This window comes from Podarcis liolepis, assembly GCF_965112155.1.
Source record: "Podarcis liolepis genome assembly, chromosome: 15".
NCBI classification, from domain to species: domain Eukaryota; kingdom Metazoa; phylum Chordata; class Lepidosauria; order Squamata; family Lacertidae; genus Podarcis; species Podarcis liolepis.
In genome coordinates, this window is record NC_139566.1 from 22,647,808 (window position 1) to 23,219,487 (window position 571,680).

Here is a 571,680-nt window from a genome sequence, read left to right on the forward strand (position 1 = left end):
AGCTACAATTCCCCCAAGGCCCCAAGAAACTACAGTTCCCAAGATTCTTTGGGGGAAGTCATGGGCTTTAAAATTTACAGTTCATATGCAGCCTGGAACTCCTATCCTCACCTGGCATCCTGGACATAGCTGTCAACTTTTCCCTTTTTTAAGGGAAATTCCCTTATTCCGAATAGGATTCCTCGCAAGAAAAGGGAAAAGTTGACAGCTATGATCCTGGACCTTGGGGAACATAATTCCTTCCACAGCATTTAGTATGTGCCTGGCACTCCCTTTTCAAGCCAAACAACATTTCCCTGCAAATCTTTTGATTTCCTACTAAGGAAATGAGTTCTCCACTTCTCTAAAATCAGCTGTTTTAAAATTCTGGCCACATCAGTGCACAAATAACAGGAAGCAGGGGCTATTCTTCCCTCACCCACTGCCCAGCTAGGAAATTCAGCCCATGAGGATCCCCTGTCCCCACATCCATCCCAAGTGGCCACGTCCACCACTGAAGAGGTACCTCACAATCTGGACTCCCCAGGAAACAATGAGCTTCTCTCTCCCGTTCCAGAGGAGTTTCTCTCTCGCAGAAAGTTCCTGCCACCCTCAGCTGTGCGAGCAAAGTTTATTTGGAGGAGGGAACCTGGAAAAGTGCCAAGGGGCAGTGATCAAGGAACCTTAGCAACCGGCTCTCGTCAGTCCTGAGTTGCAAAGCTGCAGAGTTGCTCCTCAGAAGGCTGGGAATGATGACTGTTAGGATAGAGAGGGTGGGGGGAGAGCTTTATTGACACCCCCAGCTTTCGTCAAAAGAGGGCAACATTGAACATCACCATCTCTTGCTTGGCCTTCAAGAATTTGCACTGCTCATTTCATTTATCACACTTGCCACTGTGAGTCTTGATCCCAGCCCCTTTGGAAAGCACTTTGAGCCTTGGAATCTGAGCAGATCTGGGGCTAGTGAGAGCCTTTTTAATATTTAACATACACACACACCTACAATGCCACAGTCCATCCACAGAAACTGCAAGTCATCCATTTGAAGTCACAGGAATCATTAATAAGAATATTTTCTGGGGTGGGTGAGTGCTGTTTAGTTAATAAGAACATGCAGTGATACAAATATGATACATCAGTGATATAGTGATATAACCCACTGTGGTCTAAACCACTGAGCCTCTCGGACATGCCAATCGGAAGGTCAGCAGTTTGAATCCCCACGATGGGGTGAGCTCCTGTTGCTCTGTCCCAGCTCCTGCCAACCTAGCAGTTCAAAAGCATGCCAGTGCAACTAGATAAAAAGGTACCGCTGCGGCAGGAAAGTAAATGGCGTCTGTGTGCTCTGGCTTCTGCCATGACGTTCTGTTGCACCAGAAGCAGTTTAGTCAGATGGGCAGGGTAGAAATAAATTAATTAATTATTTATTTATTTATTTATTTATTTATTTATTTAGTCCTGTTGGCCACATGATCCAGAAAGCTGTCTGTGGACAAACACTGGCTCCCTCAGCCTGAAGCGAGATGAGCACCGCAACCCCATAGTTGCCTTTGATTGGACTTAACCGTCCAGGGGTCCGTTACCTTTTACCTTTACCTGCTGTGATACAAGTGTTAGTTGCACCCTGCTTGGACTACTGTGATGTGCTCTGGGTGAGGCTACTTTTGAAAAATGGGACTTCAAAGTGCCGTGTGGTGCTTGCAGATGCTTTAAAATGCTCAAGGTGCTTTTGGAGGCTTTGAAGTTCCTGAGGTTTCAGTTTTATTGCCCATCAGTTGATAGAGCCAGCTCCTGCCAGTGCAAAGCCAGGAGTGCACTTTAAGGCTCCTGGCTCTCTCCTTGCCCCACACCTGACATCACCTATGACAAGCAGGTGGGCATGATCTGGGCCAGAGGATCTCCATCCCTGCTCTGAACAAATGCATCCATCTAGCAAATGTGCATGAAGAGAAGAAAGTGGGCTATCAGCCCAGCCTGAGACATTTGGCAAGGGACACACACACACACACACACACGGGTCAGCCAAGTGGCAGGCTGTTGTGTAATGTCACGTTCCGCTCTGATTGCCCATGTGATGCACTCTCTTAGGCAATCCATCCAAAAGCAATTATGCGGCTTTTGGACTTGTCCGTGTTGCCGTCTCATTAAGCCTTTTCAAAGGGAAAGAACCGGGAGAAATCTTTCCCGGAATCACAGGCACAGGACTCAATCATTTGCATTCTGTTTCCGGACTTAGTACAGTAGCAATATTGATTATGCGTCTCTCTCTCTCTCTCTCTCTCTCTCTCTCTCTCTCTCTCTCTCTCGCTCTCTCGCTCTCTCGCTCTCTCTCTCGCTGCTTGTCTCCCGGGTCTTAGATGAGGCAGCTATGGAGTGGAGGGAAGCAAGCTCAAAGAGATCAGCTAAGTCATGAAAAGGGGCTCGGAAAAGGGGAGCCCAAATGATCGGGGGTGCAAAGACCGTCCACATGAGGAAAGGTAGCAGCATTTGGGACTTTCTACCTAACTTTTAGAAGACATCTGAAGGCTTTTAGGGAAGCTTTTAATGTTTAATAGGTTATTGTATTTTAGTGCTCTGTTGGAAGCTGCCCAGAGTGGCTGGGGAAACCCAGCCAGATGGGTGGGGTATAAATTATTATTATTATTATTATTATTATTATTATTATTATTATTATTATTATTTAGGGAAATGGCAGGGGAGAGGTGGCATGATGTTGTTGTTGTTTAGTCGTTTAGTCGTGTCCGACTCTTCATGACCCCCTGGACCAGAGCACGCCAGGAACTCGTGTCTTCCACTGCCTCCTGCAGTTTGGTCAAACTCATGCTGGTAGCTTTGAGAACACTGTCCAACCATCTCGTCCTCTGTCGTCCCCTTCTCCTTGTGCCCTCCATCTTTCCCAACATCAGGGTCTTTTCCAGGGAGTCTTCTCTTCTCATGAGGTGGCCAAAGTATTGGAGCCTCAGCTTCAGGATCTGTCCTTCCAGTGAGCACTCAGGACTGATTTCCTTCAGAATGGAGAGGTTTGATCTTCTTGCAGTCCGTGGGACTCTCAAGAGTCTCCTCCAGCACCATAATTCAAAAGCATTAATTCTTTGGCGATCAGCCTTCTTTATGGTCCAGCTCTCACTTCCATGCATCACTACTGGGAAAACCATAGCTTTAACTATACGGACCTTTGTTGGCAAGGTGATGTCTCTGCTTTTTAAGATGCTGTCTAGGTCTGTCATTGCTTTTCTCCCAAGAAGCAGGTGTCTTTTAATTTTGTAGCTGCTGTCACCATCTGCAGTGATCATGTGGCACGATAGTAGTGCTTAAAATGAGGCATGGTGCAGAGAAATTGGATAGAGGAAGGTTGTTATCCCACAGCACTAGAACTTGTGGGTGTCCAACAAAGTTGAATGTTGGAAGAATCAGGACAGATAAAAGACAGGCCTCCGGCACATAGTTAGACTATGGAACACTTTCCCACAGGAGGCAGGAATGGCCACTAATGTGAGTGGCTTTAAAAGAGGATTGGACAAATTCATGGAGGAGGGGGCTATTGAGGGCTACAAGCTACGATGGCTGTGCTCTGCCTCCACGGTCAGAGGCAGCAATGCTTCTGAATAACAGACGCTGGAAACCTCAAGAGGAGGGGAGAGGCCTCTTGGGCTCTGGCACTGCTCCGGCAAGTTTCCCCCAGGCATTTGGTTGGCCACTGTGAGAACAGGATGCTGGACTAGATGGGCCACTGGCCTGATCCAGCAGGGTCTTATTATGTTCAAAAGAGGACCCAAAGGGCCAACAAGCCCTAGCCTTCCAACGACAAAAGGGGACAACACAAAGGATGCTCATAATTACTTTTGGCCGCTTTTTGGCCATTGCAGGGAACTCTCTTGCATTCTGAGGACAATGTGGAGGGAATGACCCTGCTTCTAAGGGCAATGAAGTCTTTGCTCCAGTGTTGCCAAGTGGAAGAAAGGGTGCCCATTGGCATCAGCGGTCCATTCTCTTTCTTGCGCCAGGCCCTGTTGGGACTCCTCCCACCGTGTGGCATCATGTGCCCCAGGTGCGTGATGCCACACTCACACTCCAGGCCCCCTCAGTGTTGGGCAGAACCCGGTGCTCCTGCTGGTGCTGGAGGTGTGGCCTCAGGAGAATCCTGAGAGCCACATTTCACTCTTGGGTCTGAGGTTCCCCACCGCTGACATGGGGGAGGGGACCCCCAATGTCAAGTATAAAATTTTGATGCACTCATAGTCCTGGGCCTCACTGCTGGATGAAGAACTCAAACTCAGATCTCTGTTTCTACCAGATTCTTTAATGCATAGATCTGAGCAACACAAGGTGAATTGCAGCAGTAGCTGAGATGTTGATTCAACATGCTACACACACAAACCTCTTCTTTTTGAAGAGAGGGGCAGGCACAACCTTCCGTGCTGCGAATGGCAGGCGTTTCTGCTCTGGGCAGGAAAATGTGCACTTCTCTGGGAGTGAGCTAGGCCTGTGAGGTTTGTGGGACTGGCCTCAGGGTGGTCAGCAGTGGCCCTTTAGGAGGAACCTGTCTAGAAGTGTCCACCATCCCACCATCACAGGGGCAGGAGACCTCTCTGAACCTTCCCCAGGTTCCAGCCTGTGACTCTCCCAACCGCTGGCTACCTCTTCCAACTCTGACATTTCCTGAGGCCTCAATTCCACCCCCTCATCTTGCAGGGACCCTCTTGCAAGGTGTCTAATGCCAGCTTCCTGATCTCTTCCTCCTCCTCCCCCACACACACCTCAGAATCTGCCCACCCCCTCCATGACATCTCCACAGAACTCGTAATACGCATTATCCTGAAATGCTCAATTGTGTCCAGTGTTTGTGGGGGCAGGAAACCTTCATTGTATCAGTGCTCTTTGTTCCCTGGAAGCTGCTGTCGGTACAGAATGCTGCAGTGTGATTGCTGATGAGAGACCCTCTCAGAGTAGAACATTTGTGCTCAGAGGTTACCAATTTGCTCCCTGGCCAAGTTCAAGGTGTTACCTTCTGCATGCATAATGCCCTAGGTTTAATCCCCAGCGACATCTCCCAGTAGGGTTCAGTAGGGTTGGGAATGTTCCCTGTCTGAATCCACGGAAAGCAGCTGCCAATCAGAATAATAATAATAATAATAATAATAATAATAATAATAATAATAATAATAGAAGAAGAAGAGTTTGGATTTGATATCCCGCTTTATCACTACCCGAAGGCTAACATTCTCCTTTCCCTTCCTCCTCCACAACAAACACTCTGTGAGGTGAATGGGGCTGAGAGACTTCAAAGTGTGACTAGCTCAAGGTCACCCAGCAGCTGCATGTGGAGGAGCAGAGACGCAAACCCGGTTCACCAGATTACGATTCTACCGCTCTTAACCACTACACCACACTGTAATTTATTACTTATACCCCACCCATCTGGCCAGACCTTCCCAGCCACTCTGGGCAGCTTCCAACAGGATATTAAAAACACAATAAAACATCAAACATTAAAAAGTTCCCTAAACAGGGATGCCTGCAGATGTCATCTCAAAGTCTTATAGATGTTTATTTTATTGACATTTGATGGGACGGTGTTCCACAAGGAGGGCGCCACTACTGGGAAGGCCCTCTGCCTGGTTCGCTGTAACCTCACTTCTCGCAGTTAGGGAACCACCAGAAGGCCCTCAGAGCTGGACCTCAGTGTCTGAGTTAGATGATTGGGGTGGAGACAATACTGAGCAAAATGGACCAATGGTCTGATTCAGTATAGGACAGCTTCCAATATTCCTATGAAAACTGGCTTAGAGGGGTCAAGGGGCTCCCTGGCTCCCTGTGTGTGCCTGGCTCTGTTGTCTTGGTATCAGTGGATGTCACAATCCCTGGAGTTTGACCTTTCACCTCCAGCCAACCAGAAGTCAGGGGATTCTGGAATCTCCTTTGCAGTAACAGACACCTGAATCCCAGAGACACTGGGAGTCTCTAGGGGCTCCTGCCTTATTCTCCTAGATGCACTAAGAACAACCTGTGGGTGATCGTACAGTCCGTTTAGACCTCCAAGGGGACACTGCCCCGTCTCAGGTAATTCAAGTTTACAACCTTTGCTGATCAACCTAAAGAAAGCCTCCTGGACTTTAGAAATGAATGTCCTAAATTTGGGACAACCACCACCACCGAACACCACAAGCACCCCCCAAGTTTACAGCCTTGCCAACACCCAGCAGCTGGCTGTTCCATGATTCCACCAGGGCTGTGCATAGACGTGATTCCACTGGATTATGGAAACCCTATGAAAATCCAGTGTTTTCTGAGAATCTGTGCTTTTCGTTTTAGTTTTAAGGTTCCAGATCTCAAGGAGATGCACAATCATAGACTTGCAGAATTGGAAGGAGAGACCACAAGGGTCATCTAGTCCAACAACCCACAATGCAGGAATATTTTGCTCAACGTGGGACTCGAACCCACAACACTGAGAGCTCTTTGACAGTGGGGCGGGCAACCTCAGAAGGTGGTGGAACCTCTTTCACTGGAAGCTTTTAAGCAGATGTTGTATGGCCATCTCTCGGGGATTCTTTTGCCGTGATTGGGGGTTCGACTAGATGCCTCTGGAGTCCCTTCCAACTCTACAGTTATTTGATCCGATGTCTGACTAATTAAGCTGAACTAGAGAAGTTGTTCCGTGGCCATAGAACAAATGGGTGGGCCTTCCTTCCCTCATCTCCAGCACCTAGTTGCTTGGTGGAAGTGTGAGAGAGTGGAATTGGAAGCAGGCTGGAAGCTGGAGACTAAGACCTGCTTGCTCTGTGCTGGATCCAAACTTGTAATGAACATAGACACAAGATCTGTTGGGGTATTAATGTTGTGAGCCACCTGCCCCACCCCACCCCCCACAACATCTTATGCTCAGGTTGTATATAAGTGAAATTAGAACCATATTTCCTAAAGATACCTCGGTCTCTGCTGACCTTCATTCTAAGCAAACGTAACTCTGAGCATGAGCTGGAATCTCTCACTGCTTGGAGATCTCACTGCTTGGAGATATCTCATAACAGCCAAGTGTTGTTTCATAGGGGAAGCACCAAAACCAAGGAAAACAGGTGACCCAGCCAGTCAGTGGATGGAGCATGAACAGAAGAAGAGGCTTTTGGGGAGAGGGGGTCTTGCTATACCCTGTGAACGAAGAGACCATTCTCCCTGGGGACTGGAACAGAAACCACACTTGGTTTATGGATGGGGATGGGGAGTCACAGAGAAAAGGCTGCAGCTCAGTGGGGAAGCATCTTCATTACATGCAGGGGGGTCCCAGGTTCAATCCTCAGCATCTTCTGTCTAAAACCGTGGGGAGCTCCTGCTGGTCAGAGTAGACAATACTGAACTAGGTGGATCAGTGGCTTGGCTCCGTATAAGGCAGCTTCCAAAGGAAGGGCCATAGTTTAGTGGTGGAGCAACTGCTTTGCATGTAGAAGCTCCCATCCCCAGCATCTCCAGGTAGAACTGAGACTCCCTGCCTGAAGCCTCTGCCAGTCAGTGTAGACAGCAGTGAGCCGGATGGACCAACTCAGGAAAAGCCATCTGCCTGTGTTTCTGTGTTCGTGAATTCTCTCTCTTGCTCCCTTTCATAGTTCACTCTCCCTGCAGAAGCTGCAGCCCTTCATTCTGCTGATCCTACAAAATGCCCCTTCTTAGGAGACTGGAACGTCCCCCTCCCCTGAATCCTGGGAATTGTAGTTGACCCCCTTATAGAGCTACCATCGCCAGCAGCCTTTACAAACTACAGTGGTACCTCGGGTTACAGACGCTTCAGGTTACAGACTCTGCTAACCCAGAAATAGTACCTCGGATTAAAAACTTTGCTTCAGGATGAGAACAGAAATCGTGCTCCAGCGGCACGGCAGCAGCAGGAGGCCCCATTAGCTAAAGAGTGGTGCTTCAGGTTAAGAACAGTTTCAGGTTAAGAACGGACCTCCGGAATGAATTAAGTACTTAACCCAAGGTACCACTGTACAGTGCCCAGGATTCTTTGGGTGTGAGGGAATTTGCTTTCAACGCCTGGTGTGTACACAGCTATCTGCTGGGGTCAATGTGTTTCCCTGCCCCTCACTCCTAACGCTGCCTCATCGTCATTCCAGACCCAGCTCGCCAACCTGGTTTGAGCCGCTTCTGGACCGTTTGAGTGAAGGGGCCCTTTGTCTGAAGCAGCCACCCCAGACTGTCCCCCCAGCCCCTCCTTCCTCCACCAGCTAGCCTTGTCTGTCTCTCATTTGCTCCTCTTCTTTTGGTATTGGAGTGACTGAAATAGGCTTTCCCCCTTTTGCAATGAATCACACACACCCTTCCCTGTTTCCCCTCTGGCTGACATCCTTTTAAGCATTGATTCTGCTCCTTTCCCTTAGGTCGGATCTCTGGTTGGAGGACAGGAAGGGAGATGACCTCAGAGGCGAGGGCAGTGGTTATGGGGAGTGCACCACGCCTCCCATAAGTGGCCAGCACCAAGCCAAGACCACCGGCTTATAAAGTGGGGCCAAGAGAAACCAACATTCCCCCAATGAGACCAGAGTCGTGAAGATAAGCACAGCACCCAGGCAGCCCACCCCCAGGAGAAGGAGGAGAGCCCCCCTCTGAGTCCACCAGCGGCTTCCTCCAAAACACCATCGCAAGCATCCGGCTCTGCCGTCCGACCACTTTGCAAGCCAAGCTCCAAAGCCTCTTCTAAGACCCTCGACAAGTAAGTGCGTCTCATCGTCTGGCTGGAGGTCTGCTAGACAATGTGCATCATGATGTAATGCGCACCTTTTGCCGTCAGATAAGCAAGGTATAGGCCGCTTGCACTGCAAATTTGGATCCTTGGGAGACTTGGATAATTGAGGTTTAGGTAAAGAAGGAAAATTCGCTTGCAGGGAGAGTCTGTTTGTTTATATACTGCCCTATACTCGGAGATCTTAGCAGTGCTGTAGATGGGAAAGTTAAAGCACTGTCTTGGGTTGATTTGGAGCACAATGGGGCGCTAGGGAAAGATGGTTATCTATTGGAGAGTCAGTGTGGCATAGTGGTTCAAGTGTCTGACTAGGATCTTGGAGACCAGGGTTCAAATCCCGACTTGGCCATGAAGCTCACTGGGTGATCTGGGGCCAGCCAAATCTACCTCACAGGGTTGCTGTGGGGAAGGGATGAGGAAAGGGAGCACCATGTACACTGCATCCCTTGAGCTCCTTGGAGAATAAATGCAATAAATTTAAAAAGGTTCCATATAGGGATGGGGGGAGGGACACAAATTCAATTCAGTTTGCATCCAAAGCAGTGGCGTAGCGTGGGTTGTCAGCACCCGGGGCAAGGCAAGTAATTTGCGCCCCCTAACCCGTGGATTTGCGCCCCCTAACCCGTGGATTTGCGCCCCCTAACCCATGTATTTGCGCCCCCTAACCCTAACCCCCAGGTGTTGTGCCCGGTGCGGTCGGCCCCCCCTGCACCCCCCACGCTACGCCACTGATCCAAAGGCAAACGTATCTAATTCATTCTTTTTGAAACAATATGCCAGCTGAAATGCAGCCGTCCATGGAAATTCATCACTTCTCTGAATATTGTGATGCGTCTCCAAATGCACATGCTAAAGTGTGCCTATTATTAATGCACGTATTAGAGGAACAATATACAAAATGCATTAGATTAGGGGAGATTTCTCTGCTGAAAAAGATATATGCACATGAAGTAAAATGGTATACAAATATTTAGATGAGGAGAAAATTAGCACTAAAATGCTGATGAATTTAAAAAGGACTTTTTTAAAAAAATGCAAAGTGTGGAGAGCTGAACTTATTACTGGAAAAATGAGAAACCGGGAGGAACAGATTTGCCCGTCCCTAGTTCCAAGTTCAGTCTCTTATCATCTCTGGTTAAAAGGTTCAAGTGATGGGAAAGACAATCTGATGCTGCCAGTCAGAGTGGACAATACTGGGTCAAGAGGAGCAAATCCTCTGACCTGATATAAGGCAACACCCTCTGCCCAGGGCTGTCTTCTCAAGCCTAGAATAACTTCCCAGGATTTCAATCAGACGTGTTTCTCAGCCTGGCTATGTAAGTCCGTTTCTGAACTACAGAAGGCAGCTGGGAACTCCCAACGATGACTTCAAGCTATGAGAACGGAAGTACCCCTGGGCCATGTGCTGAAGTTGCCTTGAATTCTTCTCCATCATGGTCAGGATCCTGTGGCCAAATTGCAACCCGGAAAACCGACTCGCACGGAGCACCCGGAGAGCTCCATGTGTCTGTAGCCTTTTAAACGTGAAAGACAAACAAAATCCACTGTCTGGCAGGGAAGGAAGAAAGGGGCTGATCACAGCTCCCCGCTCTCCCCAAGCCTGAACAGCTGTGAAGGGTAGAATGTCAGCTTTCTTTAAAGAGCTATGCATGTGTGCAAACCCAGCTGTTAAGATAGGAAACTTCAGGCACATCACCCATTAATATAGTATATGGGTAGGAGGTGATATGGGGAGCAGTAGAGAGCCTTCCCCTTACACCCTGAAGTTTCCCCACCACAACCACCCAAAATGAGCTAGGTAAGGACCCCAGACGGAGAGATGGGCACTGCCAAGGTGAAAGTGAGCAGAACGGGTAGGGAGAAGGGTGCGAAAAAGCAATTCATAGCAGCAGGCTGAGAGTTCAGCTGTCTATCTGCAGGATTGTACACACTTTCTTTAAATTAAAACACCCTATCAAAATTTCGGATGAATTCTGAGACGTATCTAAATTATGCAAATTGATGATATGCACAATGTCCCTTTTGTCATAATCTTCCTCATTCCTGCCCTTAAAAAAAAGATTTTATTAAAGATTTTTCATAAGACGATAAAATAAAGGGGCAGGATTACTGTACTCAGATGTTCAAACATATGTTTTTAGCCACAAGGCCCAAGAACCTGCTTGTTTTCTTTTTTAAAATAATAATAATGAAACTTCAGTTTCTAAATTCGCAGCTTACTTACTTATCAAACCTTTATTAGGCATTGTGCAAATAAAACCATAAAAGAGGAAATAACATATAAAAGCTTTGAAATATATATAAAAGGCAGCAGTTGGCTACATACATATATATATATATATACATATAAAATCAGTGGTTTTCGTTGTTAACCTGCTCCTTGGAGGACTGCTACCAAAAACTCGGCTACCCCCGCCGTTACCCTTTGGTCGACGTCGGATAGGCAGAATCCCACACATTCACCTTGCTGGGGTTCCAGACCACCCAAAAGAGGGGACAGCACGCGTTGACGTGGGATACTGTACAATGGGCAATGGAAGAGAATATGCTCTACAGTGTCCGGGACATTCATAGAACATCTGCAGAATCTCTTGTTTCTAGGAATGTTTTGATATCTTCCCCTGACAAATGCTGAGGGAAAAACATTCAAACGGGCCAGCATAAAAGCCCTACGTTGGGCTGGGATTATTAATTTAGTGACGTAATTGGCTCTGCTATCTAAGATATTTAAATCATAGAATATGGGGGAGCAAATTTTGTTTACAGCTGCCATAATATTTTGTCTCTCGACATCCTTTAGTCTAGTTTGGATATTATGGAAAATGTATTGCTCATTAGAATTGTACAGGGGCTCCAGCTCGATGCCTAAAGATTCAATCTTTTTTTCGAGGTACTGATACCATCTTGATTTATAGGAGTCTTTGAGCAAATCAGCGAGCAGACTTGATGGAGGGCAGCGAAAATGGCAGCGTAACCAGTACTTTATTGAGGTGGACCATGCCCAATATTCCATTGTGTGTATGCCTATTTCTGCACACATTGTTTCATATTTAATCACAGCTGGGAGTCCAAGAATACGTCTCAGAAAGCTGGAGTGAATCTTTTTTAAATCACTGTTATATGCTTGGACCCATAGCGGGATTCCATAGAATATCTGGGATTGCACTTTTGTTTGAAATATCTGATTGGCCGCAGGAATAAATTGATTACCTTTCTGATAATAAAAACGGGCAACTGCTGATGAGGTACACTTTGCCTGTTTTATGGCATTTGTGCGATGATTTGCCCACCCTAAATTGCTCTGGAATAAGATTCCCAGATACCTATAGATTTTCACTTGTTGGATTTCTTGCCCTCTTATTTTCCATTTCTCTAATTTCCAACCATTCGAGAAGACCAAAATTTTTGTCTTCTCATAATTTATAGAGAGTTTGTTACATTCGCAGTAAAGGATCAGAGAAGATATAAGACGTTTCAGACCCAAGCTCGTTAATGATAGTAGGACAGCATCGTCTGCGTATAATAAGAGAGGAACTGGTTTCTGATTAAGTTTAGGGGCATGTGATTCTATTTTTTGGAGGTGATCTGGCAAGTCTGATAAAAATAAATTAAATAGAAAGGGAGCGAGAATACACCCTTGTTTTACCCCTTTCGAGTTTGGGATGTCTGATGAAAGGTGACCTTTGGTGTTAAGTTTGACTTGACAGGTATTGGAAGAGTATAGATTTTGTATTAGAATCAATAAGCGCTGATCAATTTTTAATTCTGCGAGTTTCCTCCACAGCTTTGGGCGGTCAATTGAGTCGAATGCACCACGAAAGTCTACAAAAGCAGCATATATCTTAGATTGCCTTTGGGATCTATATTTCTTAACCAAATGCATAAGTATAAGGCAGTGGTCTAATGTAGAGCAACCTTTGGAGAAACCTATTTGTTCTTTCCCTGGTAAATTTAGATTTTTCATCCAGGTAAGAAGTTTAGATAAAAGGTGCTTAGCGTAGATTTTCCCTATCACTGATAATAGGCTTATCGGTCTGTAATTCCTTGGTTCTTTTGGGTCGCCATTTTTAAAGATTGGGATAATTATTGATCTTAACCATATCTCAGGTATGATCCCATATTTATCTATGAGAGTAAACAATTGAGCTAAGGGTTCTGCCCACCAATCTATATAGGTCTTGAATAATTCTATTGGTAGACCGTCTGGCCCAGGCGATTTCCCCGATTTGAAATTTTTAACTATCTCTCTAATTTCCTCTTCTTCTACCCTTGGCCACTCCTGGAGTTTATTGATTTTATTTTTAGTGGTCTCATTTCCTTTGAGTTCACTGTGTAGATTGTTAAATACAGATGTGAAGTATTGGGACCATTTGGATTCTGCAATTGGTGGTAGAGTTAGTTGGTTTTCGGCTTTCAATTCGCAGCACTAAGAGCCAATCACAAGGAGGGACAAGGAGTTGAGCAGTGAAGCTTCATTGCAGTCACAGGACAGCTTACACCATGGGTTGGCAAACTAAGGCCTGCGGGCTGGATCAGGCCCAATTGCCTTCTGGATCTGGCCCACGGAGGGTCCAGGAATCGCTGCGTGGATCGACAGCACGTGTGTGTTCTTTCCCTCTCCCTCACACGGCGGCGCCAGCAGTGCCTCCTCCTCCCTCCCTCCTCCTGGCTTCTCATCGCCCTGCCTAGAGGAGGAAGGGGGCTGGGCTTTGTTGGTGCCAGCAGCAGCAGCAGCGCTCGAGCAGCCACCATTTCAAGCAGCCCCTTCGCGTGCCGCTTATCGTCCCCCCGCCGCTGCCAGCCCCTGCTGCTTGCAAGACACAGGTAAACAGCCACCAGGGCTCGTGGTGCTCTTGTATCATTTTTCCCCACTCCAAAATATAGTCCAGCCCCCCACAAAGTTTGAGGGATAGTGGACCGGCCCCCTGCTGAAAAGGTTTGCTGACCCCTGGAGTCTTACCCCATCAGCAAGCTTGACTTGCCTGCACTTTTGGGGGGAAATTCTAGCATGAGGACTAGAAACTTGATTGATTTAAATAGAATGAGACTTGAGATTCTAAGATCACAGCACTCACAACCTTGGCCATTTGTGACTGTATCAATGGACTACATAGCCATGAAGAAAGTGTCAAAATGAAGTCTGGAGGAAGTAAAACAGTATTTTTCCCCCTTATTCTTCCACTGTGCTTATTCTGTACCTAATCCCCATTCTACCCTCAGCTTTCCACAATGGCCTCCTCCAAGCCCTTCCACGTGGTCACTCCGCTGCGGGTCAGCCCCCACCTCTCCAAATTGGCTGGTACCAAGGTCTACCTGAAGCTCGAAAACTCCCAACCCACTGGCTCCTTTATGATACGAGGCATAGGGAACTACTGCAAAGCGGTAAGGAAAGGAGAAGGCTATATGGGGAAGGCTCGTGGCTCAGTGGCAGAGCAGCTGCCTTGAGTGCAGAAGGTCCCAGGTTCAATCCCCAGCCTGTCCAGGTGGGGCTGGTGGCGACTCTTGCCTAAAACCCTAGGGAGCTGCTGCCAGTCAGTGCAGAGAAAACACTGTAGACAGTGTAGACAACAAGCCACTTGTCTGGCTTACTAGATGGTCCATTCCCATGGAAGATGAAAAAGAATGGCAAAAGTTATCACTGATTTTCTCTATTGCCCCAGGATTGGCTGTAGCTCAGGTTAAGGCAGCTTTCTGTGTTCCTATGAGGGGAACCTTCTGGTGATTTTGCACATAACAGATATTGTTTAATCAGCTTAGGGAACTCACTGCCACAAGCTTGACGCCTCCTCCTCAGTCTGGCTGTTGCCATCTTTTTTTAAAAAATTTTTTATTTCTAATTTTTCATTTAGAGCAAATAAACATTTCGGCAATAATTTAACATTTCAAACCCCAACTTCCCTCCCCCTCTTCCTGCGGTTCCATAAATTTATTTTCATCTTTACCTGCACATCCCGATTATCTTAAGTTATTCTTTTCTTCATCTATTTTCATATATGCTTTAGAAACTGCAAGGGGTTTTTTACAGTAATCCTTTTAATGTCTTAATTTGTTTGTAAAAAATTTGATAAACCATTTCTATTCCTTAATAAAAAGTTTGTTGTCTTGATTTCTTATTCTTCCTGTAAGTTTTGCCATTTCTGCATAGTCCATTAATTTCTGTAGCCATTCTTCTCTCGCCGGGACTTCTTTCCATTTTGGGGCAAATATCGTTCTTGCAGCTGTTGTTGCATACATAAATAAATTTCTATATTATTTAGGTAACTCTGATCCCATAATCCCTAAAAGGAAAGATTCTGGGTTGTTGTTTTTTACAAATGTTACCTTAAACATCTTTTTCATTTCATTATATATCATTTCCCGGCAAGATTTAACCTTATTGCATGACCACCACATAAGGGAAAAGGTACCTTCTTTCTCCTTACATTTCCAACACTTATTCGATTTATACATTTTTGCCAATCTGCTAGGTGTTAAGTACCATCTGTATAACATTTTCATATAATTTTCTCTTAAAGCATAACATGCAGTAAATTTTATATCTGTAAATTTTATATCTATATTCCACAATCGTTCCCATGCCTCCATTTCTATGACCAGTATCTATTGCCCAACATATCATTGAAGATTTCACTTGTTCATCTTTTCTCTCCCATTCCAATAACATCTTATGCATTTGAGGCATCACTTTTACATTACAATCTCTCTCTCTAATTGAGATACTTGTCCCCCAAATGCCCATTTCATATTTTTTTTAATACTTCATTCCAATGATGATATTGTATCCATGTTGTTACCATTCCTGATAAATCTTTACTTTCTTTTAATTTGAATTCTCCACCTTCCTCTCTTAACAAATTTCTATAAATTACCCAATTTTCCACCATCTCCTCCTTCTTCACTGCTAGGGTTCCAGTGGCGAAAGCCAAAGTGGTGTTTTTGGCTCAAATACATTTTTATATTTGTCCCATACTCTACACAAAATTTTCCTAATTATATGGTTTGTAAATCCTTTATATACTTTCACCTTTTCATACCACAAATACGTGTGCCAGCCAAAATATATTACCATGACCTTCCAAGTTTATAGTATGTGGATTCTTCAGTGACAACCATTCCTTCAATCAGCACAGACAGGAAGCTTCATAATATGATCTCATACCTGGCAGGGAAAAACCTCTCTTTCACATCTATCAATATTTTATATTTTATTCTTGGTTTTTTCCCCTGGCAAGATATATTTAGAAATATATTTTTGCCATTTATTGAAACAACCTGTCTTGCTGGTCACCAGTATTTATTGAAACAAAAAAACCATCCTTGGTAATACATTCATTTTTATGGTTGACACTGCCCAACAATGAAAGTTTTGTTCTACCTGATATTTGAAAATTTCTTTTCATATCCTCCCAGGTGTTTTAAAATAATTATCTTTGTACAAATTTATATTTTTTGCTGTTAACCATACAACTAGATATCTAACTCCCCTCCCCCCAAATCCTTTGGCCAGATATATCGTGTAATGTGTTCTTCCTCTCATTATTCATATTTTTACCAGGAGCTCAATTTTATCTTTGTTAATTTTAAGACCTGCTACTTCTCTATATTTTTTAATCTCTTCTAGTGCTTTTGGAATTGTCTCTATTGGTTCTCCTACAGATATCACTGCATCCTCTGCAAATGTTTTTAATTTATATTGTCTTTGTCCCACCCTTATTCCTTTAATTTCTTGGTTACCTCTTATTCTTGGCACCAAAACTTCTAAAAATAATATAAACAATAAAGGTGGCAGTGGGCAGCCTTGTTTAGTTTCTTTGTTTATTTTGCAGTTCTCCATTAACACATTTACTATCAATTTTGCTGACTGCTCTATATATATTGCCTTAACTCCTTTTATAAAAATGTCTCCATAGCTAATATATTCCAACATAAAGTCCCAGGAGACATTATCAAATGCTTTCTCTGCATCTAAAAACATTAAGGCGGCTTGCTTTTCATTTCATTTCTAAAAATTCAAAGCATCAATTATATTCAGGCAGCTGCCATCTTTGTTTGGGGGAAAGGCTCCTTCTGGGAAGAATCAAATTGGGCACTAAACATGCATGATTCACCCTCCGTCAACTGCCTGACTTAAATGGGGGCTTTAAAAGCTGAGATCTTCATGAAGAACTAACAGAGTTATAGCATGCTTGGGGGGAATCTTAGGGACCTAGTCAGTGCTGGAAGCAGGATATTGGACTAGATGGGCCTTTGCTCTGATCTAGCAGAGTTCTTTGGGCATTCTGCAAACGTTCATTATGAGGTCAGGAGGGCAGAATCTGGTCCAGACCTGCCTGGAAAGAACCGTGGGTGCGTGGGGTTGTTTTTGCTGTGGGGTTAAGATGGCTTCTGTTCACACATTCCTCTTCTTTTGCTTTCACAGATGGCCGAAAAAGGCAGCAAGGAGTTTGTCTCTGCCTCAGGTAATGTAGTTTTCTGTAGACAATGTCAGGGTTCTGCAAGCTAGCTCCAAGTTGGAGAATGGCTAGATGAGACGAGGAATGGAGGAGACCTGCAATTGAGTTTGCGTATAAAGGGGAATCTCCAAAATTCACTTTCACTTTCCAAAATAATACGAGAACAAAACCAGAGCCGCCCTCTGGAACTTGCACTTTTCTGAATTTTGCTACGCAGTTCTTAAGGAATGGGCATAAAAATGCATGTCTGTGTGTGAGAGAGTGAAAATAACATAGGCAAAAATGCATTAGGCAAAAGTGCTTTGCAAAAAAAATAATATGAAGCCACAATGGCTGTACTCTAGCTCCACAGTTAGAGGCAGTAATGTGCCTGAATTCCAGTTACTGGAAACCTCAGGTGGGAAGAGGGCTCAATTGCCTGTGCCCTGCTTGTGGGTTTCCCTTTGAGGCATCTGATTGGCCACTGTGAGAACAGGATGCTGGACTGGAAGGGCTACTAGCCTGATTCAGCAGGCTCGTCTTATGTGTACATTAGGGGGGGAAATCACACTAAAAGGCTGGTGAATTTTTGCAAGGATTTCAAAAAATGTTTCCACAAGCCAACATGGAAATGCAAAGAACTGAACCCAAGTTTGGAAAAATGAGAGAAACCGAAAGGGACCAATTCGCCCAACCCTACTGTGCCTATACAGATGCCAACAACAGCCTTGGGGACCAAACTACTGGCAGTCTAAATGCAAAAGTGGTGCAGGGAATTATTGGGTTGTTCTTATTTTTATTATGTATTTTGTGTTTTTAGATTATGATTTTATATTGTGAACTGCCCTGAGACCTGTGGGTATAGGGCAGTATAAAAATTTAATTATTAACAACAACAACAGTATGGTGGCTTAGAGGCTGAGCTGCAAATCAGAAAGTCCCCAGTTCGGATTTCACCTCTCCCACAAACTAGATGACCTTAGGCAGGACACCCTAGATTATATCCAGAAGTAGTCATACTCCATGGGACGTGGGTGGCGCTGTGGGTTAAACCACTGAGCCTAGGACTGGCTGATCAGAAGGTCGGCGGTTCGAATCCCCGCAACGGGGTGAGCTCCTGTTGCTCAGTCCCTGCTCCTGCCAACCTAGCAGTTCGAAAGCACGTCAAAGTGCAAGTAGATAAATAGGTACCGCTCCGGCGGGAAGATAAACGGTGTTTCCGTGCGCTGCTCTGGTTCACCAGAAGCAGCTTAGTCATGCTGGCCACATGACCCGGAAGCTGTACGCCGGCTCCCTCGGCCAATAAAGTGAGATGAGCGCCGCAACCCCAGAGACAGTCACGACTGGACCTAATGGTCAGGGGTCCCTTTACCTTTAGTTATACTCCAAGGAAACCCATTGAACTTAATGGACATGACCGACTTCATATTATTGTAAATGCAGTTGCTCTGGGTCTCTTTATATTTCTGTGTTTTTTGCTCAAACACACATAAGGTGTTGTACGCCTTGGGTGGCTGAGGAATGGGGACAACCCTCATGAGGTCTAGCATCATGTGGTGTCAAATGGGCTTTCTTCCAGCTGGGAATGCTGGCCTCGCAACTGCCTACTGCGCCAAACTGTTGGAGATCCCAGCTACCATCTACGTGCCCCAATCCACGCCAGCTTTCACTGTGGAGCGCATGAAAGAAGAGGGAGCCACGGTGTGCTTTGGGCAGGTAGGTCTGGGAGGTTATCACAGCAGAAAAAATGTTGGAAGCCTTAAGAAAACCCAACACCAAATCTTTCTTAGAATCCTAGTCCAATAACATGACTTCCTTTCCTCTAGACGCTGGACGAATGCAAGAACAAAGCCCAGGAGATGGTAAAGAGAAACTCTGATTGGACCTTTGTGCCTCCCTTCGGTGACCCTCTCATCAGGTATGTGATGTATGAGTGAGTGAGAGCTAGTGGACATCTGTTTTGGAAGATTCGGGATGGATGAAAAAAAAGACTTGTTCACACTGTGCTTAAATTATGGAACACCCTCCCTCAGGAAGCAGCAATGGCTGCCAGCATAGATGTCTTAAAAAGGGGATTAGACTTACATATACACTGGCACCTCAGTTTTCAAATACCTCCATAGTCGAACGTTTCAGAACTCAAAAGCTGAAAACCCAGAAGCAAATGCCTTGGTTTTCGAACACGCCTCAGAAGTCGAACAAGAAACGCGGCTTCCGTTTTGACTTTTCCGTATTGAGGCTTCTGCTTTCAGTTTTTGGTTTTTGAACGTTTCGGAACTTGAACGGACTTCCAGAATGGATTGCGTTCTAGAACCAAAGTACCACTGAACACTATATAGTTTTGTTACCTTAATTAAATTTTACTGTCATTTCGTTGTTATTGTTTTCCTCTGCTTTCTTTTGGGGTTTTTATTTTTATTTTAAAAAAGACCTTATTTTCTTCTCTTTTTCACTTGAATTCACTTCCAAACTATCAATAAAATATAAATATGAAACAGTAAAAAATAAAAAAGGGATCAGGCAAATCCACAGAGGAGGAGCCTATCAGTGGCTACTATGCACTCTTCTTCTACGGCCAGAGGCATTAATGCAGGAAACCACAGGAGGGAAGAGTTGCTGCTGAGCTCATGTCCTGTTTGTGGGTTTTTCACAGGCATCTGGTTGGCTGTTGTGAGAACAAGATGCTGGACTAAATAGGCCATTGGCTTGATCCAGCAAGCTCTTCTCATCTTATATTATTTACCCTGACCTTTGACACTTGAAATGTACCGTATTGGCCTGAATATAAGCTGCACCTTTAAAATTGGAGGGGGGGGAGAAAGGAAAAATACCTGAATATAAGCCACACCCAGTGGTGTAGCGTGGAGGGTGCAGGGGGGCGGCGGCCGCACCGGGCACAACATCTGGGGGGGGCACGCTCGCACTCTCAGCTCTCTGCCCCTACCTGGCTCACTCACTGTCTCTCACTGCAGTGCTGGCTGTGCGAATCCGATCCGAGCCGCTGGGTCGCCGCCCACTGTGGAGGGGGTGGGTGCCAGGCGTGCGGTGCGGAGAGAGAGCGAGGGACTATCTGGGGGAGGGACAGTGCAGCGGCCGCCCAGCGCAGCGCTGAACGCAGGAGAGAACCACATCAGACCAGCCCAGGCAGCAGCAAGAAGAAGCTGGCAGCGGCGGCAGGTTAGGGGTTAGGGGGCACAAATTACTTGCCTTGCCCCGGGTGCTGACAACCCACGCTACGCCGCTGGCCACACCCTTCCTCGCTGCTCCTGGCTGCATACTGGGGGGAGGGGGGGGGAGCCATGCTGCCTTGATGGCAACCTTTCCCCTTCCTTGCTCTCTCCCTTCCTGGCCTTTGGGGGAGAGGATGGGGGCTTATGCACGGGGCAGGCACTGATTTGCCGCGCTCCTGGTCCTTGTTTGCCCGTAAGGTTGCAATTATAAACCACACTTTTTGCGGTTGGAATTTGGGGGGAAAGTGAGGCTTATATTCAGGCCAATACGGTATATTTTCAGAACCCACCTTAGATTTTTGTTGTTGTAATTCAAAGATTTAAACATTGTTTTTAATGTGCTTTATATTGTTGTAACCTGCCCAGGCACCTTAGGGTGAAGGGCAGGTAATAAACTAAAATAATATTTATTTATTTTATAAGAGAGACTTTTGTAAATCTTTTGTAAATAAGAGGAATATTAAGAAGGGGAAGAGAGGAGATAAGAGCTTTTAAAAACAAGAGACAGAAATCTTCCCTTTCTGCCCTCTGCCACTTGGAATGGTGGAGAAATTCAGCTCCATTCAGCTTCGAAACAGTACCAAATTAGCAATTTTGAAGTTATACCTGAACCAAAGTGCAGCCATTTTGGCTACCTGGTGGCCATTTTTTCCCTCCCACAATGCCCCGGAATTTCAACTGGGGCCTGGGGGGAAGGGAGCAGAGATTATGGCAGGGATTTCCTGCAACAAAGGAAAAGACCAGATTTCTCCCCCTCATCAATAAAAATGATGAGAAATTTTGAGTGCGCTCTTCTCTCAGCGCCCCCACCCCCAGCTCTCTCTTTCCCACCCCTGACATTTGGTTTTGATGTTCTGGGTCCCCTCTGCTTTGCAGTGAAGGGCACAAGACCATGGTCGCAGAGATAAAGGAGCAGATGGAGTCCAAACCTGGAGTGATAGTTCTCTCTGTCGGAGGAGGCGGAATGCTCTGTGGGGTGATCCAGGGCCTCCGCGAGGCAGGCTGGGACGACGTACCCATCATCGCCATGGAGACCTGGGGAGCTCACAGCTTCCATGCTTCCTTGAAACAGGGGGAGCTGGTGACACTTCCCAAAATTACCAGGTGAGCACATGGAACTTTTGTTGGCGCTGTGGGTTAAACCACAGAGCCTAGGGCTTGCCGATCAGAAGGTCGGCGGTTCGAATTCCCGCAATGGGGTGAGCTCCCGTTGCTCGGTCCCTGCTCCTGCCAACCTAGCAGTGCAAGTAGATAAATAGGTACCACTCTGGCAGGAAGGTAAACGGCATTTCCATGCGCTGCTCTGGTTCGCCAGAAGTGGCTTAGTCATGCTGGCCACATGACCTGGAAGCAGTGGTGTAGCATGGGGGGTGCAGGGGGGGCCGGCCGCACCGGGCGCAACATCTGAGGGGGGGCGCGCTAATCTAGTGGAAGAGACTCGAGTGCTAAAATCCACGGGTTAGGGGGCGCAAATTACTTGCCTTGCCCCGGGTGCTGACAACCCACGCTACGCCACTGCCTGGAAGCTGTACACCGGCTCCCTCGGCCATTAAAGCGAGATGAGCATCACAACCCCAGAGTCGTCTGTGACTGGACCTAAAGGTCAGGGGTCCCTTTACCTTTTAGGAGGGTAAAAGACTACCCCTTACCTCAGGGCAGGAGCCACTACTGGTAGTGTGACAGCTGATGTGGGCTGGTGCCCATTGGGTCTGGTAGGGCGGAAGACAGGGAGCCCAACAGTAGGGGGCGCCATAGCCAATGACAGGCAGAGCCAACCTTCCACTAGTTTTGTCCCCATCCTCTTCCCTGTGGAGTTTTATAAGCAGCAACGCTGAGACGGAGGAGGAGGCTGATACTCCCTGGGTTGGTTAAAGCAAGCAAGCGAGGGCTGACTGAGGCCAGAGCAAATGACCAACGTAATACTGGGAGCTAGTGCAGTGGTTAGAGTGTCAGACTTGGACCTGGGGCAGCAGAGTTCAAATCCCCACTTGACCATGAAGAACACTGGGTGAGGCCAGTCACTGGCTGTTAGCCTAACATGCCTCACAGAGTTGTTTGGGGGATTCAGTGATAATAGATGATGATGATGATGATGATGATGATGGATAAATAAAAATAATATAGCCTCATTGTCATCACACATTGTTCACCTGAGCCAAATCCAACCAACAAAATCCAGCCCACTGATCTTCCTTTTCCTGTTCTGGGTCCAGCATTGCTACCACGCTTGGGGCAGCTACTGTGGCAGAGGAAGCTTTGAAGCTGGCTCAGGAACACTGCGTCATATCACAGGTCGTCACCGACCCGGAGGCAGTGGCAGGCATTCCGAGGTTTTTGGGTATGTATTCGCAGGACATTCATCCTGTATGAATGCACTAACAGTGAACTGGTTCTCCAAGTCTGGATAGTCAATGCAGTTGAGTCTGTGATCTATATGAATTGTCTGCTGAATTTGTCTGTTCTGCCTTATACAACAGTGTTTTTGATATGATGGCATTTGTTGACATGTTTGCTAAGGTTTAATGCTGCTGCAAGATTAACCTGGGTGTTGGGAGAAGCGGAATGCAAATAACTAAATTGAATCAAATCCGTATGTATTCAGCATTATCCACTCACAAGAGGGGAGGCACCAGCAGGTTTAGACGAATCTCTAGGTTCTCAGAAATACAACATTCTTTAATGTGCGGGGCAGGGGGAGATTAGGAGTAACTCAAAAAAACTGCCCACTTAGGACTGAACATGCTCAGTGGGCCTGGAATGTTGGTGGGGCACCTCACAGAACTACAATTCCCAGAATTCCCTTGGAAGAAGGGTTGTTTGTTAAACCACACTAGGAACTGGGAGGGGGAAAGTGTCTCCTAACAACCCTCAGCACCCTCAACAAACTACAGCTCCCAGGATTCAAAGAATTGTAGAGTTGGAAGGGACCACAAGGATCATCTAGTCCAACCCCAATCAATGCAGGAATCAAGCATGGGGTTCAAGCCCATGACCCTGAGATTAAGCGTCTCATACTCTATCAATGGAGCTATCCTAAGTCATGACTGTTTAAAGGGAACATAGAAATCTAAGAAGAGGCTGCTGGATCAGGCCAAAGGCCCATCTAGTCCAGCATCCTGTTCTCACAGTGGCCAACCAGATGCTCCAATGGGAAACCAGCAAGCTGATCCCAAGCCCAAGAGCAGTCTCCTCTTCTGTGGCTCCCAGCAACTGGTATTCAGAAGCATTGCTTCCTCTGACCGAGGAGGCAGAGAATAGTCATTGTGGCAAGTAGTCATTGATTTGTCCAATCCTCTTATTTGTCCAGTCCTCTTTTGAGGATCAAGTGGTATATTGCACTTCAAACATATGGTGTGAATTATTTCTACTACTGATTATTCGTGCCCTAATGGTGAGAAGGAGAAATAGCTCAGTTGCTTAGAGCATGGTGCTGATAATGCCAAGGTTGCAGGTTCGATTCCCGTAAGGGACAGCTGCATATTCTTGCATTACACGGGGTTGGACCAGAAGATCCTCAGGGTCCCTTCCAGCTCTAGGATGCTATGATTCAACATCCAGGGAACTTAAATGACCCTTTTTGCCTGCAGACGCGGAGAAGATCCTGGTAGAGCCAGCGTGCGGGGCGACCTTGGCAGTCATCTACAGCGGGCTGATCAAAACGCTGCAAAAGGAGTGCAAACTCCCCCGCAATCTGGAGTCCATGGTCATCATTGTGTGCGGTGGCAACAACATCACCCTGGAGGAACTGGATCGCCTCAAGGATGACCTGTGCATGAACCATAGAATGAAAGAATATGTGGAGTGCAAGGTTGCCCTGGCAAAATGGAACCATGCAAGCAACTCGGGGACATTCACAGCTTCGCTCCAAAAATCCTTGGGGGCATGTGGTCATTAAAACTCACGGCTGCTTCACACACCCTGCTGTCCCTGAGCTTTGTGTCACCCCCAGGTGGGAGCAGAGGAGTGGGCAGATGGGAAAACTGGGTTGCGTAGGCCCTGGTGCTTCGGGATTTGGTTGGATCGCACGCAAATATCTGAGAGTACTAGATCCCAGGGCTGGTGGGATTGCCAGGGGAAGGTGGGAGGGCTTTGGGTTTTTGTGCAGCTGCCCATTGTGGCCAATCACTGAACTTTGAGGCCGTGTATGTTTGCTTTTACACTCAAGCGGCAGATAATTTTTATGAAATAAATGTGGTAAAATAAACAAACAATCTGGAGGGGCCCAGACCCAAGGGATAGCTCAGTTGGTAGAGCATGACTCTTAACATCAGGATCCATCAGTTTGTGACCCACACTAGACAAATGATTCCTGCGTTACAGCTGGTTGGAGTTGATGATCGTCATGGTCCCTCCCAACTCTATGATTCTATGATCGATAATCTAGGTTGGCAAAAAAGCCATAGCTCAGGGGTAGAAGTATCTGCTCTGCATGCAGAAGGTCCCAAGTTTAATCCCTAGTGCCATCTCCCAGTAGGATTGGGAATGTTCCCTGCTTGAATCCCTGGAGAGCTGCTGCCAATCAGTGTAGACAATACTGAGCAAAATGGACCAATGGTCTGATTCAGTATAGGACAGCTTCCAATATTCCTATGAAAACTGGCTTAGAGGGGTCAAGGGACTCCCTAGGTTGCTTATCAGGCTCCCCTGTGTGTGCCTGGCTCTGTTGCCTTGGTATCAATGGATGTCACAATCCCTGGAGTTTGACCTTTCCCCTCCAGCCAACCAGAAGCCAGGGGATTCTGGAATCTCCTTTGCAGTAACAGACACCTGAAGCCCAGAGACACTGGGAGTCTCTAGGGGCTCCTGCCTTATTCTCCTAGGTGCACTAAGAACAGCCTCTGGGTGATTGTACTGTCGGTTCAGACCTCCAAGGGAACACTGCCCCCCTCCCAGGTAATTCAAACTTACAGCTTTTGCTAATCAACCTAAAAAAAGCCTCTTGGACTTTAGAAACAAGTTTCCTAAATTTGGGACAACCACCACCACCGAATACCACAAAGAAGTACCACCAATTCATAAGTGCCCCGAGCCTTGGAAACAGCCAGCTGACTGTTTGATGATTTCTCCAGGACTGTGCACAGATTATGGAAACTCTACTAAAATCCGGCTTTCTGAGAATCTGTGCTGTTTGTTTTAAGTTCCCAGACCTCAAGGAGGTGCAAAATATGCATATGTCTGGCCGACACCTTCTAAAATTCCAGCAGCTAGAACATCTTGGGCTTAGTGAACTGTTCTCAGTGAGCTGATTCACTGGGAAAGGGAGGAGGGATACAATACAAGGTTTTGTTTCAGATCCCACCTTGTGTTTGTATGCTGTTCCCCGTCCCCACCTCCCAGCATGGGACTTAAGAATGTAAGAAAAGTCCTGCTGGATCAGGCCTGTGGTGCATCTAGTCCAGCATCCTGTTCTCACACTAGCCAGCCAGATGTCCACAAGAAACCTATTGGCGTATGGCATGTACCAAATGTGTACAGCTCCCCAAGTGTGTAGGTTCGTGGCAGTGCAGTTTTGCGCCAGAAGATATTCATTCAGACTCCCAACTCTTCAGTCAGCTCAGTCCATTACTGACAGGTCCAAAGCATTAAGGCAGTTTCACTATATACAGGCTTCCATTAGATCCCTTGTAGGAGGTGCAGGCTTCAAATGCAAAGCAAGTATGATAGCCATGTTCAAATATATAAAAGGATGTCATATAGAGGAGGGAGAAAGGTTGTTTTCTGTGCTCCAGAGAAGCGGACACGGAGCAATGGATCCAAACTACAAGAAAGAAGATTCCACCTAAGCATTAGGAAGAACTTCCTGACAGTAAGAGCTGTTCGACAGTGGAATTTGCTGCCAAGGAGTGTGGTGGAGTCTCCTTCTTTGGAGGTCTTTAAGCAGAGGCTTGACAACCATATGTCAGGAGTGCTCTGATGGTGTTTCCTGCTTGGCAGGGGGTTGGACTCGATGGCCCTTGTGGTCTATTCCAACTCTATGATTCTATGATTCTAAGTACAACTCACAGCATACAAACAGCACAGAGTTCAGCATCAATTTGGCAGAGCTTCCTTGCAGCGAAGCAGAGGCAATGTGCAGCCCCCTCTTAATATACCCAAGAATGGCCACACCCGTGGCCAGTTGCCAGGTCACAGTGACCTATTTGGCTGGTTGCCAGGTCACAGTCACCTTCAAACACTAATCACAAGACCTGCAGGTGCAAGATAAGGGAGGCACATGCACCAGATTTTCCTTAATAGCAATTAAAGGAACCTCAACACCCCTTCTTAATTCTAAGAAAAAACATGCATAAGAGCATGTGTGAAGTGTTTATAAAGTATGCTTCACTAATCCCAACTTTTCAACTATTTGTGTCTTTCGAAGCTATTGGGTTTTGTCATTACATCAGCGATGTTCTGGCTTGACTCACAATATACCATAGCTGTCAACTGTTTCCTTTTTTTAAGGGAAATTCCCTTATTCCGAATAGGATTCCTCACAAGAAAAGGGAAAAGTTGACAGCTATGCAATATACAAGTTTTGTTAGTCCTTGTTCCACATTGTCCCAACATGTCTGTATTTGATATCCACGTGTTTTGTCCTAGACTTGAATTGTTCAGGCCCTGCCATGGAAATGCAAGCCCAATTGTCCTCCATAAACTGTCACAGGTAGCTTGGATTCTACATTCATATCATTAAGAACCTGCATGAAATAGGGACGCTCGTTGCTCAATTCAGACAGAGCAGCATATTCCACTTCGGATTTAGACACAGAAACCAACCCCCATTTCGTGGATTTCCAAACCACCAAAGACTATCCAAACTCTACTACTATTCCAGTAGTAGACCTTCTTGTCTGTACATCATTTCCAAAGTCACAGTAACACGTTAGCTCCTCTGCCCCAGAGGATGACAGTTTTAAACAGTCCTGTGTTGCTTTTAAATAGCGAAACACTCTTGTGTGGTTGGCTTTGAAACTAACCTGCTAAGAACACCCACAGCTCTGGAGCCAAGTGAGGATTCCCACTTGACCCACTGTGAACTGTACAAAAAACTGCCAATGGCAGAGTGGCATAGCTCCTGGTGTTCAAACTCCACATTACTCTCTGTTTTTTGAAAGTCTGTCACCATAGGAGTTTGAAGAGTTTGAACGCCTTTACAATTCTGCATACCAAAACATTCTAACAGTTGTGTAGTTTTCTTTTTCTGGCTTAGTAGAAAAACTCCCATCACTTACTTTCTGTACTTCAACTCCCAAGTAACTCTTTATAGTAGCTCCTAAATCTTTGAGCTGGAACTCTTGTCCCAAGTGCTAGGCAAACTCCTGAATTTGTTTGTTTGTTTGTACCAAATGAGAAAAAAACATGACTTTTATTAGAGGCTTGAAGAAATCCTATTTGAATATATTTTTAAAAAGATAATTTTGATGGGAGATATGGACAGTGTAGCTTCCCTGGAATAGGATAGAACTATAAGAAGATGTGACACAAAAGCAAGGGAAGCTACCCAAGGCTTTTTTTCTGATGACAGAAAATTTCAATTTAGTTGATATATGGAGAGAAAAACACCCACTGGATAGATAATTTACATTTTATTCATCCACAAATAATTTGGTGAGCTGAATGAACTCTGTATGGCCCTCTAGAGATTTGTACATTGAGGTGAAGAAGGTAGAAATATAAAGGAAAGAAAAAGAATTGATAAATTCTTGTAGAAAAGAGATAGTTAAACAGGATATTAAATTATTGCAAGCTCAGTTTTCAATGATAATAAATCAAGAAAAAGAGTGGAAAATTAAAGATTTAAAACATAAACAATTTGAGCAAGCTAATAAAAGCAGGGAAAGTATTAGCATGGCAAATTAAAAAAGGCAAGAGAAAGCCTGCATAAATACAATTAACATAGGAGGTAGAGTTGTGGAAAGAAATAAGAGATCAATTTGTGAGGTTTTTTAAAAAATATATATAAGCCACCTCTTTTAACCCTGCATTTAAATATGCTGCCGCAATATGCTGCAAGGGTTAAAAGCATTCTCATGCTTTTGCTCCTGGCTGTCAGAGTAAATGTCTCATCTCTCATCATAATCTGAACCCCTTCACTTCATGAATCCTTTTGCAACAAGCCTTGCTTTAAACTTTACTTCACCAGATGCTAGGGTTTTTTCTTTTATGGACCCAAAGGTACCCCGCAGATTTCTCCCCTTCAGGCAAATCAACAAGTGAGAAAAACTTGTGATCAGCTAGAGACTGCATTTCTTGTTCCACTGCAGCAAACCACAGCTCCTTCTGTTGTGGCGGCAGCTGCGGGATTTCCTCAAAAGTCTAAGGTTCATAATTCACGCTGCAAACCTTAACCTGCCCCACAGAGTATTCTTCAGAATATCTTAAGAGGCGGGATTTCCTGGGTAGCCTCTTCAGATCGTCTTAGTCAGGGGTCAGCAAACTTTTTCAGCAATGGGCCGGTCCACTGTCCCTCAGACCTTGTGGGGGGCCAGACTATATTTTGGGGAAAAAATATGAACGAATTCCTATGCCCCACAAATAACCCAGAGACGCATTTTAAATAAAAGCACATATTCTACTCGTAAAAACACCAGACAGGCCCCACAAATAACCCAGAGATGCATTTAAAATAAAAGGACACATTCTGCTCATGTAAAAACATGCAGATTCCCGGACTGTCCGTGGGCTGGATTTAGAAGGTGATTGGGCCGGATCCAGCGCCCGGGCCTTAGTTTGCCTACCCATTGTCTTAGTTATGTAACTGCCTGTCCCTCTCTTCCTCCCCTTCAGCTTTGGCAGAAAGAGTCTCCTGTTTCACAGGACTTTGCAGTTGGTTGCCGTGGTAACGGCTGGGCCTGTGGTTCTGGGACTGGCTCAATGAGAGGCAAAACTACTTCAGAATTCGCATGGATGCTGGACCAGTTATTTCGCTCTGAGAACACAGCACTGCAGCTCAGGACCACTTTTCCATTGCCAAGAGAAAACCCGGAACTTTTACAGTCCGGCTGATAACCCACAAAAATCAGTTTCACTCTTTCTCTGTGCCTTGGGGATAGCCGCCAAAAGTTCTCAAATGGGAGATGCTAGGCTTTTTACCATGGAGCAGATAGGAGTATTATTTACCACAGCCTATTTTGACTAGAGCATGCTGCCAGCATGGCCTCCCCAGCCCACCCCCTGAATTTTACAGGCAAACCAGCATCATGAAGCAACAAATCTTTCATTGTCTGCAAAGCCCTACCTTCAGTTCCTACTACTACAGTTCCCAGGAGTCTTTGGGTGTGAGGGAATTTGCTTTCAACGTCTGGTGTGAAAAGCAATCTGCCCCTCACTCCCAGGGCCTGGTTTAGGTTTGATGAGACCCGAAGCTACTGAAGGCAAAGGGGCCCTTTATATGTCCAGCTGTCCTTTGTCAACAACAAATTGTCGCTGTTTTTTGTGTTGAATGTATGCTGTATGGTAATTTATGGACCTAATAGGTATCTCAAGCCATTTGCACATGTTGCCATGCAACCAGTCCATGCGGAATGTAGGCACCCTATATATAGAAATGAGCAAACCAGTGACATTTTAGGGAGCAGGCTAGCAGGTGGGGCCCATTACTTACATCATAGGAGCCTATACAACACACAACACTGTTGCTGTATGTAGGTTTTATTTAATTTGTTTTTTATCTTATATTTTGGAAATGTACATCCAGGGTTTTTCCCTTTAATTTTTTGGGGGGCCCCAAGAGAGTGGGGCTCCAAGCTATAGCTTGTTTAGCTTATACATAAATCCGGTACGGCTCACTCCTAACGCTGCCTCATCATCATTCCAGACCCAGCCTGCCAACCTGGTTTGAGCCTGCTTTGGACCATTTGAGTGAAGGGGCCCTTTGTCTGAAGCAGCCACCCCAGACTGTCCCCCCAGCCCCTCCTCCCTCCACCAGCTAGCCTTGTCTGTCTCTCATTTGCTCCTCTTCTTTTGGTATTGGAGTGACTGAAATAGGCTTTCCCCCTTTTGCAACGAATCACACACCCCCCCCCTTCCCTGTTTTCCCTCTGGCTGACATCCTTTTAAGCATTGATTCTGCTCCTTTCCCTTAGGTCGGATCTCTGGTTGGAGGAGAGAAAGGGAGATGACCACAGAGGCGAGGGCAGTGGTTATGGGGAGTGCACCACGCCTCCCATAAGTGGCCAGCACCAAGCCAAGACCACCGGCTTATAAAGTGGGGCCAAGACAAACCAACGTTCCCCCAATGAGACCAGAGTCGTGAAGATAAGCACAGCACCCAGGCAGCCCACCCCCAGGAGAAGGAGGAGAGCCCCCCTCTGAGTCCACCAGCGGCTTCCTCCAAAACACCATCGCAAGCACCCAGCTCTGCCATCCGACCACTTTGCAAGCCAAGCTCCAAAGCCTCTTCTAAGACCCTTGACAAGTAAGTGCATCTCATCGTCTGGCTGGAGGTCTGCTAGACAATGTGCATCATGATGTAATGCGCACCTTTTGCCGTCAGATAAGCAAGGTATAGGCCGTTTACACTGCAAATTTGGATCCTTGGGAGAGTTCAATAATTGAGGTTCAGGTAAGGACAGAAAATTCGCCTGCAGGGAGAGTCTGGTTTTTAATGCAATAAAATAAAGAAACTTTATTAAAGTTAATAAAGGATTACAGTACTGTACTCACATTTTCAAACATACATTTTTAGCAATGAGGCCCGGGAACCTGCTTGTTTTCTTTCTTTCTTTCTTTCTTTCTTTCTTTCTTTCTTTCTTTCTTTTAAATGAAACTTCAGTTTCTAAATTCACATACTAGCAGCCAATTACAAAGAGGGACAAGGAATTAAGCAGTGAAGCATTATTGCAGTCGCAGGACAGCTTACTGCATCAGCAACCATGACCTCCTGCACTTTCGAGAATGTATATGTAGCATGAGGACTAGAAACCTGATTGATTCAAATAGAATGAGACTTGAGATTCTAAGATCACAGCACTCACAGCCTTGGCTGTTTGTGACCGTATCAACGGACGTTAACTACATAGCCATGAAGAGTCAAAACGAAGTTTTGAGGTAGCAAAACAGTCTTTTTTCTCTAATTCTTCCACTTATTCTGTACCTAATCCCCATTCTACCCTCAGCTTTCCACAATGGCCTCCTCCAAGCCCTTCCATGTGGTCACTCCGCTGCGGGTCAGCCCCCACCTCTCCAAATTGGCTGGTACCAAGGTCTACCTGAAGCTCGAAAATACCCAACCCACTTGCTCCTTTAAGATACGAGGCATAGGGAACTTCTGCAAAGCGGTAAGGAAAGAAGAAAGCTATATGGGGAAGGCTTGTAGCTCAGTGGCAGAGCAGCTGCCTTGAGTGCAGAAGGTCCCAGGTTCAATCCCCAGCCTGTCCAGGTGGGGCTGGCAGCGACTCCTGCCTAAAACCCTAGAGAGCTGCTGCCAGTGAGTGTAGGGAACACTGGGCCTCTTGTCGGCTTACTATAAGGTACATTCCCATATAAGACAAGAAAGAATGGTGAAGGTTGCTGCTGGTTTTCTCTACTGCCCTAGGATAGGCTGTAGCTCAGGTTAAGGCAGCTTGCGGTGTTCATATGATGGGACCTTTCTGGTGGGAAGTGATATTGCACATAATGGATATTGTTTAATCAGTTTAGGGAACGAGCTTGAAGCAAGCTGCTCCTCAGTCTGGCAGGTGCCATCTTTGTTTGGTGGAAAGGCTCCTTCTGGGAAGAATTGAATCAGGCAGTGAGCAGGCATGAAGTATTCAACAGAAGTATAGTGTCCAGATCAAGGGAAGCAATAGTACCACTCTAGTCTGTCTTGGTCAGACCACACCTGGAATACTGTGTCCAGTTCTGGGCGCCACAATTTAAGAAGGATGTTGACAAGCTGAAATGTGTGCAGAGGAGGGTGACTAGGATGATCAAAAGTCTAGGAGCCTTATGAGGAATGGTTGAAGGAGCTATGTATGTTTAGCCTAGAAAAGAGGAGATATGATAACCATCTTCAAATAACTAAAAGGGCTGTCACATGGAAGATGGAGCAAGACTGCTCTCTCCTGCTCTGGAAGGTAGGGCTCAAACCTCAACAGCTTCAAGTCACATGAAAGCAGATTCCAACCAAACATATGAAAAAAAACTTCCTTACAGTAAGAGCTGTTCTTTGGGCATTCTGCAAAGGTTTCGTTATGAGGTCAGGAGGGCAGAATCTGGTCCAGACCTGCCTGGAAAGAAACGTGGGTGCGTGGGGTTGTTCTTGCTGTGGTGTTAAGATGACTTCTGTTCACACATTCCTATTCTTCTGTTTTCACAGTGGGCCAAAAAACACTGCCAGCAGTTTGTCTGTGCCTCAGGTAATGTGGTTTTCTGTGGACACTGTCAGGGTTCCAGGGGTGGGGAGGATCCCGCTTGTGGAAGTTTCCCTTTGGGGCATCTGGTTGGCCACTGTGAGAACAGGATGCTGGGCTGGAAGGACTACTAGCCTGATTCAGCAGGCTTGTCTCATGTTCTTATCTGTACATGGGGGGGGGGATTACACTAAAATGCTGTCCAGTAGCACCTTAAAGACCAACTAAGTTAGTTCTTGGTATGAGCTTTCGTGTGCATGCACACTTCTTCAGATACACTGAAACAGAAGTTGCCAGATCCTTCTATATAGTGAGAAGGTGGGGAGGGGTATTACTCAGAAGGGTGGTGGGAATGGGAGATTGGCAGATAGCTGAGATGAGCCTATTGACGACTCTTAACGACTGTAATAGGTCTTACAGGAAAAGGCAAGGGGTGAGAAGGTGAGAAATGGCTTAGTCATGTATAATGAGATAAGGTGCTACTGGAAGGAATTTTTTTATTTTTACTATGGCAGACCAACACGGCTACCTATCTGTAACTAAAATGCTGGTGATTTTTGCTAGGATTTGGAAAAATGTTTCCACAAGCCAACATGGAAATAGAGACAGCTGAATTTAAGTTTGGAAAAATGAGAGAAACTGAAGTAGTGCAGGGAATCATTGGGTTTTTTTTTTCTTTTTTTTCTTATGTATTTTGTATTTTTAGATTGTGATTTTATATTGTGAACTGCCCTGAGACATGTGGGTATAGGGCAGTATACAAATTTAATTAATAACAAGAACAACAGTATGGTGGCTTAGAGGCTGAGCTGCAAATCAGAAAGTCCCCAGTTCAGATTTCACCTCTCCCACAAACTAGATGACTTTAGGCAGGACACCTAGATTATATCCAGAAGTCTTGTATGCCTTGGGTTGGCCTGGGAGGGAAGGCAACTGTCATAAGGTCTAGCATCATAGTGGTGTCAAATGGGCTTTCTTCCAGCGGGAAATGCCGGTCTTGCCGCTGCCTACTCTGCAAAACAGTTGGGGATCCCGGCTATCATCTTTGTGCCCCAATCAACACCAGCTATAACTATGGAGCGCATGGAAGATGAGGGAGCCACGGTATGCGTGCAACAGGTAAGTTTGGAAGGAAGATCAGCCTTAACCCTTTCCCTGGCTTATCACAGAAGAACAAAAGTTGGAAGCCTTTAAAAATCACCACCATCATCAAATAAATATTTCTTAGAATCCTAGCCTAATAACAAACTTCCTTTCCTCTAGACACTGGAGGAATGCCAAAACATAGCCAAGGAAATGGCAAAGGGATGCTCTAACTTGACCTACGTGCCTCCGTTCGATGACCCTCTCATCTGGTATGTGTTGTAATTTCTCCTTCGGTGGAGAAATTCAGTTCAGTTCGAAACAGTACCAGATTAGCCATTTTGAAGCAATACCTGAACTGAAGTGCGGCCATTTTGGCCACCTGGTGGCCATTTTATTTCCCCCCACAATGCCCCGGAATTTCAGCTGGGGCCTGGTATGCAGGAAGCAGGGAATATGTCAGGGATTTCCTGCCAAAATGGACTTCTGCAAAGGAAAAAAACCAGGCCAGATTTCTCCCCCTCCCCACAAATAAAAATGATGAGAAGTTTTGAATGCGCTCTTCTCTCAGTGCCCCCACCCCCAACTCTCTCTTCCCCACCCCTGACATTTGGTTTTGATGTTCTGGGTCCCCTCTGCTTTGCAGGGAAGGGCACAAGACCATGGTCACAGAGATGAAGGAGCAGATGGAGTCCACACCTGGAGCAATAATTCTCTCTGTTGGAGGGGGCGGCATGCTCTGTGGGGTGATCCAGGGCCTCCGCGAGGTGGGCTGGGACAACGTACCCATCATCGCCATGGAGACCCGCGGAGCCCACAGTCTGAATGCTTCCTTGGAAGAAAAGAAGCTGGTGACACTGCCCGAAATTACCAGGTGAGCTCACGGCACATTTGGTGGGGAACTAGGAGGGTAAAAGACTACCGCTTACCTCAGGGCAGAAGCCACTACTGGTAGTGTGACAGCTGATGTGAGCTGGTACCCATTGGGTCTGGTAAGGCGGAAGACAGGGAGCCCAACAGTAGGGGGCGCCAGAGCCAATGACAGGCAGAGCCAACCTTCTCCTAGTTTTGTCCCCATCCTCCTCCTTGTGGAGTGCTATAAGCAGCAACACTGAGACGAAGGAGGAGGTGGCAGATAGCCAGGCAAGTGAGGGGTGATGGAGGGCAGAAGAAACAATCAATACAATACAATACAATACAATACAATACAATACAATACAATACAATACAATACAATACAATACTGGGAGACAGTGCAGTGGTTATAGTGTCAGACAGCAGGATTCAAATCCCCACTTGATCATGAAGCTCAGTGGCTGAGACCAGTCACTGGCTGCCAGCCTAACCTACCTCACAGGGTTGTTATGGGGATTCAAGGAGGAAAGGGAAAACCACATGCACCACCTTGAGGGGAAGAATGGAGGGGTATAAATGCAACAGATAAATTAAAATGGCCTCATTGTCATTACACATTGTTCGCCTGAGCCAAATCCAACAAGCAAAATCCAGCCCACTGATCTTCCTTTTCCTGTTCTGGGTCCAGCGTTGCTACCACGCTTGGGGCAGCTACTGTGGCAGAGGAAGCTTTGAAGTTGGCGCAAGAGCACCCTGTCATATCACAGGTTGTCGACGACTCTGACGCAGTGGCAGCCATCGGGAAGTTTCTGGGTATGTATTCGCAAGACAGCTATCCTGTATTAATGCACTAATTGTGAACTCGTTCTCCATGTCTGGATAGTCAGTGCAATTATATGGTGAACTAGAGTTCCCGTCTTCTCTGACCATCGGCCATACTGGCTGGGGCTGATGGGTGCTGGAGTCAAATAAACTCTACAAGGCGCCACACTGGCTCTTGCTGCTCCAAGTGCTATTATGACTTTGTGCAGAACTGTATTGCAGGGGATTGCACGAGGTGAGCCTTTGTGTCCCTTCCAACTGTACAATACCAGTAGTCATTGATTTGTCCAATCCTCTTATTTGTTCAATCCTCTTTTGAGGATCAAGTGGTATATTGCACTTCAAATGCATGGCATGAATTACTTCTACTACTGATTACGTGGGTGGCACTGTAGTCTAAACCTAGGGCTTGCCAATCGGAAGTTGGGCGGTTTGAATCCCCGCAACGGGGTGAGTTCCCATTGCTCGGTCCCTGCTCCTGCCAACCTAGCAGTTTGAAAGCACATCAAAGTGCAAGTAGATAATTACGTACCGCTCCGGTAGGAAGGCAAACGGCGTTTCCGTGCGCTGCTCCGGTTTCGCCAAAAGTGGCTTAGTCATGCTGGCGACATGACCTGGAAAAACTGTCTGGGGACAAAATGTCTCCCTTGGCCAGTAAAGCAAGATGAGCGCCACAACCCCAGAATCGTTCACGACTGGACTTAACTGTCAGGGGTCCTTTACCTTTTCTTTCTTTTTTTCTACTGATTAAAAGGTAAAGGGACCCCTGGCGATTAGGTCCAGTCATGGCCGACTCTGGGGTTGCGGCGCTCATCTCGCTTTATTGGCCAAGGGAGCTGGCGTACAGCTTCCGGGTCATGTGGCCAGCATGACTAAGCCACTTCTGGCAAACCAGAGCAGCGCACGGAAACGTCGTTTACCTTCCCGCTGGAGTGGTACCTATTTATCTACTTGCACTTTGAGGTGCTTTTGAACTGCTAGGTTGGCAGGAGCAGGGACCGAGCAACGGGAGCCGACCCCGTCACAGGGAATCGAACTGCCGACCTTCTGATCAACAAGTCCTATTACAGATTACTCATGCCTTAATGGCAAGGAGAAACAGCACAGTTGGTTAGAGCATGGTGGTGATAACGCCAAAGTTGCAGGTTTGATCCCTGTATTGGATAGCTGCATATTCCTGCATTACAAAGGATTGGACCGTATGATCCTCAGGGTCCCTTCCAGCTCTAGGATGCTATGATTCAACATCTAGAAAACTTAAACGACCCTTTTGCCTGCAGACGAGGAGAGGATGCTGGTGGAGCCGGCGTGCGGGGCGTCCTTGGCAGCCGTCTACTGCGAGCTGACGAAAACGCTGCAAAAGGATGGTAAACTCCCCAACGAGCTGGAATCCATAGTCATCATTCTGTGCGGCGGCAACAACATCACCATGGAGGAACTGGATTGCTTGAAGGAGCAGCTGTCCTCAGATAACGGTGATCTCGTGGAGTGCGAGCTTGCCATGGCAACATGGAACAATCCATGCAACATTTTCGCGGCTTCGCTCCAAAAATCCATGGGGGCGTGTGCTCATTAAAACTCACGGCTGCTTCACCCACCCTGCTCTCCCAGAGCTCTGTGTTACCCCCCAGGTGGGAGCAGAGGAGTGGGCGGACGCGAAAACTGGGTTGCAATATACCTTGGTGCCTCGGGATTTGGTTGGATCACCAGCAGATACCCGAGAGTACTAGATCCCAGGAGGGATCGCTAGATTGCCAGGTGGTGGTTCGGGTTTCTGTGCAGCTGCCCCTCGTGGCGAGTTGCTGAACTGAACATTTTGGCTTCTACATGGGCAGTATGGGATGCCCAGGCTGTGTGTGGGCTGGCTCCTGAATAGGAAAGAATGGCATGGAATCATAGAACTGTAGAGTTGGAAGACCATGCAGGTAATCTAGTCAAACCACCTGCGATGCAGGAATCTTTTGCCCAATGTGGGGCTCCAAGCCACAACCCTGAGATTAAGAGTCTCATGATCTGTCAACTGAGCTAAGGGCATAGAGAAGAGGGCTTCCTGTGCAATGCAGTTTTGAGAAGTGTGGTCTTCCCCAGCTCGTTTGTTGCAGCATCTTTTGCTCCTGAATTCCACCACCCCGTTTAACCTTCAGCCCCGACTTCTGGCTTATTCTTGCCTCCCGGTTTGACCTTTGTCCTTGATGCTACCTCCTAGCTTCTTTCCACAATGACTTCTGGCTTCCTCCTGTCTTGCCCTCATGTACCCTTCAACCCTAACTTCTGGCTTGCCTTTCAGCTTGCTCTACAGTCTTTCTAGAAAGCCAATTCAGGTGGCTTCTAGACAGGCAACGATGTTCAGCTGTGGGGATCTTTTACATCTTTTTCTTTCTTACAGGATTTATTATTTGAACTGTTATTCTCTGGGAGTGCTGTTCTAGAACAGCTGATGTAGTTTTAACCAGTAAACCACCTTGGAGAACTTCTTATCCAGTAAGGTGGCATATAATTTTTTTAAAAAATAGTAATAACAATAAGCTTATGTGGGTGCTTTTTAAAATGGTAAACAGCTGCTTCAAAGGGGGTGATGAATTTCAGTAGAAAGGGATTAGCCCTCTTGTCCCTTACCATAGTCCTGACAAATATCACCCCACCCCCCTGACCCCCCAGCAACAGATTATCTCCATAAAGAAGGCATGTCCAAAGTCCGTTTCGGGGGCCTAATCTGGCCTACCAGTCAGTTTAATCCGGCCCCTGTGGTGGTTCATTTCCTGAGGTAAAATCCTTTAAAAAAGCTCAACAACTTCAATCCTTAGGTTAACAACTTTGGTCGGCCCTTCACTTCATCAAATCTGGCCCTCTTTGAAAAAAGTTTGGACACCAATAATCCAGAGATTGGGAGGGTGCGCATGGCTCTTGCTGGCCTGGAATTCTTCGCAGCACCACTTTAGCCTTTCCAACTTCAAAACATTCTCCTAGGAAACCAGGACTGAAGTCAGTTCCCCAGTCAGTGTCAGGCTGCCGAGGAACCAACCCCCGCGGCTGGTTGTCACGAATGGACAAGGAAAAGTTGTTACCAACTGCTTTTTATTCAATATTCACAGAGGCTTGGGAATGCAGCCTCTTGGAATAATGGTGTTGCCCTGAGTGAGTCTCCACCCCCTCCCTTTCTCCTCTTCATGTGTCATCACTATGCTTGCTGAAAAGTGCCCTCTGCTTCTGAGCCGTCTACTCTCCTACTTTTAATGTCCGCTGGGTTCAGGGAGATGTGAGGTCTGGAGTGTTTTCTAAAGACACTTAACTCCATCAGCTGTCCCCCCCCCCCCCTCTGGTGCTGCTTCTTCCTACTCTCCTATTATTTCCCAGCTTTTCCTCTCATCTGCCTCTGAGCTGTGATCTCCCTCAAACCAGTTGTGATTCTAAATCGTCCTCTTCTTCTCTGGAAGGGTCAGGCTGGGGAGGCGGTCTCCACCCTTCCTCCCTGACAGTCAGGGTTGTATTGATGGGACGATGAAACAATACTACAAGATCTCAGCTCATGGAAACAAAAAACTCTGATCCCGAGAATCTTAAAATTGCACAGCCAACTTCCTCTAGATTGGTGCACCTGTTTCTGCCAGCATAACCTGAGATGACACTGGCCTTAAGGTGTGTGAGTGATGGAAACAGGTAAAGTGTGTGCAAAAGAGGGAAGCAAGAGTGTGTGGGAGAGAGAAGTGTTGTGTGCATGTGTGTGTGATAGAGGGGATTTAACTGTTTACACCTAAGTGGTGATTTCAAATGATTCCTGCCTTGTTTCCTCTGGGAAAATATCAAAGACCTTGAAGCAGAACATGGGATGTCAAGTTAGTGTTGATATTTATTAAGACCAAAAATAAAATCAATCATAACAATAACTTTTGATCATACAAGGCAAGACCGAATTCCCTTCATATAGCTGACCAATACACTCATATACCCTGATCCACAGGGACAGAATTTATGCTACCAACAGATGGATTCATATCCTTTTTGGCTCAAGTATAAGGGAAAAAGGAGGAAAGACGTCCCTTGCAACTCCTAAGCATTGAAGGCAAATTGCTTTTTCGGGTTTTCCTTTGCGTCTTTCATGCTTGTAATTAGAATATAAAGCCCACATTGGCTCAAGCAGGGGGTGGGCAAGCTTTGTTTAAATAGACACCCCTCCCCCCCTTTCTAAACCACCAACTGGAGACTAGTGCAAAAGACAGAGACTGGGGAAAAATAAATTTGAGCCCTGGAAGTTTTTTGAGAGCATCCACACAGAACTGAGCTTACAGTCCTTCCACACAAAAACTCAACTCCTGGTTGCTCCAAGCTTTCTTCAATTGAGCAATATATTTAGGGGAGGAATGAGTTGTTTGGTTGTTGCTATGGTTAAACAACTGGAGAGGTGGAGATCCCTCAGTAGTTCCAGATCCACTTTCTTCTCCTCATCCTTGAGCTGGAACAAGTAAGCTCTACGTCAGCATTTTCTGCTCCCATGCTGCACTGTGCGCTGAAAAGCATGCCCCCCCCCCGATGCCCGTGCACAGAAAATACCAACTCTATGCTTTATACATAGGGAGGTCTCTGTACCCATAGACTGCATTCACACAACGGGGGATTCTATTTTTCTGGCATTCCCCTAAATGTTAATTACTGCATTAATGTTCAGCTTCCACGGGACCTAAAAACCACGTCCAGGGATATAGTGGAAGGCTGCATTCACATGAGTTTATACCCTAACATTCCCATAATTGATAATTTCCATGTTATATCTTGAGCTTTCACGTGGCCTAGAAGCCACGTCCTAGAATATATAGCACAAGTTTCCATGTTACTTGCTTCCAGGGGAGAAAAAAGAAACTATCTGCAGATTAACATGGAAACGAGCTCCAAACTTGTGCTATATTCCACTATAAAGGTTTTGACCTTTGAAAGCCCCATGCAGCCTAGAATCCACGTACCTAAGAGACCGCCTCTCCTGGTATGCACCGCGGAGGGCCTTAAGGTCCACAAATGACAACATTTTGGAGGTCCCAAGTCGCTTAGATTGGTCTCAACTAGGGCCAGGGCCTTTTCAGTACTGGCCCCGACTTGGTGAAACGCTCTGTCACAAGAGACTAGGGCCCTGTGAGACTGGACATCTTTCTGCAGGGCCTGCAAGACAGAGCTGTTCCGCCTGGCCTTTGGTTTGGACTCAATCTGGCCGTTATGGTCTTGATTTATTGGCTACTTTAAAACGAGGCTGTATTTTAAATTGCATTTTAACCTGTATATTAAATTGGGTTCTCCCCCCCCCCTTATTATGTTTTTACTGTGATTTTATTGGTGTTAGCCGCCCTGAGCCTGGCTTTGGCCAGGGAGGGCAGGGTATAAATAAAATGATTTATTTATTCATTCATTCTGGAAGCTCAAATAGAATGTGGAAATTAACAGCAGAACCAAAACTGCAATGTGAATGCAACCAGTTGGAAACAGACAAGAGGCAGATTATCTATCAGACTTAGGATGCCCGTTAATCGCCTACAGATATTTGGGTTGCAGGGGGACTTTGTGGCTACTCGATGACGATAGAAAAGGCACTTTGCACATGCTCGGCAGAATTTGCTTCAATTCTGCAACAAGGTTGAGGCACATGTGCCTCTCTGGAAGTCGCTGGGAGCGCCAGCCAGCATGGACAATGGGCAGGGTTGACAGGGAGCTGCAAATCAACAAGATCTTGGAGGATCCCTGCCCTGCAATGAAGTCCAAGGATTTGATAGAGGAAGCAGAGTCAACAGTAGCAAAACAAACCATTAGAAAACGCTTCCTGTCATGCCAAGGGGTTGCTTTTAAGGCAGGCAGCCAAGTACCTCGCTTTCACACATGCACCTAAACGCAGGAGAGAAATAGCAATACGACGAAGGGCAGGATCTCATCATTACAACGGCCTATGCAGCCAAGATCTACAGCAAGAAGCGAGCAGCTCTTTCCGTACAAAGGGCTGTATTCCCTCCTGGGCGATCTTCCGGGGGCCAGATGCCAGCGTTGGGCAGGGACAGAGGCAAGAGTGAGCAGGGCACAGAGTATAGATTTTGCCCCTGGACAGTGGGCTGGTTTCTACATGCACTCAGATATACCCCTCTGTATCCAGGCAAACAAAAAAGGGGTATTATCAGACACTAAGGGCACATTCTGGCCAGCCAAAAACACAAAAGGAGGGCTGGTGAGGGGTGTGTCCTGGGGACAGCTTGGGGGACATAGAGGCCCAGGGGCTACATTCAGGGCCCCCGTGGTGGCTTGAGGTTCTCCACCCTGACTTTCAACCATGTGTATGTATACACAACGATCAGAGAGAAATGGTAATATGAAAATTGGGAGAGAGATGCTTAACCCAAGAAGAGCATCCATATAAATAGGTAACGGACTATATAAATAGGAAATGGCTTAGATTTTGCCCAGGTCTTCCCAGAACGATCCTGGGAATCCGAGCCTCTTGTGCGTGTGCCAGGGATCACAGGCTTTGTACTGTACCATTGGTCCATCTAGCTCATACTGTCTATGCTGACTGGAAGCAACTATTCATGGGTTTAGATGGAGGCTTTTCCTAGTCTTGCTTGGGAGATGCCAGGAAGTGAACCTGAGGCCTTCTGCACACAAAGCACATGCTTCATCTGTGTCCCCTTCCTGTTGGTTTACATAGGAACACAGGAAATGGCATTACAGTCACACCATTGCTCCATGTAGCTCAGTATTGTCTGCACTGATTGGCAGCGGCTCCCTAGGGCTTCAGCCTCTTTTCTGCCAGCCCTACCTGGAGAGACCACTGGGGATTGAAGCTGGGTCCTTCTACATGCCAAGCATCTGCTTTACCACTAAGCTACAACACTTCCCTGCTATGTCCATCTCTGCATGGGAGATTTCGGCGTTGTCTGGGAAAGCCATGCTGGTTGGAGTGAGTTAAGTGTGCAGACCTCAGGCACCCACACCTTTGGTATACGACCCGCAAAGGGAGGAAAATCCCCAGGAGTCAGGACTGCGCATCTTCCCTCTACAAAGCTCTTTGAGCTCAAGACTCACATCTGAGCATAACAACATCAGCAGCTGCAACCAGCGAGAACAGCTCTGTAGGAGATCAAGATTCCCTCCCTATTATCTTGCCCACACACTCAAGTCCTGGGCTGCGGTGTATCTTGTGCTAAAACTACCTAAATATTCTGTAGCACGGAGAACAGAATCTTGCAACCAGCACTGGTTATGATACAAGCTGTTTCACGTTAATCCACGCGGCTGATCTTGCAATTTTGAGTAATTTTTGAAAGTTCTTATAGAAATAGCAAGGAATTATGCATGGCGTAATTAATGGAGGGGTAGGAGATGGAAGAATGCCCCCTTTTACTTTTTGAGAAATCCCCTTAACTCTTTATTTTTAGGTTGTTCTAGGGGGAAGTGCGATTTGGCTAAAACTGGGGGGGGGGGAGTACAGTTCAGCAGGTGAGGCTTGTGGATTTCACACACCATTCCCTCTTCTCCCCTCACCCCCAATAATTCACTTTACTCCCGAGCACCAGCAATCTTAATTCAGCCACCATCTGGCTTAATGAGCTGGAAGCAGACATTTGGCTGGACTCTTTCAAGGCTTATTGTTGCGTCCATAAGGACTAGAAACTTTGAAAAGCAAACAAGCAAACTAACAGAAAGTTGGGATTTGCAGGCAGCCAAATCCAGCGTTCCCCCCTCCCGGTGTCTCTGTGGAATTGAATAACCTCGATTGTATCCATTCATTATCAAGCACCTTTGCCCTTTCGGGAACAGAAAGCAACACGCTTATCCACAAAGCCCCACAGCACCAGCTGGGGTCTTGTCGAGCACGATGGGAAAAGTTTGAGACACACGCACACAGAGCCCGTGAGGCATCAGCCCCAACGGACCTGGATGGGCGAGAATTTCCAGAGGTCAGGATGGCCCATATGTATCAGATTGCGATAGGGAGAGGTGGTCCATTGGAAAGGAGGTAGGTTGTCCCAGGTTGGCCCGCTGGTGGCAATGAAACTGTAGTTCTTGGCCATCTCAAAGGAAGTGACCTGGCAAAAGGAAGAAGGTGAGGTAGAGTCACGGACGCAATGAACTGTGCTGGCGTTTCCCAAAATTGCTGCCTCCAACCACTTGAAAACCAAATATGGCAGGATGGTTCCTCAGATGAAGGAGCAGGATTCTGTCTACATTTCAATACAATCTGACGCCATCTTGATTCATGCTTTATTCTTATTGTGTACATGAGCAGACATTATTTTTTCCTTGCTGTTACATTTGCAATGGAAATATCTATCAAAGAATAGCTGTTTAAAACTGGCTCTCCTGCAATTATCTTGGGGTGCCCCCAAACCATTTGGCCCTAATTATCACACTTTAACCTCAGTTGTCTTAGTAACCAAGCTGTCAGTGAGGGCTGTTGACATTCCTTTCCCATCTGTGTCCCTGGAACATCTCAAGGAGATGCTCGGTTTTGCCCTGGTGCTAACTCGAAACATAGACATAGCAAAATATCCCGAAGGACCAGTTGTGGCAATTTCAGGGTCAGATAGGGAAGGAATGCAGCGTAGGAGTCATAAAAATGCAGGCACACAAAATCAAGCCTAATATATTCTATCTGAGGGCCCTTCTGACAGTTCCCTCATTGTGAGAAGCTAAGTTACAGGGAACCAGGCAGAGGGCCTTCTCGGAAGTGGCACCCATCCTGTGGAACGCCCTCCCATCAGATGGCAAGGAAATAAAGAACTACACAACTTTTAGAAGACATCTGAAGGCAGCCCTGTATTGGGAAGTTTTTAATGTTTGATGTTTTATTATGTTTATATATGTGTTGGAAGCCGCCCGGGGTATAAATAATTAAAATATTGTTTGTTTGTTTGTTTATCAGTCAATATCATCATCATCATCAAGGTTAAATTACCAGCTGGTACGCAGGCTGTGACCCTACCTGCCCACAGACTGTCTCGTCAGAGTGGTTATCTCCCGCTTGGACTACTGCAATGTGGTTATCTCCTGCTTGGACTACTGCAATGCACTCTATGTGGGGCTAACTTTGAAGGTGACCCAGAAACTGCAACTAATCCAGAATGCGGCAGCTAGACTGGTGACTGAGAGTGGCCAACAAGACCATATAACACCGGTCCTGAAAGACCTACATTAGCTCCCAGTACGTTTCCGAGCACATTTCTAAGTGTTGGTGCTGACCTTTAAAGCCCTGAACGGCCTCGGCCCAGTATACCTGAAGGAGTGTCTCCACCCCCATCGTTTTGCCCGGACACTGAGGTCCAGCTCCGAGGGCCTTCTGGCAGTTCCCTCACTGTGAGGTTATAGGGAACCAGGCAGAGGGCCTTCTTGGCAGTGGCGCCCGCCCTGTGGATGTCAAGGAAATAAACAACTACCTGACTTTTAGAAGACATCTGAAGGCAGCCCTGTTTAGGGAAGGTTTTTAATGTTTGATGTTTTATCGTATTTTTAATATTCTGTTGTGGGCCGCCCAGAGTGGCTGGGGAAACCCAGCCAGATGGGTGGGGTATAAATAATACAGTGGTACCTCGGGTTAAGTACTTAATTCGTTCCGGAGGTCTGTACTTAACCTGAAACTGTTCTTAACCTGAAGCACCACTTTAGCTAATGGGGCCTCCTGCTGCCGCAGCACCGCCAGAGACCGATTTCTGTTCTTATCCTGAAGCAAAGTTCTTAACCTGAAGCACTATTTCTGGGTTAGCGGAGTATGTAACCTGAAGCGTATGTAACCTGAAGCGTATGTACCCGAGATGCCACTGTACAGTTCTTTGTTATTCTTATTCTTATTAATAATATTGTTTGTCAATCCATCAATATCATCATCATCAAGGTGAAGTGTAATTAATATTGAAACATGATTAAAATCAAAAATTTCTAGGCCAACTGTGAGAAGAGGATGCTTGACTAGATGGAACTATCGGCCTGATCCAACAGGCTCTTTTGATATTATGATATTCATAACCCCATACCTTCATATCAGTGCCTCCGTGTGGCCTCTGACGCAGGGCCCCAAAGGGGTAGGTGCCATTAGCAGGGTTCAGATCTGAGCGGGCGGCAATGGCGTTTTCGCCATTCTGTGGCGGATCACAGCCTTGGCACCGGGACAGTGGGTCCTTCGGGAAGTTGTTGTACCTGCACGGAGAGCACAGGGAGGATGTGAATGGGGACAGGGCAGTCAGGGCTTCAAGCGATGGCATAGTGGGAGATGCAGAAATGCAAGGGCTCACTGTGATGGTCCTCTTAGCTACTCACCCAAAAAGTTGGCCACTATGTTGGTCCATAGACACACATAGAGCTCCAAAGGAGATGGAGCAGGGGGAATTATACCAAATTCATTAGGATCAACTATGGCCTGGATGGTTTTGGAAGACACTCAACTTGCAAAACGGTGAGTTTGGACAAAAGGTCTTCGGCCCACTGAAACACAACCTTTCGCTTTTAATTGGAAACGCAAGCCATCTTTTAAAGAAGGGTGACCATCTATATACCACTAAGCATGAAGCGGGAACCCTGTGCAAGAAAAGGAAAGAAGTACCCAGCCTCTGCTTGACTGTATTGCTCGTTCTCCTTATCATCTCCTCCAGCTGACAGAGCAAGGAGGAGTCATCAATTATCCTGGCGTTCCAGCAAAAAAAAATAACAGGACTGCTCCTGCTCTGAACATTTCCTGGAGCTGCGCTCTCCCACATTCTTGCTCTGCCACTGGATGAGCTTCTGGGTGAAACCCCTCGTCTTTGTGGGGGGAAAACACTTGTGTGGACTGGGAAGAGCAAACTAAGGAGCTGCTACAGCAGAGAGACCTGGCGTGAATCCGTATATGGACTAGTATAAAATTGGGAGAGCATTAACTTTTCGGCATCTGAGCCAAAGGAAGTAGGGGTGGGTGGACTGGTCAATTTCCATTCCTGTGTCAGTTTCACATGCACTCCATCACAGGCCCCTCCGCTCCCATTTTTCCCAATTTAAAAAGACAGAAAAATGCATGCGGAATTTGAATTTGAATATACTGTATGAACTTTGCCCCAAAGGCAAAGGGCTGTAGTTCAGTGATAGAGCACCTGCTTTGCATGCAAAAGGTCCTGAGTTCAATCCCTGGTATTGCTGGCTATATAGCTGGGAATATCCTTTGTCCAAAACCCTGGAGAGCAGACCAAAATCTAGCAGAGAATACTGAGCTAGATAGAGCAATGGTCTGACTCATACAGTGGTACCTCGGGTTAAGAACTTTGCTTCAGGATGAGAACAGAAATCGTGCTCCGGCGGCGCAGCGGCAGCAGGAGGCCCCATTAGCTAAAGTGGTGCTTCAGGTTAAGAACAGTTTCAGGTTAAGAACAGACCTCCAGAACGAATTAAGTACTTAACCCGAGGTACCACTGTATAAGGCAGTTTCCTGTGGCTCCTAAAGCATTCATTTTGAATGCATTTTAAATATACATTTCCACATGTTTTCAATGCCTTTCGCCTCTTCCAAAATATACATTTGTCTGCTTTTTCCTGATAAATGGACTTAAAAAAACAACAACCTGAAACTGCACTGCAGTCACTCGGATTGGGGCTTTTAGTGTGGCTGCCCCTGTTCTGTGGAGTAATATTCCTGTCATAATACCACCCCACAATCTGCACTTTAGGGAAATAGTTGGTTTTTTCTTCTTCTTCTTCTGACAGGCTTTCCCAGCTGGATAAATGGGCCTTTACCATGAAGGTTCAATTGTTATGGTTTTAGTCGTTTTAAATGTATTTGTTATTTTCATGTGTTTTGTTTTCAATTACTTTATATGAAAATCGTGTTGAGATGGTGGTATAGAAGGTGATTAACAAATTTAAGTGTAACAGCAACAGCAACAGCAACAATAACAACAGCAATAACAGTAGCAATGGAAATAATAATGGTATAATAATAATAATAATAATAATAATAATAATAATAATAATAATAATAGAAGGATTTGGGCAATCCAACCAATGGCTGTGATTCGATCTGCAAATAAGCCTGGGACTGACAAATTAAATGGATTCACTATTCACTTTACAGTGCAGAGTCAGCACAGATCTTCTCCATCCCAACCAGGGACAGTGTTTCACACGAGCCGGTGAACACCCAATCCAATTTCTAAGTCAACGTTTTCTCCAGTTCATGCCTTGCTCCAAAAAACGTGCTGTCCAGCTTGCAACCCAATCCCATTTCAACAGGAAGGAGACAGCAGTGTAGTATCCATTATTTGTTCATGCAACTCCCAGCCTGCAGGGGGCAGCACGGGCTGACGTCTTACCTCATGAGCTGGATCATTGAGCCTACGTCCCGGACCAGCGTCTGGTTGCGCCGGAATATCTGGGCTCGGGGGTTCTTCTCATAGGTGAACCAGTCGCCATATTTCTGAACCAGCTGAGGAATGCCGCTGGTATTGAAGATTTCTTTAAAATACCTGGGTGTGGAGAAAAAGCCATTGAGCAATGTTAGGGGGCTGGAGGGGAGCCTATTCTTTATTTGTTGCATTTACAGCCTATCTTTCATCTAAGGAGTTCAAGGTGGCACACACAGTTCTCCTCCTCCCCATTTAATCCTCACAACAACCCTGCGAGGTAGGTTAGGCTGAGAGAGGAAGCAACTGGCCCCAGGTCACTCAGTGAGCTTCACAGCCGAGTGGGGATCTGAATTCAGGTTTCTCCAACTCCTAGTTTGGCACTAAAACACATTGGCTGGTGTGGGACTAGATCACGGCTCAATCCAGAGGTTGTCGCTTAGCTCCTGAAGGAAGGTTTCTCAGCGGCAGGACAAACTGCAAGGCAAAGCTTTCAGCCAGCATATACCGTATTTTTCGCTCTATAAGACGCACCAGACCACAAGACGCACCTAGTTTTTGGAGGAGGAAAACAAGAAAAAAAATATTCTGAATCTCAGAAGCCAGAACAGCTAGAGGGATCACTGCGCAGTGAAAGCAGCAATCCCTCTTGCCGTTCTGGCTTCTATAATAGCTGCGCAGCCTGCATTCACTCCATAAGACGCACACACATTTCCCCTTACTTTTTAGGAGGGAAAAAGTGAGTCATAGAGCAAAAAACATGGTAACCCCTTGCTCGTGGGATTTGTACTGGCTGTCAATCAGATACCGGGCCAAGTTAAAGGGACTGGCACGAATGTAAAAGCCCCCATACAGTTTAGGACCAGTTTACCTGAGAAACTGCCTTATGCCTTACACACCCAGTAGATTGCTGTGGTCTGTGGGAGAGTCTCTGTTGCAATTTCGAAAGATCTCAGAAGCCCACTCTGCAGTAACTTAAAACGGCTCAGGACCGCCTCTTTCCATATGAACCTACCTGGACCCTGAGATCATCTTCTGAGGCCCTCCTTTGTGTGCCTCCTCCTCAAGAAGGGTGGCAACACGAGAAGGGGCCTTTTCTGCAGTGGCTCCCCGTCTGTGGAATGCTCTCCCCAGGGAAGTTCGCCTGGCGTCTTCATTATACATCCTTAGGCGCCTGGCAAAAACTTTCCTGTTTAGCCTCAACCATGCTAAATCTAAGATTCTGATTTTCGCCAGAAGTCGGAGATTATACGAATGGAAGCTTGGTGGAGCAAAAATAGAGCAAGTCCTAAAATTTCAATACTTAGGAGTTATTTTTCAATACAATTTGGGGTGGAAAGCACAAATTCAACACCTACTTAACAAGGCCAAAACTCTGTCATATGCGCTCCTCCGATTTTTCTTTTCGGATGGAGCTTTGCATGTTCCCTCGGCCCTAAAGGTGTTCAAGGCAAAAGTGGTTCCCGTGCTAGCTTATGCTGCCCCGCTCTGGGCCGTGATGACAGATCTTGCTCCTCTTGAGACTCTGCAAAACCAATTCCTACGTCGGCTCCTAATGCTCCCCCTGTGCGTAAGCAACGCAGCCATGCGACTAGAATTGAAGATCGCATCCTTAGAAACTTGCCTGTGGAAGCAAGTCTTCAATTATTGGTTATCATTGTGGCATAGATTACCAGACCATTATCTTGTCCAATGCTTATGGCGAGATGAATTCTCCAGCCTTTGGACTAGTAGAATTCATGCCAAACTCTTGAGCTATGGAATCTCTCCCTTAGATTCCCTAAAACTAGATCAAATCACTGCTCAAAGACTGATCCGCCAAAGACTGGATGACATCGATTTACAGCGAAATTATTCGCTGGGGGGAGGTGTTTGTTCGCCCCAGAACATTGGTATCACTTTAACTTACTGCGTTCCATCATACCTCTCCTCCCTTTCGACTGTTGCCCATAGGCTGGCCTTCACCAAAGCGAGGTTTAACGTTTTTCCCTCCAATGTCCTGAGACATAGATTCTCAAAGGGCCAAGCCTCCGCCATGTGTGTATGTGATAAGGAGACGCCGGAGTCGCTTCAGCACATTATGTTTACTTGCCCCTTGTTTAATGTGCCACGGGCAAATTTGTTGGGATCAATCATACAGAAGCTAGAGGGTACCCCACCAAAATTCCACCTTGCCCAAATCCTGCAGGATAAGGATATCCATACGACCCTGAGAGTGGCTAGGTTTCTGGTCGCTGTCCTTACCCAAAAGCGCTGCCAAGGTGCACTACAAGCTAATTAAGGCGCAGTATGTCATTCCATCTTACAGTATTTTATTGTTATAGTGATGTTTTAGCGGCTGTTTTTTCCCACGTGCACAAGCTGTTATTTATGTCTTGTATTTTATCTGTATGGGCCTATGGCCGTAATAAATATCTATTCTATTCCTGTTTAGCCAGGCCTTTGGCTGATTGACATCCAATGCCCTTTTAAAATGTGTTGTGGAAGTGGGGATTACTAGGTTGTTTTGTTTTTATTATGTATTCTGTGTTTTTTATATTGTGATTTTTGTTGTGAACCTCCCTGAGATCTACAGGTATATTTAATAAATTAACAACAACAACAACAACAACAACAACAACAACAACAACAACAATATAAATAAATAAACAAATCAGAGTAGGGCATTTAGTGTGGCTGCCCCTGCCTTGTGGAATAAGCCAGGCACCTACTATCTGCACTGTCTTGAAACAACTGAAGACGTTTTTTTCCAACAGGCTTTCTCAGCTTGCTGGATGTGTCTTTTCCATGAGTGCCTGCTTATTAGGGTTTTAGTCTTGTTTTAAAGGCATTTGTCGTTTTCGACACAGATGCCTTTTGCCTCCCAAGGGAGCAAGACAGAGATCAGAAAGTGGAAGGAGCCAGGATAGCGAGAGGCAAAGAGAAACATGGTTTTGCATGTATGTATGGTGGTTTTTTATGCACTGTAGCGTGCAGTTGTTTTTACCAATTGTAGTTTAGCAATTATTTATTGCTAAGAGTTAATTTCTGCTTAATTATGATCTGCTGATATTTTGAGAGTTAATTTTATTGTGTGCTATTATATTCTAACAGATTATTGAATATTACTTCATTTGACAGAAGTCGATCCATTTTAAAGTTATGTTTCATTACGACTTTTTGTATTGGATCGGATTATGACAGGGTGTGCATTCTTTGTTGTATATTTTGCTGCTATAAACCGTGTGGTGTGTAGCAACAGAGAAAGGCAGTATACTAATTAAAAGTGAAATGAAAATGAAATAAAATCCTTACGGCACATTGTAGCTCGCCCAGTAGCCTTCTTGGTAGAGTAGTTCAGTCTTGTCATCAAAAACCACCATCCCCCTGGAGAGACCAAAATATTCTTATTTTGAGGTCAGGGGGAAAGTCAGGCACTCAAGTCTCAGTGCTGGGAATATCCAGCAAAGCTCTCATCTCCTCCCAGGTGCCGTGGGAAGCTGCCTTATACCAAATCAAATCACTGGTCCATCCAGTTCAGTATTGCCTGCAATGACAGGCAGCTGCCCTCCAGGATTTCAGGCAGGGGGTCTCGCCTATCTGGAGACCCCCCTGGGGATTGACCTAAGGCTGTCTGAGTGCAAAGCAAGTGCTGGAACCGTTGAGCTACTGCCGAATTAAATAGTTGAATTAAATAGTAAACTGTCTAATAATAGTGAATCAAACAACTGCCCTATCTAGTTCAGTATTGTCTGCCCTGAGGGACGCGGTCTAAACCACTGAGCCTCTTGGGCCTGCCAATCAGAAGGTCAGCGGTTCGAATCCCTGCAATGGGGTGAGCTCCCGTCGCTCTGTCCCAGCTCCTGCCAACCTAGCAGTTCGAAAGCACACCAGTGCAAGTAGATAAATAGGTACTGCTCCGGCGGGAAGGTAAACAGCGTTTATGTCCGCTCTGGCTTCCATCACGGTGTTCCATTGCCCCAGAAGTGGTTTAGTCATGCTGGCCACATGACTAGGAAAGCTGTCTGTGGACAAACACTGGCTCCCTCGGCCTGAAAGTAAGATGAGCGCCTCAACTCCATAGTCGTCTTTGACTGGACTTAACCATCCAGGAGTCCTTTACCTTTACCTATTTGCCCTGACTGGCAACAGCTCTCCAGGGCTTCAGCCAGGGTTTTTCCCCCTAGCCATACCTGGAATTCAACTAGGGGGCAAAGCAGATGTTCGCCCACTGAGCTATACTAAGTCAGACCACTGATTCATCTAGTTCAGTATTGTCTATTGACAGGAAAGGTTTCAGGCAGCAGGTCTGGAGGTCCTGGGAATTGAAACCTTCTGCATTCAAAGCAGAGGCTCTGCCACTGAGCTATGGTTTTTCTCCTCCGCTTTGTGACGAAGTGTGGGCTATAAAACCAAAGCAAGACTAATAATGATAATAATAATAATAATAATAATAATAATAATAATAATAATAATATAGTTTCATGGTTCACAGCTACTTGCACTAATCCTAGTTCAGTAAGCCAGGATGCTGGGCTCAGTGTTACATGTGAATCTGGCCGCTATGAAGCAGGTAGAGATGAGGCCGAAGCTGGGCATCCCTGCTTGTCCAACAAGGTAGTTTGGAGCACTTACGGGATCTGCTCCAGCACCGTGAGGACGCCCTTCTGGAGGATGGACTTCCCTGGGACGAAAGATTTGTAATCCACGATCATCCATTGGTTATTGTACCTGTGCAAAGAAGCAGAACAGGTGAGTGCCAACATGCACAGTGCTTTTTGAATTAAGAGTGGTGTGAAAGTTGCCTAGAAAGTTGCCTGAATCAAACTGCTCCTTCTCAGCCTAATCCACACCTTCTATCTGCAAACAGGGATAACAGCACTAGTCCACCTTGCAGGATTGTTGTAAAGATTTTAAAGATGAAACACGTGTGAGCAAGATTTGTCCATCTTACTTCATTTCCCGTAGTCTAACTGGATCTCAGACAGCAACAAGCTACGCCCACCAGCTTCTTCTCTCCTTTTCTTATAATTTTTAAATTAATTTTCATTTACCATCCAATAGCCTCATTACAACAATTCCAAATTATAATACAATTACTAATACCCATCATTCAAATACCGAATTATATAATTTAGATGCCCCCCCCACACATGCTAGAATTGATGGTTTCATGTTTTTATTTATTCTGCATTCCAAAATCTTATTATTTTCAATTACATTCTGGTAAAAATAATGATCCCTTACGCAACAATTGCAATATTAATACAGTGGTACCTCTGGATGCGAACGGGATCCATTGCGCAGCCCCATTCGCATCCTGAGCAGAACGCAACCCACGTCTGTGTGTGTGTGGGTCGCGATTCACCGCTTCTCCACATGCACGTGATGTCATTTTGAGCATCTGCACATGCGCGAGCGGCGAAACCCGGAAGTAACACGTTCCATTACTTCCAGGTAGCTGCGGAGCGTAACCTGGAAACGCTCAACCTGAAGCGACTTTTACCCGAGGTATGACTGTATCTTCTATTCATGTTGACACATTAAATGATTTCTATAAATACAAGTGAGGTACTCAGACTATATCCTTGTTCTTCCTGTGTGTGGCAATTATTCTGTCTGTGGTGTTTCTTCCTGTAAATGTTATGTCTATCTTTCCCCCAATTGTTGCTGTTCTCCATCACACCTTGGGCGGAGCTGATATCCCATTGTTGTTTCAGAAATATCTCCATTGCTCCTTCCCATGCTTCGTTGTTTCGCAACTTTAACAACGCCAGCTTCTACCTGATCCCGTAAAACTGGAGACGCCATTGGGGATTGAACCCAGAACCTTCTGCATGCAGGACCTGTGCTCTACCTATGGAGCTACGGCTCCTCCACTCACGTGCCACTGTTGAACTTCTGGAAAATGGCCGCCCACTCCATCCCACTTGTTGCCAGCCGGTTGGCGACGATGTTGCGCAACCACTCTAAGACGCTCTCCTCGGGCTGGATGAACGTCCACAGGCTGCTGTTGCTGTTCCCAATGGTGGTTTCCAGAGATACCTGCAGAGGGAAAAGGCCCTGAGCAAGCCTTGCATCTGGGAACCCCAAGATGTCTGATGGGGGGTTCCCAGATGCAAAGTTCAGTGGGAGGACACCTGCTTTGCATGCAGAAGGTGCCAGGTTCAACCCTTACACCAGCCTTTCTCAGCCTCCCCAGATGTTGTTGGACTACAACTCCCATCATCCCTGACCACAGGTCCTGCGAGCTAGGAATGATGGGAGTTGTAGGCCAAGAACAACTTGGGACCCAAGGTTGAGAAAGGCTGCCCTATGGCGTCTCCAAATAAGGCCAAGATAAGACCCTGTCCGAAACCCTGGACAGCCACTGCCAGTCAACGTGTTGACAATACTGAGCCAAATGGACCGATGGGTCTGACCCCATACAATACACTTTCCTGTGTTCCTATGAGATTATCTGCAGGACCTCAGTGATTTCCAAAGCGGAGAAAAAAAGCAATTTGCTTGATGTTTTCCCAAACAGGAGAAATTTTCAAAGGCCATCAAGGCAGCCTCTGTGTCCTTCAACAGAGCCAATGATAGCTCAGTTGGTTAAAGCATGGTGCTGATAATGCCAGGGTTGCAGGTTCGATCCCTGTATGGGACAGCTGCATATTCCTGCATTGCAGGGGGTTGGACGAAATGTTCCTCAGGGTCCCTTCCAATTCTGCAATTCTATGACTGTCCCAGTAGCACCAATTTGATTCTCGACCCGGGATCTGGAAGTGGGGATTGGGTCCCTGGTTCAATCTCTAGCATTGAAGAAGAAAAAGAGGAGTTTGGATTTGATATCCCACTTTATCACTCCCCGAAGGAGTCTCAAAGCAGCTAACATTCTCCTTTTCCTTCCTCCCCCGCAACAAACACTCTGTGAGGTGAATGTGGCAGAGAGACTTCAGAGAAGTGTGACTAGCCCAAGGTCACCCAGCAGCTGCATGTGGAGGAGTGGGGAAGCGAACACAGTTCCCCAGATTACGAGTCTATCGCTCTTAACCACTACACCACACTGGCTATCTTTGGGCTGGAAAAGACTCCCTGTCTGAAATCCTGGAAAGCTGCTGCCAGTCTGTGTAGACAATACTGAGCTAGATAGACCAAAGGCCTGAATCAATAGATATTTTATATTCCTACTGAATCGTGTTTGGCCTGAGTGCAGGACCTAATAATAGTAATAACAATAATAATATTTATTTGTACCCCACCCTTCCCAGTTCAAAAACCGGGCTCAGGGCGGCTAACAACAAATTTAAAACACTTAATTGTAAAAGCAGCATAAAATACAGTATAAAAACATGAATAACAATAAAATTCAAAGTTCAGAAATCAGTTTAGGGGAAATCCATTAGATAATCACCAGGGCTAGCTGGCTGAATTAATCCTATTTGGGCCAGCGAGGAGGCCAGGGGAGAATTAGCTGTGGAGTCTCAGAGCGGGTAATCTTCATAAAAGGAGAGGGGGAGGGAAGAGAAGGGAAGGGAAATAAAAGATCAGACTGAATTCAAATTAAAGGCCAGGCAGAATAGCTCTGTCTTACAGGCCTGACAGAAGGAGGTTAAATCTTGAAGGCCCTAGTCTCATGGAACAGAGCATTCCACCAGGTCGGAGTGCTGGACCTACTATAACAACTCTTTATCTAGGACGGCAGTGGAAGAGACAGGGGCCACTCACCAAGCCGCTACTCAAGATGTAGAAGTCATCGCCAGAGAAGATGGCGCCCGGGTAGGAGGAGAAAGACTGGACGTACCCGGGGATCAAGCTGTCACCTGGGGAGCCCAATTGCAAGCAGTCGTCAGCGCTTCCATGGCAACAGACACCGCCCCCCTCCCCACTACAGTAAAGACCTTCAATTCTTATAAGAATGAAAGAAAATCATTATAAATTAGTTTGGAGATGGTATTGTAAGAATTCTAAGGTCCCAAATATAAAATAAACGTTCATAAATGTACATGGCAAACACATACATAAGTACATAAATCACGTGTCTGAAATCGTACAGGAGAGCAATCCTGAAGCCATTTTGACTTCCCCAGTGACCTCAAATATTCCCCCTGCAGTACAGGAGGCAAATGGGGAAAACCTCCCAGTTGTCTCTTTGCTCACAAATCCTGTCTTAAGGGTGTATTTGTGTATGAACAGGGTGAGCCTGTGGCCTGGATTCAGGAACTGAGTATTTACCATCACAAAAGAATGGCCAGGCTGCCCAGGTAGAGCAATCAGTGGCCATTATCAGGTATCCTGACAAACAGGATTTTTGTTGGAGACCGCCTCCTTCTGTGATGTATGTATGATGTTTTGGGGGCTGGTCTAGAGCTACAGGGTGGGCAATTTCAAGCCTATATAAGGGCTTGCACACCACTCTTTGGGGTTCCTCTCCTCCCTCCCTGCGTGGGGTGAGTGGGGGACCCTGTTGCAACAGTTTAATAAAGATCAGGCTTATTAGCTGCTTTGATTCTCAATATTCTCTGGTTGGCCTCTTGTTATTTTCTCCTACCGATAGAGAACCTACGTAAGGACTCTATACGGGCTCATGGATACCCCATAAGGGAAAAAGAACAGTTTTTTCTTATAACAGTATTTAACACCAGTCGGATTAAATCAAATAAACAAGGAATATTTGGTGTTATGTTGGAGGGGATGCCAGGAAACCGGGAATGATGTTCACATATGGTGGGGGTGTAAATATGTACAATTTTTCTGGCAAAGGGTGTTAAAGGAGATAACAGAAATCACTGGATTAAAGCTGGACCGAAAGTCCAGAGGTAGCATTATTATCAATTTACAATGGGGTGGGAGGTTTGCAGGCTATGAAGGACTTGCTTACAAATTTATTGACAGCTGCATGAATTACGATAGCTAGGAAGTGATAGGGGCAAGCAGAATATAAAATGAAAGAATGGTATAAAGAGGTGCGGAATATAGCTATTAAATGATAAATTAACATGTGCCATTAAGGTAAGACGGGGAATAGGCAGGAGAAATGATTTTGAGGAGATCTGGAGGGTGTTTGTAGAATTTGTACTGTTAAAACAGAAAAGGGTCAAACCATCACAAGACGTGTTGAAATTTTGGGAGGCTTTATAGTTACAATGGAACGGTCTCGGTGGCGGGGTGCCCATTTTTATTCTTATTTATTTATGATTATTACTTTGTCAAAATAAAGAGAGAGAAAAGACCTTTGAAAAGCCTGCAGTATCATCTCTGAACATTGGCCATGCTGACTGGGGCTGATGAGCACTGTAGTCCAACAACACCTGGAGGTCAAAGGTCCCTTGCTCCACCTCACATCCTTTTCCTGCTACTCACTGTGGGCTGAAGTCCGGAACGGCAAAGTATACTTCTTGAGGATGCGTAGCATGGACTGGTACGTATTCCAGGTGTCGTGGGAGACAAGGAGGTCCTGGTTGCCAGGCAACAGCTTGATGAATGCCGAGCAGGACCCAGAGCCAAGGACCCGGTGGCTTCCAGATTTGTTGAAGGCCGATTCCAGGTCTTCTAAATCGCCCCCCAACTGGAACAAACTAGCAGAGGCGATTCACATGACAATGATTTTAGTTGTTATTAATTTCACAAAATTTACATGCTGTTTGATTGTAAAAAAAAATTAATAACCTCAGTGTTTTACAAAAAGAATTTAAAAAATCATTTTTTTAAAGAATTCAAGATAATTAAAATCAACGACAAGCTAGAAACCAGACTAAATCACGTGTCACGTGCATAGGATGAACTAAACAGGTGCCGAAAATGAACGTGCCTGCCTTATGTCAATATGCAAGGAGTTCCAAAGTATGTTGTTGATTATATATTAGATTTCTTACCTGCCCTTTACCATAAGACCTGAGGGCAGGTTAAATCCTCTTTTAAAGCCATCTAAGTTGGTTGCCACCACTGCCTCTTCCAGTAGGGATTATTATTAAGGTGGGGCATCCCACACTCAAACCGTGTACGGTATTTTTTGCTCTATAAGACTCACCTTTTCCCTCCTAAAAAGTAAGGGGAAATGTGTGTGCGTCTTATGCAGGCTGCACAGCTATCACATAAGCCAGAACAGCAAGAGGGATTGCTGCTTTCACTGTGCAGCGATACCTCTTGCTGTTCTGGCTTCTGAGGTTCAGAATATTTTTTCTTCTTGTTTTCCTCCTCCAAAAACTAGGTGCGTCTTGTGGTCTGGTGCGTCTTATAGAGCGAAAAATACGGTATTGTAAAGCTTAGGCAGGGATCTTGGAAAGGGGAATTCGTTGCTCAACTTTGCTTGTCTCCTGGGAGCTTTACCTGACCTCCACCTCACTCTGCCTCCCAGGAGTTAAAGAAAGCTTTTGCTACACAGCTGCCCAACCCCACTCTGACCTGGCTGTTGATGCAGACTCGAGATTCCTGGAAACCTTTGCATTTGTGGGGGAAGTTGGAGGAGTTCCCCTCGGACTCTGTGGTGTCTGCAGCAAGCTTGCCTGCTTATCTTAGGAGAGATAAGCTATGAGCCCAACAGACAACCCTCAGCTCAAGAGACTGCAGCTCACAAAACTCATCTGGCTCACACCAGGGAGGCAAAACTTTTCTACCTCCACTGCCAGAGCCAGTAAATGTCCCTGAATGCTGGTTGCTGGGAACCACAAGCAAGGAGATGCTGGTGTGTTCATGTCCTGCTTTTGGGCTTTCCCATTGGGGCATCTGTAAAAAACAGGGTGCTGGAGCAGATGGTCCTTTTGGTCCTTATTCTTTTAAGATTAAGGTACAGTATTGGGAGGGGAACATCAGCGCATCAGCCAAGGCATGAAACTCCTGTGTGCTGCAGAGGATCTTGGGAAAAGGGGCTGAAGAGACCTGGATTCTGGAATAGATGGGCCTTTGTTCTCATCCAGCAGGGTACCGTATTTTTCGCTCTATAGGATGCACTTTTCCCCCTCCAAAAATTAAGGGGAAATGTGTGTGCGTCCTATGGAGCGAATGCAGGCTCCTTCACTTCAGCGATAGCAACGCAAAGCCTCCAAAGCGCAGAGGGAGCGCTCCCTCTGCACTCCAGAGGCTTCGCATTGCTTTCGCTGAAGCCTGGAGAGCGAGAGGGGCCAGTGCGCACAGACCCCTCTCGCTCTCCAGGCTTCAGGGATAGCCGCCTGAAGCCTCCGGAGCGCAGCGGGAGCTCCTGCTGCGCTCCGGAGGGTTCGGGTTCCTTTTGCTAAAGAGCAAGACTCTCCTGGCTTCAGCAGAGAGGGCAAACCCTCACCATTATCAACTCCCATCCAGAAACCTATGTCTCCACAGTGGAATGACGTGTGGATTCAGAATTGGCCTCCACAGTCACTTACCGACTCACTGTTAAAACCATGTACATGGAAGACAATCTTACTCGGCTACAATAAGTAAGAAGAGGTTAGATGGGCTACTGACCTATGTTCCTATGTCTTTTTACCTATGCTTGTATTATAATTATTAATAATTACTACAATTAATTTACCAACCCCTTTCTCAACCCATGTCTCAAGTAGATTTACATATCAGATAATTAGAAAGAAGTTAAAAACCTCAAAAGCAGCAAATACATTTAAAAACAAGACTTAAACCCTAATAACTTATGGTAAAGACCCAAACGGTTCCATTCCTTACACTCTAGCTGCTTCTTGTCAGTCCTGTGCAGAATCCGGGCACCCGTGAAATGTCCCCCCTCCTGCATTGTCTCACATGTGCAAAAGAACCACAGACTTACAGAAAGCCAAAGGGTGCAATGGAGAACTTGCCGATCGGGAAGGCCACCCGGCCGTTATAACCATCCTCAAGGCCCTTCAGCTGCAGCAGGGCGAGGCGTACCTGGGCATTTTGATGGAGAACACACAGGAATCACTCACAGAGTCAAAAGTTAAAAGCAGCCCAGAAACAATCTGAGACGTAGTTTGGTCCTCGGATTGGGGGGGGGGGGGAGCTAACAGCAATTACACTGCCATATGGAAGGCAATGAACCCGCCAGCTTGTAGACTGAATATTAATTCATTCAAGCAATTGCACAAGACCAAACAGACCAAAATTAGCAACCATTAATGTTCATGTTATAAGGTGTTATATCCCAGTGTCTTGGGACTTGAAGGAGGGACCCTGCAGCTGGATACCATGTGCTTTTTAGTGGCCAAGCGACTGGTTTTTCCAGCAGTGGAAGGACCAGATGAGTCCTCTCGTAGCTGGTAGGACCCTTTCTTCTCTTGCAGCATACAAAAAAAAGGGACTTTTGCTCAGAGGTGCAAAGAGCACAATCATTCTTTATTCTGGGGTTATTTGTGTGGTATGCATGTCATGTGAGCTCCACTAGAGCCTTCCCAAAGTCACAATTAAAATGCGCGCCTTGTACCCACCAGATGTCAGAGAGAAAAATAACTACCAAACTTTTAGAAAACATCTAAAGGCAGCCCTGTTTAGGGAAGCTTTTAATGTTTAATAGGTTATTGTATTTTAGTGTTTTGTTGGAAGCCACCCAGAGTGGCTGGGGAAACCCAGCCAGATGGGCAGGGTATAAACAAATAAATTATTATTATTATTATTATTATTATTATTATTATTATTATTAAACCTAGTTTTAGTGGGTTGGCAACCCTAATAAGCAGAAGCACTAGGGCCAACTTGCGCATTTGGCAACCTAGTAAGTTACTGTTTGTTAAGAGGCATTTGTGCTTATGATATACAGTAGTCACACACAATGCTTGTAAAAACACAGCACCACATCTCTTTCTATTATATCCTCGTAAAAGTTACGGTAAGTTGCGTTTTTAAATCCGGCTTGTTGTTTAAAAGTTCACTGCACAGTTCCACCCACAAAGTGGGCCTTGAAACCACCACTCAACCCCCTCTCCTCTTTCTGATTCGTGGTTTTCATCACACAGTGCCTGCTTCTGCAAAATGGTATCACAAACAGACACGCTTTTGCTGGCATGTTTTCGTTTCCCTTTATTGTGGTTTAACCAGGGAATGATGGGAATTGAAGCCCAGTGAGGGGAACGGGGTGTGTGTGTGTGTGTGTGTGTGTGGATCTCCTAACAACTCTCAGCACTCTATAACAAACTACAGTTCCCGGGATGCTTTGGGGGAAGCCATGCCTGTTTATAAAGTGGAATGATACCGATTTAAAGGTATGATGCGGGTGGCAGCCCAGCCTCTGAACAGAATGCCGCACCTGGTACCAGTATTCAGAATCGTCCGCTGCCTCCATCAGCTGCATCATCCAGGCGAGGTTGGCTTCGATGTATTTCTTCAGCTTCTGGCAGTAGTTGGTCTGGTACTTGAACGGCCCACAGTAGCCCACCATCGTGTTCATCCAGTGCATGTAGATGAGCTGCAAAGGCACAAACATTTAAGGCGGCTGAGCTAGATCCAGAGCAAAAGGCGGCAGTAGCTCAGCGGTAGGGCATCTGTTTTGCATGCAGAAGGTCCCCAGTTCAATCCCCAGTGGCATCTCCAGGTAGGACAGGAAATGTCTGAAACCCTGGAGAGCTGCTGCCAGTCAGTGTAGACAATACTGAACTGGACAGATGAGTGGTATGACTCAGAGTAAGGTAGCTTCCTATGTTTAATTCACCTTCATGGCCAGGATTGGGACCTATAACTTAAGTTAGGTATGTTAATTTCAATATCCTCCCAAGTAAAACCTTCTATATTCGGTGGGAGTTTAGAAGCCCTTTCTGAATCTTTCAAGTTCATTCAGAACAGGCAGGGGGTAGCTCCTTGCTGCTCCAGGTAACATGTAACAATGGCTTTTGGGTCCGGCACTCTGCCCGTGTTCAGAGACCACCGCATCTGTATTCACCCTCCATAAGTGCCATCATGGAAGGTGAATTTCTAGGTTAATGCTTGCCTCAAATGGTTTTGTCCTGAGAGAGCTGAAGTGATGGGATAAGGGTCTTCAATAAAGCTAGAAAACATGGAGGGTGGAGGCCGTACGCCAACACTTACCTGCTGAGACACAGCTGCTTCCGCCAGCCCTGCAGCGTAGGCCTGAAGGCTGTCATTATACTTCTCATTGGTGGTTAGTTCCAGGGAGGCCCATCTATAAGTGAGACAGAAAGAGAGAGAATAAAAAGTGTTGAGAAGACCAGCGAAGGAATCCATCTGTCAAGTTTCCCCTCCTTGCACTACAGCACCCTTCTGTTTGAGTCCTTAAATGAGCTCCCCTGTCACACTTCAAATCAGCTTCCAGCTTCTAGTCCAGGCTTCCTCAACTTCGGCCCTCCAGATGTTTTGAGACTACAATTCCCTGACCACTGGTCCTGCTAGCTAGGGATCATGGGAGTTGTAGGCCAAAAACATCTGGAGGGCTGAGGTTGAGGAAGCCTGTTCTAGTCTTCAGTATGAAGGCTTCCTACCAACTCCATGACCCGGGGTGGCGTCATCAGCTGTCAAGCTTGCTGAGTGTGGAAAAGTCAAATGCAAACTCAAGACCCATCACGTGAAAGAACTTCAGGCCTGGGGGAGCCAAATCCTGCCCTCCAGGAATCTTTAGAGCCAGTGTGGTGTAGTGGTTAAGAGCGGTAGTCTCGTAATCTGGGGAACCGGGTTCGCTTCCCCGCTCCTCCACATGCAGCTGCTGGGTGACCTTGGGCTGGTCACACTTCTCTGAAGTCTCTCAGCCCCACTCACCTCACAGAGTGTTTGTTGTTGGGGAGGAAGGGAAAGGAGAATGTTAGCCGCTTTGAGACTCCTTCGGGTAGTGATAAAGCGGGATATCAAATCCAAACTCCTCCTCTTCTTCTTCTTCTTCTTATTTAACTGGCCCTTGGGACTGTCCCCAGGTAGTACCCTCTTCACAAACACACCTTCTCTCCTCCCTCCTTCCCCCGGCTGCATCATCGCTCCCCAGATTTGCTTCACAACCTCCTGGAGTGTTTTGTTTTGCCCGCCTGGTATGTGTCCTTGAAATCTGATCATGCCTCTTGCTTGCCTGAATAGAGAGGGTGTGTGTGTGTGCTGTGCCTGCTTTGGCCTCCAGCACACGGGTTACAGATGCTTCAGGTTGCGTTTTTTCGGGTTATGGATGCGCCAAAACCTGGAAGTACCAGAACGGGTACTTCCGGGTTTCGGCGGCTGCGCATGCGCAGGATGCGCTTTGCGCATAAGCAATGAATCGCAACCCGCGCGTGCGCAGACGCGGCAGGTTGCGAACGTGCCTCCCGCACGGATCACGTTCGAAACCCAAGAGTCCACTGTACTGAAATTTAACCGGATGGTTTGGCACTCAATCCATCTTCCCAGGGAACTCTGGGAATTGGTAGTTCTGCGAGGGGAAGGGAGGGAGATGGGGGGGGGTGTGTGTGTGTGTCCTAACAACTCTGAGACCTTAGCAAACAACAGTTTTTAAAAATAGCCAGGGATCTGGTAGAACAGTTCCAACTACATATTAAACAGTTTGGTCTTTTTAAAGGGGAAATAGGATCAACTGAAGAAGGGTGAGATGAATTAAGAAAAAAGAAATGTGGATCTAGCTAATGGAGTCAGTTGTGTTGATAACAGGTTATTTTAAAAAATGAACACTGTAAAGGAAAAATTAGTCCATTGTTATATATTATAGGAGACTGAAGAGTATGTTGAATAGAAGATTCTTAATCCCAGTTGTAACACAACTGGCCCTGTATTGAATTGGTGTGGGTGTTTATAAGTACAGTATGTAGTGTCGAATTTGAGGTAATCAATGTGTGCCAGCATACCCAATAAGAGTTTCTCAGTAGTCCTACTGGGGTCAGCAGACCGCACTCCTCCCTGCTGCGTCGTGCTTTTGAATAAATGCTGCACATAACTTATTTAAGACTCTGGACTTCATGTTAAGTCCCTTCTGAGTCTTGTGACTGTTTACTTTGAAATGTCGCAATCCGACCCTTTCGCGTTAGTGGCGCCTTCCTGCTCCTTCTACCAAACGCGGCCCTGGATTCCTGCCCCCCGAGGGCACAGCTTTTTGCAGCGCAGTGTGGCACGCACGAACTTCAACCCCACTGCCTTCATTTTGCACCTGCTCCGGGTCTGCGCGCTTTTGCAACGCGGCCCCTTTGCGCGTTTACTCGGAAGTAACCCCCTCCAATAAAACAAAAACACCCGGTGTTCATTTGAGCTTGCACCCGGTAGAAACGTGCACGAGAATCGGACGCTTGCAACGCGCGTTTATTCAGAAGCAAACCCTACTGCCTTCCTCTGGGTTTGCACATCACAACACGCGCGCCTTGCAAGGCAGTCCTAGCAGCCTGTTTACTCGCAAGTAAGCCCACCTACGCCCAACAGGGCGTGGTCCCAACAATAAAGGAAACCCGGCTAGGACAGCAGCCTTGACCCAGGGACCGATTTGACCCGCTGCAGCGGGCGGACACCCGTCTACCTGCCTGCCCGCCTACCTACCCGGTCTCCCGGATGCCCTCGGTCAGGTTAGCCCAGGCAACGGCCGCGGGAACCCAGCCAGTCACGGTCTCCAGCTGTCCGGAGACGGGGTCCAGCACCACGGAGCAGCTGCGGGTCGGTTCCGAGCCGGCGGCGGGGAAGAAGGGAGGCGGCCGGGCGGGCTGCTGCGCGATACCGGGCAGGATCAGGGTCAGCAAGAGCGCAAGTCGCGCCATGGCCGGATCGAGGGACGTCCCCACCGGCCCAGGACGGAGGCGCGTCCAAGTCCCACGTGAACCGCTGATGCAGCCGGAGGAGGAGGAGCGCCGAGGAGAGACGGCCCCTCGCTGCGACCGGCGCGCTGTCCCCACGACGGCCCCAGGGGGGAGCCCCAGGCCCGCGATGGCGAAGGATCGGAGTGCGCGTCCCTTCGCCCGGCCGCCTGCCTGCCTCCCGTCCCAAGGTGAGTTGAGTGGAAACTTCGGCACTTGGTGAGCTTAAGGTTGTGGCCGCTGAAGCTGGGCGTCAAGCCCGCGCAGGAAGCTGCCTTCGTTCTGAGTCAGCTTGGTATTGCCCGCACGGACCGGCAGCGGTTAGTCAGGGTTCCACACCCGGGGTGTTTTCCCTAGAGCTTCCTGAAAATTGAACCCGGGGCCCTCTGCGTGCAAAGCAGGTGCTCTAACCAGGGCCGGATTTAGGTTTGATGAAGCCCTAAGCTATTGAAGGTAATGGGGAACTTTATATGTCCAGCTGTCCTTTGTCAACAACAAATTGTCGCCGTTTTTTTGTGTTGAATATATGCTCTATGGTAATTTATGGACCTAATGGGTATCTAAAGCCATTTGCACATAACAAAATATGTACATCATAGGAGCCTACACAACACAAAACACTGTTGCTGTATGTAGGTTTTATTTTATTTGTTTTTTATCTTATATTTTGGAAATGTACATCCAGTATTTTTTTACTTTAAATTTTTTGGGGGCCCCAAGGGAGTGGGACCATAAAGAAGGCTGATCACCAAAGAATTGATGCTTTTGAATTATGGTGCTAGAGGAGACTCTTGAGAGTCCCATGGACTGCAAGAAGATCAAACCTCTCCATTCTTAAGGAAATCAGCCCTGAGTGCTCACTGGAAGGACAGATCCTGAAGCTGAGGCTCCAATACTTTGGCCACCTCATGAGAAGAGAAGACTCCCTGGAAAAGACCCTGATGTTGGGAAAGATGGAGGGCACAAGGAGAAGGGGACGACAGAGGACGAGATGGTTGAATAGTGTTCTTGAAGCCACCAGCATGAGTTTGACCAAACTGTGGGAGGCAGTGGAAGACAGGAGGGCCTGGCGTGCTCTGGTCCAGGGGGTCACGAAGAGTCGGACACAACTAAATGACTGAACAACAAATAGGTATCTAAAGCCATTTGCACATAACAAAATATGTACATCATAGGAGCCTACACAACACAAAACACTGTTTCTGTATGTAGGTTTTATTTTATTTGTCTGTTATCTTATATTTTGGAAATGTACATCCAGTGTTTTTTTACTTTAAATTTTTTGTGGGGTCCAAGAGAGTGGGGCCCTAAGCTATAGCTTGTTTAGCTTATACGTAAATCCGGCACTGGCTCTAACCACTGCGCTACTGTGCTTCCCTTGTCATCATAGGACGCTTCCTTATACTGAGTCGGGCCATTGGCCCATCTAGTTCAGGGCTTCCCAAACTTGGGTTGCCAGCTAATTTTTTTTGACTACAGTTCCCATCATCCCTGAACACTGGTCCTACTAGCTAGGGATGATGGGAGTTGTAGTCCAAAATACAGCTGGCGACCCAAGTTTGGGAAACCCTGATCTAGTTCCTTATTGTCGACTCTACACTGACCGGCAGTGTCTCCAGGATTTCAGACAGGCAGAGTAGATGCTCTAACCACTGAGCTGCAGCCTTCCCCCAAATACACTGAGACTAGATGGCTTTTTGAGAACCCTTCTGTAAAGAGAGGGCTCTGAATTTAGGTGATTAAGCCCCTGCCTGGGAACAAACATTCTTGCCTTGTGCCTAACGTATTTTTTCCATCTCAGTTCATTTCTCCTGGATTATTTTGAGAGAATTCAGACTTTGGGGATTAGGACTGTCTGAGGGGGATCTACTGGACTCCCTGACCCAAGTTGGCTGATGACCATTGGAACTGATGAAGCAGAAGGGTGGGAGGTGCAGCAGTAGGGAGTGCCAGAGCCAGGGACAAGGGGAGCCAGCCTGTTTCTGACCCCTTCGTCCTCCCTGCTGAGTTCAACAAGGTCAACAAGTGAGACTTAGGACACATTCACACCATCCACTTAAGAGCTCCCTAGGAAGAGGGATTGCTTGTTGAACCACTCTGGAAATGGTAGCTCTGGGAGGGGGAAATGCGTCTTTGACAAACTACAACTCCCAGAATTCTTTGGGAGAAGCCCTAACAGCTCTGCTGTTGTTGTTTAGTCGTTTAGTCGTGTCTGACTCTTCGTGACCCCATGGACCAGAGCACGCCAGGCCCTCCTGTCTTCCTCTGCCCCCCACAGTTTGGTCAAACTCATGCTGGTAGCTTCGAGAACACTATCCAACCATCTCGTCCTCTGTCGTCCCCTTCTCCTTGTGCCCTCCATCTTTCCCAACATCAGGGTCTTTTCCAGGGAGTCTTCTCTTCTCATGAGGTGGCCAAAGTATTGGAGCCTCAGCTTCAGGATCTGTCCTTCCAGTGAGCACTCAGGGCTGATTTCCTTCAGAATGGATAGGTGTGGTTTTCTTGCAGTCCATGGGACTCTCAAGAGTCTCCTCCAGCACCATAATCCACAAAGCATCAATTCTTCGGCGATCAGCCTTCTTTCTAACTGCTCATAGTGCTTTAAATTTCTAGTGCGAAGTGGGGCTGGCAGAGGGTAAGCTGGGCTTGCTTTGAGGAGAAACCCTACCCCAGAGGCATTGTGGGAAACTTAAATGGTGTCTAAGCAGCATGGAGCAGGACAGTGATACAGTGGTACCTTGGTTCCCATACATAATCCGTTCTGGAAGTCTGTTCGACTTCAAAAACATTCGAAAACCAAGGTGCAGCTTTTGATTGGCACAGGCGCCCCAGAAAAAATAGGTGACAGCCACATCGGATGTTCGCCTTCTGAAAAATGTTCGAAAACTGGAACACTTACTTCCGGGTATTTGCCGTTCGGGAGCCGAAATGTTTGAGTACCAAGGCATTTGAGAACCAAGGTTCCACTGTAGTTCCCATTTACAAGCAAGTTTTGATTATTATTTTTATATTTATCAATCTGGAGGAAGGGAAGGAACAGCTGTCTGTGGGTACAGCCTGCTTGATTAACTTCTTTTGACTTTTTATTGTTTAACAAAGCAACTGAAATATTCCTGAATAAGAGCCTGTTGTTTTGGGAGAGTGATGCTTTTTATATAGACAGCAAATCTTTCTATGGTAATCATAGGAAAACTATATTTAAGTGTGCGTGCGTATTCCATTTGGAATTGATACGCTAGAATAAAATCTGATGTCTTCCGATATGCTAGGATATTACGGTATCCAAAGTTGCGCCAAGTTGCTCTTGCCATTGGCTCAAGGATTTTTGCTCCCACAACAGAACTTTTCCTTCTCTGTGGAACTCGCTCCCCTAGAAGACAGTGGTGGTCACCAACTTAGATGGCTTTAAGGGAGGACTGAGCAAATTCATGGCTGTCTACTAGCCATGATGGCTATGCTCTGCCTCCACAGTTGGCTTCTGAATACCAGTTGCTGGAAACTGCAGGAGGGGGAGAGTGATCTTGCACATAGATCCTGCTTGCAGGCTTCCCATTTGGGCATCCCGGTGGCCACCATGAGAACAAGATGCTGGACTAGATGAGCCAATGGCCCTGATCCAGCAGGCTCTCATGTTCTTATGTGAAGGGGGTGGTTCCGCTGCAGAAGTGTAAATCCTTGCAGTAACAAGAGAGCATAGCTGTCAACTTACAGATTTGAAAAGAAGGGACCAGCAGCCTCGAAAATAAGGGATCAGCAGCCAAAATAAGGGATTTTTTCAGGCACAGGTATGTTCAGCTGCTGAGCCCCTCCGAGCCAAAGGCAGAAAGCCCAGCCAGTAGCCAAACGAAGCCTCATCTGTAAGGGACAGCAGCGGGACATGGCGCTGGGATAAGGGACTTTCCCGCCAAATAAGGGACACTTGACAGCTATGCAGTAAAACATTACAGTATACGCAGAAAAGGAAATTTGATATAAAAGCACAATTTAAAGTCCTGAATCAGCAGTCAGTTAGTGGCCCTTATTCTGATTGCCCCTGCTATGAACCTAGCAACCTTTGCTGTTATCTGCTCATTTTGATCTGATAGAAGAAAGGACATTGTGGCAGTGGCTGAGCGCCCTGGGATGGTTAGTACAAGTGGGGTGATGATCTCATTCCTCAGGTCTTTGTAGAGAGTACAGGACAGGAGGACGTGTGCCGCTGTTTCGGTGCTACCATCTCCACAGGGGCAAAGACATTTCTCAGGCGGGATCTTTTGCAATCGACCCTCAAGTACCGCAGATGACAAAATATCCAGTCTTGCAAGTGTAAAAGCACGTCTGTATTTTGGGATAATAAGTTTGTGCAGATATAGGGCCAGAGAATCAAAATGGAGAGGTGGAAACTGAACATACCAAGGGCAGAATTGCCTTATAGTGGCCACGTTGTTCTGATGCTCGATATCTTTTGGACGTTGACCAATTAGACTGCTTGCTTTAGTGGGGCCCATAGTGAGTAGGTGTTGTGGGGATAGGCCACAAGAGTGAAGTTTTTGATAGACGGTTTTAAGCCAGGCACTTTTATGGGAGTCTTGAAGTACTAGGGATAGTAAACAGGGGGGATTTTGAGTTTAGGCGGAGCCTGAAGTTAAGAGTTCTTTGCCAAGTCCATTCTTCTACTGAAGGGAGACTTGCCTCCAGTCTCAATGATGCGTTTGGGACGCATGGCGGTACAGAAAAAATCTTTCAGTAACAAGGATTTGGATGCCGCCCAATGACTTCAGATTCCCACCCAATCTAGTTAACTATAAGAGAGAGAGAAATAGTTAGCAGTTTTGACTCCAAAGTTCATGCTTTCAGGAAAAGAGTGACTTTTGTTCAGGGGAGGACGGATTTGCCGTTGCAGAGAGAAACTCTGTGGCCCACCCACGTGGCCCCAAGCGAACAGTACAGCTTCCAAAGGAGACCTGCACTCAGAGACCCTGGTCTTGCCAAAGTACACAGGACTCTTGAGTTTTGAAGGGCCCTTGGCTATTTCAGCAAAAAAACTAAAAAGTCTGCAACTTCCCTGAGCTGTGATAGGACACGGCGATGAGAACGTGGGTGGCTGAGTTCAGTGGGTCTCATGTGATCCTGGTGGGGCAGTTTCACAAGATGCCGTGTTGATCTTTTAAGCTCTTAAGGCTGTTATGTCACCAGCCCCAGGTAACAGGGCCCCTGCTCTCCCAGGAGAATTTTTGGCCTATCAGGTGGAATGCAGCGTGGGAGAGACTGGTGGAAGGATCATACAGAGCAAGGCTTCCCCCAACGTCTGAGTTTATCCACCACTTTGATGGACTTATAAAGTTGACATTGAACACCCCCCCATCTTAATTCTTAAGAATGTGAAGTAAAATTAAGAAATAAACAACGTTTATTAATCATCAATCACCATTACTAGGAATGGTAAAACATAAAAAAGGAAAATAAACAAGTGAAAATGGTTCCAAATTATTATTTTTTGTACTATGTCTTGTAAATTATTACTATTATTATTATTAGCCCACCCTTTTCCCTGATGGGACTTAAGGCAGCTTACAGATAAAACTAAAAGCCATAATTAAAAAACATTGATAGAAATAAAACTATATACAGTGGAACCTCTGGTTGCAGACGTAATCCGTGACAGAGGAACGTCGGCAACCCGCAGCATTCGTAACCTGCAGTGCCACATCTGTGCACCCACGTGATGCGATTTGGTGCTGTGCAGGCGCAAGCGGCGAAACCCGGAAGTAACCCTTTCCGGTACTTCCGGGTTTCCCTTGGTCCACAACCTGAAAATACGTAACCCGAAGCATTTGTAACCCGAGATACCACTGCGGTACAGTGGTACCTTGGTTGTTGAACTTAATCCATTCCACGGTTCGAAAACCAAGGCACGGCTTTCGATTGGCTGCAGGAGCTTCCTGCACTCAATTGGAAGCCGCAGAAGCCATGTCGGACGTTCGGCTTCCAGAAAACATTAACAAACCAGAACACTCACTTCCGGGTTTGCGGTGTTTGGGAGCCAAAACGTCCGAGTACCAAGGCGTTTGACAACCAAGGTACAACTGTACATATATAAAATCTATTAAAATTATACCAGTAATCACAATAAAAACAGCACAGCACCAGTTCCCAAAAGTGTGTTGGAACAAATTTTCACCTGTTGGACGAAAGGCAACAAAGAGGGAGCCAGTATAACTTCCTAAGAGAGGGGAGTTCCAAAATCTGGGAGCAACCACTGAGAAGGCCTTTCTCAGTCCCTTTTCAACCCCAAGGCTTTTATTTATCCCCTGTACAGTGACTCTATGGGGGCCAATATTTACCACTTTGAGAAACTGTGATATTGAAGCCATTTCTTTTACATCCACTATTTAACAGCTCCATTCAGTATGATGGATAGCCTTTATCTTCAGGGCCAGGGAGAGACTGTGTTTTGTGGGAACAGAGGTGCTTGGGCAATATAAACCGGATTAAGCTCAAGGCCTATCTCGTCCAGCCTCCTGTTCTCACAATGGTCCACCAGATGCTCTTAAAATTGTGCAAGTTGCTTGAAATTTCTTATGTTGGCAAGGGACTAACGACTCGAAAGAACAACAAAAACAATTATTATAATTAAGATATTATAATAATTATACTAGTATTACTAAATATTATAATATTTATAATAGAAGTAATCCCGCAGAGTCAATACAGCTAGTTAAGTTTTAACCAGCCCCGTTTAACTCGGAGAAAATTACATCTTAAGAAACACGAGATAGGGGCTGCCCAAGCGCTGCAACAAGACTGCTGGGATAGTCGATAGAGCACGAGGCTCTCAAGTTCAGGGCCCTGAGTTCGAGTCTTCGAGCCCCACGTCGGCCTGGTTTGCAGCGGACAGCGCAAGGCGTCCCTCGTGGTCCGGATTTTTGGACGCAACAGAAATACGGCTGTTCGCCTTTAAGGGGGAAAGGCAAGTTGTCTCTTTAAGCCGCTGGCGAGGGAAGGAGGGCTGAGCTGGCGAGGGAGGGCGGAGTTGCGGCTTGTTTGGCCGGCTAAAGGCAGGGGATCGGCGGCGCTGCTGCTATCGGAGCGGGTGGGCTGTCTGCTTCTGCCGGTGAGTTGCAGCGGAGGCCGGTGGCTTGAAGCGCACAGGTGCGGCGGGTAAGGGCTTTTGCAAGGGAGCAGCGCCTTTGCGCACCCGGCTGCAAAGCGCGATCGCCCGGTAGCGGGGGATCTTGCTAACCGAGCCTCGCAGCTTCTGGCGTGGAGACGGAGGGCGCGATCCCGCGGGGCGCTTCCTCCCCTCCTCGCTCTTCTTTTGCGCGCTCGGGTCGGAGGCGCCCCGCGCGTCGTGCCAAGGCTGGTGAGTCTTGGTATATTTGGAAGACACCAAATTTGGGGAAGACTGAACTAGCCTATTATTAGAAGGGTTCAGGTGACCCCCCCCCCTTTGCATGTTAAAAGCGGGTGTAAATGGTGGCAGCGCAGCAACATTAAATCATTAAAAGCTAATGGACCTTGCCAAGTCCTGTGATTGTGAATTACGTAAAAGAATTATGGGGTGTGTTTAGAGATAATGCATTTCCTTTGTGTCGGGAAACCTACATTACTGCGGACTCAGGCTGCTGACCCATCAATGAATGGACGTATTTTTCCAGCCAGTGGTATGAAGGGCGGTGCAAGCTTTGCAAGCTGCATAGGATTGTTTTTCGACTTTCATGTCTCTGAGTTCTGTCTAACTTGAAGGGGGTTTGGTGGGTGTGAAGGTGCATCGTCCTTCTAGTTGTAGAGGCAATGATAGATCATTTTCATTCTTTTATTTTGCAAAATTAAAAATATATACCAATTGATTGCAATAAAGCCCTGGAGCGGTTTGCAAAAATAAAAATAAAAATATTGTTAAAAAAAGAAGAGAGAGTTTAAAACATCTTTCAAACACTCAAAAAATAATTAAAGCAACAATCAGCCAAAAACCAGATTAAAATGCATTCTACATGTTAAGTATAGGTGTGCCTGAATTAAAAAAAGTACAGTGAAGGTGCCAGCCTGGTCTTAATAGGCAGGGAGTTCCAAAGTGTGGGTGCTGCTACACTGAAAGATGAATTTCTTGTATCTCTCTTATCTTTCCTCTTACGTGGCGCTTTCTCTTCTGCCTCTAGTAATTTAGGTGCTGTAGCCCACTAGTCCTCAGCCTTTTTAGGCCCAGGACCCACCATTAACCCAAACATGCATTTTGGGGGACCCATTTCTGATTTTTGTTATTTAAATATACCTGAAGGAGTGTCTCCACCCCCATCTTTCAGCCCGGACACTGAGGTCCAGTTCTGAGGGTCTTCTGGCGGTTCCATCACTGTGAGAAGTGAGGTTACAGGGAACCAGCCTTCTCGGTAGTGGTGCCCACCCTGTGGAACGCCCTCCCATCAGATGTCAAGGAAATAAACAACTACTGTATCTGACTTTTAGAAGACATCTGAAGGCAGCCCTGTTTAGGCAAGTTTTTAATGTTTGATGTTTTATGGTGTTTTTAATAATCTGTTGGAAGCCGCCCAAAGTGGCTGGGGAGCCCAGCCAGATGGGCAGGGTATAAGTAATAAATACTACTACTACTACTAAGTAATAAATACTACTACTACTACTACTACTACTACTATTAATAATAATAATAATAGCAACTGCAGTGCTCCTGCAGAATGATGGAAGGGAGAGCTAACTCTTTCTTCCCACATCATGGTCCTGTCAGAAACTGCTCCCCCCTGATGCAGTTTGCTCTGAGTATTTGGCCCCAATGGAAGATTCCCTACCAGCACTCATTTCCTTGGGGGAGACTTTCATCAGGACTGCAGTATGGGAGGAAGTGGTTAACCCCCCCCACTTCCTGAAAGGCGTCATGTGATTCCGATTCTCTCCCCTCTCACAATCACACCTGCACTGTCAAAATCAAACTTTGCACATGTGCATTTTAACCCATTACCTACTCCAGTCCTTGTTAACTGCTGCATTGAAAACTTAACATATACGGGAACGGTGCTGGCTCAGTGGTAGAGCATCCTTGCGGGCAGAATGTGCTGGGTTCAATCTCCAGGTATGGCTAGGGAAAGACTCCTTGTCTCGAATCCTAGAGAGCCACTGCCAGTCAGTGTAGACAGTACTGAACTAGATGCACCCTGCTAAGGACGCGGGTGGCGCTGTGGTCTAAACCACTGAGCTTCTTGGGCTTGCCAATCGGAAGGTCAGTGGTTCGAATCCCTGCGATGGAGTGAGCTCCCGTTGCTCTGTCCCAGCTCCTGCCAACCTAGCAGTTTGAAAGCACACCAGTGCAAGTAGATAAATCGGTACCTTTGCAATGAGAAGGTACATGTGCTCTGGCATTCGTCACGGTTTCCCGTTGCGCCAGAAGCGGTTTAGTCATGCTGGCCACATGACCCGGAAAGCTGTCTGTGGACAAACGGCGGCTCCCTCGACCTGAAAGTGTGATGAGCGCCACAACCCCATACAGTGGTACCTCTGGATGCGAACGGGATCTGTTCCGGAGCCCTGTTTGCATCCTGAAGCAAACACAACCCACGTCTGTGTGTGCACGGGTCACGATTCGCTGTTTCCATGCATGCGCGTGATATTTTGAGCATCTGCGCATGCGCGAGCGGCAAAACCCGGAAGTAACACGCTCCGTTACTTCCGGGTCGCTGCGGAGTGTAACCTGAAAACGCTCAACCTGAAGCACATTTAACCCGAGGTATGACTGTATTCACCTTTGACTGGACATAAGTGTCCAGGGGTCCTTTACCTTTTACCTTTACCCATCCTGGATGGACTGAGGAGTCTGACTTTGTATGTAAGGCAGCTTCCAGCCATATGCGGCCCTCATATGCCTCTCTAGCAGGCCCCTGGGCATCTTTCCCCAGTCCACACACTTTACTCCTTGCTTGAACACAGGGGGAAAATCCATATGAACTAAGGCAATCCCTACAGGTGGTGATAGGGGACCAGTGGCCTTTCTGATGTGTCTCAGTTCCAGTTCCCATCAGATCCAGCCAGCATGACCAATAGTCAGGGGGCGACTGGGGCCGCAGCACAGCACCAGGTGAAGATGGATAGCTCAGTTGGTTAGTGCAGGGTGCTGGCATTGCCAAAGTTGCAGGATTGATCCCCGCAGGCTTATCCCTGCATTGCAGGGGATTGGACCAGATGATCCTTAGGGTCCCTTCCAACTCTATATATCGTATGATTCGATGAACTACCCCTGCATTATTAAAGCATTAGGAAGTTATTTTGCATTTCCTTAATTCCTCAACAGGGGGGAAAACAACCGGCATTTCTACTGAGGTTTCAGCCATCTGCACATTTTATCTAAAAATATAATTGACCGGCTGGAGAAAAAGCAGATGTGATTCATCAACTCAAGAAATTGTTATAAAACCCAAGGTGTACCGGAACACACCCCGGCTGTAAACAGAGGTCTGAGCAGAAGATGGTGCTTTAAAAATAGTGTTAGGAACAGGAGGGCTGATGCGCTGAACTCCCTCTTCTGGGGAAAGGTTTTCAGGTTTTCAAATCCCCTCCCTTATTTATCTTGGATTAGGCCAGCCTGGGTAAACAAAGTGGCTGATAACAATTCTCTCTCTCTTTTAAAAAAAGAAACCCTCCAGAATTTCCAGGATCATTTGGCTTTGTGACCTCTGTCACTCTCCTTCCACACCACCTGGTTTCATGCTAATTTGGACCTTGCTAGCTAGGTGGCGGTGAAAGGAATTCCCCGACAAAAGATGCTTTTTAGTGTCAACAGAGTTTGATTGCATCTGGGTGAAATGTTGCAGGTAAACCTGTCTCACTGCATAGCGATGAGCTGGGTGGACCAATGATCTGATTCGGGACAACACAACCTCCTGTGTTCCTTTTTAAATCAGCCCTTTTTATGAGGAAGGATGAGGACTGGAACCTTTTTTTAGGGGAAGGGATATTTTTTTCCACATTACCTGGCCCTCAGAACTGTTTGCAGGCCACGCCCCTCTCCCTCCTCAGGCCACACCCCTTTCCAACCTCACCCTCTTTGAGAAGCCAGCCTTCGCGTTGGTTTACTTCTGTTACTCCGCCCACTTTTGCCTCTGGCCCCGCCCACCGCATGCATGTGGCCCCTGGCAGGTCACCCAGAAGAGAATACGGCCCTTGGGCAGAACATTTTTTTAACCCTTCCTACTCCAGAGGGTGTCTCCTGATTCACCGGAGGAGAAGCTTTGTGCTAAAATAGCCTGTAAGCACCAGTTGGAACCATGGAATGGGATTCACAGTGATGGAACAGAAAGGGCAATTATTACTTGTAAGGATGCACCTGCACTTTGGAACGCCCTGCTGATTGACATTAGGCAGGCTTTCCTGTTTCAGCAGGGCCTATCCAGACACCTGCTTTGGTTACATCTGTAAATTTGTTTTAGATGTTTTACTGTGTCCTTTAACAGCTTTCATATGCATTTTTTATTTTTTTAAATTGCGTAGGTGTTTGCGGTCCTGGCTCCTTTTGAAATGCACATTTGCTAAAATAAATGAAATAGATGAGTTATTTATGCCCTGCTTTTCAGCAGAGGATTAGACCAGAGAGCAGCTTATAATTAAAATCCATATAAAGATATAATTAGGGGAATGGCAGTGTATGTAGTGAGTCTCTGTTGACACCCTCCAAATTCCAGCCTCTTTGCTCCAGGGGGAGAAAGGGCGCAGAAGGAAGTTGAACTGGCCAGCTGCTGACCCTCAGAAACAGCCATTCTCCAGAGTCTTCCTTCTGTAACTCCTATGATTTCTCTTTCTTCCTCTCCTTTTTCTCCCTAATTTTTAATTTGTTCATTTTTTGAAATGTTCATATGTGTTCCACCCTGGTGGTTGAGAAGGAGCTTGGATCTCTTTTTTTAACCCCCCCCCCCCGACTCACTGTGATGTAAAAAATAGGGTTTAGCTTTTCACCTTCTCTGATGAAATCGATTCTCCCCTTAGTAGTTGCGAAAACCTTTTTGGTGGTTTGATCTGCTGGTTTTAAAGCATTTTTTTGCCCTTTTGCTTCTCCCCAGGTCCCAGTTCTCTCCACAAAGGGAAACCGCTGCAAGAGAATTCTCCAGCCTGAACGGAGAGGGGGCTACTTCTCCATTTCCATCAACGGCTGCAATTTGTGAAATTTCCTGCTGGTTGGAGCAGGGGGGCTTCTCTTACTCCCCTCCCCTCTCTCCGTACCCCCGGCTCCCGGACAGGTGATGCCGTAAAGCGTGGACAAAGTGTGGACATCCTCGCTTTGTAAGGTGGCTGGCCTCTTCGGTTCTGGACGGAGAAACATTTGGCCAGCTGCCATGTGGACTTTCTGGGTCTTTGGGGTGGCCTGCATGGCAGCCGAGGGGGCCAGCGCAGTAGGATATCCCAATAGCTCAGAGGACCCCAAGATCTCATCTTCTCTTCACTTGGACACCAGTGGACAGCTCAACAGGATCCTGAGTTCAGGACGAGCTGTGGACGTGAGTAGCCGAAGGGGCAGAAAGAAGCCACCCAAATTGCTGTTTGGTTGACTATTTGCATTTATTAATTGCTTGCCCCCACAGGGAGTCTCCAAGCAAAAGGATCAGAGTTTCCTTATAAGGATGTAGATCCTTATATTACTCTACAGGTTGCTAAATTCCTAACAGCCGTCCTCTCGTACAAGAGACGGAATGGAATGTTAGCTGATTATTGATAGTTATAAGAATTTTCGATATTGACATCAGATATTGATTTTAGCGTAGTGCCTAAATTTTTAACCTTAATCTTAAATTTTTCTTTTGAATTGCCAATATTTGTCCTTTTGAGCTGTGAATTGTGTTATATTACTTGTGGCTTGTACGAGACTGCTGTTTTATTTGATTTGTTTTGTGTGTTGTGCTTTATGATGGGCGTAAAGCCGAATAAACATTTTGATTTGATTTGATTTGATCAGAGTTTCCTGGGAAGAGGCATTGATTGTTAAAGCACTCTGGGAATTGTAGTTCTGGGAGGGGGAATAGCCTCTTAACAACTCTCAGTGTGACTTTCCATAAGTCTTTGGGGAAGCCACAGCTTTAAAGCTCTGGTATTACCGTGGTTTAAAGGGAGGATGTGAATGTGACTTGGGTTTCTTCAGCAAGCCTCCCAGAATTTTGGAGATCCTAAAGAGATTGCCTTCATTGACATTGTGTTATGACTGGAACGGGGCTCGGCCCTTGCCTAGCAAGGACACCTAGCTGAGCTCAAGCCTGCTCAGCCAGTGAAAATGCTTCTGAAGGGAGCCAGGAATGCCTGTTTGTGGCAGAGCCGGTTATTTCACTCTGCAGCCGGAGGGCCTGCCCCATAGATCTCCTTCCACCCTTATCTTGCAAGCCCAGATCCGAATTAGTCCTGACTCCTGGCCTCTCTCTACTCGGAGCCAAGCTGGGGGGTAGTTCTGCATGTGTATTATAGTAGCCCTTCTCAGGGATGGTATGAGAAGGAATGCATTGAAGAGGACCCCTGTGGTCCTCTTTCATCCCAGGGCTGAACTACTGCATTGCACTTTTATGTGGGCATCCCTTGAAGACTGTTTGGAAGCTTCAGCTGGTGTAGAATGCAGCAGCCTGCCTCATAATGGGGCTGGGCAGCCAGGAACACAGCATGCCAGCGTTCTGGGGTCTGTCAGCTGCTCCTCCTGTGCTCTCCTGGGAACAATCCGAGGTGGTGGTTTAGCTCTTTGCAAAACTGCGGGACCCAAATGCTAACTTGGTTTCCTAACTGTTGGTGTTCGCTGTTAACACCTTTCCCCCTGTTCCTAGTTCCTGCTGTAGTTTCATCTGGCATTCTTTTATAGCTCTGGCATTGAGTGGAGGGTTGGGCTGGATGGCCTCTAAGATCCCAAATGATCTAAAATTATCAATTCACCTGTGAAATGTGCAAAAAGCTTGGGGAAGAGAGGTTGGCACTTCTGTCATTTTCTTCCTTGAGAGCCTCTCCCAAGCAGGGCAAAAGGATTCAGATTCAGATTCCCCTTTGTCTTAGGCCCTCCTATGGGCCTTTTTATTTTATTTGTTATTATTTTTTGACTGATTGATTAATTGATTGATATCCCCCCTTTTTCTCCAAGGAGCCCAAGATGGCGTACATAGTTCTCACCTTCCTCACTTAATCCCAACAACAACAGCCCTATGCAGTAGATTTGGCTGAGAACACAGCAGGAGCCTAGGAAGCTGCCATAAACCAGACCATTGCTCCATCTAGACCAGCTGGCAGCAGCTTCAGCCAGGGTTCTCCCCCAGCCATACCTGGAGATGAGAGATTTAAACCTGGGACTTTCTGCCTGCAAGGCAGATGCCCTAACCAAGATGAAAGCAGACTTAACTTTTATTTATCTGTACGTTTACGTTTCCCGTTTTCCTCCAGCACACTCAAGGCAGCATGCACCCATCTCTCTCCCGTGTAGTATCCTCACAGCAACCCTGCGAGGTAGGCTTGAGAGGCAGAGACGGGTCGCCGAGTTAGCTTCACTGCCAAGCGGGGATTGGAAACCTGGTCTCCCAGGTCCAAAATCTGACTCTCCAACCACCGCGCCATGTTGGCCCTCCGTAAATAAATGATTGGCAGTGACTGGACCCTCACGGTGGGATTTCTGGTCTCTTAATTTTATTTTTTATTTTTGTCCCTCCAGTGCAGAGAAGTGGGGAAGGAAAACATCTCCAGGCGCTGCTTCTTCATCCGGAACAACCCAGACTGCCAGATGGATGGCGGGTTTCTCAACTACCTCAATGGAGCTTTCTGCGTTTTCCCTGCTGCTCTTCAACCTCTTGCAGTGACCCTCTATGTAAGGACCAAAGTAGAGGAATCTGGGTGGGTGGGAAGGGATTTTAGGAGCCCCCCTTAGTATATAAAAGTATATTCAAATATATAAAAGGATGTCAACTATATAAAAGGATGTCCAAATATATAAAAGGATGTCAAATATATAAAAGGATGTCACATAGAGGAGGGAGAAAGGTTGTTTTCTGCTGCTCCAGAGAAGCGGACACGGAGCAATGGATCCAAACTACAAGAAAGAAGATTCCACCTAAACATTAGGAAGAACTTCCTGACAGTAAGAGCTGTTTGACAGTGGAATTTGCTGCCAAGGAGTGTGGTGGAGTCTCCTACTTTGGAGGTCTTTAAGCAGAGGCTTGACAACCATATGTCAGGAGTGCTCTGATGGTGTTTCCTGCTTGGCAGGGGGTTGGACTCGATGGCCCTTGTGGTCTCTTCCAACTCTATGATTCTATGATTCTTAGTTGTGTTGCTGGTTGACTGCAGAGTCTGGGAGATGTCATGAGGTCCTCCTGACTCCTCTGAATATCAGTTGCCGCAGGAGGGGAGAGTTATCTTGTGCTCAATTCAAAAGTGTTAGTGCTGACCTTTAAAGTCCTAAATGACATCGGCCCAGTATACCTGAAGGAGCGTCTCCACCCCTATAGTTCAGCGTGGACACTGAGGTTCAGAGCTGAGGGCCTTCTGGCAGTTCCCTCACTGCGAGAACTGAGGTTACAGGGAACCAGGCAGTTGGAAGGGGTCCCTTCCAACTCTACAAATCTATGATTCTATCTAATCAATAATGGGAACTGTTATTGACCAGGATTCCTATCCCCATGGAGGAGATACATAGGTGCCCCTTTGGGCTAGTAATTGATCAGTTGTATGACAATTGGACAAGCTTGCAAAGATATGTAGAATGTGTGCTTGTTTTGATCTGTTTTCAGTTTTATCATTTTATTAAAAAATGTTTTGTGTTTTTTTTGTAAACCACTTTAAGGGGTTCCCCCCAATTAAGTGGAGTGTGTGTGTGTACGAAATAATTAAGAAATTGGGGGAGCATGCTGAGCACATTGGTCTGTCATATGTGTCTGAGCACATAAGCTCTGTCATGCTTAGCAGACAGAGTTAGCCTGCCTGTTCTTGGCATCGGCATGTTCAATACCAAATGTCTGAAGAAGGATCGGAAGTTGAGTTTATTTGTGATGACCACAGCTCAGTCGTTGGAACACCTGCTTTGCATGCAGAAGGCCCCATATTTAATTCCTGGCATCTCTAGGTAGGACTGGGGGAAGAGCCACTGCTAATCAGTGCAGATAATCCTACGCTAGATGGCCTGGTGGGTCTCACTCTGTATAAAACAGCTTCCTGCACTCCCAGAAGTTGACCCAGGGTTATATTAGGTTCTGCAACAAGTTAAATTAGTATTCTGCAATTAAATATAAGATAAAGGGAACAGACTGACACCTGTTCTGAGAATTTAGGGTGCAGCTGAGTACTAAGAGCGTTTTAAGTTCAGGAGCAGATTGATTGATTTATTGAGACTTTGGAATTATCAGAACTATGTACAGTTTTTTGAAAAACATTTTGTTCAAGCCACAGAATGTTTTGGAGCCCTTCCCTTTCCCCCTGCTTTTTCATGACTGGAATTGTCTCTGGGTTTCCCGCAGGCTCTGTGGCTGGCTTATCTCTTTGTCATCCTTGGGGTCACAGCCGAGAAATTGTAAGTAACAGCAACGCCGGGTGTCTCTCGCTTCCTCTTCCGCCGCAAGTTTTTAAAAGGCGGCTTCCTAGCCTTCAAATGGGGGGAAGGGCCATAACAGGATATAAGGCTATTTGGAAATGGGATGCTGTCATTCAGAAATGGTTCTCTCTACTTCCTCTCCAGTTTGTCATTCATTCATATTTTATTATTATTAAGTGCATGCTGCTAAAAAATAGTCGCAAGACTCATCTGCATCGTGCATTTAAAAGCACTCTTCTGCCATGTTAACAAGCATGGCTCCCCCCCCCCCCAAATAATATTCCTGGGAACTGTAGTTTGCTCCTCATGTAGACTGGGCCTGACTCTTCCCCCCTGAAGAGCAACTCCCCTTGTCGCAGGAGCATGACTCAGTGGCAAAAGTCCATTCCCCTTGGCCGTCTCCAGGTTGTGTTGGGAGGGACCTCAGTCTGAAATCCTGCAGTGTGGACAATACAGAACCAATAATGGGACTCTGAAAAAAACCAGCTTCCTATATTCTTCATCAAACTTGTAACCTTTTTTTCTTTCCTTCCACCCTTAAGCTTCTGCCCCAACTTATCTGCCATCTCCACCAAGCTGAAGCTGGCACACAATGTTGCAGTATCCTTTGGTGAATTTGTTCTGGGTCCTCAGAGGCACCAGAGAAGGGTGGAAAAATGGGGAAGCTCATTGGGTCTTTTCAGTCTCCTGTTATCTAACCCAGGGGTGGTCTGTTGCTAACAGGTGGAGGAACATGGTGAATTGAACCCCCCTCCCCGGCCCGGATTGCGATGGTTTAATCCAGAGGTGGAAGAATCCTTTTTTTCACATGGGCAACTTCCCAAGGGCCACATGCCAGGGGTGGGCGTGGCCAGAGGCAAAAAGAAGGCGGAGCATCAGATGGGCCCCTTAGCCCAAGGGTGTAGCCAACATGGTGCTCTGTAGTTTTTTATTTTGCACTGCAACTCCCATCATCCCTGGTCTTTGGCCATGCTGACCCCAAGGCTAATGGAAGCTGGAGTCCCAACAGCATCCAGAGGGGACCATGCTGGCTACCCCTGCTCCCGACCTTTCTACAGTATGCCCCATACCAGCCAGGGAGATTTCTACAGCAGCACATTCCTCTCCATTCGCCAGACAGGCAGGCACCAAAGTTTCGGCCAGGCACTAAATCCTTTGGCAGGGAGGGTGGGGCACACAACAGAGCTGGTGGTGCGGTTCCTGGGAGAGTCCCAAAGGCCAGATAATGCCTGAAGGACTTCCTTTGCCCCCCTTGGCCTGAGATTTCCCACCCCAAGTTTAATCTGTTAAAAGGTGTGGTTTTTTTATCAACTGCAAAGCCCTGCGCTGGGTACTGAAGGGCATTGCAAGTGTGGCGTACTGAGTTGAGCAGAACAAAGGGCGAGAGGTGTTGGCCGCGCCGAATTTTGGCCTCGCACAAAATCTGAAAGAACAAAGCCAACGCCCTGGGATGAGGCCCATTCCCTCCACTGGGCCCGCTGTCTCCATTTCTTCCTTAGCCCTTTCCTTCATGGTGTCACCTTCCTGGCTTTTGGGAATGGCGCACCCGACGTCTTCAGCGCCGTCGTGGCTTTCTCCGACCCGCGGACAGCGGGCTTAGCTGTTGGAGCGCTGTTCGGTACGTGTAGCCAGTCATAGCATGACCAGCAGGGCCTTGTCCAACGATCATAAAGATTGCCTGGCTCTGTATGGCAGAAGGCCGTCTACCAAGTATCCTGGCCCTAAGTGGTTCAGGGCTTTCTGTGCTAACAGCAGGCCCTTGATCGTGGCTCTCTGATTGCTTGGCAGTCATGCCTTGCCAGTCTTCCAGCTATGTGGGAACTTACCCTTCCTTTCCTTTTCTCCAGGTGCCGGTATCTTTGTCACCACCGTCGTAGCCGGTGGCATAGCCCTGGTGAGGCCGTTCACTGCGGCCTCCAGGCCGTTCCTCAGGGATGCCATCTTCTACATGGTCGCTGTCTTCCTCACTTTTGTGGCCCTCTACTTTGAGGAGGTCAGCCTGGCAGAGGCCCTGAGTGAGTATATATCAAGGGCCAAGGGAAGCGAGTGCCATCCTAGCCCGGGCAAAAGGTCCCTCTAAGTCCCAGGGCGTTTGGGAACCTGTGGCTTTCTCCAGTAGTGCAGCTGATAATCGGGAAATGACCAGAGTCCTAGTCCAGCCGCACCTGGAGGGTCTCAGGATTATATATGTACATTCAGGGGTGGGGCAGCACCTACCTTGACAGCAGTACATGCAGAAAGGATCTAGGGGTCTTAATAGACCTCAAGCTTAACATGAGTCAGTAGTATGATACAACAGCAAAAAGCAGCTAAGGCAATTCTAGGTTGCATCAACAGGTTTCTAGTGTCCAAGGGAAGTAATAGTCCTACTCTAGTCTGTTTTGGTCAGACTTGACCTGGACTTCTCTGTCCAGTTCTGGGCACCCCATTTTAAAAAGGATATTGACAAGCTGGGACATGTGCAGAGGAAGGCAACCAAGATGATCAAGGGTCTGGAAACTAAGCCTTATGAGGTACAGTTGAGGGAGTTGGGTATGTTTAGCATAGAGAATAGGGGACTGAGAGGTGTTTTTTATATTGTGATTTTTTGTTGTTGTTGTGAACTGCCCTGAGATCTATGGCAGTATACAAATTGTTGTTGTTGTTAATTAATTAATTAGTTAATTATTTGAAGGCCCATCAAAAGCAAGCTGGTTTTCTGCTGCTCCAAAGGGTGGGATCCGAACCAGTGGATTCAAAGGGAGATTCTGACTAAACATTAGGAAGAAATTTTGATGCTAAGAGCTGCTCAACAGTAGAATGAACTACCCTGGAAGGTTTTGGACTCTCCTTCACTGAGGGATTTTAAACAAGTTGGATGGCCATCTGCCAGGGATTCTTTGGCAGTGGTTGCAAGAGCAATGGACAAGATGAGTGTTGGGGTCCCTTCCAACTCCACAATTCTATTATTTGGCCTTGTTCTCTCTGAGCTGTGAATTGTAGTTTATTGCACATGCTGAGAGTTATTCCCCTCTCAAAGGGTAATAAGAATATCTTGGCACCCTTAACAAACTACACCTCCCAGGATTCTTGGGGGTGGGGAGCCATGACTGTTCTAAGTAGTATCATAGGGCCTTAAATGTAGGTAGGATTAGGACCTCTACATTGAAAACATCCTTTCCCTCAAAGAATTCTGGGCACTGTAGTTTATTAAGGATTGCTGTGGATTACCCTTATTCCACCAGGTGAACTACAGTCCCCACAATTCTTTGAGAGAAAGGATGTTCTTCGGATGTGCTCTAAAAGTAACAGTGGGTACGCAGACAGGGGCCTGTGTTAAATTGTGTGGTGGTGCAGGATGAGCAGGGCAAACGGGCTGTTGTGAAGGGTTGGCTTCCCCTGCAGGTTACCTCTGTCTCTACATCTTCTACGTCCTGACGGTCGTCGTCTCTACGTGGCTCCACAAGAGGCAGCGGAGGGAGAGGCCGGGCCCTTCTAGCCCTGCAGAGCCAGGTGAGGGGTGCAAAGAGACATGTAGGGAAATCCTTCTCTTGCTTTGCATGCAGACCCTCCCAACCCTTATACAGTGGTACCTCAAATGCCTTGGTATTCAAACAACTTGGAACCCAAACACTGCAAACCCGAAGTAAGTGTTCCGGTTTGCAAACTTTTTTCGGAAGCCGAACATGCTCTGTTTTGAGTGTTACGCTTCCAGTTTGGGTGTTACGCTGAGATCTGTCTGGTTTTGCTATTTATTTTGCGTTTTTGTTTTTGCGGCTCTTTTTGTTTTGTTTTTGTGACTGTGTGGAACCCAGTTCAGCTACTGATTGATTGTGTGACTGCAGTACATTGTTTATTGCTTTCATTGTATGGCTCTATGGTCTCATTAGATAGTAAAATTCATGTTTAATTGCTCTTTTAGGGGTTGTTTTTAAAAGTCTGGAACGGATTAATCCATTTTGCATTACTTTCTATGGGAAAGAGCGCCTTGGTTTTGGAACGCTTTGGTTTCGGAACGGACTTCCGGAACGGATTAAGTTTGAGAACCAAGGGACCACGGTAACTATTCTTTCCTCTCCTCTTCTTGCTGCAGAGCTGCCAACAGACTCTGAAGATGGGGACACTTCGAGCGCCAATGGAGGCGAATACGGTGAGTCACATTTGAGCCCGTGTCTCCCAAGGGCTGAACAGATAACGCACCAACTCTTACGACAAGTGCTGCAACCCTTTGATCAGAAGATCAAAACTAAGTCAGGTTTTAAAAAATAAAATAAAATAAAATAATTTGGTTTTTCACATTAAAATTTTAAGGTCATATATCGAACATAGATCCATAAAAACAAGATTCCAAGGAATCTCCTGGACTCCCATCCTCCCCTTTGTGGGTCCTGTTATTAATCATTTCCTCCTGCATCTTTCATAATGATACAAATCTTTTACATCTCCATTGTATCTAGAATTCATCCTTAAACAAGAAGTGATATTCCAACTCTACTGACAATTTTAACTGTTTGCTAACAGGTTTCAGTTAATGCATTGGTTGGAGGATATGATCATAATTAAGGGACCTGTGTATTAAGAAAACACTAGCTTATTGCTTGAAGCTTTTTTTAAATTCTGGTGTGTTACTGTAATAGGGGATGGTGCCAAAAACGATAAAGATGAATGTCTTTTATTATTCAGGTAGGTAGCTGTGTTGGCCTGACGCAGTAGAAATATATATTTTTTAAAAAAATTGTCCAGTGACACACAAAAGCTTATACCAAGAACAAACTTAGCTGGTCTCTAAGGTGCCACTGGACAATTTTTTATATATATTTCTATTTTATGATGATGATGATGATGATGATTTTAAAAGTATGGTTTTCATTTGTGGACCATCTTTGCTCTATTTCTCAGCCTATATTAAGGTGTTTGGCAGTCCGCAAATTTTGTTTTAAATTTCATGGGTCATGAGGCAGGTGATAAAACAGCCCTCCATGCATAGAAATTATTTTTTTGCGGGGGGCAGTGTGTACTCCCCCCATTGCCCCATGATCCAGTAATCTCCCAGTGCCTGCACATTCAACATGCGTCGGAAGGAATTCTGTGCATGCATCCTGACTGGGGCTCTGCAACCATTTGCACGTAGAACAACTCCTGCTGTGTGCTGAATGTGTGTGACTGGGGGGAATGACTTTGATAGCTCTGCAACCTCCTCCACACATAAATAAAATTTCTGTGCAACCCTCCCTGCAAACATTTTCCAATCGGCTGACAGCTCTGTCAGTTTCTCCTTTCTGGGCCGGCTCTATCTATCTCACTTTACCCTCTCTCTGCGCATAGGGGAAGAATACCGACCTTTGCTGCCTTCAGAAGAGAGCACCCTCCAGATTCTGACACACTCTTTGAATCCTCTGGATTACCGAAAGTGGAGGAGGAAGCCCTGCTATTGGCGGCTGCTCAAGATCTGCAAGGTTACTCTCTTTAAATGCATTTTTATTTTCTATTTTTTTTACTTCCATCAATTTATTTATCTCAGCCAGTGACCAGCATTCAGAAACGGACTTTGCACCAACGAAAAGAGACGGTGGAAGAAGAATGGAGAAAATTTAAAAGCTATCTTAAGGACTACTATAAACTTAATGAAGGTTAAAATGTTGTGGTTTCCAGAAACAAAGGGGTACAGGGATATAAGGTTAGAATATAAAAGAGGACTAACACGATAGAGATTGGAAAGTAACAATTGGGAGTTGCTAGTTGAATTATGGACATTGGGATGCAGAGAGGGGGGGTATGGGGAAGTCTAAGAAAAGAGGTTTATGAAAATAGGTTTGAAACTATACGTGTATGTTTGTCATTTTAAGTGTTTGTTTGTCTTTCTTAAAAAATTTGTAAAACCAATAAAAATTTTATAAAAAAAAAACAAAAACAGAAACGGACTTTGCACAAACATGTACAATAATACCGAACAAAACAACTCAAATATGAGTCACCCTATTCCCCTCGGAGAGCTGCTAACAACTCTCAGGGCACCTAACAAACAACAGCTCCCAGAATCCTTTGGGGGAAGCCATGTTTAAAGTGGTATCATGGCGCTTTAAATGTTTGATGTGTGAATGTGGTGTCCACATTTAAAGCACCTCCGAAGTATGCGCTCTTTCTCTCAAAGAATTCTGGGAACTGTAGTATTACCCCTCGCAGTGTTACAATCTCCAGAAACCCTTGACAAATAGCAGCTCCCAGAATCCTTTGGAGGAAGCCATGACTGTTTAAAGTGGTATCATAGTGTGAATGTGGCCTGAGCCTCATGTCCCTCACACTGGGACATTTCTACTTCCACTATTCTCCCTTCTTCCCCCCACCCCAGTCTGTGAAGCTCTTGTCTGAGGAGAAGGTTGCTTCATGGCTGGCGGCAGTGAACAACCGCCTAAAGTCCAACTTTCACACCCATGGTCTCTGAGGTGTAAAGGGTCTGCAGACGGTATCACAACCACTTCACTTTTCTGGTGGCTTTTGCGTGTCCCTTGTGACATGCATGAAACAGCACAGAAGTTACCTCAGCATAAAATAACAGACTAGACATTGATGATGACAGTTGTGTGGGAACCTTGGCCAGAGATGGAGGAACCTGCGGCCCTTCCCTGTCTCTTGGCCGTAACTGGAATGGGCTGGTGGGAATTGTGTCCTCTACTCAGTATATTTTTGGACTCCTCAAGTCCTCCATCTTTGCCCCTAGGCCAGAAGTGGGTAGACTCCAGGCGTGACAGATTACTTGGGCCACCGTTGGGTCTATACATATGAATTTTAATTCATGTTTGTATTTACCCCCCTACCTTTATTGTGATAGACATCTGAAGGCAGCCCTTTTCAGGGAAGTTATTTTATGGTTGATGTTGTATTTTTAGTATTTTGTTGGGAGCCACCCAGAATAGCTGGGGCAACTCAGATAGGCTTCTTCTTCTTCTTCTTCTTCTTCTTCTTCTTCTTCTTATTATTATTATTATTATTATTATTTATTTATTCACTGCTTTTTTCTATAAAGAAAATGTTTAGGGATACTCTCATTTTCCTACTCATATTGAAATACTGCCCCTCAATGAGGCCAAACTTAAATTCACAAAATATTTAGGGGTATGCGTACCCCCAGAAAAAAACACTGATTATTGTTATTAAAAACATTGTTTAAAAACATTAATTTTTGCCTATTTGTATCAAGCAGGCACCTTCACTCTACTCTTTTAGGCACCTGCTAAAAAACATTTCAAGGCAAGCCTATCTAGCTATCTAGAATGCTGACATGTGGCTTAGCTTGTTATTTGCTGATTTTAATTCTTTGAATGTTTAAATTGTTGTTGTTTTACTAAATTGTTGCTTTTAAGTGTTTTTATTGTTTTAGTCATTATTTTTTAAAAACCACTTTGAGGTTTATTAATTTTTTTAACAGTCAATTTAATTAAATAATTAAATAACAAATTTGAATTTTTAAAAAGGCACCAGAAAGTCCCGGCCTTTGATATTCCCATTTATGCGGATGTGGCAATCGCCTCCACATGTTATATAGCACTTTCACCCACCCCCCGTTTTCTCTCCTCCCCAGCTGCCAGTGGAGTTTGTGCTACTGCTGACTGTGCCCATTGTGGACCCTGACAGGGAAGATCAGAACTGGAGGCGGCCCTTGAACTGCCTTCACCTCCTCACTGGGCCCCTTGTCTGCATCCTCACGCTGAAGTCGGGCACATGTAAGCACCCGTCTTTCCTCCCAAGGGCAATGTGGCCCTTTGATTCCCTTTTTGCCCTTTGTGTATTTGTAGAGAATGCTTGAACAAGGGTACAGTCTAACGTGGTGTAAGGCTGCTGCCGAAGCGTTTTGGGCCACTTAAAGTGATGTATGAATGCATGTTGTTACTCCTTCATTACTCCATTGTTCATCATTACTCCATCAGCCATGGGTAGGCAAACTAATGCCCGGGGGCTGGATCTGGCCCAATCGCCTTCTCAATCCGGCCTGCGGACGGTCCGGGAATCAGCGTGTTTTTACATGAGTAGAACGTGTCCTTTTATTTAAAATGCATCTCTGGGTTATTTGTGGGGCCTACCTGGTGTTTTTACATTTGTAGAATGTGTGCTTTTATTTAAAATGCATCACTGGGTTGTTTGTGGGGCATAGGAATTCATTCATTCCCCCCCCCAAAATATATATATATAGAGAGAGAGAGAGAGAGAGAGAGTCCGGCCCCCCACAAGGTCTGAGGGACAGTGGACCGGCCCCCTGCTGAAAAAGTTTGCTGACCCCAACACCACCCTCCCCATTTCAAATTACAGGACTGAATCAACCCCGTTGAATATAAGAAGGCTAACTTAGTGTCTCCATTCTCTTGCTCTCTTACAGATGGGTTTCACAAAATCCACGGGGTCTTCCCAGTTTGGGGCCTGGTGGTCCTCCTGGGGGCTGCCTTGGCTCTTGTCATCTTCTGCACTACGAGGAACGAAGAGCCACCCCGATATCACTGGGTGAGCACCATTCCTCAAATCTCTCTCGTGAACCTTTTCATCCTGCACCCAGAGTGGTTTAGCAATCAGTCCCTTTTCACAGGGAACTCTCAGAATTGTAGCTCTGTGAGGAGGGGATAGGGGTGGTGGTGTCTCCTAATAACTTTCAGCACCCTGAACAAACTGCAGCTCCCAGTATTGTTGGGGGGAAGAAGCCATGATTGTGTAAAGTGGCATCATAGTGCCTTATAAATGCTTGTTGCAAATGTGCCCCTTGTCATGTTCATTTCAATGGGTCTTCTCTGAGTAAATCATACCTTAATACAGTAAGCTCACAATTTATTTATATTTTATTTGTGCGCATTCAGCTTTTACACACTTGACCCAAAAAAATATTTTTTTAAGAGAAAGAGGGCTGAAAGGGGGCAGGCATCCAGGAAATAGGACTTTAGAAATCTCACCTGCCACTGAACTCCGTGTGTTTTGGGAATACAGTGGTACCTCTGGATATGAACTTAATTCATTCTGAAGGTCTGTTCTTAACCTGAGGTACCACTTTAGCTAATGGGGCCTCCTGCTGCCGCCGTGCCACCGGCGCACGATTTCTGTTCTCATCCTGAGGCAAAGTTCTTAACCCAAAGTACTACTTCCGGGTTAGCAGAGTCTGTAACCTGAAATGTTTGTAACCCTAGGTGTTTGTAACCCGAGGTACCACTGTAGTAATGATAATGATAATAAAAAAATAATTATTTATACCCCACTCATGTGGCTGGGTTTCCCTAGCCACTCTGGGTGGCTTCCAACAGTATATTAAAAACACCATAAAGCATCAAATATTAAAAAGTTCCCTAAAGAGGGTTGCCTTCGGATGTCTTCTAAAAAGTCAGATAGTTGTTTATTTCCTTGACATCTGATGGGCGGGTGTTCCACGGGGTGGGTGCCACCACCAAGAAGGCCCTCTGCCTGGTTCCCTGTAACTTGGCTTCTTGCAGTGAGGGAACCGCCAGAAGGCCCTCGGAGTGGGACCTCAGTTTCCAGGCTGAACGATGGGGGTGGAGACACTCCTTCAGGTATACTGGGCCAGTATATGCAGTTTTGGCTTCAGGCATGATCCCTGGAATGTAAACCCCACATAAATTTGTGGGCTTACTGTACCACGTATTCTGTGGGTTTACAGATAGAATAAAACAGGCGATGCAGGTTTACTGCCACATATATGGCAGCAGCCCATTTAACAGCCAGACACAACCAAGGGGTTAGATGTTTGTTGCCCCCTGACAACAAAGGAAAGGTGGCTTTGTGAAGGCCCTTGTTGACAGTTCTCTACTTCCTTGACCTCCCCCCCCACCCCAATCTTTTTCTCATGATGCCACAACAGTTATTTGCCTTCCTGGGCTTCCTGGTCAGCGCCATGTGGATCAACGCTGCTGCCACAGAGGTGGTGAACGTCTTAAGGACTTTGGGAGTGATCTTCCGACTGAGCAACACTGTCTTGGGGCTGACGCTGCTGGCCTGGGGTAACAGCATTGGAGGTGAGCACTTGGGGTCTGGTGAGGAAAGAGGCCTTGGGCATTTATGTATGTATTGCATTTATATCCTACCCTACCCCCGAGGAGGCCCACAGTCACTTACAAGCAGTGGAGGCCCCTAGAGCAGGAAAAAGGAACAATAGCCCCCTCCTGCTGCTTTTATACCCAGCAACTGGGCGTCCCTTAGACCAGTCACAAACCTACCTTGCAGGGTGGGTGTTAGGCTAAAATGGAGAGGGGGAGAAGCACATACCTCTTTACCATGGCTTTTGAAATTTTGAGATGTATATTCTTAAAAACAGCCTTGTTTTGTGATTGTCAATTGTTCTAAACTGTTTTAACCTAGTGCTTAAATTGTTTTAACCAGGCCTTGGACTGAAGAGTGGGTAATTAATAACAACAACAGCTATTTCAAAATTTAGTTCACAAAATGTATATACTGGGGTTTTTTTGCTCTGTAAGACGCACCAGACCATAAGACGCACCTAGTTTTTGGAGGAGGAAAACAAGAAGAAAATAATTCTGAATCCCAGAAGCCAGAACAGCAAGAGGGATCGCTGTGCATTGAAAGCAGCAATCCCTCTTGCTGTTCTGGCTTCTGGGATAGCTGTGCAGCCTGCATTCACTCCATAAGACGCACACACATTTCCCCTTACTTTTTAGGAGGGAAAAAGTGCATCTTATAGAGCAAAAAGAAATTACTTAATAAGAAGAAGTAATTTCTTTTTTAAAAAACAGCTTTGGGATTTGTTCGTTTGTTTTTCAATTCAAGTGGTATATACATTTTGTGAACTACATTGTGAAATAGCAGTTGTTGTTGTTGTTGTTGTTGTTGTTGTTGTTGTTGTTGTTGTTGTTATGCCTCGAGCTCCTTGGAGGAAAGGTTGGATATAAATATAAACATACCTGACAGCCTGTTTCCTCTGTGATTTTGTCTAATCCCTGCACCACCATTTCATTTAAAAAAAGAAGCCTTCTAAGTTAGTGACCCATCACCAATTCAGAATAGCTCTGCTTTGGTTATGATGGGCTGCATGACAGATCAGTCAAGCAGCTTATGCAGTCCCAGCATCCTTTTCACCCAGTTGGCCAATCGGATGCCTTTGGGAAGCCCCACAAACAGACCGCACGTATAGCACAGCTTTCTGATGGGGAAAACACCGTAGTGCAGTGGCAGGGCATCTGCTTTGCATGCAGAAGGTCCCGGGTTCAACCCCCGGCCTCTCCAGCTTAAAAGGGTTAGACAGGAAAAGGGTCTCCTCTGACCGAGGCTGCATTAGAGCTGCTGCCAGTCAGTGTAGACAATACTGGGCTCAGATGGCAAAAACTTGCCTGGTTGAAAACCGTTTCCTAAGCCTATGAGGCACTCATCCCTAGCTAGCAGGACCCGTGGTCAGGGACGATAGGAATTGTAGTCCAAAAATAGCTGAAGACCCAAGTTTGGGAACCCACCCTGACACTGTTTCCTCCCCACAAAATGAACCTGCATCAACAAATTCAATCTTTGGGAGCTAAAGTTAATATATATTGATGTGTGTTCCCCCCTTTCCCCCTTACTTGTCTTTCAGACACCTTCTCAGACCTCACGATGGCTCGGCAGGGATACCCCCGCATGGCCTTTTCTGCCTGTTTTGGTGGCATCATCTTCAGTATCCTTGTGTCATTGAAACTCTACTCAGTATTGACCCAGAGTAGATTCCAGATGTATAGTTAGCAGAGTAAAAACTTAAACACATTGCGGGATTCCCAAAAAATAGACTAGAGGCAATTAGTATTTCATCCAGCAGAGCTTTACTGAAGGCAAATGAGCATAATGGTCACAAATCCAATACATTCAGGATTGGCACTGTCCATAAGAAATCCAGTTGCAGCAGACTTAACTTAAACTTACAATAACTTATAATAAGTCTAAACCTTAACACTAAGCATACTATGTACAGAACACCACACCAGAAGGAAAGAGAGATCGAAGGAAAGAGAGATAGAGAGAGACTTTTATAGTCAGCATGACCTTGACACAGAAGAGATAGCAGAACCAGTTTAAGCCAGCTGTACTCAGCTTCTCTGAAGGAATAACCCAAACATCATGAACCTTCTGCTTGCTTTTTTCACACAGGGAAGCTTCCAGAACCCTCTTGAATTAAGTAGAATTAGGAAAGATCTCTGCATGTTTCCTCCTTTTGCCCTTGTGTACGCAAGCTGAATGCCCAAAGAGGGTTTATCCTTGGCTCTATAGGCTTCTCGCTCTTACAATTCTCACGCAAAGAGTCTTGCTGCATCGGACCCATTTAGTCAGGTGCCTTCTTGATCAGCCATATCCCTCTGGGAAGCTCATGAGCAGAACAGTGGAGGCAGTACCCCCCAGTCTCCTGTTTGTAGGAGAATAAATGTGCTCAAGAGGTATTCTGCCTCTGGATGGGGAGGTTCCATTGAAGCTGCCCTGGACAAACTGTTGCACGTAGATCCTAGGTCCGTGTGCCTTCATCAGAGAAAGTCAGTGGATTTTGCTTGCTGTGTTACAAACCAGTGCCTGGGGCTTCCAGCAGCAAGAAGCCAGCTGGCTCAATTTCACATCCACTCCTTGCGTGAATTTGCTCTCAGCCTGGGTTTGCTGGCTAGGTCCATTGCCTCTGTGGGACTGGGGAGAGAAGGGAGGACAGCCGGTCACTGATTGATTGCTTTTCCTGGCCAGATTGTCTCCTAAGAGAGCCAGTATGGTGTAGTGGTTAAGAGCGGTAGACTCGTAATCTGGTGAACCAGGTTCGCATCTCCGCTCCTCCACATGCAGCTGCTGGGTGACCTTGGGCCAGTCACACTTCTCTGAAGTCTCTCAGCCCCACTCACCTCACAGAGTGTTTGTTGTTGGGGAGGAAGGAAAAGGAGAATGTTAGCCGCTTTGAGACTCCTTCGGGTAGTGATAAAGCGGGATATCAAATCCAAACTCCACTTCTTCTTCCTGAACTTTGCCGGCAGATATGCTCGTTGGCGTTGGACTCGGCTGCCTCCTTCAGATGACGAGCAGCAAGCTAGTCGTGAGGGTACAGACGCTCTCATTGCCATTTCTCCTTCCACTCGGGGGCGGTGGGACAGACCTGCATTCCTCCAAATGCTGTCAGACTCCCAACTCCCATCAGCCCACAGCCAGCATGGTCAATGGTCATGGACGATTGATGGTTCAAAGGCAGCCCTAAGTACAGTGCATTGCAGTAGTCTTCACCAGAGCATAGACAGCTGAAGACAGGCTGGCCATGTTCATGTCCAACAGTCAGGGATGATGAGAGATGTAGCCCAACAACATCTGGAGGGTACAACTTGGGTAGCTGCTTTACCCTGAGTCGGCCCATCTATTCCAGTAATGTCTACACTGGCTGGCGGCATCTCTCCAGAAACTAGGAAGTCTTTCCCAGCTCAACCTGGAGATGCCGGGCTTTGAACCTGGGACCTTCTGCATGCAAGGCAGATGTTCTACCACTGAGCCACAGCCGTTGCCCACTTTAGCTGTCCTGTGTTAGGTCTAGTCCTGTCCTCCATGGCATCTGGTGTGCTCACTCCCCTTTTCCGGTCTCCCCTTTGCAGCTGGAATCCGAGGGCCTTCTGGTGTGGATCCTGGCCGGCGCGCTGGGCCTCAGCCTGATCTTCTCCTTCCTCTCTGTGCCCGCTCAGTGCTTCCATCTGGGGCACGGCTACGGCTGCTGCCTCATCGTCTACTACCTGGTCTTCCTGACTGTTGCGCTGCTGACGGAGTTCAGGGTGATCCGGCTTGCCTCCATCTGAAGAAGACATCTCTCATGGTGGACCTCCTTCTGACGTTATCGCGGAATGGTGATGGGGTTGCAAATGTCCCCCTCTTGCGACCGAGCTGCTCTACTTGAAGACAGTGCCTTGCAACAAGCACACCCCCCTGGCGAGTGCCCATAGGGACCTGGTTGTCAGGTTTGACTGTTACCCACTGCTCGGAGGGAAGCAAGACCACAACTCAAACCTCAGAAACTTACGCAGAGCCCCGGGCAAGCTGTTGTTAGGTTGCTGCGGTCTTGTGCCACCTGCGTTTAAAGACCTATATTATAAGTCAGGGATCATTTGGCCTTGGGGACAGGCCATCGGTTCCCCCAATCAGTATTAACTTTTCTTATAAGGAAAGGCATTATTTAGGTTTTAAACAAAAGCTTTTTTAAAAAAAAGAAAAGAACATTGTCAGGTTTTTTGGGGATGGGTTCTGCAAGGAGTGGTTTTTAGATCCCGTCTGTGTTGAAAGATGGTAAAGCATACTGCTCCCAGTATGTACTGCTTGTGGCTCTTGGTTTTCTCAAGTTTCGGTTGGAAACTGCAAATTTACAACTAAGAGGTATTGCATTAAAAAAAAGCCATGCACACAACACCCTTTTATTTCCAGTATCCAGCAGTGAGTTCCAGGGGCGGATCTACAGTCGTACCTTGGTTTTCGAACAGCTTAGTTCTTGAACATTTTGGATCTTCAACGCCGCAAACCCGGAAGTGAGTGTTCCGGTTTGCAAACTATGTTTGGAAGCCGAACATCCAGCAGGGCTTCCGCGGCTTCCAATTGGCTGCAGGAGCTTCCTGCAGCCAATCAGAAGCCACATCTTGGTTTTCGGACGTTTTGGAAGTCGAATGGAGTTCCGGAACAGATTCCGCTCAACTTCCAAGGTACAACTGTACTATGAAACTAGTGAAGCTTAAGTTCCAGGGCCCCTAATCGCAGAGGGGCCCCTGAAATGACTTTAATCCACATTGCTTAACATTTTCGGGTTTAAAGACCCAGTTTGAGTCACCCAACTCAAATGGATTAATTTTTTGTTGTATATATTTCAACAGTTCCAAAGTTTGAGAGTCGGTAGCACAGATGTTCTACAGTTGGAGTGAAAGGGTACAGCAATTTTAAGCAAAACTGAGATTTAGTAGTTAATGTATTTTTTCCCCCTTTAATGTGGTGATCTCTCATGGACCAACCCCATTGAAGAGATAACAGTGGTTACCCAGACCTCCTTGCTGGTTGCGAAGGGGTCCCCATGACTGCAGGCAGCCCAGCTGAATGTCACTGGTGGTCACTGAGTGCTGCGAGTTTTTTGGAAGTGGGATGGAAAACATGGGAATGGACTAGAGGCTGGAACAGGAGCAATCCCAGGCTGCAACGTTGTAGTGGCTTCAGCAGAAATGCTCCCATTCGCTACCCGAATTCACACACCACACATCTAAAAGCACTATGGTGGCACATTTAAGCAGTCATGGCTTCCCCAAGAATTCTGGGAGCTGTAGTTTGTTAATAGTGCTAAAAGTTCTTAGGAGAACCCCCTATTCCCCCCCCCCCCAGAGCAACAATTCTGAAAGCGGTTTAACAGTCAATTCCTCTTCCCAGGGAAACTTGGGAACTGTAGCTCTGGGAGTGGAATAAGAGCCTCCCCACAACTTTCAGTACTCTTAATACAATTCTTTGGGGGGGGGGCTCCATAACTGTTTAAAGTGGTATCGTAGTGCTTTAAGTGAATGGTGTTAATGTGGTTGTTGTCTGGCAAATGGGTTTGGTCAGTATTTCGTGCGCCCCCCCAAACCCCCCTCTTTTGCCAGATGTGGTCTAAATGCAAGGGTGCCATAGCTATTCCACTTTCCATGCTCATGAGTTTCTGGCCTCCAAACTTGTGTGTCGTTTCTGGTTTCTGCCACAACTCTCACTAGGAACGTTGGATGCCTTTTTCTGCCTTTCAGAAAACGTATTTATTCTTGGCCTCTCCCCACCACCCCTTCACTATTGTGCCAGGAAACTTCTTGGCTTTCATATCCAAGGCTGCATCTGCACAGAAGTAGACCCGTTGAAGTCATCAGACAGAACTTACTTAGCTCCATTCATTTCAATGGGGCTGCTTTCAGTAGAGCTGGTGTTGGATGCAGCTGCTTATATCTTTTGACGTGCTCAGAGACATTCCTTTAAGAATATCTGGGCGTCTGAAACACCCCAGCCTTTGATCATTTCCATTCAAAAAGCGAGGAGGAATGCTGGCTGAATCATTAAGGCTGCAGTCCTAACCTCATTTTACCTAGGAACAAGCCCCATTGAATTAAGACTTACTTCTACATAGACATGGATCGGATTGCACTATTAACTGCTTTGTTCTCTGGAGGATTTTTGGGGAGTTGGAAATGATGCCCTTTGAGAACTCAGACCATAGCCCTGGGTACAACTGCAGAAGTTGTGGCATCATGAGCATGTTTGCACAACCTGAGGCACTTGTGTGTGTTGTGGCCTGCTGTGTTATTGTCACTCCCCTCCCACACACACATTTTTGCAGCAAACCCGTTTTATTTTGTTTCATTCTGGGCCGACAAAATTGTAAGCGGAGTTTGCACAAGTGCATCTTGCTGCGTGTGATTTGCTGATTCGCTGCTAATTTCCAGTCAGTTTCATCCTGGGAGGCAGAGGCATGACAAGGCAGTTTTGTTCCTGGGATCAGCGCTTGACCAACGCGCTGCAGGATCACACAAGCTTTTCAGCTCCTGTGTTGAGCAACAGGGAGTCTGGGAGCCTTGCACAGTGGCCAGCTTGGTTAATCCACCCAGATGGTGGGTCTGGACAAAGATGTCCTAAAAAGCTTTCCCCTGTCCCACTGTTCCTCAAAAAAGGGCCCTGCCGGTTCCTCTCCGTTGGGCAATTCTGTCTGCTGGTATCCGATCTCAGAATGTTTCATTCATCAGTGTTTGGAAACCTAAAACTTTTCCCACTACCTTGTTTTAACTTGCCTCATTCAGAGTGACACAATGGGACAACCACAGAGAATGTCTCAATGGTTACAGCTAGTAGGTTCTTTGGAGGTGCGGAACTGGACATGGGCAGTGCTTTAAGTCCTGCTGTGCAACACAAGAACTCAAAGGCAAAAGGAAAACTGGATAGCAAACACCATCCAGCTAACTTAGGGTGCTTCTGAATACCAGTTGCTAGGAAACCACAGGACAGAAAGTGCTTTCATGCTCAGGTCCTGGCTGCCAGTGTCCCACTGGGACATCTGGGTAGCCCTTGATGCTATACTAGATATGCCACTGGTCTCATCCAGCAGGCTCCTCTTATGCTATTTTACTCATAAGTATGTTCCTTGGCATTCAATTAGTATTTATGGTCTGTGGTTTGGGAATACAGTCATACCTTGGTTCTTGAACTTAATCCATTCCAGAAGTCTGTTTGACTCCCGAAACTGTTCGAAAACCAAGCTGCAGCTTCCAATTGGCTGCAGGAGCTTCCGGCACTCAAGTCGAAGCCACGTCAGATGTTCAGCTTCCAAAAAACTTTCGAAAACTGGACCACTTTCTTCCAGGTTTTAGGCGTTCCAGAGCCAATTTGTTCGACAACAAAGCCATTTGAGAACTAAGGTATGACTGTATCCATTTCCAAGAGTTTCTCTGTGATGGGGATGAAGGAACCTGTGGGTCCTCCAGGTGTTTCTGGACCTCAACTCCCATCATCCCTCTCTGCTGGCTGTGCTGTGAGGGCCTGATGGGAGTTGAAGTCCCAACAGCCTCTGGAAGGCCACTGGTTTCCTCCATCCCTGCTCTAGGAAGCCATCTCACTAGTATCGCTATTAGGTTTAAATGTTACTAACTAGAAGCAATAGACTCAGGTGGTGGGGTGGGGGACGACCTCTGGTCCTCCGGCTGTCGCTGAACTACAACTCCCATCAGCCCCTAGCCCAATGACCATGCTTGCCAGGGCTGATGGGAGCTATAGTTCAGGTGTGTCTGAAGAGCTAAAGGTTTCTCACATCTACAATAGACAAACTCATATATTGGGAAGAAGCTCTTAGTGGTATCACACTCCATTTATTCCTTACATTGGTGTACCTGCAAACTACAAATTTTATCACTTGATGAAACATCAGCAATTTTAAAGATGTTTTAAAATGTATTTAGGTGTTTTTTAAAAAGGATTCTGAGAGTTAAGGGGGAGAATAGATTAAATACATAAATTTTTATTACAGTAAAATTTATCATATTTAGGAAACATCCAATAATGAACTTAGTAGGGCAAATCTTATAAAGTCTTCTTCAACATGTGCCAAATACATTTCAGAACAAAAGGTCTGCAAAGGTCTAAGATAGCATCAGGGAAACTAAATTACTTTTAGGGTCCACCTTATTTTTATGATTGCAAGTTGTTTAAATATGTTTTTAATTGTGTTTTAATATTGTAACCCTCCCAGGGACCTTAGGGTGAAGGTTGGGAAGAAAATGAATAAATAAATGTGATTTAGTTCTCTTTAAAAATGTCAGCGTGTCTTGGATAAATAATGACAAGCTGATACCAGTAGGCTTTGATTCAAATTTAACCTTCTCAAGACTTTGCAAGTTAATGCAGACATTTGGTAAGGCTGAAGTTTGCATTAGCATAATTAGGACTTATTGAAAATTGACAGTTTTTTTCAAGATTGATGTTTTCAAAGGAAGTTTTGAAGTCTTTTGTCCTCTATAAAGTTTTGTATGCAAGAGCCAAAACCAAGGTTGGGTTGGGTTTGCTTGTTTGTTTATCCTGGATTGGTAGGTGTTTTTTTGTTTGTTTTAAAAATGTTTTTAGCTATTTGTCATTTTCTTTGTTTTACATGACACCATTGATGGAAGACATTTGTGGTGGAAAGTATTTGGCATATTCAAAACGTATACCATACAGGATTTATTACTGGAGTGTTTATCTGCATGGTGACGATTTTATTGTAACAAAGACATCTGTATTTTTATAATATTTCCTCCCCCTGTGATTTTCATTGCCAATTTGTTTTATAGCAACCGTTTTGTACCTCAGTTGTTCTGTGCTCTTAAGCTCTGTGCACCTTCAAGTAGAAACATTCTCCGTTCTGAAGAGTTTTGCCAAGGAATCCTTCTGTGTCTGTGCAAACCCTATGCAGAAATTATCACATATAACCATTACCCAGAAACAAAGTCACTACAGGGTTGGCAAAGTGCTCTACGATAGGGTCCCTACTATGCCTACACTGTAGCACCATGGGAAATTAAAATGGCTGCCTACCCATCTGGTTTCTCAGGGCAGACATTACTGCCGACAGATGCTGATGGAGCCCTGATAGCTGCTCCAGGGTACCAGCTGGTGCAAATGGCAGCCTGTAGTCGAAGGACAGAAAGCTGGAAGGGTTTGCTGCTTTTATGTCAGTGTATACAAAGGCTCTTAAATCTGTCAGCTGGGAGAATCCCGAAATAATGGTAGTAGAAATCCCGAAGGAATCCCGATTGCTGCTCTCCACGCAAATTTATTGTTTTTGGTGGGAGGTTTGTATTCAATGAAGTTCCTGCTCAGAGTAGGCCCAATGAAATCAACCTAAGTTAGGTATGTTCATTAACTTCAGTGGTTCTGCTTTCTGCCACCCAATGTTTCATCCCCACTGCATTCTGCTGTATCCCAAAATGGCAAATAGAGGACACATTTCTAAGTTGGAAGCTAAGCGACAGCAAACTTCTGTTTCAGGTCACATGTCCTCACCACTAATTGTAATGGATGCTTGGGAGATCATACTTTTAAAACCTCTCTCGTCTTATGTAGCAAAGTGTAGCTTCGGACAAGTGTTGTCTCTATTTAACAAATCTACCTCAGAACGATAACACTGAAGAGAGAACTCGCCCTGAGCCATCGCTATGAATAATAATGGGTATAAGCTGTTACAGGGCTAGTTTGAGTGGCCAATTCTATTTGCTTGTTTTTAAAAACCTACTGGAGGCAACTAAGCAGATTTTGGCCAGCTCTTTTTGTTCTTTCCCTTACAACTGCGAGAAAGCTGTGCTTGAGGAATCTCCTTGGGGAGTGGGTTGCAAAAATTGCTTTGTTATATGAATTGTTGGTGCTGGGAGCCAGAGATTAGGGTTATTATACGAAGCCAAGAGTTGCTGCAATTAACTTCTGGACCATGAACCCAAATGGATATGAGTTGTGTGCATCATTAAAAGTATACACAGCCAGGTTTTTTGAAGGAAAGTAGCCAGTGGTTTCTTGAACGTTGCTTGCTATACTAAGGAATCTCCTTCGACCTTAAGACTTAACTGCATATCAGGCATTTGCATCAGGTGCCAATACATGCAGTACTCTCCATTCCTGTTAAACCCTTTTCTCTGCTCAGCACAGCATAACATCTGGTATGTTAATAAAGGCAAAACGCAATTACTTCTTCTTGTCTTCAGTGCTGTACTGGGGCTGGGGAACTTCAATGCTAGAGGCCAAATCAAACCTCTCTCCGGTCCTCAGGAGTTTGTCCAGGCCACGCACCTCACTTTTACCACAGTTCCAACGCTGAAAGAGGATTTATGTGCAAGGAGTATGCAAACCATCAATAGTGTGTTGTGCATCAGCATACAGTCCAGAATTTCTCTGATGAAAATAAGTATGTCCTATTCCATAATAGTTTTTTTATTTAAACCCTGTCCATCTGGGTTGTTCCAGACACTGGGTGGCTTCCAACATATATTAAAAACCATAAAACTATACAGGGCTGCCTTCAGATGACTTATCTCCTTGGTAGCATAACTTCGGATGACTTATCTCCTTGGTAGCATAACTCCATACCCTCCAACATTTCTCTGATAAAATAGGAACTTCATAAGGGGGAAATGGGACATTCTGGAATCGAATCAGAAACCAGGACGGCTTCTGTAAATCCGGGGCTGTCCCTGGAAAATAGGGACACTTGGAGGGTTTGCATGAGCACTGTGGAGGAAGCATTACTCTCCATAAAATGCCTAAGCTTGCTTAGTGGTGCTACTGTACAAAACAAGAATTGAACAGCCCTTGCTTTTGGCTTACAAACTAGAGGCAATGACCAAAAACCACCTCCAATTTAGGAAAAGGGGGAAGGGTGGGGGAAACAGGTTCCGTAAGGAGAGCCAGGGTGGTGTAGTGGTTAAGAGCGGTAGTCACGTAATCTGGGGAACCAGGTTCGCGTCTCCGCTCCTCCACATGCAGCTGCTGGGTGACCTTGAGCCAGTCACACTTCTCTGAAGTCTCTCAGCCCCACTCACCTCACAGAGTGTTTGTTGTGGGGAGGAAGGGAAAGGAGAATGTTAGCCGCTTTGAGACTCCTTAAAGGGAGTGAAAGGCGGGATATCAAATCCAAACTCCTCTTCTTCTAAATGTAAGCAAACATGTAAGCAGATGGAAGGTGAAGGGAGACAAAGGCTTCTTAAAACTTGGGTCTCTATTTTATTTTTTCTGTGAGTAGACGGCATGTGCACTTGTGAAAACATGAAAGCTCTACCTTCGGCTTGCACACTTCTTTGAAAAGAAGCACTCTTACCACAGGAAGTGGTCTGTGCAGTTCAGTAGCTGTTTCACCTACCCCAACGCCCTTTGCAAATAAATGCAGAAAACAAGGAAGGAAGGAACGCTTTAAAAGGTTTATTAAATGTGCCTGTAAATATCTCTATAACACTGTTTCAGACGTCATCATTACAGTTGCCATACAAACTCGCAGCGAACAAAACCTCCCATCGTGTTACGTTCCTGCAAGTGATTGTCTTTGGAGTTAAGTGTTGGAGGAAGCCAAGGAGAAAAGACAAGTTAGAAGGTAGACTCGCTGAGGTTTGTTTTTCCTTCCATCCTGCAAGAAGCAGTTTCTGGAATTATCACTAGCTTATTCTGGTGAGTTGGGGAGGGGGGCATATACAGTGCAAGTTGAGTGACAGGTCAGTTAGTTAGCAGTACAGCTCAGGAAGCATGTCTCGGTTCTGAAACCACAACAGCAATATTCTACAGAGAGCAATTGTGTTCCCTCAAAAGCCTCAGACTCCAGCTTTGTAGAGCAGCAGAAACTGTACTCAGCTATTAGGAGAAAAACACTTTTTAAGAATAGTGGCCCCAAGTGTCTATAATCAGTGGTTGCTGCTGCTGTTGGCGCAGATATATGCTGCACACAGGTTTGATCCTTAGGCTAGTTCAAGGGGTAGCCAACACGGCGCCCTCCATCTGTGGATGGGCTCCATTTCCCATCATCTCTGGCCATGCAGGGATGATGGAGCTCACCAACATCTGGAGGCCGACACACTGGCTAGCCTTGGGCTAGTTAGTGGTCTGATACACGAAGGGGCACAAAACTTCCATTTCACCATCACGAGGTCGGAATTTGCCTTCCATCAGCAAATAAGTTATATGCACCCAAAAAAAGGGTAGGGGCAGCAATCACTGCTGGTTGATGTTTTCTGCAGTGTGTGAACCCCAAACTTCCACAGAACTCTCACCCTCATCTTAGGCAGCACTTGGTACTGCTGTACATATCCGATCTCTCCTTAAGGAAGGCTGGAACTGAGTTAAACAGGCATGGCTTCCCTGAGCAGGCCACTATCTGGGGTTTTAGAATCTGCCTAGAGGCAGGTGCTGCAAGACCAATGGTTGGTTCTGCCGACAGAATCTGTCTCAAGGGAACATCTTCCCTGACCACCATAGGGAAAGCTCCTTGTCTGTCTTCGGGACAGATCAGGTGAGCTGGGATTCTGCAAACACAAGCTACGCTGTCTTACTTTTGGTAACACAGATTTGCTCAGAATAAGCCCTTATTCTTAAAAAAAAAAAAAAAACCACCTGGGAAATAGCTTGGCTTATTATGAGCCTACTAAAGTTAAAATTGGACAAATAAAAGCACCGTCACGCTTGTTTATCTTGCAGCAGGAAATTCTGTCTCTTCCCCTTTGCCTTCACTATGTGCTGCTATGGCATACCGTCAAGAGGAGAAGGAAAGCTCCATTTCCCAGTGCTGCTGGGAATATTAACAGTTCACGGGGAGAAAGACCTTTCCTCTCTGCTTATAAGCAACATAGTTTAGGTAGGTAAGTGGGAGGCATGAAATTCTTCTCCAGCTCAGAGTAACATTCTAAGCCGGAGAAGAATTTGGGAAGCCTGCAGTACCGTCATTTTTGAGGCAAGCATTACATGTTGTCAAATGTTCATATTGCAAACCAAAGGAGAACTCTGCTGCATCTCTGTTTGCCTCTAGCTTGTGTGGTGGAGGGCTGTCAGACAGAGCCAACGGCTAATAAAGAGCTGGTAATTTTTTAAAAAATAAAAAATAAATTGCAGCAAGTGATGCGGATCAACCTGGACCTGCTGTGCAGTGACTGCAGGATTACACCTTGGTCAGTTTTCCTTCTTTCAAAGTTATTGCTTTTAACACATGCCCACAGGGCTGAGCTGCTTCCACCACGACAAGCAGCCCTCTGCTAGTTGCAGTGGTAGGATTCCTTCATTCACCACTTTCCAGGTTTCAGCCAGTTTGTGTGTAGAGGACTTTTGCCCAACAGGGGACAATCCTTGTTGGAGAAGGGAAAATGCTGTAGAGCCACAGCAGCTTATTGAACCATTATGGAGATGATGAGGACAGAACTGAACCTCAAAAGGGCAGTCCTGCTGAAAACTGGCAGCCTAGTTACAGTTAGAGACAGGCAAACAGTGGCAGTAAATGGTGGTGTTTTGTTTTTTCTGCTGATCCCTGCCACCCACTTCTGGGAGGCTGGAATGCCTGGGGGAAAGCAGTCCGATTGTATAACTTCAGCTGACTATTTTATCCAGCTGTACTGGGGAAAGATAGCCACATTAACCCCTGGCTGCTTTACACTAGACAAATCCCAGAAGCATTCACTGTGGCTACCCTGTTAACCAGCCCCCATCCCTTGCATAATGCCCAGCCATCCTGCAGTACTCTGGTTATGCCTTAATGGCCCTAGTACAGGGATGAGCTTTTGCAAAAGAGGAGAGCCGAACCTCTCTTACACAAGAGCGCCAGGAGACCTTCTTCTGCCAGGCTACGCTATGCATTAATCTGAGACGTACTTTGCAAAGTAAGTAAACGGGGTGGTTAATGCATAGCAGACAAATCAGCAGCTTAGGTTAGCTGGGCTTAGATAATGGTCTGAGAGCGCTGGCGGAGGCCTGGAAACGGCGAGGGCTGATGGTGCGACTGGTCATCCTGCCAGGGAAACTGCCTTTCTTCTTTCCTGGAGTGCTCTTCGTACCACTCCTGTGGGAAGAGGCAACAATACTGGGATCATTTCATTTCCCACACCCACAGCCTGCCCTCAAATCGTGAAGTTCTGCAATGAATTGTGCACGAACCCAAAATTTTGCTTGTAATAATAATAGCATTTTGTTGTTGTTGTTACTCTTATTATTAATCACCATCATCTCAAGGCACATCACAACAGAAAACGACATTATAAAAAAACACAGAACACATGCTAAAAATAAGAACAAAAACAAACCAATAATTCCCACCCCCCTCCACAACACATTTAAAAGGTACCGTACTTTTCCATGTAGAGTGGTACCTCTGGTTGCAGACGGGATCCGTTCCGGAGCTCCAGTCGGATCCCGAGGTTTCCACAACCGGAGGGACTGCTTCTGCACATGGCGTAGTAGAGCGCTTCTGCGCATGTGGCAAAACACTTCCAGGTTTGCCACTTTCACAACCCGATGTTTACATTACCCAAGGGTAACGTAAGCTGAGGTGCTACTGTATAAGACTAGGGGGGGGGGGTTACTAAAAAATGTTAAAAAGGGGGGGGAAGCTTATACATGGGGGCAATCTCCCCCCATTTTCTTAATTCTGAGTCCCCCAAAATAGGGGGCATCTTATACACAGGGGCATCCTATACACAGAAAAATGTGGTATGTCAATCAGCCAAAGTCCTGGTTAAAGAGGAATGTCTTCTCCTGGCGCCTCAAAGTGTATAATGAAGGTGCCAGTTGAACTTCCCTAGGAAGAGTATTCCACAAATGTGGATCCACTGCATAAAAGGCCTGTTCTCATGTTACCACCTTCTGGACCTCTCATGAAGGAGGGCACACGAAGGAGGGTCTCAGAATATGACCTGAGGGTCCAGGTAGGTTCATATGGAGAGAGGCAGTCCTTGAGGTATTATGGTTCTGAGCCATCTATTGCCCATCCTTTACCTTAAGGTCCTAGGGCGCATTACACCACATAAAAAACAGCTGGCTAGACTCCAACTCCCATCAGCCCCAGTGAGCATAACCAATGGTCTGGGAAGATAGAAAGGAAGTGTAGCTCCAACAGCATCTGGCGAAGACAGAGAGTCCCCACCTCTGCTTTAGAGGCATGAGGCTAGGGAAAGTTGCCCACTCTCCTAGACAGTATTTATTTGGCAATGTGGTCTAAACCACTGAGCCTCTTGGGCTTGCCAATCAGAAGGTTGGCAGTTCAAATCCCTAGAACAGGGTGAGCTCCCGTTGCTCGGTCCCAGCTCCTACCAACCTAGCAGCTTGAAAGCACGTCAAAAAGTGCAAGTAGATAAATAGGTACCGCTCCGGTGGGAAGGTAAACGGCGTTTCCGTGCACTGCTCTGGTTTCCCCAGAAGTGGTTTAGTCATGCTGGCCACATGACCCGGAAAAACTGTCTGCGGACAAACGCCAGTTCCCTAGGCCTGTAAAGCGAGATAAGCACCGCAACCCCAGAGTTGTCTGCAACTGGACTTAACCTTTTTTACGGGGCTGGCAGCATCTCCAAGAAGATCCCTGAGTCCACCAAGCTACAGGGACGATTGCATAACCATAATTAGGATGCGAGCAGTTTCACACATCTTACCTGTATCTCTTCCTCATACATTCTCATGCTTAAATCGCTTTTGGTCCTTGATCGCCGCCCCAGGAACAGCATGGACGTTTGCTGAAGTGATGGAAGAGAAGCAGTAAGAGGAAGGAAGGAGGCAACTGCCTCTGAAGGGTGCAAGAGTTGGATCATAGCTAATACAGGTGCTGCTAGGAGCACACAGGGATCTCGCCACCAAGAGAGACCTGAGCACATCTCTAACTTTATAGGGAACTCAAGACAAATGCGCAACTGCGACCACTGCAGGCTTTCTATCAGATAAGAGGAGATAAATTCTTGAAAGCTGGGGGCATTTACGTCTTACACAATTTTATTCAGATTTGCATAAATTCATTTAATTTTAATATTAGTTAAAGCAAGAACAATCCTTTTTATTAAATGGAAACATTGCTGTGATTTGCTTAAAATTCAGCATTTAAACTTGTTCATGTTGTACCTTATTAAGATCAGAGTTAACTTCCACTGATGTTACCTTGTGCTATTTCCCTTCTGTTAAATGTTAGTTTTGGAATTTTCTCATAAATGAAACTGATGGTTGGAATCCGCAGGCCAAATGGGGACAGGTTTTGGTTTTTTCCTATGCAGCTCTGTGTGCATTTGGGGGCGGGGCATGTACACACTGTGAAGATGTGAATATTACACTCCTACCTGAGTTTATCAGGAAGCTGAAGTTATGGGAACCTGGTGCCTGTAGTGGGAATTGTAGTATATGCTTGATAGATAGCCTACATGTGAAGCGCTCAGTGTTCAAAACTGAGATATGAAAGCTAGGAGCTAAATGGCACCTGAAACCTAGGTTATGGGTGTAACAATGGAATGTCTAGGTGCGCTTTTATATAAAATATTATGTTCATTCTTCACATGGTCTAGTCCTTCCCCTGCCCACCCACCCCTCTAATATTCTCTCTAAGAGGATCTTTTTTCCAGTCTTCGGAGAGCAGCTGGAAGTGGGGAGGCAGAAAAAGGTCCTCCTTTCCTTCCACTCTGCAGTTTTAATCAGAAATCTGAGGCGCAGTACAGTAGTACCTCTGGTTACGTACTTAATTCGTTCCGGAGGTCTGTTCTTAACCTGAAACTGTTCTTAACCTGAAGCACCACTTTAGCTAATGGGGCCTCCCGTTGCCGCCGGGCCGTCGTCGTGCGATTTCTGTTCTCATCCTGAAGCAAAGTTCTTAACCCAAGGTATTATTTCTGGGTTAGCGGAGTCTGTAACCTGAAGCATAAGTAACCTGAAGCGTATGTAACCCGAGGTACCACTGTACTGTGCTCAGAGCTCAGAAACTGTTGCGCTAATGAAATTCCCTGTTGCGAAATGCACCTAGAACAATGGAGGTTTCAAATGCTGGAAGGGTAAAAAGCAGTACGTGAAATTATATTGTTAGGAGAATCTGCTTACTCCAACTGTAAAATGGTGTCGAGAACATTTGTGGAGGAAAAACTCAGCCTCGAGCTAGTTTGATAGAGGATGCATCCTGTTCTTCTGAACCAGGCATCTAGCCTGTATAATGCAGGCATGATTTTCCTCTGAGAATGGGACTTAATTTCTATGCCTGTGTAAAGCTAAGGCGACGGAGTGCCTCTCTATATAATCCTGTGTAATTTAAAGGTTTGGGGACTCCACTTTTGTGAGTCCCCAAGCTGCCACTGCTATGACTAAGGGCAAACAAAGTTGCCATAAACATCACAATGGTGTGATTATTGAAGAAATCTACTACAGTGGTACCTCAGTTTAAGTACTTAATTCATTCCGGAGGTCCATTCTTAACCTGAAACTGTTCTTAACCTGAAGCACCACTTTACCTAATGGGGCCTCCTGCTGCTGCTGCGCCGCCAGAGCATGATTTCTGTTCTCATTGTGAAGCAAAGTTCTTAAACCGAGGTACTATTTCTGGGTTAGCGGAGTCTGTAACCTGAAGCGTATGTAACCTGAAGCGTATGTAACCTGAAGTACCACTGTACAGTGGTGCCCCGCAAGACGAATGCCTCGCAAGACGGAAAACCCGCTAGACGAAAGGGTTTTCCGTTTTGGAGGTGCTTCACAAAACGAATTTCCCTATGGGCTTGCTTCGCAAGACGAAAACGTCTTGCGAGTGTTACGATTTTTTTCCGCTTTCCCTCCCCTTTTTCTAAGCCGCTAATAGCCTTTTAGCCGCTAAGCCGCTAAGCCTTTAATAGCCGCTAATCCGCTAAACCGCTAATAGCGCTAATCCGCTAATAGGGTTGCTTCGCAAGACGAAAAAACCACTAGACGAAGAGACTCATGGAACGGATTATTTTCATCTTGCGAGGCACCACTGTACATGCTTATTGTAGCATTCCAGTGTGTGCATCTCCACCCCCCCCCCACCCCCCAATAATCTGTGCTGGAAAAATATGCAACATGTGAAGTGTGGGGGAATCTGAATTGCTCTGTTACCTTCCTCTTCAAGGACCAGTGGCCACAGAGGGATACCCTCTAGCATTCTAAATCAGAAGTGATTTAAGTTTTATCATTCTGAACAAGACCAGCCAAGTGGTGGCGAGGTGAGAGGGGATACCTGGAAAGTGGTGAACAGAAGATGCTGGAATTCCAGTCCCCATTACTCACCCTGTGCCTGTCCATCTGGGAAATGACCTTGAGCAGCTGGCTGGCAGCCGAGGCAATGCAGTTCCTTCCATATAGCTCTGCGACAGCTGTCAGTTCTTCCTTGGAGACTTCTCTCTCGAAAACAATGCCCATGTCTTCTGCAGAGGAGAAAGGCAAGGACAAGGCTTGTCTGGGTAACGGAAGGGGAAAGTGGCAAGGAAAACTCAGGCAAAATCGGGCCTGCCCAAGCCTCTTTGACTTGGCCCACCAGGCCATTTTGGGCAAGCCACGCATGCCCACTGGGCCATACACATAACATCATCACACAGCGCCCAGCAGGGGGGGGGAGTTCAAGACGTGGCTGCAGAGGAAGAATGGGGGAGCTCGCTCACAATGCACCCACAATGTGATGCTTCATTGCTGAAGAATTTTGGCTTGACATTTGGGAGACCTGATGTATGATGACATCAGGCAACTGCTAGTCCTGCCTGCCTGTCCCGTGTGGTCCATAGAAGGCCGACTGCTGTTGGATCAATAATAATAATAATAAATGGCTCAAAAGTGCTTCCACACCCATTCAGTGCCACTGGTCCCAATCTTTCAGCAGGCACTGTTGCTTTTAAAGCACAGAATCTTTTGAAGGCGCTTTTAAAAAGTTGATTCCTGCTGTGACTCCTGCAATGCAGGTGGTTGGACTTGATGAACCTTGCGGTCCCCCTTACAACTCTACAAGTCTGTGATAGGCCTGTTCATTTGTTTCCACTCTCTTAGGATGAGCCAGCCCCTTTAATGATTATTCTGCATTGAATCATAGAATCATAGAATCATAGAGTTGGAAGAGACCACAAGGGCCATCGAGTCCAACCCCCTGCCAAGCAGGAAACACCATCAGAGCACTCCTGACATATGGTTGTCAAGCCTCTGCTTAAAGACCTCCAAAGAAGGAGACTCCACCACACTCCTTGGCAGCAAATTCCACTGTCGAACAGCTCTTACTGTCATTGTTTTTACAGTTTTTTATGTTTTTTGCACTCACACGTTTATTTATTTTTTGTGCACCGTTTTTATATGGTGCCTGGAAGGCGGTCTGAAAATATTATTATAAATAAGGAAGGAAACAAACAAGTTGCAAGGGTGACCCCACTGACCTCCTGAATCTTGGTTCTTCCGGCTATAGTTCATACGGAACACGAACGCCTCCAATATAAAGGCTACAATTATTGTCATCACCACCTGTGGGGGAAGGAAAAGGTCAGCAGCAATGCAAAAACAGCTCATCCAAATTATTTATTTCGTTGCTCTACTCAAGCTGACTTATGGAATAGGGTAAGGTCTCCAGCTGTTTTTGGACTACAATTCCCACTATCCCTGGCCAAAGGTCCTGCTAGTCAGGGATAATCATCATCATCATCATCATCATCATCATCATCATCATCTGGCTGGGTTTCCCCAGCCACTCTGGGTGGTTCCCAACAGAGGACTAAAAACAGAATAAAACTTCAAACATGATAAACTTCCCTTAAACAGGGCTGCCAGATGATGTCTTCTAAATAATAATAATGGGAGTTGTAGTCCAAAAACAGCTGGAGACCCAACTTTGGGAAACCCTGCTCTAGGATCAACCATAAATGATGCTACAACCCTTCATCAGATGACCATGCATCAAAAAGGAAAGTTTGACTGCTTTGCTGGCAAACTATATTTCTGGTCCTTGGGAGTGACTGTGAAGGCTACAGCACAGGGCAGGGAGCATGTGGCCCTGCTGAATTTGCTGGACTACGGCTCCCATCATCCCTGACCATTGTCTGGGGCTGATGGGAGTTGGAGTCCAACAACGCCTGGAGGCCCCACCCCTGCACCACAACATACAGACTGCAGCCACAGGACTGCTTCACAAAATAGCACAGTTGGCAACTCCGCTTACCATGGTCACAATATAGAAAATCATGAAATAGAGGCGGCTCCAGTGCGAAGTCTCCGATGTCACCCCTTCCTGAAAAGGAAAATATGGCCAGTTTTAATTTCTTAGAGCAGAAAGCATTGATCTGATGTGCAGAGAGCTTTCCTATTCTGATTGGTTCAGGAGGATTCTAGAAGGTTTATTTCTATGTGAGAGAAACAGGAAAGAGGTTTCTGATGTTTTGGTTATTCCTTCTGGGAAGCTGAGTACAGCTGGTTTAAACTGGTTCTGTTATGTTTCTGTCAAGGTCGTACTGACTATAATAGTCAGGCCAGGAGGAGCCTGGGTCTCACTCACTTAACTTTCTCTTTCTATCTCTTCTCACACTCATTTCATCCCCTCAGTGGGTGAACTGAGGGACACTAATTCAAGTTCGCCCAGTGGACTTTATGCTTGAGAGTGGCAGGTTTGAACCCAGGTCTTCCCAGCATTAGTATAGCGTTCCTACCAGAATCATATTGCACTGGCTCCCTCTACTTTTCACTTCCATGTGCCCAGTTGTTTGGCATATTCCCTGCAATGATCAATGATCTAATGGCCAGTGATAAACCAATGCGCAGTAGCGCAGACACCAAGGAATCACAAGCCACATTATTACAGAAGAAAGCTCCTGGCAGGGAGCGGCAGAGTGCTACTTACCATGATGATGTACCAGTCGTTGACAACTGTCAACTCAAACAGGGTAACTGCAAAAAGGGAAAAAAGAGGGGAAGAACAAACACTTGTATGGTCACTGTTGTGGCTCAGTTTCCCCTCAGCAGTCTTGAATTTGGGGGCTAGATGAAACCGGAACATTGGGTCACTTCCTGCGAAACCTTCTTGGGTCACACCTTCTTGGGCGAAAGTGAGCCAATCGCACATGGTGAATCTGGGCTCACTGCCCAGCTGAGAACTGAGCACTAGGTCATTATCTCTGATTGGCCATGCGTGGCTGGCTCACTATCCAATCAAGGAAAGCAACAGGGGCAGCCATCATGGAGCTGGTCCATGTTTCTGAACAACTCCCACACCAGCCTGTTTTGCAGGAATCATGTACAGCCGTACCTTGGATCTCGAATTTAATCTGTTCCGGGAGTCCACTCAACCCCCAAAACAGTTAGAAAACCTAGGCGCAGCTTCCGATTGGCTCAGAATAACTAGTCAGCAAGACTTTACTTAAATCACTAGTCAGTAAGACTTGATTTAAATCTTTTTTTTTTTTTTACAGAAAGACTAATTCTTGCTCATATAATCTTAATATTTACAACCAAATGAAGGTTTTATTTTTGGGATAATAAATTTTCAGAGTAGTTTTTACGGTTATATCAAAAATTACGGATTTGGTTCTACTATTAGAAATACATTGACAGATAATTATGAAATTATTGTGAGGTTAAATAAGTTGACTGTTTATATTTGGACAACTTTTCTGCTCTACTTTATTGGAAGGAGAAAAATAATCATTTCCTTAATAACAATTTAAACAATTTATTTAACTAAAACAATAACATTAGAGCATATGTATCCATATGCATCCATTTGTTAACTGATGTGGTTAAACAGTGTGGTTTTTTTTATAAAAAAACTGAGTTTTAGCACACATGAAAAACTTAAAACAAATCCTTATTTCCTGATGAATAGCCTTTGGACTATAATGTAACTTAAACAGAAAACTGTATTCAGAAAGATGTTTCCTCCAAAAACATTTAATTTTAAAAATCCAATTTAAATTTAAAAACCTGACTTAAATTAAAAAAAACTCTGATTTAAATTTTTAAAAATTTGTTTTTTTATTTTTTAAATCATTGATTTTTATTCACCCTGCTCACAGGCAGCAACCGTCTCTTGCAGAAGTCCCTACCCCCAGCGGCATTTCCTGGCTACATCAGCAGAGGGCGCTAGGATTTGTGCTCTTACCAAAACTGTTCAAAACATTGTCAAAGTTGTTGAGATAGTAGTAGCCTTCTTCCATCACCGTCCTGTTTCCCACGGTATGGTTGACCCAGCGATAGGAATCTGCCACCGTGCTGGCGCTGAACGGAGAAGCAGGTACAAAATGTTTTTGTGGACTATTTTTTAAAAAAGATACTATAGTCAAATGAAATCAGAGGCAGGATTTGCGATAAAAGCAGGGGAAGAAAAATGATAAAATGATTGTAACAGAGAAATCTTGTGTAGTAGATAAAAGATACAATGCAGTAGAAAGGGTCTGAGTAAAAACACTGGGGAAATGGGGGCGGGAAGTGAATTTATGAAACATTGCAACTATTTGGTATGAAGATTATTGTGAAAATGTTTGAAAATAATAATAATAATAATACAAAATGGCTCACAGTAGCTTGACAATATACCCTTTTCCATTTATTTATGGATCACTTCCCATGAAACATTTCAAAGCAATTTCACAAAACAATAAAAACTTATATTAAACAATTACCTATATAAACACAATTGAAAAAAACATTGTGGCACTTATGGGGGGTGGGACTCACATCTGATATAAATGCCCACTGGGATTTTTAAAAATCTCCATTCAGAAGGCTTGTTGAAAGAGGAAAGCCTTCTAAAGACAGAATGAGACGGTGCCAGACTGATATGCAAAGGGAGGGCGTTCCAAAGAATTAGGTGCCACCACACTAAGGGCCCTGTTTATGACATCACACAAAATGGACCTCCTGATACAGTGGTACCTGCAGGAGGCCCTCTCCAGGAGAACACAGCCATTTGTCGAGTATATAAGGGATGAGGTGGTTTTTTATTTTTTTACTAATGTAACTCCGGACAGCAGAGGGGGTGGGTAGACTGGAAAATGTTTCTGTGTCCCAGAACAGAAGCCATAAGGCGGTGATGCTGTAATCAGTCCAGTCAGATGGGTGGGGTGCAATTAATTATTATTATTATTATTATTATTATTATTATTATTATTATTATTATTGAGTTAATGCAACTCAGTGGCTTCAAGGACCTGTGGCGGTGGCTACTGGCCTTCGACACCTGAGATGTGTGTTTTCAGGGCCCATCCTATTCCTGTAATTGTAATGTAAAAGAGTTAGATTACAATCACAGGAATAGGGCGGGTCCAGGTGTCGAGGGCCAGTGTGCCTTCTGCAGTGGTTGGAAGCTGTTTAGTGAAGGTGCCAGGAGCACATCAATGGGGAGGGAGTTCTACTGCTTAGGGGCTCCCACAGAGAAGGCCCTCTCCCAGGCTGCCATCACCCCGAACTGCAGGGGCAGGTGGAACTACTAAGAGGGGCCTCCTTTACATATCTTAACACCTGATATGTTCTGCAGGGAAAGAGGCAGTATTCAGATATTTGGGGCCCAAGGTTAGGGCTTTAAACGCCAACATGAGCATCTTGAATTGGGCCCAGAAACAAATGGACAACTAATGATATTTTTATCACCCTCTTCCAAAAAGTGCTTAGGATGCTGTATAGAGTTCTTCCCATTCCACCCACCAGCCTCTGCCCTGCCCAGCCCAGCCCACTCGAATCCTCAAAACAATCCTTCAAGGTAAACAATGCAGAATTTGAACCTATCTCTCCCCGCTTCCGTTCAGACACATCTTAAAGGCTCCCGACTTTAAGGCACGGTAAATACTTTCCAGACGGAAGGAAAATGCTGGGCACTCACTTGCAGCAATTTGGGAAGAGCTTTCCTGAGAAGAACTCCATGCCAATGATGGCGAAACAGTAATAGAAGATGAGCAATGTTAAACCTAGGCTAAAGGAGAAAAAAGCCAAAGTTAAGCAAAGCTAAAATGATGGGCAGCTAGGCTTTTCTGTTAGGGAGTTTATGGTGATCTAAGGGAATCTGCTCCATTCCTATGCCTTCAGCAGAGAAGCCCAAGGACTCTAAAGCTCGACCGTGCAAGACATGGAAGGGATCCTAGGAGAAAAAGAGGGAGCCAACGAGAAAGGCTTCAGTGCCCTCTTGACCTAGAGCCACTGACCATCAGAAGGGCCTGGTGAGTTTTTGTATGTTGACATTGTTTATTGTGGTCTTTAAGAACATAGGAAGAGCCAAAGGCCTATCTAGTCCAACTTTCTGTTCTCACATGGTCAACAAGACACTCCAATCAGAAGCCTGAAAGTAAGACCCAAGTGCAACAGCAGTGTTCACACCTGATTCGAGCAACTGGTATTCAGAAGCAGAAGACAACCGTCATGGCTAGTAGCCTATGATAGCATAAAGGTAAAGGTACCCCTGCCTGTACGGGCCAGTCTTGACAGACTCTAGGGTTGTGCGCTCATCTCACTCTATAGGCCGGGAGCCAGCGCTGTCTGCAGACACTTCCGGGTCACGTGGCCAGCGTGACGAAGCTGCTCTGGTGAGCCAGAGCCGCACACGGAAACGCCGTTTACCTTCCCGCTAGTAAGCGGTCCCTATTTATCTACTTGCACCCGAGGGTGCTTTTGAACTGCTAGGTTGGCAGGCGCTGGGACCGAGCAATGGGAGCGCACCCCGCCGCGGGGATTCGAACCGCCGATAATTCGATCGGCAAGTCCTAGGCGCTGAGGCTTTTACCCACAGCGCCACACGCGTCCCTGCATAATCTTCCACAATCTTATGATAATCTTCCACAATCTTATCTGCAAAATCTGCATAATTATCTGCATAATCTTCCACAATCTTTTGATAGCATAATCTTCCACAAATCTCTTTTAAAGCTAATGTAAAGTCTGTGGCCATAACTACCTCTTGAGCACAGCCATCATGGCTAGTAGCCACCAATAGCTTTATCTTCCATGAATTTGTCCAGTCCTCTTTTAAAGCCATCCAATTTGGTGGCCATCACTTTCTGCTGCACCTTCCGCTCTCAGTTACCTGGCCATTCTGGGGAACAGCTCAAACATGGTATCCAAGACATTCCGGTAGCGTTTCTTCAGCTTAAACAGCCTGCAACAACAACAAAAAGGGAGTGGGCAGCAACATGCATGAGTTACAGAAGGATGCAATTGTTACAATATAGAATCATAGAATTGTGGAGTCAGAAGGCATCCATCTCAAGGGTCCTCTCTCCTGAAATGCAGGAATCTCAGCTAAAGCATCCCTGACAGACGGCCACCCAACCTCTGCTTAAAAACCTCCAAGGAAGGAGAATCCATAACCTCCCAAGGGAGGCAGTTCTACTGTCAAACAGCTCTTCCTGTCAGAAAGTTCTTCCTGATGTTTAGTCGGAATCCCCTTTCTTGCAACTTGAAGCCATCAATTCGAGTCCTACCCTCCAGAGCAGGAGAAATCAAGCTTGTTCCTTCTTATGGGAACAATATGACATATGACAGCCCTTGAGATATTTGAAGATGGCTATCCTATCTCCTCTCAGTCTCCTCTTTTCCAGGGTAAACATACCCAGCTCCTTCAACCGTTCCTCATAAGGCTTGGTTTCCAGAGCCCTGATCATCGTGGTTGCCCTCCTCTCCACACATCCCAGCTTGTCAACATCCTCTTTAAATTGTGGTGCCCAGAACTGGGACACAATATGATTATTAACATTCTTTATTCTATACCACTTACATGCCAAAATGGCTTATAAACCGTTTGCAAGCAACAACGGAGTCCATTAAAATGAACAATAATACAACTGCTCTCCCCCTTTCTCCTGACCCCCAGACTGGCCTCTCGGCATCCCGTCAGCCAAGGCCTTCATCAAACCTCAGTCAGGAACAAATCATTCCAGCTCTTGGGTTTGCCATTCCCTCTGTACATATTCAACCAATTACTCGCCTCAGTAACTGCAGAGGCCGCAGGACTACAATGAAGTAGAACGGCTCCATGTTTAACGCCAGTGCCAGGAGGCCCAAGAATGCAAACAAGGTGACAGAAAAATCAAAGCTGGAAAAGAGGGGGGAAAGAAGAAACATCTTCAGGGATGAACTTGTAAGCCTGTGTCCCTGGGGAGAAGAGTTGCATTCCTCTATAGCCAACGCCCCCCCCCAGGGCAACAGGGAGGTGGTGGGTGGGGCCAGCAGGAAAAATGGGTGCAGCAACTAATGTTTATGGACTCTATACCCCATTCAGGCTAGGAAGGAGTTTGCAAACATTCTAGCCTGGCAAAAGAATGTGGCCTGGGAGAGACTCTCGAGGGCCAAATAGAGAGACTCAAAGGGCCACATCCAGCCCCTCCCTCAGGCCTGAGGTTCCCTATCCCTGCTTTAGTCTCTGACGTATATAGCATAAACTATATACCCTTCGTACCTTGGATCCCAAACGCCTTGAGAGTCAAACATTTTGGCTCCTGAGCACTGCAAACTCGGAAGTGAGTGTTCCGGTTTGCAAACGTTCTTTGGAACCCGAATGTCCGACGGGGGTTCTGCAGCTTCCAATTGGCTGCAGGAGCTTCCTGCAGCCAATCAGAAGCCACGCCTCTGTTTCCAAACGTTTTGGAAGTCGAACGTATTCTGTTCAACTTCCGAGGTATGACTGCACCTAATATATAGGGCTTGACATTTGGATTCTCTATCCCCTCACATCTGCAAAAAAATTGATACTGGTACAACGGAGGGACAAAAATATAGCTCCCTTCAATCAATGGATAGAGGACACGACAGCTCTTGCAGCCCATGAACGAATCATTTTCAGATGAAAATTATGCCTGGACAAATGTAGTGATATTTGGAATGTATTTGCCGAAACAATTAGTTTATTCATCTACTTATATAATTGTTTCGTAAACTTAAAATGTAAGTTTACGAAAATGTAAACTTACGAAATGTATGTGATTTTGTTATTGCTGTTTTCCTCTGCTTTTTAAAATGTATTTTTATATATTCTCTTTTTTTCCTTTTACTATTATTATTTTAAAAAAATTACTACAATAATCTCAATAAAATATAAACTTTTTTAAAAAAAATAGTTTATGACACGGAATGATGACACACACTTACAGGTTCCAGCCAGATGACAGGTATTCAATAGGCCCCAATCCAGTGATCTTCAGCAGCACTTCGACCCCATAGACTGTGGACACAAGAGAACATAACATCACATGCAGGCTGAAGATCAGATGTGACCTTTGGCATTAAATTCGACAACAGACACCTTCATTGGCTCAGGGAAGCAGCCCATGTCTGAGGGGAAAGTGGACCAGCAGCCAACATGGGAAGAATCTGGAGCTCCTTTGATAGAGACCAAAAGCTCTTCTAGGACACGGTGAAAGCAGAGAGCTGTCATTTAACATCCTCTCCTAAAGACGGATCTAGAAGTGTTTTCTTACAACCTAGTTATCCTGCCTTCCAACCCACCTCCCCTCAGAAGAGGAGGGCATCATGAACTGGGCCTCTAACAAGGACCTTCTAACATAGTGTAATAAATAATAATAATTCTTATTTTTATTTTATTTTATTTTTATCACACCCATCTGACCGGCTTCCCCAGCCACTTTGGGCGGATCCCAGCACATACAAAAACACAAAAGCACTGTATAAGCAGGAAAAACCTTCCACTTGACCATAAGAAACTGCCTTATGCAGAGTCGGGTCCATCTAATTTGGTGCTGTCCACACTGACTGGCAGCAGCTCTCCAGAGTTTCGGGCAAAAGTCATTTCCTAGTCCTTCCTGGAGATGCTGTGCATTGAACATGGGACCTTCTGCATGCAAAGCAGGTGCTCTACCACTGAGCTGAAGCCCTTCCCCAGAGGAGCTTTGCTTGGATAGTTTCAAGAAACAAACTGCATCTGTTGACCACCGCAGATACCACCACTGAGACAACAGGCTTAAGAAGCTAGGTTGTCCCCCGAGTTGGCAAGGCTCATTTGAAAACAATTGGCAAATTGAAAACACTTGGCAAATTGGCACCAGCCATTTGGTTTTTTCGCCTACCTCGTAGCAAATCTTCCTCGGCATTGGTGGTTAGGCATTGGTAAGGGTATTGTTATGCAGATGAGAGGGGGGGAAGGAAGCGCCATCACCTTCCCCCAAATCGAAGGGTAGTCCAGTAAAGGATTCTGGGGGGGCGTTGCCCTGTCCGAAGCCTATAGAGGTGTGGGCCTAAGGCACGCCCCCGAGCGGTGACCCCAGGGGAGCTCCTAGTTGATGTACATCAGCAGGACTCCCCCTACTGGCGGTTAACCCTTGCCGGTCTTCAAGCAATCAGGCTGAAGCCAGTTAGTTGATAGGACCAATGCCTAAGCCAATACCGCTCAATTCCTGCAATCAATAAAGTTGTGGCCTTTTTCGCCCATTAACCTTAAATGCTGCGTCTTGTGTCTTTATTTTCCAATGGGGGAGGCGTGTACTCGCCACGCAACAACAAGAAACCAAGCCTTTCATATAACTGGCCCAGTATCATGTGATGCTCTGCCAATAGAGGTTCAGCAGACACCTTCCATGCAAACTTGTAAACGTCTGATGAACACTTTCTATTGCAAGCAATTAATAATATATCTTTCCATAACAGTATCCACACTTACCTTCCCTCTGTGTTTCCAGGCATGGTTCACAGTTTACATCTCTGTGTCCTAGCACCTTGTTTTTACTTCAGAGCTTTTCCCATGAAAACCTGCTCTTTAAAGCTGAATCGGAGCAAACAACTATCTGCAGAAAACCCCAATTATCATTTGTTGTGCTGCAGCTTTAAAGAGCTCGTTTTTGTGGGGAAAGCTCTGGGACAAACAGAAAGGAGCTTTAGAGTGTGGACCTTTGTGGGGCGAAAGTTAAGTGTGGATTTTAACTTTCTTATATGGCTTTTGTTCTATGGTCTTATGCACAATTGTTGTAGACCACTCTGGGGTTGTTGTTTTTAAATGAATAGTGTTATATGCATATTTTAAATAAATGAATACAAATATCCCAACAAGCACAAATGTTTGGAAGGAGTATATTCAGAGATCATAATAGGGAGCGCCAAGACTTACTTGTAAGGAAGACAATGTAACTCCAAGGGACATCTCGTGAGAAGATCCCATCTGAAAAAGCAGAGAGAGAGGGAGGGAGGGAAAACACCATATCAGATGGGGGCACTGAAACCTTGATAGGGAAGAGAGTCAGCAAACAGAAGAGAGCTGTGTTATTCCGTACCTCGCAACATAAAGGTTTCCACTAGGATCCAGAGGCCATTCACTGCCAACAGAGTATCTACAAAATGCAACAAAACCCCGTCAGCCCATCTTTCAGACACATCACAGAGCATCCAAACACATGGATTCAGCTAAATGTCACCTTTAGGTAGCTTCACACAGGAACCAAAATTTGGACTGGTTTTAAGCACTTTTAACCCAGCTTTTAAGCTTTTTAAAAGCACTTCACCCCCCCCCCCCCGGTCCCCAGAGCAGCATACGTAAGATCAGTACAGTGGTACCTTGGTTCTCAAACACCTTGGTTCCCAAATGCCGAAAACCCAGAAGTGTTCCAGTTTTCGAACATTTTTCAGAAGCCAAACGTCCAATGCGGTTGTCGGCTATTGTTTCCTGGGCGCCTGCACCAATCAGAAGTTGTGTCTTGGTTTTCAAACAGTTTGGAAATCAAACGGACTTCCGGAACAGATTAAGTTTGGTGCTTTTGTTTTTGCTATTTATTTTGCGTTTTTGTTTTTGAGGTTTTTTCAGTTAATTTGTTTTTGTGACTGTCTGGAACCCAGGTCAGCTACTGATTGATTGATTGATTGATTGATTGATTGTGTGAATGTGGAAATGGATAAAAGCCCCACATCCAAACAACGACTATCATCAGTGCAGGTAAAAAAATAATAATAATTTTAATTTTTATCATCTACAAAGCTGTCTTATTTATTTTATAGTACAGGGCATTGACTATTGCTTTCATTTCAGGGATCAATGATCTCGTTACATAGGAAAATTAATGATAAACTGCTGTTTTATGGGGTTTTAAAAGTCTAGAACGGATTAATCCATTTTGCATTACTTTCTATGGGAAAGCACGCCTTGGTTTTGGAATGCTTTGGTTTTGGAACGGACTTCTGGAACGGATTAAGTTTGAGAACCAAGGTACCACTGTATGACAAAACAAGGCAGTCCCCTTCCCTCTAAGGCTAAACAGCATGACACAAAAGGAAAGAGAGATGGGGAGGGAAGAGGTACAGCAAACACTACCCTGAAATAATTTGACAACAGGTGTTTAATAAATTTTTAAAATAAGCACAGTCAGGCACCAGTTCTTAAAAGATCTTCTACTGATCTTCTACTTGCCGAGCTGATTCTCACCAGCCCTATTGAGCTCTGGAGCAATAGTTCCCAAACTATTTTCCTCCATGGGCCACTTGAAAATTTCTGAGGGCCTTGACAGATCCCTTTGTGATTTTTATTCCTGTCATAGCAATGGTAATGCACTGTGCTAGACGCTGTACGATTTTTAATTGCATCTTATTTCTTATATATTGTATTTTATTGCATTCCCATTCCCACACCCCTTAGTGGCATCTGAAGGACACAGCTCCAAAGGCTACTGCAGGTTTAGAATATTTAATTTTCTTGGAGAACACCCTGTTTCTGGGCAGCTAATGGGGGGAAATGAAGAGAGTTTTCATCAGACTTACACATGGCATACTGGAAGGCCCGGGAATTCACAAGTATATTAATGCCTGTTGAAAGAAGGAACGTGTTAAGGGGAAAACATGTTTAGAATCTCGATTTCAAACTCTTCCTTCCCACTACGACTTTCCATACATAGGGTTTAAAAAACAAGAACCTTAGTCTGCAGCACTGCTAAATCTATTGTACCTGCAAGCGCTTCCCAAATTTGGGTCTCCAGCTGTTTTTGAACTACAATTCCCATCACCCCTGACCACTGGTCCTGCCAGCTAGGGGTGATGGGAGTTGTAGTCCAACAACAGCTGGAGAGCCAAGTTTGGGAAAGCCTGGCATAAGCCATCTCAAGATGAAGTGAACATTCAAAAAGGCTTAGAGCTTATCCTTATGACATTTTGGGGCTGCATCCAGGAACCCACTAGACAGTATAATCATACAAAGACTTGGGAGCTAGTTGCTGGGTGAGGAAAACACCTGTACTGATGGATGTGAATCCATCTTGGTCCTGAATGGGGCAACTGTGCCCCCAAAGGGCCAGGTGTGCAGCCTGGGATGCATTCTGGACTCACAGCTGTCTATGGAGGCACAGGTCAATTCTGTGTCCAGGGCAGCTGTTTACCAGCTCCATCTGGTACGCAGGCTGAGACCCTACCTGCCTGTGGACTGTCTCACCAGAGTGGTGTATGCTCTGGTTATCTCTTGCTTGGACTACTGCAATGCGCTCTATGTGGAGCTAATTTTGAAGGTGATCAGGAAACTAAAACCAATCCAGAATGCGGCAGCTAGACTGGTGACTGGGACCGGCTGCCGAGACCATATAACACCAGTCCTGTAAGACCTACACTGGCTCCCAGTACGTTTCCGAGCACAATTCCAAGTGTTGGTGCTGACCTTTAAAGCCCTAAACGGCCTCGGCCCAGTATACCTGAAGGAGCGTCCCCACTCCCACCGTTGAGCCCAGACATTGAGATCCAGAGCCTTCTGGCAGTTCCCTCACTGCAAGAAGCAGTTACAGGGAACCAGCAGAGGGCCTTCTCAGTAGTGGTGCCCGCCCTGTGGAACGCCCTCCCATCAGATGTCAAGGAAATAAACAACCCTCTGACGTTTAGAAGACATCTGAAGGCAGCCCTGTTTAGGGAAGTTTTTAATGGCTGATGTTTTAATGTATTTTTAATCTCTTGTTGGAAGCCCCCCAGAATGGCTGGGGAAACCCAGCCAGATGAGTGGGGTATAATGAATTAATTACTACTACTACTACTACTACTACTACTACTACTACTAGGAGCTTGAACCCACTCCTGCCAGTTCCTCTTCCCATATAGGATGAGAAGGCAGCTCCTTTGGAAATTTCTTTATTTATTACACTGCATTGCCTCCAAGGTGCTCAAGGCGGTGTACATAGTTCTCCCCCCTCCTCTTTTTTGTCCCCACAACAACCTTGTGAGGTAGATTAGGCTGAGAGCAAGTGGCTGGGCCAAGGTCGCCCACTTCAACATGGCTGAGTGGGGGTTTGAGGCCCAGGTCCTAGTCCAAGACTCTAACCACGCTAGGGCCTCCAGCTGCATTGGCTCTGAAACTCCAGGCCTTTACCTTTAAAAATAAGGAACGCTGTCCGTGGAAGATCATCAAACCAATGTTCCCGGTTTCTTTTAGCCTGGAAATGGAACAGCCCACAGAACAGCCTTTATTTAAGATGTCTTGGTTTCCACACTGTAGCATTACTGTCAGTAACAAGAGCTAAAACAAAACTGCACAAGTAGTTTCCGCTATCTCCACCAACATAACTCTTCTTTGAGAGTATATAAATCAATGCCCTCATCCTTCCCCTTTCCTAAGAATGGGCAAATCTGTCAATTTCTGTCTCTCTCGGTTCCTCATTTTTCAGCTCTCCTCATTTCCACATCAGTCTGCAACAGGGTTTTTTAAGTCCTCATGAAAATTCACCAGCAATTTGGTGTGAATTTCTCCTAAAATATATGTTTGCATGCGATTTTTGCCTCACGTACACGTTTTTGCAAAGCAATTCCTTTTAATACCATGCATTTTGTGTGCTATTTTCATTGCCCACCTCACCCTGGTATATGCGTTTTTGTACACATTTTACGTGGCACTGCAAAATTCAGAGAAGTGTGAATTTCAAAGGTTGCCTGTGTTTCAATTTGCGTATGGTTTCAGGATGATCAGTTACGGTAGGTTTCACCTTCAAATGAGAAGTGCATAGAATGTCTCCCCCATCCTTAGCTACCCCACATCCATAAACAAACAACAACAATACTTACCTTCCATTTTAAACCAACAACTTCATAGAAATTGTACATATCCTTTAGACTGAAAAAGAAGATTGACCTCTGTAAGAGTTGGATTTTACAATCAGGGCATCGCTCATGTGAAATCACATTGCAGTACGTTTCCGAGCACAATTCAAAGTGTTGGTGCTGACCTTTAAAGCCCTAAATGGCCTCGGCCCGGTGTACCTGAAGGAGCGTCCCCACCCCCATCATCCAGCCTGGACAAAGATCCAGCACCTACGGCCTTCTGCCGATTCCCTCACTGAGAGAGGTGAAAATACAGGAAACCAGGCAGAGGGCCTTCTCAGTAGCGGCACCCACCCTGTACAACGCCCTTCCATTTGTTGTTGTTTATCTGAAACTATGTGACTTTAAGAAGACATCTGAAGGCAGCCCCGTACAGGGAAGTTTTTAAAGTTTGCAGTTTTATTGTGTTTTTAATATTTTGTTGGAAGCTGCCCAGAGTGGCTGGGGCAACCCAGTTAGATGGGTATTGTTGTTGTTGTTGTTGTTGTTGTTGTTGTTGTTGTTGTTGTTACTATTTCTTCACTAAGTTATCCAGTCCAAAGACCTGAGAGTTCTTGGCTGAAGCTCCCCCAAGTTTTCATTAAGACTTTGCAAAAACTAGGTTCTACCCTACCTCAATGAAAGCTTCTACTGTGTAACCGCATAGGCCATCTGCATATTAATATTACTGCTCATAAACCTGAACTCGTTGCCGATTTGCCACCAGGCCAAGTAAAGCTTAGTTGAACACCATCCTTTGTTTCAGAACTAGGGGTGTTTGATGCTCTTTTAATTCTTCATGGAATCCATTTCTCTTCTCAGTTAACCCCCACCCCTTTGCCCCACCCCTACCACCCGACACAAATAGAGGGGTCTCCACCTGACTAAAGGGGTATTGCTTTGATTCAGTGCTTTGAAGGTAAGGTAACGGTCTCGAGCGCTCATCCGAGGTTTATAAAACCGCATCAGCCCATCAAACTGCTTGAAGGAGATTCCAGAAGGTCTCTAGAAGGGAGAAAAGGATTTCCCTAAGTGAGTTGCCCACAGAAACTTCTCAATCTGCCTTCCATTTACAGCCAGGGAATGAAACTGGAGGATAATATGTGCAAGGCAATATGCCCTCTGTGTTCAGAATCAGGTCGGGCGACAGGAGCGGTTGCCAGGAGCAGGTCCGCAAGGACTCGCACGTCTTCAGTGAAGTTAACTCTTTATTCAAAGAAACAAGGCAGCTCAGGGAGCTAGGCCTATTGAGCACAGCAAACCTTCCCAGTGGCTCTTGCCCCAATGAGGCAGTTGCAAGGACTGAAGGTCCCCACCTTCCCAGTGTTCCCAAAGTCTCCTCCTCCCCCAGTTCCTTCCCAAGCAATTTGAGGCTCCTTCCTCTAGCCTGTCTTTGCTCCACCCTCTTCATACCTCCTTTGGTTCTGGGAGACCAGGGAAGAGGGAAGCTGGTTGCAGCAGGAGGGGGAGACTCCCTGGCTTCTCCAGCAGCCTTCCTCATCTCTGCCTCTTGGCCTCCCTCCTCTTCTGCCTCTGATTCTGAATTGCTCTCTGCCACAGACTCTTCCTGCTCACTAAACCCTGTTGCCTCTTCGGTGTCCGACATCTCCTCCTCCTCCCTGTCTGCTCTCTCTTCTCCCTCTGACCACCATCGTTGTCCCACCACCAATCCCCTGGCTCTGAGTCTTCTTTCCCCAGCTGGTTCCTCCCATCATTCCACAGCATCCAACCAGTCAAAGACATCACAATAGAAAGGCACACACCTAAACACTCTGCTCACGGAGGACTGTGTGTACAATTGAGACCAACGATAAAAGACACTGTTTATCAAACATAAAGGGAGTTTTTGGGTTAAACATCTTATCTTCTATTTCGTTCCCAGATCTAAATACGTAGTTCCTTGTGCTACCTTACTGTAATGACCCTGTGCATATATCAATTATACTGATTTCTTGTAATTGCCTATCAGACTGATCTGTTACGCTTACTGTTTGAATGCTTATAAAAGCTAAATAAATAAGTGCTCTTTCTCTCTTTTTTAAGTATAAATGAAGTGGAACATTATCGGGCGCTCAACAGAAGTGCACATGAAGAGACCAAATCTAGCAAGAAATCCAATGGCTGTTTGTATATTTTGGCAACACAACTGATATGCCAGTTACAACAGTTTTTCTATCAACAGAACATTCACCTGCATGTTTTCTAATAAGGTTTTTTTTTTCATTTGCTGCACAATGTGACAAGCTTTTTTGTTTTTGAAGGATTTTAATGCAGATTTTTCTGCGATGGATTAAAAAACTTTTTTTAGTAATCTTGGCTGTAATGACACTTTTAAAAACTGCTCTGATTTTATCTTTTATTGACTGTTTTATTGACTATATTGCCTTGATGTCAGCCTTATCAGTCGATGAGCATCACCAGCAGGGTAAAATATACCCTTCTGTATATATTGAGATCCATGAGGACCCTGGAGCTTCAGATCACTGAAAGCACCAGATTCCTGGAACACTCAAAGCTTATAAGAGCAGTGGTACTTAGCAAAAGTGCTGACTGCCACAGACAAAGAACGGTTACCTCGTTCACATGCACACGCGTGCAAACATGCAGAGAACCACATACCTGTTTGCTGACAAGCAGTTGGTAGGCGTGTTGTATGGCTGTGCGCTTGTGAAGCAGCAGTGATCTGAACTTCTTCTTTTCAATATCATTGAAAGTATCAAACACAACGGCGAGTAGCTAAACAAAGAGGGGCAGGAGGAGAAGTCTAACTACAGTCTGCAACTGGCAGCTGTCAAGTTCTACACAGCACCAGAATGTGATGGAAGGAGCACCTTAAGAAGGAACTTTTCCCCATTATTCAGCAACAAGCCATTGATCAACAGAACAGGAAGCACTTTGAGCAGGGTGGATAAAAATCAATGATTTAAAAAAAATCAAATCAGGCAATTGGGTGGCTGACGAATGCTTGAAGGGGAACCTCCCAGAGAAGCCCCATGATGGAAAGCCACCGTTATCCCAGGAAGGAAGGAAGGAAGGAAGGAAGGAAGGAAGGAAGGAAGGAAGGAAGGAAAGCATGCTGGATTCTGAGGGCACCTGGCAAATCATAACAGTTCAGAAATAAGCAGTGTCTGATGACAGACTTTGCTGGAATATTTGCACGAAATAAAAAGTATCAAAAAATGAGGAAATGGGCCCTATCTATAAAACAAAAATCCAGGAGTAGCTATATGACAAAGAGTCTTGTGGCACCATACAAGGCCTGCAAATTCATTACAGCATAACCCCTCATGGACTAGATACTTGGAAGTGAATCTAGTTCGCAAAAGCATAGGCCAAACAAAGTGTGCTCATCTTTATGATGCTACGAAACGCCCACATTTTCACTTCTGCAGATGAACACAGCTCCCCTTTGGAAATTGCAGCTATTCCAAAGATCAAAGGCTGCCCCCGACTTTTGCAGTTAAGCACCACGAAATCACGGCAAGTCTGGAAAGAACAGTTGTTCTAAAGGAGGTGTGGTGAGCCTTTGGCCCACCAAAAGTTGCTGAACTACAACACCCATCATGCCTGACCATTAGCCATTCTTGGTGTGGGGGGAGGCACAGATGGGAATTGTAGTTCAGCAACATGTGATGGGCCAAAATGTCCCTCACCCCTGTTCTAAAGAGAGTGGGCAACTGGAAGCTCAACGGTGATGGACAAAGAAGATGGACTTACCAAATTCATAATGAAGTACAGCTCAATGGAAAGATACACAATAAAAAAGACACAAGACCAGGAGCTTCTGGCATAAGAGGGCATCATCACATCTGGGAAACTGCAACCCAAAAGAGAGATAATCTCGTTTATTCACAATAAGTCATGGGAGCTGTAGCTTGTTCCCTCGCAAAGCTACAATTCCCAGCACACTTAACAAGCAACCCCTTTAGTTTAGAGAGCAAGCAAGAAAGAGGGGACATGACAGACGTTTGTTAAGATTATATACAGCATGAAGAAAGTGGGAAGAAAAAGTTTTTCTACCTCTCTCATAATGTTAGAACTCGTGGATTCGTGGACTCAATAAAACTGAGCACTGGAAGATTCAGGTTGGATAAAAGAAAGGACTTATTTTGATGGAGCTTATTCCCAAGCATGCGTGACTTGGGAATCGTTTGCTGGGAGATTCACGGCAGTGCAAAGTTAAACTATGGAACTCACTGCCACAGGAGGTGACTGATAGTCACTGACTTGGATGGCTTTAAAGAATGTTCAGGTCCCAGGATTCTTTGGGGGGGGGTGAGCCGCAACTGTTAGTCATGTGCTTTAAATAACATGTGACTTTAAATAACATGTGACGAGCTCAAGCAACTTACTTCGCTGTAGTCAGTAGAACGAAAAGATTCACAAGGCTGTTCTCTAAGGTGCTGAAATACTGCAGAAGAAGAACATCTATGAGATGACGGAACTACCGCTGATTGTTGTCGCACAACATGTCCTGAATCATAAAACAATACATTGCTTCCAAGGGTTCCCTTAGAGGCTGTGTTTATAATAATCCCCATGGAGTTTGTTTCCAATACAAACTGCAGGGAAGTCCCCTACAAAAATGCAAGAGCAGCAGCGAGAGCTTCCTTCCCTAATTAGAAGACCCTCTGGCCGCAAAAGGGACAGCTGCTGCCACCCAGTTTCAGGCAGGATGGCAACCCTGCCCTTCCCCATCCACGGAGGCCGCAGCCAAGAGTTGCAGACAGTTGCCAATTGACGCATGCTCGTCATGCTTTGCAAATGACCCCCAAAGATCAAACCTTCAAGAGCCCATGTATTGATGCTTTACTTACAGGATCAGACTTGTTAGGAGAGAACAAATAAAAGCCTAGGGAGAAAGGGGGAGGAGAGAGAGGGGGGGGGAAGCGTCAAAATGATAAAGGCATAAATGGGACATTCAACCAGCTGGCAAGTAGAAGCAATGTTGCACCATCATTTTAACGAGTCTCATCTAGCTGGCCTGTGTTAAGTTTATTTTGACACCTTGTTAGCGGTGCCACCCACCAGGGGCGGCCCGGTTGGTTCTGGCCGACAATAGGAGAGTCCTTGCCAATCAGCACACAATCAGCACACTCTTGGCTTGTGGAATGCCCTTCTCAGGGAGGTGCCCTATCTCCTGTGGGATGTGATCCATGAGAGGCAGTCAAGTACAACATTCCTTGTAATGCTAGAGAAGACATGCGAGGGAATGTTTGGTCCAGCCAGTTGAAACTTCCTGTTCCTCCTGGCTGGAGCATCCTTCCTGTTGCATGTGATAGAAGGTGGGTGTGACCTAATTTGTCCAGGTAGCAAAAGGACGAGTCACGCAGCACATCTCTCTCTTTTTAACTTCCTTCTTCATTTGACTAGCTTCTAGCTAGGACTGCTCTGCTAGCAGAAGCACTGGGATCATTCCCCCATATGCGGTAGATCCACATGTACATATTTGTAACTAAGTCTGCCTTCAGGGATCCAACTGTGAACTGATGTGAGTAAACTTCTTTAACTGGCTTTGAATAAGATTGTCACGTCTCTATTCTTCTAAGAGGGATTCAAGGGAATTTACCAGGAACATACAATTCAATCTGAGACAGACTGAATGGTATAATAGTGAGTGGCTCACACGAGCCTGCAACCAGCTATCTGCTGTGCATATAAAAAGGGGAATGTAACCCTGCTAAGTAAAGGAACTTGCTAGCGCAGGTTAGGAAGGATATTAATAAACAATATATCCTCTCCGGCCACCCTGAACATTCCCACATCTCCATCATTACTAACCTTCAGGAGGAATTTGAAAACACATCTGTTTACCCAGACGTTTGGTGGCTTAAGAATACCGCTGCTGGCCACCACAAAATCGTTGGATGGAAGCCTGCTTTTAACAGTAATTGCTTTTAGAATGTTTTTATCTGAAACTGATTTAAGATGCTTTTAAAGGTAATGGTTTTTAGACTGTTTAACTGTTCTAGAATGTTTTTTTAAAAAACACTGTTATCTGTTTGCTGACCTGAGCTCCTTAGCTTTGGCCTCTTACACCATCTTCTGTCCCCATCCCCAAACCTGTTTTCACCTTGGCAAAGACGCTATTTGCTTGGCAGCCTATGCCTGTCTAACACAATGCTGCCATCTTTGCTGAAAGCGTCCTCGCAGACGAAACTGCTCATGAACAGATAACTCTTAAAGGTACACACCAAGGATAGCAAAGATGACCATGAAGAAAAGCAGCAGCAGGAGGATGTCAATGAATGGAGGAAGAGACTGGAAAATCTGTCGTAGGTTCCTGAAATGAAAGCTGAATCAGGAGTTGGCTCAAAGGAAAACGTTCTTCCTTAATATCCCTTCCCATGCTTGTACGACAAGGGCAGCCAGCGGGGTGCCTCCAGTTGTGGTTGGACTCTGACACTCATCAACCCAAGTTCGCACAGCAAATAGACAGGGATAGTGGGAGTTGTAGTTCAACAATGTCTGCAAGACACTTGGTTTTTCCCTTTGCGCCTCAACATAGCCCCATCTTTATTTCAGACATCGTGAAATATTGGTACATGGCGATGTTTAGCTGGTGATATATTGTGATGCTGAAAACCAGATTATGGGAAGGCCTGGAGAAAAACCAGAAAAATGGTGGGGGGAGGTTCCCCCCCATTTTCCCCCAAAGCCGTTTTTTCCCAGAAAAATTGGGGGGGGGGTAGTGTTTGGAATATTCAAACTATATCAAACTGATTCCCCCCCCCCATTTTTCTGGGGAAAAAGGCATTGTGGGGAAATGGAAAAAAAACAGGGAGAAACCTGTTTCCCCCCCAATTTTTCTGGGTTTTTCCAGGCCTTCCCACCTCTATGACCAACCATAGTCAGGAGCATAGCTGTCAACGTTTCCCATTTTTTAAGGGAAATTCCCTTATTCCGAATAGGATTCCTTGCAAGAAAAGGGAAAAGTTGACAGCTGTGGCCAGGAGTGCTACACAGAGTTCAATGGAGGCCAGCCAGCCCATTACCTTCTGACAGCTCCACAGTAACGGCAGTCGACCAGAAAGATGCATCGCAAGGCTCTCGTGATCCGGACATGGGATGTCTGACGCACCAACACCACAATTGCCTCTATAAACTGCAGCAACAGAACACAGCTCTGCAAGGAAACAAGACAAGAGATGGTGGCAATAAAATTTATTACCTGCCCTTCACAAGCAGGTCCCATGCTGGGCTATAACAAGTCAAAGTTCAGGGGGGGGGGGAGTTTAAACAAACTAGTATTGCAGGAATAGGGTGGGTTCTGAAAACACACATATAACCTAGAACATCTACAGAGTAAAAGTCTACAGCATAAAAAAAATATTACATAAAAGTTTTGAATTACAATGCATTAATGTAACTGGAGCGAAGCTTCTTAGCTGCCAGAGAAGATTTGGCTACCAGATGCATAATTTGTGGATATTTATCAGCGAAGAGGTCAACTATCACTTCCTGGCAGGATTGGTCTGAGAACCAATTAAGAATAGGAGATAAAAAAAATTCCCTGGGCACATCAACAAATAGTGTGTGATATTCTCAATCTGATTACACTGCACTACAATGCATTTCCGTTCCATAGGAGCTATTCCAAAGTTTCTCTCCTCTAAGTACACTGAAGGCATCTGTTGAAACCTACTGTATTTTTCGCTCTATAAGACGCACCTTTTCCCTCCTAAAAAGTAAGGGGAAATGTGTGTGCATCTTATGGAGCAAATGCAGGCTGTGCAGCTATCCCAGAAGCCAGAACAGCAAGAGGGATTGCTGCTTTCACTGTGCAGCGATCCCTCTTGCTGTTCTGGCTTCAGCGATAGCCACACAAAGCCTCTTCAACAACATTTGATTCAGAATATTTTTTTTCTTGTTTTCCTCCTCTAAAAACTAGGTGCGTCTTATGGTTGGGTGCGTCTTGTCGAGCGAAAAATACGGTAAGTCCAACAAAGACCCTACTCAGGCATGCCCAAACTTTTTCAAAAGAGGGCCAGATTTGATGAGGTGAACATGCCTGAGGGCCAACCAAAGTTGTTGAGCTTTTTTTTACAATTTTACCCCAAAGTTTTTTAGGACATATACTGCTGCAGGGACCAACATAACTGCGGAAAGGTCAGCGTCTCCAGGTTCGATCCCTGGCATTGTGGAGAGACTCCCTATCTGGAAACCTGGAGAGCAGCTGCCAGCCAGTGTAGACAACATTTGAGCTAGGTGGACCAATGGTCTGGCTCAGTATAAGTTCCTCTGATACAGTAATAAACAAAGCCAGAGAAAAAAGTAGCAACTATTGAAAATACTTGGCCAAAAGTAAGGTTGCAGTTGTTTGGGAGGGTTGGGTATGCACGATAACAAAGAGTCCCCAAAGATGACAGTAAAAGGCTGGACCTAAAACTGATAACTGTAATCAGAAACCACCTTTTGCTCTGCAGAGTAAGTCATCAACATCAGTAGGAACAGAAAGAGCTGCAGATGCAAACGGCTAGTTCAGATAAGCCAAGATTCAGTAGGACGGGGCATGGGACATCTTGCCAACACACACACACACCCCTCCCCAAATTGCCAAACCACATGGCTCAGAAGCAACTGACAGATTCAGGCTACAGGAACGGTATTCCTATCAAGATACAACAAGCTCCCACTAGCTGTACTTTCCAGAAACAGTTGAAGATATTTTTTGTTCCAACAGGCTTTTCAAGCTGGATAAATGGGTCTTTACCACTGTTAGGGTTTTAGTCTTGTTTTAAAGGTACCGTATTTTTTGCCCTATAGGACGCGCTTTTCCCCCTCCAAAAATGAAGGGGAAATGTGTGTGCATCCTATGGGGCGAATGCAGGCTTTCGCTGAAGCCTGGAGAGCGAGAGGGGTCGGTGCGCAGCGACCCCTCTCGCTCTCCAGGCTTCAGGAAGCTCTGCGCAACCCTCGGGAGCCCGGCGCGACTTCGCGCCGGTCTCCCGAGGGCTGCGCAGAGCTGCCTGCAGTCCCAGGCTTCGCACAGCTCTGTGCAGCCCTCGGGAGCACGGCGCGAAGTCGCACCGGTCTCCCAAGGGTTGCTCAGAGCTGCCTGCATTCCGAAGCCTGGGGCACGCTGGAGAGCGCACCCGGGCTTCGCGCAGCTCTCCGCAAGCCTGGGGAGACCGGCGCGACTTCCCGTCGGGCTCCCTAGGCTTGCGGATAGCAGGCTGTTCTCAGGGCTGGGGTCGGGGGAAGCTCAGGCTTCCCCCGCACCAGCCCCGTGCCTGGGGGGGAAATAAATTTTTTTTCTTTATTTCCCCCCCCCCAAAAAAAAAACCTAGGTGCGTCCTATGGGGCGGTGTGCCCTATGGTACAGTATTTCTTATTCTCGTGTTTATCTGAGATACAGTGGTCCCTTGGTTCTCAAACTCAATCCGTTCCGGAAGTCCGTTCCAAAACCAAAGCGTTCCAAAACCAAGGCATGCTTTCCCATAGAAAGTAATGCAAAACAGATTCATCCGTTCCAGACTTTTAAAAGCAACCCCTAAAACAGCCATTTAACATGAATTTTACTATATAATGAGACCACTGATCCATAAAATGAAAGCAATAAACAATGTACTGCAGTCACACAATCAATCAGTAGCTCAACTGGGTTCCACACAGTCACAGAAACAAAACAAAAAAGAGCCACAAAAACAGACAGACCTCAGCATAACACTCAAATCGGAAGCGTAACACTCAAAACGGAGCACGTTCAGCTTCCGAAAAGAGTTTGCAAACTGGAAGACTTGCTTCCGGATTTGCGGTGTTTGGGTTCCAAGTTGTCTGAGTACCAAGGCGTTTGAGAACCAAGGTACCACTGTACTGGTTTAGAAGGTGATACATTGCTTAAATTAAAAGAGAAGGTGGGGGAAGAGTGGGATTTGCTTTTGAGTTAAAAAATAAATAAAATGTTGCAGAGGGTTGCACTCTGGTTCCTGCAACAGTGCAGATCAGTTAGGTGAGAAGGTTACCAGCAGTCTACCTTGACCATGGTCCTTTTGTGTCGAATGTAGGTGTGCAGGCCCAGCCATCTCATCTTCATAGAGAGCTCAAACACCACGACAGTCAGGGCAAGCAGCTCCAGGGTCGCGTGGATCTGTAACCAGGCAGGCAAAGAACAACAACATCAGTTCAACAAACGGGCTTTGTTGTTTCACCACTTTAAATTTGTCAAAACCTAGTGCTCAAGTAGAAATCCACCATTCTGCGGAAATCTGTTCTTTTTCCCCACCCCCACCATCAGAGCTGGAAAACATGGATATATATTAGCAATGTGAATTATCCTTTCCATTTTTAAAAGACCAAACTATATTCAATTTTAAATGAAACCCTGTATACCTGAAGGAGCATCTCTACTCCCATCATTCAGCCCGGACACTGAGGTCCAGCTCTGAGGGCCTTCTGGAGGTTCCCTCACTGTGAGAAGTGAAGTTACAGGGAACCAGGCAGAGGGCCTTCTTGGTAGTGGCACCCACCTTGTGGAACGCCCTCCCATCAGATGTCAAGGAAACAACTACATAGCTTTCCAAAGATATCTGAAAGCAGCCTTGCACTGGGAAGCTTTTAATGTTTGATGTATTACTGTGTTTTTATATTATGCTGGGAGCCACACAGAGTGGCTGGGGCAACCCAGTCGGGTGAGTGGGGTATTGTTGTTGTTAAATGTTGTACTGCATTTAACATGCCGATTTTTTATATTCAAACAGCAGCTGTTGGCAGATGGGAGGCTGATAATAATTAGAAAGGAGTTGAGTCAGCAACAGAGGATGGGCTCCTAGGGTCCCTCTGGAAAAGGTCAAAATAAAAAAATTCCTTCCAGTAGCACCTTAAAGACCAACTAAGTTAGTTCTTGGTATGAGCTTTCGTGTGCATGCACACTTCTTCAGATACGAAGAAGTGTGCATGCACACGAAAGCTCATACCAAGAACTAACTTAGTTGGTCTTTAAGGTGCTACTGGAAGGAATTTTTTTATTTTGACTATGGCAGACCAACACGGCTACCTATCTGTATCTGGAAAAGGTGTGCAGGAAGAACACCAAAAAGGAGTTGTTCTCTATGCTCCGGAGCTAGATATTTGGGAACACTGGGAACACAAGGCCCTTTAGTTACACTGTACCCCTGTATAACACCCAAATTTTACGAATAAACCTGGTTTGAAGATACAGACAGAGCAGACTCAGCTATACAGCTGCAAATGAAAACGTTTTAAGTGTGTTGTAAAGTGCATTGCATAAATGTGACACTAGATGGCAACAGTAAGGTAAAGGTAAAGGGACCCCTGACCATTAGGTGCAGTCGTGGCCGACTCTGGGGTTGCGGTGCTCATCTCGCTTTATTGGCCGAGGGAGCCGGAGTACAGCTTCCGGGTCATGTGGCCAGCATGACTAAGCCGCATCTGGCGAACCAGAGCAGTGCACGGAAACGCCGTTTACCTTCCCGCTGGAGCGGTACCTAATGATCTACTTGCACTTTGACATGCTTTCGAACTGCTAGGTTGGCAGGAGCACGGACCAAGCAATGGGAGCTCACCCCGTCGTGGGGATTCAAACCGCCGACCTTCCGATCAGCAAGTCCTAGGCTCTGTGGTTTAACCCTCAGCGCCACCCGCGTCCCTTTTAGATGGCAATGGTGAGTTATGGCAAATTCAATATTTTTTCAAAACGTGGGGGTTTTTTAAAAGTATTTTCACAACGGTTTTTTTTATGTGTCTAGATTCCACCAGCGGCTGCATTGGCTCGTCAATTGCATTGCATAGCCAATCTTCAATTTCCTGCCTATGTCCACTAAAATCCTTCCCCTCCACCCAATTCTTAAGATACTTACATAGATGCCAAGGCGAAGCATAGGGACCGCAGGCGCCTCACAGAGAGAGAGCATCAGGAGCAGCAGTGCTGTGGTCAGTTCCATTAGGTAGAAGGGATGGTTGTGTACAAAGAGGTAGGCAGAGAGCGCTTTGGCATCCTTGGGGTGCGTGAAGAATTTGTCGTTGTTTTCTCCTTCCTGATTTAGGGTTTTAATCAACAAAATCCACACACACATAAATACGCTAGAGACAGCAAGCCCAATGTAGTAGGTAAGTCAGCGGTTCCCAAAACCTTTCTTCCACATGGACCACATGAGGGTCTTGGCAGACCACTTTGTGAGGTGAACAGAAAAAAAGCTTTTATCCTTAACTCATAATGTTAGAACTTGTAGGCAGCCCGTGAAGACGAACATTGGAAGATAAAAGAAAATACTTCCTTTATGTATAAAACACGCTCAAATGTATGCTGGAAATGTAAAGAAAAAGAAGGAACCTTTGATCATAGGTGGTGGAATTGTAAGGTGGAATTCAGTTTGTCAGCCATACACCCTCTTAATTTATACCCTCTCCTTTCTCTGCCAGGTAATGCAAAGAAAAGGGCCCACCTGGAGGTAAATTGCCGACTCCTGGTAGTTCATTTCCCAATTTTGTCCTCCGCAGCTCCGTCGAGGGTGGCAGTCCCCAGCGGCCGGGCTGGATGTGTCACTGACCAAGTCATAGTTGCCTCCATCTGGGTCAAAGGGGGGAAAGAGAAGGGAAAGGTCTCTTTATTGTCACGCTTTAAGCCTAATAAGGCTTAAACGGCCTTGGCCCAGTATACCTGAAGGAGCATCTCCACCCCCATCATTCAGCCCTGACAGTGAGGTCCAGCGCCAAGGGCCTTCTGGCGGTTCCCTCACAGCAAGAAGCGAAGTTACAGGGAACCAGGCATAGGGCCTTCTCGGTCGTGGCACCCTCCCTGTGGAATGCCCTACTGTCAGATGTCAAGGAGATAAAACAAATACAGTGGTACCTTGGGTTACATATGCTTCAGGTTACATACGCTTCAGGTTACAGACTCTGCTAACCCAGAAACAGTACCTCGGGTTAAGAACTTTGCTTCAGGATGAGAACAGAAATTGTGTTCTGGCGGCGCGGCAGCAGCAGGAGGCCCCATTAGCTAAAGTGGTGCTTCAGGTTAAGAACAGTTTCAGATTAAGAACGGACCTCTGGAACAAATTAAGTACTTAACCCAAGGTACCACTGTATTTTACTTTTAGAAGACATCTGAAGGCAGCCATGTATAGGGAAGTTTTTAATGTTTTGAGGCTTTATTGTGGTTTTATAATTTACTGGAAGCCGCCCAGAGTGGTTGGGGAAACCCAGTCAGATGGGAAGCAAGTGAGCAAGCAAACAAACAAATTATTATTATTAGGTGGAATTGCTAATCTTCCTTCATTCACTTTTTATAAAGGCATCCACCATGACACCAGCCTGTATCCTTGAACACTGACAATGCAGCTTGCTAGCCAGGGTGGAGGAAACGTGTGTGTGTGTGTATGTAAACAAGCCTAATGTACAAAGGAGAAATTTACACTCGTTCTTCTGCCCACTTTTGCCTCTGGGCCACATTCACCCCACACACAAAAAATCATTTCCCACCCCCCAGCTAAAGCCTTGCAAAGTTTGTGGAACACAGAGAGAGAAGCTGGGAGGAAACGCGGAACGATCCGCCGCACAGATGGCAACGCTGCTTTCACGCCCCTGTGACTTATCCCAAGAGGTCTATCCAAGCCAGCTGTCTCGCTTACGCCAGGCCTGTGGAATGATAGTTGAGGGATGCAAGCATCCCCATTCATCTGAGCGTTGGAAGCTGTTCTGGCAGGCCTCTAGATAGGAACAGCTTCCATATGCCGTCATAAAAAAGGAAGAGAAAAGCAAATGTTTACTAACTCACGATGTTCAGCTGGCTAACAGGCTGAACAAACCCCGGCCTTTGAGATTCAAACAAAACGTTACACGCACTGTTCCCAATTTAGGTCTCGGCGCCTAGCCACGTAGACCGTGCAATAAATTCGAATACTAAAATAAAATAAACCGTCCATATGATGGAGCACGAGATGGAGTAATCGGTGGAGGACAAAGACAAAATTATCATGTCACTGGGCACTGCTTCTTTCTCAGTCCCTGCACAGAAACCTCCAGCCTTTTCCAATTGTGTTCTGAGACTTTCAGATACCTCATCGCTCCCAGTTAAGACTACTGCATTTTATTAATAGGCAAAACAATCTTTGATCCACTTAGGTATTCCATAACACTACTTGATTGTAAAAAAAAAAGCCCCAAAGCAGTTGCCACAGAGGAGCGGGAAAGACAAAACCATGAGGAGAACCAAGCCTTGCTGAATATCTGGTATGGTTATTGTGGCACAACCCTTCTAGCAAGTGAAAATACAGTGGTACCTCGGGTTAAGTACTTAATTCGTTCCGGAGGTCCGTTCTTAACCTGAAACTGTTCTTAACCTGAAGCACCACTTTAGTTAATGGGGCCTCCTGCTGCTGCCACACCGCCGGAGCACAATTTCTGTTCTCATCCTGAAGCAAAGTTCTTAACGTGAAGCACTATTTCTGGGTTAGCAGAGTCTGTAACCTGAAGCGTATGTAACCCGAGGTACCACTGTACATGCAAACAGATGGGGAGCACTTGTAGCTCGCTGTCGGAATTTGGCGGTCAAAGTAAGCAGGAATTCTTCAAACCCATGCAGAAACGATTGCCAAAGGGAAAATATAATAGTTCCTGTATTCCAAATGTAATCGATTCTGTCCAGCATACACATTCTCTTTCTCTCTCTCCACCCTGTACTAAATAGGCCAAGATTGGGCGGGTCTGTCAAAGAGAGATCATGCAACAGGCTTGCTTGTCTCTGACACTGCAGAGTCAGGATTTCTTCTTCTGAACACACACAGAGGAAAGACAAGATGACAGAAGCAGATCGACCTGTTTGAAAGCGGTTGTTTGGCTGACAGAACCACAACACAGAGATTTATTTTGGAAAACTCCCGTGGCATCTTTCAGGATTTAAACTTTCAGGGAGGAAGACACCAAAAAGGTAGCTATAGATACAGATATTTTAAAAAGAGTTTGAATCTCTTGAGGCATTAATCCAAGACCTCCCAGTTTTTTGCTGTGTCCTAAATTCATGTGGTCTAAAACCACTGAGCTTCTTGGGCTTGCCAATCAGAAGGTCAGCGGTTCAAATCCCTGTAACGCGGTAAGCGTCCGTAGCTCAGTCCCAGCTCCTGTCAACCTAGCAGTTCGAAAGCACGCCAAAAAGTGCAAGTAGATAAATAGGTACCACTCTGGTGGGAAGGGAAATGGCGTTTCCATGTGCTGCTCTGGTTTCGGTGTTCCGTTGCACCAGAAGCGGCTTAGTCTTGCTGGCCACATGACCCGGAAAAACTGTCTGCGGACAAACGCCAGCTCCCTCGGCCTGTAAAGCGAGATGAGCGCCGCAACCCCAGAGTCGTCTGCAACTGGACTTAACTGTCAGGGGTCCTTTACCTTTACCTTTTTAATTCATGAAGACGCTGATGTTATTTATATGGAATTTCCAGCTCATTTACTCAATCAAACACCACTCTGAAGATCTATCCCAGCTACAACAGTACACTTCCAAGGCACATCTTTCTGTGGGGATGTTTGCAAATACAGTAGTACCTTGGTTCTCAAACTTAATCTGTTCTGAAAGTCCGTTCCAAAACCAAAGCATTCCAAAACCAAGGCGCGCTTTCCCATAGAAAGTAATGGAAAATGGATTAATTTGTTCCAGACAAACAACCCCTAAAACAGCAATTTAACATGAATTTTATTATCTAACGAGACCATTCATCCATAAAATGAAAGCAATAAACAATGTACTGAAGGCACACAATCAATCAATCAGTAGCTGAACTGGTTTGTCACAAAAACAAAACAAAAAAGAGCCACAAAAACAAAAAATGCAAAATAAATAGCAAAAACAGACAGACCTCAGGGTAACACTCAAAACGGAGCATGTTCGGCTTCCGAAAAAAGTTCGCAAACCGGAACACTTACTTCCAGGTTTCCAGTGTTTGGGTTCAAAGTTGTTTGAGTACCAAGGTACCATTGTACAGACAAGTTAATTCCTTTGCAAGTCTATTTTTATTTCATTTATTGTCGGCCTAGTTTAAATTCTAGTACAGCAAGCCACTTAAGACTCTACACACCCGCTTCTTTGAAAAGGTGAAAACTCCCTGGTGATTCAGCACATGTGTTGCGTTTATAGGACTATGAAGTAAGACTATAATATGCAGTACAAAGCGAGTGTGTGAAAGAAAGCCCTTCTCCACACAGGAACCCAAAATGCTTTTTCCATGCAGCCTGAGCAGGAGCAGTGAAGAACGTCATCATTAATTGTTGTAGCTTGTCTTCATTTACCCCACCTCACTGCCCTGCTCAAAGTTGTGAAGAATATCCCTACATTATGAATGGTCTGTGTCACCATTAAGAAAAAAAGAGGTTAGAATAATAGGCCAATAGATAGGTGGACAGGATGAACTGGCTTTTCTTCTTTGAGTTTCCAAAGTTCTAACCTAGCTCAAGTCTACCATCTAAACTAGCCAGATATTTAACTGCAAATCAATCACAATCAATCATTTGAAAAATAAGACTTTAGAGCTGTCTTGCCCACCCCCCCAGTGGGAACCAGACATAACCTTGGTTTCAGGAGCCATTTGGTGCCTTAGCTTATATATCTGAGTTTCTAACCCTGGTATGACTAGATAGGCTGTTGCTTTCATACAACAGACCATAATTCATATTCAGCTGTCCTTGAGAACTTTATCCAGAATACATGGAAAAGGACCCTTGCGTGCAGAGGCAGCAATGACTTGGGCGCTTTCAAAACACTATACTTCAGTGCATTCCATTGCTATAGTTGAAAAAGAAAAAGAAAAGGAATTTCCCCTTTTCCGTTTTGCACTGAGGGATGGGCGGGTAGCAATATTAATATACGCCTGCTATCGTTAAACTGCTCCGTGTTGTGGGAACAGGTGGTTGTGAGACGATAAAAGGTTTTCAAAGCACTAGGAGACATTCAAACTGCAGTTCTGAGATGACAACGTGTTTTGTTTTTTTAACTGCGTCTGGCTGCTTTTCGCTCGTCGACGCTGACTCGGAACATCTGACGCACAGAGCGGAACAACGGCTGGAAAACAAACAGAGATTAGATTTTCATGGCCTCCCAGGGAACGCATCCGTTTGGCAAGGTTTGATTGCCATGTTTCTGCTTCTTGTCAGTTTTCAGGGCATTTTGGATTTATTTATTTTTTTTAAAAAAGAGAAAAACGATGGGTTTGGCCAACATGAAAGCAAAACATGGGCCTGCCGGATTTAGTTGCCTTAGTCACTCTGACGCTCGTAAGAAACTCCTTTGCCCAAGGAGGTGCAGGCAGAAGATTTATCCTGCTGCTGGTAGCCCCCTGCCTTGAAATCTCATTTTGCCCATCCCAGTTCGATACGTAGTATTGTATAAAAACCAAACAGAAACATCTGTCCAGTGGTTAGAGCTGTGGCTGATTGCTGCTGCCTTCTCTTTTATCCTTCCACTTTCAGTGCCTGAGGGGTTCCAAGCGCAAGCTCCTTCCAAGTCGAGCTTATGAGCCAGAACACTGCGTTTCTGTGCTTTTTGAACAGGAAGGACATGAAATTAGTTTGGGAAGCCTCGGTACAGTGGTACCTCGCAAGACGAATGCCTCGCAAGACGAAAGAGTTTTCCGTTTTTTGAGTCGTTTCGCAAGACGAATTTCCCTATGGGCTTGCTTCGCAAGACGAAACGTCTTGCGAGTTCTTGCGAGTTTGTTTCCTTTTTCTTAAAGCCGCTAAGCCGTTAATAGCCGCTAAGCCGCTAATAGCCGTGCTTCGCAAGACGAAAAAACCACAAGACGAAGAGACTCGCGGAACGGATTAATTTCGTATTGCGAGGCACCACTGTACTTAGAATCCACGCCTCACTCTTTCGTGTTTGCACGAATACTTCGTGTGGTGAATACTTCTAAAAACCAGCTGATAGTCTGAACGAAAGCTAATATTAGGTGTACCCTTTGGAAGTTAGCCAGGAGGGGGATAATGCAGGCTAGTCCCTGGAATGTCGTCGTCTTCTTCTTCTTCTTCTTCTTCTTCTTCGTCTTCCTTTCCTCCTCCTCCTCTACCACCTCCTCCTCTTCTCTTGCACTCCATTCATATTGGAACAGGGCCTCCCCGGTGTTGGCTCCCCATGTGTGCAACCAGGGCCAGGTTTGATGAGGCCCTAAGCTACTGAAGATAATGGGGCCCTTTATATGTCCAGCTGTCCTTTGCCAACTGGACATATAAATTGTCGCTGATTTTTGTGTTGAATATATGCTATATGTCGAAACAAAATAAAAAAATTCCTTCCAATAGCACCTTAGAGACCAACTAAGTTTGTTATTGGTATGAGCTTTCGTGTGCATGCACACCTCTTCAGATACGTGCGCATGCACACAAAAGCTCATACCAATAACAAACTTAGTTGGTCTCTAAGGTGCTAATGGAAGGATTTTTTATTTTATTTTGTTTCGACTATGACAGACCAACACGGCTACCTACCTGTAACTAGAAATATATGCTATAAGGTAAGGTCCTCCGTGGGAAATACCAGGAGAGGCGGTCCCGTAGGAACAAGGGTCCTAGGCCGTATAGGGCTTTAAAGGTCAAAGCCAGCACCTTAAACCTGCCCCTATACTCCACCGGGAGCCAGTGCAACTGGTAAAGCACTGAGTGAATATGCTCCCATGGCAGGGACCCCATAAGGAGTCTTGCTGCAGCATTTTGCACCCGCTGGAGTTTCTGGGTCAGTCTCAAGGGCAGCCCCATGCAGAGTTACAATAATCAAGCCTAGAGGTGACCATCGTGAGGATCACAGTGGCTAGGTCAGGGCGACAGAGGTAAGGAGCCAACTGCTTAGCTTGGCGGAGATGAAAAAATGCCGCCTTTGTTACAGCTGCAACCTGCGCCTCCATAGAAAGGGGGGTGTCGAAGATTACACCCAAGTTCTTAATAGACAGCACTGGCACTAATTGCGCCCCCGCAAGAGATGAGAGTTGGGCCCCCAATCCCATATCGTCCTGACCCAGCCGAAGGACCCCTGTCTTCGAAGGATTTAACTTCAACTGGCTCCCGAGTAACCATCCAGCCACAGCTTCCAAACATCTGATCAGTGTGTCTGGGGCCGAGTCAGGATGGCCATCCATCAACAGATAGAGTTGGGTGTCATCAGCTTACTGATGGCAGCCCAACCCAAAACTCCGGACAAGCTGGGTGAGGGGGCACATAAAGATGTTGAAAAGCATCGGGGAGAGTATTGCTTATTGTTTATTTTACTTGTATTTAGTAAACAAAGCTAAAAAAGAAAAGAAAAGTACCACATGATTATTATTATTTTTAATCCTAATACATCACAAGCATTAGACCCAAAATATCTGAGAGGGGAAATTAAAGCATGCTTAATGCGGTTTACATGTTACATTATAGAGAAGCATTTACTGTAATATTTGTAAAATATTAAATGCTTCCCTCATATTGTTTAAATTAAAGGGGGACATGCAACGGAGCCAAGGTCCTTCCTGCCTCTCAAAACTACCCACCTCAAACACACACTTGCAATTGTATTCCTAGTTTCCCACATCCACAGCTTTAGAAGGGGGGGGGAGATGGTTTTTTATTTCTCTCTTCTTCCATATTCAGTCTTTTCCACATCTCACCTCATTTCCAAGATCCATTCTGTTCTTACAAAACATTGTTCCACTGGTTTCTCTTCTGCATACAATCCCTATTGAGAATGCTACTGAGAATTTATCGCTACCCTTCCTGCAATCATGTCCCTGTGTTTCTACTGATCCTGGATCCTCGGAATGTCTAGACCCCCACTGCTAATAGGCCTGATAAGCGAAGATATCTGTTGACAGCAGCATCAGCTGGTCCCTATCTTAATTGCAACCAAGTGCTCCAAGGCCCTCAGGTGCTTGCCACACACTGGATTCTGTTTACATTTTGTGTCACTCCTAGAAAAGTGGACTCCTTCATTCATCACAGTGAGCATGGTAAAAAAGATAAAGGACCCCTTAAGTCCAGTCAAAGGCGACTGGGGTTGCAGCGCTCATCTCACTTTCAGGCTGAGGGAGCCGGCGCTTGTCCACAGACAGCTTTCTGGGTCATGTGGCCAGCATGACTAAACCACTTCTGGTGCACAGAGGACCATGACAAGTGCCAGAGCACACGGAAACACTGTCTACCTGCCCGCCGCAGCGGTACCTATTTATCTACTTGCACTGACCTGCTTTCGAACTGCTATGTTGGCAGAAGCTGGGACAGAACAACGGGAGCTCACCCCGTCATGGAGATCCGAACCGCCAATCTTCTGATCGGCAAGCCCAAGAGGCTCAGTGGTTTAGACCACAGCGCCACCCACGTCCCTACAGTGATCATGGAATGAACCCTGAAGACCCAAGACCAAGGAACATTTTTACAATGACCACCTCACATCCCCAAGCAAAATTAATATTCACAAATACTTTCCTCCCTAAGTCCCAGGTACTTAGAGCAGGACACAATGTCCTGTTTTATTTTTATTACTATATTGAGGTTGAAGCAGGCATTAGCACAAGAACCCACAGGGACTGGCTCCTAAAGGAAGTGGCTCTGGCCGCTGCAGAGCGGACAGATAACTCCAGCAAGCGAGCCAAAGCTCACACTACAGTTTGCCCACATTATCCACTAATATGCATTTCAGTGTCTGGGAACATTTGAAGTTAACTTTCGATTCTAATTAACTATCTCACGCAGAATAGAAAATTCCAATTCAGTCCAGGTACCCCAGGGATTCTCACTGTAATTAATGTGACTACATCAGCAAAAAGTATTTCATTGCACTACAAGTCGAATGGCATCTTGCCCAACTGGAAGTGAAACTTTAGGTCGAAAGAGGTTCTCTGCTGAACCAAGGGTTGGGGAGGGACAAGGAAAGAGAGGATTGCACCTTTTCAGCAAGGGGGAGATCAGCCTAATCCATCTGCCAGTAACGAATCAAGCCGCAACAAGCTTATTAACCCCCCCACGCCCCTCTAGAAAGAGCACCCAGCTAAAATTGCCAGTTGCCCAGGGACTGCAGAGCAGTGTTCAAAATTCGCCATGTGCCAGGCGCATTTTGCACCTGGCTACCAGCCACTTGGGACGCGGGTGGCGCTGTGGGTTAAACCACAGAGCCTAGTGCTTGCCGATCAGAAGGTCGGTGGTTCAAATCCCTGCGACGGGGTAAGCTCCCGTTGCTCGGTGCCTGCTCTTGCCAACCTAGCAGTTTGAAAGCACGTCAAAGTGCAAGTAGATAAATAGGTACTGCTCCGGCGGGAAGGTAAATGGCATTTCCGTGCGCTGCTCTGGTTCGCCAGAAGGGCTTAGTCATGCTGGCCACATGACCCGGAAGCTGTATGTCGGCTCCCTCGGCCAATAAAGCGAGATGAGAGCCGCAACCCCAGAGTCGGTCACGACTGGACCTAATGGTCAGGGGTCCCTTTACCTTTACCGGCCACTTGTGACCAAGTGAAGATGCCTGGGCACCAAGATGGCGCCAGACATCTCCACCATCTGGAGCTGCATGCCTGAGGGTCTTTGGGTCTTGCCTGTTTTCACACACTTAGCAAAACATCCCGTAGGATTCTATTTTATCTGCACAATCAGAATGAATTTCAGGAATCCAGAAGTCGTGTTAAACAATATGGCTTGTGAGCAGTGGCGTAGCGTGGGGGGTGCAGGGGGGGCCGGCCGCACCGGGCGCAACATCTGGGGGTTACGGTTAGGGGCCACAAATCCACAGGTTAGGGGGCGCAAATCCACGGGTTAGGGGGCGCAAATTACTTGCCTTGCCCCGGGTGCTGACAACCCACGCTACGCCACCGCTTGTGAGCCATCTGGCCCCCAAATGGCAACTCAGCATTCTGTTTTGGCAGCTGTAACCCTGGTTTAAGGAGCCATTTGGCACCTAGCTTATATATATATATATATATCTGAGTTTCTAACTCTGACCCCAACCATGGAACTAAGTACGGCTGGATGGTGCAGGTATGGGATCTGTCTATGGATGTCTATATGCATTACAGTGGTACCTCGGGTTATATACGCTTCAGGTTACAGACTCCGCTAACCCAGAAATCACGCTTCAGGTTAAGAACTTTGCTTCAGGATAAGAACAGAAATTGGGCTCCGGTGGCACAGCAGCAGCAGCAGGCCCCATTAGCTAAAGTGGTGCTTCAGGTTAAGAAGAGTTTCAGGTTAAGAACGGACCTCCGGATCGAATTAAGTACTTAACCCGAGGTACCACTGTATTGCAATCTAAGAACATAGGAAGTGCCTATTGCATCAGGTCAATGGCCCATCTAGTCCAGCGTCCTGCTCTCAACAGTGGCCAAGCAGATGGTTGTGGGAAACCTGCAAGCAGAACTTGAGCACAAGAGCCAGCTGCCTGGAAGCTCATTCCATCAAAAGACAGAATAGAAAGCTTCTGAAAGGTAAATCAAGAACGAGCATGCACAAACCTATCTATTGTGCAGGCTCACGCAATGTGAAGTTAGGATTCACTTGCTATGAGTCCCTGACACGTGTACACAAAAAACAGTAAGCGTGCAGCATCTACTCTCTATGGACCTCCCATAAGGCAGCTCACCATCAGTGGCCAATCTAGGCATAGCACAGGAAGATGCAAAGCTTTGGCCCATCTAACTCAGTACAGTGGTACCTTGGTACTCAAACGCCTTGGTTCTCAAACTCCAAAACCCCCAAAGTTTTTCGGAAACCAGACATCCAATGTGGCTGTCGGCTATTATTTCCAGGGCACCTGCACCAATCAGAAGCTATGCCTTGGTTTTCAAACATTTTGGAAGTCAAATGGGCTTCTGGAACTAATTAAGTTTGGAGCTTTTGTTTTTTATATTTATTTTGCATTTTTGTTTTTGAGGCTTTTTCGATTAATTTGTTTTTGTGACTGTGTGGAACCCAGTTCAGCTACTGATTGAGTGACTGCAGAAATGGATGAAAGCCCCCCATCCAAACAATAACTATCATCAGTGCAGGTAAGAAATTATCATCATCATCATCATCATCATCTACAAAACTGTCTTATTTATTTTATAGTACAGTACATTGATTATTGCTTTCATTTTATGGATTGATGGTCTCGTTAGATAGTAAAATTCATGTTAAATGGCTGTTTTGGTGGTTGTTTTTAAAAGTCTGGAACGGATTAATTTGTTCTTCATTACTTTCTATGGGAAAGCACGCCTTGGTTTTGGAACGCTTTGGTTTTGGAACATACTTCCAGAACAGATTAAGTTTGAGAACCAAGGGACCACTGTACTATCTACACTGACTGGCTGCAGCTCTCCAAGGTTTTTGACTGGGGTCCCCTTCCCATCCCTACCCAGAGACACCAGGGATTGAAGCTGGGACCGGAATTCTGATGCAAAACAGACAGTGGAGGCTAGAAAGGTAGAAGGCCGAGACCAGCAATGAGTGAAGCCAGAGCAACTAATGGCAGGCAAACCACCCCCTTGACTGATTGTAAGAGGGCAGGAAGGTGAGGGCTGGCTGAAGGCAAACTGAGGCTGGTGGGGCTGTGTCCCATTTGCCTTAAAGGACCAGCTTCCACGGAGTAAGCAGATGTTTTACCATGGAGCTGCAGAACTTTCACCAAGCTATGGGCCTTTGGGTGTCCCCATTAAGATGTACACCATTGGGGAAAGGGCCTTTCTTGCAGCAGTGCCTTGAATTTGGAACACGCTCTGCGGAACTGTTTACCTGGCATCTAGTCTGTTACACTTGAGCCAAGGGACCAATAATTCCCCTCCCTCCCCCCAGGCTTTTAACTGGTAAGGCAACATCAATTCTGCTCATCATTAGCGTGGTTTTGCATGTTTTCATTTTTATTTGCCCTTGCTCAAATTGTTTTCGTTTCCCCCCCAATTTTTTTTATTAGTTTTCACAATATTATAAACAAACAAATAAACACACAAGACAAACAAGACAAACAAACATAAATCATAGCCTTATTGAAAATTACAGTTATTAACTTTGTTAAGTGACTTCCTCGCTTCCCTTTGGTTGAATTTCATTGCATGTCCTTTTTCAAATCCCAAATTTCCAAATCCCAATTTTTTATATAACTTAAGCATTAACATCCTTAGATCTTCACCTTATGGAATTAAACATATTAATTCATCACTTAACAAAAACAAAATCCTTAGCCCATTAGGTATCTGCAAGCTACTGAAAATTGCTCAAATTGTTTTCAGTTGCCCTTGCATCCTGAGATCTCAGCAAAATCTTGATATAAAGCTTCGTTTAAAAAGCAACAACTTGTCATACGTATCTGCCCAACCGCTAAGCTGTGTACGCACCATACTTTTAAAGTTATGTTTCGCCGTGGCCACCAAAGATTCCAGGGAACTGTAGTTTGTCAAGGGCGCTGGGAAATGTAGCTCTGAAGATGGAGAAACCACATTTCCCAGGATCCTTTGGTGGAGAAAACGGGCTTTAAAAAAGTATGGCGTGCGTACGCAACTGCCAAAGGACACCAGCCTCGTTGCAGGGATGCAACAAACAAATGAAGGGAGGGAGTTGAACTTACTTTCGCTGGGTAGCCCCTCCGGATCGGGACCGTGACTTCTGCCCTCATCCAAGGTGAGGATGAGGGGGACGTCGTCATCTTCTGGATTCACAGCCATCCCCAAGAAGACTTTTGCTTTGCTCCAGGAAATCCCTTTAAACCCCGGCTCCCGTCGCCGCTTCGTCGAAGATCAGGCGCATCTTGCAGACCTGAGACTGTCCCGGGTGCGTGGAGGAAACGGCACCCATCTCGGCGGAACCCTGGCCCGCATCATGGAGCCCCCACCAGGTACCCCGCCTGGCTTTTTGGGTGCTCTTGTTGCCAAAGGAGCGTCAACTCTCGACTTGCGCCGTCATTCACTTTCCGCGCAAAAACGCCTCCGCCGTCGCTGCTGCGTCCCAAACTCAGCTGGCGTCTGTCTCTGACCTCAGCAGCCCTTCCGACTTAGGAGGAGGATCATCCCTGGAGGGAAAGGGAGGGAGGCGGGGAGAGAGTGAGCGGAGGCCGAGCGGAGGCGAACCAAAGAGATGGTGCTCTGCTTTAGCCGGCCCGGGGCCAGCCAGCATCGCTAGGCGCCTCTCTTCGGAATAGCGCCTCGGTGGTCCATCGCTGCGCGCAAAAAAGCAGGGAGATCCGTTTCAAAACTTGGGGAAGGGAAAGAGGGGGAGGCCTCTCGCAATTGCAGCTGGACTATCTTGATCTCGGAAATGTTTCCGCCCACCCTGTTTTCAGGGCTCGATCGGTTTTGCAACGAGATCCCTTTCTCCCCCCTTAATCCAGTACAATAAAAGCGCAGGAGTCTTTTATTTAGCACGCTTCTATAAGACCCTTTACTCTTAAAACAGTAAAAGGTGGGCTGTTGTTGTTGTTGCTGGGCTGGGGTTTTTTTCGGGGGGGGGGTACTCTTCTCGCCAACATTGTTGAGTTTTGATTTTGCACGCCTTCACCCTCCCCTCCTCCCTTAACCAGATGTTAAAAGCCACTTTTGGTAGCCACTGTTCAATTTTTGATTTTGCACCCCCAGCTCTTCCTCCTCTTCCACTTCTGGGCGTCCTCTTTTATTAAAGACGGAATTGCTTCTTAAGAGGCTCTTTTTTTCCTTTACCTGCCAAACGATGCCCTCTTAATAAAGAAGAACGCCTCTAGGCATGGGCAGAGTTCCGCCCAGCCTTCGGCATTTTAACACCTGGATCGTGTCGCCACCACTTCAACTCCAACCTCTGAACCCCGTTTAGTATATAAGCCATTCTGTCCCGTCCCCCTAACTATATGATTGCCATTTATTCTTACTATCAGTTATGGAAGGTCGGAACTTTTACAGCGCATAATGCGGCTCAGCCTCCCTTGCCTGCGAGGCCGCTGAAGGGGAAGGGGCTCTCTTTACCTTCCCCCTCCCCGCTGTCCTACTTCTTGCTACCGGCGGAAGCAATTCCTAGGCCTTTTTGGAAGGCGGGAGTATTGGGACGACGACGACACGGGACACGATTGTTGTCTGAAACCGCCCCCTTCCATCGCTTGTCGCTGCCGCCCCTCACCTGGCCTCAGGGCGGCCCCTTCAAGCCTGAATACCGCTCTTTTAAAGACAGCGACACACGCACATAAAATACGCAAATAAAACAAAACACGCCATATGAAACTGCGGGGAGAGGAACACCTTCTTAATTGCCCTAATTTTTGGTTTATTTCTCGTGGTGCCTTTATGAAAGTTGAAAGCTATAAAAAAATCATCTTATAGTGTATATAAAACAGAGAGAGCAATTATAACAACAGAGGTGGGAAACAAAACTCTAAAATAGGCGCGTGGAGTGAGTACAGTTGCACATGGGTTAAAATAAGAAAAGTTCAAGTAAAGGTTAGCATTATCAATGATTTTATATTTTTTGTGTTATTTCTTTGCTGGACTATCTTCCTTGTGGTGGATCGGTGGCAAAGGATCGGGTTCAATCCCTGGCGTCTCCGGATATGGCAGGGAGCAAGAGGGATCAATGGTCTGACTTAATAATAACAATAACAAACTTAGTTGGTCTCTAAGGTGCTACTGGACAATTTCTTTATTTATTTCGACTGCGTCAGACCAACACGGCTACCTACCTGAATCTAGAATAATGATAATAATAAAAGGCAGTATCCTACGTTTCTACGTAAGTGCAGTAAGGCTAACTTTACGTGCCGGGCACTGCGATCCTATATATGACAACTTGGAAGAAGACACCATTGGTTTCACTGGCGCTTACTCCCAAGTGAGTGTTTTTAAGGATTGCAGGCTCCATCTAGAATTGCTGCCCCAATCATCATAGGGCGGGATATAAGTAGAAACCGGAAGCTGCTTATGCACTTCATGATGGTATACCTCTATATCCCTCGCCCATGCCCTCTACGTACAAGGAAAAACAACCCGTGCGCACGCACCATCCGCTTACACGCCCGCAAACTTTTTAGCTCCGCCCTACACGCGTGCGCAAAACCCAACCGAGCTCTTCTGTGATAGGCGAGAGATGGCCCTATTGAGCCACCCCTGAGTTCTTAAAGAGCTGGTATAGAGGTAAGACACAAATTTTCAAACTTCCGGTCCTCATATGTTGAACTCCACCATATGAGTGGCAAGGAGCGTCCAAAGCAAACTTTCTACTAAGCTGGGGAGCTGCTCTGCCCCCACCTGCGTAGCGTCCTTTTCCCAATCTTTGAACTGGTTGCTTCCAAAGTCTCCAAGCATACAATCAGGGAAAATTTGAGAGCCGCCTTTAGGGCACTTCCGTTCTAAAATCAAACTTCCTTCGAAGTAAAGGTGTCACCACAGAGATTGTACGGGGTAGAGCGGTACCATCCTGAGACCATAGAGAGTTTCTTCTCTCCTCCGCCCCCCTCGTAGCTCCTTTGCTATAATAAGAGAATCATAAGCCTCAAGTTTCTCCCCCCCCCCCCCCCCATGGACGCTCAAGCGTATGTGTGTCGTTCTAGAAATTTTCACCTCTATGGTTGCCCTCCCCATACGGTCAAGACTCAAGAAGGAACCTGAACCGCAAAAAGCCGCTCTATTGCGTCTATGTCCCCTTGGTAGCGAGTGGAATGTCGAAGGAGGGTTGGGGGCGGGCTTAGAATATTCTCATATAGTTTCCGCACTGCTATTGGACAGCCCTTTTATATGATGCCAACGATAGGCAAAGAAGTGTCGGAGAATGTGATTGGTGGCTTCTCCCACCACCACGCTAATTGGAGTTGCCAAGCAACAGGCAAGCTGGGCCTTGTTTGAAAAAACGAGGCGGTGGTAGCGGTGACCCATTGTGGGGGTGGGGGTGGGGTGCAAGGCTTGTTTTGGGGTGAGTTTAAGGAAAGTCTAAATTGTTTTAATAGTGGGTTATTACCATATTTTTGTACTGCATATTATATTGGTGTTATTATAGGTTATGTTTTACATTTAAATATTATCTGTGAAATCTATGGATGGGCATCTGTACAAACTTAATAAGCAACATGCATAAATTTAGGAAGCTCTCTGTATCTCTTAGCCTAACCTCCCTAGCAAGGTTGTTGCTTGGAGGAGGTTGCAACTGTGAGCCGCCTTGAGTGTGTTGACCAGAAAAAACTATATATATATATATATATATATATATATATATATATATATGATAGCTATGTGTGTGTGTATATATATATATATATATATATGTATGTATATATGTGTGTGTGTGTATATATATATGAGAGATATGCGTGTGTGTGTATGTGTATATATATATATATATGGGAAAGAAAATTAAGGTGTGGAACTGGGTAGCTGCTGTGCGCTGTGACAATATCTACAAGCTTTAATGGTTTCAAAAGAGGATTAGACAAATCTATGGAGAGAGGTCTGTTAGGGGTTATTAGCTGTGATGAAACCTCCATGTTCAAGCAGCAGTATAGCACCAGTTCGTGGGGATGGGGAGCAACAGCAAGAGAGGGCTTATCCTTTTATGCCTTGCTTGCTGGATTCCTGGATGCATCAGACTGTGTCGGGAACTGCCTGGACCCTATGGGACTTCTGAATAAATGTAATTTGTATAGGACTGGGGTTTTTGTTTGTTTTTTAACAAGGGTGGCGTGTGTGAAGAGCCACAGAAGTGTGAGGAGAAAGGAAGGCGCAAGAGATGAATAATGCAGTTACTTTGGCTTTGTTTCAGTAGTGGCTCAGTAGTGAAGTTTGGGGTGTGGCACCCCAGGAAAACAGATGCCATACCACTGAGCTGGACTAATTTTAAGTAAGAAGGCCAGCAGGTGGAGGGAGGGCTGGCTGAGGGTAAAGCCTGAGGTTTCTAGGGTGGTTCCCCATTTACCCAGTAAATGTTTTTTTACCTCTCATGGACCCTAAATCATCCCTTTACCTATTACAGCTCTTCTGCTTTCCCATTCTTCAGATTCTCTCCTCACTTACCCGCTTCTAAGTTGTCTGTTCTAGGGCGTATAAAGCACCATATTTCCTCATTATTCTGTCCTGGGTTGCGTGAGGACCACAAATGGCAAATAGTATCCTCATCTTCTTTTTTGGCGTCAAGTAGAGCTAGGCGATATATCAATATATTGTCCGAAACTGGTTTGAAGTCCGTATTGAGATACTGGTTTCATAATTTTTGACCTAGCAATATATTGTGAATCATGATGTGTGTTTGTGTGTGCTGTGCAACAGTCACGATGCTGGGGAAACCGTGAAGCCAGCCAGTGCCTCTATATAGCTCCATACATTGTGATATGCCAACATATTGCAATGTTTAGCTGGAGATATATTGCGATGTTGAAAACCAGATATCCAGCCCTAGAGTCAAGTCTCTTTTTTATATATTCTGTATTTGTGATTCTGGGACCAACATGTGTGCATGTGCGGGTTTTTAATAGTCCGTTTCCCCGCAGAAATTGAAGCATCAGATGCACTGGAGCACCTGCTTACTTGGTACTGAAGACTAAAGCTACTTGTGGATCTGAAAGCACACCCTGTGAGGATACCTGGCTGAAAACATGGCAACCCAAGTAGTCCAACTGTCCACCCAATCAGATGCCAACCTGACCAGAAAGGTGAACCTCAGAATGCCCCTGAAGATCCTAGAGCCTGGTCGGTCAAAGCTATCCACTGTTGAGACCAAGAGAATTATATCTGTGATGGACGATACCATCTTTAAGGTGGAGCTGGTCAGCGCATTCTCTTACATCATCAAGAACCTTGAGGATATGAGTGCAGTGTTGGGACCTGAACTTACAGGGGCTCTTAAGGAACACCTGCGGCTTTCAAACGTTATGGAGGCGACGCTCACCCGCCTTGAAGAGGAAGGGGTTTTGCAAAAGGGCACTGCCAGAGGGTGGCTCATTGACACTGAGGATCCAAGTGGCTACCTTGTCTTGCACATACAAGGCTTAAGGTCTTCTGTCCGAAATATTGTACGCCTGTTTTTTGCTCATCCCTTAGCTTATCAGGCAATACAAGATATTGCCAGTTTCAGGCAGCTGACTGTCTCACAGTTCATTAAAGGCCTTGTGGAGCTCAGGGGGTTCTTGCTTGAGAAGCTTCTGACTACCCCATTAGAAGAAAGAGAAAGAAATCGGTTTATACATGAAATAAGTCAGCGAGACAAGAAAAACACAGATATGATTGCAGCTTTGGAGGAGGAACTGGCAGCGGAGATCAAGAGTCGTGATGATGAGGTACAATGGGGTGGCAGCAGTGGGGCAGGCAGTTTGGGATTTGACTGGTCCAGAGCAGTCGTCCAGCCCAAAACTGTATCAAAAGAATTGCAAAATATCACACAACCAGAAAGGCTGCTGGCAGAAAAAAAAAGATGTTGTTGGATTACAACTCCCAGCTGCTCTAGCATGGCCAGTGGTGAGGGATAATGGGAATTGTAGACCAGCTACTTCTGTAGAGTACCACATTGGCTACCCACTGTTAGAACAGGAGTTATCTCCCAGCTTCAGCTTTCAGCTGTGTGTTTTGCAAGGATATAGAATTGGTAGACAGGTCCAGTATAATAAAGACTGGTGCCATTGATTGATATTGTTGATTTCTTAAAACTTATGCAGCAGCCCATCAATAATTATATAATATATCCTAATTAAAGTCAAGGAAATAAAACTTTTAAAACAGCCTGAGTGAATAAACAGGCACCAGAAAGACATAGAGAAGGCATTAAGTGAGCCTCTTTAGGGAGGTTTTCCATAGTTGGGGTGCTGATACCAAAAAGGCCCTTCACGTTACTTCCAGCAGGCTTCTGCCCTGTCTGGTCTCGTACTTCCCAGATCCTCAGCAGCATTATTTTAAATTGTTCTCTTGACTTGTGTTGTCATTTGAAATGAATTGGTGTTTGTGCCTTGGATTGAAAGTCCTGCTGACCCAGCTTGGTGCCATTCAGATCTCCAGAAAGAATGCCACAATCAAGGACCTCAAAGCCCACTTGCACAGCCTCTCCAAGGTCTCCGAAAACCAAATCCTGCGCACCCGAGCAGAAGCGGAGAAGGCGCAGAAGACAGAGCTACGCGGGTCTCAGGGCAAGTGTGCCAAGCTGCAGCAGGAGCTGAATCAGCTTAGAGCCGCACTAAATGCCCTCATTGTGGAGGACCGGGAGTCTGAACTTGCTCTCCGGAAGGTAAGCAGAGGTGATCAAAGCAATTATTCTCAGAAGAGAATAATTCACAAGGCTGCCCGTCCGAGCGTTCTTACTAGAACAACAGCCCAATGCCTTCCAGATATCTTGGACTGCAAGTCCCATGAGCCCCAGCCAATGCAGCTGGGAATCATAGTCCAAACATAGCCCAACCAGGAGACCAGGTTGGCAAAAACAACACTAGACCAGAGTTTCTCAAACCTGGGTCTCCAGCTGCTTTTGGACTACAACTCCCATCATCCCTAGCTAGCAGGACCTGTCAGGGATGATGGGAATCGCAGTCCAAAATCAGCCAGGGACCTTTCCCCAATTAACTTTTTGTACACGATAAGGATCCTGCAATCTACCAGTAGATCACAATCTACTGGTTGGGCATCCCTGATCTAGCACATGGCAGGTTGTAGCATAGATCTGGTGGACTGATTTGGCCACAGTGGCTTAGAAGTGCAAGCCTGGGATAGAGCTGGAATCAAACAGCCACCTGGGCCAATCCCCTTCCTCCATTGCAACCAATGTTATCAAACTGGTAAACTGTACATACTTCCAGGGGTGGTGGTACTCAGTATCTGAATTAAGAATACTTTCCAATTTTTAAATTGTCTCCCAGCCAAACTTAAAAGACAACAATTTCTTTATGACTGGAAAGGATTGTTGTGCATTTAAACTCTATACCTATTGAACAAGTCGATTTACTCTGAAGGTGGCTAGGCTTAACAAGTTTTTTAAAAAAGCTTTCCCTGGGGAGGCCTACATGCATTTTCAGAAAACATTGGGTTTTGTGCATCTGCATGAGCACTTCAACTGCAAAATCATTTCTGGCTCTAGAGAAGTCTTGCAGGAGTCAGTTTATGCCAGAAAAGACCCAGCCATGGCCTGCTGCTGGCTGTAGAATGGAAACCACAAGTGTACAGAAGATGGGCATCTCTGGTGCATATAAATGGGATAAACAGCACCTATCAGGTTAATAAACTCAGCTGGTTGCCATCGTTGTAGCTAAATGACTATGCAACTGGAGCCAGCCACTTACTTGACTTAGCAAAGCTACACAAACATGCTGAGTTTGACTGAGTGCGTTGTCCAAACTCAGAATCATAGCTCTCTCCTCACTAACCACAGGTTGTAACTGAGGAGGGAGCTTTAACCATGAGTTTCTACACAGACAACATGCTAAGCCAAACTTTGGTTTACTCATCGTAGTAAGCTCTGGCCCCCAAAAGGCTGGGGGTGGGAAGCCAAGTAATTGTGAGCTGAGCTCATCCCCAGGAGCCTGCAATTTCACGCAGTCTCATAGTGCCAAAGTTTGGCTCAGTGTGGTTGTGTGAACCAGCTGACTGTGTTACCAGGCCCAGAATACCTGAACACTTAAAGCTGTCCAGAGGCTGTTGGTTGCCTTCAATGGAAATGTCATCTACTAGTATAGCCAGCCGCCCCAGCTTAACCCTGAAACTTTGGAAATTATTTTCTTCTCTTATTTATTCTAGAAAAAATACAAAGTGGAGATGGAAATAGAGAACTGGGTCCAGAAGTATGATATTGAGATGCTAGAAAAGCAGGTACGGTTGTCAACCCAAGTCTAAGCCTTTTCTCTGCCAATTCTTTTTGCCCATAAGAGGTCATTTCACAAATGTTAAGCAGCAAAACCTCCCAGGGCACTGATGTAGGATAACTCTCCCACTTCCCTTATATCAGCTGGGTTCCCTTTCCTACCTCCATGATTGCAACATTACCTAGGAAAGTGAGCTGTTTCAGCCTCCTCACGAATTACTATTTGAAATTGCTCAGCCAGATGATCTGGCATTGCTGGTTTGATTAATTGGACCACAACAAAAGCATCCTTCAGTTCATGTTTTCTTTTCTTTTCAAGCTGGAATGAGAACTTGTACAGGTGTGCAAAAAAATAATAATATGGTGCCGTCCAGATGTTTTGGACTCTAGCATGGTCAAGGATGATGGAAGTAGTAGTCCACAACATCTGGAGGGCACCATGTTGCCTGTCCATGACTTAAGTAGATTTTTCATCGATGGCTAACAAGGAAACCAAATACAGGGTCCTATTGCGCTAATGTATCATTGGCAACTTGCTACCTGCTAGGGAGCATGCTCAGGCTACAAAAGGAGGTTTGCCAAGGCCCTTTCTGCTGCTCAGATTGGGTAAGAGGGGCTTTAAAAACTCTATTTGCCCTATTTGGACTTGTAAGAGAACAGGTCGATGGGCAGAACCACTGGTCCCCCTTCTCTTTCTTGGATCACAATTCAGGAATCTTGTAGCAACTTAAAGGAGAGGTCTCCAACCCTTTAAGAATATGTCAAGAGATCAGTTCTGTTAGATGTAGAGGCAGTTGCTTAAATGCCAGGCCTTTGGGGACATGAATTGAGAATCTGAGAACCTGCCATGGGCACTACATAATACTGCTTTCAAAGCACAGTGCAGATGGGGCCGTCGTCTTTAAGCACCACAAGACACTTTGCTGCAAGGGGCATCACATCCTACCGCCTCCTATAGCTCAGAATATGTCAAGAGATCAGTTCTGTTAGATGTAGAGGCAGTTGCTTAAATGCCAGGCCTTTGTCCATCCCCAGGAGGAGATCGAGGAGATTGACGTGGTCTATGTGGTAGAGAAGGAACAGCTGGCAGAGCTGAGAGAGAAGTATGCACTGCTGGATCAGGAATACAGCCAGATCAAGGAGGAGAGGAGGGTGAAGCAGGAGCAGAAGGAGAAGGCCGAGAAGGAGCTGGCCATCCTGGTCCGAGCTGCCACCCTCATCCAAGCCTTGTGGAAGGGCTACCTGGTCAGATCGCTGCTACGGTCCAAGAGGAAGAAGAAGGGCAAAGGGAGGAGAGGGAGGAAGTGAGCCTTCACCTTTTCCTGCCCTGCCCCGTCCCCAGTCACAGGCAGCCAAGTCCATTCCAGATCGTCCAGAATGGGTATTTAGCACTCCCAAGGGAGGTTTGTCGTTCCTCAATAAATGCTATCAGCCAGGTAGGCCAAGTTGTAAAAGAGCTGTTCTCTCCTTTCTCCAGGTTTGAAAGGAAACCGCAGGGGAAGCTTTGCACAGAACTTGTTCTAACTGTGCTCAAGAATTGCAGGGGCAAAACTCGTATTTCAGGGGTGGGGAACTCAAGGCCCAGGGTCTTTCTCTGGCCCAAAGAAATCTCAGAATTGTTCAGTTGGAAGGGGCCTCCAAGGATCATCTAGTCCAATCCTACAATGCAGGAATCTTCCCCAAGCCGCATTTGTTAGGGTCCCTGCTTTGCACTCCCAAGTGCTTTTGCCTGACTGTACTGTCTCCTTGAATTCTGGGATAAGCCTCCTGCTTGCATGGATGGAAAAGAGAGGGGTGTGTGTGAGAAACTAGGCCACTGTAAAAAGTAAAATTTGCATTCATCGCTCCACCCACTTTTGCTTGTGGCCCTGCCCACCCCTGGCATGTGGCCCCCCAGAAGCAAATGTGGTCCTTGGGATGAAAACAAAACTTCTCTCCTACCTCTTATTTCTTCATTCATATCCTTTTCACCTATCCAAGAAGTTCATCTTTTTGTGCCCAGAACAAGTTGGACAGAAACATGGATCTGCCTGAGACCACCCCAATAACCAACACACATGAGGCAGGGATCTGAACCAGTCTCCTTGGCCAAAATGGTGTCCTCCAGAAGTTGCTGGACTACAACTCCCATCATCCCCTCTGACCCATGGCAGGGCCTTTACAGTGACAGTTCCCCATTTGTGGAATACCCTTCTTGATGAGGTGCGTCTGTCTTCCTTATTACTGACTTTCAGGAGAAATCTAAGAGCATTCCTGTTTACCTAGGCATTTGATGGCCAAAAAACACTGTTCCTGGCAAATGTTTTGAGAGGAGGTTTTAAACAGTTATACTGCCCTGGGCTCCTTTGGGATTATTGTCATTATTACTGCAGGAATTCGACTGATATAAGAGGTCATTTACTGTTTGTGTTCATATTTTAAATTATGAATCACTTTGAAATCTATGAATGAAGGGCAGTACTGCTGTCACGACCACTCTCAGCACCAAAGAACAGGCAAAGACTGCTAAGGCTAGCGAGCCCACCGGCTAAGATTCCTAACGGAACATGGGCAAACAGCATGGCCCTTTCAGTGGTCATTTTGCATGCAGAACATGTGAGAACAGCAATCTTTTTATTTATTTATTTCCAGGGCGGCCTGGGCTTACATGAGCTTGTAGCTCTTATGACCCTGGCAGATGACGACCCGGACAAATTATTCGAACGTGGTCTAGGCAGAGACCCTGGGGAAGCCACTGAGCCTTGGTGATCCTGCTCCACACTTGTCCTTGGCTTGCTTAGGTGGGCCTGGGAACCCTCAGAAGTTTTATACAGCCGGATAACAGGTTGGGGGGGCGGCCGCCCCAGAAAGTCCTGGCTGTCTGCATCTAAGCAGTTCTCAGGATGCCCCCAAGAAGAACTTTCTCCTCCACGCCAGGTTCCAAACGCCTCTTTGCCCTGGGTGTCCAGTGTCTCCCGATGGAAGGCTCTCAGGGGCGTGTCCTTCGGGCGAGGGGAAAGGACTGGCCGGTCCCTCGCAGCAGAAGGCGGAGTCAAAAGCAAAGGGCGGAGCTTAGCCACTTCCCCCTTCACCATCCAGGGAGTCGCCTGCTCCCAGCTCCCTGGCTTTGGCCCAAACAGGGTCTCATCGCAGTAGGATGGGGTGTGACTTTTCAGCCTTCATTGAGAGATGAGGGGGGAGAGAAAGAGAGAGATGTTTACTGGAAACAGGAGCCAGGCCTAGAGAAATCATTCTAAGTACCACAAAGTTATTACCATGCATACAGTGTGGTTGAGGCAACCCAGCCAGAAGGGTGGGGTATTAATAGTAGTAGTAGTAGTAGTAGTAGTAGTAGTAGTAGTATAGTGCTCTATACCCATAAGTCTCAGGGCTGTTCACAACATAAAATCACAATATAAAATCACAAAATGCATAATAAAAATAAAATAAAAACCAAACGAAGAATAACCCAATAATCCCTCCCTCCCCAACACATTTTTAAAGAGCACTGGATGTCAATCAGCCAAAGGCCTGCTTTAAAGAGAAATGTTTTTGCCTATCACCTAAAGGTGTATAATGAAGGCGCAAGGTGAACATCCCCGGGGAGAGCATTCCACAAATGGGAAGCCACTGCAGAAAAGACCCGTTCTGGTTTTGCAACCCTCATGGAGGCGGCACACAAATAAGGGCCTCAGAAGTCAATATCGGGACAAATCTTAAGAGAAATTACTCATTTATTAAATCAGGTGGGGAACATCAGGGCATAGTCTTTTTTTCCTTTTCTTTTTTGCAGTGTTGCCTGACCTTGGGCCAGCCACAGTTTCTCAGCCTAACCCAGCATTCTTCAACCTTGGTTTTCCAGCTGTTACTGTACTAGAACTCCCATTACCCCCAATGGTCAGGGATGATGAGGAGATTGTTACTTATTTATTGCATTTTTATCCCAGGAGCTCAAGGTGGCATGAGCGGTTCTCCCCACCTGCTCCTCATTTAGTTCCCCACAACGACCCTGCCAGGTAGATTAGGCTGAGACCCTAACTGGCCCAGGACCACACCTAGCGAGCTTCTGGGCTGAGTGGGGGATTCGAACCTTGATCTCCCAGGTTCTTGTCTGACACCTCTAACTGCTACACCACTGCTGGCTCTGACATTCCATCACGGACATCTGGGGGCCCAAGGCTGAAGAAAATTGGCCTGACCCACCAATTGTTGGGGGGGTAAAATGAGGGGACGGACACAACTGTTGTGCCAAATTGAGCTCCTTGGAGGAAAGGCAGGATATAAATATAATAACCTGGCAGGGCAATCTCACTTTTGCGGACTGTCACAGCTCCTTCAAAACCTCCCCTGTTGTTGTTGTTGTTTAGTCATTTAGTCTTGTCGACACTTCGTGACCCCATGGACCAGAGCACGCCAGGCACTTCTGTCTTCCACTGCCTCCCGCAGTTTGGTCAAACTCATGCTGGTAGCTTCGAGAACACTGTCCAACCATCTCGTCCTCTGTCGTCCCCTTCTCCTTGGGCCCTCCATCTTTCCCAACATCAGGGTCTTTTCCAGGGAGTCTTCTCTTCTCATGAGGTGGCCAAAGTATTGGAGCCTCAGCTTCACAGTCTGTCCTTCTAGTGAGCACTCAGGGCTGATTTCCTTCAGAATGGAGAGGTTTGATCTTCTTGCAGTCCATGGGATTCTCAAGAGTCTCCTCCAGCACCATAATTCAAAAGGATCAATTCTTTGGCGATCAGCCTTCTTTATGGTCCAGCTCTCACTTCCATACATCACTACTGGGAAAACCATAGCTTTAACTATACAGTCTTCATTGATCACTGCCTTGCTGTGGCGAAGGGGCTTGAATAACTCAGAGAAGCTATGAACTATGTCGTGCAGGGCACCCAAGATGGACAGGTCATAGTGGAGTGTTTTGACCAAACGTGATCCACTTGGAGCAGGAACCGGCAAGCCACTCCAGTATCCCTGCCAAGAAAACTCCATGGACAAAGACAACAGGCATATAAAAACCTCGCCTACCTGTATTTATTTCCCTTTCTCGGAGTGTTGGTGAGCGGAGCAACTGTCGAGGGACTGGTGTCCACCTCCCATTGTGTCGTCTTGGGACTCCACAAAAGGGGTCTCGGAGAACTAGCTTTCTTACACACCCACGGCGGGTCAAACTCTGCTCTGGCGTTCAGTCGTTCTGCGGGGCTGCCGAAGAGCGACTCGTCCACGTAGGAGGCTTTGGCCGTGACCCTGTAGCCTCTCCTCCCACTGCGTTGGAACTGGCGGGGCTGGATCCCCAGCTCAGCGGATGCCTTCATAGATCCGGTTAAGCCACGCCGGCCGGGTCAGGCCCTGCCATCCAGGTCTGCAGGAGACTTAGAGGTTCATAAGCAAGATCTGAATGAAGCAAGACGTCACTGGTGAATGCCAAGTCAGACTGATAGGGTAGAGCAGAAGTGAGGACACATTTCGCCATCTTGGCATTTCATTTCGCTTTCAATTTGTATACTGGCTTTCTATATTACACTACACAAGCGGTTCACAAGCTGAACAAACAACAAAATCGACAGCAAAGATCTCACCTGTTATAGCAATCGGATCCAATACCAAAAAGAAAGTCACAATAACTTTAAAATAAGCTTACAGTGGTACCCCGCAAGACGAATGCCTCGCAAGACGGAAAACCCGCAAGACGAAAGGGTTTTCTGTTTTGGAGGCGCTTCGCAAGACGAATTTCCCTATGGGCTTGCTTCGCAAAACGAAAGCCCATAGGGAAATCTCCGGGGACCTGTTTTAAATTGCTGGCGGTCGGGAGCAAAGACTTTCACCCACAGCCGGCCTTCAGAAGAGGTCCTGGACCTCTTCTGAAGGCCGGCGGGGGGCAAAAGTCTTTGCTCCCCGCCCTCCTGCCTTCCCGGGACAGCGGAGACTTCTCCGCTGCCCCGGGCGATCTTAAAATGCTGGCGGGCGGGAGCGAAGCGTTCGCTGCCGACCCCCAGCATTTTAAAATCTCCCCGGGACAGCGGAGGCTTCGCTCCCGCCCGCCAGCATTTTAAAATCGCCCCGGGACAGCAGGGGCTTTTAAAATGCTGGCGGTCGGCAGCAAAGCCCTCCTGTCCCCGGAGCTTGCGGGGCGGGAGGTGGGAAGAAGGGCTTTTCTTCCCACCGCCAGCCTTCAGAACAGCCTTCTGAAGGCTGGCAGTGGGAAGAAAAGCCCTTGCCCCCCCCCCCCAGCCTTCAGAAGAGGTCGGGGGACAGACTGTCCCCGGACCTGGTCTGAAGGCGGTTTCCCTAGGAACGCATTAATTGATTTTCAATGCATTCCTATGGGAAACCATGCTTCGCAAGACGAAAAACTCGCAAGAAGAAAAAACCTGCGGAACGAATTAATTTCGTCTTGCGAGGCACCACTGTATATCAAATAAAGCAATATTCCAACAATCTGTTAGATTATATTAGTAAATGGTAAAATGAAATATCAGCGAATAGTAATTAAACAGCTTACAAGGAAGAATTACTAAACTATAATCAATAAAAATGACAGCAAGTCACAATGCATAAAGTACCACACGACGTGCAAAACCATGTAAAAGGATCCAACTGAGAAGGACACACAACTTGAGAAAAATAAATAAATACCCCTGAACTTCCAGGGGCCACATGGCAGTGGTGGGCAGGGCCAGAACCAAAAATGGGTTGGGGCAACGGATGTCAGTGTCAGTAGGCTGGCTCCCACTCACCTCTCGAACTTCCATCCAGGTAAAAAATTGGCCTGATCAGAGTTGAAGGACACAATTTTGACCAGGGCAAATGCAGGATGAGGCCTGGGGCAAGTCCTGAGGGCCAAAATAGAGAGGTCTTGTAGGATTTAGATACAAATTACACTATGCTTGCGAGCGAAAAGGCTCCTTAAAAACCTCACAAGAGGCAGAAATTCAATTTCAACCCTCTGGCTTGATGTGAAGAGTTGCTTAGAATCAGTTTTTGGCAGAGATTTCTTGTGCTTATTCTTTTGTGCCCCACCTTTCCTCCAAGGAGGTCAAGGTGGTAGAACACAGTTCTGTTCCTGCCGATTAATCCTCACAACAACCCTGTGAGGTAGGTTAGACAGAGAAGACTGTGACCCACCCAGGTTTTGCAGCTGAGCAGGGATTTGAACCCCCAGTCCTAGTCTGACACACTTTAACTACTACACTACAATGAACATAAGAAGAGCCTGCTGGATCAGGCCAATGGCCCATCTAGACCCACATCCTGTTCTCACAGTGGCCAACTAGATGCCTCTATGGGAAACCCACAAGTGGGACCTTAGCGCAAGATCAACTCATCTTTTCTGGGTTTCCCAGCAATTGGTATTTGGAAGCATTGCTAAGTAGCATTGCCGGGTTTCCATCAATATAATAATAATAATATTTTATTTATATCCTGCCCTCCCCAGCCGAAACCAGGCTCAGAGCGGCTAACAACAGTAAAATGATACAGCATTCTAAAATCAATTCAATAGCCTTCTCCTCTCTTTGAATTTGTCCAATCCTCTTTTAAAACCATCCAAGTTGGTGACCCTCACTGCCTCCTCTGGGAGGGAGTTCCATAGTTTAACTCTGCACTGCCTGGAGAGGGGTTTTCTTTCATCTGCCCTGAATCTTCCAGCAAAAGATTCCCAAGTCACTCACGCTTGGAAGTATGCCACGTCAAAATCAAGCGGGGCTTGCTTTCCGATAAGCAGACATAGGATCGAGCGGTCTAACTGCCCTCCGCTGTCTGCGTTGTTTGGATCTCGCTTCCCTGGGAGACGCAAGCATCACAGCCCGCTCTGAATGCAAAATGCAGTTGCGGAAGACGAAGCAGCAATTTGCATGGAGGAATGTACATTTCTGCAAACGGGCACGGGCCCCGCAAATCTGTCTGGTCGCCTCCCCTCCTAGACTTACGGATTTGCAGCTTTCCTCCTCGTTCTGCTTGCCGTTCCTTTCTTCTCCCCAGCACATCAAACAACCAAAGAAATGCCTGAGCAAAGAGGTCAATACGGACCTCCTTTCCGGTGCCCATTCGCAGCCAGAAACGCAAACGTAGAGCCCAACCACCGCTGGTGTGGAAATATTATTTCAAAGCACTGCAGCGAGAAACTGCCTTTGATTCCGCCCCAAAATATTGATTCATATAATCGCCTCCTATCACTAATAATATTTCCTCTCCAGTACTTACGAGTTTCACTTCGGAACCCGAAATGTAGAATGAAAACTGTGGAGACTGCGCCGCCTTGCGGGGCTGGGGAAAAAAGAGAGGACTGGGCGAAACCATTCTACGGAGGAGACAAGGACTCCCAAGAGGAGAATGAATCGATTGACTCACATAGTCTAAGTGGCTTCCGGTTGCTCAATACTCCCCCCCTCTTTTAAACAGGAAGGAAGAACGTCCCATAGAAATCCCTGGAGAAATGTAGGGCTTTAGAGTTTGATGGGCGTGTGGACAGGATTTGCCGCCGCCCCCTCCGCTTTTTTGTAGCAGTACCATCAGGAGTTCCCAATTTTTCTCCTGTCTTCTGAAACGTGGTATTTTACTTTTTACTTTTTAAGTTAAACTGCAATATGAATACATGCAGGCCAATAGCGCAGAAAGAAGCCTTATACTTGCAGTACTCACCGGGTTTGGGCTAGGAGGAAATCAATCTACAGAAATTGGCTTTGGCTGCAACGTGGGGCAGGATTATTTGAGCATCCTCAGCCTCATCTCTAAAGTGCAATGCCAACACCTTTCCAGGGCTATCGTGAGCAACCCTCCATTGATTTCTATGAGTACCACCTCTCACTTCCGCGGCGTGAAGTTTGCAGATGAGTAGCCGTCTTAACACTGCAATCCTAACCATGACTACTCAGAAGAAATCCCTAGTGAATTCAGCATGGGCTTACTCATGGGCAGCCTTGGTCTGTTCCAGAAAAGCAAGCAATAAAGTTTTGCGTATGTGGTTCATAAAGACCACAGTGGACATTTAAAGCGCATCTAACGCACATTTAAAGCGCCTGATTTCTCCTAGAGAATTATGGGAACTGTAGTCCGTTAAGGATGCTGAAATTCTAGCTCCGTGAGGTGAAAACTACAGTTCCCATGCTGGGAATCATATATGCCTTGAATGTATTTTGGAGATTGTAGATCCGTGTGCGGAAAACTACGCTTCTCTGATTTATTTTTTTTTTAAAATTATAATAAAGGAAGGCATGCACTTTAAATGTGCGCTGGATCTTCCATATACTTTCTATATATGGTGTGGATCTGCCCTGACACACGATTGTGGCGAAAGCTTTCATGGGCCAGAGCCCATTTCATCAAATGCTTGCGTTTAAAGCTAACAAATAAACGAGGCGCTCTAACTGAACCCGGAGGTTCTTCCTCAAGACAAGAGATCAGCTGATCTAAACTTTTTATCTCTAAAGAACCTGGCGTCCCAGCAGTGAGTGGCAGAGAAAAGCCAGCCACTCCTGGAGCGCTTCCTAGGGAGAAGAGGCGGGGCTTAATCGCTGTCCCGCCTCAGATCACCGGGGCCCCGCCCATTCGACGCACGTGGCTCCCTGCCTTCCTGGATCCGGAGTGACTTCTTCGGCCGGGAGGTTGTTGGCGGCGCTTCTCCCATGGCTCCTGCCCAGGCCACGGGGCGGCGGAGGAAAAGGCAGCGGCGGTGCAAGGATCGGGACTTGGACGAGCAGCAGGTCAGTGGGAGACCCCCTCCATTCGCAGGTGCCGCGGCTTAAGGCAAGGATCGGGAGCCTGGGGCCAGTATAGTAGTACCTCGGGTTAAGAACTTAATTCATTCTGGAGGTCCGTTCTTAACCTGAAACACTTCTTAACCTGAGGTACCACTTTAGCTAATGGGGCCTCCTGCTGCCGCCGGAGCACGATTTCTGTTCTCATCCTGAAGCAAAGTTCTTCACCTGAAGCACTATTTCTGGGTTAGCAGAGTCTGTAACCTGAAGCGTATGTAACCCGAGGTACCACTGTAGTAGCTTGTCGGACTAGGACCTGGTAGGCCAGGGTTCAAATCCCCACTCAGCCTAGCCTGCCTCGCAGGGTTGTGAGGATGAAATGAGGCGAGGTAGAGCCTTTCTTGGAGGAGAAGTTGGGACATAAATGGTAACAAAATGGCAAAGCAACCCTTTGCCCAAAACAAAGCAGTTCTTCAACCTAACCTACCTCACAGGGTTGTTGTGAGGATAATACAGTGGTACCTCGGGTTACAGACGCTTCAGGTTACAGATGCCACTAATCCAGAAATAGTTGTTGTTGTCGTTTAGTCGGATTGCACTTCGTGTCCGACTCTTCGTGACCCCATGGACCAGAGCATGCCAGGCACTCCTGTCTTCCACTGCCTCCCACAGTCTGGTCAAACTTATGTTAGTAGCTTTGAGAACACTGTCCAACCATCTCGTCCTCTGTCATCCCCTTCTGCCCTCCATCTTTCCCAACATCAGGGTCTTTTCCAGGGAGTCTTCTCTTCTCATGAGGTGGCCAAAGTATTAGAGCCTCAGCTTCACGATCAGTCCTTCCAGTGAGCACTCAGGGCAGATTTCCTTCAGAATGGATAGGTTTGATCTTCTTGCAGTCCATGGGACTCTCAAGAGTCTCCTCCAGCACCAGAATTCAAAAGCATTAATTCTTTGGCGATCAGCCTTCTTTATGGTCCAGCTCTCACTTCCATGCATCACTACTGGGAAAACCATAGCTTTAACTATACGGACCTTTGTCGGCAAGGTGATGTCTCTGCTTTCCAAGATGCTGTCTAGGTTTGCCAGAAATAGTACCTCGGGTTAAGAACTTTGCTTCAGGGTGATAACAGAAATCGGGTGGTGGCAGTGTGGTGGCAGTGGGAGGCTCCATTAGCTAAAGTGGTACCTCAGGTTAAGAACAGTTTCAGGTTAAGAACGGACCTCCAGAACGAATTAAGTTCTTAACCCGAGGTACCACTGTACAGGGTGGAGAAAACACTGGGTTATAGCCCACTCGGGGTTGGTTCTTCTTGTTGCTGCTCTGTATTCAAACACTCTCTTTCTTTTTTGGTGTGGTTCAAAGGACTATGAGATGCCTGTTCCAGCTTTTCCGGCAGCAGATTGCACTTCTGATGTCGAGCTAGACACCCAGGAAATGGTTCGGGCCCAGAACAAGAAAAAGAAGAAATCAGGGGGCTTTCAGTCCATGGGTGAGTGAGGGAGAGCTTTTTTAATGTTACAAAATCGGCTGTTCTTGTACCCTAGCAGGGGCCAGAACAAGGTTTGTGACGGCCCACAGCAAAGTGCCCTCCACTCTCCTAGGTGGGTTGGCCTATTTATTGATTTCATTTCTATGCCGCTTTATATTTTTAAGAAAAATCTCAAAGCGGTTTACAGCATATTAAATCAATAAAACATGAATAAAACAATCTTAAGAAAGTCAGATATAAAATATACAGTCAAAGCAACATAACGGAAAACTAAAATATTATCTTAAAGATTTCAAAATAAAACAAATGCAGTTGTGGTGATGTGGCGAGGAAGGGATTTTGCCTCAACGCTAATGTTAATTAATTTTGTTAATTATAATTATAGTGCTTTGAGGGCTGTTGAAATAGAAGGCAAATGAGGGGCAGTGCTAGTGAATAAGAGACCATTTGCTGAAATGCACCAAAATTGGGTAAGCAGTTCTTGGCACTGCTGAAAATGTTCATTTAAAAACTGAATATACACTATATCTAATCTCTGTAGCTGATTATCATCCACTCAGTGCTCACCTGATGATTGGAGCGTCCTATTCTGTGGGGTTTTGCTGATAGTGATCAAAGGCTATGCCCATACACCAGAGGCAAATGTGTACACCAATTTTTTTTGGCGTGTTGACCTCCAGTGAGCCATATTCAGAAGTATTACTTGGCAAGGCATGCTGTAGATGCAGATATGGGATTGCATTATAAGGTTTTTGTACGGGTCGTGGGCAGCAGGGTTCTGGATCAGGCCAAAGGCCCATCTGGTCCAGCGTCCTCCCTGCCCTGCGCTCCAGATTTGAAAATAATGGTGAATTTCAATTATCTGTTTTCTCCCTTAGGTCTGGGCTACCCTGTGTTCAAAGGGATCATGAAGAAAGGGTACAAAATACCAACTCCCATCCAGAGGAAGGTGAGGACCCAGGAAATGACATGCTGGATCAGAAATCAAGGGTCCATCTAAGCCGGTCTCTTCATTTTTGCTTTAGAAATACTCTGTTTGTGCATTTCAGGGGGTTGGACTAGGTGACCCTCAGGGTCCCTTCCAACGCTACAATTCTACGATTTTATGAAAGGTCCCCAAGGGTCATCTGCTTCCAACCCCCTACAATGCAGGAATGTCAGCTGAAGCATCTGTGAAAAATGGCTATCCAACCTCTGTTTAAAAATGAAGGAGAGTCCACTACTTTCCAAGGGAGGCTGTTCCTCTGTCAAAGAGCTCGTAGTGTCAGAAAGTTCTTTGTGATGTTTAGGGGCAATCCAGCCAGATGGGCGGGGTATAAATATTTGACACCTCCCTTTCCATGGAGGCGCAGATTGCAGCTATAACAAAGGCAGCATTTTTTCACCTCCGCCAAGCTAAGCAGTTGGTTCCTTACCTCTCTTGCCCTGACCTATCCACTGTGATCCACGTGACAGTCACCTCCAGACTGGATTATTGTAACTCACTCTACGTGGGGCTGCCCTTGAGACTGACCCAGAAACTCCAGCGGGTGCAGAATGCCACAGCAAGACTCCTTACGGGGTCCTCGCTGCAGGATCACATTCACCCAGTGCTATACCAGCTGCACTGGCTCCCAGTGGAGTACAGGATCAGGTTTAAGCTTTAAAGCCCTATACAGCCTAGGACCCTCGTACCTACGGGACCACCTCTCCTGGTATGTCCCACAGAGGACCTTACAGTCTTCAAACAAAAATATCCTGGAGGTCCCAGGCCACAGGGAGGTTAGGCTGGCCTCAGCCAGAGCCAGGGCTTTTTCAGCTGTGGCCCCGATCTGGTGGAACGCTCTGTCACAAGAGACTAGGGCCCTGCGGGACCTGACATCTTTCCACAGGGCCTGCAAGACAGAGCTGTTCCACCAGGCCTTTGGCCAAGGCACAGTCTGACCCCCTCTTTTGGTAATCCTCACAGAACTTTAGCCCAATGGTTGCCATTAATTTGATTTTGAATTGATTTTAGAATTCTGTGTTACTTTTATTGTTGTTAGCTGCTCTGAGCCTGGCTTTGGCTGGGGAGGATGGGATATAAATAAAATATTATTATTATTATTATTAGTCAGAATCTCCTTTCTTACAACATGAACTCATTGGTGCGAGTCCTATCCTATGGAGCAGGAGAAAAAAAAGCTTTCTCCACCTCTAAAATATTATGAAATTTTATTCAGATATCTCTCTCTCTCTCTCTCTCTCTCTCTCTCTCTCTCTCTCCTTCCTTCCCCTCACCTCACCCCAAAATCTGCAATATGGGGGAATCAAGTTGTTTTTTCATCATTAACTTCATGACGTTTTGCGTGTAAACTTGGTTGTGTGTTTCCTAGGCCCCATCCTAACTCGACGTTGTAGTTAAGGGTTCTGAGAGTTGTGAGGAGATTCCTCATCCTCTTGGAAAGCTGCAGTTCGCACAGTCCCTGACTTCAGGTTTGCTGCTGTCGTTCGATTTCCCCTGCCTCCACTCTGAATCAGCTTTGTTTTGCAGACCATCCCCGTGATCCTGGACGGCAAGGATGTGGTGGCGATGGCGAGGACGGGCAGTGGAAAGACGGCCTGTTTCCTCATCCCCATGTTTGAGAAGCTGAAGGTGCACAGTGCCAAGACTGGAGCACGGGCTCTTATCCTCTCTCCGACCAGAGAGCTTGCCTTGCAAACCCTCAAGTTCACCAAGGAGGTAAGCCAAAGATGGGTGGAGGGAAGGCTGAGTCTTTAAATCATTCTGCTAATGGAATAGTTACTTGACTCTTCTTTTTTGTGACTCCCTGCACATATTACCGTATTTTTCGCTCTATGAAACACCCGACCATAAGACGTACCTAGTTTTAGAGGAGGAGAACAAGAATAAAATATTCTCTCCCTCTCTGCGCAGCGCCTCTCCAGCAAAGTGGGAGGAGAAATGGAGCCCCTTCCATTTCTCCTCCCGCTTTGCTGAAGGGGCGCTGTGCCTCTTCAGCACTGAAGAGGCGCTGTGCAGAGAGGGAAAGCTGTGCAGCGCCTCTCCAGCAAAGCAAAGTCAGAACAGCAAGAGGGATCGCTGCGCAGCGAAAGCAGCGATCCCTCTTGCTGTTCTGGCTTCTGGGATAGCCATGCCAAGCCTCTTCAGGGCAGGGGGAGCGTTCCTCCCGTTGCCCTGAAGAGGCTGTGCGCAGCTATCCCTGATGTGGTTCAGATGGGACTCAAGAGTGGCAGAAACAGTTTTGGTCGCGTAGAAGCCTTTGTGCTAGCTGCATTTAGGCACCGATCCCTCTTGCTCTCCTGGCTTTAGCCATAGCTGCACAGCCTGCATTCGCTCCTTAAGACGCACACACATTTCCCCATACTTTTTAGGAGGGGAAAAGTGTGTCTTATAGAGTGAAAAATACGGTACATGTCTTCTGTTCATGAATTTTGAAACAGTTTGATATTGTTATATGAATCTTGTCAATATATTATTCGCCTTGATGTGGTTCAGATGGGACTCAAGAGTGGCAGAAACAGTTTTGGTCGCATAGAAGCCATTGTGCTAGCTGCATTTAGGCAGTGCTTTATTCCATTCCCCCCACAATTCCTTACTTGTTAATTCCCACATATAGGTACGCACCAGGCAAAAACATTCCTCTTCTCCCAGGCCTTTGGCTAATAAGCCAATCTATGGTCTTTTAAATGGTGGTTTTGGGGGTTGTTGTTTTGTTGCGAGTTTAGCAGGATTCCTCAGAGGGCTTGGGGTCAAGCGAAGGTGGGCCTGTTCAAGCATGAGGCTCATCAAGTCCCTGGCTTTCCTTTAGTTATTAGACAGCTGGAAGGATGTCTTGGGACCAAATGTAAGTTTTTGACTGGGTTTTTTTTCATTCTTCCCCCACTCCCACTACAGCTTGGCCGATACACAGGCCTGAAAACAGCCCTGATCCTTGGAGGAGACAAGTAAGTTTGACATTAAAAAACACACACACAAAGATTTTTGACCTGTCCTATGTTTAGGCCTCACAGGAAATCACATTGTTGAAGAACCAAGGCCACATTCACAACATATGTTTGAAGCGCTATAATGCCACTTGAAACATTCACTGCTTCCCCCCAAGGAATCCTGGGAACTGTAGTTCGTTATGGGTGCTGAGTAGTTAAGAGGTCCCCTGTTCCCTTACACAGAGCTACAGTTCCCAGAGAAGAAGGATTGTTAAACCATTCTGGGAATTGTAGCTCTGGGAGGGGGAATAAGGGTTTCCTAACGACTCTCAGCCTGAGCGAACTACAACTCCCAGAATCCTTGAGGGCGGGGAGTAATGACTGTTTAAAGTAGTATCACATGCTTTAAACTTATGGTGTGACTGTGACCTTGAGGTCCATCTGATTCAGCATTGTAACTCATCCCTCTGCCTTTCCAGGGAGTGAGCCTTCCATAAAGTTGATTGCTGACTAGGAAATCTAAATAAATAAAAATACATATCCAGCGTTGGTGCTTAAAAGTGCCATTGAAGCAAAACATTTTGTTTCTGAAGTTGTGGACCATATGATGTTAAGCAGGCAAGCCATTGTCCTTTCTAACATTCCTATTGTTATATGTAATAAAAAATATTTTTTTAAAAAAAGACGTGATGTAAGATCTGAGTGTGGCAGTCAAAGTTAGGCACAAAGGGGGGCGGGGAGGTTTTCCTGCTTTCTCTAAAACTAAATTTGCCTTCTGCTCCTCCTCTCCTCCAGGATGGAAGACCAGTTTGCAGCTCTGCATGAAAACCCTGATATGTAAGTCCAGGTTTTTTTCTTCTGGGGGGACACATAACCCTAAACATATTGCGAATCTTCGTACTTTTGTCCATTTACTGTATTTATTTTCCCCGATTTGAACTATAAAATGGTGATTTTCTTGAGTCAAAATGAGAGTACCCCTAAACATTTTCTAAAAGAAAAAAAGCATTGTGTAAGTCTAAAAACGTGAGCCGGTGACTAGGAAACAAAGGGCTTGTTTTAACAGGCTTCCTGGGTGCCCCTTGCATTCATCCTGATGCCTCTCCCATCACCAAGTTTTGTATAAGCCCATTTCAATCTGCCGGGCTGGCACAGGTCCAATGCAGTATTCTTTCTGAACTTGTAAGAAAGCCCTGCAGCCACTGTGTCCTTTGCTTGCCTCCCACAGAATCATTGCAACTCCTGGCCGGCTGATGCATGTGGCCATAGAGATGAAACTCAAGCTGCAGAGTGTGGAATACGTGGTCTTTGATGAAGCAGACAGGTGAGTTCCTGGCCACTTGGGGGAGTGCCTATTTTCCCAGGCAGGAGATCGGGCCACAACATTCGGAAACGGGAACATGGGAAGCCAGCTTCTGCTGAGGCAGGCCTTCGATCCATCTAGGTCAATATTGTCAACTCTGATTGGCAGCAGCTGTCCAGGTTTTTGGACAGGTAATCTTTCCCAGTTTTACCTGGAGATGCCAATGGGCATAGAACTAGGGATCCTCTGCATGCAAGACAGATGCTCTAACCACTGAACTTCCCTTCCCTTATGCTGAGTCAACCTCCTGGTCCATCTAGCTCAATATTCTCCACACTGACTGGCAGCAGCTCTCCCGGATTTGTAGAGTTGGAAGGGAGCATGAGGGTCATCTAGCCCAACCCCTTGGAAACTTTTTGCCCAATGTGGGGCTCGAACCTACAGCCCTGGGATTAAGAGTCTCACGCTCTACCAACTGAGCTATCAAGAATTTCAGAGAATGATTTCTGCTAGTCCTGCCTGGAGATGACAGGGATTGAACCTGGGACCTTCTGCATGCAAAGCAGATGTCCTGCCTCTGAGCGGTGTTGCTTGGTTCTTCCATTTAGGAAAGAGAAGCCTGGTGACAACTGTGTTTTTGTGGACAGTTTTGGCTTTTTTCAGTTTGTGAATTCTTGGTGTACCCCATGTGGAAAAGGAACTTCTGAGCCAAAACAATCCAAATTCCAAGATTAGCTGGCTGGGGTTGATGGGGCTTGTAGTCCAAAATATCTGTAGATTTGATGACGGCTACCCTTTAAAACTGGGATGCTTGGTCTAAACCACAGAGCCTAGGACTTGCCGATCAGAAGGTCAGCGGTTCGAATCCCTGCGACGGAGTGAGCTCCCGTTGCTCGGTCCCTGCTCCTGCCAACCTAGCAGTTCAAAAGCATGTCAAAGTGCAAGTAGATAAATAGGCACCACTCCAGCAGGAAGGTAAACGGCGTTTCTGTGCGCTGCTCTGGTTCGCCAGAAGCAGCTTAGTCATGCTGGCCACATGACCTGGAAGCTGTCCGCAGACAAACGCCGGCTCCGTCGGCCTATAGAGCAAGATGAGCACCGCAACCTCAGAGTCGTCCACTACTGGACCTAATGGTCAGGGGTACCTTTACCTTTACCTTTTACCCTTTAAAACTACATAGGTTTTCTTTTTAATGAAGTACCTTTTGTCTTTGTGAGATATATCTGTTCCCATGGAATTCCTTCCGTAGTGTGTGGCTTTTTAAAAATGAAATTTCGGTTTGCAAGATATTCTTATAGCTTCTCATCCCAACCCTTTCCCTGTTCTTCAACCATCTTTGTACAGTGGTACCTCGGGTTACAGACGCTTCAGGTTACAGACTCCGCTAACCCAGAAATAGTACATCGGGTTAAGAACTTTGCTTCAGGATAAGAACAGAAGTCGTGCTCCGGTGGCATGGCAGCAGCAGGAGGCCCCATTAGCTAAAGTGGTACCTCAGGTTAAGAACGAACCGTATTGGAAACCAGAAACTTCTTCCAGGGTAGCGCCACTCTGGAATTCTAAGAAAGCAAAAAAAAAAAAAAATCTGTTTTAATGTTGCTATAAACTGCCCTGGTGGTTTGTGAGTGGAAGATGTAGAAATACTTTGATCAATAAACACACAGCAAACAACTTTCCAAAATAGGTAACAGAAGAACACTTCGATTTTTTTTTTAAAAAAGGATTCCCTGTGGGTGCTCTGAAGTGCTACAGTCCTGGGGAGGGGACTGTACCACGTGCATGGGCAGGGCTGTACCATGTCTGTAAGCCAGGCATTTGCTTGGCTGAATCTTGTTGCATATTTTTTCAGATCCTCTGCCCTGCCGCTTGTTCTTCTCCTGTTTGCTTTCTGTGTCTCCTCAAAACGCCTTTTCCCGCTTACCTTGCCAGGCTCTTTGAGATGGGCTTTGCAGAGCAGCTGCAGGAGATCATCTCGAGGCTGCCCGAGAACCGCCAGACCGTTCTCTTCTCTGCCACCCTGCCGAAACTTCTCGTGGAGTTTGCTCGAGCTGGTAAGGAGACGGACCTGGTCTTGGGTGCCGCCTTTGCGTACCGGAGGCCCAATCTCACAGTTCCCCGGAGAGGGGGATTGCCCATGAAACCACTCTGGAAACCGTAGCTCTGTGACGGGAATAGGGAGGTCTCTAAGCACCCTTTGCAAACAGCATTTCCTGGGATTCATGACTGTTTTTAGTGGCCAGAGAGTCCTTTTAAATAAATCCCCCGGTCCCATTGATCTAGATTGCAGAGAGCATCTGGAAAATACCTTTATCCTCATTCCAGTGAGATGTAGCCAGGGTGGATAAAACTCAATCATCATCATCATCATCATCAGATTCTTTTTTATTTGAATCAGATTCTTTTTTATTTGAATTGATTTTTTTTTAAAAAAAATGCCTTTGGAGGAAAAATCTTTCTGAAGATAGTTTTCTATTTAAGTTGCATTATAGTCCATAGGCTATATTCATATTTTTTTCTTTTTTCTTTTAATAAAAATATTTTTAAAAAATTAAAAAATGAATATTGTTCAAAGGCTGTTCATCAGGAAATAAGGGTTGGTTTTAAGTTTTTCATGTGTGCTAAAACTCAGTCTGGTGGTGTTGTTTTAAAAAATTTTAACTACATCAGTTAACAAACATGGATACATATGCTCTAATGTTATTGTTTTAGTTAAATATTTTTTTTAAATTGTTATTAAGGAAATGATTATTTTTCTCCTTCCAATAAAGTACAGCAGAAAAGTTGTCCTAATATAAACAGTTAACTTATTAAACCTCACAATAATTTCATAATTATCAGTCTATGTATCTCTAATAGTATAACCAATCAGTAATTTCTGATATAACTGTAAAAACTACTCTGAAAACTTATTATTCCAAAAATGAAACCTTCAACTGGTTGTAAATATTAAGATTATACCAGCAAGAATGAGTCTTTCTGTAAAAAAAAAAAAAGATTTAAATCGAGTCTTACTGACTTGTGATTTAAATAGTGATGTAAATTGATTTGATTTAAATCAAATCCACCCTGCTGAGAGCATCTGGAAAATCCAGAGCGAGCTGTAGCTTCATATTCTCTCCCCTCTGCCCAAACTTCCTGTCTACAGGTCTTACAGAGCCGGTGTTGATCCGACTGGATGTGGAATCCAAGCTGAGCGAGCAGCTCAAGGTAAGCAGGAAGTATGGTTATCTTGGAAGGGGCAGTTTGGGGAAGGGGAGGAGTTTGGCATTGGAATCTGCCGAAACTGGGGAGCGGGGCACACGTGGCCGTTCGTATGGCTTCCCTGTCGCTGCTCCTCTAGTCTGCTTGAGCCAGCTTGGCAGTTGTGCTAACTCATGGGTGGGGAACCTCTGCCTCAGTGACCACCTGCGGCCCTTGAGAGCTCTCTCGGGTATTATTTGCTTGGCTGGAGTGTGCCCTTAATATTGCTCCTCCCTTGCCTGAATGGAGGATAGAGAGGAAGCTATACTTTTGTGCGTCTGCCCAGTATCAATGGGCAGGGAGTTCCAAAAATGCAGGCTTTGCCGTACTGACGGATCGTTATTCTTCTTTTTGGCAGCTTGAACATTATTTGGCACTTGTACAAAATGCCAGTTTTCATCCTTGAGTTTGGGGTTTGCGTGTGTGTGTAGGGAACAAATGAGGTTTTAAAATGGCGGCTTTAAACAACAGTGGAGGTCTGAATAAAGCAGGGATGGAGGAGCACAGAAGATAATACAGGGGCTGCTTGAAGTAGCTGTGAGGAGATGGTAGGTTTGGGGGGAATGTAATGGAGCAGGGTGGGAGGCTGGAAGCAGTGTGTAAGTGGGCGTCATAGCTGTCAACTTTTCCCTTTTCTTGTGAGGGATCCTATTTGGAATAAGGGAATTTCCCTTTGAAAAAGGGAAACGTTGGCCGCTGTGGTAGGGGTTGGTGAGCAGGGGCAGCAGCCCATGTGTATGTATCTAACTACAGTGGTACCTCGGGTTACATACGCTTCAGGTTACATACGCTTCAGGTCACAGACTCCGCGAACCCAGAAATATTACCTCGGGTTAAGAACTTTACTTCAGGATGAGAACAGAAATCGTGCTCCGGCGGCGCAGCGGCAGCAGGAGGCCCCATTAGCTAAAGTGGTGCTTCAGGTTAAGAACAGTTTCAGGTTAAGAATAGACCTCTGGAACGAATTAAGTGCCGTATTTTTCGCTCTATAACACGCACCAGACCATAACACACACGTAGTTTTTAGAGGAGGAAAACAAGAAAAAAAATATTCTAAACGAAATAGTGGATATATGATTTTTGTGGTTCATGCTGTGGCCACAGACATGTGATCTGACAGTGAGTTTGGAGTAGCCCAGTGCAAAAATCCTGAGGATCCATGTGGATCCATGCTTTGTAACCACGGAGGAGGGAAGGAAGGGGAACCATGGATCCTCTGCTCACGACTGCAGCAGATCCCCCCCGCCACCCGTAGGCATTCGCTCCATAACACGCACAGACATTTCCCCTTACTTTGTAGGAGGAAAAAGGTGAGTGTTATGGTGCAAAAAATAGGGTACTTAACCCAAGGTACCACTGTATATCCTAAGCTTCAAGGAGGCATAAAAAGCTGCCTTATACCAGATTAGGTTGACTTTGAGTGGTTAGTCTCAGGGCATTTTTTCTAGAAAAAGAGGCTCACCATGAATGCCTCCCTTGTCCTCTTATCATGGCAATGATCCTGGAACTGAGTTTCGGTGAGTTCTGGCTGGGGGGGGGGGGAGCCCTGGTTCAGCCAATCTGTCACCCTCCTGTTGTCAAAAATGTCTTATTGTGGGGAGGGTGTCAGATTGGCAAAGACTGAGCTAGACCCTTCCCAGCTGGGAGAAAACTCAACAGGCACCAACACTGACAATTAAACACCTAATCATCCTCACAGCTGTCTTTCTATCACGTGCGTGCGGATGACAAGCCAGCCCTCCTGCTGTACCTGCTGAGGACGGTCGTAAGACCGCAGGACCAGACGATTGTCTTTGTGGCCACGAAACATCATACAGAATACCTGAAAGAGGTATGTGGCTTGTTGAGTTTTGTGTCATAGGCGGCATTCACATGGCAGTTCACACCATTTTTGCTGCTGTCGGCAAGATTTCAGGTTGGTAGGCATATTATCCTCCAATAAACAGGACTGACATGGGACTGAGTCTCCACATAACCCCCGTCCTATTTGATGGTTATGTTTTTAAGGTTTCCTTTAAAAGTTGGATTGCCCACACAGGACAGGAACGGGTTGTTGTTGTTGTTGTTGTTGTCTCCCGCCTTTTCCCCCAGACTCTAGGCGGCTTACAGATAAAATAGAAACAAGTCAAAACTATGGGGGGGGGGAGTCATTGAAAAGTTATTAAACACTAATAAAATTAAAACTATCTGCCTCTTTATATACACACAATAGGCCCACAACTTACACACATGCTCTTTAGGCACATGGCAAAAAAAAGGAAAGAATAGAAAAGGGATAGAGTTTCAGGGAAAAGGACTTTGGCAATCCTCACCCATCATTGAAACCAAGGTGTTTTGACTGCACACGATTTTGGCTTTAGGCACAGTCCCCAAAACATAGCCCCCGCCTAAGTTGCAGGCTTATTGTATGTACATGCAAAATATCTATTAAAAACACAGACATTTACAATAAAAGCATCATGGCAGCAAAATGATTTTTCTTCGAAACGATGAGGACTAGAAACTTGCCGGGTGTTTAAAGAAAAGGCTAAAGAAGTTCGAAAGCGCCATTCCTAATTTCAGTCCCATTTGTACCCCATGGACACCTGGGGAACTCGAGTGATACTTTTGATTTCTCTTTACTTACTGACCTTCAGTTTGCTTCCCCTCACTGATGCTCCTGCAGCTGTTGACAGCCCAGGGTGTGAACTGCACGCATGTCTACAGCTCCCTGGACCAGACGGCCCGGAAGATCAACGTGGGCAAGTTCATCCATGGCAAATGCTCGGTGCTGATCGTCACCGACTTGGCCGCCCGGGGCATCGACATCCCTCTCCTGGACAACGTCATCAACTACAGCTTCCCGGCCAAGGCCAAGCTCTTCCTGCACCGTGTCGGTGAGTTCTTGAGGTCCGGCACCTTGTGCAGCTTAACTTGTGAAAGCTGCCTTAAGTCGGTTCATCAAGGCTACCATCTTAAGGGTCTGGGTGCAGAGGTGGGAGGAACAACAGCTTGGGCAGTAAAGCATACACTTTGCATGGCGTTTTATGAGTGTTCCACCCCTCATTGGCTACTGTCAAGCAGGAACTGGAAGCACCTGTCAAACTGCATAGGGACTGGAACCCTTTGACTGCAACACATGTGGCTCTGTAGCTGTTCAGCTTTGCCCAAATGGTCACTCTTTTTTACAGCAGTGGTTGGAGATTCAAGCTTAGAAGACAGATTATTAAACAAACCTTTTGTGCCATCCAACATTTCTCTTCTCTGTTTTGCTTTCTCCAGGCAGAGTGGCCCGGGCGGGGAGAAGTGGTACGGCTTACTCCCTGGTGGCGCCGGATGAGACCCCCTATGTTTTCGACTTGCACCTCTTCCTAGGCCGGCCCCTCATCCTTGCCAACCCTCACGAGAAGCCCACAGGTAGGTCTGCCCTCGTTAGGTGGCAATAATTAGCAGGCCTGCTCTTGGGAATTGATTTTTCTTTATTGCAAGTATAATAGATTGGTCAAAAAAGGTTGCTGCCACAATTGCTCACAGGGCTATCATGCAATGTGTTGCATGTTTTATTCCTTTGTTCTGTTACATTTTGCAAATTTGGAAACCTCTTTATCCCGAGGCCATCAAAACAGTATACAACACAGTTAAAAGAAGACAAAATGCAAATTCTCACAATTGAAACTGCTTCTACAAATTCTAAAAACAGCAGAACCATCCTTACAGCTGTGCAATTAGTTAGTATTTCATAAATGACTAGGTCATATTCTTAAACAAAAACATCTTCAGTAGACTCCTCAATATGGTGATGTTGGGTGCCTTCTTAATTTCTGTGGGAAGCTCATTCCAGAGGGCTGGAGCGGCAACACTAAAAGCCTGGTTTTTACACAAACTGGGCACACTACTGGGGCATATGATACTCAGCAATGCCCCATCTAAGGAAAGCAGTTCCTGGGCATGGATATATGAGGTGTGGTGATCCCCTATGTAACCTAGTCCCAAGGTTACAAAAGCCTGCTGGATCAGGTCGGTGGTCCATCTAGTCCAGAATCCTGTTCTCACAGTGGCCACCCAGATGACTGGAAAAAAATCTGGAGGCAGCAGGACCTGAATCCAAGAACGCTTTCCCTGCCGCTGTTCCAGCAACTGCTATTCAGAAGCATTACTGCCCTTAACCTTCGTGGTTAGTAGCCATCGAAAGTTCTCTCCTCCACAAATTGGTCTAATGCTCTTTCAAAGGTTGGTGGCCATCACTATGGGAGAGAGTTTTAGCTGTGCAGGAAGAAGTTTATCTGTCTTCCCACATTTGTTGGAAGTCTCTGAGTTTCTAGTATTATGAAAGCAAGAGAGAACCTTTTCCTCTCTCCAAAGCCTCGCCTGGAACTAACACAACCGGAGCTGGTCTTGCCACTTTCTCTCCCCCCCCCCCCCCCAATTTTATACACTATTTTTTCCCTTTTTATGACTCCTGCACTCAATGAATGACCTCATTATACCCTCGCATTACATTTTTGGTTGCATGCTACACAAAATCAGCAGGATGTATGCATAAAATTTTGGGAAGGGGGAAAAAAGGTTTCCCCCCCCTCCCAGCAATATCAAGGTGAATACCTGGGGAAAGCATATTCCACAGCTGTGGCACCACCACCAAGAAGGCCCTTCTATGATAGCCACTCTGGCAGGGGCCCTGCAACAGCTCCCTGACTACTTCTCTTTCCCCCCTTTCAGACACTGACGGCATCTTTGGCCGTGTCCCCCAGAGCATCATCGACGACGAGGAGAGCCTGCTGCAGACGGACCACGAGCGCTCGCTGGAACTGCAGAGCCTCCGGCGAGTCTCTGACAATGCCCAGAAGCAGTACCTGAAGTCGCGGCCTGCTCCGTCGCCCGAGTCCATTAAGAGGGTCAAGGAAATGGACTTCAGCCTGCTGGGCATCCACCCCTTGTTCAGTGAGTGGCTTACTAAAAAATAATAATTTTATTATTGATACCCTGCCCATCTGGCTGAGTTGCCCCATTCCTAGTCTGCTGCTGCTCCATCACACGGGGGTAACATTCCCCTCCCTGCTTTGTGTCCCCGAAGGTCTTCGCTTTGAGGGGGAAGAGATGGAGCGGCTGAAATTCGTGGACAGCATCAAAAGTTACCGTTCCAAGGCGGTGAGTTTCGCAAGGGACCCCTAGCAGCAGACCCCATGCCTCTTGGCATTAAGGGAGCCCTGGCACGCGCCTGTTGAAGCTGCACGCCGGCGCCAGGGCAGGGTTCGATTCTGCTTTGCCCTGACGAACGTCACCACCCCCCTCCCCTGCTGTTGTTTCTAGACCATCTTTGAAATCAATGCCACCAACAAGACTCTGGCCAGCGACGTCATGCGGGCCAAACGTAACCGGGACCGCCAGCTCATTGATCGGCACCAGCGGAAGCAGCAGGAGAGGCTCTCCTTGGCGGCGGAGAAGGTCCAACGTCTTGCTGTGCCGGCGACCGCAGAGCAAGACCCAGAGGAAGAGGAGGAACGCATTCAGGTAGGGATGCGGTGGGGCTGGTGGGCTTCCTCTCGGCTTCAGGACAGGCTGGGGAACCCGTATCCTTGCAATGCTGCCCTTGGACGTCTGTGGCTACCCTTGGATGCCTGTTCTGGAGGCTCCAACTGGAGCAAAACGCTGGACTACTAGTGTGGACAGACATATTGCCAGCACATGACTCTGGTGCCCCAAAATCTGCACTGGCTGCCCATAAGCTACTGGGACAGGTTCAGGGTTCTTGCATTCTTTTTCAAAGCCCTGAACAACTCTGGTCCAGGACACCTGAGGTACCCTCAGATTCCTTAAATCCATGCCAGATCATGGAGGTCATTGGGGGAGCTGCTGTTAGTGGTCTCCCAAGGCTTGGATGCATGGCTTATATCCACCAGGATCCGAGCTTGTGGTCAAGCAGTATATAAATTGTTTAAATAAATTTCACAGTAGGAAAATCTGGATCCCGTAACCTCTGAACCTTAATGCTAATTTGCTGACCATGGCGAGGGGCTGAAACCTACTTTAAGATGGTGACAGTCTCACCACCATCATCACCACCACCACCTCCTCCAGTGGTTGGAAATCAGAGACTACACCTGTCGTTGACTTTTGAAAATTATTTTTAAAGGTTGCTGTTGTTGTTAACACAATTTTAACAGGACGAAACAATCCCTTTCCCACCCCTTAGAGGAGACAAGGGGAGTCTATAGTAAAAATTTAAAAACAAGAAATCCAAAAACATTAATTGGTCAGTACAGCCCATCAAGAAGCATCACGGTTCTAGTCCTCAATTCGTAGCAGCCGGAGAGTTTTGTAAGCTGCTGGGAGATGTGTTTGCGTTCCTCTCGAGCGCAGAGGGTGATGTTTGCCTTCTGTGCAGCACGCGAGCACTTGCCTGTTGAAGACGGGGGATGGCGGCCCCCTCAATATTGGGGGGTGGGCTCGGACCCGTCCCAAAATATTGAGGGGGCCAAAGCCCCTTTGTCCCCTATGGTTGGCGCCCCTGGTGGTGTGCTTGGGGAAAGCGCAGGCCCGATGGCACGCTCCCTGGGAGTAACGCAGAACCACGGAGAACCACAAACCCAGAGGAACTGGCCCGCCTTCCTGAGTATTGAGGGTTGCTGACCGTTCTTCACATTTTCACACGCACCCCAGGATGTTTTCTCCAGCGTGGTGGGAAGGAAGCGGAAGCAGCCCCTGGATGGGAAGGACAATGGGAAGAAGCAGAGGCTGGCAACGCAGCAGCAAGGAGAGTTCTACATCCCATACCGGCCGAAGGACTTTGAGAGCGAACGAGGGTAGGTGGCAGCAGTGGGAGAACGCAAGCGGCCAAAATTGTGGGAACCTTTTGGGGAAAGTGTATTTCCGAGGTTTGATGGCTCATAACACCTGATCGGCTCTCTAAACACCCGTGCTCACTGGCTACATTCAAATGAAGGAAATCTCCTGCATATCATCAACGTAAGCAAGTTGTGCTTCCTTTTTCTGGTTATTTGGCTATAACCTTTGATAGAATACAGATAATTGAACAAACTTTGTTGCATTGCATTTATTTATTTATTTTTATTTATTTTTCACCAACAACCAAAACCCAACAGTGAACCCCCCCCCCCAAGGCGGCTGATACATTGAGTATACATAATCAATAATAACATATTCAAATCAACCATATGTACAATTCTATATACATTAACACTTTTCGCTCCACAAGGTTTATTTAACTTTCTTGCGTTACATTCTTCATTAAATTATCTTTTAATTGATATATAATTTTATGGTGTTACTCGGAATAGGAAAAAGTGGTGTTGTGAGCCATCAAACCTCAGAAATACACTTTCCCCAAAAGGTTTCCTCAATTTTGGCTGCTAGCAGTCCGAAGGGTCCTAGCTCAGTGGTGAAGCATGAGAACATAGGGCAGGATTTCGAGGTTAGAGAGCGGGAGAGTTAAGAGGCGAAAGAATACAAATTATGCATCGCGTGCAGAAAGGGGATAGAGCAACATGTTCCTCCTCCTCTCTTGTCCCGGGGTCAAGATTCCTATTTGGGCATCTGGCTTGGCTGGTATGGGAACAGGATGCTGGACTAGATGGTCCATTGGCCTGATCCTGCAGGGCTCTGCTCTGCTTGTGTTCTCACAGGATGCTGTCTCTCTGTACTGAGCTTGGTATTGTCTACACAGACTGGGAGCAGCTGCCCAAGGTTTCAGACAGGGGAGCCTTTCCCTGTCCTTACCTGGAGGTGCCAAGGATTGAACCTCTGGCCTTCTGCATTCAAAGCAGGTGTTCTGCTGCAGAGCTGCGGCTCTTCTCCCAAGCAGAAGACCTTCGGCTGCAGAAAGTCCTAGGTTCGAACCCTGCCCTCTCCCGTTAAAAGGGTCCAGGTGATGGGGAGAGACCTGTCTCCACCTGGGACCCTAGAGAGCCCCTAGCAGTCGGAGCAGACAGCTTTAAGGCGAACGGGCGAGCGGTTTGACCCGGGGTACAGCTGGTGGCTTTTCTTCCTGACCTTCACCTCTCAATGCCCAGGTTGTGCGTCGGTGGGGAAGGCACGGCGTTCGAGCAACAGGCTTCCGGAGCCGTCCTCGACCTGATGGGCGACGAGAATCGGAACATGAGCAACAGCAAGCAGCTCCTGAAATGGTGAGTAGGGCTCATAATCAAAGGGGTTTGCGTGGCTGTTCTGTTTTGTTTTTGTAAGTGGGGCAGGGCGGCAGAAATGTAACCGTTCGAAAACCTTTCTCGTCAACGGAAGGCTCCTAATAATTGATATTTGATGGACTGAATTTGTGCATGGTGAATTTATGTCTCCACCCCCTGCCCCCAGAAGCCCGGGGTGGAAAATGCACCCACAACTGAAAACCAAATCAGTCATTCTAGAACGTTCTAGAAACATTCCTTCATCCCTTCAAACACACATATTTGATGCCTCCCCCTCCCACATTGAATGTGGTTGTGCAGGGGTTGGTTATGGAGGTTTGCCTGTTTGTTTGGGGGTTTTTTTTAGTCTTACCTTTTTTATTTATTTCATTTATATTCCACCTTTCCTCCGGGGAGCTCAAAGTAGCCTACATACTCCCCCCCCCCCATTTTATCCTCACAACAACGTCCCTGTGAGGTAGGTTAGGCTGAGAGACGACAGGCCCAAGGTCACCCAGTGAGCCTGAGTGGGGATTCGAACCCTGCTCTCCCAGGGTCCTAGTCCGACACACTAACCACTCCACCATACTAGCTCTTGAGGAGGTGGGGAGAGATGTAGGTATTCTGCCTATTTGTGGGGAGGAGAGTGGTGGCGATTCTGAGCACTTCCAGTTTCTGTGCCATGAAAGGGGTATTTTGTGGTGCCCACAACAGTTCCTTAGATTTTCAAATGGGACTTTGGGCACCAAAGAGCTTGGAGGAGGAGCTGTGCTGTACAGCGAGCTTATTCTACATAAGATCATTATGTAGCCCAAACAGCACCATCTGGGTGGTATCGGCAGGTTTTGAAGATTTTCAGAAATAAGATTTTTAGCTGGGGGAAATCCTGACGAAACAGCTTACTTGAGGGACTCCACTTGCTTATGGAAAACATCTGGCTGTTTGGAGGGTAGGGGGAGAAAAACAGGGTTTTTAATGTGTGTGTGTGTGTGTGTGTGTGTGTGTGTGTGTATGTATGTAATGGAGTATTCTGGATAAGGGCCTGGCTGGCTGCAGGAGAACCCCCACAATGCACCTTGTCTCAGAACTCATTTGGTAATCTCTACAGTGAAGTCGGTGCTATTTAGCAGCAAGAACATCACAACGTGCGCACAATCACCACTTTTCTCAAATGACCTTGAATGGTTTTATCGTTTATCATCATTAGGTTTCCAAGGTTTGGCATGGGCGGATAACCTTTAACGGTAACCTATTACTTCAGTGAAAGCTTGATTAACAACAAACATCGTCTTATACTTCCCACAATGAGCTACTAATAATAAATTTGGTGGGCTGTTGGGGGGGAAATACACAAGGCCATCTGTTGATACATAAAACATTAGCCTGGGTTTCCAGTCAGCCTTTGCTAGGTTGCTCTGAAGCTGCTTGTGTGCCATTTTGCATTTGTAGCCAGGATTGTGACAGCCTAGGCACTCTCAGCACCCTGAACAAACAGCTCCCATAATTCTTTTGAGGGGAAGCCATGACTGTTTAGAGTGGTATTGCACCGCTTTCAATGTATGGCATGAATGGGGCCTATCTTAAGTTGCACATCAACTGATAGTTAGTGTATCCATAATGCAAACTGATGGTGGCTTCTTCTTTTTTCTTAGTATTATTCATAGATAGTTATTTTCTTTTAAAAATTTCCTTCTTTTTTTAAATTTGCAATTTTTGTTTCAAAGGGGTGAGCAGTTCCAAAGTTCACTCCTTTGAATGACAGGGGTGGGACCGGAAAGCAAGGGTTGGGGAGACCCTTCAGATGTTGCAATTGCCCTCATAGCTGTCAACGTTTTCCTTTTTTTAAGAGAAATTCCCTTATTCCGAATAGGATTCCTCGCAGGAAAAGGGAAAAGTTGACAGCTATGATTGCCCTCCCAATGCCCGCTGAGCCTGCTGGGAGTTGGAGTCCCAGCGACATCTTGAGGGAGCACCAGGCCTAACTGTTCCTGCCCTAAAAGACTTTCCATCAGTTCAACCAACAGGTGGTGGCCAATTTTTTTTATTAAATGTTGGGATTCAAGCTTTTATCAGGAGAAACTGGCCACTCTCCAGGCACCCGGCTTGAATCTCCGGTTGACCTCCCTGTCTGCATTCTCCAGCAGGATACAGACTAGGTCGCAATCGGCGATCCTCCTCAGCGTGAGAAGAACACACCACTCTTTCCTGCCCCCCCCCCCAGGCAGGGGAAAGAGATAGACAGAAACGTATTTACATGCCTTTATTTCTCTCTTTGCAGCGTCACAGAAAACACGTCTGCTCTCTTCAAACTCCAACAGCAGAGAGACAAACTCCTCCTGTACTTCCTGTACAGCTCATATTACACTCTGAGCTAATTCCGGTGCTTCGCACTGTGAATAGACTGTCCCTCTGTTTCCCACGGAACATTCCCATTAAGTTTTGCTTTCAAGCTAGCAGCTCGCGGCCGCATTGCTTCTATATCGTAACATTAAATCTTTATACCGCCGTTCATCCGCAGATCTCGGGGTGGCTCACAACACAAATGTACAAATTGAAAACACAAAATACATAATCAAAACAAGAACAACAAAAAAACACACAATCCAATAAAACCTGCTCCCAGCCCCCAACAGCCCCCCCCCACACACATTTAAAGGGCATCAGATGTCAATTGGCCAAAGGCCTGGTTGAAGAGGAATATTTTCGCCTGGCGCCTAAAAGTGTATAATGAAGGTGCCAGCCGAACCTCCTTGGGGAGAGCATTTTGCTCTACAGTGGTACCTCGGGTTACAGACACTTCAGGTTACAGATGCCGCTAACCCAGAAATAGTACCTCAGGTTAAGAACTTTGCTCCAGAATGAGAACAGAAATCGTGCAGCGGCAGCAGGAGGCCCCATTAGCTAAAGTGGTACCTCAGGTTAAGAACCATTTCAGGTTAAGAACGGACCTCCAGAACGAATTAAGTTCTTAACCCGAGGCACCACTGTATTTGTGTTTGTGTCTCTCTCTTCTCCAGGGATCGGAAAAGGAAGAGGTTTGTGGGGCAGACGGGCCAGGAGAATAAGAAGAAGATCCGAACGGAAAGTGGTGCCTACATCAGCAGCTCCTACAAAGGCAACCTGTATCCTTCCAGCTGCAAATGGCTCCATGGTAGAGCATGCAGTAGATGCCAGGTCCATCCCCGTCTGAAATCCTGAGCAGCTGCTGCCAGTCAGTGAAGACAACACTGAGCTAGAGGGACCAATGGCCCGAATCAGTATAAGGCAGCTTCCTATAACATTCCTGTATCGTACAGAAGGGTGGAGAGGGCAAACAGATAGGGGCCACGTAGCTGTTGGTTTGGGGATAGAGGAAATGAGCCCGGAGAATAGATTATTGAGGACAGGAGGCGATATTATTATTCTTCGGAAGCTGAAGCACTGTCATATCAAAGAGGGCAATGGCTTGTTCTGTACAGTGGTACCTCAGGTTACATATGCTTCAGGTTACAGACTTTGCTAACCCAGAAATAGTGCTTCAGGTTAAGAACTTTGCTTCAGGATGAGAACAGAAATCGTGCTCCGGCTGCGCGGCAGCAGCGGGAGGCCCCATTAGCTAAAGTGGTGCTTCAGGTTAAGAACAGTTTCAGGTTAAGAACGGACCTCTGGAACGAATTAAGTACTTAAACCGAGGTACCACTGTACTAGATTATAGCAGGGTAGATTTCAGTTTGAACGAGAGGACAAGCTTCTTAATGGCAAAAGAAGTTTGGCAGAGGCAGCAGTTCCCCACAAGACTTGCTGAAGAGTTGCTGCCCTCTCAAGCTCCTCAAGCATCCACTGGGAAGCCATCTTCTCTTTTGATGAGGTTGGGGAGGAAGGGTACCTGGAGAGCAAGCAGCCTACGGTCTATATTGGCACGCTGCTTGGAAAGAGTATTGATGGTGTGGTTTCCTGACCTCGCGTACCCCAGCTACGACAAATGGAAAAAGAAGAACAAGATCGATGATCAGGATTCGGACTCGGATCGGGAAGGAGAGCGCAGAGCTGGGAAGAAGCGGAGAGGCAGGGGTGAGTGTGTTCCCAGGGAGGGGACATGGTATAGGAGTGGTTTCCCCTGGATCCCTCTTACAACTTAAGAGTCTATTTCAGCATCCCTAAAGAAAAGACATTATGGATGGTATTTCATTCACTTTTGGCAGGAGGTGGAAAATAGGTCCATCTTTTAAGGTAGAAGTCAAAACGTTTTGCTCTTGGGAAAGGTCATTGTGTTGGCATATGGAGAAATACCGTATTTTTTGCACCATAACACTCACTTTTTTCCTCCTAGAAAGTAAGGGGAAATGTCTGTGCGTGTTGTGGAGGAAATGCCTACGGGTGGCATGCCTATGGATTTTCCTCCTCTAAAAACTACGTGCGTGTTATGGTCGGGTGCGTGTTATAGAGCGAAAAATACGGTAGGTTTGAGGCAGGGTAGTTCTTCAAGCTTTCAAGCGTTCTGGGAATCCTAACAGCAGCTTGTGGACCTAATAATAATAATAATAATAATAATACTTCAATGCAATAATAATGCGCACACTTGTGATTCCTTCTGAAGGTGCCCACCCTGCCTCATCTTCCCATGGCAGCCGCGGCCCCCAGCAGGGGAAGGTCCGCTCCGAGCTGAAAACCAAGCAGCAGATCTTGAGGCAACGGAAGAAGGCAGCCAAACTGCGCTTCCTGCAGAGCGGCAGCTTGAAGCGCCTGAAGTCGCGCAACCGGCAGAGGGTGCAAGAAATGCGCAAGACGGCCTTTGGGCGAGGGGCAGCCAAGAAGGGCAAGATGCGGAAGAGGATGTAGACGGGGGCAAAGCCGGTGCGAGCTGGCTTCCAAGAGCTCCGCCGACAACCGTCATTTATTTGCTGTGTAAACTCTGGGGAAGATTAAAAGCACCCTTTTACCAAGCTTCTAGGAGCGTTCCTCTCTCCCTCCTACCTTTTCTGTTAATTGGTTTGGATCGATGCCATCTTCCACCCCCAAATCTTCCTCTACTGTACCCTCAGCTGCTGCTCTGAATTTGAATCTGGGCTGGGCTGGGCTGAACATTTATCCTGAGGGTCTCCCCCACCCTCACCTGTTCTCCATCAGTTACTGAGCCCCCCCAAAAAAAATCACCACTGAAAAATTAACACAGAGGAGACAGTGGGCTGCATCTGACGTGCATTTTCACATGTGCAATTTCAACCATGCACCGGGCTGGAACGGCACAAATTGGATCTGTGCAAAGTGGAGAGCTTAAAAGCTCTGTTCGCACTGGGGCCCATTTGGAACTACCTGGAGCAGAAAGAGTTTTTAAGCTCTCCGCCTCGCTCGGGGGCAGGGGGGAAGGCCTGCTCAGTGCACCAGCTCTTGGATGAATATGTGACACCCGGCATGAGCATCCATAGCCTCCCGGGTTTTGCGCACCTTGCCCCCATGAGCAAGCCTAAGCAGACCCAGCACAAAGAGAGCTTTGAAAGCTCTCAGCCTCGCTTGCTTTGGGCAAGGCCTGCTTAGCAGGCTGGCTCTGGGGGTTCTCTCTTTCTGCCCCTCGCCCACAATCCACTGGGGCAGCTCCGGGGGTTTGGGTATACGTGATTTTCACCTATGTGCAGAACCCTTAGGAGCAAACTGCTGTGGAAGATGTGCTCATCCTGTATATGTTTAGTTCAAATCGGAATGCACCTCTTGCGGAACGCAGGTGGCGCTGTGGTCTAAACCATTGAGCCTCTTGGGCTTGCCAATCAGGTCAGTAGTTCGAATCCCTGCAACGGGGTGAGCTCCTGTCTCTCTGTCCCAGCTCCTGCCAACCTAGCAGTTCGAAAGCACACCAGTGCAAGTAGATAAATAGGTACCGCTGCGGCAGGAAGGTAAACGGCGTTTATGTGCACTCTGGCTTTCGTCACGGTGTCCCATTGCGCTAGAAGCGGTTTTGTCATGCTGGCCACATGACCCAGAAAGCTGTTTGTGGACAAATGCCGGCTCCCTTGGCCTGAAACGCGAGATGAGCGCCACAACCCCATAGTTACCTTTGACTGGACTTAACCATCCAGGGATCCTTTACCATTTTACCTTAGTCCCACTCAGAATGCACCTGTTGGAATTGACGGAGCTTGCCATCTGGCATCTGTTAACTTCAGTGTGTTGTCTCCAATGTAGCGACACAGCAAAGTCGCCTAGCTTTATACTTTCTCTGCTGGCGAAATGGTTTTGTGCCAACAGAACAGAGACTGCCTGAGCAAGAGGACCAGCGATTTTGCTTGAGCAACGGGTTATGCAATCCATTGAACTGAACAGCGAGCTCCCACCAGCACAGCTGCTCTGCGTGGTTTGTCAGTTGCACAACATTAACACTCGCCCACCTGCTGGTCCAATAGCTCTTCGTGCCAGTGGACAGAGAACGTTGGGGACAGATTAGGGGGTTTACTCTGATTAGAACTATACGGGTGCATTTAGACATGGGGAAGAGTGCATCGGTTTTCCTGGTTATAATGCTGGTGCTTCTGTCCTGGTGTTTGGAGCGGGGGCCTCAAGGCAACAGACATTAAAATAAAGCAAATGGGACTTGTTTCAAACTGTCCCTTGCTCAAGATTTTGATCACTCAGTTCCAGTCCCCCTTCTTTTAAGGTTCTCCCTGCTCCCAAAAAACATCTGGATTCAGTGGCCACTGAGCACATTCTCTGTGGTAGCCCCTAAGTTGTGGAACTCCCTCACAAAGGTGTGCCTAGCACTTGTTGTTAATTAGTCATTTAGTCGTGTCTGACTCTGTGACCCCATGGACCAGAGCACGCCAGGCACTCCTGTCTTCCACTGCCTCCCGCAGTTTGGTCAAACTCAGGTTCATAGCTTCGAGAACACTGTCCAACCATCTCGTCCTCTGTCATCCCCTTCTATTTGTGCCCTCCATCTTTCCCAACATCAGGGTCTTTTCCAGGGAGTCTTCTCTTCTCATGAGGTGGCCAAAGTATTGGAGTGTTGCATGACCTTGGGCCGGCCACAGTCTCTCAGCCTAACCCAGCATTCTTCAACCTTGGTTTTCCAGCTGTTACTGTACTAGAACTCCCATTACCCCCAATGTTCAGGGATGATGAGGAGATTGTTACTTATTTATTGCATTTTTATCCCAGGAGCTCAAGGTGGCATGAGCAGTTCTCCCCACCTGCTCCTCATTTAGTTCCCCACAACAACCCTGCCAGGTAGATTAGGCTGAGACCCTAACTGGCCCAGGACCACACCTAGCGAGCTTCTGGGCTGAGTGGGGGATTCGAACCTTGATCTCCCAGGTTCTTGTCTGACACCTCTAACTGCTACACCACTGCTGGCTCTGACATTCCATCACGGACATCTGGGGGCCCAAGGCTGAAGAAAATTGGCCTGACCCACCAATTGTTGGGAGGGTAAAATGAGGGGGCGGACACAACTGTTGTGCCAGATTGAGCTCCTTGGAGGAAAGGCAGGATATAAATATAATAATAACCTGGCAGGGCAATCTCACTTTTGCGGACTGTCACAGCTCCTTCAAAACCTTCCCTGTTGTTGTTGTTTTGTCATTTAGTCTTGTCGACACTTCGTGACCCCATGGACCAGAGCACGCCAGGCACTTCTGTCTTCCACTGCCTCCCGCAGTTTGGTCAAACTCATGCTGGTAGCTTCGAGAACACTGTCCAACCATCTTGTCCTCTGTCGTCCCCTTCTCCTTGGGCCCTCCATCTTTCCCAACATCAGGGTCTTTTCCAGGGAGTCTTCTCTTCTCATGAGGTGGCCAAAGTATTGGAATCTCAGCTTCACGATCTGTCCTTCCAGTGAGCACTCAGGGCTGATTTCCTTAAGAATTGAGAGGTTTGATCTTCTTGCAGTCCATGGGACTCTCAAGAGTCTCCTCCAACACCATAATTCAAAAGCATCAATTCTTTGGCGGTCCAGCTCTCACTTCCATACATTACTACTGGGAAAAACCATAGCTTTAACTATACGGACCTTTGTTGGCAAGGTGATTTCTCTGCTTTTTAAGATGCTGTCTAGGTTTGTCATTGCTTTCCTCCCAAGAAGCAGGCATCTTTTAATTTCGTAATCTGTTTTAACTTTTCTTAATTCAGAATTTTAAAGGGTTGTAACCTGCCCTGGGGCCTGCTGGTTGAAGTACTGGTGATAAATTTGATGGTGATGATAATAAACTCACCCCAGGAGGTTGAGGTGGTTAGTTGGGGTCTGTCTCGGAGCGAGATGCTGCTGCTGTTTCTGGCTGAGGGACTGGCGTGGGTTCCCCTTTGCGGAAGTTGGCCAGGATGTCGTTCAAGTCCACGACACAAAGCTCAACCTGGTGGCATCAGAGCAACAGAGATTCGTAAAAAGATTCAGTCTGGGGCAAACATTTATTTCATGGTTGTAAAATGGAAAACAAATTATCAAAAAGAACAAATAAGAATAACGGAAAGACCTTTGGAAAGTTAAATAACAATAGACTAAATTTTGCCAATTTGCTGCCAGGCCAACTTCAAGGCGTTTGCTATTCTTAAAAGCAACCCTTAACAGCTTGGAACCAGTTTACTTGCTCCTTATGCGCCCACCTGACAGCTCCAATCTGCAGAACTCACACGATTGTGCAGATTGCACATCATAATAAATCAATATCTTAATGCTGCAGCACCCCAACTTGGGAACTCCCTGCAGGTGCTTCGCTATACTCTGCTATAAATATTTTTGGTTAGGCAAGCGTACTCAGACAAGTAGAATGCCAGCAAGCATTTAAAACTAGATTTTTTTTTGTTTAGCTCAGCTCACTGTCAATTACATTTAAGTGTTTTCCATAGTTGTTGTTTAAATGTGTATATACTGACCATTTCATTGTTTTATTGTTTTTGCAAACCACTCTGAGGGTGAGTTTCTGGGGCTCTTTTAAAAAATCAACTGAGATATCAATTTTTGTGAAATGAGTAAGTGAAATTCAAATTTGAATAAATCCCACCCCCTGCTGACAAACCCTATTGCCATGCTGAGGGAACAGGCTTTTTTGTGAGGGGTGGGAAATGCAACCCCCTACCCCACCCCATTCTGAAGGAGATTCATACAAACATGACCCCTTTTCGTCTAATTCTTGGGGAAGGCTTTGGGTTTTCTGGGTAAGGAGCAGAGGGTGGGGTAAAGAAGGAAATTAAAGAGGAAAGGAGCGAATGTAAGAGCTCTGCTGAATCAAACCAAAGGCTCTGGCAGCTGGAAAGCTGCCATTTTAAACTGCCAACAGAGCAGGCACAGTGCCGGGCATTCAAGGACAGTGTGGGAATTTAAAACGGCAGCAGTCCAGGCCCATCAACCTCAGAGAGGCCCAAGATTGCTGTCTGAACTGATGGACCTTTCTGGGGCCCTGTTAAGTTGCCCACTGCTTGCAAAGCTCCCAATAAGCCGCTTAAAAGGAGGGGCCTTCCTACTGACCGCATCGAGTTGGGCTGCCGTGTCTTCCATAGGCACGTCGGCTGGCAGCTTCCTGTGCTTGGCAACCATCTGGAAGAGGTTCAGAGCTGCCAGCTTGATCCGCCCAAGTTCCAATGTCTTGTCAGCAGCAGTGTTCTGGATGCAAACCCAGTTAGACTCCTGCAGTAGGCCAGTGTGATAGGAATTTTATGGTCTTAGATATATGGTAATGTTCATAAGTGTGCCAATCAAGCACGTACATAGATCAGCACAGGAAGACCGACCTAGAATCATTTTGATTTCTAAACTGAGCAAATGTTTTCTCTGCAAGGTCAAAGTGTGAAACCTCCCATTGTCTCTTTCCTCACAAATCCTGTCTTAAGGGCACATTTAAGATATGAATAGGGTGTGAGCCTGTGACCTGGTCCAGGAACTAAGTATTTATCATTACAAAAGACTAGCCAGGCTCCCCAGGAAATCTAATCAAGTAACCTGCCAGACAGGAGATAAACACGGACAGGAAAAAAACAACATTCAAATTTCTGTTTAGACCGCCTTTTCTGTGATGTAGGTATGATGTATCTGAGGGGTGGTCTTGATCTACAGGGTGGCAATTTCAAAAGTCTTTATAAGGCCTTGCGTGCCATTTTTTCTGGGTTCCTCCTCTCTCCTGTGGGTGAGGGGAGCACCCTGTTGCAACAGATCAATAAAGATCAAGCTTACTAGCAAGAACAGACACTTAGGGGTACCTCTCACCTCTTTCATGCATGTTTGAGGAAATTTTGGCCCTGCGGGTGTTGCTGAACTACAACTCCCATCAGCCCCAGCAAGCGTGGCCCATGAGCAGGGATTGTGGGAGCTGTAGTTCAGCAAAACATCTGGTGGGCCAAAGGCACCCCACATCTGCCCTGCACGTGCCTAGGCTTTGTGTATTTTATTTCCCACCTTTTTCTCTATAAGGAGCTTGAGGAAGCCTGCTTGGTTCTCCCCTTCCTCATTTTAATCCCTACAACAACTCTGTGAGGTAGGTTAGGCTGAGGGGCCTTGTCTGGCCCACGATCACTCCCAGTGAGTTTCATGGCTGAGTGGGGATTTGAACCCTGATCTCTCACAGGTCCTAGTCTGACCCTCTAACACAGGGGTCAGCAACCCGCGGCTCCGGAGCCGCATGTGGCTCTTTTACACCTTTGCCGCGGCTCCGGGGCGGATACTAGCGAGGGGAGGAGGAGCATTGTGTGCCCTGACACTCCCCACTGCTTTAAATGTCACAGTGGTTTTGCGGCTCCCGGTTTTTTTTCCTTCGGTCCAAGTGGCTCTTTTTGTCTTAAAGGTTGCAGACCCCTGCTCTAACCGCTCTACCCAAATGGCCACATTACTTTCATGCACAGAGTTTCTGAGTACAGGGCGGGGGCAAACTAGCCCAGAAGGAGCATGACGTGTCCCCCACCAGAGTACTACCCCTCCCCCACATTCCCCATATGCATAAAATTCTAGAAATCAGCTATTATGGGAAGATGTATTCTACATTGCCTAGGGATGCCGTGTCCCCAAAGTGAAAAGATCAGGGACAGAGTTGTTCAGCTTTGCAGGGGGGGGTACATCTCCCCCCCCAAAAAAAATGATTTGGGGCTTTTCTTTGATTTTTAAAGAATTAAAAAAAAAAATAGCCCAACTTGACATAGGATTTCCCTGGACATTTTGCTGATTCGGCAAAAACCCACCCGTACGCCATTTTTCTGAGTGATTCCCAGACGTATCCGGGGGAACCCAGATGTATGGCAGCCCTAGGATTGCCTGATGGTATAGAAAGTTTTTTGACGGTTTATCATGGATCCCATCGTCTTACCAGTTCCAGGACCCTGGTCTGGGCTTGCTCCAGCTGGGCCTGCAGTTCGGCCACCCGGTTGTTTTGCTGCAAGATCTGGTTGCTGCTTTCCTCCGTGTAGCGTTGCAGGCGGGCACGCTCCTCCTCCACGGCTTCCTGGCCAAAGAGCTCCCTCTGGGCCAAGGTGGCCTGGGTGGCCATCAGAGCCTGGAACTGGGCAATCAGCTCTGGGATGCCCTGAAACTGGGATGGATAAGAGCATGGAGAGTAAAGGCATCCTTGAACAGTCTGTACAGGACTACAACTCCCATTATCCCTGACCATTAGCCATTGCTGATGGAGCTTCCTGCAGCCAATGAGAAGCCGCGCTTTGGTTTCCGAACATTTGGGAAGTCGAACGGATTTCCAGAACAGATTCCATTCGACTTCCAAGGTACGATTGTACTAGCCATGGGAAAGTGAAATATACTCTGAGTCGAGAGTGGATTTCATGCTCTTTATTCAGCTCATAGTGGTGAGGAGGAATGGAAGTTCCCCCAGAATGTCTGCCTTATATACATTATTTACACAATGGGCCCCACGTGATTGGCTAATTCCCGGATTCTCCTGTAAGCCAATCAGGTTGAGGATTCCCTTCCACCTGGAGCTGGATTGGGTGGCTCCTGTGGACCAATCAGACTGCTGCATTCTGAATCCTATTGCTCTAGGACCAACCAGACTGCTGCATTCTGAATCCTATTGCTCTAGGACCAATCAGACTGCTGCATTTTGGATCCTATTCAACTCAGTACATAACAGAAAGCATCCAGGGACACATAGCTCAGTGCCGGAGCATCTGCTTTGTGTGCAGAAGGCCCCAGATCCAATCCCCAGCAGGTAGAGCCGGGTATGTCTGAAACCATGGAGAACAGCTGCCATTCAGCACAGACAATACAGTGCAGGCACTGTTCTGACTTGGTAAAAGACAGCCACCTATGTCATGATGGCCACAGCTCAGTCATAGAGCTTCTTGCATGCAGAAGGTCACAGGTTCAATCCCTGGCAACTCCAGGCAGGACTTGGGCAGCTGCTGCTGCCAGTCAGTGCAAGCAATACTGAGCTAGATGGACCAATGGATCCAATACAGTATAGCACAGCTTCCTATGTTCTGGCTGAAGGCCTTGACTTGTGCCAGAAACTTCACACAGGGAGGGTTTTGGGGGGTCCTCCTAGTCATGCTCTCTCATCTCCCCACCCTCTCACCTGCTCCGTCTTTTCCAGAACCTTCTGCAAATACTCTGGGAAGGCCTTGTGTCTCTCCAGCTGCCACTGCAGTTTGTCCTTCACAGCCAGCAGGTGCGCAATCTCCTCCTTGAGGCGCTCAGCTTCCGCCACTCTCTGGGCCGCTTGTTGCTTCTCCTTGCCAGCCTTCCGCAGAGCCCGGCTCCGCTTGGCATCATTGTCCTACGGGAGATGGGCCTACGGATCACGAGAGCCGCACAGAGAGGCCTAGCTGCGTCCCTGCCGACCACGCCACCACATCACTCATCCCCTGAGCGCTTACAGACCTTCAGGAACTTGTCAAACTTTAAAATGGACTTTTTGAGCTGGCCCTCTTTGCGCTCCAGTTCCTTCCGCCATTGCTGCAGCTCTTCCATTTTCAACTGGAATTCCTTGGAAGGGGGGCAAAGGAATGTCAGTCGGGGAGGAGTCAGGCAGGAGAGTTTTCTCTTTCTCTTTTTCTTATTGGCTTACTACCTCAGTAGACGGTGGGAATGCTTTGGATGTAATTTATCTTGGTTACAGCACAACATTTCTCAAAGTTCCCTGCGTTGTTGTCGTAGCAAACTGGACGCATTCAAGCTAAATAATAGCACCATCACGTGGAGCTGGAGCTGGTTGGAAAACCACCCTCATCGAGGGCTGCCGATCCGTGTAGACCACACTGAGGTACATGGACCAGTGGCATGACTTGGTATAAGGCAGGTTCCTGTGCCCGTTCCAAAGTCTAAGACAGGCATAGGCAAACTCAGCCCTCCAGATGTTTTGGGACTACAACTCCCATCATCCCTAGCTAACAGGACCAGTGGTCAGGGATGATGGGAGTTGTAGTCCCAAATCGTCTGGAGGGCCAAGTTTGCCTATGCCTTATGTAGGTCTTTCTTATATGAAGCCAAACAGTGAGGGCTGGTCCATGAGGTGAAGGAGGAACTGCCTCACTAATCTCATCAGCCCTCTCCCCTGACTACCTTCTTTCTTACAACCAGTCCAAAAGTTAGCCCTGGCTGCCATCTTCTTCCTCCTCCTCCATCTCTGTGTCGCCCTTCTAGAACTCAGCAGAGAGGAGGAAGAGGACAAAATAGGATCAGTCAGACCTGCCTGTCAGTGGCTGTGGCGCCATCTACTGTTGGACTCCCTGCCTTCTCCCCAACCACTCCCAACTGGCACACCAGCCACCACTTGGTCCAACAGATGGTTTGGAGTGGTTCTCCAAAGAGTTTGCATTACCTCTTTCTGGGCCAACAGAGCTTGTTCCACCTCTGCCAGTTCCCTTTGTTTCTCCAGCAGACAGCAAGCAGGAGGCAAAAAGTCCTCTTCTCTTTCAGGAATTTTCCTGAAACACGTACACAGAAGGGTGTCAAAAGCCCTGTCCAAACTTCGTCCAAGAAATGCATCGAGGGAGACAGGCTGGTTTAGCATCACACCACTGCATCTGCTGCTACAAATCCTGCAGGCTGCAATGTCTAAGGTCACATCCACTATACACAGGAAGCGCATGGCTTCCCCCAGAGAATCCCGGGAATTGTGGTTTGTTAAGGACGCTGGGAACTGTAGCTCTGTACATTTCCGAGCACAATTCAGAGTGTTGGTGCTGACCTTTAAAGCCTTAAACAGTCTCAGCCCAGTATACCTGAAGGAGTGTCTCCACCCCCATCATTTAGCCCGGACGCTGAGGTCCTGCTCCGAGGGCCTTCTGGCAGTTCCCTCCCTGCGGGAAGTGAAGTTACAGGGAACCAGGCAGAGGGCCTTCTTGGTGGTGGCACCCACCCTCTGGAATGCCCTCCCATCAGATGTCAAGGAAATAAACAACTATCTGACTTTTAGAAGACATCTGAAGGCAGCCCTGCTTAGGGAGGTTTTTAATGTTTGATGTTTTATCGTGGTTTTAATATTCTGTTGGGAGCTGCCTAGAGTGGCTGGGGAAACCCAATCAGATGGGTGGGGTATAAATAATAATAATTTTATTATCATCTGTCAAAGTTGTAGGCCACATTCACTTTATAAACTTCATGCACTATGACACTTAAACAGTCATGGCTTCCCCCAGAGAATTCCTGAGAACTGTGGTTTGTTAAGGATGCTGTGACACACACACACACACACACACACACACACACCATTCCCCTCACAAAGCTACAGTTCCAAAGCTTCCTGAGAAGGCAGATTGACTGCAAAAACTTTCTGGAAATTGTAGCTCTGTGAGGGGAATAGTGAGGATCTCCAAATAACTCTCTGCACCCTTAACGAACTTCAGGTCCCATCATTCTTTGAGCGAAGCCCTGCTTGTTAAAGTGGTACAGATGCACTATACCCAAATCACCCCTAGTCTGCAAGTGTTTTTAGAGGGGATTCTTTCCATGGGCGTAGCCAGGATTTTTGTTGGGGGGTGCAAGCTTTTGTTGTTGCGGGGGGGACAGAACCTCAGATTTGTAATGATTTGTATTATTTTCCCTGATTTACGGGGGGGGGGTGGCAGCTTCCCCCTGCCCCTCCCCCTTGGCTACGCCCATGATTATTTCCATGCCGCCCTTGAAGGTGCTGGGAATCGATGCTGCGTCCTGGGACTTTTTGCACTAGCAAAGCGCGTTACTCTACCGCTGAGCTAAGGCCCGTCCTTTTAACCCTTGCGGAACCTTCGCCCGCTACTGTACAGTCAGTACAGTCTCCAAGCCAGTGTCCTCTTCTCTCTTTGACCCTTCCCCTCCAACCCCCCCCCAACCCCCACTTACATCTTTTGCAGTTTGTCTAGCAAAGCCGCGCGCACTTTCTCCTCCAAATCCGAAGCCATCGCCGCTTGTCCAAAGCCTCCCTTTCCTCTTCTGCGGCCGAACTTGCAGCCCGCGAACGAAGAGGAACAAAACAATAATAGGCGAAGCAGACTTTTTTTTTTTTTTTTTTGATTGCCGGAGCAGCGCGAGCCCCAGCTGCCCGTTGCTAAGGAGACAGTCAGCACAACGTTCTGTTGCCATGGCGACGCGTCCGCCAGAGCTGAGCTGCGCGTGGAAGTCTTCCCCCCGCCCCCTTGTGCAACATAGTAAAATAGCTGAATGGCGAAAGAAGGCGCGCCTTTCTCGCAGTGTCTCTCTCTCCCTATTCTGCATTACACTTTTTAAGCATCTCTTCATCTATTCATTGATTTTTCTATTATAAATGCGGGGTGGTTTTTTTCTGCACCGCTGCCCAAACTGGCTTCATTCTAACACAGCCTGTCTCAACCTGTGGGTCCCCAGATGTTGTTGAACTACAACTCCCGTCACCCCTAGCTAGCAAGGCCAGAGCTCAGGGATGATGGGAGTTGTAGTCGAAAAACATCTGGGGACACACAGGTTGAGAACCGCTGTTTCGCTCTAGAACAGGGGTGGATGGCCTTTTGGCCTGCAGAACTACAGCTCCCATCAGCCCCAGCAAGTGTGGCCAACAGCTAGGGGTGATGGGAGTTGTAGTTTGGTAGCATTTGTAAACGGCTTTGAGGTCCGCCCCCATCCCCCATGCAGCGGTGTATAAATCTGGTGAAATAAAACAAACACCTGGAGGGAATTCTGGATGCTAAGTACGCACTGTTCACCTAAAGCGCGCACACACCCTCCAAAGAATCATGGGAACTGTAGTTTATCCCTCACAGAGCTATCCTTCCCAGCACAGTTATCAGGATTCGGGGCGGGGGCGGGGCGGGTGCTTTAAATTGACACACACCAAACTGAAGCTCCTCAGATTCCTTTGGGATTCGTCAGGGAAATGTAAAGCATGCAAAATGTTTATAGCACAGAATGTAGGGGAACGGCTGTGGCTCAGTGGTCAGTGCATCTGCTTTGCATGCAGAAGTTGAGGTTCAAGTTGCAAGTTCAATCCCCACTATTTCCAGTTAGGCTGGGGAAGTGTCTGAAAACCTTTGGAGAGCTACTGCCAGTCTGTGTAGACAATACTGAGCTAGATGAACCATGGGTCTGACTCAGTATAAGGCTTAGATTAGAATGATTTGCTTACCGTAACGGTAAACATATGTCCTTTTTTTCATCAGTCTAGTGGTGTGATCAATACATTCATTAAGTAACTTAAAATAATTTGGAAATGGCAGGTTGCTATTATCTGGCCTACTCCCACTTCAGGTAGGGTGGGTTTTTTTTAATAAAATAAAATCAAATCCAAAATAATAATCAAAATATTTTTCGCACCAGACTTTTGAAAGCAGAGATAATTGGGAGAGAAACCCAGCCGAGAGATCCAGGCTGGCTGGATCCTGTCAGAAATTAATAAGTCTCCTGTTAGACACAAGTCTCAAGCCTGAGTGCGTCTTCTAAAGTTTCTCACCCACGCACTGCAATTAAGAATGCCACTAATGATGAGTGAGAAATGGATTCCGGGGCCCAGGAAGAAAACAGGATGTTTGTCCTTTCAATTCCTCCTCCTGCAAAAGATCACAGGGCCAAACGCAGAGTTGGAAGGGAAGCAAGGGCAAGTTAACTCTTCGCGTCTTCTTTTTGTAGCAAAATGGTTTTGTGGAAGTCAGCACACGGCCACATTTCCCCCCATGGGCAACCTTTTGGGGGCCGCATGGCAGGTCTGGCGGGAACCGAGCCACAGACATAGAATCATAGAATTGTAGAGTTGGAAGGGGACCCTGAGGGTCATTTAGTCCAACCCCCTGCAATGCAGGAATCTTTCACCCAAACTGGAGCTTGCACCCTCAACCTTGAGATTAAGAGACTCATGCTCTACCAATGGAGCTGTCCTTCAGACATGACACCTTTCTGGATCCAGCTATATTCCAGCCACGCAAAAGCCAGAGGTACACACACACACACACACACACACACACACACACACCATCTCTCCACCCTTCATCTAGGCAAGCAAAAGCCATTATCACAGTACCAGGAGACACTCCAGAGTCCAGCCAGACAATAGCACTCCAGAGAGCAGAGGAGGACTAGGGAGGGGTATGGCTTGTGGGGAGACATGGCTCTTAGAGTCCCTGGAGGGCTGCATTTGGCCCCTACAACTGGGATTCGCCAGCTCTGATATAAGTCAAGAGAACAACAGCTATAGGAGAAAATATCACAATTAGCAGTCCATTAGACCTCATGCATAAAAGGTAAAGGAACCCCTGACCATTAGGTCCAGTCGTGACCAACTCTGGGGTTGCGGCGCTCATCTCGCTTTATTGGCCGAGGGAGCCGGCGTACAGCTTCTGGGTCATGTGGCCAGCATGACTAAGCCACTTCTGGCGAACCAGAGCAGCGCACGGAAACGCCATTTACCTTCCTGCCGGAGCGGTACCTATTTATCTACTTGCACTTTGACGTGCTTTCAAACTGCTAGGTTGGCAGGAGCGGGGACCGAGCAACGGGAGCTCACCCCGTCGCGGGGGTTCAAACTGCTGACCTTCTGATCGGCAAGTCCTAGGCTCTGTGGTTTAACCCACAGTGCCACCCATGTCCCTGACCTCATGCATAGACCTCATCTATTCATAATAATACTAATAATCAAAGGAATGCAACATACCACTAAGTTTAAGTCTGTTAATGGTGTACTAGTTGCACCAGACTAGGATAATTGCTTGTGAAAAGAGAAGGCAGAAGAAGAACAAGGCTCTTGTGGGTGGTTATACATTCGATTGCTGTCTCCTAGATATACCCTGTTGCATAACGGGTTGTGCAACACACTTCCACTGGTTAGGTTTTCCCCTAACATTTTGCATGGCTGTTGCACTAGCGCAAAGGCAAGAGGAATACTGTTGCAATATGAAATCTAGTGCTATTGCAACACCATTCCCCTTGCCCTTGCGCTAGTGCAACAGCCATACAAAATGTTAGTGGGAAACCAAACCCGGGGACACTGCCCCCAAAGCAGCCTAGTGAGCATTGAGAATTCTTAGCAAACCCAGAACACTGAATATCTGTTGGCAGAAGTCATTGGAAAACTGATTTTTAAGATTGGCTGGATGCACGAGAGTGGTGGGGGTCACCAGCTGAGGAACCCCCAGGGGAAGGCGGCTCAGAGCCTGGGGAGTGCTGGTGGAACGACTATTAGTGGTCAGAGGGAGAAGAAGGAGCATACGGGGAGGAGGAGATGTTGGAAGTTGAAGAGGCGACAGGGTTTAGTGAGCAGGAAGATGCTGGGAAAGAGAGCAGTCTAGAATCAGAGACAGGAGAGGACGGGGGCCAAGAGACAGAGATGAGGCAGGCTGTTGAAAAAGCCAGGGAGCAAAGAGAGACAAGAAAAAGGAGCCTTAGACTGCTGGGAGGGGAACCGCAACTGCCTCATTGGGGCAAGAGCTACAGGGAAGAGTTGCTGTCATCACTGGGCCTGCACTGTTTTGGTTTCTTTGAATTAAAGAGTTAACTTAACTGACACCGGTGTTTGTTTTTTATTGCTGACATACTTCTGACACCTATGTCCAGGTCTAGGATGCTTAGCTGAACAGGGATGGGGAACCTGCCACCCTTCAGATGTTATTGGACTCCAGCTCCCATCAGCCTCAGCCACCATGATCAATGGTCAGGGGATGATGGGAGTTGTAGTCCAACAACATCTGGAGAAGCACAGGTTTTCCCTAAACCCCAGTTTGGGGCTTTAAAGGCCACAACCAGACCTTGAATCAAGCTTGGAAACGAACTGGTAACCAGTGCAGTTTCTAGGGAGGCATTCACTATGAGTTCCAGCACCTCTTTTTCTAGAAAAAAATAGCATTGTATGGAAGGATCCACAGGATGGCAACACAAAGGCCTTTTCAGTGGTGGCCCCCTTCTTGAGGAATGCTCTTTTCAGGGAGGCATGTCTGGTGCCATCATTACTTATCTTTAAGCACCAAGCAAAACTGTTTCTTTTCTGTCGTTTGGCTTCTAATCTGGCCTCTTTCGGTCAGGGGTTGGCGGGGTGCCTGAGCCCTGCCTTTTAAAAAAACAAACATGAAGGCGTTTTCGATTTTTCTGTGTTTTGCTTTCACGCCAGCCCTAATCCATGGCTGGGGGGCATCCGGCTACCCCTTGCTGGAAGCAGAACACTGGGGCTGGGAGATCAGATCCAGCAGGGCAGTTTCTTAACACTCCGGAGAATGTTGCTTATTATTATTATTATTTGTTGTTGTTGTTTAGTCATTTAGTCATGTCCGACTCTTCGTGACCCCATGGACCAGAGCACGCCAGGCACTCCTGTCTTCCACTGCCTCCCGCAGTTTGGTCAAACTCATGCTGGTAGCTTCGAGAACACTGTCCAACCATCTCGTCCTCTGTCGTCCCATTCTCCTTGTGCCCTCCATCTTTCCCAACATCAGAGTCTTTTCCAGGGAGTCTTCTCTTCTCATGAGGTGGCCAAAGTGTTGGAGTCTCAGCTTCAGGATCTGTCCTTCCAGTGAGCAGTCAGGGCTGATTTCCTTCAGAATGGAGAGGTTTGATCTTCTTGCAGTCCATGGGACTCTCAAGAGTCTCCTCCAGCACCAGAATTCAAAAGCATCAATTCTTCAGCGATCAGCCTTCTTTATGGTCCAGCTCTCACTTCCATACATCACTACTGGGAAAACCATAGCTTTAACCATACAGACCTTTGTCAGCAAGGTGATGTCTCTGCTTTTTAAGATGCTGTCTAGGTTTGTCACTGTTTTTCTCCCAAGAAGCTGGCGTATTATTATTATTATTATTATTATTATTATTATTATTATTATTATTATTATTAAAAGCAAAGGAACAAACGCCCCCCACCCCCAACAACCAACGGAACGGAGCTCCGCCGCTTCCCTTTTCGGCCTCTAGGAGGCGGGCCAGCTTCACACTCTTCCGCCCGGCCACCTGTAGCCGCAGCCGAGGCAGCCGAGGAGCGCCTGGCATTTAACAAGGCGAGCGAAGGCAGCCAGCTCGACAGGCGGGCGCTCTCGCCTGCTGAACTCAGCGGAGAAGGAGATCGCCACCTGGCCGGACCGGTTCCCCAGCCTGCCTGCCTCTCTCTCCCGTCTTGCCTGGCTGCCTGGCTTCTGGAGGAGGCGGAGGAGGCGGAGGCGGCTTTCCTGCTGACTGGAAAAAAGCCCCTTCGCCTTGCAATCCGGGAAGGATCAAAGACAGGCGCGGCTGCTGCGGCTGGACGGCCGTCGAGGATCGGCGCTCCATGCAGCCCGCGGACCGTCGGTGAGCGCTGCTGCAGCGGCCGCCGCCAGCGCGCCTCCGCCGGCCTCGGCATGGCCAAGAACACATCGCTGCACTTCCGCGTGGTGGAGGGAAGGGACCTGCCGGCCAAGGACGTGTGAGTGCCGGCCCGCGCCGTCGAGACCCCCTCCTTTCCCCGCCAAACCCCTCCGGACGGCCACCCCCCGCCGTCCGAAGCCGAGCTCCTCTCCACTGCGCGGACCCGACTAGACGGCGCCTCCTTTTGTTTCCCCCCACAGTGGGTTTTTTGCCCTCGTCTGGCTCTTCTCCCTCCCCGCCCAACCTCGACGGTTCTAGAGGGCGGCAGGGCGAGCAAGCGCCTCTACTGCAGGGGGGTGGACTAGAGGATCCTCGGGGATCCCTTTTATGATTCCATGACCGGTTGTTGGAGGGCACTGCTTGTCTTGGAGGGCCAGGCTGTCTTGCCCCCCGACGGCAGCACTGCCGGGGCAAACTCCCGTTCATTTTTCGGGCGGGGTGGAGGTGTTGGCAAGCTCACTTCAGTGGGCCGCTTCCTCCTGGCCATCGCCCACTCCCCCCCCCGTCGTCCCCCCCGTCTGTGGTCCCCGATCCCCACGACTCCAGAAGGCTGAGTAGGTGGTGGCTGGGAGTGGGGAGTTCCTTCTGTTCTTGCTCACTGCGTGGGCGCGGGGAGGCAGGTGGCGACCGCTCGGGAGCGTAAGACGAGCCCCGCTGCTGGGTCACAGCGAAGGTCTCTCTCCTGTATCTCCTCGAGGGGAGGGAGCGGAGGGACTCCGGGGAATCCAGCAGGCGAGATGCGAGCCACGGACCCTCTCCAGCCTCCTGTCCCTCAGAAAACCGAGGAACGTCATAGATTCGTAAAGTTGGAAGGGACCCTCGGTCCTTGAAATGCAATAATATAATGCAGGTGCCCCCGACGGGGATCGAACCTGCAACTTTGGCATCATCAGCACCACGCAGCTGAGCTGTCCTGTCGGTGGCTTTCGCCCATCCTGCTGATACTGACAGAGCGCCTGCTGCTCTGCGTGCAGAAGGCTCCAAGTTCAATTCGAGGTATCTCCAGGCTAGGGCTGGGAGGGAGTCCCTGCCTGAAACTGTGGAGAGTCGCTGCCAGTCCGTGTAGGCAGTGCTGAGCTAGATGGATCAAGGGTCTCATTCAGGAAAAGGCAGCTTTCTGCGTTCCTGTGTCTTAAGGGAAGTGCCTTAGCTTAGGGGTGGAACATCTGCTTGGCTTGCAGAAGATCCCAGTGGCATCTCCACAAAGTGTCCCCTGCCTGAAATGGCTGCCAGTCAGTGTAGTACCGACTTAGATGGACCAATGGGTTCGATTCTGTATATAAGGTATATATTAAGGAGGTTGCTTTGAGTTTGGGTGTGATTTTAATTAATTTTTTAAATATAATGATTAAAATAGTTGTTTTAAACTATTTTTTAATGCCGATAATCTTTTTCATATTCTTTATTGAGAAATAAAAAGTAGAAACTTACAAGGGCACAGAGTAAGACACAAAAAAGAAGAAACAAGAAATAGTACCCAAACAAAACAGAAAAAAGATATTGTGTACATTACAAAAAAAGAGAGTTGTAGTTAATCAGACCTTAATCTAATACGGTATTTATAAAAATGAATTCCAAATATTGTTAAATTTGTCCGTGGCAAGTCTACGTTTGTACACAACTTGTTTATGTGTAGAGAGTTTGTACTTATCTTCAATCCATTGAAGATGGATTTTTATTTTTCCAGTTCATCAATATCAGTCTTTTTGCCATAGTAAGAGTCCATTCAAATTGTCCCTTTGTTAGATTCCACGTCTTGGGTATATAATTCAATAGGATGTTTTCCTCTGCAAATCTGCGATTGTTCCGTACAATCATACTGTACGGTCATACTGATAATCTTACTGTTTTTTTTCTTCCCCTAAACTGCTTCATTACCCTCAAACGGTATATAAATCTTGCAAAATAAGTTAATACATTTCCAAAAGTGCAGAAACAATAATAACAATAATGCGTAACTGGAGGGATTTAGTTTATTATTAAAGTAGATAGTTTCCACCCCCACCCCCAAAACAAACCATATTCAAACGCAACATTCCTCCATGTCAACTCTACCAGTAGAAGTTAGATGGGTGACTACGGGAAGCTTAATTTTTTTGCTTACGGTGTTTATAAGCTTTAACAAAAATTACTGGGGCAAGAATAGTAAAAGCAACACTAGTTAAGGACTGCAATATGGCAAGAGGAAGATGTTGGCATTCAGTGGTATCTGCCTTGCATGCTGAACGTCCCGAATTCAATTCCTGGCACCTCTGGGTAGCACTGGGAGAAAACCCTGTTCAGAAATCAGAAGAGACGCTTCCAGTCAGTGCAGACAGCATTGAACTAGATGGACCAGAGATTTGGATCAGTACAAGGAAGCCTCCTGTGACAGGGAAGGTGGCATACCTGAGTGGTTAAAGCATCTGCTTTGCATGCAGAAGGTCCCGGGTTCAATCCCCAATCTCACAGGTAGGGCTGGGAGAGAGTTCCTGCCTGAAACTTTGGAGCGCTGCTGCCAGTCAGTGTAGGTAATGCTGAGCTAAATGGACCAGAGGTCTTCCTCAGCATAAGGCAGTTTTCTGTGTTCCTATGTCTCTAGGGAAGTGCCACAGCCTACCCTGGCGTCTCCAGGTAAGGCTGGGACAGACTCCTTATCTGAAACCCTGGAAAGCTACTGCCAGTCAGTGCTGACAACTCTGGGCTAGATAGACCAAAGGTTGGATGTCATACAAGGCAACTGATAGAACTTATGAATTTGTCTAATCACCTTTGGAAGCCACCCCAGGTTGGCAGCTGTCACTACGGCCACCTCCAACTGGAGTCCAATTGAAGCAGCTTTGGCAGCTTCCCAGCAATCCTTGCTTTGCAGGGGGTTGGACTAGATGACCCTTGGGGAACCCTTCCAACACTCTACAAGTCTATGCTTCTATGCCAGCTTCAGCACAGATTCAAACACTGCTTGGCAGGTTCCCTGTTGCCACCAAAGGTTCGTTACCGAAGGGTCAACCCTGTGTCTGTTTACCATGCCCTGTTGAACACATGGAGACCAACGCTTGAGTAAATATTATTATTATTATTATTATTATTATTATTATTATTATTATTATTATTAATTGAGTTTGTATACTCCCCTATACCCGGAGGTCTCAGGGCGGTTCACAAAAAAGATCACAACATAAAGGTGTGTAATGAAGACACCAGGCAAACTTCCTTGGGGAGAGCATTCCACAGACGGGGAGCCACTGCAGAGAAGGCCCCGTTCTTGTGTTGCTGCCCTTCAGACCTCTCCAGGAGGAGGCACACGAAGATGATCTCAGGGTCCCGGTAGGTTCATATGGAAAGAGGCGGTCCTTGAGATATTGCGGTCCTGAGCTGTTTAAGGCTTTGTAGGTCAAAACCAGCACTTTGAATTGGGCCCGGAAACTAATTGGTAGCCAGTGCAGTCAGACCAGGATCGGTGTAATATGCTCAAACTGTCTTGCTCTGGTGAGCAACCTGACTGCTGCACTAGCTGAAGTTTCTGAAGCATTTTCAGAGGCAGCCCTACATATAACGCATTGCAGTAATCTAACCTTGAAGTTACCAGAGCATAGACAACAGTAGTTAGTCTATCCCTTCCCAGAGGCATGTTATGTGTCTACTAAGAAGTAAGCCCCATGGACATCAGTGGGACTTACTCCCAAGTAAGTGCGTACAGGGTTGCAGGCTTAGCTTTCTTTGCCTCCATGATATAGGACCATAGGAAGCAGTTTTATACTGAATTGGACTGTCGGTCCATCTAGTTCAGTTTTGCCTGCACTGACTGGCAGCTGCTTTCCAGGGTTGCAGGCAGGGCTCTCTACCTGGAGACAGCAAGGACAGAACCTGGTGCCTTCTGCTTGCAAAGCAAAGAGGCTTCTCAGCAGCTGTTAATCAAGATAACAGAACCTCCACATTCAGGGAAAGCGTACCTCTGAGTTTTTATCTCTTTATCAAATGCATCTCTAACCCATCTTTCAGGGCACGAATGTGGGTTTTGATGTAACTCTAAGGCACACCATGGCTTAGTTTTGGGTAAATAGCAAGCGGAAGGAGTGTTTGCTCATTTGTGTGAAACTATGGTTGGGACGCGGGTGGCGCTGTGGGTTAAACCACAGAGCCTAAGACTTGCCGATCAGGTCGGCAGTTCGAATCCCCGCGATGGGTTGAGCTCCCGTTGCTCGGTCCCTGCTCCTGCCAACCTAGCAGTTCGAAAGCACGCCAGTGCAAGTAGATAAATAGGTACCGCTCTGGCGGGAAGGTAAACGGTGTTTCCATGCACTGCTCTGGTTCGCCGGAAGCGGCTTAGTCATGCTGGCCACATGACCTGGAAGCTGTACACCGGCTCCCTTGGCCAATAAAGCAAGATGAGTGCCGCAACCCCAGAGTCGGCCACGACTGGACCTAATGGTCAGGGGTCCCTTTACCTTTACCTATGGTTTGGCTTTGCTTTATGTACAAACCATTAGCAGTTTGTTGAGGACACTGGGAATTGTTGCCCCGGCGGAAGTGGGGCAGTAAATGGATTGGGACCAGGAAACTTGGGGGAGCACCTTACCCCATATGCATCCACTCGACGGTTTGCATCTGCAAAGCTGGCACAGTTCCAGATGCCACACAATACTCATTGATTGATCTCTGAGTGTGGCAGCAGCTATACTTTGGAACTCCCTGCCTCTTGAAATCAAGCAGGTGTCTTTGCTGCACCTTTTTTCAGAGCCCTCTTAAAACCTTTTCGTTTAGGCATAGCCTGTCCAGACTTACAGGACAGACTGTTACAACTGTTCATTTTAATTCTCTTTAAATGTTTTCAACTGGGATTTTTTTTATTGATAATTTTAATATTTCTCATAAAACCCTTAGAGGTTTTACCATAGTCAAGTGGTGTATATAAAAATCTTTTTTAAAATAAACAAGATTTGCAAATACAATAAACGAAACATCAAACTAAAATACATCACATGGACTGCTTTTAATGATGTGTTTAAAAATTAATACAAATAAACTACAGTTCCCAGGATTTTGGAGGGAAAGCCACGTGCTTTAAATGTGTGTTCCGAATGTGACTACAGTGGTACCTCAGGTTAAGTACTTAATTCGTTCCGGAGGTCCGTTCTTAACCTGAAACTGTTCTTAATCTGAAGCACCACTTTAGCTAATGGGGACTCCCACTGCTGCCGCGCCGCTGGAGCATGATTTCTGTTCTCATCCTGAAGCAAAGTTCTTAACCCGAGGTACTATTTCTGGGTTAGCGGAGTCTGTAACCTGAAGCGTAAGTAACCTGAAGTGTATGTAACCCGAGGTACCACTGTATATCAGTCTCAGAATGTGAGTTGTTTTTAAAGTAGTTCTGTTTTTAAGGACAGGATCTGAACCCAGATCTTGGGAACGGGGGTGGCACAAAACAGGGCTTGTGTGCAGACAGACACACACACACAATCACACTTGCGGTCTCCCAAGCCAGCTAGCTAAGTAGAAAACTGCTGTGAGTCGGGCTCCTGGCATTTTGCTGTTTCCATGGATGTAGTAACATCTCCTTGAGCTGCTTGCTTCAGAGGCTAGCTAACAAGATTTCAGGGGAGGAGGGAACAACGGGTTTCTCTTCAAAGCAGGGATTGGCAACATGCAGCCCTCCGGTGAATTTCAAAAGGCCGCTGCCTGTGCCCTTGGCTGTCTCAGGGCTCTGGTAACCTGCAGGAAGCCTCTGTAGAGCAGTTGCTGAGAGCTGCCAGCGGGGATGGTGGCTGTTGCTTGTGGGCTTCCCCTGGGTGGGGTGGGGTCTGGTTGGCCACTGCGAGAACAGGATACTGAATTAGATGGAGCCCCCGCTTTGGCCTGATTCAGCAGGGCTCTTACTGGGCAGTAGGCGAGGTGGAGAAAGAAAGGTGTGTTGGAGAGAGGGGGGGAGAAGGGGGGGGAGAGAGAAAAGGGGTGTCAGAAAGAGTGGGGGGAGAGGCAGGGGTGCCACCTGGAATAAAATATTGGGGGGGGGTGTGTCCCAGGTAAGCACTGCCCTGCATAACTGATCATACGACACAACGTGTACACACCATTTGAATGGTGCCTATCCACTTTGGGGTGGGGGCAGCCCCTTCAAATATTTTAACGGGGGTGGGCAAAGGGAGCCAGGGCCGGATTTAGGTTTGATGAGACCCTAAGCTACTGAAGGTAATGAGGCCCTTTATATATCCAGTCCATGCAGAATGTAGGCACCCTATGTATAGAAATGAGCAAACCAGTGATATTTTAGGGAGCAGGCTAGCAGGCGGGGCCCATTACTTACATCATAGGAGCCTACACAACACGATTGCTGTAGGTAGGTTTTATTTTATTTGTTTTTTATCTTATATTTTGGAAATGTACATCCAGGTTTTTTTCCTTGTAATTTTTTTTGGGCCCCCAAGAGAGTGGGGCCCTAAGCTATAGTTTGTTTAGCTTATATGTAAATCCCGCACTGAAGGGACATTGGCCCCTAAGATTTGGCTCCTCTTGGGACAGGGGGAGAGAGAAGAACAGAATGAAAGGGGTGTCACAGAGAGAGAGAGGGAGAAGGGGGGTGTCAGAGAGACAGAATGTGACAGAGAGAGAGAGAGAGAGAGAGAGAGAGAGAGAGAGAGAGAGAGAGAAAGAAAGAAAGAAAGAAAGAAAGAAAGAAAGAAAGAAAGAAAGAAAGAAAGAAGTACTGTAGCAGTCCTGTCCGCTTTTGGCTCTGCCCACCTCTGCCCACTGTCCCATTCACTGTGGGTCTGCATTCCCCTAACACAGGGGTCAGCAAACTTTTTCAGCGGGGGGCCGGTCCACTGTCCCTCAGACCTTGTGGGGGGGCAGACTATATTTTCTGGGGAGAAAGGAATGAATTCCTATGCCCCACAAGTAACCCAGAGATGCATTTTAAATAAAAGCACACATTCTACTCATGTAAAAACACGCTGATTCCTGGACGGTCCGCGGGCCAGATTCAGAAGGCGATTGGGCCGCATCCAGCCCCCGGGCCTTAGTTTGCCTACCCATGCAACAGAATACCACTGAGGGAATGCAAATCTCAACAAGAGAGGGGGCAAATTGGGTTTCCCACCACTGCTGCTTTAAAGGACCAACCATTTAAATGGCAGCAGCTCCCTAGAACAGCCAAACACTTGAGCTGTTCTATTGTAGTGGCTAAGAGACAGCACTGCCAAGGCAGGGAGTCCCTGGTTCAAATCTTGCAACTACCACAAGCCTGCTGGGATCCTGGGGCAAGATGCCCCTCTCAGCCTCAGCCCCTCCTTTCAATATGGGGAAATAATAACACCAGCTAACATTACAGGGTTGTTGCGAGGACTGCAACCAGAAAATGCAAATACCGTATTTTTCGCCCTATAGGATGCACTTTTTCCCCTCCAAAAATGAAGGGGAAATCTGGGTGTGTCCTATGGGGCGAATGCAGGCTTTTGCTGAAGCTTGGAGAGCGAGAGGGGTCGGTGCGCACCGACCCCTCTCACTCTCCAGGCTTCAGGAACACATCCGCAGCCTAGGCAGCCCTACGGGAGGTCCGGCAGGGATGTCTAGGCTGTGGATAGCAGCCTGCTGCCCAGCGCGAGGGGTGCCCTGAAGCAGAGCGCCCCCCGCGCCAGGCAGACACCCGCAGCGTGGGGAGCCTTGCAGGAGTTCCCCGCAAGGCTCCCCACACTGCGGATAGCAGCCTGCCGCCCCGCAGGGGGGGGGGCACCCTGATGCAGAGCGCCCCTCGCGCGGGGCAGACATCGGCCAGCCCCACAAGCTCGGGGGACAGCAGGGAGGCGCAGTGCCGCCATCCCGCTGTTCCTCAACCTGGTTCTGTTTCCCCGACCTGCTTTTGGGGGGGAAATAAAGGGAAATTTTTTTCCTTTATTTCCCCCCCAAAAAAACTAGGTGCGTCCTATGGGACGGAGCGTGCTATGGGACGAAAAATACGGTATATATTCGTAGTATTATTGGGTTGTATATCCAACATTCATTTTATTCAGAGAAGATGCATTGAGGATAATGAACTCAGCTCACTTCAGTCCATTGTTTCCAGTGGGTCTACTCTGAGTAGGCCTTAGTTGGATATTATTATTATTAATTTCTAACCTACAATCCTCTTTTTGAGCAGCGATCTTGCCTAACCCCTTAGAGTTCAGGAGACTGAATTAAGTTACTATTATTAGTTATCAAGTTACAATCCAGGCTGATATTAATCTATAAATAATAGAGGTGGCGGAGAGGTTGGCCATAATGATATGTTGCGCTGCGATGGCAGCCGATAAGAACTCAGCCATGCATGTGGCAGCGAGGCTGGGAAGAGAGGGGCATTTTGCATTTCCCCGATTTGTAGCTCTCTGGCTTCTGGGTGACTTGTGCTGAATTTAAAAACAAATGAAGAAAAACTGTGGGAATGGAAACCTCCAGAGATGAGAAAACACCAGAGGTGCTGGCAGAATTAAGCATTTAAGGATGCACCTTAAGAACATCAGGAGAGGCTGCTGGATCAGGCCAATGGCCCATCTAGTCAGTCCAGCATCCTGTTCTCACAGTGGCCAACCAATTGCCCGTGGAAAGCCCATAAGCAGGATTCGAACACAGGAGCATAGGCGCCGACTCCATGGGGCCTGAGGGGGCCCGAGCTCCCTCAAAAATTTGTTTGGGGGGGCTCTGCCCCCCCAATAATTTAAGAAAATTATTAGGCACCTTGCCAAAAACCGCGCAGGGGACTCCGGCGCGTGCCTCCCAAAGTGACCGGGAGCTCCTGAGAAGGGGCGGGCAGGTCGGTCAGTTAGAGGAAGACCCCCAGCGGCGGGACTTTAGAAAGGAATGGAGCTGCGGGGCCGAGGAACGGCGTATTCGTCGCCGGCGAGGGACCGGGGTGAGGGGAGAATGGAGGGGACGGGAGTTCCCGCCACCGGAGCGGGGCTTTTTTTCTGGGTTCGGCTAAGGTGACGTTGGTAGGACGGGGTGGCCACCTCCCGGCGCGAAGCCTGGGGAGGGCAGGCCGGTTCTTGCATGCAAAAGCACCACTGCCATCCTACCGCCAGTATGGACCCCGGTATGGCCCCCCCCCAATATTTTTTATAAGTCGGCGCCCCTGCACAGGAGCCTTCTCCCCTCCTGCGGTTTCCAGCAACTGGTATTTAGAAGCATAGTGACTGTATCCAACTGTGGATGAGTAGTAGCCATTGATAGGCCTCTCCTCCAGGCATTTGTCTAATCCTCTTTTAATGCTGTCTGGGTTGGTGGGCATCATTGCCACTTGTGGGAGCCAGTTCCATAGTTTAACTATGAAGAAAGATTTTATTTTATCTGTCCCGAATCTTCCAACATTCAGCTTCGTTGGACGTCCACGAGCTCTAGTGTTATGAGAGAGGGAGAAATGCTTTTCTCTATCTATTCCCCGCCCCCCAAAACAGCGCTTAATTTTATAAGCCTCTGCCATGTCACTTCTTGCTTGCCTTATCTCTAGATTAAAAAGTCCCCCAAATGCTGCACCTTTCCTCATTCGGGAGTCTTTCCATCCCTCGATTGCTTTGGTTGCCCTTTCCCAAACCTTTTCCAACTCTGCAATATCCGTTTTGAGGCGAGGCGACCAGAAATGTAATACAGTGGTACCTCGGGTTAAGAACTTACGGTAATTCGTTCCGGAGGTCCGTTCTTAACCTGAAACTGTTCTTAACCTGAAGCACCACTTTAGCTAATGGGGCCTCCTGCTGCCGCCGCGCGATTTCTGTTCTCATCCTGAGGTAAAGTTCTTAACCCGAGGTACTATTTCTGGGTTAGCAGAATCTGTAACCTGAAGCGTCTGTAACCTGAGGTACCACTGTACTGTATTGGCCTGAATATAAGCCTCACTTTCCCCCCAAATTCTGACTGTGTGGCTTATATTTGCGACCTTATAGTATGCAGCCAGGAGTGCAGGGCAAACAGCGCCAGGAGAGCGGCAAAGCTTCGCCTGCCCCATGCACAGTCCCCTGTCCTCTTCCCCAAGGCCAGGAAGGGAGAGAGCGAGGAATGGGAAAAGCTGTCGGCAATGCAGCATGGTCGTCCCCCCAGTATGCAGCCAGCCAGGAGCAACGATGAAGGGAGCGGCTTATATTCGGGTATTTTTTCTTTCTTTTTGCCTCTCCAATATTACTTATTATTATATTATTATTAATATTACTTAAACTCTGCCCATCTGGCTGGGTCTCCCCAGCCACTCTGGGCTGCTCCCAACAGAATACAGTGGTGCCTCGCAAGACGAAATTAATTCGTTCTGCGAGTTTTTTCGTCTAGTGAATTTTTCGTCTTGCGAAGCACGAAATCCCATAGGAATGCATTGAAATTCAATTAATGCGTTCCTATGGTCAAAAAAAGTCCAAAGCAAGCCAAATTTGGTACAACAAGAATTTATTAAGTGCTCTTTAAAGTCACACATACTGTAAAGAGCATTTCAAAAATTGAAGGAACAATAAATTAAGTTTCTAAACATGACAGAAAAACATTTAAAAATCAACAAAGTGTACAGTACATTTTCTAAGACCCTGGGGGACAACTCAAAGAAGGTTCCTCTTCCACTCTTTGCTTCTTGCTGAAGAACCCCCTCCTCAACTGTTCCCCCAGCCACCCACCACACAGAAATTCAAATCCAGATTTTTTTAAAAAAAACAGCAGAGTGGCCCAATGGTCACAGAAAATCAGAAAAATGCAGAAAAAACCCACACAAGCTTCCAGGTTCTTGCAAACCCCTCCCCAACACCAAGTCCTTGAATTCCAAACACCCCAACCCAAAATCCAACCCCCCCAAAAAAAGTTTTAAAAGTTTAAAAGAAGTTTTGGAAAAGCTTCAAAAATCACCAAAGTCTTCAAAAACCTCAATGAGTTCTATGAGCTGCTCCTCGAAGTCAAGTCGCAACTGTATTAACGGTGTTAAGAAAAAGGAAACAAACTTGCTAAAAACGCAAGACGTTTTCGTCTTGCGAAGCAAGCCCATAGGGAAATTCGTCTTGCGAAGCAGCTCAAAAACCGCAAAACCCTTTCGTCTAGCGAGTTTTCCGTCTTGCGAGGCATTCGTCTTGCGGGGCACCACTGTATTTAAAACACAATAAACATCAAACATTAAAAACTTCCCAATACAGGGCTGCCTTCAGATATCTCCTAAAAGTCAGGTAGTTGTTTATTTCCTTGACATCTGATGGGAGGAAGTTCTACAGGGCGAGCAGCACCACCAAGAAGGCCCTCTGCCTTGTTCCCTGTAACTTCACTTCTCACAGGGAGGGAACCACCAGAAGGCCCTCGGTGCTGGACCTCAGTGTCCGGGCTGAACGATGGGGGTGGAGACGCTCCTTCAGGTATACAGGGCCGAGGCCGTTTAGGGCTTTAAAGGTCAGCACCAACACTTTGAACTGTGCTTGGAAACGTACTGGGAGCCAATGTAGGTCTTTCTGGACTGGTGTTATATGGTCTTGGCAGCTGCCCCCCATCACCAGTCTAGCTGCCGCATTCTGGGTTAGTTGTAGTTTCTGGGTCACCTTCAAAGCCCCATGTAGAGCGCGTTGCAGTAGTTCAAGTGGGAGATAACTAGTGCTGTAAACACAGTACTCCAAATGTGGTTGCACCGTAGATCTGTATAATGGCATGATGATACTGGCAGTTTTATTTTCAACATCCCAGATCCAAAATGAGTGGTCCTCCTGGCTGCTCCATCCTGTGAAACGACCTTCCCCCGCCTTGTGTCAAGTAGCAACCAGCAGTTGCGTCAGACGCCTCGTAAAGACTTATCTCTTTGGCCTGGGCTTTTCATGACCCGTAAGATTAGACTCTGATTTATATGCGCAAATCCTCTGAATTCATTCTTTTTATTTGCTTTTATGCTCTTTTATTGACTTTACGGCTGTATTTGCGTGTTAACGGATATTGGTTCTTTGTATTGTACATAGCGCATGCTGATTAGAGAGGTTTTCAAACTGTGAAGTGGTTTAGAAAGGCTTTTTAAATAAATAAATGGCCACTAGCCATGGTGGCAGGGATGTGGGTGGCGCTGTGGTCTAAACCACAGAGCCTAGGACTTGCCGATCAGAAGGCCAGCGGTTCGAATCCTTGTGACGGGGCGAGCTCCCGTTGCTTGGTCCCTGCTCCTGCCAACCTAGCAGTTTGAAAGCACGTCAAAGTGCAAGTAGATAAATAGGTATCACTCCGGCAGGAAGGTAAACGACGTTTCCGTGCGCTGCTCTGGTTCGCCAGAAGCAGCTTAATCATGCTGGCCACACGACCCGGAAGCTGTACGCCGGCTCCCTCGGCCAATAAAGCAAGATGAGCGCTGCAACCCCAGAGTTGTCTGCGACTGGACCTAATGGTCAGGGGTCCCTTTACCTTTAGCCATGGTGGCTGTGTTCTGCCTGCATGGCCTGCTGGAAGCTGTGATGCTTCTGAATACCAGTTGCAGGAGAGGACTGGGATCTTGTGCTCAGCTGCTGCTTGAACATCTGGTTTGCCACTGTGAGAACAGGATGCTGGACTAGATGGGCCATTGGCCTGATCCAGCAGAGCTCTGCTTATGCTCTTGAATCAATCTGTCCCTTGGATCTCTCTCCTCACCAGGCTACATGCTGTCCCCAGCTTAGGGGCGTAGTGTGGGGGGGGCAGGGGGACTATGGCCAACGGGTACACAGTTTTGAGGTGCCACAAACCAGGAACCCTCATACAGCTGCTGGCTTCCACAGAGACTGGTACTGCTTTTTAAACATTTTATTTATGCTTTTCAGTTTCATACATTTCAATCATTTTTCAATCATTTTAACATTTCAAAACTTGACTTCCTCCCCCCTCTTTCTGCAGTTCCTGAAATTTATTTTGTAATATTTTCTGCGTTTCCATATTAACTTAATTTGCTCCTTTGTTCATCTCCTGTAAATATATACTCATATAAAATGGCAGGTGATTATAATAATCCTACCAATGTTCTCACCTGTTTACAGTTTGTCTGTAAATATTCAACAAACCGTTTCCATTCTTTTATAAAAAGTTTGTTACCTTGATTTCGTATTTTTTCGGTAAGTTTCACCATTTCTGCAGATTCCACAAGTTTTTGTATCCATTCTTCTTTTGCTGGGACTTCTTCTCATAGGGACTGGTGCTGCTGGATTGTTTTCTCATCGGAAGGTTGCCCAGAATGGAATGTGACTCTTAGGCTAAAAAAGACCTCCTCCCTTAAATTCCTGTTCTCCTCTGTAGGTAAATCCCATCAGAATTTTCAGTGGGCACCAGTACTACTGCCACCCATGGCTTTTGTGGCATTTTTGAAACCAGTGATGCCCCCAACCTATTATTATTATTATTATTATTATTATTATTATTATTATTATTATTATTATTATTATTATCATTGGTGTGGGGAGTGTTTAATTCTCATCCATGTTTCTGCTTTGCTCTCTCCCAAAGGTCCGGCACCAGCGACCCTTATTGCATCATCAAGGTTGACAACGAGGTCGTGGCAAGGTAAGTAGAGGCAGAGAGGACTGGAACGCCCACATCTCTCCAGCTTTAAAGATTTCCCAGATTTAGAGATTTCCCCAAAACGTCCCTAAACACTGCCAGCTTTCCTCATAGAAGAGTTGTTCCCTTTATCCTTGATAATTATGGTTGCCCTTTTCTGAATCATTGAACTCAGTATCTCAAGCCTCAGGATCAGAAATATTCGTGGAAGAGGATCAGGCTTATTCACAGCGATGAAATAGTACCTCCATGTTTGAAGGCAGTATAGCTCTTACATGCCACACACTGGGCACAAATAGCGGGCTTCCCAAATCCGGCTGGTCATTGCTGGTTTTGGTAGAGGACTGGACTGCAGGAAATTTTGGTCCAGATGTTCTTATGACTCTTCTTGTTCTAAGATTTTTCTGACTATCGTTATAAGCGTGCTCGAGTCCGGACTGTCCTTTGCCAACCTGATGTCCTTCAGATGTTTGGACTAAAACTCCACCAGCCCCAGCCAGCTGTGATGGGAGTTGTAGTCCAGAAAGGCCATGCTTGGTGGGGCTGATGGGAGTTGTAGTTCAAAAGCATCCTGAGGGCACAAGGTTGGTGCCAGCTCTGGAAGGCTTGCCAGCTATGACCTCTTTTGGATGGAGGTGACTTGGCCACTGTGCTCTGTGAACTTCCAGACTGGATTATCGCAGCCAGATTACTAGCTGGGGTTCCATTAGGTTTCATATAACCCTGTTTTAGAACAGATGCACTGGTTGGCATTTTGTTCCAGGCCCAGTTTAAGGACTCAGCTACATTAGTCAAAAAACAGTGTTTTGTATGCATTATAAACATGCAACATCAGATGGTGCTGGCGAGCAAAACAAAAATCTAAGCAATTTTCTCTAGCGTTTTTTTCCTTTTGTTAGAATGATTTAATTTCTGAATTATTTATAGCGCCCCCCCATGTGTAGATCCACCCCAAGCAGCTCATACTGGTGTTCAGAGCCCAAAATGACTCAGGCCCCAAATATTTGAAAGACTGCATCTATCCTGACAGACCCTCCCAGGTGCTGAGATGGGCAGAGGGGGTCCTCTTGGTAGTTCCTCCACCTTCAGAGGCTCAGGGTGATGGCGGCCCAGAAGAGGGCCTTCTCTGTGGTGGCCCCTAAGCTGTGGAACTCCCTCCCCAGAGAGGTGCGCCTGGCACCTTGATTATACAGCTTCCAGAGGATGCTGAAAACAAACCTCTTCGCTTTTGACACTTGAGGTGTATATTTTTGTGATTGTAAGTTATTTTAAACTGTTTTTGATGTTGTGTTTCAATTTCACAACTGGCCCTAGGGCCTTGGGTTGAAGGGTAGGTACACAGCAGCAGCAGCAGCAAAAACAACAACAACAACAACAACAACAACTGGGTTTGGACTCTGCTTCCCTTGGGAAAAGCATTGCTCTGTGAAAGCTTCTCATTGTCAGGCTTCCAAATCCAGGCTTTATCCATGACGTGTCCCACTTAAAGCCTGAGCCGAAAATTAAACTCCCTTCCATGGGGATTAACGAAAACAAGGGGTTGTCCTAGGCAATTAAGGCAGATCTGTGGCGGTTGGTGCCTGGTTGGCAGCCGTGGGGCAGCCTCCCTGGTTGCCAAAGAAGAGATTCAGATGTGCCGTTAAAAGGTGAGCACTAATATCCACAAGGAATGTTAATCCGCCACGAGGTTTTCCGCAGCTTAATGTTTGAGAGCAGGAGGCCAGACATCTCAGTTGGGATTTTTGCTTATGTTATTTTAAGGCCCCATGGACCTGCTCATAGCCAGGGGAGCAGGTAGCACTTCCAGGGAGACTACTGGTAGATAACGTTGTCTGCAAGGAGACTAGATAACATTGCATTAAAGCAAGGTGCTATTTTTTTCTAGGATAAGAGATGCTGGCAATCGCCATGAACGCCTCCCTTGTTCTCTTTTAATGTCAATGGCACCTACCTGAGAGGTGTTGGAACTGAGTTCTGATGAGTTCTGGCTGGGAAAAAAAGCCCTGGTTATCCCACCTAAGATGAGCCTGTTGTATCAGGCTAATGGCCCATCTAGATTTTGTTAGCTCTGTTTGCGGGGAGTTTAGATGACGTTGGCCAATTAGCAAGTCTTCCTCTTGGTTTGTGGGCAGGGAGGTTAGCAGACCCTCCAAGTGTCCCTATTTTCCAGGGACATCCCAGATTTAAAGAAGCCGCCCCAGTTTCTGGCTTGATCCAGGAATGTCCCGCTTTTCCTTAGGACATCCCTATTTTCATTGGAGAAATGTTGGAGGGTATGCAGTTATCCGACTCACTGAGCCGTCTGAAGGCAGCCCTGGATAGGGAAGGTTTTTTTTTAAAAAAAGTAATGTTTTATTATGTTTTTATATATGTTGTAAGCTGCCCAGAGTGGCTGGGGCAAACCGGTAAAATGTGTGGGGTATAAATAGCAAAATTATCATTATGGATTGAGACGTCTTTATTTCCATCGGAGAAATGTTGGAGGATATGGTTTAGATGAAGTTGCACCAAAGTAAGGATGCATTTGTTTAAAGCAGCATGGTATACGTTTCCCCAAAGAATTCTGGGAGCTACAATCCCCAGAGTTGATTTAACAATCAGTCCCTCTTCCCAGGGAAGTCTGGGAGTTAGAGCATTGGTCCATCAAGCTTAAAAAGGTAAAGGTAAAGGTAAAGGACCCCTGACAGTTAAGTTCAGTCGTGAACGACTATGGGGTTGCGGCGCTCATCACACTCTACTGGCCAAGGGAGCCGGTATTTGTCTGCAGACAGTTTTTCTGAGTCATGTGGCCAGCATGACTAAGCTGCTTCTGGCGAAACCAGAGCAGTGCACAGAAACCCCCTTTACCTTCCCGCCAGAGCGGTACCTATTGATCTACTTGCACTTTGACGTGCTTTCGAACTGCTAGGTTGGCAGGAGCAGGGATCAAGCAATGGGAGCTCACCCCATCGCAGGGATTCGAACCGCCAACCTTCTGATTGGCAAGCCCTAGGCTCAGTGGTTTAGACCACAACGCTCTATACTCACTAGCACCTGCTCTCCAGGGTTACAGACAGGGGGTCTCTCCTAGCCCTTCCTGGAGATGTCAGTGGCCGAACGTGGAACATTTTGCAGGCCAAGCAAGTGTCCTAACCACTGAGCTACATCCTGTCCCAAAGGCACTACTTACTTTGGGATTTAAAAGGGTTTTTTACAGGTCCTGATAGCTTCTATTAGCACCATTTACAGTATTCCTTCATCCTCCACTTTCTCTTCTGTGGAATATGTGGTAGGGTCACCATACTGGCAGCTTGTAAGCATGATTGACAGCTTGTCAGCCATTTGACATTGCCCGGTGCCCAGAGGTGTTAAGGAACCCTGTGCTTGTCTTCCTGGGCTGGAGAATTGGCAAGAGCCTCAGAGAGCCTCAGGCTATCTGATCCGTCCAGCCTTGACACACCCTTCTCATCTTATCCCTCCTCAAATATTTGATCAAGAGCAAACTGACAACATTATAAGTGGCTCGAAGACAGAGCAACATGGCTCTGTAAAGATTTACTCCTTAGGATGGTGAACAATTAACCAGGCTGGGAAGAGGCGGTTGAATCAGTCCCTGGCTGTGCTGAGGGGGGTGGGGGGAGATGAAAGGACAGAAGAATAAGAGAAAGCCAAGGTGGTGCAGTGGTTAGAGAATTGCACTAGGACAACCTGGGAGACCAGGGTTCGAATCCCCACTCAGCCATGAAGTTCACTGGGTGTGACCTTGAGTCAATCACTACCTCTCAGCCTAACCTACCTCACAGGGTTGTTGTGGGGATTAAATGAGCTCCTTAGAGAAAAAGTTAGATATGAATGCAATCAATCAATCAATCAATCAATCAATCAATCAATCAGTAGCCTACTGGATCAGGCCAATGCCCCAGCTAGTCCAGCATGCAATTCTCATAGCCACTGATGGCCTTCTGCTCTGCAAATTTGTCCAGACCTCTTTCAAAGTCATCCAAGTTGGTGGTCATCACTGCCTCCTGTGGGAGGGAGTTCCATAGGTTAACGATGTGTTGCATAGAAGGCATTAAGCACCAACGGTCCTTCTGGGCAGACTCCTGACTTGACCGCCCTCTCCAACAAAGTGTTCCCTAGTTAGCTCTAAAAATGGTGAATAAGAACGAGAGGAAACACGAGAGATTAGAAACTGATGATCTGGCAATGCTTCCTGTATAAAATTAGGTGTATAAAATGACACATGACGTGGAAAAAAATGGATATAGGGAGAAGGTTTTTCTCCCACTGTTAGAATACTAGAACTTAGGGACATCCTAAATGTTGAAAGATACAGGACAGACCCGCTTCACACAGCGGAACTCATACCCACACAAGGTGTAGCGATTGGCCTCCAACTTGGAGGCCTTTAGAAGAGGATTGGACCATTTTGTGGAGGATGAGGCTCTCTGTGGTGACTAGCCGCTGCAACTATATTCTCCACCCACTGTTGGAGGCTGTATGCATCTCAGTAAGAGTTGGTAGGAATTATAGGCGAGGAGAGAATTACTATTTTACTTACTATATGTAGGGTTTGGTGTCAGCGTTGCTTGTGCAGGTTCTTTGCTGTTCACTTGTGTTCCTTTGGTGGTGAGAGAGGTTGGGGTTGGCCTAGGGTGTGGTTATTCATTAGTGGTTGGCTGTGGTGGTCTTTGTTTTCATGAGTAGGGTGGGTGGGTGTTTTGGATCAGGTTTGCCATATTGATTTGTATGCTGTTGGTGGATTTTTGTCGTTGTCTTGTTGGGCTGTGTATGTGATAAAGGGGAGCCGTACCGGGGTGAAGGAGTCTTCTTCTATTTGTCCCCATGTCAGTTTCAGTTTATTGGTTAATTTTTCTAGTAGAGCTGTTTCCCATACTATTTGGTACCATTGGTCCATGCTTACTCCTGACAGGTCTCTCCAGTGGCTATGATGCTTCTGGCTGCTGAAAGTAGGTGGGTTATGAGTTCTAATTTGCAGGTTTCCTATTAAGAACAGGATGCTGGACTCGATGGCCCCCTTTGGTGTGATCCAGCAGGGCTCTTCTTTGTGTGCCTATGGTTTTAGCACTGTTTTGCTGAATTTTTGCTGTATAAGCCATCCCAGACTCTGTGTTCGTCATTTGATGCCTTTTTTGTGTGTCTCCTCTACGTGAGGTCCAGAGGGCAGCAACATGAGAAGGGGCCTTCTCTGTAGTGGCTCCCCATTTGCAGAATGCCCTCCCCAGGGAGGTTCACCTGGTACCTTCATTATATATTTTTAAGCACCAGGTGAAAAAGTTCCTCTTCAACCAAGCCTTTGGCTGATTCATATTCTACCACTTTTTAAATGTGTCTGTGGGAAGTGTGTGTGTGTGTAGGGGGGTATTGTTTTGCTCTTTTCTTTTTATTATTTACTCTATTTTATTCTGTGAACTGCCCTGTGATGCTATGATGAACAGCAGTTGTCTTCTTCTTCTTTGGCGATCACTCGTAGCCAAGTAAGATTGTCTCCCATAAACAGTTTTAACAGTGAGTCCGTAAGTGACCTTGGAGGCCAATTCTGGATCCACACGTCCTTCTACAATGAAAGGGCAGAATATAAATCTAATAATTTTTTAAAAATAAAAAAATACATTTTGCCCATAGGTTTTATGTGTATCATTCTGGGCTCTTTTGAGGAAGGTTGATTAATTAATAATAATAAGTGAAATAATTATTATTATTATTATTATTATTATTATTATTATTATTATTATCATCTCACCCACCCTTCACCCCAAGGTCCCAGGGTGTGTTATATCAGGCATGGGGAACCTTTGTCCCTCCTGATGTTGCTGAACTACAACTCCCATCAGGCCTAGCAAACATGGCCAGTGGTCTGGGATGATGGGAGTTATGAGTTCTGCAACCTCTGGAGGGACAAAGGTTCCCCATGCTATATATATACTTGGGAATCTGGGTTTTTGACACCTCAAAAGACAGCCACACACCCAGTGTTGACCTCTTCTCTGCTTCCCCTCTGCAGAACTGCCACGGTGTGGAAGAACCTCAACCCTTTCTGGGGGGAGGAATATACTCTGCACCTTCCGATGGGGTTCCACAACCTCTCCTTCTATGTTCTGGATGAAGACACCATTGGGTAAGTAGGGGAATGGACACCAGGGAAGGTGGGCTGTAATGGGCCATGCATGCAGAAGACCATTGTATTTTGAGGAGGTAGGAATAATACCCAGTAGTGATGAGTGGAAGTGAGAGCTGGACCATAAAGAAGGCTGATCACCGAAGAATTGATGCTTTTGAATTACGGTGCTGGAGGAGACTCCTGAGAGTCCCATGGACTGCAAGAAGATCAAACCTCTCCATTCTGAAGGAAACCAGCCCTGAGTGCTCACTGGAAGGACAGATCCTGAAGCTGAGGCTCCAATACTTTGGCCACCTCATGAGAAGAGAAGACTGCCTGGAAAAGACCCTGATGTTGGGAAAGATGGAGGGCACAAGGAGAAGGTGACAACAGAGGTCAAGATGGCTGGACAGTGTTCTTGAAGCTGCGAACATGAATTTGACCAAGCTGGGGGAGGCAGTGGAAGACAGGAGTGCCTGGCGTGCTCTGGTCCATGGGGTCATGAAGAGTTGGACACGACTAAACAACTAAACAACAACAGGAATAATACCCAGCAATGCTTCGCTATTACCCTGTTTGGAGGGGCTACGATGGAAAAGACCTCTCTAGGCAACTGTGTGATGCTGATAGACCACAAGGACATGTTTAAGAGGTTGCTGATCCAATACAATACAGTGTACCTCGGGTTAAGTACTTAATTCGTTCCGGAGGTCTGTACTTAACCTGAAACTGTTCTTAACCTGAAGCACCACTTTAGCTAATGGGGCCTCCTGCTGCTGCCGCACCACCGGAGCACGATTTCTGTTCTCATCCTGAAGCAAAGTTCTTAACCTGAGGTACTATATCTGGGTTGGTGGAGTCTGTAACCTGAAGCGTATGTAACCTGAAGGTTCCACTGTATATGAAGGTTTCAATATTCTCCCAGGGAAGTTCTGCTCTAACGTCTGTCATTTATCTGTCTACACGAGCTGAGATGGCTCTGGACTCGATGCAGATCGAACTCCTTACGTCTGACAAAGCTGAATGGGTTCTATCAAGCTCAGCGTGATTAGTGTAGGTAGTCCATCTGGTTGCCTTAAGACAGATGACAGAATAACACTCTCCTGTTCTTGGATTTGAGGACTGCACTTCCTGAGCCCCTTATGGTAGGAGTCTCTAATCACTTCCCTTGTAGCATTACTTTATATTTATTTACTCATTGCATTTATATTCCGCCTCTCCTCCAAGGCTGGCTGGGTTGAGAGCACAGCGATGAAATCCTTTCAGCAGACTCCAATAAAACCGCCTTCACAAATCTCTTAAGAACAATAAAACAATGCACCAGAGCTACAATTGCTCTGTAAGTGACAAGCAGGGTGGATAAAAATCAACATATTTTTTTTAAAAAAAACAGATTTTTAAAAATTTAAATCAGATTTTAAAAATTTTAAATCAGGGTTTTTTAAATTTAAATTGGTTTTTTAAAATAAAATGCTTTTGGAGGAAAAATCTTTCTAAAGATAGTTTTCTATTTACGTTACATTATAGTCCAAAGGCTATTCATTAGGAAATAAGGATTTGTTTTAAGTTTTTCATGTGTGCTAAAACTCAGTTTACGTTTGTTTGTATTTTAACTTGTTTAACCACATCAGTTAACAAACATGGATACATTTGCTATAATGTTATTGCTTTAGTTAAATAAATTGTTTAAATTGTTATTAAGGAAATTATTATTTTTCTCCTTCCAATAAAGTAGAGCAGAAAAGTTGTCCAAATATAAACAGTTAACTTATTAAACCTCACAATAATTTCATAATTATCGGTCTATGTATTTTTAATAGTATAACCAAATCAGTAATTTTTGATATAACTGTAAAAACTACTCTGAAAATTTATTATTCCAAAAATGAAACCCTCAACTGGTTGTAAATATTAAGATTATACCAGCAATGGGTCTTTCTGTAAAAAGAAAAAGAAAAAGATTTAAATCAAGTCTTACTGACTAGTGATTTAAATCAAGTCTTATTGACTAGTGATTTAAATCAATTTGATTTAAATCAAATCCACCCTGGTGGATCTTCAGTACTGGCCCCGACTTGGTGGAACGCTCTGTCACAAGAGACTAGGGCCCTGCGAGACTTGACATCTTTCCTCAGGGCCTGCAAGACAGAGCTGTTCCGCCTGGACTTTGGTTTGGACTCAGTCTGACCCTTATGTTTCCCTCCCCTTATGATTTTGATCTATGGGCTACTTTTAAAGTGAAACTCAATAAAAAGAAGAAAAAATAAAATAAAATAAAACGAGGCTGCATTTTAAATTGTATTTTAACCTGTATTTTGAATTGGTTCCCCCCTCATTATATTTTTATTGTAATTTTACTGGTGTTAGCTGCCATGGACCTGGCTCTGACCGGGAAGGGCGGGTATAAATAAAACTTATTATTATTATTATTATTATTATTATTATTTAGGCCATGAATCTCACTGGGTGACCTTGGGCTGGGTGCTGTCTCTCCGCCTCACCCCCTGGAATGGTTTAACTCTGATTAACTTAGTGCAAGGGCCACATTCCACTTGGGGAAACCTTCTCGGGGCCACATGCTGGTGGTGGGCTGGCCCAGCGGCAAAAGTGGGCAGGGCCACAAAACTTACCTTTGTATAGTAGGCTACTTTCTTCCCGCACTCACCTGCCCCTCTCTATCCTCCACCCAGGCAGGAAAGAATCATTGTCAAGAGATTGAGGACACATTTCTGGCTAGGCAAAAACACACAAGGACAGGGCAATGCTGGTCCAATGGAGTGTGTGTGGCTAGGGATGTGGTGTAGCCTACGTAGGGTCCTTGGAGGCTATGTCTAGCCATCATGGCTACTAGCCACTGGTAGCTTTCCTGATCCACCAAGGTTCTCGTCGCCCCAGCAAGGCAATGGCTCAGGTGAGACTGCACAAGGTAAGGATGTTAGCTGGTGTTGATCAGGAACAGGGAAGTTTCAGGACCCTGGACAGTACTGCAGGTTCTGGCCCAAGGATTTATTGTTCCTTCAGTCTGTGTGTATAGAACAGGGGTCTGTAACCTTTAAGACAAAAAGAGCCACTTGGACCCGTTTCCGAAGAAAAAAAACCTGGGAGCCGCAAAACTCGTCATTATAAAAATAACTTTTTTGCCACTTTTTATTATTTCTTTGTTTGACCCCTCAGAATTACTCCTCCTCATAGAAATAAACGTTAAATTAACAAGTTACCTTTTTGTGTGTGTGTGTGTTCTTCACTCCCCTTCAAAACAGTGACCAGCGTACAATACATGCCCCCTTTCAATGCAGTGACCAGCGTACATGCCCCTTACAATGTAGCGGGCGGGCGGGAAGGTGACGTTGGGACGGTGCGTGACTAACGCACGCACCGCCCCCATGCGACGTCACAGCCAGTACAGCGCCTGCCACAGTGGGGAGTGTCGGGGCGCACAATGCGCCTCCTCCCCTCGCTAGTATCCGCCCCGGAGCTGCAGCAAAGGTGTAAAAGAGCCACATGCGGCTCCGGAGCCGCGGGTTGCAGACCCCTGGTATAGAAGGACATTTGCTGGAGTGAAGTGTAACATACGAAAATGCATTATATTAGGGGGGGGGTTGACCATATTCTGTTTGCTTTGAAACAAATACAAGAACCCCGAAACAATATTAAGGGAAGTTTGGTTGCAAAAATGCATTATATAAACAGCACATATAAATGAGAACATGGGGGGGGGGGAATTTGCATGAAAATGCTGGTGAGTTTTCATCGAAACCTTAAAAAAATTAAATTGCACACCGATGCAGAAATGCCAAGAACTGGATTTAAGGCTGGCGAAATGAAAAATGGGCAGAAACCAAAAACTGACTGATTAACCCATTCCTGCTGTGGTGGAGTTGGGGGCGACACGGAGAGCTGCCTACCTTGACATCCTTCAAACGCTCTTGGGTGGGCTGAATGGGATGCAAAGCTTTCTCTGCGAGTGGAGACCCTTTGCCTCTATCTGCTTCTACAGGGCTTGGCGTTGCTCGGGAGAGAATAGGCTTTTTTGGTGGGCCGCCTCCTGGAGAAGAAGATGTATTGCACGAGAAGGACTAGGAACATGTGGATCCATCTGTTTCCTCCCAACGCCTTTTTTGAGTTCGTCTGTTCAAAAGCCTTGTTTCTGTGACAACAATCTGCATTTCCCCTACCCATTGGGCAGTATCCAGATAACTTGTTTGGTCGGCGCTAGGATTTAACCTTGTGTAATGGAACTTTAAGGACACGGGTGGCGCTGTGGGTTAAACCACAGAGCCTAGGACATGTCGATCAGAAGGTTGGCGGTTCGAATCCCCGCGATGGGGTGAGCTCCCGTTGCTTGGTCCCTGCTCCAGCCAACCTAGCAGTTTGAAAGCACATCAAAGTGCAAGCAGATAAATAGGTACCATACTGGCAGAAAGGTAAACGGTGTTTCCATGTGCTGCTCTGGTTCGCCAGAAGTGGCTTAGTCATGCTGGCCACATGACCCAGAACCTGTACGCCGGCTCCCTTGGCCAATAAAGCGAGATGAGTGCTGCAACCCCAGAGTCGGCCACGACTGGACCTAATGGTCAGGGGTCCCTTCACCTTTACTAATGGAACTTTCCCCATTTTCCTCCCCGCCCCCCCCGTAGGCCCCTTACACCTCTCCTAGGGGTCCCCTCTGTGGGGCAGATCTGGGGCATACAGGCATACAAAGGGAAGTTCCATTCTGCACACATGAATTTTTTCACTGGTGGGATGAGGTACGTAGGACTGCAGTGGCTACAGTGGATACAACATAGCCCTGTTTAGGGAAGCTTTTAATGTTTAATAGGTTATTGTATTTTAGTGTTCTGTTGGAAGCCACCCAGAATGGCTGGGGAAACCTAGCCAGATGGGGGGGGGGTTTAAATAATAAATTATTATTATTATTATTATTATTATTATTATTATTATTATTATTATTATTATTTTATTAGTATTAGTATTCCCCACCACCACCAAAAAAATAGGCATTTTTGTATGTTAAACCTATTCCCCCCCATTTTTAGATATGTGTTTCTGTGTAGGTTATATCTAGCTGCCAGATATTGCATTGCAGAATTCAAAGGAGTGCAAAGACGGAAGGATAACTGTTCCACTCTGCAAATTAGTCTGGGAAGGGCAAATGATTTGCTTAAAAATCGGGGTTGCACAAACTCCACAACAACCCTGCCAGATAAGGCAGCTTCTGGTGCTCCTCTTTCAGTCCCATCTTGTACCATTTCTGTTCTTTGTCTCCTTGCAGGCATGATGATGCCATCGGCAAAATCTCCCTCAGCAAAGACTTCATCTCATCTCACTCTCGGGGTAGGTGCCAGTGGGCACCCTAGTGGGAAGGGTGACCAATGGCTGCGGGGTGTGAGGGGTGTGATGTTGTATTGTGTTTCCTACTATTTTTTGTTGGGAGCCGCCCAGAGGGGCTGGGGCATCCCAGTCAGATGGGTGGCATGCAAGCAAGCAAGCAAACAAACGTCAACAAAAAAACAAACAAATGTTGATGCCAACAAACAAACAAACAAACAATTGTTGTTAACAGATAGAAAAATCCCTAAACTATCTGCCAAGACCGTCAACAATTTTCATATGGAAAGGGATACACACACACACACACACACACATATACATATATAATTCTGACTATCGGTCGAATAAAGAAATTGATTGATTGATATACACACACACACACACACACACACACACACACACACACACAGTCCTTCTGCAAACTTCTGCTGTGTTTCCCATTCTCTCTCTCTTCCTCCAATGCAGGAATTGACAGCTGGATCAACCTCAGTCCTGTGGATCCCAACGAAGAGGTGCAGGGGGAGATTTCGGTGGAGCTGCAGGTGGTGGAGGAATCCCACAAGAGGGTGCTGTGCTGCCATGTCATTGAAGCCAGGTAGAAGAAGGGTTTTCTCTCTGTGTGTCCTCCTCCCCCTCTCCCCTTTCTAGCTCAAGAGTGCATCTCAAGCAGATTGAGGGAACGTTCTTTCATGTGTTGGTGGACTTGTAAAAGGGTAAAAAAGTTTTGGGAAATGATCCATAATGAATTGAAAAAAAAAATGTTTAGAAGTACTTTCCAAAAACAAACACACCCAAATTCCTTTCGGTTGGTGACAATTCAGACTGAAATTCCTAGGCGTCAAAAAAGGTTATTTATGTATGCTACTTCTGCAGTCCATGTTTCATTAGCCCAAAAATGGAAAGCGAGGGAAGTACCAACCAAAGAAGAATGGTAACTTAAATTGACAGAATATGCACAGCTTGCAGACTTAACATACAGAATAAGAGAACAAGAAGAGCATATGTTTAGAGAAGATTGGAAAACGTTTATTGAATATATGGGAAATAACTGTGTACAGCTGAAAACGCTTAAAATAAATTCAGCAGTGTAAATAAGTTTTGATGGATGCAATACTGGAATACTGAATGGTGTAGTTTCTTTAAAATATGCAGGGACTTATGATATGTAAAATGAACCATGGAAAGAGGAGAAGGGAAGTCATTGATATCTTAAGGATGTAAAAATAAGTACTTTAAATTGTAAAATAGAAAAAAACTGTATGTATATATATATATATATGTGTGTGTGTGTGTGTGTCTACACACACACACACACACACACACACACACACACACACACAATCTATCTGTCTGTCTGTCTGTCTGTCTATATGAGAGAGAGAGTGCATCTGAAGCCTGGGGATTATTTTCTGGATATATACCCTTCACAGGCCCTGTGTCAGGCCCTCCTTGAGAGCATCTGCTTGCATGGAAGGCTGTCACATCCACACCTTACATTTAAACTAAGCGCTATTATACTTCAAAGAGCGCCTTCCTCAATATCAATCATCTTGTACCCTATGACTGGCAGATGAGGCCTTCTTGGTGCTGCCTGCTTGCTGCTGACCCATGGCGGGGCCTTCTCAGTGTGGGCTCCTCACTTGTGGAATGTCTTCTTTAGCAAGGTGCACCCTGTCTCCATCCTTACTAACTTTCAGGGTGGATTTGAAAACATCCCTTTCGACCCAGGTATTTGGTGGCTGAGGAATATTGTTCCTGGCCACCCCAAGATCACTGGTTGGAAGGGAACTAAAACTGCTTGTTAGAATGCTTTTGCTTTTATTTAAACTGTGCATTTGTTTTCCTCCCTGAGCTCAAGGTGGCTTGAATGGTTCCCTCCCTCTTCTTTTAATCTCCACAACAACCCTGTGAGGTAGGTTAGGCTGAGAGACAGTGATCACCCAGTGAGCTTCATGGCCAAGTAGGGATTTAAACCCTGGCGCTGTGGGTTAAACCACTGAGCCTAGGACTTGCTGATCAGAAGGTCGGCGGTTCGAATCCCTGTGACGGTGTGAGCTCCCGTTTCTCGGTCTGTGCTCCTGCCAACCTTGCAGTTCAAAAGCACGTCAAAGTGCAAGTAGATAAATAGGTACTGCTCTGGTGGGAAAGTAAACGGCGTTTCCGTGCGCTGCTCTGGTTCGCCAGAAGCGGCTTAGTCATGCTGGCCACATGACCCGGAAGCTGTACGCCGGCTCCCTCGGCCAATAAAGCGAGATGAGCGCCGCAACCCCAGAGTCGGCCACGACTGGACCTAATGGTCAGGGGTCCCTTTACCTTTACTCCCAGGTCCTAGACTGACACACTATCCACTATAATACACTGGCAGTCTTGTCAGTCGTGACATCTCCCCAAAGAAACCTGAGGGAACTGTAGCTTGCCCTTCACAGAGCTACGGTTCCCAGGATATATTTTTCTTTGGGGGGGGGGGAGGGGAAAGGAACATGCAAAAAAGTTACCAGTAACTTGCCTGTGCATTTTGAAATGAATATATAACTTTAACTTAGTTCTGCATTGGATGCAACCCAAAAGCACAGGTTTGGAAAATGTCGGGGGGTGGGGTGGCTGTTGTGGAACATCTTTTTTGATGATATATGCTAGATTTTTAAAAATTTAAAAGTTGAAAAGCTAGAAGAGTGCTTGGAGGTGTTCACTTTCCTCACTTCCCCCTCTCCCAGTGAGAAAAAGAAAGGTGGCTGTAATAAAAAGGTGTTGTGGCTGCTGAAACCGAGTGTGAATCTTCCTGCACTCTTGGCTGCCTCCCAGTCCCTTAGAAAGTGAGATAATTAACACCTTATGACTAATCATAATAAAAATGAACACTGGGGCTGTGAAAAGATTTGGCAGGAGTGGAGGGTTGGGTGGGTGGTGGATTTAGGGACAGCTCACATTTATCTTGATTTTTTTTTATGTTGTCTTTTTGGGTCAGGCTTTTGATTTTCTGTGACAAAATACTTCTTTCAGATATTTAGCTGGGATGGATAACAAAACGGTAGCCCTTGTGGTGGTTTGTGCCATCTCGCTAGTCCTCAGGAAGATGCAGGGAGGTCCAAGTTTTGATGTTCACAAATGGCAAGCCTCAGGCCTGGGGGCCAAATGCAGCTCTCCCCACTTTTCTATGCCTGGCCCTCAGGACTCTCTCCAGGGCCACTTCCACCCCATACATTTAAACCACTGACCTTTGGCTGGTGTTTTTATGTTTAAAATGCTACTTGCCTGGGATTTAAAGAAGGAGCTTTTGATGATCAAAAGTTGTGCCTTCAGAGAAGAAAGTGACTTATCTCCAGCATTAATTTATATTTATATATGTGTGTGTGTGTGTGTGTGTTTGTGTGTCCCACCTTTTCCTCTAAGGAGCTCAGGGTTGAATACATGGTTCCCCCCCAATCCTGCTTCTCATTTAATCCCCACAACAACCCTGTGAGGTAGGTTAGGCTGAGAGGCAGCGACTGGACCAAGGTCGCACCTCATGTGATGGATTTGAACCCTGGTCTCCCAGATCTTGGTCCAGCACTCTAACTGCTACTGTTGTTGTTGTTTAGTCATTTAGTCTTTTAAGGTTCTCCCTGCTCCCAGAAAACATCTGGATTCAGTGGCCACTGAGCACATTCTCTGTGGTAGCCCCTAAGTTGTGGAACTCCCTCACAAAGGTGTGCCTAGCACTTGTTGTTGTTGTTTAGTCATTTAGTCGTGTCAGACTCTTCGTGACCCCATGGACCAGAGCACGCCAGGCACTCCTGTCTTCTACTGCCTCCCGCAGTTTGGTCAAACTCATATTCGTAGCTTCAAGAACACTGCCCAACCATCTCGTCCTCTGTCGTCCCCTTCTCCTTGTGCCCTCCATCTTTCCCAACATCAGGGTCTTTTCCAGGGAGTCTTCTCTTCTCATGAGGTGGCCAAAGTATTGGAGCCTCAGCTTCAGGATCTGTCCTTCCAGTGAGCACTCAGGGCTGGTTTCCTTCAGAATGGAGAGGTTTGATCTTCTTGCAGTCCATGGGACTCTCAAGAGTCTCCTCCAGCACCGTAATTCAAAAGCATCAATTCTTTGGCAATCAGCCTTCTTTATGGTCCAGCTCTCACTTCCGTACATCACTACTGTATGGAAGTGAGAGCTGGACCATAAAGAAGGCTAACTGCTACACCGCATACTATGTAACTCAGTGCAAGAGATACCATTCTGGATGAGACCACTACCTTTCTCTCAATGCTCCGCTTTGCAGGTGCAATGCTGCTGAAGGGTTCAGTGCGTGGGAACTGAGAGGGTTAGGGAAAAGGAACGGGTGGTCAGAGACCATGAAAAAGCATCCTTCTCTCCTGGATGCTCAACTGGGAACCTAGGCAACCGGTTAGCCAATAGGAAATGGGTGGATCATAGGGGTGAGTGGGAAAAAGAATGGAATGAGTGGCTGCAGTCAAGGCATAAGGGGTTGGCAGTGGTGTGGGTGTAATAGCATAAGTCCTGTTGCCTAAAGACATCTCTGCTTCATTTTGAACTGACACGGTCCTCAGAATGCGGGTACAGGGAATCCTTATTTGCAAAGTGAATCTTGCCTGAGTTCTAGGTGTTTTTGGCACAGGTTGGCGTTGGTCAGTGGTGAAGGGGAATGGCACTCTGTACATGCTCAGGGGGACCTCTGTTAGGCTGGAAACAGATTTTTTAAATTGTTGACGGAGGCACACTTTTTTGTTCTCTACTCCTCTTTAGTCAGTTGCTGTTAAGCCCTTTTGAGTATGACAACAGGGGAGCAGAATAAAATTATTACTATTACTAGGAAGAGCTTGCGGACAAGTTTACCTGTGAGGTCACCTTACCCCATAAATGTCCACTCGTCTGCTTCAGTATACGGAACAATATATCTGTTACAAGTGCCACATAATACTTATTCCACATTTGTAAGGAATCAATCTTATAGCATGGCAGGGCCTGAACTTTGGAACTCACTGCCACTTGACATCAAACAGGCCCCTTTACTGTACTCTCTCCTACACCTGCAAAAAACTCCTTTTTTTCAGGTAAAAGTATCCAGATACGTATGTAGAATGTTGACAGGTATTTTAATCTGGTTTTTAGCTTATCGGTGACTTTAATTGTTTTTTGAATGCTTTAAATAGTTTTTAACTGTTTCGCCTGATCATTTCCTTGTTTTATACTTTATGTATACTGCTTTGAGGGTTTGGTTTTTAATAACCAAGCAGTATATAAATTTTATGAAATAAAATTAGTAGTGTTAGTAGTACAGTCGTATCTCGGAAGTCAAACGGAATCCGTTCCGCAAGTCTGTTCGACTTCCAAAAAGTTCGGAAACCAAGCCGCATCAGACATTTGGCTTCCAAAGAACATTTGCAAACCGGAACACTCACTTCCGGGTTTGCGGCGTTCAGAAGCCAAAACGTTCCAACTTGCAAGGTGTTTGGGATCCAGGGTACAACTGTAGTGCTGTTTACATTTTTATCCCAACCTTCCCTACAAATTCAAGCTAGCAGACATGATTTCTCTCTCCCTTGATTCTCATGGCAATCCTACAAGGTAGGGTAGACTGAGATACAGGGATTGGCCCAAGACGGCTCAGGAAGCTTTGTGTCAAAGAACTCCCCTGTGCAAATTCAACAGGCTCCCTGCACTACATGGGCAGGGGTGTCAATTTGTATAAAATATGGTGGGGGCCCAGGTAAGCCCCACCCCGCATAATCCTTCACATGATGCAGTGCACACACACACCATTTGAATGGGAATGTCCATCAGCTGGGGGAGGCGGATCCTTAAAATATTCTATTGTGGGGACCGCAGCACCCATGGTCCCTAGGAGTTGGCTCCTATGTTTGGTGGTAGTGATAGCAATAGCCGTGTTATGCTGTCAGAGAGTTTATGGCAGCTTGAAAAAGAGTTTTCAACTTGTGGTGTATATAATGCTGAATAAATACAAGCAACAGGACCCGCAGGCACTCAGAATTTTGTGGCAATTTTTGCGTTCTCAGACAACCACTGGGGTGGTTTTGCACCCTTACCTCGCCAAGATCTTCTGCACTTCTGCAAATCTTAAGGTTTCCCCCAAACCTGTTGATAGCTTACTCTGGTTTCTCAGTAGCCCTGTTTCGGCTACGTAGCCATCATCACTCAGCACCTGAGTTCGAGTTCGCTGTTAGAAGACAGCCACACACCTAAGGCTGAAATGAACCCTCCGCCGCCAGAAAAGGCCTTCCTTTGTCAACCTTGGCAGCGAGCCCCCTTTAAGAAGTTTTGTTGATGAAGCTGCATATCATTTTTGTTAAATTAAGAATAAAGAAATAAAACCCTGTTGGAATATACTTCCTGATATCCATCTGCCATCTTCCTCCACATAGAGACCTTGCTCCGCGGGACACGTCTGGAACCTCAGACCCCTTTGCCCGCGTCCTGTGGAATGGGCAGGTCCTTGAAACAGCTGTAAGTATAGCCCCCGATGCATTTCAAGTGTCAGAACCATATGGTAGGATTTGAATCCAAGACCTGGGAAATAAGAACTGGAGTCAAAGCCCAGAAAGGCTATTGTGTCCCAGGGAAAGTCTGAGTCTGAACAGGAAGTGAGGACTGGGGAATCTTACCCATTTTCAGTTTCTCTCTTTCTCAATTTTCCTGTCTTAGTTCCTCACGTTTTTGCATTAGCTTGTGTGTAGGAGTTTTTTCTTTTCCCAACCCTCATGAAAATTCACCAGCATATTAGTATGAATTTCTCCTAATGTACACATTTTTTGGTGCAATTTTGCCCAACGCACACACAATTTCCCATAATATAAATGTATTTTTATTTTACTTTCATGGAGATGGATGCAGCTAGATCCACTATTTTCTGTGCACGCACCTAGGCAAATGATTTGCAGTGCTCCAAAAATCTTTCAGGGTGTCTTCAGCTGCGTTTTCCATCATGTTCCACTGTACATAACATAACTTGCACACCGTTCTCTTGAAACTGAAGCTTCTTGTGATTCAAGTGTCCCTAAATGCTTAGCTTTGGAGCAGGCAGAAGAACTCCTCCTTGGTCTTCCAGCGCACCTTATCCAGAACAACCCTAGGAGCCAATCCTCAGTGGCTGACTGTCTTCCTTTCATTCTGATTGGCTCCCATCAGCACAAAAGGTGAGAAGAAGGCTTCTTCTCAGTGGCTAAAACAAAGTCCCCTTTTGTGCTGATTGGGTACCTCTAAGATGCTGGAAACAGGCTCCCTGCTGGAATCCTGGTGCAGAAATACTAACAGGTCTTTGACATGCACACCCTCTAGGAACAGGGTCCCCCCCCATCTCTGTTCTCCTCTTAACAACAACCCTGTGTAGTAGGTCAGCCTGAAAGGCAGCAGCTGGCCCAGGATCACCCAATGAGCTTTATTGGTTGAGTGGGGGATTTGAACTCGGTTCTCCAAGATCCTAGTCTGGCAATCTAACCGCTACGCCACAAGCTGACTCACTTCACCGTGGCTGCGCACAAACGGGCAGGTGTCTCACCATGGGCAAGGCGGCAGGGGTGATCGTGGTGGTGTTTTAACACAGTTTGCTCTTAAACGGGGCATTTGTCTGCTTGCGTTTACACATTCTTCTCCCTCCGCAGATCATCAAGAAAACTCGCTTCCCGCGCTGGGATGAGATGCTCGAGTTTATCCTGGAGGAGGGGACCGCCGGGGAAACCCCGCTGATCGTAGAAGTGTGGGATTGGGACATGGTGGGCAAGAATGACTTCCTGGGACGGGTGAGTGGTGGGCACAGGAGGCTGGCCTGGCCTGAGTCCCTCTTATGCAAGCTCTGAGGTGTGGGAATGTTGTGGATAATAGGAGAGGATATATTGATTAAATACTATCCTTCCTCAGGCACACTGGTGAGCTAGTAGCACAGCACCAGTGGCGTAGCGTGGGTTGTCAGCACCCGGGGCAAGGCAAGTAATTTGCGCCCCCTAACCTGGGGCAAGGCAAGTGGTTCTCTCCCGCGCTCAGCGCTGCACTGGGCGGCCGCTGCACTGTCCCTCCCCCAGATAGTCCCTCACTCTCTTTCCGCACCGCACGCCTGGCACCCACCCCCTCCACAGTGGGCGGCGACCCAGCGGCTCGGATCGGATTCTCACAGCCAGCACTGCAGTGAGAGAGAGTGAGTAAGCCAGGTAGGGGCAGAGAGCTGCGAGTGCGAGCACCCCCCCCAGATGTTGCGCCCGGTGCGGCCGGCCCCCCTGCACCCCCCACGCTACGCCACTGCACAGCACATTCCCTTGCACATTGCTGGAAGCTAGTTGATGGATTCGTAAGAATCATTTGAGTTGAGCAATCTGCCTTGTCCAGATTGGATTGTTCCTGGTAAATTTCCCCTTTATTTCCCTCTTAAAAACAACAATGACACAACAGTCTTCTTTTAAAATTAATGGTAAAGTTTACTTACATTCAGTTCACAGTATGGTCCTGAAGACAGCCTTTATTTTGTACAGTGGTACCTCTGGTTACAAACTTAATTCGTTCCGGAGGTCCGTTCTTAACCTGAAACTGTTCTTAACCTGAGGTACCACTTTAGCTAATGGAGTCTCTCGCTGCTGCCACACTGCTGCTGCACAATTTCTGTTCTCATCCTGAGGTAAAGTTCTTAACCTGAGGTACTACTTCCAGGTTAGTGGCGTCTGTAACCCGAAGTGTTTGTAATCCGAGGTACCACTGTGGTTACAGATACATGCGTAGAAAAAAGAAGTATGAGCTAGGCCACAGACTTTCTGCCTTGTGGCTTCCATTGTCTGTAAGGATGCGCCATGTGCTAAGAGCCAGCCAAAGAGTCCAAAAGGAAAAATGGAACAAGGCGAAAAGAAGAAGATGGCTGCGTGGCTAGCCTTTTTTTTAGGGCCTACCATGGTCACGCCCATCTACCTGGTCACACGCAGGGGGAGGATGCTCCAGACCAGGTGTGACAGGAAGTCCTCCTGGCTGGAGCAACATTCCCCTGTGTGTCCACTCTGGGCAAACAGGAAATGTTGTATTTGACTGCTTCAGTGACGTTACATCTCACATGAGGGGTTGCGGCTGCTGCTTTGACAGGGGTGGAAGAATTGTAGAGTTGGAAGGGACCCTGGGGATCATCTGGTCCAGCCCCCTGCAATGCAAGAATATGCAGCTGTCCCTTACAGGGATCAAACCTGCAACCTTGGCATTATCAGCACCATGCTCTGTCCAACTGAGCTATCCAGGATCGAACTATAACTTGAGGAACGGAATAGGGGAACGGGGAAGATGTTAGGTCTGAGGTACGCATTCCTTTCTGTGCAACCTCCTGGGGGCCACCTGCAAGCGGTGGGCGGGGCCAGAGGCAAAGGTGGGCGGGGCAAGACATGTGAATTTTATCTCTGCACAGGAGGGTAGTTTCTGCACAGGCTCATACACACCTTGCTGCCCTCCATCCCTGCAAGCCAGTTATATAATCAGAGGCACATTCCAGCCTTTAGCCCTACCTGAATTAACCCTTGAGTCGCAAACAGAATGATCCCTGCTGTTGCACTTCCAGCATTCCTCTACCTCCGTACTGACCTGTCGCTTTCTCTGATCCATGCAGGTTGAATTCTCGTTGGATGCCTTGCAGAAGGCCCCTGTCAAAGGCTGGTACCGCCTGTTGCCATTCACCAGCACAGAGGGAGATGCAGGGTAAATGAGGGACCTCTTCTAGCCTTTTGGGGGCATAGTATTGTCGTGGAATTCTATTCAGTATTGATCCAGAGTAGATTCCAGATGTATAGTTAGCAGAGTGAAAACTTAAATCGTCCCCGGCCACGCACCCCAAGTGACTTGATTGGCCACCTGGCAATCTCCCCCACCCCGACGCTGAGGGGAGTGGCTAGGAGGCCGGACCACAATCCAGCCCCACCCGGAAGTGGACCCAATATTCCCCCAAAATAGACCAGAGGCAGTTGTATTTCATCTAGCAGAGCTTTATTGCTACTGAAGGCAAATGAACATAATGATCACAAATCCAATACATTCAGGATTGGCACAGTCTATGAGAAATCCAGTTGCAGCAGACCTAACTTAAACTTACAATAACTTATAATAAGTCTAAACCTTAACACTAAGCAGAACACCACACCAGAAGGAAAGAGAGATAGAGAGATACTTTTATAGTCCGCATGACCTTGACAGAAAGAGATAACAGGACCAGTTTAAGGCAGCTGTACTCAGCTTCTCTGAAGGAATAACCCAAACATCATGAACCTTCTGCTTGCTTCTTTCACACAGAGCAGCTTCCAGAAGCCTCTTGAATTAAGTAGAATAGGAAAGACCTCTACACATCAGATCAATACTTTCGGTGCTAAGAAATGCGAACTGACAAGTATGCGGCCAGGTGCCCAGGGGGTCAGGTTTGGAGTCTACTGACAGGTTGTCAGGCTGAGGGGCCAGAGGGGAACAGTAGGATCTCGGGTGGCAGAGGTTGAGCTGGGGTACTGAGGGCCCAGGGGGAGCATCGTAGTCCAAGGTGGACGGGAGCTCACCTGGTCGGCCACTGTGAGAACAGGATGGTGAAATAGATGGACCCACCTTAGAGCTGTGGTTGTAATTTGTTTTAAGCTACTTTTAATATTGTGTTTTTAAAATTAAATTTATTTTCAACTGCTTTCAATGTTGCATTTTTTAATCTAAATTTATTTTCAACTGCCTTCAATGCTAAAATTTAAATGCATATATTTTGTTTATAAAGTTATTTAAATACCGCTATATCATTAAAAAAAATTTTTTTTAATGTCAAAGCCGTTTACTCTGTATGTCTGTATATTATATTATATATTATATTATATCTCTGTATATTAAAAACGTATACAAATTTGAAACCACAGGCAATCAGCTAACTGTTATGGAAAGATGGCCTCCTAATTGCCTGCGTAGGCCTGGCGGCACAGGGAAAAAGAATTCTGCAGGCGTACAAAGTTTGGCACAGAAGGAACCTGCTAGATCTCTATTGGCAGGATATTCCACACGGCTGGGTCGATGCCACTAAAAGCTCGGCTTCTTGTTGCTGCCAAATGAGCCTCGTCAATAATAACTCACCCACAGATGAATTAGACTTCCCCTAAGGTACCCTGAACCTAAGTTGCTCGGGGCTCTGTAAATTGTTCAGGGCAGATTTTCTTTGCAGATGAGCAGCCAGAGTAGATAATTTAACAAGCATGGGTTGGGGGAGCTGAAAATAATGCCAATATATTTCAATAATGCCAATATGCCCCTTTGTTTTCAGATAGTACATGGGTAGACGAGTTTAAAAAGCAAGGGACACAAATTTTCACAGCCCTCTAGTGGCTATGGCGACTCATTTACCAGAAGTCATCTATTTTGTGTGAACTCCGGAAGTGTATAATTGATTCTGATCAAACTAAGCCTCCTGGTGTAGATTGTGCTCTCTGCTTGCAGGGGGAAGCTGGGGGCGCTGAGACTGCGGGTGCGACTTGCTGAGGATCGGATCCTGCCCTCCCGGTACTACCAGCCACTCATAGACCTGCTGGTGGAGTCTGTCATGTGCCCATCAGAGGTGGGCACTTAGTGGTTTACCCTCCTTTTTTGTGCATGAGAGAGACACGGGGTTAAAAAATGGCAGGCGCAGTCAAGGCGGGTGTTTTGTGGAAAAAATGGATGCAAAAATGGGGGGGGGGTTGTTCCACTGGAGGAATTTTTTGGGGGGGGAATGTCACCTGATGTCTCCACCATCTGGAGGTGCATGCCTGGGGATCCTGGTATCTTGACTGTTTTCACATGCAAGCAACACACCCTGTAGAATTCTACCCATGATATTTTATCTGTGCAATCAGAATGAATTTCAGGAACCGAAAAGTCTTGTTGAAAAACATGACTTTTGAGCTGTGTGACTCCTCAGACAGCAACTCGTCATTCATACCCTCCAACATTTCTCCGCTGAAAATAGGGACATCCTATTCAACAACAACAACAACAACAACAACAACAACAATAATAATACTCCATCTGACTGGGTTGCCCCAGCTACTCTGAGCAGCTTCCAACGTATATAAAAACATAATAAAACATCAAACATTAAAAACGTCCCTAAACAGGGCTGCCTTCAGATGTCTTCTAAAAGTCAGTGGTACTTCGGGTTCAGAACTTAATTCATTCTAGAGGTCTGTTCTTAACCTGAAACTGTTCTTAACCTGAGGTACCACTTTAGCTAATGGGGCCTCCCGCTGCCGCCGCCACGCAATTTCTGTTCTTATCCTGAAGTAAAGCTCTTAACCCGAGGTGCTATTTCTGGGTTAGCGGAGTCTGTAACCTGAAGTGTCTGTAACCTGAAGCGTCTGTAACCCGAGGTACCACTTTAGTTGTTTTTTTCCTTGACATCTTGGAGGGCGTTCCACTACTGAGAAGACCCTCTGCCTGGTTCCCTGTAACCTCACTTCTCACAGGAAGGGAACCGCCAGAAGGCCCTCAGCGCTGGACCTCAGTGTCTGGGCTGAACAATGGGGATGGAGACGCTCCTTCAGGTATACTGGGCCATTTAGGGCTTTAAAGGTCAGCACCAACACTTTGAATTGTGCTTGGAAATGTACTGGGAGCCAATGTAGGTATTTCAAGACAGGTGTTATATGGTCTCAGCAGCAACTCCTCGACTGTATCCCTGATTTAAAAAGCTGTTTGGGCCTAACTTATATATAGTGGTACCTCGGGTTACATACGCTTCAGGTTACACACTCTGCTAACCTAGAAATAGTGCTTCAGGTTAAGAACTTTGCTTCAGGATAAGAACAGAAATTGGGCTCTGGTGGCGCGGCGGCAGCAGGAGGCCCCATTAGCTAAAGTGGTGCTTCAGGTTAAGAACAGTTTCAGGTTAAGTACAGACCTCCGGAACGAATTAAGTACTTAACCCGAGGTACCACTGTATCTGAGTTTCTAACACTGCAGGCATGTGGCCCTTGCAAATAAGCAAATGTGGCCCTCGGGCTAAGAAAGGTTCACCACACCTGTATTAAATACATACATACACATATATATGTATGCCATTTGCAGATGTTCTGCTTCACTGCAGGAGGAGGACGTCACACCCTTAGCCCTGCTGGAAGAGGTCTGCTCGTTGGAGAGTCGCCAGGATGTAGCCACCAAATTAGTCAAGATCTTCCTTGGCCAAGGCTTGGTTCTGCCTTTCTTGGACTATGTGAACCTCCGTGAGGTTTCGAGAACCAGTAAGTAGTTCCTTCATATGTCACCTTGTGTGTCTGTGTGCCGTTTGAGGTTGGTTGCCCAGGATTGTGGCAGCAGCACCAGTTAGGCGCCTAGGGCTGGGTGTGAGCCCTGCAAGTCCATAGCACGAAAGAGAGAACCTGGGTTTCTGAAAACCTTGGTTTTCATTCTTCCATACGAGCAAGTTTCTGGCCCCTAAGGTGGCAGAGAGCGAAGCTTGGAAGCAGCAGTTCTGGGGGAGCATCTTCGCTGAACCTAAAGACTTCGGTTTGGGACCCAGACACGGAGCAGACTGCTTCTGCAGAGTTGGCCAGTAGGCAGGAGAGCAGATGGTGTGAGAAAAATCCAACGCATTAATGTAGGGGAGCCAGCGTCATTCGCAGGTAGATTTTCTCACTCGTGGTGCTAAATGCAAACCCCCTCTGTGTTCTTTCAGCTGATCCAAACACCCTCTTCCGTTCCAACTCCTTGGCTTCTAAATCCATGGAGCAGTTCATGAAGGTGAGTAAATAGCAGCGGAAGAACCGGCAGGTGGCTATTGCTGAGTTCCATCTCCCTCCCTCTCCCTTTCTCTCCCTTTCTCTCTCTCTCTTTCTCTCTCTACACTCTGTGTGTGAGTTTCTGTGAAACAGAAGGGGCTGTCCCTGAGCTGCTAGGGTGGTGGTAAATAAACAAATCTGCAACATGTGCCACATTTTCATGGGGTTTGGTTTCGGGTGCGAATGATGCCATTTTTTGGGGGGGGGGAGAGGCAGGGTGGCAAAACACCTGCCATGAAATGAGATGAACCACCCTTTGCAGAGGAAAGAAAAAAAATATTTTCACAGCAAACAGGACAAAAACCCCTTTTCTCTCTCTCTCTCTCTCTCTTTTTTGCAAGCACTTGGTGAAAGGAAAAGGGAGAAGTGTTGGCGGTGTGTTGCGTTGCACAAATCAGCTTGTATTCACACACACACACACACACACACACACACACACACAAACACACATAGAGCCTTTCCCCCAGTCGGGGATTCAAGGCATCTTTCCTATTAAAAAAAGAGAACAAGCAAATATCTCTCTCTCATTACAATGTAATTATAATAATATAATACCATATTTTTCTGTGTATAAGATGTCCCCATGAATAAGACGACCCCTATTTTTTTGAACCCAGAATGAAGAAAACAATATTTTAGGGTTACCTAAACCCTAAAACGGGACACGGGTGGCGCTGTGGGTTAAACCACTGAGCCTAGGACTTGCCGATCAGAAGGTCGGTGGTTCGAATCCCCGCAACGGGGTGAGCTCCCGTTGCTCGGTCCCTGCTCCTGCCAACCTAGCAGTTCGAAAGCACATCAAAGTGCAAGTAAATAAATAGGTACCGCTCTGGCAGGAAGGTAAACGGCGTTTCCGTTCGGCTGCTCTGGTTCGCCAGAAGCAGCTTAGTCTTGCTGACCACATGACCCGGAAGCTGTATACTGGCTCCCTTGGTCAATAAAGCGAGATGAACGCCGCAACCCCAGAGTCAGTCACGACTGGACTTAATGGTCAGGGGTCCCTTTACCTTTACTTAAACCCTAAAACAGAAGTGAAAATCTGGACGATCAGTGGTGACGGTTGTTGAGCTTTCTTGGGGCGATTGCCGCAACCCCTTATCGGCTTATACACAGAAAAATTCGGTAATCATAGAATTGTAGAGTTCCCATGGCAAGTGAAGGGGAACCTCTGACTATTCCTCCAACTATGCCCTGGGAGCTGCAGTTCCTATGACAAAAGATGTGGGACCTCTGACTATTAATAACACAAGAAATCTCTGGATTCTTTGGGGTAAACAATGTGTATCCAGTATATCCATGTATATCCAGTATATCCATGTATATCCAGTAAGTTTGCAGTAAGGATATATATACCCTTTGAACATTTCAGCACGGATGAGATGTTTTTAGTCATTTTTTTACTTTCCACCCGGATGTGTGTTTTGGAAAACATATCCCCCCCTTCTTCTTTTCCACCTAATCCTAACTCTCTGTGATGCGTCAGGTGGTGGGAATGCCTTACCTAAACGAGGTGCTGAAGGCCATCATCAACCGAATCTTCGAGGAGAAGAAGTACGTGGAGTTGGATCCCTGCAAGATTGAGCCGAGCCGGACCAGGTAAGAGGAAGAACACTCAAGAGGGATCTGAGGTGTGTTTTGCAAAGGACAGAAAAGGAAAAGCGGTTGGGAGGGAGGAGGAAAGGAACTCAGGTAGTAGATCTCAGCTCCAGGATTCCTTGAGAGGGACAGCTGGAATGGAAGGAGTTCGAGGAGAGGAGGAGTGGGAAGAAGAGCACATCACTGTGACATTCAGAGCAAGACTGTAGGAGAGAGGAGGCCGCCTGCTGAGAAATGGGGGGGGGGGTTAGGGTGCCAAACGCGACGAGAAAAATGATTAAAAAACAGTGGTGCGTTGGGACAGGTGTCATTCGCAGGTAGCGGTTTTTCCCCCTCATCCAACAGTGCTAATTAAAACAGAAGCAAGAGAGCCTGCCTGGCAGATGATTTATGACTCCAAAAATAATGTTGCGAGTTGGAGGGTGGGGCTGTTAGGGCTGCGTGCCTGACACCCTTCCAATTCCTGCATGCAGCAAGGGTTCAATGGTTGAATTAGCTGTAATGGTCCCTTAAGTGTGGGCCGTTAAGGTAACAAAGGAAGTGGCTCTGTGCTAGAAATCAAATCGATGCCCCCCTCCCAGCTGTTAGTTAGAAGCATAGCTGTCAACCGTCCCTTATTTGGCGGGAAACTCCCTTATCCCAGCGCCGTGTCCCGCTGCTGTCCCTTACTGATGATGTCCCTTAAATTTCCTGGGTTTCATGCTCGCCCGGCTATGGTTAGAAGGTCAAATGCCAGAAATGAGTTGTGGGTGAGAGAGAGCTAGAAGCTAGAGGCAGGCTGAGCAGCTGAGAGACAAAGCCAAGCCTGTTTTCTGCTGGAATGCAAGGCTGTGGCTACAGGAGAAGCAAGGTCGCCTTGGGGTGCTCACGCTGTGAGCCCTTCCATCATAGGCTCAGGTTGTATAGAGAATCTTATTGTTGGATGGGACCCAAGGGTCATCTAGTCCAACCCCCTGCAAAGCAAGGATTTCAGGTAAAACATCCATAACAGATGACCATCCAACCTCTGCTGAAAAACCTCTAAGGAAGAAGAGTCCATAATCTCCCAAGGGAGACTGTTCCACTGAAAAACAGCTCTTATTGTCATAAAGTTTTTCCATATGTTTAGTTGGAATCTTCCTTTTTTGGAACTTGAAGCCATGGGTTCGAGTCCTACCGCCCAGAGCAGGAGAAAACAAGCTTGTTCCCTCTTCCATGTGACAACCCTTGAGATATTTGAAGATGGCTATCATTTCTCCTCTGAGTCTCCTCTTTCCTAGGCTAAACATACCCAGCTCCTTCAACCGCTCATTGTCAGGCTTGGTTTCCAGCCCTTGATCATCTTGGTTGCCCTCCTCTGCACACGTTACAGCTTGTCAACATCCTTCTTAAATTGTGGTGCCCCGAATTGGACACAGTATTCCAGGTGTGGTCTGACTAAGGCAAAACAGAGTGGGACTATGGCTTCCCTTGATCTGGACACTATACTTCTGTTGATGCAGCCTAGAATAGTGTTAGCTATTTTGCGACTGCATCACATTGTTGATATCCCACAAAACCCACAATCTCTACCGTCCATCATTCCGAGCAAACCAAACCCTGGGTAAGCGTCGGGAACCCGTGGAATCTCGCCCGCCTCAGAGATCGGGGTGGCATGCAACAATAATTTGTCAGAATGTTGTCCACCGAAATAACAAACAACTTAGCAGGGTCTAATTTGTTATGTATTCAGAGGTCTGAGCTTGAGTCTGGACTAAGCATTCTGAGCTCCTGTGTTCTGATTCAATACATGATATCCAATCACAGAACATTTCAGGATTTGGGCCTCTGCCATTGTCCGTTAAACTCTGAGTTATGATTCGCAGCTTGGAAGTTTAGACAGCCAATCACGTTGGGAGTGGGAGTGGCCCAGGCCTTCAGAACTGTATACTGTATAAGCAGTTGCTTTGCCCCTGTTGTCCAGTTCTATTAGTTCAATAAAGGTTCTTGCTGTTATATCTGTGTCTTGTCTCGTGAGCAGCTGTCTGCACTTCACTCTTCTTATGTTCTTCTCTCTGAATTTAGCTGCATTAAACATTGCAGACCTTTCTGAACTGGACGACACATACATATTTAATCTTAGCTGTATCACTGAGGGGAGATACCACCGCTAACATCTCTAAATATTGATACATGGGTGTTTCATACAGTTTAAGGCTTTTTGAGAAAAGTACTAAGCTAACCCCAAGCTATCCGAAAGACTATTCCCTCATACGGACCTACCCAGGCTCTGAGATCTTTGGGGAAGGCTCTTCTCTCAGTCCTGTCACCCTCACAAGCACACTTGGTGGGGATGCAGGACAGGGCCTTTTCAGTGGCTGCTCCCAGACTTTGGAACTCCCTCCCTAGAGAACTCAGACTGGCTCCCTCCTTGCTGTCCTTCTGCCAACAGATGAAGACTGTTTTATTCCAACAGACTTTTATGAAATCACTGGCTTGCATGTGTGTGTGTGTGTGTGTGTGTGTGTGTGTGTATGAACTAGCTTTTAAATGGTGGCGTGCTGCATTTTAATCAATCTGCTTTTAACTTGTTTTAATTCTATAGTTTAATTACTTTCCCCCCAATTATCTTTTGTACACGTTTTAGCCTTCTGTATTTTATCTGTGTTGTCTTCATTTCGGTAAGCTGCCTTGAGTCTCCGTCTGGGGAAAAGGTGGGATGTAGATAAGAACAACAACAGATAATCATGTGATAAGGCCGCTGTGGTGTGGCAAGTGTTAACAGCTGACATATTTGTACACTATGCTTGTGTTATGTGACGGACGACAGCCTCAGCCGTGCCTGCAGAAGAGCGTCATACAGACGGAGGGTATTTCTGCTGAAATGGCTAATAGGACATTAGCACTGAGGATGTGGGGCTGGCTCACGGAAAGGATTCCGGCTGCTCTGGAGATAGAAGCCTTCCTGGGAGAGATGCTCTTTGTGCAGGTTGCTAGGCAACACCATCTCCGGGATGCTGCCAGAGTGTGACATTGGCAGGGATGCTCAGTGTGGATTTGCTGAGGGTCTGACTGCTGAAAAGCAGGGAAGTTTGGGTGGAACCCAGCTTGCTGAGAGGGGTTTGCAGTGGGTTAAAACAAGCAGAGTAAGGGACCATATACCAGGTTGTCAGCACCCGGGGCAAGGCAAGTAATTTGCGCCCCCTAACCCGTGAATTTGTGCCCCCTAACCCTAACCCCCAGACGTTGCGCCCGGTGCGGCCGGCCCCCCCTGCACCCCCCACGCTACGCCACTGCCATATACAGTACATTACAATAACTCAGCCTTGAGGTTAACAATGCATGAACTTACAGTGGCGAGTCCAAGGACAGCCATAGCTGGTGGACCAGATGGAGCTGGTATTTTCTTACTCTGCAAACATCTCTGTGGGCAATTGCAGCAGGTAGTCTAATCTCTAGCCAAATTCACAAGCCATACACACACCAAAGAGCTGCTCCAGTGAGTAACTGAGCTCAGTTTCAATATCTTCTCTGTGTCAGGAGCTTATAACAATCGGCAGGGGAGCAGCACGGTGTGGTGGTTGAGTTATGTGTTGGTGGGTCAAGGGTCTCTTGTGCATGTCGCCCACCCCGCATTTTCCATTTCTCTCAGGCGGATCTCTTTCAAAAGCTCCCTGTCCGAGGCCCAGATCCGAGAAAGCAGCCTGGAGGTGCTGACAGGATACCTGGGGGACATTGTGGAATCCATCGTAAGCTCTACGGAAAAGTGTCCCCCCATCATGCGAGTGGCTTTCAAACAGCTGCACAAGCGAGTGGATGACCACTTCCCAGAGGCAGAGAATCAGGTGTGACATTTTCTGTCCCATAACCACTCCCTCCGCCAAACAGCAAGTCTTGGGGAGGTCATTCATCATCCATGTTTCCAAGGGATTTGGCGTTCTGCGATCCAAGCTGCTTCTGCTGGGGTTGGTTAAGCAACAGTTAGGGAGGTCAACAGTAGGTGGCGCTGGACCCAATGATAGGCAGACACAGCTCAGGGCCCCTTCAGAAAAGTGATTACCCCTCCCTTTGTGCTTTCTGTAAGCACATCATTGGCCACATTCACACCATACATTTAAAGCACAGTCGTACCTTGGTTTTTGAACAGCCTAGTTCTCAAACATTTGGGTTCCTGAACGATCAAAACCTGGAAGTGACTGTTCTGGTTTATGAACATTCTTTTGAAAGCCAAACATCCGACGGGGCTTCCACGGCTTCCTGCAGCCAGCCAGAAGCTGTGATTTGGAAGTCGAACGCTTTGGAAGTCGAACGGACTTCCAGAACGGATTCCGTTGGACTTCCAAGATAAAAATGTACTATGATACCATTTTAAACAGTTATGGCTTCCCCCAAAGAATTCTGGGAGCTGTAGTTTGTTAAGGGTGCTGAGATTTGTTAAGAGACCCCATTCACAGAGCTACAATTCTCAGAGTAAAGGTAAAGGGATCATTAGGTCCAGTCGTGACTGACTCTGGGGTTGCGGCACTCATCTCGCTTTATTGGCCGAGGGAGCTGGCGTACAGCTTCCAGGTCATGTGGACAGCATGACTAAGCCACTTCTGGCGAACCAGAGCAGTGCACGGAAACGCCGTTTACCTTCCCGCCGGAGTGGTACCTATTTATCTACTTGCACTTTGACGTGCTTTCGAACTGCTAGGTTGGCAGGAGCTGAGACCAAACAATGGGAGCTCACCCCATCGTGGGGATTCGAACTGCCGACCTTCTGATTGGCAAGCCCTAGGCTCTGTGGTTTAACCCACAGCGCCACCTGCGTCCCAATTCTCAGAGTAGTTCAACAATAAATGCTTCTTTGCAGGGAACCCTTGGATGCAACCCAAAGTTTAGTTTGGGTGTGTGGTGTGCTTTAGCAATGGCTGTTTGGCAATGGAAAACTTTTTTTAATAATTGTGATCAGTCCTAACTTCTGGATGTGAACCACACTTGGCGTCTTTGCTTTCCTTTCAGGATGCCAAATACATTGCCATCAGTGGGTTCCTCTTCCTTCGCTTCTTTGCTCCGGCCATCCTGACCCCCAAGTTGTTCAACCTCCGAGACCAGCATGCAGACACCCAGACCAGCCGGACCCTCCTGCTCTTGGCCAAGGTAACAGTCAGCATCCTGCTCTCACTGGGGCCAACCAGATGTCCCAATGGGAAGCCTGAAAGCAGGATCCGAGCACAAGGGCCTTCTCCCATCCTGGGGGTTCCAGTAGCTGGTGCTCAGAAGCATTGCTGCCTCTGACCATCATGGCCATCACCAAACCCTCCAAGTGTCCCTATTTTCCAGGGAAAGTCCTGGATTTACAGAAGCCGTCCCGGTTTCTGATTCGATCCTGAAATGTCCCACTTTTCCTTAGGATGTCCCTTTTTTCATCAGAGAAATGTTGGAGGGTATGGAATAGGACGTCTCTATTTTCATTGGAGAAATGTTGGAGGGGACGTCTATTTTCATCGGATGGAGGGTATGGAATAGGACACCTCTATTTTCTTTGGAGAAATGTTGGAGGGGATGTCTCTATTTCCATCAAAGAAATGTTGGAGGGTATGGAATACAACGTCTCTATTTTCATTGGAGAACTGTTGGGCAGAACTTTCTGTTTTCATTGGTTAAATGTTGGAGGGTATGCCTCATGTGGGAACAAGTTCCTCTCTTTAACTATGTACAGTGGTACCTCGGGTTACAGATGCTTCAGGTTACATACGCTTCAGGTTACAGACTCTGCTAACCCAGAAATAGTATCTCAGGTTAAGAACTTTGCTTCAGGATGAGAACAGAAATCACGTGGTGGCGGCGCGGCAGCAGCGGGAGGCCCCATTAGCTAAAGTGGTACCTCAGGTTAAGAACAGTTTCAGGTTTAAGAACAGACCTCCAGAACGAATTAAGTTCTTAACCCGAGGTACCACTGTACTGCGTGAAGAAAAGACTTTCTTTTCTCTCTTCTGAATCTTCCAACATTCAGCTCCATTTGATGCCCACAAGTTAGGAGAGAGGAGGGAAAACCACCACTTGTATCTCCATGCCGTGCATAATTTTATAAACCTCTATCATGCCACTTCATACTTGATTTTTCTCTAAACTAAAAATCCCTAAAAGCTGTGCCCTTTCTTTGCATGGGAGTCACTTCATCCCTTTGATCATTTCGGTTCCTGTGAGGCCACCGCAGGCCAAGCTTTAGAGACTCTTCCCACTAGACTTTTATGAACTGGCCCTTCCCTTCCCCTGGAGTCACCTCTTTGCCTATTTCTGTCTCCCCCCCCCCCCCCGCCCCCGGAAGGCAGTGCAGAGCATTGGCAACCTGGGGCTTCAACTGGGTCACGGCAAGGAGCAGTGGATGGAACCTTTGCACCCCTTCATCCTGTCTAGCATTGGGCAAGTCAAGGAGTTCCTGGATTGGCTCATCAATGTGGACTGCGAGAACGGTGAGCTCTATTTTTTTTATTTTTATAAGATGTTTATTGAGATTTTCAAAAAATTACAAAATAATAAGAAAAAAGAAAAATACAAAATAAAAATAGTTAAAAACAATTCAGTCTTTCCGTCACATATTTTTCATTTGCTTATTTCCCGGACCTCCTCACGCCTCCCTTTTTTTTGTATTCCAGTTCAAATTGTTAATTCAGCAAATCCCTCCCCTCTTCAATCATCTTAATCTTCAATTTTAAAATATTATAACATTAAATTTTTACCTATTAATAACCATTTTCTCATATTCTCTTATAGCATTACAGCTAAAGACCACTTAGTTTCTATCTAACATCATTCTAACATTCATTAATTTTGCAGTATTTCTGTAAATAATCTTTAAACTTTTTCCAATCTTCTTCCACCGACGTGAGAACGGTGAGCTCTAATGGGCCACGTGTCCAGGAAGCTGGGACTGAGGGTACGGGTGGGAATTTGATTCTGCTTGCAAATAATAATAATAATATTATAGATAGATAGATGATAGATAGATAGATAGATGATAGATAGATAGATAGATAGATAGATTATTATTTATACCCCACCCATCTGGCTGGGTTTCCCCAGCCACTCTGGGCAGCTCCCAGCAAAATTAAAAGCACAATGAACCATCAAACATTAAAAACTTCCCTAAACAGGATTGCCTTCAGATGTCTTCTAAAAATCAGATAGTTGTTTATTTCCTTGACATCTGATGGGAGGGCGTTCCACAGGGCGGGCGCCACTACCGAGAAGGCCCTCTGCCTGGTTCCCTCTAACCTCACGATGAGGGAACCGCCAGAAGGCCCTCGGAACTGGACCTCAGTGTCTGGGCTGAACAATGGGGGGTGGGGTGGAGATGCTCCTTCAGGTACACAGGGCCGAGGCCGTTTAGGGCTTTAAAGGTCAGCACCCTTTGAATTGTGCTCGGAAACGTACTACATGCAAACTTACCTAGTTCACACTTTGCAAAACAATACATGCACCTGAATAAAATATATACCAATATACACACTGTTGCAGTGACCACAAGACCAAGGCCCAATCCACACCATACGTGGAAAGCACTATGGTACCACTTTAAACACTTGTGGTTTTCCCCAGAGAATTCTGGGAGCCGTATTTTGTTGATGGTGCCAAGAGTTGTTAGGATGCCCCTATTCCCCTCCCAGAGCTACAATTCCCAGAGTTCCTTGGGAAGAGAGATTGATTGTTCAACCACTCTGGGAATTGTAGCTCTGTGAGGAGAGGAGGGGTCTTCTCACAACCCTCAGCAAGCACCCTTAATAAACTATCACTCCCGGGCTACTTTGGGGACCCCTATTCCCTTCTTAGTGGTAAAGTTGGAACAGAAAATGATGTCTTCTTCAATCTCTAGACCGGGAGCTCAGGAGTTACAGCCAGGGGACTCCTCTCCAGCACTTGCCACCTGAGGCCACTGCCTCATTGTGCCTAATGTTAGGGCCGGCCCTGTACAATTTGCATGCATGTATACAGGAGCCTTGGGGTGGTTTTTAGCCCTGGCCAAAGCAATAACGGGGGTGGGGGGTGTTCACAGGGTTCCAAGGCTTTTAGCATATGAGAAATCAGTGTGCCTCCCTTTCTTTTCTCCAGGAGCAAGTGAGAAGAAGCCCTGGACGCTCTTCCACCCCTCGGCCACCATCAAGGAGGGCTACCTCAACAAGCGCAAGGCTGAGGGCCTGCACTTGGTCTCGCGGTTCACCTTCAAAAAACGCTACTTCTGGCTGAGCAACGAGAGCCTTTCGTATTCCAAATCTCCCGAGTGGCAGGTGGGCACCTTTCCCCAGAGGGGGGCAGAGGGCGGAGGACGCAAGGGGAACGCAAAAACTCAGCGTTGCAGGCCGTTCAAAGGTGTGTCTTATCCACAACAAAGCAAACAGTCAAAGGGCAGTGAAGTGCAGATTCACGAGGCAAGACGCAGTGATAACAGCAAGAACCTTTCTTGAACTACATAACTGGACAACAGGGGCAAAGCAACTGCTTATATACATTTCTGAAAGCCTGGGCCACTCCCTCTCCCAACATGATTGGCTGTCTAAACTTCCAAGCTGCGAATCATGACTCAGAGTTTAAGGGCCAATGGCAGAGGCCCAAATCCTGAAATGTTCTGTGATTGGATATCATGTGTCGAATCAGAACACAGGGGCTCAGAATCCTTAGTCCTGGCTCAGGCAAACACAGACCACAGACTACGTAATAGACAGCTTTTGCCCGATGAGGCGTTGCTTCTCAGAACCTCTCAGAAGCTGCGCCTGGGCCAGGAGTGACAAACATTTTCCAGCCAGGGGCCGCATTGCCTTCCAGGCAACATCCCAAGGGCCACATCCCAAAGTGTGGGGGACCAAAGGTAAAAGTAGGTGGAGCGATGAGGTCATGTTTGCTTTTGTGCAGTGGTCTAGTTTGTCTACACAGACACTGTTCTCTGCCCAGGCAAGCAAGAGGCATGAACAGAGTTCAAGGACCCACATCTTGCCCAGGCAAAAGCACTTGAAGGGGGTGTAAATAAGGGCCAGTGAGGGGTGTGGCTGGTGGATGTGAGGGGTGTTGCCTGAGAGAAAGGCCTAGAGAGCTGAAATTGGGCTTCAGACCTGAAGAGCCCCATCACTACCTGGAACACAATCCTTAAAATCTGCACTCCAGACCCTCCAAGTGTCCCTATTTTCCAGGAACAGTCCCAGTTTTGCAGAAGCTGTCTCGGTTTCTGATTTGATCCTGGAATGTCCCACTTTTCCTTAGGATGTCTCTATTTTCATTGGAGAAATGTTGGAAGGTACAATGAGTTGTGAGCTGGTCTCGAGCCTCTTTTAACTGCCACGGGAGTTAAACTCACAGTCGGTTGAGAGGACCTCAGCTGTTCTGAAAGGCTTGGTTCCTTCAAAGGACTTCCAGGAGCAATTTCAGGTAGCAGAAAGTGCTCCTGGCTCCCCGCCAAAGATCATAGATAGCATTGTAAGGAAAGAGCCGTTTTAAAATCCTGTATTTGGAGCGAAATGTGGTCAGTATTAAGAGTTGGCTCAATCATAACACTAGACACGGTAAGTTTTGTCAAGAGTTTGCAAGTCCACTTCAAACTCTGCTTTGCACCTAAGCGTTTTTGGCAAGGTTGGTTAAATTTTGCATTTTTGTTAAGGCGAACTGGTAGAGGCTGGGAAAATGATGCATTGGGTGGAGAAAGTGAAAAGATTTTCTCCCTCTCTCATAACAACTGGAAATCGCAGACATTCAGTGTCCCAGGAGATCCAGGACAGGGCAAAGAAAGGACTTCAGCCACAGTTGAAGTGTGGAACTCACTGCCACAGGAGGAAGGGATGGCCACCAACCCTAGCTGACTTTAAAAGAGGATGCGACAAATTCATGGAGGAGAAGGCTATCAGTGGCCATGATGGTTATGCTCTGGCCCAGTGGTCAGAGGAAATAATACTTCCAAATAACAGCTACTGGAAACCACAGGAGGGAAGAGGGCTCTTGTGTTCGAATCCTGCTTGCTGGTTTCCCACAGGCTGGCCATTGTGAGGGCAGGATGATGAATCAGATGGGCCATTAGCCTGATCCTGCAGGCTCTTCTTCAGTTCTCAGTTCACCATGTTGGCTGGGGTGGTGCCCGTAAATTGACCAAATGCTTCCTGAGGAAGGGCTGGAGAATCGAGAGCTGTGTTTCCCCCCTGATGAACAGGGCGGTGTGTTGGGTTTCTTCTCCCATGGCCAGGTTCGGACATCCATCCCCGTCCAGCAGATCTGCGCCGTGGAGCGTGTGGATGAGAATGCCTTCCAGCAGTCACACATGATGCAGATTACAACACGGGAAAATGGAGGGCAGCTGTCCACCATGTACATCCAGTGCAAGGTAGGGTATGGATGCGACCATCGTTAATCTGGCTTTGAGAATGTGATGGCTGCTCTTTTTCTTTAGGAATTCCCTTTGCATTGCTCCTCTTGGCCTGCTATGAACTTATGATTCTTGCAATAGGGCATTGCTGCTATATATGTACATCCAGTGCAAGGTAGGATGTGGATGCGACCATCGTTAATCTGGCTTTGAGAATGTGATCGCTGCTCCTTTTCTTTAGCAATTCCCTTTTCATTGCTCATCTTTTTTTTCTAAAATCATTTTTATTAATTTTTGCATATGTTTTCCAAACAAAACTTCACATCACATCACATCACATCACATCATCCTCATTTTGGCTATTATAGCCTGAGACTTCCATCAATCCTGTCTAGTGATTTTCAAATTTGCTAACCCAGAAATAGTACCTCGGGTTAAGAACTTTGCTTCAGGATGAGAACAGAAATTGTGCAGCGGCAGCGGGAGGCCCCACTAGCTAAAGTGGTGCTTCAGGTTAAGAACGGTTTAAGGTTAAGAACAGACCTCGGGAATGAATTACGTACTTAACCCGAGGTATCACTGTACCAGCGGCAAATAAATGAGTGAGGGGAAATGGCGCCACCTATTGACCGCCGCTCTCTTTTCTCCGGCAGAACGTCAACGAGCTCAACCAGTGGCTCTCAGCTATCCGGAAAGTGATGGTCTCCAATGAGTGCCTGCTGCCCTTTTGCCACCCGGGTGCCTTCCGCGGCAGCCGCTGGACCTGCTGTTTACAGACCGACCGTGCAGGTAACTTAACTTGCGCCCATGCTCACATATGCTGGCCTGGGGGCACCAAAGGCACCTTAGCGAGGATAATGCAGAGCTGCCCTCTTTATGCAATTAGAAGAGTTTGGATTTGATATCCTGCTTTATCACTACCCTAAGGAGTCTCAAAGCAGCTAACAATCTCCTTTCCCTTCCTCCCCCACAACAAACACTCTGTGAGGTGAGTGGGGCTGAGAGAATTCAGAGAAGTATGACTAGCCCAAGGTCACCCAGCAGCTGCATGTGGAGGAGCGGGGAAGCGAACCCGGTTCACCAGATTACGAGTCCGCCACTCTTAACCACTTCACCACCCTGACTCTCAGGGTGTTGTGGTTTTTAAAATCTGAATTTCAGCCAAGCTTTGTTTGCTGTGCAATTGGGATGGAGCCTCCCTCCATAGGAATTGTCTCCCTCACCACCTCCCACCCCACTTCTCAAGGTTGTCGCCTGACCTACTTTCTTTGAAGGCGTGGACAGTTAGGGCAAAGGCCCTGCCCCACCAACCTAGGCTGCCATCGGACAGCTCCCACTTGCCTGCCCCTCTTCTGTACAACCAGCCCAGGGAGGGGTGCTGACTGTCAGCTAATAATAATAATAATAATAATAATAATAATAATAATAATAATTTATTATTTATACCCCACCCATCTGGCTGAGTTTCCCCAGCCGCTCTGGGCGGCTCCCAATCAAGTGTTAAAAACAATACAGCATTAAATATTAAAAACTTCCCTAAACAGGGCTGCCTTCAGATGTCTTTTAAATATAAGATAGCTGCTTATTTCCTTCACATCTGAAGGGAGGGCGTTTCACCACCGAGAAGGCCCTCTGTCTGGTTCTCAGTGTTGCCCCTTGTAATACTCAGCAGGAGGAGGTTGGAGATAAAACTAGAATCAGTTGGCTTCTCCAACCTCTCACTTGCTCTGGCGCCCCCTACTGTTGGGCTCCCTGGCGTCTGCCCAATGAGCACCATCCACTTCCAGGCCTGGGGTCAGGTATTCTGCACCCTTGAGCAGAGGCCAGGTCCCCAGTATTTTGGCAGAATCCGCCTTATTTTAAAGGATTCCCCCCCCCCCAACAAGATCCTTTTGGGACAAGTGCGTCGGCCAAATCCAGATCAGGCCCTGCACTGTGCAGCCACTCATGGCTTCCCTCATGGGTTGTGGTTTGGTTACAGTTCGGGGCTGCAGCCGCACGCACTCGGCCGTGACCCTCGGCGACTGGAGCGACCCACTGGACCCAGACACAGAGGCGCAGATGGTGTACCGGCAGCTTCTCTTGGGCAGAGACAAGCTCAGGTGTGTGTAAGGCGATGCACCGTCATGCTGGTGGCAGTGGTAGTGGTGGTCATGGGGGAGGCATAGGACTAGCTCTACTCAGAGTAGACCCATTGGAGTTAACGGGTGTGGTGAAGAGAAAAGGAGACACAGCCAAAAGCCTACTTTTTGTGGTGTCAGCTCTTTATCATGAGAGCATACAGTTAGGGGGTCCCTCAAAGGACATCTAGTCCAACCCTTTGCCATTGCAGGAAATCCTGCGTACGAAGAAAGCCTTAGAATAATAGAATTGTAGAGTTGGAAGGGACCACAAGTGCTGTCTAGTCCAGCCCCCTGCAACGCAGCGAGCTTTTGCTTTCAAACCCACGACCCTGAGATTAAAGAGTCTCAATTCTCTACTGACTGAACTATACTAGAAGTCAAAACAGGAAGCCTGCTTAAATTGCCATACTCTAACCATTAATTTGGGATGCGGATGGCGCTGTGGGTTAAACCACTGAGCCTCTTGGGCTTGCCGATCAGAAGGTTGGCGGTTCGAATCCCCGCGACGGGGTGAGCTCCCGTTGCTCGGTCCCTGCTCCTGCCAACCTAGCAGTTCGAAAGCACGTCAAAGTGCAAGTAGATAAATAGGTACCACTCCAGCGGGAAGGTAAACGGTGTTTCCATGTGCTGCTCTGGTTCGCCAGAAGTGGCTTAGTCATGCTGGCCACATGACCCGGAAGCTGTATGGCGGCTCCCTCGGCCAGTAAAACGAGATGAGCGCCGCAACCCCAGAGTCGTCAGTGACTGGACCTGACTGTCAGGGGTCCCTTTACCTTTACCCTTTAACCATTAATTTGAATGGGTCTACAACTCAAAGAGCCCGCAAACCAAGTAGGGGTGACGTAAGAGGATAGCTTAGTTGGTTAGACCGTGGTGCAAATAACGCCAAGGTTGCAGGTTCGATCCCAGTGTGGGACAGCTACATATCCCTGCATTGCAGGGGGTTGGACTAGATGATCCTCAGGGTCCCTTCTAACTCTACAATTCTATGATTCTATGAAGGTGCCTTCCTGGTGCCAATAAACATGTCAGATATACCCTAAGGGAGCCAAAGTCAGACATGCAATACCAGATGACCCCACCAGAGGCCACCTCTTCATTAAGGAATTTCCACTGCTATCAACATCAGCCGTTCTTTCTAAGAGGAAGATGGGGCAATTTGGCTTTTGAAAATCAAAAGGTCAAGATCTCATCACAGACCACATAGGGGGCCTCAAGCAGGGACGCGGACTTATAAAAAATATTGGGGGGGCCCGGGAAAGCTCATGAATAATAAATAAGCTCATGAATATGCAAATAAAGTGGCACCGCCTCCTCGTGAGCGAATAGGGGAGAGCGTGCTGCGCCTATTAATCAGCTCTGACATATTATGTTTGAAATATGTTTGAAACTATACGTGTATGTTTGTCATTTTTAGTGTTTGTCTGTTTTTCTTAAAAATTTTGTAAAACCAATAAAAATTTTATAAAAAAAAAAAATATTAATCAGCTCTGAAGGAAATTGGGTGGAGCTTTTGCTCGGGAGGGAGGGCAGGAGGCATGCAGCCCGACCCTGTGCATTTTGGGCTGGGGAAGCGGCGACGATGGCGCTCTGCTGGAGGGGCGCCGGAGATTATTGGGGGGGCAGAGCCCCCCCAAACGAATTTTTGAGGGGGCTCGGGCCCCCTCAAGCCCCATGGAGTCGGCGCCTATGGCCTCAAGCCTGAGGAAAACATCACTGCTCAATAGCAGAGCACATTCTTTGTAGTAAGAAGGTTCCAAATTCAACCCAAAGCAGTTCCAGTTAAAAATGGCTCAGTATTTGACCACCAAAAGGTTCAAAATTTATTCACTTATTGTTGGCTTTAGTGCACAAGATCTGATCCTGGACTAATCTTGGCTAGGGCTGTGTCAGCCTGCCAGTTTCAATAGTTCTGGATTTCTTGGGGAGAAATCCAGAAAAGTGTGAAATTGTTATCGTTAATTTATTAAGTGTTCTGTGTGCTGCTTTGGTTCGCCAGAAGCGGCTTAGTCATACTGGCCACATGACCTGGAAGCTGTATGCCGGCTCCCTCAGCCAATTAAGCGAGATGAGCACTGCAACCCCAGAGTCGGCCAAGACTGGACCTAATGGTCAGGGGTCCCTTTACCTTTACCTTTAGGAGTCTTTAAGACGCAGGTGGTGCTGTGGGTTAAACCGCAGAGCCTAGGGCTTGCCGATCAGAAGGTCGGTGGTTCGAATCCCCACGACGGGGTGAGCTCCCGTTGCTCGGTCCCTGCTCCTGCCAACCTAGCAGTTCAAAAGCACATCAAAGTGCAAGTAGATAAATAGGTACCGCTCCGGCGGGAAGGTAAACGGCGTTTCCGTGCCCTGCTCTGGTTCGCCAGAAGCGGCTTAGTCATGCTGGCCACATGACCCGGAAGCTGTATGCCGGCTCTCTCGGCCCATAGAGCGAGATGGGCACCACAACCCCAGAGTCGGCCACGACTGGACCTAATGGTCAGGGGTCCCTTTACCTTTACCTTTTAGAAGTCTTTAAGTGACTATAAATTCTAAGAGCATGGCATAAAATTGGGGTGGGGGTGGTGGGAATACATTACAGTAAATGCCGTACATACTATAACCTATTGAAAAAGAAACAGAACATTCGTCATAATCCATGCCAAACGCCTGGGACATCCAGCTAAGGGTGGCAGCCACACAATACACTGGAAGCCCCAGGAGGGGAGAGGGCTCTTGGGCTCAGGCCTTGCTTGTGGGCTTTTCACTGGGGCATCTGGTTGGCTATGCTAAGAGGTAGAGGTAAAGGACCCCTGGATGGTGAAGTCCAGTCAAATGCGACTACAGTGGTGCCTCGCAAGACGAAAAGAATCCCTTCTGTGATTCTCTTCATCTAGCGGTTTTTTCGCCTTGCGAAGCAAGCCCATTGACGGATTAGCGGATTAGCTCTATTAGCGGCTTTTAGCGGCTTATCTGCTGATCAGATCAGCTGATAAGCGGCTTAGCGGCTTAGAAAAAAGGGGGGGAGGGAAAAACCCCCGCAGGAACTCGCAAGACATTTTCGTCTTGCAAAGCAAGCCCATAGGAAATTCGTTTTGCGAAGCACCTCCAAAACGGAAAACTCTTTCGTCTAGCGAGTTTTCCATCTGCGAGGCATTCGTCTTGCGGGGCACCACTGTATGGAGTATGGCGCTCAGGCCGAGGGAGCTGGCATTTGTCCACAGACAGCTTTGCCAGTGGCCAGCAATGCTGGAGCTTTTTTTCTTTAAAAAATGTTTAGGGGTACTCTCATTTTGTCTCAAGAAAATCACCATTTTATAGTTCAAATGGGGAAAAATAAATACAGTGGTACCTTGGTTCTCAAACGCCTTGGTACTCAAACAACTTGGAACCAAACACACTGCAAACCCGGAAGTAAGTGTTCCGGTTTGCAAACATTTTTCGGAAGCCGAACGTGCTCCGTTTTGAGGGCCACACTTCCATTTTGAGTGTTACGCTGAGGTCTGTCTATTTTTGCTATTTATTTTTTTGCGGCTTTTGTTTTGTTTTTGTGACAGTGTGGAACCCAGTTCAGCTACGGATTGATTGTGTGACTTGCAGTACATTGTTTATTGCTTTCGTTTTATGGATCGGTGGTCTTGTTAGATAGTAAAATTCATGTTAAATTGCTGTTTTAGGGGTTGTTTTTTAAAGTCCGGAGTGGATTAATCCATTTTGCATTACTTCCTATGGGGAAACGTGCCTTGGTTTTGGAACGCTTTGGTTTTGGAACGGGCTTTCAGAACGGATTAAGTTTGAGAACCAAGGTACCACTGTACAATAAATGGACAAAAGTACAAAGATTCACAAAATGTTTAGGGGTATGTGTACATCCCCCCCCCCAGAAGAAAAGCGCTGAGCATAGCTAAACCTCTATTGGTGCATGCTGAACCAGGTGGGCCACTGGCCTGATCCAGAAGGTCCCTCCTTATGTCCCTATCTCTGTTTTAGCAAGAGATGGCAGGGATCCAGCCTTCGGCATTGCAAAGCACAATGCAAAGCTTGCGGTCATCTCTCCCCATGAAGTAACATCCCGCACCCTGTTAAGGGAGGAACATGAGCAGGCTGTAGAATGAACGGCAATTTCCTCTGGTTCTTGAGTTTAATTACTTGTCTTGTCAATTCAAGTAAAAACTGTAATGGATAATCGGAGGGCCCGGGCCTTCTGGGCTATGAGTGATGGAGCTTTTGATTGCTGCTTCACTCTCCCGTTGTTGCGCCTGTTGTGACGTCGCTCCCATCTGAATGAGCCGCGTGATTGATAGCATCAATCTGCTAGAGAAGCGAACGTAGCGGATGGCTTCCTGCCGCCAGATCTGATGGTTGGGCCTTCAGCACATTTCCCAATGCAAAATTGTAATAAAGAAATAGAGTACAGTGGTACCTCGGGTTACATACGCTTCAGGTTACATACGCTTCAGGTTACAGACTCCGATAACCCAGAAATAGTAGCCCGGGTTAAGAACTTTGCTTCAGGATGAGAACAGAAATCACACGGTGGTGGCGCAGCAGCAGCAGGAGGCCCCATTAACTAAAGTGGTGCTTCAGGTTAAGAACAGTTTCAGGTTAAGAATGGACCTCCAGAACGAATTAAGTTCTTAACCCGAGGTACTACTGTATATATTTTTTCTTTTTAAATAAAAAGGGTTTCCTTTGTGTGAATGCCTTGTCCCTTTGCCTTAAAGTGAAGGTGGTTCTTAGAGTTGGTAACAATTATTTCCCATGGAAACAGAACTAGCATGCTCCCCCCAATTTTTAATATATTTTTTCACTTATTTATACAAAAAAAAAATCAACTTAAATAAATCAGCTTAAATAAATAGACACTTGGGGCTTTTTGGGGGGCAGAATTGTTGCCTGTTGGCTTGCTTTTCAAAGCCTGCAATTTAACGATTGAAAATGGAGTCCTATGCATGTTTACTCAGAAGTAAGCCCCATTGCCTTCCATGATACTGGCTCCTTGGGAAGTGTAAAAAGCAAGGAAGGGAACCTTGAGCTCAAGAGTCAATTCATCTTCTCTTTATCTGATGCTTGGCCACACCCCTTCACCAGGCCACGCCCTTCACCAGGCCACACCCCTCACCAGGCCACACCCCTTACCAGCCCTGCCTCGTACCCTTCTTGAGTGTTCTTTGCCTGGCTGGAATGCGCCCTTGAACTCTGATGAAGCCTCCTGCTTGCCTGCATGGAGGGATAGATAAGGGTACGTGAATGTGTATAGAAGCTAGCCTACTCTTCAGGGAAAATTTATATCGATTGCTCCACTCGCTTTTCCCTCTGTCTCCACCCACCCCTGGCATGTGGCCCTCAGAAGGTTGCCCAGAATGAAATGCAGCCCTCTGGCTGAAGAAGCCTCCCTGCCTGTAGTGTATTGGGTTGCAGCCCTTGGGAGTTTGATTGCGCAGTTCAATTAGCTTGCAGCCTTGTATCAAATTATTCCTACCTTTCCCTAGGGAGAAATACCTGGAATTTTCAAGCACGGGGGCCACACAGGAGCAAAGCAGCGGGGCCCGGAAAGGTAGGTCTCTATTCCTCTTCTGTTGTCAGAGATGTAAGTTGAGTCGGAAAACTGTAATTCTGCCTCCGAATCCAGGGTTTGACTTCCTGGCATTGTGATTATGCTTGCGTGATGTGTGTGATGTGGCTCAGCCTGTGAGGCTTTCTCGTTGCTCATTCTGGAACTACCTTCCATCAATCGCCATAGCGCCTGGATTTTGCTCGTTTCATCTTCTATGGTCATTACAAGAACTTTAAGCCTGAGTTTGCCTTTTTCCTCCTCCCTCCTCCTCCCTTTTTCCTTTTGGGTCACAGCACTGTAAGCCTGAGGACAGAGGCTGACTTGCGACTCAATGTCCTGAGAGCCTTTCTGGTTAAACAGCATTGCTTAAAATCCTTTAAAATAAAATAATCAACAGTTCCCATGACATTTTGGGGAGGGGTGTTGTCACTAAACGTTGCCAGCTTTTGTGTGAGCAGAAGTGGGGAAGTGGAATTTGATACCTTTATCAGATTTCATGTCTTTGGTTTTGCTGTTGCGCTCAGCATAGTGATTTAAAAAACTTGCTTTGAGAAGGTTCCTCCAGAGAAAGAGTGAGCGAGCACTTGTTTCCAACATGGTGCCCTTGGGCACAGTGGCACTCTTCTGGTCTTCTCCTTATGCCTATGAGCCCCACCCCACACCCTGCCCCCTTGGTCACAAGCTGGTTAGCATAGTTACCTCCTTCCCCCCCTTGAAAAAGCCCATAGAGCTGAAGGAGGAAGTTGGAAGAGGGACACTCTATCTCACTTCCTCCTTGAGCTCTACGGGCTTTTCAAGGCTCAGAATAGTTCCACAAAACTCCCTCAAAATTCCAGATGTTCCCACAGGCCTATAAAGGTGGGCAGCCCCTTTGGGATGGAGGGTCTGAGCTAATTGGTGTCCACCTGGCTGCCTCAGAGGGAAGAGATGAGGCAGTGAAACCTCCTCTGTCAGCATCCCTGGGACCCACTGCCATTTGGATGCTTCCCCGCCCCCCAGAACAGCCTATGTCAGCAGCTCCAGGACCCGAATTCTGCTTATTTCCCTTTTCCTATTCCCTGTTGTATCCTGCCTGTTATGTAAAACTGTGAGCTGCTTTGAGTAGCAGCAGGAAATGAGTAATAAGGATGCGAGTTGCTGGCAGGTCTCACTACCGCAGCCAGCATTCTCTCTGCCTCTCTCTCCAACTGTCCTGGTTTGCCTCGGTGGTCCTCAGCAGAGAATATCTGGTGGTCATTGACTGCCAGCATCACTATGCTTTAAACAGAGGCCTCCTAAATTTACTGCCTTCTCAGCCCACTGTCAGCAGAATCCTAAACTGAGAACAGCGGAGATCATACCAAGTTCAACTTAAGGGTTAACTCTGTGTTAGTCAACTAGCCAAGCCGGTGAGTGAAGGTGTTGCTTAGCAACGAGGCACTGACATGATCCTTGCTGAGGTAGCATATGCTCTGATTGACTGTGTAGTTCTGGGAGAGTTTTTCCAAGGGCTTCCATTTGGCTTCTTCCCAAGAAGAAGAGTGTTAAGAGACCCCCTTACTTCTCTCACAGAACTACAATCCCCAGAGTGGTTTAACAAGGAATCGTTCTTCTCAAGGAACTCTGGGAAATGTAGTTCTGTGGGGGGGGGTTGTCTCCTAACAACTGTCAGCACTCTCAACAAACTGCAGTTTGCAGTTTGCTTCAGGATCTGCTTTCTCCGTAGATCTTTATGCTCCCTCTGCCAGAGATCTTGCAGCACCTCCCTCATGAGAAGGAATTGCCTCATGGTTTCAAGGACCATTGTGCTACCAGCAAAAAGAGGCACGTTGATGCACTCCCAGCAAATTCACCTTCCACTCCCCTCACAAAAGCTGCTGTTTGCTATCCTTTTGTTGCCGGATCTTCTCTCCCCTTCCCCTTTGGAAAAGCTGAGTGATATCCCAGCAACTCGGCCAATCCGTGCTGTAGTGTGGGGCTAGCTTTACGTTCTGTTGTGTGTCCAACTGACAAATTCTAAACTTAGCATTCCCTCGGTCTCCTGAAAGCTGGAAATTAAGGACCTTGGCCCTCCCCAGTGGGTCTCCCGGATCCATGGGAATGGTGAGGTCTCTTCCGCTCTGCCATCGCATGACAATGAGGGCTCTGTGTGTCCTTAATCAAGTGTGAACGATTCCATCTCCTGGATGGTTGACGAATGTTCACGAGGCTGGAAAGCAAAGCGTCCTTGAGGGACGAGGTGGGAGCCTCCAGATGAATGTCTTGACTATGGGCCAATGGGATGGGGGCTTCTCTGAAGTGCAACACGACTTGACAGTTCCTAGGGGAGCCCAGCAGGATGTAGCTCCTGTGCTGAGAACCAAAGGCCACATAGGCCACTTCCCATCCCCGGTGGGCTCTTAGATGCATCTTTTGCATCTGAATCTACAGCGTCTTCAGTTGAATCTTGCATTTCACCATTCCCCGTCCAGGTTCTGTCCATTTGGCCAGTCTCAGATTGACATATTGAAATGTACTCAGAGTTGAGAGTGGATTTCATGCTCTTTATTCAGCTCATAGTGGTGAGGAGGAATGGATGTTCCCCCAGAATGTCTGCTTTATATACATTATTTACACAATGGGCCCCACATGATTGGCTAATTCCGGGATTCTCCTGTAGGCCAATCAGGTTGCGGATTCACTTCCACCTGGAGCTGGATTGGGTGGCTCCTGTGGACCAATCAGACTACTTCATTCTGAGTCCTATTGTTCTAGGACCAATCAGACTGATGCATTCTGAATCCTATTGTTCTAGGACCAATCAGACTGCTGCATTTCGGATCCTATTCAACTCAGTATATAACACATATTGTGCCAGAGGATTGACCATTGCCAATGGAGACTGGTCCACAAAGGTGAATGGGGCTCTGCCCCACCATAAGGACATAAGCAGGGCCTGCTGGATCAGCCCAGGAGCTCATCTAGTCCAGCTTCCTGTTCTCACACTGGCCACTGAAACCCCAAGCACAGGAGCCCTCTCATCCCTTGCGGTTCCCAGCACAGGCCATGTGTGGGATTTGTGGGACATCATTGCAGTGAAACCAACAATTCATGTTTTGCCAGATAGGCACATGAAGGGGCTGAGGCTCACAGAGACTTTCTGTAAAATATGCTAGAGAGAACTCTGTGAGATCACTTCCTTTATCTGCCTTGGCAGGAAGCTGTGACACTACATACCTCCTTCCTGCCCAGGCAGCCTTCTCTTTCTTCATTGTGCTTCCATCCATGCTGACCTCATAGGCATATCTGAGCTCTGCAGCTCAGACACCATTTTTGAGCTTAACCTTTTGTGACTTAGATAGTAGTTATAAACCTGCCTCCATTTTTGCTACTGAAATGGCTGCTTCAAGAACTAGATTATGTAAGTAAATGCTACTTTTACATCTTCACAAAACAAGGCCCCGGGTTGACTACTGTGGCAATGGCCTGTTAGTGGCCAGATCCATCAGGACTCTGGAGGATTATTCATTCATTTGTTTAGAGCATGACTACCCTGTTCCTCAGGGTGGCTTATATGCAGCCAGAACAAGACAAACCCTGCCCATGCAGGCTCACAACCACAACCACAACACGGCACACAAGGAAAAAGGGACAGGGAAGGAAGAGGAAAGTATATTAAAAAACCTCAGACACTCATTTCTAAATAGCTGTTCCTACAATGACGTGGTGGCGCTGTGGGTTAAACCACAGAGCCTAGGACTTGCTGATCAGAAGGTCGGCGGTTCGAATCCCCGTGACGGGGTGAGCTCCCGATGCTTGGTTCCAGCTCCTGCCCACCTAGCAGTTCAAAAGCACGTCAAAGTGCAAGTAGATCAATAGGTACCGCTCCAGCGGGAAGGTAAACGGCTTTTCCGTGTGCTGCTCTGGTTCGCCAGAAGTGGCTTAGTCCTGCTGGCCACATGACCCGGAAGCTGTACGCAGGCTCCCTTGGCCAATAAAGCGAGATGAGTGCCGCAACCCCAGAGTCGGTCATGACCGGACCTAATGGTCAGGGGTCCCTTTACCTTTACAATGACCAGCTGGTGCAATTCAGGGGCAGGAGGTGCCTGGTGGAGCTGATGAAACAAGACCTGTTTCCCATCTCTCCTGCCAAGGCAGCCTGGTGGAATGGCTTCCCTCTGTTGACAGTTGATGGGAGAGGGCACCCAATGGAGCATATGTACCTCCAAGGCCGCAAATAATCTTCTGCATCTTCTCTCGCTTTCTCCTCCACCTCTCTGGCCCCACCCCCAGATGCAAGCGCTCGGAGGATGGAAGCCACTGCCCAACTCTTAGAAGTCATTCAGGATCTGCAGAAGGCCCACGATGACTTTGAGCGCCACGAAGAGGAAGCAAAGGCAGCAAGCGACCAGGTGCCCCACCATCCTTAGGTGGGACGCACGCACCCCATGTTTGTTCCATATTGTAATGGTGTGTTTACATAAGTAAGGGGATCCATTGCCTGCCTTGCAGGTTGGATGGCTTTGGATGCAGAGTTGGGGCTTGGGAGGCAAGTTAGGTTGGTTGTGGAGAGAGAGGGAGTGAGACAGACAGACAGACAGAGAAAGGATGGACAAATGTCTTTGATCTCCTCCTGGCTGCACCCAGTCTACGCTCTATATCCAACATGGTGCCCTTCATATGTTAGACTCCAACTCCCATCAGCTCCAGCCAGCATTGCCAATGGTCTGTGACAGTAGAAGTTGTAGTTCAACAGCATCTTGAGGGCACTTGCGTGAATCTGTGCCAGATGTACAAGTAATTCCTGAAGTGTCCTCTCTTGGATCACTTTCTCCTTACAAAGGGGGCACACTTAGGCCAGTGGTTTTGTGTGTGGGGGTGTGTGTGCATGTTACAAATCTGTAGAAGCACAGATTGCGGGCACAGCATCCTGGAAAAATTCAGCCGTTGGGTGTTTATAAAAGGGATGAGGAACCTGTGGCCCTCATAGGTTGTTCAGCTCCCAGTTCTAGTTGGCATGACCCATAGTGAGGGACGATGGGAGTTAGGACTCCAGTAACATTCTCTAATCCTTATTTTAAAAGAACAAGTTTCTATCCCTTACAGTTAGGCTTGAAAGCCCACAGGCAATGGCCACCAAAACCGTAGAAGTCAAGGGGGTGTCTGGCTGCAGCTCACTTTTGGTGGGCTGGGATGACTTCACGTAGCCAATTTGCAATAAATTGTGGAAAATTAATTTTAGAAAAGCACATTGGAGAATATGTTCTGTGGGAATAGGAGATATCGTGGGCATTTTGTATAACTGAGATCGCAGAATCTATTCCCACGCAGAATTGGCAGTTTCTTTCGTAGCACAGGAGGCAGGTTCCTTGCCCCCAGCGTGTGCCCCCCTTGTTGGTGTGCAACTGTGCTCCACTGTGGATTGGGGCCATGCCCTAGCAATTTGCCACGGTGCTAGGAGCAGTGTGTGTGCAATACAACAACGGTGGGGTCCTCCTGATCACGTCCCCTGGTTTCTTTGCCAAACTCTTGCAGTGCAAGAAAGTTTCTCCTGCTGCAGGTGTGCCTCTTCCTCGCCCTGTTAAAGCTTTTGTGGAAACTGCGAACGTTCAGCCTGTGATTCCCCAGCGCCTGTATAACATATGTTAGTTTAGCATTGAATACCCCTTTGCATTTGATCACACGGTTGCAGCAAGCAAACAGCCCAGGACTGTCAGTTTGAAAACAGCAAGAACTCCTTTGATCTGGTGGATTCAGAACAAGCTAGTTGGTGTACAGCCAAACACAGTCTTTCAAACGCCGTGATGTCTTGTTAGATAAGGATTCAGCCTTAAATAACTTAAGCATTCTGCTGGAGAATCTCAGATTCAGAAGGGATGGGCGATCCTTTGGAGTGAGTGGGGCACAGCTCTGCCAAACCCAGTCTGCCCTCGGCAAGCCTCCTTCCTCCCTGGCTTCTTATTTACACCCAGTCCAGGGAAAGGTGTTGGCTGCCACTGGTTATCCCTTGCAAGACTCAACAGGGAGGAGGATGTGGACAAAGTTATAATTAAACTGGCTTTGCCTGTCCTTGGCTCTGGCGCCACCTACTGTCAGACCTCCAATGCCAAGGGGCACTGGCTGCCACTTCTTGGAATATATGGGAAATGAAAACAGCACTACCTGTCCCCCCCAAAAGAGAGAGGTGCACAGATTACAAAATGCAGTTAACTAACCCTATTTCCTGTGGTGGCAGGTGGTTCTGGGAGGCCAGGGAACACCTTGAGATGCTTTGCAGGTGAGACACAGTGATTTCTTTGCATCGTTTTGGAAGAGATCTTCTTTTCCTCTCTGGGCTCTGTCCAGTGTTTCTGCCCACGAGCCCAAGTTTTAAAGTTGCACAGTATTCAACACAGCAGTTGCGCTAGCGGAAGCTCTCTGGGCAACAGACCGTGCAATCTTTTGTGCAGCAAACACCTTCATCTGTCTCTTGCACAGCAACAGGCCCACGGAGCTAAATGTTTCACTACCAGAACAAGCTAAGTGACAAACTCAGGGCAGATTCCACACCATGCATTTAAAGTCCATCTACAGCAGATGGAAAGCACGTGACTTCCCTTGCAGAATCCTGGGAACTGAAGTTTGTGAAGGGCGCTGGGAAATATAGCACTTTCAATCCATTAAACATTACAGTATTAATCTGCCCTTAGTGGTATCTTGGATACAACCCTCTCATTTTTTGTTACTCCCCTCCATTTCTTTTTTTCCTTTTCTGCTAGTTTAGCAACGTCGGAAGTTGTCCCATACGCAATCATGCCATTGGTCCATCTGGCTCAGTATTGTTTACACAGACTGGCAGCAGCTCTCCAGGGTTTCAGGCAGGGGATTTCTCCCACCCCTACCTAGAGATGCTAGGGATTGAATCTGGGACCTTCTGCACTCAAAGCAGACGCTCTTCCAATGAGCTCCAGCCCTGCGATAGCTTGATTCAACCCGAATCTCACTGAAAACCTGCCTGTTCAACTGTTTTTTGTCCCCCACCTTCTCCAAGGCTGGAGAGAAATGTCTCTGTGTTTTGAGGGCAGCGATGGCGGCCCTCCCACCTCTCTGAAAACATTACGCCTGTTTTTTACTGTAAATGCAGGCAGATGTGACTCACACAGGGGCAGTCTAGTGAAAGGACCAGAAATAGGTTTCCCCCCAGGGAGCTGAGGGCAGGCTTAGGACAGGCCACCGGAAGCAGGTGTTTGCTTGCACTAGGGGAGCCATCAGGTGGGGTATTATATTTGCAATGTGGCACACGGCTCACAAAGCCCCACCTTGCCGCTGGAGTGATATTTGGGGCAGTGAGGAGTGGGGAAGGCTGTCGGACCAGGCTCCTGGCTTGCTGGGAGTGCAGAGAGATAATAGCTTCACGAACCACGTTTCTGAGTGCAGCAAAAGCCGCAAAGCCCAGCTCCCCAGGGACACCTTGCCAAAAGCTGATGGCGCAGCAGCACTAAATGGCCCCATAAATCATGGCTTGCACCAAAGCATCTGTGGCACAGTCTCCCTTGGGTGGGTGGGGAATCTTTAAGCCCTGGGAGATGATTTCCCCCTTTTCCTGCTTCCTGAACAGATGAAGATCTCCTAGGAACCTCTGGGCATTTCTTATCCAGTCCAGAACCTAAGAAGAACCTGCCGGATCAGGCCACCTGGTCCAGCTTCCTGTTCTCATAGTGGCCAACCAAATGCCCAAATTGGGGGACTGGCGAACATGATCTGAGCACAAGAGCCATCTCTTCTGCTGTGGTTTCCAGCAACTTTCAACTAGCCAGCTGTGGTTGTGTTGCTTAGAGAACAAGCCAGCAAGCTAAGTCTTCAACTCTGGGTCCTGCACCCTCCCCCTCTAGCAGGAGAGGCCACCAGGGACCCAAATGCATGCTGCCATGGCAAAAAGCACAAAGCTTGCTTGCCACATGGTTCCCCCAACCGTTGAGCCCAGAGAGGGAAACCTGGGTTCCACACCCTATCACTCTCAGACCCTCCAAGTGTCCCTTTTCCCCAGGGCTTTACAGAAGCCGTCCCAGTTTCTGATTTGACCCCAGAATGTCCCACTTTCCCCTAGGATGCCCCTATTTTCACTGGAGAAATGTTGGAGGTTATGGAGTTATGTGACCCCCCTAACCAAAAGAGATAAGTATTTATACAACCTTTAGAAGACATCTGAAGGCAGCCTGGTATAGGGGAGTTTTAAAATGTTTAATGTTTTATTATGTTTTTATATATGTTGGAAGCCGCCCAGAGTGGCTGGGGCAACTCAGTCAGATGGGTGGGGTATGAACAATAAAGTTGTTGTTGTAGTAGTTTGTTGTTGTTATGGGATAGGACATCCCTATTTTTATCAGAGAAATATTGGTGGTTGTGCACTCTGTGCTGTGAAGATGATGGACCTTGGACTGGTCAGTCAGCCTGGCCTACCTCACAGGGCTGTTGTGAGGATTAAAAAGAGGGGAGAGGCCCATGTACATTACCCTGAGCTCCTTAGAAGAAGAGAAGTCTGTAAATGTGAATAAATGACAATGTAGTATTTGCCCCTTTTCCTTTCCAGCATTGGTGGTCTAGCACCCTCAAGCAGCTGCTGGTGTCCAGGTAACTCATGAGGGCTTGCCGAGGCTATTATTTCTCTCTCTCATCTGCCGATTCCCTTGGCTGCAGACTAATGGCAGCAGTGGTTAGGGAGCTCGCCGCCATTTTGTATTTTCCAACAATGCCCTGGGCTCCCAATGTAGCATCCCTCCAGAGCATTGCATCATGGGGGAATTTAAATGGCAGGTAGCTTCTCAGCTGTTGTCATGACACAAGCCCATAGGGACAGTGGGGAGGTGATATCATGAGGGAGGGACTTCACGCCCTTTTGCTGGGGGCTCCATCGAACCTGGAGCTGGCTCTGGTCCTTTCACACATGAGCAAATTTGAACATCAGATTTTACCAATGGAAAGCTGGTTGAACTGCTGGGATCTTGATACCCAAGGCAGCCAAAATTTAATTAAATGTTGTTTTGAATGTATGGAGTCCGTGCCTCCTTTTTAAACAAACAAACAAACAAACAAACAAACAAACAAACAAACAAACAAACATATATCTAAATAACTGAACTATATTGAAGTTTTTTATTATCTGTTTCTAAAGGTTGTTGCTCTCAGCCTCTGGGGAGGGTTTAAAACTGTCCATTTCAAATTAAAAATGGGGAAAGGAAGTTGCTGTGTGTGTGTGTGTGTGTGTGTGTGTGTGTGTGTGTGTGTTTCAAATCCACATCTGCACCAGCCCTCTCAACCACAGGGGCAAGGCAGTGCGCTTGCTTCCCAGTTTACCCCTTCCCCCAGTGTCCCACCACCATGATCCAGGGTCTAAGTCATCTTCTGTCTCTCCCCTGAGGGTCTCCAGGGCAAGCAGCGCCCACATCTCTTCCTCACCCAGCCAGTCCCTGACAGGTGTGAGAACATAGCCGAGGTGCTTTTGGTTGGAGAGGAAAGAATGCAACACAGAGATAGCATTTGGATTCCACATTTACTGCATAAATTTGTAAAGACATCAACACATGCTGAGCATGAACAGAGAAAGACACCAAGGAAATTACAAAGCCCTTTGGGATCTCCAGACAGGAACCTCAACTGACCATGCCATTGACAAGGCAACTTTCCTCCTCAACGCCCAACAACCCCACCCAGAGTTAGACATGCTCGGAAATGCAACCTCTCTCACCTGTCCCATGTGAGGCTGCTGGGACTTGACTCTCTTCCACCCAATCACCCAGCGGTGGGGAACCAGTGGCCCTCCAGATGCTGTCAGTACTACAACTCCCATCATCCTTGAGCATCAACCATGCTGGCTGGGACTGGTGGGTGTTGGGAGTCGTGGACAGGGCGACAGATCCCCCATGCTCCCGCTGTTACTGTGCTTCAGGTCATATGTTCATTCAAGCCATAGGACACAGTGGTGAATTTCAGACGTAGGGACCAGATGAGAACCTCCAGACAGACCTTTCTGTCGGGCCCTTGGGACTCTCCACAGGCCACACACCCCTTTCCCAGCCACCCCCTTCTCCATAAGCCACACCCCTTTCCCAGCCACACACCCCACAGGCCACACCCCTAACCAGCCCTGCTCCCCCCACCCCTGGGCAAGTGGTTTTGCCAGGCTGCAAAGCATCCTTGAACTCATAGAATCATAGAAGGGACCCCCAAAAATCATCTAGTCCCCTGCATCGCCAGAATATGCAGCTGTCCTGGACGGGGATCGAACCTGTGACGTTGGCATCATCAGCACCATGCTATAACTAACTGAGCTACATGATCTATGGGAAGAATTGGGATTCTGGTGACACTCGTTTGGATGAAGGGAGGATCGAGAATAAGCCTGCACAAACTGGGCTTGTAATGAGGAGTTCTGTGTCACTTAGTGAGCTTGCTTACTCCTCCGTTGACAGGTTTAGTAGTGAGGCTGGCGCACATTTTTGGGCTGCTTGATAAGTAGTGGAAGAAGTCTTTCAGGCTGGCATAGGAGCAAGCGTCCTTTGCATGGGTGCCTTCTGGTCTCTGCTGGTTTAGAAGACAACACCGTCACTGCTTCCGGCAACAAACTGGATCCTAACCATTAAGGAAGCAGGGAGAAGAGAGGAACAGGACAGAGGAGTTTCTTACCCTTTTCACCTGGCTTAAGGAGCATCACACAGATGCCAGTTCCAAGGAGATGTACTCCTGATAGGGACGTGGCCTAGATGCCCTTCCAATCTAGCCGTGGGCATGTGTGGTTTTGTCTAGGGAAGTTGTGGTGGCACAGTGGGAGGAGAAAGGCACTTGGCACATCCTCAGAAACACTCTTGCAAACCAGGCTCAAGGTTTTATTAGCCAAGAAAAGGAGGGTTGAGGAGAAAGAACATAATGCTAAATAAACTCTGGTTCATATATGCTCAAGACCCCAATACCTCATGCAACAACTCTTCCCGTAGGAACCAACTTGGCACCATCATCTGAGGTCTCCCTAGCCACGCCTCCTTCCAAGGCCACACCCCTTGCCTCCAGGCCACACCTCCCATGAGCCCTGCTCTGATCCCTACTTGAGTGCTTTTGCCTGCAATGTGTCTCCAGGAATTCTGATGGTGCCTCTTGCTTGCCTGGAGGGTGTGGGTGAGTGGGTGAGCAAAGACTTTCCCTGTTCTCCTGGACATCTGATGGTTACTTTTTATCCTCGCTGCCCTGGGATTATTTCAGCCAGATGTTTTCGTATGATCGTTTCAATGTTGTGCGGGGTTGATGCTTGGGAATTGACGGAGGACCACTTTTTAGTGCTCATCTTGTTTTAACATACATTGTACCTTTTCTCCATTTGCGAGTCACCTTGAAACTTCAATAATAACAGTAATAACAATAATATAATCATCAAGCCATACTGATTCTCATACACCAAATGAGACCAGCTGGGTCAAGGTGGGGGGTTGTCACAACGCCGGAGGCGGCAATTTTGACGTGGAGTGGAATAATCACTCCAGGTGCACAGCCCAGCAGGAGCAGCAAAAAAACAGCAGAGAAAACTGCACTGAGTGTGTGTGTGTGTGTGTGTGTGTGTGTGTGTGTGTTAAAGATGCAGCCCAAATGTCTGAGTTGCAACTAGGGATGTTGGAAAATTCCGACGGAAATGAAGAAGGAATTTGATTATGTTTGCTTTTTGGTCCTGTATCCACAACGGAAATCAGTCAACTGGCTGTTGCTGCCTTCAGTTTGTAAATGATACATAATTGATTATACCCCCACCCCACAAAAAAATGCATTAAGTTCCCCTTGCATTGAAATGAATGTGGCAGAACAATGTAATAACAATGTAATTAATGCAACTGATTACTTAAATTGTCTCAAGTTACATGATTTTTGCTGCAGACGACAGTGAGGTGAATAATGTATATTTGAGAAGAAAATGAACTGCAGCAGAACGGAAACAGCCCTGCCTCCAATGAACAGAGGATGAAATGGTTTCTTGCCCCAAACTTGCCCCTATGCTTTCTTACCCCAGACTGGCAAACGGGGTGTAAATTCTGGGGATTGCCAAATCTGTCCATTTTGGTTTTTTTCTTGATTTCTCATTTTTCTAGTTGTTAAGTCTAGCCTCCACAATCTGCATTATAGAATCATAGGGTTGAAAGGGATGCCAATGGCAATCTACACCAACCCCCCTGCAATGTATGAATCACTTCTAAGGAATCCTTGACAGATGGCCATTCAGCCTCTGTTTAAAGCGCCCCCCCCCAATGGAGAGTCCACCATCTTCAGAGGGAGTACAATCTATGGTCATATGGTTCTTATCATCAGAAAGTCCTTACTAACATTCAGTCAGAATCTGGTAACTTGAGTCAACTGGTTCAGGTCCTACAGTCTGGAGCAGGGGGGGAAACGCTTCCTCCATCTTCTATGTGACAGCCCTTCAGATATTTGAAAATGGCTCTCAATTCACCTCTCAGTCTTCTCTTCTCCTGCCTAAACATACCCAGCTCCCTCATCAGTTTGAAAAAAAATCCCTCATGGAATTCCATCTGAATTTTAGTGCATGTTTCTCCCAATGGACACATTCTTTGCAAGCCACCTTCCCCAGTTTAAAGCATTCTTGTATCCCATTTTCACAAATATATGCCTTTTACCAAGGGTGGAGGAACACAGGGGGGGAAAGCTATAAAAAGTAATAAATTAAATTGTTACATCAGAAGAAAAGAAAAATGCTATGGAAAATGGCTTAGAAATATTTCTTTGCTCTCTGGCGCTCTCTGGTGCTGCATGTTTATAACACATTCAAAACACTGTTTCTTGACTAATGTAGCTGAGTCCCAACACTGATAGCTGGACAATCAAACTTACTACATCAGCCTTGGCCAACCTGGAATCATAAAGATGTTTGGACTCCAATTCCCATCAGCCCCACTTAGCAAAGCCCTCTTGAAGTACAATCCCCATCAGCCCCCGGCATCTTGCGGTCATGTTGGGTTGGGGGTTGATGAGAACTGTAGCACACAACTTCTGGAGGGCGCAGGTTGGGGAAGGAAGTGCTGCCTAATCAAACCAAGCCCCCCCTTCCTTCTCTCCCAGAGGTGAGAGATAACTTTGGCAGGATTTCAATGCAAAAAGGTGGATCCGTTCCCTGCTGATTTTATCACTGCAGTAGAAACCTGCCTTTGCAAAAAGGGAAAATAATATTTTTTTAAAACCAAAATGCCAGCCGCTGCTCCCTCTTCCTTGTCTTTCAACAAAGGCCAGGCATGAGTTATGAGCACCAGGAATGTGAAATGAGTTTAGAGGGAGATGGGCACACACTGTGCCCGGCCAAACTCCAGACAGCAGAGACGTTACTCTGCAGACAATGGAGCATATGGGTGAATCCAGCCCTGAAGGGCATGTCGTCCACCTCCCATTCCTGCTGGATCTGCAGAAAGAGCAGTTAAGTGGGGGGACTTGGGTATGGGGTGGTGGAGGAGCCTAAGTGGTATTTGGAGGGTGGGGTGAGGAGAAGGGGCACTGGCCACAATTCTCCCTTCTGTGCATCAGATACCTTAAGATCCTGTATGCGAGAGGATCGCTGTGCTGTTAAGCACTGTCCTAAGGGACTTGGGTGGCGCTGTGGGTTAAACCACAGAGCCTAGGACTTGCGGTTCGAATCCCCGTGATGGGGTGAGCTCCCGTTGCTCGGTCCCTGCTCCTGCCAACCTAGCAGTTCGAAAGCACAAAGTGCAAGTAGATAAATAGGTACCGCTCTGGTGGGAAGGTAAACGGCGTTTCTGTGTGCTGCTCTGGTTCGCCAGAAGCGGCTTAGTCCTGCTGCCCACGTGACCCGGAAGCTGTACGCCGGCTCCCTCGGCCAGTAAAGTGAGATGAGCGCCGCAACCCCAGAGTTGGCCACGACTGGACCTAATGGTCAGGGGTCCCTTTACCTTTTAAGGCTGGTGTGGGGAACGTCAGGCCAAATCTGGCCCACCATGCATCTTTTATCATAGAACCAGAGAATCTCAGAGTTGGAAGGGACCCTGAAGATCATCAACCACCTGCAATGCAGGAATAAGCAGATGTCTCATACAGGGATCGAACCTGCAACCTTGGAGTTATCAGCACCACGCTCTAACCAACGAGCTATCCAGGCTGTCTGGCCCTCTGGACTCTTCCTAGGCCACACCACTCACTGGCCCTGATTCACATACCACCCTGGATGCCTTTCCCTGGCTGGGAACATGCCCCTGAACTGATCGTGCCTCTTGCCTCCTCCATGGAGGATAGAGAAGGGGGTATGCAGAAACTAGCCTCTTGCCTCTGGCCCTACCTGACACGTGGCCCCTGGAAGGTTTCCCTGAAAGGAATGCGGCCCTCAGTCTGAAATAGATTCCTGCACCCATGTCTTAATGGTGGCAGGGAGTGGGGATGAGAAGGCAGCTTCTCTCCCCAATGATTTGGGGAGGCTGGAGAAGCCAGAGCTGCCCAGAGTTCTCCTTTCTGCTGGTCATATTAAGGCAACAGGAGGCTAGCAGCTCGAGGGCGTGGTAGGAACTGTGGGGACTGTCCAGGCAAGGCTCAACACTTGAGGGCTGCTGGTCAAGCCAGGCTCACCCAAGACTGTGCAGAGGTGGATCCTGGAAGAGGAACAGTAAATTTGGGAGAAGGCAGTCATCCAAGTGTGTGGCCATCACTGCTTCCTGTGGGAACAAGTTCCCCAGTCTGTAAAGAAGTCACTTCATCTGTCCTAAATATTCCAACATTCAGCTTCACCCTTCCACTCCATGCCGTGCACACCTATCAAATTCCTGCACAAACCTCACATTTTTAATAAGCTCAAAAAAACCCCAAGTTTGCAATCTTAGGACGGTTTGTGTGTGTGTGTGTGTCAGTAACTATTGCATTAAAGCAACATTTTAAAAAGTTGCTGGACTAATGCGGGGCCATCACTGACGAGTCACTGTTGATAGCCATTGCCCTCTGTTATTTTGTCTAATCCCCTTCTAATGCTGTCCAAGATGGCGGACTGCATGATCTCCTGCGGCAGCTAATTCCAGAGTTTTTACTTCATCTTGCATCTCCCGACATTCTGCCTCATTGGCTGGCCCTGGGTTCTAGTATTATGAGAGAGTGGGGAAAGCCTTCTCTCAGTCCATTTCCCCCCACAGAATCCATTGTTTCATACACCTCTGCCACTTTCCCTTTTCCCCCTCTCTGAGGGTAAGGCCAATGTGCCCAAATCAGAATCTAATCTGAATTGCAGGACTCCCTCTTTGCCCTTGCAAAGACCTTCCTAAGACCATAAGAAATGCCTGCTAGATCAGGACAGAGGGGTCCCCTCTAGCCTAGCATCCTCTTTTCACCAGATGCCTGTAGGAAACCAGAGAGGATCCAGGCACAAGAGGACTCTCCTTCCCCCTGTGGTTTCCAGTATCCCATAGCATGGATTGAGAGCAACAGGGCCAGCCCTAACCTTAGGCAGAGGGAGCCACCTGCCTTAGTCAGCAAATGCTGTGGTGGGCGGGGTGGAGAGCAGCAGTAGCAAGCTCTTAGACGTACAGAGCGCCACATGGCCTCATCTCCAAACCAGCTTCATTATCCCGTTGCCAGTGCTGAAATCAGATCCAGTTGAAAGGAAGAGCCTGCTGGATTCGGCCAATGGCCTATCTAGTCCAGCATCCTGTTCTCACAGGGGCCAACCAGATGTCTGTGGGAAACCAGCAAGCAGGATTCGAACGCAATCCCGTGGTTTCCAGCAACTGGGATTCAGAAACATTGCTGGGCAGCAAAGGCAACCGAAGGAACATGAGATGTGAAGACCCAGCTGGAGAGGTGAAGGCCAGCAGAGCGAGATCGAGAGGGTTTTGCCCTGAATGCTAGCGGACAGTTGATGGAATGGGAGGTAGCAGCATCTCAACCTTTGCTTTAGGCAGTAAACTCTTCAGGAGCTGGCCGTAAAGACCAGCGTGCTTGTGTGTGTAAGGCAATTTGCAAAGCTGAGGTGAGGAACACTGCCGTGCCCATCATTAAGATGTCACACCTCTCTTTGGCCATCCTAGGCTTGTAGCCCATCCTAGGTCCTACATGGAGCAGACCCACAGAAATGAACGAACCGGGCTAACTTAGGTCCATTGATTTCAATGGGTTTACTCTGAGTAGGGCTTAGGTGGATACAACAACCCATGGCTTCCCAAGCCGGAATTCCTTCCTACTGCCTCCTGTGGCAAAGTGGCAAAGGCATCACAAAGGCAAAATGAGTCACCAACGCAGAAAGAACCAAGAGTTTTCCCGGGAAGGGGCAGCGGGCAGGAGGACCAACGCTTCCACACTTGGCTTCATACATCTCCTCTATTACATATGATATCCTGTTACAGAGTGGCAGATATGTAATATAGGATGGTGTAATGTGCAAACACAGTCAGGACAAGAGGAATATTGCAGACTGCCAAGAATATATAGGGGTTTGTGTTATGTATGTATATATCATATATAAAAGGAAAAAGAAGAGCTGATTGCTTCAGTTGCTCACTTGTGCAGTTTTGGGTGGTCTTCCTCCAGTGGGGAAACTCAGGAACGATCTAGACAGTCCTTGGTCCTGGAGGGAGAGGACCGCCCCGTGGTTTCCTTTGGCCATGTCTGGCATCGCTGTGTGGAGATCGTCCATAGTCAAGGCAGCAGAAGCAACATGAGATGTGAAGGCCAGGCTGAAGATCTGGCTGGAGAGGTGAAGACCAACAACATGAGAAGAAGTGAAGACCCGGCTGAAGACCCAAGCTGAAGACCCAGGCTGGAGAGGTGAAGACTGGCAACATGAGAGGTCTTGAAGACCAGGCTTATCCCGATATGCTGGTTGAGAGCTGATCAACAGAGACACGCACACACGCAGACGGACGGACGGACTCAGGCAGTGTTCGTGCTTCCACGCAACGCCCATGGCAAAAGTGTGGTTGGGAAAGAGCAGCTGCGATGCCTCTTCAGTCCTTCAGGTTGGCTTCCAAGACCCCCTGGGCCATCAGTTCCGCCAGGACGTTGTCCAGGTAGTTTGGGTCAGGGTAGCCATGGCCAGTGAGGTTGGACCCAAATTCGGTCTTGTGGTGGATCTCGTTCCACACCACCGTGTCGGATTCGCCTGTCGTGTTGGATGTCCCAATGGTGAAGATCAGCCGGCGTTCCCAGGCCACAATCAGGAGTTTCAAGACCTGCAACGTAAGAAGCTGGCTTACTTAAAACTGAGTCAAACCATGGCAGACCAGGCTGATAGAATATGCAGAAATAGCAAGACTGAAGGGAAAGATCGGAAACCAGGAAGTTAAAAGACTGGAATACAGTGGTACCTCTGGATGCGAATGGGATCCGTTCCGTTCGCGTCCTGAGTAGAAAGTAACATGCGACTGCGCGTCTGCCGCCTCCGCGCATGCATGTGACGTCATTTTGAGCATCTGCACATGCGCAAGCGACGTAACCCGGAAGTAACGAGCTCCGTGACTTCCGGGTCGCTGCGGAGCGTAACCTGAAAACACTCAACCTGAAGCATATTTAACCCAAGGTATTACTGTAACTTTCTAACATACCATACTTTTCTGTCTATAAGACGCCCCATGTATAAGGCGACCCCTATTTTGGGGGACTCAGTTTTAAGAAAATGGGGGGAGATTGCCCAGAGATGTTGAGATTTTTTTTGCGGAGAATTGCCAGAGGTATTGAGCTTTTTTGGGGGGGGGGATTACCCAGGGTTGTTGAGCTTTTTTTAGGGGGAATTGCCAAAAATCTCTCACCAATGCACGTCGCAAAATCTGCCTCCTGTCTTCCTGTCTGTCCCATCACCAGCAGAGTGTGCCAACCACCCACTGACGCAGCAACCAATAACATGCACAATAGCAGCTGACAGCCACGCCAGCAGCTAATCAAACGTCCACCCTATGCACTACCCATGTAAAAGACGACCCCCAGTTTTTAGCATGATTTTTAAAAGGGGAAAAACATAGTCTTATATACGGAGAAGTATGGTATTTGAGAAACCACTGTAAACAGTTGAAATCATTGGCAAGAATACGATGACACTTGTAAAGTAACATGAATTTAGGATACAGTGGTACCTCAGGTTAAGTACTTAATTCATTCTGGAGGTCTGTTCTTAACCTGAAACTGTTCTTAACCTGAAGCACCACTTTAGCTAATGGGGCTTCCTGCTGCTGCCGTGCCGCTGGAGCACGATTTCTGTTCTCATCCTGAAGCAAAGTTCTTAACCCAAGGTAATATTTCTGGGTTAGCGGAGTCTGTAACCTGAAGCATCTGTAACCTGAAGTGTATGTAACCTGAGGTACCACTGTACTATGGTTATACAATAGACAGATTACAGTAAAAGATGCAGGAATAATAAATGAAGAATAAATAAATCAATTGAGTCAAACCAGGGCTTTGAGTGAAGTTCCGATACCGTTTTCCGGAGCCCGCAAACAAGAACTCCTGGCACTGAGCCAGCCTGGTATGAACCAGCTCTCGAAGCAATGACCCTTCTCTTTCTCCCTTGCGTACACCCTAACCCTGACATGGCAGAAGCTAGGGGGAAAGTGCTGAGTCAGGCCATTGGTAGATCTAGCTCAGCACTGTCTACTCTGAGCAACAGTGGCTCTCCAGGGTTTCAGACAGGAGTTTCTCCCAGCCCTACCTGGAGATACCAGGGATTGAACCTGGGACATTCTGCATGCGAAGCAGGTGCCCAACCGCTATTTCACAGGCAGGGAATAAAAACCCCGTTAGAAAACAAGAGGCGGCCCACCCAGAAAATGATCGGTGTAGCTAGCTCAAGGCCAAACTATTGCCTGACACTAAAAGCATCACTCAAAGTTGCAGGCATCCTTTCTGCCACCTTTCTGCCCCTGCACACCAGTGCCTTTTCAACCATTTCCTGCTGTCCTAAGAGCAAATATCTGACTTGGCTGGTTTCGAAACGAGGTACCCTGAGGATCCTGACCTTTTAAAACAAAATGGGCAAGCACCTAGTCCTCATGGCTTCAGAAATAGGCTTTGAAAAGCAGAGATAGGTTTTCGGGCTTTGGCCCCAAAGGGGTCTTTGAAGAAGCAAAATGCCAGAAACTTGGCACTCAGATAAGTTGGATTTCGAGGGAAAGCTTGGAAATGTTCTCCTCTGTACTGAAGCCCCAGCCAGAGCCCAGCGGAAATTCAGCTGCCTACCTTTCTGCCTTTCTCGTTGTCAGGAAGGTAGCAGTGGCGAGGGAAGCCTCTCGCAGTAAACTTCTTCCCAGGATTTGGATGCTCGGGACCCTGGTGAAGCAAGAGGTCTCAGTTACATGTTGCACCAGCAAAAGTCACGGGGCATGGGCAACATGGTTTTCCTGCCCCTGGGTCTATTGTGAAAAGTTCATTAAATACACCGTATTGGCCCAAATATAAGCCACACTCCCCGCCCCTCAAATTCCGACCGCGAAAAGTTAAAGTGCGGCTTAAATTTGTGACCTTACAAAAATGGGCTTTTACGATATCGCTGCTGAAACAGACATACGGTAAAACAGAACAGGTGTGAATGCCTGTGGAATTTTAAGGAAGCGGCTTATATTTGGGTATTGTCTCCCCCCCTTGAATTTTAAAGGTGTGGCTTATATTCGGGCCAATACGGTGTGTGTGTGTTGCCTAGCAAGATTTCCTCCCATTTGGTATTTTGCAACTCATAAATCAAACACTGGATTACTGCAATGGACTCTATGTGGAGCTTCCCTTGCATTTGATCTGGAACAGGCATAGGCAAACTCGGCCCTCCAGATGTTTTGGGACTCCAACTCCCATCATCCCTGACCACTGGTCCTGTTAGTTAGGGATGATGGGAATTGTAGTCTCAAAACATCTGAAGGGCCGAAGTTGCAATTAGTGCAGAATCCTGCAGCACAATTGCTATCAACATAGCGATCTGTCAATTTGCTACTGGGTCAAGCTCAAAGTGTACCTCTTAGTATATAAAGCACTTAACAACTTGGGACCAGTTTACCTGCAAAATTGCCTCACTCCATAGATGCTTACTCGACTGCTTCAATCAGCAGAAGTACCACCGTTACATAGTACCTTTGGCATTTGTAAGAACTTGGTATTTTAGTGTGGCAGCACCTATGTACACTTTGGAACTCCCTGCCTCTTGATATCAGGCAGGTGCCTCCACTGTACTTTCATCAGCAACTGCTAAACACATTTTTTATTTTTAATCATTTTTATTGAATGATTTTATGTTACAAAAAACAATAAAACATTTTTTGTGTAGACAAGCCTGCCCTGATGTTTAGAAAGTTCATGTGAGGTTCTGTCTGCTTTTAGTCTATTATTTTAACTTTTCAAACGTCTTAAATTATTGTTGTTGATAGTTTTTATTGTTTTATCTTTTTTGTAAACTGCTTTGAGGTTGTTGGGTTTTTAAAATAAAAATAAAAATCAAGTAGTGTATAAATTTAATGAAATAAGTAGATAAATAGGAACCAACCACCACAACCCTTCCTCTCCCTTTCTCTTTCTCTCTTCCCCATCCCTCTCACCTGGATCCCTGCAGGAATGTCATACACGATGCGGATGGTTTTGCAGTCTAAGTAGCCAGGGAGTGAGTGTGGAATAATGTGGAACTCCATCTTCCCAGGGGGCTGAGTCCCGGTCTTCTCCCCATAGATGGCCTTGCAAGTGGGGCATTGCAGACTGCCATCCTGCCAGGCAAAAGGAAGACAGGGTGGGAGGAGAAAGAGGAACAGGCAGATGTAGAAGAAGCTCATTCTTCAGTTTGCTTTTTAGCCATGGACCTCAAGGCGCTTAAAACTCTCTACTTTTACCTTTCTTCTGACAGGCAGAAATTCAGCAGTTGGGGAGGATGTGAGTCATTGAAATGAATGCGCATTGCTAACTTAAGTAAAGGTAAAGGGACCCCTGACCATTAGGTCCAGTTGTGACCGACTCTGGAGTTGCGGCGCCCATCTCGTTTTATTGGCTGAGGGAGCCGGCGTACAGCTTCTGGGTCATGTGGCCAGCATGACTAAGCCGCTTCTGGCGAACCAGAGCAGCGCACGGAAATGCCGTTTACCTTCCCGCCAGAGCGGTACCTATTTATCTACTTGCACTTTCATGTGCTTTTGAACTGCTTAGGTTGGCAGGAGCAGGGACCAAACAATGGGAGCTCACCCCGTCGCGGGGATTCGAACCGCTGACCTTCTGATCGGCAAGTCCTAGGCTCAGTGGTTTAATCCACAGTGCCACCCACGTCCCGCATTGCTAACTTAGATTCATATATTTCATTGGGTCTACTCTGAGTATGACCAGCATTGGAAACAACCAGCTGTCATTTTTGCACCAAGTAAAGTAATTGTTAGCCCCCCAGTTTCCCCACAAACTTGTCCCATTTTTTGCCTGACCAAAGGTGGCAACTCTACCCTTATTTATTTACAGTCCTACCTTGGATCCCGAACGCCTTGGTACTCGGACATTTTGGCTCCCGAACACCACAAACCCGGAAGTGAGTATTCCGGTTTGTGAACATTCTTTGGAATCCAAAAGTCCGACAGGGCTTTCATGACTTCTGATTGGCTGGAGGCGCTTCCTGCAGCCAATCGGAAGCCATGCTTTGGTTTCCGAACATTTTGGAAGTCAAATGGGCTTCTGGAACGGTTTCCGTTCGACTTCCAAGGTATGACTGTATTATTATTTGTTGCAGAAAACAGGCCTTGAAAATTGTGTGGCTTAAAACGAGAGAAAGGTGTGTTGGGAGGGAGAAGTCCATTCCCATGCCCTTCTCCCAACCAACCATTGCCCTCTGATCTCTCACCTTATTGCCATTGTTGTACATGGCAACCAGGCAGAGGAGGTGGTAGAGGTGCCCGCATTTGCCCAGCTTTCCCACCAGCTCCGGTTTGGCCCCCTTGTGCCTGAGGATCCCCTCGTAGCCCGATGAGGACACCAGCCGCTCCATGCAGATGGTACAGTCCTGTTGGAGAGAGACAAATTGGGGACATGAGTGGCTGTGTTAGAAACTGAGATATGAAAGCTAGGAGCTAAATGGCACATTAAACCTAGGTTATGGGAGCAACAACGGAGCGTCTAGGCGCGCTTTTTTAATAACAAGAATACAACGCTGAAAATGAATGAACTGCAGCTAAAATATTATGTTTATTCTTCACATGGTCTAGTCTTTCCCTTTCCTACCCCCCTAATATTCTTAAGAGGGTCTCTTCTCCAGATTTCAGAGAGTAGCTGGAAGTGGGGAGGCAGAAAAAGGTCCTCCTTTCCTTCCACTCGGCAGTTTTAATCTGAAATCTTAGGCACAGTATTGCGCCCAGAGCTCAGAAACTGCTCGCCCTAATGTAATTCCCTGTCGCAAAATGCACCTAGAACAGTGGGAGTTTCAAACACTGGTGTGTGGTAAACACAGGGGATAAAACAGGTTCTAGGGCTGTCTTCAATTTTGAAAGAGGCCAGGGGACACCCCTCTCTTTCTGCTCCTTATTTTTGCAGGCACAGTTTCAGCATGAATACTTCCAGGAAAGGGGCATCCGACACCTCTCTTCCACAGCCAGTAATGTTTTGCTGAAATCTGCTTTCCTTGCCATTTCCTCCCATCTTGCTGCTCTGGAGCTCGTCTGCTCCATCTTCTGCATGACAAACCCTTCAGCTCAGTGTTGTAGCATTTGGGCAAGGGGCACAGGGGCGGTTGCCCCAGGTGCAAAAAATTGTGAGAGGTGCAAAATTTCAACACCCGGTGCTGCCTCAACAAGGCTGTGCTCTTCCGTTGTTGAGCTCCTTTGAAAATGACTTCTCCGTGCGAACCAGGAAGCCACCTCTCCATACAAAAGAATAACTCTTCTTTTCTTATCTCTGCAGCTGTGATTTCCTGGGTGATGCATACGCCCAGGGAGTTAGGGAGTTGAATGCGTACTTCATCCATTTCCCTCTCACTCACCCATCCCTCCATGTGGCCCCGAGTGCTGGCAACCCACGCTACACCACTGCTTCAGCTATTTCAAGACAGTTTCCATATCACCCCTTAGTCACCTCTTTTCCCAGGTCAAACACACCCAGATCTTCCAGTCATTTCTTAATATAGTTTGGCTTCCCTCTCCACTTGGATCAGGGGAAAGAATTCTTACACAGGCTTCTCTCTGGGATCTTAGCTTGCCCTTTGCTCAGGGTCTTTAGTCTTACATTTTGTATTCTTCTAAGGAATTTAGTGTGACATAACTGGATCCCCCATGAAGTAGATTAGACTGAGAGATAGCAGGCAGCTCACCTCATCTGGGGGGTTCTTCACCTTCTGGATGTAACGTCTCACTACATCTTCAGGGTTCTTGCCTGTACAGAATAAAAAAGCACTGGAACTAGATCATTCTCTATTATATAGTCTTCCTTTATTATAAGAAAAAATAGTATTACATTTCTATCCCCTTCAAAGAGCTCAAGTTGGCATGCATGGTTGCCCCCTCCCCTGTTTTATCCTCACCGCACCCCTGCAATGTAGGTTCACCTATGTCGGCTTGGCATTTAGCAATACGTGCGAAATTTGGTCAGCACCGTAACTATGATTTATTTCCTGCCCTAATAAACCATGACGTGAAGTCTTGGTGGGCTTACAAACCCTGGTTTGCTTTAACCATGGCTTAGCATTCTGTGTAGTAATAACAACAACAACAATGATAATAATGATGATGTTAATAATAATAATAATAATAATAATAATAATAATAATAATTTATTACTTATACCCCACCCATCTCGCCGGGCCTCCTCAGCCACTCTGAGTGGCTTCCAACAGGATATTAAAAACACAATAAAACATCAAACATTTAAAAACTACCCTAAACAGGGCTGCCTTCAGATGTCTTCTAAAAGTCAGATAGTTGTTTATTTCCTTGACATCTGATGGGAAGGTGCTCCACAGGGTGGCGCCACTACTGAGAATGCCCTCTGCCTGATTCCCTGTAGCTTCACTTCTCGCAGGGAGGGAACCGCCAGAAGGCCCTTGGAGCTGGACCTCAGTGTCCGGGCTGAACAATGGCGGTGGAGACTCTCCTTCAGGTATACAGGGCCGAGGCCATTTAGGGCTTTAAAGGTCAGCACCAACACTTTGAATTGTGCTCGGAAACTTACTGGGAGCTAATGAGGGTATTTCAGGACTGGTGTTAGATGGTCTCAGGGGCCACTCCTGGTCACCAGTCTAGCTGCCGCATTCTGGATTAGTTGCAGTTTCTGGGTCACTTTCCAAGGTAGCCCCACGTAGAGTGCATTGCAATAGTCCAAGCGGGAGATAACTAGAGCATGCACCACTCTGCCAAGACAGTCCACGGGCAGGTAGGATCTCAGCCTGCGTACCAGATGGAGCTGGTATACAGCTGCCCTCTACACAGAATTGACCTGTGCCTCCATGGACAGCTGTGAGTGTAAATCCGGCACCCTTACTTAACCATGGTTTGTTTGGTCATCTCACTCCAGGAACTCACCAGACTACAAAGTCATGAGGCAAGAGCAGCTGGAAAACAAACCAAACTTGGGAGAAACAAGCCATGGTTTGTCTGGTCACCTGTGAGATGTGTGCTTCAACAAACCACGGTTTAGCATTATGTGCAAACCAGACCTTTACAATGGCAAGCATTGCCCAGACCCACAGGCTTGGGGCCTGGCCACAAATATTGGATACTGACCCTGGTCCCGGGCCTGAATTTAGGTATCTGTGGTATCAGTCAGATATGGGGCAAGGGCCTCATTGAGAGGTGCAGAGAAACTCACTCACTTTTTTTCAGGTGTTTCTTCTTGGTCTTCCGGCAGATCCCGGCGATTCCGGGCACCGGCTTCATGTCACTCTTATTGACAGGTGGTGGGTGCAGGATGGGCTTTGGCGCTCGAGTGAGGCAGACAGGCAGGCCCGCTGCACACATCAAGATGCCTGTCATCCCTGGGCCCAATAAAGACAAGGAAAGAGAGAGAGAAAGAGAGAGAAGTCTTATCATTCGCTCTTTCCAGGCACAGACCGCAATTTAAAACCCCATTTCTGAATGCCACCCCCACCCCTTCATATTTTTTGCTCTGGAGCTTTTCCCATGAAAAAGTTGAATTGGAGCAAATGTCAATTCATGGGAAAGCCGAATTGGCGTTTGCTCTGATTCAGCTGTAAAGAGCAGGTTTTCGAGGGGAAAGCTCAGGGCAAACAACAAGAACAATAGTGCTTGGACACCAAGCATAAGTGTGGATAAGCCAAGAGATAAGGTAGATAGGTAGGTAGGTAGATGAGAGAGAGAGAGAGAGAGAGAGAGAGAGAGAGAGAGAGAGAGAGACCGTATTGGCCCGAATATAAGCCGCAGCTTTAAAATTTGAGGGTGAAAAGGAAAAAAATACCCGAATACAAGCTGCTCTCTTCCTCGCTGCTCCTGGCTGTGTACTGGGGGGGGGGGGAGCCGAACTGCGTTGCTAGTGGCCTTTCGCCTTCCTCGCTCTCGCCCTTGCTGTCCTTGGGGGAGAGGATGGGGGACTACGCATGGGGCGGGTAGCCGCTTTGCCGCGCTCCTGGTGCTGTTTGCCCCATGCTCCTGGTTGCATACCGTAAGGTTGCAAACATAAGCCACACTTTAACTTTTCACGGTCGGAATTTGGGGGGAAAGTGCGGCTTATATTCAGGCCAATAAAGTAGATAGATAGACAGATAGACAGATAGCTAGCTAGCTAGCTAGCTAGATGATATAGAGGACACAAGGTGAAACAAGGCTGAATGGGGATTTCCCAGCCTCCTGCCATCTTGTGCTCTCCAGATAGTTTGGGCTACATCTCCCCTCAACCCCAGCCAGCATGGATGCCAGCTCCTCAGAGGCCACATTCACACCCTATAGATAAAGCATATGAAAAAGAACATGGCCTCCCCCCCAGAGAACCTTGGGAACGCTAGTTGGGTTAAGGGTGCTGAAAGTCGTTAGGAGACCTCCTCTTCCCCTCAAAGCTGTCTGCACAAGAAGTGAAACCATAAAATCATAAATAAAACCAGTAAAAGACCACCATTTAAAACAGTGGTTCTCAAACGTTTTCAGACCACCAGCCCCAGTGCCCCCTACCCTATAAAAAGGGTATTCTTTGGAACAGAGGTTTGCATGACCCATTAAGGAAAATAACAACAGAATAAAATTAGAGGTGGAAAGGCATGGGGGAAAACTAGAAATTTTTTGGGGGGGGGAATCAGATTTTTCCCCCAAAGTTGTTTTTTTCTGGAAAAATTGAAAGAAAGAAAAAGTGTATGACATATTCAAACTATATCAAACTGCTTTTTTCAATTTTTCTGGGAAAAAACAGCTTTGGAAAAAACCTGAAAAAAACTTGATTCCCTCCCCGCCCCCATTTTTCCGGGTTTTTTCCCCAGGCCTTTCCATCTCTAAATAAAATTCAGAACAGAACAGTAACAAATTCCAATGAAAGCTATTTAGTGGAATTAATTCAACAAAACTGAGGAACTTGATCCAGGGACACCAGCGTTTCAAGGTCAGATAGTCATTGACGCCTCCAGCACACACCCCCTGCCACCCCCTAAGCCTCTTAGCACATCCCAGGTGATCCCACTGTCCCCCCCCCCCCAGGGGAGTGTGGTACCATCCACTTTGGGAGCCACTGATTTAAAACCTTCAAAAGATTAAAACCAGCGATAAACTGAAAACATTCACCAACGTTCCACATCTCAAGGTAGGCTGAAGACCGTCCCTGCTGTTCTTACCTGCCAGGGCAGGGTGCACTGGGCCAGTGCCATTCAGGTTCTTGACTGGAAGGGCAGGAACCCTGCAGAGAGAAACAAAGGAGAATGGATGGGCGTGATCAGACTGTTGACATTTCCATTCCACCTTAGGGGCAGAGGTGTGGAATTGTTGTGTGTCACATGCCTGTTTACATTCCAGCACAGCTTGCTGGGAACTTCTGTTGTGTATAGCTTTTGCTTTTGGCTGTTCTCTCTGAGACGGCGCGCGAGAGAGACGACATGTTTCTTTGTTCTGATTTATGATTAATAAATCTGTAGTTGTATTATGCTTCCACAAGGCTCACGCCTATTCTGTGTGCGCAGTTTGATCTGCTGATAGTGTGACCTGGCTGAGTAAGCCTGGGTTGCTGATTTATGTCGGAGCAGAACTGATGGTCTTTGCAGCGGGACGGCTGGAAGGAGACGGCCCAGCCGGGGCTAGCCAGCTGGCCTCCCAGCCCTCTGCATGCCAACACATACTTCTCATAAACAGCAACTGCAGGCAAATAAGTATCTACTTAACATCTACTTACATTCCTGTACTGCGGGGGGGGGGGGGTTGGACAGGTTGACCCTTCAGGTCCTTTCCAACTTTTCAGTTCAATGATTTATTTATTTATTTACAACATGCAATTGAATTCAAACAACAATCATAATCCTAAACATATAGGATCCCCTGAATCCTTAGACTTCCCTCCATCCTTCCACGGTTTCCATTATCAAACTTTTTCTACTGCATCATATAACTTCTCCATTTTTCTTTAAAATCCATTTTTACTTTAGTTTTTTATACATTGCAAGTGTTGCTATCTTCCTGCCAAAGTTTTTAGTTGTTTACAGCATTCTCTTAAACAACTTATAAATCCCCCCCCCCCAATTCCTTATTAAAGTTTCTATCTTCTTGGTTTCCTGATTTTCCTGGTCATTTTTGCCATTTCGGTTCAGTTCTATGATTCTAAGTTTGCATCATTATCAGGGATGCAGTTCCATTAAGAAACACAGGGCTGCAATCCTATGGCCACTTATTAATATTAGGGTTGTTGTTGATTTATATCTATCCCGTATATTTTCTCTGACAGGTACTTGAGACAGATAAAATAGGAACAGCTACAAACATAGGAGGAGATAAAGCATCGAATAATAATAATAAACATTAATAGAATTACAACTCTCCTTTTCTTCCTCAGATCTATTAAAATATACAAATCATTACAATATAAACAGCACAGCACCAGCCCTTTCATTGAAAGCAGTTCATTCACAAAAGCATGCAGAAATAAGAAGGTCTCCACTTTTTCTGAAGATTTCAGGTTCGTATGAAGGAATACGGTCTTTCAGATAGCTTGTAGTGCTTTATGTTGCAGTGTGCCACACTGAACTCTATTACAGTGGTACCTTGGGTTACAGACACTTCAGGTTACATTCGCTTCAGGTTACAGACTCCGCTAACCCAGAAATAGCACCTCGGGTTAAGAACTTTGCTTCAGGATGAGAACAGAAATCGTGCAGCAGCGGTACGGCGGCAGTGGAAAGCCCCATTAGGTAAAGTGGTGCTTCAGGTTAAGAACAGTTTCAGGTTAAGAATGGACCTCCGGAATGAATTAAGTACTTAACCCGAGGTACCACTGTATTAGTGTTGTTGTTATTGCTATTTGTCAGGGAACTGCCATCGGAACAGGGAAGGAAGGTAGAGGGGCCGTTGGGATACAGGCATCCTCCGAAAGTCTTGTGAAGCAGTTCTTCCTGCGGTGGAGAAAGCCACGCCTCCAGTGGGGAAGAGGGAAAGGGATATGGGGGTGCTGCTGTGAGCCCCAGCACCACTCCTGGTCAAGCCTGCCAGGAGGGAAACACGCCTCTTCCATTGCCAACCTTGCACAGAGGGGTAAAGCGCATAGAAGGAAGAAAAAGGCTGGGGGTGATGAAGTTCTTATGTTGGGGACAAAACTGGAAAAAGCCACTCCCGGATTCTGTTAGCGATTGAGGCAGACATGAACTTTGGAGTTCTGCACTGTAAATAGTTTTTGCACCAAATAAAACCTGTAAAAAACAGGTCGGAGTCCTGCCTGGTTACTCATGAGCAACCACCCCTGCCATCTGACACTATTCTTATTATTTCTATCATGCCCTCCCTCCCCAAAGGAGTCTAGGATTGCAAATAGATCAACAATAAAATAAAAGGCATTCTAAAAAGAATTCAAAACATTTAAAAAACAATTAAAGGCATCCTAAAATAAAAGAAAGCTAATTGGCAGCATGGGTTTTAGCCAATTAAGCAATCAATTAAAAATGCATATATTTGCAAATGAATAAAACAAAAATTCTGAAGGGGGAGGCATACTTTTCTTGCTTTCATTTATTTAAACACATTTCCAAACCACTTGAAATTTTCACAAATATCTGCTTGAAATTTTCACAAATATCTGTTTGAAAATTGCACAAATATCCATTTGAAATTTTCAAAAACATCCACTTGGAATGTTCAAAAAATCAACATAAAATAGCAACATAAAAGTAATAAATAATATCATTCAAACAAACTAATTAATAAAAACTAAGATAAGGCAGTAAAACACTAGTGCAAAAGAATGGAAAATAAACAATAATAGGGTCCAATCTTATGGGCCAAGGGGAAAAATATGTCTTTCTTTTTTTTAACAAGAGATCTCAATCAACTGATGGTTTGAACTTGAAGTATAGATGATACTGTCTTGAGCCCTGAATGGAGTAAAAAAGAAGAAGTTTGGGAACCATTTATTTCTATACTGACAGGCAGAAGCATCCCAGGATTTCAGGCAGGAAACTCTCCCAGCCCTACCTAGAGAAGACATTGGGGATTGAACCTGGAACCTTCTGCACACAAAAGCACATGCTCTCCGCCTGTGAGCTACAACCCTTCCTGGTGACATTTCATTACAGGACTCATTTCTGATCGCCGACAATATTTCCTGCGCAGACAACTACATTTTGCGGTCCAAGGATTGAAGAAATCAAAGCACTCCATATAACAGTTCATCAGTAACACATAGAGACCGATCTTATCAGAGAATTGTATTATTAAAGGTGGGTGGCAGATGAGTCAGAGGGGGCGAAGGGTTACCTATGGGCACTCGGTGAGCCTATGGCTCAGCTGATATTTCAATATTTGGCGGGGGGGGGTAACTGCTAACTCCTCAGGGGACCAATTTTAGTGCTCTAGAATTACCGCATGAAGGTTAATCCAGAGGGGTGTCCCTGCTGTGATAAACTTGCAAGGGAATTGGGAGGAGGCGAATAAACATTTGGATGAAGACCGTTCAGTGACAGACCTTGTCAACATGACAGGAAGGCAGAAGGCTTAATTAGAGGTTTCTCTAGCTCAGCATTGTCTACACCAGGGGTCAGCAAACATTTTCAGCAGGGGGCCGGTCCACTGTCCCTCAGACCTTGTGGGGAGCCAGACTATATTTTTTGGGGGGTGTGTGTATGAATTCCTATGCCCCACAAATAACCCAGAGATGCATTTTAAATAACAGCACACATTCTACTCATGTAAAAACACGCTGATTCCTGGATTTAGAAGGCAACTGGGCCGGATCCGGCCCCTGGGCCTTAGTTTGCCTACCCATGGTCTACACTGACTGATAGCATCCCTCCAGTGTTTCAGGCAGGAATTCCTCCCAGTTCTACACAGAGATGCCAGGGATTGAATTTGGCGTCTCCTGCCTGCAAATCAGAGGCTTTGCTACTGAGCTACAACACTCCCCCTAAACAAACATTAAGATTTTAGTCCTTATGCTTCCTCTTCTTTGAAAAAAGGCTGCATTAAAGAGGGACATAGGAGGACAGACCATTGGCTCATTTGACTCAGTCCTGCTCACACGGACTGAAGTTTAAAACAGGTGCCTCTGCCAGCTTCTACCTGCCTTTCACCTGTCTTCTGAAGCTGCCTTCTATTGAGCCATGCCATTGACCCATCTAGCACACCAGGATTTCAAGCAAGGAGCCATTCACATGCCCAGAGATGCCATTGGAGACTGAACCCAGAACCTGTGCAAAGCAGATGCTCTACCACTGTTCTGGGACCCTTCCCCTATCACAGGAGGAGTCTATTGCACAGAGTCAGACCATTGGTCCATGCTGTTCTGACTATCTTTGCTTGCTTGCTTAAATCTGTTTGCTCGCTTGTTGTCTTGGCTATAACCAGCATTTGGCTGGCCAACAAGATTTCAATCCTGATTTCAATCTGGCTCAGTATTGCTCAACACTGACTTCCAGAGGCTCCCCAGGGATTCAGTCAGGGGTATTTTCGCAGCAGTAGGGATGCAGGTGGTGCTGTGGTCTAAACCACAGAGCCTCTTGGGCTTGCCAATCAGAAGGTTGGTGGTTCGAATCCCCACGACGGGTTGAGCTCCCAGCTGTCCCAGCTCCTGCCAACCTAGCAGTTCGAAAGCACGCCAGTGCAAGTAGATAAATAGGTACCACTGCAGTGGGAAGGTAAACAGTGTTTCCGTGCGCTCTGGTTTCCGTCTGTGCTGGTCCCGGGGGGAAGGTTACCGTTGGCGTAGTCAAAGTCCGGTCCTGGGTCACTAGCCTGGAAACAGTTCACAAGGAGCGGGGCGAGGTCCGAAGCAGGAAGCCGGGCAGGGACAGGAACACTGGAGGGTCAGGTCTGGGTCCGGGCAGGAACAGGTACTCAACAACGACGTTGCTCCCGCAACCTGGGGCCGGGCTGACTGGCCTTTATCTTCTCTGAGGCCAGGGGCGGTCCCGGCCCCCAGGAGACCCGCCTCTCCTGGCCTTAAGGCGAGCTCTCCTCCTGGGAGAAACCAGTTCCCTTCGCCTCTCTGCCCTGAGCCTCTGAAGTTGAGAAGAGGCTGAAGGGTTACTGGGACCAGGGGGAGACTCACCTGTAGGCACTGAGTCCTCAACCACCTCTGGAGCCAGAGTGGATTCACCTGGTGCCTGCTCCTGAGGATCCGGCACAGGTGCAGGTGCCTCAAAATCAAGGCCCTGCCCCAGTTCAGCCGGCCCTGGAGGCGGGGACTCCTGTGCAGGCTGGGATTCCTCCGGTTCACTCTCTGAATCGGATTCCCAGGCCATCACACCGTTACAGTGTTCCGCTGCACCAGAAACAGTTTAGTTATGCTGGCCACATGACTCAGAAAGTTGTCTGTGGACAAACGTCGGCTCCCTCGGCCTGAAGCAAGATGAGTGCCCCAACCCCATAGTCACCTTTGACTGGACTTAACCATCCAGGGGTCCTTTACCCTTTTTTACCTTTCCCCAGCCCTATCTGAGGATTTTATTTATCTCACAAATTTGTAAACCACTTCACAGTGGCCAGTGAAGTGACGCACAAAAATAAAACACACAAAGAGAAAGGAAACAAATTCTAAAAACAACTAAAACCTTTCCTACAAGCACAAATAGAACCATTCCTAGGGATTGTCTCACTTCAGGGAAAGCCTTCTTAAACAAAAAGCATCTTCTGTAGGCACCTAAATATCATTATTGTATATTGGATTTCTGTCTAATTTTACCCAGTAACTGATTCTAGAGGGCAGGAGCTGTAACCCCAAAAGCCTGGTTTTTGGTATAGACTATGTGCATGTCTGGGGCATGCTGGACTCTCAGCAGTGCCCAGGTAAGGAGAGTCATTACCGAGGAGGGATGTGTGGGGGAAAGTTATCCAGAGATTGAACCTGGGACTTCCTGCATGCAAAGAAGATGTTCTGCCACTCCTCACAAAAGCAGCAATTGGCCATGGCGGGATTTGAACCCACATCTACACGCTGCATCCAAACTCACCTGATTGCTAGCTTGGTCTTCATGGCTCCTTCCTACGGCTGTCTCTCCACCTCTTTGAGAAAGAAAACAGGCTGGGCGGCCCCTCTAGGTTGGGATTAGGAGACCAGCAGGTCAGTCGGTTTAAGAAAGGAGCATAATCTCCTTCTGAAAGTGACAGAACAGCGCAGCTCCTCTGTCAGTGGCTTCAAGGCTTTGTAACGCATCAGTGGGTGGATGAAAGGGGGGGGGGAGGCCAACCGCTGATAATGGATGGAGATTACGAGGATGGGGTGGTTTTTCACAGGTGGGTGGAGCTAGGAGAGCAGACGGCAAAAAAGGTGGAGCCTTTTCTGGCTATAGGCAACAATTCTGCCACATGCCAGTCCCGCTGATCTGAATGGGGTGGCAGTGGTTTAGGCACTTGCATAAGTCTCACCTGCTCCAAAATAAATTGGCCTTGGAAGTGCTTAACTGGGAAAGGATCGTGCCCTATATATCTGCTTTAAAAGTTGCAGTCTGTTTTACCACACATATACAAATCTGAGAAAAATACAGGCTGATAGATAGATAGATAGATAGATAGATAGATAGATAGATAGATAGATAGATAGAGAGAGAGAGAGATTAGATAGATAGATGATAGATAGATAGATAGATAGATAGATAGATAGATAGATAGATAGAGAGAGAGAGAGAGATTAGATAGATAGATGATAGATAGATAGATAGATAGATAGATAGATATAGATAGATGATAGATAGAATAGATGATAGAGATAGATAGATGATAGATAGAATAGATGATAGAGATAGATGATGATGATAGATAGATCCGCATTGCTAATGACTATTAGTATTTAGAAACCAGACTACTGGCTCAGTGGCTGAGGGGGTCAAGGAACGTTCATAAACATTCCAACTTCTCAGAAGAAATTTGCAGCCACGAGTCCTACGTGACTTTCCACTTCTTGCTACGTATCTCACTTGTGTCAGCTGCACAGATTTAGATGAAACGTAGTACCGTGATGTGTGCCAGCTTATAGCCCAGTCCCAGAATGTTGCCTTGTCTGGGGTAATCCTATAAGGAGAGCTATTTATGTCACCTGCCTGTAGTCTTCAAGGCTCACATCGGAATATACCCCCAGCAGAGTGCTCTACTGGAGAACAGGCTCCTTCAACACCTATGGATGCACTTGGTTTTCTGGGGCATGTCTCTAATAAATCACTAGTTCCATTTTGCCTCAGGCAGGGGTTATCTGCATGCAATAGGCCGGCCTTCTCTGACTGCCAGCTACTCTCCGACTACTTTTAAGACCTGGTCTCTAATGCTTTAGCTGGAGATGTCAGGGACTGAATCTGAGGCCTTCTGCGTGCAAAGCAGCCGTCCAGCCAACAGCCCCTCCCACTAGGGCAGGGGTGGGGTGCCTTCTGCGGCCCACATGCCAGTGGTGGGCAGGGCCAGGGCTAAAAGAGATGCAACTTTTGCCTTTGTGCATAGGCTAGTTTCTACACAGGCTCAACCCCCCAGCTCTGCATCCTTCATCCAGAGATGCAGGAGGCATTGTTAAGAGTTTGCGGACTCCTTCTGCAGCTCTAGGCAAAAACACTCAGAGTGCAAAGCAGGGACAGTGAGAGGTGTGGCCAGGGAAGAGGAGGCGTGGCCAGGGAGAATTACAAGGGCCAAACAGAGAGGCCTGGAGGGCCAGACTTTCTGGTCGAAGCCACGTGGGTACTTAGCAACTTGTCTTGTGCTCCAGGGTACCATTTAAGAAGGGTGGCCCTTCCCTTCGTTCAGAATCTGAGATACAGTGGTACCTCGGGTTAAGTACTTAATTTGTTCCAGAGGTCCATTCTTAACCTGAAACTGTTCTTAACCTGAAGCACCACTTTAGCTTATGGGGCCTCCTGCTACTGCCGTGCCGCCGGAGCACGATTTCTGTTCTTATCCTGAAGCAAAGTTCTTAACCTGAAGCACTATTTCTGGGTTAGGGGAGTGTGTAACCTGAAGCGTATGTAACCTGAAGCGTATGTAACCCGAGGTACCACTGTACTCTGCATACAGAGCATGCGCACAGCTGCTGAGCTACGGCCCCTCCCTGAACTCACAAGCGAAAGCGCTTGGAAACCAAAGCCGTGCACATGCTGCACTTCCAATGCCCTGGAGCCGACGTTCCATTTTGAAGCGTTGTTGACAAATGCGTTGACATGTTTATAATAACAGGACAATTATAGGCTGTTTCTGTTTCCCCACTCCCTGCTGTATCTCTAGTATCGCATTTCTGTGTCTTGGAGTTAGACACTCCGCTCTTCTGCTCCCAAATCAGCAGGATAGATGCTCATGCAGAGTAAACAAAGTCAGGGCATAACAGAGAAAGAGGAAATGATGTGTACTCCTCTCTCTCTCTCTCTTTCTCTCTAGGTGGGGAAATTCAGTGACCCCGGCAGCCATCATGCTCAATGGTCAAGGATGTTGGGAACTGGCTGGAGTCCCACAGCATCTGAAGGGCAGCCCTGATCTTTGCAATCGCAGTGGGAGCCTCCCCTCCCCCATGAGGTTGTGTGGTCACCTCACAGAATTACAATTCCCAGAGTTCTCTGGGAAGAGGGACTGGCTGTTAAACCACTCTGAAAATAGTAGCTTCTCTGGGAGAGAAATACAGTGGTACCTCGGGTTACATACGCTTCAGGTTACATACGCTTCAGGTTACAGACTCCACTAACCCAAAAATAGTGCTTCAGGTTAAGAACTTTGCTTCAGGATGAGAACAGAAATCGTGCTCCGACGGCACAGCAGCAGCAGGAGGCCCCATTAGCTAAAGTGGTGCTTCAGGTTAAGAACAGTTTCAGGTTAAGAACGGACCCCCGGACCGAATTAAGTACTTAACCTGAGGTACCACTGTAGTGATCTGCTAACAGCACCTGTAGCAAACTACAGCTCCCAGAATTCTTTGGGGGGGGGGAAGCCACAACTATTTAAAGTGGCATTGTAGTGTTTTAAATGAATGGTGGGAGTGTCTCAAATCCCTTAGTGGCACCACTGAATCTGACACCAGCAACCAACCTTGATTCTGCTATCACTAAGATGGACAAGCAGCGGAAATTCAAACCACACCTCTTGCAGATTTGGCAGCCGTTTACTGGCACTGATTTGCCTATGAAGCACCCTGATAAAGAATAGAATGTTTTAAGAGCAGGTGCAGAGTCCATTTTGCAGCTGCTCCTGAGAAAGTTCAGCCACACATCTAGGATTAGGGTATAGTCAGTGGGTGAAGGGGCAAGCTTGAACCCTTAACATATCTCCCCCCCTTTTTAAAAGTAAATCTTTATTGGTTTAAAATGCAAACATACAACGAAGGTAAGTATTGAAAAGTTAAATACAAAAAAAAAAGAAAACATCAAGACATAAAAGTAGGAAAAACATTTAAAAGACAAAAAAGAAAACAAGAAAAAGAAAAAGAACCAAAAATTTATACAAAATCATGTGTATCAAATAAAAGTTTCTGCATAAAACTTCCAATCGTTTTCATTATACTGTTTCTGTTGTCATGGTTTTATCGCACAGCTTTACTTTATACCCTTTTTCATACATTTCACTAGAGTATTTGTTTCATTTATTTTTGTTTACAAGTATCATTCAAGTTCTGCTAAGATGATATCATTTTTACAATATAATCTTATATACTCCTTAAATATTTTCTATTCTCCATATGTTTTCTGATTTTTGACGAATCTCTTCAGATTAATCCAGCATTAAGCTCAGCATTAAGCAGAAGGCATTAAGCAGAAGGTCCCGGGTTCAACCCCTGGCCATCTGCAGCTTGGGAATGCCCCCTGCAGGAAACCTGCTCCAGTCAGTTAAGACAAGATGGACCAATGGTCTGACTCAGTTTAAGGCAGCCTCCTTATATTCCCCAACCCAAACATTCTCTTTTCATCGAAAGGAACCAGAGGTCCCTGGCCCTAACGTCTGACAGCCTGGGGGTTAGCCCATATAAAGTTTAACCTGCCTGGCCCCTCACTAGAATAGCCATTTACAGGATCACCCTACCTGTCCGTGGGCATCTCAAACTCCGCAGGTGAGGAGGCTCTCTTCCCTGATGTGCGAGAAACTACTGTACCCCAGCAGTAAAAGCAAAAAATAATAATAACAAAATAAAACGCAAACTCACGAGGAGGAAGGAAGCTCATGCAAACTGCAGCCGCAGCTCAGCACACAGATGGTTTTGTTGGCTGTTCGTGGTGTGATTGAGATCCGCTGCAAAGGTGTTTGTAACCCACGTGCCCATTTTAATTCTGCTACTGACTCGTGGGCCAGCAGGGGGGGCCACGATATGCAGCCCATTGATGCCCCCTCCCGGAAAAGCTTAAGCTGGGAGGGCTGGTAAGAAATGTGGCCTGGGAAGGCGGTGTGTGGCCAGGGAGGTGGCACAGCCATGTGGGGAGTGTCCAGAGGACCAGCTAAAAATGTCTGATGTTCTCTAGCCAGGGACTAAATAAGTCTTTCAAAGCAGGTTTACCCCAAATTTCTGTGTCCATTGACCCTTCAATGAGCTTGTCAAGCTCTCACCAGCCCAGATTCTTAGGAATGTAAGTGGAATAAGAAATATAAATGCATAATCAGGTTTATTTGTCATTGATCAACATGACTAAGAATCATAAAATGTCAAAAAGTCATTGGCAAAGGAAGTACGCTCTGTACATGCCCATGGCTTTGATTTCATAAGTTCGTTGTTCCTAATTATTTTTTTCCACACTATGCCTCTTCAAGCCCAGACCCCTATTGACCCTGAGGTTTTTATTAACCCCTGGCAGAATCAGATCAAATCAGTATCAACCGTGATAGGATACCCTATTTTAGAGCATTTTGAGGTGAAAGAAATGGACTCATTTCCCTGGAGACTTCAAATGGTTAGATTAACCAGCCTTAGAGTGCAGCGTTGACATAATTTTTTTTAAAAAAATTCAAGTTTTTTTTAAAAAAGAAATGGCAGGAAAACAACCATTCTTAACACACAGGTAACCCCCATGAAGGGTCAATGAGCTCAGGTATATTTTGTCCCCAAGATATCTGTACCCAAATACCAAGTGTTACATGAGAATTCAGGGTTCAGACCGAGGCCACATTCACACCATACCTTTTAAACACTAGGATGCCGCCATAAAACATGACTTTAAACAGTCACCGTTTCCTTCGCAGAATTCTGGGAGCTGTAGTTTGCTAAGGGTGCTGAGAATTTTTAGGAATGAAAAATGTGTATATTCTGCTAAGAATAACAGTTTGAAGCTAGAAGTAAATTTAAATATAACATGTAAGTACGATGGTTGAAATTTGAAATTTGAAACTTTCAAATTGAAAGTTGTGGCCAGAGTTCTTGGTATATCTTTTTCAGTGTATTTCCAACAAGAACTCCAATTTCTTTAGAGAATTTTTAGGAGACACCTCCATTCCCCTCCCAGAGCTACGATTCCCAGAGTTCCTTGGAAAGAGGGACTGATTCTTAAACCGTTCTGGGAATTGTAGCTCCGTGAGGGAAATAGGGGGATGTCTCTCCACAACTCTCCGCACCCTTAGCAAAGCATGACTCCCAGACTCCTTTGGCGGAAGCCGTGACTGTTTAAAGCGATGCTTCCAGTGCAGGGTGCGAATGTGGCCTCTCTGAGCTTTCCTAGGCAGAAAGAGAGGCGGAAAATAAAGGCCAGAGAGACACCAAATGCGAGGAAGGGAATGACAGGAGGGAGCAGCAGAGAGGAAAGAGCCTGCCCCCCCTCCGCCCCTTTCCCAGCACTACCCCAGAGGCTCCAATTATTCTCAGAGAATCTGCAGCGCTGCCACCTGGTTGCCGTGGCAACTCAAGGCCGCTCTCCTCTGGCCAAAGCTGACATATTGCTCCTGGGTGCGCCTGCTGCTCAGGCAAGGTGTCTGGGCAACCGTGGGCGATGTCAGCTTCCGCCACCCTGAACACCAGAGCAGGGGAGGCGGAGAGGACCCAACTCCACCGCGCAGGAATCATGCGCGGTGGTCTCCTTCACGACTTGGGTGGGCTGCTTTTCAGAGGCCTCTTCTTCCCTGTTTTGTTTTGTTGTTTATGTCAACACTGGCCGGCTGGACAAAGATGGAGAGGAGAGCAGAGGGTGATTGTGTGGGGCTCTGACAGACAGGCAGGCAGGCTGACTCTTTTACCTGAAAACCCCAATGCTAGTCCTACTCAGAGTAAACCCACCAAAATGAATGGACCAAAGTTAGACATGCCTGCTAATTCCAGTGGGTTCTGAGTAGGGATAGCATTGGATAAAAATGGCAATCCAAAATGCTCTCTCTGTGCTGGGGAGTGTGTGTGTGTGTGTGTGTGTGTGTGTGTGTGCAAATACACACACACACACACACACACACACACACACACACACACACACTGTCAGTGCTTTTTTCTTGAAAAATGTTTAGGGGTACTCTCATTTTGACTCAAGAAAATCACCATTTTATAGTTCAAATCGGGGGAAATAAATACAGCAACTGGCCCAAAGGTCACCCAGTGAGCCAGATGTTTATAAATGAGTTGCAAGTCAATATGAGACCTTTGGGTAACAAGATAATAATAATAATAATAATAATAATAATAATAATAATAATAATAATAATAATAATAATAATAATAATAATAATAATAATAATAATAATGTCATCATCAGCATCAACAACTACGATGATGACTGGATGGTGATGATTTTTGGTGACAGTGCAAGACAGTCAGGTTAGTTACTAACCTTAGTCTCAAATGTTACTGTTGCTAACAGTGCTTTTTTTCTTTAAGAATGTTTACGGGTACCCTCATTTTCCTACTCGTATTGAAATACTGCGCCTCAATGAGGCCAAACTTAGATTCACAAAATGTTTAGGGCTATGCACTGGTTGTTAATAACAGCGATTGGTAGGAACATAGGAAGCTATATGGCTAAAATTGGGAGGAATGGTGAGATGGAGGCAGGGTTTAAATCACCTGTAACCTGTATTAGCTGGCTTGTTGCAAGATTTGTTTGTATGCAGGAGCCTGGAGAGCTGTCCTACAGTGCATCAGACTGCCTAATCTATCTAGCTCAGTATTGTTAACATGGATTAGCAGCAACTTTCCACAATTTCAGGCAAGGATCTCTCTCCCAGTCCTACCCGGAGATACCAGGGAATGAATCTGCCATCTTCTGCATGCAAAGCAGATGCTCTAACCATTAGGTACCACCCAGTTGCTGCATATCAACTGGAGTACTGAACTACTCGTTTGAAAAGTCACCACACGTTTGTTATTCTGTTGCAGCAATTGTTCACAGCGCTTTTACATTTCATTTGTATGAGGTGGAGGACACCGTCGCTGACCAATCCACCCTTCTCCATATTTACTCATTGTTATTGCATTAGGTCGACGAACCTAGTCCTAAATATTTATTATAAAGGTAAAGGGACCCCTGACCATTAGGTACAGTCGTGGCCGACTCTGGGGTTGCGGCGCTCATCTTGCTTTATTGGCTGAGGGAGCCGGCGTACAGCTTCCGGGTCATGTGGCCAGCATGACTAAGCCGCTTCTGGCAAACCAGAGCAGCGCACGGAAACGCCATTCACCTTCCGCTGGAACAGTACCTATTTATCTACTTGCACTTTGACGTGCTTTCAAACTGCTAGGTTGGCAGGAGCAGGGACCGAGCAATGGGAGCTCACCCCGTCACGGGGATTCGAACCACCAACCTTCTGATCGGCAAGTCCTAGGCTCTGTGGTTTAACCCACAGTGCCACCGCATCCCTAATATCCATTATAGGTAAAATAAAATAAAAAGGGGGAAGTGGCAAATACTTTTCAGCTACTTACCCTGGTGGGATGGAAGCCCGAGTACTCAAGATGGCCACTCGCTGCGTACCGGGCCGGTTCAGGTTGTTTTGGCCGGGGAGCTGGGTGTGGCTGGGCGCGCTCTGGCTCCGCGAAAAAGTGGCCACTTGCATCCCGTTGCCGGAACGGACCTGCTCGATCTTGCCCGTTCCACTGGCTTGCACCGTGCCCAGAGACCACATCGCCGTTCCGTTGAACGTATTGCTTTGCCGGACGGCCAGCGATCCGTTCCCGTTCCCGGAATACACCTTCCTGCGCTGGGAGGCCAGGATGGCGTTGGAGGCTGCCCGGGTGCTGTTGACCAACAGGCACTGCTGGCACGAACAAGGGTGCCCAGAATTGGTCCCCACGGGCCAAGATTGGGACTTGGGGATGGAGCCGATGGTGAGAGGATAAGCCAAGTCCATGCGCCTCCTTAGACGCCGTTTCCTCTGCGTCTGGCGGTTCACCTGAGACATGCTGTTGAAGTAGATCAGGTAGCAAAACCCCAGCGAGGACAGGTCCAGCCACGGATGCTGCTTCTCGTACGCGTTCTGGATGGTGATGCAGATGTCCATGTCGTACGGAGTCCAGGAGTTGTTGTCGTTTTCCCATTCCCACACAACCCCCTTGCCGGGGGCAGAGGAAGGGTCATAAAAGTTCCTTCGCACCGGGCGCATTGTCCCTGGGAGAGAACAAAGGAGAAAGAAGCGATGGATCAGAGGTGGGGAATCGCAGTTTCATGTGTTACGTATACAGTGGTACCTCGGGTTAAGAACTTAATTTGTTCTGGAGGTCCGTTCTTAACCTGAAACTGTTCTTATCCTGAGGTACCACTTTAGCTAATGGGGCCTCCCACTGCCTCCATGCCCCCACCGCGCAATTTCTGTTCTCAACCTGAAGCAAAGTTCTTAACCCGAGGTACTATTTCTGGGTTAGCAGAGTCTGTAACCTGAAGCATCTGTAACCTAAAGCGTCTGTAACCCCAGATACCACTGTACAGTCAAACCTCAGTTGTCGAACATAATCCGTTCTGGAAGCCCATTCGGCTTCCAAAATGTTCGACAACCGAGGCGCAGCTTCCGACTGCTTGCAGGAGCTTCCTGCACTCAAGCGGAAGCCGTGTTGGACATTTGACTTCCAAAAAACGTTTGAAAACTGGAGCATTTACTTCCAGGTTTTCAGCATTTGGGAGCCAAGGTTTGACAGTATATAAAATAAATCTTGATGATATGCAAAATAGCAGAGTAGCTTACAGCTAGGAACCTAAATAACTCCTAGGTGACTGATAGCTTCTTTGTAAAGACTACAGTGTCCAGATTCTTCATATTCCAAGGAACTTTATTTTCATAAACATATAACTAAGAAGAATATTACTCTATTTTTCCAGGGGGAGTTTCGTATTTACAGAAGGCGTCCTGGTTTCTGATTTGATCCTGGAATGTCCCAGTTTTTCTTAGGATGTCCCTGTTTTCCCTGGAGAAATTTTGGAGGATATGGAGTTATGCGGCCCCCAAGCCAAGGAGATAAGTAACTACACAACCTTTAGAAGACATGTGAAGGCAGCCCTGTATAGGAAAGGTTTTTTTAATGTTTAATGTTGTATTAAGGTTTTATATATGTTGGAAGTCGCCCAGAGTGGCTGGGGCAACCCGGTCTGATGGGTGGAGTATTATTATTATTATTATTATTCTTTAGGATGTCCCTATTTTCATCAGAGAAATGTTGGAGAAGTATGCACCTGCCTTTTGCACGTCACTCTGATTGGTAGATTTTTTGGGGTTCTAGTTTTTTAAGCCATCTTGGAAACAGTGTTGTCTTATCAGAGCAGCTGGTAAAGGTGCAAGTTGAACCATATTACTATGGGGATTTAAGATTCCTGTTGAACCTGGGACCTATATTCTGAATGAAAATCAAATGCTCCTCCACCAGCCTATGGCTCTTCCCAGGCCATGATGATGGGGCTTGAAAACTATTGACCTGGGAGAAATGTTGGAGGGTATGCAACTGTAGTTTCATCTTATTTCCTTGCATCGATTGTAGATCCACGGCCACCCCTTTTTTTCTTTTTCTTTTTTGCTTCTTGCTAGCAAGGTAGGTCTTGCTAGGGCTGCTTTTAACACCTTCCCGTTTTCTGGCAATGCATTCTGGGCATATCTTTGCTACCTGCATCCCTCCCAGAGTTGCTGGCACTGTGGTGCTAAGGCAAGCACTAATTGTGCTGTGTCAGGTTCCACCCATCCCAAATGTCCTCCCTTCTCAACACAAGCTGCTCAGCCAATTTGGACCGGGCCGCATTTAGTCACACGATTATGCTCCGCAGCCCAGCCTGCTATCCAGCCCAGCCATTGTTCTTGCTCAGTTTTCCCCTAGATGATCAGGAAGCCCTCCTGACAGCCCGGGGCAAGTCTGAGCCTTCCTGTTCACCTTTTCCATGGACCCAACAGACTCGGGAGCAGCCTCTGCTTTCTCTCTGGATGTTCCCAGCTGATGTCACCCACACACCCACACACCCCGTTTGATCCCTTTTCCGTTTTATAACCAACACCACCAAGCAAATTCCATCTGAGGCCACAGCTGGAGTTTTTTCTTTTTCTGTTAGGGAAAGAATTTTTCCTTCTCCCCTTTTCACCCTGTGAACAGAGCTAACACGCTTGGGAAAAGGGATATTCCAGTTCAGATAAAGGTCAGATATGGCAGGATTAATTGATTTCAGAAAAGGTGCTGGGCAGTCCCACTTCATGAGCCATATAAAGGTAAAGGTAAAGGGAGCCCTGACTGTTAGGTCCAGTCATAGCCGGCTCTGGGGTTGCGGCGCTCATCTCGCTTTATTGGCTGAGGGAGCCAGCGTACAGCTTCCGGGTCATGTGGCTAGCATGACTAAACTGCTTCTGGCAAACCAGAGCAGCGCGCGGAAACGCCATTTACCTTCCCGCCAGAGCAGTACCTATTTATCTACTTGCACTTTGAGGTGCTTTTGAACTGCTAGGTGGGCAGGAGCTGGGACCGAGCAACGGGAGCTCACCCTGTTGCGGGGATTCGAACCACTGACCTTCTGATCGGCAAGCCCAAGGCTCAGTGGTTTAGACCAGTGTTTCCCAACCGGTGTTCCGCGGCACACTAGTGTGCCGTGAGACACCGGCTGGTGTGCCGTGGGAGGGAGGCGGGCGAGTCGGGCGGCGAGAGGCGGCGGCGGCGAGGATCCGCGTCGAGCCGGGGGCGGCTCCGCGGTGCTGGTGCCGAGCGGCGGGGCAGCGCGCGCAAAAGGGAGGAGCGCGAGACAGCGGAGGAGGAGGAGGCCGGCATGTCCGGGCAGCAGCAGCAACAGCAGCAGCAGCAACTCCCGGCGACGGCTCCTCCTCCGCCCGCTATCGCCGCCACCACCACAACAGCCGCCGCCGCCTCAGCTGCCGCCGTCCCTCAATCCCTCGCTCTGCTGCCTCCTCCCACCCCGGCAAGGGGAAGGGAAAAAACTTTCACTTTTGTGCGTCCCTCCCGGCGTGACGCTGCGCGCTGACGTCACGGGGCGGGGCTTTAATGGTGGTGTGCCGCGAGATTTTTTCCCGGTAAACAGGTGTGCCGTTGCCCAAAAACGTTTGGGAAACACTGGTTTAGACCACAGCGCCACCCACGTCCCTCCTAGTAATAATAATAGCAGTACAGTCATACCTCGGGTTAAAGTTGCTTCAAGTTAAATCTTTTCAGGTTGCGTCCTGTGGCGACCTGGAAGTAACGGAACGGGTTACTTCCGGGTTTCGCCACTTGTGCATGTGCAGACGCTCAGAATGACATCACACGCATGCGCAGACGCGACAAATTGTGACCCACGCACGCGCAGATGTGGGTTGCATTCTGCTCATGATGTGAACGGGGCTGGATCCCATTCACATCCAGAGGTACCACTGTAATAATAATAATAATAAATGCCAGCAACTGGTCTTCAGAGGCATACAGTGGTGCCCCGCAAGACGAATGCCTCGCAAGACGGAAAACTCGCTAGACGAAAGAGTTTTCCGTTTTGGAGGTGCTTCGCAAAACGAATCTCCTATGGGCTTGCTTCGCAAGACGAAAATGTCTTGTGAGTTCCTGCGGGGTTTTTTTCCTTCCTCCCCTTTTTCTAAGCCGCTAAGCCGCTTATCCGTTTATCCGATAAGCCGATAAGCCGCTAAAAGCTGCTAAAAGCCGCTAATAGCGCTAATCCGTCAATGGGCTTGCTTCGCAAGACGAAAAAACCGCTAGACGAAGAGACTCACAGAACGGATTCTTTTTGTCTTGCGAGGCACCACTGTACTGCTGTCTACAGTGGAAGCAGAACATAGCATAAGCACATCTCTCTGTAGCCACCCAGTTGCCTGTGGGAATCTGCAAGCAGGCGCTGAGTGCAAAAGCAACTCTCCCCTCTTGGGAATGCTAGCAACTGGTATGCAAATGCATGCTGCCTCTGACAGTGGACAAAGCCAGTCACTCTCGTCATTAGGAAGCATCTCTTATTGCTTCACCAAGATCTGCGTCCCTAAGTAGGAACGTAAGACGAGCCGTGCTGGATCAGGCCAAAGGCCCATCTAGCCCAGCGACAATTAGGACCTGAGTGCAGCAGTGCTGTCCTCCGTAGCAAAGGGTTCAAGGCACAAGGCGCTAGTGGGAACACTTAGGCAGAGAGCCCTGCCTGAAGCCATGGAATGCTGCTGCCAGTCTGTGTAGTCAGCACTGAGCTAGATGGGCCTAATAGGCATGGAAGAGACTCCTGCATGCCTGAAACCCACCAGGGCACCATGTAATAGGGCACCAACACACACATACAGAGCCAGCCCTCCTTGCCCAGCTTATCTCGTCTCTCCCTTCTGCTTGCTGATGCTGCAGCCAGAACAGCAGGCTGTGTGCGCAATCAATAATTATGTTTGAAGTGTTACGTTAACTATGCATCCCTCCCCGGAGACTCATAAAGCTAAACGGCTGTACGCCAGCGGTTTCCGTGGTGTTTGCTTTCAGCGAGGGCCGGCTTGGCAGGGCTCCTGGCGCTCTTGCCTTGCAGCACTGCTGAAGAGGAAGCCGCCCGCCAGCACGGAGGGCGAGTGGGTGTCTTCCTGGTACAGGCCACAAGGGGCGCCAGCAAGCCCTCCTCACTGCCTCCCCTTTTGGCCTGGCTTGTGAGTGCAGGAAGGTGCCTTCTACATACCCTCCAAGTATCCTTATTTTCCAGGGATGGTCCTGGAATAGCCCTATCTCCTCCTTGAATTTGTCTAATCTTCTTTTAAAGCCATCCACGTTGGGGGACATCACTTCCTCCTGTGGAAGTGAGTTCCATAGTTTAACTACATATTGCATGAAGAAGGGCTTTGTTTTATCAGTCCTGAATCTTCCAACATTCAGCTTCATTGGACATCCAGAAGTTCTAGGGCTATGAGAGAAGGAGAAAAACAGACCCTCCAAGTGTCCCTATTTTCCAGGGATGTCCCTGATTTAGAGAAGCCGTCCCGGTTTCTGATTTGATCTCAGAATGTCCCGCTTTTCCTTAGGATGTCCCTATAGTTAAATCTATGGTTTTCCCAGTAGTGATGTATGGAAGTGAGAGCTGGGCCATAAAGAAGGCTGATTGCTGAAGAATTGATGCTTTTGAATTCTGGTGCTGGAGGAGACTCTTGAGAGTCCCATGGACTGCAAGAAGACCAAACCTCTCCATTCTGAAGGAAAACAGCCCTGAGTGCTCACTGGAAGGACAGATCATGAAGCTGAGGCTCCAATACTTTGGCCACCTCATGAGAAGAGAAGACTCCCTGGAAAAGACCCTGATGTTGGGAAAGATGGAGGGCACAAGGAGAAGGGGATGACAGAGGATGAGATGGTTGGACAGTGTTCTCAAAGCTACTAACATGAGTTTGACCAGACTGCAGGAGGCAGTGGAAGACAGGAGTGCCTGGCGTGCTCTGGTCCATGGGGTCACGAAGAGTCGGACACGACGAAACGACTAAACAACAACAATTTTCATTGGAGAAATGTTGGAGGGTATGGAGTTATCCAATGCCCGAGCCATCTGAAGGCAATCCTGTATAGGGAAGTTTTTTTAAAAATGTTTAATGTTTTATTATGTTTTTATATGTGTTGGAAGCTGCCCAGAGTGGCTGGGCCAACCCAATAAGATGTGTGGGGTATAAATAGTAAAAAATATCATTATTTCAAATGTCTCAAATGTAGATAAATACTCATAAATGCACACATATCTAAATATATGAACCATGTGACTGAAATAGCATGGGAGAACAATCCTGAAGCCATTTTGACTCTCCCAATGACCCCAAATATTCCTCTACAGTAAGGGAGGCAAATGGGGAAAGCCTTCCCATTGTCTTTTTGCTTGCAAATCCTGTCTTAAGGGTGTATTTGTGTATGAATAGGGTGAGCCTATGACCTGGGACCCAGGAATTAAAATATTAACCATCACAAAAGAATGCCTAGGCTGCCCGGGTAATGCAATCAGTGACCATTATCAGGTATCCTGGCAGACAGGATTTCTGCTGTAGACCGCCTCCTTCTGTGATGTATGTATGATGTTTTGGAGATGATGGTTTTGGGCTACAGGGTGAACAATTTCAAAAGTCTATATAAGGGCTTGCACACCATTGTTCAGGGTTCTCCTCCCTGCTGTGTGTGGGGAGTGGGGACCCTGTTGCAACAGTTCCTTGAATAAAGATCAGGCTTACTAGCCGCTTTGCTTCTTAATATACTCTGGTTGGCCTCTGTTATTTTCTCCTACTGACAGGGAACCCACTTAAGGCCTCGTATACGGGCTCCGGAAAACCCCATAAGGAAAAGGGAGCAGTTTTTCTTATAACATCCTATTTTCATTGGAGAAATGTTGGAGGGCATGGTAGATTGATTTGACTGCGGTGGCTTTTGTAAATGCGGGGGCTGTCCCTGGAAAATCAGGACATCTGGAGGGTCTAGGACGGTTTTCTCACATGCTCTCAAGCAATCCTCCTCCACAGGGTCCTTGTGAGGGAAACAAAATCACTGGTGTTGCTGACACATGGAACTGAGTTTGCCTCGGTTTTGCTAGCTGGCCTCATTTTGTTGTTGACATAACCTGGGTCTGAGTCATCACTGGTCTTGCTAACAGAAAGTCTGCCGTGAGCCTTTCCTGTTCACGACTGCCAAGCCTATCGTTCCGTGAGAATAAGTTTGCTTAAAAACCAGTAAATCTTTGGCGAGGAACGTAATGCTTTGTGCAAATGCCACTGTTCTGCGGTCAAGTGTAATAAATCACTATGAACGCTAATAGCATTGATATAGCACTTTGAGATGCACATTGGCATGTGTTGCATCTTAAAAACATTTTCAACAACCCTGCAAGGTAGACCAATGTGATTATTAATCAATCAATCAATCAATCTTTATTACGGTCCAGAGACCCAACAAATCGTTACAAAGCAATGCACAATTCAGACAGCCTACCTCCAGGTTAAACAAGCATTTTGTTCAGACTTAAAGATAGACTTATTATCCCTATTTGCAGATAAAAGATGGGGGGTTAGGCTGAGAGGAAGCTGTTTGATTTGGGGCCCACCTAGGCCATGTTCACACCACACATTTGAAGCGCTGTGATACCACTTTAACCAGCCATGGCTTCCCCCATAGAATTCTGGGAGCTGTAATTTGGTAAAGGTGTTGAGATTTATTAGGGGATCCCTTATTCCTCTCACAGACCTAAAAAGTTCTCTGGGAAGAGGGGGTCATTGTTAAATCACTCTGGGAATTGGGAGTCACAAACTGATGGGGAGAACGGAATTTAAGATTGGAAGAATAGAAAAAGTAGAGAAACTAAAATGGGCAGATCTACCCATTGTTAGCTACAGCTCAGATATGGAGCTGTATGCATGCAGACAGTTGCAGGTTCAACCCCCAGTAGGACTAGGAAAAGACTATTGTCTGAAACCCTGGAGAGCTGCTGCTAGTCAATATAGAGATTAGCGAACTAGATGGACCAATGGTCTGACTCAGAATAATGCAGCTTCCTAGAGCCTTGGACTTGCCGATCAGAAGGTTGGCAGTTCGAATCCCCGCAATGGGGTGAGCTCCCGTTGCTTGGTTCCAGCTCCTGCCAACCAAGCAGCTCGAAAGCACGTCAAAGTGCAAGTAGATAAATAGGTACTGCTCCAGCGGGAAGGTAAATGGCGTTTCCGTGCGCTGCTCTGGTTCGCCAGAAGCGGCTTAGTCATGCTGGCCACATGACCCGGAAGCTGTACGCTGGCTCCCTCGGCCAAAAAAGCGAGAAGAGCGCCGCAACCCCAGAGTCGGTCACGACTGGACCTAAAGGTCAGGGGTCCCTTTACCTTTACCTGTGCTCCTATTTAATTCACCCTTTATTCAGAACACTGAGGACTAGAATCTTGCTCTCACCATAGCTCAGTGGGCAGAGCATCAGCTTGAATCCAAGAAGTCCCTGGCTTCTCCAGATAGAGGCTGGATCTACACTGATGAGAAACGCTATAAAAACATAGCTCTCAATGCAATTTACCATTGGTAATGTATCGCTGCTCTACAGCGCCCTCTGGTGCCACATTTTTATAACACATTTTTAAATTTATCACTGGAAAACACCCTCTGTCTGAAACCCTGGAGAGACACTGCCAGTCAGTGTAGACAATACTGAGCTAGATGGGCCAGGGTTTGACTGCCTAGAAGGTGGCTTCTTATGTCCCTAGGTCTTAAGGGAAGGCCATTGCTCAGAGATAGAGCATCTGCCTTGCATGCAGAAGGTCCTGGGTTCAATCCCATATGCAGGTAGAGCTGTGAATGTCCCCTAACTGAAACCCTGGAGAGCTGCTGCCAGTCAGTGCAGGAAATACTGGGCTGGAAGGACCACTAAGCCAGTTTTCTATGTTCCTAACAGATGTGCTGTACAGTGGTATCTCAGGTTAAGTACTTAATTCATTCCAGAGGTCTGTTCTTAACCTGAAACTGTTCTTAACCTGAAGCACCACTTTAGCTAATGGGGCCTCCTGCTGTTGCCGCTGTGCCACCAGAGCACGATTTCTGTTCCTATCCTGAAGCAAAGTTCTTAACCTGAAGCACTATTTCTGGGTTAGCAGAGTCTGTAACCTGAAGCATATGTAACCTGAAGCGTATGTAACCCGAGGTACCACTGTACCTCAGTGGCAGAGCGCCTACTTTGCATGCGGAATTATTTGCAAATTATAAATAATTTCATAAGCTGTGTGTCTTTGTTTCTCAATCTGACCCTTTAACACGGTTTTGCATGTATCGTGGCATCTTATGCATTGTGACTTGCTGTTATTTTTACTGATTACAGTTTAGTAGCTATTTATTGTACTTGTTAAGAGTGAATTCCTGATTAATTTTTATTTGCTGATATTTCGAGAGTGAATTCCATTGTGTGCCATTATCTTCATTACTTTATTTGATATAAGTTGTTTGTTTTAAAGCTACGTTTCATTATGATTATTATTCATTTTGTACTTGGTCGGATTATTATGAGCTGCGTGAGCTTTGACGTACATTTTGCTGTTGCAAACCGCCTTGCCTACAGTAATATAGAAAGGGGGCGTACAAATTAAAAGAGAAGGGGGGGGGGATTGGAGAGAAAAAGTCTGGAAGCCTGGTGGTAGTTTTGTTTGCTCAATGTCTCCTTCCACTTCTCTGTTTTGCCCTAAACAATGGAAGCAGCAAGCTGGCATCTGAAAAAGGTACTTTTCCTCACTGTTGGCAACCGAAAAAGCGCCAGTCTTATTGCTTGGGTGGTGTTATCACAAAGCTCAGCTCACATATACAACCTCCTCCTGGCCTGAACGTTGCTCTGGTCCACCTCCGCACAACTCGGCGTCCACATCCCTGCAAAAAAGCTCTCCCTGCCCGTTTGTCCAGCCCGATTAATTACCATAATTACGGCAATTAATCAGCTGCCTTCTGAGCCTGTCTAGCACAAGGGGAGGAATTGAATCAGGCAGCAGCGCGTTTTGCTGAGACAGCGCTCCTCAGGAGGAAGAGGAGGAGGAGGAGGAGGAAGACCAGGGAAGCCAGATGGCCTACGAGGCAAATGCTGCTGCATCGAGGCCACCGGGAGAAATGCTTTGGCCTGGAGGCGACCCTTGTAACCAGATTATTTGTCATCACAAGGTTTTTCATGGATGATTCTTTCAGGCCACATTCTGGAGCAAGTAGGTGCTTGTGGTCAAGGTTACAGTGGGTGGAAGTGTGCAGGTATAGTTAACGAATTCAGGGACCTCTGCTTTCTTTCATTTTTTTAAAAAAGCAAGTTTCTAGTCCTTATGGAATGCAAAAGTCTGCCTGAGAGACCGTGACTGGCCCAAGGGCACCCAGTGAGCATTTCATGGCTGTGTGCCTGGGGCCACCCAGTCAGATAGGTGGGGTACAACTACTACTACTACTACTACTGCTACTACTACTACTACTACTAATAAATTGAACCCTGGTCTCCCAGATCCAGCACTCTAAACCACTACATAACGCTGGCTCTTGTTGTTTTTCAGTCCACAAACAATGCACAATTAATGCCATTCCTTTTACATTGCTTGGACAGTTATTTTACATTGAAATGAGCTCAGGTGACGATAGATATGTAAGGTATTACTTAGGTCATGTTAAATAGCAACCAATACAGTCATACCTCTTGTTACGTTCAGTTCAGGTTACGTTCTTTCAGGATACGGAAACTTTCAAGTAACGGAACGGGTTACTTCCGGGTTTTGCCGCTCGCGCATGCGCAGACGCTCAAAATGACGTCGCGCGCATGCGCAGAAGCAGTGAATCGCGGCCCGTGCATGCGCAGACGTGGGTTGCATTCTGCTCATGTTGCGAACGGGACTCCGGAACAGATCCCATTCACAACCAGAGGTAGCACTGTATAGTCATTGGCGGAAAGTGAACTGCAGCAAAAGGGAAACAGTGCTGATTTTGACAAGCACAGGTCTTCAGGGAAATCGCTGCCTTCTTACAACCCTCAGTTAAAAGTGGGCTCCACATCTGAAAGTCAAAGACAACTCATCTAGCCTACCCTATAAGGTTGTTGTGAAGATGAAGATGGCAGTGGCCAGCAAATAACCATGTTATGTCACCTTCAACTCCTTAAAGGGATATAAATGTAATGAATAGAAGTTAACACATTTCTAGAGGGTTGGGCTTCGGTGTCCTCAATAGCTCTCTGTGTTTTGTCCTAATCAGCAAAGCAGAAGAAAATTATGTCAAACAATTCATTTGCATAGGTCACAGACTGCAGTGGATTAGCAAAATCTCTTCAGCACGTTTGCAGGAGCTTTCCCAAAAGATTAATGTTATGGCCTGCTTCGCTTGTTCGCTGCAACGTTTTAAACTATTTTATAAATTTATTTGTTGTTGTTTTTTTAAAAAAACACAATCAGCTGTTTTAAGTCCTTTGTTGGTGTTCTGGGGTGGGGGAACGGGAGAATGACTCTAAATTTGTGCTCTAAAAGAAAGAAAGGAATGAACCAAGTGCAGAACCCTTATCTCAGGAAGAGAGATATGATTTTGCCAATTTGCCCTCTCATTCCCCCCCCTCACCCCCATCTTTAGTTGTCCTCTTTTTTGTCAGTCGATGCAGACGGTATCGAGACAGATGGCCAGCTTCTTCCCACGTTCGTCCAGTTGCTTTCGAGGGCAGGACTCCAAAAGGGGATGAAAATTGTGGGGACGGAGATTTTGGCTAAACATTAGACAAAACCGCCTAATGACAAGGGACGCAGGTGGCGCTGTGGGTTAAACCACAGAGCCTAGGACTTGCCGATCAGAAGGTCGGCGGTTCGAATCCCCGTGACGGGGTGAGCTCCTGTTGCTCGGTCCCAGCTCCTGCCAACCTAGCAGTTCAAAAGCACCTCAAAAGTGCAAGTAGATAAATAGGGACCGCTCTGGCGGGAAGGTAAACGGCGTTTCCGTGTGCTGCTCTGGTTCACCAAAAGCGGCTTAGTCATGCTGGCCCCATGACCCAGAAGCTATCTGCGGACAAACGCCGGCTCCCTTGGCCTATAGAGCGAGATGAGTGTGCATCCCCAGAGTCTGTCATGACTGGACCTAATGGTCAGGGTCCCCCCCCCCAACGACAAAGGGCGTTTGGACTGCGGAACTGCCTGCCTCAGGATGTGTTGGGGCTCTCCTTCCCTGCATGCCGTTTGAGCAAAGGCTGGATGACCTCCTTTCGGGGACATTGTAATTCTGCACCCCGCATTGCAGATCCTGCGCAGAGCAAGGTGTGTGGGGGTGGGGGTGGACTAAGTGACTTCTGTTAGCCCCCTTCGGGCTCTAAAATCCTGTGATCTCCCTTTGGAACTTGAGCTCAGGATGGAATCCAAAGAACATCAGGTTGAAAACAAGCCCTTGGCAGCTTCCTCCGGTGACCCAGGCCTCCCAGCCAAGCTCAGAGGGAGCGTGCCAGCAGCCCCTGCAATATTGGCAGCCGAGGCGATGCAGCACTCAGGTGCCCGCTTGCAACTCTCCTCGCACCAGATCCGTTCCCTGCCGTGCCGGCAGCCGCATGCAGAGAACTTCTCTGGCTCCTCAGCCTCGCCCTCAGCTCAAATATCCTGTCCTAAAAGTTGGTGGAGAGGGAGGGCACCGTATCCCCTTCCCAAGGCCCCAAATAAGTTGCGGGTTTCCTTTTTTGAAGGGAGCCCCCAAACTCCTGAATTTCTTTCTTTCATCACAGCTGAGATTCCTGCATTTCAGGGGGTTGGGCTGGATGACCCTCAGGGTCCCTTCCAATTCTATGATTCTATGAAATCCTGATCAATGCTGTTTTTGCTTTGGACATTTTCGCTCTCCTTTTCCCCTCCAAGGAGTTCAAGGCATGCTCCTTTATTTCATCACCACAACCACCCTGTGAGGAACCAACTGGTCTAAGGTTCTCCAGTGGCTGGCGGGGGGTGGGTGGGATCTGAACCCGGGTCTCTGCAGTTGTAGTCTGATGCATTGACCACTGCACAACACTACCACAACGCTGGCTGATAAGAATGCTACCGGTGATGTTGCCGTTCGGTCCTTTGTGAGGCTGATTTTAGCTAAGGCTCCAATTAGAGGCACATTTACATGGGAGTAAGTCCCACAATGAACCCACTGTCCCCCGTCGGAGGCAGTAATACCAGTTGCTGGAAGCCACAGGAGGTGAGAGTGTTCTTGTGCGTGGGTCCTCCCGGAGGCAAAATATTAACTCAGCACACTGAACAACGCCCCGTCAAACTGCCAGGGCATTTCTCCAACTTTAAACCCCATTGATTTCTCGCTAAACTCTAGTAAGGCAGAGAAAAAGAGGGCAGATGAGGGCAATTGCCGCATCAACTTCACATCTGCACCAAGCACTTAATGCACATCTTCTGCACACTGTTTTCCCCAAAGAATTCTGGGAACTGTAGTTCCCCCCGGAGTTACCGTCCCCAGCACACATAACAAATTACGGTTCCCAGGATTCTTTAGGGGAAGCTATGAACAAGGGACACGGGTGGCACTATGGGTTAAACCACAGAGTCTAGGATTTGCTGATCAGAAGGTCGGTGGTTCGAATCCCCGCAACAGGGTGAGCTCCCGTTGCTCGGTCCCTGCTCCTGCCAACCTAGCAGTTCAAAAGCACGTCAATGTGCAAGTAGATAAGTAGGTACCGCTCCGGCGGGAAGGTAAACGGCGTTTCTGTGTGCTGCTCTGGTTCGCCAGAAGCGGCTTAGTCATGCTGGCCACATGACCAGGAAGCTGTACACCAACTCCCTCGGCCGATAAAGCGAGATGAGTGCCGCAACCCCTGAGTTGGACATGACTGGACCTAATGGTCAGGGGTCCCTTTACCTTTTATGAACTTTAAAGGTTTGGTGTGGACATAACCATAGTTTTGCAAGGGCAGCTGGGAGGCATCTATTAATGGGATTGTGCAGTCTGGGATCTTCAAGATCAGGGATCTAAAGCATGGGTAAGCAAACTAAGGCCCAGGGGCCAAATCCAGCCCAACTGCCTTCTAAATACGGCCCACGGATGGTCCGGGAATCAGTGTGTTTTTACATGAGTAGAATGTGTCCTTTTATTTAAGATGCATCTCTGGGTTATTTGTGGGGCATGGGAATTCGTTCATCCCCCCCCCCCAATATAGTCCGGCCCCCCACAAGGTCTGAGGGACAGTGGACCAGCCCCCTGCTGAAAAAGTTTGCTGACCCCTGAGCTAAAGCTTCAGCCCTGCAGGAAAAGAATGCTTCGATATTCAGCCCTGGAGACTCTTCCTAGGCCACGCCCTCTCCACAGACCACACCTACCCAAGGCCACACCCACTCACCCAAGCCACAACTCTGGCTGCACTGGATAGGAAGCATCTTGTCCAGTCCAGGGTTTCCCAAACTTGGGTCTCCAGCTGTTTTTTGGACTACGATTCCTATCATCCTTGACCACTGGCCCTGCTAGCTTGGGACGATGGGAGTTGTAGTCCAAAAACAGCTGGAGGCCCAAGTTTTGGAAACCCTGTTCTAGTCCAACTCCCTGCATGCTAAATCCTAAATAGTGCTTAGGGTGTTGCATTTTACAGGAACCTAACAGCTTTTAAAAGATTATTTATGTATTTATTACATTTTACTGCTCACATCTTAACCATTTCTCCTTTTTTCCCATACCTGGCTACCTAGCCCAAAAGCTTTTGCAACAGCTCTCCATGCTTTAAGAGAAGCCGCACAAGAACACAATTACAGCAGATGCGTAAAATGCATTACCCTCATCCCAAACAGCAGAGTGAACTCATTTGTCCAAATTTTAAAACCAGTCCAAGATGTTATGAGCCAGGAAGGAATACTGCAGATCAGAAAGAAAGCTGGCTGCTTTTCCTTCACAAGTGGCCAAGTTCCAAATTGCAGCAAAATGGAAAAATAAAAAGTTCCGACTGCCCAAGGGTGGGGAGCTCCATTCGAGCAGAATTTCCTTCCTTCTGGACCAGCACTGGGGAACCTGTGGCCCTCCTAATGTTGCCAGACTACAACTCCCAGCATCCCCTGACCATTGGGCCATACTGGCTGGTGCTGATGGGAGCTGGAGTCCAACAGCACCTGCAGCTCCCCAAGTCCCTCACACTTGTCTTACACCAGCCTCTCCCACGCTGGGTCCTCCAAATGTTTTGGAATCCAACTCCCATCAGCTGAAGTCCAAAAGATCTGGAGAGCCTCAGCTACTGACAGGATAGCTCAGTTTGTTAGAGTGGGGCACTGATAATGCCAAGGTTGCAGGTTTGATCCCTGTAAGGCGCACCTGCATATTCCTCCATCGCAGGAATGATGAGCCTCCGGGTTCCTTCCAACTCTACCATTCTTTGAGGCTGCTTTAGACAAATTTGGCCATTTCCCCACCGAAGAACATAAGAAGAGACCTGCTGGATCAGGCCAAGGGCAAACTCCAGACATTAGCTAGGGGTGGGTAGAAGAACATAAGAGTCTGGCTGGAATCAGGCTAGTGGTCCATCTAGTCCAGGATCCTGTTCTCTTAGTGGCCAACCAGATACTTCCGCAAAGCCTGAAAACATGGCCCATGCACAATAACCATTCTCCCCTTCCTGTGGTCTCCAGCAACTGGTATTCAGAAGCATAATGCCTCCAACGAGGGAGGTAGAACATAGCCATGGGAGCAATTACGAACAGTAGAAGAATGGCGACAGAAGATAATGGAATATGTAAAGGTAAAGGGATCCCTGACCATTGGGTCCAGTCCAGACTCTGGGGTTGTGGCGCTCTTCTCACTTTATTGGCCGAGGGAGCCGGCGTACAGCTTCCGGGTCATGTGGCCAGCATGACTAAGCCGCTTATAGCGAACCAGAGCAGCGAACGGAAACGCCATTTACCTTCCCGACAGAGTGGTACCTATTTATCTACTTGCACTTTGACGTGCTTTTGAACTGCTAGGTTGGCAGGAGCAGGGACCGAGCAACAGGAGCTAACCCCGTCACGGGGATTCGAATCACCGACCTTCTGATCGGCAAGTCCTAGGCTCTGTGGTTTAACCCACAGTACCACCCGCATCCCTAATGGAATATGTAGAAATAGCCAAATTAACAGGGAAAATTCGACAACAGGGCAAGGAAACATTTCAAAAAGAATGGGGAAAATTTATGTGGTATATAGGAAAGATAAGATGAAATAGTGAAACCAGTAGAATTGGAAATAAACCTCATAACAGGAAAGATTAAGAAAAGTGATGGATAATGAAAATAAGAAGCAGCAAAATGTATAAGGAAACTAATATAACTAACAGTAGTTGTAAATGAATACAGACAGACAACAAGAATTGTATAAACATGAGGACTTATTTGTTTATGGATATACTATGGACAAATAAGGAAAATGAATAACAATATACAAAATGGAAGAAAATAATGCGATAAAATTATATGTGATATAAAAAACCAGAAGAAGGAAGGAGGGAAGTCAGCTCTGAAGAGCAAGTATAAATGTAAAAGGTAATACAATATGTGTATGTGGAGTATCTAATTGAAAAACTAATAAAGATTATTTGAAGAAGAAAAAAGAACATAGTCATGGTAGCTGGTCATCATCACCACTACCATCATTTTATTATTTTACCCCACCCAACTGCCTGGGTTTGCCCCAGCCACTCTGGGCGGCTTCCAACAGATATAAAAACATAACAAAACATTGCACATTAAAGGCTTCCCTATACAGGGCTGTCTTCAGATGTCAAGGAGATAAACAATGATACAGCTTTTAGAAGACTTCGGATGGGAAGGCATTCCAGATGGCGGGTGCCACTTCTAAGAAGGCCCTCTGCCTGGTTCCCTGTAACTTCACTTCTCGCAGTGAGCCAGAAGGCCCTCAGTGCTGGACCTCAGGGTCCAGGCTGAGTGATGGGGTTGGAGACGCTCTTACCATGAGTACTTTTTGCCTGTTGATCACCTTATCCTCCACGAATTTGTCTAATCCCATTTTAAAGCTCCTTGACGAGAGAATGATGAATGAGAACATAAGGGCAGCTCTCCTGGATCAGGCCCAAGGCTCACCTAGCCCAGCACCCAACTTTCCCCACTTGAGGTTACTGCTATTCAGAGACACAATGCCTCCAACTATGGTAGCTGGGGGTTCTTAACACTAGTAACTTTCTCAATTCTGCTTCCCAAAGGAAGAAGAAGAGTTTGGAGTTGATATCCCGCTTTATCACTACCTGAAGGCGTCTCAAAGCGGCTAACAATCTCCTTTCCCTTCCTCCCCCACAACAAACACTCTGTGAGGTGAGTGGGGCTGAGAGACTTCAGAGAAGTGTGACTAGCCCAAGGTCACCCAGCAGCTGCATGTGGAGGAGCAGGGAAGCGAACCCAGTTCACCAGATTACGAGTCTACCACTCTTAACCACTACACCACGCTTTAGCCTTGATGGGTCAGGAGGAATGCCCACTGTCAGGGAACTGCCATCGCAGTCAGGAGTGGAGGAAGGGCTCCCGAGCGATGCCGGAGAAGGTCCCAGCAGGAAAAGAGGGGACTCAGTGACCGGGGAAGGAAATCAGCGTTACACCAGGGAGAAAGGTGGGCAGAGGCGGGCTTCGGAGGGATGGCTCCAGGACTCTTCGCCAGAGACCAGCGGGGAGAGCATTGGTCCTCCACTGCCCACACCCAATTCCGCGCAGGGAGGCTAGGCGGAGACTATCCGTCAAGGAACTTTTATGTTGGAAGAAGTTCAGGAAATGCCCACTGACGGATTCTGCCAGTGACTGAGACAGACGCGGAATCAGGACTGTCCAGCCAGGAAAGGTTTATCCAGGCAACCTCACCGAGAGTGGCAGCAACTTAAGCACGAGCAACCCCCAATTCCCATTACACCCATCTAGATGCCTCAAAGGGAAGCCTGCAAGAGCCCTCTCCTCTCTTCATGATCCTCCATCTGTTTCATGATGGGGTCATTCACCATCAATTCTTCCCTCCTGGCTCCTTCATATTAATCCCAGCAGACTGGCCCACTCTGACTGATGGATTACTATTTGTTATTTTGACGTAGCACCTCCATTCAAAGCTTGGATGGAGGAGCACGGAGCCTTCCGCAGAGAGAAAGGGACAGAGCTGGAAACACACAGAGATCCAGGAGAATCTCCCTGCAGCCTCAGGAGGAAGGATGTTAATGAGACCATGTAATTGAGATACCCCGGGGAGATGAACAGGTCAGAATCAAAGGCAGCAACATCAGAGCACGTTTGAACTCTCTTCATTTCCAAGATGTTTTCCAAATTTGCAAGCCACTTTCCCCTAATGCGATATGTTATTTTCACTAATGTATTTGTTTTTATGCATTCTTCTCCCACCCCCAGTATAGCATTTTGGGTAAACACCGTCTGGAGAACTTCACCACAAAATTCAGAGAAGAGCAAATTTTGAAGGATAACTGTGTTTAGGTGAGCGTGGATAACAGCAGCAGCAGCAACAACAACAACAACCATATTTATACCCTGCCCATCTGGCTGGCTTGCCCCAGCCTCTTTGGAGGCCTTTGAACATATAAATAACATCAAATATTTAAAAAAATCCTGATACAGGGCTGCCTTCAGATCTCTTCTAAAAGTTGTGTAGTTCTTTATCTCCTTGACATCTGATAGATAGCTGCTCACTAAGACACAAAGAAATTTGAATTTCGGTTCTTTGTTGTGCTTGCATCACACTTTTTCTCCAAGGAGCTCAAAGTGGTGCGCTTGGTTTCCCCCCTCCTCCACCAGTCCTCACAACAACCCTGTGAGATAGGCTCTCCCCCAAACCATAGTCTAGAGGAGTAAAGGTAAAGGGACCCCTGACCATTAGGTCCAGTCGTGGCCGACTCTGGGGTTGCGGCGCTCATCTCGCTTTATTGGCCGAGGGAGTTGGCGTACAGCTTCCGGGTCATGTGGCCAGCATGACTAAGCCACTTCTGGAGAACCAGAGCAGTGCACGGAAACACTGTTTACCTTCCCGCCGGAGCGGTACCTATTTATCTACTTGCACTGGTGTGCTTTCGAACTGCTAGGTTGGCAGGAGCAGGGACCGAGCAACGGGAGCTCACCCTGTTGCGGGGGTTCGAACCGCCAACCTTATGATCGGCAAGTCCTAGGTTCTATGGTTTAACCCACAGCGCCACCAGCGTCCCTCTAGTCTAGTCTAGAGGAGCTACCCACTCTGGAAGAATGGCAGATGAAGGTGATGGACTACATGGAATTGGCAGAAATGACTGGCAGAATCCGAGACCAGGGAGAAGAGTCGGTGAAAGAAGATTGGAAGAAATTTAAAGACTATTTACAGAAATATTGTAAAATTAATGAATGTTAGAATGATGTTGGATAGAAATTAAGTGGTTTCCAGCTGTAATGCTTTAAGAGACATGACAAAAAAAGTTTATAAATGGGTAAAAGCCTAATGGTAAGGATTTGCTGAACTAACAAATTGAAGTGGAATACAAAAAAGGGAGGTATGAGGAGGTCCGGGGAAATAAGTGTAAGAAAAATATGCAATGGAAAATTAAGGTGTTTTTAACTGTTTTTATTTTTTATTTTTTCTTGTATTTTTTTAATTTTTATTGTAATATCTTAAAAACTTTAATAAATATCTTAAAAAAAATAGAGGAGTACCAGGGTACTAAATTATGCCCACAAACTAAGACAGCTCCCCGCCTGCAGACATGAAGCCCCAAGGCATGGAGGGCAGCAGGGCCAGGCTGTTAAGTATATGACAAAGGGGCATTGCTGACAACCTCATCCTTAATCTTCCCTCCACCTGAGGCATCAGGCATAAGCCTGCATTTTATTAATGTTTGATCAGGACTTGTATATTAGAGAGAGCCTAAAAGATTTTCAAATGTTTCAATGCCAGGCAGAGAAAACCTTGGCCATTCTCCTAAGACAAGGGGCCCCTTTTTGATTGATAGCAGAAAGCAATTCTCAAAGTCGTAAAAGCTGAAATTACAGACTAAAAGCAGGACATTGACCCTACATGTTACAGAAGATAAAAAAGCAGAGATAAACATAATTAGGAATGGGCAAATAGTAAAATGATACCATGGGCCTCTCTTAAACCTTGAGCTGTATTTTCTAAGGCTAGAGGCAAATGGGAGAAAAAAAAACATCTAGCTGACAGAGAAAGAGAGGCTTTTTTGGGAAGTCTTTTTAAAGCATCTAGCTGGGAAGTCTTTTTAAAGCTGTTTCTTCCTTAAACAGATAATGGGAAAAGCAGCTTGCTGAAGGGGGGGAGGCTTCTTCTGAAACTGTTTTAAACTGAGTCCTTTTCTTTCTTTCTCTCTCTACTTTAAAAAGGCCTTATTCCTTTTAAGAGGCTATCTGTGTTGTGTATTAAATATGTTGGCTTAAATGTAATTATGCAAAGGATTTAACAAATGCTAGAAGAGTTGTATTTATCTTGAAATTAAGTCAGCCACCAGTCCAGCCTCTTGCCAGACAAGAAGACGCCATCAAATGCTGTCCTGATATATTAGCTGCCAGACATTTGTTTAGAAACCTTCAAATGAAGGATATCTTTCAATGTTGATGTGAAACTCAAGATCCTTGACATATGTTTAAGATAAAAATTTAAGATTAACCATTTGTTTTAGAAGGCAATAGGGCAGGGAGGGCAAGAGGTGAGCTGGTAATTAAGATTCCTTGTTGAGACACATGTAAGATATATTACTACTTATTTGTCATTTATAGATGTAACAATATATAGCTGTTTGTGTTCCTTATAAGGACAGGAGGATGTGGGTGTATCTTTTAGGATTGGATATAGCAATCAGCCAATAGGAAATCCAACCAGGCTGATTGGACAGAGGCAGCCCAAGGAGGAGCAAAGGGGGCTGGATTAAGGGAATATAAGGGCTGGCCATAATGGCAGGAGGCCAGGCCAGAGCTTGGTAACCATATACCACTGTGCCTCTCATTTATTTGTCTGACAAATAAATAATTATTTTAAATTCTCTATTGCTGCGTTGAATATTTCATTCCAGCTAAGCGTTAACCACAAGCAGGGTGCTACATTTTATGGTGCCCTGTGACTCGGATAAGTGGTCTGCTGGAACGCAGCCCCTTCGCTCTACTGAGCAGGGTACAAGAGAGAGGATCTCTAAACTGCTTACCCAAGCGCGCACTGGTAAATTTTTCCAGGGGGAACGCAGAAGTCTCGTCTGTCTGATACCCTGCTCACTGGCGGCGACGGACCGGGGGGAAACGGAACCAACCAGGGGTAAGTGCACAAAGGGATTTTTGGCCCTCCAATTAATTGGGAGGAAGAGAAGTCTTGATCAAACTTCTGCGTCTCAGTAAGTGGGAACTGAGTACGCTAGGTGGTTGGGTATATCAGATGGTGGTCTGGTGGGGGAAAAGGGAAAGTTGGGAGGTAGAGTGTGTGGTGAAGTATCTAGCGCATTGTATGTGTGAGAAAGTACAGAGCAATCTGTAGCTGACCTGAGTGTGGAGTGGGTAGTACTTCGGTTCCCAGTGAGGCGACTCCATCTGGGCAAGGAAACCCACGAAGCGTGTGTGTGAGTGACTGAGTGGATACTTCACAGGGCCATACAATGGGAGTTGGGGGTTCAAAAGGGGAAAATACACCTCTTGAATGTATGTTAAATAATTTTAAGAAAGCCTTCTCAGGGGCATATGGAGTCAAAATGACGCCAGAGCGCTTGAGAACGTTATGTGAATTAGAGTGGCCGAAGCAAAATACTGAATGGCCATCTCAAGGAACCTTTGATATAAATTTAGTAAGCAAACTTTGGTCTAACATTGCCAAAGAAATTGGAGGGTGCCCAGAACAATTTTCATATATAGATTCCTGGCTGAGCACATTAAATAAAAATCCTCCATGGATAAGGGAATGCAAAGTCCAACGATGCAAATTATTGGCTGTAAAAGCCGAAGCTAGAAAAGGAATCTTGCCAAATAAACTCAAACCCATTTTTGAGGGACCAGAGGAAGAGCTGCTTCCACCTCCACCCTATGCTCCACATCGAAGGGAGCCTAATCCAAACACTCCACCAGTTGTAACCCCAAGGCAAGAAAGTGGAATGAATAATGGGGCTGGAGTCACAGAACTTGATTCCTTGATAGATTATGATAAATATCTTCAGGAGGCATTGGAGGCCTATAATAAAGCCCAAGCAGAAGTGGTTATTCCATCTGTGAGTCCCAGTAGAACTCCATCTACAGTCTCTTTTAGTGAAACAACTGATTGCCTACCCCAAACCCCTGTACATCCAAGTCCTAGAGAATTATTACAGAAGTTACAGGGAGACCTTAATCGGTCAGCAAGCAATACAGCCAGGCGTATAAAGCTGCTAAAAGAACGCCTTGGGACAAATACCATCCCCTATGATTTAAGGCCCCTAGAGCAAAGCGAAGAGAAAGATCACGTAGTAGCCCCTCTCAGAAGAGTATTTGATGCACTTGAGGAGCCTGTGCTGGTTAACGGGCTACCTGGACCAAGGCCACCTCGAACGTCGACCCTGCAATATATTCCATTCACAACTACGGATCTGATGAATTGGAAAACACACACCCCATCTTTTGCAGAAAAACCTCAGGCTATGATGGACTTGGTGACTTCAATAATAAATACTCATAGTCCTACTTGGACAGATTGCCGCCAGCTCCTGAATACTCTGTTCACCACTGAGGAAAGGAGAGACATAATTGAAAAGGCACAGATATATTTGCGTGAGCAGGCCAGAGTGGGAAATATTTTTAATATTGACCGTCATCTCCAAGACAACTTTCCCTTGGAAGATCCTAATTGGGATCCAAACAATGTAATTCACCTGGCCAGACTTACCACCTACCGCCAGACGCTTGTGCAAGGTATCCGCAGGGCATGCCAGAAGCCCACTAATATGTCTAAAGTCTCAGAAGTAGAACAGAAACCAAATGAGAGTCCAGGAGACTTTTTAGAGAGGCTGCAAGAAGCCTATCGTATATGGACTCCTTTTGACCCTGAAGCCCCTGAAAACAGCAGAATGATTACTGCTACATTTGTGGCCCAGTGCGCTTCTGACATTCGTAAGAAAATTCAGAAATCAGAAGGATGGGAAGGGATGCTGATGAGCCAAATTATGGCCATTGCACGCCGAGTTTATCGGAATAGGGATGAGGCTGAGAAACAAGAGAAGAAGAAGTGGCAGAAGGAAAAGATGGTAATGCTAGCCACAGCAGTGAAGCAAGACTACCGCCCCTTAAATGGAGGAAGAGGGCGGGGAAGGAATCCACCACTGGGAAGGAATCAATGTGCAAATTGCAAGAAGGAGGGTCATTGGAAGCGGGAGTGTCCTGAACCCCTGAGGTTGGAAGAAGTACGCCCAGGCCCAGGCCCAGGCCCAGGCTCCGGCCCAAGAAACCAGGGACGGGGACGGGGAATGATCCGAGATGGAAGATATCAGAGACCTGGACAAGGACGGAGTAGGGACAATGTCATTGGACTGGCAGAGGAGGATTTTACCCAAGACTAGGAAAGACCGGACTCCATAAAGTTAGGCTTCCAGGAGCCCACGGTCACGATTCAATTAGGAAGCCATTTAATAGACTTTATGATTGATACTGGGGCTGAATACTCAGTACTCCCAGAACTATTGCAGAAAAAGGCATCCAAAAGTGTAGTCATTAAAAGTGCCACTGGTCAGTCAGCTAAGAGGTCTTTCCTCCAACCTTTGGAATGCCAGATTGGGGGACATCGTTTAACCCATCAGTTTTTGTATATACCTGAGTGTCCAATACCTCTCTTAGGTAGAGATATGCTGTCCAAATTGCAGGCCCAAATCACCTTCACTCCTCGAGGTCCAGAAATGAAATTGCCATCAAAGGCAGCAGGAATAATTTCCCTCTCAGTACCTAAGGAACAATCATGGCGCCTAATGTCAGCCCTGCAAGTCCAACCCACATTGGATACAGAGTTAAACAAGCTCCTCCGAACTCTACAGGTGCCACCAGGAGTATGGGCCGAAAATAGCCCACCAGGAATGGCCAAGAATATAGCTCCAATTGTAGTAACCTTAAAACCTATGGCTACCCCTGTATCTGTAAAGCAATATCCTTTACCCCGGCGAGCAGCAGAGGGCATCCAGAAACATTTGGACCGCCTATTAAAATATGGTCTGCTTAAGCCCTGCCAATCAGAGTGGAACACACCCCTTTTGCCTGTTCGAAAACCTGGGACAGATGAATACAGGCCAGTGCAGGACTTGAGGCTCGTAAACCAGGCTATCGAGACCTTGCACCCAAATGTACCAAACCCATACACCCTGCTGAGTTTGATCCCACCAGAAGCAACATTTTTTACTGTATTGGACTTGAAAGATGCATTCTTCTGTTGCCGGCTGGCACCACAGAGCCAACCTATATTTGCCTTCCAGTGGGAAGACCCTTTAACAGGAACAAAAGGCCAGCTAACTTGGACGAGATTGCCCCAGGGATTCAAAAATTCCCCCACTTTATTTGGCACTGCCTTGGCGAAGGATCTAACAAGTTACCCCTCAATACCTGGAGAAAAGGTGGTTCTGCAATATGTAGATGACCTTATACTAGCAGCAAAGGATTTTGAGACCTGTAAAGAAGGTACAGAGGAACTGCTCCACTTGCTCTGGCAAGCTGGCTACCGAGTTTCCCAGAAAAAGGCACAGTTATGTTTAGAAAAGGTCAAATATTTGGGCTTTGACATCTCACACCAACAACGAGCATTGAGGCCAGAGAGGAAAGAAGCTATTTGCCTTATCAAGGAACCTACCACAAGGAAACAACTCAGAGGATTCCTGGGAACAGCAGGGTTTTGTAGACTATGGATACCTGATTTCAGCAGTCTGGCCAAACCCTTACATGAAAGCACTCGAGGTGTAGAAAAGGACCCATTCGTATGGGGACCTGAGCAGCAACAAGCCTTTTTAGTTATCAAACAACGACTTATGGAGGCCCCAGCCCTTGGACTGCCTAATTCGGAAAAACCCTTTCAGCTGTATGTACATGAACAGAATGGGATTGCAGCGGCAGTCCTGACCCAGAGATTAGGAAGTTGGAATCGTCCAGTAGCTTATTTGTCAAAACAATTGGACTCAGTAGCAAAAGGATGGCCTCCATGCCTAAGGGCAGTAGCGGCCACTGCAAGCCTTGTCAAAGAAGCTGATAAATTTACCTTCGGCCAGACGATGTATGTGAATGTACCTCATGCTGTTCTGACACTCATGGAATATAAGGGTAGTTATTGGCTAACGAACCCAAGGATGGCTAGGTACCAAGGCCTATTGTGTGAAAATCCCAGGATTCATCTACGAGTAGTGAATATGCTCAATCCAGCGACTTTGCTGCCCCTACCAGAGGTAGATGATGAAGAATCACATGATTGTCTCCAAATAATGGATGAAGTTTATTCCAGTAGACCCGATCTGAAAGATGAACCATTGAAAAATCCAGATGTTGTATATTATACTGATGGTAGCAGCTACCTGCATGAAGGTGCCAGACGAGCAGGATATGCTGTGGTCACCAATGAGGAAGTTGTGGAAGCTGAAGCTTTGCCTGCTGGCACCTCAGCACAAAAAGCTGAACTTATAGGTTTAACTAGAGCTCTGCAATTGGCAGCCGGATGTAAGGCAAACATCTATACTGATTCTAAATATGCCTTCTTAACCCTGCATGCACATGGTGCTCTATGGAAAGAAAGAGGTCTAATAGGAGCCCACGGGAAGGCCTTGAAATATGGACCTGAAGTAGAAATCCTGTTAGAAGCAGTATGGGCTCCAGAACAGATTGCTGTAATGCACTGCAAAGGTCATGGACGAGGAAGGGATCCAATAACCAGAGGAAATCATGCTGCTGACAAAGCAGCCCGAGAGGCAGCCCAAAAGCCTGTGGGAGGATTTATAGCAGCCCTCATACCAGAGGTAGTTCCAGAAGAAGTTAAACCTCACTATACCCCAGAAGAGAGGAAGTGGGCTGAACAGGAAGGAGCAGTTGTGAAGGACGGTTGGATGATCCTGCCAGACAATAGGATTTATGTACCTCATCATCTAGCAGGCACAATTGTAAGAAATTATCATGAATCTACTCACCTTGGCGGTACTGCAACCAGAGAGAGTCTCAGTCGGAAGTTGTATATTATTAACCTATCACAATTAGCAACTTGCATTTCACAGAAATGTGTTCTTTGTGCTAAAAACAATCCCAGGCAGGGACCGGTACAACCCCCTGGAATCCAACATGTGGGATATGTCCCCATGGAAAGCCTAATTGTGGACTTCACAGAACTGGTCCCTTCTAAGGGATTCAAGTATCTCCTTGTGTTTGTAGATACTCTTACCGGATGGGTTGAAGCTTTTCCCACCCGAACTGAAAAGGCACGAGAGGTAACTAAGAGACTCCTCACTGAATTGATCCCGAGGTTTGGATTACCTAGATGCATTGGAAGTGACAATGGGCCAGCGTTCATTGATCAAGTAGTACAAGAAGTATGTCGAGTCCTACAAGTGAAATGGAGACTGCATGCAGCCTATAGGCCTCAGAGTTCAGGGAAAACTGAAAGAATGAATCGGACTCTGAAAACCCAATTGGCAAAATTAACCCAGGAAACGGGATTGGGATGGGTAGATGTGTTACCCATAACACTGTTTCGTGTTCGGTGTGCACCCACAAAAAGACTTAAGTTGTCACCTTTTGAGCTCCTGTATGGGAGACCGCCCTCCTTTGTTCAGGATATTCCAGCTGATCTTAAACAAATAGGAGACCATGTGACACAGGGACAAGTGCAATCTCTCTCCCGTGTTTTTGTTTCTCTTAACAGGTGGGTCCTCGAGCGCACGCCGTGCAGCATTGCCGAGCCGATTCATCAGTTCCAGGCTGGCGATAGCGTATGGGTGAAAGAGTGGAAACGTGATCCACTTGCACCTAAGTGGCGTGGACCTTACACCGTCTTGCTCTCTACTCCAACAGCGGTGAAGGTAGCTGAGGTGACCCCCTGGATTCATCACTCCCGTTTGAAGAAGTCCGAAGGCAGTTGGACGTGCAAAGGTGACCCCTCTAATCCTCTTAAACTGACTCTCTCCAAAAACCCCTGTATCTAGCCCTACCGGGAACGGGCTAGGTCACGGGCAACATTAGACGACCGGCCTGCTGCAGCCACAACCTGGAAGCTGGCTGACCTGCGCACGCCTGAAGCTTGAGGAGCATCTGAACCAGCGATTGTGAAAGGAAAGATTCTCTTATACAATTAATTGACTGCCCACCCCCTTGTGGAACAATTATCAGAGATATTACTCATTGGGGATCCTCGGGATATATGTTTTGGTCTTGGTGGTTCCCCATTTCTGTCACTGGGGGAATTATATTGGGACTAATATTTATTTGCTATCACTATAAGGTAATCTTTTGTGGAAGGAATGCATATGCTAGACATCAACATGATTCTATTATTAATCCTGATCCCTTGGGAAGGGGAAGGGTCCTTGAATCTGGCCAAATTGACTAAATATGGATTCCACCATGACCACAATATGTGGGTAGGGTTAGCTGAAATGGTAGCCAATGTTGCAAATAGGACCAATTGCCTTGTTTGCTCTCTCGGGCCAGATGATTCAGAGGGAGGTATGCCCTTATTACCGATACCATTAGATGCCATTGGTATGGTAAGCGAAATACCACACCAGACAGAAGTACAGAATTTTCCCGGATGGAACTCAACTAAACCATTACGAGTTATACCTGTACAAGGGGAATTCTGTGTACATAAATCATCAGATGCAGCTGATTCTACCATGATAGGCTCTTCTCATTGTCACTATACTTGGGATAATATTAAGAATACCTGGGCACACGATACTACCTATCGAACTCGGGATGCCTTGCCCTGTGCACCTCCTTTTATTCATGCATGGAAAGTGGTATGGAACATAACTGTGACAGAAAAAGGCAATCTAACATACTGCACTGTGAACTCTCTACCTCTTTTGCTATTTCGCCTTCTGTACTCCACGTACCAAAGACCTCAGACACGATGGTTGTGGTGGATATGTGGAGAATGGGCATACAAGAAACTCCCCTCCAAATGGAGTGGGACTTGTTTCCTGGGATGGGTATTGCCACCAATGTGGATTATGCCCACTAATTTGCCCAAGCGTACACGAAGAAACGCTGATATTTCTCATATAGCAGGAGGAAGTACCCAAAGTTGGAGCGGTACTGATGATTGGCCACCAGAGCGCATTATAGCCTATTATGATCCTGCCTCCTGGAATCCTGGTGAGCTCATACAAGGGGCACGGGATCCTATTTATAATCTAAACAGAATAATTCGATTGCAAGCAGTAGTGGAACTTGTAACCAATGCAACGGCCCGGAGTTTGAGACTTATTGCACAACAATTGGATGAAAGTAGAGCCGCCATTTTGCAGCTGAAAATGGGAATGGATTATGTACTTGCCAAGCAGGGAGGCCTATGTGGAGTCTTGAACTTGACAGGGAATGCCTGTTGCTTTAACATTTCAGATAATGGTGAGGCAATCCGTGTGTTGGCCACAAAAATGGAGAATATAGCACATGTCCCAGTACAAACATGGGAAGGATGGGATATGGGATGGCTCACCAATTGGTTACCTAATGTCACAGGACTCAAAGGGATACTATTGTCTTGCTTGTTTTTCTTGACAGTAGTGGTAATGGTTTTATGTATGATGCCATGTATCATTTCATGTTTTAGAAGTACAATTAGCAAGATGGTTTCAAATGAAACTCTACCTCATATCATGGCCCTATACAGAGCTTTACCTCAGGAATATGATGAAGGTCAAGCTATCAAGGACACTTGGGACGAAGGTCCTTGAGCTTGAAAGGGGGGAATGAGGCATCAGGCATAAGCCTGCATTTTATTAATGTTTGATCAGGACTTGTATATTAGAGAGAGCCTAAAAGATTTTCAAATGTTTCAATGCCAGGCAGAGAAAACCTTGGCCATTCTCCTAAGACAAGGGGCCCCTTTTTGATTGATAGCAGAAAGCAATTCTCAAAGTCGTAAAAGCTGAAATTACAGACTAAAAGCAGGACATTGACCCTACATGTTACAGAAGATAAAAAAGCAGAGATAAACATAATTAGGAATGGGCAAATAGTAAAATGATACCATGGGCCTCTCTTAAACCTTGAGCTGTATTTTCTAAGGCTAGAGGCAAATGGGAGAAAAAAAAACATCTAGCTGACAGAGAAAGAGAGGCTTTTTTGGGAAGTCTTTTTAAAGCATCTAGCTGGGAAGTCTTTTTAAAGCTGTTTCTTCCTTAAACAGATAATGGGAAAAGCAGCTTGCTGAAGGGGGGGAGGCTTCTTCTGAAACTGTTTTAAACTGAGTCCTTTTCTTTCTTTCTCTCTCTACTTTAAAAAGGCCTTATTCCTTTTAAGAGGCTATCTGTGTTGTGTATTAAATATGTTGGCTTAAATGTAATTATGCAAAGGATTTAACAAATGCTAGAAGAGTTGTATTTATCTTGAAATTAAGTCAGCCACCAGTCCAGCCTCTTGCCAGACAAGAAGACGCCATCAAATGCTGTCCTGATATATTAGCTGCCAGACATTTGTTTAGAAACCTTCAAATGAAGGATATCTTTCAATGTTGATGTGAAACTCAAGATCCTTGACATATGTTTAAGATAAAAATTTAAGATTAACCATTTGTTTTAGAAGGCAATAGGGCAGGGAGGGCAAGAGGTGAGCTGGTAATTAAGATTCCTTGTTGAGACACATGTAAGATATATTACTACTTATTTGTCATTTATAGATGTAACAATATATAGCTGTTTGTGTTCCTTATAAGGACAGGAGGATGTGGGTGTATCTTTTAGGATTGGATATAGCAATCAGCCAATAGGAAATCCAACCAGGCTGATTGGACAGAGGCAGCCCAAGGAGGAGCAAAGGGGGCTGGATTAAGGGAATATAAGGGCTGGCCATAATGGCAGGAGGCCAGGCCAGAGCTTGGTAACCATATACCACTGTGCCTCTCATTTATTTGTCTGACAAATAAATAATTATTTTAAATTCTCTATTGCTGCGTTGAATATTTCATTCCAGCTAAGCGTTAACCACAAGCAGGGTGCTACACACCCATGTGAGGAAATACATGCAGGGGGACGACGACAAACTCCTGAATAAGGCTGACGCAGATGCTGCCTCTCAGGGGCTTCCTGGCCAAACCTGCTAGGCCTCTCCATTCTGCCACCTGAACTGACACTTCGCCCTGGAGCGCACCCAACTTATCGATTAGTGATAACGGGCGAGCGGTCTGCCAAGGAAGCTTGCCCTCCGTTCATGTTTAAAATGATGCGTAGCGTGAAGAAAGTAGACAGAGAAAAGTTTTCCTCCCTCTCTCAGAACCCATCCAGCGAAGTGGAATGTGAGAAGATTCAGGACAGAGAAAAGAAAGGAGCTCTCCATCCAATGCATCGTTAAACTGTGGAACTCCCTGCTGCAGGAGGCACCTGCCTAGATGGAGGGCTTTAAAAGAGACTGGGGAAAATAATGGAGGAGAGGGCTGTTTTGGCTTCTAGCCACAATGGCTATGCTCTGCCTCTACAGTTGGAGTCCAAAATGCTTTGGAATTCCAGTTGCTGGTTAGAGTTTTGATCGCCGCAAAATGGAAGAGTAATGAAATCCCCTCTATACAAGATTGGATCCAAAAGCTGACAGAATATGCAGAATTAGACGGTTTATCAGAAAAAATAAATAATAAATCAAAACAGGAATTTGTTTCAAAATGGGAGGTTTTTAAAGAATATCTGAAAAATAAATACAGTAGTTTAAATTCTGTTGCAGCATTTGAGGAACTTCAGTAATGGTTGCAAGGTAGATATAAGGAATTAGATTTATTAAGAATAAGTTTAATCATGATAAAAGTGTGTTCTGGCAATAAGTAATATGAATTTGAAATATGGAATAGACGGGAAGTTGGGTCTTTAGTGTTAAGATCAATAGATGTTTTAACGTTTGCTAAGAAAATTATGTGTCTATGTGTTCTTGTGTGTAATTTGGTATTTGTGTTTTTTTTCTTTTTTCTTGTTGTATCAATAAAAAACTTTTTTTAAAAAAAAGGAATTCCAGTTGCTGGAAGCCACAGGACGGGAGAGGGCTCTTGCACCCAGGTCCTGCTGGCAGGTTTCCTACAGGCTTCCTCCAGTAGAATGGAATACTGGACTAGACAGGCCATTGGCCTGATCCAGCAGACTCTTCTTATGTTCTGGGTGTGGAGTAACCTGATAAGAACATAGGGAAGCTGCCTTATGGATGGGAGGTTGCCTGCTTCTGACGTGGTTACACTCCTTTTGAAGGAGCGGGTACGTAGCTTGGGGGAAACTCCTGGGTACATTGCAGTCCCTCAAGGCTCAGCTGGCCTTGGTGGCACAAGAGTGCCTTCCACCATCTTCAGCTGGTGGCCCAGCTGCGCCCCTATTTGGACAGGGATAGCCTAACTTCTGCCCTCTATGTTCTGGTAACCTTGAGGATAGATTACTGCAACGCGTTATATGCAGGGCTGCCTCCCAGGACAGTTTGGAAACTTCGACTGGTGCAGAATTTGACTACATGGAACTAGCTGAGATGACTGGCAGAATCCGAGACCAGGGAGAAGAGTCGGTGAAAGAAGACTGGAAGAAATTTAAAGACTACTTAAAGAAATATTGTAAAATTAATGAATGTTAGAAAGATGTTGGATAGAAATTAAGTGGTTTCCAGCTGTAATGCTTTAGGAGATATGAAAAAAGGATTATAAATGGGTAAAAGTTCTATGGTAAGGATTTGCTGAACCAACAAACTGAACTGGAATACAAAGAAGGGAAGTATGAGAAGGTCGGAGGAAATAAGGATATGGAAGTTATGTTACTGAAAATTAATGTGTGTTTTTAACTGCTTATTATTTTGTATGTTTATTTTTCATTTTTTCTTATATTCAAAATTTTTTCCAATAAATATCTTTTTTTAAAAAAGAATTTGCATACCCTCCAACGTTTCTCCGATGAAAGTGGGGATGTCCTATTCCATAATAATGATAATACTTACACTCTGGGTGGCTTCCAACACATATAAAAACATCATAAAACTATCTAGGGCTGCCTTCAGATGTCTTCTAAAGGTTGTATGGTTACTTATCTCCCCAGCTCGGGGGTTGCATAACTCCATACCCTCCAAGATTTATCCAATGAAAATAGGGACGTCCTAAGGAAAAGCAGGACCTACTGGGATCAAATCAAAAACTGAGACGGCTTCTGTAGATTTGGGGTGTCTTTGGAAAATAGGGACACTTGGAGGGTCTGTTTTTCTCCCTCTGTCATAGCCCTAGAACTTGTGGAGGTAAAAGGAAGCTGAAGGTGGAAGATTCAGGAGTAATAAAGGGGGGGAGGGGACACGGGACAATGCTAAAATGCTGGTGAATTTTCATGGGGGCTTTTGAAACAACCACAACAACTGCAAATGGATGTGAAAATGTGGACAACTGAACTTAACATGGGAAAGATGAGACAGAACCCTGAGAGGTAGCTTAGGCTGATAAGAAGGGCTGTCCCACCGAAGATGGACAGCAAGCTTGTTTTCTGCTCCTCCAGAGCGCAGGACTTTGAGCCTATGGATTCAGATTGCAAGGAAGGCAATTCCGACTAAACATTAAGTAACATTGAGAGCGGTTTGAGTGGACTCCCTTGGAAAGTGGCGGCCTCTCCTTCGTTGGAGGCTTTTAAACAGAGGTTAGATGGCCATCCATCAGGGCTCCTTTAGCTGTGATTCCTGCATTGCAGGGGGTTGGGCTGGATGTCCCTTGGAGGGCCCTAACCACCAGGGTTGCCATATTTCAATAAGTGAAAAACCAGGACACCCCAAAAGTTGTTGAACTTTCTTTTAGGAAGACCCCAAAAGCTGTTATAGAAATGTCAAAAAACCCCTCACTTTTTGATTGACTTGCCTAAGATCCAGGACAAAGCGTCAATTCCGCCTTTGAAATCCCGGTAATGTCCAGGGAAATTTGGGCGTATGGCAGCCCTACTTCCCACTCTACAGTTCTATGATTCTATGAAATGACTGGCCCAAAGTCCTGCAGTGAGTTTCCTGGCTGAGAGTGGATTTGAACCTGTTATAAGACTTTTAAGGTCTCAAATATAGAATATTCATAAATACACACATACCTAACTGTATAAACCATGTTTCTGAAATAGCACGGGAGAGCAATCCTGAAGCCATTTTGACTCTCCCAATGACCTCAAATGTTCCTCTATAGTAAGGGAGGCAAATGGGGAAAGCCTTCCCATTGTCTTTTTGCTTGCAAATCCTGTCTTAAGGGCGTATTTGTGTAGGAATAGGGTGAGCCTATGACCTGGGACCCAGGAACTAAAATATTAACCATCACCAAAAAAAATATGCTCAGGCTGCCCAGGTAATGCAATCAGTGACCATCATCAGGTATCCTGGCAGTGGCGTAGCGTGGGGGGTGCAGGGGGGGCCGGCCGCACCGGGCGCAACATCTGGGGGTTAGGGTTAGGGGGCACAAATCCACGGGTCAGGGGGCGCAAATCCACGGGTTAGGGGGCGCAAATTACTTGCCTTGCCCCGGGTGCTGACAACCCATGCTACGCCACTGTATCCTGGCAGACAGGATTTCTGCTGTGGACCGCCTCCTTCTGTGATGTATGTATGATGTTTTGGGAGTGGTGGTCTTGGGCTACAGGGTGGGCAATTTCAAGAGTCTATATAAGGGCTTGTGCACCATTGTTCCGGGCTCTTCTCCCTCCTGCGTGCGGGGAGTGGGGACCCAGCTGCAACAGTTCAATAAAGATCAGGCTTACTAGCCGCTTTGCTTCTCAATATACACTGGGGGGGGGAGTATTTGATCCCCTGCTAAATTTGCCCGTTTGCCCTCTGACGAAGAAATGACCAGTCCATAATTTTAATGGTAGGTTTATTGTAGCTGTGAGAGACAGAATAACAACAGGAAAACCTCCAGAAACCCAGAAGACAAAAGTCAGAGATTGGTGCGCAGTAGAATGAGTGAATTAAGTATTTGATCCCTTTGCAAAACATGACTTAGTACTTGGTGGCAAAACCCTTGTTGGCAGTTACAGAGGTCAGACGTTTCTTGTAGGTGGCCACCAGGCAAATTTAGCAGGGGATCAAATACTTCCCCCCCCCCCTCACTGTACTCTGGTTGGCCTCTGTTGTTTCCTCCTAGCGATAGGGAACCCTCAAGGACTCTATACAGGCTCTGGAATATCCTATAAGGGAAAGGGAGCAGTTTTTTTTCTTATAACAAACCCATGACTCCCAGGTCTAACTGTCCAACCACCATCAGCCTCAAAGCTGAACTCGTACAAGGGGGTCCCAGGTGGACTCCCATCCAGCCTAACCCTGGTGTGTGGCTGCGTGGCTTCAGAATATATTCCCTCGTGGCCTAAGTACAGGAATGGGGGCGACTGGCTTGGCAGGTCCTTATCAACAAGCGGATTTCCTTATTGCGCTGCCTCCCATTCTCTTTAAACAAAAAAACAAGCCGGCTGTCTCTAGGCTAAGGTATCAAAAGGCCTTCACTGGAGGCTCGGGAGATGACACACCCAAGTCCCTCTGGATCTCTGCAACACCTGGGAGGCAAAAGAAAAACAAAGGCCTCTGTTGATTTGGCTCAACTGTGTGTGGGGGAAGGGAGTGGTGAACAAACGCCAGATCACGAGGCCTTTTATTTGTATCGTTTTTTGCCCGACTCTTCCTCCAGGGAGCAAAAGGCAAGAGCTACGGTTTTCTCTCACCAACAATTATTCTCACAACAAGCCTGAGAGGTAGGTCAGGCAGAGAGAGGGAGAGACTTGCCCAGTGGCGTAGCATGGGTTGTCAGCACCCGGGGCAAGGCAAGTAATTTGGGCCCCCTAACCCAGGGCAAGGCAAGTAATTTGCGCCCCCTAACCTGCCGCGTCAGGTGATCTGAGGCGAGTTGCCGCTGGCGCTGCCACCCAAACGACGGCGCTTGCCTGGAGGAGGAGGGCAGAGAGGCGAGGAAAATGCAACATGGCCCAGCAGCTGCAGCGGCGGGGCTGTGAGGAGGGGCTGCCTGGTGCGCCCTCCGCGGCCCTGACGCGCGGGGACCGTGGCGAGCGCTGAGAGCCGCTGCCAGCTCGTCGGTTCCGCGAGACATGGGGCTCTGCTACAGCCTGCGCCCGAGGCTCTTCGGCGACTCTGGAGGCGGCGAGCGAGCCCCCCCAGATGTTGCGCCTGGTGCAGCCGGCCCCCCTTGCACCCCCCACGCTACGCCACTGGACTTGCCCAAGATCTCCCAGGGAGCTTCTGGCTGAATGAAAGATTTGGGTTGCTCTCCTCCTAGTACTACACTCTAAAAACAAAAACACACAGGCTCAGCGCACTGTTAGAAACTCAGGTATACAGTGGTACCTCAGGTTAAGTACTTAATTTGTTCTGGAGGTCCATTCTTAACCTGAAACTGTTCTTAACCTGAAGCACCACTTTAGCTAATGGGGCCACCACACAATTTCTGTTCTCATTCTGAAGTGAAGTTCTTAACCCGAGGTACTATTTCTGGGTTAGCGGAGTCTGTAACCTGAAGCGTATGTAACCTGAAGCGTATTTAACCCGAGGTACCACTGTATAAGCTAGGTGCCAAATGGCTCCTTAAACCGGGGTTGCAGTTGCTGAAATGGAACGGCCATTTTTGGCCATTATTTCTTTCAACACGACCTTCTGGTTCCTGAAATTCATTCTGACTGTGCAAATAGACTATAATGGTAGAATTTGCTACATGATGTGATGATAGCGTGTGGAAAGAGTCAAGATTCAAGGACCCCCAGGCATGCACCTTGAAAGAGTGGAGCTGGCAGGCGCCTTCCTGATACGCAGTCATCTTCGCCTGGTCGCAAGTGGCCAATAGCCAGGTGCAAAATGCACCTGGTGAATTTCGAACACTGGCTCAGTGTTGCATAAGAATATACAAAGCACCCTGCTGGGTGAGTCCAGTGACCCATCTAGTCCAGCTTCCTTTTCTCACAGTGGCCAACCAGGTGCCTGTGGGAAACCTGCAAGCAGGATCCAAGCCCAAGAGCCTCTCCCCTCCTCTGAGGTTTCCAGCAACTGTTATTCAGAAGCATGACTGAATATGCATATGCTGGAGCTCGATTCTGGATGAAATTGGTTTCTTTGTTTTTGCCTCTGCACCATGAATGAGGATCCTCACGTCCAGGGACCAAATGTGGCACTCTCCCCAGGCCACACCCCTTCCCCCAGGCCACGCCCCTCACCAGCCCTGCTTCACCTCCTCCTCCTCGAGTGTTTCTGCCTGGCTGGAATGTGTCCTTGAACTCTGACCAGGCCTCTTGCTCGGCTGGATAAAAGGTGGGCAGGGATGTGTGCAGAAATTAGCCTACTGTACAAAAGTAGCATTTAGATCCATTGCCCCACCCACTTTTGCCTCTGGCTCCACCCGCCACCGCCAGGTGGCCCCCAGAAGGTTGCCCGGCAAGGAATGCGGCCCTCGGGCTAGAAAATATTTCCCACCCTTGCTCTTCACAATTAGAGCTCATATCAGACACATGGAGACTCAAGGCACATCTTCAGCAGTAAGCCAAAAAGCACTCTGCATTTTCCCAGAGGCACCCTGCCTTTTATTTTATTTCATTTACTTGCATTTTAATACTCTGCCCAATAACATGCACTCTCTGGGCCCTGGCACTGAAAATAAGACTCTGGAGCTACACACCAACAGTGCAAGCCACAAAGTTTGCATATGCTAATGCATATCTATGCAAATGTAGAATGTTAAATGTCACCAAAGGCAAGCCGTCCAAACTGCCCCAGATAAAATCTTCAATTAGTTTGCCAGCCATCTTAGATCAGCTCCTCTGCAATTTATTTACCCCCAGTGAATTTCCTGACGGAATCTGCTCCAAATAAATCCCGCTGCTCTTCAGCTTTCCTCAGCCATGACCCTCCTAGTAATCTCCAGCGATCTCAAAATAATTTATTCCCCCAAATTAATATCCTATCCAGCAGCCAGATCACTGCCCCCCAGCCCAGTTCAATTTCCCCTGAGTTCATTGCCCACCCGGAAACGTTTGAGGTGCTTAGAAAAAGATTAGAGAGCTGTGTTTTGAAAACACGAAGCCCACTTCAAATCAACTCCTGTGTGGCAAAGAGGGGTGAAGAGAAAGTAAGTCAGGGTATATTTGCAGATCATAACGGACATCAGAAGAGGCCATCTGGATCTGACCATGGCCCCATCTTGTCCAGCACCCCGTTCTCACAGTGGCCAACCAGATGCAAGCAGGATTTGAGCATCAGAACAACGCTCCCCACTTGCTTTTTCCGGCATTCACCGCATCTGACAGTGGCAGCAGAGTCATTGTGGCTGGCGGCTGTGGAGAGCCCCCTTCTAGAGTTTGACCAGTCCTCTTCTAAAGCCAGGCAGGTTGGCAGCCAACACAGCCCTTTGAGAGAGCGGGTTTATGACTCCCCACTGCTCAACGGCAGCAATACGACAACAACTTTCCCCTGCCTAAAGGAGGCGGCTGAAATGAAGGAAGGACTCTGGGCTCAGCTCATCGCTAGTCCCGAAAACAAATCCCTCAGGCCAAGAATGTGGCCACAGGCACCTCTTTCTGCATTTTCATCCTAACCATCTCAGGCAGACCCTCCAAGTGTCCCGATTTTTCAGGGACAGAGGCCGTCCCGGTTTCTGATTTGATCCTGGAATGTCCTGCTTTTCCTAAGCGCATCCCTATTTTCACTGGAGAAATGTTGGAAGGCACAGAGTTAGGTGACCACCAAGCCAAGGAGATACTACAGTATACAGTAGAAGTCTTTTAGAAGACATCTGAAGGCAGCCCTGTATAGGGAAGTTTTTTTTCTAATGTGCTGTGTTTTTATATATGTTGGAAGCTGCCCAGAGTGGCTGGGGCAACCCAGTCAGACAAGTTGGGGTATTATTATTATTATTATTATTATTATTATTATTATTGAATAAGACATCCCTATTTTCATTGGAGAAATGTTGGAGGTATGTGTCTGTCTTTTGCACTTCACTCTGATTGGTAGATAGGTAGGTAGGTAGGTAGGTAGGTAGATAGATGATAGATGATAGATGATAGATAGAATGATAGATAGATAGATAGATAGATTTGGGGGGGGGTGTTCTAGTAAAAAAAAACCAACCCAAAGCAAATCCAAGAAGCCTGAAATCCTACACACATACACATCATTCTTGGTGATATGAGCAGCCCAAGTTGTTTCCAGAGCAGCTTCCACCTTTGAACCTCTGGGCCAACTTATAAAATCAGTAAAATCAAGAAACAGAAGCTTGAGTCAGACTGTATCACTTCCAGATTGCAGAGGGAAGCCCAAATGTTTGAATGTTTCCAAACTGGAGTGTGGGGGGGGGGGATACACCTCCATGCATGTAGAAATCTAGCATGTCAGGGAATAGGGGTCCAGCATAGACCTGTCCCCAATGTGCTGCTTTTCTATGCAATTGGCAGATATTTATAGATTCCACTTGCGAGAGAAAGTGCTCAGCCCAGAGTCAACAGTGTGATGCAGCAGCAAAAAAAAAAAAAAAGCCTTTTCATCTCTAGGCGGCATCAACAGCAGTATAGTGTTCAGGTCAAGGGAAGTCAGAGTACATTCTATTCTGTCTTGCTCATATCCTACCTGGAATCCTGTGTCCATTTCTGGGTGCCACAATTTAAGGAGGATATTGACAAGCTGGAACATGGAGCAACCAAGATAATCAAGGGTCTGGGAACCAAGCCTTACAAGGAATAGTTTGAGGGACTTAGGTGTGTTCAGCCTGGAGAAGAGGAGACTGAGAGGAGATATGACAGCTATCTCCAAATATCTCAAGGGCTTGTCACGTGGAGGATGGTGCAAGCTTGCTTTCTGCTGCTCCAGACCCAAACCACCAGATTCCAATGATAAGAAAGGAGATTCCGACTAAACATTAGAGGGAACTTTCTGAAGGGAGGAGCTGCTCAGTGGTGAAACTGACTACCTCAGAAGGTTGCAGACTGTCCTCTGTTGGCCATCCAAGGGGGTTAGACTGGATGATCCTTGAGGGTCCCCTTCCGACTCAACAATTCTATGATTAAAAGCGGTGCCACTTGTTTCTACCCAGTGCAGACCCAGGACAGCATCACCCCCCCCCCAAAGTCATCATGACGTTCCCTCCTACTCGAAGGGGACGAAGCAGCGTGACTTTACGCCTTACCTGTGTCCTGACGGAACTGGTGCATCGACTGTAGGTCGATAATGTACGGAGACAGCTGGGCATCCACCTGCCCCAAGACGACGCTCCCCCGGGCATCTTCCTTCAGGACGTTCTCAATGTGGTGGCACACGGCCGCCGTGTAGGGCCGCCAGCGCCCGTGCTCGTTCAGCCACTCCCAAACCACGACGCGGGCCACATTATTGGGAGGGAAGCCCCAACCGTTCGCCAAGACCAGGGTCCCTGTGCCAGGTTGCGCCATGGTGCCCGACCCTGCCGGCCTGGCATGAGAGGCAGGCGGGGGTCACCAGCTGGGCGCCCTCCCCCTCATTGGTTTGGGAGCGCCTGCGGGGCTCAGAGTGCGATCCCCAGTTCTGAAGACTGCATCTCCTACCACAGCCAGGTCACCTGGGGCTTGAGGAACGCAGAGAAAGAGACGCACTCCTTGCAGGATGAGAGCTTGTGACCTTTTCTTCAGGGCGAGCCAGTCTCGTCGGAAAACTATTGGTTTTTGCGGCACGTCTGACTATGTGTCAATGAAGAGCAATGTTTCAATCTCCCCAAATGGCAACAACAGCAGACCAGCTGAGATGTTCAGGCCACCACTGAGGGTGGTGATAGAGGCTGCTATCAATGAATGCACGTCTCCCAAATTATTGGGGAAGCCAGTGAATTCTCTGTGTGCTTTCGGTCAGGCGGAGCGAAGGCCTCTAAGCTTCGCCTACAGTCAGGGGCACTGAAGATCTTAATATTCACCTTGTGTGCCTTCAGTCTGGTGACTGAAGACCTCCTTCTGGTGGAAAGAAGAGCTCCAATCTTTTCCTTCAAGGCCTCCAAGACTTCTCAGCAGACTCTCCTCCTGTTTTCCCTTCCTGGTCTTGTTTTCAGGAGGCCCAGCTCATGTTCCATCCCCTGAGATTTCCTCAACACTTCCCACAGTCTGACCTGGTCTTCTACAGCTCAGCTCTAGGTACCCCCCACTGCAGAAATGGAGACAGGAGACTGACCCTTTGCATAGGATCCTGTGGCCTCGGAGGGCAAAGCTTTCTGCAGGGAATGGGGCCAGATCCAACCTTCAGGCCAGGCTGTGGCAGAGTCCTCACCCTCTCGGCCACAACAACAGGCTAGTAGGACAGGGTTTGGAGGGCAGAGGCCTGCGGTGGCGACAGGCGAGAGCTGCTGACCCTGGTGAAGAGGCTGCTTGCTTTAGACCAGAGGGCTGCAGCGGAGCAGAAGGCAGGAGAGAGCCCGCCGGTTTTCGGGGGTCGCCCCCGCCACCCGCCCAGGCTGTGTCATCCTTGTTTTCCGCAGCTCGGTCTGGTCCTTCGACTCTGCCTGATGCAAGGACTGGAGGGAGCCAGCCTGGAATGGGAAAAAGGAACCACAATAAGGATGATGAATTCACGTCAGGAGGAAACTTGCCTCTCTCCAGCGACGCCCCCCCCCCCTTTCCTATGGCAAGCGGTTAGCAGTGGTGGCACCTCCTCTCCTTCCGCTATGATCTGTCTAGTAGGTGGCTGGGTCTGCCAGTCTATCTGCCAGTCTGGCACCCTCTCCCCTCCCCCCACCCCCCCTCCATAAACCAAACCTGCCCATTGTCTTGCCTGGTAGAATGAAAGATCTTGGGTGGTTGGGGGAGGCTTCCTGGATGCTATCTCCTGTTCTCTCCCCCTCCCTTGCTAATCTGTCCCCATCACACAGGCGGCGGGGGGGGGGCGAGATACCCCAAAATGCATCAAGATGCGGGCGGGGAGGGGGCGACAAAGAGAAGAAAGGACTCCCAGCTGTTTCTTACCTGGCTGGTGAAATTCTAAGAGCCAGACACAAAGGAGAATTTGGGGGAGGGGGGCAGCCGATCGCTGCTGGAGGGGGTCTGGTGAAAGAACGATGGGGGGGGACCAAGAGGGGCCCAATCAGCTTCTGTACACACCGCCGCGAAATCGCCTCCTCCCCTCTCCCTCTCCCCACAGCTCCATTCACCCCTCCCCTCCCGGCTCCAAGCGTAAAAACGCCTCGTTTGTTGGAGAGAGTGTGTCAAGAGGAGGTTTTTTAGAGGCGGGGGGGAGGGAGAGAAAGGGGGGTGGGCAGATCGCTTTTCTCCTAGCAGCTGAGGAGGGGGGGTCTGCCTCGTCCTGCCGCAGAGACTCCACCCCGCCACCTGTCCTCCAGGTGGGCGCGCGTCCCTCACCCCGCCACCCTACCTACCTAGTACCGCGACCAGCTCCGGATGGCGCAGGCTGGATGCAGCCGTGGGAACGAGCGGAGGGGAGGGGAGGGGAGGGGGGAATCCCTCGCCCCTCCCACGGAGGCGGCCAGAAACCGCAGCCAGCCGGTCCTCTCTCTCTCGCTCGCTCGCTCTCCCTCCCTCTCTCCCCTCCTCCCACCTTATCTGGATCCGGGCCAGGTTTCAAACAAGCGCCGGGACCTGTGAAAGAAAAGCGTCAAGAGCGCCTCTGGACATGCACAGAGCGCTCGCGCTGCCGTTCTCGCCCTCCGCCCAAGCAACAGCCCCGGGAGCGAGCCGGAGGCTTCCGGGTTCGAATGGGAGAATTTGGGTTTTCTTCTAAAGGCTCCTACCCCAGGAATGGGGTACCCGTGGCCCTCTTCCTTCTGCTAGACTCCAACTCCCATCACCCCTGCCTCACGGCCCTGCTGCTGATGGGAGCTGGAGTCCAATAGCAACTGGAGGGTCCCAGAGTTCTGGGACCCCAGCATCCCATGATGGTTGGGGGAAGGGGCTTAGCTTAGTAGGTAGAGCATCTGCTTTGCATGCAGAAGGTCCCAGGTTCATTCCTTACCAGGGCTAGGAATGTTGCCCTTGTCTGAATCCTGGAGAGCTGCTGCCAGTCAGTGTAGGAAATACTGAGCTAAATGGACCAAGGGGCTGATTCAGTACACAGTGCAGGGCAGTAGCTCATCATGCAGGAGGTTCCCAGGTTTGATCCCCAGCATCTCCAGGTAGGGCTGGGAGAGACCCCTGGAGAGCTGCTGCCAGTCAGAGTAGACAAGGCTCTGAGATCATGGAATGGTAGGCTTGGAAGGGACCCTGAGGATCATCAATGCAGGAATCTTCTGCCCTTACCCAGGACCCTGAGATAAGAGTCTCATGCTCTGCCCTCTGAGCTATCCCTGGTGGCCAACTGATTTGGTCTAAGGCAGATTTTGATGCTCTATTGTTCCTATGCTCAAACAGGCTCACCGGCAGCAGTTGGCCTGGCATGTCCACAGAGGTTGCTGGCTATGTTCACCCTTTCTGATTTAAAAATACATATCTTATAGACAGAGATAAGTGGCCTGAGTTGCACATGTTTACTTAAGATAAAAATATCATCATCATCAGTGGTACTTTTCTAGAGAAAGAGGGGCAGGAACTCGCCGTGAATGCCTCCCTTGTTCTGCCTACCTGAGAGGAGCTGGAACTGAGTTCCAGCGAGTTCTGGCTAAAGAAAAGCAATAATAATAATAATAATAATAATAATAATAATAATGGACTTCTTAGACACTTGTTACCCAAAGCCAACCCATTTAAAGGCATCAGCAAAAATGTATGATACCACTTAAAGAATTTGTACAAAACATCTGCAATGTAATCATATGTTCATGTGTTCAGGAATAATTTGTGCCATGCACGCAAAACAACAAAAGAAAATCAAGCCGCCGCCACCTGGTCACAGGAAGTTTGGGCAGCACATTAATTGCAGACATCATCTCAAGGGCATCCAGAGCCTGGGTGGTGGGTGGAGAGAGGTAACTCTTTACCCATCGCCAAATAGATGTACATGAAGGTGCCAGGTAGGCATCACTGCAGAAAACATTCCACAGATGGGGAGCCACGAGTGAAAAGCCCCTGCAACAAAACAGTGCTGTAATAATAATAATAATAATAATAATAATAATAATAATAATAATAATTTATACCCTGCCCATCTGGCTGGGTTTCCCCAGCCACTCTGGGCGGCTTCCAACAAAATATTAAAAAAACAATAAAACATCAGACATTAAAAACTTCCCTAATTTGCTGATTCCCAAATAAATGTGTTTAAGCATCAGGATATCAGAAGCAAACACCGTTTCTGTGGTTACGATGGTATTGTGATTTAATTAAATTAAAAACGCTGAACTGCAAACGCTCCGCACATTTCATTTTAAAACCAGGATGCGCAAACTGTTTCTTTTCTTCCAAAGAGGCAATAGTGGCTTAGTGGTTAAAGTGTTGGACTGGAACCTGGGAGATCAGAGTTCAAATCCTCCCTCATCCAGGAAGGTCTGTGGGTGACCTCAGGCCAGTCGCTGCTTCTCAGCCTAACCTACGACACAGAGATGTTGTGAGGATAAAACAGGTGGAGACATGGGCGTAATCAAGGGGGGCAAGTTCTGCCCCCCCCCAATCCTGGCTACGCCCAAGGGAAAAGAACCATGTATACCACCTTGAGCTCATTGGGAAACAATTGACTAGAAATGCAATCCATCCATCCATCAATAACAAGGAATGGCTACCCTGTGGCCCTCCATATGTTGTTGGACTACAACACCCATCATCCACAACCAACAGTCAGGGATGATGGGAGTTGTAGTCCAACAACTTGGTCAGGGCAGTTACAGATTCCCCATCCTGGCTTTAAAGCTTCCCCGATGTACATCAAGGTCAGGCAGACATAAGGCTCTCTTCTCTTCCCCTCTCTCTTCTAGAAATGTAAATCAAATCATAAGGGAAGTCAATTTGCAAACTGTCTTTATCAAAGTATAGCATAACAGAGATGAGTAAGTGAACATTTGATGCAGAGCGGAAGAAGGGAAATCCACCCAGAAAAGGAGGTTGGAGGTGCCTGGAGACTTCTTTTGGATTCTCAGAATGCAATAAGCAGAATGATGTTTTTCCTGTAACAGATTAGTAATAATATTATGCAAGTGATGAAGAGCTTCTGCCTCCAGCTAACCATTTCTAGGAATGCCAAGGAGACAATCGTGGCTTCAGAGCTCCCTCTGGTGGTCACATGGGATCAATGCAAGGAGTGATCCTGCTCCAAACTTGGGGACATGTTTGAGGCAGGCAGCCCATTAAAGAATTTAGAGGTGATTCATCAGCAGCCTTTTAACCAACGAACGCTAGTTTATATGGGGTTAAGTACCACCTATACATCATTTTCATAAAGCTTTCTTGCAAGGTATATAATATGAAGTCAGTAAATTACAAATCTACTTTCCAAAGTCTCTCCCACGCGGTCATCTCGACGGTGTGCCTGGCCATAAAGCAACTGTTGTTGAGATATTTCACTCCGAATTTGCTAGACAGAACAAGACGGCAGGAGGGGGTATCCTGCCCCACCTAACATAAATCCTGGCTACGTGTCACCTTGCTCACAAATGTCCGTATAGTTAAAGCCATGGTTTTCCCAATAGTATGGAAGTGAGAGCTGGACCATAAAGAAGGCTGATCGCCGAAGAATTGATGCTTTGGAATTATGGTGCTGGAGGAGACTCTTGAGAGTCCCATGGACTGCAAGAAGATCAAACCTCTCCATTCTGAAGGAAATCAGCCCTGAGTGCTCACTGGAATGACAGATCGTGAAGCTGAGGCTCCAGTACTTTGGCCACCTCATGAGAAGAGAAGACTCCCTGGAAAAGACCCTGATGGTGGGAAAGATGGAGGGCACAAGGAAAAGGGGGTGACAGAGGATGAGATGGTTGGACAGTGTTCTCGAAGCTACCAGCATGAGCTTGACCAAACTGTGGGAGGCAGTGGAAGACAGGAGTGCCTGGCGTGCTCTGGTCCATGGAGTCACGAAGAGTCGGACACGACTAAACAACAACAACAACAACATAAAACTTGAAGTCAGTAAATTACAAATCTACTTTCCAAAGTCTCCCCGATGCGGTCATCTCGACGGTGTGCCCTGGCCATAAAGCAACTATTGTTGAGACATTTCACTCCGAATTCGCTAGACAGAGCTAAGACTGAGCATGATGGCAGGGGGGGGGGTATCCTGCCCCATCTCACATAAATCCTGGCTATGCCTATGGGACGCAGTTGCACTCTGCAGAGGGCTGTCTCTACTCCTCGGAGTAGACCCGTTGGAACTAACAGACCGGATTAACTGAGTTCCCTTAAAAACTTCAACGGGTCTGCTGCAGAACTGAGTTGGATATACTGTATAACCGAGGGCTGAAGAGGAAGACTGGCGGCTCCTGCCATCGGGGCGTGGTCCCAGTCGTGCAGGCGGACCAAGGCGGAGACTGAGATCGGTGGGGCTGGGCGCCGCCTTGCCCCTTGCCCCGCCTCTCCAGCTGGAGCCTCCGTGCCCCAGAGCCGCGCCTGGGACGCAGCAGAACCGTCGGAGACACCCGGTGGCCGTGCGCACAGCTTTCCTGCCTACGTTCTGGTCTCTGCCCCGAGGATGCCGCAGTCGCTGAGCGCGTGGGACGGGCCCCTGTGCCTCGCCGAGGTGGACGAGAAGCCGGCGCGCCCGCTGCGGGTCTGCTATGGGGCCGTGGAGCTTCGGGAGCTGGGACAGGAGCTCACCCCAACCCAGGTAAAAGGGCTCCTCCGAGGCGGCGTTGGGGATTTCGCTCCCCGCGGAGCAAGACCAAAACCCGGGTTGGTTTCCTTTCTTTGTGGCGTCCACGTCCAAAGGAGCTCAGGGTGTGGGACGTGGTTCTCCCTAGATAGCAACCCTGCGAGGTAGGTCAGGTGAAGAGACTCTTCCTGCCAGAAGGCCAACCAGTGAGCTTCTCACAGAAGGGACCCGGGGGTCATCACCCCCCTTCAATGCAGGAACCTCAGTCAAAGAATCCATGGCCGAGTGGAGATTTGAATTGGGGACTCCTGGGTCTGACACTCTAACCACTCCACCACACTACCTTCCTTCCCTCACCTGCCTTTTCTATCTCTCTTCTAAACCAGGGTGGATAAAAATCAATGATTTAAAAATAAAAAAATAAAAAATCGGATTTTTAAAAAAATTAAATTGGATTTTTAAAATTTAAATTGGATTTTTTAAAATAAAATGCTTTTGGAGGAAAAAATCTTTCTAAAGATAAAGTGGTACCTCGGGTTACAGACTCCGCTAAACCAGAAATAGTACCTCGGGTTAAGAACATTGCTTCAGGATGAGAACAGAAATCGTGCTCCAGCGGCGTGGCAGCAGCAGGAGGCCCCATTAGCTAAAATGGTGCTTCAGGTTAAGAACAGTTTCAGGTTAAGAACGGACCTCCGGAATGAATTAAGTACTTAACCCGAGGTACTACTGTGGTTTTCTATTTAAGTTACATTATAGTCCATCAGAAAATAAGGATTTGTTTTAAGTTTTTCATGTATGCTAAAACTCAGTCTAAGGGTTTGTTGTTGTTTTTTAAATCATTTAACCACATCTGTTAACAAACATGGATACATATGCTACAATGTTATTGTTTTAGTTAAATAAATTGTTAATAAGGAAATGATTATTTTTCTCCTTCCGATAAAGCACAGCAGAAAAGTTGTCCAAATATAAACAGTTAACTTATTAAACCTCACAATAATTTCATAATTATCTGTCAATGTATTTCTAATAGTATAACCAAATCAGTAATTTTTTGATATAACTGTAAAAACTACTCTGAAAATTTTTTATTCCAAAAATGAAACCTTCATCTGGTTGTAAATATTAAGATTATACCAGCAAGAATGAGTCTTACTGACTAGTGATTTAAATCGTGATTTAAATTGATTTGATTTAAATCAAATCCACCCTGTTCTAAACTATTCTTTCCTTCCTTCCTCCATTTATCTCTCTCTTTCTCATATGCCCTCCCTCCCTCCCTCCTTTTCCTTTTTGTTTATTGTCCCACGTACCCATCTACAGTGAGGGAAAAACGTATTTGATCCCCTGCTAAATTTGCCCGTTTGCCCTCTGATGAAGAAATGACCAGTCCATAATTTTAATGGTAGGTTTATTGTAGCTGTGAGAGACAGAATAACAACAGGAAAACCCCCAGAAACCCAGAAGACAAAAGTCAGAGATTGATGTGCATTATAATGAGTGAAATAAGTACAGTGGTACCTCGGGTTACAGACACTTCAGGTTACAGACTCTGCTAACCCAGAAATAGTACCTTGGGTTAAGAACTTTGCTTCAGGATGAGAACAGAAATTGCGCAGCGGTGGCAGTGGGAGGCCCCATTAGCTAAAGTGGTGCTTCAGGTTAAGAACAGTTTCAGGTTAAGAACGTACCTCCAGAACGAATTAAGTTCTTAACCCGAGGTACCACTGTGTTTGATCTCTTTGCAAAAGATGACTTAGTACTTGGTGGCAAAACCCTTGTTAGCAATTACAGAGGTTAAACGTTTCTTGTGGGTGGCCACCAGGCAAATTTAGCAGGGGATCAAATACTTTCCCCCCCTCATGGTATCTCTCTGGACTCTTCTAGACAGCTGGTTGATTGAGCATCCGTCCAGACGTCTTGTGTTTTGTTTCCCACAAAGGGGCTGGATTGTGAACCCCTCCTGCCTCCTTTCATTCCTCCTTGCACATGCAGTGTCCTCCTCCAAGGATCCCACAATTTCTCCTCCTTAGATCCAGAGATTCCCTGTGCAATCAAGGAGGCTCCTCTATTTGGATCAGTGGCGTAGCGTGGGGGGTGCAGGGGGGGGCGGCCGCACCGGGCGCAACATCTGGGGGTTAGGGTTAGGGGGCGCAAATCCACGGGTTAGGGGGCGCAAATTACTTGCCTTGCCCCGGGTGCTGACAACCCACGCTACGCCACTGATTTGGATTTTCAAAGCAAAGAAAAACTCCAGATATTGGGAGAAGGAAGTGTGGGGTAGCAATAGCTGGAGGAGAACACAGCATGGGTGAAGGGGTCTCACAGTCCACAAAGTATGGGTACATCCACCCTTCTGATTTGTTTCCCCAGAGGTTCCATGAAATCACTCCAAGCCATTGCTATCTTACACTTGCCTGCATACAGTGGTACCTCGGGTTAAGTACTTAATTCATTCCGGAGGTCTGTACTTAACCTGAAACTGTTCTTAACCTGAAGCACCACTTTAGCTAATGGGGCCTCCTGCTGCTGCGCCACCGGAGCACGATTTCTGTTCTCATCCTGAAGCAAAGTTCTTAACCTGAAGCACTATTTCTGGGTTAGCGGAGTCTGTAACCTGAAGCGTATGTAACCTGAAGCATATGTAACCTGAGGTACCACTGTACTTCCATATCAGTTTTCTTACCTCAAAAAGTCTGGGGTGGGGTTTTCGTGTGTGTGTTAGCGAGTTTGTTGTGCATGATTGCCAAATCCATTTTAATAGTGCAGCCTAAATTTGCCGGTATACAACTCCATCTCTGCCACAAAACATCCACAGTCTTATAGTCATCTTTTCCTCTCTTTGCTTTCCTTTCTTTTCTCTCACTCTCCCCATTCTGCTTGCTTTCTACGTGCAGGGAGATTTAATATGTTGGCACATTCAAAATTGCTGTTCCTACCTTCCTTGCTAGCATTCAGAACAGAATAATTGGGAGCCCAGAAATGTGTCTGGGAGTTCCAGAATTGGTTTGAGCTCATTGTCCTTCCGGTCAAAAGCCCACTGCCCCGCTCCCAGCTTGCTTTCTCTAACAAAATGTATGTGCTACTTCTTGTTAAAGAAAACCTCAAAGCAGTTTACAAAATCTAAAGTAAAACATTAAAACGATCTTTTTAAGAATTTCCTGGACATAGCTGGCAAAAAAGCTGAACAACTTTGGGCAAAACTTTAAAAAAGCTGAACAACTTTGCACCCCCTAAAAAAAAAGTTCAACCATTTTTGTGTCCAGAGTGGCAACCCTAAAAACAAGTATTTAAAAGTATTCAGAGTCTCTTCTCTCTGTGTGTATAAATATCTGGGAGAAATAGGATTCCATTTACATTTAAAGATGAACCTACCTACATAATTTGCACTTTCTGAAACCATTTACAAATTTCAACACAGCCGTCCGTCAACATTCATACTTCTCCAAACTTTCCAGTGCTGTTCTCCAGCCAAGAAATGTGACCCAAACATGCTTATGCCAAGAGGGAAAGTGTGTCTTAAAAGGAATGTGTTTGTGAAAACAACATACAGATTGCTTTGTAAAAATATGTATCTTAGTCAAAACTGCACAGAAAAATGAGGGCATTATGAAAAAAATGCTGATACATTTTTGTGAGGACTGATTTTATTTAAAGAAAAAAAATGCAAACTGAACTGGATGTGTGGAGAACTGGAAGATTGGAAATGGAGAGAAACTGCAATTGACAGATTGGCGCATTCCAAATGGAACATAATCTATATACAGTGGTGCCTTGCAAGACGAAAAGAATCCGTTCCGCGAGTCTCTTCGTCTTGCGGTTTTTTCGTCTTGCGAAGCAAACCCATTAGTGGATTAGCAGATCAGCTGATAAGCGGTTTAGCGGCTTAGCGGATCAGCTGATAAGCAACATAGCGGCTTAGGATCAGCTGATAAGCGGCTTAGCGGCTTGGGAAAAGGGGGGGGGAGGAAATAAACCCCGCAGGAACTCGCAAGACATTTTCGTCTTGCAAAGCAAGCCCATAGGAAATTCGTTTTGCGAAGCACCTCCAAAATGGAAAACCCTTTCGTCTAGCGGGTTTTCCGTCTTGCGAGGCATTCGTCTTGCGGGGCACCACTGTATCCAACTCTCTCTCTCTCTCTCTCTCTCTCTCTCTCTCTCTCACACACACACACACACACACACACACACCACACACACACAGTTGTCTGCATTTTAAGACTCTCCTCGTGGGGCCCAGTGAACATCAGAATATAAGAAAATCCTGCTGGATCAGGTCTGTGGCCCATCTAGTCCAGCATCTAGTTCTCACGAGTAGCCAACAAGGTGCATTTGAGAAACTCGCAAATCCATGGTATTTTATCTGCACAATCAGAATGAATTTCAGGAACTGAAATGTTTTTTCTACGCAGCCTGAGCAGGAGCGGTGAACAACAACATTATAGTTACATGTTGTAGCTTGTCTCCACCCCGTTGCCCTGCTCGCAGTTGTGAAGAATATTCTGATGTTATGAATGGTCCAGGTCACCATTAAGATAAAGAGGATGGGATAGGCCAGGGGTCAGCAAACTTTTTCAGCAGGGGACCAGTCCACTGTCCCTCAGAACTTGTGGGGGGCCAGACTATTTTTTTTTGGGGGGGGGGAAATGAACGAATTCCTATGCCCCACAAATAATTCAGAGAGACATTTTAAATAAAAGGACACATTCTACTCATGTAAAAACATGCTGATTCCCGGACTGTCCACGGGCTGGATTTAGATGGTGATTGGGCCGGATCTGACCCCCAGGCCTTAGTTTGCCTACCCATGGGATAGGTCAATGTATATGTGGACTGTCCCTGGAACAAGTGACTTGTCTAAGGCAGTGGCGTAGCGTGGGGGGGCAGGGGGGGGCAGCCACACTGGGTGCAACATCTGGGGGTTAGGGTTAGGGGGCGCAAATCCGCGGGTTAGGGGTGCAAATCCATGGGTTAGGGGGCGCAAATTACTTGCCTTGCCCCGGGTGCTGACAACCCACGCTACGCCACTGTTCTAAGTTCTAAAAATTCTTAACCAAGCTCAAGGCTGTCATCTGAACTAGTTGGATGTTTAACTGAATCAATCTCAGTCAGTCCATCCTTGGAAAAATAAGACTACAGAGCTCTCTTGCCCCCAAATGGCAACTAGGCATTCCTTTTTTGGCAACTGCAACCTTGGTCTAAGGAGCCATCCGGCGCCTAGCTTATCTATCTGAGTTTCTAACACTGAGCATAGCTGTTGTCCATCAATAATAGCCTTTTGCTCCGCCATCTTGTCCAATTCTTTTTCAAAACCACATAAGCTGGTAGTAACCACCAGCACCTCCTGTGGGACAGTTTCATAGTTTAATGATGTGCTGTGTGAAGAAGTACCGTATTTTTCGCTCTATAAGATGCACCCGACCATAAGACACACCTAGTTTTAGAGGAGGAGAACAAGAAAAAAAATATTCTCTCCCTCTCTGCGCAGCGCCCCTTCAGCGAAGCGGCAAGAGAAGTGGAGCCCCTTCCATTTCTCCTCCCGTTTCACTGAAGGGGCGCTGCGCAGAGAGGGAAAGCTGTGCAGCGCCTCTCCAGCAAAGCGAAGCCTGGAGAGCAAGAGGGATCGGTGCGCACCAATCTTTATGGCCAGGGCACACCATCAAGATGAGCGCACGGGAGAGATTTTGGAAAGTAGATTTGTAATTTACTGACTTCATGTTATATGTTGTTGTTGTTGTTTAGTCGTTTAGCTTCGCGTTGCTTTCGCTGAAGCCATGGAGCCTGCATTCGCTCCATAAGACGCACACACATTTCCCCTTACTTTTTAGGAGGGGAATAGTGCGTCTTATAGAGCGAAAAATATGGTAGCCAATGGGGGCCTTTCCTACTGAACCTTCTGCACTTCAAAAGAAATTCCCACTGCACCACCGATCCCTATCATTGCATACAATAGCAAACGTTTCACAGTCTGCCATTATTGGGTAGCCCCCTGGGCTATTGTCCCCCCCTGGCCAATCACAGGGCTCAGAGCCGGCCCCTCATTTGAATGCTTGCTGGTATATAAGAGCACTGTTTGCATGAGGTCACCAGCATTTGCAATGTGCAGAAAGCCAAGCAAGAGCGGGGAAGAAAGACATGGCAGCTCTTAAAACGTACAGGATGTCCTACTCGCTGAGGAACAGGAGGAGGAGCTGGCTGAGGAGGCGTGGCCTGGAAAAGAGGAGGAGGAGCTACGAATGGAGGCGGAGCCGAGAGCGGAGGCGGGGGTGGAGCCGCCGGCCTAGTAGGCCACAGAAGACACCGGCCAGGAGAAGGAGAGTTCTGCCCAAGTCCAGGAGGAACACCTGCATTGTCCGGTTCCCGAGGCGAGGCTACCGGATGAAGTGCCCCTTGATGTCCTGGTGCTTCAATAGGTGGATGCGGGGCAGCAGCAACCCTTCTCATGGGGCCAGATACTCCCTGCGCTCCAGCCGGCCGATGGTCCTTCGGAGCCGTGCGCCCAAGAAGTGCCCGCCAGGCCCTCGCCGCTGCCCTGACTTCCTTCAGGCTGCCCTGAGGGAGATAGCGAGCAAGAAGCGCGCCAAGTGGGTGGCCTCTTCCCTCCCCAAGAAGCGGCGGCGTTACTCGGACGAGGAGATTTTCTACCGCTTGGCGAAACCCTCCAAAGCGGAAGAATTGGGAGAGGAGGAGAGCGGTGACAAGGACGTGGAGAGCTCAGCTGCGGGGATAGCCCAGTCTGCAGAGTGCGGACTTCAAGAGACCATAAGCTAGAGACAGACACCCCTCTCCTCCTTCTCGGAACAGCAAACAGGCCTGGGCAATGATCCAGAGGAGAAGAGAGGAAGAAGGGAATAATAACCATAATTTTAAAAAGTAAGAATCCTGTGTTGAAAGATCCAAGAACTTAAAGGAGACCACCTGCACCCATATTCCAATCCTGATTTTTAATTAATTTATTTTTTAGGCTGTTTATCTCTGCCTCAGTGGGGGGCATCGGGAAAGTTTTTTTGAGCCATGGCATAGTCAGCGAAGAACATGGAAAGGTTATCCACCTCTCTCCCTTGCTAGCAAGAAGCAAACAAATCGGCTCCCACTGCTATGAGAACAAAAGGATTGTTGTTGTCCAGGGTGCTCCCTCCTCACCCCATGAATTCTTCTTGAAATACTAATAAATCTGGATCTTTTGGAACACATGGGTTGCCTTGTGGAATGCTGAGGAGCAATTGGGTTGGGTGGGGAATAAGGAAGAAAAGGCTATGAGTGACCACTAGACATGATGGCTATGTTCTCCCTCCACTGTCGGAGACAGTACGCCTGTGAATACCAATTGCTGGGAATCGCAAGGCGGGAGGGAGCTGCTGCTGCTGGGCTGGGCTAAAATAGGCCATCATCCTGATTCAGAAGGACTCCCCTTAGGTGGGTGTAAGAGTCCAAGATCACTTCTGCTCACTAAGACCCAGCGGCTACCGTTTAGGGCTGGGCCTGGTTTTGAGGGAGTCCTTGGCAGAGTCCCCCCCCAACCCCTATTCTTTGCTTACTGGCCGTTGTGGGAAAGGAGAAGACAAGGCGGGGCAAGAAGGAATCTCCAGCAGTCCTGACTGGTGCCCCTTGGGGACTGGTAGGGCAGGTGTCTGGGAGCCAAACAGTAGGGGGAGCCAGAACGAATCACAGGCAGTCCCAATTAATTCTCGCTTTGTCCCCATCCTCTTCCCTGCTGAGTTCCACAGTAAGGAGAAGGCTATCGATGAGAACAGGTTGCTGGACTTGATAGGCCATTGGCTTGATCCGGCAGCCTCTTCTAACGTTCTTGCAGGGCGGCGCTGAGACCCAAGGCCACAATCAAACCACACAACTCGCAGAGTGATTAACAATCAGTCGTTCCTCACAGGGAACTCTGGGAATTGTAGTTCTCACAGGGGATACAAGGGGTCTCCTAACATCTCTCAGCACCCTTAACAAACTGCAACTCCCAGAATTCTTTGAGGGAAGCCATGTTTGTTTAAAGTGGACTCATGGTGATTCACATGTAAACAAAGGAGGAAGCTGAAAGCCAGGGTTGCTCCCTAGGATGGAAGGCAGGCAGGTGGGGCTGTCTGAGGTTGGTGGGCCAGTGCCCCATTCACCAAATAAGTCTCCACTGGGGGGGGGTTGTTTTGCTGTTGCTATGGTTGAACAATTGGGAGTCATAATACCTCTCCCAAGCATAATATTTTATGCCTCCATCATGTCACCCAATCAGTCTTTCCTGGCATTCCCCCCTCAATTTCAAAAGACACAAATGTTGTAACCTTTCCTTATAAGGATCTCCCCTCCCCCCCCCAAAAAAAATACCTGAACATTTCTGGGTTAAGGAGTCTTGCCTAGAGTTTATCCCACTGGCCTGAAGCCATAAATGAAGATGGAAACAAAAAAATGCTCAGGGTGTACCACTTTTTGAGTTCTTGAGATTGTTCTTCTCCGCTTAGGATTTTCATTGGTGCTGCTTTATATCATATACCACCCATGATAATTGAATGAAGGCTAATTGAATCATCATAAGTAATGACTGCATATATGTGTCTTTCTAAAGCACATCAAAGTGCAAGTAGATAAATAGGTACCACTCCGGCGGGAAGGTATACGGCGTTTCCGTGTGCTGCTCTGGTTCGCCAGAAGCGGCTTAGTCATGCTGGCCACATGACCCAGAAGCTATACGCCGGCTCCCTCGGTCAGTAAAGCGAGATGAGCGCCGCAACCCCAGAGTCGGCCACGACTGGACCTAATGGTCTGGGGTCCCTTTACCTTTACCTTTTTAACAAGTTCAAGACACAATGTATACGTTTCAAAAGATCCAGTTTTATTATTACTCCAAGATGAAGTTCCTGAGTGGGGCTGGGAAACACACTTTGGATACAATGACAAAGCCCTTTTCATTTTCCTTCAAGCGGTAGCCAATTTCTGTCTGTTTCTTGTTAGCGAGGAAAGGAATAATTATTCGTTCAAGGGGTAGGTTCAGAGATGCGGGCCTTTTCTGAGGTGACGGGTGTCTCTTGGTTATTTATCCAATGGCTCAAATTTCTTCTTTTCTCCTCCTGCAGGCATTGATAAATCTATTAGTTCTGCAAAAATGGCTCCAGGACAGGATCGGAATGTGGGTGGTGACACGCCCCTTCAGTTTCCTTGGATCTTTTGAGCAGGCCGGTGGCTTATGTAGTATACATTTTGCCTCCCTCTTCTCCCTTCAGTTTTCTGTCAGGCCTGCTTGCTGTCCTGAGAAGAGTGAGGGAGATGTTCGTCTAGCTCGATACCTCCTGGAGCTCATTCGCCGTTGGCTGAGGTACTCCTGGAGCCATGTTCTCTGCCCCTGGGTTGGCGGGCGAGCCCTGGTCTTTTGATCTGTAGGGCTTTGCCAACTTGTAGAAAATCTCCTCATCGGAGTAACGCTGGCGCTTCCTGGGGGCGGCTGGCGCCACCCACTTGGCTCGCTTCTTGCTCGCCACTTGCCTGAGGGTGGTGTGGAGGAAGTTGGGGCAGGAACAAGGGTGCTGCTGATTCCGCTGCCTGCCCAGCCGCAGGGACATCTTGTGGTGGACATCCGCTATGCAGGGGCTCAAGGCGGCTTTGGCCTTCTGTAAGGAAAGGATGTCGTCCCGCATCTTCCGGTTGAAATACCAGGACAGGAGAGGGCATGATGTTAAGTAGCTGCTTCTTGGGAACCTGATAATGCAAACGTTCCTCCTGGGTTTCTGAGGTAGCTTCCCTCGTCTGTTCAGGATCTTCTGGGCTCTGCTTTGCTGGCTCTTTCTACCCCTTTTGATGGAAGCCATGGCCTCTTGCTGGTTCGTCCTCTCCAGCTCAACTGCCCCACCTGCAAATACTGGTGACCTCCAGCCAGCACTCCTCTTATATACCGGCAGGCATTCAAATGAGGGGCTACTTCTGAGTCCTGTGATTGGCTGGAGATGAACAATCGCTCAGGGAGCTATCCAATAATGAGGGACTGTGAGGCATTTGCCTCTGTGTGGAATTATGGGGGTGGAGTCAAATATTCAGGGCACAAGCCAACATAACACAAGCCACTATTTAAACTTGGCATCCATGGAAAATTCTGCATCAACCCAGCACTATTTTACACAGTAAACAAGTTTGAGTGTGCTTAACTTTGGCTGTTCCTTTTCTTGTATCTGAGTGTCATATTATTATTATTATTTCAAAAATCAGCATCAACATTCTTCTCCACCCCCCTTTCCTAGCTGCAGGGTAAAATATTTTCTTTATTTTGTGCCATTTGGAGCTGTTGTGTTTTATTAAAATCTTTTATTCTTCTGAAACACAAAAATACATCAGATGTTCTGAATTAACTTTCCGCTATGCTTCATTTCTACACGCTGGCTCATTTGTAAATCTCTTTTCCTTTTTGGTAAACAAAACATTTTTATTTAAAATGTTCTTTTTTAAAAAACAACAACAACCCCACCAATGGTCCCTTTATTCAGCTGAAATAAAGTGGGGATAAAAAGTTCTGAACATGTTCAAAATATTTTGTTGTTACCTGATGCAGTTTGGAAACAAGAAATTCCTTCCTTGGGGCAATAATCAACACTCCAAAAAACATTGGAATATAAGAAGGGCCCTTCTGGATCAGGCCAGCGGCACATCTAATCCAGCATCCTGTTCTTACAGTGGCCAACAAGGTGTCCCAATTCCACCTTTAAATCCTGGTAATGTCCGGGGAAATCCAGACACATGGCAGCCCTAATGAAAAGCCAGCTATGATGGGAGTTGTAGTCCAAAGAGGCTGTGCTTGGTGGAGCTGATGGGAGTTGAAATGGGTAGGGCTGTATCTTTCCATCTTTGTGCATATAGCAGCTTCGCTGCTGCAGTCATATATTGGAGTGGTCTTTCATAGAGCCAGTGTGGTGCAGTGGTTAAGAGCGGTAGTCTCGTAATCTGGGGGACCGGGTTCGCTTCCCCGCTCCTCCACATGCAGCTGCTGGGTGACCTTGGGCTAGTCACACTTCTTTGAAGTCTCTCAGCCTCACTCACCTCACAGAGTGTTTGTTGTGGGGGAGGAAGGGAAAGGAGAATGTTAGCCGCTTTGAGACTCCTTAAGAGGAGTGAAAGGTGGGATATCAAATCCAAACTCCTCCTCCTCTTCCTCCTCCTCCTCCTCCTCCTCCTCCTCCTCCTCCTCCTCTTCTTCTTCTTCTTCTTCTTCTTCTTCTTCTTCTTCTTCTTCTTCTTCTTCTTCTTCTTCCTCCTCCTCCTCCTCCTCCTCCTCCTCCTCCTCCTCCTCCTCCTCTTCTTCCATAGTCCTTTTTCTAATTGTCCTTGCAAGTTTCCTAGAAGCAGTTGGCTTCTTGCTGTGGAAAACAGGACGCTGGGTGGATTTGATCCAGTAAGACTCATAAACCAGGTGGAGGGAAAGGCGAATGAAATGAAACTCCCTCTGTAGAGATTTGTAAGCAAGCCTCACTTGCGTGACTGCTTCCAATTACCGCTTTGTTTTGAGTATGGGAAGAACATCCCTCCGGCATTGACTCTGGACAGTTTCTTCCCCCTTCCCTGCTCTCTGTGGCTTGGACCACTTGACGCAGCCATCTGGATTGTGTTACCAACTTGAGTCCTTGCTTGCAGGTCCTTCTTGCCAGCAGAGCAAAGCAGAACCTTTTTGATTCATATCAGCCTCTTCCACATTTCATCTTTCTGCTTCTTTGTAACTTGGGGGTCTCCCTTTAAGCACAGGGTTGGGGGACTGGATGCTGCCGGTGGGTCAGATCCCTAACTTTGTCCAACTTTTGTCAGTGCCGATCAGCTGATCAGAGGTTGCAGCAATCTCCTTTGGAGACAGGCTTCCAGTGCCAATCAGCTGCAGTTAGCGCAGAATGCTGCAGCGCGATTGCTAACAGGAGTGAGGCCTTGTTATCGTGCAATACCTATTCCCAGAGATGTGCACTGATTTCCAATTTGCAATTTCCCTTAAAACTGAACAGGTCCAGAACTGTCCCACATCCATTGACTGGGAGGGCTGCAACCCACAAAAACTCTACACCTTGATTCTCACAGACCTGGATGTTCCCAGCAGGGCGGATCCGAAACTCAGGTGAGAGAGACCACAAAAGGGACATTCTCTCCCTTTGGCCTACTCCTGTCTTTAGAGAAATATGCATGTTTTCAATGCCCATAATCCAGGGAGGGTGGAATAACTGTGCAGCCACACAGGGAAGGACCATAGCTCAATGGTGGGGCAATACTGAGCTAGATGGATCAATTGGTCTGACTTTGGTGTTTGGCAGCTTCCTCTGTTCTTATCATCTTTGAGTTATTTAGAGCACTTGTACATTGCTTTTCAGCTGAAAAGCACATGGTGCACTGCTGAGTTAAAGGTAAAAGTAAAGGGACCCCTGACCATTAGGTCCAGTCGTGACCGACTCTGAGGTTGCGGCGCTCATCTCGCTTTTCTGGCCGAGGGAGTCGGCGTACAGCTTCCGGGTCATGTGGCCAGCATGACTAAGCTGCTTCTGGCGAACCACAGCAGCGCACGGAAACGCCGTTTACCTTCCCGCCGGAGCGGTACCTATTTATCTACTTGCACTTTGACGTGCTTTCAAACTGCTAGGTTGGCAGGAGCAGGGACCGAGCAACGGGAGCTAACCCCGCCGCGGGGATTCGAACCGCCGACCTTCTGATCGGCAAGCCCTAGGCTCAGTGGTTTAACCCACAGCGCCACCTGCGTCCCTTAGGTGGTAGATTTTACCAAATAGGGAAACCATGGAGGATTAATGTGGAACACTTGGTTTGGATGTTGAATTCTGAATGTTCCTTCCCTGCTTTTTTTCCTCCTGTAGAGAGTGGCATCATTTCCTGGTGACCAACATGCAAGGCAACAACATTGGCAGCGGGTGCATTTTGTCGGATTATATTGGATCTGCGCCTGCCAAGGGAACAGGTAGGCAAACCATTGTAGAGGGGTGGGCAAACTTGCTCTGCAGGCCAGACCTTTATGAGATTCTAGCTTTGTGGGCCAAATTTGACAGGTGGGCAAGGGTGTCACACACCTGATGTCACAGACAGTTGGGTGCTTTGAAGTCCCAGAGTTGGGACTTGCTGGACTTGCAAAGAACTCCACATAGTGCTTTAAAGTACTCATGGTTGTGGCATTACCACTCACCAACTGATTGACAGTAGAGCCAGAGGCTGCTTTAAGACTCTCTTATTGTGTATTATCTCTACCCCTAGCACACCTCAAACCCCAAGTCCAAGGCAGGTGGCTGTAGATTTGGGGAAGCAGCCCCATGGGCCAAATTTGAACCCCTGGTGGGCCAAATTTGGCCTGCGGGCCAAAGGTTCCCCACCTCTAACCTTGGCACTAGGGTGAGAACCTCAGCCTTGGGGCCAGATGTGGCCTTCTAGACTTCTTTAGGCTGATTTGACAGGAGTGAGTGTGCAGGCCTGAGGCAGAGAGGCAGAAGAACTTGAAAGTCTTGCATTTTCAAAGAAAGCACCTGTTACAGCACAAGCAGCACAGAACAGACAAGAACAAGGCGATACGTTGCTTCAACAGCCCTTCAAGGCACTGTGGTAAAATTGTTCCTACTGACTGAAAGTTTAAAAAGTCGTATCTTTGGCATTTTCCCTATATGACAAATCTGGGGAGAAACTTTACCATTTTGCTGACAAATGCAGCAGGGTAGCCATTCAGCGGAGTTTTGATCCAGTGTTTGTCCTGATCTGATGCATATAGACCTCCCATACAGAAAGGCTTCCCCCTGCTGAGACTGAGGGGAAGTGACTTCCAAAATCATCTTGGGTGGGAGGGCACCAGCTTGGAAACCTTTGTGGATTCTCTACCTTAAGCTTTGAGAGTTTGGAAGGTGCTGATTGCCTTGCCTAAGAGACTGAGCAAAGGGCTGGCTGGTTTGTTCCAAGACAAGTAGGGACCTCGCCCTGCGCCAGGAACCCAGAAATCAAATACAGAGCACATTATTTGCTTTTAGATGGGTTGATTGCTTTACCTTTTGAGAGATTAGCAGTGTGATGTTTGATTGGACTAGATGCCAAGTGCCGTTCAAACATGATTTGATGTGCATGGAGAGGTGAGACATTTCTTTCCTCCTTGACAGATTCTTGGCTTTTTAACTGGAGTAAATGGCTGGGAGTGTTTCTTCTTAAGAAACAAACTTAAAGCCTTGGGTATTTTTTAGAAGGCACATCTCTGCCTCTCCCTGGGAAGGCAATTTCAAGGCAGCTCAAGTTGGGGACCATGACTGCCTCTTGTGGCAATGAGTTCCACAGTTTACCTGTGCCTTGCATGAAATAGTACTTCAGCTCGTTGGACCGGTAATCTGAGTTGGGATCAGGCAGCTCCCATACATTCCTATCAGTTTAATCTGCAACACAGTCCTTAAGAACCTAAGAATGTGAGAAGAGGCTGCTGGATCAGGCCAATGGCCCATCTAGTCCAGCAACCTATTCTCACAGTGGCCAACCAGGTGCCGTAATGGGAAACCTTCAAGCATGGTGCAAGAAAAAGAGTCCTCTCGCCTCTTGTGGTTTCCAGCAATTGGTATTGAGAAGCACTGCCGCCAATGGTGTTGGCAACAGCAGCTCCATCGTGGCTGGTAGCCTTCAAAAGCCCTCTCCTCCATGAATTTGTCCAATCCTCTTTTAAAAACTTCTTGGTTGGTGCCCATTGTTGCCTCTTGTGGCAGTGAGTTCCACAGTTTAACTATGCAATGCATGAAGAAGTCCTTCCTTTTATCTACCCCAATTCTTCCAGCACCCATCACCATTAGATGTCCACAAGAGTGGAAGAATTGGGGTTTTTTTATAAAAAAAAACCTGGATGAATTTTTGGTACAGGACTCATTTGGATCCTGAGCTGCCCTGTATGGTACGGCACAACGACACTTTTCCCCCTGGCGCTGTTGGGCCCGCCCTCACTTAAATATAGTGCACCCACCTCACAGGACACCAGTTCCACAAATTCCCACAAACCACCCCAGATTATCTTGTGGGGGATTTGTGTGAGGGAAAACTTAATAATTTGGAGGCAGGATTTGATCAAATAAACAATAAAGATTTTATTTAGCAAAGGACGTTTGTGACACAAGTGGGTACAACATAGGATACTTCAGATTATGTTATTTCACTTCAGTGTTGCACAGCTGTTGCCGCTTAATACAGTGGTGCCTCGCAAGACGAAAAGAATCCGTTCCGCGAGTCTCTTCGTCTTGCGGTTTTTTCGTCTTGCGGTTTTTTCGTCTTGCGAAGCAAGCCCATTAGCGGCTTAGCGGATTAGTGCTATTAGCAGCTTAGCGGGCTTAGCGGATCAGCTGATAAGCAGTTTAGTGGCTTAGCGGATCAGCTGATAAGTGGCTTAGCGGATCAGCTGTTAAGTGGCTTAGCGGTTTAGGATCAGCTGATAAGCGGCTTAGCGGCTTGGGAAAGGGGGGGGGAGGAAATAAACACCGCAGGAACTCGCAAGACATTTTCGTCTTGCGAAGCAAGCCCATAGGAAATTCGTTTTGCGAAGCACCTCCAAAACGGAAAACCCTTTCGTCTAGCGGGTTTTCCGTCTTGCGAGGCATTCGTCTTGCGGGGCACCACTGTACTTTGGTTCTTAAACAAGGTGGTACTTCCTGTCAGTTACACACCCCTTTGACAACCCTACTCCTGAGGTACTCTTAAAGTAACAGACTCAAGGGATCGCCACACCCATCTTAACTGGTTTGGGAGTCTTCTCTTTGTAGCAGAATCACTCCCCTCCTGACTGGAATGAGACCCAAGTAGACTGTATCTTTCCAGTTTCTACTTCTCCTGGCTCAGCCTCAGCCTCCCAGTTAATTCCTGGCCTATTACTCTCTCAGGACACCACACACTGTCCTTCACACTAAGCTCAGAGACTCCTTTCTGTAGCTTTTGATATATTCCGCAGAGTGGATGTTTCTAGCCAGAACCAACTCTCTCTCCTCTCACTCCCTATCTCCCAACCTATTCTCCCAACCTCAATCCTAGCCTAAAGGTAAAGGTAAAGGTAAAGGGACCCCTGACCGTTAGGTCCAGTGGTGGATGACTCTGGGGTTGCGGCGCTCATCTCGCTTTACTGTCTGACAGAGCTGGTGTACAGCTTCCGGGTCATGCGGCCAGCATGACTAAGCTGCTTCTGGCGAACCAGAGCAGCACATGGAAACGCCGTTTACTTTCCCGCCGGAGCGGTACCTATTTATCTACTTGCACTTTGATGTGCTTTTGAACTACTAGGTTGGCAGGAGCTGGAACAAGCAATGGGAGCTCACCCCGTCGCGGGGATTCGAACCTCTGACCTTCTGATCGGCAAGCCCTAGGCTCTGTAGTTTGGACCACAGCGCCACCTGTTAGACCACAGCCCCCCCTACCCCTTTTCAATTCCCTCTTCTGGAACTCCGGCCAATCAGAAGCTGCCATTCATTAACCGTTTGCTGGCAGGGAAAAAGAAAATACTTGGGTACCCAAGCTGCCCAGCAAAACAAACTTTTCTGTCACACCCTGTGAGTAAAGGACCGTGAACTCTGCAAATGCCTGCGGATAAGGCTGCCAGGCCCTGAGATGGAAAGTGCCTTGACTTGACTTTCCTTGCAGATTGAATGCCCCCTTTGTGCAAAGGATTAAACTTGTGCGTCAACGCACAGCCTAGGGGAGCCAGGTAAGGTAACAAAAAATCCACACCCATAGCAGAGCTTTAAAGGTACATTGAGAGGGCTTAAGTCAGTGTGGGAGAGGCAAGGTCTTGCCTTCTTGCGACACACCCTTCTGGATTTATTTCTGGCTGCTGCACCAGCAGAACTGACTTGCTGGGCTGGGCTGATCCATTAACCAGCTCCTGCCAACCTGGTGCCCTCCAGATCTTTTTCGGATTACAACTCCCCATCCCAGCCCCCACAAGAACCCTGTGAGGTGGGTTAGCCTGAGAGAGGCAGTGGTTGGCCCCAGGTCACCCAGTGGGCTTCATGGCTGAGTGGGGATTTGAACCCTGGTCTCTCCCAGGTCTAGCACTCTAGAGCTCTAACCACTAAGCAGCACTACCCAGTCAAAAGTTAGTTCCTGGACAGCACAGTAGGTTACCTGGTCAGAGTCTTGCACACCACTGCGTGATGAAAATGCATTTATAGTAATTATTTGCTTACATACAAATTACATATGTGAACTTTCATAGAATCATAAAATTGTGCAGTTGGATGGTACCCAAAGGGTCATCTAGTCCAACCCCCTGCAATGCAAGTATCACAGCTGTAGATCTGTGTCCACTTTGGCCAATGCGTAAGTGGCTTCCCTAAGGGAAGGTGGACTTCTTTTGGGACACTCTTGCCTCTTTCTAGTTGCCGTTTTCTAGTTCTACAACACCTTCTTATACTGTACAGGAGATGGCATTTCAACAATCTCTTGATTATTACAGTGCTAGAATTGTTAAAACAAAAAGGAACTATGGGAGTCTGCAATACGAAGTGGAGGAACCTAAAAGGAAGTAACTACTTACCTTGTTCCTCTCTGGATGCTTTTCTGCTCCATCCCATCCCAAGCTATTCTTTTCCCTGCCTTTTTTGACAGGAAAAATGGCAGGAAAAAGAATAGATCTCTTCCCCATCTCCTGCTGCTTCCATTCCATTCTATTCTCTCCCTCTCCTCTCTTGGCTGTCATTTCCACACACACACCCCCTTGGAAGTACTCAAATGGGCAATCCCAGCCATTCCAGAAGCGAGCAGACTCAGATCTCTGTACTGTGTGTAGTCAATAGTATTTGGCTAACCAATGTTGCTACCTAGGAGCAAATGGAGCCAGTTAAGAATGAGGGCAGTGGGCAAGAAGCCAGTTGAGAATGAGGGCAATGTGCATGAAGCCATTTAAGAATGAGGGCAATGTTCATAAAGCCAGTTGAGAAGGAGGTTAATGTAAATAAGCTGAACATTTTCATACTCATTTCTTTAAAAAAAAGAAGTCAGAAAGGGTTGCTTTTCTGTACTGAGAAAAAACAACACAGTTTTGACAGTCGTACCAAAATCTTTGCATTATATCCTTGCCCATTGTAGGACTTCACCGCTATGTGTGGCTGGTCTACGAGCAGCCGCAGCGACTGACCTGCGACGAGCCCATCCTGAACAAACTTACCGCTGCCAAGCGCGAGAAGTTCCGAGCCTCGTCCTTCCGCAAGAAGTACGGATTGGGTGCGCCTGTGGCAGGCATGTGCTACCAGGCCGAGTGGGACAGCCACGTGCCAAAGATCTACGAACGGCTTGGCGTCAAATAGCATGCCATGTGAATCCCATTGCAACTGAATAAAAAAAGAGAGGGTGGTATCCAACGTTAAGCCTTACTTGGAACACTCTCGCTGAAAACAGTGGGCATGACTCTAGTGGGTCTACTCTTGAGTAGAATGCAACCCACTGAGCACAGGGAGATTTGTGGCAGTTTCCCCTAAACTTGGCAAGCCTTTTCAGGTGCTGTATAATAAAAGCAATCAAAATACCCTTGTACATGGATTCCTTTCTCAAACAGGAATCTGCCCACAAGCTGCAGAGGAGCTGCTCACTGTGTCCTGCAAAGCTGAAAGGCGTGGAGGGGACTGGCGGGAGGGGTGAAAGTTGCTCCTGACTTCCCCATGCATTGAAAGAACACAGAACAGATTGAGGTTGAATCCTGACAAGACAGAATTACTGTCTTTGGGGGACAGGGGGTTGGCTGGTGTGGAGGACCCCTGGTCCTGAATGGGGCAACTGTGCCCCTGAAGGACCAGGTGTGCAGCCTGGGAGTAATTTTGGACCCACAGCTGTCCATGGAGGTGCAGGTCAATTCTGTGTCCAGGGCAGCTATCTACCAGCTCCATCCGGTACACAGACTGAGACCCTACCTGCCCGTGGACTGTCTCACCAGAGTGGTACATGCTCTGGTTATCTCCCACTTGGACTACTCCAATGTGCTCTCCGTGGGGCTACCTTTGAAGGTGACCTGGAAACTGCAACTAATCCAGGATGCGGCAGCTAGACTGGTGACTGGGAGACCAAATAACACCGGTCCTGAAAGACCTACATTGGCTCCCAGGATGTTTCTGAGCACAATTCAAAGTTTTGGTGCTAAACAACCATGGCTCAGTATACCTGAATGAGTGTCTCCACCTCCATCGTCAGCCTGGACACTGAGGTCCAGCTCCGAGGGCCTTCTGGTGGTTCCCTCCCTGCAAGAAGTGAGGTTACAGGGAACCAGGCAGAAGGCCTTCTTTGTAGTGGCGCCCGCCCTGTGAAACGCCCTCCCATCAGATGTCAAGGAAATAAACAACTATCTGACGTTTAGAAGACACCTGAATGCAACCCTGATTAGGGAAGTTTTTAATATTTGATGTTTTAGCATGATTTTAATATTCTGGTAGGAGCTGCCCAGAGTGCTGGGGAGATCTGGCCAGACAGGGCGGGGTAAAACTAATACATTATTACTATTATTATTATTATTATTATTATTATTAGGTTGCAGGAGCAACATGGGGTAGCTCAGAGCACACAGTATGGGCAACTTTGGTCAGAAGAGGGTTGTAGAAGCTCAGACCTGGAGGTTACACCTGACCCCCAGAACACCCCCCAAGCCACACACATCATTGGTCTTGCTCTTACCCTCATTGTTTCTGCCTAGCTGGCATGTGTCTTGCTTGCCTAGATGGGGAATAGAGAAGGGTGTTTGGGTGCTAGCCTACTGTATAAAAGTAAGATTTACTTTAATTGCTCCACCCATTTTGCCTTCGGACCTGCCTGCCCTAGGCATGCGGCCCCTGGGAAGTTGCTGGAAAAGGAATGTGGACCTCATGCTGCGAAAAGATTATCTACCTCTGGGACTGGGCAGGAAGGGGCAATATGAGCAGTCCCATGCACCAGCCTCCACTGATCTCTGGACTGTGCCTGGTTCTTGGCAGGACTAGCGGCTCCTGGTGGCGACTGGGTGGCTGCCCCCCCGAAGGGAACTAAGAAGTTCCCCAAATATTGCTCAGAGGCCAAGAAGAAGGCCAAGATGCAGAGAAAAGGAGAATCGTGGCAGAACTGAAACCTTCAAAGTTGCTCCCGAGATCCCTTTGGGTGGATGGGTAGAAACAGAAATGAACGAGCAAAGAGATAAGGCAGTCAACAAAAGCAAAAGCAAAAAAAAAGGGGGGGGGTTAAAAATATCCTAAGAATGTTGATGGGTCCAAGACAGACCCGCCCCCCTCCTCAGCAAATTCCCTTTGGAGCCCTTAAGAGTACAGGCAGGTGTAGTAAGAAGTCCCAGCTGGTTCCTTGACTGTGGTGTGAGTCCAGCTCCAGGCCAGCTTAGGAATTTCATAAAATCTTGAGTTAGAAGGGACCCCAAGAGTCATCTAGTCCAGCCCCCTGCAATGAAGGAATCACAGCTTAAGCATCCATGACAGGTGGCCATCCAACCTCTGTTTAAAAGCCTTCTGTGACCCAGGTAGTGTGCTCCACTGTCAAACAGCTCTCACCATCAGAGTGTTGTTCCTAACGTTTAGTCGGAATCTTCCTTCTTGTCCTTTGAATCCATTGGTTTGGGTCATCTGTTCCGGAGCAGCAGAAAACAAGCTTGCTCCATCTTCCAGGTATTTGAAGATGCCTCTCATATCACCTCTCAATTCTTCTCTTTTCCAAACTAAACATACCCCAGCTCCTTCAACCGTTTGTCATTAGGCTTGGTTTTCAGACCCTTGATCATCTTGGTCGCCCTCCTCTGCACAGGTTCCAGCTTGTGAATATCCTTCTTAAACCGTGGTGCCCAGAACTGGACACAGGACTCCAAGTGGGGTCTGACCAAGGCAGAATAGAGTGGTACTATTTTGGATGCTGGATGTCTGTTAAAGCAGCCTAGAATTGCATTAGCTTTTTTCTTTATTTCTGTTGCATCGCACTGTTAACTCATGTTAAGCTCGTGGTCCACCAAACCCCATGATCCTTTTTGCAATGATTGCTGTACATAGCAAGGAACTGATTCCTAATTCAGCTATCAGCCTGGGCCATCCTCTCATTCTTCAGGCGAGGAGCTTCTTTTTTCATTTTCTTTCATCGCATACATGTTCACCCATCTATCAAATCACCCTTTGCCAAAATAATCCACAATAGAAATACTTTCTGAAATCAAATCCATGTGGGGCTTGGGATAGGTGTTCTCCTGGTGACATAACAGGAACCATCCAATGAGCACTGCCCACAACCGGTTTTGGCTGCGGACTGGAAGGATGGCTCCCTGGGAAAGGCCGTATTGGAACAATGTGTGCTACATTCCTCTTCGCCTTAAAAGTTTCAGGTGTGTTTCTGAGCACCAGTAAAAGCATCTGTGCAATATACGATAGAAGCCCCTTTACACAATATTTCCTCTGCTCCTCTCCTGCTCTTGCCTCCTCCCACAACATCCAACAGAGGATCTGATTGGCCAGCGTTTGCTGCTAAAAGGCTCTCCTGTTGCTGGATGTAAAACAAGAGCTGGAAAGCCACACTCGAGTCTCTTCCATGGCTGACCAGAGATGGGGTGGGTAGGGGGTAGCGCAGGGCAAAGAGTTGCTTCCCCTGCTACAATGAGACAGCAAAGCTTCGTGAGCAACACTTTTATTTACAAATATAATTAAAAGCTCTGACAGTTATATCATGCTCTTCCCTTTGAGAACCTGAAAAAAGGTTTTCTCTCTTTTTTTTTTTGCTTTTTTCCGTTTAGTATTTTTTTTTAAAGTGCATGCAAAAGAAGTAAAGCCTTTTTTTTAACCTTTTTTATTGTAAGAAAATACACAGTTTGAAAGTGTGAATAATGCAATATTTATGACCAAGATTATCGGGGGACAGGGAGAGGGGAGGGAGGGGGGGAACCAAAGGTGGGAGTTGTGGGTGGGTCGCAGGGAGGGGTGTGGAGGAGGAGGAAAGATTTAAGGTGATGTGAGAATGAGAGACAGTGTTAAACTCCAACGATTGACTTGGAAAAGAGGAAGGGTGGAGGGTTTTTGGAGGGGTGGGTGGGGGTGTCGGCGTGGCCTGGAGTGTGGGTGGGTTGGTGGGGGGGTCGGAGGGGGGAACAAGTCATCAGGTAGTAAAAAAACTTCTGATCAGAGAAACAGTTAAAATACAATATGAAAATAAGTAAATTTCTCCTTAAATTTCCTTCTATACACAAAATACACAATTTGACAAGGCCCAATTTGTGCTCCTGGGATTCTCTGGGCTCCTTAAGTTTTTTTTTTTTAAGTGTATTCACATCCTCTGCTACAGCAGAAAATGATTATGATACAATCAAGAATGTGCCAAAGACCAACGGCCAAAAAAACCCACCTGGCCTGGCCTGACCCTTTTTCAAAAAAATCACGCTCTCCCTCTTTCCCCAACCCCCCTCCCCTTCCCCCCCGCCCCCAAAGTAATAATATGTCCACCACTGATATGTACAGCACAATTTCAGAATTCATATTTTCTGTAAAATGTATCAAATTTCTCAATCTCTTAATAAAATTTTTTTTATTATTATTTTTTTCATTTAGTTATTCCTGATGAATAAATACCAAAAAAAGAAATAATAATAATTAATAATAAAATTAAAAACTCAAAACGTTATGCAGCAGCTGATTAAGGTAAGGCTGCGATACCCATCTCTCTCCCCCTGGGAATCTGACTCCTTTTAATTTTCCTTCCTTGGTTTTTTTGTTTTTTTTGCTTGAATTTTCATTGGTAAGGTGGCAAAAAAATATGAGTGATTGCTGAAAAGCAAACATACATCCACTTTTTTGTTTTGATTCGTTAGAATTGTCTCCAAAGTTTTCATTGAAACGTTTTTTTTAATAATAATAAAAAAAATCATTGCACAGAGACATCAATACTGTGAGACACTATGAGATTCAAGAGAGACTGCGGAGCAATGGTCCTGCTCTGAAACGTGACACTTGGCGGGAAGGGGGGGCCCCTGATGGAGTAAGAATATACAGGCACTAAGTCCGACATGATGTCAGTAAGAGAGACAGAAAGAGAGAGAGCACACCCGTTAACATGGGGGGGGAATGTTGGGATTTGAGATATTTTTTGTTTGCATTTTTGTTTTTTTTTAATGGCAAAAGAAATTTAATCTCATCTGTAGTCCTCCTTAGGAAATTCTAACGTGACCAAATTTCCAAAGCCCATCCGTAGGCTCTCCATGTCAAAAGTTTCAATCTCTCGCTCTTGCCTTTCCAACAGAAACTTTATCCTCTCGCTGCGTTCCTTCTGCAGGGCCGCCAGCTCCTCTTCAATCTGAAACAGCATAAAAGGGGGGTTCTTTTAAAGCAAGCTCCTCAGAATCCCAAACGTTTGAGGAACAGATCTAGATGAGAGGATTTCCTACCCCTCCATTTCTCCTGGAATGATACTGGGAAGTGGATGTGTGTGTGCTTACAGGGTGTGTTTGCAGCAGAAACAAGTCAGTCGTAAAGGGATGCTGAGTCCTTTCCTTAGTGATTTCTCCTTTCCCAATTCCTCCTGTGGTAGTTTGTTTTTTAACAAACCTCTCCCGCCTCCCCGGGACTCTGAAACTGCAATATAGCTGTGGGAGGGGAGAACCATTTGTGGAGGGGATCAAAGAATCACAGAGTTGGAAGGGACCCTGAGAATCAACTGGTTCAACCTTCTGCAATGCAGGAATGAATATGCAGCTGTCCCCTATGATGATCGAACCTGCGACCTTGGCATTATCAGCACCACATTCGAACCAACTGAGCTATCTTTGTTCTTAATGCAGGAATCTTTTGCCCAACATGGGGCTCAGACCCACAACCCTGAGATTAAGAATCTCAAGCTCTACCGACTGAGCTACCCAGTTAATATGTGTCTCTGTGTTTGCTTTCAGTAACTTTCCCATCCAATAACACTTCTAGGCTCACCTGGTGAGCAGAGAGTTTGGTACTGCTTCACCAGTGCATTCCCTGCAGGGTCCCCTGTTGGCAAAGCAGATGACTGTAGCCTGGACACCTGAACCTTCCCACTCACCAGCCGATGAGCGGGTTCAATCCTGCTGCATGCAGCTTTGCCCCACCCCGCAGATCAACTTCACAGTAGGTGGGTGGGGCTGCCAGTAACCTGGTGTCATGATGTCAGCTGGCTGAGACAGGTGGGTGACCCCGCCCACCAGTCAAAGCTGGCTTGTGCAGGTGATGAAAGATCTGGCCTGCCAGGCAAAAAAGCCACTGCATTTGGGGAAACCTCTGGTGGCAGTCTTAAAACAGTGGAGCAGGTGGACTTTCCATTAGAACACACCTCCGGCAACGACACAGACCAATGCGTCTAGCAGTCAGGAAATCTGATTCCCTGGTGCACTCCAGCAAATGACAAATAAGCACCAGCAGTGCTATTCCTTTTCTGTCGCTGGTATTCAGTTAACCTCATGGGGCGTCTGATCAGGAATCTATCCATCTATTCCTACTAGAGTTGGTTCAGACATTAACTATTTACTCACAGCATTCATAAATGATTTAAAGGGTGGATCCATTCCTAAACCCGAAGATGCCAACTACCTAGTCGGTTTGGAATATTCCTCCCGCCCACAAAAGCAACGAGATGGGAAATTCCTTCCTTGTCTCAGTTATTAAAATGCCCATTATGCAGTGCTTATTATTACCACTGGTCTGGAGGCCAGAGAGAAAACAATTTACAGTTTCTGATTTATCTGAGTGGGCAGAAGACAGCTTGGCAAAGCAATGCTGTTGTGAAGATGCCTGCTGAGGGGCCTGTCTGCCTGTCCCCTCTGTATTCAATCTGCTAGTTTGCAGATACTATGAAAGCATGGGTGGTCTGGAGGGTGGCAACACAAGAAGGGGCCTTTTCCGTGGTGGCTCCCTGCTTGTGGAATGCTCTCCCCAGGGATGCTTGCCTGGTGCCACTGCTACATATCTTTAGGTGCCGGGCAAACATGTTCCTTTTTAATCAGGTCTTCAGCTGTTAAACACTGGTGGCTTTTGTCCATGGGTGGGATGCTTTAATGCAGTTTTTTAAAAAAATAAAAAATAAAGAAATAGAATTGGATTTTAGACTTTTTTAATGCTGGTTTTAATCTATGTATGTGTACAGTGTAAGTCGCTTTGAGTTGCCGTGGCAAAAAAAAGGTGACTAATAAATTTAAAAAATACCACTGGGAGTAATTGCTAAGGCTCCCGTATTCTCTTCACAAGGATCCTGCTAGGATCCTGGTACTTAGGGAAATGTAATGCATTGCCGCTACCAGGTTAACTGCAGAGTGCGGGATACACCTGGACAGTATGCACAATTCCACATCCCCACCAGTTCTTCCTTTCCTGGCTTTTTTGGCAACGGCCCAACCCCTGCCATACCTTTTGCTCAAGATGTGCCCTGCGTAACGACACCCTCTGCTCCAGCTTCTGGAGTTCCCGCTCATGCTGTGCTTCCGTCTGCATCTTGATTTTGCTCTGATAGGCATTCAGCAGCTCCATCTCTTGCTGAAGCTGCAACCGCAGGGCCTGGCATTCCGCTTCCTGAGCCTCATCTAGCCGCAGCTGGGAGTGTAAAAAAACAAAAACCAACAAAATCATTTACAAAGTTAAGGGTGCTTGCTGGTCAAATCTGCTCTAGGGTTGGGCACAACAGCAGCAACAGCAACAACAGTTGTTTAGGCAGGCCGTGAAGACGTATGACCCAAAAGGGGAGAAAATGCAAAAAGGTTCTGGTTGAAATGGCCAGCATAGAAGCCTTAACTGTGTACTGTAATCTGGGGAAGTAAAGTTAAGGTTGGGTCCACTTCCTTGAGACTCCAAAGCTCCCTTCCTGCCATTGGCCCACAAACCCGTTCTGCCCCTCTGGATGAGGTCTGTACCCAGCATGACTTTCTCTTACCATCTCCTTTCACCCCCTTTCCCCCTAAGTCCCTTTCTCTTCCGCTGTATATAGACCACAGATGGGGAGCCTGTAGACCTCCATAAGCTGCTGGACTGCACCTCCCATCAACTCTTCACTTTTGCCATGCTTTCAGGGGTTGGTGGAGCCCAACAGCATCAGGGGAGCTGCCAGAGGCTCCCTACCACTGGCAGACTCAGTCCTGCCTCATCCAATCATTGTGGCTCCAGTCCCAACACCCAGAATCCTTTGCTACTCAGCACTCCTGTTTCTTTCACACACACACACACACTTTGCTTTTCATTCCTTTCACCTTGCATGGAGTTTCAAACATGCCCATTACACCTGGGCTTTCACCGCTCCCAATCTCCTTTCCCTGCCTTTCTGCCAGGCTTCTGCCCCCTTCTCACAGCTCTCCTTTGGCCATCCTGCCCACACAGCTTCTCCTGCATCTAGAGCCACTGCAAAGTGCATCACACACCTTACCTAGTGGCAGTCCTTACAGCAGCCACGAAAGTAAGTCGGTCTTTTTTTTATCTCCCATACTGCAGATGGGGAAGGAATGAGGCTGAGAGAGTATGACTTGCCTGAGGTCACCTGGTGAGGTCATGGCAAGAGCTAAGATTCACACTGGGAACCTCCTGGTTGGCAGCTCAGTATCTCAGCCATTATGCTACTACACCAGCTCACAGCCTGTCATCAACATTTCTTGGCACCTGCTTTATTCTCCCAGAACTTAGAAGTGTTTCTGAACACTCCAAGGTATGCCATCAGCTCAACCAAAAGGTGTTTTCCTTATCACCCCCCCCCAAATCCATTCACGCTTGTTTCAGAGAATCACAGAATTGGGAGGGACCTCAGGGGTCATCTAATCCAACCCCCTGTGATACAGGAATCTTTCACCCAATGTGGGGCTCAAACCCACGACCCTGAGGTTAAGAGTCCCATGCTCGACCCACGAGCTATCCCTCAGGGCTTGGTTATCCTGAAGGTATCTGGATATTACAGCTGTGTGCAACTGGGGCTTTAAACTTCACACGTGCACATACCAATGTATGCAATCTGAAAAGATTATTTGATCATCGGTGTGTAAACCTGCTACAAACAAGCTTGACGAGGATTGCACATGCTGTTTAGTTGTTGTTTTTGTTTTAAATTAATTTGAAAATAAAACCAGGAAAAGGAAAGGAGAAAAGAGGGGAAAGAGAAAGGAGGGGAAATGAAATAAAATTAAGGAAAAGGAAAGAATAAAATGGTAAAGGGACCCCTGACCACTAGGTCCAGTCGTGGACGACTCTGGGGTTGCAGCGCTCATCTCGTTTTACTGGCCGAGGGAGCCGGCGTACAGCTTCCGGGTCATGTGGCCAGCATGACTAAGCCGCTTCTGGTGAACCAGAGCAGCACACGGAAATGCCATTTACCTTCCCGCCGGAGCGGTACCTATTTATCTACTTGCACTTTGATGTGCTTTCGAACTGCTAGGTTGGCAGGAGCAGGGACCGAGCAACGGGAGCTCACCCCATCACGGGGATTCAAACCGCCGACCTTCTGATCGGCAAGTCCTAGGCTCTGTGGTTTAACCCACAGCGCCACCTGCATCCCAAGGAAACAATAAAAATATGCAAATATTACTAAAAACAACAGCAAACCGCCATCAGTTCTCACCCCAGGTAAGGTGACCACCAGTGCTTGTTAATATTTTGAAGAGCAAAAAAGAGGACACCATGTTGATTCTCATTTTATATGTAGGCTATAGAAACGGTGACATATTACTGAGGGGGGCAGGAGAAGAGGAAAGCAAGCATCCAGTTATGACTATGTCTCATCCAGAAAGTATAGCCAGAGACATTTTGGCAAATTTTCAAAAAACCCACCCAGACAGAAACTTTACCCTGAAAAAGAGGACGTGTCCTGGAAAAAGAGGACACATGGCCACCCAAGATAATATGGAACCATTTGTGGGGTTTGTGTGTGTGGAGCCCAGAGCTGCCCTCACCGCTTGCGATGCCATCATCTCATTGATGCTCTGCTCGTACTGCTCAGCCAGGATGGCAAGCTTCCTTGTCTGCTCGTCCTTCAGGCCTTTCAGAATAGTTTTGTGCTCACTCTTTGGAGTCACTTCCAGCTGGTGGTTCTTGAGTGCTTTATACTGCTTGGTTTGCACTTTGCAAGTGTCCTGGAACTGCTTCTTGATCTGCATTTCCATGGCCTGCAATGGAAGGCAACAACTCTGGGTGAGGTTACACGTGGCTATTTAAACATCGACGTTATCTGCATATCTCTATACATTATTTAAGAACGGTACGATATTCATGCAGAAGTTTTACACTAAAGAAAATGTAACATCCCTATAATGGGCAAATTGTGCTCGAGAGAACCATGCCTCTCTTGCAAGCTGCTTTCTCCACGAAACTATTGCCTGTCTCGAACCCATATCTCATAATTTCAGCTATTTGCTATTTTTTGTGTGAGATAATTATCTGCTTTTTCCCTTTCACGTGGAGAACAGCAGTTACCAGATCCCATGGAAGGCAGGGGTGCCGACTTAATAAAATATCTGGGGGGCAGGTAAGCACATAATTGATCACATGATATGCCACATGCACTCTATTTGAATGACAATGCCCATTAACTTGGGGGGGGCTGACCTCTTCAAATATTTGGGGGGGGGGGGCTAAGGGACCTCGCTCCCTAGGAGTTGGCTCCTATGATGGAAGGTAACTGTAAGTGAACGACTCCTGAGCTATTGACACCAGTAAATCCTCCTCTGCTGAATGAATATATGAACAGGCGCCAAAATGGTAGCATGGATGTGCTAACAGCACCAAACACCAGGGATGGGGGAACATACGGCACTTCAAAGGTGGCTGGACTCCCATTTCCCTACCTGCATGACCAATAGTCAGGGATTATAGGAACCACAGTCCAATGACATCTGGGAGACCAGATTCCCCATCCCTGCCACACACACATGGAATTAGCAGGGTGGCTAAGGTCAAGCAGTTGACTTTGCACCGCTTATCCCTATATCCCAGCTAGACCGCAGCCTTCGCCTAGTTACTAACCTTCAGGTTTTTGGGCTGCTGCCGCAGTTCCATGACATGCTTCCTGTGCAGCTCCCGCTCCCGCCGCTTGTTGTACTCCAGCTGGTTCTCAAGCTCCGTCTGGTGCTGCAGCCGGATCAAGTCCATACGTAGCTTCTGCAACGTGTGCAGCTGCCTGTATTCTAGCTCGCGCGTCGACTCGTCGTGCCGGATTAGCATGGCGTGCTCCATCTCTTTCTGCGTTCTCTTCTTGTTCAGTTCCTGCGTGGCATAAGGGGAAGGGGTCAGGTGCGATCCCAAGCGAGGCAGCAAACCCCAATTTCTCATGCATAGTAAAAAAAAAAATGGCAATGTTTTTGACCGACAGCCTACCCTAGTGTCCATAGCAGGGCTCTCGGGAGACTTGCAAAATGTTTTGTTGGACTGAACTAAGGTCCATGTAGACCTGCATTTCCGATATTAGTCAGACAGAAACTTTGGGGAACTCACAAGTAAGGTATGTGATTGCTGGCTTTCCCTTCCTCTTTGCCCCCAGCAGTTTGCATTGAGAAGTTCCTTGTGCTAAGAGTCACTGACAGACCTGCTTCTCCATGAGCATACCTACTCCTTCTTGAAAGAGATCTAAGCCAGTGTGTGAACTTGCTGTGTTTATTGCACATTGTGTGAAGAAATGCGCTCGTTGCCTCTGCTGCACCTACTTCCTACCTGCTTTGTTGGGGGCTTGCAAGAGAGTCCCAAAGCAAACCTGCTCCTTCTCTCCACGATGCCCGTGCATCTTTTCTGCTGTGGACTTCTGCAAACTGGCCAGTAGGTGGCAACCGGGAGTAACATGAGCTCTGTTTTAGAGCCAGTGTCACTTTGGACACTTTTCACTGAAGAAAATTCAGCCTGGCTTCCTTTTTTTCTTTTTCAACTGTACAACTGTGGTTGGTGTTGCATATGGAGAATAAGCATTTTAAGAGGGACTCCCATCAATGTTGCTGTTTAATCAGAAAGGTGGAGAAACCATTTAAGGGATCTGCGAGCCATTATTAATGTTCAATGGCATTTTTATTTTTATTTTTACAAAGGTTTGCCATTCCACTTTGGGGGCCATTCCAGAACCTTTGTTCCTGTGTGTGTTTTGATACATAAAAGAGCATTCTCCACCCTTGTATCCCTAACCTTTAGTCCACCAGTCATCACTTTCTTAAGCCAGAACCCCGGGCCACACCCAGCCACATCTTTCGCCTGCTTCTCAGTTCCTTGGGAGATTCTGCCCTCTGAGTAACAGAGAAGAGCCGCTGACAAAAGTTTCAATGGACATGCACTCAACACACCTGCATATCCACCACACACCCTTGTTTTCATTCCATCATTCCCCGCCCAAATCCATTATGCAAAGTAAGCTCCCTCCCTCCCCTTCCAATGATTCAAGTTCAAACAAAAATGCTGAGAGCGGGTGTTTGCATCCCACTTCTTTAGTTCATTTCCTTTGAATGAATCCTAATTGCTAGGTGTGCCATAGTGATGCAGCCAAATCGGTTACCCAGAATGGCCCCTGTCAGGGAACTGACATCGGAGCAGAGGGGAGAGGCGAGGCTCCCGGATTCTGCAGGAGAGGGAACGAGTAAGGGAAGAGAGAGAACGTCATCTGGGGAAGGAAGTCCAGGTGACACCAGGAAGAAGGGAGAGGCAGAGAGCATCTCGGAGGTGAGGCTCCGAGACTCTTCCAGTGAAGTCAGTGAGGAGGGTGGAGGACCACCACTCGGCACGCCCACTCTGCGCAGAAGGCTTCCGCGCAGAGAGGCGAGGCGAAGGTTGTCCGTTAAGGAATTCTTATGCTGGAGGAAATTTAGGAGACGCCCACTCACGGATTCTGCTAGCGACTGAGCAGCAGCGTCAAGGGCTGCTCAGTCAGGGACAGACACAACCACCCCTTAAGCAGTTTGGAACAGCTGGAGGTTTACACACAAGCAACCCCAATTCCCTTGACAGCCCCCCTTCGCCCAAAGGTTCTGACAACTGACAGCTCTAGTAGTTCTGTTCCTGGGATCAGTTTTACAATCCTGTGAAGATATTCCTCATATAAGCAGCAGAAATCCAGCCGGCTGCTCCCAATCTTATAAGCAGCTAGTGCCAAAGCAGAGCTCCAAGCGGTTATTCTGCTGTTGAACCAAAGATGGAGAGATGGGGTGGGGAAATCATGGTGTGGTCCCAGATCACTGCCACAGATCTCATTCGGAATGTGCTGAGCCACATGATACTGTAGTATTTAGCGAGCTTTGGCCCTTCAAATTCAGATCATAGAATTGCAGATGGGCCTCAAGGAGTCATCTTGCCCAAATCTTTGCAATACAGGAATCACAGCTAAAGATTCCCTGACAGATGGCCATCCAACCTGTTCAAAAATTCCGATGAAGGAAAATCCACCACCTTCCAAGGTAGTCTGTTGCACTGCCAAACAAGCTCACATTGTTAGAAAGTTCTTCCTATGCAATATGCTAGGAGCTGAATGTAGGCTTTGTGTGTGGTATCTTAAAAAGTAAAAATTGTGCAACCAGTAAAGCTGGAAAAAATATGGAAACCGGGGACAAAACATCATTTTGCATGGTACAGTTTGCATTTTTTAATTCTGATTTTGCTAGTCATCATGTTGAGTAGCAAATAGCTTCCCTTCCCCCAGATATAGGCTTTCTGTCTCCTGAGGTGTCACCATGTGCTTCCAAGCATATTTCTGCAGAAATTTGCTGTTTCTTTATAAGTGCAAGGTTAGACACTTACAGAAAGGTTAATTCCGCATCTACATTTTACTGTATGTCTTTTCTTCTGTGGAACTGGTACTGCGGTGTACATACAACCTGGCTCCTACCGTTTCATCATTTGATAGTGAAACACGAGTAAGCTTGTTTCAAATTAGAACAGCTTCATGGTGTCAGAACATTTACAAGATGAAGCCAACAGCTTCCATTTCTCTAGAATTCAAAAAGACACTTTCATGCTTTGGGTTAATAAATTAGTGCATCTTAATTATTGCACAACACCACCTAAACTCCTAGAATTTTGTAAGCCGGTACATGCTGTTAATATTGTGAAGTTGAGTTCTCCAGACATACAGCACTAAACCAGCTAAACAGTTAAGAAGTGGAAAGTTAAGTTGTGATGCTAGGTGCAAATTCAGAATACACAAATAATACTCAAAAAGATGCATGCTTAAAATGATAACTCAGTACAGATTAGTGACTTTTTTTTACCAGAGATTAAAGTGATTTGCTTGTTTTGATACAAATCTGGTAATGTTGTATTCTAGATTTAGTGTTAATATGGGTGAAATATTTGCCCTTTATGCCCTTGTACATAGTCAGAGCAGGATGTTTCCACGCCTATAAAGTCAGTTCCTCTTCCCTAAGTGCTCAAAGCATTTTGACTATGTCATCTCAAATGATCCATGCAACAACCCTGTAAGGTAGGACAAAATTATTTTCTTAATGGTACTAAAAGACTTGAGAGGGACTGACATGCTAAAGTCCAACTAGCAAGTTCAAGGCTGACTAGGGTAGGGTTGCCATATTTCAAAAAGTGAAAATCAGGACACAAAAGTTGTTGAGCTGTTTTTGGCCAAACTTGTTGAGCTTTCCTAGACATTTCAGCAATTTCTGCTCGGACACTGCTTAAGGGGGCTGAATACCAGCTATGTCTGGAAAATTTCAGGCGTACGGCAACCTTAGACTAGGGTGGCCACTTACACACTGCCAAAAAACGATGAGTAAAAAGGATTTATGCTTGCATAAGATTTGCATAAATGGATAGATGCAAATTTACAAATAATCACTATGGTTTACATAGAAATAAATTACACCCTAACATTGTAGGAAAGAATGTGACTTGCGTGTCTGCCCAGTCTGCTCTCCAGTTCCTAACTGTGGATGGGCAACTTCAAGACCTCTCCTGCTCTGTCTCTTTATGGTTATTTATCTTTAAGTCAGACCTGGACCAGACGGCCAATGTAATGTAGTCATTTAGAGTGTTGGAATAGAAACTGGGAGACCAGGGTTCGAATCTCCACTTGGTCATGAACCTCACAGGGTGACCTTGGGCCAATCCCTAACTCTTAGCCTACCCTACCTCACAGGGTTGTTGTTGTTGTTGTTAATTCAATTTATATACCGCCCTATATCAAAAGATCTCAGGGTGGTGTACAACATTAGAAACACATTACAAAACATCAATGATAAAAACATAGTAAAAAGCATATCGACAGACAACCCAATAGTAAAACAATCATAATAATCGCAGTGGGGTTCAGATGATGAGGGAGAGAACCATACAGGCCACCTTTAGCTTCTTGGAGGCAAAGGTGGGATACAAATGCAACAAACAAATAAATGGCTGTCTTCTGTAATGCAGGACACACAGCCACCCTAAGGCTGTCCTGAGAACTTGGGCCAGGGGATTCCACCACCTCCTGGCTCACCCTCTTGTCACAAAAACCCTTCACTAGGTATAGCACACATTTCTACTGAGAAGTAAGCCCAGCTGTATTCACTAAGGTCTTTCTCAAAGGTGCATGTATGTATTGGATTGGTTAGGCTTAGTCCACTCATACAGCAGAATAAGGTGGCAGAAAGGATCACACAACTTCAAAATGCAGATCTAAGAGTGAATGTGTCACATATTGTTAATGCTTCCATGTGTTAAAATAAGAAAAGCAGCAAAACTTCCCTGCAAGTGATTTTTTTTTTTTGCACAATAGCATAGAGACTACAGAGCAACCTCTGATGTGCTAAGTTTCTGCTTATTTGCAGGATTAAAAACACACACCACAACGGCAGAACTGTTGAGATAGGATCTTCTATCTGTTCTGATATACTCTACCACCTCATTCTGTTGAATGTATAGGTCAGGCTTTAGCCCTCTCCTAGGCAGACTCTGCAATAACAAATGGCCCTCACAAGAGAGCTGGGGTAGGATGGATGAGTGAAGCAAGTTGGGAGCACCTAGTACATCTCACACTTGCAAGCATATTGTCACTAACACCTGCGGTTGTGAGCTTCTGCTGCCCTGCAATGTGAAGAGAGCAAAAAAGGGAAACAGTGAATGAATACAGAGGCCGTGTCACCAATTAATAACTTACCACAGTGTGCATGTAACCACTTATAGTGAACAAGCTGTTTGTATGGACCTCCCAAATGGTAAAGAGTATTAACATATGGTATTGAGGACAAGGTGATTGCAAGCATAGAGGCAGAGTGGAAGGAAGGATGCAAATGACAGTAACTTCTGCCATGAACTGAGATGCAAAGATGCAGCATCAAACTATCTGTATTTATATCATAGCAGAAGAGCCACCATTCTTACATAAAACACCTAAGTGTGTCTCTTGCCAGGAGCTGAGCGGGTTCCAGATTAACTGAAATTGTTGCATGTTGGACAGTGATGCCAAACAGAGTTAGATCAGTGGTCCAGCTACAGCAGTATTGTCTACTCTGACTGGCAGCGATTCTCTGTCTACTCTGGCTGGCACGGTTTCCGGGAGAGGTCCTTCCCAGCACCATCTGGAGATGGTAAGGATTGAACTTGGGACCTTATGCAGGCAAAGCATGTGCTCTACTGCTAACCGAACGTTTTCCTCTCTGCAACACAGACACACAGAGCTGTTCCTCTTCTGGAAGCCACTTGTGCCGATTCTGGTATAGCCCCAGCTTTGCTCCTACAGGAGGCAAAGAAGGCCACCAACTTGGATGACTTTAAAAGAGGACTGGGCAAATTCATGGAGAAGAAGGCTATCAATGGTGACTAGCTATGATGGTTATGCTCTGCCTTCATGGCTGGAGGCAGCAATGCTTCTGAAAACCAGTTGCCAGAAAGCCTCAGGAGCGGAGAGCATTCTTGTATTCTAGTTCTGCTTACTGGTTTCCCATCTGGTTGGCTACTGTAAGAACAGGATGCTGGTCCAATGGGCTACTGGCCCAATCCAACAGGAAATTCTGGTGCTGTACCCCTTGATCTTGAGTTATGTTGCTCAGTGGATATAATTGATATGGAAAAGTAAAATTAAATTAAACACTTCTGGACTCTGCGTTCATCATCTGAGGTCCTTTTTTGTGCATGTCCTCCATGTGAGATCCAGAGGGTGGGAACACAAGAACAGCCCTTCTCTGTAGTGCCTGTTTGTGGAATGCTCTCCCCACAGAGGTTCGCCTGGTGCCTTCATTATATATCTTTAGGGATGCGGGTGGCACTGTGGTCTAAAGCACTGAGCCTCTTGGACTTGCTGATCAGAAGGTTGGAGGTTCGAATCCCCGCAATGGGGCGAGTTCCTGTTGCTCTGTCCCAGCTCCTGCCAACCTAGCAGTTCGAAAGCATCCCAGTACAAGTAGATAAATAGGTACTGCTGCGGCAGGAAGGTAAACGGTGTTTCTGTTTCCATCACAGTGTTCAGTTGCGCCAGAAGCGGTTTAGTCATGCTGCCCACATGACCCGGAAAGCTGTCTGTGGGCAAACGCCGGCTCCCTCGGCCTGAAAAGTGAGATAAGCGCCACACCCCATAGTCGCATTTGACTAAACTTAACCGTCCAAGGATCCTTTACCTTTACCTATATTTTTAGGTGCCAGGCGAAAACGTTCCGCTTCAGCCAGGCCTTTGGTTGATTAATATCCTACAGCCTTTTAAATGTGGGAAGGGTGGGGGAGGTTATTGTTTTGCTGTTTTGTTTTACTTATGTTTTTGTCCTGTATTTTATTCTCTGACCTGCCCTGAGATCTCATGCTGAAGGGCGGTATATAAACGTAATAAACCATAATAAAACCATAATAAAATTCTGACCCAGATACTACATCCTCGTTGCATGAGTATGGGAAGATTCAGCTCTTGTCAGGACAATACAGGCAGCAGGCTTCCCAGGTTGGTTACATGAACAGCATGGCATATTGACCAGTTGCAAGTAGTTGTCTGTATTCACCTTATATTTTCCCTGGGTATATTGGGGCAGGGTGGGAAAGGGGGGTGGCGAAGAGGAGAGGAAAGCAAGAGGTGGTACCTCCCGAATGTTCTGCTGCTCCAACTCGTGCCTCCTGATCATGGTTTTTCGCTTGAAGAAACGGCAGTTTTTGTCATAGTAGAGTCTCTGCTGGCTGAGAAGATGTGCCTCCTCTTCAGCCTGTGTGTGCTGCAGGTTCTCTTTGTGTTTGGAAATCCTCTCTTGCTTCTCCTTCTTCGGTGTGCTGTGATCCTCGTTCATCTCCTGGACGTGCACAGAGGAAAGGCCAAGAAACAAAGTCATTTGTTGGTTTCATGATGGGGAGGGGTAAAAAAAACAAAAAAACGTGATGCCTCCCCCCCCCCACTACCATCTGTACGAGCTTAACAGCAAACAGAGGGTCCTCCTTTGAATCCCCTTCCAAAAGGGTTTTTAAGCCCATTACCCCTCAAGATGCCCCTGCTGGGAGCTAAGCAGTTTATACAAAACATACAGGAGCTCCAAAGACGAGGGGGGAGGGAGGGAGAGAGAGGGGGAGAGAATGACTAAAAGCTCACAAACCAGGCTGGAATCAAGAGTCCAGAATCCGAAATTAGTAATCTTTGGGGCTCTCCTTTACTGAACTGCAATTCCCAGAGGGAAGCCATGACAGTTAAAGTGGTATAAAACTGATAGATGTTGGAAGCGAAGAGTGCAAAGTAAAGAAAAACAGGTCAGGCCTCCTTTGGCGGGGAAAAAAAGCACTCGCTGAACGTTTGGTTCTAATCTTAGGCCACTTGGAAAGTTGTGGAGGGACACATACAGTATCACAATCAAAACTGGGGTTTATGTAGGGTTATTATAACGCGGCAACTTTTCCATCACAGAAAACGGTTGCACAAACTAGACTTCAACCAGGCTTTGGTGCCAGAGAAACAACAAGTGGCTTAATCGGCCAATATCATAGCCAAGGATTTCTGCACTGGAGCTCTACATGCCTATTCAAGAGACTTAAGTGTGAAAGAGACATGTGCCGAAAGATGAACTCTGCATGTGGAAGCATGTGACTGGGAGGTGACGCACGCAGGGGTTCTAAGCCCTTTTCCCTCCACTGCCACATGCCCATAAGGTTGGGTGATTGGCTGCTGAAGTATGCCAAAGCCTCTGTGTTACTCTCTTTAACAACTCTATCATTTTTCTTTAAAATCCCAAAAAGGACATGAGAAATGTCTACGTCTTGCCCCAGAAAATTCCTGCCTCATCTCCAGTTTTTCCTTGGCCAGTACGCAGACAAGACGCAGACACCGCTGAGCTTGCAACTAAACAAAACTATGCCCCAACACCTCGTGGAATGAGGCACCTCAACCGGAAAAGGAGGAAATCTCCTTGGTTTTGCAGAAGAAGCTGAGTCCTTCACCTGAAGCTACAAAACCAGCATTTCATTCACGACTATGGCCAATGCTAATCTTGTAGCATTCAGGTTGCCTCTATCAGAAATAGGATGCATGGGACCCCCAGAAGAATTTGATGTAGTGTATTTGATAGACATTATTTTAGAAACCTTTAGGACATCCCCATAAGTTACTGCAATGTCCATGTTGCAGAAGAGCTCTTGAGTCTGAGAGGCAAAGTGATTTGCCAATAGCAACTCAGTGAATTAAGGGCAGAGGTGAACTTTGTCTCAAAAGGTTGAATTGGGAGTGGTGCAGGAGACATGGCAAATGTCACTTCGCTATGTATCACAACTTTCAAAGCTGTTTATTTCTGGGGCCCATGGGTCATAGCCAGGGGTCTGGCTCATATGTGTGCATTTCAAGTGTTATATCTCAGTTATAATCTATTTTAGGAGTTGTGAATACAGGATTCAGGCATGATAGCTGCTACGCATTTAATAATATGGAGAACAGGAGCTGTTTCTCTCTCTGTGTGTGCTTAAGATCAGTATTAAGTGGGACGTGGAATTAAAAAGTCCATCACTGCTAAGGGTTCCCTGTGACTCTTAATGAAAACTTTCTCTCATGCCTTTTATTTCCTCAGCTACAGAACAGTAACAGCATCTGGAGGCTGGATGACTGAAGTAGTTTTGAGCCTGCACAATATATGCATTTTATGACAAGTGCCTAAAATAGACTTGTGCAGGGGAACCACAAAGGGGAAAAAAAGCAGTGCAGCTTAGGAAGTTAATGCAATTATCCTAAAAGCTCTTTAGCTGCAGGTATTTAGTGAAGCAGGGTTGGTTTTTTTAAAAGGAAGTTTAAAAAAGAAGTTTGCAGTGATTTCAGAGCACAGAGTCCCAATTCTATCTGAAAGAGAGCATTTTGTATAGTACACTTGTTTCTAAATACAATTTAACATATTCACATGTAGCATTTTTAGGTGGGCACTAAAACTTAGGTGTGTGAATAATAATAATAATAATAATAATAATAATAATAATAATAATAATAATAATAATAATAATAATAATAATTTTCTAGCCCGCACATCTGCCTAGGTTTCCCCAGCCACTCTGGGCAGCTCCCAGCAGAATATTAAACAGAATAAAACTTTAAAACTTCAAACATTAAAAACTTCCCTAAACAGAAGCCCTTAACTACCCCCCCCTCAGGGAAAATGAGGACTTTATAGTTTGACTGTCAAGGACTTGCGAAGCTTTGCTCTTCTATCTAGTACAACCCTCAGGTATCCCTTTCCACTGTGATAGACAAGTTGCAGTAGGCTGACCTATCTGTGTTGTCTTTTGATAGACTTGAGGATTGCTTTGCAGGTGGCCAAACCCATATGAGGGATGGCAGGTTTTCTTTTTCCTACATATAATTTATAATATGCCTATGTTCACAGTCCTAGCACGTACTAACCAGAGTAATTTAAACAACTGCAGGTTCATTACACATTACAACCTATATGCAAAAATCGTACTATTTCCTTCATGTAAGTGGCGTTGAGTGTATTGGGAGTTGAAGAACTTTCAACGCTGAACAAAGGACTTTTTTTAAAAAAGGAACCAGATGAGAGATAAAACACCCAAAGGTGAGCTGTTTGGGACATTTCTCTCAAAGAGTAACATTTGCAAGGGATCCCAGGGAAGACAGTATTTAAACCAGGAAATAAATTTCATCCTAACAGGAGCTCCATTTAGGTGTGCATCATGGTTACTCTTTAGACTGGATGGGAGCTCCTTCCATGGATGTAAATGAACACCAAAAGGTCATTTAAAGGGCAGCATTATGTGGACTTCGCTTTAACTGGGCACTCAAGTCAATCCGAATTATATCTAGCGATGCCTCAAGGATATGGGATAATTAAGACACCAGAGGAACTTCCGTACATTCATAAAGCCAAGCGTACCAGATGAGTATTTTGGACAGAAAGCATGCCGTGGCCTCAGGCCACCCACTGCTAAGGTTGGCATTATGAGTGGAAGCCACACTGACACGTCACTGCAGGGTAAGGGGCCTCTTTTGCTAATCAAATCTTGTCCCGCTAAAGACAAGTTTTTCATGGAATGGTAAGCCCCAATCATTCCACGGTGGAAGGTGTAAGCAAACTGGGTTGCGAAGCTCAATAAGGTTCTTCTTTATTTTTTAACTTGCCTCCTCTTAAAGGTAAAGGTACCCCTGACCATTAGGTCCAGTCGTGGACGACTCTGGGGTTGCGGTACTCATCTCGCTTTATAGGCCGAGGAGCCGGCGTTTGTCTGCAGACAGCTTCCGGGTCATGTGGCCAGCATGACTAAGCCGCTTCTGGCGAACCAGAGCAGCGCACGGAAACACCATTTACCTTCCCACCGGAACGGTACCTATTTATCTACTTGCACTTTGACATGCTTTCGAACTGCTAGGTTGGCAGGAGCAGGGACTGAGCAACGGGAGCTCACCCCATCGTGGGGATTCGAACCGCCGACCTTCTGATCGGCAAGCCCTAGGCTCTGTGGTTTAGACCACAGTGCCACCCGCCTTCTCTTACTTCCTGTTATTTCCATCTTTGCCCAGCCTAGTCAGGATCCTTGCTGATGATGTGGAAGCACCCAGAGGCAGCCATATTAGATTTATCCACCACCGCAACCTCAAGACATTTCCCCCCCTTTTCTATTCTTACTTCTTCCTAGGCAACATAATCCCCCCCACGTAAATCAAGACCTCCTGATTGTAAGGATATGATTGAAAGTTTATGGGCAACGCTCAGTGAAATCTTGGAATCCATGAAGGAAACAAGACTTCAGTGCCCTTTATAGCTCCTAGCACCTCTCAATTAGTAACAGAAGGAGAATAAATCAGGCAAATATAGGAGATGTTCTGCATGTTTGCTTAATTTGCATAACCCATATAGCAAGTATGGAGAATTACCCCACCCTCCACCCCAGAAGACTGCATTCCCTTGGGTAAAGACTCTTGGACTGGGTTATTGCTTAGGGTTTTTTGTTGGGTGTGTGTGTTATTGATATTATTTTTGAATCTTTATTTTGTATCTTTATTATGATTTTATGTGGAAATTGTTCCATTTGGTTGTGTACTTCTGGATGTTTTATTTATTGCTTATGACTACTTTTGTTGCGTTTCAAATTCTGCATTTACCGTATTTTTCGCTCTATAAGACGTACCAGACCACAAGACACAACTAGTTTTTGGAGGAGGAAAACAAGAAAAAAAATATTCTGAATCTCAGAAGCCAGAACAGCAAGAGGGATCGCTGTGCATTGAAAGCAGCAATCCCTCTTGCTGTTCTGGCTTCTGGGATAGCTGCGCAGCCTGCACTCGCTCCATAAGACGCAGACACATTTCTCCTTACTTTTTAGGAGGGAAAAAGTGAGTCTTATAGAGCAAAAAAATACGGTATTTATTTTTTGCATGTTGTAAGCCTTTTTGAGCATAGTTTTAACTGTGGAAAGATGGCACACAAATAAAATGATGTATGTATGCATGCGTCAAAGGGGTCACGTAGCACATGCCGTTGATGGGCAGGGCCAAGGCACACACAAACATCCCATCCATGCACACACTCCATTTGCACTCTCAGTTTGTCTGGCTTCCATGCTGAGAAAAGGGTTCCCTTTTCTGAAGCCACAGTATGAAAGTGATTTCTTCTTCTATGTGCAGCTCGCTTGGCCTCTTTGCTGAGTAAGGAGTCTCCCAGTGGCACAGCACAGAAATGCAGGGAGTTGCCCATGGAGGAAGAAATGGCTCTCTTCCTCCTTGGGCAACCTGGCAGTGGGACACACTCCTTCTCCCCTGCTGCTGAGCTGTAATCTCCAATCAGGTGTGTTTATCTGTATGCATGTGAAACAGAGCTATCACGGGGGAGGTTTAATCTTCTTGCTTCCCTACAAACTCCCTATTTTATTCTGGTCCTGCAGAGGAGTCCACACAGCAAGGCAGAGTGGTGGATTCAGCACCATGGAGAACTCCTAATGAGCAACTTGCCTCTGACATGTGCTGGAAGGGAACAGAGCCCTTATATAGGGCTGTATCCAACTAAGTTTGACATAGAATTGATTCAGTGAATTGAATAGACCTAAGCTACTCATAGCCATTAAGTTCAATCGGTCTACTCTGAGTAGGATTAGCATTAGATACCATCCATAGTGGAAGTTTTTAAGGTCCACTATCTGTGCTTGAGGTTCACACCTCAAGGGTGCCCAGGAAGACACAGCTACTTTGCATATAAGGAACTCCCCGTTCTCAATGGACTCACCAAAATCCTAGCTTAAGCATATTTCAGAAGTTGTGAAAACATCTCCTCTATCAAGAAGCACTGGTGACTTAAAGCATGGGTTATTTAAAACGTGTGGCATTTCACTTCGTCTTGTTATTTATTTTAATATACTGCCTAGCCCAAACCTTTAAGAGAGGGTTAAGATTATGAGCTCAAATCAGCAATGAACAATCCATCATGTTATTTATTGGGGAAGTTCATCAATGAAGTCCAGCCCTATAGTATTATGAGCAAACTACTGAAATAGCTTCAAAACTCTTTCACAACATTGCTATCTAGTGCATGCTTCTTACTGGCCCAGAATAAAACGCCGGAGAAGTTTTGCTTGCCTCTTTTATCTTTTCCTTGCAAATCTTGTATTGCTTCTTCTGACTTTCTAAGAAATTGGTCAGATCTCTCTTCTGCTGAGTCATAATCTGCTGCTGGAATTTCTTCTCATCTGCTGCTGCTGCCTTTGCCTGGATGGAAAGAAAGAAAGAAAGAAAGAAAGAAAGAAAGAAAGAAAGAAAGAAAGAAAGAAAGAAAGAAAGAAAGAAAAGGCACTGTTAACATCTTGGCCAAGTTTTTAGCTGTGTTGCCCTTTTTCTCCCATATCCTTTGCACTGCTATATAGTAATTGAAATATTCAGGACAGATTAAAAGAAAAGCCTGCATGCAGCACATAGCTAGTCTCTGGTATGGTTGTCATATTACAAAAAGTGAAAATCCAGACACAAAAGTTGTTGAGCTTTTTTTGGCCAAATTGTTGAGCTTTTTCTGCAAATTCTCCAAAGAATTGAGCTATTTTTAAGGAAATTCACCAACAAATCAACACTTCTGACATAGGTTGTCATATGCCTGAGTTTTCCTGGACATTTTTATCAATTTTTTTGCTTTTTGCTTTTATAGACCAGCTTTCTGCCAAGGCACACAAGGCAGTTTACAATTTTAGAATACTAATACAAAAAAATGCTATAAAATGCAGAAGCGAAATGGGTCCCTGCCTCTCAGCCTAACCTAAGTAACAGGTTGGTGGTGAGGATAAAATGGGGAGGTGGGAAACCTATGTAACCCCTTGAGATCCTAAGCGAAAGGTGGGATATAAATGTAATAAACAGATAAATAGTTATGTCCATTAAATTGAATGGATTTATTTTGAGTTGGACTAGCTGGACTAGTTGGACTGGATACAACCCTATGCCTTTGCAGCCTACTGTGCAACTGTGTCTTGGGGTGTTAAAAAATTGCCATCATGTTCCCCCGCTCAGTTTTCTCCATATATTGGTCATTTAAGCTTCCCTCACAGGTCTTGTTTTCCATACTGCTGATGATGTTCACTGTACTCCTCTTAAATTGTTCTAAGTTGGCTACATCCTTCTTAATATGTGGCACCCAGAACTGGACACAATACTCCACACGAGATCCGATGAGTGTAGAATAAAGCAGAACTAATGCTTCTCGTGATTTGGTTCTATTAAGGTCAACTAAAATCATGTTTGCCTCTTTAGAAGACACATCCCAGAGCTGATCCATGTTCAGCTTGTTATAGACATCAGTCCTGAGGTCCTTTTCACACACATTACTTGCCAAGCCTGGCATCTTCTATTCTACACATTATTATTATTATTATTATTATTATTATTATTATTATTATTATTTTCTGAAATGCAGAACTTTGCATTTGTTTCTGTTAAATTCTGTCCCCATTTTTAAATGTTAACCCTCTTCTATTAAGGTCATTTTGAATCTTATTTCGGTCTTCTAAGGTTTTAGCTAGCCCTCCGGGTTCTGAATCATCTGCAGATGTGATAAAAGAGTCATTTCAAATGCTGGAAAGAATCAGGCCTAGGACAGAGCCTAGTGGTAGCTCACTTGAAACTTCCTTCTAAGGTGGAAGAATTCTGGTTCATGCCATTTTAGTATGGAAGTATGCATGAGTGTGATCTTTTTGACTGCCCTGATGTAGAAAAAAACACGTTGAAAAGCAGCACATCGCTAGGGATTACGCAAACATATGACACCACCTCTATTCAATCTAAAGTGGTGCAGACTACAATTCTACGTTTATGGAATGCTCTCCTCCCATGGAGAACTGCCTGGTGCCAACTTTGCCTGCCACTGAAAAATATGACATTTGGGGAGCACCAATGATTGGATGTTTTTATTCTGACTGTTTTTTTAATGCGTCTATGCAGTTTCTACTGTGTCACTGTATTTTGCTCTTGTAGATCACTTTATGACTGTCTGTTGTAAAGTAAAGGGACCCCTGACCATTAGGTCCAGCCGTGGCCGACTCTGGGGTTGCGGCGCTCATCTCGCTTTATTGGCTGAGGGAGCCGGCGTACAGCTTCTGGGTCATGTGGCCAGCATGACTAAGCCGCTTCCAGCGAACCAGAGCAGCGCACGGAAACGCTGTTTACCTTCCCGCCGGAGCAGTACCTATTTATCTACTTGCACTTTGACGTGCTTTCAAACTGCTAGGTTGGCAGGAGCAGGGACCGAGCAACGGGAGCTCACCCCATTGCGGGGATTCGAACCGCCAACCTTCTGATTGGCAAGTCCTAGGCTCTGTGGTTTAACCTACAGCGCCACCCGCGTTTACTGTCTGTTGTAGGAAGAACTTAATTCAATAAACCCACTGCCATTACATCCTGCAAGATTATCACTGGCATTATATATCTTCACCCAGTCTTCTGCACCCCCCCAAAAAAACTCACAATGTTTTTAGGATGCCCTGACTCACCTCCTTTTCTATGACGGCCACTTGCTTCTTGGCCAGCTTCTCCAGCTCAATGGACGAGTTGTTGGCATGAGTTTCCACCTCTTTCTGCAGCTTGAGGCGGTGCTCGTCCATTTCAGCCTTCAGCTTGTTCTCCAGGGCGATCAGCTGCTTCTGGTGCTGGCGCCGCATCCGCTTATAACCTGACATCTGTTCCCGCAACTCGTTCTCCTGCTCATGCTCATGGATCTGCCTTGTAACCTAAGGCCACCAAAGGAGACAAATATGGACACACACATATTATGTTCGGCTTGACAGGGGAGGTAGTTCAGAAGTGCTCCAAAACACTGACCACACCCCATGCTTGCAAGCCCATGTCAGATATTCCAGGAGGTTCAAATAGCCCAGAAGCAAAGCAGATAGGGTCAAGCGATTTATTCAGAGAGGTGGCTGCAAATGGAAAGACTTTTTACAATGTTGTAGAATCACAGAATCGTAGAGTTGGAAGGGACCGCAGGGTCATCTGGTCCAACCTCCAGAAATGCAGAAGCCACAGCTAAAGAATCCTTGACAGATGGCTATCCAACCTCTGTTTGAAAGCCTCCATTGAAAGAGAGTCCACCACCATTGTATAAACCCAACCAAGGTGAAAAGGATTGGACCTTGAATCCTCCGTTACTGGTAAGCAACTAGCTTTGTTAGAGGGCTGTTTTGACAAGGGAGTTGGCTGGGCCAATCCATCACACGCACATTTTCCAAATGACTTGTTGCCAAATTCCATTGTTGCAGATGTTGTTCATCTGCACCCATCTTTTGCCTCTGGAGCTGACAATTGGTGGAGCAGGTGCAACCATGACAGGTCAAAGATATGACCCAGGAACCTCCCTCCATACACTTTGAAATATGTTAGCTTCAATATGATTTTAGACGAGACAGAACCACTATGAGCTACCTGAAGATGCTAACAGTCTCCGTTGGCAGCCCAGAATGATGTCAAGGTGGATGACATTTCAGACCAAACTCAGGACCCAGGAGCATTCAGCTCCACACACAGACATTTAAAGCAGGGTGCTTTAAGCTCCTGCCCTGGTCTCAAAATGTCTGCTCTTCCACCATTACTTGACTAATGATGAAAATATTCTTCCTCCGCTCCTGCGCTAGGGCTGAGTGTGACTTTCCCAGGACCTGTTTGAGAGGGGAACCTTACAAAGAGAAGAAACAAAACCTTCCTAAATTTCTGATGGGCTAAAACTGACAGCCATACCACTGGCCAAAATGTTTCCTGGGTCACACTCATATCTTAGGTCAGAACAATCAGAGGACTTCAGGTCACTGCTATTTGCATTCTGGCATGTGCAATGCCTCTTCCTTGCTACTTTTAGTCCTCTATCTTCCCCAGTGCCCAGATTCCATGAGATTGGTGCAACTCTGGCTTTCACTGGCCTGCGAGCTTTTCTACAGTGGACAATTTACAGTGATAGCCTACTCAGAATCACATCCCACTTTTCTTCAGTGCTTCTACTGTGTGACTGTGCATTGTCCTTGTCTTGACAGGGAAAGCAAATGGAAGACTTGGGTACCCTTATCTGCAAGACTAGGGATAGCTCCCAAGTAGAAGACTTGTAGCAACAACCTCCAAAGCAGATCTAGCCTGAACTTGGTTTCATTGTGCAGGTCCTTAAGCCACACACCCTTAGTTAAGAGTGGATCTCTTAAGGTGGTAGTGATTTGGCCTGGAGTCTAGCACTTGCTCACCATTTTTGGCTCCTCTACAGTGAGAATAGAAGACCTTGAATAACTGGTGACACAGCTTCTCAACAGCTGTCTTTGCAAGTGCTCTGATGGTGTTTCCTGCTTGGCAGGGGGTTGGACTCGATGGCCCTTGTGGTCTCTTCCAACTCTATGATTCTATGATTCTAAGTGTTCTGGACCTTTGGTATCTTAGTCCTTATGAAATGGGGGAGGATTTGGGGTCATTCTGCTCTGCATTATGTCCTCTTCTCAGCACTAGATGGTGGTTTCGGGTCCTAGGGACTGCTTTGATCACTCCAATCCTGCATTTTCTAGGTCAGCCTTGGTTGCTAGCCAGGCTCATGGATATAACACCTTCCTCAAGGTCACTAGTTGGGGCTACAGTAGCCATAATGTTAGGAAACTGCATGGCAGGAATGAGCAGGAGGTAGATCAGGATCTACTGATGATTTGCAATAGCAACCAACAAGAAGCACCCCCCTTTATTCTGCTGAAATGAAGAAAACTGCAGAAAACCAAGAAAGGACTGAGCTTAGCTCTGGTACCAAAGGCAAACTCGTGGGCTGAACATACTTCTAACAGGACTGGACTTGGTTCATGTGTAGGATATAGTTCGTTTCTTTGAAACTGTGAATTACACCTCTCAGATTTGTGTTTACATGATCGCTTCTTTTGGGATTAAAAACGAAACGTGCCCAAAACCTTCTTGGAGCCAGAGGTTACTGGCTTTTCCAACACACCTGCTGAATGTGTGAACAACTCAAGATGCTGAAGAAAGCTAGAGGGCTAGAGGGTTGTCATCACTGACTATGGCTTCTTCTGAACCATGTCTGTACCCCTATCCAACCAGGTATGCCAACTCTGTTCCTCCAGAGAGAGAATTTTTAAAGAGTGGCCTACCATGAGCCATTTTAATTTGGTTAGGGGTGCACTCAATAGCTTCTTTAACCTTGCGGGTAGAACTCAGCCCACCAAAAGCAGGCATATCAACTTAATGTAAAATTGATAAAAAATTGAAATCTGTGGAGCAAGGGTAGGAATTGAAGCGTACCCAACAGATTTGGCCATCATACATCTGAGAGGGATCATGAAAAAGTGATCAGAGGGAGGAAAAGGAACAGAGTTAAAATGCTTTTGGTCTTCCTAGGGAGATGTTGCTCCCCACAAATAAAAGGCATCAATCCTTCAGGAAGTTGGGAGTGGAAGTTTCTCCCTCCCCTCTATTTCAGACTACACCTGATTATTTCCAGGGAGCAGCTATATTGTTGGCCAAATCCCTGGATCTGTCATTGCTATAGTTACGGTAAGTGTTTTCAAAATACATATCTCACCCCTCAATTTACTCCTGAACAACAGGGCACCTGGAAGCATACCATGAGTCCTGCAACCCCCTGCTCACATACTTAGTGAAATCCGAAATGGTGTCCAAGCCTCAAAAGCCACAACCGTTTCCTTATTTGGAATATTTGCATCACGCTCTTCGAGTCCGAAGGATGCCCAGAGTGGCTAACAAAACAATTTAGCTCAACATTAGAACAATAAAAATCAACGAAACAATATGGTCCTGTAAACAGCAGAGCAGCTAAAATGTTGTGGCTTTAAAGAGAATTAAAACTGCAAGTTGTAAGTCTAAAGTGATGCTTAAAATGGCCCGGGCACATGCAAAGGATTTCAGCTGCTGCAGAAAAGACAACAGCACTCAACAAGTCTCCCTAGAAATAGGATTCACGCAACCAAAGAGGTTCCTTTTGTTAATCCTCATGGCTGGCGGAACCTGGAGATGGTTCTGTCTGGATGATCCTGATGCTGGGGGGGGGGGGCTCATGAGGCCCTTATTTGCCACCATACACCAACCCCAAAGCCCAGCCTTCTCTAACCTTGGGTCCTCTGATGTTGCTGGGTACCAATGGGAAGGGATGATGGCATTTTTGGACCAACTAACACCCAAGGACTCAAAGTTGCAGAAGGCTACTAATACTGAGAAGCACTGGAAGAGGCTAAGGAGACATTCTTGGGACCCATGCAGAATAAGTCCCTATAACTGCTAATGTTCAGTCCGCAAAACAGGCTCATTTCAAGCTCACCCACCTATTTATTCGCTTCATATTAAAAAAAAATATTAAAAACTTATGGACACCTGTGCACATTCTTTGCCCTTTAAATACACAGGAAGTCTTTCTTCCTCCAGCTCTAAACTCTTATCTGACCAACTGCCTAATAGCCAAAATAAACAGTCCTTTTTGAAGGCTGCAACCATGGGAGGGATGGGTTCAAACTGTTTTGCAGTTCAGCTGGTACTGAAACGACTATGGCTTGAAGACCTGGCCAGATCACAGCTCTATTGATACTATTTATTTTGTATTACTTTTATAATAGATTCTCAATTTATTGATAGTCACTCTTTTTTTTAACCAATGAAATTTAAGTAAATATCCACGATGCTAACTTGCACTTTGTAGGAGAATGAACAAGTGTGAGATAACTTGTAGAGTGGTATCAACAGTTATCAACCTTTTTTAAAAGGAAAGGGCACCTCAATTATTTTTAATTTCTCATCCTTTGCTGTAGTAAGAAGTGTGCATTACTAAAAATAAAAGTGTGTTCTGGACTCTCAGCACCAGCAACTAAAATTTCCTCACACCAATTCATTAAATGAAGCTTTAATTTATTAATCTACCCGTTAAAAGTTTGCAGGTATATTTTTAACATAAGGTTTCCTAATACTGCGTGTGGCACTGACAATATCCCTTGTGGCTATTCCCTAGGAGCCATTCATGTCCCCATTTTTACCCCTGGAAAACTGAGGCTGAGAGACAGTGATAAGATGCAAGGCACTCAGTGTGTGCTCTACTGCTGCTACCTGCAGCCAGCTGATGTCTTGTCTTCTGAGCCCCTAGCAACCTGGTAGATTGAACTTCAGCTATTTAGGCTGCAGTGCCAGTGTGACTGAGCACTGTCCAAGTGTCAATTCTGGCCTGTCAGGTCCTATGAAGTGTTGGCTCCCTTGGTTTGAGCAGTTCAGCTCTAATGTGATGACACTGCCAAAGCTATTGCTTCCTCTCCATGACTTTGACCCAGTCAAGACTGGACGTTTCTGCCATAGATCCTGGGACTCAGGTGCCTGGAGCTTGACCCAAGCCGAGAACTAATTGCCATGTGTCCAAGGCTACTCAGTGATTCCACACCAGAGATTTTCCAGGTCCAAGGATAACACACTTTGCTGGAACATAACATGCACAGCAGGATAAAAACATAGGCAATGCCTACGTAACTTAAAAGGAAGGTTAAAAATGTAGTAAGTTGTGGTGTGGTCTCAAAATGGCAGCAGCCTGAGGACTGTTTCACCCCGGGATGGACTGATCAAACCTACACTTTGCCATGTTTATTAGTGCCTTGCAAACTGGTCTTCCCACAGTGTCAGTGAGTTCAGGAAGCACACTCTAATTTATGACGGTCATGATCCTCTGGGAAATTTGATGGTGCACAACTCCACTGGAATGGATAGGAGTGCCAGAAATGTTCTTGTGCAGAAATGGAGCTACCTTAAAAGTCACATAGGGCTTCACTTCCTTTTTTTAAAATTACTTCGTTTGCACTTTTTCCAGGTCCTTTTCTAAGACTTCCAGAGCCCACCGTTGGAATATTTTCTAAAAGGATAATTTTGTAATCTTACATCTCCAGCCCCTAAAGCATTTCCAGCCCACAGGTCTGATCCGGCACTGCAGGCCTCCCTGTTTTAGGCGAGCCACACCCACCTGCGCTAAAATTGATGTCATATATGATGCCGGGTGTGAGGCAGGTAAAGGCAGGGTGTGGCCAGAAGGGTCTTTGCAAGCATGGCAAACTGGCAGTGGCCGCAAAGCCCTGTTGTGAGCTGCTTCCCGAATGCCTGACAGCTAGCTAGTAGGCTGGCACTGGAGAACCAATCTACGCAGAACTTTTGCCAGCCCTACACTGTACCAAGTACAGAGCTCACAAAATGATTTTGCATGGTGCTTCCCAAACATTGCTCTCAGACCTTTTCACAGGCCACGCCCCCTCTCTCCAGGCCACACCACCTGGTCCTGCTTTGCACCTTCCTTAACAGGCTTGGGCTGGCTGGAATGCGTCCTTCAACTCTGAGCATGTCTCTTGCTTGCCTGGATGGAGGAAAGAGGAGGGGTGTGCAAGTGTGCCTAGAAGATACCCTACTGGACAAAGGGGAAATTCACAGTTGTTGCTCTGGCCACTCTTGCCTCTGGCCCTGCACGCCACTGGTCTGTGGTCCCCCAAGAAGGTTGCCAGGAATGGAACATGGCCCTGGAGATGAAAAAGGTTCCCAACCCCTGTGCTAGACAGCATACGATCCCCATATATCGTACTGGTTCCATCCACCGGGCTGGTAGCAAGCTCTTCACAACAGAAAAGGTTAATAAGGGCTTCCTACTTAAGTTGGAACATTTCCTAGGCAATGATCATTTTCATCCTGCCCTAGCCACAAGTGGCATGTACACCTGAGAGTGGCTCACTCTGGCAGGCCACAGAAAGGGTTGATCTGAAGCTGCAGGACCTCGGAGAGCTCCGAGCCCACAATCTGCTCAGGGAGCATATCCCTATCCAGGCATTCGCTTATGGATGTGTGAAGGGTCCAGCTCTGTGTGTGGAGGCAGCCTCACCCTCTCATGGATGGCACACGTGCCACCAGTCAATATGTGGGTTCAGTCTGAAGGGAGATGCTTCAATGTGTGTGGGATTTCCTCCACTGCAACCCAGATTGGCTAGGGTTCCTGTGCCTGTGGAAATGGCTCCGTTCAGACTAAGCTGGCCACATGCAGGCTGGAGGACAATGCTGCTGCTCTTGTTGGCATCGAGGAGGCAAGGCCGGCTCTGGAGTTCCTGCTGGCTCCTTCCCACATTTGTAAATAAATGCCAAATAGGACTGTGATCTTTATCTAGACTGAGGCCTTTTATTTGGGCCAGACTACCACCTCTAAGCTCTCTGGTCTGGAGCACCCCATTGCCACTCAGTGAGCTTCTCCCTTGTTCTTTATCTGATGTACTGAGCAGATGCTGGGGAGCGTGAGGCTGCTGGTGTAAGGGGGCCAGCTCCTCAAAGCAAGCTAGCTCAGGGGTTGTTGTCTGGGAGTCCTGGTTTGAGGGCTCTGGTTGAAGGGGCTCTAATGTGGTGATGGGCTCTGGGCCTAGGTTCAAGCCCCTTGATAGCTTGGGCTACTTCCCTTCCAGATCCAGCTGGTTTATCCTCCTCCTGTGCCCGAGTCCTGGCTATCATTCACAACCAGGGTCATGACCACGTCTCCTTGTCCTTCCTTCCTTCCAACTCATCTTATTCTCTGGCTTGAAACCCTGGTTCAATCCCTAAGCTCCTTCTGGACAACTGGCTCTTAGACCAGAGGTAGCCAATATGGCACCCTCCAGTTGCTAAGGCTGATGGGAGCTGCAGCCCAAATCAGAAGAGCAGCACCTGCCTTAAAGAAAAGCACAAATTTAAACTGGACCCACCAAGACACAACTAGACACAACGCTTCAGCCATTATTAATCAGGTCTCTTAAGTTATGTGCGCTTAGTTCCTTCAAGCCTGTCCTCACAGGATGTGCATTCCAGAGCCTTTATCACCTTCAGTGCCCCTCTCCAAATCCGTTACCCATTTGTATACCCTCCTTAAACTGAACGCATTACTCCAGATGAGGTGTATGCGGTGCTGAGTAAGGTCTTGTTATTACTTTCCGAGTCTTGAGGGAAAAATGCTCCTATTAACATAACCTAAAATAGCACTGGTCTTCTGTGCCACTGCATCACACCAGCAATGCATATTCAAGTTTTTTTTTTTTTTTTTACAAACCCTATAAACTCTCTCAAGTCTTTGCTGGGTTTACCGCTGGCTAGCCATCTTTATCAACTGATGACTGGCAAAGTCTCTAAGCGCCACAGCACACCCAAATGACATCAAAGAGTGTGCTAAGGGAACCTGCAGCCTCTGTGCACCCTGCACCCCATCCAGAATGGATCAGAATCTCCCCGCCCTTGCACTTATTGGAGGGTGAGCAGCATTGGCAGTAAAGGTCCAACATGCACCAGGAGGGAAACATGATACGCAATGGCCTCAGATGCTCCCACACACTGATGATGCATCCAAGCCATCTGGCATAACGGGGAGTTGTAGTTTGCATGATGTGTTGCCACTCCGGGTGCATCACTCACACACAGACATGTCCAAGGGCCTCTGAGGCCATGTTTTTGGCATACACAAGGCCTCCCTTGTTGTGCTCCCTATGCTAGAGGAGGGAGGGGTTGAAAGGGATCTGTGGGAGTATCTGAGGCCTCAGCACATCATGTGCGCTTTCTGGTGCACACTGGGTCCCACCCAATGCTATTCCAGCCTCCAGCAAGCTGTACAGCACAGGGGGAAGAGGCACACCTGATTCATGCTGGGAGGGGTGCGCAGAGGTCTTGAGACTAATTCATGAGCTCAATGAAATCATGGGGCATGCAGTGGGGCCTACTGGCCTTACCACTCTTCAATTAGTCCAGGAAATCAGTGGATTAATTTTGAGACATCCTTTTAATTAATCCAGCATTTTTAGATTAATTAAAGGATGGGAGTTGGAAAAGTCTCCCCATTGCTAATTTCATCTCAGATCCCAACAGTGTTTACTGACTCTCTGGGCAGCAAGGCTGCTAAGCAACATTTACAGAGAAAAGTCAAAGAAGGCAGCCCTGGGTATGGAGGTTAGTCGAGGGGCAATGATCCCATGGTCCATCAGTTCTCTGGTGCCTCTGCTCACCAGAGAAGAGCTTGCTCACCAGCTTGCTTGCCAAGCCCATCAGCACCACCCCAAGGAGCACAGAGGCGCCTCGTGCCAAGCCAGATGACTGGTCCATCTAGCTCTGTGTTTTCTGCTGCACTGACTGGCAGCAGCTCTCCAGGGTTTGGGGCAGAGGATCGTTCCCAGCCCATTGGAACATGTGAAGCTGCAATCAATGGGATAAAGATTTTGACAGTGCTAAGAGTAGAAGTGGGTCTTTGTATGAGGATGAATGAAAAAGCAATGAATGAATGTTTCATTCCTTACATAGGAACACTGAAAGCGGCCTTATTCTAAGTCAGATTGGTGGTCCATGTGTTTCAGTATTGCCTACACTGACTGACACCCTGGATGGTCGCTGCCGGATGGGGGACATTCTCAGCCCTACCTGCTGGGGATTGAACCTGGGACCTTCTGAATGCAAGGCAGGTGCTCAACCACTAAGCCTATTCACCTTCCTGGGTGAATTGGCTCCTCCAAATTTCACCTGCCTGACCCTCCAAACAAGTAGAAGGTCTTGTCAGCAGTCTCCCCTGCTGCTAGGCAGTCTCCTGCTTCCCACCTCCCTTTCCAGTCCCACACAAGGAGCCTCCAATGGGGCTCCCTCTCCCTCACTGCAAGCCCTGTTCATTGCTAGTCAACCTCTCCACCAAAGCCCCAGGCAGAGCAACCAAGCACCAGGAAACCCATGCCCTTCTTTCCCGCAGAGGGGACTTGCACAAGAGGCTACCTCAAGGGATTCTAATGGCCAGAACTATTGGGAGCATTAAGAGTCTCTTTTGCCACTCATTGCTGGGTTCAGCTGCAGAGTGAGCAGGACTGACGTTGGGCAGTTGGTAAGAGCTGATCTTTTATCCAGAGGACCTCCCTTTGCCCCGATACATAGATACTTATGCACAGCAGCGGGACACACCCATGATGATGTTTCCATGCTTCCCTGCCAGGACACACTAGGTAGAACTAGTTGAGGGGGCAAGGGCAGAAAGTGGGGCAAATTTAGAAGAAAGGCCCATGCTGAAAATGGCTGAGAAACCTCTCCTTACTGAGGTGCTGGGAACACCCAAAGCATGCTGAGTTTTGCAAGGCCACGTGGTTAATTATAGTGCCTACTAAAATTTGCCTAGAATACCGGTCAGGATCACCAACCTATTACACCCACCCCACATGACCTTTCTTCCAATCACAGGATTACTTTTACAGCAATATTACCTATCCGTCAGTCACTTCGCACCCTGAGTTTCCTTAGGATTTAGTGTTACATGGCAGCTGATGGTGAAGAGGTCTAGTGTAGTGGTTAAGAGACTGAGCTCTGAGGTCACACCCACACTGGGCATTTAAAGTGCTTTCATATCAGTTTAAGCATCATGGAGAATCCTGGAAGCTGTAGTTTGCTAAGAGTGCTGGGAATAGTAGCCCTGCGAGGTCAGCACCCGTAACAAACTACAGTTCCCGGGATTCTTTAAGGAAAGCCACAGTAAGCGTGTGACCTGAATCAGGAAGCCCTTCTTCTGCATCTCAGCTCCGCCAGGTGGGTTCCAGGCGAGGAATTCTCTCTGCTTCAGTTCCCCACCTACAACGAGGGGGTACTAATACTGACCTATGTTACAGGGCTTTGAAAACGCTCTCACACTGTATAATTGTGTACTGCTGTCGTGATCCCAGGAACAGTGCAATGAATTTGCCCAAACAAACTCTTTCTCTTGGACACACATCGCTTACAGACTTTGCCATCTGAGGTGGTTAGTTCAGATAGGAGTCTCTCCCTCTCTCCCTCCTTTGGTGACCTCTTTTGTGAGGACAGACACAAATACCTCATTTAAACTTTACTATGATACTGCTATCATCATTGATGTCCCTAAGGGAACAGCAGGAATGGATTTTAAAACCTGATATGGAAAGAAGTGAAAGAATGATTCATGGAGAGAGAAGAGGAATGGCTGGACCAGAGCTTTAAAAGAACACGGGGCTTTTTGAAGCCAAACAATACAAGGAGCTCCCTTTTTACGGAGCCAGACCTAATAGTGCCTCCCATTCAGCACTGTCCACCCTTTCCAGGGTCCCAGACAGAGATCTCTTTCAGCGCTGATTGCACACAACCCTTTAAGCGGAGATGCAGGAAACTGAACATGGAACCTTAGCCATGCCTTGAATTAACAGTGGCATCCTGTTCTGGTGGTTGCCAGGGTCCCTACCTTGATCGCCTGTGCACAAACCAGATAGTGGGACCTTTGCAACAGAGCTCCTTTCACAAAGCAAAGAGCCAAAAAGCCAACGAAACAGAAACTAAATTGGGAGTGGCTAAGGCTGTAGCAAAACTGCAGAGCAAAGGGAATTAACACTGCAAGAACAAGGGAGGAGAAACCCAGAGCAATGAGTTCTTACCATCAGCTCCTGGAAGAGCAATAAGTGGTCTGAGTAGGTCCAGCACGGGCAGACATTTTCACAGGGGCTACAAAAAGGTTTTTACCTCCCCACCCCCACCCTGTCCCCCATGGATGGCTAACGTAGGGTGGTAGCTCTTTGGAGATGGCTCATGGGGAGCCTGAATTGTTATTCAGCTGGGATGGGATTCAGTCTGAAAACTGCTTGTTTCAGGCCATGGGTGGGGTTCAGAATAGAGACATGGAGAACAGAACCTTTGCAGCACTGTCCATGGGCTGCAGGAGTTGGGGGCTTTTGGGGGGGGGAGGAAAAAGGACACCTGTATTTGTTTAATGCTATGATATACAGAATTAAAAGGACTCTGATTTGAGAGCAGCTGCTGGCTGTGAACCAGAGGATTGCATTGCCATGGAGGAGGGATTGTCTCTAGTAAATTAAGCTGTTAAGAGAGTTCAAGCAGCTTTCTCCCTCCTTATGCATCCCTTCCATGACACCCTGACCACTTCATATTCCTGGAAGCCATTGAGTATGCTCAATCTTTGTGATTTTGTAGTTTTCTTTTACTGTCCCTTTAATTTGTGTACTAATATAGATCTGTATATTTGGAGAAACCACTGTTGCATTGATTTTGGGGCTGGGGGTGGGGATTTTACTTCCAAAGCTAACTAGAGAAGAGGCTGCCAAATTCTCTATCGGAAGGGACAAGAACACAGTGCAATGTATTCCTCATCTCTAACAGGAGAGCTCCTGTTCAGGGCTCCAACTAGCTCAGAATAAGAGCCTTGTAAGGCTCTTCAAGGCTTCCAGAAAAGGGGAGGGGGAGGTTTCAAGAAGAACATAAGAAAAAAAGGCACTTCAGTACTCTCCCCAGCCCTGCCCCCCATCCTCAAAACTCTCCCCACCTGTTCTTAGGGATGTGGGATGTTCTTAGGGATTTTGCACCATCCCTCACCAAACCAGCATGTGAAGCTATTCTTTGAAATTCACATTTGCAATGCAGTTCTCCAGCCAAAAAACTGTGTCCATTAGGAGAAACGGCAAGAAGAAGAAAGCATGCATTGGTGGAAATAACATACAAAAATATATTGGGGAAAGTTGCTTGCAAAAAATCTATACATTTCGCAAATCTGCAAAGAAAGAGGAGTGGGATTTTTTTTGTACAGACTATTAAAAAATGTGCAAACTGAAGTGGAAATGGGGTGTGGTAAACTGAACTTGAGACTGGGAAAATGAGAAACTGGGAGAATCCCAAACGGACAATATTCGTCCATCCCCACTTGTGCTATATAGTGCTGGTAGGTAGGGAGGTTTCTAGATAGTAGGAAAAGGAAACATGGGGTGATGAGATCCTCATGGTATGTATGCCCAGGAGTGGCTGGGGAAACCCAGACAGATGGGCGGGGTATAAATAATGAAAATTATTATTACTATTATTATTATTATTATTATTATTATTATTATTATTATTAATCCCCTAAATTAGTCTTCTCCAGTTGTTCTGGACTACACATCCCATCTTGCCCAATAGTCTGGGATGACAGGAGGTGTAGTCCAAAACATCATCATCATATTTATATTTATATTTAATTTATTAAATATGTATACCACCCTTTAGCCATAGATCTCAGGGCGGGTCATAGCATAAAAAAATATAAAGACAAAAAATACATAATAAAAACAAGAACAAACCAAACCAAAACCCCTCTCCCCCAACACATTTAAAAGGATATATGATGTTAGCCATATAGAAGGCACCAATTTGGGGAAGGATACCCTAAGCTGTAAGCTGTGATGAATTCAAACAGGCCAATTCCCTTCTTCCATCCCCGCCCCCGCAGCTGACATCCTCAGCAGTTTATTCTAAATGCATAGATCTGCTTTCCCCATCCAGATCTTTGGGACTACAACTTCCATCAGCCGCAGCCTGCATGGGAGCAGGGGCTAATAAGCAGCATGCAGCCAACTATGTTCCGTGCCTTCTATAGATCTTGGAAGCCACTTAACACCAGTCTCTCTTGAAACCTTAAATAAAAATAAAAAATTGCATACTTGGGGATTGCCCTGAGTATGCAGCCCTATATACCTTCCCAATGGGAATGGTGCCAAGCAAAAGTTGGTATTAGAGGGAACGATGACCAAGAATGGGAGTGTCCTATACAGCCCCATCAAGGCAGAAGACAATTGGGAGACACTATTCTGGCATTGGAGAGATTGGGGTGTTGAAGATTTGCACCTCCTTGCCATGCAATTTTAGCCTCTTTCACATGTTATTCACGTGAAAGGGACATCAAACAAGTACTGGGAATTGGTGTTGCAGTCCTGTCCCGGCCTCTGGCTCTGAGCACACTGCCTGGCCTGGCCTCCAGATCAGTGGTTTTCAACCAGTGTGCTGTGGCACCCTGGGGCACCTTGAATGATGGTCAGGGGTGCCATGGGCAGCACTGGGCTCTGTCCCTCTTTCCTTCCCTCCCTCCTCTGATGCCCTCTTGTGTCATTACCTCCCAAAGGCTTGCATAGCTATTTATTGCAGAAGCCCTGGCTATAAGCTCCACAGGAGAATGGTGCCTCTGGGAGGCACCTCTCTTGGGGTGGGGGCAGCTCAGAGACCAGGGGAGGCAGCAACAGCTGCCCGGAGGACTTCCAAGGAGAGGGGAGAGGAGGCTGAGGGAATGCTCCACAAGGGAGGGTGTTCGTAAAAGGGTGGGAGGCTTCCAGCATTACAGGCAAGGGGAGACAAAACTGGGATCTTGAGCCCCACAGGGGTGCCACAAAAAGAATGTAGTTGGTCAAGGGAGCCATGGACTCAAAAAGATTGAAATCCTCTGCTCTAGATAATTATATATTAACTGATGCACAGGTGTGCATGTGTGCACAGTTGATGACACCAAGACCATAAGAGATTGCTGGATCAAGCCAATGGCCCCTTAAGCAGAGGTTGGGTGGCCATCTGTCATGGATGCTTTAGTTGAGATTCCTGCATTGCAGGAGACTGGACCAGATGACCCTTGGGGTTCCTTCCAATTCTACAATTCTATGAGTCTACCCCCTATGGGAAGCCCACAAGCAGGGCCTGAGCACAACAGCACTCTTTGTCCACCTGTGGTTTCCAGCAACTGGTGTGGCCTCTAACTGTGGAAACAGAGTACTGTACAGCCACTGTGTCTAGTAGCCACCAATAGCCCTCTCCTCCATGAATTCGTCAAATCCTCTTTTAAAGCCATCTAGGCTGGTAGGTATGTCATCTAGACACACATGCAGGCACCGCAATTTAAGGAGGATATTGACAAGCTGGGACATGTGCAGAGAAGGGAAACCAAGATGATGACCCTTGGAGTCCCTTCCAAGTCTACAATTCTATGATTCTATGTCTAGAAGTGGGGTCAGGCAGTGCGTCCTTGTTCCCTGCTGCTTGTGTAATGCTCCCTTTATGAAAGCAAAACATGTGGGCTTTTTTCATGCCACCTTTTTTGACATCGCCCCCCCCCCCCCCGCCTAAGTGATGGAACAGAAACATACAGCTAAGGAAAGACACAAGTTAATAATGCACGTGGAAATAAGACAGAAGGGAAATCCCAGAAGTTAGAGACACCGCTCCAGAAATTTGACACACCGGTTAAACTTGGGTGGTGTTGAATACACCAGATTGGCCTTCCACCCACATTTTCCCAGAAGCAGCCTTGGGCAATCAAGTACACACACATACGTGTGTGTGTGTGTGTGTGTGTTATGTCTGGACTGTTCTCACATTCTGGCCACTCTCCAAATACGTGCTCGGTCTGACTTAGCCATGAAGAGCACAGGAATAAGTTGCAGCTAAGAAAAGTTCCATGCTGCCGCAAATTTAGCCTCCAGTGAGTCAATACATGGCTGCAGGGTGGGTGGGGAGGAGGGCAGCTCAATAGGAAAGAACTGGCCATGGTCAGCTGAGACAGCCTGAAGGTTAACGGTACCTTTTATGAATGTTGTGTAGTCTTCCCACTACCTTGGGCATGGAGGGAACCTCTGCTAAATCCCTGAAATGTGGTTAAAAATCAAAATGCCCCTAGAATTGTTAAAAGGTCAAGGCCCACCCTACCATGACTACAGCTAAGCACGAGATCTTCTTCATGGAGTTGTGAAGCTCCATGAGATGCACGGATGGCTAAAATGTTATAGGCTGCCAGCCTTGTATGTGGACAGAGGTTCATCTGGCTCTGGAAGGGTCAGAATAAAAGGTGGTGAACTGGCTGCTCGTGGGCGACATTGAGGCCCCAACACAACCTCATCGTGCCATGCAGGGGCAGCTTCGTATCTTGAATGGCCAACTGACAACCCTCTCATTGGCAATGGTCCTGACACAGAGAGGCCTCTCAGGTAACCCTGTAACTAGAGGGGGAGAGAAGCAGCTGGCAGGTCCTTTGCCCAGTGTGTATACAGCAGATTCTACCTGGCCAATGTGCTCTGAGGGGTATCTGTGTGTCATCATTGGGCAGTTAGCTTCTAAGCAGGTAGCCTGGATAGAATCCAGCGCTGTAGACTGAAGACATGCTGCTGCTTGCCAGTCTTTATATTTAAGATGCATTTGCACTGATGACATGAATACAAATGTCAAAATGTTCATATACTACTACTAGATCTCCCCCCCCCCCCATTTCTCTACTAGCTAATGACAAGTCAGGAAACCTCAGTTTGTATTCAAAACGGTGGGGATCTCTTCATGTCTGTGACACCATTTCCATATTTTTTTTAATGTTAAAACACACACACACATACACACACACCAAGTTAAAGGAATGAGAAAGATAACAGCAGGGAGGATAAGAAAGGGGTGGCATAATCTAAAGAGAAGGCAGTGTTAAAACATTTGCAAGTTGCTCCACGGTTTTAGGATATGGCAGTTTATAAATGGAAATTAGTTAAGAGCTCTAATTTCAATGGTCAATGGTCAAAAGCTCTGTCTCAGGTGTGGGGCACCTTCGGTGCTCCAGAAGTTGCTGAACTGCAACTCCCATCATGCTTGGCCATTGGCCATGCTTGCTGTGGCTGATGGGAGCTGTAGTTCAGCAACACCTGTAGGGCCCAAGGTTCCGCACACCTGCTCTATCTGGTGCAGGACATGCACGACAAAAGAGGGAGCCACATAGTGCAGCTAGATAAAAACAGTGTTTGCATGTTATATTGCATTTGCCAAGACTCAACCTCAGGGAGGGAGCCTCCAATAGGAAACCTTGGTGTCAAGGGCACTTCCCAGCCAAGGAATGCACACCACAGAGAGTTAACTCTTCATGGTCAAACATAACACTTGCTTCTACAGCTCTGGAGACCTGGGTAGCTATTCCCAGTAATGTGTTTTAAGGAGCAGTTGCAACAACTGGAGACCACTCCTTCTCCACCAGTTGATGTACCTTCACCCTGTGGGCTGTGTGTATGTAGCCAGCGACTATGCCTGCATGGAAGCTGCTTCTGCTCTTCCTGCTTCAATTATCTCCTGGTTCTGGGAGACTGTGGTGCAGGGAAAGCACCCGGCACTTCACTTGCCTAGCTTGCCTCTTCCACCTCCTGCCTCTGATTCTTGCCCCCTGGCTGGTACAGGTCCCCGAAGACCACTTCCCCTGCTCTCCTGAGTCAGACTCCAGCCCCACTCCCCACAGTGCACACTCGTCAGCATCATGCCAGTCCCTGGCGCTTGGGAAGGCGATGGCTACTGGACTGGGTTATTGGTTCTCAGAGTGGGAATTTGCAGGGGTTTTTTTAGCACAGATGAAAGGTAAGAAAGAGGTGACATGATGGAAGCTTATAAAACTATGCATGGCACAGAGGAAGTGGGCAGAGAAAAGTTTTTCTCCTTGTCTTCTAACACTAGAACTTGTGGACTTCGAATGAAGCTGAATGTTGAAGACTCAGGACAGGTGAAAGAAGAGTATTTTTCACTAGCACATAGCTAAGACTCGCTCCCACTGGAGGCAGTGATGGCCACCAACCTGGATGGCTTTAAGAGAGGATTGGGTAAAGTCATGGAGAAGAAGGCTACCAAGGGCTGCTAGCCATGATGACTATGCTTTGCCTCCATGGTATGAGGCAGCAATGCTTCTGAATGCCAGTTGCTGGAAACCACAGGAGGGGAAACTGCTCTTGTGCTTGGGTCCAGCTTGTGGGTTTCCGAAGCGGCATCTGTTTGGCAACTGTGAGAACAGGATGTTGGACAAGATGAGCCACTGGCCTGGTCCAGCAGGCTCTTCTCCTGTTCTTAAGTGGAGATGTGGCATTTTCCTTTGTTTCTCCCAACTCAGGTTTATTTGTGCTTTCTAGTTTATACTTCCCTCACCTTTAACAGCAAACTCAGTCAATGAGTGCTTACAGGACTGGGGGACAAAAGGTGGCCATTGAGAACTGAGAGGGTGGTACCAACATGTAGGGTATTGGTGGGGGGAACCTAGAAGTATCTCCAAAGCATTGAGGGTTGTATCCAACTTAGTGTTACTCAAAGCACAGAAATTAATGGGCCTGAGTTAGTCATATCCATTAATTTCAATGGGTCTGCTCAGAGTAAGGCTAATATTGGATGCAACCCTAAAAACAAAACAGGTAACCCCCAATTCCCAAATAGCACCCCAGTTGGGACTGACAATACTCAGTGTTCTCCAGGAACCATGGACTGTTGAGTGTCAAAAGCAGGGTGGAGAGGAAGGGAAGGGAAGGGGAAACCTGGAGTGGTGGTGTACAAAACAGCTTGTTTCATCCCCTTGCAGTTTATATTGTTCTGGATGTGGGCATGGCAGATTAAATGGCCAATCCTGAACAGGAGCACTCCTGTTAGATTGTGAGAATACACTGGAATATTTTGTAGCAGGTACAACTTTTGCATGCATTTAAAACACCACTGGTGGCAAGAATGAGGGGGAAAGAATACTGGTGAGATTTCATTTTCCTTGGCCATACCTTTACTTTCAAGGAGTAAAAGGGAGGGGGCGTTGTAAGTTTACCAGTGGTGATAACTGGATACACCGAAGGCAGGTTCAGAAGGAGCCAGAGGGAAAACACAAGTGGTAGCTGGTTCTGTGTATCATACTATTCCCTTACCCCTCTTGGCAGACAGGTACCATGGGTCATAGTAACGCTCCTCCAGGTCTCCCAGGGGTTGTAACTACTGCTTAATGATTAGTGTGGTTCTTGACCATTTATGAGTTACAATGGGAGGGGGCAATATTCGGCGAATGCCAACACTCACTTGTGAACAAATGGGTGTTGAGAATTTCCAAAATAGGTCTGCGTCCCCCCACATTGAGGACCTATACGAGCGAACGCTGGCAAAACGTATTTCGGCAACTGCCAACTTTCCCTGGTGTTATCTTGGGAGATTTTGGGGCTGTTGCATTTGGGGTTGTCAGTCTTGACACCCGCCACATTTTAGACACGGATATGCAAAAGTGAAATTCGTGAAATGCTGATATACCGCTAGCGTCAGAATTCCCTCCGCCCCCAAGAGTCACGCTTTGGACTGAGTAGTATTTTAGCAAGAGTTTGAGAATGAGGGAACTGAATGACTGCGCTAACTTACAACAGGACTGTATCCATTTCTACAAGGCAAGGGGTGTACTGGTATAATGAGATGCCACAAGATTCGCTACCAAAGGAGAGAACACCCAAGGCCTCCGCTTGGATGAGGCGTGAGGCATGTTGCCGCCCTGAAGACCATCCTTCCATGCCCGTACAATCAGGTCAACCTGTAAGTTCTGGAGGGAGCAGTTTCCCTTGCCACACTGGGGGTGGGGGAACCACACACACACACACACACACACACACACATGCACACACACACCCCTCCCGAGATCCACGCCAGCAGTGAGCACAAGCAATAATTCAAACTCGACTGCTTCAGCACAAGGGGTGGGGGAGATATGAAGCCTCTACCACTGCAAATTCGTTCTCAAACCACCATTGTCTAGGGCTAACAAGAAGCTCTTTTGATGTGTCCTGAAGATCGGAGCGAGGGGGAGCGTGGGGGGGGGGCGGGCGGGCGGATGTGCTATGGAGAGGACTCAGGGAAATGGCAAAGGAGAAAAATCATTCAGCTACGAGGCAAGACACACAAAAAAAAGCGGGGGGGGGGAGGGTTATCCATTGTAATTTCTGGGCTGGCTCAGGATGATGTCATAATGGCAGGCAGCAAATGCAACGGCCAAATGCTGGGCACCCTGTAAATCTCTCTGCCCATGTGACCTCTAATACTGATTTGGCCGAAATACCAAATATTTCTATCATTTTACATGTAGGAGATCGTTTCTGGTTTGCGAAGCATCACAACCCCTCCTCCATCCACTCTTGGGATACTGCTGCCAATTTCCAGCTGTGTGTGTGTGTGTGTGTGTGTGTGTGTGTGTGTTAGAGGGAGAGAAGGAGTGTGTGTGTGAGAGAGAGAGAAAAGGAAAGGATGGGGGAGGAGGCAGAGACCTCACTCTCTACAAGCACACACCCCTTTCGCTACTACAAAGACATCACTAGCAATCACATTTGCAATAGTACAAATGCTGGCTGAACCACCGCCACCATCTCCTCTTGCCTGCTTTTTCTCGCACCCTCCAGTAAAAAAGAAAGAAGGGAAGAGGGGGGAAAAACCCAGCCCTCTGTCATTTTATAGGAGTTGCCCGGTCCTTTATAGTGTCAAATGGGAACAATGCAGTTAGCCGTAAAATGAATGAATGAGAATGAATGAATGCAAACAGCTAAGCAATTCGCCATGAGAGGCGGCAGTGGTTCCTTCCACTGGTCAAACCATCAGCACTCATTAAAATTATAATCATCAATATCTCCAGTCACTCCGTCGTTCCCCCCACCACCACCCCTCCTCCTCCTCTTCCTCCTCCCAGACAGACAGAAATTATACTCAACAAAAATGGATGCAATTTGGAACAAACCAATCAGAGGGAAAAAAGAAAAGAAAGAAAAGCACCTCTTCCTTCCAAAAGCCACGTTTAAATTTCAACCTGCTGCAAATAAATCCCAAATTGCTAAGAGATATTTTCAAAATATTCTGCAAAAGATTTTTTTCTTTAAATAAAAAAAAACCACCTCTCTCTCTCTCTCTCTCTCTCTCAATATCTAGTTGCTATGCCAACAAAAAGATAGAAAGAGAGAGAGAGAAAGAGAGAGAGAGAGAAAGAGGGCGTTGGGAGAGAATTCTTGACCCCTTCCCCAGACTGACACAGTCACATCAGAACGAGGAGGGGAGAAGAAAAAAAAGGATAGCGGGGCAAGGGGTGTGGTGGCTGCTTACCAAAGATGCTGATTTGATTGTGGCAAAGCGTTCTCGGTTCCGGTAGTGGAGGGCCCGATTCTGGACTGAGTGGGTAGGCCGCAGCTCAGGCCTGCGCTCCCCGTGGCCCACCTCATCCCTTATGAATACATGATCCTGCAGAAATGGATGAAAACAAGGAGAAAGTCCAGTTGTGCTCTTTCTTCGCCGGCTGCCTCTCTTTCACCCCTCTTTTTGCACAAGCCCTGCTGTTTGAAATGCATAGTTTGGCTCTCTGCTAGTCCCTGCAGCTCTCACAGTACAAAATGAATAAGCAACACATTGCAGCCTTCAGTTAGGAATGTCAGCTGATCGCTAGTGGGATGCCTTCTGAATCCCTGGCAGATTTTTTTTTTTAACCTCCAGAATTACATATGTGCAAAAAAGAGAATCAAAAACACAAAGCGCTGCAGAGCAGTCAGAGTCCTCAGAAGGGCTTGCTTAAAACACTGCACCCAAATAATCCCTTTAAAAACATGGTTTCCATGGCTAGCAAAGATGCTGCTGCTGCTGCTGGTGGTGGTGGTGGTGCTGCTGCTGCTCCCTTTGAACACAGAAGCAAGGATCTGCCACATTCCCTTTTCCAGCCTGGATTTTCCTCTGGACTTGCTATCTGCTCTGAAGAAGAAGCATTTCTGTCTAAATAGATGCAGGATGGAGGAGACCAGCCTCTCTGTGTGTGTCTTGTGCTGGAAAGACTCTGTGACCACTCAGGGATCCTGCTTTCTAGTCATGATCGTGCACGGTTCTAGCATTTTCTCTCCATAGCCTTGGAAAGGAAATTTTTTTTACATTTAAAGAGACAGAACACAGTTTAATACAAATGATCTTTGCTAAGTTTTTTCTTCTCTCCTGTGACCCAGAGCTTCAGGAAACAATGACACTATGGCCAGAATTTGTGTTTTAAGTGTCATACTGTCTCTCACATATTTATTTTTTTAAAAAATAAAATGGTTGCATATGTCATTTGGGAAATTGCATTCTTCCAGTGGCAAATGCCTGTGTCTTGGATCTGGGACATGGGAGTTTGAATTTCAGATCATCTGTGGACATGTTGGGTGGCCTTCAGTGCTGTGTTACCTCTCGGCCTCAGTAACTCTTCTGCATAATGGGAATAAATCAGTGACCTACACACTGTGTCATTTCAGGCTATATATTATTATCTGCTACTTATAAATTATTATACATGCCCAGATTTAAACAGACCACTAAAAAGAGAACCCTGTTATTGTAATTTGAAATAAAGAAAAGGCTACTTTTAAGCTGCCAGCCTCCAAGCTAGGGAAACTCAAATTCTTTCCCCCAACATTTTTCAGCAAGGAAGGAGACTGGTTGCATTCATCCTGCCATCTATAGTAGCTCCAAGAAGCAGGGTGTGGCATACTAAGAACCCAAAAGCAAGGGTGGCAAACCTGTGGCCCTCGAGATGTTGTCAGGTTCTGACTCCCATCATCTCTGACCACTAGCCAGAGTTGACAGAAGCTGGAGTACAGCAACATCTGAAAGGCCCTACAGAAATAAGACCAAGCCCATCTAGTCAGACATCCCATTTCCAGTGGCAGCCAGAAAAGTATAAAATGAACTTTCCGCTTTTTCAGAAGTCAGAGCCACTGGATTTTCATTCTTATTATGCGCAAAGGGACCGTAAAACCAAGGAATTGGTTCTAATGGACAAAACAAATAATACAGAACCATGGCACCGACTGGAGATCAGGTTTAAGGCAGCCCATAGGTCCTAAGACTATTTGTTTTAAAAATAAAGAATCAGGATGCTACTTCAGGGGTATTACTCTGCCTGCCCTACATGCACACGCAGCACTTCAAGGGAGTTTGGCCACATACCCTTGCTGACCAGCATGGGTCGCCCAGAGTTTCCTAGGAATCAGAGAGCTCCATCAAAAGAACTGGCTATCCTCTTATTTTTAGGTGCGATCAGAGACTGATCATGCTAGGGTATGTCCCCTTCAAGATCAAGCATGCAAACCACAGGCGATTAATTAAGACCGGCATGAAAAACCCACTCTACTTGTTACCAGGATCTGGTGACTCTTTCAAGTTACTCCAGGTTCCGATTATCCTCCTGAACGTAAACATGTTCAGAATGACCGTTTTCATTTATTACATTGTGTTGATGCTGTATAAAGCAATAAGAATTGGAACACCCCCACCAAATCACTGGGCAATGGACATTCAAGAAGTATTACTGCATGTTGATGTGTCGTGTAAGCAAGGCCCCAGAGGCACTCTGGGCAAGTCATCCAGGTCCTAAAGACTGATCTTCAAAACACAGAAATGGTCCTAGGCAGGGCTGGCTTTTTGTAAAGGAACACAATTAATTTGCCAGTGTTAATGGGTTAGCAAATGCTTTGCTATATCCAGAAGGCTCTGTGTGTCACTTCTTCCCCATCCCTTTCAGCAGCTACTAGCATTTTTCTCTTCTCACATCCATGTGGACCCCATTCCAAACCAGTCTGTACTAAATATCTCTTCGGTACCTTCCAAGTAAGTGCAACCCTAATTATGCATGCTTCAGAGTTTGAGAATCAACCTGCACCATCAACCTGGTGCTCGCCAGATGTTTTGGACTGCGACTTCCATCACCACCGCCTGCTTTTGGCAATGCTGGCAGGGGCTGATGAGAGCTGGGAGCCCAGCAACTTCTCGAGGGCACCAGGATGGAGAAGGCTGTCCTAACAAAACCACCCAGAAGTTACCAGGTGCCAAATGGGCAGCTCCACCATGTTTCAATTCCAAATGAACCGCGAATCTGGAGCAAAATGGTATCAAACAGAGCACTTGTTGCATGTGGGTCTGCTCCTGTTTCCCCATCCCTCCTAATTGACATGGGGCACATAAACAAGCATCAGGACCTCTTACCATTTCCCAGGAGACTTTTCATCGGATTTAAGTTCTGTATAACATTCAAAAAAGCCAACAAGATGGAACAAGGGAAAGTCCGCTGTCCATCCACATAAGTCTAAATGGATTTTGTGAGGACATAAGTACAGAAGGAGTAAGGTCTTGTCATTGGACTATGCAGGAGAGATGTTCAGAAGTTGAGTGAGCACATCCTTGAAACTCATTGATAATGGTTTAAAGCCTTTGTTTCCTATCTGCCTGAATTGCAAACATAACCAATCAACAGGCCAGTGTGTTTCTACGGTATGAAAATAACACTGCGTGGTTGTTATTATTATTGTTATTGTTTGCAGAACCTTTTCCAGAGGCTGCATCCAGGAGGACCTGGGCATCATCGCTTCCATTTTCTGCTCCTTTTTCTTAGCTCTGTAAGTGTAGCAGATCACTAATCGAGAAGTCCTAAGGTGGTGCAGAAGCATCATCAGTGAAGGTTGCTTAACAGCAAGTTACACAAGCACGGCTGGAATACTATCCGGGTGTCTTCTTCAGCATATCCAAGTGCAACCAGTTCTTTGAATAAGGAAGCTTGAGGAAGGAGTCCCATTTCCAGCAAGAGGAATTGACTCACGATGTGTCCAATATTGCCACTTTATGGTTTTCTAGTGCAGAAGAGTCTATGCTTGCAGGAAGGATGCAACGTTTATCCTAGGAAAAACTGACCAAGATTCTCCTTGGCTGACAAGTGATGAAGTGCATCTTTCAGAGCATAGCTGTTAATACAAATAGGGTAAGATGCATCTGGCATGTAACTCGAATGTATAAGCAGCAACTTTTTTGAGGAACTACAATCTGAACTAAACAGGGCTGTTTTCCAAACAAGGAAATTTTGGGGTTTTTTTTAAAAAAAAATATTAAGGTGCATATTAAAATTCAAAGGAACTTGGAAAATCTCATCAACCTTATTTGGAGGCTGAGCAGGGACTCCAACTTCACATCCATTATCATGCAAAAGATTACTCTTATGTGGATGTGCAAACTTCATCCACCGGTGTGATGGATGGGGCCACTTGTGCGAGAAATAAGCAACCTACAAAGGCTACTTGATTGAAGTTGGCCTTATTCTCCATCTTCACCACTGGCAGGTAAGTTTTATGCATGTGAGATTTATTTTTAGGGCCACAGTAAACTACTCTATACTGAGACAAGGACCACCGGTCCATCTAACACAGCATTGTCTACAATGACTGGCAAAGGCTCTCCTTCTTGCCCTAACTGGAGATGTCAGGGTTTGAACCAAAGACCCTTTGCATATGATGTGAGTGCTCCATCACAGAGCAAAAATAAAATAATAAAATAATAAAAAACAACCCACGCCCCAATTTGTTAAGGATAGAGGAAAACAGTGTTTGGCCAGAGTTTGAGAGGCCAAGTCTGCATTTTATTGGAGGAGGCTAATGGTTGCATTAGGGACGTGGGTGGCGCTGTGGTCTAAACCACTGAGCCTCTTGGGCTTGCCGATCAGAAGGTCAGTGGTTCGAATCCCTGCAACAGGGTGAGCTCCTGCTGCTCGGTCCCAGCTCCTGCCAACCTAGCAGTTCAAAAGCACACCAAAAAGTGCAAGTAGATAAATAGGTACTGCTCTGGTGGGAAGGGAAATGGCGTTTCCATGCGTCGCTCTGGTTTTGGTGTTCCGTTGTGCCAGAAGCAGCTTAGTCATGCTGGCCACACGACCTGGAAAAACTGTCTGAGGACCATCGCCGGCTCCCTCGGCCTGTAAAGCGAGATGAGCACCGCAACCCCAGAGTCGTCTGCGACTGGACTTAACTGTCAGGGGTCCTTTACCTTTTTTAATGGTTACATTAACTTACATGAAACTAGCTTCTAATCAAGTATCAAGATTAAATATTTAACCTTAAGAGAAAAAAAATTATGATCCCAGTGGGGAAAATAAATAAATAAATGTCTATCCCATGAACCTATATTTAAAGATACGAAATATAAGTATCTCTAACAGCATTAAAATAACCATGTCAGAGACTGGAAGCCCATAACAAGCCTATCATCAAAAAGATCCTTCCTGCCTACATTGATTTTTTGTTCAGAGACTTTAGCCCCAATCCTTGATGCAAGGTTCAAAATGTAAGGGCTGCTTCAAAATGCAAGCATATAGTATCTCATTGAGTATCCCTATCCTTCTACAGAACTCTACATGTGTCTGGGAGCCTCCAAGAACTTTGGATTAGGGCAGGTAATTTTTAACCATCAATATCTATGTGTGGGCAGGAGGGGACACAGGTAAACTGCCTTATGCTGAGAAAGACAGCTAAGTATTATCGACTCTGACTGGCAGCACCTCCCCAGGATTTCAGACAGGAGTCTCTCCCAACCCTACTGGAGATGGCAGAGGTTGAACATGGGACTTTCTGTATGCAAATTGAATGTTCTAACACCTCCCTTCCCTAGCAATCCTCCTGCTCGTATAAACATAATTCTATCTTACCAACAAATTCTAACAAAAGCTGTTTCCAGTTCCATGGTCTGTGCTCACTAATTATCTTGAAGCTGTTGGGTTTAGAACCCACTGGGAGCTGAGCAAGACCAGAATGGGTCTGGAATGGCAATGGCATCTAGCAATGGTCAGTAGGTTAACAGGCAACAGGTCACACTGTAGGAAACAAGTTCCAAAAAGGAGAAAATAGCCATGTTCTGGAGAACCTGGGAGAGCTCTCAGGAAGAGGGCCTAGGCAATGGAATCTTTGCTTCAGCACCAGCTTGCTTAACCAAGCATCCAAGGAGTCAAGCAAGTCACTGACTGCTCAAGGCCCATCCCCTAGCTGAAAAGTAGCAGTGATATTAAGGAGGTAGAGCTCTGCCTTTGAGTTTAGCAAACCTACACCACAAGCTGGCCACTAACCGAGCCCTTGAGCACAAGCTTACATGGGACTTCAGGTGCTAGAAAAGATGCAGTTGCTTATCATGGCTCCTTGCTCAGCAAATCTGAACTCATCACAGAACTTGTCCCCTGTTCCGCCTCGTACTCTCGTTTTGGTGGTGTTGCAAGCTGCGGAATTCCCCACTCAAGACTCCTACAGACCTGCGCCAACAGAAGAGTCTTCTGCCTCAGAAAGAAGTCTGGGTCATCCAGGACAGGGACCTATTATTTATTTAATTTATATCCCTCCTTTCCTCCCAAAGGAGTCCAGGGCATAGACTGACCCCCTCCATGAATGATACTGTTCACAAACACAGCCCACCACCTCCACAAACAGTTCTAACAGGTGACACATAATTCATTGTCCTGGGCTCCTTTGGGAAGCGTGGGATAGAAATAAATTAAACAAACAACTTTGAACACTTTATTCATGAGCATGCAAGTAGCTCATTTACTAGACTTTTCTTAGCTCTACAGTATCTGGTTTTTCAAATGGATCTAGTAATTCAGCTTCCTCTGTTGCACCACCCAAACCCCTTGCAACTCGAGAGATACAAGTTGCTTCCCCCTAACCTGACCCAAATGCTAATAACCAATAACCTATGACAACTTAATTATTCATCAAGCCCACATTTAGATCCCTTTCTTCTCACTTCTCTAACCGGTTATTTTCACTCTAAGCTATCTGAAAGCTATATTCTGGGCTCCAAGTGAGACTTTTTAAAAAAAGTAATCTTCCATTTTTAATCAGACATAAGACCAAACTGGACAATACGCAACATTCACAACTATATTTCGTATATCTGTAAGTGTATGTGTTGGTGTTTTTTTAAAAGGGGGAGGGTGTTAAATGGTAGCTGTGAATGGGGGCAACTAGAATTAGGACTGATGCACACGGGGAGGGGAAGTTTAACCCTTTACCCCACATGTTGTAGTTCTCCTCAAAAACACCCCCTCTCTCCAGAAGCCATTTGTTGTGGGAAGGAATTTTTATTTTGAGGCAGGGTGGAAGAGAAGGATTAACCACAACTCCCCACCATGGTGCCAGTCCAAATTGGGCCCCATGGCTATTTAATGCACCCCTTCCCAAACAGATATGTGAAAGTTTAACCTTTTGCTTGTTTCTTCCAAGTAAACTACAGTGGTACCTCACAAGACGAATGCCTCGGAAGACGAAAGAGTTTTTCGTTTTTTGAGTTGCTTCGCAAGACGAATTTCCCTATGGGCTTGCTTCGCAAGACGAAAAAGTCTTGCAAGTTTGTTTCCTTTTTCTTAAAACCGCTTGAAGAGGTGCAGTTGCGACTTGACCGTGCTTCGCAAGACGAAAAATTCGCAAGACGAAAAAACTTGCAGAACGAATTAATTTCGTCTTGCGAGGCACCACTGTATATCCTTATGCAACCAACCATAGACCATCTGTTGCTCTCATTTATGAAGCATTTAACTCAATTTCTCAGGCTTCGTTTCAGTTGGGGATGTGGGCTAACCACACAGTAACTGTATTTGGCCATATTCATCCCTTGATACCCTAAGCTCCTTCCTCCTGTCCGCCTCACCAACACCAGAGCCTAAATTTAGATTGTGATTTCCTCGGGACAGACTTCTGCTCATATTATTCTGCAGGTGGACAGAACTACAGAATAAGCAAAGCAGGCTTAGTTGGACTAAGAGTTCACTAAGTAGTCTGCAAGTGAAGTTGAAGACTTTCTTCTAGAGCAGGGGACCTCTGGGGAACCTGTGGCTCTTCAGATGTTGTTTGATTGCACTCCCATCATCCCTTGGAGCCCAGCACTGGAGGGCTGCAGGTTCCCCATCCCTGCTACTGACTCAGGAAGTATGTTCTCATCAAGTGTTCCAGTACTACTAGCAGGTTCTGCTTCTAAGGTCCAGCAGATTAAGACATTCTGGCAGCATCCTCTTACACACCTGTGTCAAAGGACTGCCTCAAATACCTGTTCCTCAACACATCCACAAGTTGCTGAACAAGAGGCTCGGTGGGTGGTACGCTAACGTGTATCTCCAGTTTGTGAGGTCTCACATTAATATCATTGCAGTGTAGATGTTATTTCTCCAGTCACAAGTGAATGAAAATGAGAGCTTGTAGTGGTATGACATGCTTTTTTGGACAGGGTCCAAAACCAACCCCCAAACCTGAGTTATAACTATCTTTTGTAGACTAGTAGTCAAAGGTATGAGGCTCTAAAATACCTTCATCTGTTTGTTTTTTTCGCTGGAAAGAGTATAATACTTAGGGTTGGGACTGCAAGGCACCTTTTCTGATACGTACAACAATCCCTTAAATACATGGATGATATCTTCTGTTTCTTATATAAACTAATTTGTGGTGTTGTAGCTGAATCTGGCTTTGAAATAATTTCCTATATGGAATGATAAGTTTGCACTGGTTGTGCAAGTTGGGTGTCCATGCTCTGGCCACTCTACTGATTTCTTTATAATGAAATAACACCATTCAGAAGCTTGGAAAGCCTCAGGAAGAAGGAAGTTGCTGACACCATTTGAAAGGCAACCCCTATGCCATAGGCACATGGTTTGAAAGGACTGATACATATTGGGAGTGGTTTCTCTTCTGGGCTCACAAACCTCGAAAGCACCCAATTACCAACCGTACATCTCCTCTCACCTTGGCACAAACTCATTCCAGCTCACAGAATTTGTACCCACTCATTCCAGGTCAGTTTGTTGCTTTCCGTATTGCTGGTGTCAGAGACTCTGGAGTCTTGTGCCACCCTATTCAACTTCCATGATGAAAAGTACCTTCTTCTCACAGGTCCCCATCGTGTTCTGCCATTTTGCTTCCTTATGATCTTACCTTGCATGTGAAATCCACAAACTCTTCATTATGTTTTCTCCAGATGGCTCTTTTGCTTCATTAAAATGTTTTCCTTAGCACTTTCAAAATAGCCTTTAAAACCGGAGTGTCCAGAATTCACTTTTGTACTGAAAGACTGGTTGAACAGTTGTACAATAATAAAGCTGGCATTTCCAATTTGCTTGAGTGTTCCTTGATGACATTGTCTTATTTAGGCATACATTGGCTCTGGTAATTAATATATTCTTTGGTTACTTGGCTGCATTTCATGATTGTTTCTAGATATTTGTAATGATTGTTCCTAGATACTTGTAATTTTCTACCTTTCCCACATGGTCATTCCTTTTCCTTATTTTCTAGTATCTTAAAGTTTATTTGGGAATATGAACATGAATTCAGTCTTACTAGTGCTTTTCTGTAATATGCAATTCTACAATACCTACGTTCTTTTGTACCATTTCCGCTCTTAATAGACAAATGTCATTGTACGATACTGAGCCGTCACCTCTAAACTGAGCAAGGAAAGTTGTATGTTCAAGAATGGGATGTTTTCCCCTGAATAAATAAGCACCCTTAAGGACTGAAGGGCGTGTACTACTTTTTCCCAGGCTCATGCACGATGGGGGGCGGGGGAGGCCAAAGTGAAGGGAGTAAATATTACAAGACTTCACCAGAAGCACCCAAAGATTGTGACCTCTGTTCAGCCTGGATTTCACAAAGAAACAAAAATCATGAATACATTCTCTCTCACACAGCCTTCTGATAGGAACATTTATGGAACCACCCTAAGTCCTATATCCCTCTAGGCTTCTTCTCAGAATGGTTGTCTTTATATCTACTTGACTCTCTTCCATGGAGCAATTCTGAGGCCTAGGGGGATGAGTAACTGGGATCTCAGGCAGTGGGTTTAACTAGCTTTGGCAACTATTCTTTGATGCTGCTCATGCGAGCTTCAGGAAAACAGCACAGGCTCCTTGGATGCCAAAGCACTGACAGGGAACATCTTGATTCCGAATCTCCAATTGCTATGAGAGGGAGCAAAGTTCAAGCTGTCATCTGCCACTTGACAAGGTATATAGCTAAAGCTGATGCCTAAGCAGTTAGGAGGCTTTGTGGAAAGAGGGAGGAGAGGCCTGTTCCCCAACCATTTTATATTCCAGCATTTCCCAGTTAGCTGCTCAGATGATGCAAACTTTTAAAAAGCTCCAGGGTCAGTCTCTGCCCTGCTCCACCCTTGGTCTGATCAAGGGGAGCTACTGCTTCTGCACCTGTTCTGTGGCCACACTTCTTTCCTTCACCTTTCTACTGCCATACCTTTACGTTTGAAACATAGGGAGCTGCATCATATCTAGTCAGACCCCTGGCCCATCTAGCTCAGTGTAGCCTACTGACTGGTAGTGGCTCTTCAGTTTCAGAGCAGTGGTTTTTCCCTGACGTGTCTAAGGATGCCAAGATGTTATCCTGGCCTTGTGTATACAGAACAGGTGCTCTATCATTTATTCTACCTTGCCTTGCTCTAACCTTGCTTGCATCCAACCAACCTTGTCTCAGCCTAAGCTTAAAAGGAACCAAGTTTGCCATCAAGTCCCAAACAACTAAGCTAGGTACCAAACCTATTTCAGATGTGAGAAGATGTGTACTTCTATAAAACCCTCAACATTTTCCATTTAAAATCAGCACAAAGCAAGCAAGCTGGGCTGTGTATGTCTTACCTCTCTCTCTCTCTCTCTCTCTCTCTCTCTGTGTGTGTGTGTGTGTGTGTTTTGAAAGGGGGTAAGCAGCAATTTATACTGCACCATTCATTACTGATGCCGTGTGGTTTTATGTACACACATATATACACATATATAATCAAGAACAAAGCACCTCTGATTAAGTCTAAATTGGTCTGGCACCAAAGAGATATTGAGACAGAGCAGAAAGCCCACCAGAAATGTCAGCTCAGTGTGTTGTAGCAGTGAAAAGGGCAAATTCAGTGTAAGGGAAAGGGATTGGAGAACGGAGGTAAGCCCAAACTGGCATTTTGATGTAGAAATGTCTCCCTTGCTGTTTAATAGCCAGGGCAATCTTAGACTCCATTTGTCTCAAATTTAAGTTTCTTGGGTGATGTGGACAGATCATAACCAGGAAGAACCTCACCTTTACATCTCCCACTTCATGGAAGAGGGGTACACCTGCCTCAGTTTCAGATTTCTCCAGTAATAAGTATGTCCTGAGCCAATGCACGTGTCACACTTTTAGCTGTTCATGGGGGTAGTATCCTAGTTTTGAAAAGTCCTCTGAATGAGGCATATGTGCATTTCTCTACCTGAATACCAAGGCATATTCCTCTCTTCCCCCATCTTAAGCCTGCTTCAAGTGTGTGATGAGGAAATACTCCGTGAATACAATATTCACTGGAAGGCCTCTGACTGTAGAATTATTAGAAAGAGAAACTTCTCTCTATCCACTTTCTCCACATCATTTGTAATCTTACACACCTCTATCTTGTTGCTCCCCCCTTTGCTCCCATTTTCTCTGAACTATGTATTACCAAATGTTGCAACCTTTCCTCAGAGGGGAACTGCCCCTTGATCATCTGAGTTGTCCTTTTCTGAACCTTCTGCAGTTCTGCAATATCTTTTTTGAGCTGAGGTGACCGGAACTATGGACAATATTCCAAGTGTGGTCACAACACAGATTTGTGCAATGGAAATAAAAAACTGGCAGTTTTATTTTCAATCCCTTTCCTAATGACCCCTAGAATGGAATTCACCTTTTTCACAACTGGTTCACACTGGGTAATTGTGAGTCCAAGGTCTTGCTCCGGTTTGGATTACATCAGTGTATATGTGAGTTTGGGGTGGGGTTTTTTTTTTGTCCTAATGTGTTTCACTTTACAATGAAATGCATTTGCCATTTTAGTGCCCATTCACCCAATATGGAAAAATTGCTTCAGAGCTCCTCACAATTTATTTTAATTGTGCTGGACAATTTTGGTTATCATTAGTGGACTTGGCTATCTTGCTGCTCAGCATATCTCCAGATCAATTATGAACAAGTGAAATTGCACAGGTCCCAATGTACATCTGGGAGAACCATCAATTTTTCCCTACTCTCTGCTTTCAGTTTCCTAAAGATGCTAATGCTCCATGAAAAGGATCTCTCTTCTTATTCCATGACTGCTAAGGTTACTCAAAAGTCTTTGGTGAGCAAATTTATCAAGAGCTTTCCCCATGACTGAAACAGGCACATCCCTAGTCTATATGAAGACAACTGAATTCACACATTACTAATCTTCCTTCTTCAGATGGCTGACTGTCCCTCAGGTATAATTTTCTTTCCTGTCTCCCTTCTTAAAAAAGGTGTTAACGTTATTAATTCACGTTTCATTAAATGCTTGTATTCTGCTCTACTTTGCAAACTTTCAGCAGGCAAATGAACAAGCAGAGCCAATTAAAGAGGCTCAGCTCCCATTTAAATCAATGGGTTACGGTATCTCTGACTGTTTCTGGATTAGGACCATTATTGTAATGCACTTAAGTTTTGTGGTGCTGCAGGTTCTTGTGTGCTGCTCTTCCTTTCCTTCTTAAGGGTGCACAGAAGACAATGTATTGCTCAATGTATGTGTACTGAAGTATTAAAACTCTTCCACAAGGGAGACACCATTTTTGTACTTTCAAACAGAAACAGAAGCATCTTCTAAACCATCTCAAAATATTAGGTGTAAGACTTTTGGTTTCTCTTTGGAAGTACTGAATCAAAGGTGCCTCTAAGGTAGGGCTGCAATATCTGCAAATGGGCAATAAGTTATCTTCAGTGTACACTTAAGGTCTTCTGTCCTTCTGTTCTTGCATGCAGTGCCTTTCCCTTTGTCTTCTTATCCTCTTGGGCCCAAAGGTGGGCTGCATGGCTACCATGCCAGGATTTATAGGTGCATCACCTGACAAGAATCACCTGACAACAGACAATTTTCAAACTCTTTCAAAGAGGAAGAGAGGGACACTGTCTTCATTTCACCATTGTGCAGTTGCAATTGCTGCTGAGCGAGTCTAAAAATACTATTCCAATGGAAGTCTCAATGCTAACGCCTTCTTTTTGCCTGGGGTCACAGGCTCCTGAATGTATCCTTTCCGCTGGCCAAGTGAGACCAGGTGACAATGTGTATAGTAATGTAGGAAAACAGGAGAAGAAAGCATGCATATTTGAGCCCTCCAAGAACATACCTTCTGGGAGTGACCCAGTTCACTGTTAACCTGTTGAGGGGGAAATCCAAGCGCGGGTCTGGATTTGGGTGGAAGTTATTGAAGTTATCAAATTAGTTTGGTGGATGTGACCATTTCAACCAACATGACAACCACTTGGGGTAAGACAGATGTTCAGAACACAAGGGGGTGGTGGTGGTAGAGGAGTTACAGGCAAGGACAAAGGTATACATGCAGTGCTGAGGTGCAAAAGCAGGGGAAGAGATTAAACAGAATTTTCTTAAAAGGACAAGTCAATTCTTTGTCTCAGTGGTTTCTCCTCACTGCCATCTTCGCTTTTTTTAAAGGTACTTGCATCTTACACATATGTGTTTCACTTTCCAAACACTACCAAAAAAATGCGACCCTCCATTCATTTTCTGGGCACTATGATACACGCACTTTCAAAAAATGCGTTTCAGAAAACACTGGGAGCAGCCCTAAAGCCTGCAAAGGGCACAGAACCTCCTCCCTTCAGCTGTTTGAGAAACACCCTGCCAGTTAACTTATAGTACCTTCACAGACCTGAAGCAGCAAGAGCAATAAAGCAGAGATTGCCTGAGACTGGGGAGAGAGAGCACCAGCGAACATACCTTCTTGTGCACAACAGAGGAAGTGGAATTAATGGTGCTCTCGTCGTCATGCATCATGACCAGCTCAGAGCTGCTCTCATCCATGACCTCCTGTATGCTGTTGACACTGCTGTTCTGACTGCCTGTGCTCACAGACATGCTGGGGATAGAGTGGTTGCTGCCCAGACTGTCCATCTTCCTATTCAGGTTTGTCCCATGCTCACTCTCCTATAAGACAAGGGGCAGGAGGGTTAAAAAAAAAAAAGAGAGAGAGAGAAGTATATGCACCACAGGAGGCAAGACTCCAACACACACTTCTGCAGTGGCAAGTGTGCAGGAAGGATCGTTTTCATATTTCATTAGTAATTTTTCTCTCTCATCAGATGTGATGGTGGCATTGAGGCAGTTTGCACTGAGGAGGTACCCTTCCTAATACACGCTTTCGAGAAAATCTTTCCTGCCCACTGAATCTTTTTGTCATTCTTGCTCTTTTTAAAAAGTCTTGCGGCTACGCCACCGCACAGTGCAGTTACCCCAAAGCAAAGCTGTGTCACTGCCACACCTGAACTGAAAACCTCAGGCTTTTATTTCTTAATGCACTGTGGCCTTGTTGTGCCCCAAGAATGCTGCCTTGTCATCCCTGTGGGTTCTACACAGTGGAGTCTAAAAGCAGAGATGGCCTTCCTAGTTTGTTCTTTCAACACTGTGCATGGTGGCAACGTCTGATCAAGTCTGTAAAAGCATGTGCACAAATGTGCACCTCTGATATACATGGTTAAATTTGTGCATACAAGCACGGGCAAGACCTAAAAGAAAAGGTGATGGTGGGGAAATCCTTTTCCTAAGAGATTGCAGAGGGCAATAGCATGCAAAATTGGAAGTTGGAAAGAGGTCTACATAGTGAATATGTAGGCATGCAAGTTATTGTTATTGTTTTTTAAAACACTAATAAAATGGAGGAAGGGGAAAGGTAAGGGTTGGAATGGTGTGAGATGAGATGAGATGGAAAACACTGGACCTAACAATCATTGCTACCAATTAGGAACAACTTGGTAGGACGCCCCTCTTTTGTTAAATACAAATGTTTGCATTTAAGATATCCTCAAACAGCATCAAATAACAAACAGGTCACAGTATTGAGTACAGACCAACAAAGCCAAGAACTGGCAGTGAGGACATAACTCTTCATATTTCAAACTGCAGTATCATAGCAATTTGCTATGGGCTTTAAATGAACAGTGCTCCAGTTTTTCTTTCTTGTACTTGTTGACTATTTGAAAAATCCCAATGGTGAGGCCTAACCTTTATTGGTTTCAGAGATCTGGGATGCAGGGCCTAAAGCAGAAAAGAGGATGCTGGCAGGAATCTTTCTCTGCATTCACCACCTTGGTCCCCCCCATTTTTCTGGGAGAAAAAACGAAGGAAAAACTACAACTCTGACCCTAAAAGTACCTACCTTACTTGACATATGATGATTAGTGAGCTAGTGTATTGATTTCATTTGTAAATTTAAGATTCTTGTAGTGCCAAAAACCCCACTTTGCATTAGTTTAAGCACTCTTTGTCAAACAGTTGCATATTTTCAGAAATTGTCCTAGCTTACCTTCATTTTCAATTGCCTCCAATGGCACCATCAGGGAACCAAACCTGCAGGTTTTATTTACTAAAATCCATCACCTTCATCATCACATGTAGTAGCACTGTGATATATACCTGTATTAATCCAGGGGTGGGTGAATACCCGCAAGGGGAAACAGAACTCAATAAAATTGGGGGAAAGCAAGGGGGTACAGAGAAAGAAGGTGAATGTTCACGCAATCTTGTTTTCTTGCAGGTGAGAAATCTACTCTGCAGAAACTGCTGGTTTCAGTACTAGTATTGGAACTGGTGAATACTTAGTGCAGCCCTACATGAAACCTGGGTGTGTGTTTCTTAAAGAGTTGTCATGTGCAAGCCTGTAACAGAGAAAACAGTGCATACAAGTACAAAAAACATTACAGGTCTATAGGAAATTATATTTTAAAGAAAATGCACACAGGCAACCTTAGCTTTCCATTTCCTGCTAAGCACATAATTGTCATTTCCTCAACATATTTTGCAGAAGTTCCCTTTCTGCAAATTTCAGAAAGTTCAGCCCCCCATAAAAAACCCCTTAAAGATTATGCACATCATGTGCCACAGGGTGGGAAGGAAGTGGTGGTCACAGATGGGAGCATTTCCTCCAATATTTACAGAGCCCTGGGAAAAACGTTAACTCACAAATATATTATCTGAAGAGTGTAAACAGTTTTAAGTCGTTATGTAGCCTTAGAAAAAAAAAATGGACTTGTACAGCTGAAACAGTCACACGTGCACTGACTGCATGGGGGTGCTTTGACATGCCCAGTAAAGCTCAATTTCACATGCAGCACACAGATATTGTTTGGAGGGCTGAAGATCAATATTGTTTGGACCATTCCAAAGGTATGTCTTGGGTGAGGGCAACTCATACTAAGAAAACGGTTTATTGATGCTTCTCTGCAATCTGCCTTCCACCACTTCAGCCCTCTCTACATCCCCACCATGTGCAATATAAATCTGAGGAGGGAAGGAAGCCCTTTTCAGGCTGAGGTGATGCTCCAGCCATACAAGAGCAAAAGCCAGAGGATTCTGCCCATAGACCACTCCCCCTCCATCCTGGTAAGCAAGAGGCAGGGTTCAGAGGCACATACTATACCAGCCAGGCAAAAGTGGCTGAGGCTGTGGAAAGAGCGAGGTATAAACTGGGGAGTGACAAGAGGCAGCCAGAGCTGTCTTGAGGGCTAAGTTCAGTCCCCATGCCTGAAGTTCCCTACCATGGACATGAATTGAGGACTTGGGCATCAGTGTTTCCATTTATTTTCAAAATAAAAAAATTCCTTCCAGTAGCACCTTAAAGACCAACTAAGTTAGTTCTTGGTATGAGCTTTCGTGTGCATGCACACTTCTTCAGATACCAGAAGAAGTATCTGAAGAAGTGTGCATGCACACGAAAGCTCATACCAAGAACTAACTTAGTTGGTCTTTAAGGTGCTACTGGAAGGAATTTTTTTATTTTGACTATGGCAGACCAACACGGCTACCTATCTACTACTGGATCCATTTATTTTGTAGGCCACTCTTGAGTTTGAATGCTTGAATTGAACACCTTCACTGGCCTTTTCCTGAGGACCAAACCTCATGTTACATTAAAACATGTAATTAACCAACTGCATGCTTGTTTTTCTCTTTGCTAAAACAGCAGCCATGGAAGGCTCGATCAGGATCAGGACTACAATGTAGTAAGGAGGGTTTACCCTTCGCTTCATCATAATCTTCCTGATGCAATACAAACAAATGACATCTCCAGTGCTATAGGAGATGGGGGAAAGTGTCCTTTCCCAGTAGATTAATGATCTGGAAAGAAATGCTCTGATTGTAGCCAGATTTCAGTGACAACATGAAACTTCTCGAGGGCTGGGTTGCGTCTGGCTGTGTAGACCCACCATGGAATTGGGAGCTTTCGGGGTGTGTGGAAGTGATTCACAAGTTCCTGCTCCTGCTGCTCATCATCAATGAGTGACCTAGTATTATGAGCAAGCGTTAAGACTGACTGACTGACCCACCGTCTCCATCCATATTCTTCATAAAAGACTATAGAGTTGGTTTCCTTTAATGTTTTCAAGAAAAGACTGGCCAAGCACCTATTGGAGATGGTTTAGGTATACAACCTGGTAATGGTGCAAAGTTGGTTGGCCTTTCAGTGTTGCAGTTCTACGTTTCAGGATCTTTTGGGGGGGAGGGAGAAGTGGGGACAGAGAAGGTGCCTGCTCACAAGCAAAGCACCTATATGTTGGGCTGAGAACTAGAAAAAAATATATATAGTGGTTACTATGAGAGTCTTGGTCCAACCCTCTGCCCAGCAAACAAACCTACAAGTGTAGTTTTGGCAGCAAGAATATAAATGGAAAGTGGAAACCCTGCCTAACTTAATCACAGCACAGTAATAAGTTTGCTGACAGTTTCACCTGTAATGGGAAACAATGGTTTTTTCTATGTTTTCCACATTGACACCGCTCCTCCACAGGCAGCTGCTGGGTGACCTTGGGCCAGTCACGCTTCTTTGAAGTCTCTCAGCCCCACTCACCTCACAGAGTGTTTGTTGTGGGGGAGGAAGGGAAAGGAGAATGTTAGCCGCTTTGAGACTCCTGAAGGGGAGTGAAAGGCGGGATATCAAATCCAAACTCCTCCTCCTCCTCCTCCTCCTCCTCCTCCTCCTCCACCGCATCTTTCTAGGTTTTGTATGCCTCAGTGCATTTAGGTTTCAGTTACCTGTGAGACCGTCTACCCCGGTATATATAGACCTGTAAGATCTCTCATATCTTCTGAGAAATTCTACTCATGGAATCACACCCTACAGAATATCACAGGGTGGTGGCCTGAAAACAGGCATATTCTGCTGCCTTTCCTCTACTATGCAGTGCTCTTTCCTCTGTCATATGCAAAGCAGCCGCCATCAGTTGCTTCAGACATCTTGTAAAGGCTTATCGTTTTGCTCAGGCCTTCCCTGACCCATAAGATTTGGGTCCCAATTTATGTGCACGAATTCCCCTGAATCTCTTTTTACTTGCTCTGATGTTTTTATACTATTTTATTCATTTTAGGCTGCATTTTTGTTTTAATGCATTTTGCTTTTATGTTGTACACAGCCTAGAAGATTTTAAAATGGTAAGCAGTTTAGAAATGCTCCAAAATTAAATATATATATATAAACGTTAGGCCATGGCTTGCTTGCTTTGGTGCTGAATTTATAAACAGAGCCTGGCCATTAAATGGTGTATGGCAAAATTTACTTCTATACTCAGGACCGCTATCTTGATAATTAAATGGCCTAAGGTTGAACTTCCCTAGTATAGGCTTCCCAAGAGCCTTATCAACTCCCTAAAACTTTTGTTTTAGAAGGTGTTTAATTCTGTGCTGGGCCAAGTTAAAATGCTCCTACTATTGCATATCCAAATTTAAACTTCTGCCTTTTCAAATTAAGGCCACGAAAGTAACTTAACTCACAAACACACGCAAAGCTATCATCATTGTTGAAAGCACCCCTGGAATCAAGTAGCAACTAAATGTGTTCTCTTAGCAACACTGCTAAGAGTGTTACTGCTAAGAGTGTAACACTGCTAATACTGAATGATTTTTTTGCCCAATTCCTCTACTTTGGGGGCTCATCCTTCTTACTAGATTTCAGAATTTTCTTTGAGAGCAGAGGTACTTTTATTCAATAGCAGCAATGGCCTGTTTCGTCAGCTGGGGAGTCAGGAGGCCCAAGGTTATGACATCACCAAGTGGGCTCAGCCTCAGAAAAACCTAGCCCCTCACAGTCTAAAGAATTTGACAGCCACTTCTCCCCCAGCCTGGAGAAACTCTTAGCACTGGAAAATGGGCAGATTGCTTCAGAGTCTCCCTTTCCTCCATGAGAAGGGAGCAGAAGCAGACCGTAGGCTAACAGTTGCCCATTTTTGTTCTACAGCCAAGGGCAGGACACCTGTTTCATCCTGAGGGTTGCGCTGGCTCATGGGCAACCTTCCAGGCACTGAATGCCAGAGCAAAAAAGTGAGCAGAGCAACAGATGTGACTCTGACAGCAGGCTACATCCTAGCCACACAAAAACCTGAGGCTTTTGACCTACACCTTTCTCCATCCAGGTGCAAAAGAAGTATCATCATCATTCAAGGACACATTCTAGTCCGACAAAGATGCAACAAAGAGATGGTGAGGGGTGTGGGTCCAGGAAATAGTTCCAAGGGCCAATAAGACAAGGACTGCATTCAGCCACCAGGCCTAAGGTCCCCCACATTCTGTCCAATGTAGGCAAGCAGGGGCCATTGCCTCAAAATACAGCGAGTCGAGTAAGATCAGGAGAATGGGCCTGTGGTGACTCAAACACCAGATGGAGCTTAGGAGCTCTCGCCATGCTTTTGCCCATGGCCTGACCAGTTTAAGGACATAAGAGACCACTAGATCAGGCCAGTGGTCCATCTGGTGCAGCATCCTGCTCTCACAGTCGCAAACCAGAAGTCCCCATGGGAAGCCCTCAAGCACAACAGGACTCTCCCCTCCTGCAACATCCAACAACTGGTGTTGAGAAACAATACAGCGTCTGACAGTTTAGCAGAGACCATGATATATCTTCTTTGGATATTTCCCACTTAACCAACTTCCAGTCTCATCTGCAGAGTTATCAATCTACTTATCTGGCCCCCAGTCTGTTGGACCCATCCTTCAATATACACTTTAGCCTGCCTTGGTCTTGCATGGTTTTCTCAATTGTTGAGAATAAAGGTGGTTAGGGGGTCTGCTACCTCCTCAGATTAATGGGTGAGGCTTCAAATTATTCTTTTTCCATAGACCTGGTGGCACACTCCACCCTCTTCAGACACTTAATTTCAGAAACCTAGAGGAAAATATCATGGCCCAGAAATAAGATACAATTGATTCCTGTTCACAACAAAATTCAGCAAGTCATGCCTGTGAAAAGGGGGTTGGGGAGGGCCATGTGTGGTACAAGGGTCATTATTACCAATCACCGGTATAGATAAACTTGATACCTCCTCCTCTTCCTGAGACTCATTCAGAGGGCCATTGTGGGCCTCTTGGAAAAGGATTTTCTTCATTTTCCGGTACTGAAGGTTATCCAGTTCTCGCACAGCGTCCTTCGTTCTTTGAATCAAGTCTATTAGAACCCGGGGCGGTCGCTCACAGCGAACAAACTCATGCTGGTTTTAGAAGGAGACAGAAGCACTCTAGGTCAGAAAAGGTAAAACCCCACAAAAACGACACACGTGTTCTCAGCAAAATAAAAAATATATATTTAAAATAAATAAAAATAAAAATTGTGCACATTGCGAAGGTCACCTTTTTATATTTCAGTTAAGAACATTAAATTGGAGTGACTAACTGTGGTTGAAAAATAAAGTTCCTTTTTTAAAAAAAGTGATACCCCATATTTTTAAAAGAAGTGTGTTCAGGGTAGATGGCATTATGGTGAGCTTTCCTGCACACCTGAATTCCAGCAATAAATAATAGTGCCCCCCCCTGTTTTCAAAAAGGAAGTGGCTGTACAATAAAATAAAAAAGAAGGCAAAGCTCCCCAAGGAGGCACAAATAATTCCCAGAATTTCTCAATTGCCACTATGACCTTTCCCAGCCCACTTACAGTGAGTATCATTAAGACATACTAATTGGAGACCAATCAGCTCCAATAGACCACCCTTCACGACAGCCCTTTACAGCACCACTGGCACATTAAGTTAAATGACAACCAGGGATCTCAGTTATGCAGAGTGGATCCACAACCATGCAGTGCTGACTGGGGAAGCACTTTGCTACTGAGCAGTAAAGTGGATATGCTGGATCCCATAAGTCACCCCTTAGTCCTCCAATCTATCCTCACCTGCAACTCATCTCTAGCACCATGGCACATACTTGCCTTCTCTCCCTCTAAACTCATCTCCAACCTTAAACAACTTCAACCTGTTTATTGGTAGTTGCAGCAAAACTGCCATTATTATTATTATTTTTTAAAGTGTTTCTGGGGGCGCACCTGAGGGTTAAGCGAGAAGGCAACTGCTCTCTAAAACAACCCCCCCCAACCTGGTGCCCTCCATAGGTTTTGGAGCACATTTCCAATCAGCCCAGCTAATAATGGTCAGGGGGACGGGAGTCATAGTCCAAAGAAGCGGCGGGCATCAGGCCGAGGAAGGCTATACCAAGGAATTCCGAATATGCAAGTTGGGCGTTTCCCTGCACAGCACCTACCAGACCCAAATCAAGCCACACGGAAACTGTCCTTGATTTCCCTCTTCACACTACAGAAAGTTCACACATAGCCCAACAGAAATCCGAAAAGTTACCCGCAATAGTTCTGCCGACGATGGTCTTTCCTGAGGTATTTTCTGCAAGCAGTAATCAACAAATCCCCTAAAAGAGTTCGTCCTGAGTATAGGAACAGAGAAGACATGAGAATAAATTTAGATTTGGGGAGGTAAGGGGAAAGCAAGACAAAGAAAGCCATCAAGCCTGTCACCCCGCCATCACAAGTTATACTCAGTACAGTCAAGTGTGGTGCAACAGATAAAAGGAATACGGGATTTCAGGTGTGAGAAACACAGGTTTAAATCACTGGGCAGCCAGGAGGTTTTAGTGGGCAGTTGCAGGCAAACAACCGTCAGCCTAATCTAATCTCTCTCATGGGGGCTTTTGAAAGAAAAAATGAACTGTATTCTGAAGTCCTGAATAGTACAGGAAAAAGTTTCCTTCTAAATGCCAATTTAAAAGCGCACAGTCTCCGGCGCAGTTTTTGGTAGCCTGAGTGGCTTTCCAATGTTATAGCTGCCACACAGAATAGCTACCGTGGGGAAGCTTGCAGAGCACATGGTGCAACTGAAGCATCAGCCCCAAGCAGAAGCTCTTGTATTAAGACCCTGCTACCTGACCTCTCCCAAGCACAAGGTGAGGTCACAATATTGATAGCACACAGATCTTTAAAAGCTGTCGGATAAAGGCAGTAAATGACAAAACATGCCAATCTGACCCACAGCATGGTATTCATCTCAGATGCATTCAGCTTGCTGTACAAATTTTTATTAGTATTAAGATGGAGGTCCAAATATTCCCAGAGAGACACTCCACACTATGTGCAGCAATTGCATGGCAAGTTATTTGGAAACACTCATTCGGTTTCAGAATGGAAAGGCAGAACTTTGAGCACAAGACATTTCATTGTAACTGACAATTACACAAAGAGACATCATGGACAACAGGCAAGTACATTTCCTGGAAAATGGACAACATTTGCAACATTCTGGAGCAAATTATAATATATGGTTATATGTCTTTTACTTTTTGTTGTAATGTGTGTGGGTTGTTATTGTTTTAAGTTTAACTGGGGTGGCTAATTTTTTTCAGCCCAAGGCCAGAGGTGGGTGTGACCACAAACACACACAGCTCCCACCCCACAGCTGATCCATCACTCTGGTGACCAAGGAGCAGGCAATTTATATCCCTATCAGGGCTCTGTCCACCTCTGTGCTGGGTCTTCCTTAATTTCCTTGATCTCTTTGCTGCTACCCTGAGGGGGATGAAACAGGACTCTGAGCTACGGGTTAGCATATACATTGTGGATTAACATATTTGCATTTTCTCCTTCAATTGAATGAAGTGGCAATTTGAATTTGCCACAGGTGCACTATTTCTTACAGTCAACATGTAAAATGAACAATAGATGTGGCCCACAGGGGTGCAGCACAGCTGAGTGGTACAGAACATGCCGTCCCCACAGAAGGTCCTGGTTCCATATGTGTTGTCTCCAGTTAAAAGAATTGTGTAGCAAATGACAGGCAGTGATCCATTCACCTTAAGGGATCAGCCTCCACTGGACAGAATATAGTTTTCTGGGGGCTCATCAGCCTGCGCACACATAAAGGTAAAGGTATAGGGACCCCTGACCATTAGGTCCAGTCATGGCCGACTCTGGGGTTGCGGCGCTCATCTCGCGTTATTGGCCGAGTGAGCCGGCGTACAGCTTCCGGGTCATGTGGCCAGTATGACTAAGCTGCTTCTGGCGAACCAGAGCAGTGCACGGAAATGCTGTTTACCTTCCCGCTGGAGCGGTACCTATTTATCTACTTGCACTTTGATGTGCTTTTGAACTGCTAGTTTGGCAGGAGCAGGGACCGAGCAACGGGAGCTCACCCTGTCGCAGGGATTCAAACCGCCGACCTTCTGATCGGCAAGCCCTAGGCTCTGTGGTTTAACCCACAGCGCCACCCGCGTCCCATATGCATACATACACTGGAATTTTAATATACGATTCCATCGTTCATGATCCACGCATTTGCTGCAGGAAACATCAATTTGAGGCAAGCATGACTGGCACATAAAATGTGAAGACACCAAGCGGTGTTTCCTCCACATTTTCATCAACACTTTATCCACAGGCTCGCATTCATTGTCACATACCAGGCAGGAACAGGATCTCATCTTTCAAACCAGAAGAAATGGTGGCTGGGGGGCAGCCATTCCACCAACGGGGAAGATGGGGAGCAGAGCTCACTCCCTCAGCTCTGCTATGACAGGCCAGCTCCCCTCCCTCAAGTTTCACTTGGAAACAAGCCATTCCATCAAACTGCCTCAGCAGGCAAGTTGGGAAGTAGGGCTAATACCATCAGATTTACTGAAAGCCTGGCTCCATTGGGCACCTCCTGGTCCTGCAACCTGGTCACTCTAAGAACAACCGTTTAAGTAACAGTGCCTGAGTTTGATCTCTCCCCATCCCACTCTTCCTCCCTTTCCCTTTTCCCTTGTGAGTCATGCTTTTCCAGATTGTAAACCTGCAGGGGCAGGGACTGCCTTGTTTTAATTGTTGAGTCACTCTGGGAGCCTTTTTTGGCTAAGGAGTAGGGTACGTGTGCTCTAAACAAACAAACAAACAAACAAACAAACAAACAAATAAGGATCTTCAAAACCAGGAGTAGACTGCAGATGGCATCTCTTACCATTCATTTGACTGTAGGGTAGGGGAGTCGTTCTGGGCTATGTGATATAAGGCACTCATAGCATTCATATTGAAGAGGGGTGGTTTCCGTTCCGCTGCAAGGAGAGGGAAAGGAAGTAGTGAGAAAAAATAGAGTACATAAGTCCAATGGCACCCAGGAATACAATTTTGTTGAAATACGGCATCCTTTCATAAAAGACTTTGGCAAATTAACGATTGATCTGTTCTGGAGGGTAGAGCAGGGAGGGTTGGGATTTTGTTTTTGTATATATTTTTTGATATGATGAAAAGTTCGCCTATTTATGTATTGCCCAGACTCGTCAGTAATGGGGATAGCACGGGTTTTTTTAGCCTCTATCCTTAGCTTATGTGCAGAAGCTGGGGATAGACATAAGTAAGTGCAGGTAAGGAATATGAACAAAAAGAAATTGTACCAAGGTAATATATTTAAAAAATATATCGAGTGAAGTTTAATTCTGTGATCTGTATAGATGCTATATGCATACAGTTCCTTAATTCTCTGTTCTTTTCCATCTATAAGACACTCCCCTTTTTGGGGGGACTCAAATTTAAGAAAATGGGGGGCGAGAGAGATGGCTCAGAGTTGAGTTTTTTTGAGGATTGCCAGAGTTTTACAGCTTGAGGGGGGGTTTGCCAAAAATCACTCACACACAGCATCAACGCTGACAATCACCAGCAGCTGACAATCGCCCACTTGCCACAGAGACAGCCAATGGCAAACAGACCCTTCACCAGCATTAAAAATTCTTACCCGGCTGAGAAAAGCCGTCCGCTGGCAATCGCGCGTGTCCCAGAACAGCCGCCGCCAATCACGGCAGCGACAGCCAATCAACAGCAGTGTTTGTTGCAGAAGCCAATCACCAACCCAATTAGAGAAGCAGCAGCCAATCCAGAGCATCCCTTCTAGCAGCTCCTGCTTATAGCTGCAGCCAATCACCCGTCCACCCCATTCACTATCTATGTATAAGACGAGGCAAGTTTTTGAACATAATTTTAGAGTAAAAAAACCTTGTCTTATAAATGGAAAAGTACGGTATATAATTTATTTATTGGGCTTCCATCAGTCATAGATATAAACCATGCAGGGACTCCTGCCTACTGATAGTACCACTCATGTACCCCTGCTACCACCTTTGCTGCTGAGATTTCACTAAGTATTGCCCACACAACCCTTTGAGACCGTACTCCAGGTGTGCCTGTCTTTCAAAGCCAAGAAGGCAGCAACCTGGGACAGGGCCTTTTTTACAGCAGCACCGTGTGAGCCTGTGGAATTCCTTCTGTCCAATTCTTGTTTCTTCTTCTATTTTTTATAGATAGACACAGGGGCCTCCCTACCATAAAAGCGCAGCAGAATATGAACAAATTAAGGACTACAGTAAAAATGAACACTTCGTAGAATAAAATGAGATGCAATGCTAAAACAACCTCAAGATTAAAAAAAATCAAGAACAAAAATAAAGAAGTGAAGAAGAAAATCCTGTTTTGAGCTCTGAGGTTTAAGGGCCATAGAAACAAAGACTTAAAAGATATGGGAAAATAAAGAAGCATTTGGTGCTATCTATCTATCTATCTATCTATCTATCTATCTATCTGAATTGGACTCCCAGAAATAGACTGGGAGAGTCAGTGAAGCTGATAAAATGCTGGCACCATAGGTTCAGAGGGGCCTATCCAATTTAGCAGTTTCATAGCCATATTCTGCACCAACTGACGTTTCTGGTCAGTTCTCAAAAGAAGCCCTACACATAACACAGTAATTCCAAAAGGAATGTTTTCAGGCATCAATACATTTTATTTTTTTTACTTTCCCAGGCACTTGTGATACTTCAGTTTTATTTTGGTCTGTTCTAATACTCCTCCTGATTGTCATTACATTGTTGTAGGTTGTGACATTTTTCCTTTCCTTTACTGGACTGTGCTTTTTGTTTGCTTTCATTTTTGGAACCTTACTGTGGAATTTTTCCAAGTTGAAAGGTAAGGTATATTTTTGCTTTAACCGATAAAACAAATAAGCCCCTCTTAAGCTGTAAGGTATATATTTTGCTGTGTGTGGGGGGGGGGTTGTTTAAAGAGAAACTGAAGTTCTAGAGAAAGAAAGTTGTGTGTTTTGCTTTGAGATTTTGGTGTACTGAATGTTTTTATTTTATTTCTGGTCTACTGACTGTAATAAATAATAATAAATGATGATGATGATGATGATGATGATGATGATAATAATAATAATAATAATAATAATAATAATAATAATAATAATAATGCCATCTATGTGACTGGGTTGCCCCAGCTACCCTGGGTGGTTTCCATCAAATTAATGGTGAACAAAGTACGTTGTGTGCCCACACCAATGGCAGGACACACATGTGGTCCTGAAACCTCTCTCCTGACATAGCGGACAACTAATTTATAAAAAAAATCTTGTATACAGCAATTCCATTAAAAATATCAAAGTGTTTGCAACAAATATCTATGCAATAAAAACCATGTAAAGATCTGAAGTCATACAATTACAGAAAATGTTTTATCTCAATTGTTTGCTTAAGCCTGGCAGCATAGAGATGTTTTCAGCAAACCTTTACAGGTTAAAATGCATGGCGCCTGATGAATCCCTATTGGAAGAGCATTCCATAGGTCTGGGCTGATGACCCTAAAAGTTTGGCGAAAACCCTGTTTATATCCTGCTTATATTTGTTTTTTTCCTGATCATAGTCAGGATCGAGAGAGCTTTGCAATAATTAGCTAACCAAGCAACTCACAAATTTTGCAGCCAGACAATCTGCAAAATGCAACAAGCAAACCTAAACTGTACAAAGGAAGTAAATTAGCATATTTGGTATAATTTACAAAGCATGGGGAGGAGGCAAGCAGCTCTGCAGCTTCCCCAAAGCTCCAGCCTCTAATGATAACTGCTACAAGTCTTTTTAAGACGCTTCTCCAGCTTCCAAGAATTTACCAAGGACTGGATATTGATTGCACAGAAAGTAAGCAGAGTTACTCAAGATGTTAAATTCTACAACTCGCATCAAAGTACATGTGCCCACAGTGTGAGTGCAGAAGCCATTTTGCCCCCAATTATAATTTCCATCGTTCAGAACTCTGTTTGCTCTGGCTACTGTAGCAAAATGACTAGCTTTACTTCCCTGTCTTAGTCTCCACACCCCCAGAAACTACAGAAATGCCACAGTATAATCATAGATGGCCACTTGAGAGCCCATGGGCTGAATCTGACTCCTGGAAACCCTATTGAATCGAAGTGTGGAAGAAATAGGTTGCCTGTTTCATTTGGTGCTGAGAATCTTTACAAGGTATCAGAGAGGTTGAAGATATATGGCAGCCAAGTTACTCACCTAACTCTATGCATGTGATTCCAAGAGACCAAACATCTACCTTTCCATCATACTGTCCTTCATCCATAGCTAGGATTACTTCAGGGGCCATCCTACCATGCAGGGATACAAAGAGAGCCGATTACGCAACACAAAAGCAAAAAGACACACACCACAAGGGGTGGGGTACAATTTCCCCCCACACCCTCCAAGTTATCATCACCAGCACAACCCCGGAACTTAAAATAATCAGCATGGAGCAAAACTAAGCCATGCTGGGGGGGAAATAACACTAGCCTTCTTAGGAAAAAAATAAAAACTTCCTCCAGAGGTGATGGTAAGGGAGTATGAGAAGAGCAAAACAAAGGAGAAAGAAAAAGGACAACCTAATGAGTCTGCAACATGCTGGCAGATGGGCGACCCACACCAACCTCAGTGGCATTGTACCTGGAGTCAGCCAGCAGGGGCTGAAAGGGTCCTAAGGCATCAATTTCAGTCTCACCAGAGACGGTGAGTTTTCCCATTGATACACCAACAGTGTTTTCCTGGAGATGCTCAGCCTGGGAGTGCAGCTATGAAAGAAACAAGGGGATCTGGAGCACAGTGGGGAAAGGCGGGGTCTAAGATAAAAAAGGGGGGTAACAAGGCAAGACAGCAGGGAAATCCACACTAGGGACACAACTACACTGCTGGCTTTGGAGAGGGAATACATACATACACACATACACATACACATAGAATGCACACATAGAGCTCCTGCAGTCTATGTGCCCCGCAACCCAAACACAGCTTCATGGAGTTGCTTAATATTTATCTATGCAAGAGGTGTCCTTGGTTAGATTCTAGTTTTGCAGACAATTAACAAAGCAAGAGATGGAGAGCAGAAAGTCACCTGGACCAGGGCCGGATTTAGGTTTGATGAGGCCCTAAGCTACTGAAGGTAATGGGGCCCTTTATATGCCCAGCTGTCCTTTGTCAACAACAAATTGTCGCTGTTTTTTGTGTTGAATATATGCTATATGGTAATTTATGGACCTAATAGGTATCTAAAGCCTTTTGCACGTAACAAAATACATATTTTATCAAAGTAATTGTTGAACTGAAATACAATTAAGAAGAAGTATATTAACAGTGAAATATAATTAAGAATATGTATATTAATAGTGAAATGATTATTAAGCTCTAACGTAAAATCCACATCCAGTTTTTTTCTCCTTTAAATTTTTTGGGGGCCCCCAAGAGAGTGGGGCCCTAAGCTTTAGCTTGTTTAGCTTATACGTAAATCCGGCACTGACCTGGACACATTCCAAGGGACAAGAAAACCCCAACTCTAACAGTCCCCAGCCAAGTGGAGGTGCCCATGTAACTGAGAGTTGCCTCATTTGCATGTCACTGTTGGGCTTAACTATGACTTAAAAGATGAACGTGTGGCATGCAGGTGCACGAGGAGAAAATTTCAGCTGCTTTTGCTCTTCCGTTGTTCCTATGATATCAGGAGGTAAGCTTTGTTTTGGCTTAGAGTTACATCTGTGCCTGGGCTCATGGTTCGTCTCTCCCCAAACAAACCAGGATCTGTAAACCAATAAGAAACTTTGCTTACAGCTCATGGTTTGCTTGTGGCTCTCCAAACCATGAGTCTGGATTCAGGCATAACACGAAGCCAAAACACGGCTTAATTATTGGTAGCACAGGAGCAGAGAAGGAGCAAAGTGGACATGGTTTTCTCCCCATGCACCAGCATACTGGGATTTCACCTTTAAAGAATAGTTAAGCTTAGCTGTGGTTTCAAGTGATACATGAACTGGGCCAGGGCAGAGTAGAGGATAAGAACTGAGCTGCAAAATCAGGAATTCCCCTGTGTAAACTTCGCCTCTATCATGAAGTCACTAGGGCTTTAGGCAAGCCACTCTTAGCCTCTTTTAGCATCTACACTTTGGAGATGAAGATACTGGGCCAGCTGGCAGCATATGGAGCATTTTGAACATACCAATAGTTATTATACTTTTAACCCCTTATTTCCTCTTCCAGGCACCCAAAACAGTTTTGATATCCTGCAAATTTAGAACATTCAAAATGCAGAGAGAGCTTATTTCAGAAGATTCAGTCCAGAAAAGCCTACCACCCAAAACAGAGATAGGGACACCATGGCCCTCCAGATGTTGTTAGACTGTTGCTCACATCATCCAACACCTGGCAGGTCCCCAGTGTCTGATTTTACTCTGGCAGGATTGAGTCCCATCACTCTGGTGCTACAGCCAAAAGGCTTTGCTCTCAACACACAGAAGCTGCCTCATGGGCAGATGGAGCCTGGAGCAGCAGAGCCTTTCCCACATAGAGGAAACCCTACAAAGAAAGGCAAGGCTGTGGTTCCAGGTTGTAGATTTAGCTGCCACTAAGAGCAGAAGAGTGGGTACAGGCACAGGGCAAGCAGAAGGCACCATCTATTGGAAGGTCAAAGCTGGTAGATGTGAACCAGCAGCACTGTAAGCAATGAAGTTTGTGCTGGAGAAATTTCTGGGAGATTTCCCCATGTATGAGACAAGGGAGATCATAAAGGTACTGATTTCGCTATTGTGGAGGAAGTGGCTTCAATAGTCTTGCAGACACCTGTAGTCTTGTAACACCTGTAAGAGCCCGTGACAACTGCATGAGTGTTATTCCCCCTGTGCTCATTGTTTGAAACAGTTGCTGCGCTTCTCTCTGAAAATGCATTTCCCTAGCAACTCAAAATTGAGTAGCACATTGTATGGTAGAGGTTTTTTTGGGGGGGGAAATGTTTATCTAAAAGACCAGGATTGTAGTTACAAACTGGATCCGTGTGTGTGTGTGTGTGTGTGTGTGTGAGAGAGAGAGAGAGAGAGAGAGAGAGAGAGAGAGAGAATACAGAGTCTCACACACATATAAAGCATCCCACAAAAGACTAAACAGAAAGTTGCACTCCAGTTTCACTTACCAGTAAGGTGTCCCCACAAAGGAATTGGCAGGAGAGGCTATGGATGCGGACCCAAAATCAGCTAGCTTCACCTGACCTGGCTCAGTTAGGAGAATGTTTCCTGCTTTAATATCCCTTTTGAATAGAAGAAGAAAACCACAATCGTTGTTTCAAAGGGAGTTTCTGTTTAATACGAAATAAACACCCTGCAGCTCAGAGGTCTGTTTTCAGTGCTTCTCATCCAGCCCCCAAACCAAGGACACTCTTCCTTTACTGAAGCTTTATTGAACCTTTATTGGTGCCAAGGTGAGATACAGGCAACAGGCAACCCCAAATAACTGGCAGAGCTGCAGCCAATTTTTCTTCTTAGGCAGTTTATCGTAAGCTGTCTGGACACAGGCAAACAGTGAGCTGCATGAGAGGAAAACTCTTTGGTTCTATGAGAACAGATGGATTACCACATCCTCTAGCATGGAAGAGTTTAGGCTGAGATTAGTTTGATAGGTGACAGAACATTAGCCTTTGTACAAACTGGTGGGAAACTAGAGCAAGGCTCAGGAAATCTAATATAGTACGGCTGGAAATTTAAAGAGGAAATCAAAATAGGGCACTGTTGAATGGGGCATCTCTACTAATCTATGGGTTCAATTCTGTTCGTATTGACAATTTATGTATTACATGTATAGTGCAAGGCCCCTGCAAACATCAGTTAGCAAGATGCCATCAGCTCACAACGAAATCAGGCTACAAGTAGTACCAATGTGTTGCCCTTCAGATGTTGCTGGACTCCCGTAAGCTCTGATCTTTGAACACTCTTGATGGGAATGATAGGAAGCTGGAATCTAACAACATCTGAAGGGTACCATGTTGGCTACCTCTGATTTAGTGCACACAATCCTCAATATGTTATTAAAATCCCTTTTTCGTTTTGATTCTATAAATTCTGGAACAAATCACCTTGTTGATTCAGGTTTTCTCAACCTACATAAAATAATACATGGCTCTATATATCCAGCAAAAATAAATAAATCTGTGAGTCACATTTCCTTTTGCATAATAACTTTGTAGTCTGCTAACTATACTATTAATAATAATAATAATAATAATAATAATAATTATTATTATTATTATTATTATTATTATTATTATTATTATTATTATTACCAGGGCTCTTCACAATGTATTACGTTATTTTTTTAGAACTGCTTACAATGGAACAGAACAACATAAATTCAGTAAAATATTGCTTTAGATGTGTTTGTTTTGCTAGTGATGTATTTTCATTTTTTCTTGTTCTCATTTGTTCATTGTAAACTTTCTGAGAGTGGTGAAACTGAAGGGCAGGGTATAATTTCTTTTTTTAAAAAGGGGGCTTATAATATTGTGGGATATAATAATAATAATAATAATAATAATAATAATAATAATAATAAAATCAGGACTTTGCAATGTGCAAAAATGATATGAAGCCCAGTCCCATGGAAAACATCCATAAGCAGAGCACTAGAAACTAGGCAGCCCTCTTCCTGTTGCCAACTACTTAACAACTGAAGGTGGGTCCACCAAGGGAAGGGCCTTGGAAGACGACTTTAACTTTGAGCAGATTTGCGTAGGAGAAAGTGGCCTTGTAGATATGTATGTCCCAAGCTGTATAGGGTTTTAAACCTTGGAGGTGAATCAGTGGCCAACGAAAGTTACTAATGAATTGCCAAGATGCACTCCCAATTCAGCTGGCCCCAGTCAGCAGCCGTATTTTGGACCAACTGGAGTAGCTTTCAAAGCTATATAAAGCGAAGTGGTAGTCTGCTCTGGATGTTACCAGTGATCAAACAACAGCAGCTGCCTTTCTTTGGCCAGGAGGGGTCACCGCTGGCACACCAACCTCAGCTTATGAAAGGTGCTTCATGCTACAGATACCTCTTGGGTATCCAAAGACAAAACCTGTATCTATATGTGCTCCCAGATAGTGAGTACAATCCTTTGTTAGGGAAGGAGGCAAACAAACCCATTTGAAGCAGTCTGAATACCACGTCCCCCAATCAGATGAATCAAGGCAAAGAAAAGCAGTGATTCATAAAATAAAATAAAAGAATTGCATGCTTTTACCTATGTATCTTAAAATGAGAATGCAGGTAGGCCAGCCCCTGCAAGGCACCATCGGTAATGGCAGCAATCTCCACTTCCTGAAGTGGCTTCTTGTGAACTGGATGGGGGGGGGGGAGGGAAAGAAAAATTGGACACAAAAAAAAAGAGTTTTATGCAATGCTAGGGTAGGAAGGACTGTATATATACTATTGGTAGCAGAGCAATAGGGTCAACACAAACAAAAAACCTCTTCTAAGCAGGAGGACAAATACCTGAGATGGTGATCAAAGCAGAAGCAACTGAAAAACAGACCTCTTGTATCCCCCGCCATTGTTTTCCTGCTTACAATCATCTCTCCTCTGACTCTGCCAGCCTCAGTTGCCCAAACTGTTTCTGAAACAAGTCCACCCATTCTCCCTGATGCGCCTTATGCCTGGAACTCCCTCCTAGAACACCAATGTTGTGCCATATCTCTTCCATCAAGCTTTCCCCCCGAAACCGACCCAGGTGTAGAAATGAAATGAACTTTGCTTCACCCTCCCTTCACATGTTTCCCTCATCATATTTTGTACACCTATCTCCACTGCAAGAAAGAAAGAGATCAGGGCAGAAAACCAGAGCGATTTTCTCCGTACGATTTTCTTGCAACTGTAGTTACTTGTGAAATTTAAATGTGCAAGCACACCTACCTAGGATAAGAGTTAGCGGCTCCTGGGCTAAATCTGGCCTATTGAATGGTGCAATTTGGCTTCCTGGCTGCCAGTCTAAGAGACAAAGTATGCCTATGAATGTGCAGGATATGTGGCAATGGAATTGGGAAGCAGGCCACAGGAAGGAGGGAGAACAGGGCCTGTAATCCTTCCTCCTCTCCGTAGCTGGTGCCCAGGCTCACCTCTCTCCAATTTTGTATTTGCTTTCCACCACAGTAAATTCCTAACCAAGAACCAAGGAAATGAGAATACAAGTGATGGATTGACATACTTGGCTTACTTTAACCCAACTGCATGCAGACCCAGGATTGTGATCCTAATACTGGAATACTGAAAAGCAACAGCCAGTCAGATGTGATGCATCACACGTGATAGATACCATTCATATATTAAACAGGAAAGAATTAGACTGAACTGTGAATCACCTATGAAATGCTCTGTAGGGAAGGTAACTGCCACCACTAAAAGCAAAGCTATGCTGTCAAAGAAGCATGGTAGGAATATTTCAAGGCTTACCTTCCAACAAATCTGAAGCAGATCCTAAGCAGTACTCCATTACTAACTGCAAGAAGCAGAAATAAATGCAGCCATTAAAATAGAGAAGGAATGATAATTCACCAAGCAATATAAGAGTGTAGTGTAAGGGGTGTATCTACACTGAGGACTGTGAAGCCTGGGAAATTTTTTGTGCAATGTGATGTTTTTCATATGAAGTCTCAGCACGACAATTTCCTCAAGCTACAATTCCCAGGATTGTTTGGGCGAAAGCTGTGACAGCTAAAACGGTTTACAACAACTTTAAGTTTGCAATGTATTACGCCAAGAGTTTGCAGTGCTCCAGAAAACTGAGAGTTCCAGTTTTAGCAAGATTGAGAGCTGCTCCAAGATATATATGTTAATTTTGGTATGCAATGGCTACAGTAGCCAACTCTCACCCCCCCCCATCCCTTGTACAGTATCAGGCTTCAAGCAGGTGAAGTCAACAGAACATGACAATTTACTTACCATTATTGGGGATTATGAGGTCAACACACAGTGGGACCAAGGCCGGAATTAGGAATTGATCATAGAGTTAGCAGAAAGCATATGAGTATTGTACTATGAGGCTGCACAGAGAATGCTCCATATTTGAGCGTTCCCCCCCAATACACACACCTTCAAAAAGCTTCAGTTTTGCCTTCTCCCCCACATGTTGTATTTCTATGTGCTGAAATCTTTCCATTCACATAGAACATTCAAATGTGCACCAAATCACCTGTAGCCTAAAGTGGTACTGACAGGTCAGGGAAAGTTTCCCATGTGACTTGAGGGCTGTTTAATCTGGCCCCCAGAGAACGAAATCCCTCCATAGGCAATTCACAACAGCTGGAGTTTTTTTGTTATATGTAAACATATAGGAGGGGGGCATCAGTCTGGATGATGCCCTAAATCCATTCCAGTTTTTGGGATCCTGCATCCAGTGAGGGTTAGAATCTAAGTGGAATAGGTTGCTGAACTGGTCAGCAATGTTTCTTTGTAAGACAATTACTTTAACTAGCAACTTAAGTACCCTGATCAGCATCAAAAAGATTGAGCTAGGTTGTAACAGCTATAGTTAAGTGATGGAGAACAATAGGCCAAACTGGGGCTAGGCTAGAGTTGGGTGGAAGCTGGGGAAGAGAGACATAGAATCATAGAAGCTGTGACCAATGGAGAAGTGAGATCTTTTGGTGGTGTTAATGCTGTGAGCCTCCCCCCCCCCCATGCTCAGATTGTATGTATGTGTGTAAATAAAAGCCATATATCCTAAAGACATCACAGACTATGCTGCCTTTCTTTCAAGGAAACTGAACCCTGACTAAGCATTGGATCCACAGGAGTATCTGTCCGCTCAGACACTGGGGTGGTTTGTAACAATAGCTTGCATATGCTATGATGATACAAAGCATTAAGGGCAGACAAGCCTTCCTAAGCACTCTGGAGGTCCTCGGAGCATCCATGAGGCTAGTCCTAGTTCTCTAATGAGCATCCATTGTATTTAGAAACACATGTCTGTCCTTAAGCAGCAGCACAAACAGTGTGCCAAGACAAGGCAACCCACCTGCGGACCCCCAACGCCTGTAAACATTTTCAGTTTCCATGCAGTATACCAATGTTAGGCTCAGGGCCTGACAGCCTTTAAAGAATAAGTGGCAGCGTGGGATGATTGAAACAATTCAGCATTGCATCCAGGGAAAAACAGCTTCTAGGATGTGAAATCCAAGCAAAGCTTTCACTCACCCAGGCAGTGTTTTCTTTCAAGTAACAACCCTTGTATTCTATGGTGTTGGGGTGCTTCAGCTGTCGTAGAAATCTGACTTCCTTGATAATATCCTGCCATTTCTGTTTTTAAAAGAAAAGAAGAAGAAACTCAGTCTTTAGATCGAACTTGAGAGAAGAGGGTGAAAGAGAGAAGGTGACAGGTGAGCAACTGTTGGTTCCTGCTCTCCTTGAACTGTCTGATCCCAGCCATCTACTGGAAGAACTTGTAACAAAGGACTAAGTACCCCAAATTGCTTATTTCCTGCTCCCTCTCTTTCAATCCCCCTTTCCCTTCCCTTTTTAATTTGTAAGCTTGAGGGCAGTGACTGTCTTGATTTTCTTAATCTGCAAACCACCCTGGGAGCCTTTTTGGCTGAAGGGAGAGGTATAAAAATAAATAATGAAATAATAATTTCTCCATATAGCAAAATAAGAACATTTCCAAGGTGAGCTGGAATCAGAGGCTATTTCACATGGAATTCTACACCTAGGAAGAACTTAAGATTTCTAAGAACCTCAGCTCCCCACCCCTCGTTTGTCTGTTTGTTAGCAACACAAGTACAGTGGTGCCCCGTAAGACGAATGCCTCACAAGACGGAAAACTCGCTAGACGAAAGAGTTTTCCGTTTTGGAGGTGCTTCGCAAAACAAATTTCCTATGGGCTTGCTTCGCAAGACGACAATGTCTTGCGAGTTCCTGCTGGTTTTTTCCCCTTCCCCCCCTTTTTCTAAGCCGCTAAGCCGCTTATCAGCTGATCCGACCAGCAGATAAGCCGCTAAAAGCCGCTAATAGCGCTAATCCGTCAATGGGCTTGCTTTGCAAGACGAAAAAACCGCTAGATGAAGAGAATCACAGAACGGATTCTTTTCGTCTTGCGAGGCACCACTGTAAATTGAAACAAAAGTTTGTCAGCATCTGCTGAAGATGTACAGGCCAAATGGCCTCTTTGCAAGGCTAATAGTTACCAGAGGGCAATCAGATTAAGTCATGCAAATACTGCAGTCAACACAAAATATGCACATTAAGCAAAGATACATAATGCTGTATATTTAATGGTTTAGCAAAAATCTAAATAATGTTATACAAGCTGCGTGGTTCTAAACACTTCATTTATTGCCTGCGTTGGTCACAAGAATGGATGGGCATTTAGGAGCATTTTAATACATGACACAACTTGACTATTGAATTTGAGGAGCTGGAAAGTAGAAATTCCTATTTGACTCCCTTTTTACAAGGATCTAGTTGTTCCCCATACTGGTATCATTCAGGTGTCAGCAGGCCTTTGAAACATAGTGCTAAAGATGTATAATTATCGCTGGCTGTTATACATACAGTATTTTATTGTGCATTTTTAAGTTTTTTAGATTTGTTTAGAGTTGTTTTATGGCCGCAACCTGCTTAAGAGAGAAAGGGCAGGAAATAAGATGTAAGAACAAACAAAATAAATTAAAGTACTGGACTGAGGAACAGTATTATTGCTGTTATTAAATTTATTACCCACCCTTCACCAATATTCAGTATTAAAAACAGTAAAAAAACAAATTACTGTCATAGGAATAGGGAGGGTCCTGAAAGCACATCTCAATATTAAGCACCAAAATGACAGCAAGTTAAACCAAACACGACTCAAAAGGTGCAGAAGTACCACAGAATGGTGACAGAAATTCCAATTTCTGGGTGGGAATGTTGGAGATCTCTACAGCAGCTCACATAAGGCTGAAGGAAACCTGCATGCAGGATCTAGGTGGATGAGCAATTACATGGTGGTAGAGGTCAGGGAACTTGAGGAGACGGGATGGAAGAGAGCCCAGGAGTAAAAGAGATTGTGCTGTGAAGTGTTGGACTATGACCAGGGAGACCCAGATTCAAATCCCCCTTCAGCTATGAAGTAAACCAGGTGATCTAGTGCTAGTTACCATGTTTCAGCGACCCTAGCCACAATTGGGGGAAGTGGGGAGAACCCAGTAAGGCTACTCAGAGCTTACAAAAGGAATTGCAGGATAATAGCGTAATATAATGAAGGTGATGGGGAACATCATACAAGTGCTGAGTAGAGTAGGGGTTGTATTGCTAGGTGGTGTGGAAAAGTAAGGAAGGAGTGGCTTTCAAACCTTCACATGAAGGTCTCCAGAGATTTCTAGCTTAGTACACTCTTGTTTAGTACACTTTCAAAATTCTAGTGTTGCAAGTAGCTTACACTGAGGAACGTAGAAACTGTGGCCCTCCAGAAGCTGTTGGACTACAACTTCGATCATCTCTAACCACTGGCCATCCTGGTTGGGGCTGATGGGACCTGCAGTCAAACAACACCTGACGGGCTACAGTTTCCCTACGTGGTCTACATTCCCAATTCACTTTATTAACAAGTAAATGCTGGTCCAGTTTTATTTTATTTTATTTTCAAAGTGTCTCTCTGCAGAAGTAGGTAGCATACTTGTAAACCACTCTGAAGCCTATTATGGCATTAAGAAAAATGAACTGATAAAAAAAGCCACAGCAACACACAACGGAACAGCCTGCTTCGCTGTTGTAACACAGAGGCATTTGAAGAGTTGTTTTTGTCCTTCTTACCTCATTTGTTTGCTTCCCACTGTAGGACATCTTCTTGATTGCCACCACCTCATTCGTGCGGGCGTTGGTGGCCTGGAAATTGGGGCGTGGGGGAGGGGTAAAAGGAGAAGAAAGAAAAAAGTAAGATGTTTTCTCATTTCCCTCCTAAACTCAAGGAAGCCAATTGATCACGGAGAGACTCTTCCTCACAAAGAATTGTTAGTACAGTGGTACCTTGAGTAACAAATGCCTCAGGTTACAAACACTTCAGGTTACAAACTCTGCTAACCTGGAAGAGTTACCTTGAGTTGAGAACTTTGCCCCAAGATGAGAACGGAACTCATGTGCCGGCGGCACAGCAGCAACAAGAGGCCCCATTAGTGAAAGCATGCCTCTAGTTAAGAACAGTTTCAGGTTAAGAACGGACCTCCGGAAGGAATTAAGTTCATAACTAGAGGTACCACTGTACTGCATTAGGAGTCATGCTAGGTGTCAGCAACACAAGATCTACTGCAGAAGTAGCCCAAATCCTGCACAGGTCTGCTAAACTATCTGCCTCCCGAATGGCATTCCACAGAATCAACGCAGATGGCAGTACCACTTGCCAAAGCCCAGCATCTTTCAATCAGTACTGAAATATTAACCTTGAAATCTCCTACTGTTCTCTCCCATGTAGCCTTAGAACAACCTTGAGAAGGGCCATACACTCTATCACTAAGCTGCTTTGTTGGGTGGGGAAGCACAAGTGGCAGCAGACCCATACCCCTCTGTGCTACCATGGGCAGTATCAGTAGTCTGGAAGTGGCACATGTCTCTCACCTGTTGCTTTTGGCATGGTCAGTACCATTTCCTGCACAAGCATTTGACATTCCACCAAGTAAGTAAGCTTACTAAAAATCACCACGGTAGGCTAGATGCTGTTCAAGAGTCAGCAGTTTGCCCTCAAATCCACAAAGACCACGCTATCCTCTCTTGTGTTCCAATAATTAAGATCAGCTAAATGAACATTCTTGGTTATAGTTACAGGGAGGTAGCCGTGTTGGTCTGTCGTAGTTGAAACAAAATAAAAAAATTCCTTCCAGTAGCACCTTAGAGACCAACTAAGTTTGTTATTGGTATGAGCTTTCGTGTGCATGCCCACTTCTTCAGATACACACTTCTTCTTGGTTATGTCATCCGAAGGGCAAGGACAATGCTCAAAAGTTTTTCCAGGAGTTGTGAAACGCCCTTCCCTGCGAAGACTCAACAAACTCTGTGCCAGCCCTAACACCCTTCCATAGCACTGCAGAAACCTCTGCCTAGGCTCTTGGAAACTGGGGTTAAGTTGTTGGGCGGCATCAGAGTTGGCAGTAGGAAGCAGGGCAAACAGACTGGCATGCCAAGCAGCATCTTGTTTCTCACAATGGCTAGCTGGATGCCTGTGGGAAGTGTAAAAAGGGGCAAGAACCTCTCCAGCTATTATTCCCCAGCAACTGGTACTCAGAGGCATGGCGCCATCACAACTCACAGCTACTGATGGCGTCATCCACCATGGATTTGTCTAAGCCCCTTTAAAGCCAACTAAGTTGGCAGCCCTCGCATATTTGTGACTGTGAATTCCACAGCAGGTTCCACAGCTTAACTATGCACCATGCAAAGTACTTCCTTTTGTTTGTCTTAAATCATTTAACGTTCAGCATCTTTGGATGACCCCAGGTTTACCTATTACGAGAAAGAAAAGCTATCCACTTTGCCTGCACTGCATATTTTTTTTTAACATTCCAAAATAATAATAGAAAGCATTTGTCACTTTTCCTTACAAGGGAGTTGTTCCAGACCTCAGATCATTTTGGTTGCCCTGTTCTGCACTTTTGCCCACTCCACAGCATCTACAACTGTCCACAGCATCCCATGCGCTGTCACACCACAGATCTGAACAGAGATATTACAACTCCAACAGTTTTATATTTGAACCCTTTCCTAATTATCTCTAGCACAGAATTCACCCTTTTCAAAGCTGTGGCGCACTGGATCAACCTTTTCACTGTGCTATCTGCCATGACCCCAAGATCCCTTTACTGGTTAGTCACCGCCAGCTCAGATCCCATCAATGAATATATAAAGACAGGATGACTTATTCTTTTTTTGCTCACTTCCCTCACCATTTCACTGAACTGTCTTTGCCATTTTATTACCTGCTTTTGGAGAGGTTATTTCAGAGTTCTTCACAATCCCATTTTTGTTTTTACCACCCTGAATAATTTGGTGTTATCAGCAAAGCGGGCAACCTCACAGCTCTCCCTTAACTCTATGTAATTCTTGGTCTCCGTCAATAAAACGTTGCTCAGAATCAACAGCCAGGTAAGAATCCCAGGCTTTTTAGGGTCAGGTGAAAGGCATCTTGCATCGCCAACCAAGAGCCACTAAGGCAGCACTACCTCCTTCTGCACAGTTGCACTGTTACACTGGACAGCGAGCCTGTGGCTCTTCCTGCTGGCAACCTTTAATGGGGATAGAGAGCCTTGCTGCCAGAGTCCCCAGTTCAATATTCTCAGCACACCAAAGGTTGGGGGTGGTGTTATTAAAAGGGGGAGGGAAGATGATTTAATTAAAGAAAATGTAAATGTAAAGAGTCTTGCTGCAATTCTTAGTTGTCACCCATCCTATGCCTTCAAGTAGAAATTCAAATAAAACAGAACATTGGAAAGTTAACCGCTTATGTTTCAAAAGTGCTATTTATTGGTTCAAGTGAGTCAGTGGTTCTATATTATTCTGCTAATAAAAAAATGAAGCTTTAGTTGAAAGCCTCCCAAAGTACTTTCTGCAATGCCAGTAACATCTGATGTTTTTTTTCCACACCAGCTGCTTAAAATAAGCCGTGCCTAGCTCCAGAAGAAGCTGACAAAGGTGTGGCTATAGACCACTTGGTGTGATCTCCTTGGCTGGGAGGAGGAGAATTGCTCCCCGCAGAACACTCTTCCATGGTGTTGTCTGGTGGAGCTTTAAATGATTAAAGCAGCAGGGCTCTCTCTACTTTCCTTGAAGGACTAATCCACAGCCTGAGACATCTTGCAGTTAAATAACAGGCTCAGACAGACTGTAAGTAATGCTGTGCGGCAGGCTGCTTTAAGTGGAACTGCCTCGTTTTCAAGGAATGCTACATCACTGCTGTAACACAGAGAAACTAATAAGTTCAATCTACTTCATTTATAAAACTGGGTCAGCTTCATTAGATAGCACATAAGCAGCCATCTTTTGCATCTGGAAGCATCCAAAGCAGACTGTGTTGTGATGCGAAGCTCTCTTTAAAAGCAGAGGTAGCTAGCTTGTAGTCCAAAAGCGTTTGAAGGGCCATAACTCCCATCAATTAATCATACTAGCTGAGGAACTGAGGGCAGCGGTTGGCATCCATCTGTCTCAGGAGACAATGGAAGGGTGTACTTTGGGGATGAGGTCAAACGCTTGGGAGTTACAGCGCCTGCTGTGGCTGCGGAGGCCGATACGGGAGAGACATGTTTTGTTCCAGCTAGGGCAGATGAAGGCGTCCAGTTGTGCTGATGCAGGTGTACCATGGCATAATAGTCCAAAAACACCTGAGGGGCCACAAGTTAAAACAGAGGTGGCTGTTTTAAAAATGTTTGTATTTATTTTTATTACTTAAATGAGGAGTTCAGTGAGGTCCCTAATCCAAGTCCCTAATCCAAATCTGATCTCTGCTAGGAACTCACCTGATAGCCCACACTTCTTATTTGCGATTAGGAGTTCACCAACACACACACACACACACACGTACACACACAGTGTGTAAATTTGTGTTCATCCTTCATGAGGAATCATCATCAGAAGCCAAAGGTCTTCTGAGCAATATATCTTTCAGTCAGATGGAGATGCTGTTATTGTCTTTTTGGTTGGCCATCTGGAATATTTTGTAAACTCAGTCGCTCAAGGGCCAAGCTGTAAGCCTGGCAACAAACATGGGTCCTGAAACTCCTTAGTAAATGCTTCCCTGTGGTGAATCAGCAAGGGGAAGTAGTTGTACAAGCGAGAAATGGGAGGTGTATTATCTGCTAAACCCTTCTTCCATGCACCACAGTCTCCCTGCTTTTCCTTCTCTACTTTTAAGGTTAAGCATACACCTCCATACACCATTTCTCCCTTGTGAATGGGATCCATCACTCTGCAACAGAGAAGCAGAGGCCAGAGTTCCCACGTGCATGCATTACTGTCGAAACATATCACACACACACGTTTATGTATGAAAAACAGCAAAGCAAACAAGCAACAATAAAACCTAGAAGTAAAACTGTATACATTTTCTTTATATGCATAATGGATGCCATTTTGGAATTGTGGAGAAGGGAGAGAAAAGTATAAACAGCTTTGACTATGAAGAAAAGCCTCTTCCTCAAGCAAAACGTGCTTAATGCTATGAAAGGAGATCTTTACTTTGTTTTGCAGAGAATGGGATATTAAGCAAAAACTACTTACAAAGTAAACCGCTCCAAAACTTCCATGTCCAATTTCGTGTAAACCCACAAATAGTTCCTGAGGATCATCTTTGTAGAACAGGTCAGCTGCATCTGGGTCTTTTGGCACCCCTTTGCGCATGGTGAACAGTATTAGGACCTTGTTCCCACCTCCAGTTCCCAGTCAGTTTCTTCCCTCATTGACAATGGAGTCCTTAGGTAACAATTCAGAACCTGGGGGGCGGGGAGAGAAATTTGTATACAATTGAAATCACTGGAAGTATTTAATTTTGTTTAACTCAGGTGCCTTCTCTACAGTTTGAAGAAAGCAACTTTTAAGGAGATAATTTTTCCATGTTCCCCAAAGACGAGGATGGGGAACCTGTGGCACTCCACACATTGCTGGACTCCCAACTGCCATCATCCTTGACTATCGGCAACAATGGCTGTGGCTGATGGGAGTTGGAGACTAACAATCAATCTATGGACAGCCGTAGGTTCCCCATCCCTGGGAAGTTCTGTTTAACTGTTAAACAGATGTTTCTGAGAGCATTTGGTTTGCTTATTTAAATCTGAAATATTTGTATCCTGCTTCCCTGCCTGAAAACAGGCCTTCACGGCAGCTTAATAAAAACAAATCCATCCATACAAAGGTGTTGTTGTTTTTTTGGGTGGGGAAGGCAGCAGTGACAGAAAGAGACACCCTGTTTCCCAGCTGTGGCTTTTAAAAATGTTCCACAGTGACCACATGGGAAAATAGCCCCCCTCCCCCAAGTTTTATGTCTGAAATTAGGGCACTTCCTCTTAGGCAGCTGGTTCATGGCTCTATCCAGCAGCAGTGGTGACTGAAAAAGTGGAAGGAATGAGGATATTCAAATGTCCACTCCCCTGGCCTTAAATATTTCTGTTGCTGCTCTTGTGGTTTAAAAAGCATATTTTGTAGAAGGTGGAGTTGCTTTATTTCCAAACAAGCCTTTTCATGATACAATCCTCTATTAATAATACTGTAGTCCAAATGCCACTCAAACAGCAAGTCCTTAAGACACATGTGCTTAGGAACAAAAAAACCCACTGCCGCTGTGCAGAACCTCTTAAAATGTTAGGGAAGTGTTTTTTCCTCCTTACAAGTGTATAAGTTAACAAACAAAAAAAGATCAGGGTTGCGGGGAAGAAGGATTGTAATCCTTCCAGCTTGGGACATGGAACCAATCAACATTTTAAAAGACTGCAGGATACAAGGATTGAAAAAAAGGCTTAATTAGAGCTGGGCAAAGTAAGAATTACATCACACCACTGAACTGGGGCAACTCACCTGGTATAAATCTGATAAGCATTTGAATCAGAAACTCCAGGAAGGATAAGTTTCTAAAGTCAGGGAAACTGGCCAGATACTTAGGAAAATAAAGACACTTTGGGGAAAGTGATAAATATAAGTTGCTGACAAGTGCGCCAAAGCCCCAAAGACAGGGCAAATTTTATATGACAGATAGTGGGTGTATGGGGCCCGTCTCCCCCCTGCCCCCTCACTGAGGCTGCCACCACCCCTTTTCTTTATCATGATCCTACCATCTGGCCATCCTCTACCAAAGGGGTAAGCAGACATCAAGATCTACTTCAGCTTTTACTAAAATGGTTTTGCAGTTGGGCCACCAACTAGCTAGGTGCAAAATGGTTGCTGCAAGGATATGCAAAATGGTGGCTCAGGGAGAAGTGCCTTACCTACTGCACCTCATAAGCTACATACTAGGGATGACCTGAAAATGCACAAATATGCACCTGTCATACTGAAAGCCTACAAAAGAAGAGACGTGCCCTTTTGTAGCAAACAACTGATAGCCAGAAAGACTTGCAGAGCCACTGCAAGTCATCTAGCAATTTAGTAATAGTAATAATAAATTATCCACTCTTCACTGTAAGGTTCCTGGGGGTGGGGTTACAGAAAACCAGAACCATCTAGATCCCTCTTCCACCATGTTTTGTTAGGGTGTCTCATGGGACACATGGGTGCAGTGTTAAAAGGATGGGGCCTTCATGGTGCTGACATTACCATCCTTTTGGTGCTGGGTTATGTATAACTTATTCCAGCCATTTGAGGAAATGTGAATGTCATGCTTATTGCTGTTTCTGTTATATATTTTGGAGTTCTGTTGTTTATTATAGACTGTTGTTTTTAACAGTCTACACAAGTCACAGAGAACTTTTGTATGAGACAACAAATAATGCTAGCTTGACTGAGATGGGAACCACTACTAAGAGCGGCATACGGCAGGTGACTCTTCTAGCGTTGGACTGACGAGCAACTTAACTGACAAACACTGCTATGTACTTGTACTATTAACTTCATTCTAAACAAGCCTAATGCACAAACAACAGATAAACAAACAAGGTTTTTTCCCTGGATTACTGTTGCCACAACCATATTGTACTAACAACCCTATATTGTCTATCGGGGTAAAAGTTTTTTTCTTTGTAAAGTACACTTGTTTACAGCTGCACCCATTTAATTAATATTTATTCGTTATATTTCTGAACTGCTACATAGTGAAACTCTAAGCAGCTAATAAAATTCAATAACACAGAAAACTGAAACAAAGCAAGCAATACAAACCATATTTATTATGTAAAATCCAGCAGCTTGCTCAAACCCCTGAGATTTCTAGCTGCCAGTGTTGAACAAGAGCCACATGTATGGAAAATGAGGGGCAACCGGGGGGTGGGGTGGGGATTTAAAGACCATTTATATTATAAAATATTTTGAACCTAGAAGTTGCATGGGTGGCAGTTGTAGGGTCTGTAAAATTTATGATTTTTGGTCACAGATGTTCTCGTTATTTTTAAACACATAGCATTGTCAGTCTCATCCATTATGGAGCTGGGGGACTGAGGAAGTGTCTCCATCTTTAGGGTCCTTATCACAGAGATAGGCTGCAAAAGAGGCAATTCAGCATACCTGGGTAACTATAGCAATAAGCATACTCTATGGTCCAGGCTCATTTCAGTAGAAACGTTAGGTCTCCTTTTCTGTTGTGTCTCTGGGCTCTATATACTCTTGCCTTCCAACCTGAGGAGTGGGGGAAACAGAAATAATTAAAACAGATAAATACATTCTACAAATGAGCAGTTTCTGGTCTGCAGAGCTGTCCCCAATACAATTTTTGACCCAACTGCAGCTGGTGCCAATTAACCATTTCCCTGATATTTGTACTCCCACTCTTTGGGTCTAAACTGACACATCTTCCAGAAAACAAGGCAAAACTTTATCCTCACCTCTGGTCAAAACACAAGGCAGCAATTACTTACCTTCCTGTTAACAGCGAAGCAGGAGCCTGGAGGGAGGGGCTGGCCATCACAGCACCAAATAATACGGTAACCTCAAGCCTCCAAGCCTACACATATTTTCAACAAAAACTATTTGGCTGGCCTCCATGTGAGAACTATATGTACTTATATAAAGAACACTAAAAAGGAGCCCTGATTTCATGAATAGTAATGAAAATGGCAGTTTCCCCTTCTAGCTAAAGCCTCTGCATACACCTGCACCTTGATACACAATTCTATACTGTGTCCCACGTTGGGTCTATAGACAGGGTACAATATTAAAATACTTATCAAAACATAAAAATACAGGGAGAAAATGCAACTGAAAGACTAGGGCAGAGTTAAAACAACATATTGAGATCAAGGCCTAGGCACACAAGTATGTGTGTTTTTAAAGCAACCTAAATGTCATTAATACAGACACTCATCTAAACTCAGAGGGAAGGAGTTTCCATACTTCCAGCGCCACCACAAAAGAGGCCCTCTCTCTACTGGTTGCTAACCATAGGCTGCATCATGGACAGGAAGATCTCATCAGCTGATCATCACAATGATTGAGGAACCTCAGTTCCAGGGGACAAATGCAGCCCTCCAAGTCCTCTCTATTGGGTCCTCAGGGCTCCGTTATCAAGGTAATTTTGCACAACAGACAAACACTAAAAATTTTCTTTGTTGCAGCATTCCTTTACCCAGGGAATCAACGCTGACATCCAGCAGTGTGACAGATAATAGTTTTGTCTACAACAATCCCTGGCCAGTTGGACATCAATCCCTGGCTGCTTTGCACATCAGCAGCAGTGAAAATAAGCAGTTATGGATGTACCTGTAAGGTCTAGTAAATGGACAAGGCTTAATGTAAGTTTTGAGCTTCTTTCTTTTGTATGCTGATACGAATATTTGTTGAATAAGAGAGGCAGGGTAGAAAATGCTTTTGGGCGCTATTTTCTGTCTGGCATGGAGATATAACCGAAGCTATATTTCAGTTAAATTGTCTTTTTCAATGAAAGAAAATAATCACAGGTGCGGGTGCTAAGAGAGTGGTTAGCATGAGACAGGTTGGGGGAGCTAAAGTACCTGCAAGAGACTTTACCTACTTGCAGGGCTTCATATTCCACAATTAACTTGAATCATACACACATGCACCCGGGACGCTGGTGGCGCTGTGGGTTAAACCACAGAGCCTAGGACTTGCCGATCAGAAGGTCGGCGGTTTGAATCCCCGCAATGGGGTGAGCTCCCGTTGTCCGGTCCCAGCTTCTGCCAACCTAGCAGTTTGAAAGCACGTCAAAGTGCAAGTAGATAAATAGGTACCGCTCCGGTGGGAAGGTAAACGGCGTTTCCGTGTGCTGCTCTGGTTCACCAGAAGTGGCTTAGTCATGCTGGCCACATGACCCGGAAGCTGTCTGCGGACAAACGCCGGCTCCCTCGGCCAATAAAGCGAGATGAGCGCCGCAACCCCAGAGTCAGTCACGACTAGACCTAATGGTCAGGGGTCCCTTTACCTATGCACACATGCAGTGTCCTGTTAACAAATTAATTGGATACAGTACAAGCCTTTTTTGTCACTGTTCACTGGTACAATAAAGGCAAGCACCTCTTTCACACAGTACTGGTGCATACATAAAATGCCCACTCAGCTGTAACATATGAAAAAGCCCTTTCAGTGACAATTCCAAACTACTGAGAGCCAAATATTTTTCAGCAACAAACTCACTTGCCAGCTTCAGCAAGCTGCTATTCTCTCAGCTTCAATTTTCTACTTGCAAAAGGGGACCACACCTTTCAGGTCAGGGCTGTTCTGAAAATTGCTGAATACACACGAAGCACTTCAAACATTCTAAAATGCTACTTATTGTTATCATTATCCTTACACTTACTGAGATCATATAGCATCTGAGCCCTTTTAGCACACTAGAAATAAATTTTAAAATATATTTATTATTTATTAAAGCCTTACTGCTAGAGACACATGGCTGCTCTGAGCTGATTTGCAATGTTTAATTTACTGGCCCATAATAAACCTGAGCATCTGTTTCCGTGTAAAGGCTTGCCCCAGCCAAATAATGCTGCTGTTGTTATGTCTATTGAAGGACAATTGTTTGAAGACTGCAAAGCATCTGACAGCATGACTAAGGATGCATCCACAGATGGCAGCTGCCCACACTCCTGGCTCAGCGCTGTAGCACACAACCATAGTGCATTCAGGAAACTCAGAAACGTTCCCTTCGACATAGTCCCTACCCTGCCTAGAAGATGACAGTTATTCATGGATCAGACCGATACTCATCAGCCATTTGGATCAGCAGTGGGATCAGGGCAGGCTGAAGAACAGTACACACTTGCATGGTGGGGAAGCAGCATATTCAATCCACCCACAGAAAAGATACTTGCAGACCATTTTCCTGACTATCAACACCTTGCAAATTGCAGGAGAAACAGGTCATTCAGTGGCCAAGCTAAAGTCGTGGAATACCTGACAAGATGCACTTGGCCCTCTTAAGCTTTTTTGCTGGCTGGTAAAAGTTTTCCAATTATGGCAAGAGACTAGCTTGCCAGACAGATTATTCTTATGTCATAAAAGCATTCTCAGATGATAGTCTATCTGCCAAGCCTATATACATTTTTGGCTGATTTGTTTTTTTAAGGGATTGTTTAAGTTTGTAATTGTTGTAAGCTGCTCTGAGTGATGCAGACGCATTCGAAGGGTGGGGCATGATGTTTTTCTCAAGAGAAACATAATTTTGGGGTTGGTCTCCTGGCAGAAAAATACAGTACAAAAAACAACAACCCTGTTTCTAGTTATCAGTATCTTCTACTTTAAGACAAGTCCTTAGTTTTGAAGGCTGCAATATTTACCATTTCAATGTGTACCCTTGCTTTTCAGCCTAGCAGTTCTCAAAAGCATTCAATATGATAAAGTATCCCATTTAAAATTAAAACAAAGCCATCAAATTAACCAATTCAAAATCGGCCTGCTGAAATCAGGTTTGAAAGAAGCATTTTCTTGTAGCCAATAGAATAAGTTGTGGGGTATGTAATGCCCAAGACAGTTTATCCAGTTTGAAAATGGACCCACACACCCAAAATGGTTGGTGATCACTGCAATATGGCACTTCCATTGTGTTCTTTCCGGTAAGAAATATTCATAGAATTATAGAGTTGCAAGGAACTCTGAGGATCATCTAGTCCAACCCCCTGCAATGCAGGAATACTCTGATCAGAAGAGCCAATACTTTCCACATGTGGCTCTGTCCATGGATTCTCTTCATATCAACCCATAATACCAAAGGGATGGTTATTTCTGAAATCGAAAGATGGCAACCACCACACATCAGCTTCACAGTATTAGGACTAATCAAAGGTGATTCTGAGCCTACTTCAAACAAAGCAATGACTTGGCCAATTTGTTAAATAAACGGAAACCAGATTGGTTTATTCTCAAGTGGTCCATTGTAAAAACTCCTGTTCTATCCTCACAGCTAGTGGTAGTAGTTCATTGTGTTGACATGACATGCACTGGAAGACATATACAAGTGTTGCTTATCACTTATTTTAGTTATAATCCATCTTTTATTTCTGTTATTGCACATTGTTCTAAAAATCTTTAAAAAGTAATACTTGAAGGGTAAAAAATATGCTTTCTGAATGTTTCAAAAGTTGAAATGACAGTGGGAGTTCCTCCTAACTTGGAGAGCAAAAATCAATAGTGAGCACAAAATTTTGGTTAGCTACTGGGGGCACACCACAGAACACCCACAACACTACCTTGTTGACACACATTGGAGGGTAAGCGGTCTCCAGAGGGAACTTGGCCATGAGCAATGTTCTGATTGAGAAATCCTTGATAGCCACCTGAGGAACCCCAGGGTTGCCCAGAATGCAGGCTGAGTTCCATCCACTACTCAAAGGGAAAGATGAACTTCACCAAGCAGAAATAACAATCCTGCAATGAAGTATGCGATGTGGTGGAGGGTATTCCTTCTAATTTTCCCAGAGATTCTCTCTTATCACCCCATGAGCATGTAAAGAATTCAAGGCCAAGTTGTATTTAGGAATAATGGATTGTGTTGATGGGCCATTAATACTGCTTCACAAGTTTGCAGTCCTTTTCTCCAGTGCAGCACCTCATCAGAACATGACTCCCACCCTCCAACAAATGATCCTATTAATATCTGCAAGAGAACGTTGGGATCCTTTCCCAAGAGATATTTTGCCAAGATCCTCAAACCTCTAGCCATTTACTTCTTATGCGCGTATTAGTGGAGTATCTACAACTGTTAAGTCACTTTGTGGTTAAAACAACTGAATTGCAAGCTAAGAGCAAAAAAGAAAGAGACTCATAGATGAGTCAAGTGTGAAAGAGTTACACCCAATAGAAGAGAGGTCACTGACAAACACATTTGTTTGGAAAGTTTCTCATATTTCTATCATTGAAGGAGGGACAGTTAAATGAATGGGAAGGATGCCTTGCAGAAAAAATAAAATGCAGTTTTTTCAGAAACTGGTTTCTTTTCAAGTACAGAACTTAAGGAAGTTCTGTACTATATTCAATAGTTACAGTATTAAAACAAGGCCATGACAATCTTATCCATCTATTTCCTTCTCCACAGTGTGTGTATTTTATAGGTACACAATCCAGTCAAACTTAAGAGCCCTTTTGTCCCCTTGCCTCTAATGGAAGCGAGGGGGGAAATCAATGGAACTAAATGCTTAACTTTAGTTGGATGGTGCCAAAATATTGTTTTTTGTGGGAAAGGTTGCGCACCAGGGGCCTTAAGGAGTGGTAGACTAGAAATGGATTTCAAATTAAGCCATTTCATACTTTACCACCTTCCTTTCTGTTGTTACTGGGTTGGTTGAGAAACTAAAAATGCAGACTAGCACAAATGGATAAAAATGAAATCTGCTTCAGCTACTGGTGGTTGTTGATACTTAGCCCCCCTTAAATGTGTAGGTTCCAAGACCATTCTGAAAGTCTAAGTCTTAAAAACAAATCAGATAGGGTTGGCCTCACTGGCACAGTACAGCAGCTGAGAGCATGATGAGGAATGCCTCTAGCTGAAACCTATAATGCTAGCCTACCTTACATGAGTAACCAAACAAAGAAGCTACCAATGTCAGCCTGTGCAGACCTCTGTTTGCTTTACTTCCTTAGACCAAAGACTGCGGCTAATGAAACAAAAGCTATCAGACAGAGCTTGCAGGGCAAAATAATGACCATTTTGAAAAGAAAACAACTTTAAACCTCTGCCAAATTCTGGTGACATTGTCATAGTATTGTAACACTTCAATGTCACCCAATTTCCCTCTCCTTCTCCCCTATTTCTGTTTTCTCCATGTAGCCTGATGAAGGGTTCTGGAGGACTTGAAAGCTTACACACTATTTTGGCCTTTTAGAAAAGAAAAGAAAAGAAAGAAAATTATTGCTCTAATATGGATATTGCAGTTGTTGTTGTTGTTATGGGCCAACATGGCAACCTTTGCCTTTTGAGCTTCTTTTGTGTGTTTGTAATAAGCAAGCACTCAAAGTATGAATAAAAATAAACCAAATGCTAAAATGTATCTAAACGCCTATACTATTTACAAAAATAAATTATATAAATGTTACAAAAGGACATTTTCAAGTTATACTGAAAAGTTTCTTCCCCATTTTTAAAAAGGACACTGTCATTGACTATAATGAAGATTAAGGTCAAGAGAAGATCATATATAAATTGTCCCATTACAATGAAACTAGCAGGTTCTAAAGCAACATTGGGTTACTTCTCATATTTTCAAATCAGGCATCACTTTCTTTACCAACAAGAGGTACAAGTACAGGCCCAAACTTTATGGGGGGGAAACTTCCAGCCATGTCTGTGGCACCTTCCGTAATTACTTACATTGGAAATATCAGGAAAGCATTAATTTTTGTGTACATGCTTTTTGGCAGCTGGAACAAAGATCATCAGTCCCATGTGATGAGCTAACTCTTCACGCTCCACAGGACAGTCGGGAAACATTTCCTTATCGTTGTACTATTCCAGGCCTACATATTTTACACACAAATAAACAGGTTCATTTAATATCTAATGTATCAATTAGTACATGGAGCTGTGCTCTGAATACAGGTAAGCTTTCCTGGCTTTCCCAAACCCACAGTGAATGCCCACATAGATTAGTCACACTTCTAAGTGCTCACTGGGGTATATGACCAGCACAGAGGGTCGCAACACCATATTTACTTTATCATCTTTCCTATGACTCATCATTGCCATGCCTCACTTCACAAAATATAAGGCAAGCAGGGAGAGGAAAGCGAAATCTTAAGAGTAGGAGACGAGCGAACGCAATCCCCTAATGTTCCCTGGCAAACCAAAAAAGGGGTCAGAATGCCAGGCCAGCCTATTTCTTTAATGGGGAAAGTGTGTACCAGGGCACCGACAAGGGAAGCTCTACTTCTGAAACCTCATTCCCAATCCCCACTGGGGATTTTGAACAGAATGCTAAATGACATATATACACAAGCAGAGAAGAATGTGGAGCTGGAAAGTAAATTATTGTTAACAGGCAATTTATTCATTCTTCTTCTCCCAGAGCCTGCATTCCCTGGCTGAGCCTTAAGGGTGTGGTGGTTATGCAGTATTACAGGCACAAAGTGGAGAGGCCTCCATTATGATCCTTTCCATTATCATTTTGGATAGTTTGTTGGGGGACCTATGGCATCAACAATACAATAAGCACACAACTGTGGACCCTTGATTTTAATGTGAATTAATTGGGGTGGGGGAGAGAGGGAACGGGCAGATACAGCAACCAAATGAGCAAAACAAGGTAGAAAAACTAAGCCTCACTGTAAGTTACATAAATTTAAGTTACTAGGATACTTTTTAAAAAATGCCTCATCCCCTACTCACCCAATGGATCGATGTGCTCTGCAGGAGAGGGCACTCTGCAGATACCATTTACGTATTTATATTTATTTATGTGTCATTAAAAAAAAGACATCAAAGTGGTTTACAGCAATAAAAACCAGAAAACACAAGAAAAAGCCCGCTATAAAACTTAGAAGTAGCCACTAGTTAACTATCGTGGAAGGGTGTATTCTTAATTGCCTGCATAGACCTGATGGAATAGACGTTGTCACTCAGGCATTCAAAAGTCGACACAGAATGCACTTACTGAATCTCTATTGGCAAGACAGGGCTGACGACACTAAAAGGAACAATTTCTAGTTGCTGTCAAAGAGCGTCACCACCTCAAGGAATGATACTCCTGCAGACGATCTCGGTGACCAAACTGGGATAAAAGGGTTACGGCAATCCCTGAACACTAGAACTAAATTAATACAATAGCCTTCAGCCTGGCTTGGTAGGAAGTGGGCGCCAGTGCAACTGTTTTAACAATGATGCCACATGTCCTCAGCCAGAAGTTTCCATCAGCAGCCTGGCCACTGCATTCTGTACCATCTGGAGCTTCCAAACCAGACCCCAGAGAAGTCCCACATACAGCACACTACAGTAATCCAGCCTGGAGGTTAGCAATGCATTGGCTGAGGTACAGATTCCATCTTCAGTTAAATATGGTACTATATATAATACTCAGGCCTTGGGTGGCTAAGCTGGCCACTAAGGTCATGAACATCTTTTAGTGGGGTGGGTGCTATCGTGCTATCGGCTGAACATTTTAGGTATTTTGCATTATACACTGTGTCTGGTTCTGATGGTTTTATCTGTTATCTTGCAAGTCTCTCTGGGATATTTTTTTAGGTAAAAAGGGACTAATGTAAACAACAACAACACCTGTCTTGTTGTAAAAATGATATTGTATTAATGCTGAAAAATCTATAAAATGCTTTATGACCAGGCCAAGACATTTTGCTGCCTCAGACAAAGGGCAACAGGGTGCCTCTTGTACCATGTGCAGAAAGCTGATTGGCTGTTGAATCTTACTTCAACACTGGGAATAGGGCTGCATCCTTCACTACAGCCAAGGATAGCAGGCTAGCTTTGGGGGTATGGGGCAGGCCATGTGGGACACACAGCTCTGTCCCCCAACATTCACCACCTCTCTCTGCCTGCCTGCCTGCCCGCCCCTAGCATTTGTAGCCTTCTCAGATAACCACTTTACTCTTACTAATGGAAAGGCCGATGCACCTTGTTTTCTGATCCTATACATCACACAAGAACATAAGAGGAGCCTGCTGGATCAGGTCAATGGCCCATCTAGTGGCCGCCCAGATGCCCCAATGGGAAGTCTACAAGGAAGTTTGAGCACAAGAGCCCTTGCCCCTCCTGTTGTTTCTAGCAACTGGTATTCAGAAGCATTGCTGCCTCTAACTGTAGAGGCAGAGTAGAGCCATCACCCTAATTAGAGGTATCCGGATACACCGGATGAATCATTTTGCTCATTTCATCAGGAAGAAGAAGAAGAGTTTGGACTTGATATCCCGCCTTTCACTCCCCTTAAGGAGTCTCAAAGCGGCTAACATTCTCCTTTCCCTTCCTCCCCCACAACAAACACTTTGTGAGGTGAGTGGGGCTTAGAGACTTCAAAGAAGTGTGACTAGCCCAAGGTCACCCAGCAGCTGCATGTGGAGGAGCGGAGACGCGAACCCGGTTCACCAGATTACGAGTCCACTGCTCTTAACCACTACACCACACTGGCTCTCCTTTTATCCTTCCCCCTAAATTCACACAAGCAGGGACCCACACATTTACTTAGAATTTTGCTTCAGGTAGGAATCTTAGTCATAACACAACTGACAAATAAGCTGCAATTTTAGAGAATTTAAGTGAGTACCAGTATTCATTTGAGATTTCAGGGCAATCTTTTAATATGTTGCATCAGCCAGTCTTGATGTTGTATTTTTAAAGGCTGCTAGCATTTTGCATATTTAAAGTCCAATATCAAGAGGAAAGATAATCTACTAAGATAGACAGCAAAACCAGATCTTAATGCATTGTTCTTCCATGGGCCGTAGCTTAAAAATCCAATTTGGAGTCCAGAAGTGGATAACTTTCTGATCAAGTGTGATAAGTCCATTAAATAATTGGTGATAAGGAAAAAGTGACTAAAGAATCAACCTTTAAATATACTATAACTTCAAAATAATGTTGAATTTTTCACCCCTGCCCCATAGGCTAAGATGCTAACAGTATTTTAATATAGCATTCCAGTATCTTCATATATAGATCTGGTTAACCAAGCACAAAAGGATGTGGTATAATAAGGCATATGATGAATGCTGTATTGAGAAGGATAAAATGCACACAGCTGAGTGTGGGTTAAAAGTGTGTGCATTTGTTATGTATGAGGCATCCAATTAAATCCCAAGTGCTGCAGTACAGGGCATCTCCACGCCACAGACTTTGGTTCAAAAGGCATGCCCTATTTCCCAAGGCCCTCTGGGAATTGTAGTTCTCTACAGTATGGTCTCTGAAGTAGAACACTCTGCAGTATTTCAAACTACAATTCCCATGATTCTTTAGAAGCAGTATGGCTGTTAGTTAAGAAATCAATTACATTTGTAACACAAATATTCCCCGAAATTTCAAGACAGGAGTGCTGAAAGACCTGTGTCTGAGATCTTGAGATTTGTCTGCAGCTATCCAGCTCTGGGAAACAAAACCAATATACTTGTGACGAAGAATGAGGAAATGTTAGGAAGAATTACAGAAAATTGTGAGGAAGAAGAAAAACTGACAGGTGGGAGAATTGAGAGCACAGCGCTAGGAATTTCTTCTTGACAAATGTAATATAGTGCATACATAGGGAGAATTAATGAAAGCTACTCATGCACACTGCTGAACTTTACAATTCACTATAACCGCTGAGGAAAAAGACCCGAGGTTAGTGCAGACAGCTCTCTGGAAGCATCTGCTCGGAAAACAGCCCGTCACAGAGCAAATAAAGCATTCGGCCTCTAAGGGTAATACTAGATTCCATGATGCCCTTGACCATGCCAGCATAACTGGAGCCAGCTGAGTAGGACTTTATCCTAGGCCAGTCTTCACCAACCTAGTGCCCTCCAGATGCTTAGTTGTTTTAAATAATCCAACATTTGCCCCTACCCACCCCACCACCTCAGAAAACAGGATGAACAGGTGCAGGAACATCTTGCCACAAAACAAGCCCATGTCTTTTAGAAGGCAACTGCAGAAAATCAAGTGCTTAGGAATACTGACCACTATGAAAGATTTGGTGAAACCCAGTTTGGACATGCTTTTGCAAATTACCACCACAAATATGAGCAGATGGCAGGCCCTGCAGCCATCATTACAGGGCTGGGCAAAATGAATGCACTTTTGCGCCCCATGTGTTTTATGAGATCTCTTAATTACCTACTGCTTATTATTGCAGGCTCTTGAGAAGATTCCTATGGAGACTAAAAGCAGTGCACACCCTTTGCCAACTTATATTTGTCCATCCAGAAAGTTAATTTTATTTCCCTACCCTTCATTTCTATCATTCTGATCTACCCTCCTTTATTTATGTTAATCCTAAAGCAACATCATTAACATCCCCAAATGGGTTTATTTATTTGAATCTATATTGGTGGATCCATTGGGGAGTGACAATACACAAGCTTTGCATGCAAAAGGTTACAGGTTAAATCCCTGGCATCTCCAGGAAGGGCTGGAAAACTCTCTTGTCTGAAAATCATGAGAGATGCTGGCAGTGGTTACATGCAGTACTGAGCTAGATGGACCAATGCTTTTATATCCCCTTTGAGTCTTTGGTATTTTGACCACCACATCCTGTACGTTTCTATACATGCCAACTCCACTGACAGACTATGCAATGGCTTGGATCTTTCACCAACAATTCTACCCTGAAATCCACTGGAAATACCTTTGTACACAAATCATGGGATGAAAGCTGAGAATGACAACCTTGCTGGACACATAGCAGTTCTCCTACTTTCATAAGCAGAAGGGCAGTGCTGTATTTTTAAGTGAGATATAAGTGGCCACGCTTACAATGCAGCACTTTTGGGTTCAGGTACCCTCTCAGCCTGCTCTGCCATTGGTAACATTCAGCTACTCAAGGGACTAAAACATTTCCTCATTCCACTGTTGCGTAAGTCACTTTGGAAGCCTTTTGGCTAAAGAGTGGGGCCAAAGTGGTTCAGATAAAAATCTTATATATTTACTAATTATTTTAAAGAGAGAGAAATATGTATGCATGAAGTACAGATGGATTTTGAGATCCCTGGTAACAGGAAAAGGAGGAAAACTACCAGTTCTCTACAGTGGAAGTTTTGCTTCAAAGCAAGTAAATCACCACCATAAGACATGCTCTGTTTACTATAGCATAATGGTTTTCCTAAAGAGTCCCATACAACAATTCTATCTCAGATCCATATGAATGGCATTGCAGGATCTCTGAATGTACCAGTATATTCACTCTCTCACACACTTTGGCCCTGTTCAAATGTTGCCCCATTCTGAACATTAGAATCACGAACTCAAACCTTGCTGCCATTTAGCTATTTAGTTTTCTAGGAAAAAGTCAATGTGTCCAGGCTAGCAGTCGAGAGCAATGTCTTACCAAAATTTGCCTGAACACTACGGTTATACAAATTGTTACTAAACACTAGCAAACTTACTTATAAAAGTTATGTTTGCTGTATTGTTAATATCTAGAAGGAGAAAGTGATTATACTGCAAATTTTTGAAGACAACAGAAACTTTCCAAGATTCATTTTGCAAAACTGAAGTGTTTCAACTCCCAGAGAAAGAGAGCAGAGATTCTCTGGCCCAGTAAAAAGAAACTGACACAGTATTGGAGTGCATGGATTCAGCACATACTGAGCATGCCCTGTGAGCATGGGAACAGGAAGCTCTGGATACACATCTTGCAGAAATGAATGAAGCAGTACCTTCTCCCCTATGTGTGGCACACTAAAGCCACACAGAGCTTTAGCAACTGGGAGGGATGTTTGGAACACAGTTTTGTTCACAAATTGCAACTAAACACGCATGAGAATGCAACAGCTCTGCTGATCAAGGGCCAATATAGTCTGGCATCCTGTTGCCAATGGTGACCAGCCAGATACCTCCAGGAAGTCCACAAGCCCTCTCCCACTGTTTGACTGCAGCATCTGATCTTTAAAGATGTATTACTCTGTCCAGAGATATAACACCCAAATAGTGGAGCAACACAACTCAAGTATTTGCACTCGTATTAAGTCCAAAAAAGAATGAATGCAAGGTATGAAAAATGGGGTTTGCAAGAAATTGGAACAACTGGACAAATTTAGTTTGTTACCAAGATTTGTCCTAAAATAAGAAGCTGCAAATACAAGATTTATGAGAGAAGAGGCAGGCAGCAGTGCTGCCTCCTTGAAAATTATAACCTTTGAACAGCTCAAATGCTTTCAAAGCATGTCTTTTAAAAATCATGGGGGCTGGAAACTTGGCTAATTTTTTTAAGAAAACAAACCTGAGCACCACTAAAATCCAGATTCCATTATACATGATAAGCTCCAAAAGAAAGCGGCCTAATTTTGTATTTCCTTGCTATAAAACACAGCAGGTATGTGTCAAAACTGGAAGAAGAAAGACAAAATAGGGGATGGCTGCAGAAACTGAGTCGTTCCTATGCAGGAAGTAACAGTAGCTATACTTGCATCACATTTATTTACCCTACAGCAAAGATACACATCTTAAGCAATATCTCAGTCACTGCACAAGAGACTTACCTGTTCTCAGAGGGAGAATTCATTGAACAATTCCCCCCCAAATTGTAAAGTAACACAGGAAGTCCACATCATTCTCATTCTGCAGAAGAATGTAAAGCCCTCACTCCTGCCCAGCCATCTCTAAGTAATCGCTCTGCTTTACAAGATCTGAGTGGCACAAAGAGAACCAGCAAGGGGGAGGGAAAAAACCAGCCACCCCCATGCACTCCAAGCATCTGCAACCACAAAGACTCATGCTTGCAATGAGATAACTCCAGATGCTAAAAATAACCAGCCGGCTGCAATTCCCACTGTATGTAGCTGGGCAGAAACACTTCATTTCCCCCAAGTATGCTTCCTCCTAAAACGCAACATTAAAAAGCCAAACTTAGGCCTTTGTGGCATGTTTGCCCTATGTGATAACCTCTCTTGTAAAATGAGAATAAGCTGTGGAACTTTTGAAAGAGTAAACCTATGCCCAAATTGATCTTTAGATTTCATTTATCGGACTCTTTGATGTAAAAGAAATGAACAGATTAGATTATGGACTTCTAAGTTAACCAGAAGGTTGGTGGTTTGAGTCCACCCATGGATGCCTGTGGGCAGGATTCCTGCATTGAAGGGGTTGGACTCAATGATCATTCGGGTCTCTTTCAACCCTACAATTCTAGGACTGCCTAGATGTCAGCTTCCCTCTTTGCTCCTTTCAGCCATCACCATGGCTGAGCAAAGATTCAAACTCAGTTCTGTTTCAACACACAACACTTTAACCATTATACCGGGGAGACCCCAGAGGAAATCTGCAAGGGAGAGAATGGGCAACAGCACCCCCAAACAAATGTGAATCACTCTGAATGACACATCCACAGCATCGGGAGGCTGTTGCCTTTGAGATGCCAAGGCATCAGATCAGCCTGATGCTTTTCTTTTTGCATGAAGGTCACATCCACATGATACATTTGAACCACATGGATTCCCCCAAAGAATCCTGGAAGCTGTGGTTTACCCCTCACAAAACTACCATTTCCAGAACACTTAAACTACAGTACTCAGGATTCTTCGGGGAAAGCCATGTGTGTTAAATGTATGGAGTAGATGTGACCCATCTCCTGCCTGCGCACCAATCTTTGCCAACAAATATGCAAAAATAACTGGGGGTGTGTGTGTATCTGATAAAATGAGCTCTCTGGCTACCACAAGTGAGAGTGCCTTTCACCAACACAACAATGGGGTCAAAAAGTATGATGGGAATCTCATAGCAGGCAGTGTCCTAGTAGTGTGAGTGTGCCACTTTAGCTTATTTTGGTATGCAGGGGCACATAAAGTTATTTGTATAGCTCAGATTTGCTCATGCAGCTTTGAAGAACGGGGAACAAGAAACCAACTAGGTAAGAGTAGTGAAGAAGGTATGCCCGTGTGAATGTTGAGAAAGGAGCACTTTTGAAATATACTTCATAGACACCAGGCCAAGGTTCAGTATTTCTTGCGCTTTAGACAAGCCCTGGCAAAGAAACCACCTGCAGAGGTGAGAACAATTTGCTGGAAGTGCTTAGAGACTAGAGAAAGGGGGATTCATAAAGGACTGAGGAGGCCCTTATGCTATTGGAGTTTGCAGCATCTTTGCAATCCATATTTCACATGTTTGAAGGCTTATGTTTTTGTAATATTTTTTAGACCATCCACATCAATCCCTAGTATGCAAGAAGCAGAATTTGTACCTTTTAGGAAGTACTGTATATATTTTCAGCTCTTAGATTATACAATCTACATCTGCCTTCCCTAACCTGGCGCCTTCTAGATGTTGTTGGACTAAAACTCCCACCACTATTGATCATGCAGGCTGGAGCTGATGGGAAGTTGTAGTCTACAACATCTGGAGGGCACTAGTTCCAGAGACTTAAAGATAAAAATGTCACTCCTCTCCATATTTACCGAAGTCTGTGTACAGAAAGAAACCGCTTTACAAATGAATACACTTGAAACAGTCATTAGTCAACCTGTCCTGGAAGTAAGGCTTGAAAAGAAAGTATGTCCCATCTTGTGGGTCAAAAAAATTATTACAGAATCATAAATCACCAACTCAGTTAAAAATGTATCATGACAATTATTCAAATAATCAAATTACTAAAACTTCAAAGAATAATAAAATCCAGAATTCTAGAAACAAGCAAGCAACACTGAATAAAACTGCAGCCTAAAGCTTTTTTCTAAACCACCCTGCCTTGTCTTAATACACAAATGTAAGCTAGCTAGCTAGCAAAAAAAGTGTGCAGTATTTTGTGTACTTATTTGCAAAAGGGTAATTAATGCTGTGACCAAGTTGACCCAATATCTAAGCTTACGAGAACAAAGAAGAATGCTTTCAGTGTTTTATTGAATGGCCTTTGAAACAAACATTCAGAGTTCTTCTGCAGCTCCTATTCATTTCAATGCAGCTGTAGGTAAGATGCAGTAGATGCGGTAGATGCGATTGTGCCGCATTATGGGTCAGTTCGAAAGCAACTACTCTATTCCCAACGTAAGAATGGAAAGTGAAATATCAGTGGACCAGAAAAGAGGTTTAAAGATGCTCTCAAGGCAAATCTTTAAAAATGTAGTATTGGCACTGATAACTGGGAAAAACTGGCCTGTGAGTGCTCCAATTAGAGAATAGCATTTTCCAAAGGTGTCATGGACTTTGAAGAAGCACAAACTCAGGGTGAAAAGAATAAATTAGCTAAGAGGAACGCATATTTGGTAAACCCTCACCGTGATCAACTCCCACCTGGAAACCTATGTCCCCATTGTGGAAGGAAATGTGGATACAGAATTGGCCTCCACAATCACTAACGGATTCACTGTTAAGACTGTTTTCATGGAAGACAATCCTACTCGGCTATAAGTGATCGCCAAAGGAGGAGGAAAAGGAGGTAAAAACTTCCCAGTATATGTGACTGTGCAGCATTTCAGGTCAGTTCCATGCATTCCCCCACTCTGCTTCCCACCAAAAAACCCACTACCTAAGTAAACCACCTCAAATTGCCTTGAGGTAGATCACCTCTGATAAATAAACAATCCATTCAGAACAGTTGGGAAATAAATTTTAGCCAAAAATACAAGGGAATCAACTACTTGCTTTTGAGGATCAAGGAACCTGCACATCAGGTTGTTCATGCACCAATCAAAAACTTGACTCAGATCAGCCCAGCCTAATACCATTTTCCTCTGATTGGCAGCTGTTTTCCAAGATTTAGACAGGGATAGGAACCTGAGGTCCTTCAGAAGCTGCTGGACTACAATTCCCATCATTTCTGAACACTGACCATGCCTGCTGGGGCTGATGAGTATTGCAGTCCAACAACTTGGGGAGGGCCACAAGTTCTTCATCTCTGGCCTAAGAGATGTTTCCCCACCCTAAAATTACCCAAGGTAATTTTAATTGGAAGTGGTTTGATGCATACAAAACAAGTGCTGTACCAGTGAGCCATGAAACAGTGTTTTAGGAACAGCATAAAATTCAAAACTAACTTTCAGTACATTGCAATCACACCTTTGCCAAATGAGAGCCATCGTTCATCTCCACATAAGCAGATTAAACATGTCAGAAGTACAAATAAATGGAAAAATCTTCTCAGGCTGCTTCGTGCCAGTTTTGCTGCTCTCTGTCTGATAAACGGCAGCAAATAGTCTATTAATGCTTTCTACTTAAACTCATTTAAGAATACAAGAAAATTTCTTTTTATTTAAGGTTTGTTAATGGTGCTTCTAGGCTGGCCCATAACCACAGTTCTCTGGATGTCATACATGAAATATATTATCTTATGATATAAAATCAAAACCCGACTCCGCGTTGATTTTCTTTTGCAACAGAACCACACTCACTGGCCTACATTTCTGTATTTGTTAAATTTCTATACTGCCCTTCATCTGAGGATCACAGGGCAGTTTACAATACAAAACCACAAAAAATATAACATAGTAACAAACAACATCAATAACCCCCCATCCACCCCCAGTATATATTTATTGTATTATGTACAAAGAGTGCATCACTTCAGGATGATTCAGCACTGACTACACTACTGTGACTCTATCCTGAAACACTGCAAAACTAACAGCAACACCCCCACATAAAACCACCACAGATACACACACACACACACACACACACAATTTCTCCAATCAGCTCAAGGCAGTGTACTTGGTTCTGCCCACTCCACTTTAGACTCATAGTCCTACAAGTTGGCTAGGCTGAGAGACAGTATTTGTCCCAAGGTCACACAGTATGTGACATGGTTGAGTGGAGATTTGAACCCGGGTCCCCTCAGTCCAAGTCCAACACTTCAGCATGTCAGCATGGTGTTTGCAGCTCTGCGAGACCGTGGCAACACTAGAAAGCAGGTATGTGAACCCTGAAGGTTAAACACATAAGGAAAATAGATCAGTGCAGCCTAGTGGTTCCATGATGTTTCCAGTGCACTCTGGCACTCGCCACAGTGTCCCATTGTGCCAGAAGCTGTTTAGTCGTGCTAGCCACATGACCTGGAAAGTTGTCTGTGGACAAACGCTGGCTCCCTTGGCCTGAAAAGTGAGATGAGCGCTGCACCCCATAGTCACATTTGACTGGACTTAACTGTCCAGGGGTCCTTTAACTTTACCTTTTACGTTAGTGGTTACATGTTTAAAATTGAAGAAACCTAGGTTTAAATCTCCAGTCGTGACCTTGGGCCAGCTGCTCTTTCTAGCCTGACTTATCTCAAGTGTTGCTGTGTAGGTATTGTTGTTGTTATCATCATCCATTACTGTTGTTTGTCGCTTTATCTTGTCCAAAGCAACTTACAACCATCTTGTGTGGGAGGAGAAATATGCAGAGCATATACTCTTTGAAGGGAGGGTATAATGAAAGGGACAACTTCTCCCTTTCCACTTTTGCCATACCATGAATAATGTTACCCACCCCTATCATGGCCACCTTGCTCACTTTCCCTCCTAAATTAAAGGGGGCCCTGAACTTACTAGCTGAACTGCTATAGATTTCCCTAAAGATCCATGGGAATTAAAGCTTAGGAAGGATGTAGAGAAATCTATTGAAGAGCCATATCCAGACCACAGGCTGGTACTTGAACCAAAGCCCTTCCCAGTTAAAAGATCTGCAGCAGCTTTTCATGCAGATTGCTGTGATGAGTTCCTTTTAATGCACTGGGTTTTTATTTATTCATAACTTTATTTATTCATAATTAGTTGGGAGTTAACAACCTAGTTTTCTGCTTCACACATCAGGCTGGGGCACTTGCTCACAAATAACTCACCTGCTGCTCTTTTGTAGGTGTGGCGGAAGATACCTTGAAGTACTAAGACCAGCTGTTGCATCTAAAAAAAGGTAAAGGTACCCCTGCCCAACAGGGCCAGTCGTGACCGACTCTAGGGTTGCGCGCTCATCTCGCTCAAGAGGCCAGGAGCCGGCGCTGTCTGAAGACACTTCCGGGTCACATGGCCAGCGTGATGAAGCTGCATCTGGCGAGCCAGAACCAGCGCAGCACACAGAAATGCCGTTTACCTTCCCGCTATAAAGCGGTCCCTATTAATCTACTTGCACTTAGGGGTGCTTTCGAACTGCTAGGTTGGCAGGAGCTGGGACCGAACGATGGGAGCTCACCCCGCTGCGGGGATTCGAACCGCCGACCTTACGATCAGCAAGTTCTAGGCACTGAGGTTTTACCCACAGTGCCACCCGCGTCCCATTGCATCTAAAAATTCACTTAAAAACACACAGCATTGGAATCAGCCCTAAAGCACAATCTGCAATAAACAATGTGTTTTCCAGCAGTAGTTAAAGGTATATTTTTTTCCTTTAGTGGTGCAAAATGTCCACCCACAAAAACCAATAGTGGAATGTTATGAGACGAGAAGGGATGAAAAGAAAGCATGGCCACTTCTTCCTGGAAAGAAAACTGGGTGGTATGAACACACTGTAAAGGGCACAATATACAGCTGAAGGTTTTTTAATATTTTCTGGATTCTTTAAACTAGAGAGCGTATCTTAAAACTAACAGGTTAAAAGGGAATTTGTACTAAGGTTGCCTTTTTCCACTTTGAAAGCATTCCATTATGGCTCTGCCAAAAGTGTTTTGTAAGCCCTTCTACATTAAATCTGACATTTCCCTACCACTACAAGTTGAGTAATGAATTCTTCATACACAGAGTGTGAGCTCACCCTGCTAGAGAGACAAGCGCATGAACACTGCACCCCTGTGCAAACCAGGAAGGCAGCTCAATCCCAAGAGTCAGTGGTAGAGCTCCCACCCTATCACAAAACCCTTTACAGTACTAAATGTTTTAGTACCACAGTCATCCTTCTGTGAAGAAGCAATTTCAATAACAAAGAAGATTTTCACTTTGGTTACAAGAGAGCAACAAAACATCTTAAAAACAGATCTAATCCTTATGTGTAAGCATGTAAATATGCTCAGGCACGGAGCATAAGAATGATGACCATTACAAGCATTTTGCCACTACTGTGTCTGAACATGAGCCTCTTTGGGGTAATAAGGCAAGAGCAGGTCAACCAATCATTCCTGACCCCTATAAAAGCTTCTGGGTGAGGCTTGTTTCATGGGCTGATCTACAAGGGGACTCAGCTGCTGGGTTCTCTGGAATAAGCTAGGAACTTTAGCCTTGCCCTTGCCCCACCCCATACTTGGCACTGACAAGCCTTTGCGAGTGACTTACTACTGACCAGATTCCCTCACCTCCTGTCTAACTATCAATGAAGCCATGAGCTGCAGCAAGCCTCTGCCCAGCCAACCTCTCCAAATTTAGATGTGGGGTGCTTCATGTACATCTATGTCATTTTAGAATGGCAATGATGAACAGCTTTTTGGTAAGGAGGAATAACTCCACTTTGTTTAAGAAGTAACTGAGCCAGGAGCTACTAAGCAGAAGATGACAAGTTTTGGGTCAACCAGCGGTGGAGTAAGCAGGAGCAAAATATAGCCATGCTCCACCCACCTTCCCAATGACCCACTTCTGCATATACACAGAGGAACTGGATAGCTCAGCTGGTAGAGCACAAGACTCTTAATCTTAAGGTTGTGGGTTTAAGTTCCACATTGGGGAAAAGAATCCTGTATTGCAGGGGGTTGGACTAGATGACCGTTGTGATCCCTTCCAACTCTACAATTCTACGATTCTATTAAGTCTCAGGGAATATCACCTTACCTGTTTGATTGGTGAATAGAAATGCACAACGTCAATCACTGTGAATGGTAAGGAGTATGAGGGCTCTGGTTTGATCAAGGCCTAGGTAAGGATCCAGCTCAAGTATTTGTTTTCTTTTTAATCATGAGCTTAGAAGGCTGTTTTTAAAAATCATCCCTACTTAGATTTCAGTCATATACAACCAGCCTCTTGGACAGAGGCCACAAAAAACGCATTTTAAAAGTCTGTGACTGTTGACCCACAATGGCTGGCTTCCAACAATCATGGCTGATCACCCTGATCATACCATCAAGGAAGCAAAATAATCTGGAGTTGTCAGTATATTGTGCATGAAGATTATTTCCTCTCTCCCTGCACCACAAGTGTGCACAGAGTCTTCCCTCAAAAGATGGCAATAAGGAGGTGGTAGAGAGTAGCCTTTCATAATCATATTTTAATCCTAAAACTAAGATGAGACACTTCTATGACAAGAGGTTTCTGCAATAAGATGAGACACTTATGACAAGATTCTGTAATACTGTTGAATATTTATGCAACCCTCTTGAAACTATTGCTCCAACTGTGGAATTGACAGTATACAACCCCCAAACTCAAAGAAGTAGCCGCATGGTAGGGAATCAGGAGATGAGGTTAGAGGCCTGACTCTAAGCTTCAGAATATTACATCTTCCTCTCTTTTTAAAAACAGCAATTAGGAGTACAAGGGTTAAAAGGAAAAGACACGAGGAGAGACATGCAGTAAGTAGTCTACCGAATTGCTCACAGTAAGAATTACAACTGTTCTTTACCCTCCAGTGTTCTGGAAGCATTGGGCATTTTTGCAATTTGCATTTTCTAAAAGTTAATATTTTATTTAAATAACACATATTGGGCTACTAATGTGCATGTAAGTTTATCCTTTCTGGTAAATTAGTGCAAAAATTGCTTCCAATCAAAACAGTTCCGGCTATGGGCCTGACTCAACCAGCTCTTCACCAACCTCCCTCCATAGGTTCTCAAGCAGCCAACAGCTATTTGCCAGTCACATGACTTCCATTTCCCTTCCTCTTCTACTCTCCCATCACAAGTCACTACCAGTTACACAAGTTCAGATACAGAAGCAACTAAAAGCCATCATGACCATCAGCTCACACAGATGCTTCCTTCTTTAAAAAAAGAAGAAGGAAGAAACCTTTTATATTTCCTGAACTGATGCACAGTCCTTATCACTTACATAACTGAAAAGGAATAAACTAAAGAATCCACCTTCACGCTACCCAAATACTCTTCGGTAGCCACACAGGAAGTGGTCTGTACACACAAGAATTTTAAGGATTTTTATCTCATTCATGTAAACCTGTGCCTAGCTTCTATCACTCTTCTTTCCCCATTATACACAACTTCCTTCACACACACAAAAAGAGGCCTCTCAAGAAAAAAGGCATTAAAGTTAATTCAGCTCCAGTGTTCCAACACTAACCAATACCCTTCAGATTTCAATGCAATGGTAGCCACAGTTTTCAATACTGAAACATACAATAGGGTCTTGGTGCACTTAAATGACACGTGGACAATTCAGGATCTTTAGGAGCTATTCAGATATGCCTAGATTTGGAGAGAAGTTACTGAATTCTGCCAACACAATAAACATTGTTTAAATTAAAAATCTAGCATTTATATAGTACATTTCAGGATTTATAAGACACGTGCCACCTTTCAAACTAAGAAGCACTTCAAGCCTACCAAAAGAAAATTAAAGTAAACACAATGATTAAAAAGTACCTAAAAACACTGAACATTAGTCCGCACACACTCAAAACATCAAAACAGCAGCATAAAATTAATCCAGTTATAACCACAAATTACTGGGAGAAAAGGAAACTGGTTAGCAATGGGATGCCTGCAAGTGGAGGGTGCATCTCGGGGACAACAAATGAGAATACCTTGCTGTGATATCCTCTGTGATCCTACCTTAGTAACAAAAAGCAAGGCTTCATTCAATGACATAAGACAGGGTGGTCCAATGAGCAATCTGAGGGAAGCCCTTTTTTCTGGTGGCCCTCAGCAACATTTGACACCCTCTCCCAGCCCCGTACCCTGCCAGAGCCTCATGTCACCTTCCTAAAACCTGACACCTTGTTTAGCCAGCTTTGGGAGGGCAGCACGAGAGCTGAGGGTGGGGGCGTCAAATTTTGGCCTTGCTCCTCCTGCCCCCCGATGTGCAACACAGCAGTGTGCAGCCAACAGGTTCTGTGTCAAAGTACCCTTGCAGCCCACTTTGTATGAAAAGTTGGGCCATAATGATCTAAGAGAACAGGGAGGAACATATGTGCTAAAAAAGGGCAGGTGTCTTGAAAGAACTGCTCAGATAAAGCAGGCAGTATTATCATTCCTATAGAGCAGGGGTCTGCAACCTTTAAGACAAAAAGAGCCACTTGGACCCGTTTCTGAAGAAAAAACAACAACTGGGAGCCGCAAAACCATTGCAACATTTAAAACACATATATCTCTGGAGCCGCGATCTGACAGCAGGCGGGAAGGTGACGTCGGGGCGGTGCGTGACTAATGCACGCACCGCCCCCATGCGACGTCAGAGACAGTACAGTGCCCGCCACAGTGGGGAGTGTCAGGGCACACAATGCGCCTCCTCCCCTCGCTAGTATCCGCCCCGGAGCCGCGGCAAAGGTGTAAAAGAGCCACATGCGGCTCCGGAGCCGCAGGTTGCAGACCCCTGCTATAGAGGGAGATGAGCCTGAAAGACAGGGTTTTCTTGTGGCCACCTAGTGACTAGCTCATGGGCAAGGTGAGCATGATTTGAGAAGAAAGAGACCTGGTAGTTCATACTCTCAGCTACCACAATGAGCCAGCTTTTAGCTCTTTTTAAAGGAACAGGATACTTGGTGTTTGTAATCTAGGACTTGTTACAAACTGTAAGGTGTTGCAGTTGCGAGCCAGATGAAAAGTCTCTGTGCTTCTCATACGCTAGCTAAGAACAAATGATTATAAATCTATAGATGAAATCCTGGCTGTGCCACTGCAATGAAGAAACGAAGTGATGCAAAGAGTAACTTCATGGGTACATCTACCTGCACGTTTTCTTATCAACCTTAGACATAATCAACAATACACATAACTGTAACTCAGCGCTTCTGCATTATCAGTAGACTACCCATTTAAAGACCCTACACTGCAAAGTAGGCACTCATTTCATAAATGGGGAAACATAGGAAAGTTCTTCCCAGTCACTGTTCTGCCTTTCGCAGTTCATTACAAGATCCTGCAACCCAGTCTAGTTTGGGCAAATTGCACCCATTTGTCTAGATAACTTGTCAATTCCATCAGCTGATTTCTTTTTAAATAGAAGGAAAGTTCAGCCACTACACAATCCAATATCAAACACCCATTTCCCTGCCATTTGGGGGCAGCACCCATGCAGCTAATTTATTAGAAGACTACCGTAAGTAAAAATGCATGGGTGTTTTGGAAAATAATAACACCTGCAATTTATAACAGCAATATATGGCAAACCAAAAGCTAAGGTGAAGCACAATAAAAGTTGGATAGAATGACCATTCACGGAACCCTGTACTTCCTTGGTCAGCATAACCATTGCTATACTTTGAGAAGTTCTTGAAGGACAGTAACACTGGCTCTAACTACTGCTCACTTCCACTTGCACAAAGCCACAAGCAGAGAGCTCTTTGACATCTTCCTCCCCAATTCAAGAGCAAAACTTTGGCAGAGTTCATTTCTTAGTGCCCAATTGCTCTACTCACTCCCTTTTCATTGGATTTTGGCGCAGGAGTGAGCAGCTGAAGTACAAAAGACACTCTGTCACTGGCTGCATTCACATGTGAAAATAAGCCATAGTTAGTGGATGAGTGTGTAAATGGTTCCCACTGTAGTCCTCCTCTAGCGCGACAAACTATGACCCTGGCTTGCCATTAAATTCTTACATGGGGGGCTATGGTTTGCTGCAAACAAACCAGTGTGAAGCTAAAGTTTGTTCTTGGTTTTCCCATCATAGTTTGTTTTAGCAAAACAAGTCACAAGCTCACGGTTAGCTGTTCCCACTTGCAAGATAGAGAAAGAGAAATGTGGTAGCAATCCCTGCATTCCGTTAACCATGGATTACTGAACAGCTGGCACTTGGACTTAAGAAGCATTTTGCCTACATTGTACGTAGACATCTAAGGAACATGCATTTATTAATTGCCCTTCCTTCAGAAGGAGTCCAGGGCAATTTTCAGCAAAGGTAAAAACATAATGCCACAGGGATTGTTACTACAGTGGTACCTCGCAAGACAAATGCCTTGCAAGACGAAAAACGCGCAAGACGAAAGAGTTTTCCGTTTTTTGAGTCGTTCCGCAAGACGAATTTCCCTATGGGCTTGCTTCGCAAGACGAAACGTCTTGCGAGTTCTTGCGAGTTTGTTTCCTTTTTCTTAAAGCCGCTAAGCCGTTAATAGCCGCTAAGCCGCTAATAGCCATGCTTCGCAAGACGAAAAAACCGCAAGACGAAGAGACTCGCGGAACGGATTAATTTCGTCTTGCGAGGCACCACTGTATTAGGAAAGAGGAGTTTAAAATGTTATTTGCTTGTGTAAACAGTGGCAGAAGTGGCCAAAGTGAGTAATGAAAGGGGGATTCTTACAAGCTATGCCAAGGACCAAATAGGAAGCCTCAGGAGGTCAGATTGCAACTCCCCCAAGCTGCCATTTTTTTATCCTCACTATACTCTTTCATCAAGGCTTTGACACAGAAATAGTTTTGACAGTTAAAGAAAAGAAAAGTTATCTACAGGAATCCCAGTTTTGCTGTCATCTACATGCAACCACATTCCTTCCACTGCAAATCATGGAAGACTAAACACAAGTTGTTATACACTAATGCCTATGGATCACTATCAAACTATTCCAGGATCAAAAGGGAGGGGGAACCTAAGAAATAAATAGTTATATCCAAGATTAAGTGATCAAAGTACACAGCACCAAGAAAAGGAGGAAGTGCTAGCAACAAAGCAGGATGGCTGAAGAGCCATACATAGAATTATTTGAACAAAAATGTGCACAGCTGAAATAGAGCCTCACTAATACAGACACAGGGAAATGACCACAGAGTTAGTTCTAGAATAATCTGCCTTCTTATGAAATGAAGCCAATATAGAAAAGTAAATACATAGGATTAAAGTCCTGATGCTTGAATTACTTGCCATACTTCTAATACATCACAGAACAGGTACTTTGTAATAGAATACAGGCTACAAGGGATGGGAGTAGCATGTAAATAAACAAGCCCTACTTTCCTTCTGCAAGAGCATTTCTAGGTCTACGTTTAAAGAGATGAGCATGGTACTTAGCAAAGCTGCAATATAAATGGATTTACCTTCAACCCATCGGAAATTCGCTGCATTACCACTTTTACCTCCAGGCTAAAGTTAAGCTATGGCATTAAAACTGCTCTCACGGCCAAAGCTTTTAAAACAAACTACATACCCATGGTTTACATCTCTCACTGACCACCACTAACCCTGCCTTTGCTTTTCTGCCAATGCCTTCCCTCCCCGTAGAGCACCAGTTCCCTGCAACTGAGCACAACTTCGTTCACTCCCTAACTCTCCACACACAGTGTCACTGCTGCCCCTCCTTCATCCTTCTTACCCAAACTTCACAGTGTCATTCCACGCCCACAAGTATAAGTAGTTTACATCTTTACCTAATGTTATACTCCAAGTTAGCTATGTAACGTGGGCGTTTTGATGTTGACTACATATCCATTTGCTCCTGCAACCTTTCACAGCTGATTCACAGGATCCAAGATGCCATCTAACACAAACATACCTTAAACAGGCTTGTTGCATACTCTTGTACAGCTTTCCACCTCTCTCCAAGCTGTTACTCCCGCTTGGCTGCTCCCTCACACTGCCCCCCCAATTATTTCCTCTCATCTGCACCCCACACCGAGTTGCCACACTCACATTGTTGCTGCCACAGCTACATCTACCCTCAAACTATTTTTGGGCTCCCTTCACACCTGACACTACTCCACCCATCCTGGACTCCTCACATTTCGCTCCCTCTTCTCAAGCTATTCAACACTCTTGGTTTCTTCACCCCTTCTTGCACTGGGGGTTGCCCCCTTAACCAACCCTTCTCTTTTGCACTGAGGATCCCTCATAATTGGCTGGCTCACTGTTGAAGGAAGGCATACATATTGTTACCTCTCCTAAGTTGCCCTCCTCCCTTATTTTGCTTTTCTTCAAGCAAGGTCCAAGCACACACACACCCCGGTAGCTTCCATAACCTGCACCAATAGGAAACCTTTCCCCCCTCTGCACCATACCCTCACTTCAAAAGGTCTTCATTTGATTTCTTGGCACTTGTCTCCTTACCTCTGCCTCTCCTCAACTCCTTCTTCCACCTCATGCCCTTCTCATCTGACACAGCTACCAGGGAGAAAGTGGAAGAGAGTCCCACATCTACCCCTAGGGCAGGGTTTCCCAAACTTGTGTCTCCAGCTGTTTTTGGATTACAATTCCCATCATCCCTGACCACTGGTCCTGCTATCTAGGGATGGTGGGAGTTGGGTCTCCAGCTCTTTGTGGACTACAAGTTTGGGAAACTCTGCTCTAGGGACATAGGAAGCTGCCTTATGGAGTCCACCTGGCTCAGTAGTGTCCACACTGGCTGACAGCAGCTCTCCAGGGCTTTGGGCAGAGACCCTTTCCCAGCCTAACCTGGAGATGCTGGGGCTTGAACCTGAAACCTTCTGCATGTGAAGTGTGTGCTCTATCACTGAGCCACCTCTCATTCCCCTCCAGGTTTCCCTTTTACCTGATATTACCTCAGTTCCTACAGCATTAAGGAAGACTTCTATCTGGCACACTCCCCTCCAAATTCTTTAACCCTTTCATCCCACCTGCAGTTCCATCTCACATACGTATCCATCCATTTTTCATCCCTTTCTGTCTCTCTTCTCTTCAACTTCCTTCCTCATCAGTGTACTCCCTTCAATCAGACAGACTCTCCTTTACATTGCAGTGGGAATTCTTCACATCTACCTCCCTATCCTTAAGCTACTCCCCATATTCTTCCAACCTGCATCTCCTCTCAACCACCCAACAGATTCCTCTATCACCTGACATTTTCTCACCCTACTGTATTGGGGGAAGATTTCCTTTCATATTTTTTTAATCATACTTATATTTCAAATTATTTCTCAGCCACCTTTCAGGTAGTCTTCCCAAGGACAGCTGACCTTAGTGACCTTCTCTATGGCAGCTGCAAAATTGTGGCATTCCCTCCCCACAGAGGTGCATCTAGTTTCTTCACTATACAACTATCAATGAAGGCTGATGGCACACTTCTCTGTGCTGGCATTTGACACCTGAGATGTATGTTTTCAGGTCCCACTCTATTTGTGTTTCCTGCTTGGCAGGGGGTTGGACTCGATGGCCCTTGTGGTCTCTTCCAACTCTATGATTCTATTCCTGTGACTATATTCTGTTTTAACTATTTGAATTTTAAATTGTTGTAACCCACCCTGTAACCTGTTGGTGAAGGGCAGGCAACAAATTTAACAATAATGAGGAGGATGTTGTTTCTCCTCCAGACTCTTTCCCTCTCTTAGTACTCTCTCACCCCCAAACTTGTTTTCCCCACCATTATCTCTCTCCCAGTCACACAACTCCTCCTCTCTTCTCCCTCCCTCTCCAGTGACACTTTCCTTTTCAGCTGATGGTGTTCACATATGCTCCCTTCTTCCCTCTAACTACTCACACCACCACCTGGTGTCCCACCCCACTTATGACCTGCACCAGTGGGGTTTTTTTGGGGGGGGTACAATGGTATGTAGCACCAGCACAATTTTTCTAAAAGAAAAACACTGGTTAAAAGTGTGGCACTTAATGTAACAACTTCATGCTGAGTACTGGCACCTCTTTTTCTAGAAGAAAAGAACTGACCCCCAACCCATGTCTCTCTCTGCCTTCCTCCAGCTTGCTCCTTTTGCATTAACCCACTTGATCTCATCTCCTAACTCCCAATAGTGTGTGTCTGTCCCTCCTGCCTTTGCAGCCTTCCTCTCTCCAACATCACCATCCAGCTGGCCTGCTTTCCCCTCCAATTGCTCATAAATCCAGCAAAGACCAGGGTTCCCACCCCACATACACCCTGCCATTTCTCTCTCCCTCTTTTGAGTTCCCCAACTTATTCTCCCACCAGTATGTCCCCTGTGCCTCTCTCCTCCCTGCCTTCCCCGTCCTAGCACCCCACCCTGCCCTCACATCATTTGCCCCTCTAACCCCCCTCCCCAAAGTCCTAGGGTCCCACCCCGCACATACCCTTCCCCATTTCTCCTTCTCAACTCCCCCTCTAAATGTTCCCCTTATTCTCCCACCCCTCACGCACAACTTCCCCCATTTAAGTCTCTGGCTATCGGCCTCCCCTTCCTTCCTGTCTTCTCACTTGCCATCTTCTCTCTGGCCCTCAGACCCTCCACACACCCCACACCAGGGGGGACAACCTGAATAAAATATTGGGGGGGGGGGAGGCAGGTAAGCCCAGCTCTGAATAATTGAACACAGGACATGGAATACGCACACTATTTGAATGGCAATGCCCATCAACTTGGGGGGGGGGGCTCAAATATTTTAGCAGTGTGTGTGTGTGTGGAAAGTGACCCCAGACCCTAGCAGTCGGCTCCTATGCAAAAAAGCGTCCTGGGGTCCCACCCCATATATTCTTTCCCTCCAGCTGCTCTCCAACCCCCCTTTACTGGAGAAAGGAATAATAATAACAACAACAACAACAACAACAACAACAACAATAACAACAATAATAACAAGAACAATAATAATAATAACAAGAACAACAATAATAATAACAACAGATGGGGAGGGACCACAGGACTTTTTTGCGCCCGCTTTTTCCACCTGACACTTCTCCCCCCCATCTCCATCGCTTCCCCCTCCCTCCACGTCGTTTCTCCACAGCTGCCTCCTTTCCCCCTCCCGAAGCGCTTCTTTTCTAAACTCCCCTCAGAGTCCGGTTCTCCGCTGCTGCTGCTGCTTTCACTTCCACCCCCTCGGAAGACTTTCCTCCCCGATAATGGGGGGGGGGGAGAATGAGGTGCGGGCCCCCCCCATTACTCGGGGGAAGCGCTTCTCTTCCCCCTCAGCTTCTCCTCCACGCCCGACTCTCTTCCTCGCCCCCTCAGGCTTCCTCCCCGCCCGCTGCCACCGACGCCTGAGGGGAAATAAGCAGCTCTCCCCGGTCAAGAGAGCTCGACTCCTCCGGACGGGGAAAAGTTCTTCGTCGCCCTCCGGCCCCGGCAACCCCCGCTGAGCCAACCCCAGCCTGAGCAAGGGGGGGGGGAAAGAAAGAGACGGGACGACCGGCTCGCTTCAACCCACCTCGATCGGCTCCTGCTGCCGCCGCTGCCGTCACCGCTTCTCCGCCTGAGGTGCGGTTCCTGCTCCTCTCGTCAGGCGCGGCCAACCGCGTTCGATCGCCTCGGCGCTCGGCTACGCAGCCTGGCCGACCTCGGGGTGAGCCTGGCCTCGTCGCCTTCGCAGTCGTCGGGCTCGCGTCGCCGGCTGTCGGCTCGTTCTGTCTACCCTCCTCGTGGGGGCGGGGAAGGGGGAGGAGCAGGGCCAGCGGAGGACCAATGAGGATCCGGAACGCACTTCCGCATTCCGGAAGAGTTCTTTCCCGCGGACCGGGCAATAGCGGTTGGTTGCGTTTGAGAGGAGGCTGAGGATGGGCTGGGAAGAATTGAACTGGTTTAGGATTTATTTATAATATACTGTGTGTGTGTATATATATATATATTTATTTATTTAATACTCTGTGTGTGTGTGTGTACACACACACACACACACACACAGTATATCCATCCCACGTTTCCTCTAGGGAGCTCAAGGATTATGGTTACCAAATATTTTATATATCAATGAATCCAGTGACACTTTTTAAATTATTTTTTAAAGCTGAGTAGCAACAGGGAGTCTGTAGCGGGGATGGTGAGGCAAAAGACCCTGGGCCCAAGCACACATGCATATTGTATAAAGGTGCAAAGCCCTTCTTTCGCACCCTGCTCTGAGTTTTTAAAAAACTGGGCAACAGTGACTGCCCGTGACTCCGGAGCATCCCCCGATCTCCTTCCCCCTTTGTTTTGACTGATCAGGGGAGGCTTGGGAGTCACAGGCGGGCGGCCATTGCCCAGTTTTTATAAAACTCTGTGCATTTATGTTTCACAGGGTGCGAAAGAAGGACTTTGCACCTTGCCTGGCAGAGAAACTGCACGCCTTGCCCCCCTCCTGGGCAATGGCCGCCCGCCTGCAACTCAGCAACTCCCAAGCCTCCCCTGATCTGTCAAAACAAAGAGAGAACGGGGCAGGAGATCTGTACCACCAGACGCCCCTGGTTCCTTCTTGGCAGTGGTGGCGGCAGTGGGCAGCGAGCAGCTTCTGAAGCCAGCAAGAGCCAACTGTACTACCAGGCTGGCTCCGGGCTGCTGAGGCTGCAGCTGCCACATTTCCCAGGGACAGATTTGCAAATCTGGGGACATTCCAGGGACGGAATTTGTCTGGGAACAGATTTGCAAATCCGGGCAGTGTCCCCTAGAACTGGGGATGGCTAGTAATCCTACTCAAGGTGGCGTGCATGGTTATTCCCCGCCTTATTTTATCCTCACAACAGCCCCGTAAGGTAAGCTAGGGTGAAAGCTAGTGACTGGCCCAAGGTTATCCAGTGAGTTTCATGGCTGAGCGGGATTTGAAACCTGTCCTCCCAGGTTTTGGTCCAACACTTTAACCACTACACCACACTGGCTCTAATTAAATACTGACACTGTAGGCTGCAAACCTCTTAGGACTTATGCATCACTTTTCACTCCTCTTAAAAGTTCCCTGCAAACTTGCTGTAAGGTTTTCTTCTTGCAATAAAATGATAAAGATATAGGAAATAATATAAATAAATAGTTCCTGGGCTAGAAGAGGATAAACTGCGTGTATTTTTTTGTAACCAGTGCGTTAGCTCTTCAGAATGTGACTTAACTCTAGCTTCCTGTTTGAGCACCACTTTGCTGAATTCTTCTTCTTCTTCTTCTTCTTCTTCTTCTTCTTCTTCTCCTCCTCCTCCTCCTCCTCCTCCTCCTCCCACCCATCTGGCTGGGTTTCCCCACCCACTCTGGGTGGCTTCCAGCAAAATATAGAATGGGGTCCTGTGTTTGTACTAAAATATCAGTTTTGCAACAGTAGTATCTTGCAAATTCAGCTAAAATGGGTATATTTATAAATGTGGAAGTACATATATATTATACACACACACATACACACAAACAAACATGTAGTCAAAGCAGCTTGTACGTTTTGTTTAAGAAACACTAAAAAAAAACATTAAGAAGATATGAACTAGAAAGCCCCCTGGATTTTTTAAAACATAAACTGTGTTATACTGAGTCAGATCATTGATCCATCTCACTCCATATTGCCTTCTACACTGACTGGCAGAAGACAATATGGAACAAGGTGGACCAATGAGTATAGGAGTGTCCTCCTGTGCTTGGGTCCTGCTTTCAGGTTTATTACAGGAATATGGCTGGCTACTGTGAGAACAGGGTGCTACACTAGATGGTAAAGGGGAAAAAAATGTAGTATAAACACTGACAACTGGGAAACACTGGCCTGCGAGCGCTCCAGTTGGAGAACAGCCTTTACCAAAGATGTCATAGGCTTTGAAGAAACTCAAACTCAGGACGCAAGGGAGAAATGTGCTGAGAGGAAGGCATGCTTGGCTAAACCACACCTTGATCAGCTCCCGCCCGGAAACCAATGTTCCCACTGTGGAAGGACGTGTGGATCCAGAATTGGCCTCCACAGCCACTTACAGACTCATTGTTAAAACCGTGTTTATGGAAGACAATTTTACTCGACTACGAGTGATCGCCGAAGAAGAAGAACACTAGATGGGCCATTGGCCTGATCCAACATGTTTTCATGTCCTAGGTGCAATCTCTAGCATCTTCAGGTAGGGCTGGGGAATGTCCCCTGTCTGCAACCCAGCAACCTGTTCTCACAGCGGCCAACAAGATGCCTGTAGGAAACCTGCAAGCAGGGTCCAAACACAAAAGCATGCTCCTCTCCTGTGATTTATAGAATTGGCATTCAAAATAATTCCTGCCACCAGCTCTGGAACTAGAGCATAGCTGTCATGGCTAGTAGGCATTGAGAGCCTTCTGCTTAAAATTCAAATCCTGTTTTAAAGCTGTCCAAATTACCGTAATGTCATCACATCATGGCCTCCTGTGGGAGCAAGTTCCATCATTTAACTGAAGTACTTTATTGGTCTTGAATCTTCCAGCATTCAGCTTCATAAGATGTCCATGGATTCTAGTGCTATGAGAGCCACTTTCTCCATGGCATGCATAATTTTATAAACTTGTATGATGTCCCAGCAGAGCTTCTGCATGCAAAGCATATGTTCTGCATCAGAGGTTCTTAAGAAAAGAAAGAGAAAGCAATAACTTCTGCCTCTAGGATAGGCACACCTGGTCTAAAAAGATGATGACAAATATGAAGTGGCCCTTCCAGTTACACCCTCCAAAAGCAGGCTTGTATCCTGGAATATATGTCAACGTCCAATAGCAGGTGTTTCTTCAAAGTCTCAGATGGTGCTCTGTGGCAGAGACAACGCAAAGGATGAAATTTTAAATGCCCTCCTCCCCCACCTCTCCCTGTTGTGTTTGCCACCAAACCACCTCCTGTCAAGGACCTCTTGTAGAAGGGCATTGGATGATGAGCTAGAACTTGCTGAACCTGTGATGGAGGCAAGATTTCCTTTGCTATCAGTTGCTGCCTGCAGCTCCTCTTATATATATGTACATACAAATATAATACAGTAGTAATAATAATAATATTTATACCTCACCCATCTCACTGGGTTGTAAGCAAGCTTCTGCATCCAACAGAACACTTCATCAGATTGGGTACTGAGAAAAACTAGATGGTGGGAGGTGAGGAAAAAGCTGGCTTGAAGTCATAATGCATTGGTCAAAAAATATAATTTTTGTTGCATCGTTTTGAAAGGGGAATAGCTATGGGGTTGTCAGGAAGAGTGCCTGCACTTCAGAGTCTACTACTGACCCAGTAGTTATTTGTGGCAATTATTATCCTGCCCTTAGCTGAAGAGGCTGCCAGAGCAATTCACAAAAATAAGTACTAACAGAAAGAGAAAAAGGACCACAGTTTAAAAAGACGTAGCACACAAGAAATAAAGGGAGGGGAGGGAAGAGGAGAAAGCAAGTTCTACCACCTGCCCTTAAAATACGCACATATATTAGGCTTACCCTAAGTCAGAAAAATTCCTGACATGTTTTGGTTTTGGGGTGTAAAAATTGCACCCAAAAGAATTGGCAGAAAACCTGGACATATAGCAACGCTATGGAAAAAGCACCCAAAAGCTTAAAATCACTATTTTGGGGGGAGGTTTCCCCCCAAAAAACTCAACCATTTGGGTTTGTTCCAAGAAAAAAAGCTCAACAACTTTGCACGTGTCAGGAATTTTACTTTTTGAAATATGGCAACCCTGACATACATGGATCCACACACACATCCTTTTAAAAGCAGTCCCTCTAAGAAAGTCTCTGCGGAGAGTGAATGGGGCGCGCAGGCGGAAGAAGACCGCAGTTGACAGCAATTCCACACATCTATGCAATAAGCTGTTCACAAAAGTGGGGTGGGGCCGAGAAGCGAACTTGGAAACGCTTGGCAGCGAGTTGAGTCTGCAAGCCATCGGTCTATGGCTCAAGGCGCCATTCCTGGCGCCTACGGGTAGAAAGGGGGTCCAAACCGCGGAGCGAAACAAACGTCAAGCCAGCCTCCCGCCAATCCGCCTATTCGCCCAGCTCAACCAGGGCCCGGAAGTGGTTCTAGCGCGCCTGCGCGCGGGAGGCGGGGCCGCTCGCGGCTTGTCTGAGGGGGGAGATAAGAAGAAGAAAAAAGGAGGAGGAGGCGACCGGATCGTCCGCGGTGGCTTCGGCGGCGGTGGGTCGGCGTTTTCCCGCTTCGGCCATGAGCGTCGCCGCGCTGGTTTCTCCCGCGCTCCCGCCGGGGCCTCCGGCTTCTGCCGCCGCCGTGCTGCCTGCCGGGACGGGCCCCGCCGCCGCCGCTGCCATTGCCGCCGCTGCAGCCGCCGCAGCCGCAGCCGCCGAGAGCTTCGAGGATGAGGAGCTGGACAGCCCCGCCGACGAGGAGGACGGGGAGCGCAGCGGCCGCGCGCGCGACTCGGACGAGGGTGAGTCGCCTGCCTGCCCGCCCCCGACCCGCCTTCGCGGAGGCCTCAAGGCGCCGCCGAGCAGCTTTTCCCGGGAGTAACCCGTCGCCCGTTTCTGCTGGGGGCTGATTCCCGGGGGGAGGGAGAGGGAGGAGCGCACAAGTTGAGTCTTGCTCGTGAGTAGGCCCGTTGGAATTCATGCGCGTGGTTCACGGGGGCCCATGGAGCTCGGCGCCTCTGCTCATGAGGCAGACGCTGCACTGGTTGCGAGGGAACCACCTCACGGCGGCCCCGATCCGTTCTTCTCGGGAGGGAAACCAGCAGTCGGGGACTTCCGAGTCACGAAGCACGTGGGTATTGTAGCCACCCGTCCAGTCTTAACTACGAGTAGACCCCATCGAAATTTACGAGCCCAGAGGCTGACTGACTGACACCTGGTCATTGTATGGACAACTGTTCAAATATTATTGCCTGAGTTAGATCCCCCGCCTTCCCTCCCTGTTGCTTTTCCCTGGTGTGCCTTTAAAAAAAGGAAAGATCGTAAGCCTTCAGGCAGGGACTGTTTTGTTTACCGGAGTGCCCCTTCTCGGGTGAAGACAATTTGGAGATACTGTAGTTTTAATAATGTTTTATCTAGGCTAGAGCAAATGCAATATATGGTATTAATTTATTAATATATAGCAAAAACTATGCATGCACACTACAAAGAGAAATTTTTCAAAAAGCTTAAAATAATGGTAGTAATAATTGTATGTTTCAAAAACCCCCTTTTTTAGCCAGCGATCCATACGGAAGGGTTTAGCTAAAACAAAAGAGAAATTTTGTTAATTAAAACACTTCAAGATTCATCGCCCATCGGTATAATCGTTGTGTAAAATGTATGCTGTGGATGTGACCTCAGTTGCAGGTGGCTAACTTGTGAGTAAATGTACACATTTGCAGAGCAATCCTTTTAATATATAGTCATTTGCAACAGAACATTCAATTTACAACAACAGTGTCATTCTTTACATAGGTGGAAGTAATGAAGAAAGAAAAAAGTAAGTTTTAGGGTGCATCTAGTGTGTCTGGGACTTCAAAGGAGGGTGTGGGGAAAGGGAGAACCTCATACAAAAAATGGAAAAAAAATCATTGGGTCTTTCAGTAGAGTCACTTTGTCACTTTTGTTAACAAATTGAATACTTTAGAAGGATTCCAAATCCCCGTGTCTTTCTCCTCTCCTGGGTCAATTTTTCATCCAAGGCTAGTTGCCAAACTATCGTACCAAGTTTTAAAGGAGGGATGTTCTGCTCTTCGCACAGCAGTCTTATTATGGTGCTCAGTGGGGTTTAATGCTGGTCACAGGAAGTATTCATATTAGCTTTTGAGTAAACACACATAAGATTTCCTGTTACTTATCTAGAAATGTATGTGAGAAAGCATGTTGCAAGTCCAGAACCCAGTTAAGCGTGGTACTTCTCCCACTGCTTTTCATTTCACCTATTTATTTCACAAAATAAATACACTGCTCGCTTGACTGTAAAAACAACAACCTCAGAGCAGTTTACAGGAAAAGGTAAAATCAAGAAAAATGTGCAACCATGCTTTAAAGCATGCAAAAGTTTAACACTAAAACAGATTAACATTGTTTATTGATCTGTTTTTATTGATTGCCTGGTCTGTGTTGAGCAACAGGCATTTTATATAAACTTACGGCCCAACTTAAAATGTTAACTTCTGGAATTTTACTGTGAGAGCATGGATAGTTTAAAAAAGAAGGCTCTGAAGAATGGCAGAGTCAGATGTCAGAAAAGAAAACATCTCGTGACCAATTAGTAGCGTATGTTTACTTGGCAATAAAAGTATTTGTTTCCATAGGATTTTCTTTCAAAGAAGTTAGTTTAGGGTTGCAGCTTTTTTTCATCTTCTCCTAACTTGAAGAGGGTAATGTTTGCTCTGCTTCAGTGAATTTCTTCATATGCATAATTACTTTATGGAACTTTCTGGCAGAACTCAGGCTTTGTATGCAAAAGTTGTCAAGTTCACTTCTCAACATCTTCACGTAGGGCTGACCCCTGCTTGAGTTTGTGGAGATTTTCTGCCAATCTGTGTTGTTGTTGTTTAGTCGTTTAGTCATAGAATCATAGAGTTGGAATAGACCACAAGGGCCATCGAGTCCAACCCCCTGCCAAGCAGGAAACACCATCAGAGCACTCCTGACATATGGTTGTCAAGCCTCTGCTTAAAGACCTCCAAAGAAGGAGACTCCACCACACTCCTTGACTCCGTGTCCGACTCTTCGTGACCCCATGGACCAGAGCACGCCAGGCCCTCCTGTCTTTCACTGCCTCCCGCAGTTTGGTCAAACTCATGTTTGTATCTTTGAGAACTCTGTCCAACCATTTCGTCCTCTGTCGTCCCCTTCTCCTTGTGCCCTCAATCTTTCCCAGCATCAGGGTCTTTTCCAGGGAGTCTTCTCTTCTCATGAGCTGGCCAAAGTACTGGAGCCTCAGCTTCACGATCTGTCCTTCCAGTGAGCACTCAGGGCTGATTTCCTTAAGAATGGATAGGTTTGATCTTCTTGCAGTCCATGGGACTCTCAAGAGTCTCCTCCAGCACCATCATTCAAAAGCATCAATTCTTTGGCGATCAGCCTTCTTTATGGTCCAGCTCTCAAAAAGAAATCTGTGTAGGGCAGGTTATAGTGAATTAAGACAAACCAATGGTCAGACCCTGGATAAGGCAGCCTCCTACATTCTATTGTCATGTTTAATTTGATACATTTTCACCCTGCCTTGCTGTGATGCTTGAGGAGGCTTTTATTAAGAGGAATGTGCCTGTTCCCTTAAAGGTCTTGGATGTGCCAGTAGTAATTTTTCCAGTAATTACCAGAAGCCATGGAGGCACTGAACAGAGGCCTGTGGGGAGGCAGGAGAAGGGGAGGGGGGCATTGTGTTAAAGCCAGTGGGATACTGGAGAACTGTGTTGGGATCAAAGAGTTTGCGTGGAATGAATATTGGAAGGAAATTGACAGACACAGCTGGTAAGAATCTTGTTATGCTGTCTGGTGGGAACTGTGGTACATAATCACGTTCCTGCCTTTATAACATAGAGGTCAGGATAACACAACAATAAGAAATGGCACAGTTGTTTTGAATGAGCTTGCTCTCTTGCGTGTTTAGTTTTTTTAAATGTACAGTTCTTTTTTGTACCTCAGTGGTGTTTGTTTCTGCTGCTGAGTGGGGAATTCTTGAACAAAAAAACGTACTGATTGGCACTGCTCTGACACTCGCTGATGTTCCTGTTTCCTTAGATACCGAAGATGCAAGTGAAACTGATCTGGCCAAGCACAATGAGGAGGATTATGTAGAAATGAAGGAGCAGTAAGTATTCTCCAGGTTACAGATATATTTCCATGCCTCTTTCGTATGAGTCATATTCCAGCTCAAAGGGAGGGAGTTTTGAATGTATGTTGGTGGGGCAAAAGTGCAAAAGTATTAAGACAAAAAGATTGAAATTCACATCACATTTCCCTAAATCAAAGAGTTGTTTGCAGCAGTTGCTGTTATTTCTCCTTATAGCCCACCCTTCACCAAATGGTGCCAGGGTGGATTAGAAAAAGATCACAATTAAAATAACAACATAAAACCTAATGTCAGAATAACAGAAAGCAGCAGCACAGAAGAGGCCTGAGTTAAAAGACTTTGTACCTTGAGCGTAGAGAAATTCTTCCCTTGATAGTCCTGTACGTCTTACTTCCATTTATTGCAGGCTTCCCCCAACCTGGTCACTCCCTGCTGGCTGTTTTGGACCACAGCTTCCATCATCTCTGTCCCTTGTCCATGCATCATGGGAGTAGTGGTCCGAAACAGCTGCAGGGCACCAGGGTAGGGAAGACTGGTCTAGTGTTTCGAGAGCAGGCCTCAAACTCATGGGCCTCTTGCCCCACCACCTCCAGTGCAGTTGCAAGGAGATGAGAAGCTTCTGTTTTTGAGCAGCTACAGTTTACCAGGTGGTCCAAACATGAAAAAATTGTTAATCTCAACAACTCTTATTGAAAGCAAGCTGGCTGGTTCTGCATTGCATATGAACCAAGTTTAACGTTTCTGCTGAACTTTAAGCATATCAGTGAGACTTTGTTTGAACAATGTATATTCCTTCTAGATATGTAATGGCTTTATGCTCCTGACTCTTTATTTTCTTAAGTGCTGGGTTAGTTGATGCTTCTTAATTTCTGCCTTTCGTAACATTATCTTTTCTGCAGTTAGGCGTCTTGTGACCTTTTGCCTGGACAATACCTTCTGGAATACAGATTAGATGCTGTTGTGGCCCAGGCAACTAAATTTTATTATCTGGCCCTCTGTGATCAAATGCCTTTGAGGTAGAAAGTTCTGCAGTTTGGGCTAGGAAAGGTAGCAGAGGAGGATCATACTTTCATGTATCAAAAGCTTGGTGTTCTTCTTTTTTTTTTTAAAAAAAAGCAAACTTTTATTGCTTCTTCACTTCAGCTGTACTTGAACAACGTAATAGAAATTTAACAATGGAAAGAGTCAATTGAATAGGAAAGTAAAACCAGCAGTTGGTGTTCACTGGGGTTTCCTTCATTAGAATGTGTATTCTCTTTGCAGGATGTATCAGGATAAATTGGCATCTCTTAAGAGGCAGCTGCAGCAACTGCAAGAAGGTATGGTTTAAAAAGCATGACATGACATTTATTCACGAGAACAGCAGGCTTTACATTTAATACCCAGTTCAAATAAAAACATAACATCAGAAGAGCCCGGTGGATCAGGCCAATAGCCCACTTAGTCCAGCATCCTGTTTTCACAGTGGCTAACCATATGCCTGTGGGGAAACCAGCAACAAAAGCACTCTCCCCTTCTATAGTTTCCGGCAACTGGTATTTAGAGGCACTACTGTCTCCGACTATGGAGGATAAAATGTTTTGGAGTTCTCTTAAATCAGACTTTCTGGTGCATTAGGAATATAGAAAGATGCCTTATGCCAGATCTCTATATATGCCCACCCAGCCCAGATTTGTCTGCTACCTGCTGCCTGATCATTTCATTGGAGATGACAAGGATTGAACCCGAAATCTTCTACATGCAAAGCATGTGCTCTGTCATTGAGTTAGGGTCTCTGCCATTTTCATGCAGTGCAATTGGGGAATCTTCCCTGATTTGGCATAGTGCTGAATCTTTCCTGACCAGCGTTGTGATGGTTCTCATTTTGAGATTTCAGTACTTGCATGCAAGCATCACAACTTTTTTTGTTTTTCAAGTAACAAAAAAAAAATCCACTCTTAATATATTGCTGTTTGGATTATCTGAAAAACAGAACCTGGAATGTATTGAGTTTTGCCTTAATAGTGTATTATTATTATTATTATTATTATTATTATTATTATTATTATTTTATTGAATTTTGCTTTAATAGTGTGTTATTAATCTTTAAGATTAAGATTAATCTTATTGTCAGGGAACTGCCATCGGAGCATCAGGTGGTGGAGGGACTCAGGGAGGAAGAAAGAGACTCAACAGCTGAAGCAGGGACCAGCAGGGGGAGGAGTGGGTCTCTGAGGGAATGCGAGCAGGAGGGAGGGCTCAGGGAAGCTTCCAGCGAGAACAGTGGGGAGGTATCTGAGTCTCCCATAGGGAGACCCACACCTCGCCGGAAACTGTCACGCCGTGAGTCCAGGAGACGCGTTTCCGTTAAGGAGCTCCTTTGCTGGAAACGCTTCCGCAGACAGCCACTGTCGGACTCTACTAGTGACTAGAGCAGACATGTCTGAGGAGCTCCGTCACACACGGAGGTTTGTGGGGTCGCACAAACTCTGAGGGAGCACGTTTTTACGCACAAGCAGCTAATCAATCCCTAACAGCAGTCCGACAGTCTCTGTACGCTGCCTGTGCAAGAGAAAGCATCATGAGCGAACCAACCGGAACCGGAGGAGCGGGGGCTGGAGCTGGTCCAAGCTTGGAAGATAGATACCGAGCGTTGGAGGTCCAACTGGCGCTGCAGACGGCGAGGCTGGAGGAGAGAAGGGCTCAGGATGCAGACAAGAAGGGGAGAGCCACTCAATTCCCCAGAAAGGTACCAGGATTGGTGCAAAAATTTGGGGGGGACCCCAAGGATTACCATGCCTTTAGGACAGAGATGCAATATGCCATTAATGTGCAGTTCGATGAGTTCCCTGATGAGGAATCGCGAGTTGCTTTCGTAATTGGGCATCTTGAGAAAGGGGCGAGAGACTGGGTTCGACCCCTAATGGCAACGCACAATGACATACTAAAGGACACGAGGAAGTTCTTTCGTGCAATGGATATCATGTTTTCCAGCGATATTGAGGAAGGGGCGGTGCGCAGACAGCTAATGGCTTGTAAGCAGGGGAGTCGATCTGTCCGTGAGTACTGGACTGAGTTTACCATGCTGATTCACAGACTGAGTTGGGATTTATCGGCGGCACCCATTCAAATGCTATTTGAAGAAGGTCTTTCTTCGGCGGTGAAAGACGAGCTGTCACGGAGCCCCAGGGCGGAGTCTATGGATCAGCTGACCAAATCTGCGCTGACCATAGGAGCGCGGCAGGAGGCAAGAGCCTTGGAGAGGCGGGAAGGGAGAGGGGAACGTTGGAAGGAGTTCCGCATTCCAGACATTCCTGAGCCAGCTTTCCCGCCGGCAGAGCCGATGGAAATCGGAACAGCGCGCGCGCGCGCATTTTCAAAAACCAGCGAGGGGGCTAAGAAGGAGGGAAAGGGCCCCCGGAAATGCTATCTCTGCCAACAGCCAGGCCACTTTGCCAGAGTCTGCCCCCAGAGGAAGGAATGGCAAGGGATGGTGGGAGCTGTTGAGGGGGGAGAACAGGGGGGAACGGAGCAGGTAAAAGCCAACGCCTGGTTGCCACAATCGGGGCACTGCAGCCAGGCCAAAGAGCAGTGAAAGTGCCCGTGCCAGAAGCTCCTCGACCTGCTCTAGTGATTGAAGTGTCGCTAGAGCTGCAAAATGGGCACCCCCTAAAAATAAAGGCGCTATTGGACTCAGGCAGCTCCTGCAATTTTATGAGCAAGGAGTTTGCTGCTGAACACCAGATACAGACTATCCTTTTAAGCAACCCCCTGCAGGTGACCACGATTGATGGCAGGGAGTTGTTGGGAGGAGGAGTCAGCTTGCAGACTGTCCCAATGATAATGAGGGTGGCAAGGCACACAGAACTGATAGCGTTTAATGTGGCCACCCTGGGAGGCGCTCCCATTATTTTGGGAATGAGCTGGCTAGCTCTACATGATCCGCTGGTTGGCTGGCATCAAAGAGTGGTGTCCTTTGGTTCAGCACATTGCTTAGAACACTGCAAAGGGGAAAAGGGTTCAGCAGGGGCCCAAGCCACCCTAGCAGGGACTGAAGTAATGGAGAAGGTGAAGGTACCACCACAGTATGCAGATCTCAGCGACGTGTTCAGCGAGAAGGAAGCTGACCAACTACCACCTCATAGACCCTTTGATTGCTAGATCAATTTACTCCCTGGAGCACAGCTTCCCGTGGGCAAGTTGTATGCCATGTCAGACAGAGAAATGCAGGAGTTGCGAGGGTTTATTGACAAGAATCTGAAGAGAGGCTTCATCAGAGAGTCCAAAGCAGCAGGGGGTAGCCCAGTGTTTTTTGTGGACAAAAAAAACGCGGACAAGCCGAGACTTGTATGTGATTTTAGGAGGTTAAATGCAGTGACTGAACCGGTGGCTTTCCCTATGCCCAGAATTGATGATATTTTGACCAGGGTGAGGAAGGGAAAGATTTTTACAAAGCTGGATCTAAGGGGGGCGTACAACCTGATACGCATAAGGAAAGGGGATGAATGGAAAACCACCATGTTTACCCCTTTGGGGGCATTTGAATACCTCGTTATGCCATTTGGATTACAAGCAGGCTCAGCGTGTTTTCAATCTTTTATGAACCACGTACTGGGTCCTTTGCTCTACAAGAATTGCGTTGCTTTCCTAGATGATGTGTTGGTGTATTCGGAGAATGAGGAGCAACATGTGAGAGACGTCAGAGAAGTGTTGAGCAGACTGCAAGCCAACAGGCTGTGGGTCAAACTGGAGAAGTGTCGGTTCCATACCAAGGAGGTGGAATTCCTGGGGTACCGCCTGTCAGACAAGGGATTGGCCATGGATCCCGGCAAGGTACAGGCAGTGCTGGAATGGAAAACACCCAAAACCAAGAAGGATGTGCAGAGGTTCCTAGGGTTTGGAAACTTTTATCGTAAGTTCATCCGCAACTTCGCCCATCTGACGGCGCCCATCACTGACTGTCTCAGCAGTAAAAAGAAGTTTGTATGGACGGCGGAGGCGGAGCGAGCGTTTGAGGAGCTGAAAAGGGCCTTCGCCTCTGAAGAACAACTTCTGCATGTGGATTTACGAAAGAAGCTAAGGGTTGAAACAGACGCATCTGACAGAGCCATAGGGGCGGTGCTTCTTCTGCAGCCGGGGAAGGAGGAGTCAGAGTGGCGACCGTGTGCCTTCTTTTCGCGAAAGCTGAACAAATCCGAGAGGAACTACACGGTGTACGACCGAGAACTTCTTGCTATTCATGAGGCGTTCCGGAGATGGAGGCATCTGCTAGTTGGTGCACAACATAAGGTGCAAGTGTGCACGGACCATAAAAATCTAGAGTATTGGAGAACTGCGCGAGTGCTCAACCAAAGGCAGTTGAGATGGGCCCAGGAGTTCTCCAAATTTAACTTTGAGATTTGTTACGTGCCAGGCCCAGAGAATGTTAGGGCGGACGCTCTCTCACGCAAACCTGAATATTTGGAGGGGGAGGGAGCACCCGAAGAAACCCATATCATTCCAGAGGACCGCTGGGTGTGTGGGGCGACTTTGGTGGGGCAAAGGGAATTGGTAGAGGGTACGGTGCAGGATGCATACGCCCAGGACAAACTCAGGGATCTCAGGAGGGAGGAAGACAAATCCGGTGGTTTTGAGGAGAGAAACGGGGCATTGTATTATAAGGGAGCGTTATATAGACCTGAAGGGGAATTGAGGGAGAAGGTACTCAAGCAGCTGCACGATAGCCCCACAGCAGGGCATTTTGGGCAACACAAGACCATGTGGCTGGTTACCAGGGAATTTTGGTGGCCCAAGGTCAGGGAAGATGTGCGGGAGTATGTGAGAGGGTGTGAACAATGCCAAAGAGCCAAGGGGGAGAGGCGGGCGCCGGCTGGTTTATTAGAACCACTGCCCACACCTGAAAGACCGTGGGAAGCAGTGGCAATAGATTTCATGACTGATCTGCCAAGGTCTAGAGGGAAAACAGCCATCATGGTTGTAGTAGACCTGTTAACTAAAATGGCCCACTTTATAGCCTGCTCACATGCGGTCACAGCAGAAGAAACAGCCAAATTGTTTGTAGAGAATGTGTTTCGGTTGCATGGCGCCCCCTTGAGGGTGGTTTCAGACCGAGGGAAACAATTTACTTCCAGGTTCTGGAGGAAGCTCATGAGCTTACTGCATGTAGAGGTTAATTTTTCAACGGCCCGTCATCCAGAAACCAACGGGCAGGCGGAAAGAGCAAATGGGGTTCTCCAACAATATTTGAGGTGTTATGTTAATGACAGAGAGAATGATTGGGTGGAGAAGCTGGCGTTGGCAGAATTTGCCTACAACAATGCAGAGAACGTGTCCACGGGGATGAGCCCCTTTTTGGCTAATCACGGGTGCCATCCCAGAGCCTTCCCAGGGGGGGAGGGGGAGAACTGGAGCGTTCCAGCTGCAGAACAGTTCGTTGAAGAAATGGAAGCGATCCATCGCCAGCTCCAACTCAACTTAAACAGGGCTAAGGAGGAATATAAGAGGCAGGCAGACAAAAACCGAAGGGAAGGTGAAAGCATCAGGGTGGGGGACCAGGTGTGGCTGTCAACCCAAGGGTTGCCGTTCAAAGGAGGTTGTAAGAAATTAAGACCCAAAAGGCTGGGTCCGTTTGAAGTCATGCAGCAGGTCAATCCAGTGGCTTTCAGGCTCCGGTTACCGAACCACATGAAGCTGCACCCAGTTTTTCACAGGTCGTTGCTGTCACCGTATAGAGGAGACAGTGAAGGGAGGGTCACTAGGGGACCAGCAATGGAGGAGAAGGAACACAGCTACCATGTAGCGGAGATCCTCGATTCCAGGTGGAAGGGAGATCAAGTAGAGTATTTGGTAATGTGGGAAGGGGAACCGGAGTCGGAAAACACCTGGGTTAGGGCAGAGGATGTCAATGACGAAGTTTTAATAGAGACTTTTCATCAGAGGTTCCCACGTAAACCTCAGCCTGTAGCGAGGTTCCGAAGGGAATACTTTGCCACCACCGACGAGGATGAGGAGTTGGAGGGGTTCCCAGATTCTGAAGAGGAAGAGGAGTCAGCGAGCCAGGACGACGATCGATGGAGGGAATTGTTCGAGACGTCGGAAGATGAGGAAGATTCGTTTCGGGGTTTTAGCCCTTCACCTCCCAGGGGAGAGGAAATGGGAGGGGGTGAGGGGGGCCCTGGAGGGGAGGTGGATGTCAGGGAACTGCCATCGGAGCATCAGGTGGTGGAGGGACTCAGGGAGGAAGAAAGAGACTCAACAGCTGAAGCAGGGACCAGCAGGGGGAGGAGTGGGTCTCTGAGGGAATGCGAGCAGGAGGGAGGGCTCAGGGAAGCTTCCAGCGAGAACAGTGGGGAGGTATCTGAGTCTCCCATAGGGAGACCCACACCTCGCCGGAAACTGTCACGCCGTGAGTCCAGGAGACGCGTTTCCGTTAAGGAGCTCCTTTGCTGGAAACGCTTCCGCAGACAGCCACTGTCGGACTCTACTAGTGACTAGAGCAGACATGTCTGAGGAGCTCCGTCACACACGGAGGTTTGTGGGGTCGCACAAACTCTGAGGGAGCACGTTTTTACGCACAAGCAGCTAATCAATCCCTAACACTTATTAATCTTATTTGTTAAATTTGTATACTGTCTTTCATGTGAAGATTCCAGGGCAGTTCACAACAACAAAATTTAAAATGAAAATAAAAAATACATAATAAAACATAAAGACCACCAAGCCAATAACCCCTTCTCTCACAAACATATTTAAAAAGCCTTCGAATGTTAATCAGCCGAACACCTGGTTGAAGAGAAACATTTTCACCTGGCACCTAAAGATATGTAATGAAGGTGTCAGGCAAGCGTCCCTGGGGAGAACATTCCACAAACGGGCATTACACATACCCTGACCTTTTAAATATATCACTTTACCTTAATTTGGGACAGTCAGTTGACTTTTATTTCTACTAAGCACAAGGCTGAATGGGCAAGTGGCTTTTCCTAAACTGGATGTGTCCACTTCTCATGTGTACTTCTTAGCATCAGTACTGTATAATTTTACTGAAATGGACACTGGGGATGGGGAGATGCACCAGTAATGTAAATTTTGTGCCTGTTCATCTCCTTTAAGGACTAGAAAGTAGCCCAAACTCCTTTATTTCGTCCGAACAATATGATGTTGCTTCTTCTTCGGCAGTGGCTTATTACTTGTGGAAATAATTTTTTTTTTAAGTTTGATCTGTAATTTTTAAACATCAGGTTGAAGTAGGACTGCTCAGAATAGGTGGTGGTAAAATTGGTGAAGGGAATGGTCTTTTTTAATACAGTGGTGCCTCACAAGATGAAAATAATCTGTTCTGTGATTCTCTTCGTCTAGCAGTTTTTTCGTCTTGCAAAGCAAGCCCATTGACGGATTAGCGCTTTTAGCGGCTTATCAGCTTATCGGATCAGCTGATAAGCAGCTTAGCGGCTTAGAAAAAGGGTGGGGAAAGGAAAAAAAAACCGCAGGAACTCGCAAGACATTTTCATCTTGCGAAGCAAGCCCATAGGCGATTCGCTTTGCGAAGCACCTCCAAAACGGAAAACTCTTTCGTCTAGCGAGTTTTCCGTCTTGCGAGGCATTCGTCTTGCGGGGCACAACTGTAAAAAAAAAAGAAACTTGGAGGTATACAAATAAAAAACTCTTCTGCTTTGAGATATAAATTACGTGATTCAAGCTGTGTACAGACACTTCTGTGAAATAACAGCAATGACCTCTGTCACAAATCCTGGGCCCTAGGTCAGATCAGGCACTGATAGCTTGATAGTGAGAAAAACCGTGTAGAGTCCTTTTCAACAGTATTATGGCACTGTGCCATTTTGTTGCAGCGGGAGGGGTTGGCCTTTGACGTTCTGTCCAGCTCTATCATTCTATATTTGAATCTATTGATTTCAGTGTGTTAATTTTGTATGGTTTTAATAGGTACTTTGCAAGAATATCAGAAAAGGATGAAAAAGCTGGATCAGCAATACAAGGAAAGGATACGCAATGCGGGTGAGCGAACTGCATTTCTGGTGACTTTCTTGAGGATTTCTGATCTAGGCCTAGACAAGTACATGATAATCATGCTTAAAACCCTGCTCAGGGCTTTTGGGTGATCTTACTTGTGTGTGTCGCAATCTCATTCTAAAAACTTTCCACAGGGTTAGCCGTGTTTGTCTATTGCAGCAAAAACAACCGCCTGAAGCACCTTGGAGATTAATACATTTATTGTGGCGTAGGCTTTCAGTGGACTACAGTGCACTTCTCCAGACCATTCATTTCCCTGTGCAAATGTCAGGACCCCCTAAATGAGGTGTTCACACTTAAATGAACCTACAGATGTATCTGATGAAATGGGCTATAGTCTACAGAACTTTGTGCCATAATTCATTTGTTGATCTTTACAGTGCCCCTTCTTGGGTTGATTCTGATCCTAGACACACATTTTTATAAATAATTTCTATTGATTTTTTCCCCCAATCAGACTGGCTTTTATAGACTTATTCTGGGGCAGGCTTATGTTCCAGCTAAGAAGAAGGTACAGCAATCAGTGTTGCTTTTCTGCAGTTGTATTAGGTGTTTCAGCGCAATCCCTTGTGACTACCTGGAAGTAAATCTCCTTCAGTTCAATGAGACAACTATAGGGTTGCAAACTTAACTGTTGGCTATCTAAGATAGGAATTGTTTGGTATACGTTGCACCAAATGTCTAGTTACTTTGTCAGTGCAGCTACTGATGAAGATTAATCTGGTGCAAGCAGAAATACTTGCAAGGGCTGGTTTTGCAGCCTGTCTTAACGGCCTGTAGCTTGCCGTCATCAAAATTTTCACTCTAGGCTAACCACTCTGAGATCTTGCTAGAGTTAAATGTGCTTAGTTCAGCAAAAAAAATGTAACTTCTTTTCTCTTTTTCTTTCAGAGCTTTTTCTCCAGCTGGAAGTAAGTGTGTGTGTGTTTCTTTTTCTGTTAGTCTCGGGTTTCATTAATGTATTCTGTTCCCTTTTTCAGTCATTTTGAGTAGAACCTCCTTTCCTTTGCTGTTCAAACTATTCTGCAAATTGTGATCGACCTCTTTCTTGCCCTGAGGAGAAGCTCAGTACTGAGGGTGCATGAATCCCAAGTCATTTGAGAAGAGTTATTTCCATCCTTTATTAGGTTGTGCCATTGGTTTTGCAGTACACATGTAAATTGTGTTTTAAAATAGGCAGACACCATATACTTGTGAAAGGGAGAAAATTCCACTCAAGTGAGGCTGCCTCTATACTTAAGAGGGCCACAGGTTCCTGTAGGAGGCAGGGGGCCATGTATCCAACTTTACAGATGCTGGGATAGATGGACCTTTGGCCTTATCAATCAGGGCTCTGCTTAAGTCCTCATACTTGCTTTCCGTATGGTGACAAGTCACGTGAGCAGTTTCATCGCACAGTTTGGGAAAGCCTGCGTCATTTGTCAGGTGTAACTTCTAACTCCGCAGCTTCTCAGTGGTTCCCCTATCAGCAACTATGTGTACCTGATGTGGTTCTGCCCTGTAGATGAGTCCCTGTTTTCTTTTGGGCTTGGCTCAGACAGAGCAGGTGGAACGGAACTACATCAAGGAGAAGAAAGCGGCCGTGAAAGAATTTGAAGATAAAAAAATTGAACTCAAGGAAAACTTGATTGCCGAGTTGGAAGAGAAGAAGAAAATGATAGAGAGCGAGAAGCTAACTATGGAGCTAACAGGAGGTAAGTACAAAATAATATAATAAAGCCAGCATCTCTCTTTGGGGAAGAGGGCATATAACTGTACAATTATATTGTCGTAATCTGCCTAGGGAGCTTATGGTGAAGGGCAGGTAAGAAATCTTATAAATGAATCAGTTAATTAATATCTCAGCAATGGAGCAAATGCTTTGTAACCAGAAGTGTCCAGGTTCAGTCCCTGGTATCTTCAGTTAAAAAAGGATCAGATAGCTGTTGGCGTTGTAAACCTACTTCTGCCTGAGACCTAGAGGAAAATGCATTATTGGATGAATTAGATTGAGAGAAGGGGAAATGCCTCTCTGAACACATGCAAGCACTGTCTGCAAAAAAAGTACCTTTAGGACAGGGACTGTGGCTCAGTGGTAGAGCATGTTCTTTGTGTGTAGAAGTCCCCAGGTTCAATCCCTGGCATCTCCAGGTAGGGCTGGGAAACAACTCCCTGTCTCAAACCCTGGACGGCTGCGGCTGGTCACAGTAGATATTACTGAGCTAGATGGGCCAATGGCCTGACTTGGTATATGGTAGCTTCTGGTGTTCTTACAAAAGCTGCTGTCAGTGAAGAGAGGGCATTTTAATGAGCTAGCAGACTCTGATTAGAAAGCAGTGATCTGTGTCCCCAAGCCTGCTTACTCAAAAGCAAATGCTGCTAATTTCAGTGGAATTTTACTAACCGCATAGGATTGCAGCTTTCACCGCTGAATCCCGATTGCACGTTTGCACCATGCATACGGTTTGTAGGTACTATTTATTGAGTAAAATTAAGGATACACTTTTATATTTCTCAAATTAGGGGCAGAGTCACAGGCTGAGTCTTTGCATGAAAGAAAGAGACCCCCCCCCAAAAGAAAAGATTAATGTGGAAAAGCACAGTTCTTTTTTCTCTTTCTCTGTTTTTTATTAATCAATCTGTGGACCTTACCAAAAAAACTGTCCTTCCTTCTTCAGACTCCATGGAAGTGAAGCCCATCATGACAAGGAAATTGCGGAGGCGGCCAAACGACCCCGTTCCCATCCCTGACAAAAGGCGGAAGCCAGCCCCTGATATCCTTTGACCAGCTACCTGATCCGCCACAGCCCATGATCCAGCTTTTGTCATAGGTGCATGAGCTTTCCTTGAAAAGAGAGCTTATCGGTTGGCAAATCTTCCCCTGCTATGTGCGGCTGCACAGCATATTGGCTGACAGTGGGGCCCAATGCGCCTGGTCATTGCACCATAGCTCTTCTTGCAGGAGATCCCAAGTTCAGCCTCTGACATGTCTAGTTAATGAGCATTAAGTAGCAGGTGATGGGGGGAAAGATGCTGTGCCTGAAATTATGGAGAGCTGCTGCAAGTCAGAGCAGGACATTAGCTTGGCCCACTGTAAGACAGCTTCCTATGTTCTCCAGATGGGTGGGCAGAAGGTAGATTGGTATCAATGGCTGCTATGCTCTGCGTCTGCAGTCGGAGGCAGCAAACTTCTGAATGCCAGTTGCTGGAAGCCATAGGAGGGGAGAGTCCTCTTGTGATCAGGTTCTCCCGATGGGCTTTCCATGAAAGCATCTAGGTGGCAACTCCATCCTCCTTTACTGGTGGAGGTTATCCAGGGGCACCGTTGCTCCTCCCTTTTGCTTCAGAGCAGGGGCTTTGCTTGGTTCTGTTCACTGGGACAAGTCCCCTCCACACCCCTTTGGCTCAGTCCTGCCTGCTTCAAGGCGATGGGGCTTTCCTGGGGTTCTCCCCCTGTGAACTGTTCCGTATAGTGCTAGCAGCCAGAGTCGGCCTTTGCCTGCTTAATAGTTCTCCTGCCATAGCAAGTGAACCTTCTGTGGCACGTCTGCGATATGCCCCGCAAAGGAGAGACCCAGAAGTAGCCACAAAGAGGGGTGTTGCTCCTGGGCTAAATTCTGCCCAGGAGATGCAAGCCACATTTTTGTACATGGTTCCAAAGTTACTTCCCCCTTAATTTGGATTACCTCAGCTAAATTACCTGCTAACAGACGAACAGATAATGGAGGATCTGAGGATTCTCAATAAGGTAAGTGCTTAGCGTACATTGGGTGTGATTTACTTTTATTCATTTATTCAGACAAGCCCCTCCTTTTTCTCCATAGCACTCAAGATGGCTTACATGCTTCTCCCCCTCTTCATTTAATCCCAAGAAAAACCCTGGGAGGGAGGTTAGGCTGAGAAAGAGTGATTGGCTTATTGTCACACAATGAGCTTCATGGCTGAGTGGGGATTTGAACCCTGTTCCCCCAGGTCCTAGCCTGACACTTAACCGCTACACCACACTGGCTCTCAGGGCCGCATTCCTTTCTGGGCGATCTTTGGGGGTGGGAGGTGGTGGCATATGCCAATGGTGGGTGTGGTCAGAGGCAAAAGTGGGTGGAGCAATGAATGTAAATTTTGGATCAGTACAGTAGACTAGCTTCTATGCAAGCTCACATGCCCCTCTCCACCCACCCCCATCCTGACAAGCAAAAAGCATGATCTCAGTTGAAGGGCGTGTACTAGGCAAAACACTTGAGGGCTCAAAGCAAGGACAGTGAGGGTAGTGGCCTGAACCTGAGTCCCAAGAGTTGCTAAAGAGAATGTCCAAGGTGAATGGACATTCTCTCTTGGTTGTCAGAAGAGCAGGCCAGTATCCCCTGTCGTCTCTTGACATCAGTGCTGCCGAACATTGCTCACAGCTCTTAGTTTTTCTCTGTTTCCAAGAAAAAATGGGTACCAGAGAGCCACCTAGGACCTAAAATGTAGAAGGAGCCAGAAACTCTGGGCAGAGACTCTAAAGGCAGTTGTGGAAGTCAGTAGACAGGAGGCTTTCTGGTTACAGTCAGCCTGCCCCAAACCCTGTCCTTAGGGGTGGAGAATCGCTGTACAGTGGTGCCCCGCAAGACGAATGCCTCGCAAGACGAAAAACTCGCTAGACGAAAGGGTTTTGCGGTTTTTGAGCTGCTTCGCAAGACGAATTTCCCTATGGGCTTGCTTCGCAAGACGAAAACGTCTTGCAAGTTTGTTTCCTTTTTCTTAACACCGTTAATACAGTTGCGACTTGACTTCGAGGAGCAACTCATAGAACGCGGTGTAGTAGCCTTTTTTGAGGTTTTTGGTGATTTTTGAAGCTTTTCCAAAACTTTTCCGACACCGTGCTTCACAAGACAAAAAATTCGCTAGACGAAAAAACTCGCGGAACGAATTAATTTCGTCTTGCGAGGCACCACTGTAGCTTAGACTGAATACGACTGGCTGGTGGATTAGTGAGACGTATTATCGTAGGTAGAACATTTTTTAAAAAATTAAATGCACTACTGAATTAATATTAAAATATTAATAATATACAGTGGTACCTCTGCTTACGTATCCCTCCGATTACGAAAACTTCAGGATGCGTAAGCGGCAAACCCGGAAGCATTTTTCCGGCATTTTGCCGCATGTGCAGAAGCGCTCTACTGCTGAAGTGGTCTCTCCAATTGTGAAAACCTCAGGATCCAGCTGGACCTCCGGAACGGATCCCATACGCAACCAGAGGTACCACTGTACTGATATTAATTCTGTACTACATTCATTTTTTAAAATGTTCTATGTTAGTGAAAACTGTTCTGATATTTTGTGAGAGGGCGGCATAAAAATCCTTTTAATAAATAAACGTATCCAAAGATTTGCAGCCCAAAATGAAATAACACTAGTCATGATGCCAGTCGGAATAGATTATTAGTAATTTAATACTTGAATTGCTTCCCATGAGGCATTCTGAAGTGATTTACAACCTAATACAAAAATCTGCGGAGGTTACAAACATAAGAGTTGCACATTTAAAAACATTATTTTTAAAAAGCAAGTGTGTGTATGTACTACAGGCAACCCCCCGTTTACACACATTCAATGCGCACACGTATCCCCACGAACCCGGAAGTGGCAAAAATGGCGCGAAAACAGTGTCTAGCAGTCCCAATAGCCTTTGCAAGTGCAATCCCAGGAGCCCTTGCACTGATCTTTGAGTCCTATGGAGATTTGGAGTTTGGGCAAGGAGGTTTGGAGGCAATGTTTGTCGTGTTTGATTTTTTAATGGTGTTCCCAATATACGCGATTTCTTTTAAATGTGCGGTGCCTCAGAACATAACCCCCGCATAAATGGGGAGTTGCCTGTGTGTGTGTGTGTGTGTATAGCATCATTTCAACCTAATTCAGATTAATTACTATTAATGATTTTTAAATTTCCTTGAAAATGACTATCTTAAGACCATGTACAATAAGAATAATTAAAAGCTGTTAAACACACAAAGACAACAAATACATTTAAAGCAGAACCAAAACCATGCAAAGCAAACATTCATGGTAAAGCATCATTTATCCATCTGGGGAAACCTGTTGGAACAAAAACATCTTCAGCTGTTCTCTGCTCCACAGAGTGGAGGCAGCCACACTAAAAGCCTGCTGTGGGTTACTGCGGAGCGGGCATCTGAGGTCTTTGGAACTTGCCAGCTGGGAATAAAGATCCCCATTCAGAAGACATGTTGGCCTCCATGAAATGTTCTGTTAGGTCAGTTATTTCTCTTCCGGTTTATGTTCTTGTAGGGAGTCACTAAAACAACTTTCTTGTTCTTCCTTTTTATAGCTTAAATCACCTAAACGGCCAGGTAAGTGGCATCCCCACCCCAATAAGGTTTCCTAGTGTGTTCAAAAAATGGCTTAGGAGATAGGAAGGTGTGTAACTCAGTGATGGAGCCCCTGCCTTTCGGGCAGAAGGTCCCAAGCTCAACATTCAGCATTTCTGGCTAAAAGGACGCCAAGCAGTAAGGGATGGTGGAAGTACTTCTGCTGGAGACCCAGGAGAACTTTTGATGGTCAGAGAAGGTAAAACTGGGCTGGAGGATCAAACAACCTGACCTGATCTAAAGTAGCCTTCTGCATTGTTATCGTAGACTGCTTTATGCTAGAGCAGCCTTTCTCAACCTGTGGGTCCCCAGATGTTGTTGAACTACAAATCCCATCACCCCTAGCTAGCACAGCCAGAGCTCAGGGATGATGAGAGTTGATGTCCAACAACATCTGGGGACCTGCAGGTTGATAACCGCTGTGCTAGAAATAGCAGAATGCTTGGATGAATGTTGCTATCAAAAAGCTTTCTTTTGCTGTTTTGACTGGAACTCTCACATCTCCCAGTGCTAACAGGTCCCCCAAAATTCCCAGCTATGCAGAGGGGGGAAACAGAAACTCAAAACTGGAAAGGAGCCAGAGTTCAGTGTAGCCATTCCTAGCTGTGGAACCCACATTGACTTCAGCCAACATAGCCTGATGGTCAGAGATAATGGGCCGTCCAGCAAATACCTGGAGGGCCCTGGGCTCCCTGCCCCCACTCTAAACCTTGCGCCATGCTGGATCCCTAGAATCCGTGGAGGCAACCCACTTGCTTTGCATTTGTAGGGTTCTGAGAACCCTGGGGAGCAGCTCTTAATCTAAGTAGATAATACAGGACATGGGCAGTCAGATGTTATTGGAGTTGCAGCTCACATCAGCCCCAGTCAGTGTTCAGGGTTGATGGAGCTAAAGTCCACCAACATCTGGAGGAGCACCAATACAGGGCTCAGCCAACCTGGTGCTCTCCAGATGTTTGGGAATGTTAATTCCCATGAGCTGCAGCTAGCACAGCTGTTCTGGCTGGGGCTGATGAGAGTTGTAGCCCAAAAACATCTGGAGGGTGTCCGGTTGACACTCTCTGCAAGGTAGACCTGCACAAATCAAACCGGATCTCTGCCTGTGTTCTGCTCACAAAGCTTAATACTTTTACTTCCCACTGTCGGCTTAAGGTCCCAGCAGTCTCTCAGTGTTGCCTGAATCATAAGCTGCTGCGTAGGGGTTAGACTGTGTATAGAGTTCACTCTTCTATTCCAGCGTCTCCTTCATCACCAGAACACCTGCCGGCCACGCCTGCCGAATCCCCAGCACAGCGGTTTGAGGCAAGGATAGAAGATGGCAAATTGTACTACGATAAAAGATGGTAAGACTCGGTGCGGGGTGTTCTGATTGTCACGGCCTTCTGAGCTGTAGCGGCATTAGAGATGGCCAGGATCAAAGGATAGAAAGGGCCAAAGAAGGAGCAATTTCATGGAGGAACATCCAGGAGCCTTACCCCTTCTATGTACAGTGTTGGAAGGGTTGTATCACAGTGGTCAGAGCATCTGTTGTGGCTTCAAAAGGTCCCAGGTCCAGTCTCCAACATCTCCAAATAGGATGGGAGAGTCTCCTGTCCAAAACCCTGGAGAACCACTGACTTGACTTGGTGTAAGCCAGGCATAGGCAAACTCGGCCCTCCAGATGTTTTAGGACTTCTTTCAGGGTGAAGTGGAAAATGACCTCTCAGAAATTCTCCATCCTATTTGCGCGTTGTGAAATGTGGACGGGAGAGGAGTGGAATTCTTCAACAGTTTTGAGGTGCCCCCCCCCCCAAGAGAGTTCTCAACTGATAAAATTTTGACTCTGCTAACATGGAATTAAGCTCAGTTGTTGGTTCATACTCATGCAGTGTTGACTGGGGCCCCTTGAGAATGGTAGGCTGGACAGCAGGGAGACCAACAGTAGGTGGCGCCAGAGTCAATAATAGGGCAGAGCTGACTAATTCTAGTCTTCTTCCCATCGTCCTCCCTGCTCAGTTCTACAAGGGTTCGCTTCCACAATATCAAAACTAAATATAATTAAGGCAGGATGAACAACTGTGCTACTTCATTCACAGTCCGAAGAGGTCGGGTGGGGCATATAGTTGAATATGATTTTTTTTGGTGGGGGTGGGAATTCTCCCAGCACTTCAAGAAGACTTGTAAAGAATTATCAGGAAATGGTTTTTCCGGATAATTGTTGGCCTAGCCCTAAGATATGTAAAGGCTTCTACCAGGGGGTACTGCACTCCTCTTTTTATGTTCTGCATCTCTCATCTTACTCCCCCTTTCCCTCTCACCTGCTTCCAACAAGCAGGTTTTTTTTTTCTTTTTCTGTTTTTTTCTGGCCACAGTGCTTAATAACCAGAAGGTGTAGAGTAGATCTGATTCCTTACATTACCCAATCAGTGACTGGAGGGCATTGCAGTCTTATGTGCCTTTAGTCAGGCCATGAAAGGTACCCCTGGGCTTGCCTGCTCATCCCTTTCCAGCAAGGGTAGGGAACCTTTCTGCAGCCCAAGGGCCACATTCACATCTGGACAGCCTCCCGAGGGCCACATGCAGAAGTTGGGGCCAGAGGCAAAAAGTGGGCTGAGTGATTAATGTGAATTTTATCTCTACAGTAGGCTAGTTTCTATACTTGCACACCCCTCTCTATCCTCCATTCAGACAGGAGTAATCATATTCTCCTCCTCCAGAGGAGGCACCAATGTGCATTTCTCACAGACATGGTCTGCCACTGTGAGAATAGGATGCTGGTCTAGGTAGACCACCAGCCTGTTCCAGTAGCCAGGCTATTCCTGTGTTCTTATAGGCAGCTCAATAGTAGAGCACATGGTAGCCATATCCTCTTAGCATAGCAATCAGCAGCTTCTAACCCTGATGGTTATGTTCTTCCACTTTTGGAGGCAGTAATGTGTCTGAATACCAGTTGCTGGAAATTGCCGGAGGGAAGAATCGCTCTGACACTCAGATCCTGTTTGTGGCAAGTTGTCCTGCAGCATCTGGAATCATCACATTGGAGGGCATCTAAATTGATCACCGATCCACTAACACAGGGGTGGCCAACTCCCGAGAGATTGTGATCTACTTTCAGAATTAAAATCTGGCAGTGATCTACCCCCGTTTTTTAGGGGTTCAGGTCAAAGTTACAACAGAAGTTCTGGAACACTACGTTTCCCCCAAAAAATCTTCATTGAAACTTAACATATATAGATAATAACCAAAATTCCCAATGATTCCCTCACATAAAATATAATATCAAAATTACAACAGCTGCATAATTATACACTTAATTATAAAACCCACCACCCACCCTCTACTTCCCTCCACAGCAATTCAACTTCTTTATATTTCTTTCTACCTTTTCCCCCTTGCATTCTATAATAAATTATTTTTGTTAAATTCTGATTTTTCCTTCTTTCTTTATTGGTTTTGTTATTGCTTACTTTTTTTATTCTAAGCCTATTAGCACGTCATTTTTAGAACAATATTTTGACATATAATCTTCAAAAAAGTTCCACTCCATTCTTAACTTTTTAACACCAACAAAAGGAGAATGGATTTGTAAATTAAGTGAGTATATAGAATTGGAACACTACATCTTTTATTCTCATTCTCAGAAGCATTTTTGCCACAAGGTGGCAGAATGAAATCAGAAATTATTTTCCATGAGAGGAGGCTTGGGAGGAAATGGTTTGCGTGTTTTTAGCAGTAATGTGCCTTTTAGAGACCACCCCTTTATGTAAGAATCCAGACTGGTCTGCAGAATATAGCAGGGCTCCCAAATATGGCAGCAGCTCCCAAATATTTCATTGAGCTCATCCAACAATAGACATAGGGATTTATAGCTCCCTTCTTCTCCAAGGAGCTCAAGGTGGTATTCATAGCTCTCCTCATTTTATCCTCACAACACTGCTGTGAAGGCAGGGCTAAGTGTGAGAAAGCGACTGGCTGAGTGGGGATTTGAACCCTGGTCTCCCAGGTCCCAGTCCCACACACTAACCACTACGCCACACTGGCTCGCTTTGCTCTGGAAGTTTGAGGGAACCCTAAACAGGATTTAGGGAAGCCCAGACAGGTGCGCAAGGAGGAGGGGAGTAGGGGAGTACCTTTGCAAAGCCGAAAGCCCTTTTTCTCACAGTGCTGTTTAGCTGGATCCTACTCTGCCTAATCCTTTGCAGTGAAATTTAATTAAAACCTTCAGCATTAGTGTACTTGCCATATGGGCGGTTGTCTGAACTCATCAGCTAATTAGCGTTGAAGGGGGTTTCAGTCATCCCAGTTGCATTCCGTACTTTCTCCCATTCGAGACTCGGCTTCTTAAACCGAATAGGCTCTTTGCCTGCTCTGTGCTGGAAGCCATCCTTGATCTCGCTCGAGGAAAGTTTTCTGTGAGATTGCCTGCAGAAAGAAGACCCAACCCACACGCCTTATTTAAGCTGGGCTGTGAATGGGTCTGTACAAGGGAAGGGCCGTAGCTCAGGGGTAGAGCATCTGCTTGGCATACAGAAGGTCCCTGGTTCAGTCCCCGGCATCTCCAGTTAGGGCTGGGAGAGGCAGCCTGTCTGAAATCCTGGAAGATAGCTGCTGCCAGTCAGTGTTGACAACACTGATCTAGATGGAGCAGTGGTCTGCCTGAGTGGAAGGCAGCTTTCTACCTACCAGGGGAAAACACGGCATTGTCCTCCAAGAAGCTCAGTGGTGGTGTGGGGAACATGTGGGGCATGTTCATGTGCTCACCAGCCTCCCTGCAAGGCAGGCTTATGGCTAAGGGAAATGCCTGACCACCGTGGCTGAACAGGGCATCGAAATGTTGAGTCAAATACTCTCTGCCCCATCGCACTGGCTTTCCATGCCCCCAGGATGGTATATATATGTGTGTCTCGATTTCACCTTGCTGTTAACGGCTTGATTTCCTTCTGAGTGTCACTGTTGGCCCTTTTCCTTCCCCTTTCCTAGCATTCCTATTCCTCAAGATCAACACTGCACTCCCCCACCCTTTGCTGTAAGATTTCTTTTTTGGTTATTGATTGTAATGATGCCTCACCAGGGTAGTTAATACTTTAAAAATAACTTCTTGGTGTGGGAGGACAACATTTTGAGTGCATATTAAAATCTGCCAAGTGTCAAAATGGAATGAAACGTCAGCCTGAGAATTGAATGCTCCCTTTTTTCTATATTCCTTCTGTCCTTCTTTCTTCCTATCCTTCCTTCCTCCTGGTGGCAAAAGAATGACTTCCCTGTGACCTTTTTATTCGTATTTGGCAGATTTCTTCCTTGCAAAACTCTGAAAGCAGAGCATATAGCTTTTGCCCTCCACAGATTTGCCTAACCTTCTTTTAAAGCCTCCAACCTAGATGGCTTTAGAAGAGGATTAGGCAAATTCATGGAGGAGAAAGCTCTCTGTGGCTACTTGCCATGGTGGCTATGTTCTGTCTCCGTGGTTGGAGGCAGAAATGTTTCTGGATATCAGCTGCTGGAAAACACAAGAGGGGAGAGGGCTTTTGTGCTCAGATCCTGCATGAGGGTTTCTTACAGGCTTCTGATGGTCAGCCGCTGTGAGAACAGGATGGAGAACTGGATGGGCCATTGGCCTGATCCAGCAAACTCTTTGTAATTAAAAAGGTGTCTTGGTGGCTGAAATGCAGACTGTGTGCAGGAACTCGGGTCCGCTTTTTCACCATCCTGTGTATCCCCAGTTTATAGCAAGCACGCTCTGTTTGCTCTGTGATAACGTGGCTGCTGGAAATCGTGCGCTATTGTGACATGATTGGAGAATAGAATGTAAAAGATGTCCATCAAATGATGAGCGCATAGGTGGTGTGCAGATTTGAGTGATGTCTTTTCTCTCCGCCCACACGTTTTCATAACACCAGAATCGGGGGGCTAAATGAGAGAAGTCTTCATTTTGCACAATTAGCAATTGCATTAGTGGCTTTAAAAAAGCAGATTGCAGGTGCAAGGGAGATCTTACATTACTTTTAAAATACGATTCACATTGTTAATCCTGTGACTGGCACCTCGCCACATTTTGCCCTCGGACACGACGTTAAATAGAACTCTGATGGATTCAACACAGATGGTGTAAACTATGCAGAGAGGGTCTTTGCATTGGTTTCTGCCCCCTTCCTGCTTTGTAGAATGCTGCCCTCAGGAAGCTCACTTGGCACCTGTGTTAATTGCATTTCAGCACCCAGCAAAGGAGATCCTTTTCCCTGAGAGAAGCTCAGGGAAGCTTTTAAGAGATCTTTAAAACTACTTAATGTATTTTTATTATTTTGCTCCCTATATAAATTGATGGTGGAGTGCGGGGGTGGCAGGTTCAAATTAACTGTTTGACTGATTTCTTTGTTGATTATTAGTCACCTGTTGGTTTGTTATTTCATGTTTTATTGTTCGTGGCCTAGAGGCTGCAGTGTTTGGATCACTGAGAAATTTAATAAAGATTGTTTTTCCCACAGCATGCAATAAACACATGGATTTGGTTTCTGGACAATCCACCATTTCCCCTTTTGAATATGAGGCTCTGTTGAACTCCAGTTTGGGTCCTATATTGAACTCCTGTAGTTTTTCTTGCATATAATTTTAAAAAAAGAGAGATATAGCACATACAGACTATCTGATAACCCCAAATTTCCCATTTCTCTCTCCGCATCTTGTCTGCACTTATAAGCCCCTTTGCTAATGGCTACATTTCATCAGTATTCCCTTCAGTGAAGAGCACACTGGCTGCCATTAAACCTTAAAAAAGCAGAAGCCATAATAAATTTGAAGCAGGAGAAAGCGGCCGGTGTAGTCTGTGGAATGCTGTTGTGTTTATACATTTGAAGAATTCTTGAATGCTAAACCACAGTTTAGAGAGGGGAATGAGTCAGCTGCATTGCTCATAGTTTGCAGACAAAGGGCATTACTGCATTTGTACCACAGTACACTATCAAAAGCTTTTTGTGTTATGGCCAGGTCTTCACCCTGTTGCATCCATTCTGCCCTTCTCCCGAGTTGCTAGTTGTGCCTCTGAATGAGATAGTCTTGCACCCAGAACACTTTTATAAATTATTAGTATTTATTTATTAACCGCCTTCACCCCCAGGTTCCCAGGGTGGGTCGCAACAATTTGAAATACAACATTAAAAGCAAATGACAATCGCAAAAGTGGGAGAGGCCCCTAAAAATACGAAATCTCAAGTGTCAAGGCATAAATAATAGCTGTTAAGGTCAAAGCAAAATGAGTGGGTGTGTGATGACGGGGGTAGCCAATCTGGTGGCCCATAATCCCTGACCATTGACCTTGCTGGCTGGGCATGATGGGAGTTTAGAGTCCAGCAACATTTGCAAGGCACAACATCAACTGCCCCTGGATTAAAATGTTCCTTTTTTGGGAGGCAAATGGCTCATTCTCATTTGCGGGGAGTGGGGGACAGAGGATGATTTTTGTAAGCTGGGCGGTCTCAGAGTGTCAAGTAGACTCACAGCTCTTAACATTTACTTGCAGGTATCACAAAAGCCAGGCTATTTATCTGGAGTCGAAAGAGAACACCAAAATCAGCTGTGTGATCAGTTCCGTGGGAGCCAATGAGGTAAGCTCTGGTCTTCAGTGAGTTTTGCAGGCAGATGCTCGGTGTGAAGCCTAAGGGGTTGGCATTCAATGGGGCTGTGGACCATGACAAAATATTATTAATTTTCTTGCCTCTGGCTGTGTACACCTCCCCCCCCCCCGAATTATGGAAACTGTAGTTTGTTACAGGTGTTCGGAATTGTAGCTCCATGGGGTAAACTATAGTTCTCAGAATTCTTTGCCGGGCGGCGGCACTGTGCTTTAAATTATGGTATGCACACAAGCGAAGTGTGCTTGTTTATGTAGCCACCTGACTTTTCCAGTGGCAGGTTGAATGCAGCTTTTCGAGCAAAATACCGTATTTTTCGCTCTATAGGATGCACTTTTCCCCCTCCAAAAATTAAGGGGAAATGTGTGTGCGTCCTATGGAGCGAATGCAGGCTCCTTGGCTTCAGCGATAGCAACGCGAAGCCTCCGAAGCACAGAGGGAGCGCTCCCTCCACGCTCCGGAGGCTTTAAGTTGCTTTCGCTGACCCCTCTCGCTCTCCAGGCTTCAGGGATAGCCTCCTGAAGCCTTTAGAGTTTCAGCAGGAACTCGCGTTGCTCTCTGAAGGCTTTGGGTCAGCGAAAGGAACCCGAAGCCTTTGGAGCACAGTGCGAGTTCCCGCTGCGCTCCAAAGGCTTCAGGCGGCTATTCCTGAAGCCTTTGGAGCACAGTGGGAACTTGCGCTGCGCTCCAAAGGCTTCAGGTTCCTTTTACTGAAGCCGGGAGAGCAAGACTCTCCTGGCGTCAGCAGAGAGGGAGAGCTGCTCAGCGCCCCTTCAGCGAAGTGGGAGGAGAAATGGAAGGGGCTCCGTTTCTCCTGCCGCTTCGCTGAAGGGGCGCTGAGCAGAGAGGGGGAGATTTTTTTTTCTCTTGTTCTCCCCCTCTAAAACAAGGTGCGTCCTATGGTTGGGTGTGTCCTATAGAGCGAAAAATATGGTACTGAATCTTCTGTCTAGTCAATTGCATGGCAGCAATTGGTGGCAGAGCTTCGGGAATTGGAAGTGAGATGCATTTATTAAGCCGAAACTCTTCATCTGACCATATATTTTTTTAAAACACAATTACTCTTCCGTAACTAAGCGAAGCTCTTTATCTAGTTCTCCATCCCAGTTTATGTGCCAAGAGCTGACAGCTGATGGATTGAATTTATATCCCACACTTCTTCCTGAAAGAGCCCAGGGTGGCAGACACATCAATAAAACAATTTGAAAACATTCTGAAAACACTTTAAAAAACCCAGTGATTTCAGGGTTGCCGGTAGCAATATCCTTCAGCCATCAAATGTTTGGGTGCAAATAGCAACATTTTCACCATTTCTGCGGAATGTCAATGGCACAGGCAGATACACTTTACCAGGGAGGGGATTTTACAAACATGGAGCCACCATCAAAAAGGCCCTGGCAGAGGCCAGTGGCGACCAGGCATCACCTGCAAGGCCTCTTAGAGACTGTTCCAAACCTTCCTGAACCCCATAAATGTAGCTCATTCTTGGCTTGCGCACATCATCTGATCCTCCCTTTGGAAAAATAATTGCCGCATCTTCAGTTAAAGCGAGTCAGGGAGACCTTGGTGAATGCATTGGGGGTTTGGTCTAGACCAGGGTTTCCCAAACACGAGTCTTCAGCTGTTGTTGGACTACAGTTCCCATCATCCCTGACCACTGGTCCTGCTAGCTAGGGATGATGGGAGTTGTAGTCCAAAAACAGCTGGAAACCCAAGTTTGGGAAACCCTGGTCTAGACCAGGAGATTTTTTTTTTCCAGGCCTCCTCCTCCCTTGCTTTCCTAAACTCATCCCCAGTACCTCCTACCCTATAAAAAGCAGTCAGAATAGTGGTTGGCATAACCCACTACGGAAGATAATAACACAATAAAAATCAAACCAGTAACAATTAATTGCACAATTAGTCAAAATCCAATTAAAACTATTGAGTTTAATTATTCAGCAAAGTTGATGAACTTGATCCCAGCTTTTCAAAAGTCTAGCAGTCGTTTATACCTCCACCACCCCTCTGCTGAATTCTTTTATTACTTACTAGATTTCTATTCTGTACCTTCCTTCAAAGAAGAGTAGGGCAGCATAAGATTTGAGCTGTAGTTGCTCAGACTGTTTCTGCTTTCCTCTCTACCCGGTTGGTTGCATGTGTTTTTGTTCTGGATTTTATTCTCCTTGGCTTGGTTTGCCGCTGACTCCAACCCAGCCAGGTAGAAATACCAACAGGAAATTGTTGGGAAGCACCCATTTTATGGCTTTGGTGCTCTCTAGATGGACAGTGCCGAGCTAGAGGTTCTGATTGACATTTGACAGCCTCCCATGTTCCTATTTAATCCAGCCCTTTAGTAAGAACCATGAGGACTAGACTCTTACTCTCTTTTTTAAAGGAAAGGCCTTGGCTCAGTGGTAGAGCCTCTGATTTGCATGCAGAAGAGCCCATTTTCAATCTCCAGCATCCCCAGGTACGGCTAGCAAAAGAAGGATCCCTTCCTAAAACCTTGGAGAGAGCCACTGCCAGCCAGTGCAGATGGTTCGGAGCTAAATGAACCAGTAGTCCAACTCTGTATAAAACTCCCCCCTGCGTTCTTAACCAAAGACCAGTGGCCACACTTCCTGGCTCATCCCGTATTTCACAAAAGGGGCCAAGGAAGCAAAATAATCTTCATCTGTTTACAGTGGTACCTCGGGTTAAGTACTTAATTCTTTCCGGAGGTCCATTCTTAACCTGAAACAGTTCTTAACCTGAAGACCACTTTAGCTAATGGGGCCTCCTGCTGCCGCCGCACTGCCGGAGCACAATTTCTGTTCTCATCCTGAAGCAGAGTTCTTAACCTGAAGCACTATTTCTGGGTTAGCGGAGTCTGTAACCTGAAGCGTATGTAACCTGAAGCGTATGTAACCCGAGGTACCACTGTATCTCAGTTGGTAGAGCATGAGACTCTTAACCTCAGGGTTGTGCGTTCGAGCCCCACACTGGGCGAGAGATTCCTGCATTGCAGGCGGTTGGGTTAGAATAGTCCTCACAGTCCGTTCCAACTCTGAGTCTATGTGCCTCAGCAGCTTATTGGCAAGGTTGCTATTCGCACAGGTAAAGGGAAAAGACACAGCAATTCTGTCAAATCTTCTCTTACATTTTTATCTGCCTTTCTCCATACATGTGGGGTAGCTCACGTAGAGCATGAGATTCTTTTTTTAAAAAAAGTTTTTATTGTTAAAATAATTCAGCATTAATACACACATGTTGCAAATATACAAGCATACAAACATACATTTCATACAATCCTTAAAAATGTTCAAACATACCTACACTCAATCCCACAAATAATTCCTTTTCCCATCCCCATCCACCACCCCTCACCCCATCTTTGTGTTAGACTTCCAGTCTACTCAATTGCAATTTCTTTCCACTTCTATTACTTTCTTTCACACACCTTTAACCTAATTTCATGCTTCTTTTTCTATTACACATTGTTATCCATCTTATTTAGTATTTCAGTATTTAAAACGGAACTTGTTTATTCTAATAGGAGTTCTGATTTTTCAATATGGTTTTGCAAGTATCCTTTAAACACCTTCCAACCCTTGTCTATCTTCTCTTTTGAGATCCCTCCAATTTCTCCCATTGTTTTGGATATATTGTAGTACTCCAATAATTTGGCAAGCCACTCTATCACGTAGAGCGTGAGATTCTTGATCTTGGTGCCGTGGGTTCAAGCCTCGTATTGGGCACAAAGATTCCTGCATTGCATGGGGTTGAGCTAGATGATCCTCGTGGCCCCTTCAAACTCCACAAAGCTGCATAAAAACCCTGCCTTGAGCAAAACATGGGAACTGAAACAAGTGGGCAATTAAAAGGAAAACATTTTGTACGGCTCGCTCAGGCTCGTGAGTTATGGCTGCTATTCAAAGTGTCTCTTTCAATTAATAATGAAACTAGTCACAAAGATGTCATTATGTTCAGTGGGTGATTATTCAAATGAGCTTGCAACGTCGTACCGAGAGATGCATTAGAACATAACCTTAAATCAAATTTAGCAATTTCACTCTTATTAACATTAACAATAAGCATCTTAATGCGGTTAGGTGCCCGCATAATTGAAATTAAGTCCCAACTCGCCCTGTCACCGGAGACGTGCCCAAACTTGGGGAGAAGGATTCTTCTGGCGCCGGCCACTTTAAGTAGGCGTGACGTATTTCTTAAGTCAGCTTAGGGAAAAGGTGCATTTTGTCTTTCGTATTTCAGCAGGAAATGAAATAATTGCTGTAAGACCGTATGAGAGAGGCTGTAGTGCACGTGCCTTGGGTGCAGGATGGCCCCAGGTTCCATCCCCGACACCTCCAACAAGAAAAAGGGAATTTGGGGAGCATAGGAAGCTGCCTTGCACCTAGCTAGAAAATTAGTCTGTGCAGCTTAGTGTTGCACACACTGACTGGCAGCAGCTCCCCAGGGTTTCAGACATGGGTCTCTGCCAGCCCTAACTGTATTACAAAGACAGGCCTCATTATTATTATTATTATTATTATTATTATTATTATTACTATTACTATTACTATTATTACTGCTGCTGCTGTTGCTGCTGCTACACCCGTCCTTCACCTTAAGGTCTCAGGATGTGTTCCAACTAATACACAACCTTAAAAAAAGTTTAAAACAACATACAATCACAGAAATAAGATAGGTCCTAAAAATACATACCTCAGGTATCATCAGTGAAGACTCTTATTCTGACAGGTCTCTGGGAAATTACTGGGTTTTTTTAAGGAGAGGGCTTTTAATAGTGCTTTGTTTTTTTATCTGTATTTTAAAAGATTTGTTTTTTATATTTTATTTCTGTTAGTGTTTAATTAGTTTTTAACAATTACCATTTGTATGTTCTTAGCTTCTTGTATTTTACCAATGTTGTTTTAATTTGTGTAAGCCACCTTGAATCCCTGGGAAAGGGGTTCCCTCCTTGCTAGAAGTGAGGTTACAGGGAGCCAGGCAGAGGGCCTTCTCGGTAGTGGCGCCCGCCCTGTGGAATGCCCTCCCATCAGATGTCAAGGAAATAAACAACTACCTGTCTTTTAGAAGACATCTGAAGGCAGCCCTGTTGAGGGAACTTTTTAATGTTTGATGTTTGATCGTGGTTTTAATATTCTGCTGGGAGCCGCCCAGAGTGGCTGGGGCATCCCAGTCAAATGGGCAGTATTTAAATAATAAAGTTATTATTAAAATATAATATAATATAATATAATATAATATAATATAATATAATATAATATAATATAATATAATATAATATAATATAATATAATAATGCTTTGCCAGGGTAAAGAGGTGCAACATGGTTTATTTTTCACCAAACTATTTACTGACGTTTCATTGTTGTTTTTAACTGATGCTTTGCTGATTATAATCCAACCCAGATGAAAATACAAAAAGTTGACTTTCCTTTTGTCTCCCCCTCCCCAAAAAAACAAAACAAAAAACCTTGCAGATCTGGGTGAGGAAAACCAGCGACAGCACAAAAATGCGGATCTACCTTGGACAGCTCCAGCGCGGAGCCTTCGTCATCCGGCGGCGTTCGGCTGCGTGACTCTCTGGCCCTGCGCTGTGTTAAAGACAATCAGCTCTTGCAGAGACTTGTGGTTGCTCTTCCTGGGTCTGAACCAGCAGAAGGTCCATCTCCCTCCTCAAATCCTTTGGATGCTGCCTGTTTGGCTGCCCATGTTGCTCCTGCTGTCCTCTCTCTTTCGTGAGCCCACGCCGTGCACCAGAGCCCACCCCACAGCGCTAGTTTAGCTTTCTCATTTCCAAAGACTACTTAAAAGAAGAATGTATGCCTGTGGTCTCGAGTCCATTCCATTCTTGTATATCCTGCAGAAGAGCACACGCGGTGTATCGTTTTAAAAATTATATATATTTTTTGGATTGAGAGGCGCAAGCAGGGTAGCCTCGGGGAGACGCAATGGGCAGCTTGCACACCTGAGAGGTGCTGAATGGAGGACAGATCCGACCGCAGTGCCTCTTAAACAGCCGACCCCGTGAACGACGCTGATCGCAGTTAGGCATGCAGGGAAATAGGAGTTTTCCGAGGTCCTTGGGTGTCCTGAACTTCCAATTGCTTTTACTGAAAGTGTGGTTAAGGGGATCGCACTTGATTGCTCCGAAGCTTGAGGGGAGGGGCGGGCAGGGCGGTCGCCATTTGTATATCCCAGCAATGAGCAAACCCAACGTTTTCTTTGTGTTTCCTGTGGAGGGTGAATCAAAGGAACAATTGGACTCTGGGTGGGAGGGAGGTTCTGTGAGCAGCGCTGTGGAAACTGCTGGTGACTGTCCTACAAGCTGCTCTCTTTGTTGTTGCAGCTGCGATGATTCTTGGGTGGCGGCTGATGGAGAGGGCATGAGCCCTGTATGGACACGTGTGTGTGTTTGTGTGTGAGTGAGTGAGAGAAAGAGAACACACATCAGCGAGGCCCTCAATGTAATCTCAAGGGATAGTAATTCTTGGAACCAGATGGAATGTGCAGTGCCAATCTTTAGAGAGTGCTGTACTGTTTTTATGACCTGGCGGTGGTGGTGAAGTTGCTTGCAAAACACTTTTTATCTCAATACCTGCTGTGTGGTGTCTGCTTTTCTCCCCAACGCTGTTGGCTGTCCCAGTCCAGCCTATGTTGTGAATTCTGATTGAACCAGGCCTGATCAACCCCCTCTTTTAATCCTTGCCCGTTCTTCTGATGCAGCAATTGCATGGATCCTCAAAGCCCTCCTTTTGACACCTGCGGGGGGTCCGGTTTTTTTGCACTCCTTCCTTATTCAGCCTGAGCCTGCCATGTCTCATTTCCTGTGTGCTGCAGCCAGATGGCAGTCATGCCACAGCAATGAAGTCCGTGTTAGATTCTCTTAATCTGAACCCTGGAGTTGTGGGATTGTGATTCAGGCAGCCGGCCTTTCTGACACTTCATTTGCCTGCCTGCTTGCCTGGCTCCCATCATTGCCAGCCAATAAGTGTGCATCGGATTCTGCACCCAGCTGTACATCCATCTCTCTTGCTACAAACACTCTCTTGGAGACCTCCTTTTTATATCTGTCCTTATCAAAATGGTTGCCTTTTTCACCTTTGCTTCAGAACCCAGTTCCCCCGAATAAATTGCGTGCAATTGAAATGAAGCAAGGATGTGAAAGTGGTTGGAAATACCTGCTACAGAGCATGGGAAGCTGCCTTCTGCTGCGTCAGACTCAGTATTGTCTGCACTGACTGGCAGCTGCTCCCCAGAGGCCTTTCCCAGCCGACGCCGAGGATTGAACCTGGGACCTTTTGCATGTCAAGTATGTGACCTGCCTCTGAGCTACAGCCCTTTCTTGACATACTGCGTGGAGAGCAGCCAGAAGCATGCAAGTCTAGACTTCTTTCCCATTTTTTTTTGCTGCCTTTTAAGTAACTAGTCCATGGTGTGCTGCTTTTAGGCAGTTGTCCTACATTGCCTGATAGCTTCTCACCGGGGTGCTGGGGGAGAACCAGTTGTTGGGAGAAGGCAGGCAGGGTAGAAAAAATGAGAAGCAGCATCGATAGCAGAAAAGGAGGCTCTCTTTTGGTGCCTGTAAGCGTTCCGTCTTATTCTGGGGTTGGGGGTGCCTATGACCCTTTAGATGTGGTTGAATTCCCATCATCCCCTGCCAGGATCACAAGCAGTCATGTCGCAGCCTAGTAACAACTGTAAGACCACACCAGACCATCCCTGATCTGTCAACAGGAGACCCCTGATCCTGTCAGGGCTGGTTCACAGGCTGCCTTGGGAACTTGACCCTAAGAAACAAAAGCAAATGTGCTTGCCGCAGATCTGGGCTGTGTTCTGTTGCTTTTTTTTCAAAAGGGGTTCTGACCATTTTAGCATCTCCAAAGGCAAATTTCCAAAAGGGAGCCTTTAAAAAAAAGAAGTAAAAAAATGAGTTTTTTGTTCAGGACGGTTATGGATTCACATTAGCCTTTCCTCTTGCCAGAAGGATTCTTTGTGTTTCATGAGAGTGGATAGCGTTGTGTTTAGCAGAGCAGGACAGTGGGTGGGAGGGTTTCCTTCAGCCTGGGGCTTGAAATGAGGCGGAATTCATCCTTGATTGCTCACACCAACCCCATTTGGGATCTTATACGCCGGTGCCAACTTTTATTTATTTGGGGGTTTTTTTCCACGAGGATGAGTCAAATTCTTATGTGCAGTGAGGATGCAAATCAATAAAGCATTTTGCCGATTTGCAGTATAAGCATCTTCCAATCACTTGCTTTCTTCCAATATTGTTTGTGGAAATCATTGCCGAGTTGGCAGCCTTCTGACAAGCGTGGTATTCAGGGAGAGGAATTGGCAGCAAGGCTATGTGTTCAGCCCGTCAGAAATCTCTGCCAAGGCAAAAAAGCAGGCCTCGAAAGCAATTGCTGTCCCCTGCTGTTCATCCCTTCCTGCAGAGGTATACTATACCCTGTTCTATTGCTCGGCCCCTTATGCATAAAGGGATTTGGGCTCTTCCATCTGTGGGTCAAGGATAACATACAAGAGCATCAGAGGAAGTCTCAGTTTCCTTCAACCTTCACCTGGTGTGACTCAGTATCAGGCTGGTCCCTAAGTTCTGAACACAGAGGTTCCTTATAGCTGGGGATGGGAGCCTGTGGTGGTGTAGTGGATAGCATGTCGAACTATGACCAGGGTTCAAATCCCCACTCTGTCACGAAGCTCACTGGGTGACCTTGGGCCAGTCGCTGCCTCCCAGCCTTACCTACCTCACAGGGTTGTTGTGGGGATTAAATGAGGAAGGGGGGAGCCATGTACACCACCTTCAGCTCCTATGGGGAAAAGGTGGGATATAAATGCGATAAACAGTATAGCCTTCCAGATGTTGGGAACCAGCTCCCATCAGCTCCAGCCAGCATGGCTAATGCTGAAGGATAATGAGAGCTGTGGTCCAGCAATATCTGGAAGGTCACACATTCCCCATCTCTGTGTTTGGCACCATTGGCTGCATTGGCCATTTGACCTATACTTGTGGAATTTGCTTTGTCCTTTCGATATACCACTCTGGGCACACAGTAGGCAGCTTCCTATGTAATACCAGAGCTTCACAGCTTCCAAGGCTTTGTTAGAAACTCAGATCTATAAGCCAGGCCACATAGGGCACCATAAACCAGGATTGCAGCCGCCGAAACAGAATGCCTAGTTGACATTTTGGGGCCAGGTGGCTCAAAAATTGTATTTTTCAGTGCAACTTTTGGGTTCCTGAAATGAATTCTGGTTGTGCAGATAAAATATAATGGATAGAATTCTACAGGATGCGTTGCCAAGTGTGTGAAAAAAGACAAGGTCCAAGGATCTCCAGGCACTCTCCTCCCGATGGTAGAGATGTCAGGCACCATCCTGGTACCCGGGCATCTTCCCTTGGTCGCCAGTGGCCGATAGCCTGGTGCAAAACGTGCCTGGTGAATTTCAAATGCTGTTCTAAGGTGCTGGTAAATGTGAGAGCTCAGGTTGCTAAAAGTAGTGGCCTAAAGCATCTCATGGTCACCAGGTTTCAGAAGGCTGGGGATAAGTGGTTTAATGCCAGAAGCAGTGTAGAGAGTTGAGAGGCTTTTTGCTTCCAGACCTGCATATCGCAAACGGAGCTGATTATGAATGCTCTGCTGTTTTCGAGGGTTGCGCACCAGCCCTGATGGTTTGAGGATAACATGTTCCCCCTGCAGCCATGATTCTTGCAACAGCTATTAGAGTCTGAGCAAGCTTAACTGATCGGCACAGCAAAACCGTACAGAGCGCAATTGCTCCGAGATCAGCACAAAACACTGCCGACAAGGTCTGTTTTAGCCGGGGCTGGTTCCGGAGAAGTTGAAAACTGCTGCAGAAGCAAAGTTTCGCAAGCCCCCATCTTGATGGATCTCTTTAGTGCTGTGTCGTGTGCATGGAATTCAGTTACGCACATCTCCCCACCCCTTAATCCACAATTCCCTGCAGTTCGCGGTCGGGGCTCCAGGCCGTACACCCTCTGAGCACACAGGTTTGCTTCGCCGCCACCTCTCGCAAAAGGATAATCCTCTGTGGTTTTATCGCCGCAGAGCACCAAACAACCTTGCAGAAATTGGCATGGAATTTCCTTGGTGCCATCTCTCCAATCCTCTCCTCGCTGCAAGGACGGGAAAAGCTAATTTAATCAACCAGCCGTTGAAAAAGGACTTGCCACAGGCGAAAGGGTTTTTGCATGTCGGGAATAAAGCACAAGGGGCAAAATGCCCATTTGAAGGCTCCTTAGGACAGCCTAACTAGGGAGTGGAAGGTGTTAGGAGAGAGTGTAAGGATAGCCAAACCTGTTGATTTTGGTATCTCTCAGTTCCTCATTTTTTTCAACTTCTAAAAAATGTTACTGAATTCCATTCATACCCCACCCTTCCTCCTCAAGGAGCCCAGGGTGGCAGACAGACACACAACTTAAAAACAAAATTGGGGGGGGGGGGACAATTCCAATACAGGTTAAAACAATTTAAAAGCAGTTACAATTACAAACATCTAGAAGCAGTTGCAGTTGAAAACCTTCTAAGAGTGGTTAAAAACATTTGTTTCCATCTGATAATCCAGGAGAGTTATTCTTCAGCCACCAAATTCAGCTGGGTAAACAAATGTTTTCAAATTCCTCCTGAAGGTTAACGGTGGAGACAGGCATATCTCCCTAGGGATGGCATTCCACAACTGGGGAGCCACCACTGGAAAGGACCTGTCACAGGTCATTCACAATTGGACAGATTTTTCCATTCTTCAGTTTGATTTTCCATATTTCCACATCACTTTGTTTTTGGTTTATTTGGTTAGATCCAAGAAATTCTTCAGCATTCTTGTACGATTTTCTCCTAGTGTACACATTTTTGTACATAACCTTGCCTGGTATACACATGTCTGGCAAAGCAGTTTCCCCCAATACGATGCATTTTAGTTGTCCCCCCCCCCCACTAATATATGGATATGTTATCCGATACACTTTTTTGCACACTTTACTTGGCTGGAGGAGAGTGCATTACAAAATTCAGAGAAGTGAATGTTTCAAAGGATGGCTGTGTTGTTTCAGAAAGTGCAAGTTAGGAAACTGCACTTAGTTGCAAACTAAGATCATAAGAGGGACGCAGGTGGCACTGTGGGTTAAACCACAGAGCCTAGGGCTTGCCGATCAGAAGGTCAGCCATTCGAATCCCCGCGACAGAGTGAGCTCCCGTTGCTCGGTCCCTGCTCCTGCCAACCTAGCAGTTCAAAAGCATGTCAAAGTGCAAGTAGATAAATAGGTCCCGCTCCGGCAGGAAGGAAGGTAAACGGTGTTTCCGTGCGCTGCTCTGGTTTGCCAGAAGCGGCTTAGTCATGCTGGCCACATGACCCAGAAGCTGTACGCCGGCTCCCTCGGCCAATAAAGCGAGATGAGCGCTGCAACCCCAGAGTCGGTCACTACTGGACCTAATGGTCAGGGGTTCCTTTACCTTTACCTTAAGAACATAAGAGCAAGAGATGTTTGTGTGTGCACATGTATCTTTCATACACACAAACACACACAAACACACACACACACAAACACACATGCACAACATTTCTTAATTGCTTTGTAGTGAATCACGAAATGGCAATCAAGTGCAGAGTGCAATATATTAACAAACACATTCAAACCTATTGAAATGTACCATTCAATCAGTAACACAAACAGATACAAGACCAAAAATCCTGGTCAATTCATTATGTGCAACGAAGACAGCTGACCAGATTATAAACAAGTGGCAGCCTGGGAATTAAAAAAATTATAATAATCTCTCCTATGTCTTACCTGGGGCAGCAGCACCCTGCCTGCTTGCCTGCCAGTCTCACACCCAACAGTGTGTTTTTTACTTGCACCCCGGTGCTTCCAGGTTCACACTGACACGGTTTCCGTGATACTGTAAACAAAATGTCATGTTGCTTCCCTTGAAAGCACAGAAATGCATGCGGGCAAAACGAACTTGTCCCATTTGCCTCTTTAATGGGTGCTTGTCCTTCGCCTGTTTCTGTCCTGGGGAGGGGGTTGCCTCTGGCACCCCAACTTTATTTCTGCCTCCTCTAAAGCCTGTTAATGTCCCCCAAGAAATATCTCCCCCCCCCAGCTTTGTGTTGAAGTACAGTGGTACCTCAGGTTACAGACTCTGCTAACCCAGAAATAGTACCTCAGGTTAAGAACTTTACCTCAGGATGAGAACAGAAATCGCGTGGCAGCGGCACTGCGGCAGGCCCCATTAGCTAAAGTGGTACCTCAGGTTAAGAACAGTTTCAGGGTAAGAAGAGACCTCTAGAACGAATTAAGTTCTTAACCTGAGGTACCACTGTACAGAGCTCAGATCCTTTTGATTTAGAGTTGGGCACTTTCCCCAACCTGTACAGTTGCACATGTGCCGTTTAATAAAGATTTACATACCCTCCAACACTTCTCTGATGAAAGTAGGAATGTCCTATTCCATCATAATAATAATTTTATCATTTATACCCTGTCCGACTGACTGGGTTGCCCCAGGCACTCTGGGTGGCTTCCAATAAATATAAAAACATAATAAAACATTAAACATTTTTTTTAAAAAAACCCACTTCCCTATACAGGGCTGCCTCCAGACGTCTCCTAAAGGTTGTCTAGTTACTTATCTCCTTGGTTTGGGGGGTCACATTAACTCCATACCCTCCAGCATTTCTCCAATGAAAATAATGTCCCAGGGTAAAGTGGAACATTCCAGGATCAAATAAAAAACCAGGACAGCTTCCGTAAATTCAGGATTTCCTGGAAAATAGGGACACTTTCCTATGACCCTTCTGCAGCTACAAATGCAGTTATAGGAAAGTTTTTAATGTTTGATGTTTTGATTTGCTGGAAGCTGCCCAGAGTGGCTTGGGCAACCCAGTCAGATGGGGAACCTATAAAATATTATTATTATTATTATTTATTAACAGACATACCCCGCATCATGCTGGGAATTATTTATTTTATTTCATAAAATTTATGCATTGCTTGTTTGTGAAAATGAAAAACAAGATAAAACAAGAAATTTATCAATGAGGAAAAATAATTAAGACTTTTAAAATGTGGACCAAAAACAGATTAGAACTCACAACTTTCTAAACGTCTGCATAGGTTTGTCTAAAACATGGGTAAGCAAACTAAAAGTAAACATGGGTAGGCAAACGAAGGCCCGGGGGCCGGATCTGGCCCAATCGCCTTCTAAATCCAGCCTGCGGACAGTCTGGGAATCAGCATGTTTTTACATGAGTAAAATGTGTGCTTTATATTTAAAATGCATCTCTGGGTTATTTGTGGGGCATAGGAATTCGTTCATTTGCCCCCACCCCCCAAAAAATATAGTCCAGCCCCCCACAAGGTCTGAGGGACAGTGGACCAGCCCCCTGCTGAAAAAATTTGCTGACCCCTGGTCTAAAACATAATGTTTTGAGCAGGCACTAAAAAGCATATGGTGAGGGTTTCTGCCTGATATCAATAGGCAGGGAGTTCCAAAGTGTAGCTGCAGCCACATTAAAAGATCTATTTCTTACAAAGGTATTAGGTGGCAACTGTAACAGTGCCACTTCTGCTGATCCAAGTGGTCAAGTGGGCATATATATAGCAAGATGCTCTTGTAGGTAAACTGGTCCCAAGTTGTTAAGGACTTTATATACTCCTAGTAATACATAGTAATACCCAGTAGGTGACCATCTGCTTTTCTGGAATTGGAGCGGCTTATGATCGCAGGTTAAACAACCAGCCCAAGAGCAAAAAGCTGGAAGAGATCAGCACCAGCTTCATTTTCTTTATGTTTGTGTTGAAGATTCGAAGCCCACCTTTTGATCGCGCCATCTCCACGGCAGCTTACAGTGGATTAAAACAAGGCGAGGATAAAACACGAAGCAATTAAGGAGGCAACCGGAATGGGCAGCAAGACGGCATCGGCATTCATAAGCAGCACAATTATCTTCCGTTCGGAGCCAAAACAAATGAGTCGGCTTTTGATGGCAGCTCCGATCTCTCCCTGGTAGTCGCCTGCCTGTCTCGCACAGCTAGGGGAGAAATGATTATAAATGGAGTATTTTTTTTAATCCCCTTGTAAATCCTCAAAACTGTCCATCAGGGTTGTATGTTGGATTGTACAGATGCTAGTCTTAGGGTGGGCATAGGAGTGCAAAATGGAGCAGCTCTTCCCACCCCAAATAAGCCTAATTGGGGTTGCGTATGCTCAGTAGGCAAGGAATATCGGGGGCCGGTTGCAAACGAAAAATGGAGATGGAGGAATGGAATGCTCTGCCTGACTGGGACACTGATCAGGAGCACTGCAGTTAGGAGGTGTGAATGCACTGCAACATTTTCTTGCAGCTTCCCTTTTGTTTCTCTTTTTTTTTTAAATAGTTTTTATTGCATTTTTTCAGACATAGACAGACGAAAGAAGAAAAAAAGAAGAAAAAAACAAAAAGAAGATAAAAAGAATCATGACCTTTCAACAGCTTATTTCAACTTTCTATCGAACTTCCCCGCATCTCCCGCACAATGCATTCTTAACAATAAATTTATCAGCAAATTATAACCTTGTTTCATGTGATTCTTTTGTACTTTCAATTGCAGTTTAAGTTTAAATCCCTTATTGTCCATTTACTCTGAAAACAAAGCATATTATCATTTTTAACATTTAAACTTTGATTCTTTCAATAATGTTATCCAATTTCATAGATATTGCACTCTCATTGCTGGGGCTAGCATTTCAAATTATGCGTCATTTTATAGTTCATATAACTTATAAAATTTTTGCAAATAGTTCTTAAATTTTTTCCAGTCCTCCTCCATTGCTTCTTCTCCCAGGTCTCGGATTCTGGCAGTCATTTCGGCCAACTCCATGTAGTCAATCAGTTGCGTTTGCCACTCTTCCAGCGTGGGCAAATCTTGAATCTTCCAATATTTGGCAATCAGGATTCTTGCTGCTGTGGTAGCATACATAAAAAACGTTCTATCCTCCTTTAACACCTTTTGGCCGACAATACCCAAGAGGAAGGCCTCCGGTTTTTTAGGGAAGGTGTACTTAAACACCTTTTTTAACTCGTTGTAGATCATTTCCCAGAAGGCCTTCACTCTTGGGCAAGTCCACCAAAGGTGAAAGAATGTTCCTTCAGCCTCCTTGCACTTCCAACATTTGTTATCAGACAAATGGTATATCTTAGCAAGCTTGACTGGGGTCATGTACCACCTGTATATCATTTTCATAATGTTTTCTTTCAAGGCATTACATGCCGTAAATTTCATACCGGTGGTCCATAACCTTTCCCAGTCTTCAAACATGATATTGTAACCAATGTCTTGAGCCCACTTTATCATGGCTGATTTAACTGTCTCATCCTGTGTATTCCATTTAAGCAGCAAGTTATACATTCTCGATAATACCTTGGTCTTTGGTTCTAACAACTCTGTCTCAAGTTTCGATTTTTCCACCTGGAATCCTGTTTTTTTGTCCAACTTAACAACCTCGTTAATTTGGGCATAGTGAAACCAATCTTGCACCTTATCCTTTAAATTTTCAAAGCTCCGCAACCTCCAATTGTCACCAATTTTTTCTATTAGTTCCCAATATTTCGGCCAGCCGGCCTCCATATTGGGTTTTTTCCACGCCTTAGCCTCCACTGATGATAGCCACCTCGGAGTCTTACTTTCAAGTAAGTCTTTGTATTTCATCCAGACCATAAAAATTGCTTTCCTGACAATATGGTTTTTGAACATTCCATGTGTTTTTGCCTTGCCGTACCACAAATACGCATGCCATCCTAACGAATTGTTAAAACCTTCCAGGTCTAGGACATCTGTATTCTCTAATAAAATCCAATCTTTCAACCAGCAGAAGGCTGCCGCCTCGTAGTATAACCTTAAGTCTGGCAGGGCAAACCCCCCTCTTTCTTTTGCGTCAGTTAGTATTTTAAACTTTATTCGGGGCTTTTTGCCCTGCCAGACAAACTTTGAGATATCCCTCTGCCACTTTCCAAAACATTCCACTCTGTCCACGACCTGCAAGGTTTGAAATAAAAACAACATTTTTGGCAAAACATTCATCTTAACAGCAGCAATTCGGCCCAGCAAGGAAAGCTTCAGTCTCGACCAAGTTTCCAAATCTTTCTTAACTTCTGACCAGCATTTCTCATAATTGTCCTTAAACAAATTCAAATTTTTAGGCGTCAAGTTTACCCCCAGGTATTTCACTTTCTTAACCACAGTTAACTCTGTTTCCTTCTGAAACCCCTCTATTTCTAAGGGCGTCAAGTTTTTCTCCAAAACTTTAGTTTTTTGTTTGTTCAACTTAAATCCTGCCACCCGACCAAATTCTTGTATCAGTTCCAGAACTCTTTTTGTACTAGATTCTGGCTCCTGTAATGTTATTACTAAGTCATCTGCAAATGCTTTCAGTTTATATTGTTTCACTCCGACCGTGATCCCCTGTATTTGCCGGTCCCTCCTAATCATGTTCAGCAAAACCTCCAGGACTGATATAAATAATAGGGGGGATAGGGGCACCCCTGTCGTGTTCCTTTTTCAATGTGGAACTCCTCTGTCACCACATTGTTCACTATCAACTTAGCTTTTTGTTCTGAATAAATTGCTTCTATGCCATTTTCAAACCCTCGTCCCACTCCCATCCCTTCCAAGTTTTTCTTCATAAATTTCCAAGAAATGTTGTCAAAGGCCTTCTCAGCATCAATAAAAATTAACACTGCTTTAGTGTTAATATTTGTTTGTAAAAGTTCCAGGATATCGATAATATTCCTAGTATTGTCAAACAAATGCCTACCAGGAAGAAAGCCTGCTTGGTCCTTATGAATTACTTCATTTAAAACCTTTTTCAATCTGCTTGCCAAAATGTCTGCAAATATTTTGTAATCCACATTCAGGAGTGAGATGGGACGGTAGTTCCTAAGTTGAGTCTTTTCAGTTTCCACTTTAGGTATCAATGTGATGAAAGCTTCTTTCCACGTTTCTGGTGCCCTTCCTCCCCCCATAATCTGATTGCAAACCTCCATTAGTGGTAGAGTCAAGTAGTCTTTTAGTGTCTTATAGTACTTGGAGGTAAGCCCATCTGGGCCTGGAGATTTGCCCAGCTGCATATTCTGAATGGCATCCTCAATTTCCTGTTGTGTTATTTTACAGTTCAAGATTGATCTCTTCTCCTGAGATAATTCTGGTAAGCCGTTGAGTTTCAAAAATCGTTCCATCTCAGACACTTCCTCGGGCCCTTGTGTATACAACTTTTTGAAGTATTTCTGGAAACACTTTCTAATTTCACCTGGTTTCTGAATATTTTTCCCTTCCACCTCTAGATTGGTAACGTAGTTAAGTTTCTGTCTTTTTTTCAACTGCCATGCCAGCAGTTTCCCACATTTATTTGCTGACTCAAAGGATCTTTGTCTCATTTGTTTAATTTTCCATTCCACTTCTTGATTTATCAATTTCAAATATTGTGCCTGGTGGTATTTAATTTCTCGCAAGATCTCTTTGGATTTTGGTTTAGATCTCAATCTTTTCTCTCCATCTCTTATCTTCTCTAATATTTTATCCTTTTTCCCATTCCAGAGTTTTTTCTTAATTGTGTTTTGTTGTATCAGAAACCCCCTCATTACAGCTTTACTGGCGTCCCAGATTGTTCTTTTTTCCACTGAAGTATTCAAGTTGATTTCAAAGTAGTCCTTTAAAGTTTTTTGGGCCTTCTTTACAATCTCTTGATCTCTAAAGAGGGTGTCATTCATTTTCCATCTGAAGGAGCCGGCTGGAGTAAGTCTCAATTCCATTTTCAGGGCGTTATGGTCGGAGCAAGTCTTTGGGCAGATTTCCACTCTTATAGTCTTCGGTGCCAGCCCTCTAGTTGTCCAAATTTGGTCGATTCTCGTCCATGACGAGTGGGCCTCAGAAAAGAAAGTTCCCTCTCTACCTAGGGGGTTCCTTGTCCGCCAAATGTCAATCAAATCCATGTTGTCTGTCAGTTCAAAAAAAGTTTTCGGTAGTCTGCCATCCTTGGTTAAATTTTGGCTTTGTGACTTATCCATCAAAGTAGAGACCACCCCCATTCATGTCTCCCATCATAATGATGTTCGAATAGTCCAGATAGCCCAGTAGTGTCTCATGTAGCTTCTTGTAAAATTCTGCTTTCCCCTCATTTGGTGCATAAATTCCTAATATCAAAACTTTTTCTCCTTGAGATTGTATTTCAATTGCCAAGATTCTCCCTTGCTCATCTTTAAACAAAAATTTCGGTGCTAGGTTTTCCTTTACGTAGATCACCAGGCCTCTCTTTTTTACTTTGTCTGATGAAATAAATTCTTGGCCTAGTCTTTTGTTAATTAGTACTTTCCTGTGGAGCCTAGTCACATGCGTTTCTTGCAAGCAAATTATATCCAAATTTTCCTTTTTCAAAATATGAAAAATCCTTTTTCGTTTTTCCGGGGAGTTTGCGCCATTAATGTTACAACTGTACAGCTGCAGAGACATCCTGTATCAATCTGTTGTTGCTCTTTATGGGGTGTCCTCCTTTTTGTCCAGGTCCGAGGGAGATGGTGTTGGTTCCAATCCAGGCTGTGGCAGAGGCCAAGGGACTGCTGTTCCCTTCTGGAGATCCTCTCCGTGGTCGTGCAGGAACTTCTGGTTGTCCTCTTTTGTCTTAATTCTAACCTTCTTTCCTTTGTATTTAAATGATGGGCCTTGTGGAAACTCCCACCTATAAGGTATCCCGTTACCTCTCAAAAGTCTTGCTAGGTCAGTATAGATGGCTCTGAGATCCAGTAATTGTTTTGGTATATCCTTATAAATTTCCGCTCTTCTGTCCTGGATCTCAAGTGATTTATTAAAATGAAGGTCAAGTATTTTGTCTCTCTCCTGTTTGGTCCTTAGGATAATCAGCCAGTCTCTGGGTCTGTCCTTCCTGGCGACACTTCCCAATCTAAATGCCGTTGTTATTTTAAAGTCTTCGTCTTCCTTTATACCCCAGAATTTGGAAAATTCTGCTGTCAAGAAACCAGTCAAATCTTCTTTTTCAAGCTCTGGGATAGAGCGTAATCTCAAATTATTTTCCCGGTTTCTCAGTTCCACCATAGACAGGTAGGCCTGCTGGTCGCCAATGTGCTTATGTAGTGGCCTTACCTCTCCTTTCAGTTCATCCACTTTTTGAATTGCTTGGTCAGCTTTTTCGTTCGCAGCTTCGGCCAGTTTCCGGTTCTCAGAAGTAACGTCTTTTAGATTCCCAATTGCTTGTGAGTGCTGTGCCACTTGTTCAGATAGCTTTGTGATGGAGGATGTGGCTAAGTCAATTTTTGCTGTTTGGTCGTCAACCTTCTTATTTAAAATTGCAAATTGTTGTAGCATTTCCTTCAGAAGTGCATCAGATCCACCTGCAGCCATATCCTCTGTTGCTGGTTGTTCAGCTTCCTTTAGTTCAGCTGTTGTTGAAGGTTCAGTTCCCTTCAATTCAGCTGCTGATGGAGGTTCAATTCCCTTCAGTACAGCAGGAACTGATGATCTACGTGACTGAGAGGTCAAAGTTGTTTGCACAAGCTGGCCTTTCGTTGCTTTCGCTTTTGCAGATCTTGTTTTCGGTTGGCCACTCATTCCCCACCTGTCTATGAGTCAAGGTCAAGCTGTCAAATGTTCCATGGGAAGGACAGACCTCAGTGTAGATAACAACAGCAGAGAGACAAAACAAAGTTAGTTCCCAGGAAATTGTAAATCCCAGTCTCCACTAGAGGGAGTACAGTTAGAGGGAGTACAGTTAAAGTTCAGGAGAGAAGGAAAAAAGTTTTGGTCGCCATTAAAGTTCCTGCAGCTAAATAGTTTAACAATAGTCCTTAAGACTTTTTTCCACTGGCAGAGCCCTTCCAAAGTTGCCACAAATGTCACCTCCCAAGGCGCAGGATACAGTTACTTAGTTATGTAGTCCAAAATTGCCTCTATGTATCTATTTCAATTTTATAGATTGTATCTGCAAAAGGCATTCTTTTCCCCCGCCATCCCGAGGCTGGGTTTTAAACTTTAAAGTCCACCAAAGGAGAAGGTTCCCAAATTACTTCAACACTGTAGAGTAGATTAAAAAGAAAACTTGCCTTTCATTTCAAACCCCAGTTCTGTCAGACGCATAATGCTTCCACTTTTAAAATCCTTTTCCACTGCTTCCAGCCTGTCAGTTCCTTTGCCTTTGATCTGTAAGCCTTGCCGGAAGACGGGCTTCCTCTTTTTCGTCTCCCGCTTTCAGCCGAATTTCTGAATTTGTAAATCCAAAATAGAGTAACACTTACTCGCGAGTAGATGATTTAGAATCCAATGGTTAAGGAAGAAAGGTCGGCGCTCATCGGCAGCAGCCGCGCGGCTTCGCTCCCGCAGAAAGAGCGATGAACTCTCAGCACCGCTTCCCCTCCGCGCTTCCGGAACCCCTTACGGGGTCCCTTCTTCGTTTCGGGGGTCGCTCCAGGTGCCCGCCAAGTCCCACGGCCACGAGCTCACTCTGCTCGTGGTTTTTCTTGATGGATCGTCGCTGTGCCGTAGCGAACGATCCTTTTCTGCGGAGCCCCTCTTTAGACACTAAAGAGGACCGCCATTACCGTTTCGCGCCGCCTCCGGAAGTCTGTTCCCTTTTGTTTCTCTATATCAAGAGTGGGAAACCAAGTCTAGGGGCCAAATGCGGCTCTCTAGGGTCTCTCTGTCTACCTCTTGGGACTCTTCTCCAGGACAAACTGGCCCTGCTTTGCACCCTCAAGTGTTTTTGCCTGGCTGGAATGTGTCATTCATGCGTCTTGCATGAGATGGGTGGTGGTGTAGATACTCTCCTGCTGTAAAAAGGCAAAAATTCACATCTGATTCTGTCTTCTGTGACATTAGCTAACCCTTCCAGTTAGGTGTCATCTGCAAATTTGATGAGTGTCCCCTCAATTCATTCTTCCAAGTTGTTTATAAAGACACTGAACAGCAACAGGTCCAGGACAGAACCCTGAGGAACCCCACTTTTCCCCAGGATGATGAGAAAACATTAGTGAGCAGCCTTGCTCCCCCCCTTAAAATATGTTTAGGCGTATCCTCATTTTCCTACTCTTATTGAAATATTGCCCCTCAATGAGGACAGACTTAGATTCACAAAATGTTTAGGGGTATGTGTACCCCCAGAAAAAAGCACTGGTGAGCACTCTTTGTGTATGGTCAATCAAGCAGCTACAAATGCACCTAACCCACGTTCAACCCACATTTTACCAGCTTCTCTGCAAGAATACCATGGGAGACTTGGTTAAAAGCCTTACTGAAATCAAGATGGACAGCACCTTAAAAAGCAGAGACATCACCTTGCCAGCAAAGGTCCGTATAGTTAAAGCTATGGTTTCCCCAGTAGTGATGTATGGAAGTGAGAGCTGGACCATAAAGAAGGCTGATCGCCGAAGAATTGATGCTTTTGAATTATGGTGCTGGAGGAGACTCTTGAGAGTCCCATGGACTGCAAGAAGATCAAACCTATCCATTCTGAAGGAAATCAGCCCTGAGTGCTCACTGGAAGGACAGATCCTGAAGCTGAGGCTCCAGTACTTTGGCCACCCCATGAGAAGAGAAGACTCCCTGGAAAAGACCCTGATGTTGGGAAAGATGGAGGGCACAAGGAGAAGGGGACAACAGAGGACGAGATGGTTGGACAGTGTTCTCAAAGCTACCAGCATGAGTTTGACCAGACTGCAGGAGGCAGTGGAAGACAGGAGTGCCTGGCGTGATCTGGTTCATGAGGTCACAAAGAGTCGGACACAACTAAACAACAACAACAACCTCCGCAGCATTCCCCTGATCCACCAAGCTTGTAGCTTTATCAGAAAAAGAAGAAAAAGAAATGAGATTCGTCTGGCATGACTTGTTTTTGAGAAACCCATTCATTTTTTTCTGTACCTGGCTTAGAAACTTCAGTAATGAAGCTGTGTAAATAAATAATAAACATATTGATGGGAGGACAAGCTCCTCTAGCAAAATACATGCCGGAAACCCAGCCAGATGGGTGAGGTTTAAATAATAAATTAATATTATATTATATTATATTATATTATATTATATTATATTATGCAAACATGAATTTTTAAATTTTTTAAAAAATCACCGGAAAGGTGAGATCATTTGATTTTTATTTTATCTTGGCAAGAAAGATAAAAGATAGGTTTTAAATCTGGAAGCTTTGATGCATAGCCATGTGGCTGCATTTTTTGTATTTTGTTTTTAATGTAAAGGCGAGCAGGAGGTTGACGCTGTACCTTGTTCAGAAGTATCCCTGGATACCTGTGAGCTGCTTGGCTTTGGAGAGAATGCCAGCTTTAGAACTTCAAGCTTATCGTAGGATCACTGAAAGCAAGAAGGTGTGTGTGGTTTTCTCTGTGTGTACATTTCACTTAACAGCACTAACATTTTGCCACCTGGGCTGAGCATAACTAATCAAAATGAGATGGTGGGAGGGGAGGCTTGTAGAGCAGACATTTGCCACCCGAAACGCTGTGAACTCTGATCGCCCATCACCATTCTCGCCTCGCCCTCTTCCACTCTGGGAATGCAAATGGGCTACTCCTTCCCTGCAATGTCATCCGGAGGGCAGAGAGAATTGGCATGAAATCAAATTAGTCATTGTAATGATTTCTTGAGTCCTGTGGGTAACTGGAAGGCAGGTGCGTAGAGCTGAGCGGAAAGGGGAGAAAATCTCAGCGTGTGGAACCAGTGGCGTAGCGTGGGGGGTGCAGGGGGGGCCGGCAGCACCGGGTGCAACATCTGGGGGGGCGCTCGCACCCGCAGCTCTCTGCCCCTAGGGCAGAGGGGGCGCAAATTACTTGCCTTGCCCCAGGTGCTGACAACCCACGCTACGCCACTGTGTGGAACTGGTTGGAAAAAAAGAGAAACCCAGAAGGGGAGAAAGTAATGCTATACAAGACGGATGCACATTTTTTAAGAGCAGCAGGCGGGCAGCTTGGAAAGCACTCGTTGCGTTCAATACTGACATTTATCTCATAGGGTGGTCTCCGAAACAACGCATTTGCAGCTCAGTCAGTTACAACCGAGGGAAAGCTACCTGTGGAGCAGGTGTGGGTAACCTGGGGCCACTTCAAATCCCATTGGCTCTCGCCAGCATGGACAACGGTCAGGGAAGATGAGAGTTGCAATCTAGGGACATTGGGAGGGCTGCAGGTCCTCCACCCCCTGCTGTAGGGGGTGCCTACAGGCAATAATAATAATAATAATAATAATAATAATAATAATAATAATAATAATAATAATATATTATTTATACCCCACCCATCTGGCTGGGTTTCCCAACCACTCTGGGTGGCTTCCAACAGAACACTAAAATACAATAACCTATTAAACATTAAAAGCTTCCCTAAACAGGGCTGCCTTCAGGTGTCTTCTAAAAGTTTGGTAGTTATTTTTCTCTTTGACATCTGGTGGGAGGGCGTTCCACAGGGCGGGTGCCACTACCGAGAAGGCCCTCTGCCTGTTTCCCTGTAACCTTGCAGTGAAGGAGCTGCCAGAAGGCCCTCGGTGCTGGACCTCAGTGTCCGGGCAGAACGATGGAGGTGGAGACGCTCCTTCAGGTATACTGGACTGAGGCCGTTTAGGGATTTAAAGGTCAGCACCAACACTTTGAATTGTGCTCGGAAACGTACTGGGAGCCAGTGTAGGTCTTTCAAGACCGGTGTTATATGGTCTAGCACTTGTGACGTTGTGAACAGGCACATCCCCAGAGCAATGTCGCAACTGGATTAAAAAAATAAAAATCAGGAGTGGGGAACCTCCTGGTATGGAGCTCAAAGTGCAAGAACTCTGTTCCATGTCATTGTGAAATAATGTGGAATGCTCAGCGACATATCTTTGGTCTCTGGCACCCCTGGCAAGGAGGTGTATCAGCAACCCCCCCCCCAAACCCCACTTTAAAAGAGGGTACGTTATTTCATATGTGATGGAATTGTAAATTAATTTTAAAAATTACTGGGAAATGAATTATAATAAATTGAAGAAAATGTTTAAGATAACCTTTGTGAAAAATCCAGAAGCTTTTTTTGTTAGGCATTTCAGGTCAAGATTTGCCAAAAGAGAAGAAAAAACTGTTTATGTATGCTACAATTGCAGCTAGGATACCGCCAGCACAAAGATGGAAAAGTGCTGAAATACCAGCTAAAGAAGAATGGCAAGGAAAACTGATGGAATACGCTGAAATGGCAAAACAAATGGAAAGACTTCGAGACAGAGACAATCGAGATTTTAAGAAGCTGCTAGAATAGTGTTTGCTGCTAGGTGGAAGTCACAAACTATACCCACAAAGGAGGAATGGCTTTGTAAACTAAATGAATATTTAATTTTGGCAAAATTAACTGCTATAAGAAAAAAATCAGTCGAATCAAAAATTAAAAAAGGAGTGGAAATGTTTTGATGAATAACTGGCAAAATATTGCTCAAAAAAAGATATGCTAATATGCCTAGATTAAAATGTGAAGTACTGGATGGAAGAAAAATTAGTAAGGAAAGATAATAAGAATATATAGATGACTTGAGAAGACTGTAGAATGCAAAGATTATTGTAAACTGTATAATGTGGAGGAAATCGAGTGGGGGCAGAGGGAAGCGGGAGGAGGGGGAAAAGAATAATATGATGGATTGAGGAAATATAAGGTAAATGTAAATGTATGGGAGGATGGGGGAAATGGTGTTGGCTTTGGTACATTTGTATTGTAATGTAATATGTGAAACAAACAAACAAACAAACAAACAAATAAATATTATTATTTATACCCCGCCCATCTGGCTGAGTTTCCCCAGCCACTCTGGGCGGCTCCCAATCAAGTGTTAATAACAATATAGCATTAAATATTAAAAACTTCCCTAAACAGGGCTGCCTTCAGATGTCTTTTGAAGATAGGATAGCTGCTTATTTCCTTCACATCTGAAGGGAGGGTGTTCCACAGGGTGGGCGCCACTACAGTGGTGCCTCGCAAGACGAAATTAATCCGTTCCACGAGTCTCTTCGTCTTGTGGTTTTTTCGTCTTGCGAAGCATGGCTATTAGCGGCTATTAGCGGCTTAGCGGCTATTAACGGCTTAGCGGCTTTAAGAAAAAGGAAACAAACTCGCAAGAACTCGCAAGATGTTTCGTCTTGCGAAGCAAGCCCATAGGGAAATTCGTCTTGCGGAACGACTCAAAAAACGGAAAAATCTTTCGTCTTGCGCGTTTTTCGTCTTGCGAGGCATTCGTCTTGCGAGGTACCACTGTACCGAGAAGGCCCTCTGTCTGGTTCCCTGTAACCTCACTTCTCACAATGAGGGAACCGCCAGAAGGCCCTCGGAGCTGGACCTCAGTGTCCGGGCTGAACGATGGGGGTGGAGATGCTCCTTCAGGTATACAGGACCGAGGCCGTTTAGGGCTTTAAAGGTCAGCTCCAACACTTTGAATTGTGCTCGGAAATGTACTGGGAAACTCAGCCAGATGGGCGGGGTATAAATAAATAAAAATAGAGATTTTTAAGAAGGACAGGTGGGGGGGGAAATGATGGGAGTTTAATCATAGAACTGTAAATTCGGGAGGGGCCCTAAGGCTCATCTAGTTCCTGGCAGTGCAGGAACCACAGCTAAGAAAGGCCAGCAGCATGCCTGGAACGCCACTCAGTTGCCAGCCCGTGTTGAAATGTTTAGGATTCCTTTTGTTAGTAATATGCAGAAACAAACATTGATGTGTGCTGTTGCTGTTTTTATCAAGGAAGATTAAACGTAGGAGGAGAGGGATGGGCTGACAGCTGTTTCAGTGATGGGCTTGTTGGAATGTGCAGTCCTCGCCATCAGCTACGTAAGGCAGGCATAATACTTTTGAGAGCGGCGCAATGCCTGCCTTGCACTGCTGGTTAAGAAGCTGCTGTGACTGCTCTTTTAAATCTGACATCCATAATTGCCAGGTGGTTTCATGTGTGGAAGACAGCCCGCATCCTTGCCGGATTATAAATGAAAGAAACTTGGTGGAGACAGCACAACCCTCATTGAGGCTTCATCTCTCATGCTTCCCTAGGTGGAAATTGCATGTGAGTGGTAGGCTGGACCCGACTGTGAGGCAAAGTGCAGCAGCTGCCTCAGGCAGCAGATTCTGAGGAGTGGCAGCTCCTCCTGGGCCTTCCCAATAATGGACAGATCTGACTGCCCAAGTAATTAATTGTGTAGCAAAAAAAAAAGTGGAGATCGATTCGATTTATTATATTTCTGTGCCGCTTTTGATTCGAATGAATCCCAAAGGGGCTTACAAACAATAAATAACAACAACATGATAGAACATAATGTTGTTGTTGTTGTTTAGTCGTGTCCGACTCTCCATGACCCCATGGACCAGAGCACGCCAGGCACTCCTGTCTTCCACTGCCTCCCCCAGTTTGGTCAAACTCATGCTGGTAGCTTTGAGAACACTGTCCAACCATCTCGTCCTCTGTCGTCCCCTTCTCCTTGTGCCCTCCATCTTTCCCAACATCAGGGTCTTTTCCAGGGAGTCTTTTCTTCTCATGAGGTGGCCAAAGTATTAGAGCCTCAGCTTCAGGATCTGTCCTTCCAGTGAGCACTCAGGGCTGATTTCCTTAAGAATGGAGAGGTTTGATCTTCTTGCAGTCCACGAGACTCTCAAGAGTCTCCTCCAGCACCATAATTCAAAAGCATCAATTCTTCGGCGATCAGCCTTCTTTATGGTCCAGCTCTCACTTCCATACATCACTACTGGGAAAACCATAGCTTTTACTATATGGACCTTTGTTGGCAAGGTGACGTCTCTGCTGAATGTCACAAATACAGCGGAAATGGTGTAGAACAATTAACAAGCCATCAGTAAAAAACAATCACAATCTGTGAAACCCTGTTAACAAAGGTATCTGAAGAAGTGTGCATGCACACAAAAGCTTATACCCAGAACAAACTTAGTTGGTCTCTAAGGTGCTACTGGACAATTTTTAATTTTTTTAATTTATTTTGACTGCGTCAGACCAACATGGCTACCTACCTGAATCTGTTAACAAAGCGACAACTATAAAATAAGCTAAACATCACAGTCAAAGCAGTAGTCATATTTAGGGCTGGGCGATATGTTTTTCAACATCATGATATATCACCAGCTAAGCATTGCGATACCAATAAATATATCACAATATCTGAAATAAGGATGGAACTATGTAGAGGCATTGGCTGGCTCTATGGTTTTTCCCACATCGTGATTTTTGTCACAATACCCCCCCCCCATCACGGTATTTGTCAGTATTTCAGCGGGGGGGGGGGTGTTGTTTTGGGGAGCAGCCTAGGGTTCCTAAGTTGCTGAGATTTTTTTAAGGAAAGTTGTTGAGCTTTCTAGAGAAGGCAACCAGAGCCATTTTCTACCTGGAAAGTGCTGTGGGAAATTCAAAATGGCCCCCGCTGTACCAAAATGGCCACGTCCTTTACTGCTTTATGCAGGCCACCATTATACTTGACTATTGCTGGAGTTTTTCTATTTTTAAAAAAACCAACTTTCATAAAGTGGGTGCTATTATTCCTCCGATAGCTCATCACACCCGAGAACTGCTGTGTTAACAAATAATCCATTCACACACCTCAGAAAAGGACAGTGATTGAAATACCATTGTTGAAAAGTCAGAAAGTACTATGTCACACAAACCTTTTTAGAACCTGAAATATGAGGGATTTAAAAAAAATTAGTTTGACTTTATTTTCTTTGCAATAATTAATTATTGGACTTATACCCCACTTTGGTCTCCAAGGAGATCAAGGTGCCATACATGGTTCTCCCCCTCCTCAATGAGTCCCCAAAACATCTGGTTAGGCTGTGGGAAGGGACTGACCACCCAGTGAACTTCATTGTTGAGTCGGGATTTGTTTTTTTTTATATAAATATTTATTGAATTTTCACAAATTATAAAAACACACACAATACACAATACAAACATACACACACAAAAACAAACATGTATAATTTCAAATCCTTTTTTTCATAAAACTTACTTCACCGACTTCCCCATACCTCCCCTTTCTGCATTCCAATTCCCAAATTTATTTCAGCAAATCCTCCCCCTTAATTTTATCTAATTTTTTCCTTTTCTTTTCTTTTACTTAAACTTTTACAGCTATAATCCCTTACTTTCTATAACCACAACATTTTAACACTCATTAATTTTGCAATATTTCTTAAGATAAATTTTAAATTTCTTCCAATCTTCTTCCGCCGTCTCCTTCCCCTGGTCTCAGATTCTGCCAGTCATTTCAGCCAGTCCCATGTAGTCTATCACCTTCATCTGCCATTCTTCCAGAGTGGGTAGATCTTGTGTCTTCCAATACTTTGCGATAAGTATTCTTGCTGCTGTTGTAGCATACATAAAAAATGTTCTATCTTTCTTTGACAGCAATTGGCCGACAATGCCCAAGAGAAAGGCCTCTGGTTTCTTAGGGAAAGTACATTTAAGTACCTTTTTCATTTCATTATATATCATTTCCCAGAAGGCCTTAATCTTTGGGCACGTCCACCAAAGGTGAAAAAAAGTACCTTCCGTTTCTTTACACTTCCAACACTTATTATCAGGCAAATGGTAGATTTTTGCAAGCTTGACTGGGTTCATGTACCATGTTGAGTCAGGATTTGAACCCTGAACTCCCAGCTTCAAGCCCAACAACTGTAGCCACAACACTGCACCAGGTTCTTGGAAACTGCCCTGGTGATGCTTTGTTAGTATCTAAATATGCTTTATCTGAAAGTATTTCCAGAGTTTTAAAATGCATAATATGTCAGCTTGGTTTTTCGGGGGGGGGGGGAGAATATAAAGGAAAACAAGAGATTAATAGAATGAGCATATCTGATCAGAAGAGCACTGTAGGCACTCGAATTGACTCCCAAATAAACAAGCTGATGAATCAGATTCATGACAAAAAAAAAAGTGTTTTCCCCTGAATGGCTGGGACCGTGCCACAAATTTGGCCTGAATCGCTATTTCTTGCCAGCTCTAACATATCCTCAACAGGCCTCGCCTTTGGGAGATGACTCTGCTCTCCCCCAGCTGGGGCTTAGTAGCTGATATCTGTATATTCGCATCGCTCTCATGGTGATGTTAGGGAGGATTATAGTCTTGATGATTTAATCAGCGAAATCTTCAGCCAAATCCTATCTCAATGGGAAATGTTAATTTATTCGCTGATGGGGAAAGACAGCCATTTGCTTCAGGGTTGGTGTTGTTTACCTATCTGGTCACATGTCCAACACAACACTGGTGCTATCAAAATAGTCTCAACTGCCAGCAATATTTTAGCTCGCAATAGGTGCCTGAAAACCTTGCCCCTAGGTATGTTTACTCAGGAGTAAAGTCCTACTGAATTCATTGGAATTCCCCCTCTGAATAATTGCAGTGGGGTTGCCAACTCGCTAGAAGAATACAGACTCATCCGCTCTTGTGCATTTTAATTAACAGTACTGCGATATGCAGAAATCAGCAGATGATGCTTCAGACGGTAGGAAGATAAAGTTGATTGCCTGCAGATAGTGACAGGGAAAACATTTGATTCAGTTTGGATTTAAAGGCAAACTTACCTAATTATTATTTTCACTTTCCTGAAGAGTACACCAACTGAAACGAAGCCATCTTTTGGAATTCTCTCTTCTCTGAATTTTGCAATGACCTTCTGCAGCCAAGCACTGTGTACAGACATGCACATCCTTTGATAAAATCTGCAATAAAATGCCTATGTTAGAGAAAATGGCATGCAAAGACTGTGTGGTGTTAGCGGGGAAAGGCTCTGCAGACTTGTGTTTATTTGGCAAAACTGCACACAAAAAAGGTGTAACTTGGGAGAAATTCGCTCAGAAACGCTGATGAACGCTCATGACTTTCAAAACAGATAGGGAAGACTGATGCATGCTCCCTCTTCTTGAGAGCGGTCACTTACCCATTGCCCATCACAAAGAAAACAAAAAACCCTTCTCAATTCTTGTTGCTTAGCTGTTGCTGGAACTTTTGTATGCAGCTGTGACCCCAGATTAACAGATTCCAATGAAATTTATGAAACTCATCCCTTTTCTTCTCTATTCCTTGGGACACGAAATTAATAGTTTCATTGTTACTTTCCCCCCTCTCCATCACCTCTATTTCTTCAATCACACAATCTTTCTTTCTTTCTTTCTTTCTTTCTTTCTTTCTTTCTTTCTTTCTTTCTTTCTTTCTTTCTTTCTTTCTTTCAACAACAAACACAGCAACCTAAAGACTCAGGAAGCCCTATATCAGAGGCAGATTTGGGAGTGTGACAAGTTCACTGGGTACCGAGCCAAGAGGGCACCACAACAATGATGAACAATGGAAGGTGAGAGGTTGGCATTTCACAGGGCACCGCCGAAATGTTAAAGCCCAAAGCCTGCCACCTTTTGTGGGCGCCTCTGAATCATCATTAAATCAAAGGGGCCAAGTTGCCATCGACCAATAGCCGCAACTGTTCTGATCATTTCCAGTACGTTTCCGAGCACAATTCAAAGTGTTGGTCCTGACCTTTAAAGCCCTAAACGGTCTCGGTCCAGTATACCTGAAGGAGCATCTCCACCCCCATCGTTCAGCCCGGACACTGAGGTCCAGCTCCGAGGGCCTTCTGGCGGTTCCCTCATTGCGAGAAGTAAGGCTACAGGGAACCAGACAGAGGGCCTTCTTGGTAGTGGTGCCTGTCCTGTGGAACACCCTCCCATCAGATGTGAAGGAAATAAGCAGCTATCGTATCTTTAAAAGACATCTGAAGGCAGCCCTGCTTAGGGAAGTTTTTAATATTTAACGCTGTACTGTTTTTAACACCTGATTGGAAGCTGCCCAGAGTGGCTGGGGAAACTCAGCTAGATGGGCGGGGTACAAATAATAAATTATTATTATTATTATTATTATTATTATTATTATTATTATTATTATTATTATATCTCACCATCTCGTTCTCAGGTTTCTGGATAGTCCTGTGGAAGAAAATCCCAAACCTGCAACCCGGCAACAAAATTTGGTGTGTGTGTGAATTCTGAAGGACATCTCCATGGCAGTTCGTAGGCCGGTATGGCAAGAATTAACTGGGTTGCTCTGCCTTCACACGAACCTAATGCTTTCCCCCGTTCTGGAGTTCCTGCCCTCTCTATCATTCCATGGGATGCCTCAATTAGCCACTCAGCGGCAGAGCAAATGTGCAATTAGGGTCAAGGCAATTACAGCGCTGATTGGATATTTACTCTTTACCGATAGCAACCATTGCTTGTATAGGGAGCAGCATGATTTTGCAGAGAAATGTGGCTTTGTAGAGACAGCATCAGCTTTTAGTGGGATTTTTGGGGGGCATGGTGGAAATCATCACTTGGGCTAGGGCTAGCTTATTTTTAGGACCCCCCTGGTTTTTGTAATTTGAAGTTGTTTTTAAATATTATGTTTTAATAGTAATGTTGGCATTTTAATTGTTGTAACCCACCTTAGGGGGAAGGGTGGGCGATAAAGTATATTAAGTAAAATATAAATATACATATATAAAGGTAAAAGGTAAAGGACAGGAGTCAGCTACCTTTTTCAGCAGGGGACCGGTCCACTGTCCTTCAGACCTTGTGGGGGGCCAGACTATATTTTGAAGAAAAAAATGAACGAATTCCTATGCCCCACAAATAACCCAGAGATGCATTTTAAATAAAAGCACACATTCTACTCATGTAAAAACACGCTGATTCCAAGCCCATCCACGGGCCGGATTTAGAAGGCGATTGGGCTGGATCCAGCTCCTGGGCCTTAGTTTGCCTACCCATGGTAAAGGACCTCTGGCCCCTTAAGTCCAGCCGAAGGCGACTATGGGATTGTGGCACTCATCTCTCTTTCAGGCCAAGGGAGCTGGTGTTTGTCCACAGACAGCTTTCCGGGTCATGTGGCCAACATGACTAAACCGCTTCTGGCGCAACGGGACACCGTGATGGAAACCACAGAGCACAGAAACACCGTTTACCTTCCCACCACAGTATCTCCCTTCTGCCCTTGATCCCCCAGCAACTGCTACTCAGCGGTATCCTGTCTCTGACACTGGAAATTGCTACCGTGACCTGTTGCTGAGCCTGTGAACTCCTCGCTGCCTCAATAAAAATATCTTCCTTACAATCTAGATCTGGACACAAGCCAGGACAGTTCTGTGTCCCAGTGGCGTAGCGTGGGTTGTCAGCACCCGGGGCAAGGCAAGTAATTTGCGCCCCCCCAACCCATGGATTTGCACCCCCTAACCCGTGGATTTGCGCCCCCTAACCCTAACTCCCGGATGTTGCGCCCGGTGCGGCCCGCCCCCCTGCACCCCCCACACTACGCCACTGCTGTGTCCCATACCCTCCAACATTTCTCCAGTCAAAGACGTCCTAAGGAAAAGCTGGACATTCTAGGTTCAAATCAGAAACCAGGCTGGCTTCTGTAAATCTGGAACTGTCCCTGGGAAATAGGGACACTTGGAGGGTCTGGTGTCCCTACCCCCCACCCCTGTGTATAAGCAGCCTAACCTAGATGGGCCATTGGTTCCAACTAGGCAGCAGGTAGAAATCAAAAGGCTCCTTTGTGAAAGATAAGCAAATGGCCCATCACTGCGGAACAGAGAAGACAGATCCACACTTCCTTGGGTTTTGCATTGCCTGTAAGGTTCCCCTCCAAGTTGTGCTTTGCTCCATGGGCGAAACATGCAAGTTTTGAATAAGGGTAAAAACTCTCTGGCTCCCCACCCCGCCTGATTCCTGTGACCCTGGTCCAATTTGCTCTCTGTCTTCCACCTGCTAGTACAAGATCTTAGTGGTGGCTCTAAGTAGGTCCCCAATTTTTTTTTTAATGTGAACAGAGCAGAAATTATTTCCATCCGGAGAGTGAGGGTACCTGAGGGAAATGTAACAGTTTTAGAAGATCAAAGCACCTTGCGTGCAGGTAACACAATTCATGTCGCTGAAAGAAGTTGGTTGTCTTCAGGTGTTTCCTCTCCCCCCCCCCGTCCCACCGCAGGGGGTTCAGATGACTTTTGAAGCTGTAATACAAAGAGACCGAGAAACGCAGCTTGAAAAGGAACACTTTAAAATATAAAGAGATCAGCGGGGGCTAATGGGTGCTTTTAATAGGCTCTCAGTCATTGGCATACAACAGATTTAATCCCCAGGAAAAGCTGCTTTATACTGAGTTAGACCACTGGCCCATCTACATAGTTCAATTTTGTCCCCCCAGGGATGGGGAACAGGTATCCCTATAGTTGTTGTTGGACTACTTATCGCATCAGCACCAGCTATCATGGCCCAATGGTTGGGGTGATAGTCAGAGTTTCCTCACAACTGGTCTGCACTGACTTAGCAGGGTTTCAAACAGGGGTCTCTCCCAGGAAGAAGAAGAAGAGTTTGGATTTGATATCCTGCTTTATCACTACCCGAAGGAGTCTCAAAGCGGCTAACATTCTCCTTTCCCTTCCTCCCACACAACAAACACTCTGTGAGGTGAGTGAGGCTGAGAGACTTCAGAGAAGTGTGACTAGCCCAAGGTCACCCAGCAGCTGCATGTGGAGGAGCGGGGATGCGAACCCGGTTCCCCAGATTAAGAGACTACCGCTCTTAACCACTACGCTACACAGGCCTTCTAGGAGATGCCAACAGGTGCTCTGAGCTACAACCCTTTCAATAAGACACAGGAACATCATACCCTCCAACATTTCTCCCCATTCAGTGCTATTTTTCCAGAAAAAGAGACCCTCGAACTCTCCATGAACACCTCCTTTGTCCTCTTATAATGGCAATGGTGCCGGAACTGAGTTTCAGTGACTTCCGGCTGGAAAAAAAGCCCTGGGGGACGTCTTGTTCCATACCACCACCACCCCTCAACATTTCTCCTGTGGGTTAACCCACAGAGCCTAGGGCTTGCCAATCAGAAGGTCGGCAGTTCGAATCCCCACGACGGGGTGAGCTCCCATTGTTTGGTCTCAGCTCCTGCCAACCTAGCAGTTCGAAGCACGTCAAGGTGCAAGTAGATAAATAGGTACCACTCCAGCGGGAAGGTAAACAGCGTTTCTGTGCGCTGTTCTGGTTCACCAGAAGTGGCTTAGTCATGCTGGCCACATGACCTGGAAGCTGTACGCCGGCTTCCTTGGCCAATAAAGCGAGATGAGTGCCGCAACCCCAGAGTTGGCCATGACTGGACCTAATGGTCAGGGGTCCCTTTACCTTTAAGGAAAAGCGGGACATTCCAGGATCAAATCAGAAACTGGGACAGCATTCACCGAAGCTGTACAGTGAAGAAGATAGATGCACCTCTGTGAGGAGGTCTTTCCACTACTGAGGGGCTGCCACCTTCCCACTGAATTTCTAAGGGAGGTGGAACTACCAAGAAGGCCCCCTCTGCTGATCTTAGTGTCTGTAGGCAAGGAGGTCAGAGGTGTGCGTTCAGTGGGCTAGAGCAGGGATCAGCAACCTTTTTTAGCAGGGGGCCGGTCCACTGTCCCTCAGACCTTGTGGGGGGCCGGACTATATTTTGAAAAAAATATATGAATGAATTCCTATGCCCCACAAACAACCCACATTTGACTCATGTAAAAACACCAGGCAGGCCCCACAAATAACCCAGAGATGCATTTTAAATAAAAGCACATATTCTACTTATGTAAAAACACCAGGCAGGCCCCACAAATAACCCAGAGATGCATTTTAAATAAAAAGACACATTCTACTCATGTAAAAACACGCTGATTCCCAGATTGTCCGCGGGCTGGATTTAGAAAGCAGTTGGCCTGGATCCGGCCCCTGGGCCTTAGTTTGCCTACCCATGGGCTAGAGGGACTAGGCTAGTTCCCTAAATGTTCCCGGTAAATCAGAGTACAGTATTAAAGTATTACAGCTTGCAGCCTCCTTCAAAAAGCCCAGGAGCTTCTGCCTGGCTTAGGGAGGGAGGAGCGATGCTCACGTGTGTCTCTGGCCCTAACTTCTCCCCTACAAAAATGTTCACCGCATGCCACTGGAGCAGGTGGTCTTTCAGGTATTTGGAGCCTAAGTTGTTTAGGGCTTTAAACACTGGCATGAGCACCACAAAGAAACTGGTATCCGGTGCCAGCCCCCTCCCCGTAAGCTAAGTTTGTCGATCCAACTATCTTCCTGTGGCTGCCTCCTGATCCACCTCTGTTCCCACAGTCTTACTTCGAGGAGAGTCTGATTATCTCACTTCCCCCTTAATAGGCTTCAATTCAAGTTACAGTCAAGGATAAACTGGATGATATCTCAGGGAATGAGATATGATCTCCCCGCCAGACTTGCTTTAATAAGAGGCTGCTATAGGAGGTTGATTCTCTTATCTCCTCTCCACACCTATCTGCTTGCTAGGGTTTTTTTGGGAAGCGAAAGGCAACTGTGCATTCAGGGTTCACGTCAGCCAATCAGGAAGAGTGAAGCACTGGTGGAGGTTTTAAGGGGGTGGGGGGCAGGATAAGGGTGGGGTGAGTTTCTGGCGCCTTGCAGTGCCTGTAGCTTTAAAGATATGGCATTATGCAGGGATGCTGTCTAGCCTTGACGGTTCCTAGTTGCCTCTGTCTACCCTCTGTCACATTTGGGCTTGCTGCAATACGTACAAATGACCTTGTCCCGAAGCTTTTGTATGCTGTGCTGTCTGAAGAAGATGCTTGCTCAGTCATATTTGATGGGCTGGAGGCCACTGTCGCAGAAACATAGAACTGTAGAGTTGGAAAGTACCCCGAGGGTCATCTAGTCGAACCCCCCCCCCCTTGCAAGGCAGGAATCTCAACATGAGGTCTCCCATCCAATTTGAAACCATACCAGACCCTGCTTAGCATTGCAAATGTGCAAGCAGTTTTATTGCTGTGCCACTACTTCTACTCAAAGGTAGTGGTGGAGAAACAGCAACAAATATTGTTTGCTAGCTGAAGATACTTGCTCTGTAATCTTGGATGGGCTGGTGACTACTAGCTTTGTTTTGGTTTTTATTAATCATACTGCTCTAAAGACAACAAATAATCTTAAATGTGAATAACAAATACAGTGGTACCTCAGTTTTTGAACGTAATCTGTTCCGGAAGACCGTTCGAGTTTCCAAACGTTCAAAAACCAAAAACTCAGTACAGAAGCCTCAGTATGGAAGCCATGTTTCATGTTCGACTTCTGAGGCGAGTTCAAAAACCGAAGCATTTACTTCCAGGTTTATGGCGTTTGAAAACAGAAATGTTTGTCAATGGAGGCATTTGAAAACCGAGGTACCGCTGTATTGTTACACAAAACCCCAATCTCCAAGAGGTTCCAGGAGTTCTGCTTTGTTGGAATAAAGGTCAGTAGAGACTGTGGTACCTTCAGGAGACAGTATATGTTTTTTATTTACACATATACACAATCTGATTGTAAGATGGAGATTGATAGCTGTCTCCTCCATGCATTTCTCTAATCCTATCTTAAAGCCATCCAGGTTAGTAGTCATCACTGCCTCCTTTGGGAGCAAGTTCCATAGTTTCATACCCTCTGATGGAAATATATAACAACAGGGATGCAGGTAGTGCTTTGGTCTAAACCACAGAGCCTAGGGATTGCCGATCAGAAGGTTGGCGGTTCGAATCCCCGCAATGGGGTGAGCTCCCCTTGCTTGGTCCCTGCTCCTGCCAACCTAGCAGTTCGAAAGCACGTCAAGTGCAAGTAGATAAATAGGTACCACTCCAGCGGGAAGGTAAATGGCTTTTCCGTGCGCTGCTCTGGTTTCACCAGAAGCGGCTTAGTCATGCTGGCCACATGACCCAGAAGCTGTATGCCAGCTCCCTTGGCCAGTAAAGTGAGATGAGTGCCGCAACTCCAGAGTCGTCCACGGCTGGACTGAACTGTCAGGGGTCCTTTACCTTTATATAACAACAGTTTTATTATTTATACCCTGCCCATCTGACTGGGTTGACCCAGCCACTCTGGGTGGCTTCCAACAGATATAAAAACTGCCTTCAGATGTCTTCTATCTCCTTGGCTCATGGGTCGCATAACGATGTGCTGTGTGAATCAGTCCTTTCCTTGTTCTGGCCTGAATCTCCAATATTCAGCTTCATTGGATACCCCTAAGTTCTAGTATTATGGAAGAGGTTCCTTTCCTGCATCTGAACAATGACTTGTCTGGTCTTTTTCACCTGACCAGGTGGAAGGAATGTATTCATGTCTCCATTTGAGCTCATGCACTTTTTAAAAAAGATGTCTTCTGTTATCTTCAAAAACTCGGACTGAGCTTGAAGAAACGCATCACCTTCTGGTGGTGGTGTTGCGGGATGCTTGTGTGTCTCACTTGGCTGCCGTAGATTAATAGCTTCTCTCTATCTGGGAAAAGCCAAGCTGCTGCTGCTGCCATCACCTCCCTCCCGAGTTTTTTTGGGGTGGATTTTTCATTGTTTGCTGGCTGAGGATAAAAAATGACTTAGAGCAGGACCCAAGGCAGTTGAAGTCTCGCTGCACACATGAACGCCCATGCGTTCGTGCACAAACACACACGAATCCCGCACAGACTGCCCTCTTCAGACCTTGCCAGGAGTAACTGTGTCCCATTACTCAACTTGTCTTTCCTTCTCCTGCACCAGAGAGCTGTTTTCTCCCTGCAGAAACACACACACCTGTTCAGAATGGAGCCCGCAATCTTGAATGCTCTGGTCAATGTGAGCTGTGCAACTGAGCCATGGGGGAACCACTAGTTTATAAATTTATTCTAACAAGACGACTGCCCCATACCCCCCAACATTCCTCAGATGAAAATAGGGACATTTCTCACTCTCCCCAGACCGACCCTCCCCAGCCCCCCATTTTTGTGCCCCCCAAGCATTTCCTATCAGAAGAAGTGCCGCCGCCAGCACGCTAATGGGACAGAAGACACATACCCTCCACTGTCCTGAGACAACCTCTTAATCCCAATTTTATTTTATTTTATTTGGTAATTTACAAAAAGTAAAACATGCACCAATGAACAAATTTTAGCAAGGGGGCAAGATTAAACTTAGATTCAGGAAATAAATAAATCAATACTCCTTGTGTTTTGCTTCACTTCCTCTTTCTTCCCACCCAGGGTGTCCCTGTGTCAGGAGTTCCCAGCTTGATAACACAGTAAGCGTAGGTAATTAAAAAGGAAGATTTATTGCAAAAACAAACAGCTAGCTCCGGACAGCTCTAACAAAGCCTCCAGCATCACTACTCAAGATGACCCTTCTGAAGACGCTTTCCGGCGACGCCAGAAGATATTGAACTTACGACCCTTAAGTCTCTTGTTTTGCTTCCTATCTATCAGTCCTTCCATTCACCGACACTTTGGACTTAGTGGATCAGCTCCAGCCTCTTCCTGGTCTGAGAGGCTGCCTTTGAGTTTGTTTGCTCTGTTTGTGCTTCCTGCGAGCTTTGGCTGTGTTCTAGCCTGCTCTCAGCTACTGCCTTATCAGCCTGTCCGTCAAGGTCAGGAAGAGCCGCAGTCTGCAGCTGCCAGCTCTCCCCTGCCTGACTAACATCTAAGCCTCTCTGTTCCTGGCTGCTCTCTGCAGTTGGCTGCAAACCTTCGCTTGGAGCTGGCTCGTTCCTGACACCCTGCCTACCCCTCTGAGTTAGTGCGTCATGAGAGGCTGGGCCTTGGCATCAGGAGCCTCTCTTCCTCCTCCTCACCCACTTTCAAGCAGCCACTATGGGATGGCCAAGGGGAGAGGCTGGCAGCAGCAGACACAGAGAAGCAACTAGGTACTCCCTGGCAGCTGCCAATGCTGCCACTGCTGTTGCTCAGGACATACGATGGCTCATCCGCCTCCCCAAGCTCAGCAGCGGTGGCATGATGGGGGACATTCCAGGATCAAATCCTAAGCCAGGATAGCTTTTGTAATTTTGGGACCAACCCTGGAAAATAGGGACACTTGGAGGGTATGCAGCCCCGGGCTGCAAGCAAGCTCTACAAGGGCCTGATGATTAGATAAGGGATATGAGAGCTCGGGAGGCTCCTGAGATGCTCTCAACCCAAGTTGTCAAGGGCCTTGTAAATTAATGCAAGGAACTTGAACCTGGCTTGGTTCAAGCCAGTGCAAGCTTTTGAGTATCTGCTAGCGATTTTCTGCCCCCATCAACGGCCTAGTTGTAGTGTTTTGCACCAGCTGGACCCCTGGACCAGGACACCAAGAATAGCCCCACACAGAGCACCTTGCAGTACTCAAGTCTTACTAATGCATGTATGCAGAATGGCTTGCAGAGACAAAGCTGGAACCTGTGCAGGTCCGTGCAGCATGGAATCTGCTACGCTTTCTCGTCATTTCCCTTCCGTGTGGATGATTTTGTTGTCCACTCCGCCGCGTTCCCGACTTTGGGAAGGAACGTCTGCCTGTTTGATTAATGGCTCCTCTCCACCAAAACAGCAGAGACAAATCTCATCTGGAGCCCCACAAAGAGGAATGAAGAAAGAGGCTTGGCTAATTTTCAGCCATTATTTTCAAAGCCCAAGCCCCCTTTTCTGGCATCAATTTAGCTATTCTTTCAAAAACTAATTAATCTTCACTCCGGCAGCTCCAAGGGACCTGTGTTTAGATAATTAACAGTCCGTGGATTATGAAAAGGCAAAACTTTCAATCTACTACAGTTCTTGGCTTTGAGAAACTTAATGTTATCACCCAGCTGCTTTTCATCAATCCACCCTTTTCCCTGACAATTAAGAACAAATAATTAGATATGATGGATCCTGCTTGCTTCCTAGTGGCTCATACACCAATTTCCCCCTCCCTTTCTCTCCCAAGAAACATCCACCATCTGTGCAAATTTTTCATGACTTTGGAACTCAAAACAGCTACACTGGTGGCTTTTTCACTCCTGGTATGGTAATATGAGATATGGATGCTGGACATAGGAGTTCACCTTATTTTTTTTAAAATCTCCATCTTGCCTCTCATGTTTGGTCTTAACATAATCCATGGACTGCAGTTAGTTTAGTTAGTTAGTTAGTTAGGGCAACCAAAATGATCAAAGGCTGGTGTGAATGTGGCCTCAATCTCCCACCACCAGCAACAATTGGTTGTTTGTTCTGGGCTGAAATCACACCCACTTCTCTATCCTTTACAGTTCCACTGTTGTTGGACTCTGTATTATTACTATTCTACACTTCAACATCTCACTTGCTTTCCTGTTTCTTTAATTCTTAGAGGTCTGGTCTCGTGGGACGCTCAGGGCTTCTGGCATGTCTGAATATGTATGAAGACCACCCTAGAGATTGCAATCCATTGCTGCGGGCCTGACCTTTTTGCCTTTATTGGAGAAAACACGTCCATTGCACAGCCCTTCCTTGGTTTCAGATGAGGCCGCTCCTTCAGAAGACATCAGGATAACGTCTTGCTGTCCCCTTGCAATTGGCTCTTTATTGGGCTGGGGAGAGGCAGAGCTTCAGCAGTCAAACCCTTTCTGGCCTCGAGTTCAGCTGCCATGACGTTGCAATGCTGAGGCAGTCAAATTCCTGGCCCCTCTTGCTGTGATATTTGCGGCTTTGCTAATTTTCAAGCAGGGAGCGCATGGCTATTTTCACTGTCCTCTGCCTGGTGGTGTGAGAGCTCCAGCAGGAGTAGATGAGTGAGCTTTAATATTGTGGAATAGAGGATAAATCTATCGCCCCAAAGGGGTGTGCAACCTATGCTCAACAAAGTTGCTAGGTAAAGGTAAAGGGACCCCTGACCATTAGGTCCAGTCATGACCGACTCTGGGGTTGCACGCTCATCTCGCTTTATTGGCCGAGGGAGCCGGCGTACAGCTTCCGGGTCATGTGGCCAGCATGACTAAGCCGCTTCTGGCGAACCAGATAAGTGCACGGAAACGCCGTTTACCTTCCCGCTGGAGTGGTACCTATTTATCTACTTGCACTTTGACGTGCTTTCGAACTGCTGGGTTGGCAGGAGCAGGGAGCGAGCAACGGGAGCTAACCCCGTCGCAGGGAATCAAACCGCCGACCTTCTGATCGGCAAGTCCTAGGCTCTGTGGTTTAACCCACAGCGCCACCCGCGTCCCAACAAAGTTGCTAGCAACCCATTTATGCATTCTTTTGCACAACTGTGTTCCACTAGTGCAAGACATGCAGATGATCCCAGGTCCCAACCCCAATTTCATCTCTAGGTAGGGCTGGGAGAGATCCCTGGCTTTCCCCACCTGCCTTGCCCCACCCTCCAGCCCTACATAAGAGCCTTTCCTGGACCGTGACTTTAGGAACAGCAGAAGCGGCTGGGAAGAGAGGAGAGGAGTCCAGGGATATTTTAAAAGATAATTTCATTAGTTGTGTGTCTTGGCTTCCCAATTTGTATTGTGTTATTTTATGTACCGTGGCCTGCTGTCATTTTTATTATCGTTTAGAAATAATTCATTGTAATTGTTAAGAGTGAATTTCTGTTTAATTATTATTTGCTGATGTTGAATTTTATTGTGCTCTTTTATATTCTAATGGGTTGTTGAATATTACTTTATTTGATATATGTTGTCTAATTTAAAGTTTATTTTGACATTTTTGTGTTGGATCAGTTTGTTATAAGGAGGCAAACTGCCTTGTGTATAGAAAGGTGGTATAAAAATTAAAAGTGTATATGAAATGAAATGAGAGTTTCTCCAAGTCAGTGCAGACTGAGCTAGATGGACCCCAGGAACTAACTTAGTGTAAGGACGCCTCCTATGATAGGGATAGCTCAGTGTTAGTACATCTGCTTTGCATGCAGAAGGTCCCAGGTTCAGTCCCCAATATCATCTCTAAGTCGGGCTGGGAGAGATCCCTGAATGAAACCCGGGATATCTTCTTCCAGCTGGTGCACTGAGCTTGATGGACCAATGGTTTGACTCAGGAGAAGGTAGCTTCCTATGTACAAAGGGGAAAAATTAGGATTAATATTTATATCCTACCCTTGTGCCTGCTCGGCATAGTTCATAGCTTCTCTGAGTTATTCAAGCCCCTTCGCCACAGCAAGGCAGTGATCCATGAAGGGGTACTCTTGAGGGGTACCCATGGACTGCAAGAAGATCAAACCTATCCATTCTGAAGGAAATCAGCCCTGAGTGCTCACTGGAAGGACAGATCCTGAAGTTGAGACTCCAATACTTTGGCCACCTCATGAGAAGAGAAGACTTCCTGGAAAAGACCTTGATGTTGGGGAAGATGGAGGGCACAAGGAGAAGGGGATGACAGAGGATGAGATGGTTGGATAGTGTTCTCGAAGCTACCAGCATGAGTTTGACTAAACTGCGGGAGGCAGTAGAAGACAGGAGTGCCTGGCGTGCTCTGGTCCATGGGGTCACGAAGAGTCGGACACAACTAAACGACTAAACAACAACAAACCCTTATGCCTGTTTGTGTGTGTTCAGCTTAATCCTTGCCAAACACCTATGAAGCAGGATAATGACCAATCACCATGGTTGTCTCAGTAAAAGGCAGTTTTGCAACGTTCTTCACACAGCCCATAGTTAAACTGTGGAACAGGAGGCAGTGAGGGCCACCAACTTGGATGGCTTCGAAAGAGGATCGGACAAATCCATGGAGCAGAAGGCTGTCAATGGCTGCTAGCCAGACTGTCTGTGCTCTGCCTCCAACAACGGTGTCTCCAAAATTTTTTACACATCACTTGGTAACACAGGCAAACTAATGCCAGTGTACTGGAAGGAGCAAAGATCACCAGTGTCAAAGCAATGATTCTTCAACATCAACTTCGTCGGACTGGTCATGTTGTGCGGGTGCCTGATGATCGTCTTCCAAAGCAACTACTCTATTCCAAACTTTAAAAAGGAAAGCGTAATGCTGGTGGTCAATAAAAGAGGTTTAAAGACTCTCTCAAGGCAAATCTTTAAAAATGTACAGTGGTACCTTGGGTTACATACGCTTCAGGTTACAGACGCTTCAGGTTACAGACTCCGCTAACCCAGAAATAGTACCTTGGGTTAAGAACTTTGCTTCAGGATGAGAACAGAAATCGTGCTCCGGCGGCATGGCAGCAGCGGGAGGCCCCATTAGATAAAGTGGTTCTTCAGGTTAAGAACAGTTTCAGGTTAAGAACGGACCTCCGGAACGAATTAAGTACCGTATTTTTTGCTCTATAAGACTCACTTTTTCCCTCCTAAAAAGTAAGGGGAAATGTGTGTGTGTCTTATGGAGCGAATGCAGGCTGCGCAGCTATCCCAGGAGCCAGAACAGCAAGAGGGATTGCTGCTTTCACTGCGCAGCGATCCCTCTTGCTGTTCTGGCTTCTGAGATTCAGAATATTTTTTTTCTTGTTTTCCTCCTCCAAAAACTAGGTGCGTCTTGTGGTCTGGTGCGTCTTATAGAGCGAAAAATACGGTACTTAACCCAAGGTACCACTGTAGTATAAACACCGACAACTGGGAAACACAGGCCTGCGAGCACTCCAGTTGGAGAACAGCCTTTACCAAAGGCGTCATGGACTTTAAAGACGCTCAAACTCAGGATGAAAGGGAGAAACGTGCTAAGAGGACGGCATACTTGGCAAACCTTCACCATGATCAACTCCCACTGTGGAAGGATGTGTGGATCCAGAATTGGCCTCCACAGTCACTTACGAACTCACAGTTAAGACCGTGCTTGCAGATTTCCCACTGGGACTTCTACTGTAGCACCCTGCTTGTGGTTAACGCTTAGCTGGAATGAAATATTCAACGCAGCAATAGAGAAATTAAAATAATTATTTATTTGTCAGACAAATAAATGAGAGGCACAGTGGTATATGGTTACCAAGCTCTGGCCTGGCCTCCTGCCATTATGGCCAGCCCTTATATTCCCTTAATCCAGCCCCCTTTGCTCCTCCTTTGGCTGCCTCTGTCCAATCAGCCTGGTTGAATTTCCTATTGGCTGATTGCTAGAACCAATCACAAAAAGATACACCCATATCCTCCTGTCCTTATATGGAACACAAAGAGCTATATATTGTTACATCTATAAATGACAAATAAGTAGTAATATATCTTACATGTGTCTCAACAAGGAATCTTAATTACCAGCTCACCTCTTGCCCTCCTTGCCCTATTGCCTTCTAAAACAAATGGTTAATCTTAAATTTTTATCTTAAACATATGTCAAGGATCTTGAGTTTCACATCAACATTGAAAGATCTCCTTCATTTGAAGGTTTCCAAACAAATGTCTGACAGCCATATATCATTACAACTATATGAAATAAGAATCTAGCATTTGTTAAATCCTTTGCATAATTACATTTAAGCCAATATATTTAATACACAACACAAGTAGCCTCTTAAAAGGAATAAGGCCTTTGTAAAAAAGGAACTCAGTTTAAAACAGTTTCAGAAGAAACCTCTTTAGTTTACATCCCCCCCTTCAGCCAGCTGCTTCAGCCAGCTGCTTTTCCCATTATCTCTTCCCAACATTTATTGCCCTTAAACTCTCTCAGTTTAAGAAAGAAACAGCTTTAAAAGACTTCCCAAAATTTCTGCCAGCTAGATGCTTCTCCATTTGGCCTTTAACCTTGGAAAGAAGATCTGGCTCATTTTACTGGGAGGCACATTGGCATTATTTTACTATTTACTCATTCCTAATTATGCTTATCTCTGCCTTTTTTATCTTCTGTAACATGTAGGGTCAGTGTCCTCGTTCTTAGCCTGTAATTCTAGCTTTTACGACTTTGAGAATTGTTTTCTGCTATCAATCAAGGGGGCCCCTTGTCTGGGAGGAAAACATTGCCAGTGTTAAACAGCTAGTTTTCTTGCCTGGCATGAAACATTTGAAAATCTTTAAGCTCTCTCTTTAATATACAAGTCCTGATCAAACATTAATAAAATGCAGGCTTATGCCTGATGCCTCATTCCCCCCTTTCAAGCTCAAGGACCTTCGTCCCAAGTGTCCTTGATAGCTTGACCTTCATCATATTCCTGAGGTAAAGCTCTGTATAGGGCCATGATATGAGGTAGAGTTTCATTTGAAACCATCTTGCTAATTGTACTTCTAAAACATGAAATGATACATGGCATCATACATAAAACCATTACCACTACTGTCAAGAAAAACAAGCAAGACAATAGTATCCCTTTGAGTCCTGTGACATTAGGTAACCAATTGGTGAGCCATCCCATATCCCATCCTTCCCATGTTTGTACTGGGACATGTGCTATATTCTCCATCTTTGTGGCCAACACACGGATTGCCTCACCATTATCTGAAATGTTAAAGCAACGGGCTTTCCCTGTCAAGTTCAAGACTCCACATAGGCCTCCCTGCTTGGCAAGTACATAATCCATTCCCATTTTCAGCTGCAAAATGGCGGCTCTACTTTCATCCAACTGTTGTGCAATAAGTCTCAAACTCTGGGCCGTTGCATTGGTTACAAGCTCCACTACTGCTTGCAATCGAATTATTCTGTTTAGATTATAAATAGGATCCCGTGCCCCTTGTATGAGCTCACCAGGATTCCAGGAGGCAGGATCATAATAGGCTATAATGCGCTCTGGTGGCCAATCATCAGTACCGCTCCAACTTTGGGTACTTCCTCCTGCTATATGAGAAATATCAGCGTTTCTTCGTGTACGCTTGGCCAAATTAGTGGGCATAATCCACATTGGTGGTAATACCCATCCCAGGAAACAAGTCCCACTCCATTTGGAGGGGAGTTTCTTGTATGCCCATTCTCCACATATCCACCACAACCATCGGGTCTGAGGTTTTTGGTACGTGGAGTACAGAAGGCGAAATAGCAAAAGAGGTAGAGAGTTCACAGTGCAGTATGTTAGATTGCCTTTTTCTGTCACAGTTATGTTCCATACCACTTTCCATGCATGAATAAAAGGAGGTGCACAGGGCAAGGTATTCCGAGTTCGATAGGTAGTATCGTGTGCCCAGGTATTCTTAATATTATCCCAAGTATAGTGACAATGAGAAGAGCCTATCATGGTAGAATCAGCTGCATCTGATGATTTATGTACACAGAATTCCCCTTGTACAGGTATAACTCGTAATGGTTTAGTTGAGTTCCATCCGGGGAAATTCTGTATTTCTGTTTGGTGTGGTATTTCGCTTACCATACCAATGGCATCTAATGGTATCGGTAATAAGGGCATACCTCCCTCTGAATCATCTGGCCCAAGAGAGCAAACAAGGCAATTGGTCCTATTTGCAACATTGGCTACCATTTCAGCTAAACCTACCCACATATTGTGGTCATGGCGGAATCCATATTTAGTCAATTTGGTCAGATTCAAGGACCCTTCCCCTTCCCAAGGGATCAGGATTAATAATAAAATCATGTTGATGTCTAGCATATGCATTCCTTCCACAAAAGATTACCTTATTGTGATAGCAAATAAATATTAGTCCCAATATAATTCCCCCAGTGACAGGAATGGGGAACCACCAAGACCAAAACATATATCCCGAGGATCCCCAATGAGTAATATCTCTGATAATTGTTCCACAAGGGGGGGGGGGCATTCAATTAATTGTATAAGAGAATCTTTCCTTTCACAATCGCTGGTTCAGATGCTCCTCAAGCTTCAGGCGTGCGCAGGTCAGCCAGCTTCCAGGTTGTGGCTGCAGCAGGCCGGTCGTCTAATGTTGCCCGTGACCTAGCCCGTTCCCGGTAGGGCTAGATACAGGGGTTTTTGGAGAGAGTCAGTTTAAGAGGATTAGAGGGGTCACCTTTGCACGTCCAACTGCCTTCGGACGTCTTCAAACGGGAGTGATGAATCCAGGGGGTCACCTCAGCTACCTTCACCGCTGTTGGAGTAGAGAGCAAGACGGTGTAAGGTCCACGCCACTTAGGTGCAAGTGGATCACCTTTCCACTCTTTCACCCATACGCTATCGCCAGCCTGGAACTGATGAATCGGCTCGGCAATGCTGCACGGCGTGCGCTCGAGGGCCCACCTGTTAAGAGAAACAAAAACACGGGAGAGAGATTGCACTTGTCCCTGTGTCACATGGTCTCCTATTTGTTTAAGATCAGCTGGAATATCCTGAACAAAGGAGGGCGGTCTCCCATACAGGAGCTCAAAAGGTGACAACTTAAGTCTTTTTGTGGGTGCACACCGAACACGAAACAGTGTTATGGGTAACACATCTACCCATCCCAATCCCGTTTCCTGGGTTAATTTTGCCAATTGGGTTTTCAGAGTCCGATTCATTCTTTCAGTTTTCCCTGAACTCTGAGGCCTATAGGCTGCATGCAGTCTCCATTTCACTTGTAGGACTCGACATACTTCTTGTACTACTTGATCAATGAACGCTGGCCCATTATCACTTCCAATGCATCTAGGTAATCCAAACCTCGGGATCAATTCAGTGAGGAGTCTCTTAGTTACTTCTCATGCCTTTTCAGTTCGGGTGGGAAAAGCTTCAACCCATCCGGTAAGAGTATCTACAAACACAAGGAGATACTTGAATCCCTTAGAAGGGACCAGCTCTGTGAAGTCCACAATTAGGCTTTCCATGGGGACATATCCCACATGTTGGATTCCAGGAGGTTGTACCGGTCCCTGCCTGGGATTGTTTTTAGCACAAAGAACACATTTCTGTGAAATGCAAGTTGCTAATTGTGATAGATTAATAATATACAACTTCCGACTGAGACTCTCTCTGGTTGCAGTACCGCCAAGGTGAGTAGATTCATGATAATTTCTTACAATTGTGCCTGCTAGATGATGAGGTACATAAATCCTATTGTCTGGCAGGATCATCCAACCGTCCTTCACAACTGCTCCTTCCTGTTCAGCCCACTTCCTCTCTTCTGGGGTATAGTGAGGTTTAACTTCTTCTGGAACTACCTCTGGTATGAGGGCTGCTATAAATCCTCCCACAGGCTTTTGGGCTGCCTCTCGGGCTGCTTTGTCAGCAGCATGATTTCCTCTGGTTATTGGATCCCTTCCTCGTCCATGACCTTTGCAGTGCATTACAGCAATCTGTTCTGGAGCCCATACTGCTTCTAACAGGATTTCTACTTCAGGTCCATATTTCAAGGCCTTCCCGTGGGCTCCTATTAGACCTCTTTCTTTCCATAGAGCACCATGTGCATGCAGGGTTAAGAAGGCATATTTAGAATCAGTATAGATGTTTGCCTTACATCCGGCTGCCAATTGCAGAGCTCTAGTTAAACCTATAAGTTCAGCTTTTTGTGCTGAGGTGCCAGCAGGCAAAGCTTCAGCTTCCACAACTTCCTCATTGGTGACCACAGCATATCCTGCTCGTCTGGCACCTTCATGCAGGTAACTGCTACCATCAGTATAATATACAACATCTGGATTTTTCAATGGTTCATCTTTCAGATCGGGTCTACTGGAATAAACTTCATCCATTATTTGGAGACAATCATGTGATTCTTCATCATCTACCTCTGGTAGGGGCAGCAAAGTCGCTGGATTGAGCATATTCACTACTCGTAGATGAATCCTGGGATTTTCACACAATAGGCCTTGGTACCTAGCCATCCTTGGGTTCGTTAGCCAATAACTACCCTTATATTCCATGAGTGTCAGAACAGCATGAGGTACATTCACATACATCGTCTGGCCGAAGGTAAATTTATCAGCTTCTTTGACAAGGCTTGCAGTGGCCGCTACTGCCCTTAGGCATGGAGGCCATCCTTTTGCTACTGAGTCCAATTGTTTTGACAAATAAGCTACTGGACGGTTCCAACTTCCTAATCTCTGGGTCAGGACTGCCGCTGCAATCCCATTCTGTTCATGTACATACAGCTGAAAGGGTTTTTCTGAATTAGGCAGTCCAAGGGCTGGGGCCTCCATAAGTCGTTGTTTGATAACTAAAAAGGCTTGTTGCTGCTCAGGTCCCCATACGAATGGGTCCTTTTCTGCACCTCGAGTGCTTTCATGTAAGGGCTTGGCCAGACTGCTGAAATCAGGTATCCATAGTCTACAAAACCCTGCTGTTCCCAGGAATCCTCTGAGTTGTTTCCTTGTGGTAGGTTCCTTGATAAGGCAAATAGCTTCTTTCCTCTCTGGCCTCAATGCTCGTTGTTGGTGTGAGATGTCAAAGCCCAAATATTTGACCTTTTCTAAACATAACTGTGCCTTTTTCTGGGAAACTCGGTAGCCAGCTTGCCAGAGCAAGTGGAGCAGTTCCTCTGTACCTTCTTTACAGGTATCAAAATCCTTTGCTGCTAGTATAAGGTCATCTACATATTGCAGAACCACCTTTTCTCCAGGTATTGAGGGGTAACTTGTTAGATCCTTCGCCAAGGCAGTGCCAAATAAAGTTGGGGAATTTTTGAATCCCTGGGGCAATCTTGTCCAAGTTAGCTGGCCTTTTGTTCCTGTCAAAGGGTCTTCCCACTGGAAGGCAAATATAGGTTGGTTCTGTGGTGCCAGCCGGCAACAGAAGAATGCATCTTTCAAGTCCAATACAGTAAAAAATGTTGCTTCTGGTGGGATCAAACTCAGCAGGGTGTATGGGTTTGGTACATTTGGGTGCAAGGTCTCGATAGCCTGGTTTACGAGCCTCAAGTCCTGCACTGGCCTGTATTCATCTGTTCCAGGTTTTCGAACAGGCAAAAGGGGTGTGTTCCATTCTGATTGGCAGGGCTTAAGCAGACCATATTTTAATAGGCGGTCCAAATGTTTCTGGATGCCCTCTGCTGCTCGCCGGGGTAAAGGATATTGCTTTACAGATACAGGGGTAGCCATAGGTTTTAAGGTTACTACAATTGGAGCTATATTCTTGGCCATTCCTGGTGGGCTATTTTCGGCCCATACTCCTGGTGGCACCTGTAGGGTTCGGAGGAGCTTGTTTAACTCTGTATCCAATGTGGGTTGGACTTGCAGGGCTGACATTAGGCGCCATGATTGTTCCTTAGGTACTGAGAGGGAAATTATTCCTGCTGCCTTTGATGGCAGTTTCATTTCTGGACCTCGAGGAGTGAAGGTGATTTGGGCCTGCAATTTGGACAGCATATCTCTACCTAAGAGAGGTATTGGACACTCAGGTATATACAAAAACTGATGGGTTAAACGATGTCCCCCAATCTGGCATTCCAAAGGTTGGAGGAAAGACCTCTTAGCTGACTGACCAGTGGCACTTTTAATGACTACACTTTTGGATGCCTTTTTCTGCAGTAGTTCTGGGAGTACTGAGTATTCAGCCCCAGTATCAATCATAAAGTCTATTAAATGGCTTCCTAATTGAATCGTGACCGTGGGCTCCTGGAAGCCTAACTTTATGGAGTCCGGTCGTTCCTAGTCTTGGGTAAAATCCTCCTCTGCCAGTCCAATGACATTGTCCCTACTCCGTCCTTGTCCAGGTCTCTGATATCTTCCATCTCGGATCATTCCCCGTCCCTGGTTTCTTGGGCCGGAGCCTGGGCCTGGACCTGGGCCTGGGCGTACTTCTTCCAACCTCAGGGGTTCAGGACATTCCCGCTTCCAATGACCCTCCTTCTTGCAATTCGCACATTGATTCCTTCCCAGTGGTGGATTCCTTCCCCGCCCTCTTCCTCCATTTAAGGGGCGGTAGTCTTGCTTCACTGCTGTGGCCAGCATTACCATCTTTTCCTTCTGCCACTTCTTCTTCTCTTGTTTCTCAGCCTCATCCCTATTCCGATAAACTCGGCGTGCAATGGCCATAATTTGGCTCATCAGCATCCCTTCCCATCCTTCTGATTTCTGAATTTTCTTACGAATGTCAGAAGCGCACTGGGCCACAAATGTAGCAGTAATCATTCTGCTGTTTTCAGGGGCTTCAGGGTCAAAAGGAGTCCATATACGATAGGCTTCTTGCAGCCTCTCTAAAAAGTCTCCTGGACTCTCATTTGGTTTCTGTTCTACTTCTGAGACTTTAGACATATTAGTGGGCTTCTGGCATGCCCTGCGGATACCTTGCACAAGCGTCTGGCGATAGGTGGTAAGTCTGGCCAGGTGAATTACATTGTTTGGATCCCAATTAGGATCTTCCAAGGGAAAGTTGTCTTGGAGATGACGGTCAATATTATAAATATTTCCCACTCTGGCCTGCTCACGCAAATATATCTGTGCCTTTTCAATTATGTCTCTCCTTTCCTCAGTGGTGAACAGAGTATTCAGGAGCTGGCGGCAATCTGTCCAAGTAGGACTATGAGTATTTATTATTGAAGTCACCAAGTCCATCATAGCCTGAGGTTTTTCTGCAAAAGATGGGGTGTGTGTTTTCCAATTCATCAGATCCGTAGTTGTGAATGGAATGTACTGGAGGGTCGAAGTTCGAGGTGGCCGTGGTCCGAGTTGCCCGTTAACCAGCACAGGCTCCTCAAGTGCATCAAATACTCTTCTGAGAGGGGCTACTACGTGATCTTTCTCTTCGCTTTGCTCTAGGGGCCTCAAATCATAGGGGATGGTATTTGTCCCAAGGCGTTCTTTTAGCAGCCTTATACGCCTGGCTGTATTGCTTGCTGACCGATTAAGGTCTCCCTGTAACTTCTGTAATAATTCTCTAGGACTTGGATGTACAGGAGTTTGGGGTAGGCAATCAGTTGTTCCACTAAAAGAGACTGTAGATGGAGTTCTACTGGGACTCACAGATGGAATAACCACTTCTGCTTGGGCTTTATTATAGGCCTCCAATGCCTCCTGAAGATATTTTTCATAATCTATCAAGGAATCAAGTTCTGTGACTCCAGCCCCATTATTCATTCCACTTTCTTGCCTTGGGGTTACAACTGGTGGAGTGTTTGGATTAGGCTCCCTTCGATGTGGAGCATAGGGTGGAGGTGGAAGCAGCTCTTCCTCTGGTCCCTCAAAAATGGGTTTGAGTTTATTTGGCAAGATTCCTTTCCTAGCTTCGGCTTTTACAGCCAATAATTTGCATCGTTGGACTTTGCATTCCCTTATCCATGGAGGATTTTTATTTAATGTGCTCAGCCAGGAATCTATATATGAAAATTGTTCTGGGCACCCTCCAGTTTCTTTGGCGATGTTAGACCAAAGTTTGCTTACTAAATTTATATCAAAGGTTCCTTGAGATGGCCATTCAGTATTTTGCTTCGGCCACTCTAATTCACATAACGTTCTCAGGCGCTCTGGCGTCATTTTGACTCCATACGCCCCTGAGAAGGCTTTCTTAAAATTATTTAACATACATTCAAGAGGTGTATTTTCCCCTTTTGAACCCCCAACTCCCATTGTATGGCCCTGTGAAGTATCCACTCAGTCACTCACACACACGCTTCGTGGGTTTCCTTGCCTGGTG

General features: G+C 46.1%; 14 protein-coding genes and 3 long non-coding RNA genes across 47 annotated transcripts in view; 9 read left to right on the forward strand and 8 right to left on the reverse strand.

Annotated features, from left to right (window-relative positions):
- The window catches only part of SDSL (serine dehydratase like), a 15,867-nt gene extending 15,188 nt beyond the window's left edge, over window positions 1–679 (reverse strand). The window contains exon 1 of the mRNA XM_083478847.1: window positions 506–679. The gene's annotated coding sequence lies outside the window, so the exon portion shown is untranslated. The remainder of the gene's footprint in view (window positions 1–505) is intronic.
- Window positions 680–5,880: 5,201 nt separating this feature from the next.
- LOC310694931 (L-serine dehydratase/L-threonine deaminase-like) lies at window positions 5,881–37,046 on the forward strand. 3 transcript variants are annotated; one of them, XM_083478816.1, is made up of 9 exons: window positions 5,881–6,039; window positions 8,352–8,683; window positions 13,934–14,095; window positions 17,133–17,172; window positions 18,725–18,861; window positions 18,972–19,063; window positions 21,252–21,479; window positions 22,589–22,713; window positions 23,963–24,291. In XM_083478816.1, exons 3-9 carry the CDS (start codon window positions 13,943–13,945, stop codon window positions 24,268–24,270), a joined length of 1,083 nt encoding a protein of 360 aa, XP_083334942.1. In that variant the 5' UTR covers window positions 5,881–6,039; window positions 8,352–8,683; window positions 13,934–13,942; the 3' UTR covers window positions 24,271–24,291. The 3 variants fall into 3 exon arrangements, with proteins under 3 accessions (XP_083334942.1, XP_083334944.1, XP_083334943.1); XM_083478818.1 differs by lacking the exons at window positions 8,352–8,683; window positions 13,934–14,095; window positions 17,133–17,172; ... (3 more) ...; window positions 22,589–22,713; window positions 23,963–24,291 and adding exons at window positions 30,443–30,774; window positions 31,475–31,636; window positions 32,656–32,695; ... (3 more) ...; window positions 35,316–35,440; window positions 36,730–37,046 and having other exon boundaries at window positions 5,886–6,039; XM_083478817.1 differs by lacking the exons at window positions 5,881–6,039; window positions 8,352–8,683; window positions 13,934–14,095; ... (4 more) ...; window positions 22,589–22,713; window positions 23,963–24,291 and adding exons at window positions 25,111–25,268; window positions 30,443–30,774; window positions 31,475–31,636; ... (4 more) ...; window positions 35,316–35,440; window positions 36,730–37,046.
- Window positions 37,047–39,278: 2,232 nt separating this feature from the next.
- Window positions 39,279–64,585, reverse strand: PLBD2 (phospholipase B domain containing 2). Its single transcript, XM_083478743.1, has 12 exons — window positions 64,150–64,585; window positions 61,723–61,816; window positions 60,947–61,105; window positions 59,495–59,595; window positions 57,100–57,314; window positions 55,465–55,559; window positions 53,639–53,799; window positions 52,390–52,485; window positions 51,070–51,141; window positions 47,746–47,898; window positions 45,445–45,607; window positions 39,279–43,503 (listed from the first exon to the last, which is right to left on the reverse strand). The coding sequence occupies exons 1-12, from the start codon at window positions 64,362–64,364 to the stop codon at window positions 43,336–43,338; spliced, it is 1,692 nt and encodes a 563-aa protein (XP_083334869.1). The 5' UTR covers window positions 64,365–64,585; the 3' UTR covers window positions 39,279–43,335.
- An 11,308-nt stretch (window positions 64,586–75,893) lies between these two features.
- On the forward strand, window positions 75,894–101,060 carry SLC8B1 (solute carrier family 8 member B1). Its single transcript, XM_083478972.1, has 15 exons — window positions 75,894–76,870; window positions 79,042–79,194; window positions 80,840–80,892; window positions 81,456–81,513; window positions 82,426–82,531; window positions 82,761–82,928; window positions 84,298–84,405; window positions 84,986–85,042; window positions 86,218–86,348; window positions 88,472–88,613; window positions 89,264–89,385; window positions 90,743–90,896; window positions 92,462–92,542; window positions 93,867–93,931; window positions 94,470–101,060. The coding sequence occupies exons 1-15, from the start codon at window positions 76,709–76,711 to the stop codon at window positions 94,665–94,667; spliced, it is 1,758 nt and encodes a 585-aa protein (XP_083335098.1). The 5' UTR covers window positions 75,894–76,708; the 3' UTR covers window positions 94,668–101,060.
- A 1,210-nt stretch (window positions 101,061–102,270) lies between these two features.
- Window positions 102,271–150,572, reverse strand: TPCN1 (two pore segment channel 1). 7 transcript variants are annotated; one of them, XM_083478565.1, is made up of 28 exons: window positions 150,350–150,572; window positions 148,280–148,720; window positions 136,191–136,315; window positions 135,606–135,782; window positions 133,763–133,876; window positions 130,782–130,912; window positions 129,981–130,069; window positions 128,604–128,638; window positions 128,139–128,197; window positions 127,504–127,603; window positions 126,406–126,522; window positions 124,667–124,791; window positions 123,772–123,820; window positions 123,083–123,146; window positions 121,501–121,545; window positions 120,027–120,083; window positions 119,864–119,914; window positions 117,895–117,967; window positions 116,735–116,842; window positions 115,835–115,906; window positions 114,641–114,730; window positions 112,925–113,040; window positions 111,668–111,714; window positions 110,993–111,061; window positions 110,217–110,301; window positions 109,090–109,226; window positions 106,479–106,559; window positions 102,271–104,896 (listed from the first exon to the last, which is right to left on the reverse strand). In XM_083478565.1, the coding sequence occupies exons 2-28, from the start codon at window positions 148,374–148,376 to the stop codon at window positions 104,777–104,779; spliced, it is 2,433 nt and encodes an 810-aa protein (XP_083334691.1). In that variant the 5' UTR covers window positions 148,377–148,720; window positions 150,350–150,572; the 3' UTR covers window positions 102,271–104,776. The 7 variants fall into 7 exon arrangements, 6 of the variants coding, with proteins under 6 accessions (XP_083334691.1, XP_083334695.1, XP_083334693.1 ...); XM_083478569.1 differs by having other exon boundaries at window positions 150,392–150,496; XM_083478567.1 differs by lacking the exon at window positions 150,350–150,572 and adding an exon at window positions 149,643–149,801.
- Window positions 108,421–141,419, forward strand: LOC310695043. The gene is made up of 2 exons (XR_014519888.1): window positions 108,421–108,533; window positions 141,372–141,419. It is a non-coding gene; the product is annotated as an uncharacterized lncRNA (long non-coding RNA).
- A 159-nt stretch (window positions 150,573–150,731) lies between the features above and the next one.
- DRC10 (dynein regulatory complex subunit 10) lies at window positions 150,732–157,883 on the forward strand. Of its 4 annotated transcripts, none has more exons than XM_083478757.1 (5): window positions 150,732–150,800; window positions 153,143–153,928; window positions 154,633–154,866; window positions 156,366–156,437; window positions 157,465–157,883. In XM_083478757.1, the coding sequence occupies exons 2-5, from the start codon at window positions 153,248–153,250 to the stop codon at window positions 157,735–157,737; spliced, it is 1,260 nt and encodes a 419-aa protein (XP_083334883.1). In that variant the 5' UTR covers window positions 150,732–150,800; window positions 153,143–153,247; the 3' UTR covers window positions 157,738–157,883. The 4 variants fall into 4 exon arrangements, with proteins under 4 accessions (XP_083334883.1, XP_083334885.1, XP_083334884.1 ...); XM_083478759.1 differs by lacking the exon at window positions 150,732–150,800 and adding an exon at window positions 151,231–151,488; XM_083478758.1 differs by lacking the exon at window positions 150,732–150,800 and adding an exon at window positions 151,358–151,575.
- On the reverse strand, window positions 155,498–157,394 carry LOC310695044. Its single transcript, XR_014519889.1, has 2 exons — window positions 157,241–157,394; window positions 155,498–157,177 (listed from the first exon to the last, which is right to left on the reverse strand). It is a non-coding gene; the product is annotated as an uncharacterized lncRNA (long non-coding RNA).
- A 1,140-nt stretch (window positions 157,884–159,023) lies between the features above and the next one.
- Window positions 159,024–164,627, reverse strand: RITA1 (RBPJ interacting and tubulin associated 1). Of its 6 annotated transcripts, none has more exons than XM_083478871.1 (4): window positions 164,434–164,589; window positions 163,143–163,238; window positions 161,434–161,799; window positions 159,024–159,585 (listed from the first exon to the last, which is right to left on the reverse strand). In XM_083478871.1, the coding sequence occupies exons 3-4, from the start codon at window positions 161,718–161,720 to the stop codon at window positions 159,051–159,053; spliced, it is 822 nt and encodes a 273-aa protein (XP_083334997.1). In that variant the 5' UTR covers window positions 161,721–161,799; window positions 163,143–163,238; window positions 164,434–164,589; the 3' UTR covers window positions 159,024–159,050. The 6 variants fall into 6 exon arrangements, with proteins under 6 accessions (XP_083334997.1, XP_083334994.1, XP_083334995.1 ...); XM_083478868.1 differs by having other exon boundaries at window positions 164,334–164,589; XM_083478869.1 differs by having other exon boundaries at window positions 161,434–162,041; window positions 162,814–163,238; window positions 164,334–164,589.
- A 1,211-nt stretch (window positions 164,628–165,838) lies between these two features.
- DDX54 (DEAD-box helicase 54) lies at window positions 165,839–189,085 on the forward strand. The gene is made up of 20 exons (XM_083478546.1): window positions 165,839–166,106; window positions 167,464–167,590; window positions 168,469–168,539; window positions 170,103–170,291; window positions 171,468–171,517; window positions 172,295–172,336; window positions 172,728–172,823; window positions 174,733–174,854; window positions 175,949–176,010; window positions 177,743–177,874; window positions 178,709–178,919; window positions 179,305–179,439; window positions 180,742–180,963; window positions 181,097–181,170; window positions 181,333–181,533; window positions 182,683–182,825; window positions 184,053–184,166; window positions 187,181–187,285; window positions 188,116–188,213; window positions 188,740–189,085. Exons 1-20 carry the CDS (start codon window positions 166,029–166,031, stop codon window positions 188,979–188,981), a joined length of 2,514 nt encoding a protein of 837 aa, XP_083334672.1. The 5' UTR covers window positions 165,839–166,028; the 3' UTR covers window positions 188,982–189,085.
- On the reverse strand, window positions 188,604–199,560 carry CFAP73 (cilia and flagella associated protein 73). 3 transcript variants are annotated; one of them, XM_083478850.1, is made up of 8 exons: window positions 199,384–199,559; window positions 197,882–197,987; window positions 196,942–197,046; window positions 196,637–196,837; window positions 195,416–195,637; window positions 193,591–193,749; window positions 192,341–192,478; window positions 188,604–188,659 (listed from the first exon to the last, which is right to left on the reverse strand). In XM_083478850.1, the coding sequence occupies exons 1-7, from the start codon at window positions 199,440–199,442 to the stop codon at window positions 192,359–192,361; spliced, it is 972 nt and encodes a 323-aa protein (XP_083334976.1). In that variant the 5' UTR covers window positions 199,443–199,559; the 3' UTR covers window positions 188,604–188,659; window positions 192,341–192,358. The 3 variants fall into 3 exon arrangements, with proteins under 3 accessions (XP_083334976.1, XP_083334975.1, XP_083334977.1); XM_083478849.1 differs by having other exon boundaries at window positions 188,610–188,668; XM_083478851.1 differs by lacking the exon at window positions 193,591–193,749 and having other exon boundaries at window positions 188,610–188,668; window positions 199,384–199,560.
- Window positions 199,561–204,440: 4,880 nt separating this feature from the next.
- RASAL1 (RAS protein activator like 1) lies at window positions 204,441–271,990 on the forward strand. 4 transcript variants are annotated; one of them, XM_083478562.1, is made up of 22 exons: window positions 204,441–204,886; window positions 218,239–218,295; window positions 224,297–224,410; window positions 229,665–229,726; window positions 230,189–230,318; window positions 236,102–236,183; window positions 237,338–237,475; window positions 239,305–239,393; window positions 241,149–241,266; window positions 242,773–242,926; window positions 243,361–243,425; window positions 244,947–245,059; window positions 248,670–248,862; window positions 250,022–250,159; window positions 251,331–251,475; window positions 253,112–253,287; window positions 255,225–255,362; window positions 255,998–256,133; window positions 257,326–257,446; window positions 262,939–263,003; window positions 267,255–267,391; window positions 269,197–271,990. In XM_083478562.1, exons 1-21 carry the CDS (start codon window positions 204,822–204,824, stop codon window positions 267,389–267,391), a joined length of 2,436 nt encoding a protein of 811 aa, XP_083334688.1. In that variant the 5' UTR covers window positions 204,441–204,821; the 3' UTR covers window positions 269,197–271,990. The 4 variants fall into 4 exon arrangements, with proteins under 4 accessions (XP_083334688.1, XP_083334687.1, XP_083334690.1 ...); XM_083478561.1 differs by having other exon boundaries at window positions 267,255–271,990; XM_083478563.1 differs by lacking the exon at window positions 204,441–204,886 and adding an exon at window positions 216,455–216,606 and having other exon boundaries at window positions 267,255–271,990.
- A 481-nt stretch (window positions 271,991–272,471) lies between these two features.
- On the reverse strand, window positions 272,472–344,837 carry DTX1 (deltex E3 ubiquitin ligase 1). Of its 3 annotated transcripts, none has more exons than XM_083478664.1 (10): window positions 344,708–344,837; window positions 342,506–343,864; window positions 303,306–303,987; window positions 289,669–289,730; window positions 287,710–287,871; window positions 286,213–286,274; window positions 284,755–284,913; window positions 283,484–283,645; window positions 282,141–282,230; window positions 272,472–280,144 (listed from the first exon to the last, which is right to left on the reverse strand). In XM_083478664.1, the coding sequence occupies exons 2-10, from the start codon at window positions 342,762–342,764 to the stop codon at window positions 279,920–279,922; spliced, it is 1,863 nt and encodes a 620-aa protein (XP_083334790.1). In that variant the 5' UTR covers window positions 342,765–343,864; window positions 344,708–344,837; the 3' UTR covers window positions 272,472–279,919. The 3 variants fall into 3 exon arrangements, with proteins under 3 accessions (XP_083334790.1, XP_083334791.1, XP_083334792.1); XM_083478665.1 differs by lacking the exon at window positions 344,708–344,837 and adding an exon at window positions 344,298–344,375; XM_083478666.1 differs by lacking the exon at window positions 344,708–344,837 and adding an exon at window positions 344,107–344,165.
- Window positions 344,838–348,799: 3,962 nt separating this feature from the next.
- On the forward strand, window positions 348,800–367,501 carry LOC310694983 (phosphatidylethanolamine-binding protein 1-like). The gene is made up of 4 exons (XM_083478940.1): window positions 348,800–349,032; window positions 360,993–361,102; window positions 361,848–361,948; window positions 367,066–367,501. Exons 1-4 carry the CDS (start codon window positions 348,898–348,900, stop codon window positions 367,281–367,283), a joined length of 564 nt encoding a protein of 187 aa, XP_083335066.1. The 5' UTR covers window positions 348,800–348,897; the 3' UTR covers window positions 367,284–367,501.
- A 4,295-nt stretch (window positions 367,502–371,796) lies between these two features.
- Window positions 371,797–488,471, reverse strand: TAOK3 (TAO kinase 3). 5 transcript variants are annotated; one of them, XM_083478538.1, is made up of 22 exons: window positions 488,338–488,467; window positions 458,719–458,829; window positions 455,791–456,002; window positions 451,345–451,416; window positions 448,753–448,854; window positions 447,010–447,055; window positions 445,805–445,901; window positions 443,720–443,833; window positions 441,214–441,338; window positions 440,788–440,879; window positions 437,424–437,517; window positions 434,781–434,862; window positions 433,476–433,643; window positions 426,892–427,098; window positions 413,437–413,571; window positions 393,270–393,506; window positions 390,877–391,005; window positions 384,917–385,120; window positions 377,919–378,158; window positions 376,850–377,062; window positions 374,334–374,516; window positions 371,797–372,264 (listed from the first exon to the last, which is right to left on the reverse strand). In XM_083478538.1, the coding sequence occupies exons 9-22, from the start codon at window positions 441,288–441,290 to the stop codon at window positions 372,103–372,105; spliced, it is 2,223 nt and encodes a 740-aa protein (XP_083334664.1). In that variant the 5' UTR covers window positions 441,291–441,338; window positions 443,720–443,833; window positions 445,805–445,901; window positions 447,010–447,055; window positions 448,753–448,854; window positions 451,345–451,416; window positions 455,791–456,002; window positions 458,719–458,829; window positions 488,338–488,467; the 3' UTR covers window positions 371,797–372,102. The 5 variants fall into 5 exon arrangements, with proteins under 5 accessions (XP_083334664.1, XP_083334661.1, XP_083334662.1 ...); XM_083478535.1 differs by lacking the exon at window positions 441,214–441,338 and having other exon boundaries at window positions 488,338–488,471; XM_083478536.1 differs by lacking the exons at window positions 441,214–441,338; window positions 488,338–488,467 and adding an exon at window positions 471,772–471,929.
- Window positions 397,719–399,427, forward strand: LOC310695029. Its single transcript, XR_014519873.1, has 2 exons — window positions 397,719–398,170; window positions 399,085–399,427. It is a non-coding gene; the product is annotated as an uncharacterized lncRNA (long non-coding RNA).
- A 4,101-nt stretch (window positions 488,472–492,572) lies between the features above and the next one.
- SUDS3 (SDS3 homolog, SIN3A corepressor complex component) lies at window positions 492,573–526,082 on the forward strand. 4 transcript variants are annotated; one of them, XM_083478827.1, is made up of 12 exons: window positions 492,586–493,219; window positions 496,491–496,560; window positions 497,806–497,861; window positions 505,465–505,536; window positions 506,443–506,462; window positions 507,089–507,245; window positions 508,209–508,304; window positions 509,217–509,278; window positions 511,859–511,880; window positions 513,154–513,241; window positions 519,391–519,475; window positions 524,970–526,082. In XM_083478827.1, exons 1-12 carry the CDS (start codon window positions 492,997–492,999, stop codon window positions 525,066–525,068), a joined length of 1,050 nt encoding a protein of 349 aa, XP_083334953.1. In that variant the 5' UTR covers window positions 492,586–492,996; the 3' UTR covers window positions 525,069–526,082. The 4 variants fall into 4 exon arrangements, 3 of the variants coding, with proteins under 3 accessions (XP_083334952.1, XP_083334953.1, XP_083334951.1); XM_083478825.1 differs by having other exon boundaries at window positions 492,598–493,219; window positions 513,136–513,241; XR_014519845.1 differs by lacking the exon at window positions 511,859–511,880 and having other exon boundaries at window positions 492,573–493,219; window positions 509,217–509,282; window positions 513,116–513,241.
- The last annotated feature ends 45,598 nt before the right edge of the window (window positions 526,083–571,680 follow it).

Bases quoted from the DNA above. Each gene is read 5' to 3' on its own strand.
- LOC310694931 (XM_083478816.1), top strand. From the start codon at position 13,943: ATGGCCTCCTCCAAGCCCTTCCACGTGGTCACTCCGCTGCGGGTCAGC. The intron at 21,480-22,588 runs GTGAGCACATGG...TTCTGGGTCCAG, and splicing joins ACACTTCCCAAAATTACCAG to CATTGCTACCACGCTTGGGG. The intron at 22,714-23,962 runs GTATGTATTCGC...TTTTGCCTGCAG, and splicing joins AGGCATTCCGAGGTTTTTGG to ACGCGGAGAAGATCCTGGTA.
- PLBD2 (XM_083478743.1), bottom strand. From the start codon at position 64,364: ATGGCGCGACTTGCGCTCTTGCTGACCCTGATCCTGCCCGGTATCGCG. The intron at 57,315-59,494 runs GTAAGTCTGTGG...CGCCTCTGCTAG, and splicing joins ATTGCACCCTTTGGCTTTCT to TTTGTTCCAGTTGGGGGGCG. The intron at 52,486-53,638 runs GTGAGTGGAGGA...TTCTTTGCACAG, and splicing joins CAGAAGTTCAACAGTGGCAC to GTACAATAACCAATGGATGA.
- SLC8B1 (XM_083478972.1), top strand. From the start codon at position 76,709: ATGTGGACTTTCTGGGTCTTTGGGGTGGCCTGCATGGCAGCCGAGGGG. The intron at 85,043-86,217 runs GTGAGTCACATT...CTCTGCGCATAG, and splicing joins CGCCAATGGAGGCGAATACG to GGGAAGAATACCGACCTTTG. The intron at 92,543-93,866 runs GTATCCTTGTGT...CTTTGCCGGCAG, and splicing joins TTTTGGTGGCATCATCTTCA to ATATGCTCGTTGGCGTTGGA.
- TPCN1 (XM_083478565.1), bottom strand. From the start codon at position 148,376: ATGGCTGTGAATCCAGAAGATGACGACGTCCCCCTCATCCTCACCTTG. The intron at 114,731-115,834 runs GTAACTGAGAGC...TTTCTCCTTTAG, and splicing joins CTGTTCCCCAGAATGGCCAG to CCTAGGTTTAACATTGCTCA. The intron at 110,302-110,992 runs GTAAGCGGAGTT...CTTCCCCCACAG, and splicing joins TTTTCTATATTGTGACCATG to GTGGTGATGACAATAATTGT.
- DRC10 (XM_083478757.1), top strand. From the start codon at position 153,248: ATGGCAACCCAAGTAGTCCAACTGTCCACCCAATCAGATGCCAACCTG. The intron at 153,929-154,632 runs GTACAATGGGGT...GGTGCCATTCAG, and splicing joins TCAAGAGTCGTGATGATGAG to ATCTCCAGAAAGAATGCCAC. The intron at 156,438-157,464 runs GTACGGTTGTCA...GTCCATCCCCAG, and splicing joins TTGAGATGCTAGAAAAGCAG to GAGGAGATCGAGGAGATTGA.
- RITA1 (XM_083478873.1), bottom strand. From the start codon at position 161,720: ATGAAGGCATCCGCTGAGCTGGGGATCCAGCCCCGCCAGTTCCAACGC. The intron at 159,586-161,433 runs GTAGGCGAGGTT...CTCTCAATGAAG, and splicing joins AGAAAGGGAAATAAATACAG to GCTGAAAAGTCACACCCCAT.
- DDX54 (XM_083478546.1), top strand. From the start codon at position 166,029: ATGGCTCCTGCCCAGGCCACGGGGCGGCGGAGGAAAAGGCAGCGGCGG. The intron at 166,107-167,463 runs GTCAGTGGGAGA...TGTGGTTCAAAG, and splicing joins GGGACTTGGACGAGCAGCAG to GACTATGAGATGCCTGTTCC. The intron at 172,337-172,727 runs GTAAGTCCAGGT...TGCCTCCCACAG, and splicing joins CTGCATGAAAACCCTGATAT to AATCATTGCAACTCCTGGCC.
- CFAP73 (XM_083478850.1), bottom strand. From the start codon at position 199,442: ATGGCTTCGGATTTGGAGGAGAAAGTGCGCGCGGCTTTGCTAGACAAA. The intron at 197,988-199,383 runs GTAAGTGGGGGT...TACGTGTTTCAG, and splicing joins CTAGACAAACTGCAAAAGAT to GAAAATTCCTGAAAGAGAAG. The intron at 196,838-196,941 runs GTCTGTAAGCGC...CATCTCCCGTAG, and splicing joins AGTTTGACAAGTTCCTGAAG to GACAATGATGCCAAGCGGAG.
- RASAL1 (XM_083478561.1), top strand. From the start codon at position 204,822: ATGGCCAAGAACACATCGCTGCACTTCCGCGTGGTGGAGGGAAGGGAC. The intron at 204,887-218,238 runs GTGAGTGCCGGC...TCTCTCCCAAAG, and splicing joins GACCTGCCGGCCAAGGACGT to GTCCGGCACCAGCGACCCTT. The intron at 241,267-242,772 runs GTGGGCACTTAG...GCTTCACTGCAG, and splicing joins CTGTCATGTGCCCATCAGAG to GAGGAGGACGTCACACCCTT.
- DTX1 (XM_083478664.1), bottom strand. From the start codon at position 342,764: ATGGCGCAACCTGGCACAGGGACCCTGGTCTTGGCGAACGGTTGGGGC. The intron at 289,731-303,305 runs GTAAGTAGCTGA...TTCTCTCTGCAG, and splicing joins CGGGCTTCCATCCCACCAGG to GGTTCCTGCCCTTCCAGTCA. The intron at 280,145-282,140 runs GTAGGCAGCTGA...CTTACGTTGCAG, and splicing joins ACAACGAGAAAGGCAGAAAG to GTCTTGAAACTCCTGATTGT.
- LOC310694983 (XM_083478940.1), top strand. From the start codon at position 348,898: ATGCCGCAGTCGCTGAGCGCGTGGGACGGGCCCCTGTGCCTCGCCGAG. The intron at 349,033-360,992 runs GTAAAAGGGCTC...AAAACTGAACAG, and splicing joins AGGAGCTCACCCCAACCCAG to GTCCAGAACTGTCCCACATC. The intron at 361,103-361,847 runs GTGAGAGAGACC...TTCCTCCTGTAG, and splicing joins AGGGCGGATCCGAAACTCAG to AGAGTGGCATCATTTCCTGG.
- TAOK3 (XM_083478535.1), bottom strand. From the start codon at position 455,910: ATGCGCAAAGGGGTGCCAAAAGACCCAGATGCAGCTGACCTGTTCTAC. The intron at 445,902-447,009 runs GTAAGCCTTGAA...CCCCCCATCCAG, and splicing joins TGCTTCAGATTTGTTGGAAG to TTCACAAGAAGCCACTTCAG. The intron at 378,159-384,916 runs GTACCACCTCTT...TATGCCACGCAG, and splicing joins AGCAGCAGAACATTCGGGAG to GAACTGAACAAGAAGAGAAC.
- SUDS3 (XM_083478826.1), top strand. From the start codon at position 492,997: ATGAGCGTCGCCGCGCTGGTTTCTCCCGCGCTCCCGCCGGGGCCTCCG. The intron at 496,561-497,805 runs GTAAGTATTCTC...TTCTCTTTGCAG, and splicing joins TATGTAGAAATGAAGGAGCA to GATGTATCAGGATAAATTGG. The intron at 497,862-505,464 runs GTATGGTTTAAA...TGGTTTTAATAG, and splicing joins GCTGCAGCAACTGCAAGAAG to GTACTTTGCAAGAATATCAG.